General features: G+C 42.4%; 13 protein-coding genes and 2 long non-coding RNA genes across 34 annotated transcripts in view; 5 read left to right on the top strand and 10 right to left on the bottom strand.

Annotated features, from left to right (window-relative positions):
• Positions 1-27,006: 27,006 nt before the first annotated feature.
• On the top strand, positions 27,007-82,222 carry CNGB3 (cyclic nucleotide gated channel subunit beta 3; the record flags this gene model as incomplete). Its single annotated transcript, XM_083749558.1, has 18 exons — positions 27,007-27,097; positions 31,136-31,247; positions 45,950-46,101; positions 48,890-49,108; positions 49,804-50,012; positions 54,571-54,621; positions 55,767-55,853; positions 57,725-57,789; positions 58,449-58,571; positions 62,064-62,205; positions 65,507-65,666; positions 66,057-66,154; positions 68,254-68,337; positions 71,640-71,758; positions 74,073-74,219; positions 76,179-76,350; positions 78,982-79,032; positions 79,079-82,222. The coding sequence occupies 18 exons, from the start codon at positions 27,007-27,009 to the stop codon at positions 79,478-79,480; spliced, it is 2,484 nt and encodes an 827-aa protein (XP_083605684.1). The 3' UTR covers positions 79,481-82,222.
• Positions 81,510-106,002, bottom strand: CPNE3 (copine 3). Of its 5 annotated transcripts, none has more exons than XM_083747836.1 (17): positions 105,865-106,002; positions 105,489-105,582; positions 101,602-101,741; positions 101,244-101,423; positions 100,068-100,142; positions 98,947-99,018; positions 96,599-96,682; positions 96,213-96,302; positions 93,408-93,506; positions 91,686-91,772; positions 90,259-90,318; positions 89,181-89,314; positions 88,186-88,240; positions 88,039-88,090; positions 86,990-87,123; positions 86,069-86,305; positions 81,510-84,194 (listed from the first exon to the last, which is right to left on the bottom strand). In XM_083747836.1, the coding sequence occupies exons 3-17, from the start codon at positions 101,731-101,733 to the stop codon at positions 84,072-84,074; spliced, it is 1,614 nt and encodes a 537-aa protein (XP_083603962.1). In that variant the 5' UTR covers positions 101,734-101,741; positions 105,489-105,582; positions 105,865-106,002; the 3' UTR covers positions 81,510-84,071. The 5 variants fall into 5 exon arrangements, with proteins under 5 accessions (XP_083603962.1, XP_083603961.1, XP_083603964.1 ...); XM_083747835.1 differs by lacking the exon at positions 105,865-106,002 and adding an exon at positions 105,701-105,853; XM_083747838.1 differs by lacking the exon at positions 105,489-105,582 and having other exon boundaries at positions 105,865-105,997.
• A 95-nt stretch (positions 106,003-106,097) lies between these two features.
• On the top strand, positions 106,098-126,604 carry RMDN1 (regulator of microtubule dynamics 1; the record flags this gene model as incomplete). Its single annotated transcript, XM_083748024.1, has 10 exons — positions 106,098-106,229; positions 110,773-110,890; positions 112,831-112,918; positions 116,549-116,708; positions 117,958-118,047; positions 118,757-118,812; positions 120,831-120,918; positions 121,491-121,521; positions 123,308-123,441; positions 125,416-126,604. 10 exons carry the CDS (start codon positions 106,098-106,100, stop codon positions 125,452-125,454), a joined length of 936 nt encoding a protein of 311 aa, XP_083604150.1. The 3' UTR covers positions 125,455-126,604.
• A 3,415-nt stretch (positions 126,605-130,019) lies between these two features.
• Positions 130,020-176,861, bottom strand: WWP1 (WW domain containing E3 ubiquitin protein ligase 1). Of its 6 annotated transcripts, none has more exons than XM_083747622.1 (24): positions 176,472-176,861; positions 164,032-164,122; positions 158,957-159,098; positions 157,061-157,185; positions 155,468-155,605; positions 155,315-155,381; positions 152,765-152,928; positions 149,104-149,443; positions 147,564-147,659; positions 143,567-143,741; positions 141,961-142,015; positions 141,797-141,881; positions 141,573-141,701; positions 141,156-141,228; positions 140,990-141,061; positions 139,808-139,896; positions 137,737-137,896; positions 135,842-135,975; positions 135,609-135,749; positions 134,632-134,752; positions 133,337-133,441; positions 132,472-132,568; positions 132,232-132,304; positions 130,020-131,327 (listed from the first exon to the last, which is right to left on the bottom strand). In XM_083747622.1, exons 2-24 carry the CDS (start codon positions 164,099-164,101, stop codon positions 131,228-131,230), a joined length of 2,751 nt encoding a protein of 916 aa, XP_083603748.1. In that variant the 5' UTR covers positions 164,102-164,122; positions 176,472-176,861; the 3' UTR covers positions 130,020-131,227. The 6 variants fall into 6 exon arrangements, with proteins under 6 accessions (XP_083603748.1, XP_083603750.1, XP_083603753.1 ...); XM_083747624.1 differs by having other exon boundaries at positions 155,315-155,378; positions 176,472-176,850; XM_083747627.1 differs by having other exon boundaries at positions 143,567-145,413; positions 147,483-147,659; positions 155,315-155,378; positions 176,472-176,611.
• On the top strand, positions 169,294-431,759 carry LOC310848717. Its single transcript, XR_014566536.1, has 5 exons — positions 169,294-174,765; positions 175,001-177,038; positions 180,575-180,602; positions 195,216-196,083; positions 431,432-431,759. It is a non-coding gene; the product is annotated as an uncharacterized lncRNA (long non-coding RNA).
• ATP6V0D2 (ATPase H+ transporting V0 subunit d2) lies at positions 197,146-213,458 on the bottom strand. The gene is made up of 8 exons (XM_083747981.1): positions 211,482-213,458; positions 206,127-206,298; positions 204,215-204,393; positions 202,339-202,418; positions 201,108-201,185; positions 199,602-199,778; positions 198,249-198,329; positions 197,146-197,569 (listed from the first exon to the last, which is right to left on the bottom strand). The coding sequence occupies exons 1-8, from the start codon at positions 211,609-211,611 to the stop codon at positions 197,408-197,410; spliced, it is 1,059 nt and encodes a 352-aa protein (XP_083604107.1). The 5' UTR covers positions 211,612-213,458; the 3' UTR covers positions 197,146-197,407.
• LOC310848667 (carbonic anhydrase 2-like) lies at positions 339,292-360,277 on the bottom strand. The gene is made up of 7 exons (XM_083748071.1): positions 356,888-360,277; positions 355,352-355,549; positions 344,532-344,650; positions 343,338-343,430; positions 341,417-341,479; positions 340,654-340,809; positions 339,292-339,759 (listed from the first exon to the last, which is right to left on the bottom strand). Exons 1-7 carry the CDS (start codon positions 356,913-356,915, stop codon positions 339,640-339,642), a joined length of 777 nt encoding a protein of 258 aa, XP_083604197.1. The 5' UTR covers positions 356,916-360,277; the 3' UTR covers positions 339,292-339,639.
• On the bottom strand, positions 346,709-355,338 carry LOC310848760. Its single transcript, XR_014566592.1, has 3 exons — positions 348,470-355,338; positions 348,114-348,326; positions 346,709-347,094 (listed from the first exon to the last, which is right to left on the bottom strand). It is a non-coding gene; the product is annotated as an uncharacterized lncRNA (long non-coding RNA).
• Positions 377,009-396,036, bottom strand: LOC310848665 (carbonic anhydrase 3-like). Its single transcript, XM_083748069.1, has 7 exons — positions 395,915-396,036; positions 391,992-392,189; positions 384,689-384,807; positions 383,248-383,340; positions 380,675-380,740; positions 379,212-379,367; positions 377,009-378,174 (listed from the first exon to the last, which is right to left on the bottom strand). Exons 1-7 carry the CDS (start codon positions 395,949-395,951, stop codon positions 378,055-378,057), a joined length of 789 nt encoding a protein of 262 aa, XP_083604195.1. The 5' UTR covers positions 395,952-396,036; the 3' UTR covers positions 377,009-378,054.
• Positions 431,760-439,829: 8,070 nt separating the features above from the next.
• Positions 439,830-455,599, bottom strand: LOC310848669 (carbonic anhydrase 13-like). Of its 2 annotated transcripts, none has more exons than XR_014566498.1 (7): positions 455,371-455,524; positions 449,932-450,129; positions 448,371-448,489; positions 445,648-445,743; positions 444,322-444,384; positions 442,404-443,110; positions 439,830-441,822 (listed from the first exon to the last, which is right to left on the bottom strand). XR_014566498.1 is itself a non-coding variant. In XM_083748073.1 (7 exons), the coding sequence occupies exons 1-7, from the start codon at positions 455,399-455,401 to the stop codon at positions 441,446-441,448; spliced, it is 777 nt and encodes a 258-aa protein (XP_083604199.1). In that variant the 5' UTR covers positions 455,402-455,599; the 3' UTR covers positions 439,830-441,445. The 2 variants fall into 2 exon arrangements, 1 of the variants encoding a protein (XP_083604199.1); XM_083748073.1 differs by having other exon boundaries at positions 439,830-441,559; positions 442,955-443,110; positions 455,371-455,599.
• Positions 455,600-460,355: 4,756 nt separating this feature from the next.
• On the top strand, positions 460,356-464,167 carry RBIS (ribosomal biogenesis factor). Its single transcript, XM_083748139.1, has 4 exons — positions 460,356-460,509; positions 462,313-462,429; positions 463,597-463,713; positions 464,041-464,167. Exons 2-4 carry the CDS (start codon positions 462,316-462,318, stop codon positions 464,107-464,109), a joined length of 300 nt encoding a protein of 99 aa, XP_083604265.1. The 5' UTR covers positions 460,356-460,509; positions 462,313-462,315; the 3' UTR covers positions 464,110-464,167.
• On the bottom strand, positions 464,168-478,473 carry E2F5 (E2F transcription factor 5). The gene is made up of 9 exons (XM_083747937.1): positions 477,891-478,473; positions 472,898-473,007; positions 472,245-472,406; positions 471,404-471,447; positions 470,693-470,757; positions 469,400-469,655; positions 468,905-469,093; positions 468,074-468,118; positions 464,168-464,901 (listed from the first exon to the last, which is right to left on the bottom strand). Exons 1-9 carry the CDS (start codon positions 478,080-478,082, stop codon positions 464,792-464,794), a joined length of 1,173 nt encoding a protein of 390 aa, XP_083604063.1. The 5' UTR covers positions 478,083-478,473; the 3' UTR covers positions 464,168-464,791.
• Positions 478,474-482,042: 3,569 nt separating this feature from the next.
• LRRCC1 (leucine rich repeat and coiled-coil centrosomal protein 1) lies at positions 482,043-502,128 on the bottom strand. Of its 2 annotated transcripts, none has more exons than XM_083746704.1 (19): positions 501,968-502,128; positions 500,607-500,812; positions 499,379-499,444; positions 498,736-498,903; positions 497,657-497,826; positions 497,326-497,526; positions 496,146-496,339; positions 494,895-495,090; positions 493,753-493,901; positions 491,368-491,572; positions 489,988-490,127; positions 488,914-489,115; positions 486,834-487,019; positions 486,483-486,657; positions 485,729-485,892; positions 485,223-485,431; positions 484,898-485,035; positions 483,781-483,916; positions 482,043-482,356 (listed from the first exon to the last, which is right to left on the bottom strand). In XM_083746704.1, the coding sequence occupies exons 1-19, from the start codon at positions 502,024-502,026 to the stop codon at positions 482,234-482,236; spliced, it is 3,087 nt and encodes a 1,028-aa protein (XP_083602830.1). In that variant the 5' UTR covers positions 502,027-502,128; the 3' UTR covers positions 482,043-482,233. The 2 variants fall into 2 exon arrangements, with proteins under 2 accessions (XP_083602830.1, XP_083602831.1); XM_083746705.1 differs by having other exon boundaries at positions 489,988-490,049; positions 501,968-502,113.
• A 6,053-nt stretch (positions 502,129-508,181) lies between these two features.
• Positions 508,182-517,793, top strand: SLC7A13 (solute carrier family 7 member 13). The gene is made up of 5 exons (XM_083748732.1): positions 508,182-508,305; positions 508,660-509,961; positions 513,690-513,821; positions 514,955-515,319; positions 516,331-517,793. Exons 2-5 carry the CDS (start codon positions 509,109-509,111, stop codon positions 516,562-516,564), a joined length of 1,584 nt encoding a protein of 527 aa, XP_083604858.1. The 5' UTR covers positions 508,182-508,305; positions 508,660-509,108; the 3' UTR covers positions 516,565-517,793.
• A 28,671-nt stretch (positions 517,794-546,464) lies between these two features.
• RALYL (RALY RNA binding protein like) overlaps positions 546,465-576,716 on the bottom strand; it is a 271,005-nt gene continuing 240,753 nt past the window's right edge. For 4 of the 9 annotated variants that reach the window (XM_083748037.1, XM_083748039.1, XM_083748038.1 and 1 more), the window contains 5 exons: positions 569,491-569,538; positions 566,471-566,634; positions 562,985-563,098; positions 558,708-558,886; positions 546,465-549,379 (listed from right to left, as the gene is read on the bottom strand). In XM_083748037.1, coding sequence (XP_083604163.1) covers positions 549,362-549,379; positions 558,708-558,886; positions 562,985-563,098; positions 566,471-566,634; positions 569,491-569,538 — 523 coding nt within the window. In that variant the 3' untranslated portion in view covers positions 546,465-549,361. Of the gene's footprint in view, positions 549,380-557,540; positions 558,337-558,707; positions 558,887-562,984; positions 563,099-566,470; positions 566,635-569,490; positions 569,539-576,716 lie in introns of those variants that run through there. The other 5 variants (XM_083748033.1, XM_083748035.1, XM_083748032.1 and 2 more) reach the window with 2 other exon arrangements.

Below are 576,716 nucleotides of genomic sequence, written 5' to 3' on the forward strand. Positions count from 1 at the left end.
GGTGTGGTTGATTGGTGTTGGCGTTCTGTGTGCCTCTGGATCTGGTGTCAGTTTTTGTGGAGAGGGCTAATTTCCAGATGTCTGGCAAGCGGGATGTGTCGTCACGCTTGTTCATGTTGTGAGGGTGTTTCTCTATCTCGATGGCTTCCATGATTATTCTCTTGTGGTGATGTTCCGTGTTAAAGAGCAATTTGGAATCTGCAAAATTAATTTCGTGTCCTGTTTCTTTCATGTGTTGGAAAAGAGAGGAAGTTTTTTCTTCTTTTTTGACGGCATTCTTGTGTTCTGCGATACGTGCATTTATTCGTCTGTTTGTTTGTCCAATGTACGTGGCTGGGCAGACTTTGCAGGGTATTTCATAGATCCCTTGGTTTTCCAACTGGATTTTATCCTTGGGGTTTCTGAGGATATTGGCTATTTTTTGGTTGGTGCAAAAGGCTGTTTTGATATTGTGTTTATGGAGGATTTTGCTAATTTTATCTGTAGTGCCCTTGATATAAGGAAGGAGGGCCATGCCATTGTTTTCTTCTGTGTCTTGGTTTTTGGGGGGTGTTTCCTTTTGGATTAGCTTCGTAATCCTGTTTTGCTGGTATCCATTGGCAATTAACACATTTGAGAGATTCTGTAACTCAGTTGTCAAGTGGTCTTTGTCAGCCAGGCGTTTGGTTCTGGAGATGAGAGTCTTGGCTACGGAGTTTATTTGTGCAGGGTGGTGGTGTGATTGTGCATGTAAGTACATTCTAAAACCCCAGCCACCGAAAGGATCCTGAAACGAACTGAACTATCCCTAATCAGAAACGAACTACACAAGAAAAGATACCTACTAGACCAAACCAACAAAGATCTACTCACTCTTCACCTCAAACTCTGTAACAAAATCCACCCTGCACTCTGGGACAAATGCAAACAACTAGCCGTCTGGAGAGCTGAAACGGAGACCTCACATAAGACAGACACACACACCAACAAACTCCACAAACTAGAGAAACGCCAGAAGCCCGGCCACCCTCCACAGCAACCCATGAAACAAACAGTACATAACATATCAGACAGGATCCTCACCACAACTGAAACCAAAGTACTCTCCAAAGGTTTCAACTTTGCAGTCGCCCCGAGACGCATCCCCACGGAAAACATCATATGCGGAGTCGAAGCTAGCCTAACCAAATTCAACCCAGATGAAGCCAATAAAATCAGACTTGAAGTCACCAACATCCTCTGCTCCAGCAAACCACCCAGAAGCAATTTACACAAAGAAGAACAGAAAGCACTCACCAACCTGAGGAAAGACAACAACATAATCATTCTCCCAGCAGACAAAGGTAATGCCACAGTGGTGATGAACACATCGGACTACCAAGCAAAACTATCAAAGCTACTCCAAGATCCTGCCTACAAACCTATAAAAACAGATCCCACCACCTATCTGGAAAAAACCACCAAATCCAAAATAAAAGCCTCTCCTATCAGTGAAGAAATCCAGCTAAGAATCATCCCCAGAGAAAAATCATCCAGATGCCCCAAACTCTACGGCCTCCCCAAGATACACAAAGAAGGAACACCACTCAGACCAATAGTCAGCTCCATAGGCTCACCTCTACAAAATCTCGCTAAATTTCTCGCCAAGCAACTTCAGCCCTATGCAGAATCCATCTCTTCACACGTACCAAACTCCTTCCAGTTCATAGAAACAATAAAGAAGCAAAACCTACATCCTAATGACCTACTTGTGAGCTTCGATGTTGTATCTCTCTTCACACAAGTGCCCATTAATGAAGCCTTGACAGCTATTCAAAACAAATACAATCCCCCCGAATACATCTTGGACCTGACCAACCACTGCCTAACCAACACGTACTTCATCCACAATGGACAAAGATACAAACAGATAGAAGGAGCACCTATGGGATCACCCCTCTCACCGGTCATCGCAAACCTGTACATGGAACACTTTGAAACCAATGCTTTAGACAAGTCAGAACACAAACCCAAACTTTGGCTCAGATATGTTGACGACACCTTTGTAATTTGGCCACACGGGAAGGAAAAACTGGATAGCTTCCTCACACATCTCAACAACTTACACCCCAAAATACAATTCACTATGGAAATAGAAGCCAACAACCAACTTCCCTTCCTTGACGTCCTAATCTACAAAAAACCTGATGGCTCCCTAGGACACACTATCTACCAGAAAAAAAACACACACCAACCGCTACTTACATGCACAATCACACCACCACCCTGCACAAATAAACTCCGTAGCCAAGACTCTCATCTCCAGAACCAAACGCCTGGCTGACAAAGACCACTTGACAACTGAGTTACAGAATCTCTCAAATGTGTTAATTGCCAATGGATACCAGCAAAACAGGATTACGAAGCTAATCCAAAAGGAAACACCCCCCAAAAACCAAGACACAGAAGAAAACAATGGCATGGCCCTCCTTCCTTATATCAAGGGCACTACAGATAAAATTAGCAAAATCCTCCATAAACACAATATCAAAACAGCCTTTTGCACCAACCAAAAAATAGCCAATATCCTCAGAAACCCCAAGGATAAAATCCAGTTGGAAAACCAAGGGATCTATGAAATACCCTGCAAAGTCTGCCCAGCCACGTACATTGGACAAACAAACAGACGAATAAATGCACGTATCGCAGAACACAAGAATGCCGTCAAAAAAGAAGAAAAAACTTCCTCTCTTTTCCAACACATGAAAGAAACAGGACACGAAATTAATTTTGCAGATTCCAAATTGCTCTTTAACACGGAACATCACCACAAGAGAATAATCATGGAAGCCATCGAGATAGAGAAACACCCTCACAACATGAACAAGCGTGACGACACATCCCGCTTGCCAGACATCTGGAAATTAGCCCTCTCCACAAAAACTGACACCAGATCCAGAGGCACACAGAACGCCAACACCAATCAACCACACCAGACCCAAACCCAGACCCTCTCCACAGATGAATTACTGACACCATCCAGTAGCCAATCCATGGTGGCACCTCCGGATGCTGCACCCCCCTGCAATCCCTACACAGATCTGGCTGACACAAGCCACAAAACCACAGCTCGCCCCTATACACGAAGCCAAGCCAAAGCACAACTAAGTGCAATACAGCCATCTTCTCAGGAAAACTCTTCACAAAGTTCAAGAGGTCAAGACACAAAGACTTTAGCAACTAATCCACACCTAATGACCCACCTAAGTGGTACTCAGGATATCACTCAAGAAATCACTCAAGGTATCTCTCAAGTAATTAAGGAACAAAAGAAGAAAAGGCACACTAGCCTGGGAACTTCCTCTCTGCCCAGAACATTGGAGGCTAGACACCACACCCCCTCTACAGTATTTATAGGAACTCAAACATTGAGATCCCGCTCTGTTCCAGTAACAAGAAGCCGAAAGCACCAGCCTGAAGATGACGAGTGAGACCTCGTCGAAACGTCGCCTAGACACCCCAACTTTTACACGGGAAGACACCCGAGGACACCAAAACCTGCATATATATATATATATATATATATATATATATATATATATATATATGGTAAAGGGCCCTTGGATGGTTAAGTCCAGTCAAAGGCGACTTTGGGGTTGCGACGCTCATCTCACTTTCAGGCCGAGGAAGCCGGCATTTGTTCACAGATAGCTTTCTGGGTCATGTGGCCAGCATGACTAAACTGCTTCTGGCACAATGGAACACCATGACGGAAACCAGAGCTCATGGAAACACCATTTATCTTCCCACCACAGCGCTACCTATTTATCTACTTGCACTGGCATGCTTTTGAACTGCTAGGTTGCCAGGAACTAGGACAGACCAATGGGACTTCCCAATCAGCAAGCCCAAGAGGCTCAGTGGTTTAGACTACAGTGCCACCCACATCCCTAGGGAACACATAAAGTAGCTATCTAATCCTCATAGTGCTGTGCTAATGATATTCAACTTACAGAATCTTGTGGTGTTGGGGCAGTTGTTCAAACATTTGTATCAGTCTGTGCCACCCTTTTTCTTTTCTGAGCCAATGGAAAATCCACACAACCCAATTGGCATGTTATGATTGTGGATTATGTAAATCTAGTACGTCCATTATGTATCTCTTGCATGCTGATGAGTGTGTGACTGCTTCAGCACATACTCCCAACTTGCAGTTCAAAACAAATTCATTACATCACTTGGATGTACATCCAAAGGAATTTAGCATCTTTTGGATCCCTGGGAAACTTAACAAGCCTGCTTCACCTTGAACTGGGTGTGGACAGTGCAGCTGAATGGGCCACATCTGTGGGAAGCTTGAGGAAGTATCAGCCACCTTGGGCCTGCCCATAAAAAGCAAGTCTAGAGAGAGAGACTAGGGTGATGTCTGCTGTTTCCAGGAACTCTTCTCATTGTGAGACCTTTGTGGGTGAACTGAGAGTTTGTTTGGACCCTGGGTGGGAACCTGGAGGCTGAAAGAAAGGGTGTGTCAGTGTCCTGAACCCCTGGCCTACCTGGTGGCAGTCAGTATGTCAAGTCCCCAGTCCATGGTCAGCCCACATGTCCAAAGTTCAAACTGAAGCACAGTCCCACAGAGATCCTGGAGCATCCAAGCTGAGGTCCACCAATATGGGCAGTTGAGGAGACAAAACACCTCAGCTGTGCTTCCCTTTTATACTTTGCCTGCTGGCTGCAGCATCTGGGCTTGACGAGGCATGGAACTACAACTCCCATCATCCATGACCACTGGTCCTGTTAGCTTGGGGTGATGGGAGTTGTAGTCCCAAAACATCTGGAGGGCTGAGTTTACCTATGCCTGTCCTAGAACACCCTGCCTGCTGCTCCCTATGCCTCAGAGCCTTCCGTGTTTGTGAAGACGGTTCCTCTGGCTCTGGTGATAGGTTGCGCTGCTCCAGTTCCTGTGCACTAACCCTGTGCACTGACTCTGCAATAATCCCTTGTCATCCTCTGTCACCCTGTGAATACTTCCTACACCAACCTCTCCTTCCCCATTCCCAGCTTGCCCTGGTGAGTCCCAGTCCTGGCTACACCCCTCACCAGAATCCTCTTCCTCCTCTCTGCTGTCCTGCCGTTCATGACAGTCAGAAGGAAAACAAACTGATACTGATTTTGATATATTAGTAATTTTGTATTTATGTAACATTTTCATATGTAACTTAGAATTTTAGTAATATTTTAAATTTTCTGTTGTTCCTTCAGTTTTTTGTACACCACTTAGAGATATTTTAAATATATAAAGTGGTATTGAAATGAAATAATCAAATCAATAACTTGGGGAAAGGCTGTGCCTCAGTGCTAGACCCAACATCTGCAGCTAGGGCTGTGAGAGACCCCTGCTTGGAATCCTGGAGAACCGAGGTTTAACTGCATAAGCCAGTATGTTTCTGAGCACATTCAAAGTGTTGGTGCTGACCTTTAAAGCCCTTAACAGCCTTGGTCCAGTATTTCTGAAGGAGCATCTCCACCCCCATCGTTCTGCCGGAAGCTGAGGTCCAGCGCTGGGGGCCTTCTGGTGGTTCCCTCACTGCGAGAAGCCAAGTTACAGGGAACCAGGCAATGGTGCCCGTCCTGTGGAACACCCTCCCACCAGATGTCAAAGAGAACAACAACTACCAGACTTTTAGAAGACATCTGAAGGCAGCCCTGTTTGATGCATTTTAATATTTTGTTGGAAGCTGCCCAGAGTGGCTGGGGAAGCCCAGCCAGATGGGCGGGGTATAAATATATTATTATTATTATTGTTGTTGTTGTTGTTATTATTATTATCTGATAAATAGTTGTTCATTCATGAACCAAGTGCATGATTTAGCAGTCAGAATTCAGAGCGGCAGAATTCAGAGCAGTGCAAATTTCAAAGGATGACTGTGCTTCAGTTTCAGTAAGTTTGCCTTTAAATGTGAACTGAATAGAATATCCCATTCCCTCCCCTACTGACTTCAGCACTTGAAACAAGACACTGCAGGCCCACTCTGGGAGGCAAAGGGTAGGCTGCAGAGATGCAAAGTGCTGTCCTTCAACATCTCCCAGCTGTTCTCCAACTCCCCATATTTGCTGCCTGAGGTGGCAGCCTTGCTTAGCCTAATGCTATCACTTGCTCCATCTGTGGAAAGGGTCTTAATAATGGACAGAAAGATGGGGAATTGATAAGAACTCTTCAGCCCCATTTCTCCACAGTCCCTTTCATCACCGAGGCTGTTGCTCATAGTTGTGAATGGGGCATGCAGCGGCAGACCAGCTTCTCTCTTTGGAGACTGAGGGTGTGAGGTGAATCTGGTGGGAAGGAGTGGGGATTCCATCACTCGCCTCCTCCTGTGCCTGTCAGACTTGAAGAGCTTTTAGCTAGTAGTAAATATTGGTCAGAGCCAGCATCGCTAAGAAGCTAATTGGATACAGACCATCCGCCTTTCTTCCTGCAACATTAATCTTCTTACTTAACAGCAGGTCATGATGTTCAATTAACTGAAGTGCTTTTAGTGTGTTCACTAGATGAGAAATATAACTAAATAGCTATTGTACATAAAAGACAACCAAATAGTGAAGCAGGTTAATCACCTCTACAAAGAGATTGGCTGGAAAGTATGAGCGAAGAGGTGAGGGAGTAAGAAGTTCCATTTGTATGAGTCTATCAGGTTCATCATGACCTGATTACTGCTTATGAAATGGTAACTTAGAGGGTTTTTCAAAACATTTATTTCATTAGTCATAGCCTAAACCAATATAACATTCATTAGTCACAGATGTCAGCAGTTATTAACAAGTTCCCAAAGGCATTTCCCCGTTAATATCTATTACGTTTATTTTTCATGCATGTTAATTTTATATTATGCATTCTACATTAAAAAAAACAGCACAAAGTATTATAAGGGAAGAAAGCTGGAACTTCAGTGGCAACAGAGAGGTGTTTCTTAATAACTTCATTGAAGCCCATTGAAACTCTGCACAGAGAGGTGCCTCTTTTGCAACATGGTTGAATTCTGTTATGTTGCAGAGGTAATTTTACATAAAAATCAAGACAGTATGTTGCAAGGTAAAGTGATTACACGATTTCTTCATAAAAAGAATACATTACATCTATATTATATGTAGTTTCCATATTAGAAAACAAGATATGAGGAATTTTGCAACATAATTAGATCTTCTGTATGAACTTTATGTAACAACTCCCTGTCGTGTTTCAGCAAGAGAACAGAAATTTAAACAAACGCACAATCTGTTTTCATTGCTTATAATTTTTTCTTCTTTATTGTTGGAAAATCTAAAATTATCCTGTGATCCTATGACATGAGAATTCAGAAAGAAGAACATTGCAGATAAGATTATATATTTAATCTAATGAAAATGCTGCTAATTACTATGGATTGCAATGTTCCATATGTTCCATAAGACCAATGTGAAATGGCTGTGCAGCACACTGAGGGAATTCCCTGCTATTTTGAAGGAAGCAAGAAGGAACAGTAATCAATACTGAAAACAAGAAAAAAGAAAGAAAAGAAATATATCCTGCTAAACAAGGAATCCATGTTCCTGAAAAGGTATTTATCTAAAAGACTCTTTCACTCATCCACTTATTTCTTTTCCAGCCATAGCAGCTCTAATATAGAGAGAGATGAAATCTTATAAAGAATTGTCATAATACTCAATCAGTCCTCCTCCTTAACCCACCACTGCTTTCTCTGACCAGGAAAGAGAGGTCTCTCTGCCGCTTGGCCAGTGTTTGGGGGAAGCACTGAGGAGTCACCTTCCTCACACTGCAGCCCACCTGGGTGACACTGGGGTGGTGCGGGGCATTGGCAACCTCAGCGCTATGTGGCTGCACATGCAGCAAAACACTGGAGTTGGTCCACTAGTGCATCTGTGCAGCCTCAACCCTGCTTCTGCTCTACTCTGCACCAGTGCTATTCAGGTAAGGGCTTCTCCACACTTCCACTTGTCAAATAATTATAGAGTTGGATCCCTAAGGATCATCCAGTCCAATCCCCCGCAAATGCGGGAATATGGAGCTGTCCCATGTGGGGAATGAACCTGCACCTTTGGGGTTATCAGCACCATTCTCTGCAAACTCTTGACATGCCTCTCTGCTAAAGCCAGGCTTGCGTGCCAAAAGGTTTAATGGTGATGAGCCATCTCTGTTGGGGACATTAATGGAGGGATTATTGTCCCATGCCTAGAAAGCATGGGTCCTAGCAGTTTTCCCTTTGCCCCACTCCTTTCCCATGGAAAACCCATCGGAGCAAACATCAGTCAGGAGCAAACCCGAATTGTCGTTTGCTCTGATTGACTGCCAAAGAGCAGTTTTCCACGGGGGAAAGCAGAAATCTAGATTATCAGTAAATTATCTGTTATGCCTCACCATGTTCACACTGAAGTATTTATTTTCCCCTCTTTAATCTGAAATACTGAAGCCATAAATCTGCAATGGGAATGTTTCTCCCCCGCCCTTGTTTTGAGATTAATATATCAGGATCACAATAAGGAAGAATTAAATCTTGAGCACCCAGCTGAAGGCCAGCTTATTGGTCAATCAATCTTTCCATTTCCCATGTCTTAAGGCCCTCTTAAGACTGAGACTTTGCCTGAAATGGAAATTTGCAGTAGTTATACCCCAGCCAGTAGACACAAAAAATAATTGGCCATTCTATTAATTTGCTGATATTTGAAATCTGATGTCTCAAAGCACATTTTAAGCATTAAATTACCAGTAATTTCATGCTGCAATCTAGAAAGGAAGAAATGGCAAGGAAACCAATCACAAGAACAGCCTGTCTTTGCAAGAGGTTACTATGTATTAAGCAGAGTTAAGCCCTGATTAAACATCTAATTGGCTTGAATAGTAATGGCAAAGCAAGCCAACTGCCTTTAGCTCTTAGCTGTAGGAGACCAGAGGTTTCAGAACTACTTTGTGGGCAAAAATGTTTAGTTCACTAAAAGCAAAATTCACCAAAGTGCTTCCAAGTCCAGCAGAGAAAAACACGCAAGATGTTCCAGACCCTCCGAAACCATCACCTCAGCCACCACCTCCACAGGTAGGCCTTCATAAGTGATCCTATTTACTGAAATGACTTCTGTGTCTGAATATTATTGACTTGACTGAATGCAGGAACAGCAAACTTGTTAAAAAATGCTTATTTATACTAAAACATAGGTGCTTCTGCTCAGTGATAGCCAAGGTTTGATCTGATTTTTATTTTGTGTTTTCTTCTTCTCATCACTTTATAGGATTTGCCAAGTGACATTTTTCAGAGCCATTTCAAAGCTCCATAGTGGCCTTCAGCCCAAATTTTGCAAGCAGCTGCAATCCTTACTTTGAAGTAAAGTTGCAACTAAACCTGGAGGTGGTATGATGACCCGACCAGGGTCATGCCAGTTATAATGAGGGATGAGGGGGATTTAAAGCACAGCATGAGTGAGGCAGAGGAAGATGTTGGAATCTTCCAACCCACATTTTTCTCCCCAGCCATTTCTCTTCCTTAACTGGTTACTTCCTATCACAGAACCCAATGAATTGAGGGAATGCTGGGGAGAAGCAATAGAGAAGCGCAATGTGAGGATCTGTCACAAATTGCTTGGGTAGAGCAGGTTTTGCTGTGACTTTCCTTTTCAAGGAGCCTCAGTTCAGAACACAGGCCATATTTTCCTGGCTGTGCTACAGTTCCTTCCATTATTTGCAGGGGGGCAGAAGCAGCCCTGAGAGAAGTTTCCCCAGGGCATCTTGAGAAAGGGCCGCTTCAGAGCCCTTGGACCTGTCACTCCCCAAACATGGGAGCCTTGGAGAAGAGGCTATTGAGACACACCAACTGGGAAGCAGCAATTGTACTTCAAGGGCAGATGAAGTTAGGAGTGCCTGGTCCTTTATCTGCTAGAGCAGGGGTCTGCAACCTTTAAGACAAAAAGAGCCACTTGGACCCGTTTCCAAAAAAACAACAACAACTGGGAGCCGCAAAAACATTGCAACATTTAAAACAAATATAACACTGTATATATTGTTTCTTGCCTTAATGCTGTATATACAGGATCGTGCAGTCAGCTGTCAATCTCAAGAAAAAAGGACAAATAGCTAATTAAAATATTTAATTTACAACCAGGTAACCAGGTTAATGGGACTTTTGCTCCTGAACCTCAGTGCTCAGTGTCTGCACATCAGGGCTGTAAGACGTCACCTTCATTTTCACACAGGCTTGCAAGCTGTCATCTGTGAGGCGTGATCGGTGTTTGTTTTTAATATAGTTCATGTTGATGTTGGAGAAGACCTGCTCACATACATATGTGGAACCGAAGATCGACAGGACTCCAAATGCATACTTTTTCATGTTTAAATAAGTGTTGGGGATGGCATTCCATGTTTCGAATACAAGTTTGTCCTGTTTGGGAAGGTTTTCAATATCACTCCATTTATGATTCTGAGCCAGAATGGCCTTCTGACGGACAACATCCTCAAGAGTAGCGGTCAAGCATTTGAACTTGGACACCCATATATCTTTGTCGGCTATATCGGCCAGTTCCAGCTCAAGATCAGGTTGACTTACACCTGGAAATGCAGTCATATTCAACAGGGATGGATCGATCGCCAGGGGAGTGACAGGGAAGGATAATGTGTTTTTTTCCTCTCTGAACCCACAGAATCGTTTCCCAAACGAGCTTTGCATTGCGGTGATTGCAGACTTGAAATATTCCAAATTTATCGTATCATGACTTTGTTTGAACTCTCTCAAAGAGGGAAAGTGAGACAGTGTACCTCTCTGGAAATCTTTGACAAACACTGTCAACTTGCGCTCGAATGCCAAAACCTCCTCCAGCATGTGCAGGGCTGTGCCTCCTTTCCCCTGAAGGGTTGTATTTAGCGTGTTTAGATGGGCTGTCATGTCTACCATAAAATGTAATTTTTCCAGCCACTCTGGCTGTTCCAGCTCAGCAAAGGTAAGCTCTTTGCTGGCCAGGAAGGTTTTTACTTCTTCCAAACATGTGACAAAGCGTTTTAGCACCTCGCCTCTGGACAACCACCGGACCTTGTTGTGGAGCAGGAGGTCCGAATATGTGCTTTCCACCTCATCCAATAGCAAACGAAACTGGCGGTGGTTTAAACCCTTTGCCATTATCTTATTAACAATCTGAATGACCACATCCATCACTTTTGTGCATTCGGGGGGAAATGTTTGAGCACACAATGCCTCTTGGTGCAGGATGCAATGAAATGACAGCAGCGTTCTACCCAGTGCCTTCTGCAGTAGAGCCACAAAGCCCTTCTGTGCTCCTCTCATGCTCGGTGCCCCATCAGTAGCCACTGAGACCAGGTGGTTGGTGTTTATTTTTTTAGCACTTAAAAAGTCCAGGACAGCCTTACAGATATCCTCACCCCTTGTTTGGTCTTTTAGTGGTATCAGCTCAATCAGTTCTTCCTGTGGCCCAGAAGAGTTCACATATCGGCAGAACAGCGCTATTTGTTCAATATCACCTTTATCTTTGGACTCATCACAGGCGATGGAGTACGCCACAGCTGAATTAATGTCTTGAATTTGCTGTTTGCTAATGTTTTCTGCCATTTTTAGGGTTCTGTCTTTAACAGTCTTCGCAGACAGAGGCATGTCTTTGATTTTCTGCACAATTTCATTCTTGTTTTTGAAGTCCATGTATAGATGTTCCGAAACCTTAAGGAATGCTTCTTTTATATACTCTCCATCTGTGAACGGCTTCCCATGCTTGACTATTTCCTGAGCGGCTACAAAACTAGCATATGTTGTGGAATTTGCAGACTTCACCCAATTCTTGAAATTATTTTTGCTCCTATCAACCTTCCTCATAAGTTCTGCAACGGCTTTTCGTCTCTCATCTCCATCTGGATATTTTTCTGCAAAGGCTGCGTGTTTATTCTGGAAATGTCTTGCAATATTTGACTTTTTGTTGTTTGCAAATTTCTCACCACATATTAAGCATACTGGTAAACCAGTCTTGTCAGTAGAGAATGCAAATGATTCTGTCCATGTATCATTAAACATTCTGTTTTCTTCAGAAATTTTTCTTTTCTTGCCTTTATCCATGGCTGGCCTACCGGGGGTCCAAAACAGGGACGTAATTAGAAATCAGAGGGCTCCATAGCAAAATTTGCTATGCCCGATGTCAGGGAACTGACATCAGAGTGAGAGGCGAAGGGGAGGCTCCCAGATTCTGCAGGCAAAGGACCCAGCACCAGGGGGAGAAGCAGCTTGGTAGAGGGGGGAGGAAATCAGCGCAACACCAGGGATAAAGGGGGGCAGATGGGGGAAGCGGAGAGAGAGCTCCGGGATTCTTCTCTGTACATCAGTGAGTAGAACCCTCCACTAGCCACGCCCTCCCTGCGCAGAAGACTCCCGCGCAGTGAGAGGAGGAGGCGACTGGGAGTCAGACAGCTTCTATGCTGGAAGAGGTTTAAGAAATGCCCACAGACGGATTCTGCTAGCGACTGAGACAGCTACGCGGAGATGGGCTGTGCAGTCAGAACGGTTTTAAAAGGCAATTAAGCCTAGAGAGGCGGCAGTTTACGCACGAGTAACTCAGACCCATTACACATGCCCCAAAGTGTACCATAAATCATAATCAGTGCCTGATGTAAATAATAATTAATAATGAGGCATTCGTCATTATAAAAATACCTTTTTTGACACTTTTTATTATTTCTTTGTTTGACCCCTCAGAATTACTCCTCCTCATAGAAATAAACATTAAATTAACAAGTTACCTTTTTTTGAGTGTGTGTTCTTCACTCCCCTTCAAAACAGTGACCAGTGTATATGGCCCCTTTCAATGCAGCCTGCTTACAAAGGCGGGAAAGACCAGCAATAAGCTGTTGCATAACGTTCCCCAAGGAAAGTGTTAGCTATTCATAGAATCATAGAATCATAGAGTTGGAAGAGACCACAAGGGCCATCGAGTCCAACCCCCTGCCAAGCAGGAAACACCATCAGAGCACTCCTGAGATATGGTTGTCAAGCCTCTGCTTAAAGACCTCCAAAGAAGGAGACTCCACCACACTCCTTGGCAGCAATTCACCAAACTTTCACCAAACTTTCCCCTGCTTAAGTTTAAAAAGGGGCTTCAGGCAACTAACTCCACGTGGAATTCCACGCGACCGCGACTTGCTATGCCCAATAATCAATGCCACAAAATGCCACAGAAAATTAACCAGGGCCCCAGTAAACCATAAATCATAATCAGTGCCTGATGCAAATAATAATTAATAATGAGGGCCCAATGTCATCCTCGTCATTATAAAAATAATCCCTCTCTTCGCGCCGCCCAGCCTCCCAAGAAAAAACCCCCACCTCAAACAGTCACAAAGCACAAATTCCACGCGACCGCAACTTGCTATGCCCAATAATCAATGCCCCAAAATGCCATAGAAAATTAATCAGGGCCCCAGTGTACCATAAATCATAATTAGTGTCTGATGTAAATAATAATTAATAATGAGGCATTCGTCATTATAAAAATACCTTTTTATTATTCATTTGTTTGACCCCTCAGAATTACTCCTCCTCATAGAAATAAAATTAACAAGTTACCTTTTTTTGAGTGTGTGTTCTTCACTCCCCTTCAAAACAGTGACCAGTGTATACGGCCCCTTTCAATGCAGCCTGCTTTCCCCAAGGAAAGAACAATTCACCAAACTTCCCCCTGCTTAAGTTTAAAAAGGGGCTTCAGGCAACTAACTCCTCCGCCTCCTCCCCTCGCCTCCTCCCCTCGCCTCCACTCCTCGCCTCCTCCCCTCGCCTCCTCCCCTCGCCTCCACTCCTCGCCTCCTCCCCTCGCCTCCGCCCCTCGCCTCCTCCCCTCGCCTCCACTCCTCGCCTCCTCCCCTCGCCTCCTCCCCTCGCCTCCTCCCCTCGCCTCCACTCCTCGCCTCCTCCCCTCGCCTCCACCCCTCGCCTCCTCCCCTCGCCTCCACTCCTTGCCTCCTCCCCTCGCCTCCTCCCCTCGCCTCCTCCCCTCGCCTCCTCCCCTCGCCTCCTCCCCTCGCCTCCACTCCTCGCCTCCACTCCTCGCCTCCTCCCCTCGCCTCCTCCCCTCGCCTCCGCCCCTCGCTTCCTCCCCTCGCCTCCTCCCCTCGCCTCCGCTCCTCGCCTCCTCCCCTCGCCTCCTCCCATCGCCTCCTCCCCGGAGCCACAGCAAAGGCTTTAAAGAGCCACATGCGGCTCTGGAGCCGCAGGTTGCCGACCCCCGTGCTAGAGAAACTCAATAAACCACTCTTTGCTCGTTTGGTCAACATTTGGAGCTGGATTTGAACTTATTCCTTCCTGGAGATTATGGATCCCAAAACCCTTAACGTGCCCCTTCTTCAGGAGGCCCCCATAAAAGGTTCAGCACCCCCATTTCACAGGGAATAGGAAGCAAGCCATTTCTGGCCCTTACGGCTGCTGCCACGATTATGTCAGAGCCTTCTAATCTATTGATAAGGCAACTAAATACAAATTGTAGTCACACAGAAACATATAGTGTGGGTGTGTAACACATAAGGCTGTTGTGTCACATTTATCTGTATGACTCACAAAGTTCAATTGAGCTGACTCTTATTGTATTTTATCTGAGCTTAATGGAGATCGCATGGGCAACTTCCATTTTGTCTTTTGTGTAAACTGACATAATTTGCCTCTGTTCTTATCAAGTTAAAACTTTATGCCTTTAAGAGGTGTATAAAGGAGAATATTCAGCCTGGTGAGACTTCTCTCAAAATATTATGGCTGTCACTGTAACCGTAGCACCTGGCAAAATCCGTCCTGCATTGCATGCAGCTATTAGAATGCTTCCAAATATTACTATAGTGCTGCTTAAAAGAAAAGGTTCTACCTGGGTGGGTTTCAAGGGATTACAATAACTTCTGGACCCGCTTTCTGCATGAGTCAGCCATGTTGCTAGGCAACCACTGAAACCAGCACAACATCACCTTGCTTGCTGTCGGTCGCCGCATGGGTCTTTGCCACTCGTGACCCAAGTGAGATGCTAAATCCAGATATTACCATAACCACGTGGTGCTGAAAGAATGGAGGCTATTACTGGCAGCACCACACTGGTGTGATTCTGTCAGAGGTACAAAAGGCTTCACTAGGCCTGATCCTGGCAGCAGAATTTGATGCATCTCTGTTTACATTTTAAAAGTTTATGTGGAGGCCTTCTTTCCAATTGGTTTAAATTAATATTTAAATTGAATTAATTAATAAATAATATTGGACTAGTATAAAAGGATCATTCTAGCTGATGTTAGTTAAGACAAACTTAGAAATCACTTAATGTCCTTTAAATAATAACTTATGACAGTAAGTAATTGTTTGGGTTTGCTGTAAATCTGCATAAACACACAACTTTACAGATCAAAGCAGAAATAAAGCAGTTTGATTAACCATATCACCAGGATGTGGCTAAGTAAAAACATTTTTTTTTAAAAAAAAAAAAGCAAAAACCCACATACAAATTATTTGCAGTTAGCTCTGAGCTATTCATCTTAATTGCTTCTTTGTGAACAAAGGGAACTCTCCTTCTGTTGGATGAAGTGATTTAATTAAGACTGTGATCCTGAGTGCACTTTATGAGTAGGGTAATTTCCACAGAAAACAATGGTACTTACTTCCAAACAAATGTGCTTACGAGCAGAATGTAAATATACGTGAAAGCCTGCGACTTATGAAGGGACCTTGGTTACCGTTTACAAATAAGCTATGCCCAGTATGCTTACATGATGAGTGAAATACATGATGGGGCATGCACATTTTTATTTATTTATTTATTTATTTTATAACCCGCCCTATAAGTGAAATTCTCTGGGCAGCTTACAAGGATGTAAACAAGCAAAATGACAATAAAAAACCCACATTACAATCCACACAACACCATTATAAAAATCACAAATTGCTTAAAGACAGAGGAAAAGAAGCATTGCAGCAGCAAATCAATTTAAAATGGAAGATGTATGAATAAAGTCCACTGAGTCCAATCATATAAAATCATAACTTCATTGAGAGGCTCGGGTAAATTTTAAAAAACAAACAAACACAAACCTGTACTTTCCTAGTACCAGAAATATATTAAAGAAGGGAGCTTTTTGGGGAGGGTACTCCACAGCTGAGGGGCTACTACACTATACATTTAAAACAATATCATACCACTTTAAACAGGCATGGCTTCCCCCTAAGAAATCTGATAACCAGTTTCTTAAGGGTGCAATTCCTAGAGTGGCCTCAGTCAGCCTCATGGATGGGCCAGCCCTGTGTACACACGTTAGGGTGTATGATATGTCCTTGTGGATTTGAATAGCTTAACTACTGTATAAACAAACATTCTGCCCTTATTGAACATTACACATGAATAACTGTACAAGTGTACAGCTCAGCTATTGTGTTCACAGATTACACAGACTGTACACTTGTTGAATTTAACATGTGAACACTCCTTGCATGAGGCGGTGTGAGCCAATGTGTCTGTTGGCTGACGGACTGATCTTGAAGGATTCCTGATTGTGGAGAGGCTTATTAAGCATGTTCAGCAAGACCCCACACCTTCGACATGGTTAAGACATTTAGAATGTATGAAGGAAGATAAAGTCACTGTAAAAATTATGTTAGAAATCAAAGAGGTCTCTCTGCTGCATGCCTAGTGTTTGGGGGAAGCACTGAGGAGTCACCTTCCTCACACTGCAGCCCACCTGGGTGACACTGGGGTGGGGCAGGGCATTGGCAACCTCAGGGCTATGTGGGTTCACATGCAGCAAAACACTGGAGTTGGTCCACTAGTGCATCTGTGCAGCCTCAACCCTGCTTCCGCTCTACTCTGCACCAGTGCTATTCAGGTAAGGGCTTCTCCACACTTCCATTGTCAAATATAATCATAAAACTGTAGAGTTGGATCCCCAAGGATCATCCAGTCCAATTCCCCGCAATGCAGGAATATGGAGCTGTCCCATGTGGGGAATGAACCTGCACCCTTGGGGTTATCAGCACCATTCTCTGCAAACTCTCTGCAAAATGGGGCCCAGTGCTCTCTTTCCACTTGCTGCTCAAACATGGGCCTCATCCAGCCATCTGAGGTACACAAAGAGACATATTGTTTGAGGTTTGACAGATGCACTATAGCTGATTATCCAAACCCTAGGCCCACAGGATTATAATGTAATAAATAGCAGTACATCTGTTTTGCACCTGAAATAGGAGATACGGTATAATCAAGACCTCAGGGTAAGCTAGACCTAGTTTGTGTGGGAAGGTTTAGCTAGCAGGGTATTTTTTCTGATTTTATTCATACGCCTCGGTGTGTCCTAGTTTTAGCTCTCCCTTCATCTTTCCCCCACCTCAAAACATTTCACACTATACTTGTAGCTGCAGCCTTTCAAATTACAACTGTCATTTATCCAGAATGAATAGAACCGATGATATTCAGGTAATTTTCAGCTATTTAATTTGTCCTTATTTTTCAGATTCAGCCTTACTTTTGCTCTCCAAGTTGCCCTTTCTTGGGGTTGCAAGCTTCTTCTTTCTTTATTTTTTTACTGGTGTCGCTCCTGTGTCTTTCACGTTAGGCGAACATACAAACCCTTGTCATCTGTTATTTATAAGGCTTTTAGCCCCGAGTCTATCATTGAGTTTTCTTTCCATAACAACTGTGTGTTGGATGTGGTTGTCTGCAGAGAATTCATACACACAAGCACTGTAGAGTGAGGGGGATCCATCTGTGTTTTAGGTGTTCCAGTTTACCACAGTCTAGGAGCTTGAAACACTAGGCCCTGAGGCAACTGAAGGGAGAAATTTCTGGTGGAAGTTTCTCATGCTTAAGGTGTGCTCTGTTTGCCCTAAATAATGTGTCTTTGTTACCATCCTTTGTTACCATGTGTAAAGAGCACATCTTACTCATTCTGTACATGAGTAGGTGCTCACATGTTTGAATTTCTTTGCAGACAAGCACACCCAATACACAGTTGTTGCAAGAAGACCTCATGGCAAAGCCAGGACTAAAAGGGTGGTCGCATTCTGCTGTCATTATGGATAAGCCCAGTGCATTTTTGGTAACAATACTCCCTGGAGTACTGCCATCTTTTGGTTTGCTGCCATTGGTAGCCATCTTGTGTTTGTACCTACTTTTTTCAAGACAAGGTTACTGGCACCTCATTTGTTTCTATTGGGTGCATGGCACTGTGGTCTAAACCACTGAGCCTCCTGGGCTTGCCAATCAGAAGGTTGGCGGTTCGAATCCCCACAACGGGGTGAGCTCCTGTTGCTCTGTCCCAGCTACTGCCAACCTAGCAGTCTGAAAGCACATCAGTACAATTAGATAAATAGGTACTGCTACGGCAGGAAGGTAAACAGTGTTTCTGTGCACTCTGGTTTCCGTCACAGTTTTCCATTGTTCCAAAAGCTGGCCACATGACCCGGAAAGCTGTCTGTGGACAAACGCTGGCTCCCTCAGCCTGAAAAGTGAGATGACTGCCACACCTCATAGTCACCTTTGACTGGACTTTAACTGTCCAGGGGTTCTTTACCTTTACCTTTTACCTCTATGGGAAAAGCACTGGAGTTGCTCTTCATGCAAGTATTCATTTTTGAACTGCAGGGATTTATTTAAATGTATTTATTTATCTGGAAAAAATGTAATACATAATAATGGTTACAGAAAGTAACCAGCTGAAGCTTTTCCGATAGCTGTACCTCCATGCCAAGAAAAATGTCACCATTCCACTTGTGATTTAAAGCACTACTCAAGAACGATCCAAAATCATGGGTGTGGCGGCAGCCTACACAAATCCAGAAGGCTCTTCCTCTTCAACCCTTTCCATCTCAATGCATGGATGGAATCAAGGCTGGTGGGGATGCAATGGTGGGAGTGGGACCAGCAGGTGTGTCCTCAGTCACTCACCCCACATTTTGTCAATTGCATGGTTTTAAATGACTTAATAGACTTTGGGGTGTGTGGGATGTTAGGGGAGGGATAGTTCTCTGGTGGGGGGACATGTGGTGCTCCTTCTGGGGGAGTTTGTCCACCTTTGGTCCCCATCTTGCACTCAGCTCTCACCTGTGGCTCCTAGAAGCTGTCAGCATATGATAGTGGCCATATCCCAGGAAAGGGCTTCAGCTGACCGGTTAAACCAGGAGAGGGCAGCTGATGGGTCTCGAACCCTTGGTCAGTTACGGACCTCCCCTGCATGTGAAGACTGGTTCTGGCAGATTAAGCAGATGAGGCCAGTAGTGGGTCCAATGGTCAAGAATCACAGAGTGCTTATCCAGCAGTTTGACTTTAACCCCAGAGGCATTATACTCCATTGTCTCTAGAGACAGGTGGATGCCAACAATAGGAGTGAAGCCTCGTCTATCACTCTTTCAAATTCCAGAGTTGTGGACTGAGATAGCAGTCTCTGATAGTATTGCACTCTGGGGTCCTTTCCTGAGTTCCATATTTCACTTAGTCATTACTCTCTAGGAAGATAGAGGCTACATTTTTCGCAGGTCAGACCTTTTGTCCCTCCAGCCCCAGATTATCTATTCCTCTGACTGCCAGTGGCTCTCCAGGGTATTAGGCAGAAGCCTTTCACATCACCAGCTACCTGTCCTTTTAACTAGACATGCTACAGATTAAATTTAAGACCTTCTGCAGGAAAAGAGTGTGCTCTGCTGCTGAGCTCCGTCTCCTTCCCTAGAGCTGGCTTCTATGAATATTTAAATCTGATTCCTAAATCTGCCTTCCAGGCCTTGGTAGTTCTCCTTCCACCCAGGTTAAGCCACAGTAGATGGACCTTTGATCTGTTCCAGGAAGGCTTTTCTTAGGTTCTTAGTGACTGGCTCTAACACATCTGGGAGTAAGAAGATGGGCTTTCAGGTCCTAAGGTGTGATCTCCAGGCACACTTGAACACTGATGTATCACTTTCCAGAAATTAAGGTCTGCAAATGGTGCAAGCGATAATTTTCATTTTCATTTCCTGGAAAACTTGCAAGGCCATTTAAGTGAGTCACCTCTATTTGAACCAGAACAGGTTGTCACTACAATCAGAAATTCTGAGTGTGCTTCAGCAGTGTATCCTTGAATAAACAACAAAGAAGTAATTAACAACTTAGAAGCAGCATCTTTACATACTTTCTAGTAACCGAGGGTACAGCAAAAGTATGTATCTATGTACCTAAATGCAAGAAACATGTTGCAGACTGTACACCCACTTTAAGTATTTCTTCTGCTCTCCCTAAAGGAGGAAGATAAGAAGGAAAAAGAAGAAAGTAAAAACACAAATGATGCTGTGAAAAAAGAGACAGAAAACAATGCAGGGCCAGACCCTAAGCAACAAGGTCAGTAATATCTAATCTAATCCATCTATTTAAAACAAACTATATAATGTATTGAGCAAGGTGTCATTCATTACCTTTTTACATTCATAAGCATTCGGAAGTTGCCCTGCAAAAACTATTTGGCTGACATTAAATGCAATTCTGTCATTGATCTGGCCTCATCCACACAAACACCAGATGAGGCTGTAAACCAGTGTTTGGGTTGTTCCTCTTCAGCTTTTATTCAGCTTCTAAAAGATAATGCTTTTGGTGGGCATAACACAAACTTTATCTTCCTTCCTTGTTTACTGCCTTATTCAATGTGTGGCATGAAAACCTTTCTGGGTGCATTGCTACTGCCTGCTCCAGGATACTTTTTGCTCAAAGTGTTGTGCACCAAGGATGGTGCCCAAAATGCTTTATTTAGAACAAATCCAAACCTTATCATTAGGCATGAGAAAAGGCCACCAGAAATCTACCTCCAAGCCTGGTCTTTAAAGCTCTGTGTAAGACCTGGACTGGAAGTACTCCAGACCCTGAACTAGTACACACATAAAACATGGACTGGACTATGCAGCATTACTTTGAGCACCATGGCAGCCTGTCTCCATTTCCAGGGGTAGACTTTGGTCAGTGGTACCCTATGTGAGACCAAAATTTGTTTCCCCCCACACACACCTCTCACCTTCCATTCTGCTCAGGGCACTACATCGCAGCTGCAACAACCAGTGGCACCCCCTAGGCTTGGCGCCCAGTGTGGCAGAACTGGTCATGCTGCCCTAAATCCACCTCTGCTGTTTTTGATGGATTCCCCCACCATGGTTCAGGGTCCTAGAGTGAACCATGGACATAGTTGCTCCCTTTCCTGCAATGGGGTTCATGAAAAGACAAGGCACTGGAGAAAAGCAGAAAATTCAGGAGAAAATGGGGTCAAGTCAGTATGGCTGCCAACTTTTGTTACTAGCTTGTGCCTTTAAGCAGCTTTACTTGCAGGTTATTGTCTGTGCTGATGCTTGTCTCCATACATTGAAAAGCTTCAGAACCCTGCTGGATCAGACCAATGTTCCATCTAGTCCTGCATCATGTTCTCATGGTGGCCAAACGGATACCTCTGAGATGCCTGAAAGCAGAACCTGAGCACAACAGCACTCTGCACACCTGCAATTCCAAGCAACTTCTAACAGTGGAGGCAGAACTCAGCCATCATGGCTAGCAGTCATTGATAGATTCACCTTTTGGTTCCTATGTAGAGCACTGCTTTTAAGGCTATAGGAACAGACTAGGCTTTTTTATTATTATTCTGGTTTGTTGGCAGCCTAAGAACAGGTGGTTAACCCAAGGGAAGGATCAGAGAGTAACCAGCCCTCAAGCAGAATCATTAACCATTGGATGAGAGGAAGTCCTAATTTGCAGCTTTCTAGGCTCATCAAGAGGGACGTGGGTTGCGCTGTGGTCTAAACCACAGAGCCTAGGGCTTGCCGATCAGAAGATTGGTGGTTTGAATCCCCACGACAGAGTGACCGCCCATTGTTCGGTCCCAGCTCCTGCCCACCTAGCAGTTCAAAGGCACGTCAAGTGCAAGTAGATAAATAGGTACCGCTCCGGTGGGAAGGTAAAGTGTTTTTGTGCGCTGCTCTAGTTCGCCAGAAGCGGCTTAGTCATGCTGGCCACATGACCTGGAAGCTGTCTGTGGACAAATGCTGGCTCCCTCGGCTTATAGAGCGAGATTAGCACACAACCCCAGAGTCATCCACAACTGAGCCTAGCGGTCAGGGGTACCTTTACCTTTACCTAGGCTCATCAAACCCCCCCCCCATTAACTTTGAACAGGCAGATACCCTGTAACTCTGGAGATGCAAATAAGCTCTCTTTGGGCAAGTGGTGCTATGGCATCTCTGTGGCTGTCCACATGAAACAGCACACTTGAGACTAAGGTCCTTGCTTCAAGTTTCAACATACCTTACACCAGGAACACAGAGAAGGTAGATCTACTGGTAGACTTCTGAGTGATCTGCAGGATATCACCAAGGAATTTTGACTCCCACTTGTTTAACAATAGAAAAATGGCAGTCCCCTGCCACTCTAGATTATGCTGCTGAAATGAAGGAAGTTTGGTGGTAACCAGAAGTGGATTTTTATGTGGAAGGACTCTGAGCTCCATTCAGTACTGGTATTCAAAACAAATTCTCTAATTCTAAGTGTGAGTTTTCAGCACCAGGCTGCAGCTGATGAATTTTGGGGTTCTAGTAATAGCAATAGTAGTAGCAGCAGTAGAGTCTAAAAGTTTGAAGTCTGCCCAGTGATGACTTACAAAAATGCCTAATTACTGGGTCAATTTCAGGGGCCCAAGGCACAGCCTCATCCAATTTAACTGCCTGCTAAGGACACTTTATAATTACACCCATTAAATTTTAGTTCACACTTGACCTTAACAATTCTTTAGTGGCAGAAGTTTCATTCCCTCTGGGGTCCTATGAAACCAATAGTGCAGCAGTGCACTCCAATATAGGTTTTTTAAAAACTGCAGTAGACCCAAATCTGAATTCCAATAGATCTTAATATTACTGAATGGTATTCATTTAAATGTTGGACTCCTTACACAGTGCATATGAGCTTTGGGAAGCAGCCGCACTCCAAACAAACATTCCTTTTTATTACACGCAGGCCAGCCTTGAAGCTATTATATGATTTTATGTTTGCTGTCTACCTGCAGTCAAAAGTGTCCGGGACTGGAATTCCCAATAGTACCATGATTTAAAAGAAACTCTGCATGGTTGCTCATTGCTTTAGGGACATGTGACACTAGACGCATTGTATTAGTCCCTTTTCCCTCAGGAAACTTTCATAAAACTATTTGAGCCATTCATTTTGCTACAGTTCTCTTGTAAATAAAATGCTTGTATAAGTAATCAATTATTCCTTGTATGAGTAATCAATTATGAGACAAAATCTGAAATTAACTAACTGTGGCAATGGATGATCAATCACATAATGTATCCTGGATGCTGTGTCCCTCTTCAGAAGCACTGCATCACGTCTTGCCAATAAAATGATAAATATCCAAAAGCAAGCTTCCTTTGCTTTTTTAAAAGCTGATTTAATTTTGTAGGTGTCTTTTATAAAAAGGAGGAGGAAATAGTTATGAAAAGTGTTCTTATGCAATGCATGTTTTCTCTGATATGTTTTCTTATCACTTTACAATCAGTGGGGACGCATAGGCAATTTGATATACAGAGCACAATTTTGTACACAAAAGGGACTAATGAGCAATCTCATTTTTTTCATTAAATACATGACTTGAGTACTTGAAACAAATGAAATTTCATCGTCAGTGTCTTAGGGGATTCAGTCTGGTGCTGAAAAGCAGTAGTAATAGTAAATAAAAGTAGTAAATAAAATTTGTATACTGTCCTTCATCTGAAGATCACAGGGCGGTTCGCAATATAGAAGTACAAATCAGAACCCAAAATACATAATAAAACAAAAACAAACCAGTAACCCCCTCCCACAAACACAATTTAAAAGCCCATAGAATGTTAATCTGCCAGACACCTGGTTACAGAGAAATGTTTTCACCTGGTACCTTTACCAGGCAAGTAAAGGCCTGTGTTGCCACCCTCTTGACCTCTTGTGGAGAAGCACACAAAGAAGGGCCTCTGATTATGATTGCAGGGTCTAGATTGGTTCATATGGAGAGAGGTGATTCTTGAGGTATTGCAGTCCTGCAACAACCAGGAGTTTACCAGCTCATGGAGGAAAACTATGGTTAGAAAAGCCACTTCGATTTGTATACCACCTTCTCTCCTGTACGATCTGGGCTATGATACCACCCTTGAATCTCTAAGGCAAAGGCTCTGGGACATAACACATAGTGATCTCCGATCTCAGTCTCATTTTATCTGTGGCCCATTAGCAGTAGGAATTCACTATGGGTTTGATTTTCAGACACCTGCATATCTTAGAAATTTGTCTGTACCAACATATCGGCGTCTTTTCACCAAAGCCAGATTAAATGTATTCCCTTCAGAAGTGATAAATAGCAGACTGAGAGGTATCCCTTATCAAAATAGGATCTGTGTATGCTCTCAGGACATCGACTGCATGAGGCATATTTTATTGCATTGCGTACAATATGATCAAGCTAGGGAACTATTGATTAAACCACTATTGGCAAATCAGCCAGGTCAATCTGAAGCCTACTGTACCAAATATCTTCTGGATGACAAGTCCAATGATATCACAGTGGCCATGGCAAAGTTTATTTCAGTAGTAATATGAATCAAAGATCAACATACCCATGACAACAAATAATTCTTTGGTCTCTCTTCCCTGGGGGGTTGTCTGTATGAATCTGTATTTTATTTTGAATCCATGCTATGGGTCGTTGGACTGCAATAAAGATTATTATTATTATAAGCTGTCATAGTCCTAGACCACACCCTACAACAGCAGCCCCAAAGAGGAGACAGAGCCACTCCCTAGTCTGCTGGCACCTACATCTCATCTGCTGATCCCCCTGAAGATCCCTCTGCCACCACATTCCAGCAACTGGACCACCAACACCTTGGGGAATCAACAAGGTCCTGAGGAGTTTTCCTCCAACAGTTTTCCTCCAACAGCTTAAAACACCACTGCTTGGAAAGAGTGCAGAAGCAGACACTGGCCCATTGACCCACCAGATGAAGTGCTTTGCAGGTGAAGCCACTTACTTGACCACCTAGACCAGGCCATGAAGTTCTGCCAGTTGCTCAGACATACTGATGAAATAATTTTCTGCTCAACTGGAGGGATGCTGTGATCCCAGACTAATTTCTTGGTCCCTGTCCAAGGTCCTGACCTCTCCCTGCCTTGCCTTACCTGCTGTTATGGGACCCTAGGCCTGCTGGTTTCCACCCTATTGGCTAATCATCTCCCCTTAGTGGTGAATGTAACCATGGGTCAAGACAATAGCCATGAAGTAAATATACCTGTATGTGTTCTAGGTTGGAAGTGGGTAACACAGAAGAGCTAATAAGTTTAGCAGAAGATTATAATTTTATAAAGTCTGAGACACACAGCAGTAAATGTTTTATAAAGTGTGCAATCGTACTGGTGCAGTCAGTTGAAAACTATTGTTGATTCCAGCATTTATTTCAGTCCAGGACAGCTGTCAGGAAAGAAGACAGTTGAGAAATTTGGGGAACGAACAGTCAGGAGAATAGAAATCTGGCGCTTAGCACTTGTCTGTACTGATTATTTAGATGCACTTAGCCTATGTTTCTACCAATTACGTAATTACTTGTCAGAGAGTTATGAGCCTCATGGCAGGAACCTAGCCTACTCAGCTCAACAGAAAATAGAAATTCAGAGTTAAGCAGAAAGCAAACGATCAAGAATTGGGATATCCAGAATAAGAGAATTGCTGGCAACAATCCCTATGTGGTAGAGTTCCAATATTTTAAACACACCAATCTGCATGTGTTCTAAAAATGTGGCAGAGATCTATGAGAAGCATATGTTGCAACTACCCACTACTACCGCCTCCCCTGGTTTGTGATTCAAGGCATATTGGGAAATGCTTATAGGAACAGATGGGAATTTAAAGGCAAGTGCAAATTATTACCTGGCTGCTGGCACCTACTTCAGGAACACCTGGTCCAATCCTGTATTGCTGTAGTTTTCTCCTTGTGTTCTCCTACATTTAGGTCTTTAAAGTGTTTGTCAGGGTCAAATTCACCAGTTCATTTTTATTTTCACTGGTGATTTGTGCAGTTGAGCTATTAATTATTATTAAAAGGCAGGACCCTGCTCCAAAGAGCTTACAAAAGAAATATATATACAGTATGTGGTTTTACTTGCTTTTCAGATGCACTGTGTGCTATATTTGGCACCCCAAACAAATGCCTCAAAATTGGCTCACAATTTTTTGTAGCAATTCACAGTTGATCTGGTCCAGCTGCACATACCTATATACATAAACTGGATGCAGCTTATATACATCTATATTGGATCCGGACTGTGAATAGTCAATATGGACCACTATCAGGCAGCCATTTTTGTTCCACCACCATAACCATGAACACACCAAACAAGCATAAAAGCTGTCAGTGCAGATTGGGTGGTTAAGGGAGACAAGAGAGCCCAGACCACAGGCTGCACAGAAGCCTATAGGTGCAAGTATGTACCAAAATGTCATACAACTATAGAATTATAGTGTTGGAAGGAACATCAAGGGTTATCTGTTCCAACCCCCTGTGATATTAGGGTTGCCATATTTTAAAGAGCAAAAAAGAGGACACATTTGCCAATTTCTACTTTTAACTATGGGTCTCTATGATGACTCTACCCATGAAAAAAAGAGGATATGTCCTGGGGAAAAAGACATATGGCAACCCTATGTGCACAGGGTCACTTAGAGACCTGTAAGCATCTAGAACAAGACAAAGCCTGCAACATATTCCTGGAAGCAAATAAAAAATCCACTGTGAAATCTGCTTCACAGAGTACAAACAGCATGGGAAAAGTCAACGTAATTGACATTGCTACCACGTGGTTGTAAAATCCAAAGATACTACTGAGACTTTGACTGTGGCAAAGTGGTTTCCACCCAGCTTGGTTTGGTGCGTCTGTGTGTGTTTGTGTGTGTGTGTATGTGAGAGAGAGAGAGAGAGAGAGAGAGAGAGAGAGAGAGAGAGAGGACTGAGGCAAAGAAATCTCAAAAAATATGGAAGTTGAAGGATTTTAGAGATGGCAGATAGTCTAATGAATGCTCAGCAGAGCGAGTATTTCAGCGTTACAGCTCAGAGAGCAATGTCAGTCAATGAAAAGAGTCCTTTGAGTATCAACTTTAATTCCTCACCACCTTGTCCTGGACACTCATCACTTACTCTTCATTCTTTCAACCAGCCACTATGCAGACTTCTGGTCTCAGAGAAACATACACATTGTCATTAAAGATTAGTCAGAGCTCGGTTTGATTTGATAAACTTGCTTCTTGATAAATCTTCTTTAGCTTTGAAAGGCTAAAATGTGGGAAGCTAATCCTCATTTCTAATTGTTGACATGGAAATTCTGCTCTATATGTATATGTGATTTCCCCTGCTGTCCATAAATCTTCTTTGGTCTTTCTAACCCATGAAAGGGAATATTAGATTACAATCCAAACAGCGGCAGATGGAAGGAGAAAAGGATGAATCCTGCATCCTCTCCTGCTTCCAGCACCTATGAGAGCTGCATTTGTATTCTATCATCCTCCACACACAGCCAAAGAGACCGAAGGAAAGCAGAAAGCGTAGAAGACATCATTCTCATAGTAATAGGTAGCTCCTTGTCTCCTCCTTCTCCCATAAGAGCAATGGCTGTGAAGTCAGACTTAATAAACCAGAAATGAGGAACATAATATTTACAGTCACATGCTTCTCCAAGCACGGGCTCACAGTCTTTTCTTCTAACTTCGAAACAACTGTATTTTCCTCTCTTTCCAGAGCTCAGCCTTCTGTATCTCAGGCCATACTTTACAGCTCTTCCACTTTTACCTTCTCCTGCAGCTTTGCTCTCTTTCTTTCAAGCAGAGAAGAAGCACTTCAACACTCTATTCAACTTAGCAGTGTTCACAGTGGATTCTAAAACACAGTCATCTTGCTTCACATAAAATGGAGTCTCTCCTTCGCTAGATACATCTTTGGTGACCAATGTTAGCCAATCACATGAGAACTACTAGAGCACTCTCTATAACTCAGTTACCAACCAATCAACTTTAAAGACATTGCAGTGCATAGAAGCATTTACAATTTGAGTGAATTCAATTACTATATTTAACAAGCAGCGACTAGAAATATGTGTGTGATTTTTCAAGGATGACAGATTCCCCCTCCCTCAGGTCCTCCAAGTGTCCCTATTTTCCAGGGACATCCCTGATTTAGAGAAGCCATCCCAGTTTCTGATTTGATCCTGGAATGGCCCACTTTTCCTTAGGATGTCCCTTTTCTCATTGGAGAAATGTTGGAGGATATGGAGTTATCCGACCAGTGAGCCATCCTGTATAGGGAAGTTTTAAAAAATGTTTACTGGGCAACCCAGCAGGATATGTGGGGTATAAATAGTAAAATTATCATTATGGAATGGAATGTCTTTATTTTCATTGGAGAAACATTGGAGGGTATGCTCCCTGCTTCAAATAACACTAGGTGCATACTTAATATATTGATACTTTGCACTGTATACACTTAGCTGATTCTCTCCATTGTTTCCATAATACTCAAGATTCTTCTAAAGACAATTCAATCTGATTTAATCACCATTTTCTTCATTTGCTGTGAGAGGAAAGAACACAATAAAATATTCCTTAATACATTTCATCAGCGTTAATGTCAGCAATTAACATTAGAACTGATTAGTAAAATGTAGAAGTTTGATAGTTTCAGATTGCTTGAATTCCTAAACAGAAGTAGGATGTGTGATGTTGAGATATATGAACAAATTACTATACCTTCTAGATTTATTTTTTAAATTCTGTCTTTTTTCCAAGGGACCCAGAGGAACATTTTTGGTTCACAACCTACCTATGAAGCAGGCTAGGCTGTGACATAATAGACTTGGCAAAGAGGAGCTTCATACCTGGACCATTTGCCACGTCGAAATTTGGCACTCTACTCACTGTACCACATCCCCTTCCTAGGAGCCCGCAGGAATTATTCTAAGAACTTTGCCACAAACAAAGCATATTGTACCCAAACTGGCACACCCATAGTGACCTTGACTAGCATCCAAGCGCCTCTTAAGCTGTAATCCTCCACCCACTTTCCCAGAAATGATTAAGAACTTAATGGGACTTCCTTCCAAGCAAAAGGTGCATTGGATTATGTGGTTCTGACAGTTTCCTTGAGTTTGAGGAGGGGTTTCTCAGGCTGCGTTACGAATAATTGTGGAAAGTGCTGAGAAGCCTGTCATATACTCCTTTAGATATCATTCAATCACTGGAATTCAAGGTTGTAAACCAATATTGACTTGTTACTTATGGACATGCAGCATGGACTAAGTTTTTCCCCCAAAGGGTTTTTTGTTTCAAACAACTATTTTGACTTGGCAAGCAAACTCTTTAGGTGTGAATAATAGTAATGGTCATCAAGGCTTTTTGACTAACAGTGACGAACTCATAGCACTTATTAAGACTATGTCTGCTTTAGGCAAAGTATCACAATGATATCACAATGGCGATGGTTTCATACCATATATATTTTTAAGATTAAAGTTAAAATACGAATGAAAATTAATTATAGAAATTAATCATCTCAAGATAGCTAAATGTCATCTTAAAGGACACTTTCTCCGTGACTCATTTACACACACCCTCAAATTTGCATTTCATACCTATATTAACAACTGTTTTGTTTAAGGCTGCTCTACATGCTTTTTGTGGAAACACAAATCCAAGAAAAGCCATGAAATGCAACAGCAATTATTAGTGTGACAATAATCATATCTTATTAACGTCACTCTGTCAGTATGACTAAGTCATGATATACCTGTGGGTGATATTCTCAATTTCACCATCTCCTCTGAACATTCATTTGAAAAGCAGGGGGGGGGGGACCTCTCCAGGCTCTTTGAGCCCACGATTTCCAATCTTATCTCTCCAATCTTTTAAACTAAAAGTATTTGAAAATTCAAAAGTTCCAGAACTAGCCCAACACCAGGTTTCTTGGAGAAATGCCATTTCATTTTCTTAGAAAAAATAAAGTGAATAATAAATACATCAGAATGAGTCCAAGTTTTTAATAAAAATAAGAGTTGATGCAGTTGAAGGCCACATCCTATTGGTTTTCCAGTTATGCCTGTAATTGAAGTAGCTAGAATGTTTAATTAGGACCAAATATAGCCAAGTTCAAATTCCTAGTCAGTCATCAGCTTCACTGAGTGACCATAGCTGCTTATGCACCACACATTTAAAGTACATGACTTCTTCCAAAGAATCCTAGGAACTGAAGTTATCCCCCAGAGCTGCCATTCCCAGCACCCCTAACAGATTGTGATCAGGTGGCCTGCTCAAGTCCAGATGGGCAACTTTTAGGCCCTTATCACTATCTTGCTTTCTCTCCACCTTCTGGCCACTCATTATCTTTAAACCTGGCTTGGGATTTGATTGTCTTTCAAATAGATGGTTCCTTCCAGCAGAGCATTGCCCTCTACAGTCGAACCTCCATTTACGTAACCCTCTGGTTACGTAACCCTCTGGTTACGTAAACTTCGGGATGCACGCACGGCAAACCTGGAAATATTTTACCGGGTTTTGCCATGCAGACATGCGCAGAAGTGGTCCTCAGGTTGCGGAAACCTCGGGATCCAACCAGACCTCCGGAACGGATCCCGTCCACAACCAGAGGTACCACTGTATTAGCATTCTAGCCTAGCCTAATAAATGCTAGGATATAAGCTCTAAACCGCTACACTCATTGTGCTTTCACAACAAGCAAATTGCAGGTACTGCACTACATCTATAAATTGTCTTTCTGGAAAACAGATAGAATCTACCATCAGGTGTACCATGATCAGTAATGGAATGCTACTTCCCCCTTTTTGTACTGGATCTCTGCCACTTTCCAATCTGACGGTCTTGTTCCAAGGGCCTGACCTGGAACAGGTCTGCTAGCATCCAGCTCCTCTCTGATGTAGCTCCTTTGATTCCTCAGTACCTGTACAGTCCCAGCTATGATATTTCCTATCACTCCCTTGTTGGAGTGCCTACTTTGTTTCACCTACCTGGTACTCAATTTCTGGCTTTGCTTCAACCTGTGTGCCAACAACCACCACAAGCTTTTCTGACATTAGCTTTCTGTAATAAATGCCTTAACGGTTATTATCAACCATCTGGTTTTAGATGCAGCAGGGCCTCCAGAAAAAGAACCCAATCCCCCTCCAGCTGACAAGCCTGCTGAGGCAACACAACAGGAAGAGGCACAGCTGGTCAAGGAGAAAGAAGAGACAGCCACGTGAGTAACAGTCCTAAGAAACTGGTAGTTGTCATTCATAATAAATCACTGGCACTAACAATATGCAAAGATGTGAAGATCAGGCCATGCAGCTCCACAAACAAGTATTCACTAGAACTGATTCCCAGAAGAAATGACAGCAGGTGCTAAATGTTCTGGAGATAATGGATATATTTTAACCCTATACTTATTTTTGTGGAGGCATGCCATTAAAAAAAGGAAGTGTCACAAGATCACTGTTGGTTAAGTCATTTGAGAAAGAGGTTGTCCCTAAACTATGTAATTAATTCTTGCAGAAATGAAGGTTTTGCTGCTTTTGCTCCTCTTGTTTCCCAGTGAATACATTGCCAGAACCAGACTGCAGTGAGACCCGTTCTGCTTTGCAAAAACTAGGTGACTGGGTGGGTCCTTTGCAAGCCCAGCACTACAACTAGGTCTTTGTCTTGCCATGTGATCAACCTGTACCACACAGTGGGCATTCTATGTTGAGAACTTTATAATATACGTGTACAGTCACAGAAACAGAGACAAAATACACACCCCACTACTAGCTTTTCACCAGATTCATTGGTTCATCTTGGGCAGTGCAATGAAGATGTCATAAGCAGTAAGCACAGTCATTTCCATCTACAGCAGGGATGGGGAACCTGTGGCCCTCCAGATGTTTTGGGACAACGATTCCCATCATCCCTGCCCATTGGTCATGGTGAGAATGATGGGAATTAAAGTCCCACAACATCCAGTGAGCCACAGGTTCCCCATCCCTGACCTACAACAGATTTCTTTGTCCAGTAAAAGTGCCTTTCTGTAATATTTATGGGGTTGTATCCAGCTTTTACAAAGAATGTAGAGGGCAGATTTCTAACCCAAGGTGATTTGTAATATTAAGACAGACAAAAGGGAAACCAAGAGAGGAAGGGGAGGGAGAAAGCTATTCTGCTCAGGTCCTTCTTGTGGCTTTCCCATAGGCAACTCTGTGGCCACTGTGAAAACAGAATGATGGAATAGATGAATGTTTAGTCTGATCTACCAGGGTTCTCCCTTATTCTCTTATAATGGTGTCCACCTGAGAGGAGCCGGAACTGAGTTCTGGAATACTGTGTCCAGTTCTGGGCACCACAATTTAAGAAGGATGTTGAGCAGCTGGAATGTGTGCAGAGAAGGGTGACCAAGATGATCAAGGGTCTGGAAACTAAGCCTTACAAGGAGTGCTTTAAGGAGCTGGGTATGTTTAGCATGGAAAAGAGGAGTATTGATAGCCACCTTCAACTATCTTAAAGACTGTCACATGGAAGGAGCATGCTTGTTTTCTCCTGCTCTGGAGGGAAGGACTCAAACTAGTGGGTTCAAGTTATGAGAAAAGAGATTCCGACTAAACATTGGGGGGGGGGGACTTTCTGACAGTAAGAGCTGTTCAGCCATGGAACAGACTGTTAGAATTCCTGCTCCATGATTGCAGTCATGGGATTGTTTCCTTCACATGACAGTATATGTTTTGACTCCACAGAGTGGGAAGTGACGGAGACAGGATGTTTGTGTTACTGTGTTCCGTGAAGTGGGACTATTGTCCTTTGTCCTTTTTCTCTTTGCTGTCTCGAGAGAGGGAGCCATGTTGCAGTGCTCCGTATGTGTTTATATGTAAATAAAGTAGATTAGCCAAAATGCTGAGTTGCTGAGGTCTGTCACATGAACTGCGCAGACTCTGTGGATCCCTAAGTGTGCCGATGTCTGTTGGCACCGGTTGCTGTGATGTTTGGGCTGAAGAAAGCTTTTGAAGCTCTCGAACGATCGACCAGGAGGGATGAACATGCCAGTCGGGCATGTGTCTCTGCCAGGGTCCTACTCGAGTGTAGGACAAGCTTCTGACACAAACTCCCACGAGAGGTGGTGGACTCTCCTTCCTTGGAGGTTTTTAAACAGAGGTTGGATGGCCATCTGTCATGTCTGCTTCAGCTGAGATTCCTGCATTGCAGGGGGTTGGACTAGATGACCCTTGGGTGCCTTCCAACTCTATGATTCTATGAGTTCTGGCTGGGGGGGTAGCCCTGGTTGTACTCTATGCCAGTTATATGTACCTAGGCTTAGTTATAAAAGATGGGTTTGGACCAGGGAGTTGTTTCATTTATATCCCACCTCTTTGCCTGACATGATAGCAGAACTCCAAAGTGGCTGTCAGTAAACAAGAGTACACAATGGTTTGTTTTTTTAAGTCACTGGCAAATGAATGGAAGTTTGAGAGCGGATGGGTGGGTGATTTGAAAAGTCCGCTCTCCAGTCCTCAGATGCTGTTGTTGCTGCTCCTGCTGCCACGAATCCAACAGCTACCCAAATGTGTTTTGGTTCCCTGCTCACCATTCATAATGCATCACTTTCCAGAAGGTCCATTATGGAGAGATTTGCTCTTTTTTCGTTTTCTAGTGTATCACCTCTGGAAGGAGAAGCCAATTTGTTATCCTGTCAAATGACTCACTTAGCTTCTGACAGACAGGGTGCTCACCCCAGAATATTCCTCACAGTCCATTAGCAAGAGAAATTACCCATTTTGGGGGGCTTTCCGTCTCAGTACTTTCTCATGTTTAAATATACAAAATACATTGTGATTGATATTAGCAATGGTAGACAGGCATAGCCCCCGTTTGTCTGGCCACATCTAACTGTCATGTCTAAAAGCAGTGGGCATATATGAATGGCTGATGATGCTGAATAACTGAAGGATGATTGAGCAGCAGAAATCCTTTAATGCCAGCTTCCTAATGATTTGAATCAGGATTCACTTTGAGACTTGCCTGTCTATTAGTATGTTGTTCCTCATCTCTGCTTCTTCCTTTAATAACAGTGCAATGGCTATTCCAATTAATAGCTTTGCAGGACAGTAATAATTTTGTCCTTGGCATCCTGTGTGTGATGAGATGAGGGTGTCATATATGTAATCTCTTCATAGTAGAAACAGTAAGATCAGCATATCTATATACAGTGGTACCTCAGGTTACATATGCTTCAGGTTACACACTCCGCTAACCCAGAAATAGTGCTTCAGGTTAAGAACTTTGCTTCAGGATAAGAACAGAAATCGGGCTCCGGCGGCAGCAGGAGGCCCCATTTGCTAAAGTGGTGCTTCGGGTTAATAACAGTTTCAGGTTAAGAACGGACCTCCGGAACGAATTAAGTACTTAACCCGAGGTACCACTGTATGCAGGAATGTGAATCCTTAATAACAGGGGATCAAGAAAAATATAACCATCTCTATTGTAACGGTTTTCAAGATTACTCTGAGGTTACACAAACTTGAACTGTAGACTGAATTACAATCCTATATTGGGCACGTTCGCTGACAAATGTATAAGCTTTTGGAAAATAAATAAATAAGTGAAATGCACGTAAACATTGGTGGGCGAGGAAACCCCTGTCATTTTGCTTGTTTCCTTGCTTCAGGGGGAAAAAACCCATCACTTATTAATAATTTAATTTGATGATTCATTCACTTTTCCTGAGATTAATTCATACTAGCACATAAGAAATAGAAAAATACAATACAAGCAAGCAAACATCAATAGATTCCAATGTTAAGCTCCAAAACTCAGGGCAGACATTCTCATTTAACGACAATTGGTGTAGACTTATTGATTGTGGCCATCTGTGCAATGGGTCTTCTGCTACTTTATCTGTATGTTGTAAATATCTGAAAGGAAACGGCAAGAGAACTCAGATTTACAACTCAGAGTATTCTTTTCTCTTTAATGCATGCAGAAAGTAGACCACAGAAGTGTTGTGGAGCAGAAATGCGGTTGGTTCTTTATTGTAAATAAATAATATTGTAAACCCATATCCCCTTGTTGGGAAAATAGAGGAAGATGTTTGCAGACATCTATATTTATTTGGAAGGTCCCCTTTATAGTATCTTAATACCTTATTATTGTTATTGTTTTATATCATGTTCTTCCTCAAAGAAGTTCAGGGTGGCACACAAAGTCCTCCAGAACCCATTTTACCCTCCCAATAACCCTGTGAGGCAGGTTAGGCTGAGAGAGGCTGGGTCTTGAGGTCACTCAGAAAATGTATAGATGCCTACAGGAAACTCAGAATTGATCAGCTATGTAAGTGGATGGTAGGAACATGGAAACACGGGAAGCTGCATTGTATTGAGACAGACTATTGGCCCATTTAGCCCACTGCTGTTTACACTGACTGGCAGCAGCTCTCAAGGTTTCAAACAGGGGTTATTCCCATCCCTACCTGGAGATGTCAGGTGTTGAACTTGGGACCGTTTGCATGCAAAGCAGAGTCCTCACTACGGAGAGAAAAACCCTCCGCGTCCCCTCAATGAAGCACATAAATAGCTCCTTGTCTTTGCTACACATGTAGATTTTGCACAGTGAATATAGAAAAAAGTCAGACAGAGACCTGTGAGGCTCAGTCTGGCCTTTGTTTCTTGTCTAGCGACGCTTCCACATCAGGCATTTTGTGTGGAATTACTGTACCTCATTCATTCCCTTTCTCTGGGGCATCCATACGTCGCTGTCATCTAACCATTGTCCTCCTGTATTTCTCCTGTGTTTCTTCTGTCTTTTCTCAGGCTGCAGAAAGTCTGACCTTTTCCCTCTCTTTTTTTAGAAGAACAGAGGGTTGCTACAATCTCTGCCTGTGCTGACAGCCATGCTGCTGCTCTTCCATCTTTCTAAAATGTCAGGATTTCATGGGCTGTTCGGCACACTTTTTTCAGCAAATGTAAAATGCCAGGCTCCCCACCGCCCTCGCGCACAAACATACTGAATCCAGATTTACCTACTTCAGGAAAAATCCCTTTAATTCAGAGCAACTAAAACCTACTGGCAGCAACCTTTTTGCGCTATCTGAATGACTCGCTTAACCCTTATCTGGGAGCACCCTTTATGGGCAACTTCATTTGCAGTTTACAGCAGAGAAGCAATGATACATAGCCCTAGGAGCTCCCTGTGTGTATATATGTGAGAGCGGTGTGGACCGTGGAGTTCACAGGCAACCTGCAGACCATAATACATGACCTGCTGGTGAGCAGCACCCAGCTAAAACCCTCCAAGGGTCCCCCTTTTCCAGAGACAGTTCCAGATTTACAGAAGCCGTCCCGGTTTCTGATTTGATCCCAGAATGCCATGCTTTTCCTTAGGACATCTCTATTTCCATTGGAGATATGTTGGTGGGTATGGTAGGATGTCCCTGTTTTCATTGGAGGGTATGGAGTTATGTGACCCTGAGCCAAGGAGATAAGTAACTATACAACCTTTAGAAGACATCTGAAGGTCACCCTGTATAGGGACTTTTTAAAAAAGTTTAACGTTTTATCATGCTTTTATATATGTTGGTAGCTGCCCAAAGTGGCTGGGGCAACCCAGTCAGATGGGTGAGGTATAAATAATAATATTATTATTATCATTATCATTATTATTATTATATAGACGCCCCTAGTGTCATTGGAGACCATGCCCAGTTGGTGGTCTAACTACTTTAGTGAACAACACTGAAGGCAAATACATCATAGATAAGGAACAATGGCAGTTATTTTGAGATGGGAGCCATTAGTCCTTTGCTGTCCACTATCGAAATATGCTGAAATCAGAGTAGAAGGAGGAGATAGCTTTTGAATCTGTTTCAAAGTATACAAAGCATGGGAGAGGGAGAAAGTCACCACATCAGTGAGGTAATTTAAAAATCCACCTGCGGGATTAGCTAGAGCGATGGCATAGCCAGCTATTACCTCAGCAAGGAAGGGGTTGAACAGCCTACACAGGCTGACCATATGTCCTGACTTATTCAATCACAGAGGAATTATATAGCATAAATGGAACAGGCATAAAAACTTTACATGCCTCGTTCCTTCTCTTTTTCAGCTGTGTACTGTCTCTTATTAACACAGCCTTTGGCCCAAGAGCTTTTAAATTCCACAATCGGTGGACATTTTTATTTTTTGGTAATGTTCATTTCTTCATGGAAAAAAATAATAATTGTCTTTACGGAGTTACACCCTTAACGAGATAGAGGATTTCAGATTCTGCACCCCACACAGATTTTCTGTATATCTGAGCCAAAATTAATATCACCCATGCAAGCCGAATTTCCAAGTGAAGAGGTGAGAGAATTTGGGGGCAGCCTTGAAAATTTTAAACCTTCAGTATTGCACGGTTTTTCATAGTACAGGAAGCAGGGTTGTTGGATGCTTTTTTATTTCCCTTTTTTTAAAAAAAAATAATTCAGGTCATCACATTTTTTTAATACATAGGGCACAGGTGAAATTATAATAACAACCAACTCTTTTCAGCCCAGAACCCTACAATTTGGTTTAAGATTTTCTGCCTGGAAGCTGCCGTTATCTCTCTTTGAATTATTAGGACCTTCCAAGCATGTGAAGCAATAAGCTGGCTCTACTAATTATTCTTGAAAGGCTCATTAAAGGTGTTTCAGACTGAACAAGGTTAATCATCCATTAATAGAAAAACCATGTGACATAGCTCCTCTGGATTTCTGTTAAATAAAAGTTTAATTGATTGGGTACGGTATATGTTCTTCACACTTTCTCATACCTTGTTCATGTCACAAAACTAGTAATTAAAATAAAATATTATTCAGAGTTTAATTGGATACCTGAGTTGGAGAACTGTATGCATTGCATAGCCATGGAGTTGTTTTCATTCCTTAGCTCTATAATGAAGATTAAAGGATTCTCAACCTGTTGTGACAGCCTAACTAAGACAACTAGGAAGGAAATTTCCATGACAAACCTTTAGCTGTAGCAGAACAAAATATCTGGCTGAATACATGCATTCAGTGGACTTCAACTATGGCTAAAAGCTGGCAGAGTCCATTCAATAGTCTTGTAGCACCTTAAAGACTATCACACTTAATTTATTTGTGGCATATGCTTTCATAGTCCAAAGTTCACTTTGTCTGGTGTGTGAAGCAATTGATCATCATCATCATCGTCGTATTTTAGTATTTTTACCCTGCTCATTTGACTGGGTTTCCCAAGTCACTCTGGGTAGCTCCAGAGAATATTAAAAACACGATAAAAGTTCAAACATTAAAAACTTCCCTAAACAGGGCTGCTTTCAGATGTCTTCTAAAAGTCAGGTAGTTGTTTATTTCCTTGACATCTAGTGGGTGGGCGCCACCACCGAGAAGGCCATCTACCTGGTTCCCTGTAACCTCACTTCTCACAATGAGGGAACTGCCAGAAGGCCCTCGGAGCTGGACCTCAGTGTCTGGGCAGAACCATGGGGGTGGATAGTAGGTAGGTATAAATTCCAAAAGGCAAGCAGACAGGTGGGTTCTTCCCCCTGCCCTCCAAAAAGCAGGTCAAAGAGCTAAACAATGGAACTAGTAGCAGATGTGCTGCATTTCTGTGCAATTACTACAAGATCAAATTATATACAACCTTCACTATACTCCACTCAGGCATGCAAGAAGCCTCAGAGTTGAAGAACACATCCTAGTCTGGCAAAAACCATACCGTCTGACTTTTTCATACCCAAAAACGGGACGTGTGTCTTCTGGGACATGCTCCTGAGGAAGTCATATGACCCACACCTCGCTCTCATTCCCCAAAGAGCACTTTTTCAGGGGGGGGGAGTGCAGTGTGAGAGCATGCAAGATCGCAGCACCCAAAATGGCCTCCATGATCTCATGTGAAAAAACAGGATGTCCTGTTTTCCCAGAGCACTTGGCTAGTATGCAAAAACACGTAAGGATGAGGCAGAGCTAGTGAGGGGTGTGGCTTTGGGAAAGTCCTGAAGGCCTGCTAGAGAGGCTTCCGGGGGGGCGGTTGTCACGTTAAGCCCCCATGCCTGATCAGCTGTGTCTTGGTTTCATGGCCACCCGTGTCCAGTTCTATTACTTCTTATGTGCTATGTAGTAAATAGCAGTATTGGCTTAATGACAGTTTTGATCAAGAAAACAGTGTGGAAGAAAGGGTTTGCTTCTCTGTAGATATTAATGGTATATGCATCTGATGAAAGGGGCTGTGATGCTGCCTTATACCACAATCAGTTTGTTCAGATTTAAAGCACCGCTGTTTGGGGCAACTGACCAAGTCTCAGGAATGTATGACTCCCTGATACTATATTTGGATAATGCTTGTATCCTGCCTGTACTTCTCTTCACAAGGCACCAGGTGCTCAGACCTGGAACTCTAGCAGTGGAACCCAGTCATCTTGTTCTACTTGTTCAGCCTGCTAGTGGAGGGACCGTCTAACTTCATCTCTGCTGCTCTATGGCTTCACCACCACAGAGGAATGAGAGGTGGTAGTACTGCTGTTAGCATAGCAGGGATCAGCTGACACAAGGGGCTGATAGGCTTCCACCTGCTTCTATGAAACTGCTGACTTGGTTTGGCACCTTTGCTCATCCAACCACCAGCCCAGTCTCTAACCTCTTTGAGTTAATGGACGATCTGTGATCAGAGCTTGAAGGATGTAGCCCACCAGCAACTTCATAAACCTTCTGGGTTTCCCACCAACCTGTTTGCCAAAAAGAGGGGAGCAAGACAACCATAATACGTGGCTGAAGCGCTGCATTCATCTTGGTAGTCACGAATTGTACGGACCTCTGTTAGGAGACTCCTATTGATTTAGACAATGGCTTGGAAATAATGTGAAGACCTAAATGGTGATGTATAGTCTGCTTTGGCATGCCTGGAATCTACTTACGCTCAAGAGTATCTATGATGTTGTTTAGGCTCATAATCGGAGCTACTAAACCAGCAATTAATTATGCTATTAATCACTGTGCTTACATTAATTATAGCTCAGAGGAATTGCCTGGTAAAATGAAAGTCACATCCATCTAAATTCAGCCTACCTGCTGGAGCATGAAACAAGTTTCAAGATACTGTATTAATTTTGTGATGCTTCAAAAAGAGAGAGAGAAAGAAAGGAAAAATGAACATGCTACCACCCCTTTGGGCCTGTATTCAAACAAACTATAGGCATGTTCACACACATGCTCTAAGTGTGGATGGGGGCAGTGGCGGAGGAAGAGGAGTGCGGGGGAGAGTGCACCGCCCCCGGCAGCGCGATCCCAGTGGGGTGCCATCGTGCATGCCCCCCACCCGTGCTGGGTGCCACGCCCTCGCAGGCAGTGCGCCACACTCCTCTGTGCAACCAACGACCCTGATAAAGTGGGGTCCCTGGTTGTGCAGAGAAGTCTACTCATGTTTCAGTGAACATAAGTAGAAGTCCCATGAATATCTTTCCCATGTAATGTAGGGAAGATCAGAGACTCTACACAAGAAGACCTTGGGGCTGGGGCTTGCATGTGTGCCCTGTTCATCACCCACACTTTGAGTATTCAGGCAAATTCCTGAACACACCTTTTGTCTCACTACCATCTGGATCCATCCTAGTGCAAATACTTCTGGCCTTATTCCACAAGCATGCAGGGAGTACTCACATTGGTTCTATGATGTAGCTCAAGGTGGCATTCACAGTGTCCCCAGATAGTATTACATGCAGGCACTGCCCACGGCCATATTTGATACAGTTTCTATATCCTGTGTCTCCATTTAGCACTGTGTTCTGGAACCCATTAATTTGTTCTCCAAAGTACTCCCCTCTTCCCACTTTGAAAAGTTTGTTCACACTTTGGTTCAACCTGCAAACTCAGACTGTTCAAAGTTGAAGTCTTGTAGCAGAAACATGGATTCGCCACTTCTTTCTCAAGATACATAATTAAAAGAAACTTCTAATACTTCTGCTTTTGGATTGTCTACTTCAGTGGATATAGTAAGACATGGTACCTGACATGTGTAGGAAAGATGCACAACGCTTAGCCTCCTTTATAATCACTAACAGGGACTTCCCCAAAGACCTCCGTAATCAAGCAGAGATATAAGGGATCAGGCTGTGCTTAAGCTGTCCTGGAACCTAAGTCATCAAAAGCCTTGTAAATTAATACAAGAACATTGGAAACTGGCCCAGCAGTGTAAACATGCATTTCCAAGTTTTGTTCACAAGCTGCTCCCCACGCAAGGTGCACATCATTTTACTTAGTGCCAGAAGATGCTAACACGTGCATCTGATTAGGAGATGACAAAAGAAGGGAGGGATAGGCAATGGAAAGACACAGAAGTGCGAGAATAGAGGTCAGTAACCCAATAAGCATGGGATGATGTAACTATACACATGTATAGAATAACATTATCCTCATCCTTCCCCGGCCTGGCCGAGACTGAGAAACCTTTTCTGCCAAATAGTGACAGAGTTTATGTTATGAACTGCACGCCCAAGCTAAAACTGGTTGAGCCCAGAAATCTCACGTTTCTTTTGGAAGGATTATGGATTAGAGAAAAAATATTACACAAATGTATGTTATTGGGATACACTCATCCTGATCTATGACTCATTAAGAAGGCCTTTTGGCATTCAATATTGGATAGCCTCAATTTATTACAAATCAGCAATCACAACAGAAAATATTATGTTTGTTTACACTTGAACAACAGCCAGAAAATCCATCATGATAAACTGCCTTAACGAGAATACGATTCCTTCACTTTGAGAAAAGGCAGGGGGAAGTGGACGCACCATTTTAGACTCACAGTTCTCAAAATGTGAGTCAGGAAGGGCTGCTCTTACTAAGCCTGCTGGTCCCCAACTGTGTTTTCGGGGCCCATTAGTGTGATTCGAGGGACCAAGAGAGTAATTATTTAAATAAATGAAGGTGCTTAGAAACGTGCAAATTCAAAACCAAACTTAAATTTGCCGAATGTCATATTGCAAGGCACACATTTATTTGGAAGTAAAATCAGCATTGCCAGCTCTTGAAATAAAAAATTCTGGTACATGGCTGGGGTCAGGTCTCCAGAGCAAGTCTAGGAGGGAGTGGATTCAAAAGGGAGAGATTACCATTTTAGGTCTTACTTCTCCTATAATGTACAGAATACTCGGGAAATAGTTTAGAGGCAGGGATGGCTTTTCTCCTTGTTTTCTCAGCAGCAGGCCTGAAAGCAAACAAACAGGACTATCCCAGCTGGCAGTCCTAAAGGAAGTCCTGTTAGATGCTAATAGGGTTCACATCCAACTAAAAATGGCAATGTTTGGGCTTCAGTGCCTTGGATCAGGCTAGAAATGTGTACAAAAGGTTAATGTTTCCCATTTAAACTTTGTTAATTAAGTCATTAGTCTTTTATAATTGTTTAATTAAACCATATAATTAATAAGTGCATCTTTTAGGAGCAGGAGCTTCAGACAAATCACATGACTTGGCCATTGGTAAGACCGTGCTAGGAAGTACACACCAACTCATCCAAGGCACAAAGGGCAGAGAAGCCAGCTTGTTGTTTTGCTATTTCAATATAAAAGAAAGACAAGGAAAATAATGAGAAAAGAAAACAGTAATTAAACTCTTTTCTTTCAAGCTGATTAGTTAAGGGGAAATTAAGGGGGAACTCATCAATAATCCCCCAATCACACAGTACAGGAACCAGTAAAAGAGACAAAAGCTATAGGGATGCTTTTAAGTAATGTTGCAAGGACCTTTGATGGGAAGAACTTGCTTGTGAGTAAACATTACAGAAGAAACCTGGCATAGGGAAGGGCATTGCTACAGTGCAATATTGCGCTTTTTGATTCTGCTTCCCACTGACTACTGAAAAACCTAACAGGACAGCCAGCAGAAGTTACCTCTGTTCCAAACTCTGTTCAGCAGGAATTTGACTTATATACCACCCTTTTTGGCATCTGGGTTCTGCTGGGTCACGTGAACAAGCTGAAAGGGGTTGCAATACCTGTAGATCCCACCTTACCCAGCTACTCCCCAGAATGCCCCTTTTTTGGACAGAGCACCCGCTTAGCTGGGGGAGGGCAAGTGTAACCAGACATGGAAGCCCAAGATCCACCAAATCCAAACTCTCTCATCTAGGCAGATCTTGGGTTTGGATTATGTGTGGCAGGAGATCAAGATCTATTCTGCATCTTTTGAAGATGTAGAAACAAGAGAGGAAGGTTGGATGTTTTCCCCTTCTGGAAATTTGTATGTGGGAAGATGTGCATTCTGTAGGCATTATGGCCAGTGCTTTTTTTCTTTAAAAATGTTTAGGAGTACTCTCATTTTGACTTATGAAAATCACCATTTTATGGTTCAAATCGGGGAAAATAAATACAATAAATTGACAAAAGTACAGGGATTCACAAAATGTTTAGGGGAATGCTTACCCCTGCATACACTCAGGGAAAAAAAACACTGATTATGAGCATCTTTTCCCTTCAGACAAGACCCATAAAAGCAAATAGAGAAATAGCCAGGTAAACAATTATCTGCATAAGCTCTGGGAAGGACAATCTGGTAGAGAAGACTAAGCTTAGTGCCCTTCCATAGCTTTCATGTAATAATGAACATAGTCACCTTTATTTCAACATTTATGGTAGGGAAGTATATATTTTCCTAAGAATTTCAAACGGCAAAATAACTCCCCCCCCCAGCTGATCACTCAAACTCTTTCCCTGCTTTTGAGTTTAGTTCTGTGGACCCTAGAGATTTTCTATTCTAAATATTTGGTTACTCATCCAGACTAAAGCCAATCTATCATGTGTTTATGATCCACCCATTTTCATATTAAGTGTATTTTCTGTCTTCTCTTAAAAATACATTAACATGCTTTACAAATATTTAAATTAAACACAGGTTGCATTTCACAGCTGAGTCTCAGCCCTGTTTTGCAGTTGCCCCAGTGGAATTCCTTTCACATCATTAGAGAATGGGGGTTAGGAAGAGGTGCAGCTTCAGTGCAGGCTGGGCACAATCTAATATATCCAGTCAATCTGAATATTCCATATAACTATGAAGTCAGTTTCACAGAGAAAGAATTGGGTTGGTTTTTTTTTACAGAAGGGTTGTGTTTCTCCTCATCCAAGACACACCCCTAACAATCATGGCAGTGTCAGAACTTAACTATCAAACCAGCATCTCTCAGCTGTGGGAAAAGCTAAGCATATGTGTTTATTTGTGAAAGAGGGGTGTGTGCAAGCATACACATTTCCTCCTCTCCAACCTGTCTCTTTTATGCATCAGGCCAGTTGTGGGGGACACAGAAAGGTCAAAGTGAATTGTGGGGTAGGTTGGGAGGCAAGATTTTTCATCATATGCTATAAATCTGAATAAATACAGTAGAGGTCCTGATTCTCTAACTGCAAAGATCACCAGGGTTCTTCTAACTATGCCTCGGAGGCCCTCTCTAAACATCAACTCTCCATTCCATAGTATTGTTTCCTGAGTCCTAAGATTGTTGTACAAGTTGTTGACTATCTTTGCAGATTAAAGTTGTGCATTACGCCAATCTTAATTCTGTGCTGCACATTCATAGATTCAAATTCATCCCTTTACCTTGCCTCCTCTCAGTTGCTCCAGGTACTTGCCTCCATTTCCATCTCACTTAACGCTCCTTCACACCTTACACTGTACACACGTACAAGCTGTCTCTACACAGGTAGAAATAGTTGTCTGAAATAGATTACACATGTAGTTTTATACAGTTCATTTATTGTGCACACATGTACACAAGATGGTGTGCTTGTTTGTTTGGCTTAAAAAAATTAATCAAAATGAACATTAATACTCAACATGAAAACATTGATGGCACACTACCAGCTCTTCCACTGACACGTGAAGAAGGGGTGAGAAGAATAAATAAGCAGGGGGGAGAAAATGGGGCAGCTGGATAGGGGTGGAAAGAGGTCACCGTATGATTGGCTTGAAGACCCAAAGCCAGACTGGCCTTTGCAAGCTATGTGTACATTAAAAGCATATGTAGATGTCATGAATAGTTCCATATAAAGTCATATTTGGCAGAGACAATGCTCAAATGGGAACAATTGTTCATATATGTCATAAAGAGTCCACCAAACAGCTGCAAAATCCTCAGTGTTCTGTGTTTCCACTTAATAATTTCAAGTGGTAGGTGAGCTTTTCCAGAATAGCAATGTTGACACTTGTACACTTCTTGAATGTTTAGTTACAGAGTCAGGGAGGAGAAAGGCAGTGAAAGTTTAGGAGAGGGGCTGTCTGATCATAGCTAGAAGGGGCTCCTTTTATTATTACAGTGGTACCTCAGGTTACAAACACTTTGGGTTATAAACACTTCAGGTTACAAACTCCGCTAACCCAGAAGTAGTACCTCGGGTTGCGAACTTTGCCCCAGGATGAGAACAGAAATCGCACACCGGTGGTGCAGTTGCAGCAGGAGGCCCCATTAGCTAAAGTGGTTAAGTGGTTAAGAACAGACCTCCGGGATGAATTAAGTTCGTAACCCAAGGTACCACTGTAAAAGCAAGGCACACAGAGAAATAATAATAATATAATAATAATTTATTATTTATGACCCCACCCATCTGGCTGAGCCCCCCCCCCCCCCGCCACTCTGGGCGGCTTCCAAACGAATGTTAAACACACAATTTGTGCCTTGCATGTGAACAGGATGAACATGCGAATGATATCCCCCACCATCACATTTAATGTTGGCCCCAAAGTTGCAAAGATTGGAATTTTCCAGCATCTGGTAGGCCACAATATGTGGATGTTGTGCATGCCTGACCCACCAGACCACTGGTGGGTCAAGACAATGGTTCCACTACTCAAGACTGAGTTGGGGTGAGGTTCATCCGTCTTATTATTACTTGCCTTCAACTGTTTTTACTTTTCAAAGCACTGTTCTCCTTCTCTCTCTCTTCCCACATAAACAGGACAGAGAATAAGCGACCAGGAACCCCCATAAATGAATATGCTCAAACTCAGCTTCAAGAAATTATCAAGCAGATGCGAGAAAGGACAGCTATGTATAAAGAAAAACTGAGTGACCCGGTCATCTCCTCTCCTGAGCCCAGTCCAACAGCAAGTAAGTTTATTTGTATAGTTGTAAACTCTCAGAACGTATTTTGTATAGTCAACCATCTACCTATATCTGTATTTGGTTGTGTTTGGTTCCTTTGCTATGGCTTGTGGCTGATGCAAATAAAGATTTTATCTCTCTAAGTTCATGGAAACAAATTGCAGCCTCGCCAACACTTCCACTTGTCTTTTGCCTAGAAGGCACAGGTCTGAGTGGTTTTCCACTTGACCCACACTTTTTAGGCACAGGTCTGAGTGGTTTTTCCTTTGCCCGTCACTTTCCCCTGGAAAACCTGCTCTTTAGCACTAAAGTGGAACAAACAGCAATCCACTGAAAATTAAATTGCCATTTGTTCCGATTCAGTGTTAAAGATTGTGTTACCTATGGGAAAGCAATGGGGCAAAAGGAAAGGTGGATAAGCCCTGTACCACACCTACATGTGCTTGAATTATTCTTGAATGTAATAAACTGGCACTGTCATTCAAATCATTACACTGGTTTATGCTTCCTAAGATGTATGGGTCAGCCCTAGACAGTGTGTGAACCAGGAAACCAAACATTAAGTCCAGAAACCCATGTTTTGAAGACTACCCAGTGCTTGACACTTGCTCTGTTTTTGCAACTCCAGGAAGAAATCAAAAACTGGAGATTGCTGAATGAGTAAATTACACAACATTTGGGGCATAAACATTATCTTGCAATTTTATTTTTAAGAGATACTGATATTGACTGTAATACACTAAGCCACAGCAGGATATGCATCTCACCTGAAATCAATTAACCACTGTATTTAACAACTGTCAGAAGAAATCTGTATTTCTTACAATGCACAATAGACAGAAGGAAGTGTATAGTTGGCACATTCTGCAGTTCATTGAGACTGCTGTCTGCTCTTAAGCTGAATGCAATAAACTGGACAAATGCACTGGGGTGATTGAGATAACAGCACCTTATCTATTTCCTTATGCTTGCCAAGAAAAGTAGAAATCAGAGAAATGAAATATCAATATTTCAGCTTTTTGGTCCTGCAACAGAACCCTTACACACACTTTTCTTTCCTAGATTTTGCCAGTAGCAGACCGTGTGGTGGGGCAACAGCAAGGTTAGCACAGTGCAAATGCACCAGCAAGTACACTAGATGGTACTACTGGTGTGCTTGCACTGTGTGAATCTCCCCGTTGTCTTTCCCCTCGCCCTCTACCTCCTAGTAAGCAGCAGCCATGCATCATGCTGCCTCACTGGATTTCTGTCTCTCTTGCATTCAGGCACACCTACGACAGAAATTAAGATACCTTGTGTTTATTAAGTTAATAGAGCAGGAGGGAGTCTACCTTGCTGGCCTGGCCCCACCCCTAATATGAACATCACCAGCAACTCCATCCTTTTGACCTCTGCACATTTGGCAAAGGTCTTAAGGGGGACCCTAGAGACCTACAATTCACATGATGAGTTTAATGCCCAATTCATTTGATGCTTTTCCTGGACAGGGAGGCAGTTCAGGGGCAGGGGGAGCTGGCTTATTTTCATCAACATGTTTTGAATCAGCACACAATAGCCAATCATGTGATTAGGTCTGGCATACTCTTCACATCCCGATTAACAATCAGATGCCGAAAGTTTTGTAACTTTTTATATCCAGAGCTGGTTTTACCATAAACGAACACAAAGCCGTTGATTTGAAGAATGAATTCCAGAAGGGATCCTACTTTCTAGCCTCATGTCTTATTCAAACTGGCAACCCTGTACAGAATACAGTGCTATTTTATATTCTAGGAAAAGAGGTGCCAGAACTCACCATGAACGCTTCCCTTGTTCTCTTATAATGCCAATGGCGCCCATCTGAGAGGTGCCGGAACTGAGTTCTGGTGAGTTCTGGCTGAAAAGAAGCCCTGACAATGTATGGTTATCATGCATCTTGCTGAAAGGAAATGATTTTAAAAAATACATTTAAATGCATTTCATCTTTCATACCTAGAACACATTTCATCATGGTGTAGGGAGATGTATAGGGAAATATTAACACTAATAATAATATTAGTTTTAATCCTCACCCTGCCAAACATGTTCCTGAGGCCGAGTGGATTTTGTTGACAGCTGTTCACAGAGTGCAGACCCTCCAAGTATCCCTATTTTCCAGGGGTGTCCCTGATTTAGAGAAGCTGTTCCAGTTTCTGATTTGATCCCAGAATGTCCCACTTTTCCTTAGGATGTCCCTATTTTCATTGGTGAAATATTGGAGGGTGTGGAGTTATCCAACTCCCTCACCCCCGAGCCATCTGAAGGGAAGTTCTGTACAGTGGTACCTCGTGTTACAGATAGGATCTGTTCCAGAGGCCCGTCAGTAATGTGAAATGCCCACAACTCGAAGTGCTGTGTCTGCGCAGGTGCATGGCATGATTTGGCGCTTCTGTGCATGTGCAAAGCGTGATTTGGCGTTTCTGTGCATGTGCGAGTGGCAAAACCCGGAAGTAACCCATTCCGGTACTTCCGGGTTGCCACGGGATGTAACGCGAAAAGATGCGACATGAAGCAGACGCAACACAAGGTATGACTGCATAGGAAAGGGTTTTTTTAATGTTTAATGTTTTATTATGTTCTTATAAATATTGGAAGCTGCCCAGAGTGACTGAGGAAACCTAATAAGATGTGTGGTGTATAAGCAGTAAAATTATCATCATGGAATGGGAGGTCCCTATTTGGAGGGTATTCTAGTGTATAACTCTCTGTAGCTTCAGATATCCTTGTGCATTTGAGAAACTTGTGTGCAATGCTGCATCTTTGGAAACTTCTCTAGCACCCAAAAAGACGGCACCACCCCCTCCGCCAAAAGAAGAGAAAAAGGAGGAGAAAAAAGAGGAGAAAAAAGAGGAGAAAAAAGAAGAGGAGAAGAAACCAGAAGAAGCAAAACCAGAAGAGCATTACTGTGATATGTTGTGCTGCAAATTCAAGAGGCCGCCCATGAAAGAATACTTGAGGAAAATGAAGCTACCAGAAAGTATAGATGCATACACAGGTAAGCTGAATGCCTTCTTACAGGAAAGAGCTGATGGCAACTGTAAATACGACAAAATTACTGGTAGTTCATACTAATTATAAAGGCCTCTGTTGACATAAGTTAGGGTTGCCATATTTCCAGAAGTAAAAAATCCTGACACGAAAGTTGTTGAGCATGGGCAAAGAGTGACACTGAAACACACACTTCCTGGTTCTGTTGGCAAAAACCTGGACATTTCCCCAGTTTTTCAATATTCACCCCAGCCCGGAAATTTCTCCACTTCAATCGTGTGCATGTCTGGGAAATTCCAGATGTATGGCAACCCTGCATAAGTCCTACTGTTCTGTTACACAGACAAGTAGGTGGGTTGGCACTAGTCACTTATTGTATTCACTGGTGAAATTAAGAATGTGCCTTGCCAATTCAATCCAAAAGCCCAGCCCAGTTCATCTCAATTTTTTCACCTTGGACTCACCTTTAGCTAACCTGAAACTTGTGACCCACTACTAATTTGAGGACCAGCTACAAGAAAGTGGCCTGCTCAGTCAATGCTTGGTACACAGCTTAGCCAACACGTAAGATGTTGTTGGGTTTTTGAGTTGTAATTAAACTTGATATATCCTTGGGCGTTTTATTTATATATTGAAGGCGATGTATTCTCATGCCAAAAACAGGAAGAGTAATTTTAAGGGTGTGTTTTTTGTTTTTTCTAGATCGTCGCTATATAGGATGGCTGTTTTTGGTTACCGTTGCTTATAACTGGAACTGCTGGTTCATCCCACTGCGATTAGTATTCCCGTTTCAGACACCAAGCAACATGATATACTGGATTGTGGTAGACATCTTATGCGATATCTGCTACGTCTGTGATCTGCTGATATTTCAACCTCGAGTACAATTTGTGAGAGGTGGAGATATAATAGTAAGTAAAGGTGGGCAGGGAGGTAAGACACAGAAGAATCACACAATAAGTAGACCCCGTAATGTAGCAGGTAATGTTGGATTTTGACCTATGTTCCACTCCCCACTCAGCCATGAGCATGGGCCTCTCTAGTCTAAATTAATGTACCGTATTTTTCCTTCTATAACACGCAGATTTTTTCTTCTAAAAAGGAAGGGGAAATGTCTGTGTGTGTTATAGAGCGAATGTGTGGTCCCTGGAGCCGAAAAATCATGCAAAAATCAAATCGCGGCGCTGCACGCTGCACGGAGAAGCGAAACCTGAAAAGAGGAAGCGGCTGCTTTCCTGCATTCTGCCTCAGGGTCTTACTGCCCACCCTTCTCTGTTTTGTTGCTGTGTTTGCTGAAACGGAACAAAGAGCAGGGAAAGCCCCTCCCCTCCAGGCAAGCTCCGGTGCTGCTGGGGGAGAGGGAGAGAGAGGGGGGAAGGGAGAGAGAGGGGGGGAGGGGGAGGGAGAGAGAGGGGGGAGGGAGGGAGGGAGGGAGAGAGAGAGAGAGAGAGAGAGAGAGAGAGAGAGAGAGAGAGAGATGGCTGGCTTGGGTGGGGGGAAACTTTTGCCTTTCTCTCCTCCCTCCCGTTAAATCCCTCTCCTGCATTCTTAGCCAGCTGCTTCTCTGCACACCCCTCTAATGTCCCTTCTTTGTTTTTCCTTCGCTCCCCACTTAAAATGTGGTTACAAAGCATGGATCCTCAGGATCTTTGCATTGGGTCACCCCAAATTCACCATCAGATCACATAGCATGTCCATGGCTACAGCCTGCACCAAAAAAATCATGCACCCACTGTTGCCTGGGGCTGCAATGGTGCAAAAATGTGGTTAAAAAGCATGGATCCACAGGGATTCTCAGGATCCTTGCATTGGGTCACCCCAAATTCACCATCAGATCACATAGCATGTCCATGGCTACAGCCTGCACCAAAAAAATCACGCACCCACTGTTGCCTGGGGCTGCAATGGTGCAAAAATGTGGTTACAAAGCATGGATCCACAGGGATTCTCAGGATCTTTGCATTGGGTCACCCCAAATTCACCATCAGATCACATAGCATGTCCATGGCTACAGCCTGCCCCCCCAAAATCACGCACCCACTGTTGCCTGGGGCTGCAATGGTGCAAAAATGTGGTTAAAAAGCATGGATCCACAGGGATTCTCAGGATTTTGGCATTGGGTCACCCCAAATTCACCATCAGATCACATAGCATGTCCATGGCTACAGCCTGCCCCCCCAAAAATCACGCACCCACTGTTGCCTGGGGCTGCAATGGTGCAAAAATGTGGTTAAAAAGCATGGATCCACAGGAATTCTCAGGATTTTGGCATTGGGTCACCCCAAATTCACCATCAGATCACATAGCATGTCCATGGCTACAGCCTGCCCCCCCAAAATCACGCACCCACTGTTGCCTGGGGTTGCAATGGTGCAAAAATGTGGTTAAAAAGCATGGATCCACAGGAATTCTCAGGATTTTGGCATTGGGTCACCCCAAATTCACCATCAGATCACATAGCATGTCCATGGCTACAGCCTGCCCCCCCCCCCAAATCACATACCCACTGTTGCCTGGGGCTGCAATGGTGCAAAAACGTGGTTACAAACCATGGATCCACATGGATCCTCAGGGTCTTTGCATTGGGTCAGCCCAAATTCACCATCAGAGCACATAGCATGTCCATGGCTACAGCCTGCCCCCCCAAAATCACGCACCCGCTGTTGCCTGGGGCTGCAATGGTGCAAAAACGTGGTTACAAACCATGGATGCACAGGGATTCTCAGGATTTTTGCATTGGGTCAGCCCAAATTCACCATCAGATCACATGTCTGTGGCCACAGCATGAAGCACAAAAATGATACATCCACTGTTTTTCCCCTTGTTTTCCTCCTCTAAAAATGATGTGCGTGTTATGGTCAGGTGCGTGTTATAGAGCGAAAAATACGGTAACTATTCCTATAATAACTGGCCATATGTAATACTAGATATGACAGGTGAGTTAGCAACAATGTCTGGAGGCCCATGAGTTCCCCATCTGTTCAGCAGAACACATGAGTCTTTAATAGTGTGCATTTTTTAAAAATAAAAAAGATATATATGTTGCAGCAGATGATTTTCAAATCTATATGATACAGAGTTTGAGAACTACTTTTAAAAATGCAACTTTCCTGCTTTCTTGATGCATCTTTCTTTTCCACTTTTTACTATGGAAAAGTAGTTCAGTTAGCTGAATAGGGAGATATCTAGTTACCATAAAGGTATGTATGATAAGAATTAAGGAAAATAAAGGAACTAACTTTTATCCATTTTGTATGCCGAAGAAAGTTTTTCCTTTCTTTTGATTTGATTTATTACATTTCTATGCCGCTTTTCATTCAAAGCCGCCAAGCGGCTTGTAAACAATAAATAACATAATAGAACATCACAAATACAACATAAATCGTAGTGAATAATTAACAAAATACAATCAATAAAACACTATTAACAAAGCAACTAGAAAAAATAAGCTAAACAGCTTATTTCAACAAAAGGCACATTAGAGGTTTCACAAAGTACTACAGCATTCATAACCTATAAACCAATATTTAAAAAACAAACTAAGCACTGAAGAATTCATACACACAGACACACACACACACACACACACACACTCCACCCCATGACTCATAACCTTCCACTCTATTCAGTTCATTAAACAGCACATAAACATAATGCCTGTGGCTTCTAGGAATGGAAGGTGGAGCGAGGCAGGTGCCTGGTGACCAGCACAAAGTCTTTGTCATCACTAATAAGGATAAAGAAACCTGAGCAAAGCGGGGAGGAGGGAGGTCCCCCTTTACCCAAGCCTTCCCTGCGCAGTAGGCTTTCACACAGAGAGGGGAGGCATCAGCTGGGGGTCAAGAGACTACTCTGCTGGGGAAAGTTTAAGGCCCGCCCACTCTCAGATTCTGCTAGTGAGTGAGCAAGACATGGAATAGAGGTATTCTGCATTGTAAATGTTTTGCACCAATAATAAAGCCTTTGAAAAGACCAGTGAGGGACCTTGCCTGATCGCTCTCGAGCAACCACACCGATAGGCAGAACAGTATATAAAGTCAATAAATAATAAATAATAATCTCAAGGTAGGCTTGGGAAGAAAGCCTGTCTGAAACCCAGGCGTGCTGCTGCCAATCAATGTAGATCATAGTGGGTTAGATAGGCCAATAGTGTGACACAATGTAGGGCAATTTCCTAAGTGCAATCAAGCCCCACCTACACACAGACAGTAATATAAAAATAAACATCTAATCATTCTTAATGTTGACAGTTCTAATGCTAATGGGAGCACATTCATCCAGCTTTATGTGTTCATACAGCCTATGAACCCCATACCCCTAATCCGACTGCTCTGAGATTTTTATTCTAACATTATCTCCCTCTATCCTCCCTCTATACCTTTAAATATTTTCAAAAATGATATTTAAAGAGAGACTGGAGATTTTCCCCATGCAGAATCATGAAGTTTTAATCACCCCTAAATGTCCACCTAGGGACGCGGGTGGCGCTGTGGGTAAAAGCCTCAGCGCCTAGGGCTTGCCGATCGAAAGGTCGGCAGTTCGAATCCCCGCGGCGGGGTGCGCTCCCGTTGCTCGGTCCCAGCGCCTGCCAACCTAGCAGTTCGAAAGCACCCCTGGGTGCAAGTAGATAAATAGGGACCGCTTACCAGCGGGAAGGTAAACGGCGTTTCCGTGTGCGGCTCTGGCTCGCCAGAGCAGCGATGTCACGCTGGCCACGTGACCCGGAAGTGTCTCCAGACAGCGCTGGCCCCTGGCCTCTTAAGTGAGATGGGCGCACAACCCCAGAGTCTGTCAAGACTGGCCCGTACGGGCAGGGGTACCTTTACCTTTACCTTTAAATGTCCACCTACCTGCATAGGCTTCTTCTCAGTCTTGTTTCCTAATGCATATTGTTTATTTGAAAGAAAGAAGTGTTAATCTACATATTTGCTTAGATTTCCAGATTTTCTAAACCATTCCCAAACAAAGTTACTAAAAAAGAAACTGTGTCTTGGAAAGAGGTTATCTCCCTACAAACATACAAATCCCGATCCAACTTAATATCCCAGGGTTTGGTGTCAGTGTGTATGACCCCTTGCTCAAGCTCAGCAAAACAAGATTGTGTCAAAGATTGTTTGAGACTCTGATATATGCTGCCTTGAGTTCCAGAGGCTATACATTAAATTTTAAAAGTTAGCTGTAACTAAATCCAAAATCAATTGAATGAGTTGGCTTTGCCTAACTGAAGTCTCATTGCTTTCAATAAAGCTTAGTGACAACTCACATTAGCTGGGTAGCCAAGGATAAGGATTTGGATGTATGCATGAAAACTTGCCTAAAACAAAGGTTTGTGCTTTGAAACCTCAGTCCACAAGTGCTAATGGACTTCAGCTAATCATGTCTAATTTAGTCAGATGCTATCCTGAAATGGTTCTTTGTTTTTGTACTGAGCTTTACATAACTGCATGTTTTTCCTGCTTCTAATTACAGTCAGATAAAGTAGAAATGAAGAAATACTACCGGAGCACGTTAAAATTTCGGGTAAGTAAATAAGGCACGCTTGCTAAGGGAACAAAACAGTTATTCAAACTATATATCCACTTGGATATGGCTATCCTACAGCTTCCCTCTCCCTACCAAGGTAGTCTTCGAGGTGGAAATCAAGCAGAAAATCAGTAGTGATGTACATTTCAGATGTTGAAACTGAAATTGAAAATGATACCTGATCAAAAACTTACAGTCCCGTCCCAAAGGGTGGTGAACCTTTGGCCCTTCAGACATTGCTGAACTGAAACATCCACCAGCCCCAATAGCCAATGACCAATAGCCAAGACTGGTGGGAACTGTAGTCCAAGGCCCCTCACCCTTGCATGAAAGATGGAGCATCAGAGATTCAGCTCCTGATTCTCCTATTGCAGCCACCCTTGGAAAGGCATATTTGCTTAATTGTTTGCCTACTTTCTGATGGGCCTGTTGGCGATGTATCGTATTTGAGCAGCACTTGAAGTCCTTCCTACATTACTGCATTCATTACAAGGGACTGCTCTTGTGAATGAAAACTATAATGTGGAAAGAAGGCTTGAGAGATTTGGTGTTGAGAAGGAATCCTTTCTTAGCTCAGATGAGCCATGCTCATCTTGAAATCTGGATTAGATATTTGAAACTCACAATATTTCAAGGCAAAATTTGTCTGCTAAGGACCAAAGAAATGTGAGGTGGGCAAGAACACAATGTGGTCTGCTATTCTTGCCCTGAAATGGGATATACTGACTTCACAGAAAACATTTTGCTTGATCTTTGTCAATATTTTAATACCACTTATTTGGCTTTTGACTACATATGCAGTTCTGAGCTTTTCTTGAAATCTCCCAAAGATGGACATTTCATTTTGGAACCTTGTTCAATCTCTTACCAATAACTTAGATGATGAATCCAGTCAGAAACTAGGGATCCATTGGCTAAATCCAGCCTTACAATACCATCATCTGGGCTCAGTTTATTTATATACTGCATGCATTTTCTGGAGTGCTCAAAGTGGTTCAGAGAAAAGAAGAAGGTAACAACAATTTTCTGCATATAGAAAATGTGTTCCATGTACTAGAAAGATAGTACCTGAGCACTCCATTACAGTTTTTAACTACATGAGAATTAATTTAACATTGTAACTGAACTTTTTTCTTCAACAGCTTGATGTGTTTTCCGTAATACCGTTTGATGTCTTGTACGTTGTGTTTGGATTTAATGCAATATTTAGAGCAAACAAGGTGGTGAAGGTAAGATGAGATTATCTGTTACCCTCAGTCCAGGGACAGAAATCCTACTTGTAAATACATACTGTTGCTCACCCACAGTGGTCAGGGGAGATTTCCGAATATACACGGCACAGGATGGTATCAAACTTCTTCCAGCTGCACAACACAAATTGGTTGTTTTGAAGTTTATTGGGTCATTCCAATTCTAAATAAGTGGTTTTTGAGCTGAAAAACATGTCAGCCAGGTTCCCAGAAGGCATTATATGAACAAACACTGATAACAGACCTTGCCTTTCCATATTAATTTACCACCAGATGAGTAATTTAAGACATTTTCATTTAACATAGCAAGAAAGATTCATGCGAGGGGCTGATGTGGATGCTTACCTACTCAATCCATCTATAAACACTGCAAAATGGATCCTTGTACTGTTGGTTTATATGAGGCTAATGGTGGATCCATCCCTCCTTCAGATTGTTGGTGATGGTGCCAGTCTCTTGCTTGGGAAATAAAGACGGGGAACACAACTCTCCTTGATATTGTTTAGCATGTTGATTGTTAGTCTGTGTACTGTTATTTTACTATTTTCTATAGCTTTTATAGTATGAGTCACCGTGAGAATATTTATATCGAAGAGCAACAGAGAAAGCCATCACTATCGTTATCTGATGAAGGCGACATACACACAGTCGCACCTGGTTTCAGTCTTTTAGCTAAAGCAGCCCTCCCCAACCTTGTGTCCCTCTGATATTTTGGACTACAACTCCCATCAGCTCTGACCCAAGGTGACTAAGGGTCAGGAATGATGGGAGTTGTAGTCCCAAATATCTGGAAGGTATCAGGTTGGGGAAGGCAGAGTTACAGGAACTGTGGGCTTGCAGCATCTGTTTGCACGCATAGTTCTTCATACAATTCCAGGTGTATTTTTGGACTCCTCCATCCAGTTACTCCATAAATTAATCACATTTTGTCCTGCCTTTCTTCCAAGGAACTCAAGGCAGGAGCATATATGTCCCATCTCACCACCACCACCACTAGATATTTTCTCCTTGCTGCAACCCAGCACCATTGATTAGGCTGGAAGATAGTGAGCAACTCAAGGTCACCCACTGAGTTTCACAGCTAATGGGCTTTGAACCTGGGTTTCCTCTGCCCTAGTCTGAGCATAACTGGATGGAGTTAGAAGTTCACACATTGAAGATGCAATCCTTGTGTGGGAGTAAGTCACACTGGGAAGAGTAGGACTAACTTCTGAGCAAGCATGCATAAGATTGCCCTGCACATCTGTAAAATGTAGAGTCACTAAATTGTTACAAAATGCTGTTTTTAAAAAGCCCAACCTTTGAGCATGTGAAAAACTTGGATGAAGGGCAATTACTGTTTCCTTCCAATGGGTACCATTTCTAGAAACACATCCTTCTCTCTTTTTTTCTGGCTCCCGTGTCAGTTTATCTAAATTAATTTCAAATTAATGATCTAAACAAACCCGCTTCATTTGTAAAATCTAGAAAGGTAATTATCCAGACTGCCAGCTCTCTTTCAAAAAGCCAGCCATATAGAAGAAAGGAAATAATAAATGGGGAGCACCAAAAGAATGTACTCTATCTATGAGCAAGAAACTTCGGCTGACTAGGTAAAATATCACTGTCATCATAATTCATCATGACCACTGATCTGCTAAATGGAAAAGTATCCTCCATAGCCAAGCTCCTGGAAAAAGTGATATTTAAAATGTCAAGTTGTTTCTGCTTTTTGCTAGTTTAGCAGTATGATCATTTTTAAAACCAAAATTTTAAGATTGCCAGAAACAGGCAGTTGTACATCGCAAAATCCATGTGAGATTATATTGTTACCATACACAGTTGCGTTTCCTCTCTTGATTTGCATTCAGCATCTCACGTTCTTTGAATTCAATGACCGACTGGAGGCGATCATGGAAAAAGCATACATTTACAGGTATGTGCTAGACATGCTCCATTATCAGTGTTGGCATATTTGTAGAGTGTTGACATATTTCAGCATTTCCTGTCTCTGCCATTGGATGGCACAGTTTTTGTTTACAGCCTCAGATACCATCTGTAAAATGGGGACATAAAATGGGGGTATTCCACAGGCATATACCGTAACTCGCCAGGGTCCTGTGAGGGTGCTGGGGGCAGGCTTGTGTTGTTAACTGCTTGGAGTCTTAGAGGAAGGCTAGGATCTAAATGAACAGAAAATGTTAATGTCCAAGGCACAGGTTCCTGGTGTGATGCAACGGTGCCTGCATTTGTGAGCAACAACTAGCAAACACTCTTTCATGAACACAGTTGTACCTTTCTATAAATATTTCTAGCTGATTGAATTAGCAAGCCGCAGGGTCCTATGGGAAGCATACTTTACCAGTGCCCCTGTACCTGTTATTAATGGCCGTGATTCATTTGGCAATTGCAGAAGGGGAAGAGAGTTGAGCACCAGCTGATTTTTCCACTCTGGCAATACTGGCCATAGCTGTAAGTCACAGCAGGTGTTAGTATTGCTATTGATCAAAACCCAGGTCTCCAAAGGGAAAACAGGCACAGGAATGTGTGGTGTCCCACAGGAATGACATCAAGTGTTGTTTATGTTTTTTACAGGGTCGTTCGAACTACTGGGTACCTGTTGTTTATCTTGCATCTTAATGCATGCCTGTATTACTGGGCTTCAACCTACGAAGGACTCGGCAGCACTAAATGGGTATATGATGGCAAAGGAAACATGTAAGTTCCTTTGCATTGCATGGCGTTTCCCCAGCCTGCCCACCTTCCCATCTTGCTTGCAAGCAAAACCTTCAGAACTTGCTTGCCCTGCTAACTTTTTAGCAGCATTGCTGCTGATTGGAAGTAATGAACAATGCTAATTATATGGAAGGCAGGTGTAGTGAGTGATTAGTTTACCGTTTGGGGTTTTTCCGGTTTATGAGTCAGCTCTAATCACTAACTTAATTAAACATTTAGAAAGCACAAGGGTCGTAAATTAAACCTACCGATTAGGTGTGAGAAGAAGAAGCATTACATACGTAAGAAAACAGCTACGTGGAAAGTTCAATGGAGTACAATTACTATACAACCTTCCGATTGCAGCAGAACATTTTGCTCCCTTAAGAGTCTTCACAGGGTCATGTTCTGTCATTTCCTTTCATATGGCAAAGGATACATGTAAACATGTTGCAAAGAGAGAAACTCTCCAGTGGGAGCTGACACTGCGCAGTGCAGCTGGGGAAGAGGTGCCAAGTCAATAGCTATTAATTCAACAAAGGAAAAATATGGAGAGGCAACAGCAGGCAGTATATATTATAAGACATGCAATGCATGCAGAAATGTAGCGAGTGCAGCTTTTGCAGACATGATGGCAATGCAGTTAATGTAGGAGGAAAATATGAATCCAGGTAATCCGGGGGGGGGGGGCTAAATGGCAAAAGAATCGGCTGAGTACCTAGATTTAAAACCTGGGGCTAAACTCAGTCTCTGGCATGTTAGGGACTAGTGGGGCTTGTTAGAGTTTGTGGTGGAGGCAGGGGCGAGGAGAGTGACCCAGGAGAGGAGGTCAATGATTTATGGGGTTTGGTGCCACCTACAAGGCAGGAGCCAGGGCAGGAGGAGGATGGGCCAGGACACAGGACTCTATTGTGTTCAAAGTACCTGAGCGTTAAAATAATCTGATACAGAACACCTTTGTCGCTCAGACATATCTGGTTCTATATTATGCTTTGTGTTAGATTAACTGAAAGTCATCACTCCTGTTAGCATGGGATGCTAACCACGGAGAGGCTGTATCACTCATTTAAGTTTCCCAATGAAACAGGAGGCTCACTATTTGCAGCTATTGGGTTCCACATTGATCCTCTTGCCTGCCACTTGCTATAAAAGGTAGTTCACCCGATACGTTGTTCAAGTGTCTCGCACAGCAAGCAAGGAGTGGTGGCCAAAGAGACCAGGGAGACAAATAGGAGAATCCATGGCTCTTGAATATTCCACACCATTGAGCTTTAAAGGTATAGTGCCAGTCCCTGGGTTACAACTTGCCAAGTCTTCCACCAAGGGCTGAAATGCTTTGTTGTTTATACTGGAAAATTACATCAGTGTGTTATTGCTAGAGACTGGCTGATTAAATATCCTTACCAACCATAACTAGCACTCAGCAGTCCATTCTAAGTATGATTGTAAATGTGCAAGAACTCACACATATATCCTAGCCCTTTGGTGTGCTGTCAGTAGTCTTCTACTGGCCTGTAAATTGCAAATCGTATTTGTCTGACTGTAACGTAGTGGAGTTATAATAACAAAGATTAATTGATTATACTAGAGGGTTTGCTTGACCTGAAGCAGCCTGTCCAGGAGCCTAGTATAGGGATGGGTGACTCCGTCAATTTTGGTTTATATCAGTTTCTCATTGTTGCAGTTCTCTGCATATCAGTTCTCCACATTTCCACATCAATTTGTGATTTAAAAACAAAGCAAAAGCAAGGTACACATGAAAATTCATCAGCATTTTAGCACCAATTTCTCCTCATACAGACATTTTTACGTGTAATTTTCCTACTATTGACATTTTTGCAAAGCAATTTCCCGTAACAAAATGCATTTTTGAATGTTATTTTCACTAATATATGCAATTGTATGTACATTTTATCCTATGCATTTTTGTATATGTTACCTTTTTGGAGTAACTGTACTGAAAAAAATCGTAGAAGTGTAGCTTTTGATGGATGGCTGTGCTTTGGTTCTTGTATTGTTTTGGAATGTGTGAAGTAGGTAGGTTTGCATTTAAATGTGAACTGAATAAAATTTTTATTCCATCCCTACTAGTAGACAACAGCCTTGTGGTTGTCACCCTAGCAACAATGCATTGAAACACCTGGTGTTGCCAGATTGAAGTGTTACTGAGCAGACAGACCAAACACCACACATTTTCTGACTGTTAAAATGAGAGCCACGTAGCCAATCTGCTGCTGTCTCAAGAATGAACTTTTTAGAACGAGAATTATTTCCTTTGGAATTCAATAGAGTGATCAATAATCTCCCCTGATGTGTTCAGGAACAGCTTCATATGTCTGATACATTTCAAGTGAGGAAATCTGAAGATATGACCGCCAGAGGGTCCAACATACTTTCCATTATTATAGAGTCATGAAATGACAGGCAATGCGCTCACTCGGCTTGTACAGAAATAACCTTGCAGGTGTGCTGCATGGCCTGATTTCAAAAGACACTACAATTGGGGGGGGGGGTAAAACAAACACTGATTTTATATGACTCACTGCCCCCGGGGGCCGGATCCAGCCCAATCACCTTCTAAATCTAAATTTTATATAAAATGCATCTCTGGGTTATTTGTGGGGCATATAGTCCAGCCCTCCACAAGGTCTGAGGGCCCGTTGCCCCCCCCCCCCCCCGTGGAAAAGTTTGCTGACCCCTGACTTAAATGAAGCCAACACAACTATGAAGACTGTGCCTCTACAGACACCACCTGTACTTAATAATGGCACGTTTAGTGGCACACACACACACACACCCCTTGGCCCTCTAGAAGTTGTTGAACTACAACTCCCATCATTCCTTATCATTGTCTATGCTAGCTGCAATGAATAGGAGTTGGGATTCAGCAACATAATGATGATGATGATGATGATGATGATGGTGATGATTAGGATGATAAATAATTTATTATTTATACCCCGCCCATCTGGCTGGGTTTCCCCAGCCACTCTGGGCAGCTTCCAACAAAATATTAAAATACAATAGTTCGTCAAACATTAAAAGCTTCCCTAAACAGGGCTGCCTTCAGCTGTCTTCTAAAAGTCAGATTTCCTTGACATCTGATGGGAGGGCATTCTACAGAGCGGGTGCCACTACTGAGAAGGCACTCTACCTGGTTCCCTGTAACTTCGCTTCTTGCAATGAGGGAACCACCAGAAGGCCCTTGCCTCTGGACCTCAGTGTCCAGGCTGAACGATGTGCGTGGAGACATTCCTTCAGGCATACTGGACCAAGGCCATCTGGAAGACCACAGGATTCCCATCCTTGTTCTACATAAAACCATAAAGTAATACTTTTTTTTTAGTTCATTAATTATCAGGACTAGTTGCAGTGAGGAGGCGGAGGGGGGACATTTTTCCTGATTCTAAAATTCAGAATAATACAGAATAGTATTTCTGCATTGGAAACCTATGTAGAAAAATAATGATATCAAAAATTGTATTCTATCTACAGGTATCTAAGATGTTACTACTGGGCAGTTCGCACTTTAATCACTATCGGTGGGCTTCCAGAACCAGTAACCATGTTTGAAATCATCTTTCAACTTCTGAATTTCTTCTCAGGGGTCTTCGTATTTTCCAGCTTGATTGGTCAGGTAAGCAAAGGCATTAATGGTTAAACTGACCCTTGAGTTTAAGAGGTTTCGAACAATCTGTGTAATTAACATTTAGTCTTCACATCAAAGTATGAGAGAGACAGGTACAAAGCTGTCTAGATATTCACCTGTATAGATCTCCCCCTCAGTGAAGTCTGTTGAAAAGATAAACTTCTAGAACCATAAATGGCAAAATTCTACAGCCTGCTCTGAATGTTGATGTTCAAATATAATAAAATAAGATACTCATGGAAGCAGTATTTATATGCCCTTGTTTTTCTGAGGGAATCACTCAGGGGTCCTTGGGAATTGTTATGAGGCTCCCATATATAGTCAAATGGGACCATTGATCCATCTAGCCCAGGACTGATGCCCACTAGAAAATGCTCTCCATGGCCTCAAGCAGAGGTCCCTCCCAGCCCTTGTACCCAACAGCTGGTATGGCGCACTGGCATATGTGTTGGTCTAGGACCTGGCTCAGTCATGAAACTCACTGACTGGCCTTGGGCTAGTCATGGTCTGTTAGTCAAACCTACCTCACTGTTGTTGTGAGGGTGAAATGTGAAGGAAGAGAACCATGTACACACTCCCTGGCATGGGAAGATATTGCATCACTGGCTCCTCTGCATAACCTGGAACTTCTGACATTGCTGAAGCAAAGGTGGTAAGTATGTACACTGGAAGCTCCCAGATCATCTCAGAACACACCATCCAACATGCCCTTTTGGCTTGCACTCTTTATAAAGACTTGAGGAATGAGGTTATCACCCCTCTTTTATTGTCCATTCTGGGTTGCCCAGCCACTGCCACAGTGTCCTTTCTCTTGGCAGATCAAGATGAGCAGGAGACAGCAAAGGTTGCAAGGCTTTTAGCTGGGGCAATTAGAATAAGATCCACTATTTGACTATTGATTCAAAACCTAAAATGTATTTTATACAATTCACTTTTTATTTTTATTTTTTGTATATCATATTGTTGTTTTATTGCTATGACCGATGGCTGACACAAATAAAGATTCATTCATTCACCATCCAACACACATTCTATGGTGGTCTTCCATATAGGTATACCAGGGAGAAAATCCTGTTTAACTTCCAGAAAACACTGATGCTCTGTAATGTGACCAAAACATTTAGAAAGGGTTGACACCATTCTTCTCATAGTAATATCTGATATGAGTTTCATGTTGCCAAAAGAAATGAAAATGTATTGTTGAAGATGGTTTTGATGCTGTTACTGACTTAGATGACCCATAACAAATTTATAAAACTCTTGATTTCCTCATTGTCCTCACCTTTACTACTTATTATCTTGTTGGGGGCCAAAATTGTCTTGGCTTTTTTGAATCATGTTATTTTAAAATCAACATTTTAGAAAATCACTCCCATCCAGCTCCCAGTCTCTTTATTGGGAAAATGGGAAGTAAATATTAACCTGGAGTAATAAAAAAAACAGTCAGGCCTGGTTTGTCCTCTACAAAGGCTAATTTGTTGTTTATCAAATGGATCTTTCTACAAATTAGCTTAGTTGCTGAGTTGATTGCTATTGGGAGTCAGGAAACAGCTTGTCAGCATTTCGAACAGTGTACAAACTCCATTGCAATGTAATCCTATATATGTCTACTCTGAAGTAAATCCCATAGAATTCAGGTAAGTGGAAATGGGCTTATAGTTTTAGACTCTGTTAATATCACTGCCAATTTCACTCTGTGCTTGGCAGCTAGTCTTATGTTTCACGACAGACTGCAAATACACAGGTATGATTCTGGAGGCTCTTGTTTATTTGGAGAGCTTACTAACTGGTCTTGTGTAATCAGGCAAATACAATTTCAGCCCAATCCTCCTGTGCTTCTTTATAGTAGTATCATTCCAGAATAAAGTCAATGATTCTTAGGTGTCCAGGGGCTGACAGGAGAATGCAGGTCATCCACAGGTCAGGAAAAGGACATGAGACATGAAATGTCGTTAGCTTTTATTCACAAAAGTGAAAACACATCTGGGCTAGTATCCCCTAGATGAAGACATTGCTGGAAAGTGGCGTCTGGCCCCTCCTTCCCTCTCTAGTCCCCTTCGTCTTGACTCCTCCCAAACATCTGTAGACCACAGCAACAGGGAGAGTTTCCTCTCTGGGCCTGTCTGGCCTGTTGCTCAGCAATGTGTAGGACTCTTCATGTTCTGGGTTTCAGTGGAGGAGGAGAGCCAGTAGGAACAGGACTATCCGGATGCTGAGTAGTAGAAGCAGCTTCTGCCTCTTCTCTGTCGGAGTCTGCACTCACACTGAGATTCTCGGCACCTGGTCCTGTCCTGGAATGGCTTCCTTCTTCTGTCCCCCCATATTCACTCAAACCTCCCACTTCTAGCACCTCCCAGCTCGTCCCTTCTGCAGACTGAACCCCTGTGTCCCACCACCACTGTTCTGGGTCTAAGTCTTCTTCCTCTGTGCTGTCTCTGAGGGGCTCTTCGGGTGGCTGCGCCCACCACTCTTCCTCATCCAGCCAGTCCTTGACATCAGGGTGCTGCTATACTTTTTCTCATAAAAATATTTAGTTTAGATGTTGGCATATGCCCTTTTCACAACAGAGCGCACACTGATAATTCACCACAGAGGAAGACTGCATTTTTTTAAATAACGACTAAATAATAATAATAGTAATAGTAATAGTAATAGTAATAGTAATAGTAATAGTAATAGTAATAGTAATAATTTATTTCTACCCCACCCATCTGGCTGAGTTTCCATAGCCACTCTTGGTGGATCCCAATCAAGTGTTAAAAACAATACAGCATTAAATATTAAAAACTTCCCTAAACAGGGCTGCCTTCAGATGTCTTTTAAAAAGAAGATAGCTGCTTATTTCCTTGACATCTGATGGGAGGGCGTTCCACAGGGCGGCGCCACTACCAAAAAGGCCCTTTGCCTGATTCTCTGTAACCTCACAATGAGGGAACCACCAGAAGGCCTTCGGCGCTGGATCTCAGTGTCCGGGCTGAACGATGAGGGTGGAGACGCTCCTTGGGCAACAAATCAAACACTTCTTTACAAAACTGGGCTTTTGTGGTAAGAAAAGCGATGAACAACTGCATAGTATAGCATAAGTATATAAAATTGTGCATCCTTCCTTACCACTATCACATCAACAAAGCAGCTCATGACATATTGAAAGGTCAATAACATTAACGGCCAACCTCAGCCAACAAATAAAAACAAAACAATATAAATGCAGGAGATGTCATCTAAAAGTGACTAAAATGTCAACAGACTGTTATAATAGCCTTCTAACGATACTGGTTGATATTTGCAGATGCGAGATGTCATTGGCGCAGCGACAGCAGGGCAGAACTATTACCGTGCCTGTATGGATAACACTGTATCTTACATGAACGTCAACACAATTCCAAGAATTGTTCAGAATCGTGTTCGAACTTGGTATGAGTATACGTGGGATTCGCAAGGAATGCTGGGTAAAATTCAGAATAATTCAAAAGACACTTACAGCCCACCCTCCCCACTTTCCTTGGGAATATCAATATAATTTAGTTTCTTTGACAATGGGCTGGGAATCAGCAGTGGGTATTAACTACTGTACCTGATTTCATCAAATAATTTTGTGCTTTATAAAAATATATTCTTTTAATAAATCCATATCTTAAATTGAAACTGATCAGAAAGGCTGCCTAAATTTGAATAATACTTTTGCAAACTTTTATCAAGTATTCCTGACAGCCCTTCCCTTCTAATCATTTTAGTTTTGTAGTTGTTTTTGGTCGGTAGAGATCCAATGTAGCACAATTTTTGTTTTGTTTTTTAAAAAAGTTTCCCCCCCTTTCCTGTTCTGTAATCCTGCCTTGCAGATGAATCTGAATTACTGGAGCAGATGCCAGGGAAGATGCAGCTAGCCATTGCAATCGATGTGAACTTTGCCATTGTCAGTAAAGTTGACTTGTTCAAAGTAAGTGGCTTTTCATGTAATCTAACATCCAGGATTGGAAAGATGTTTGCTTGCTTGCAGTAATCCGGATTGCCAAACAAACAAGCAAAACTATTCCAGTAAGCAATTTTTTTTAAAAAAATAACTTTTTATTCAAAATTAAAACAAAACATATTATCCAGAAACATATCATCCTTATTTCCCCCCCATTTTTCCTCCCTCCCCTCCCTCCCCCACCCCTGACTTCCCTCTGTTCCAGTCTTTGATTTCTCTAGAATTGCTGTTTTCTGCATGTTACACAGTTGTATAGATCCTCAAACTATTTAGCTGATTATGATCAATAAAAAGTTTGTTAATGTTTATTCAAAACCAGCCAAGGAGTCCAGTTCACTTTGTTGTGTCTTCAAATACTTTGTAAAGGGTTCCCCATTCATCTTTAAAGTCACAGTTATCCTTGTCCCGTAGCTTGTATGTCAGTTTTGCCAGCTCTGCATAATCCACCAATTTTTCTTCCCATGTTTCTTTAGTTGGGGTTTCTTCGTTCTTCCATCTTTGTGCTATTAAAACTCTCGCAGCCATTGTCGCATACATGAAGATGTTTTTCAGCTTTTTTGGCAGATCTTTCCCTACAATCCCTAATAAAAATGCTTCAGGTTTTTTAACAAATGTTAAATGGAACATTTTCTTCAATTCATTGTATATCATTTCCCAATTTTTTTTAGTTACCTTACAATCCCAGTAGTAAGCAATTTTTAATTTACCGTAAGTGCAACAAATAAAAGCAAAGCTACACAGTTGCTTTAATGCTGATGATCCCCAACTAGAACCAAGTATGGTATGTCAGGAGCCATCCTACTCTCGAGTAGGACCCTGGCAGAGACACATGCCCGACTGGCATGTTCTCTCCCTCCTGGTCGTTCACTCAGGAGCTTCAAAAGCTTTCTTCTGCCCAAACATCACAGCGACCGATGCCAACAGACATCGGCACACTCAGGGATCCGCAGAGTCTCCACAGTTTGCATAACAGAACTCAGTAGCTCAGCATTTGGCTAATCTATGTTTATTTACGGTACATATAAAACACTCGGAGCATTCTGACTCTTTCTCATCAGACAGCAAAGAGAAAGAACAAAGGACAATAGTCCCACTTCACGAAACACAGTAACACAAACATCCTGTCTCCATCACTTCCCACTCTGTGGAATGAAAACATACACCGTCATGTGATAGACAACAATCCCATGACTGCAAGCATGGGAAATGAATCTTCAACATGGTGGCCCTGTGAAGGCAGAAGCACACGGGAAAGAGGTTCATGTAGTTACTAGTGGCTCACAGTGGGACTGAACCAGCCACCAGGAACCTCACATTTTCATAAGCTTTGACAAAGCCATGAAGGATGCTTATACAAGTTGCTGGCTTAAAGGAGACAATTACCCAATGCTTCCAATTTTATAGCAAGAATTCTGGGTCATTGCTGCATCCTAGCCATCCCAGTCTTTGTTCCCAAGAGTGGCACAGCGAGACTGCTGTTGCTGTGTGATTACTGGGGTTGCACTTACAGTCACTTACAGATTCACAAGGATGGCTTCAGATTCTAAACCTAAATGGTTGGAGCAAGAGTCATTGCATTGCATTGCATTGCATTGCATTGCATTGCATTGCATTGCATTGCATTGCATTGCATTGCATTATTATATTTTTATTTATACCCCGTCTTTCCCCCGATGGGATTCAAGGCAGCTTACAGATAAAAACAAGAATCACTAAAAATGTAGGAAAAAACCAATAATTAAAAAACATTTATCACATGGAGTCATGAATGGTTGGTGTAACAAACCTTGGGGCCACAATCCCCAAACTTTTAATTGCACAAGAATTCTTTGCTGGAACTAAATCATTAAACGGGTGAGCATATGCATGCTGCCTGCAACCTAGCTAATCTTAGAATGAACTTCTATGATCCACAAGTAAAGATTAGATTTAATCTTCTTTTTCTTCTTTTGTATTTTGACCTTCTGCCAGTTCTGTGTAACATTACCTGTATGCATTTCATACATACTGATTCATACAATTCTGATTCTGATTATTCTCGCCCGCCCCCCTCTTTTTTTAAACAGGGATGTGATAACCAAATGATCTGTGACATGCTGCTGAGACTGAAATCCATTGTGTATTTACCTGGTGACTTTGTCTGCAAAAAGGTGATCTTGACAACTTATATTACAAATGCAAGAATAATGAGAGCATTAGAAAAAGGAGTTCAGCTTATGGGTCAAGAATACAATTTGAACAAAATTAATCTTGGGCAAATTACATTGCGTGAAAACTAATTAGAGTGCAATTTGCAATAATAATAATGTACTCTCAAATTTCAAACTTGGCCCAGACAATATGGATTTTATTACTTATATATGTGTGCGGGTTTGTGTTTTTTTAAAAATAGAGTAAGAGCAACTGGAATTTAAATATGAGTTATCTATTGGCATACATTATTAGACTTCATTATTTAACTGAAATGTTGCAGACACAAAACTAGATATAAGTGTAAAGAGAGATGCCTGAGACTGAGCTGTAAAATTCTGTGGTTTGCCATCTGAAAAAAGAATCTGAGACACATACATTTAAATGTTCTGCGCTTTGCCAATAATGATCAGTCTCGATATAGCAATGCTTGCTGTAATGACTAGACGATAAAGTACAGCAGTTTTCTAAGTGTGGGCCAAACTAATGCTGTGTCTTTTGGGGAGAAGCCAGAAATAAGGATTAGGACTTCAGCATAAGCCTAAGACTTCAGCTTAGCCTTTTCCTCCTGCACGAAGGTGCTGATGAAAATTCCACTCCCCTGCCACATCGGGAAGATGTTGTCTGGCATTTAAATGAAGCTTCCACTGGTACTTACAGGAGCTTCCATCCTGGAGCAAATAGCAACTTTTGCGAGAATAACTTTTTTTCAAGATCACAGCATGGTGGGAAAGGGTTAAAGCTCTCCCCCCGCCCAATACTGCATTCTCAATCTTGATTGCCTCCCTGATCTCTCTCACACACACATACCGTAGCTACTATTTAAAGGAAATAAATCAAGCACGTTAAATTCTTACATGCATTTAATGTCACATCTACTTTGGCCCTGAAGTTGGCAAGCGATTTAAATCTTTACCTATGTATGGCTGAGGTTTTGTTCAAATCCAGATCTATTATTTACAAAAATAATGCTCGAAACCCTGGACCGCACTGACTATATAAATGATGGATACACCCCACTTTTATGCTACCTTTTCTTTTATAGTATACTAGATTACATTGATTGGAGTACATATATCATAAGCGCAGACATTTCAGTCCTGTTTGTCCAGGTATAATTGGCTTCATTTGGATGCTAATCAGCTCACAAATGAGCTGGTAAATATGCAAGAAACAGCAGATGCTTTGGTTGGTTGATTATTCTTGATTTCCTCTTTGAAATTATGCAAATGATCATTAGGAAAAATAATTAAAATGCTGATTTGCTTTGGAATGTGCAGTGTTTCATTTGTTTGGGCTGCTGTTGCTATGCTTGTGTTGGAGAATGGAGAGGCAAGGTGAGATAGAGAGAGATACTTTTAACTAGAGTCACATCTATGGATAGTTTTTTCAACTCTGTGAAGGTTAAAATCATTCTATATCCATGGACCGACCCAAGGCATTTTGCTACCTGAGTCAAAGGACGAGGAGGAATTTCCCCCTCTCAGTTCCATATCCAGACGATATGTCAGTCACGAGGGAAAACAGAAACGCGTCACTAGGGAGGGCCTTCCACAAAGAGGGGACACCACTGAGAAGGCCCTGTCACAGGTCAGAGTTAACCAGGCAGCCCCCTGTGGCAGCACCGTGACGCCACCGGCCAATCACAGGGTCTGAAGTGGCTGATACTGGGGAATTCATTCTTTTAGGCACTTAGGGCTTTGTATGATAGTACTAACCTTAATTGGCTGCCAATGCAGTGCTTTCAGGACTCCCGGTCTTATCAGCCTAGCAGCTGCCTTCTACACTAGCTGTAACCTCCAAGCCGCCTTCTAGGTCATTTCACTCCATTTTAGGAGGCCACCAGAGCATATGCAACCGAGGCCAGTCTACCCTGGTCCAGAAATACCTATAGCTGGCGAATCAGCCTAAACTGGGCATAAGCACGCCTAGCCACCAAAGCTACATGAGATTCTGGTGACACGTAGGAGCCCAAAGGGTGAACTTGTTCCGTCATGTGGAGTGCAAGCCTACCTAGAATAGTACCTCTCTCTCTCAGCCTAACTCATCCTGGCAAAGTCACTGGGAGGATAAAATGGAGCAACTCCCATCTTGGCCACCCTGACCTCCTTGGGGGGAGGAGGAGATACCTAATTATTCATCATTACTGTATCTACAATGGGAAAACCTTTCAAAACAGGGCATTGTTCAAAACAGAGCCAGTGTGGTGTAGTGGTTAAGAGCGGCAGTCACATAATCTGGGGAACCGGGTTCGTGTCTCCGCTCCTCCACATGCAGCTGCTGGGTGACCTTGGGCCAGTCACACTTCTCTGAAGTCTCTCAGCCCCACTCACCTCACAGAGTGTTTGTTGTGGGGGAGGAAGGGAAAGGAGATTGTTAGCCGCTTTGAGACTCCTGAAGGGGAGTGAAAGGCGGGATATCAAATCCAAACTCTTCTTCTTCTTCTTCATTGTGATTTTACTGCACAGTTGAAGAAGCTGCTTCATCATGCCAGTGTTACAAAGCGGAGATTCAGTTTGTGGCAAATTCACCAGTTGCAGAAATAAGACTCTTTAAAGAATATTCCTTCTGCAATTGCATGTCAGAATGCGGGACTCCTCATGGGGTCCTCGCTGCAAGATCACATTCACCCGGTGCTATACCAGCTGCACTGGCTCCCGGTGGAGTACAGGATCAGGTTTAAGCTGCTGGTTTTAACCTTTAAAGCCCCGTACAGTCTAGGACCCTCGTACCTATGGGTCCGCCTCTCCTGGTATGTCCCACAGAGGAACTTATGGTCTTCAAACAAAAACATCTTGGAGGTCCAAGGCCACAGAGAGGTTAGGCTGGTCTCAACCAGAGCCAGGGCTTTTTTGGCTGTGGCTCTGATCTGGTGGAACACTCTGTCACAAGAGACTAGGGCTCTGCGGGACTTGACATCTTTCCGCAGGGCCTGCAAGACAGAGCTGTTCCACCAGGCCTTTGGCCAGGGCACAGCCTGACTCGCTCCTTTGGCAATCCTCACAGAACTCTAGCCCAATGGTTGCCATTGATCTGATTTGAATTGATTTTATAATGAATTTTTTTTATTGTTGTATTATTTGACTGTTGTTAGCCACTCTGAGCCCAGCTTTGGCTGGGGAGGGCAGGATATAAATAAATTATTATTATTATTATTATTATTATTATTATTATTATTATTATTATTATTTTCATCATCATCATCATCATCATCAAGCTACCATGGACTGAGAATATTTTCTTCTGCGTGTTTTATACCTAGGGAGAAATTGGTAGAGAAATGTACATCATCAAACAAGGAGAGGTTCAAGTACTTGGAGGTCCTGATGGCACCAAGGTCCTGGTCACCTTGAGAGCAGGAGCTGTATTTGGAGAGATCAGGTAATGTTTGTCTATTAAATCTGTATATCACCCTTCGTCTGTAGATCTCTATAATAAAATAATAAAAACAAGTACAAAAAAGAAAACACCACAAACGAATAAACTCCCCTCCCCCAAGCACATTTGAAAGGCCTGGTTGAAGAGGAACATTTTTGCCTTTGCTGTTCCATAAAGGTAAAGGTAAAGGGACCCCTGACCATCAGGTCCAGTCGTGACCGACTCTGGGGTTGCGGCGCTCATCTAGCTTTATTGGCCGAGGGAGCCGGTGTACAGCTTCCGGGTCATGTGGCCAGCATGACTAAGCCACTTCTGGCAAACCAGAGCAGCGCACGGAAACACCGTTTACCTTCCTGCCAGAGTGGTACCTATTTATCTACTTGCACTTTGACGTGGTTTCAAACTGCTAGGTTGGCAGGAGCAGGGACCGAGCAACGGGAGCTCCATATGCTGTTCCATAGGGTTGACCAAATGTATATCACCATAAGAAATTAGGCCATGTATGTCTCTTCTATTAAACTACTCTGGAGAGCCAGTGTGGTCTAGTAGTCAGTGTTGGACCAAGACCTCCGAGACCAGGATTCAAATTCCCACTCAGTCCTGAACCTCACTGGGTGACCTCAAGCCAGTCACTTGCTCTCAGCCCAACCTACCTCACAGGGTTGTAGTGAGGATAAAATGGGGAGGAAGAGAAACCATGTGTGTCACCATGAACAACTTGGAGGAAAGGTGGGGTGTGAATGCAACAAGTAAATAAAATAATGAGATACCCATGTGCCATCACAAATTGTTATTAGACAGAAGCAACACCAATGTGTGTTTGAGAGAGTGTCTCCATAATCAGGACCAGCAGGCCATAGCTGACTTCACATGGTAAGAAGGTTGCCAGGGGTGGTTGTCTCTCTAATTTGGGGTTATGTCATACCACATCCATGGTGGTCATTTTGCGACGGATACCGCCACCACTCTCTCAAAATTCAAAATATGCCCACTAGTCCAAAAAGGTTGGCTGAGAGATTGAACCCTCTGTCTCTGGAAAAGTTTAGATCAGGTGCCTGTGAGCTGCCTATTTGCTGATTTAGCAGGAGCTGTTTGCGTTTTGTTAAATTGCAATTGGCACATTTTCACTGCCACGAGGGGTGCTGTAAGCAGTGGATAAATTTAAACCTGGCCCGCTGCTGTTTTCCAAAAGCAGTTTAGAGCTGTCTGCAGAAGATTAACAATAGCAGGATGGCAGCTGAAACAGAACTAGACTCCACTTTTATCGCATGCAGTGGCATTGATTTCAGCCACCTGAAAACGCCTGAAAACATCGTACTTACATACGGAGATAAGCCCTATACAGGTGTTCTGCTTCTATGTTTGTCTGCTACACTAGCTACAGCCATTCCTGGACAGGGATAGCCTGCCCACTGTAGTCTATGCATCAGTAAACTCAAAGCTAGGCTACTGCAATGTGCTCTATTTGGGGCTGCCCTTGGGCTTGGCTTGGAAGCTCCAGGTAGTTTCGGATTGCAATGGCCAGACTGCTGGTGGGGGCATTGGGCTGAGAGCACGTGGCGGCATTGTTGAAACATCTGCACTGGCTCCCAGTTCAAGGTTCTTGTATGAATCTGCAAAGCCCTGAACAATGTAGGTCCAAGGTAAAGGTAAAGGTAAAGGTAAAGGGACCCCTGACCATTAGGTCCAATCGTGACTGACTCTGGGGTTGCGGCGCTCATCTTGCTTTACTGGCCGAGGGAGCCGACGTACAGCTTCCGGGTCATGTGGCCAGCATGACTGAGCCGCTTCCAGAGCAGTACCTATTTATCTACTTGCACTTTGACGTGCTTTTGAACTGCTAGGTTGGCAGGAGCAGGGACCGAGCAACGGGAGCTCACCCCGTCACGGGGATTCAAACCGCCGACCTTCTGATCGGCAAGTCCTAGGCTCTGTGGTTTAACCCACAGCGCCACCCACATCCCAAGGGTACCTTAGGGGCCTCCAAAATCCTTCCTATTCTAGCTCAATCACCAAGATCATCTCCAGGAGTTAGCGAGGCAAGGCTCATTTGACAGAAGCACAAAACAAGAGTCTTTTGTGTGAGCAGCACAGTCTGGTGGAATGTTCTGTCAATACTCAGCAGGTACCTTCTGTTTCAGCATTTAAATGCCTGCTGAAAACTTTTCTATGCCATTAGCATTTACACAGCAATGAAGAAAATACTTTCCATAACAGTTAGCTGATGGTCTCTGACAATATATATAAAATGGTAAGCTGCTTTGATGTTATTAATGATATGGTGGTAAATATTTTTATAAATGTTCTGTCGTTTCAGCCTCTTAGCTGCAAGCGGGGGAAATCGGCGGACTGCAAATGTGGTGGCCCATGGATTTGCCAACCTCTTCATTCTTGACAAGAAGACCCTCAATGAAATCTTGGTGCACTACCCTGATTCTGAAAAGCTCCTGAGGAAGAAGGGAAAGTAAGTCTTTACACAAATCTATAGACCATTTGCCTTAAAATGCAGAACTGGCATCTCTTTCCCTCTGTTTGTGTAGAAGAGCATTTGCTTCTTAGACATATGGTTCTTGCTGGACATGGCTGCAAATGTTGGAGGAAGGATAACTTGGGGCTAATAATGCCAGAAGATCAGGGACATTGCAAGTTATTTAAAAGACCCAGCAGACAGGCCCACAACACAAATTTCCACAAACATATGTAGCACTTATGGACAAACTAAAGGCGGCAAGTGTTTAAAGGTAAAGGGACCCCTGGCCATTATGTCCAGTCTCAAATGACTCTGGGGTTGCGGCGCTCATCTCCCTTTATTGGCTGAGGGAGCCGTCGTACAGCTTCCGGGTCATGTGGCCAGCATGACTAAGCCGCTTCTGGGAACCAGAGCAGCGCACGGAAACGCCGTTTACCTTCCCGCCGGAGCGGTACCTATTTATCTACTTGCACTTTGAGATGCTTTCATACTGCTAGGTTGGCAGGAGCAGGGACTGAGCAATGGCAGCTCACCCTGTCGCGGGGAATCGAACCGCCGACCTTCTAATCGGCAAGCCCTAGGCTCTGTAGTTTAGGTATCACTAATAATGTACTCTGCACCATTTGCAGCAATAAAAAAACAAATATTTTAAAAATAATAGAAGGGGTGAATGGCAGGAGATCCCCTGGGTCATATTTTACCAATGCATCTGCAGAAGCTACAGACCCAAACAAGCGAAAGCCAATAGAGTTGTTATTGTGTGCCAATAGTACAGTTATCTGTTATGATTTTTTTTCTTTAATGCTATGTAATTCAATTACTTAGATGACCATGTTTCTGATGTATAAAGGAATGTGTTCTTTTAAAAGGCAGGTTTACAATGAGGAGAGATTACACTACTGTTGTAAGATTTTTCTGCTATTGACCTCTTGAGAATACCTCAAGTGTTTATCTTTCAAAAGTTAACGTAACTCTTTTGAGTTCTAGCCTTTAGTAAGAAATGCATACATATTCTCAAAAGAATATTTGCCCATGCAGTTTCATTGGAAATCATGGGTAGCCAGCCAGTGACTATTCATCTTAATGGTTGTATACAACCACTAAGTTTAAAAGTTGTATGCTTTGAGTACCAGCTCATGAGGAGAAACAAGAGCCAACTGTTGCCTTCATGCACTTGCTTGTTGGCTACCTAGAAACATTTGGTTCACTACTATGAGAAATGGGATGCTAGATTAAATAACCCTAAAAACCATGATCCAGCAGGGCTTTTAATGTTCATATGCCTAGTGGGGGCTAGGACAATCACTCTTACCTATTTTTTGCCCTTGCCCAGGAAGCAATTACAGATCAGACCTAATTAGGAGTCTGCATTTATTTTTTTCATGTATCTTGTCGATAAAAAATAAATCAGTTCAGCTTTTCCATATTCTTTCCAGAGTGGACTAATCCGTTTCTGCAAGGAATTGCTTGATTTCCTTGAATTTTTAAGCAGCCACCAATATGCAGATTGGTGTGAGATGGCTGTTGCTTAGAACTGAAACTTAAAAGAAAGTCCCCCTGGTGCATGGGTCTGTGCTTTTATATGTTGCAGCTCGATTGCCTTGGGTGGCAAGGCAAATCGGTACACAAAAAAGGCAGAATTATTGAATTCCGAATGGAACATGGGAGGAGGTGAGTGGGAGGAGAGAACTGTATTCAAAGCCCCGAGTGCTTTGAAGGAAACAAATGAAATACAAATAATGGAACTGGAAGTTGGAGGTCAGGCGTCTCACAAGGCTTCCCTCTCCAATAAAAGCTGATGGACGAACTGTGTGTCTTTTGCTGCCTGGCTGGGAATCCAGGATCAGGAATATTACAGGGACTGCAAAACTACTAAATAGAGAGGTGGCTGTTCAAATACTATTTCACATGCTCTCTCTCTCTCTCCCCCCCCCACCTTTTCCTATGATCTAGAGTGCTCATAAAGAAGGCAGGCAAACCTGTGGGAGGACCAACAGCACCTGCCAAAGGCTTGACCCTGTTAACACAGAAAGTAGAACCGCCCAAGATGTTCCAAGCGCTGCTGGGTGGAAAAGGTGGTGGCATGGCGGCTGTTATCCAGCTGAAGAGACAGATGGAGGAACAGGTACTCACAAATGCTGCAAGTTCAATGGGGAGCCTGGAATGTGGAAGAGCTAAACAGGGAGAATACCAACTCAGGGCAGGGTGGAGGTCAGGTTAGTTAGAGGAACTTCCAGGAGCAAGGAATCTAATCCTCATTAAACATCCAAGCACAAGGAGATGGCAGGCATTACCATGCCATCGCACTCGGAAATGTCTGAGAAGGCACATACCCTCCCACCAGATTTATAAGCAGTGGGAAATGTGCTGAGCAGAGTCTTCAAAAGGGGATGCAAGTTTTATAAACCCATCCTGACGAAGACAACAATGACGGTGTGTTTCAGTTCACCCCCATTAATGTAGCAATTTTCTTTCTGAAGCAGATAGCAGTGATCAGCACAGATGGAGAGATCCCCTTTCCTTCCGCCATATTCTCAAGGATCTTCCCGATTAGCTGCATTTAAACAAATAAATCATTTCATAAGATTGTTCGTAGTATGAAGAAAGTGAATTAGAGACAAACTGTTTCTTCCTCATAATTACTGGCATTTGGAACAACACAATGAACTTTATCGTCAGCAGATTTGGGGCAGACAGAAGAAAGCTGTACTTTATACATTAATTGCGTAATAAACCCCTGTAGTTCCCTTATATAAGAAACACACACGGACACGGATATTTTAGGTTAATGGGCTAAAATAGGTCACAACTTGTGATTACAGATGTGAGGGGTTGAGTTTAGGTACTGGGTGAAACCAGAGTACCGTATTTTTCGCTCTATAAGACGCACCAGACCACAAGACGCGCCTAGTTTTTGGAGGAGGGAAACAAGAAAAAAAATATTCTGAATCTCAGAAGCCAGAACAGCAAGAGGGATCGCTGCGCAGTGAAAGCAGCAATTGCTCTTGCTGCTCTGGCTTCTGGGATAGCTGTGCAGCCTGCATTCGCTCCATAAGATGCACACACATTTCCCCATACTTTTTAGGAGGGAAAAAGTGAGTCTTATAGAGCAAAAAATACGGTACTCCTGCCTATCTGCAGGGAGTCACACTAAGGGTAAATCACCAGTAGTGGGAGCTCTACAACATACGTCAAATGGGGGGGGGGCAGTGTCCCCAATGGGTCATGGCATGGCCCTAGCCCACGACCAGCCTTTGTACAGGATCCACAACCCCAGATCATTTTAACAAGATACCCTTATCGAGGAGGGGCTGGTGGAGGCAACAACCTTCTCTCCCATCACAAAGGCTAAGCCAGAGTTACCTGTTATGTCAGACACTGACATAAACAGGAAAAAAAAGGGGTGAGGAGCAAAGGAGAGGCTCTTGGTGCTGGCTTTAATTTCTAGCTTCATAAACCATGAAATGTGGATTTATTGTCTGAGCTGAGCCTGTCCAACAGGACTTCAACCAGAGTTTGTTTAGTTTAATCACTTATAACCCAACTTTAAGATAGTTTTTCCTAAGACAGCTTGTAACTAAACAATAATAAAATGCACGACAACAAGTAAAGAAGTAACCAATAAAAATAACCTCAGTTAAAATATAGACATGTAAGCATAATATCACTCACGCACAAAAATGGTCCAGGACCACACCTCTGCATTCTCTCAGTGAGCCAAGGCACGTGGCTATTTTTTGCTGGACAAGTTACCATTTGGTGACCTTTCTCCTCCAATTGCACTCGAAAATATTTTTCAGTATATGATCATGCCTGCTTTTTTCACATGGGAGGCATTTTTTGGAGGAAATTTACCTCCGGAGAGTTCTGAGCATACTTGTTTATTTAAAATATTTCAGTTTATTTCAGATATCAATATAGTATCAAAAGATCTCTCAAGGCAGTAACAGTAAAAAAAATTAAAAGTTTAAAAAATAAAAGTCCACTGAAAAAGCAAACTACAAATTCAAGCTGAACATTAACCACTTCCTAATGCCTAGGTGAGGGACGCAGGTGGCGCTGTGGGTTAAAGCCTCAGCGCCTAGGACTTGCCAATCGAAAGGTCAGCGGTTTGAATCCCTGCGGCGGGGTGCGCTCCCGCTGCTTGGTCCCAGCGCCTGCCAACCTAGCAGTTCGAAAGCACCTCCGGGTGCAAGTAGATAAATAGGGACCGCTTACCAGCGGGAAGGTAAACGGCGTTTCCGTGTGCAGCTCTGGCTCGCCAGAGCAGCGATGTCACGCTGGCCACGTGACCCGGAAGTGTCTCCGGACAGCGCTGGCCCCTGGCCTCTTGAGTGAGATGGGCGCACAACCCCAGAGTCTGTCAAGACTGGCCCGTACGGGCAGGGGTACCTTTACCTTTACCTTTAATGCCTAGGTGAAAAGTGCAATGTTCTAAGCTGGTGTCTAAATGAAAAAAGGGCAGGCACATGTTGCATTTCAGAAGTGAGGGAGCTCAACGGTTGAGCTGCCATCACAAAGAAGGCCCTGTCTTGCATCGCTGCATCATGTGACTGATGCAAACTCCACTAATTTCAGTAGAACATTTATAGACCTTCAAAGACAATGTCAAGCCACTCTGAAATCAATGTGGGTATCCCTTTAACTGTGCTTGATGGATTGTACTTACCTACTATGCAGAGAGGTCTTAGGTATGATCTTAATTTCCTGTCAAGCATCCTTCTTTAACAACATTTAATTGTTTTTGTTACAGGAGGAAAAAGAAAAGGAAGAACAAGCAAAGAAAGAAAAAGAAGAAAAAGAAAAGGCGGAAAAGGAAAAGAGAAGTTAATATTTAACTGTTTTTGTTTCAGGAGGAAAAAGAAAGGGAAGAACAAGCAAGGAAAGAAAAGGAGGAACAAGAAAGGAAAGGAAAGGAGGAACAAGCAAAGAAAGAAAAGGAGGAACAAGCAAAGAAAGAAAAGGAACGAAAGGCAGAAAGAGACAAAAAAGAAAAAGCCAAGCTTGAAACCAAACCTACAGAAATAAACCCAACACAGTCTCCAGAAGCCAAAGAACCACAGTTGCAAGTGGAACCATCTGCCCATAAGGAAGAAGCAGCTCCCAGCAGCCAGCCAACACCACCGGCTCCTCCTAAACCTAGTTTGCTCAGAGGAACCACTAACCAGTCCCTTATCATTAGCATGACTCCTTCCAGCACCCCTGGAGAAGGAGATATTCTTACTGTTGAAGTCAAAGTGAGGGATCGAGTATAACTGGTGGTTCCTCTTGCTGTGCATTGTACCCAGTTCTGGGTGCCCAATTCAATTTTACAGGACCAAATCTGCTTATTTTTAGATACATGTTTCTACTGAAATTAGTCAGTCCCCCCCCTAGGTTTGCATCTATACGGGTTCCTCACACCTATTTCAGTATAAAAAATACAGGGCCTCTCCCTTCTGAGCCTCTGCTGGAGAAAATGGCCTTTTGGAAGGCTTTTCTTCATTGGGACTGCCATCTTGGGCCAAATTAACCCCCCCCTCCCGCCGCCGCCCTGGCTGAGACACATTTGATGGGGAACAGGTTTGCTTGACAGTAGAGGAAAAAGCTCTCTGGCTGGTTCACTGCTATTGAAATCGTCTCCTACATCCTAAGAAGCAGCTCTGTTTTGTGGAGTATTACACAGCCCTTGGAGAGCAACAAGATGGGTATGAGAGCTCATAATAGGTTCTCCCCAGTAGAGTTCTTTCCTTATGGCCCTCCATCCTGTTTCACTATTTCATTTAGAGCAGCAAGCCTCCAGAGTAACAGCCCCATTTCTTCCTCTCCTCGGCTAATAAACCACTGTTGGCAGAAAGGTCAGCTCCTACCTAACTGAGCTGTTTTAAACCCAATCTGCTGCTTTATGAGCCTTTTTCTGTTCTAATGTCATCAGATTAGGGAAAGGAGCCCAGCAAGAGGACATCAGTTAACCCTTGTGCTTCACATTTGCTCCAAAGTATTAAAATATCTGTGGCAGAGCAAAAATTCAGAAAAGGTTCCTGCAGAGATATTAGCATACTAGCAAATTTTGATTTCTCTCCTCTTATCATTAGGACCCTGTGGTTCTGTTCTCCAGAGAGAAGTAACCCATGCCTTTGGGGGGTATTTATTTCTGGAACTAGGCTAGGAAGAACATTTTTAAGGTGACTGAACTTGCAGCTACTCCTAATGAAATTTTTGCATAAAGAAAGTAAAACATGGTTGAGGAACAGCCATAGAGTGGGCTTCCCACTGGACTATTAACCAGACAAAGAAATCTGGGTACCCACTCCATATGTTCATCCTGATTTAAATTAAAGTAGATGTCTTCTATCTGTTCTGACTGAAGCTGGCTCTCCAGGACCAAAGTTTTTTCCCATGCAGATTTATTCGTTTAAGGCATATTTACCCTGCTCTTAGCACAAGAAAGTTGTGACTTGGAGTGACGTGGTAGCTTGAGCGCCTGCAGGCTCCACGCTGCCCCAAACGGTCTGCCCACCAACTCCCCTTCAGCTGTAGGGCGGCTGAGGAGAGGATGCAGGCAGACTCCTTGGTGGCCCCGCGGAGCATCCTGCCCCAGCTGGCCCCACCCCTGGGTGCAGGGCTCATGCGCCCCCCCCCCCGGCGCCTGATCGGCTTGCTCTGCCACATACAGCCCCACCCCCTATTGGGCTTCTGTGTCAACCCCTCTTCTTTCATTCTGAAGAAACCAAAGTTAGCATAAAGACCCCAAAATCTTTGTCGGAGAAAAAAGTTGTTGTCAGTTTAGTGCCAGACCACAAGCTTGAAAATCACTGATCTACAGGAACACAGGACTGTTCATTATGAAATGCTGTTGCTAAACTTCATGGTTGTCTGCTTGTTTCCCTCTCTTCATTCCAGTTTTCTCTACCACCGATTTGTACTTTGTTTTCTCACAGACAGACATTTGTAATTTATGTATTTAAAAATCCCTGAAAGGCTTGGATTCCAAGCTGCTCCTCCTTCAAGAATGGTAGATTTCTAACCAGATCCCCAATCCTGCCCCAACAGCCTCTTGCATCATATTCTGCCCCATTGCAAGGGTCCCCTAACACCCAGGAGTGGATTTTCAAGGGGTGGCAGGAAGCTTCAGAGAGAAAGGGAATGAAGGAAGGCTCTTTTTTCTGTTTCAGAAGGAAAGTTAGAATACAAGCTAATTTCTTAAAAGTACAAAGCAGGGACATTATTTCTATTTTCTGTGAAAGCCACAATAATAAGCAAATGCACATTCAGAGCTTAAAAAAATGACAAAAGACATTAGAATTGCTGAGGGGCGTAAGTGGAGTTTAATATACTGTGTTATATGGCATTAAGATAATGTTACACCTGAAGCTAACTTCAAATACAAGAAACTGTATTACACAAGGAATAGTGTTGTGCATAGAAATACCATACACCGTAAGATACTTTCTTCATAAAGCTATATTTTGCTTTGAAAATATACAGGAAAAAGTAGATTCCTTTTGTTACAAAAGCAGCTAATGATCACCTTCCACCACAAGGTGGTGCTAATGCATAACTCCTGCTGAAGAGACAAATGGAGGAGATAAAAATAAGCTTTGACATTAAGGAAATACTGCTAATATTTCTGGGGGTGCTGCTTTTGGAATTTTTAAAAAATATATACATACTGAATTCTGGCCCACCCCTGTTTATTGTTTAAAAGAGGAACAATTCAGTAGGTCCAGAAGTCCATTACGGTATAAACTTGGCAGATTCAAGCCACAGTGTACCTATTAAAGGCCTATTATGAGATGTGAAATACACAGTACAGAACAGACACTGAATGGACTGGAATGCATGTTTTCTCATTCACTTTGAAATGAGATGTGTGAACCATTAACGAAAGTAGACAGGGATGGGTTTTTTTCAGACTTTGCTACAGAATACTGCTGCAGTTATGTGGGCATTTGATTCACACAGAGAAAGAAAAATAACTATTTCAATTCTGTGATCCTCAAAACTTCTGGACTTTATACAAGGTTGGCTATAATCCACTAAACAGTAATTTCAAAACAACCCTGAATCCAGTTTTGCTTTGCTATCCAGTAAATGAGAAACCATGATGTATATAAAAACTTGCAAAAGGCGACATAACAAAAATAAAAGTTATCAATGGTCTGAGAACAAGAGACAGTTCAATGTAGTCTATCCACTATAGGAATAAAACATTCAATCAGAGCAACAGCTGATAATTCCAAATACACCACTACTTTTGATTATCCACAGAGTAGATACATTTGATTGAGCATAATAAACATCAATCTGACACCCTTGAGTTTTGACATGACCACAAGGCAAAGCATGAAGACTGAAGGCATACGGTTCCAGCCTCAGAGGAATAATGTGCATCTAGACCCTGAACAATCATTTATAGGATGTGGATCTGACCCACACTTTTTCTTACTACACAATTAACAATCATTTTCAGACACCTCAGTCTAATCCATGTCACTGTAGCAGTTAATAAAAAAAGTAAGTGATTCCCCAAAGGCAACAGTGAAGAATGAACAGAATAATCTAATTACGGTAGTTCTTGTGCAAAAGGGAAAAACACAACACAAATTCAATCATTCTGGGCCAACTTTGCTCTAGCACAAATGAGGGGCATCCTAGAACTAGCTAAACCAAGACAGTGTAAAAAATTAAAGTGAAAAAAGAATACAGGTTCAGTAGCACATACACCTCTCTATAGACAGCTATAAAATTGAGAAAATTACTCTTATCAAGGAAGGGTCCTTCCTCATTGGCACATACTGGGTTTCCTAGTCCACAACAAGTCACATGCTATTACTTTCTAGTCAGATTCTCTAAAAGTCAACTAGCTTCGTAATACAGTGGACGCTCGGGTTGCGAACGTGATCCGTGCGGGATGCACATTTGCAACCTGCATTGGCACGTCTGCGAGAGCACGGGTTGCAATTCAGTGCTTCTGCACATGCACGGCCGCCAAAACCCGAAAGTAACCCATTCTGGTACTTCCGGGTTTCGGCAGTCCATAATCCCCCCCCCAAAAAAAAAAACGCAACCTGAAGCGTCTGTACCCCGAGGTATGACTATATGATATACAGTCAAATAAATCTTTGTTAAATTTATATCTTCTGCGTTGCAACTGCTGGCAACATTGCATAAACATGAGATGCTTGATTTGAAAAACAACCAACATGATTTACATCTGAAAGTCTTACTATAGCTCATTTCAAGGTACCACTCTATACTCACTTTTCACTGTTTCATAATGATACAAATGTTCATAAATGGCCAAGAAAGATAACATACTAGTCATTTGGGGTGGGGGGGGGGGAGAATGAAGACAGACCTTTACACTCTGCCCTGGTCTTGATGCTTCTCTGCAAATGGTTGAACATTTTATATTAAGCTTATGCAAGCTTTGAGCAGCCAAGGCTCTCTTAAAGGAGGAAGTCAAGATGGGTACAGCGCACTGCTTTCAAAGGCACACTAAAGCCCTGTACCTAACCGCAGCTGGAGGCACACTGTGTTTTGTCCTGGGCACTATAAGCAGCCAAAGGGGTGATGGCATGGCAAAAAAGCAAACTGGCATGTTCTTCCTGAAGATGTACATAGTTTGAGAGTTTTGTTAAGTCTAAATAAAGTTTTCAGTCGCGCTTGCAATTGACTGTTAAAGCAAAATGGCATCTTTGGCGACCCAGAACAAAAAAAGAAAGAGAGGAGTATCTGAAACAGTTTATGCATTTTATGTGCTGTATCAAAAGGTCCTGTCATCCACCCTGGCCTGTTGACACTGCAGAGGAAGGTGGTGAAGACATTCCCCACATAAGGAACTAGATACTCAGGGTCAGCTGCTCAGCTCCCATCTTGCTTTGCTGCAGGGTTGTTTGGAGGCTGGAGCTTGAAAGTGCTGAAGTAGTTCACCACTTGCTGAGGCACTTCTGCCAGGACACTCTGAGCAAGCGCTTCTTTGGGAGCCTTAGTCAAAGGAGAAACAGAGTGAACGTCGGAAGTCAAGCAAAAAAAGCACACATTGTAGTCCCTGCTGATTTGGGAAGATCAACTTAAAGGCATTTCCTTGAACACACACCACACAATGTCAGCCGAAAGTTTACTTGCCCATTTGGTCCCACCATTAATCTGTATGAGGCGACACACTGGATTTTATTATTTCATTAACATTTACTATGAAACCCCTAAGCCACTTGACTGGCTCGTACCTATAAGAGCTGGCTGGCTTTATGTAATTTAGATAATCCACAAGATTAGTTACCAGATCAACTTAAGATAAGAATATCCAGAGAGAATAACCGTTATGTAATGCCCATAAAAACTGCCACTAGCCAGGGCAGTTAACATGCCATAAAAATTAAGCTGCTGAGGTTGGTTAATGACTGTAATTTCTTCCAGTCTATATAGCCCTAACCTTTCCCTGAAGCATTACTTAACCTGAACTTCTCCTCCAAGGGCATTTCAAGTTCCAAGCATGAGATACTAGGAAAAACAGAGCCTGTTTATAGTAAGTGAATCCTGTTACATGCAGAGTGATAAAGGCAAACTATTAACTACCAAGTTAAAGTACAACCTACAGTGGCAGCGCATTAGAATGTAAGGGATCCCCCCCCCTTGCCCTACGGCAGTTTGCCTAAACAAATAATGAAAAGTAAGGAACATTGATGCCCTAATTTCAGCTTTTCAGCAGGGAGTGGAAATGGAGCATAAAATGTGCAGAAAACCTATTATGAGATTTCACACACAAACAGGTCTTCAGAAAAGGGCTCTCTGGAAAGCAAAGGCATTTTTGCTTTCCAATTTTATTCTACAAATAAAATGGCTATAAGTGAAATGATATTTACACAATAGACTGTGTGTCTGAATAGGAAGAGGAAATGTCTGCCTTTTATTTCACTCTGGGGTAACTGATGAGCTTTGCCTTCCATATCATTTGACTGTAATAGGAGCCTTTCTTACATTTTAAAAAAGGAAAATACCCTTCCTTTTGGGACACAATATTCTTTTATCCATGAAATGCACTATCCAAATGACTCAATTCTTCTGTAATAGGGTAGATTCTCAGCCACAGTTACTAAGAGTATCATGTTTAGATAAAACAATTATTCACTGAGACCAGAATTACAATCTTTCATCCTGTTTTTGTTTTTCAATTATTTTGCTCACAGGAGGGGCAACGGATACATAAAGTCCCAAGTCTTTATGCAAAGCTTGTTAGGCTGCACAGCCAGTCCTGCAACAATCTGGTTCATATGCAGGCTACATACAGCAGTTGGGTGTCTCCTAAACATCTCAATCAAATCATCAGCTGAAGATCACAGCACATCCCAGGAGGCCCTCTGGCCTCAGGTTTCTTCACTTTCACACTGCCAGAGGAAATGGTCATTGATAAATTTCTCAGTACAGTCCCACCTAAGAAGGAACATCTAAAGCTGCCATCACACTGGTTCATGAAGCGTCTTCTTTTCCTCTCAACAAACTCACAGTCCAAGATGCTCAAGCAGAGCACTCTGTACTGGTTTATAAGTGGTAGACAATTTTTACTGGAGCACTGTCATTAAAAAAACCTCTACTTTCCCGTTCCTCATTATATCTCATCATGCAAAAAGCTTCAGACCCTACTTGTTTGTGTGTGTATATAAGATAATTCACATGTATTTAGACCAGCAGCAACTGGCTTTCTGGGAGATTTCCATAGCTCTTCTTGAACTGCTGTCACACAGATCTTTTGTTAACTTTGTAAGCCAAAAATGCCAAAGCTATCAGAACTTCAAGATTTTGGCTGAATCTTCTGCTATAATCTAACAAGCATTAAGGGTGTCATTAGAAACAGTACTTACATTCTGGAACTGTCGAAATGGCACAAATTGAACGATGTCTCTAATAGCAGCCTCTCCTGAAAGAGACCTCAGAGCCCCACTGTCACTGTCAAGGAATTCCATGGCACTGAAATCAGCTCCTCCAACACCAACAATTATAATAGACATGGGAAGCTTGGCTGCGTTAACAATGGCAGATCTGGTCTCATCAAGGTCTGTTATCACCCCATCAGTGATGATCAGGAGCACAAAATATTGCTGTTGAACAATTGGATACCTTGTTAAATCTGAGAACAGAAATAAACTCCTGAAATACAGTCGCAGGTGGCACTGATATAGAGGCACCCTTTTGTCAAAGGAAAAGGTTGGTGCAGAATGAGATTCATTCAAGGCTCAAAGTCTTCATCAGGGGAAGACCAATTCTATGGGTGTATCAACTCTCAGGAGATAATTATCTGACTCCACCAGTGCCTACAACTGAAGCTCTCTTAAAGTTGAAGCTTCGATTCCACAATGAAACATTTAAATAAGTTTCCTCCATAGGGGTCCACACATGTTAAATAGCCAAGTTTTGTGCTTTTCACTGACCCTACTTCTCGCCCAGGAGTGCAAAAGTAGATTCTTGCTGCTAACACCACACTTGGCATCAGGCTCAGCAATATAGCCTCCCCTCCCTGCATGAAGGGTCCGGCTCCTCAGGGAATCCTCAGGACTTGAACCCACTAGCTCCAAAGCCACTGGTGCACCACTCCCAAAAACACCTTTTCAGGGCTTGCTGCTTGCTGCCCTCCCCACCTCCACATTAGTAGTGCTCCTCTCTCTGAGCAGATAGACACCTACATGGTATCTCTCCCACCACCAATGTCCAGGGAGCGGGGTTGGATTGCCCTCCAATAAATGATGAGTAAGAGCATGCCCATTTAGAAATTACAAAGGACTTACAGAAGCTGTTTTTTGCTGTGTAGCTGCAGCAGCAAACCTAGCCACGTGATTTATTATTGGAGAAAAGTTGGTGGGCCCATACAATCTTACTTGAGGAAGGCAGGCCCGGTATGCATCCACAATGCCTTGGATTCCTGGGGAAGTTAAGTGAACATTCTTCACTACATTTCAATATTAGCATCTCTTCCACAGCTTCAATGACACTCTAGTGTACTGAAGCTTCAGTAAGCATATATAGATACATAAATAAAAGGGTGTCCTTATGGAAGGATTTGTCAGATTAACAGCTCCATACTGCTGCTTATCTCAGGCATGTAAGGGTAATTGGCCTAGCTAGCAGAATAGTGTATAAAACTTAAGATTCCAATAGTGTGATGATGGGGCAGAGGGTGGGGGATGCTGAGGTTTACAGGATAGTAAGACTTAGGGGTCTTTGAGGCTAAACTGACAGTACCTCTTAGAGGTTCCTTTCAGATTAGCAAATATGGCCTCAAACATAGAAGCAGAGAGAATAGAGAATAGAATTACTATTAACTTCAAGTAAACACACTCTCATTTCAATTCTTTTTTCCACAAGTACTAATTAGACAGAATGAAACTTGGGAAGAAATTGTAAGCTACCCAGGCCTCTCATTTATGTGACAATTTTAATAAATAATATCTTCCCCTATCTTCATTTTGGGTTAAGACCTGACAGCTTTGATCAGATTTATTTCTTCCAGTTGACTTTTCTTTCAATTATACAATGTTAATGAACCACTGTTTATGCGCTGTGTAACTTTTTAGTTACCTGATTTTATTCTCTCTGCTGGGAATTTTTAGGCCACAAGTTGTTATTTGTGATATTATCATTTTAGAATATTGTATTTTAGCATTTAATGATTGTGTGCCCCCTGACAGCCTTATATAAATATAGCAAATTTAAAAAATAATGGTGCTAGTTCAAAAACATACAAACTGAGCTACTGTCACCTTGCTATGACCTACAATAAACCTAGAAATGCCAGGAAATTCTTTAACATCCGTAACTTAAAATTTTTCAAACTTACCACTGCAGAATGGGTTTGATGGGTTAAAGTTTAATGGAAACTCATGTGACACCTGTAAATATATGGAAGATGTTCCAATTATTTTATAGGTCCATTTCTAATAAGGCAGGTTTGTTGGTTTTTTTTTACAAAATTGTTTCACCTTACCTGGTAAGAGGGAGGAATCTGAGCTCCAAACCCAAAAGCTGGGAACATCTTATCTCTATAAAAGCAATTTAGAGCAAACCATTATAAACAAGTCACTGTTCTACATTCTTTCACAAAATAAAAGCATAGATTTCTTGCTTGCACTGCTATTAAATGCTAAAGTCACTTTCATGAACACAAAGTTCCCTGAGGGAAAATTTCCCATCCCCATCTCTCCCCAGCAGACCCCCTTTTTCCAGCAGGGATCCCCTGACCCCCTGGAAAGGCTTTCTAGGTGAGCTGAAAGACTAAACCAATTAAATCAGCCAGCTACACTGGTGATTTGTAAACCGTGACAAAACAGTACCATCAACTATCTGCAAAATAAAACACAATCCATTCAGAGCAGGATCTGTAGTACAGTGGTACCTCGGGTTAAGTACTCAATTCGTTCTGGAGGTCCGTTCTTAACCTGAAACTGTTCTTAACCTGAAGCACCACTTTAGCTAATGGGGCCTCCTGCTGCCACCACACCGCTGGAGTACAATTTCTGTTCCCATCCTGAAGCAAAGTTCTTAACCCGAGGTAATATTTCTGGGTTAGCGGAGTCTGTAACCTGAAGCGTATGTAACCCGAGGTACCACGGTACAATCTTCATATATTGTCAACATAATTACTCTAATGTTATACTAATTCATTAGACGCTAGAACTGAACTGCTAAGTCTAGACAAAATTTGCACTTCCCTTCACCAAGACAATATACCAATGAGACACATCCTGTTCTAACACATCTACATTGCTCAACAAAGTCAGGACAAAAAGAAACCAGAACTCCACCTTTCTGGATTAGACAAGTTGGGGAGAAAAAGGAGCAGATTTTTTGGGGAGGGGCTGTGTGTGTGTGTGTGTGTGTATATATCTCACAAGTTCTGAGTTATGTCATAATTCTAAATGTGTGTGCTTTAATTGTAATATACAAAAGCATATTGAGAACAAGACTAGCAGAGAAACTTACGTATCATAGTCCTGAACGACCATCCCAACAGACCAAATGGCAGTCAGGTATTCATTCACGCCATTAGGGCTGATGTAATGTAGGGAATCTGGCGAGCGAGGATCTCCATTCGAGCCAGTAAAGTCAATACCAACCTGTCAAAAGGTACAAACATCACTGATGTGAATATTACTGTCTGCTCAGCATTGCTATATTTTTAGAACCCGCCCTATTTTTCTGATCCTAAGGTGTTTTAAATTGTATTTAATGCTGTATTTTAAGTTGTTATAACCTGCCCTGGGAACTCAGGGTGAAGGGCAGAATAATATTCATAATCTTAACAACAACTACTTGAAAAACTGGGTTGGGCAGGGAAAACCTAAGAGACATCAAGGCTGAGGAAGCATGCAATTTACTTAGTTTTAGTTTTGCTATTGAACTAACAAAACAAGCATAGAATGGACCAAGCTGGGTGAAACATGAGTATTGTGGCACAAATCTCAGTTACTCATTTGCCTGAATAAGTCTTCCCTCCAGCCACTCTTCTAAACCTAAAAATCACTGGATTTTTCTATCAGGCTAACCTTTCTCACGAAGTTGTTGCAATGATAAAATATGAATGGGGGGGGGGGGGTTGAGAGCTGTGTATGCTGTGTCCTGGGCTTTTTAAAGGATGGCAGAATTTAAAAAGCCATCCTAAATAAGGATCTAGAGTTGCCCACTCCTGCTCTAGCTCCTGCTCCTGTGGGGATTTACAGCAACTCCTGATCCTAACCAACAGTTTTCACACAAATCAGGTATTCTTTTTTTACTTTTCTAAAGTACAGATCCTCCTTGACTGGAAGCCTCCTATACCTCAACTTCCCTCCCCCATTAGGAGGGAAGCACCAACATATTCCACACCATGCACGTTCTATATGCTTCCTCACCCACAGTGCTTAGTAGCTTTCAGGCCAACGGTTCAAATCCCAGCTAGTTCTGGTTAGGATCTTTATTATAGTCCAGTCTTTGGTTCTGGTGTGACAACCCCACATGATTATTCTCAAGTGGATTTGGTCCCCTTACTTCTCTTAAAAGAGCTGAGCTACAGCTTACTTACAGTAAAATTCAGCTGGCACCCTCCCATGATGTAGTCAAGGAAAGTACACTCCATTATAATCTGCAAAAAAAAATATATCATCAAAGCGCTCAGTGATACACTCAGGAACATAGACTTATTAGGATATGGCAATTAATTGGTTTGGTTTCAGAACACAGTGCCACCCCTACAGTCAATGCTGAGCCCTTTAGCCATCAGCATGGGTTTTCAACTTGGAGTAGGGGGGCAGAGGAGAGAGAGAGAGAGAGAGAGAGAGAGAGAGAGAGAGAGAGAGAAAGAAAGATTTGCAATGATGGCAGAAGTGGCAATAATGTTAATGAAGAGATGGACAATATACAAGCAAGAAGATTGAGACAGACAACCACTGTTCAATAGAAGTCCACTGCAGATGCAGCACCATGCATGAAAAAATCCTGACAACACAGGACATAATGGTCTGTCCACCTGCCCACACTCAGGTTGTGTTTCCATATACTTCTAGATCATGATTCAGTGCTATGCAGATGAGCTTCAATGAGTCTGAATTAAGCACTGAGAAAACAAACTCCCCACTCTCATCTTCTCCTACTACACGGCCAAGACCAGTTCTGCAGAGCTTAGTTTTGCTTTTAAAGAGTCTTGGTTTAGCATTACAGAGAGTGTATACTCACACATACAGTGCACTCAGAGCTTGCATTTCTTGACAGAGTGAAGAGGGAGGGAATAGGTAATATGATATTGGCCCAGGACTGAGCACACTAAAGGAAGTGGCTGTGTGCTTTTGCATGAGCATGCTGAGAAACACTTCTCAAGTGGTTTCATTTAAAAAAATATATACACAGCTCTTCCTCTAAATGATACCACAGTTGTTCACAATACAAACCACAATGAAATAAAAGTATTTGCTCCTATGTTGTGCAGGGATCAATAAGACCTATTATTTGTACTACAGTGGTACCTCCTGTTACTAACAGGATCCGTTCCGGAGGCCTGGCTGTATCCTGAAGATTTAATAACCGAAGGACTGCTTCTGCTCATGCGCAAGCGACAAACCCACTTCCGGGGTTGCCGCGTTTGCAACCCGAAGATTATGTTACCCGAAGGTAATGTAACCCGAGGGTCTACTGTACTATGCATCAACTTCTGGCTATTTAAAGTAATTCTATATTGACGGATTGTAGATTTGTTAAAAATAAAAAGAGCATTGGCAAGCAGTACTAGTTTATTCTATTTAGTATTTAGAAGTTTAACACCCTTACCCTGACTAATGGAACAATCCAGAGACATATTTTAAGTACAGTTAGCTGTCTAAATCCCAGTGGATATCTATGGATGCCTCATTTTCTCACGACTGCGGCCCATGCCTTTACGCTGGGATGACACAATGTCAAATGTGATTATTACTGCTGTAAACTTAACAACTGAAAGAGAAAAAATTTGATACTGACCTCACAATGTTTAACGCTCACAATGCCTGAATTTCTGTAGCTTTTCTTCTTTTGCCTCTTCTTCTCATTGATGCATTCAAATTCAGCCTACAAAACAGCAGCAGGGCAAAATTTGCACATATTAAGACTGATATCCTAAGCATACTTACTTCAAAGTTTACAGAACTTGAAATAGTCTGGGACCCTTGAGCAATATTACATTCTGCCACTTCTAGATTTGGTGTATTTGCAGCAAGGAATGGCTTAGTGTTATGAAAAAACCGCTTGTAAGTCCCCCCTCCCTTCTCTCCAGCACAACTGCAAGGAAGTAAGCAGAAGCTTTTTGTCTACCAGTCAGTTTGATGCTGTGTATGTTTATTCTTAAGTATGTTTTAGGAGTGGGACGCAGGTGGCGCTATGGTCTAAACCACTGAGCCTCTTGGGCTTGCCGATCAGAAGGTCGGCGGTTCGAATCCCCATGTGAGCTCCCGTTGATCAGTCCCAGCTCCTGCCAACCTAGAAGTTCGAAAGCACGACAAAAATAGGTACTGCTATGGCAGGAAGGTAAACACCGTTTCTGTGTGCTGCTCTGGTTTCGCCAGAAGCAGTTTAGTCATGCTGGCCATAGGACACTGAAAAACTGTTTGCAGACAAATGCAGCTCCCTCGACCTGTAAAGCGAGATGAGCGCCACAGCCCCAGAGTTGTCTGTAACTGGACTTAACTGTCAGGGGTCCTTTACCTTTATTATGCTTTAGGAAAACAAGTCAACTTCAAAACATAGTTGATCTATAGTTGTTCAGGTTCAGACATTAATAACAACTATTTGGTTAGTTCAAAACAAACCAAAACTTGTGTTTCCTTCCCTAAAGCTGTGCTAAAAGAGAGGGGAAGGGAGCTGTGCATAAATTACTAAATATCAAACCCAATCAGCAAGACAAGTTAGCATAGAGAAATCTACAGGCTTATAATTCTTCAGAAACACAAGAAAAAGTTAGTCAGAAGACAACACACCCTGGGAGAGTTTGCTCATCATAAGAAACAATGGTAACTGCAATTTAGCATCATTTATTGTTTTAAAAAAACATAAGCACAGAGCATATGTATTAGTAGTAGAAACCTTAGATAATTCTTCATTTTGTACAGGGCTATCTGCCAAATCCTCAAAGCACTTCATGTGCTCTCAGTAATAATGCAGAAGATAGCCTGACCTCAGGTTGTGCACACTATTAGTCTCCCATATAGACTCCTGCAATGTGGATTTGCAGTTTCCCTTAAAAGTTGTTCAGAAGCTGCAACTACTGCAGCCTGTTATCAGATACAACCATATAGGATCATGTCACTCTGATTCTGAAGGCACTACAATGAAACACTAAACCCGGAGCACAGAAACTTTATGGAACACCTTTCCCAATACCTGCCACCCTAAACCTTAAGATCAGCTGAAGAGAGTCCTTGTTCATGGTCCCACCACCTCGTGCAGCAGGTGGGACCGTGAAACCTGATGGTACAGATTGGACTTGAGACCTACCTAGTGTTGTTGTTTTTACAAGTTGTATGAATCTGTGTTCTATTTTATAGTATTATTATTAAAGCTGTATGTTGTGCTGTAATCCATCGAATACTCTGATCTGAAGGAAGGCCATGCATAAAAACTCTAATAAATAAGGAAGGGCCTGTATAGAAGAGAAAGTGGATTGCCTAAGGCTACCAGTGAGGTAGGGAGGGAAGTAAAAGAACTTACTGGTGAATGTCGCGACGCTTCCTTCAGTTTTGATAGTGTGGTCTGAAAGGTCCCTATGAGATCATGGGACCCATCACTGTCATAATCATAGCACTCAACCTAAAAAAGAAGCATTCTTTGTTAACCCAGTATGTTGTGGTTACAGCACTGACACCATGTAATTCAAGAGAGCAAAAGAGAAGAAATCGTGTGCTTCAGGCTTTTGCCACTTCTGAGTATCAGTCCCAAGATAATTAGGCAGGCAAGACTAAAATGCAGCAGTAGTGACCTACAGAGCCAAAACTGTAGTTCCACTGAAAATACGATGCATGCGTAGTAATTGTTTTATGGCTCCAACATCAAATGCCACTTATGTGTAAAATGTGTATTTCACATTTATTTTAAACAATTCTAGTTACTTTTAATTATACCTCACATTGATGTTCCTTGGGCCCATTGCCACTCCTACTCAAGTATGGCAAGAGCATCACCGTATTAGGTTAACACACATGCACATGCACTCTCCATCAGTGCAAACAGCATGCAGACACTGCTATGACCAAGGAGAATCTGTGAAACAGATTTTCATGTAATGACAGCACACAGAATTAGAGTAAAGCTGAATTCAAGGGTAAGGAATAAGACCAAAAACTTATCTTTTAGTATGGGCTCTTAAGAACATTGCCAAATTTTGCATTACTATAGCTATATTTCATCTTATTAAGAAGTTGATGTTTAACCCAATATACTAACAGTTGATACAGCCTTTTCAAGCTTGCTCTTGTTTTTGTGAGATATTCATATTTCCCACCCACAACAGAACTAATGAATGACTACATGCCTGCTCCTAGTAAGAGAAGCCTTCAATGACTCACTTCAACACACACAATTCAGGGGGAAACGTAATGAGATATCAAAGCAAGTTGTTTGTGTATTATAACTGAATACACAAACAGCCATTTTAACACAGAGAAAGGCACTTGTGATGGGTAGAGCTTGAAAAATGATTTTACTTACTATAATGAAATAGCCAGTTACATAAGACACTGTGTGCATAAAGTATTAAAGCATTGTTTGATCAGTCATTATAGTATAAAATGTTTTCCCTTATTCATTACAGCAAAGTAGTTTCATTTTAAACTGTTTTCCATAAGGTTGCAAGACTCTATTTCACCTTTTTCTATTTCCTCGGGAAGATGTAACATGGCAGGCCAGATTTTGATTACAATGGCACAGACCCGCATGCATATGAGGTTTTTCTGTATTCCGTTTGCACCGAAAAAGTTAAAACAGTTTATTAGAAAACTGCATTTTAGCTCATGAAGGGGCAAAAATAAACCAGCAGGGGTTGAAATTTACTTTGCTACAGAATTAGAATACAAACCATAATCACTGCATATAGAAACATACAGAAAAAAACTAGCAGTGTTTTTATCATTATGAGAATAGATGGTGAACATATGAATGAAGGGGCAAACCTTTAGCCGGGGGTGGGGTGGGGGGGTGGGGTGAGGTGAGGTCCAAGAGGCCAGTTTGTTTTGCAGATCACCCTCTCTATGGGCATAGAGACCAAAAGCCTAAGTTTGCAAGCTGACGTGGAGACGACTGATGACAGCAGATAAGGTGAATTAAAAGGGAGTTCTGTAGGTGGCTTGGGATCCAAATTCTTCCTGTGTCCTTGATATGTACCCAGGATGGCAAGTGGAGGGTGGGGTGGGGGTGGGGGTGGGGGTGGGGCAGGGGCTAAGTGCATCAGCTACACTCCAGACATGCACAACTTTTACAAGACCAGCAGGGCTTGAGATCTGGTGACTCTACAGGATTGCTGTGGGGCCGGCTACTATGTCATGATGAAATAAGCATTAATGAGCTGAAGAAAACACCCTTCATCAATGCAAGTTAAAGAGAGGAAAAGATTATCATAATAAAGGCAAAAGGGAACAAACAAGGACAAACTACAGCTTAAAGTATTATTAGGTGACTCTTGGGTTACAAGCACAGCGCTAACACTAGATTTAATGAAGCTATGAATGCTGGGTAAAACACAGCTTTAAGAATGCTTCTTAAAGCTTAGGTAAACAATTTACTTTACAGGTACCACACCCATTCTATAGAATTCTGTAGTCCAGTAAGATATTTGATCTTTAGAAAAGCATGTTAAGTGTATGCAATGTGTTTAAACAAAAAAGAAGGAAGTCCCATTTAACAGCTCAGGTATATTCTCTCCACATCACGGTATTCAAACACCCAGTAGCTGCTATTTCTGCTACTGCCAACAAACCTTTACATTTTCAGAAAAGGATCATACCAACAGCTCACTTGTAGCCCATATAACCCACAAAAATGTAATTGTAAATATTGAGGGTGAAATTCAACATGGCACTTAGGGAATCATTCTATCAGTGCAAGTATTTCTGCTTGCCTGACAGAATGGTTTTTCCTCTCCTCTCCCTGCATCCTGTTCTGGGGGCTTTTTCCTGACCCTCCAGAGCAGATTTGGGAGAGGCCCAGAGGCACAGGGAGAGAAGAGAGAGTGGGGAAGGCCCTGTTGTTCTAGCAGAAGTCCTTGGGTTATATATCTTCCACTAGATGGACTGGGTAGATGAATCCAGCCCTGAACAGATTTTTTAAAAATAGTTTTTGAGTCTGTTCACATGACATGCTAAGCCAAATGTTGACTGAACCAGGACTTAAGTTTAAGCAGTCTCCTCACTAACCATGGACTGTAGCCAAGAATAAACAATGTTTGGGCTTAGTATGGCATGTGAACCAGGCTCACGTTTAGTTTTAAATACTCATTCTACTTCCTCATCCTTTATACATTACCTTGATCGTTTTATCCATATCTCCATAACACAAAGAGTTGAGAGAGATTTTAAATGGCCTCCATACGGGATTCAAGTTATTTTTAATAACCTAAATAAATACAAAATAATAATGGTTAAAACATTATTAAGGTTGCGGGTTTTTTGCATTAACCATCTTTTTATAACTTTGGCTGTTCCAATAACTATCGCTAATCCTATCCTTGGAGTTTCCCATACATATCACAGTAGGATAGGATGCTGCCTGATACAGTAGCTTTAAAATTTCTTTCTGAAATTGCTATAGTTATAGAAACCAGTAGTACCTCATAAAAACAGAACTAAAAGTATTAAAATAGACAATGAGTCAAATCAGCCCACTTCATAAAAGAACGAGAACCACCTTACTTCTGTTCTGTGCACCATCACCCAGTTTCCTTCAGAGGTCTGCTTGTGGAACTCCAAATAAGGATCAGATTTTCCAAAGAAATCCTGCAATTAAAACAAAGGCTATTGCTTTAAAATTGTCTTTAGAGGATGGAGTTGTTGTTTTTTTTTGCAAATGTCAGGCTGCAGAGCAGAAAGAAGAAAAGCACTGCCCCTCGCCCTGCCTTCAACTGTCACCTAACAGAAACTATTCCATTAAGCTAACTGAATTGCTGCCATACTGGCTGGTCATTATAAGAACAGTAACTTTAAGAACTGATGCCTCAACTTCTTTTTTCTTCCTCCCTTTTTCCTTGTGTGTCATGACTTTTTGATTGTAAAACTGAGAGCCTGGACTATTTTATTACTGATATTCATAAGCTGCTTTGGAGTTTTTTCAGCTAAATAATGGGGTGAAAGTCCTTTAAATAAACTTTACACTATATTACTTCCTGTTCAAAACAGACACCACCTATATGCCAAGTACAAACATGCAGTTCACTTCCGCTTTTCCACCAGCGCTGCACATACATGCATGGTTGCATTCAGATTATTAATCCTTCCTTGGGAAATTCTGTGAATGCAAGTCTCTGCAACTCCAGTCAGAACAATGGTAGTGGTTAAGTATTTCTGTAGAAGTTCTCTCTCTCTCTATCCCTCTCTTTCTATAACAACAATAGCCATAACCACCAGAAATAGCAACAAGGAGAGAAGTAAAAGCATTAAGTAATACATGAAATATAAGCGTGGAAGAGCAAAATGAAGCCACATATAGCAAAGCTGTGTGTATGGTGTATCAACTATATTAACTGCACAAATATTTTGGTTACATTTTTTCAGGTGTTGAGTGCTGCAAACTATTTGTTTGATGTAAAAAAAACTATGAAACACGCAGTTTATAAATTTGTGGCTTCATCTTGCTAGCATACTACCAAAAGATCAGAAAATTCAGCAATTTATGACAAAGCGGGCTAAATGCAAAGTTGTTTATTTAAATATCAAAGGGAACCACATAAAATGCAAGTGCTTCATCCCCAAATCTGAAAGTATATTTCAGTTTTTATGAAGTTCAAACTAGATACCACAGCACAACAGCACAAACTGAAATCCCCTCTTTGAGTTGGTTCACATGCAGAGCTGAATCATGATGTAGCATGTATGTGTGCTCCTTCTTCCCTTCCTCACTCTATTTTAATTCTGTTTGCATGGAAACCACAGTTTGCCCTGACTTGTGAACCAGCAGGTTACAGTTTCCACAATGTAGGGATGATTGCAGAGTGGGGAGTGGGGTCCGGAGGGAGCACACTCCCCACCGCAGGCAGCCTCAGCCTGCCTGCACGCATGACCTTGGGGTGCGGAGCACATACACCCCTCACTGAGAAAGCCAAGGCTGTCTGAACATTGTTGCCTCTGTCTAACCTTTTGCGGTCTCAGTAGTCTGCGGTGTCCTGTCTGTAACCTTTGTCTCTGAGACCTTTTGTCTCCTTCATCATACACTGTGCAAGGGGAAAATGACGTGGTGGAAACAGGTGCCAAAATAGCTTTGTACTATCCCACTATCTCGGGACTGGAAGATGTTTAAAGGTCATAGCACAAAATGTATCTGCTTGGGTTTGCATATTTGTCTCAATAAAAGGAGGCTCCAAAGGGCTGGCCGGCAGCTCGCTTTCAGCTCACCTGTGCGCAGCTCACCTGTGCGCAGCTCACCTGCATTATCAACTCCTGCTTCATGTCCCTCACTTCACCACAAGCCAACTAAAACCAAGCCTACAAAGCCAGTTGCATCCATATAGCTTTCCAGTTTAAGCTGCAGTGGTTTTCACAAAGCAGAGAACATAAGGGAACCACTGGGTTCATTTGTTCAACAGAATAAACTTTTTAAGTTATTCCGTGTCACTACAAAATTGCCCTGTTCATATGTATCCAACTCAACAGAAATCCAAAGGTCATCTTTTAATATTTCCATACATTTCTCATGTGTTCCAGCATAAAACTAAAAACTTCTTCCTTAGCTGTGAATTAAAGAACACACACTTTGAGCACAATCCTATGTTTGTCTGCTTACAAGTCAATCCCACGGGGCAACATCCAACATCCCTTTCCTTTCCCCTGCAGCCCCCCCCCCCCCGATCTACTCTCCAGGGTCATGAAATCACCCAGAGCAGGTTTTGGGGGATGCTCAGGGGTTGCAGGAAAAAGGAGAGAAACAGCAAATCTTGTTACACAAACAAGTCAATTCCATTTGGTAGGAGGACAAAGTTGGATTTTGCCCATTGCTCAATATGATTTAACCCCAGATAAACGTGTATAGAATTGCAACCTTGACGTACCTTGTTGTCCAGTTTCCTTGCTTCAACTTCAAACATGACTACCCGATTATCCTTTACTTCTTCAGCAGTAATCTAAGTAAGCACACAAAGACAACATTCACCATGATAAGATACTGCATTCTAAAGTATGTAATAGAATTCTTTTATGGGCAGTAGAATGAAACGTATGACAAATGGAGTGTAGTAAAATTTGAAGTAACATTTATATTTCTATTATTTTTTTATTATTTTCAAAAGCAGTAACAACATGTTCACAGCTATAAAAAAAGAATACAGTTTTATAGTAATAAGAAGATGCTCCTTCCTCCCATTTTAGAACATTAAAGGGTTGGCCACAACAGACTCATAATGCATGAACACCCCGCTTTGAAAAATGTCAGTCAGTTTTCAATTTCTCCAGCTGGCATGTGAGGCTGCTATTTGAGATACAAAATCTGAAAGATGCAGAACTAGGCATGTAATTGGTTTTTAAATTAAAACTAGCCCCTGCCTTCTGGTAATGAAATTTAAAGTGAAAAATGTAGGGGGAAAACCCCTAAAACAATTAAAACAGGTCTTAATTAATTCACTTATTTCCTAGAAAGTACATAGGATCCCAACCTGCATCTCATTAATTTCCGCAGAATTTCAGCACGCTTAAATTTAAAGGTAAAGGTAAACGTACCCCTGCCCGTACAGGCCAGTCGTGTCCGACTCTAGGGTTGTGCGCCCATCTCACTTAAGAGGCCAGGGGCCAGCGCTGTCCGGAGACACTTCCGGGTCACGTGGCCAGCGTGACGAAGCTGCATTTGGCGAGCCAGCACCAGCGCAGCACACGGAAACGCTGTTTACCTTCCCGCTATAAAGCGGTACCTATTTATCTACTTGCACTTGGGGGTGCTTTCGAACTGCTAGGTGGACAGGAGCTGGGACCGAACGACGGGAGCTCACCCCACCGTGGGGATTCGAACCGCTGACCATGCGATCGGCAAGTCCTAGGCACTGAGGTTTTACCCACAGTGCCACCCGCGTCCCTAAGGCGCATAAATTTAGTTTTGACTAAATTCATGTTTCCCTGGGTCATCAAAATCTTTGTCCACAAAGAAATACCAGAAGGGAAAAAACCATTTGTGTTTTCATACCGTTATTTTTCCTTTTCCTGCAGGTCTGCCATTTTTCAAGAGTAGTGGCCGGGTGAGCGTTTTGCTAGAAACAATCTGTAAAAATATAGAAATATCCAGAAACTAAACAGATTAAGAATTTACCTTGTCTACAGAATTCTATAAATGGTGACAGTCAAAGCTGTTAGCAGATGACTAGAAAAAAGAGTAACACAACAGGCCAGTTCAGATGCAATTATTTGAGTAATATGCTATGGTTTATTTAACTGAGAATTGGCATCAACCCATGCATTAATTTTTATTTTTACAAATTTTTATAAACCACAAGTTCATATAAAATATCAAAAGACATAGTATAAACTAAAAGTACAGTATTTCAATAAAATCACAAAACACATTATTAAGATCTGGTTGGTGAAGAGTCTCAGGGTTAAAAAGGGTTAAGAAGGAATTCACAGGGCAGGGCATGTCAAGCTAAAGGTTTAGCCCCTGGTAAAGGCCAGCTGAATGGAAGGGAACTACCATCAACAGATCTTAGCAATCAAGGCAGAGCATAAGGAAACAGGGTTTATTTTTAACAAAACATTGTTTACTGCTTTTGCGTATGTAATAATTTTATACATATGGACTCTTAAGATACTTCCAGCCCAAATTGCTCACACAGTCACCCCTTTGTTACTTCTTGTTACTTCTATCATGGTTTGTTTAAACCAGTTTTACCAGTTACATAGTAACTAGAAAACGGAGGATTAATCTTGGTTAAGTAGCCAGAATCTGACTGGTTTCCCAATTTACCTGCAATAGGAAACTGGTTTACACAAATCTGATTTTATGTTCAGGGAATCAGTTTATCCATAGATATAAGGCAACAAGGAATGATAAACCACAGAGATTAGTTCTTGTAACAATCGCATTCAACATAACATTAGATAAACTGCCTATAAAAGGAAGGCAATTTACTACTTCAATTCTTATTGAAAAGCAGAACTTACAAAATGAGAACCTGCAACATGCTATTGTTCCCACTTTGACCTTTTCTTGGTTTTGCTGGGTGAAGGAACAATACCAGCATGAATGATGTTTCAGGTCAAATGACATTTCTCAGGACAGAACCAAATGAACTGTAAATAAAGCAACCAATAAAACTCTCTGAAAGTGAGAGAAAGTGAGAGAATTCCATGAGTTATTTACACCTACCTGCCCCAGTGTGCATTCAAATTCTCCTAAGAAGTCATCATCACTCAGATCAACAGTTGTATTGTCAATGTCAAAAATCCCAAATTTGAGTTTCTGCACCAGCTCAAAATAGTAATCAATTAGGAATCTCTTGGAAAACCTGGGGTCCAAACAGTTCTTGATTCTTTCTGTGCGATCAACCTGCGTATAAGACATTGGGTGGTGATGGGGAGAGTTCATCACATGATGTTTCAAAGAAATAAAACTCACTTTTACATCCCAGAATTTGATGTTTCTAAAGACCAAATTAAAACAAAGAGCTAATAGCCAGAAAAGAAACTTTATTGGAAATATTTAATTAAGTATCAACATACTATACCTCATACCACTGTTGTCCACTTGTGTGCTGAAGCAGCACACACAATGGGTCTGACTTGGAGCCAACATCTTTATCCAGGAGGCTGCTGCAAGAGATGGTTAGCTCCACCTTTGTTACACATTGCGCTGCCATCTGCCTCACTGGATGGGAAGCAAGCAACAAGTATACTTAACATTGGGGTCATTTTAACAGCTCACAGTCCAAATCCAACAAAGATTTAAGCACAGCCCACTGAAGCAGGATTGTGGCCCAACAGTCATTCAATAAATCATGACTATGGGTATCTTGGGTAGACATGCACCTTCCAGAGCAGAAAAGAAAAAGGTTTCTCTGCTGGCAAGTCAATAGCAGAACTAAGCAGCATAAATCCCTAACCAGCAGCTTAATCATTCACAGATAAACTACCATGAACATAAAAAGCATTCATGTGCAAGATGGATTGCAGTCACTCTCACACAGCAGAAATAATAACTTGCTCAATAGGTTTACCAATCAGCTGTACATCTGCATATATACCTGCCAACCAAGGAGAAAACATCATGCATTCAGTGAAATGAGCTCTAGTTTACAAAAGTTGATGCCACAGCAGTGCAGTCTGCAGGTACTACTCAGAAGTATGTCCCACTGATTTCAATGTGACATTTCCAGGTAAGTGTATATACAATTGCATCAATATATTTAAGACACTTATACTGTAGACACATAAAATTACCTAAACTCTGGTACTTTACAGCAACACTGTAGAAGAGTGATGTGATGAATCACACTTCTGGGTGTAGGCCAAAAGCCTCTTTTTTAAATAGTTTGTCATTCCAAGGATTCTCAGACTTTATAATGGGCCACACTAAACCATTCATTCAAGCTCTTTTAGACATGGTAGGACTGAACTAAAGTTGAGACAAACATTTTTTTGACTGCCAGGATAATGATTTTATTTTATTTTATTTTTTACAAAATTTAAACAGCCCTTCAGCTTGATGGATTTCAGGGCAATCCACAACAACAACCAACACAATGTTATAAAACATCACACTTTGTTACTAACCATAAAACTGAGAGGCAACAATAACTATAAAAGCAAGGGAGGTAGTCAGAGCAATTTAAAATGCCTGGGTAAACAGATATGCATTGACTTGGTGCCAGTAACAACCACAAAGGTGGAGGCTCCAGCCCATGAAAGTTTATACCACAATAAAGTCATTTGTCCTTAAGGTGCTCAAGATTCTTTGATGTTTCCACTGACTTGCTAGCAAATGTCAACGTGCCCCTTACCTTTACTGCGGATTAAAAGTTGAGCATGTGCTTTCAGCAAAATAGGAAATAAATAGTACAGCTTATGCTAAATGTAAAAGAGGGGAGGGGTTGACATCTTAGAAAATTGCATTTCATATCAAAGATGGCCTTTCATTCAAAATTTAATTTTTGTTGAGCTTTTTAAAAAGTTTTTAAGTAGGGACCTTGTTATCTCAGATCTTTTCTTTCTCCCTGTATAATGAAACAAGAAAGAACACATGTACTGCTCCTGCTAAAGGCTCTGTAATACCGTATTTCATTTTAGTAAATCTGCAATCTGGTGAGAAAAAACAACATCCTAGTTTATGGAACTTTAGGAAAACTTGGAAGACTTATGTGTTAAATTATCTGCAAACCCACACAATTTATTTTCTAAAGTCAAGAAGAAGTCTAGTAGGCCTGAACAACTGAATCAGAACTTGGGACTCCAGTCCATTCCAGATGCTAATGGCACCCTTATTTACAATACGAGCATAAACACAACCATGCTGAGTTGAACCAGAATTCCTTTGAAGCCAACTAGATGTCTCAAGAATGCTCAGAAAACAGGACCTGGTGTATGCTAAGGTACAGTGTACTCCAAACAACACTATTATTACTTCTGCACAAGCAATTGTTTCCTAAATAAACAAATGCAGTAAACACACACACTTTTGTCTAGAAAATGGAACTACAAGAGAAAAGAGCTTACAAACCACTGTTTGAGGGCCAACAAACTAGGCACTGAAAACAGAGCCTGTGCTATGGTTTGCTGTTATGTCTGAATTCATAGACAACTGTCACACCCACAATGCTCTAGTTGTCACACGATAACTACACGCCCATCCATTTCAACTCAATCATATGCTCAAGGTGTGAATGATTTGCTATACTGATCCTCAGGCTTCCCTGGGCATATGCTCCCCAAATTTGTAGGGAATTACACATGATAATCATATACAATTATCACTTTGTGTGGCAATTGTTTGCCACAGCTACACTGATGTGTTTCTCATAGCAGAAATGTAAAGCATATTAAGGGAAGGCACATATTACCAAAGACTTGGGGAGTTCTATTTTATTATTATTATTATTATTATTATTATTATTATTATTATTATTATTAAAATGTAAATACCATCCTTCATCTGAAGCTCTCAGGGTCGTTCACAAGATAAAAATACAGGATATTTGGCCACAGCTTAACATGTCTGATCTGGAAAAGACCCTGATGTTGGGAAAGATTGAAGGCACAAGAAGTGGACGACAGAGGACAAGATGGTTGGACAGTGTTCTTGAAGCTACCAGCATGAGTTTGACCAAACTGCAGGAAACAGTGGAAGACAGGAGTGCCTGGCATGCTCTGGTCCATGAGGTCACGAAGAGTTGGACATGACTAAACGACTAAACAACAACTAACGTGTCTGACACTTAACTGTCCTTCACAATTTGCATATTTGATTGTAATATTTTTAAAATAAGTTTTTTATGCTATATTTTAAATTATAATAATAATAATAATAATTTATTTGTACCCCGCCCATCTGGCTGGGTTTCCCCAGCCACTCTGGGCGGCTTCCAATGTTACCCACTCTAGGACCTAGGGGTGAAGGATGGGGAATAACTCATATTATTCTTTTAAATGTACACGATACAGCAGGAAAGACTAGTGCAGCACCAGCAACAATACCTAAAGAGACATGGTGATCTCTGCAAAGAAGACATGAAACAGACCTCATAGCCTTCAGTTCTCCACTGCCATCCTAGCATAGGAGCCACACCCAGTGCAGAACCTACACTCATCCGCCAAAGTTTACCCCACAGGGTACACCTTTCAGACCTCAATTTGGACTTTCATTCTAGATACGGAACTCAAAGCAGGTACACCACCTTCAAACAAACCCTCACACTTTAACCAAACTATATATATGACACATCTATATATATATTTTTAAAAAGTAAGTCAAGGATATTCCTCGGGCTTCTTAAGAAGAGACAAAGCCAGTGCTTTTTATATATAAAAAAGGTGCAGGCACTCACCATTAAGTTGTTACTGTGTGTGCCACACATTTAACATCTTGGGTGGAGGTTTGTGTAAAGGTGCCGGTACTGCATACCCTTCAGTAACTCCCAAGAAAATAAACACTGGTCAAAACAAACATCCGTCTAGGGATCACTGCTAATTTAAACTGGAAAATCGTCTCGGCTACAGTAACACACGTGTGTGTGTGTGTGTGTGTGTGTGTGTAGTATCCCTGAGAAATGCAACATAAATTAGATGAGATCCGACTTTCATTATGTATTCTGGAAACTTTCCAGGCTTCACTGTTACCTGTTCGGTTTAAGAACTTGTGCTTCAGCTAAATTTCGCCCGCCTCCCTCCCACTCCTTTATCCTACCTTTTGAGCCCGAGAAAAAGGACCTTTTTCTGGGGGTGGGGAGCAAACGGGCAGGATCCAAATGCTAGAAAACATCTTAAATGAATGGCATGACCCAAGTCCCCCCTCCCCCACCTGGGTTCCCATTTCCACCATTCCTCTCCGAGGCGCAATTCCCACAAGCGACCCGCAATTCCCACAAGCGCAGGCTGCTCCCTCGCTCGCTCCTTTACACACCTCAGAGAGGCTTCCTTCCGAAGCTGCTTCCCACAAACGTCCAAAAGGGCGCAGCAGCCCCTCCCTGAGCAGCGGCTCCTCTTCTCTGCAGGGCCTGGGAAGGACCGTAATAAATAATAATAATAATAATAATAATAATAATAATAATAGGACCGACGAAGCCCTTCCCAGATACTTGAATCTGGGGTGGAGGCTCCAACGGCCAGCCTCACCTCAGAACTTGTGTAACCCAAGGAGCTGTGGGCGAAGCGGGCCGTGCGCATGCGTCGGCCACCTCAGAGTACCCAGGGGGAAAATAGTAAATAAAACCGAACCTTCTAACCCCCGCCCCTCCCCCAGCACCACGAGAGTCACGTGAGAACACGGCCGGCGCTACCTCGTGACGTCGGCGCGGACGTAAGACGCCCCTCGCGCGCGGGAAATCCAAAACCGTAGACGACTCGCTGAAGGTCCGCCGCGAGGGGGGCGGGGAACCAAGAAAACCTCAGATTTTGGAGCAAGCCCGGCTGCTCTAGGAGGACACTTCCGGCGTGTCGGGGGCCTGGGAAACAGAGCGTTTCCGGCGTGGGTGGAAGTCTGGTGGGGGAAGTACGGGAAGAGGCTTCCGCTATGGCTTCTGCAGCGCGGCTTTTGAGCCGAGGAGGCTGCGCGGTGAGGACGCGGCTCCTCTGGGAGGCTCCGAAGGCGAGACTCGGCTGGCGGCGCCAAGTCGCTTCGGGGCGAAGAGGAGGAGGAAGCGAGGTGCGGTTGCGCTCCGATGTGCGCTCATCCTTAGCTTTCTCCCCCTGCTCCCCTCCCCCCAATGTCTCCTTTAAAGTGTGTCCTGGGACGGCGGCCTTGCAAAAAACCCAAACTTGTCGGTGGAAATCTCGGCTTTAGAGTGAAGGTTTACTCTCTAACACCCCCCCTCCCCCGCGCCTTATTTCCTCCCTTTCTACTCCCCCCCCCCCCTATATCTTTGAGGGTGGGCTGTGACAACTATAGTTGAGCGCTCCTCGGCAAGGGAAGTCTCGGCAAGGGTGTTTTAGTTGAGATTCCTGCATTGCGCGGGGTTGGATTAGCTTGACCCTCTGGGTCTCTTCCAACTCTAGAATTCTCCGATTCCAGCGGCAGCGCAATCTGATTTTGGTTTCTTCCGGGTAAGAGCACTAGAGACGTATGGAGTTCGTAATGTTCACTTTAATGGTGAAGAAGTTGAAGAACATGTGCTCACATTAAAACAGTTCTTTTGAATATGAAAAGGAAACAGGCAAGTCGCAGCATGGCAGATTGCCCAGTTAAATCTGTTAAACCTATTGCACGTAGCTGCTAAGATCACAGGTTTACTTTAAACATACTCATTTATATTCTGAGTTAACTTATTCATGCTGCTTTTAATTTTTCCTCATTGCAATACTGTTGTGGAGGTAGCTGGCTGAACTAGAGAGGTGGGCAGGAAACTAGGTGGGCAGGAAAAGGAGCCTGTTGCCAGGTAGACAGAAAACTGGGAGAGTTCTGAGAAAGGGCCAACAAGAGTCTCTTAGACACCCAAGTGGTTTAATTTTGGGGGCATCATCCCTCATGTCTCTATAACCCAGGTAGGCTGTGATAGTGGGGACGCAACAAGCTAGGAGTAAACAAGGACACCAAGTAGCAGCACAATCCAAGATACAAAACCCAATTTCAAATCATGTTTCTGATTATGACTAATGCCTGGTTGGATTGAGATGTACAAAGAATCATAGTTTTTTGTTTGTTGTTGTTGTTTAGTCGTTTAGTCGTGTCTGACTCTTCGTGACCCCATGGACCAGAGCACTGCCTCCCACAGTTTGGTCAAACTCATGTTTGTAGCTTTGACAACACTGTCCAACCATCTCATCCTCTGTCGTCCCCTTCTCCTTGTGCCCTCCATCTTTCCCAACATCAGGGTCTTTTCCAGGGAGTCTTCTCTTCTCATGAGCATGTGGTGGCCAAAGTATTGGAGCCTCAGCTTCACGATCTGTCCTTCCAGTGAGCACTCAGGGCTGATTTCCTTAAGAATGGATACGTTTGACCTTCTTGCAGTCCATGGGACTCTCAAGAGTCTCCTCCAGCACCATAACTCAAAAGCATCAATTCTTCGGCTATCAGCCTTCTTTATGGTCCAGCTCTCACTTCCATACATCACTACTGGGAAGACCATGGCTTTAACTATACGGACCTTTGTTGGTAAGGTGATGTCTCTGCTTTTTAAGATGCTGTCTAGGTTGGCCATCGTCTTTCTCCCAAGGAACAGGCGTATTTTAATTTCGTGACTGCTGTCACCATCTGCAGTGATCATGGAGCCCAAGAAAGTAAAATCTCTCACTGCCTCCATTTCTTCCCCTTCTATTTGCCAGGAGGTGATGGGACCAGTGGCCATGATCTTCGTTTTTTTGATGTTGAGCTTCAGACCATATTTTGCGCTCTCCTATTTCACCCTCATTAAAAGGTTCTTTAATTCCTCCTCACTTTCTGCCATCAAGGTTGTGTCATCTGCATATCTGAGGTTGATATTTATTCCGGCGATCTTAATTCCGGCTTGGGATTCATCCAGCCCAGCCTTTCGCATGATGAATTCTGCATATAAGTTAAATAACCAGGGAGACAATATACAGCCTTGTCGTACTCCTTTCCCAATTTTGAACCAATCAGTTGTTCCATATCCAGTTCTAACTGTAGCTTCTTGTCCCACATAGAGATTTCTCAGGAGACAGATGAGGTGATCAGGCACTCCCATTTCTTTAAGAACTTGCCATAGTTTGCTGTGGTCGACACAGTCAAAGGCTTTTGCATAGTCAATGAAGCAGAAGTAGATGTATTTCTGGAACTCTCTAGCTTTCTCCATAATCCAGTGCATGTTTGCAATTTGGTCCCTGGTTCCTCTGCCTCTTCTAAATCCAGCTTGCACTTCTGGGAGTTCTCGGTCCACATACTGCTTAAGCCTGCCTTGTAGAATTTTAAGCATAACCTTGCTAGCGTGTGAAATGAGTGCAATTGTGCGGTAGTTGGAGCATTCTTTGGCACTTATCCTCTTTGGGATTGGGATGTAGACTGATCTTCTCCAATCCTCTGGCCACTGCTGAGTTTTCCAAATTTGCTGGCATATTGAGTGTAGCACCTTAATAGCATCATCTTTTAAAATTTTAAATAGTTCAGCTGGAATATCATCACTTCCACTGGCCTTGTTATTAGCAATGCTTTCTAAGGCCCATTTGACTTCACTCTCCAGGATGTCTGGCTCAAGGTCAGCAACCACACTACCTGGGGTGTACAAGACATCCATTTCTTTCTGGTATAGTTCCTCTGTGTATTCTTGCCACCTCTTCTTGATGTCTTCTGCTTCTGTTAGGTCCTTTCCACTTTTGTCTTTTATTATGGAAATCTTTGTACAAAATGTTCCTTTCATATCTCCAATTTTCTTGAACAGATCTCTGGTTTTTCCCATTCTATTGTTTTCCTCTATTTCTTTGCATTGCTCATTTAAGAAGGCCTTCTTGTCTCTCCTTGCTATTCTTTGGAAATCTGCATTCAGTTTCCTGTATCTTTCACTATCTCCCTTGCATTTTGCTTGCCTTCTTTCCCCCGCTATTTGTAAGGCCTCATTGGACAGCCACTTTGCTTTCTTGTATTTCCTTTTCATTGGGATGGTTTTAGTTGCTGCCTCTTGTATAATGTTACGAGCCTCCATCCATAGTTCTTTAGGCACTCTGTCCACCAAATCTAAATCCTTAAACCTGTTCCTCACTTCCACTGTGTATTCATAAGGGATTTGACTTAGATTGTATCTTACCGGCCCAGTGGTTTTTCCTACTTTCTTCAGTTTAAGCTTGAATTTTGATATCAGAAGCTGATGATCTGAGCCACAGTCAGCTCCAGGTCTTGTTTTTGCTGACTGTATAGAGCTTCTCCATCTTTGGCTGCAGAGAATATAATCAATCGTATTTCGATGCTGCCCATCTGGTGATGTCCATGTGTAGAGTCGTCTCTTGTGTTGTTGGAAAAGAGTGTTTGTGATGACCGCTTGTTCTCTTGGCAGAACTCTTATTAGCCTTTGCCCTGCTTCGTTTTGAACTCCAAGGCCAAACTTGCCGGTTGTTCCTTTTATCTCTTGACTCCCTACTTTAGCATTCCAATCCCCTATAATGAGAAGAACATCCTTCTTTGGTGTCATTTCTATAAGGTGTTGTAAGTCTTCATAGAATTGGTCAATTTCAGTTTCTTCAGCACCAGTAGTTGGTGCATAAACTTGGATTACTGTGATGTTAAAAGGTCTGCCTTGTATTCGTATCGAGATCATTCTATCATTTTTGAGATTGCATCCCAGTACAGCTTTTGCCACTCTTTTGTTGACTATGAGGGCCACTCCATTTCTTTTACAGGATTCTTGCCCACAGTAGTAGATGTGATGGTCATCCAAACTGAATTCGCCCATTCCCGTCCATTTTAGTTCACTGATGCCCAGGATGTCCAATATTTATTCTTGCCATCTCATTTTTGACCACATCCAACTTACCAAGGTTCATGGTTCTTACATTCCAGGTTCCTGTGCAATATTTTTCTTTACAGCATTGGACTTTCCTTTCGCTTCCAGGCATATCCGCAACTGAGCGTCCTTTCGGCTTTGGCCCAGCCGCTTCATCAGCTCTGAATCTACTTGTACTTGTCCTCCGCTCTTCCTCAGTAGCATGTTGGACGCCTTCCGACCTGAGGGGCTCATCTTCTAGCATCATAACTTTTATATGCCTGTTGCCTTTGTCCATGGAGTTTTCTTGGCAGGGATACTGGAGTGGCTTGCCGGTTCCTCCTCCAGGTGAATCACGTTTGGTCAAAACTCTCCATTATGACCTGTCCATCTTGGGTGGGCCTGCTCGGCATAGCTCATAGCTTCTCTGAGTTATTCAAGCCCCTTCGCCGCGGCAAGGCAGTGATCCATGAAGGGGAGTTTTTTGTTACATCAAGACAAAACCTAAACATGAAATTCTGTTCACACTTCCCTGGGAATGAGCCACAGTGGTACTTACTTCTGAGTAAGCATGCCTAAGATTGCACTGCACATATATCCTTGGGCTCACAGAAGTAGCTTCATAGCCATCTTTTACTACTGTACTGGATAATAAGCATAATTGAAAGCTTTGTAAAATGAGAGTGCCTTCCGAACTTGCAGGACTTCGTTTGTATGCATACAGCCCAGTCTAACTTGTGTTTACTTGAGTAGATGCAATGTTTCTTTTCAAGTTGCAATTAAATATGGTTAGGATTGTAGCCTTTGTCTCTCTTTTGTTAGGTGCTGGAACAGTCCACATTTTTCAGAAGAGGAGTTGCATTCTCAGCACTGTCCTACTTGGGTTACGAAGCATACATACTAATCTCTCACTCTAGTGTGGTTCATGCTGATGTCAAAGGTAAGCTGAGGAATTCAGAGGCCTGGTTTTTACAAAACACTAAAGCAAGTCATTGCTAAATATGAAGGTGTTTCTTTCCGAGTCCTGCGTTTGCTATGCTACCCAGAGCTAAGACCTGTTTGGCTTAATGTTATGTCTGAGCACGAGCTTCTGACTTGTGTCCCCTCCTCCACCAAACCGCAAGTGATAAACCAAGAAAAAAACATGCCTACAGCTCATGGAACAAGGCAAATCACATGGCTTCGGACATGATGCTATACCAGACCATGGGTTAGCTCTGGGTAGTGCAGCAGCAGCCTGGCGTGCAGTGGAGTGAAGTACCAATTTTTACTGTGGGTATACACATGCCTACATGCTCATGTTTAGCCATAGTTTGGCTTAGCATTGCTTGTGCATTGTGATGGACAGTTGTAAAACTATACCAGAGGATCCTTTTTCTAAACTCCTGTCTTGTATATGTTTTTTCCAAAGCTGTAAGGGAAATATAATTAAGACTATGATCAGTTGCTTTAGCAAAATGGAAATGAAGCTATCAGATATTTATGCCACTATGGTTGCAGTGCATTTTTTAACCCTTTGAAAACTCTCAGAAACTTAGCAGTCCAAAGAAGTCGGTTAATAACAGACTTAAAAGAAGCATTAGTTAGCAAGATGATGATCTGTAAGCTCTGCCAGAAGGTCTTGTTTAGCAGAATTATCTCCATTGCTGTAGTCCTTGCTTTTTTGTATATTTGGATAACAGGATGTTCTGTAATAACAGTGATATAACTTGCAATGCTTTATTTTTCAAAAATGAAAAATCTATGAATATCATCCAGAGAGAGACCTGCAGAAGGCTGCTGGCAGCAATTGACTTTCACACCCTCCTCCTGGCAGCCCCTGAAAAACTTAGGGACCTCTTCTCAATAGGTTGGGCTATGTTGCGGGGCATTGAGGGGGAAGGGCAGAGGCACTTTCCATGAGCAGGGAAGGGGTAGGAAAGTCAACTTTTACCTGCCCCCTTCTTCATGTTCTCTGGATCTAACTCAGTGTATATTGTATTTGTCTTTACATACAATTTGCTCCATATTATTGTACATTTATGAATACCGTTTATTTCATTAAACACCTTGATACAGTATTTAGACATCTGTCATGCTTCCTCTCTGGTACACTTCACTCCCTCTTGATCTTTCATACACTCTATGATGATTATTTTGAATCAGTACTTTTACTGGATCTTTTTGGTTTCATGGACGTATTTGTCATGAACTGTATTTGTATTTGTTTGTTGAATTTTTTTCCATAAAAAGTGACAAACAAATGGACTAAATAATAACAATATCTCAGTTGCTTTTTTTCTCGCCAACTCCCCTGGCTTTTGTGCCAGCAAATAATGATTAGCAGTATGCAGAAGTCCTATACTCTTGTGAGCACCCTAAAATGACAATTTCGAAGAAGAAAAACTGGTGTTGCTCAGAAATAACCCCCAAAGAGACAAAACACCCACAGACACACCCAAAACAAACAAAACACTAGTAACACAAGTAGGCGCGCTTTACACACACACACACACACACACACACACACACACACAGAGAGAGAGAGAGAGAGAGAGAAAACCCACACAAATAATACAAAACAAGCAGTACAAAAAACTAGGTAGCATCCCATTCAAGAAAGAGATAGACAAAATGCCCTCTCCCCTCCAAAAAAACCAAGTGAATAAAACAGGCAACTCCCTGTTGATATGCAAATCTTGTTCCTGTCAGCTTGTTACTGGAAAGAAACCAATATTATTTGCATAGCATCGTGTGGCACTTAGTAATAGTTCTTCACTGTGGAAGAAATAGACATAGTGCTATTTAACTTTAGCTGAATTGTTCTTTTCTTAGAGCTATTTATACATGCAAGATGGAATAGCACAGTCACACTTTTTTTCTGTTTTAACCAACCTTAAGTTAATGAAGTCCTAGATCAAGCAGACTACCTATATGGGAGTGGGGAAACCGAAAAGCTCTATCAGTTGCTGGAACAATACAAAAACAGGTAAGTGATTGTAGCAGACTCCCTCTGTACTCTGGTCACACCTGCCACTTTTTATGAGGACAACCATTTCTGTGGGGCAGAACATAATGGGACAGGGGAGATAATTCTTAAAGGATATACTTGACTGGTCAAATGTAAAGCAGCCATGGGTATAATTTTGTTTAAGAATCTAATCATACTCCAACATCCTGTTCTCACAATAGCCAGTCAGATGTGTGTCGATGTTTACAAGCAGCACTTTCTCCACTTGTAATTCCTAACAACTGGTATTCAGAGGCATATTGCCTCTGACAGTGGAGGTGGAACACAGCAATCATGGCTACTAGCCATTGATAGCATTGTCTTCTGTGAACTTGTCTTAATAATCTCATTAAGCCATCCAAATTGATGACCATCACTGCATCTGGCGGGAGGAAATTCAATTCTCCCACTTCCCCTCTGTAACATGAAATCTACACTCCCCAACACATGCAGTCTCATCTCCTATATGAAGACAAGAATACCAAGCTAGTGCTATTGTGATAAGACTTAACAGTCAGCATGTCAAAAGTATTCGAAATGCTGCACGAATTCTTAGTTATTCTTCCAACAACTCTGTAATAGAGGGCAAGAACATCCCCGTGGCAGGTAGTATTTAGGACTGGGCTGAGAAAAGTAGTGCTGTATCAACCATTCTTTTATCAATTAATGAGAAAATATATTGCATTAAAATTGCAAAAAGAGAGAGAAAATTTTAGAAAAATAATATTGTGGGATGCAAGGTTTTTGTTGTATTTATCTTACTTTCAATGTGGCCAACGTGGTCCTTTCTTTCATTTCTCAAATCATCTTTCAGTTGTCTGCTCTCTGCAGTCTTCCTGGGTGTCCACATTTCCCGGGGGGGGGGGGGACCACACATCTTCATTTGAACTTTCCTGTAAACATAGAGGGGGTGATTATTGTTGCTTTTGGGGCTAACTTTGGAGACCTTTCTTACTGTTAAAAGAATCTGTATGGGGTGTTTATTTTTTGTTTATTTCAGGTAGAACTTCACTTAAAGACAAAATCAGCAATTCACAGTGTTTTTATGTGCTTGGTAGCCAGCCTCCCTAATTTCCCATGCTTTGATTTTAGCTCAGGGCTTTTTCATATCAGGAAGTGTAGGCAGTTGTAGAGGTTGAAGATCAATTGAGAAATGTTTCATGAGAGAGGAAAAACCCACCAAGCGCAACCTCGTAACAATAAGGTAAAAAATCGCCACCAAAACTCTAAAGTGCTGTGAGAAAAAAGGAGAGATATGGAAGCCTCTTTCGCAGCAGATGAAAGCATTTGAGAAATTATTGCAGTTCTTTTCAGGGAGAAATTTGCTATTATGAAGCTGTTTGTTTTAATAGCTTTTAGTTTTAATTGAAAGACTCTACTTCAAGGCGTGTTATCAAAACCTTATTTCGGATCATAGAGTGGTGTCCAATGTAGTGGTAAGGTAATTGTTCCATCATTGTGGACTCACAGCTGTCCATGGAGGCGCAGTTCAATTCTGTATCCAGGGCAGCTGTCTACCAGCTCCATCTTGTATGCAGGCTGAGACCCTACCTGCCTGTGGACTGTCTTGCCAGAGTGGTGCATGCTGTAGTTATCTCCCGCTTGGACTACTGCAATGCACTCTACCTAGGGCTACCTTTGAAGGTGACCCGGAAACTACAACTAATCCAGAATGCGGTAGCTAGACTGGTGACTGAGGGCGTCCACCAAGACCACATAACACCGGTCTTGAAAGACCTACATTGGCTCCCAGTACATTTCCGAGCACAATTCAAAGTGTTGGTGTTGACCTTTAAAGCCCTAAACAGCCTCGGCCCATATACCTGAAGGAGTATCTCCACCCCCATCATTCTTCCCGGACGCTGAGGTCCAGCGCCGAGGGCCTTCTGGCGGTTCCCTCATTGCGAGAAGCAAAGCTACAGGGAACCAGGCAGAGGGCCTTCTCGGTAGTGGCACCCGCCCTGTGGAATGCCCTCCCATCAGATGTCAAAGAGATAAACAACTACCTGATATTCAGAAGACATCTTAAGGCAGCCCTGTTCAGGGAAGTTTTTAATGTGTGATATCTTAGTGTATTTTTTGTCTTTGTGGAAGCCGCCCAGTGTGGCTGGGGAAACTCAGCCAGATGGGCGGGGTACAAATAATATTATAATAATAATAATAATAATAATAATAATAATAATAATAATAATAATATTTATTATCAGCGCAAGAATTTCTGCTAGTGCAACAGAACATTCTTCCCCTCTCCTCCCCTCCACATTGCACAGGCAAACATGTTTATGCTGATGGGACATGTTAGTAGAAGACTGCCCGTATAGGTTGTATTCTGCTGCTATTCGTGGTCTAAAACTATATGAGCAGTTTGATTGATGTACAGCAGTACATCAGTGGCCTGGTACACATGACACACTAAGCTAAACCATGCACACGTGGGCTTCTGGAGAAAAGCTAGCACCCACTTCGTTTGTCCTTGATCCTTCTTGCTAAGCCAGGATTTGGCCTTGCAAGTCATCCAAACTGGGGATCACAGTTCAACCCTTTCCTCACTAACCATGAGCTGCAGTCTAGGTTTGTTTTTGGCTGCAGCTTGCTCCTAGTGAGAGCTAAACTACAGCAGCATGGCAAAAAGGACCCAGGGAAAAGCAAAGCAGATGGATGCTCCTTTCTAGGAACTTGTAGATTTTCAGCCTTTCTAAGCCAATATTTTTTTTTAAAGTAATATTTATTAAGAGTTTAAGAATTACAGAAAGAAGAAAGAAAACAAAGTTAAACAAAACAATACATTACAATCCATAAAAAGAAAACAAAAAACACTACTTATCTTAACAAAACAGAAACAAAAACAGAAAAAATTAAAAACACATCCAATATTTCCATATCTTATCTTTCATTTACTTGTTTCATCGACCTCCTCACACCTCCCTTTTTTGTATTCTAGTTCAGTTAGCTATTTCAGCAAATCCTTTCCATCATTCTCAGTTTTTGTCCTATAATTTATCTTAACACAATCTAACCTTACTTTTCCCCCCTTTGACCCATTAACAATCTATTTTTACTTAATTCTTTATAACATTTCTGCTAAAGCCATATAACTTCATTCCAGCATCCTTCTAACATTCATTAATTTTGCAATGTTTCTGTAAATAGTCTTTAATTTTTTTTCCATTCTTCTTCCACCGACTCTTCTCCCTGGTCTCGGATTCTGACGGTCATTTCCGCCAGTTCCATGTAGTCCATCAACATCATCTGCCATCTTTCTAAGCCAATATTAGGGTTAGTGTGCCATGCAGACTATCTACATAGTGCTGCTTTTGCTAACCATGGGTCACTCAAATGGCAGTTTACAAACCAAGTCTAACTGTGGTTGCATATGGAACTAAATGTGCTTAGTGTCATAATTGGTGGAGAAAATTATTAATTGCCCCTTGGCCAGCTCTGAAAGTAAAAGTGATGGTTCAGGGCTGGGGAATTCGCACATGAGGGGAAATAGCTTATGAGCCCACAGCATCCCTGATCTAACTATAGTTATGTTTCTTCGTTGGTTATTAACTCTGGCCTGGTAACGCCTCCTGTTCAGTGCCTCCTGTTGTGTTTCCTTATAACTAGTGAGAATGCACAACTGTTGTGGCGCCTGGCACGAGCATCACGGGACGTGGCTCAGCTTAGTCAGACTTCGGCAGAGAAAAAGAAACAGCTGATCTATGAGGCCCTTGATTACGCCACGAAAGCACTCGAGAAAGAGAAATCATGTTTCAGTGTGCACAAGGTAAGTGTGGCTCACTCTATTTACTGGGCTCCAACACTAAAGCGAGGGTGTGGCAGTGTAGATCCTGCAAAGGCAACCCCTCGGAGGTGGATCCACTCAGGATCAAATGCAATAGCTATTAAGGTAAAGGTAAAGGGACCCCTGACCATTAGGGCCAGTCGTGGCCGACTCTGGGGTTGCGGCGCTTATCTCGTTTTTTTGGCTGAGGGAGCCGGTGTACAGTTTCCGGGTCATGTGGCCAGCATGACTAAGCCGCTTCTGGCGAACCAGAGCAGCGCACGGAAACGCCGTTTACCCTCCCGCTGGAGCGGTACCTATTGATCTAGTTGCACTTTGACGTGCTTTTGAACAGCTAGGTTGGCAGGAGCAGTACTGTAGACAAATAGACTCCAAGAAAACATAGATAAGAACTGGAAATAGGTCAGCTCTGGAGAGGCAGTTGTTTTTCTCACAAAGGCCAGGCAGAGACTGAGAGGATTGTGTGTTTTTTCTTGTTGTTTTTGCTAAAACAATTTGATTGTTCCTGGTCATCATCTGGACTACAGGATACGTCTGGTGGCTCTTCCTCTTTAGTAGACCCCTCATTCTGAATGGACCTCTGGTTCTTAAGTTTGTTTTCGGCTAGATGAGTGCTCCTTTGCCAGTTCAGTATCTCCTATAGGGTCTCTCTCGGTGGGTGGGTGGGTGGGTGGGTGTGTAAGTCTGGATCTAGAATTATGTGGTGGGGTGAATTGGCTGCTTAACGGCTTTTCAGGTATTTTGAGGTTTTCTCCAAGGTCCCAGTCCTCCCCAGATGAGATCCCTCCCAATTGTTCCTTGATAGTAAACTAGACACAACAATTTAATAAGCATTTACTCCCAGCCATATAGTAATAAAGGGGAATGGTTACAATTTCTGTAGATTTTTCAAATTAAATAACATTATAAGTGATGGAAATGGGCCTATTTCAGTTAATTTGACTTTTGTTAGGATTAAATGTCTGGAAACTCAACAGCAGTAACAGTGGGAAAACTCATCCTCTTGAAAATAACTGTGACTGGTGATATAAATCATAGCAGAATTATTGAACTAAATCTTTTCATATATTATTTATAAAAACTAAATCTTTTCATATATTATTTATAAAAACTGATAAGAGAATTTGTATTTCCTAACATGCAGAATAATAGCAATTGTGTATTTTCTGTTAAAAATCACAGAAATCTCAGTACTCCTAAGTTCAATTATGTACCTCTTCTTTACGTTTAGTGGTATGCAATCTGCCTCAGTGATGTGGGAGATTATGATGGAATAAAGAAAAAAATTACCAATGCTTTTGTTATCAAAGAACACTTCCAGGTATATAAAATTAAGTTTCCTGTCTTGTGTCTGTTCGCTCAGTGTTTGGCAGCTAGATAGATAGATAGTAGTGCAAGCTTCCAACTATTTATCAGAAATGTTTCCAGACTTAAACACAGCACAAAGGAGAGATTGCTATTTGTTGTAACACAGGGAACTACTTTGACACATTTTACAGAAGTGAATTTAAGGACCAGGCATACATGCCATTTTAAACTTTTATGTGGTCTCAGTATAAACAAAGACCTTTAAAGCTTAAATAAATGTGTGAGAAAGAGACTGAGCATCTGGAATGCTCTTTTGAGAAGGATGTGAATGTGTCTGAGACCATAGATTCCTCAGGATTACTCCAGCAAATGGACTTAAATTTAACCTTTAAATGTGAATAGTGCCCCTTTAAAGAGCAGTGTTTGGTGGAGGAATACTAATAGGCCTAACTCAAGGCAGTCTTAATAATATATGTATTTAATAAATGACTTACCGCAAAGGTGTAATAGGCTAAATATTATTGAACAGATAGGATATTTCCTTTCACCAGAATCCTAAATGTAAAATGCAGTGTTTTTTTTTTTCAGACAGGCAAAAGGTTCAGGAATATCATCTAGGCATTGCTTCAGGTTGGAAGGGTGATTGTGGGAGCAACAGAGGCTATGGGGTTAGTGTTATAAAAAACCCTGATAGGCTTTCATTTGTTGCCTTTCCTTGACAGAAAGCAATAGAACTGAATCCAAAGGATGCTACATCACTTCATCTTATGGGCATTTGGTAAGATTTTAAAGCAAAATCATACTTGTGCCACCGCTGTTAATGAAATACAAAATGTTTGGACAGAAACTTTGCAAATTCACCTGATTCTCTTGGCACTGGCTTATAAACAGCATTATAAAACGCCCTCTTACAATGAACCAAGTTTGTATTGGCAACCATGCCGATATAGACAAGTTTGCAATAAGGCATTGCAAAGCATTATTAGTATTCTAGATGGAAACAGAAGTCTATTTCCACCCATCATTACCATTTGGGCCCCTGTGGAATTCTGTAGCTAGATAGTTTAGAATGAAAATAGAATGCTTAATAATGTACTCCAAATAATACACAGATAAATACTATGGGAAAATTAACAGCAACCGAAACAATTTCCAAGGTGTTTTGGGCACCATTTCAAACACAGCTCAGTTTCCACTTTCAAAAGAGCAACATTCCCATTTTGGAGTCTCAGGAAGTGTGCTGTGTTTTGCTTCTTACATGGATTGCTTTGATTTTTTTTGGTCAGACTGCATACAAAACTCTTTTTCCCCACCCACCCACATTTTTTTTTGCCACACTTCCTAATCCTATTGAGAGACCTAAATTGCTTTTGGCGATTTCCCAAGTTCCTGGTCATCCTCTTAGGAGAATTACCTCCTTCCTGCTCTGCTTAATGGTTAGAAGTGGCTCAATATTTCTGTTCATTAGCATAAGAAATTGAAAACTCATTAGCGTCCACTTCCCTATTAGGCCCTCCACAAACCCTGCCTATTGCTGCCCTGAAAGACATTAATATGGCCATGTGGCAAGAGGCCATTTTGATCAAATCCTTGAAAGGGGGGCAAGATGGGGAGCTTTTGTCTTTATTCATTATTCTTCTGATTTTTGCTGAGAAGGCATGGGTGTCCAGAAACATTTTGAAGCAGCCTGACCGAGAATTACAGGCATCCCCCCTCCCCTTAAGTGCATTCAGATCACTTGCAACCGCACATACATGTGGCACCAGAAACCCAGAAATGGGAGAGACCTGAAGAGCCTCAACAAAGCCCCTCTGTGCCTCCAGCTTGTGAGGAGACCCTCCTTGTAGCCTGGAAAGGATGCCTGCAGCACATGATGGAGATACCTGCCTGACTCTCCTGGACTTCTTTGCCTTTAACTGAAAAATAGGCATGAGTTGTTGTTTAATCTGGAAGTGTTTTCCTGCATCGTTTTCCTGCTCTAAATATCCCCCTGAAGCAGTTGTTAGCCCTATGAGGGGGGATGCCCGTGTTCTTTTTATTTGGGGGGTTTACTGACACTAGACTTTAAAATTTCCCTTGTAGAATAGGTGGGGTAGCATTAATTTGTCTGAGTTGGTTGCAGCTGACTGCTACGTTCTTTCTGTTTTTGCGGCACTTGGTGTGCTACACTGAATTAATCTGTTTGGGATGCAACCTTGGAGGGTTAGCCTGGTAGAGTGTTTGGCCTCCTGTGATTTCAGGTAGACAATAACATGGGCTTTGTGTTGAAGCCAGAGATGATTGCTCAGACATGTAGAACTCTCATCGCTTTTGAAAATACTATTGTTTATGTTCTACTGTCATATAAAAGTATAGTTTCGGTAATGTATAAATCTGATAGAAACTGAACATCTTGTGTGTGCTAATGAGCAACGGATTGCTCTATGGAAAACTACCTTTAAAATTGGTGTAGTCTAAAATGAGGGGAACCTCATTAAAGCTTCTTCATAGATGGTATCTCACACCTTTGTCCTGCATGACTAATAATGTCTTATTCAAGGGTCTTATTTTATGGCAGAGTTATAGTCAAATTTTGAACTACTGTTCATTTGAGCTTATGGAATGATTTACTGAAGTGAACCAATACAGACATTTGAGATAATTTATAACTTTTATTATTGTAGGATGTTGAGTGTTGTGATGTTCTTCGTTGGTTGTATAGTTCTGTTGACCTAAAAGTGAATGAAAACATTCTCCAAACATGCATACAAAATGTCAAGGTGTAAAGTATACAACGTCCTTTTGCATTTCTTGTAGGTGTTATACGTTTGCTGACATGCCATGGTATCAAAGCAAAATAGCTGCAGCTTTATTCTCAACGCCACCCAGCTCCACCTATGAAGAGGTATGGTACCCCAACAGGCTATGCATGGATTTTTCTTGGTTACTGTATTATAATTAAAGCATAGAAGAAAAAGCGCGTGGAAGGTTGCACTCATCTTAAACTGTAAGGTTGTCGTGCGGTAAACATGAGCATACTGATCTGACAGAACCAGAGATTTCAAAAAATAAATGTAGCTATATTCATGACAACTGTTTAACAAAACAAATTGGGAGGGCATCTGCTGTCCTTCATGTGTTGTTGAACTACAGTTCTCTTCACCCCTGACAGCTGGCTTTGCTGACTGCGGCCAGTCAGAGCCAGAGTCCAGCATCACATGGAGGCCACAGGTTCCCCACATCTGGTTAAAACTGTACTTTGTAAATAAATATGTTCTTCTAAAAATGTATAATGGGGGGGGGGGGGAGGACGACACTTGAAGCGCACACCCATTTCACAGAATGGATTCGTAAACATAGCAATTACCTTGCACAGTGGACGAATCCCTGGAATTTTTTAGCCCACTGCAGGAGGGATTTTGATTATTTCAGGTTATTTTTCAGCCATAATCTAACTTTAATACCAATATTTTGCAGGCTTTACGTTACTTCCAGAAGGCTGAAGATGGTAAGTTACGTAGCACTGTGGAATACGTGGTGTCCTTTGTGCATAGACTGTTAAAATTGAAAACCAAAGCACAAGTAGAACCTTGTCAGGAAGAAGTGTGAAAGGATCTACTATTCATATCTAACCTCAGAAATATTTGAGACATTAAACCTGTATAGAGGTCTTCATTTTGCCTTCTCTAGAAGCTGAAACAAGGATCTAGGTTCTATGTGTTCTCTTCACTTTTCCCACATCACAGGATCCCATCAGTTCTCAAATGGAAAACCTGGGGTAGGTTTTCCTAGCCATTGCCAAATGGTGCAGGAAACAAGATAACATGTAGTATTTCACAGCACTAAACATCCTACACAAATTACTTGGATCAGCCCCATATCCAAGACTCGTTTGTAAAAGCCTGCTAAAAATATTATGGCCTTGCCTTTAACTCTGTGTTAAAACATCTCTGTAAAGTGCCATATATCTTTTTCTGTAAGTAGATACACCACTTGTACAGGGAGGAAACACAAACATAACTTTCTGACAGCAATCTTTAATTCCTTATGGAAGGAGGTAGGGATCTGTGGACCCTCCAGACCTGCCTGTTTGGCCTTAAGAGACCAGTTTCAGAAAGCCACTCCAATCTGCCGAACACCTGGTGTCAAATGAACCACTGGGAGCTTTAAGCTCCTGGTTGTTTCTTTGATTGAGGCACACTTCCATTTGCCCATCAGCTGTTGGGTGGTGGGATCATACCTTACTCAAGTTTTCCAAATAACTCCCCTCCCTGCACCACATTGGGGTAAGTGGGAGTATGGAAATGTGGGAGGGGTGTCCGAAAGCCCCATGAATGGATGTTTACAAAGGGCTGCTTGAAAATCCACTTTGGGAAACATTGCCTGATGTCACTATGATGTCAAGTGATGGACAGATAGGAGGCCCTGTCCCTTTCTCAACTTTGACCCACCAGGGGTGGGGCGGATAGAGTTCTCACCCTTGGGCTCAAAGAGGTTCCCCACCCTTTGTGTGTTGCTATTCTGGAGGGTTTGCAAAAATGGGGAGACAGCTGCCATTTGAGGGTGCAGTTTGGGAGCCTAGCACCTGGTTTGGTTATTGGCCAATTATTCATTGCCCTTCATTTGCAGAGCAGATGTTAAAAGGAAACCTATTTTCCTAGCGGTGAGATATTTCAACAAGACGAGTGTTTTCCTGAAAAATGTATGCATATGCATTGCAAAGCAGCAGCATTAGGTTAGATAGATATTCTATAATGACGCTTGTACAATCTGGCATAAAGTAACCATCCCATTAATGCAAGGATTTACACTTGAGCAATGGGACTCCCCCGTCCCAATACACCCTAAATCTGTTCTGGGTGTTCCCCAACCCTCCAGAACAGATTTGGCGGAAGTTCCATTGATCAAGTGTAAAACCTTGTGCCCACAGGGCTGTTGCGTAGTACTGCATTGAATACAAGTCAATAATTTTTACTTTTCGTTTTGAGAGAAAGTAGAAATTGACTATTTCTGGCGTAAAGCAGGAAGAAAGTGTTTCCTTTCCCAGAATAATAGAATCATGGAATTTTAGAGTTGGAAGTTGACCCCGGGGATCATCTCGTCCAACCATCTGCAAAATTTCTTAGTATGTTTGGTTAACTGGTGCAGCTTATATGCAATAGGCAGCAAAGCAAAAACCTTACTGGTCATGTTAGTGTTGCCTAAAGTGCATATGCAGAAATCACTGCAGAGTTCTTAAATATGTTATTGACTACAATATTATATAGTAAAAATCTGTTGTCACTTTTGTGCAGTTGAGCCAAATTTCTATAGTAAGAACTTACTCTTCTTGGGAAAGACATACATGAAGTTGAACAACAGAAAAATGGCCCTTTTTTGGTTATCAAAGGCAAAAGAACGGCTGTCACACACAGAGGAGGATAAGCAGGTAAGCATTGTGGCCATTGTCACTATTGGCTAAAGAAACTCCTTGTGTTTTTCAACTATTTTTGCAGAGTAAGTTACAGCATACTTTGAACCTCCTCCTATTATATATACCCAAAGGGCAGTATATTCAGAATGTGCTTGGAAATAAGTGTGATGAAAAAGCTATATAAACATGTCATCAAATTGTTTGCCTTTTAGTGTGCTAACAATCCATCAGAGTATATATGGGGAGTATTTCAGTGTTTTTAAACTGACCTAATGTTCATATAGTTTTAAGCAAATTTCCAAGTGTTCCTGCCAAGAAGCTGAATTTAAAACTATGAGGATGAAATTTCTTTTTTCATGGGAGGGAGCTTGAATTGATTAGAAAGCCATAAATCTTACAGTCTAGTTATGATTCTTATCACAGTGGTATATAGTCATTCCTCTCTGGAGCTCAGGAGAGAACAGATTAAGATTTCTTCCATTTCTTCAAATTCTGCAAGGTTACACTAAAATGTTTACTGACCTAGGTTGCTCTGTTTCATAGAGAAGTGGAGATTTAAACCCAGGTCTTCCTCAGCCAGTGCAGTCTACTTTACCTCAGTGGTTCCCTTACAAATTAAGGCAGGGTCCTCTGTTCATAGAAATAAAGATGACAAACGGTTGCTCAATTACTCTGACTCTTCAATCCAGTGCCCTTGATGAGTAACAGTGATTGGAGGAAAGTGGGCAGATCTAATGTATTTTGCATAAGTTTACTAAGCCGAAATGGGTAGCTCCCCAAAAAAGAAAAGAACAAAGCGTTGCAAAGGGGACAGATTCACAGGCTAAGTGAAGGCAACTGTGTCATCTGGAGCTCTCACTAATCACTATTGTAGCTGTTGACATTTTTGCACTCAATTTCCACACACACACAAAATGCAGGTCTTCACTTGTAGGGCTTCAGCAAGATGTTTTTGGCATTCATTTGCTCAATTATAAAAATAAAAGTCAGAGCCAAGAACTGCAGAATTCCAACTAATGTAAAACGTTAGGCTCTAAAGGAAGGGATGGAAGTCCCTTTTTCGAGCTGAGGCCTGCATTACACCAGTGGAAAGCTGGGCAGGCAGATTTCACAATCAAGGACATGTAAAAATATTTGTCATAGAGAGGGGGTGCATATATTTAATTCTTAGTAACCCCTCTTAGAGGGACATGGGTGGCGCTGTGGGTTAAACCACAGAGCCTAGGACTTGCCGATCAGAAGGTCAGCGGTTTGAATCCTGCAACGGGGTGAGCTCCCGTTGCTCGGTCCCAGCTCCTGCCAACCTAGCAGTTCAAAAGCACATCGAAGTGCAATTAGATAAATAGGTACCACTGGACGGAAAAGTAAACGGTGTTTCCGTGTGCTGCTCTGGTTCGCCAGAAGCGGCTTAGTCATGCTAGCCACATGACCCGGAAGCTGTACGCCGGCTCCCTCAGCCAATAAAGCGAGATGATCGCCGCACCCCCAGAGTCGGCCACGACTGGACCTTATGGTCAGGGGTCCCTTTACCTTTGCCTTTAACCCCTCTTAGATGTTATCTTTCATTTTACCCAGAGACTTTGTGAAAAAAAATGTCTGCAGCAGGGTAGAGGGAATTTTTTTATCTTTACAAAAGGTAGAAAGATCCCTGTTTCAGCAGAATGCAATAATGCCTGTGCACAACTGAATGACAAAGTGCCCCTTCAAAGCCTCCAGCTTCAAAATGCAACAGCACCCAATGAATTGAATGAGTGCAGTTGAAAAACGCATTGACATTGGCAGTATACCTCTGCTGAGACATTTCCCCCTCTTTTGATGTCCTTACAGAGAAAGGTGATCCAATCACACTCTTGCCCCACAACTCCCTTTTCCTGCTTTGCTGCTTCCCAGAGAGCAGATGAAATCCATCCCTAACCAAGAGAGTATTGTGGGTATGGCTGCGTCTTGGTGGGAAGACACTATTGAACTTTTCATCTTTTTTCATTTCAGGTACATAAAGAAGCTGTGGAACTGCTAAATTCTCTGTGACAATAAAATTGAATTTTTTTGTGTTGCTATGATCTACTTACTGGGCTGGGGAAACCCTGTCAGATAGGTGGGGTACAAATTATTATTATTTACTAATCAAACACATAAAACAGGCCTGGTGCTATGGAAATGGCCACATCTTTAACTGGAGGAAATTCTATAATGTATTGACTATTGTGTGAAATATATATTGCGAGAGATGGAGGGGATATGTATAAAATATGCTGTTCCAATCCAAAAGCAGTTATAACATTTTCTTACAGGCATTGTTTATCTTTTGCTTCTAAATCCGTTCTTCACTTGCTGGAGCTGAAATCTCACTAGCTAGTATCTTGGGAAAAGAACAGCCTTATTATCATTATCTTTTTCAGAGCCCCAACACCAACTTTAAAAAATCCTAATAGAAGGAATAATGTGGGCCCTGTCCGTCTTTTAAGACCCATGGACATATTGTGGCTTTTGAGTGAGTACCATGGACGCTTCCCCCCCCCCCCCACCAATCACTTCTATCCCTCACTACCCTGGAAAGAGATATGTTTTCCAATGGATATGGGTATCAGATCCAGTAAAATTAACCTGAGCCTTTAATAGCACACAGAACTGAAGGAGGATGTGCAGAAGAATGCCATGCTTCTACCTTCCTCCTGCTGCTCTTTCTACTTCTCAAATGGGGAAAAAGGAAACCACCCTCATCACCAAGGGTGCAAGATGGACAGAGGCTTCATGAGTGCTGGTGAAGACCTCAATGATGAAACTGCACCCATGGGTCCAACACTAGGAACTCCTGGAGTGATGTATGTGGAATACATGCCCATGGCAATTTCTAAGGGTATTTGTTTACCCTTGGAGAGTAAGTAGGGAACCTCTTTGGGGTTAATTTTGATAGACTCCAGGACACTTGTTGAACCTTTTGGTGTTTGGCAGAATGAGCTACTGTTTCCTTGTTGTCAGAAGAGGAGGTCCCTTAATCAAGAGAATGAGGGAAGCAGGCAGAGATAACATCAGATCCCGCTCCAGTTGGATTTCTCCCTTCCCCTTCACCAACTTCACTTTTTATCAGTTATTTAAGTATTAAATTGTAAAACACCATGGGTGCCTTGGCAGGAAGGCATTGTATCAATGCAGTAAATAAACTGGTTCCCTAAAAGTGTGATCTGTGTATTCCTGGTGTGGCTTCCTATATAATAAAGACCTCTTGCCTTACCTCTTTCAGAGCCTTTCAACAGGCTCTAAAGATGCAGCAAACGCTTAAGGAACATTTGCCATTAAACTCAGTATCGGGCACCTTATTGTCCCTTCTCTTTTCAGTTTTGTGGGGGGTCTGTTTCTCTCCCTTGAAGACAGAACTCACCATGGGAAGTTAGCCATCTAAAGAACTCTGGTAGTGGGCTGGTGTAGAAATACCACAACTAAAGCAAGCCAGCCTGTTGTACAACTGATCCCTATTTACAAAATTGTCTGGTGGCTGCTGACAGTTAAAACATCCAGATTAAATGCTGAAATCTGCCTGGGATATACAGATTCCTCTGGCAGACTTGAAAGCATGAAACTCCAACTGCCCAAAGCAAGGTACTGGCTGCAAACAGGGTCCATTGAAACTGTAACATAGTTCCCTCCTTACTGTAACTTTTGGACCTTGAAAAGCCTGTAACTGGCTAACCCAACAGTTGGGAGAAACCCATGTGTCTGGTGGGAAACAACTCTAAAGACTGGAGTACTATAACTTCTTCTTTCACTGACAAGCAGGAAAGGCCCTTTACAGGGTGAAGCAAGTCTGACAAGACCTGCAAGTAGGGGCTTGACTCTCTTCTCTTGCCCCACCCTGTTGCTCCATCACTTCTCCCTTCATCATCTTGCTGCTCATGTCTGTGTGGGGAGGAGGATGACCAGTTAGTGGTGGTGGGCTGGTGCCAGCACATTACCCTTCCCAGGGCACTGTGGTCCCTTGTCAGGTCATAGGCCACTCCCTGCTGCTGGCCATGCTTTTGACTCAGAGGTTGGGAACACTGAGCCTAAGGACTCTGGGTTTCGGTGCATCTGTTGTAAACCACCATGAGGATAGCTGAGGGTTGCCCTGACTCCAGAGCTCTTTGTATACAGTGGTACCTCAGGTTGCATACACTTCAGGTTACACACTCCGCTAACCCAGAAATAGTGCTTCAGGTTAAGAACTTTGCTTCAGGATGAGAACAGAAATCGTGCTCCGTGGCAGCAGCAGGAGGCCCCATTAGCTAAAGTGGTGCTTCAGGTTAAGAACAGTTTCAGGTTAAGTACGGCCCTCCGGAACAAATTAAGTACTTAACCCAAGGTACCACTGTATTTTCTTTAGCCAAATTTCCTTTCTACAAGTGTATGATCTTCCATTGCCTGCAGTGTTAAGATTATCGAAACACGTTCATCTACAAAAAGACACATGAGATAGTGTAAACTGCTCACCCTTTCTGTAAACCTGTCAAGCCAGCTCTATTTTAATTGTTGCAGGGAAACAGTAAGGATTGCTGCCATAGAAATCAGTGCTGTATGTATAACAAGGAAGCTTGGCCCGATCACAATTTTCCCCCCACCCCCCTAAATCTTCCTAAGTGGTGCTGTGCCTGAAGTAAGTAGCTACAACATCTACCTGACCTATGGCTATACTCGCTGAGGCTGACAAAATTTGGAATCAAGCCATCTAGAGGCCACAGTTTCCCCTTCCCAGATATATTTGAACAAGGAAGTAAAATAGTCCGACCTTGTCTTGCGTGTTCATTTTAAGAAGGCTGTAGACAAATAGGAACAGGTTTCAGCAAGGACAAAAAGTATGGAGGAAAAGTCCTTTGAAGTTGAAGTGAATGTGTGTTTAGCCTGGAGAGGGTGGTGTAGCACATAATAGTACTCTTGAAATACCTGAAGCCATCTCACATGGAAGATGGCAAAAGCTTGTGCTCTACTACCTAACCACAAGTGTAGCGCTAATCATATAAGTTATTGTGGACTAGATTAGGAGAAACCTTGGAGGTACAAGCAGTTGGACAATGGAATAAAGGATCTCTACAGGTAGTGAGCTGTCACTCATTGGAGGTCTTCAAAGCAGAGGTTGGACAATTGGGAATGCCAAAAAAATCTAAAGGAAAATGGGCTCTCGGATCTTAAAAACAAAAGTGAAAGGGTGAAACAGTCTAGAAAAAAAGAGTTTAACTAGAACACAAAGCAAGTTGCCCAGCATACACAAAAATCATGCAAACTAGCAAAAATCCCCCCATATGCTGATAAAGAACATATCAAGAACCAAGACAAATGAATAACACAAAAGCACAAAGCTGAGCAGCATGAAGGCAGGAGTAGGGGCTGGTTGGATGTGATCAAATCAGCTGCAATCCCACCTTTAAGCACTGGAGGGAGCTCATGTCCTACCTTTGAACATTTTCGAAGGAACACGTTCTACCTCTAGGTTTCTGTTGTCAAATAGCAGGTTAGGCAAAATTATGTACAGACCCCCACCAACTTTGAATCTCTCATTGCAACGCATTAGTGAAGTCTGTTCATACATACATGACCCACCATGGGTACAGGAAAATGAAGTTCAGTCATCTTAAAACTGGCAAATCTAGATTGTTATCTGCTTGTCATCTGAGACTCAAGAAGAAAATTACTACTTCCCTATGCTGGGGGGTGAATCCTCACACTGATTGCTGTTGAAAGATTTTCCTTAAAGCTTGAGGATAAGCATACCTGCCCTGTTCTAGTGAAATATGACTACCGTAATCAATGCTATGTGAGTCCTATCTAAAGCAGGAGAAATTCCATTGCTTTGAACAGGACTTAGACCTCACTACATTTTTCTGAAACAGGCAAATGTCTAATGCTATGACCCATCCTTATATGGGCTGTAGCTGGGCCTGTGTGAATGTGTTTCTTCAAATAAGCCAAATCAAAGTGGACCAGCAGTTTAAGAAGTGTAAGCACTGAATCCTAAGATTAAGCAGCAGGGAGAGAGGATTTTATCTCTACTAGGTAGCCTTAGGCAAGCCCCCCCCCCCTCTACCAAAAGGAACAGTTCCCACTTGGGGGGAGGATGCCCTTTGGAGAAGTCAAACTTCATTAGTTTTCTGCATTATCTTAGGACCTTTTTTAAAAAGTTGCTCATGTGAATAGTGGTAGGGCAACCTAAGAGACTAAGGTTCCAATCAGAGTAGAAAAATCAAGATGATATTTTGGTGTAATCATACATATGTGTGTGTAGGGTAACTAACACAAGATAGACAGGAGGTCTGTTAATCAATGCAGTGCTTTTATCAAGCATTCACAGGTTAATATCCATGAATAATAAAGTGTAACAATATGTAGAAAAATAAGATTTTGGCAGAATTAAACTGCTATATTGAGAAAATGAGAGCAAATATAGCAGAGTCGTACTGCATTTACAGTTTTTTTGCAGTTTGATATGTTACAGAAATGTTAATTCTAGGAAATCTGTTTCATGTGTGTACAAAACTGTATAAGTTAAATTTAATGGAATTTACAGTGAATATTGAAAGCATGATACAAATGGCAATTTAAAATGTTACTCTAATAAGGAAGCACAATTTGCTAAAAGTAGCATTTAATAATTCACATCAGTAAGTTGTAGAATTTATTACACATATTTGCAGTTTAGCAAATGCCCCTCAATACTGCAAACACAATTTAATTTTTTTATATACATTGTGCACTTATGACAAATAAGCCTTGGCCTATATAAAAACAAAATTTAGAGTTGCTTAATTAGGAATATCTGGATTTTTTTTTCTTGAAGGGATGAGAGTATTGAAGACTAATAGAAAATTAGTTCAGTTGTGCAAAGCATATGTAACTACTTCCATTTGGATTTTCTAGATCCATATTAAAAAAAATGAGAACAATTCACATTACTTTTTCATATCCTCCTGAAGTAATTAGTTTATCAAATGAAATCAAAACATATCACTAATATCTTTTTTAAAAGCCTGTAAGATACCAGACTGGGACAGAATGTGTAGGAATCTTTTTATTTTTTCCTTGAAGATTACCTACTGTTCTCTTGGAAATAACCCAAGGTAATATGTAAACAATTTTCAATGCTGCTCAATGAGTTATAATAGTCTGTTCAGCTCCTACAGTAAAAGTCAGAACAGTGGCACCAATGTCTTAACAATCACATTCATCTTATTGTACATTACTCTTGTGCAAGTAATAAAGGCTTTATGACCTCGGCTACACAGAAGTTGGGTTATCAGCTATTACAATTATTATTTTTTAATTCAGCTGACAGAATATCACATTCTATCATTTCAAAAAGCCAGCAGCATTTTTCTACATAGCGAGGATGTGTTTGGCCTAAGCCTTTTAACACCTTTAAAACAGCCATGCAATAGAAATAACCCTTAGAGATGTTGCATAAGTGAGAAGAATACAGAGCAGTCTGCACATTTTCTGAACAAAACCAAGAAAGATACTCCTGACTCTTCTGAATGGCTGTGATGTTTAATAAGTTTACAGCTCTATAAAACTAGAGCTCATTAGTGTGTAGTTATATACACATTTTTTTAAATAAAGTCTTTCATGTTCAATTTTATTCTGGCCAGTCTTTGAGGGGAAAATAAATAAAGTAGAGAAGGTAAAACTGTTTTGCATATCTTTGTGGAAGAACGAAGAACATTTTTTAGAGTTCCAGAAAAATCACTGTACAGAAGAAACAGCTTATATACCACTAACTGTGCAATTTTGTTGCTCCAGCCTGCTAAAACAAAATTTCACTTTGCCTTGAACTTGTTTTTTATTCTTGTCCAAATCCTTCTGTCTCTTCAATTGCAAAAAGCAGCTTCTCTTTTAGCTGTTCATAGCTTTTATAAGGCGGTAAATCCAAACGATTAAAACTAGGAGAGAAGAGGGGGGTAATCAGACTCTACATCCCATTTAAAACATCTTTCACAGGACCATATCAATCACAGCTGTTTGATTATAAGCAAGTAATTGTTACCTCTTCAGTACTAAGTAACTCATGAAGATTCATAAATACCCATGTTAAGCTGAAAATAAATAGCCAGTTTGCAGACCATTTTGATATGTCTACTTGGATTAAAATACATAGTCAAGTTTACAGATTCAGATTCAGATTGATTATCCATAGGCTGATATTGCCCTTGAGTTCTGCAGTGTAAGAAATGAACAAAAGATGGAAACATCTGTTTGGCTGTCCTTGGCGAAAAAGGGAAACATAAGAGAGGATACAAATATCCTCAAATATTTACATATTTGTTGTCATATCTTGGCAGTTTTGTTATTATCTTTGTTATCTATGCATTGGTGCTGATAACTATTGGATCTATTTATTTATTTGTGCTTTTATCTTGTGAACTGCCCTGAGAACTTTTGATAAAGGGCTGTATAAAAATCTAATTAATAATAATAATAATCTGTGATTTTTATTATGCAATCTACTCAATGTAAATTTCAATATGATGGTAGTTTTTTTGCATGCGAAAATCATGTAAATGAAAGACAACTCTTTTTAACTCTACTGGGTCCAATTTTCACTGACCCTATGGAAAAGTAGAGAATGCGTGTGCGCACACTCGCTTACTACTATCTGTTGGGGTAGGGAGTGTGATCTGTAGAATAGGGGATAGAAGCAAGAGATGGTGCCCACAGCACTTTGAAAATTCCCAATGTGTCCCTGAGCCCCAAAAGGTAAGAAACCCCTGCGAAGAATGATGTTAAAGAAGCATATTATAGAACAAAATGTAAGATAACAAGGAACTCTCTGTTACAACAACTCACCATGTGTGACTTCTTGGTAGCCAGGTTTCCTTGCCAACTTTTTCAATGCAGAATTTCTGAGGACCGTTACTTCCTGAGTAATAAAAAATAAAATTAAAGGTTAAAATGGTATTTTTGTTAACAGCAGGGTTGATACTAATGATACCATATTCCAATAATGGGGAGGAAATGAAGGTTAATAGGACCAGGGAATGTTACTGTGTGTTACACACTTTGCAGTGTATTACAATGTTTTCTTACCCATGAGTTCAGCAAATCCGCCCAGTGGTAATCGGCAAGTACCAGTGACAAACTGCATCAGTCGCATGCGAACTTCATTGTCAGCTTCTTTTATAAACTAACAGAAATTTAAAGTTTATTTTATTACTTTGAAATGTCAATTGGTTAAGAGCTAACTTTGTGCTTGTCTACCACTATCAGAAGTAATTCCTATTAAAAATTACATTTCACTTACACACATGATCCCAACTTTCCCAAACCAAGCAAACTCCTATAGTTTTAGAGCTTTGCATTACATTTTAAAACTGGTTTCCTCATTTCATTTCATTTCATTTCTGAATTGCTTCCCATGAAACATCCCAAAGCAAATAAGAATAAATACATCAAATATGTGTTTATATAATTAGTGTTATGAGCTCAGGGGTGCTGGACCTCTCTAAATTCCTGGATCCAATAAGTGTTAGAATATAATCAAGGCTTGGGGAGTTAAAACTGTGTGCCAGACACTTCTAGATCCAGAAAATGCTAAAAGCTAATTAAGCCAGGCTGTAATGCTAAGGCCATATATAGTGGTACCTTGGTTTACAACCATAATCCGTTCCAGAGGTCCAGTTGTAAACCAAAACAGGTTGTAACCTAAGGCCTCCCCCCGTCCAAATGGGTTGTAATCCAAAAAAGGGACACACACTTCCGGGTTTGACGTGGTTTTAATCCAAAACTGTTGTAATCCAAAGCGGTTGCAAACCAAGGTACCACTGTACTAATTTCCAGGAGGAAGCTACACAGAAGCCCAGGAAGAAACTTTGGCTTTATTTCTAAAATAAAAACTGTACCAATGTGTAATAATTTCACATCTGCTGACTTTTTCAACAAGAATATATTATACCTGCCAGAACCACATTATTTGCTTGCTGTTCCTTGTATAATGACGATAAACAGTGTTCCTTTGCCAGTCTGCCAAATCAACTTCTTGCATGCCACAAAGCATGACCTGTAAAAAGACCACATGATTTAGCACTGTAGCAGCTTAAGATCCTGAAGCACAACAGCAGATACTGACATGCTTGATATTTTTTTGTATTGCCCCAAATAAAGATTCTGGAAAAGTGAGATGAAGCTTTCAACAAAATATGATTTGCAAACAAATACAGCCATCCTATTTTTAAGGATATATTAAAAGAATTGGTCTTATTAGTTGTTAAGGAACTAGTTAAGAGCTAGCTGCACAGCAATATGCAAGCTCTCTCTCTCTCTCTCTCTCTCTCTCTCTCTCTGTGTGTGTGTGTGTGTGTGTGTGTGTGTGTGTGTGTGTTTGCTACTCCCACATTAGAAGATTCCATAGCAAGAATCAGGGAGACAGTCCATATGGTCAATAAGTTATATGAGTGAAGGAAGGCAGAAACTGTATAATCTGCTTACTGAAAAGTGGAGCAGCTTTGAGATGTACTGGAGTCACAAAATGCAAGTGAATGTACAACCATATGTGCATTTCAAAGAGCAATACCTGATATAAAGGTAAAGGTAAAGGTACCCCTGACCATCGGGTCCAGTTGCGGACGACTCTGGGGTTGTGGCACTCATCTCGCTTTACTGGCCGAGGGAGCCGGCGTACAGCTTCCGGGTCACGTGGCCAGCATGACTAAGCCACTTCTGGCGAACCAGAGCAGCACATGGAAACACTGTTTACCTTCCCGCCGGAGCGGTACCTATTTATCTACTTGCACTTTGATGAGCTTTCAAACTGCTAGGTGGGCAGGAGCTGGGACCGAGCAACGGGAGCTCACCCCGTCGCAGGGATTCAAACCGCCGACCTTCTGATCGGCAAGCTCTAGGCTCTGTGGTTTAGACCACAGCGCCACCCGCGTCCCTAATACCTGATATACCTGTAATTAAATCTATATATTTCTCTATGTTTTCCTCATCTGAGATTATTTTTAATTATTTTGTTTTAATTATGTTTCTTCTTTAATTATGTGAACATACTGAATATGGAAGCTAAAAGTTTTCTAATGTTCACAGCACTTTGAGGCCTCCCTATTTATTTGTGCCTTAGTCAAACACAGATATAACAATTTGCTCATATTATTTTTCCTCTCATTATGTTAGTATCAGAGATTCTTGCCCAGTTAAACCACTGCACCACAAATTTCTTGTTAAAAAATAAATTTGAATCAAAATTACCTCCAACTCTTTTTCATCAAAATACTGCAGCCACTGAAGGGGAACAACTTCATTAAACCCATCAAGGAAAGCTTTGGTTTGTTCTTGTACTCCTCGTGAAAACCGCCACTCTGCCATTAGGCTGAAACAGAAGTTTAGAGTTCTAAAAGTGGAATCTTTTATTTTAAAACAAGCTGCAAACATTATACTCTGCTACACTAATTCCGCATTTGTATAAGCTCCAGAAACTCCAGATTTATTTATTTTAGCATTGTAACTAGAACAGTCTCATATATCCTCTTACCAATACTTCTAGATGGACGTCTATCCAAATTTTTTGTCTGTATTACTGGAAGGTTTATGGGCTGGACTCTCACTATGAAAGCTCTGTGAGAAAATGCACATTAAGCAATCTCAAAAGCAAGCCTTTGAGATGTAATACAAGATCTCCTCTCCCCTCTTTCTCTCTCCACACACACACACACACACACACACACACACACACAAATGAAACACATTTATTTATGTATACATGCAGGTATGTGTTTATGCACACACATATGTATGTATATCCTTTGCACAACGTTATGAAAAACTCTGCCGAAATCTTTAGTGAACTTTTATAGTAGCATGCATTTGTTTATCTACCCACATTTCTTTCACTTTGAAAATCAGGAAAGTACTAATACTAATTAAAGACTAATACTACCTGATGTTCCATCTTCCACACACCTATTAAACAGCAATACTTGCTCTGCTCAGATATATTTCTGTCAAACTTCGGGCAATTTCTCCTGGGCCCCCCACCTCATCCCATTCTGCTTGACAGAGTATTCGAACCCAACAGAGGTCCCTCCCACCCCTGTGCACAGAAGGTTGTGGAGGGAAGAGCTTCCCCCTGCTGACAGAATGTGAAATTCTGCATTGCTAGTGATGAAAAAGTTACAAGAAAAATGTTTGACAGTCTTTTTAAAAAGATATATATATATGCACCATACCCAATGTATTCTTCTTTGTTCTCTTCGGTTACAAGTAAGTTTGAGCCTCCTAATTTCAGCTCATGCGAGGTAACTTTTCCTAGAAGCTCCATGTCAACACAGAAGTACATTTCTAAGTTGCACTCTTCAATGTTGTTGTCCCTAAAGAGGAAAATTAACCAAAGATAAATGAAATATAATCACTTTACTAATATGACAGAAAAAATAGTGAACTTATGAAAAGATTTACAAACCTTATCCAAATTAAGGAATTATAAAATTCAGTATCAATAGATTCCAAATCCTTTATTGTGAGTTTCTTATTTAACATGCGCTTGTAGAATGGCAGGGAAAACCCAGTATCAATGAATTTGCCATGAAACAATGCCTGTTAAGGATTTAAGTAACAACAATTCAGTATTTCAGCTTCAGGTGCATCACTCTGAAAAGTGGTGACTGTTTACAGAAAATAGTAATCTTGGGGGAAACTAATACCAATGAAATAAACACTCTAAATCAATAAACCAGAAGATAACATGATTCTCATTATCAGAGTAATATTCCTTCAAATGCAGACTAAATTAGCAGAGCACATCAAAGTCTTGCAGCCAGATTCTCATTACGTGAATTATTTAGATGAGTCCACTGCTCAGTACAGTATAAAGTTTGGCCAATTAAGGATATACAGTACATTGAGGTGTCTAACCAGAAGAGAATGAATGAGATGAAAAATAAATACGGTGATAACTTTTAAAATGAAAGAGTTCTGTTATAAGAATGTGCATAGGAACATAAACGTGATTAGCTGCCAAATGCAGAGAGAAAGATTACATAATGCAAATTCAACATGTTGCCACCCGGGGGCCTTCAGATTGTCCCATAAAGCTCCAGAGAAATTATCATTCTTTCCTAGTCAAATATTTTAAGTAGATTAGAACAAAGGAATGCTACAAAACACATTTTCTATACAGTATTGTCTGATTTCTCATTTCCATAATGCAATTATGAATTTGCTTTTTTCCAATTTGCATATTATTCCTAAGTATGTAAAAATGTAGGAGTAGGGAAACTGTGGCCTTCTTGATATTGTTGGACTCATAATTCCCATAAACCCTCACATGGCCAAAGACAATAGATGCTAAACAACTTTTGTAAAGCCACAGGTTATTCGCCCCTGCTCTATGGGATTTGCCCCATGTTCCTAAGCTAAATGTCCAATTCCTTAAGCATTTAAGGAACTTGTTCAATCCCTCTGGTTCCTTTATTTCCATTTACTGCACAGATCACTTGCATCTTATGTGGGAGTTATGTTCTGGGGATAGCAAGTAAAGCTGAAATAGTCAAAACAACTTCTTGCAACAAGAAGGCAGAGAGCTTTTAAGCTTTCAGACTTGCTTACTAGGCTCTGCTGGACCCATCTGAGATCTCATGAGAGCCTCCCAGAGCCTGGTAAGCAAGGCGGAGAGTTTAAAAGTTATTTCCATGCCAGGAAAACCCTGCACAAAAGGAGATTTTAAGCTCTCCGCCTTCCATGCATTTAATTTGCGTGATTTCAACTGGCCAGTCTTCCAAATGCATAAATTTGAGATTGCTTAAGTTAAACACATGTTAATTGTGAGTGACTCTGACATTTTGTTAATATGGTGGCACTACAGAGCTGCGTAACTGCAACAAACTTGCTCTTTTATTTTCAGCCTTTCCCTTATACAGTGGTACCTAGACTTCCAAAACATTTAGAAACCAAGGGGCAGCTTCCAATTTTTAATTATTGCTTTTAGTTTATTGCTGATTTTAATTTTCTGAACGTTTTAAACTGCTGTTAATTATTTTTAGTGGTAGTATTTTTATTTTTTTATTTTTGTAAACCACTGAGATTTTTTTTACAATCAAGAGGTATATACATTTTTTGAAATAAGCAAAACATATTTTAAAAAACAAATGAACTCAACCTCTGGGTCCTAGAGTCTAGGACAATGATAGAAAATGTACCAATCTCTTCTTCACATGCTTGTTATAACCATTCAGAGAAATACTTGATTGAATTGCTGGTGAATGAAATCCAAGTATGACAGACAACCATGTGTACTCAAATACGAAACACTCCAGAAAGGAAAACATACAGCTTGAAACAAAAAATGATCAAACTCACCATGGCAATAAACCGTCCAATGAAACAGAAATATGAAAGATGATCTGGATTTATTGTTGATGCTGGATTTATCTGTAGGCAGTAGTTGCTTTTTCCAGCATATTCAAATAGACAGTACATAGGGTTCAGCACTTCATGGGAAAGCAAGAAGAACCATTCTCTACAAAAATTTACAATAAATAAAACACAAAAATCTAACACTGGTGTCTCCAAGCATTCATAAAAATTGACATTAAATATATAAGATACAGCCTTATGTCAAAGGTAATGAAAAATGCTTTGAAACAATTTACTGCAGGCAATCACCCAGCTGAACAGACAATATGGCTTTAAACTGAAAAAAGTGGTTTCCCATTGCTGAATGAAAACCTGCAGGAAGAGCTTTCAAAGTACTTCTTACATTTCTTTCCCAACCTGGCATTCAACTGTCTAGTATTACATGAATATTTGATTTGGCAGTATTATATAATACACAAAAGCAAAAAGCCCTGAAGTCATGTGGCCCAACATTTCAATATTTGCAACCTTAATCTGATCCCCCAAGTTACTAACATATAGAAAATGGCAAATCACCCAATAACAGTTTTTATCTTTTTTTTCTAGGAAGTCTTTATAATCTGGAGTTATCTTCCATTGGCTGTTGCCAGAATTTCCCAATTCTGATTTTTTATATATTTCTGAGTTCAACAACTTTTTGTCTCATTGGTAAAGGTAAAGGGACCGCTGACCATTAGGTCCAGTCGTGACTGACTCTGGGGTTGCGGCGCTCATCTCACTTTATTGGCCGAGGGAGCCGGCGCACAACTTCCGGGTCATGTGGCCAGCATGACTAAGCCGCTTCTGGTGAAACTAGAGCAGCGCACAGAAACGCCGTTTACCTTCCCACCGGAGCGGTACCTATTTATCTACTTGCACTTTGACGTGCTTTGGAACTGCTAGGTTGGCAGGAGCAGGGACCGAGCAATGGGAGCTCTCCCCATCACAGGGATTCGAACCGTCGAACTTCTGATTGGCAGGTCCTAGGCTCTGTGCCACAGTGCCACTCGCGTCCCTCTCTTCTGTCTCATACATTCAATTAAAATCAATTTCCCCACTTCAAGAGTGTGCTGCATGCTCACAGCAGAGATTCCCCTTTGCACCCAGAAAATGCACAGACCTCATTTGGACACAACAATAAAACATGGCTTATTGTCATGGGAATGGGCCTAAATGAGCCTTGGACTCTCACACTCTTCCTATCAGCACAGCTGGGAGAAGCATGGAAGTGACTGATGCTGCTTCAGTCTAATGGCAGTCACAGTTAACTAAAACAATCCGACTTCAAGCCATAATTTATGAATCTTATTTACCAAAGTTAAGATTAATTACAATTTAGGGTATAGTGCACAGATACAATCTACTTGCAAGCTCCAACATCCATATATATATGCTGAAATTCTCGGAAGCTGCCCAATTGTCCAGTTAAGAGTCTTTTCCCATGGTATATGCCTCCTACCTTTGCAGAGGAAAAGCCCCTTGCTATTCCATAAAACTGCTCTGAATAAACCTAGTATGCATGCAGTTTTTCTTCACTGCTGAGGACTGGGCTTCAAGAAAATATTTGCCACTGAGAAGGGAGACGTGAACTCTGTGTATTTCCTCTCAGCTACTTCATCCTAAACCTAGAAAGCCCCTTTGCTGCCAAAGATTATGAGAGGAGAGACTTCCTTGGGGAAAGCTCCAAGTTGTTTTGGTCACAGAAAAAGGAATGCTGAACCATCTCAATTTCCCCAATCATTTGCTCCCAGCATGTTCATTACATTTTAAATGTCAAGCCTCTCCACTTTCCCCTATGATTTTTTTTCCAGACTACACTTAAAACCTCGATAAGCAAGCATATTCTCATAAGAAAACTGTTAAAGCAGTCTCTTACCAGCACAGTTTCTAGTTTAGTTTTGTATCATGCAGGCAACTTCAATAACCCACCTCTCTTTTTTTTCTCCAGATACTCCATAAAGTTATGGAGTAAGGTAGGTTTCTAGTCAATAAATACATACAAGAAAAAATTCAAGAGAAATTCTTAATAATTTACCTAGCTAAGCCACCATAATCCAATCCTTCTTCTCCTCTGAATATAACGTACAATCGTCTTCGCAAGTCATAGGGTTTTAAAGCCATGATCTGCATACAAATTGGTGAATGCAAACAAAAGTAATGTTGAAGGCAAAATAGTAAACAACTTCGTAGAATATATTACACATGAATTTTGATACAATTTGGTGTGGTTTTATATAGAATTAAACAAATTTATCCATTAAAAATTTAAGGGGTGTTTAACTCTCCCAACGTATCTTTTTTCTGCCTCTTTTGATTTGCAGGTACTCTGTTCCCTCTCTACAGTTTTTCAGATGTCACTTTCTTCTCTCTTACTACAGTGGTACCTCTAGTTACGAACTTAATCCATTACGGAGGTCCATTCTTAACTTGAAACTGTTCTTAACTAGAGGCGTGCTTTCGCTAATGGGGCCACTTGCTGCCGCTGCACCGCTGGCACACAATTTCTGTTCTCATCCTGGGACAAAGTTCTCAGCTTGAGGTAACTCTTCCAGGTTAGCGGAGTTTGTAACCTGAAGCGTTTGTAACCTGAGGCGTTTGTAACTGTACATGCTCCCAGCCAGTTATGGATCATGCAATCCATGAAATGGTGAATTAGTCAATGATGTCTATATAGCATCATCTCTGAAGGAAAATGGGGCAGCACTGCATTTGTGAAGTGGGAGGAAACATCTATATTGCCAAGGTAACCGGGTAATGCTCCACACACTCGGTTATGAAGATGGGTTTGTTTTTATCCCTTTCAGGTAACTGAGTAATGCTCCACATTTTCTCAAAATATAACACTGCCTAGACAATGTGGAAATCGTTCCTTCCTCCCACCTCCACATGACAGACAGGCAAATATTTTCCCTCAGTTTATGTAGCCCCAGAACATCCTTTCCTTGAAATGAAAAGCCCTCCCACATGTTGACTCAGTCCTATACAGACTAATTACACAAATTATTTCCTACTAGACACTAGGTGAGTGAAGATTTTGTTAGGAAAGAATCTAGCTATTCAAATTTTCAAAAGTTAAAAGCTTTCTAACATTTTACAGCTTTAACGGAGGTTTAAAATATGAAATTTCCTTTGTCATATAACAATGTTAAGATGAAGCAAATTCACTATACAGTTTTTACTTTAGTTACCAGGTTTGATAATGTAAATATTGTCTTACCTGTTGGAAGGAATCTTCAAACAATGTTTGTCTGGATACATTGATCTTCACGTGGCTTGGAAGAGCATTTGACTACAAACAGACAGTAAATCATGAAATAAAATATGCAAATTTAAAAAATACAAAATGCAAATTGAAGTTTACACTATCATTTGATCAGCATTACCTGACACAAGTAGCGGAAATGAGCTAGCTTCCACCTAAAGCTGCGTTCATAAGCAATTTGTGGTCCTTTATTTCTGTAAGGAAATATAGATAAATTTACTAAGCAGAAAATTAAGATTTTACAACACTTTCAACTCCTCAGCAGTTTTGTAGATTTCCTTCAGATATAGTGGAAAGGTTGCAGCATACATGCTTCATGCTTCAAGGTCAGTTTTAAAATATCATCTAATGCTTAAAAAGTCACACCTCATTAAGGTATAACTCATATACACCGTAAACAACCCACGTATATATTGAATCAATTAGCCACCACCAAAATTCATAAGATATCCACTGCCTACTACCTAAACAGTAAAACTATTACTCCTATGTACTATGAATGCAAATATTTTATAATCTCCATCAACATCTCACTTACACAGAGGATTTACCAGTACGAGGATCACTGAAGGTAGTTGTTCGTGTATTATGATCAACAAAGTATCTTACACCTTCTCTGGTGTATCTGATTTCCCAGCCCTCAGGGAGGGGGTCTTCATTTTGTAAGCTGAAAATATAAACGTAATATATTTCTTTAAAACCCCAATCACTTTACACCTACTTTAGCCTCGATTTATGAATAGAAAACACACATGGACATACCCTTGAGTCCGTGGATCTTCCCACTGTGTTGTCTTTGTGTTGTGATTTACAAAATACACTCTATCATTTGAATCAACTCTCCTTTCTGTAATAGAAATGAACCATTTAAAGCAAAGTTAACTATAAATAGGTGTCTATTTCACAAAGCTATTTATATTTCTTACCCCAGCCTGGTGGTAAAGGACCAAGTGGATCATTTTCCGCAGTCAGCATTGAGGCCTAGTGAAGACATAAGACAAAATATGCAATAATTTATTTTTTTATAATGTCTAAAAAACACTATTTCTATATTTAACAAGCTTCTCTTCACAACTAAATTTAAATGATTTATTTTTAAAAAAATTACATCCTTTCTATCCTACCATTTCCTGCTTTAGATTTCCAGGTGGCTTTCTTTCTTTCTTTCTTTCTTTCTTTCTCCACAACTGACAGGCAGAACATGTGCTGTGTGACAGGTAGCACTATTTACTTTGCAAGCTTTCTTCACAGAAAAGGTGATATAGAAAGAAGGCGTCATCTCCTTGTCTACTGTAATTCATCTCTTTTTTATTGCAGGTGGCCTGTTGATAACTTTGCTTCTAACTAGGTAGAACACTCCCCATGTTTGAGGCCAACACAAGTAGACTAAATCTTGACTGCATTTGTACAAGAAGGTGATCAGCTGGCTTTTCCACTTTTTGTAAAATCTTGTGGGTACCCACCATAGAACAATATATATACTCAAGATCAATCACCCTCTGCTCTTCTAAACCCACATGGTTATCTGCACATGGGGAAGGAATGCATCTCAGACAGGTATACACCTAGTTTAAATAATTTGGAATATCAATACAATCTAAGCAACAGAGTTGTCTCATGAAATTTAGATTTAAATAAAAACAGTTCAGAATTGTCCATAAAGCACAGTGATCTCCACAGAGATTCTGCACTGTGAACTTCAGTGAAAAGTTGGCACACTGGCTACAGTTCTATTATTGGTTATTAATCTTCTTCAGATAGATTCATAACATAATCAGCTTGCAAAAGGAATGGGACAAGACTAAGTTTAGTTGCACTTTGTTCATGTTCAAATAAATGAAGCTGAGTTTTCACGTTAATTTCAGAACAATCTATGTGAAACTAACTTATGACTATCTCCAACCAGTTTGCTACTTCTGAAGACACAAATGAAAAAACAACAACACAAATTTCAAAGCTAAAACTAAGCCTTAACAATGAGGCACTGTAAGTCTTCAGGAAACCCTGCACCTAGGAATTCCTCCTTTGAATTCAGACATAATGGCAAACCAGCATTACCAAAAACATCAGCTACAAAATCGGTTTCAAACTGTGGTTTCAGATCCAGGTTTGCCAAGCCCCAAACAAACTTTGGTCCGTGGCCACTCAGTGAAAGACAACGGCTGCATGGTTTATTATAAGAATAACGAATGTGCACCGCTTCATCATCTTCCCCTTCCCCTTGAACACTAGCTTTGGTGCAGAGTTCCCCAGCATTAAGCCAGAGTTGTTCATTACACCTAAACCAGGGGAACCTGGAATAACAATTATTAACAAATGGAGATAGTAAGTCAGAACTCGATGGTTTACGAAGCTATGGACAAATGTCCAAACAAGCCAATCAAGAAACCATAGCTTTGTAATACATCTGAACCCATCCATGATATGTAACATGGTCTCAGTATGCAGCTGCATATAACATGCATCAAATATCTAATGGAAGGCAAAGAGAAAAACAAGAACTCCAAATGTTTCATAACTTTGTAAATTTACCGAATAGAGGTATCGTTGGTTAAACTGTTGCATAGCTCCCTGCAGTTGATTTCGCTGGGATTGCCATTGTTCAAAGTTTCTGACAGATTCCATCGTAGGTCGTTGCCATGTTGTTGTTCTTGTATTATGGTCCACATAATAAACTCTGCCACGATCATCCACCCTTCTTTCCCACCTAAGAAACATTGCAAGCTATTTTCTTTCCGGTCAAAATGCAAAAATAATTTACTACATTTTCTTCATTATTTTGCTTTATAAATCTAAGCCTTTCAAATGTTCTTCTTTCTAATTACAATATTATAAAATAAAGTGTGGGATCGGAAAACAAACACAGACTTAAATACCTGCCTCAGAGTTTCTGCCAGTGTTAGGTGGCACAAAGTCATTTTTTGAAACAGTTTAAGTGACAGAATAGTGCATGCTAAATCTTAGTTGTACTGTCTCCTGCAGTAGCAACACAACTGAATTTTGCTTCTTCTGGTATCAGTGCAAGTTCTGAAACAGGCACGCAGGAAAAATATGCAATTTTCTTCTCTCAAGAAAGAAAGGAATTAGAATGCAAAATAAGCACAAACTAAATGTGCCTTACAAGCAAAGAAGAAAACCTCAAAATTAAGGTCTATGACAGAATTCTAAAGTGAGAAATCTGCTGCAAAGTCAGTTCTCAATCTTGTAATCAAAGCATTTGAAAACTAAGGCCAGACATCCCATTTGTAAGCGTAAAAACATGTAATTGAAATGCATATTCTTCTTATTTATCCCAACCTCCTTAGCAAATTGTAGATTGTATGCTCCTTGGAGCATGGATTTATCCTCTATTTTGTAAAGCACGAAACACGCTGATAGAGCTATAATATCAATAGTTACATGAGTTCTAAATGAGAGCCATTTTAAGCTTTGGATACAGAGGCTACTCATCCCTCCACTTAGGAGGAAGCTGCTAGTGAGACTCGCTGAAAGTCATCCCAAAAAAACGTAACTAATTTGAATACAGAGATCTGGCAGTATGGCCTAATTCAGAACAATCTGAACTTTTCTATAGAAGAGTGAATAGAACAAATAGATAAAAAGGTATGCCCTGCCATTTCAGCATTTTCCTCCAGCTTCCTGCTATCACTACCAGCAGATGACAAAATTCAGTTACTTGCATACCAAAGTTTTTAGAGGACAGTAGTATTACAGTACCAACATGCAAAGAAAACTACAGAAAAAATCATTTACTATAGTTTGGATCCTAAAGTATTAAATTAATAATGTTCAAACAACTCCCATCACCTCTTCCTTCTGTAGACCTCCATCTAATTTTGGGTGACTTCCCCACCCCTGTATCAGCAGGCCCTACATCACATCCAATTGTTTAGGAGGGTCCCTCACCCTTCAGAGGGCACGGATGACCAAGGGAGAAAGAACAAGAAAGGGGAACTTGTCTTCTGTGAATGTCTCTGAGTTAATGTACCTTAGGGGCCACATTTATGGGTCTTTAAAAAATAAAAATACATGCATGAGCAATTTTTTTTGCATCTCTGCTTCTAAGGAAAATTATTAAATACAGTCATACCTCGTGTTGCATTTGCTTCATGATATGTTTTTTTTCAGGTTGTGTCCCGCGGCGACCCGGAAGTACTGGAAAGGGTTACTTCTGGGTTGCACATGCGCAGACGCACAAAATGACGTCACACACATGTGCAGACGCGGTAAATCACGACCCGCGCACACGCAGGTGCGGGTTGCGTTCTGCTCATGTTGCGAATGGGACTCTGGAACGGATCCCATTCGCAACCAGAGGTATCATTGTACAAGCATTTATTTTATTAAGGAATTGCACAGAAAATTCCATAACTAACACTCTTTGGTGGAGTGAACAGCTGACTCCTGTATTCACCGCCATCTCCTCCGCCCTAGACATCCCCGACTCCTGGAGAGAAGCTACAATAGTCCCGATTTTCAAAGGCGGCCAGCCAAACATCCCTAGGAACTATCGCCCCATCAGTTTATTATCTATTCCGGGGAAAATATTTACCGCTGTTTTACTGGAAGAACTTCTTTCATGGGTTCATGAGAGGAACATTCTACCGCCAGAACAGATTGGCTTCCAAAAGTCAGCATCAACCATGGACCACTGTCTAACTCTCTATCACCTTGCCAGTAAATACACTGCACCAAGGCAAGGCCACCTGTTTGCCGCTTTCATGGACCTGGAGGCCGCCTTTGATTCCATTCCTAGGCAGAGATTATGGTCCAAATTTGCCCATCCGGGAATTGATCCGCACCTCCTCTCCCTAATTATTTCCCTTTATTCAAACACCACAGCTCGCGTCCGAATCGGCCCCAATGGCTCCCTTACCACTCCATTCCCAACGGCCAGGGGCGTCCGACAAGGTTGTCTCTTGGCCCCTTTACTGTTTAATCTTTATCTTCATGATGCTCTTTTCCCTTTGAAGCTAGCAACTAAGTATCCTCCTCACTTAGCAGGCCACCCCGTTGCTTCCCTTTTCTATGCAGATGATGCCGTCATCTTATCCAGAACAGCTGCGGACCTAGCAAATGCAGTTAATGCATTTATCGCCTATTGTAAGGCGGAAGCTCTTAATATTAATTATAAAAAATCGAAAGTCCTCTACTTCACTCGTTCCCGCAAACTCAAGATGGAGCCGCTTAAGATCACAGGTGGCTACTTAGAAAAGGTAAAAGCCTTTAAATATCTAGGCTTAATATTTACTTATAATCTCTCCTGGACCACCCATCTACAATCTGCCTCTCTTGCTGCAACCACGACCTCTAATGCCATTGTCCGATTTTATCACCAGAAAGGCGGCAAACACCTTCCAGCAGCAATTCAAATATTTAATGCCAAAGTTGTCCCTAAACTATTATATGCCTGCGAAGTATGGACTACAGCAATATCAGGTAACTTGGATCGCCCACTTCACGTTTCTGAGATCTCTTTCCGGCGTCCCGAGATGTGTCTCAGGTGCAGCCCTACGACTTGAGTTCGCCCAGCCCTCAATCGAAAAACGAGCATGGAGTCGAGCCATTTCCTATAGCTCCCACCTATTAGCATCGGATGCTCGAATTAGAGGTGGTTTCTCCAATCTGATTTTAAGAGATATTCATGATTCTCCCTGGAAAACTACAATTAATCTCAAATTCCGCTCCCTTCTCAACTTGAACCGCAAGTTTTTAAACCACTTGTTTTTAACTTAGAGTGTATTAGCCCGGCGGCCCTACCTCCAATCAAAAAGAAGCTACAGCAACTTGACTTCTCTAACACAGCCTCCCATGCAAGAGGGCCGTGTTCAGGCTTAGCCCTAGCTATTCCACCCCCTGAAGGGATCCCTCTATACTGCTTCACAATTCCTTCGGAGGCTAAGCGAAGGGCCTTTACCTGTGCCCGTCTCAACTGTTTTCCTACAGCAGTTTTGTCGGGTCGTTACTCCAGAGTTCCCATCGCAAATAGAACATGCACCTGCAATGACACGGCTCTGGAGACTATGGAACATGTAATGCTCTTCTGTCCCAACTGGACAGATGAAAGATCTCGGTTTCTAACTCCTCTCGTGAACAAGCTTCATCTCCCAATCCAGCCTTGGATAGTGTCCCTTCTTCTGCAGGATTCTGACTGTTGGATTACCGAGATGACAGCTAACTTCCTGCTTAGTGTGATGAAGAGGAAAGCGGCACCAACTTCTTCTTTAATACCACAGCTGTAGTCGATACGCCGCACAATCAAACCTGTTTTTGTATTCTCTGTCTCTCGATGTTTTAAATCCCCTGTTACTTTTGTTATCCCCATTTTTTCAAAGTATTCGCCCACGACGACATCTCCTTTTACCTCCCCACCCCCATTTTACGTTGTTATTTCTATGTATATTATGCTTGGCCACACGGCTAATGCAATAAATCGTAAAACTAACACAATCCTCTAAAAAAAAATTCAGTTTGTGTATTTAGTAAGTAAAATGACACACAGCAAGTCAACATACAACTTATCTATTACCCTGGTGGCAAAGGCTGCGGTCTTTCCCAGGTTGTTGTTCTTGTGTTGTGATCAACGTAATAGGTTCTACCATGAGGATCCTTTCTCTGTTCCCATCTATAAAAATACAAAAGAGGTAAAACACCATTAACATAAAATAGTGTTGTCACTTTCTGAAAGATTCACTTAATGAATCTTTCCTTTCAGGAACGCTCCAATGCAGTTAAGGGGGCTCACTTTCTTCATTTTCAGGAAGCAGCTTCCATTCAAACAATTTTCTCCAAAAAGAGCACTTTTCATCTGCATCAAGGCCTTTTGAAGTCAATTTGGAGGATTGGGTCCAAATTACTTTGTTCAAGTGGCTTTCAAATGGGCTTGCTGTAACCATGAATCATGAATCAGTTTCAGGAGGCCTCTTTGAAAGTGTGTTTTCCACTGCCAAACAGTCCACCTTCAAAGGAGGTTGCTGTAACCACTAGTCAGCTGACTGGAGGCTAGTAGCCTCTTTTGAGCTTTGACAGCTGTCAATCACCTGGTGTCATTATGACTTGAGGTGGCTAGCAGGTGGGTGGTTGTGCACAATTGTCAAAGTCAGCCCACAAGTGGCAGGGGATATAAGGATGCAGCCCACTGGCGAAAATCAATTCCCAATCACTGCTCTACTCATCTGCAAGCACTGACTATCTTTTGGTCATGCTTTTTATATACAATAGGTTAGATCCAGACAAAATTGGCTGAACTTAGGTCAAGTTAGACATGACTTAAGACACATTGATTTTAATGGGAATTAAGATAAACTAACTTAATCTAAATCCAATTCAATAAACAGGAAAATAAGAACCACTATGTATCAGACTCAGATGCAAACTCTGTCCATATGTCTGCTCTGCAACATTATTTCAAGACTGAATAATGTTATCTAGAACATTCATTCTCCTGTTCATCTTCCAACCTGATATGTGTCATCATTTGTCAGCAATGCTCTTCTGCATTCTACAAAGGAAAAAAATGCTAGACCCTATGCAAAACAATATATGGGCATAAATCTTAAAAACTAGTTAAAAACTAGTGAGACAACTCTTTAACCATCCTGGTAAATAACCTTAAAGTGGCAATATTTGAACAAAGGAACTTAAAACATAAAACCACTGCCTTACAATACATCAAGAGGATCAATGCAATCACTTGTGGATTGAACTGGGATGATGGATTTTAATAACACTACATGTTTCAAGTGGCTTATGAATACCAGGATGTCTGTATTATAAACAATTGTTTTGTGAATTACTGCTCTTGGTTACATATCTAATACACTATCTGTACTTTCTAAATTTCATATTCCTCTGACTTCAGTGTTCATGATGTAATATGATGAAATGGACAGCAATCCATTAAAGTTTATGCCATAATAAATTGGTTAGTCTTTAAGACTTCACCAGACTCTTTGTTACCTGAACCTGTCCAATAGACAACTAAGGGAATTAATAACATTTCTATATCTAAGGATAACTTTTCTGGTCTAAGCATTATTATATTATTAATGAAAACAAAACCCACATACCCTGGGGGCAAAGGTTCTATGCTGTTGCTACCAGGCTGTTGCCTTACAGTTTCCCCAGACACAGTTGAAGAGTCTCTTGGTTTCGCTGCTTCTGTAGTTACATTACTTCTTGTACTAGAAGATGCAGTATCTGTGGGAGCAGCAGCATCAAGCCCAGCAGATACACTGGGAGCAGTTGTAGATGTGTTGCTTTCAGAATTGCTAGTAACTTCTGTTGCTAAAGAAGGTTCTACAGTAGCTGGAGTACAGTCTACAGATGTAGAAGATGCCTCACCAGAATCCATAAGAGTTTCAGAGGCAGAATGATTATCAGTCTCCATCATAGTTGACTCACAATTAACTGGGATGCAGAAAAAGAGAGCATATTGTATTGACAACATAAAGTTACATCCTGAATTTTAAAAGATAAAGGAAAATTGATGTCATAATAAATCAATAAAAATATTATAAAAATAAAAAGACAACATTTAGATGCCTGGTGTAAAAAAGATGAGACCCATAAATGTATTAGTCAGATTCTTCTTTCCTCCTCAGGCTCCACAAACAATGTTTTTACTTCACTTGAAACTAAGTAGTAGAAGTTTATTATTTAGTTTGTTTGTTTATGAATTGTTTCCTATTAACTACAGTTGTACCTTGGTTTTCAAACGCTTTGTGACTCAAACGTTTTGGCTCCCAAACGCCGCAACCCCAGAAGTGAGTGTTCTGGTTTGCAAACCTTTTTTGGAAGCCGAATGTCCGATGCGACTTCCGCGGCTTCCGATTGAATGCAGGAAGCTCCTGCAGCCCATCAGAAGCCGCGCCTTGGTTTTCAAAAGTTGAACGGACTTCCAGAACGGATTCTGTTTGAGAACCAAGGTACAACTGTATCTCAAAGCATTTCCACAATACAATAAAAACATATATAAAATAATCACATATGCTAAAACTATTTCCAATATCCTCAACTGGGATAAAAGTTCCCCCCTAAATGGCTTGTTAAAAGAGAAAAGACTTTAACATGTGACAAAAACCCCACTATAGACAGCACCTGTCTGATATATAATGGGAGGTTCCAAATGGACCTCCTGACAAGATAGTATATGCAGGATATCCTCTCCTGCAAAGCATAGTGGTCAATGTGGTATAAGGGATGAGATGGGAGTATTCTTGTTCCATGTTGTATATGGCTTTATGCATCAGTTTCAACATGCACGTAGTGTGGTAGCAAATTGGCAGCCACTGCTATTCTTTACATACTAAAATAAGAAGAGCCTGCTGCATCCTGATCTCAAGCAGCCAACCAGATACCTATGGGAAGTGTGCAAGCAGAACCTGAGCACAACCGTATGCTTCCCACTTGCAGTTCCCAGCAACTGATAGTCAGAGGCATATTGCCTTCAATAGTAGAGGCAGAACATAACCACCATGAATTTGTTTAATCCTCTTTTAAAGCTATCCAAACTGCTGGCCTTCACTACCTCTCATGAGAGCAAATTCTACAGTTTAACTATGTGCTGTGTGAATAAGTACTTTCCTTTGTCCTGATTCTTCCAACATTCTACTCCATTTATAGTTCCAAGTTCTAGTATTATGAAAACGGGAGGGGCAAGGGAATTGCACTTAAGCATACACAAGACTGCAGTTCCAGTAGTAGGTAAAGGTAAAAGGCCCCTGGATGGTTAAGTCCAGTCAAATTTGACTATGGGGTGTGGCACTCATCTCCATTTTCAGGCTGAGGGAGCTGGCGTTTTCTGTGGACAGCTTTCCGGGTCATGTGGCCAGCATGACTAAACTGCTCTGGCGCACGGAAATGCTGTTTACCTTCCCACAGCAGCAGTACCTATCTATCTACTCACACTGCTACACTTTTTAACTGCTAGGTTGGCAGGAGCTGGGACAAAGCAACAGGAGCTCACCCCATCACGAGGATTTGAACTGCTGACCTTATGATCTGCCAGCGGTTTAAACCACAGCACCACCTGTGCCCCACAGTACTGAAGTAATATTAATACTAATACTAATAGCCAATAGGCACTTATTAAATGAAATCACTGGTAACTATTGATTTTTAATCCAGTTTATAGTACAATTAACATGGTCATACATTTTTTAAAATTGAGATGGAAAGACCTTTTATTTTATTTTCAGCTTGTACTAGGGTTCCCATATTTCAAAAAGTAAAATTCCTGACCCCTGCCCTCAAAATTATTGAGCCTTTTTTTTAGAGACCACTTGCTAGGTAAAGGTTTAAACAAGAAATTTAGCATTGGCATTAATATCCTTTTCACTGCTATCGCTTTGCCAAAGAAGATGTTTAATTATCCATTGCAAAAGATGACTATTTCTAATAATGAATCGTGTTTTCTTGGAGATCACAACCCACTTTCTTTTTTAGCCACCCAAGCAACAGCTCAGGGCACTGCGAGGGAAACGACGGGTGGCAATCCAGTTTCTGCCAGCCCCCTTCTGTGGGCTTTTTCTTGGTTCAATCCTTCAAAAGAATTCAAAGCAGTATGACAATTCTACACTGTTGAATGCTTTCTCTGAATTTAGAAAGGCAAAACTGTTTCTTTCTATTCATTTAAAAAAGATAACATATGTATGATGTTTCAAATATTATTGTTTTGATCTGAATGTTTGTGCCAAGCAAGCAGTTTAAGTTTGCCTTTCTTGGTTATTTAAGTCTTAATTTAAATAAACAGGGTAGTATTCAGGAGTGTCTGTTCACTGACAGAAGGGAAGCTTTCAACTGTAAATCTTTTTCCTCCCTGTACATACTGTGCATCCTCTACATCTGTTTCATAAGCTTGAGGGACCCTCCAAAGCAGTTTAGGGGTTTTTTTGGGGGGTGATGCAGGGGGACAATAAAAATTGCCTCCCTGCACATTCCACTGACCAATTTCCTTCTGTCAACTGATAGGCAACACTGGAGATCACAAACAGCCTTGTTTTATAATTTACTCTCTCTTAGAAAGAGATTGCTTATGATTAATAATTTAAAGTAGGTAAAGAAATAAATCAAACATCCTTCTTTCACTTTCAGCACACATTCCACAACAGCTCTTCCTCCCCAAAAGCTGCTTCAAATGGCCAGGAGATTCCTCAGAACAGTATTTGAAGCAGCACGAAGGGGGGAAATGGAACAACACATACATGTAAGTTAGAGGTAGCAGTACAGATCCTTAGCTCCTTTAACCACCATAGTCCACTGATGTCATGATGTTAGGCAACCCAAATTCAAAGGAAAGACTCAGGAGTGCACTCTAAAGTGTGCTGATTTTTTAAATTTATTTTTTTACAGAAAACTGAAAATGAAGGTCCCTGCTGAAAGATGCTCATAGTCAGTGCAACTCCACTGATCTGCAGACACTACAAACCCCACTTTCAGCACAGATTTACTCTGGCTGGGAGCTCATGAGTGGAACCAATTACAAGTGCATGCATTTGATGCAAAATCTGAAAGGTGCCGAATGCAAGTCCTGGCATGCCAAAGAACAGTTGGGAGCACACGATAAGACTAATTATTATTTTTAGTGAAGTTTTTACCTGCACCACATCTGATTTCATACATGAAAATGCTGCCATAGTCCAGACTAGCTGGCACACTACTTCCTATAATTAATACGGAGTTCCCTGAAAAAAGATAATAATCAAGTAGTCGAATAGGCTGTATTCTTACCAACGTCATCAGACTGGCTTGTAAGTGGTTTTGGTGCTGGTGTATTTTTGGGTCTGCTTGCAATATGAGGAGGAGATGGTGTGCTGTCTCCACTGTCTCCATTAACTGCATGTATAGGGAATGAGTTCTGTACTACAGAGCTTGATGGTGTTTGATTGTCTATTCTGTTGGAAACAGCACAGAAATATTGTCAAAATAAGTATTTTTATATTTGTTACACATATTTGTGCTAAACCTACAAAAATTATTAATGGACCCGAATAAAACTTGCAACAATTTAGTTAGGATGAGAACAGTATTCATTTTATAATTCTAGACAACATCAAACATGCCTCTCGGGTGGTCTTCATTTGACCACCTCCCTTCAAGTTCCTCCACAAAACTCACCTTTTCCAGGAAGCATCTGAAAACTATCCCACTCCCAATTTCTTTTTGTAACTAAGCCAAAGCAAAAGTAATGGACATAATCACATATTATTCCATATGTACCCTGTCTTCAACCCTTAAAAGGGTTGTTTCACTATCTCTATTTCTGATAGCAAGCTCTTTACATAAGAGCCTCTCATATCTATTCTTTGCAAAACACCATGTTCATAGATACACTATATAAATAAAAGTATTGTGCAATATGATGCCAGTCAATTCTGTTGCACTGATTGCAAGTGATATTTGGACAGTCATTAAATGGATTCCAGCTCTTCTCCACCCACTCATAGTGACATTATAATTTAGTTAGTTTTCCTAATGTAGATCACTGACTGATACAACTATCAAATGCTATTTGAAAATAAAGTTTTTAACCAACTGGGAATTCAAAGTAGCCTTGTCTGTAATTAACTTCAATTTAACAGCTAACATTATCAATAACAATGCTGGATAATAGCTGATTAGACTCAATGGAGAAAGCTCCAGTATCTGTCATTTTAGTGGCAAATTCAGTCTTGTATTTAACTACTCACCTGGTTGCCATTGGAGACTGGGGATTCCATACAAATAATTGCATAGAATTCCATCTTGGTGAGTGAATTGTTTAGCAGAGGAAAGACAAACCTCTTACTTCCTTGTCAGCACAGAAACCAATCTGTCTATTCATCCTTATCAGCCCACTGCATTTCTGAGCTGGATGCACAGGGGGTGATGTTCCTTACCACAGCTCCAGCACAGAAAAGGGACAGAGTATTTCTAGGCAGCAAAAGTGTTTATGTGCAAGTAGCTCACAGCACAGCAGAATCACCAACTGATCTGCAGCCAGAACAGGTGGCTGCAAGAATCTGATACTTGATTACTTTCCTGCTGGGTGTGCATAAACATACATCCCACAGTAAATCATGCAGAGAAAGCAGGAGTGGGTTGGCTAGCAGAGAGAGAAATGTTTGCCTTCTGTGGTATTACTTTTTTATTTTTTATATATACACACCACTTAATGCCAAGATGAGTGGTTTGAGACAATTAATGAAATGCAACAAAACTGACTAGTTTTTTCAATATTTACAGTTTAGAAACACTGCTTAGACTTTAGTTTAAAAAACCTGGACATCTCAGAGCTGATGGAAGTTGAAATGCTGTGGCTAAGAAGGAACACCACAAAACTAAGTTAGTTATATGAATCCTGAAATATGGATTTCACAACCTATTCTTATCAGAATAATTGACAAAAATATTGGGATAGGATAGACACAGCTGCACAAATATAAGATAGGGGACACCTGGCTTACTAGCAGTACATGTGAAAAGGATCTAGGGGTCTTAGTAGAGTCAACACTGTATGCTGCAGCAAAAAAAGCTTATGCTATTCTAGGCTGCATCAACAGAAGTCTAGTGTCCCGACCAAGGGAAGTAATAGTACCACTCTATTCTGCTATTCTATTCTACTGTGTTCAGCTCTGGGCACCACAATTTAAGAAGGATATTGACAAGCTGGAAAGTGTGCAGAGGAGGACAACAAAATGATCAGGGGTAAGAAACCAAGCCTTGTAGGAAATGGTTGAGGGAGTTTGATATGTTCAGCCTAGATAAGGGGAGACTGAAATAAGATATATGATAGCCATCTTTAAATATCTCAAGGGCTGTAGTGTGGAAGATGAAGCAAGCTTGTTTTCTCTTGCTCCTGAGGCTAGGACCCAAATGAATGGATTCAAGTTACAAGAAAAAAAATTCCGACTAAACATCAGGAAGAACCTTCTGACAGTAAGAGCTGTTCGACAGTGGAACCAACTCCAAATGTGCCCATGGGTCCAAAAAGGTTGGAGTGCCCTTCTCTACAGAGCATATTATTGGATGCATTCAAAATAAGCAGATGAATAAGTTAAATAAAATCTCTTTCTCATAGTAGAATGAGTCAAAGTAAATGCCCATCCCCGAAGTAAATGCATATTCTAAAGCAGATTTATTTTTCAATAATGCACTTCCTCTCTTACTCTTACTGCAAAACATCCCAGCTGAACTCTGAAATGCAACCTGATATTCTGCAATACAAATTCAGTTTTATGACATTTTAGTAAGGTGATTATACTGTTACCATAAATAGTTTTCTTTAAAGAAAACTCTGACCTGGAAGTGGTTCTTGCGGATGTTTCTCTGTTTTCATGTAAAGCATCACCATTTTGCTGGACTTCTACTAAACAATAAGAAACAAAATTAGATATTTTCTTTCTTATACCATGGGATATTAAGGTTAATTTTATTTTCCCCAGTTTAACTTACTGGTTACTAGTGAACTGTGGTTTGTGAGAGATTCTTGTTCAAGCACCAAACCATCAAGCACAATTATTAGTTCTCCTGTTTGCACCAAGCCACTCTTGTTTTCCAGTGAGAGTTTCAACTGTTCTTTGACTCTTTCTACTATAAGAAAAAAATATATTTCAATGAACCAGTCACTAGAAAAAATAATTGCTATATATATATATTTTTAAGTAGGCTTGCATTAATACTTAACTTTTCATTTTAATTCTTTGGAATGATTGATTCAAATATTAAGACTACACTGCTACAGCATGATTTTCTACATTATATAGATGCTTAACAGAATCCATGGCCGGGTACTGTCATATCTAAGCCTTGCCAGCCACAGCAGGAGTTGGACAGTGGCAGGAGCAATTGATCTAAATAATTCTAAAGTTCTTGTGTTTTGTTTTGGTTTTTTTTTTTTTACCTTTTTCAATTTCTCTCTCATTAGTTCCTATAGGAGAGAAACTCACTTCATCAACTCCAAGGCTAACATAGTTTTCTTCCTGTTGTGGGGGTGTGCTAGAGGTATGGGGGGCATCCGTGGACCCTATAGACCCTATAGATCAAATACCCCCCTCAATCCAGCCCAGCATGCCCTCTTGCTCATGGTGCACCAGCCAAGGAGAAATGGCAGGAGTTCACTGTTGAGGTTTCCATAGGCATGAAGAGCGTACGAAGTCAGACTTTCCATTCTACATCACTTGGGACATATTTCCAGGGACTATACAACTGTGCCTTGAATAGTTCATCACAAACTATGCCACACAATTCCTTAACAGTTGTGGATCTATTTGTGCCTACACATAACATATGTAGATATAAGCACCCACCCACCCTGAGGTGTGTGTGTGTGTGTGTGTGTACACTTACAACAAACAAACATATATACCTGCCTAATCAGTTATAGGCTGGATTCAAAAGTTCTACAAACAGAAGGCAACTTGGGTAATTGGGCTTTCCAACCCTTCCTCCACTTCTGCAGTTCTGTGATCCCCCACAAAGTCTCTCCTTGGAGTTTCAGAAACTTTCTGTAAGGTATTGGATGCTTCATGTGGGGTTGTACTCAGTGCTTTTTTTCTTTAAAAATGTTTAGGGGCACTCTCATTTTCCTACTCATATTGAAATACTGCCCCTTAATGAGGCCAAACTTAGACTCACAAAATGTTTAGGGGTATGGGTTCCCCTGCACCCCCCCCCCCAGAAAAAAGCACTGGTTTACTATAAATGGGAAATCTCTGAAAATGTGGTTGGAGACAGCTTGGGGCTCTTGCTCATGCAAGACGCCATCAGCCTAATAAAATGAACCTTCATAGATTTGCTCATTCCAATTTGCTTTATGGGTTATGTTTTATCAATCATAACATTCCTACAGTCACCAGCAAGGTCAGTTTATGTGTGGTGGGAGAAATTATGCAAGATCAAGTAAGCCTTAAGCCTTTATATATAGCTACAATATATGTAACAATTGGAACATCATCTGCAGTTAAACATATATATTACAAAAACCAAGACACATTTTTGTATAAAGATTTTGTTAACTAATGAAATTTAAATAAACTGGAAACTTACATCTTCTATCATGCATTTCCAAAGCTTGTCTAAGATCTACAGTGGCTTTTCCTAACAAAGCATCAGCTTTTAAAGTATGATGGCTCCAAACTTTAAATTCCAAAGTGGTCTGCGGAGTCACATTCCTATAAACAACAAACAAGTTTCAATTCCTTTTTCATCATGGCACACTGCAGTCTATCAGTTTCATCATATTCAACATACAAAACAACAGCTAGACCTAAATAGAGTTTAGACATAAATCTGCATTATGAAGTTGAACAGTTGTGTTTAATAACAGTCAAATTTGTCAATGTTGAATCTCTCCCCCCCCCCGCCCCCGCCGTCGCCCACTGAAAAATGCAAGTAAACTGCTCTGAAGACCTCTCCCCAGTCTAGGCACCCAAGTCTAATTAAGTTTCAGATATATGCAAAAGTCAGGATATTACACAGTACAGCATCTACACATTTTGTTTTGGCACAGCTTGCATCAGGTTGGAATCCCATAGCAGAAAACACAGGTGGCAGAAACATGCAGCATCCCAGCTTCTAGTTATGCTTAGTTTGCACCTAGAGGGAATCATGTGAATAAAATTGCCAGTTTGAAGAGAATATTTAGAAGGGCCAAGTGCTTGTGAAACATTCAAACCACTTATTTCCCAGACCAGAATCCTGAAAGCAAGTCTACTTTTTTACAAGCAAAAGCATGGATAGAAGTCTACTGAGTCCCGTATTTACAGAAAGGAAAGGACAGAAAAAAACCTGAATGAGCCTGCATTTTATCGTGCCTGGGTAACCCAGCCAGGTAGGCAGGGTATAAATAGTAACACTGTAGTAGTAGTATAAATAATAAATTTGTTGTTGCTGTTTAAATAATAAAGTTGTTGTTAAGTGTGTTAAAATACATTAACATAAAAGTAATTACAAAAAACATTTGAAACTCAAATAAAAATGAGTAAAAACAATAAAACAAACAGAAAAGAAATTAGAAACATAATGGGAAGGAAGATAAAGTTGTTCTTTAACAAGTTGTAGATTTTTATGCTTAGGCATTGATGTCATAAATCATCAACTTCATACTGATTTGGGCTACATAGCCTCACCTAATCTTTCCTGAAACCACACATTTTGTTACCTATAGATTATTCTTGGCTCTCTATGTAGCCACTGTGAACTGGAGGAATATAGCCAATGTTCTCTGACCACATCATTCATTGCATAGCTAGTTATTCCATACTGGGTGGGCAGGGGTGCCAAAAAATGGAAGCCCTCCTTATCCATAAGTTCTTTCCCCTGTTAATGTTTCAGTTCTGATACAAACATTGAACATACTTATCAGTGTGAAGGATCTCATATTTTTGTGTGTACACAGATCTTTCAAGAAGAGCAAGAGACTTGGAGCAGTCCCAAACACTACACCTGCTGGTGCTGAATAATATAGTATTTTATATTATTTAACAGTATTTCATATTATAGCACTTAAAGTAAAGCACTTACATTTATTTTTATTAAGAGGTACAGGTAACTTACATCTTACGTGGAGATTATGTTTCTGGCCATTGTGTACAAAAGCAAAATTGAGGAAAACCCATGATATGGCAGCTTGTACTCATGCACTCTCCCTGCAGCTTCACATCCCATCCACCTTCCTCAATCTTTTTCTAGCTGCCCCATGGAAAGGAAGAGAATGGAGGCACAGAGGGGTTGTTGCTGCCCACCGGCCTTCTTTTGGCCTGTCCCACCCACTTTCTATTTAATTAATTATTTCCTGGCCAAGTGTGCCAAGCGAAATAAGCGTAAGATGCAAGTTTCCTCCATAAAAATCTTGTAAAATAATAAATGCATCGCAGCGAATCATTATCCCACAGCAAGGAAGTTGTTCACAATAATAAACATTATGAAGAAAGATCTACTTACACAGTCAACTGTTCATCCCATTTTGGATTTGAGGAACTGTTAGATTTAGACGTTTTCTTAACTTCACTATCAGCTACTAGTTCTGTATAGATGGCAGTTCCACCAAACCAGTTCTTTTTTCTTTTCAGTTTGGCACTAGAAACTAACAAAAACATTGCTTATAACCACTGGAAAACATTTCATATTGTACAATGACAAACATATCTATTAAATAATCAATTGAAAAAACAATATTTGCTTTCTCAGCTTCTGCTGAAAAATGTAGCAGTTCAACTCAATGTGTACTCAATGACAAGTGAAGAGGCATAGCCATACAGCTCAACCCCCAATAGGTCACTGCAACATTACAAATACCACCTCTAAAAAAATATGAAAGAATAACACTAAAAGTATCTGTATCACACTACTCTTCCATTGTTCTTAAACAAATCAAACATCCTCTGGTCTCAGAAAAGGCAGAAGGATAGCAGAACTTTTTTAGGCACCAGGGAAAAAAATCCAGATAGGGATGGTACTAAGTGTGCCTTCCTGGGACAGCATTCCATAAACAGGAAAGGAAGGCCTACCATCTTCTGCACCTCCCTCAGAGGGGACACACAGAGAGAAGGACCTTCAACCTAATGTTCAAGTACCCTATTTCTGGCGTTAAAAAAAAAAATCAAGCAGAACACATTTCATCTTTCATCTTAGGGCAAAAACACTGCCAGGGGCAAGAGGGGATGGTGTGGAATAGCAAAAAGTGCAGATATTTTAAGTGTATGGCTATAGGGGAATACTACTTCTGGCTCTCAGGAGCTTTGGTTTAATATTCAGCATAACTCATTTACAATGTCAGTATATATACCTATGACATGCAGTGCTTTTTTCTTTAAAAAATGTTTAGGCGTACTCTCATTTTGACTCAAGAAAATCACCATTTTATAGTTCAAATCATGGGAAATAAATACAGTAAATGGACAAAAGTACAAAGATTCACAAAATGTTTAGGGGTATGCATACCCCTGTGTATCCTGGCGGAGGGGGGGGGCACTGATGATATGTATACAAATAAACAGGAAAGGGCCACTGTATCCTTCAGAGGCACTGTATAACTTGACATTTTAAAAATTATGGGTCGGTAAACTATTATGAATCCAATACCCACATGGGCCATTTCAGTACTAACATAACAGGGATTAACATGTAGTATTTGATTCCCCCAGACCTATTTTTGAGCATGACACCATCAACTGGGCATCACTGTGGCAAAACTGATCATAAACTTAAATACACTTCTAGACTAAACAATAGATTACGCTGTTCCGTTTCAAAGTAAACTCCAGCTAAGATCTAATTAAGTTATACATTAGATGCTCATGTTCTTAAGGAAATAAAGTTCACCTCCCTCTTGTTTCTCAGTGGCCCTGTATTGCTTCTTTTCTGTCACCACTCTCTATCTGAAGAGTTTGTTACTAGGGAGTGACTGACAAACTATTATTTGTACTTGCCATGCAAACCAGGATTAAAACACAGACTGTGATCCTGGTTTGCAGAGCAAGCACAAATTACAGTTTGCCAGTTTTGATATAAACAAACTTTGGTTTGCCAAAAAACAGGAAGTGACTAAGTATAAGGGAAGGAAGGAATACACACATCCAAGGCTCCTTCTAGGCTTGTTCTCATAGTGCCAAACCATGTTGAATTGTATACTACGTACTGAGCTTTTTTGTTATATTAGGAAAATAGAAAAACTGAATAAAAACCTGAGTTTTGAAATCATATGCCATTTAAGAAAGTCTTTTTAAAAAAAAAACAACTTTTCATTCTTTCCCTAGATGAATTTCTGTGATCTAATTCAATATTTCCTATCCACTCAATACTTCATCCTTTGCCTAAGGTGAGCAGAATATGGAATAAGTGAATGAACAGATGAAAAACACATTAAACTAAAAGAAATACAAACTACCCTATATTTCATATAATTTATTATTCAGGTGACAGAAAAGATAAATGGAGGAAATGGCAATGAATTGAAATAGATAACAAAGTTTGCCAGTCTTCCACACCAGGAAATGTGAAGACCATTGTTATTCACATAAAGCCTTAAGCAAACAATATTCACTCTACAGTGTGCTTAAATTGCTTTGCCTTCTTCAGTCTTGACTGCAACAGTCAAACGAAGTGCAGAAACATAACAGCACTGTTTGTGAAGAACCAATCTACATACAATAATAAAATATACCATGGATGTTATCTAGAGAAGCAAGCTAATAGGTGTTGCGGGCTCATATCTTTCTTAAAAAATGGCTGCATTCATAACATTAGTACTGTGTTGATTTAGCATAGATTAAGAGGCAGGGGCATGCTGTATCTATAGTATATTTATATTCACCCCTGTACTTCGGTAAAGTACCACCCACATGTATAAGACGCCCCCTATTTTCGGGGATTCAAATTTAAGAAAATGTGGGAGATGGCACAGAGTTGTTGAGCTTTTTTGTAGAGGATTGCCCAGAGTTGTTGTGGTTGTTTTTTTTTGGGGGGGGGATTACGTACGGTTGTTGAACTTTGTTTTGGGGGGGGGGGTTGCCAAAAATCCATACGCGTCCCAAAATCTGCCTCACGTCTGTCCCATCGCCGGAACAACCTGCCAATCACCCACCCAATTGCTACAGCGTCAGCCGATCAACACCAGCCATTGACGCAGCAACCAATAACACGCCTAACAGTCGCTGACAGTCACGGCAGCAACCAATCAAACATTCACCCTATGCACTATCCATGTATAAGATGGTCCCCACTTTTTTGCATATTTTTTAAAGAAAGCAAACTAGTCTTATACACAGAAAAGTACGGTATTACAAACTATTAGGAACACACCTCTCGTTTTCCCTTTTTCACAAATGTATAACTTGACACTGCTACTTATATGTATTGTTCATTATCTATTATATTTTAGTATGTATTATATATTTCTTATTATTATGAATTGTATTTATATAGTTTTTAATTTTTGTATTGTGTGGATATTATGGATTTACATTATCTTGTTTATTATGTTGCAAACTGCACTGTAGCATTTTGATGAAGGGTAGTATATACATTTCCTAAATAACAACAGTTTACTGGACAGCAGTAGTTCTAGTCTATTGGCGTTAAATACAGCAGGATTACACTACTGGTGAACCCTGAAAGCAACTATAATCTCAGCCACTGTTCTGTATCAAATTAGATTGCTTTTTAAAATAGAAGATTTCAAATTCAGGGTCATTCAGCAGAAATTGGCAGGGAGGAAGAAGGATTGTTGGACATCTCTAAAACTAGGGGAAAAAATGTAACTAGATTTCCTGCCCATCCATCCATACCTTGTTACATCATTTGTGAACTTCAATGACATGGAGTTAGTTACCAGTCAAAGGCTCAAAGCAGTGAAAGGTATTTGGCCCCAAGCCAACTGGGCCTTTCAGAAGTTGCTGTGTTCTTGGCTTCTCAGGAGACCAAAGAGCTAAATAAATGTAGGCTGACATTGCCAGGTAAAATGACATCTCAGACTGTTACTGTTTCAGAGTTTTAAAGTACTATTGAGGCTTTGCAAGAATTACTTACTGGATTTGAGGCTCGAAAAGATAACTTAAAGCATTTGTGTCTATTGAGATAATATATGTGAAGTTCTCTGATTATTCTAAAATGCTACACAAATGTTTGCCATTTTTCAGCTAAATAAGCTCTCAAAGTAATATACAAAAGTAATACAGAGTTCACTTATTACACTTACATTAATTAAGAGATCTATCTTCCAGTAACCTCAGGTTTAAAGGATGACCACTGAGCCATCCAAACAAGCTATACTTTCCTGGTTTCCCAGGAAGATTGTAAGACTCATGAGATATCTACAGTTTCTTCAGCAGTAACGGGTATAGCTAATAGCCAGCTATTAAACATTGGACTACTGCTGTTTTATGAAATTTTATGATTTCAATATAAACAGACAACAGTGCTGGATGAAAAATTGCTTCACTCCTATACACAAGATGTTTGTGTTTATGGCAGTGGCAATCCACCCCACAATTTACAGACAAGCTCTCTTGCAAGAGGGAAACAGTTGGGATCCATTTTACTGAAAATTCAAAACTAGCATGCTCAGTGGAAAATAGCAGTGTCCGTAAGCCACAACATAAATGGATTCACAAAAAAACAAAGATTGCTCCATCTGCCATTTCTGCAGTGCACACTCATCAAGCTTTTATGGAATCAATTCTGTCCTTTCTAAGGAAGATAATTTTTAATTATTTTAGACCACACAAGTAATTAATATAAAATGACTTTGCATGTTTCTGTTAGGTTTTCCAAATGTATAATAAGTTTGTGATTTATAGTTCTATATGTTCGTTGTAATCAGTGGCTAAACAATCAAATGTATACTAATGGTTAACCCTATTCAATGTGTGCCACTTCCTACGTAGTCAAAATGACACCATCCACAAACAAGAGGGAGGCATCAGCAGACTTGGAAGAACCTGAAGGCTTGCAGAAGTGCAAAAAATATAGGGAGTGGCCCACAAAAACAGGACTGAGCAGGCTCAGTGGACGTGTAATGCTGGTTGATCATTTGGGGGTTTGGATGAGACAGAAAACTAGAAAGGATAGAGAAATGGAATGGCAAGAAATCTGAACGGGAGCACTCCACTGTACTGTTAATTACTACTGTACTAATATCCATAAGTGTAACAAGGAAGTCTGTTTTTAGAACCCAGAAGACCATTAATGGAAAATACCAACATCCTTGTTTAGGATTACAAAACTGAAAATCTGCATGTATACACAACAGAACCATATACAATTTTCTTGACCCACCCCTCTCAGTGGGAGAGGAACAGAGTCACAACGAAAAACTATGGCAATGCACTTCACTGTGCATACACAAATTATACCTTCCATTTAAAGAGACAGAGAAAACTAGAAGGACTGGATCAGCACTGACTGGTCACTTTGAAGCAATTTCTGCTCACCAAAGGTGAATAATGGCAAATTACAAGTCTGTGCTAACAAGACGGCATTTAAAAGATCAGGTTTATGATTTGCAAATTTTTACTTACTAGTTACTTGCATCTGCAGTCTTCCATGATAGTTATTACTGCTTCCAGATCTTGGAGAGGCTGCAGCCATGTCAGAGGCTACAACTTCAGCCTATTAAAAAAGAAAGAAAGAAAGAAATCTTTGACTACATGCACCAGCCACCAGTTTGAATGGCATTGACCACTTTAATATATACTAGACTCTTTTTAAATAAAAAGAAACATTTTACTTTAAATTTAGTCAGTCTTTCAAATCTGTCCAAAAATTTACAAATTGTCAAAAAATGTATCAACTACCTGCCCACATATATCCATGTCACAAATTATTAATACAAATATATACCCTTGTTTTACAGTAAATCTCACCACATTTTCAAGAGTTCCTCCTATATCCCCCATGCCATGCTTCCGAATTTTCCAGGAGCATCTGACAGTCTAATATTGAAAACAGACACAAGAGCCAAACACTTGCACAACCCCACACTACATAAAACTTTCAGGAACAGTTTTCAGCAGGCCTGTAGTGGCCCTTAGATTCTACACATAGTACTTTTGATTCCAGATACTATGTTCGATTCAGGTAAATTTGGTATGTTGAGGACTGCAGAAAACACACATAACAGGATATGAGAAGAATAAGGAACAACTGTACCCCCCAAAAAAAAATAAATTAGTACAAGTATGTGCTAAATGCCACAGAACACCGCAGTGATATAACTGGTATGATTAAACAAATGACCAGTTCACATGCTTATCAGAAGTGATGCTCCAAAATATGGCCAAGTATAAATATCTACATCGGTACATTGTAACATGTATACATTCTGCACAAAGTCTTCCCCATTTCTGAAAGAAAATTTCATGCAGATCATTTATAAATATATCACCACAGACACAAACAGGATTTTGTGAAACTAGCTTTCCCAAACATCTAATTTTTGGTGATAACCATGAGAGCAAATCTTTCTAATAACTGTGTATCAAGAATGATGAGTTTTAGAGAGCCCTATAAAGTTCTACACTGTCTACCACCAAAGATATTTTAAAACAAAACAAAACCTGTGGGGCCAGGCCAGACAAGAAACTGCAGTTACCCCATCCCAACCACTTGCAATTGCAGTTGGTTTATCTAATTATAACCAACCACTTCACAAATCACCCCACCCCTCCATCCAAATTAGCCTTAGGGTTTGTTTGTTTTTAACTAGAATATCTGAGCAATTAACCACAGTTGCTTAACAGACCTATTTCAACTTCACCCTCCCAATATTTTCCAAAATTCACCTGGTGGCTTCCCAAGACTGTTCACTAGCCTGCTCTCTGCCCTTGACCTTCTCCAGTTGCTGGGCCATATTCTATAAAAAGACTATGCTAAATCTATGCTTGACAATCTATCCCAATTAAAAATAGTGAGGATTTACCATCTTTCTATAACCACATGCATCTGTCCCTAAATGAAATTAAAAGCAGAGAAATAGCAATGTTTGGGGCACTTATGTCTAGTTACTAGAATTATAGAGAAAGGCTTTGGGCAATGAAGAGTGGGCAAGGAATGCTTTAAATAAATACAGAACTAAATGTAATTACAAAACACAGAAACTAAGGTAAATAGTATGGTAAGTTAATGATTTAAAGATTATCTAAAATGTATGGGTACCTAAATAATAGAGCAACACAGTGAATCAAGGAAAGATAAACAGTTGGCACTCATAAATGCAAAAGGGGAAGATGTTCAGTTTGATCATGAAAAAGGTATCAAAAGTAATGATGATGATGATGTAGAGTTAGGACTGAGTAGTAAGGTGGACAAGTTTTCTAATGATTCTAAATTGTTAAGGGTTGTTAAAGCAAAGAAGAGATTGCAAAGAGCTCCAAAAATACATCTCCAAACTGACTGAATTGCAAGTTTAACACTTTATGTAACACGTGCATGTTGGAGCAAAAAATCATAATTTCACATACATACTCATGGGGTCTGACAGGTCATGATGAACCAGAAACAAGACCTTATGGTCACAGTAGACAGTTTGATGAAGAGGTAGACGCAGTGTGCAGAAGCAGTGAAAAGGTCAAATTCCATGCTAGGTGTCATTAGGAAAGGAATTCAAAATAAAACTGCTGATATCATAATGCAGTTATACAAATCTATGGTGCAACTGCATCTGTAATACTGTATACAGTTTTGTATACCTAAAAAGAATATTGTAGAGATGAGGAAAGAAAAGCACCAACCAAAATGATCAAGGGAGTGGAACGACTACCCTATGAAGAAAGGTTGAAGCATTTGGGACTTTTTATTTTTGAAAAAGGTAAGAGGTGACATGATAGAAGTTCATTAAGTTATGCATGGCATGGAGAAATTGAAAAGAAATTAGTTTTTTCTCCCTCACTCATAATGTGTGAATTCTCACTAGAATTTGTGAACATCCAATGAAGCTCAATGTTGGAAGATACAGAACAGATAAAGGGAATTACTTATTCACGTAGAGCACAGTTAAACTATGGAACTCACTCCCACAGGAGGCAGTGATGGTTTTAAAAGACAAGTTCATGGAGGAGAGGACTATCAGTGGTTACTAGCCATGATGGTGATAGTCTGACTCCACAATTGGAAGCAGTAATGTTTCTGAAAGAGAGCAGGTTGCTGTAATAGATGGGCCAGTAAGTTCTTATGTTCTTGGTTGTCAGATGAACCCCTGGGATAGCTCGGTCAGTAGAGCATGAGCCTCTTAATCTCAGGGTTGTGGGTTCGAGCTCCATGTTGGGTGAAAGATTCCTACTTGCTTTAAATGATTTACATTTAAATGCATCTTAAAATGATTTACACAACTTTTTATTTTGTCTAGAATGTCATCTCTCGTCACCACTATCAGCCTCAGTTCGTCATACTCCCTTCCTGTAAGAGCTAGTTCAGGCACTAGGACAGAGGTCCTCAAACTTTTTAAACAGGGGGCCGGTTCACTGTCCCTCAGACACTGCTAGGGGCCAGACTATAGTTTGGAAAAAAATATTAACGAATTCCTATGCACACTGCACAGATTTTATTTGTAGTGCACAAAAAAACAGGAAAAACAATACAATGTTTAAAATGAAGAACAATTTTAATCAACATAAACTTTTCAACTGCGCCGAAACAGAAGTTGTTTAAAGAATGAGATGTCTGGAATCCAGGACGCTTTTGAAAAGAGTGTTTGGAAAACTCAGGAACCCAGATTCCCTGCAAATCAACTACAATTAAAGTGTGTGTGTGTGTGTGTGTGTGTGTGTGTGTGTGTGTGTGTTGGGGGTTGTGATAAAAGGGTACACTTTTTGCCAATTTGTTCACTGGAGATTTCCCCCCAACTCTCCCGCCATGACCGTCGCCACACGCCCCCAGCCTCACACAAGCAACAACTTGAGAAAGAATGAGAACGGGGGACAAATCTTTCTCCTGTACACAAATCCCCATTCCCCAATTCTTTCTTTGGTGATACACACGCCTCCTGAGCTCCAGGAGGCTGACATGCAAGTTTGAGGTCAGGGAGAGAGGAAGCGGCGAGTAAAGCCCCGGGGGTGTCCAAGGACACCAGTTGCCGGCTGAAAGCTCTTAGCAAAACCTCAGAGAGAAGAGAGAGAAAAGTGACAGCTCCCCTGGAAAAGTCTTGGTAGAGTGAGAAAGAGTCGTGAAATATAATAAAATTAAACCCCAAGCTCTCCAGAACTGACGACAAAGAAGGCTTCTATTTCCCCCACACCACAGAAAGTGACCCAAAGGCAGTCCCCCACGGCTACAAGAAGGCAGCAGCTGCAGCTGCAGCTAGAAGCAGCCAGAGGAGTGGCCAGCCCTAGGCGGCGGTGGCCAGGGACTGGAGCCGTGTACGGGCCACCATGCTGGACAAAGGCACGTGGGCTCTGGAGAGGAGAGGGCACCGCTTGCCACACGGCCCGGCGGAGGACGGCAAGGGCACCTTGCCACATGCGGTAAGGCTCCACATCATAGCCAAGTCCCCAGTGGCTCCACTGGGGAGAAGAAACTTTAGGTGCTTCGGAGGGGAAGACGCAGCAGTGGCGGCCCCCAGGAAAAGCAGGAGCAGCCTGGCAGGGTGGAGCTGGAGCCCTGCCTTCGCTTCCCTGCCCGGCAGCTGCATCTCATGCCAGGCAGGCCTGTGTCCGTCACACAAGCGGGGGGGGGCCTTCCATGGAGCCACCCCGGTTGCCACCGCCGCCGCCACCGTTTCTCCCCTCAAAGCCTCCCTTACTAGGCCAAGCCTGGGTCAGACAGATCTCCAAGTTGAGGTCGATGCACATCCGGGCTTCCCTGTTCTGCTTCAGCTTGGCCTCCAAGCGGGACAGTTTCTGCTCCAGCGAGGACAACGGCATCTTCCCCTCCTCCCCCAGAGCCGCTGACAATGCCGCCACCGCGCAGCTAGAATAAACAAACACCACAGTGCGCACACGCCAAAAGGACCAACCAGGCCACCATATTATCCTCCTCCTCCCACCGCAAAGGCTCAGTTCCACCTTTGCCCGCTGTGCTTGTTTTGCCTCACGACTTTTCCTTGCTTTCTGAATTCGCAAGGGCATTAAAGTGCTGTCCAAGCTTAGTATCAACACGGCTGTGCCTTCAGTAATATTTTGGACATTCTCCTTGCCAGTACTCATGCATCTCAGGCGGGCTGGGTTTAGGAGGCTGGTGGACCGGATCTGGCCTGCAGCCCTTAGTTTGAAGACCCCTGCACTAGGATCTACCCTTTATCTTCCACTGACAGATGCAAAGAAGTAATTCAGCTTCTCTAGAATCTCCTTATCCTTCTTTAGTACACATTTGACTCCCTATTCATCCAAGGGCCCAACAGTTCCCCTATACTTCAGTTACTAAAGTATTTATATAGCTTTTTGTTGTTGGACTTCAAGTTTTTAGCAATGTGCTGCTCAAATTCTTTTTTAGCATCCCTTACTGTCTTGATTATGGGACGTGGGTGGCACTGTGGGTTAAACCAGAGAGCCTAGGACTTGCCAATCAGAAGGTTGGTGGTTCGGATCCCCACAACGGGGTGAGCTCCCGTTGCTCGGACCCTGCTCCTGCCAACCTAGAAGTTTGAAAGCACGTCCAAGTGCAAGTAGACAAACAGGTACCACTCCAGCGGGAAGGTAAGCTGCGTTTCCGTGCACTGCTCTGGTTTGCCAGAAGCAGCTTAGTCATGCTGGCCACATGACCCGAAAGCTGTACACCGGCTCACTCAGCCAATAAAGCGAGATGAGCGCCACAACCCCAGAGTCGGTCATGACTGGACCTGATGGTCAGGGGTCCCTTTACCTTTATCTTACTGTCTTGATTGCATTTGTTTTGCCAAGGATTGTGTTCCACTTTGTTTTCTTCATGTTCTGAAGTCTTTTGGACAAGACTTCAAATTTTTGAAGGAAGCCTTCTGGCCTCTAATAGGGCTTTTGACTCTGCTCATTAACCACGCTTCTATCCTCTTGGCCCTTATAGTATGTTTATATAGCAGTTGAGCTTCTACTGTTGTGTTTTTTAACAACTCCCAAGCATTTTAATATCTTTGGCTTTCAATTTCCTTTTTATCAATCCCTTCATTTTGGGGGAGTTTCCTGTTTTGAAGTAAAATGTGATTGTGTTATATTTTTCTTGGCAATTGGCCATGTACATGTATATCTAATTAAACAGCACTATGGTCACCACTCTCAATTGGTTTGACAACACTTACAGCTCACACTAGATCCTGACACCACTCAAGGTTAAATCCAGGTTCGCCACCACTCTGATCAATTGCATGACCAACTGTTCTAGGGCACAGTGATTTAGTGTACAGGCAGCCCCCTGTTTATGTGGGGTTACTTTCCAAGGCACCATGGGCAACAGTTAAATCACGTATAACTGAAACCCACTGAAAAAGTCTGCAAACACCCTCTCCAGCTCACCATTTTAGTTATGCTTCAGTAATGTCTTTATGATATTTCTGGATTTGGCAAAATATGCAGTTATGCACATTTAGAATTTGCATAAACAAGGGGCTGCCTCTATATAGAAATTTTACCTCTTGGTCATGACTGGAACACATATACAGCCAGTCTATGTATGGGTAATTGATGTCACTCATCACTACAACATCTGAATCCTTAGGATGCTTCCTTAATTTTATTCTTCATCTCAAGATATCCTGAAGCATTTTGATCAGGGCAATGATAGTATGTTTTGTACTAAATTACTAAGTGGCCCAGTATCACCAACCACAAGAGTCCTGTGGAAGGGCCTGCCCCTTCAGGGATTTCTACCTTGCTAGTCTTAATGTCCTCTTTGATGTCCAGAGTGATGCCACCTCCAGTATGTCATTTCCTGTCCTTTTTATACAGTTTATATTCAGCCAGAGATAGCCATGTCCCACTGGTGCTATGTCTTGTCCACTTAAATTTTCATCAGCTTTCTCAACTTCATCCCAGGATGGAGGATCAGTTCCAAATAGGACCCTCCTCAGCTCAATCCTATGCATGTTTACTCAAAGTAACACCAATTTAATTCAATGGTCCTTCCATCTAGGTAAGTGTGTACAGAACTACATCCAAGCAATATCACAATTGTTTTTTGAGCCATTCCAAGGCGTTTGCTACTAACACAGTCAGCAGTATTTCTAAATCATCTTTCCCAACATATTACTTTAGATAGGCTAGTGATATTTTCTTTGGATCACAATGATCTGTTATCCTGTGTTTTTTTTTAAACCAGGATTACTCTCCAGAATTTTTGAATAACCAAACATAACCAAATAAATTCATGCGTTAAATTCAAGCTAATTATGAGTTATGAAATTGACTTGTTTAACTATCCTTGTGTGTGTTTAAGCCATGAACCCTGTTTTATATGCAACACTAAGCCATTGAAAGTACAACTGAACAGAGCAGAAGTCTTCCTCCTAGCCGTACCACAGGAGAAGGAAGGTGGAGCATGTGAGCCCTATACTTCACGCGATCTTTTGGAGGCTCATCCACAGAGCCATTATTACATGTGAATCAGGCAGCTAACCAATTCAAATTTAAGGAGCAGAAGCAGTGGAATGGAGTGGCATTGCTTACCTGACTTCCTAACACAAAGTAAGGAGCAAGAAGGTGGGTATGATGTGGGTGCAGCAGCAGAGTTAATTTGCCTCACCTTCACGTTGCCCACTGCCTCATCCCTCCTGTTGGTTCTCAGAAGCAACCTCCACACTGAAAAGCCAGGTAAGCTAAACTGTCCCACTCCACCAGCTGCTACTAGTTAAGAATAGTGGAGTTTAACTTGCAAGTTTTCGTTTTAACCAATTTATTTTAACATGCATTCTTAATAAATGACTTTTAAAACCCAAGTATATCAAACATTGATTTTTATTCACCATGCTATAAGATGAACTCACAGGACACACCACATTATCTTACTCACAGTTTCCACTGCCCCATTACACCTAAACAGCAATAACATGAGAACTCAACTTAACCACTAACTCAGGGATGGATGGTACCTTTTCCAGGCAGAGGGCTTCACTCCCTTCTGGGCAACCTTCTGGGGGCCACATGCAAAAGTGAGAAGAGCAGTGAACATTTCACCTTTGTATGATAGGATTATTTCCATGCACATTTACATACCCCTCTCTATTCTCTATCCAGGCAAGAAAGAGTCATTATCAGAGGCAAAAGACACATTTCAGCAAGGCAAAAACACTCAAATATAAAGCAATATGGTAAAGCAATACCAATGAAAGGTGTGATGTGGGGAGAGGGGTTGTGGCCTGCAAAAAGTCTGGAAGGCAATGTTTGGCCTGAGCCTGAGGTTGCCTAGCCCTGTTCTAACTGTCCCCAACCTGTGTACACACTCAGCTCTTTTTCATTTTTTAAACAGAAACTCAAAGATTAACACTTTAACCACTTTATTTAGAGGATCATCTTAAGCACCAAGTTTATGCTGATACTCAAGTGAAGAAAGGGGCTACAAATCCCACTGGTCTGAGCATACTTAAATCTCTTTTATTTAAATCAATGTGACTTACAATCTGCTCCTATGCATGCTATGGAAGTAAATCAAATTATGCTTAATACTCCAAAGTATGCATAATACTGAAATCTTAGGTGCTTAACTTTGGCTAGACCATGCCTAAAAGGAATATTACATAAGTTACACACATTGTAGAACATGGCTAGAGAAACCTCTGAGCCATTTTGGCTAAGCCATGCTTACCTGCCAGTCACATGATGTCCTATATGTCCGGTGTGAGCTGATAAAAAGGTAGATGGGCCAAAATGAGTTTTAAAGCCCCATCAATCATCTGCACACCTGGCATCTGAAACATACCTGCCTTTTCAAAGTGTCATGTCACCCAATGTCATTGTGAAGTCAGGTGATTGGCAGAGGACAGCCCCATCCACCCATTGAATTAGGCCTGGGGAGCAGGGTTAGAAGACATAAGGATTCAGATCCAGTTCCCTATTGCAGAACATTGGTCTTCAGTTCCTTGTGTTGTAACCCAAAAGTGTTGTAATCCAAAAGTAATCATGCCACCACCATTTATTTTTAGGGCTTAGCTTTAACAGAAAAAGCAGATATGAAGAGACCAAATGTAAAGGAACTCCATTATGTGGAAGAAGGCATTGTGACAGCTACAGCATGTTTCTACTTTATCTTTTAGTGTGTATACTTTCCCAACAAATGAATGCTATACATTAAAAATCCAAAACTTAAAGTAGCAGTAAAACCAATTAACACGAAAATAGAAGCACTAGATAAAATCCTAAAATCATCCAAAAGCTGACCAAATTACAACAAAAACAAAAAACAACCCTGGGTTTCCCTGAAGATCAGCAGAAATGGAGCCATATGAATTCCCTCAGAGATGGCATTTCAGAAATATGGGTTTGTACTCAACAACCTGACCATTTTTATCAGTGGACCACAGAGAAGGGCCTCGGATGTCAATCTCGGGTTTCTAGCAGGTACTTATTAATGTAGGCAGTCCTTCTGAGAGTCTAGACCCAAAGTCTTTACTATTTTAAACAACATCACCTTAAATTGGGCCCAGAAGTGAACAGGCAGGTAGTGTAACTGGCGCTGTAATAAGATAAGAATGCTTGACTCCTCGAAGTGTTCTTGCTACCACATACATGGTGCAGTAATTGAAACTACTGTATCATCTTTAAAAGAAGCTCCATGCAGAGTGCATTCAAGTAATCCAACCTGAATGTAACCAACACAAATGACACTGAGGCAAGATCTGCCTCTTCTGGATAAGACAAAACAGCTCAAACTAGTTAAAACACATGGGCCACCAATGTTACATGTGCCTCCACAGATAGCACCAAGTCCAGGAGCACTCCCAAAATGTTCACTTGGCCCCTTAGGGGGAATACAATGCCAACTGGATGTGCAGTTTTCCCCAACTCACAGCACTTTTGTCTTATTGTTTAACCTCATCTACCCAAACACTACCCCCAGGTATCTGTTCAGGTTTTCCTTAGGATAAGAATGTGGAAAAGAGAGATGGAGCTGCATGACCTCACTAGTAGTTTTATGTATGTTAAAAAGTATGGGAAATAAAAAAGGACAGTGAAGAATGCCCAAGGACAATAGGTAGAACGTAAGTCCTCCAGCACCATCTTCTGAACTGTAACCCCCATGCAGGAACAGTGTCCTCAAGTGACATCTGAGACAGACAGCTATGGTCAATGATATAAAAAGCCACTGAGAGGTCCAGAACCAAGGAGATTGTGCTCCCCCCATGCCCATTCTCTAGCACAAGTCATTCACACATGCATTTTCTGTCCTGAACCCAGACATGTAATCCCTGACCCAAATACTCTATTCTTCCATCCCAACAGAGTTGCTTCCTTTTTATTTACTCTTTAATTTTCCTGGGTGTTTAAAGAAGCATTTTCCTGATCTTTCCATGTAGCTCCTGAGCAAGTGGAAGGGGAGTATTTTACTTGAGGAAAAAAGATTGATGTTTTCCCTCACCTCTTCTTTCTGATTATATGGTTTGGAGAGATTAAGTCCCCCCCCCCCCCCCCAGCTGCTTAAGGAAAAAATAGTGAGCTTCTGCCAAACTTATGCATGGGTGGGGGGCATACTAAAGTTGGAGAGAAATAAGTATTCAGATAAGTGCTGTATTAGTTTGTTGTATGTTTTAAAAACCTCTATATACTTGAGATCAACCAATCAAATCCAATGAGGCTTACTTCTGGGCAGAACAGGCCTGCAAATCTTAACATTAGTGAAAATTGAAGCAGGGCAGTCTTTATTTTGGATCACTCAATCTGGAACGCTTTTGGCTCTAGCATTTCCAAAGGAATGTTGCAGGAAATAGAAAGGTTTCTCATCCTGTGTTAAATCATGGTTTAGAAAGACATGCACAAAAAGAAGCAAACCTTGGGCTCCCACTCTCCTTCTTCCATTTTCTCCTCTTACACAGATGGAATAGAAAGACTATGGAAACTTATTTCCTGTTTCCTATAAACATGACTTCTTATTTTGCCTGAACTGGAAATAATTATTCTTATTTAAACTGACTGTTTAGCACTGTTGGTGTTAAACTATGATCTACTATTTAGACAAAATGTAAAGTTATAGTTAAAAGAAATTAAAATAAAAGCTTCCAAAATTCTCCTGGCCATGTGGGTGAAAATAGGGGAGCACTCAAGCCTGAGGTTCACTGTGGCTCTTGTGTTGAGGAAAACCTTTGTTTAGTGTGATGTCTAAATATGTCCTAGAAAGTCCAAATAAAATGATTCCATATTGAAGTTACAGATAGGGAGCCGTGTTGGTCTGCCATAGTCAAAACAAAAAAATTCCTTCCAGTAGCACCTTAAAGACCAACTAAGTTAGTTCTTGGTATGAGCTTTTGTGTGCATGCACACTTCTTCAGATACGTATCTGAAGAAGTGTGCATGCACACGAAAGCTCATACCAAGAACTAACTTAGCTGGTCTTTAAGGTGCTACTGGAAGGAATTTTTTTGTTTTGTCCATACTGAAGGTTGGGGTTAAAGATGGGTGCTGAATCTGATGAAAACTACTGCTGTAGAACACCTGCATGTCAAAAAAGCAACATCTGAACATGTACAGTACTGTATTTCGATCTCAAGCCATGGTCTAAGGCACATAGTGTAGCAACTGCACTAAAAACATGTCTGAGTATAGCTGGCGTCTCATGAATACCCTGGAAACCCTTGAGTTCGGAAAAGAAAAACAGGGTATGATATATTTGATTCATACTAGAAACGTAATAATAAAATACTCAACAGTGCACATTCAGCCATGTAGATTTACAAACACACAGTACTTGAGCACTAATTGTAATAACTTGTAGAGTTGTTAACATTTTGGGAGAGTTCAGCTGCGTAAGACTTAGAGCAGACACTGTCACATCACCTCAACACTGAAGTATTGTAAGCCTCTATTATGCAGGACCTTCCTTGTTCTGATCGAGTTTCTGAAGAGTCCCATTACCGTCCTATTGCATAACACTATCTTTTTTATTATTAGCATTCGTTAAGGCTACATCATATGCCCACTTACTTGGAAGCAAGTCACACCAGCTTCAGTGCGACTTAACTTTCAACCAAGCATACAACAGAATCCAGCTGCAAACAATATTATTTCAGATACGTGGTGGAATACGTGGTATTCTGGTAGGAAGGTATGATCAACCATCGCAGGCCTTCCATTCCCTTTGCAGCAATAGAGAAAAGCAATGTTGTGCAGTATTTTGGGCAAATAGAGGGAGGGTGATAGGACGAAGCTGGGGGGGCGGGAGAGAGAGAAAGAGAGAATGACAGGCTGCAGAGTCACAGTAGGTCATCCCAAAGTGAGAGTGCCTCTTCCTTCTTCCTCTACCCCCTTTCCAAGAACGAAGATAAACAGCAATCAAAATGTAACTAATATTCTCCTCCCCCTTTGGATCGAGAGGCAGGGGGCCGCCCTGGCGGGACTGCTTCCCAGGGCGCTGACGGCTCTGCCAATCCACTCAGCGCTGCTAACAGGGTTCAAGGCTCAAGCTGGCCCATCTCCCACGGCCTGCCTTACCCCGCCCCTGCCGCCAGTTAAAGATCCATGAAATGAATAAACAAGGTGACACCAGGGCAAGAGTGGCAAAGGGGTTGGAAGGGGGAGGCAGGCAAAGCAAGAAAACACGGGGCACCCTTCGACCTCCATCCCCCGAACCAGCAGGAGGGCCCGTAAAGAGAGAGAAGGGGTGGGTGAGTGGGTGCGGGGGGGGGGAGAGACTCGCAGTTTCGCACCCTTTCCTCCCACCCACTAAAGCGAGGCACCCCCCTCCCCCAAAGGGGGCGAGAAATGCAGGGCCCCCACGACGCTTCTCTCCCTCAGGAGTCTCCGTCAGGCCACCACCGCCAGGAACCGACCGAGAAGAGCTGGCGTTGGCTGCGCAGCCTGTTTATTTGTCAGTCAGTCCAGTCAAGCTGGCTGCTTTTCGGTGCCTGCCTTACCGTGGCTCTGAGCCCAGCTGCGTTGTGGTGCCGCCGCCGCCGCCGCCTCGCTGTGGCGGAGGGTTGTCCTTCCCCCTCCACGCCAGCCGCCGCCGCCGCCTCAGCCCTCGGCACCGCTCCCAAACGCCGCTGCCACTAACGCCGCTGCCGCCACAGCGCAACAAAATGATGCCATCTCACAGCAGCGGCATTGGAGGCTCCCCTCCTCCTGGCTCACAGAAAAAAAAGACAGAGAGAGAGAGAGAGGCAGAGATGGCGCGCGCGCGCGCCCCGTCTCCCGCCTGCCACTGGCGGCGCGCGCCCCAACCGTCGAGGTGGAGAGGGAAGGAGGGAGGGAGGAGGAGGATCCGGCGCGAGGCAACCCAAACGCGACTGAAGCGGCGAAAGGAGAAGGGGGGCGGGGCGGGGCCGCCCTGCGCACGCGCACACATGGCGCTTCAAGCCCTACTACGCAAAAGGAGCTGAGGAGATGGAACTTGTCGGAGCAAAGAGCAGCAGTTTGATTTACAGTAGTACCGCTCTCCGCCGGCGAGCGGAGGTCCCGGGCTGAACCACTGGCTGAGAAAAGTAAGGGGGTGGGAACTGAGGAAAGAATGTCTTCAAAGAGGCGCTCCGTTTGGCCCGGGCTGAACCAAGTGGGAGAGAAAACGAGACGGGTGGGAGGGGGAGTATAGTATTATACCGAATTAACTGGAAAAGCTGGGCGAGTGGGTGTTTTTTTAGAGTTGCTCAAGAGGGCAAGAGTTTTTCTTTTAAATAAACAAAGTATTGTTTTATTTGTGCATACATATAAGCTCCTAGGGCTCGATAGGAAGAGGTGAGCCTGTTCAACAAGCCTCTCTGTGTCATGAATGGAGTAACCTGAGCAGGTTTGTGGCTTGTCAGCCGATGAGGCAAAACTGATGGAAGGTCGAAGGTTTCAACCCCAAGGCCAGCTCAAGACATTTCAGCACCTGAGGCGAGCCAAAAAATGGTGCCACCTCCTCCCTACTAAGGAAAAAGGGTAGAAGTGAAGATCAGCATCAGGAACAAGGGGGTTGTAAATATATACAGCAGGATTGTGGGTCCTGCCGCCTGAGGCAGTTGCCGCACCTTCCCTCATGGGTGGGCCGGCCTTGTTCATGCCTATGTTCACTTACCTGGGAGTGAGCCCCAATGAACACAGTGGGACCCACTTTTGAAGAAAACATGCATAGCATTACCCTGTAAAGCAACTAAAGAAGGAGCATGAATTGTTACCTAGCCAGTTGTAAACCAATCTGACCCAAGCTTTTTTTTTTCTCTCTCTCTCTCCCCCCCCCCCCCCCCGTCTGACCGTTTGGCTAGGGTTTGTTTTCTTGTTTGCTGCTGAAGGAAGGCAAAACCAATTTTAATTGTATAGCATATCAAGTCTGCAATGTTAAACATACTAAGGTGTCATCCAACCTGGGGGCATGCACAAGGCCTGCCTCAAGACAATTTGCTGCCCGAAGCAGGAGTTGGCTGAAAGGGCAGCTAGATCATACTTCAGCACTTGCAAAGGGACAGTGACTTCCATCACACCTGAGAACAGCAGTCTGGCTTAACCAGCATGGTATATGACTCATAGAGGATTGTCATCTTTTAAAAGGTTAAAATCCAGATACATTTCCCGGCTATGTCCAGAAAATTTCAGACGTATGGCAACCCTAGACTCATACAGCTCTCCAGTATGGCACCACCAGCACTTATTTGTTTACAGTACTACATGCATCTCTGGCTGTTTGGATATATGAATCTGCAGTGTGTATAGCAAGGTTGGGGTACTAATTCATTGTGTTTGGATAAGTGATTTTTTTGTATAACAAGCATTTGGATAGTAGGGCCTGTGTGCATTTCCAGAACTCTGAACAACACACAGGAAAAATATAGCATATTAAGTTCTCTGAAAAGTAGTTTTCAACAAATATATATATATGAAGCATAAGAAAATGGCATGGAGAAACTTCCTGTCCTCACTGACGTTTTTCAGAGGGCAGAAATTTATATGTTAACCTTAGCCCAACTTTTTTAAGTTAAGCGAAATTACATAAGGCACACACACGAATCATATTCCAGTGATGGTGTGACATGCAGCAATTGCATATCCTAGCATTCAATACTTCAAGTTAGCAGGATCAAATTAAAACTCCATATACTATTGGACCCATCATCTCAGCAGGGTATACCTTTTCATTATGCTGGAAGGAAATGTAATATGCTTCATGCAGGACTCTTACTTTTTAAATTGACCTCAAGGTTCTAGAAAGGTTATATGCCAAGCCATAAATCAAAACATATTTAATATCTCCGCAAAGGTTTTTCATCCAAGTGGATTCGAATACTGAAAAGAACACGAGCGAGCAAGGTATTGAAAGTAGAATAGTGTCCATTCAATACATCACTTTTAGGGAAGGCTATTTTGAACTTTTTAAAGACAAGCTATCCTTTAGTGTGTGAGAGAATAACATTCTGTACTCTCTTCAAAAGCTTGGAAGGTCTTGCCGCAGCACTTTTCTTTTAACGGATTAAGCATTTACAAGGATTAACATGAAATGCTTTTGCAATAGGTAGTTATTAAGCAACTGTTTGAGGTATAAACAACCAAGAGCCCAATTCAAATTCTCACTCAGCCATGAAGCCCACAGGGGTGAATTTGGGCCAGGGATGGGTGAGCTTGGGCCAGTCAGCCTAACTCCAGGACAGTTGTACAGATAAAATGGAGAAGGGGAAAATGGCATATGACATTGCCTTGTAAGTAAGGCAGGATATAAGTATAGTAAATAAATAAGACAAGGTGACAATTGTCTTGCAGTATAATTTTTGTGGACTAGACTTCACTTCATCACAGGCATGGTGGCCTCTTCAGCTGCCAGGGGCATATGTGCATGTATGGTATACCCAAATGAAAAGAAGAAAAGTTAGTAGCAGTAGTAATACCCTACAAGTTTCAGATAAGCCACTACTACAGTCTTTCGCGACTGGACTTAACTGTCAGGGGTCCTTTACCTTTATCTTTTACTCTTTTCATTTCATGATCTTTTAACCCCACTGTTTACACTAGAGTAGGGCTGCAAGCTATATCAGTTGGATGAATCAATTAAAAAGGTTTAAAATATTTCTTGAACTAGATTTCCAGAGAAGCAGCCTGCTATATTGTTGCAGCAAAAATAATAGAGAGACTTGTGGCACTTAAAAGAGATAACATATTTATTATGGCATAACTGCAGTTCATGTCATCTGATAAAGCAGATTAAGGTCCTTTCCCTTTCTTAGAATCATGGATCACCTGATCCATGCTTAAAGCAAACCAACCAAAACTATGTCAGGCATGTTAACAAATGCATCTGTTTAGACTACATTTTTCCAATTAATGTGAAAAGAGAAATGATGGAAAAGACCTAGTCATATCGTACACATGTTCAGCCTTTTGACCAATTAATCTTCAAACAGCATACAAACAAATTTTAAAACAAGATAAAATGCAAATAATTAAAGAAAGCAGGTATTTTTAAAAAGGAGAAGGAAAACAAGCACAATAAGCAGCACAATAAGCAGCATGCATTTATGGTTTTAAATTGATCGTATACACTGCCCCAAAAGCTACACAGTATTCAAATTAGTGTTCTGTTTCCCTTGCACATTGTTGTCCTGATCTATATCTAATAATATTTTGATGCATGTGTGATTATTCTCCTATGGGATGAGCATACTCAGGCACATCAGTCTAGTTCAATAGAACTAGATGACCATTTTGATGCACATTTGTATCAGCTGCACATACAGCCCTACTATGCTGGGGTAGGACTAAATAAGAGAAAATTCCTGCCATATTCCCAAGTTTAGCTTAATTAACATCCAAAGAGCTGTGGTTTCATTTAGCAACTCAGCTCTTCCATGCTGATCTAGTTTCTGTTTACTGTGTCTTGTTTAGGAAACAGCAATAAATACTTACCTGCTTTGTAAGCAACTTAGATCAACATGTCTACCCATAGCTATGGCTTAACACTGTTGCAATTTGCAGATTTGCCTTTTCCAACATGCCCACAAATATTCTTTCTGTTTCTGCCACAACCAACCACCACCACTTTTTTTTCTTTTGGCAGAAGACCCAGCCTGGAGAAGAGAATTCTGGTGAGCTCAACAGCTTTCTCACTACATTATATCATAGGCACCTACACAACACCAAAAAAGAGGAAGCAAATTTGCACAAAATGTGCCTGTGCCAATGTATAGATATAAAATTTGAAAGAATATCTATAATTTAAATGCATCTCACCATCATGGGAAAAACTGACCCAGTGATGCCTGGAACTGCTCAGTCTGCTGTCCTGTTGCTGACTGCTAAGGGACAACTTCAAAGCCCCTGCTTGCCCTTGGTTCTTAATTTTTAAACCAGGCTTAGACCAAACAGTCCTTTGTAGAGGCCAGTCCTCTGTACAGTCTTCCTGCTTCTTTATGGTTTTTTCCAATTAGTCCTCATGCTATGCTAGTGTTGCCTTTGGATCCCCACTCCTGCCTCCATAAACCAACAGAGTTACCTTCAACTTCTAGCTTTGTAAGGTGAACAAGAAGAAAGATCAGTGGATAAAAAACTTAAGATTCTCACATGACAGAGACGTAGATCAGCCCTGGTATTTCCAGTCCTCTCCTGCTACAGAATTACTGTTGTCAGTTCTCTTTACCTTGTCAGTCTTTCTCCGCCCGGCATCAGATTTACATAGAAATAGGATCCTGTTTTGTCCAAAAGTATTTTCTAGAAAATAAATGCCTTAATAAATGCCTCTTAGAGATGTTTTTGATTCTATTGGCCATAGTAAAATTATCTCATCGCTCTACCCTGAATTGGCCATTGTTTGCTTATGCTACAACAGAACAGCAGAACAGAATGAGAGGTCAGTTATCCTGAATAGCCTCTCCCTTTCCACACAGCTCCAGCACGAAGTTGTTTTGTATACAGAATTTTGCCTTGTGAACTGCTTTGCTCATAAGGTGAGGCATAAATGCAAACAATAATAATTAATAATGCTATTCATAGGGTACATAACCAGAAGATCATATAACACCAATCCTGGCACAATTGTGTGTTACGCCATTGTGGGGTGTCGGTAAGAATATTCAACTATTTAGCCAAGTGACTTTGAGCTATTCACTGTCTCTCAGACGTACATAGAAGAATTGAACCTGGGACTAATTCAGAGTCAGGGCAAATAATGGAACACTGGTGCAATATGCTTTCAGCAACCTGCCCTTTATAAAAGGGAGACTATGTGCTCTCTACAACATCTGAATATGCTCCTGTAAATGTCAGTCCTCCGAGGCTATTATCCAATATCCCAACATTTGCAAGCCCTCAAGTAATTCTGATTTGATAATGTACTCTAATGGCACAAATTCCAGCATGGGGCAACTGGCAGCATCACAAAAAGCCTGGATAGCTCAGTTGATTAGAGCATCGTGCTGATAATGCCGAGGTTGCAGGTTTGATCCCCATATGGGACAGCTGCATTGCAGGGGGTTGGACTAAAATCAAAATCAAATCAAATTGGCATCACAGTATAAAACATTTCAGGTGACTGGGATGATTAAAAGGACAAGGGTGAAGCTGTCAAGGATCCTCAGGTCACACTGTGATCGTGTGCACTTAGATATTCTGCTTTGCCCTGTCCCCCAAAAGGATGGTTCGTTGGAAACCCTTTCAGGCAAAATTGTGGCTAAAAAGGAAGCTACTAAAACAGTGATATTTTTCCCCCGATCTGCCAGGAGAAACCTCATTTGACTTCTTGGTGTTACAGGCCGGAGGTCCAACATTTTGCTCAGCACCAGTTGGCAAGGTCTACTGTGTAGAGAGCAATCTAAGAGAATGTGGTCCATTGAATCAAGTGCTACTTGGTTGCAGGCACACAGACGGGCTTGATATGGGGTATGAGAGAATCTACCTTTGGTCACTGCAGAGGGGAAGGCATTTAATCTTGTGAGCATAAAGGCTCTTCAATGGGAAGGGAGTAGTAGATCCTTTAGATATTTGGCACAAGTTCCGTAGGGTTTTGCAATACCTAAGGCCTCCAGAGAACAGGATCTCGGAGTATGAGGTAACAAGCTCTGTCTTTCGTGGTCGTAGAGCTACTGCTTGATTATTTGGAATATGTAACTTTCGTCACATTGGACTAGATGGTCCACAGGGTCCCTTCCAACTCTACAATTCTATGATTTACAATTTTTTATTGCATCAAACAAAGATTCATCCTTGCTCTAACATTACAAACTGGGAACTGGGAAAGGAGAATCCATACTAAATAGATCAATGGTGGTTTTTAAAGTCTAGTCCGACTTGTGGTTGAAACAAAATGAATGCAATTGGCAGCTCTTTAGAGAAATGATGGAAGTCCAGTCAGCATGCTCTACTCCCTACATCTGATCAGAGCCTAGTAAAACTCAAAGTCAGTTCCTCTTTACTGTATGTTAGAAATACCTATTGTGGAGAAAGTGCCGTTCAGAAGATTGCAAAATGTCTTGTGCAACTGAAGTGTTATGGACGTACAACATGACAAAGTTAAGTACTTTTAGGTCCATTGATTTCAATGGAAAACAGTTATGCATATCCTTAACTATCCCAGTGGAAATCAATGAAATGCAAAAGTGCTCAATTTTGGCTACACCATGAGCTGAGCACTGATTTCTCAATGGTCTATCATGTTACTGAGGATGTTCAGTTTTCAGCCCAGTCTTAAGATTTTTAAAAGGTTAGATTTATGGCCAAGTGCCTCCCTGGGCATTCAGCCATATTACCCCTGCCTACAATAAGCAATAAATCATAGACAAATGTAGCTACAGTGGTAATGTTCTTTTATAGAACATTACGATCAGCAGTATCATTCACAGACTTGAGTGATCTAGCTGTCATATAGAATGCTTAAGAAGTTTCATAGTTTTAATTTTAATACAAACATGTAAAATATACATAGTAAATTAATATCAAAAGAAAATGTTTGAAGCAGTGTCATAGACATGTTTTGATCCCAAAATAATTGTTCCACAAACTTTGGTAGGCCTCTGCGGCTACTTTTCAACATTGTCTTTTCAGTTTTCACTTTCAATTTCATCTCTGCTGCAGATTTTAACTTGCCATTATCCAACCTCAAGACATACGTTGGCCTGATCAAGCTATTATTATTACAAGACATTTCTATCCATCAGTGTTTCCATATAGGAAGCTACTGTCTTCATAACATCTGTTCTATAGTATTGTGACGACTCTGATATGTAGTAGATGAATCTTGTCTCTACTCCTGCTCTGTGTTTCTCCTTTCTTTTCTCCACCCCTATTATTGGGATTCTTTTACTAGGTCTCAGCTAGTGGGTCATCTATGGGTCTCATCTATGGGTCATCACCCATAGATTAAATTACTTGTGGCAGGCAGTGTCACAGAATCAATGGTGCTTCTAGGGCTAGCTGGCATGTGACCCTTAGAGGGCCAGCCCCAATGAACTCCACTACCAGCATCACAGAGGTTCCCCACCCCTGGCCAGAGACGATTCAGTAAATGTGCTGGCCAATGGGTGTGTTGGCTTTAAAAGATGAAACTTTCCAGCAAATGCTGGCTCACATGGCCACACACACAAACCCCCCTTGAGATTATCATGGTTTGCACACGCAGTTCTAGTTTTCTAATATGGTCCCCTTGGCAGGGTGGAGATATCATTATCCTTTTGAAGACATCCCTGAGTTCTGCTGTATAGAGCAGCAGCTCTCTGTAAGTGTATAAATAGGGACAGTTTGAAACTGTACATCTCAATTTGTTGAGGCTGTCATTATAACTGCACCTTTCAGTTGCTCGTTCTAAGAGTGTCAGTTCTCTAATAAGCTCTTCTGCAGCAGGACTCCTTGTTTCTGCTTGAATCTGTGTCACTGTATGTCTGTATGAAGATTGGGAGGCTTGGGTCAGGAACTTTATGCTCTCTAACCTACAGTTTCAACTAGCAGCAGCCAAATTGCAGCTGGCAATTTCAAACCACACATTAATCTGATGCCCCAGGTCAAATTTTCCTTTGGTCCAGATGATAAAATGTCCCTTCTGTGTGCCCTCTCTTTTGCTGCTGTTATGATGAAATACCTATATGGAGAAGGAATAAAGGAACCAACACCGTCACATCTGCACGATACATTTAAAGCTCATGGCTTCCCTCCCCCAAAGAATCCTGGGAACCCTTACAGAGCAATAATTTCCAGCACCCTTAACAAACTACAGCTCCCAGGATTCCTTGGGAGAAGCCAGGTGCTTTAAATGTTTAGTGTGGATTTAGCCCAGGAGTTCCTGCTCAAAAATCCTTCTTTTCATTCAGTACTTGTTTCTCTGTAGTCTTTTTAAGTGCTAGCAAGATGCCAATTAAGTGGTAGGATGTACATTTAAAATTGAATCTGGGTAGAAAGGACTTTTCTTAATATGCACAGGAGGGGAGAAGTGTAAACTTGTATCCACAACATATAGCTTGTACCAAATTTGTCCAAGGCAGTAGCTGTGCTAATCAAATGTTTTTAAATCTGCTGCATGGCGCAGCTTGCCACTCAGAACTTCTAATTTTCAAGCATACAAAACAGAGAGCAGAATAAACTAAAGGGGATTTGTTGCCTGCTGATGTCACAGTAGTCTTTAATGGCACACTGAGAGAGGCTTTTCCTTACTGCTTCTGGAAAGTAGGCTGTCATAGGTAAAGGAGTCACAGGTCGCTCAAGCAGAGTCTAGTACCCTCTCCCTCTCAGCTTTCTAATGATAAGTGCTGCCAGCAGAAGGAGAAGAAATGAAAACACAGACTCAAAAATATCTGGAATATTGTTACAGTGGTATAAATCTCTCGTACCGAAGAAAATCCAAAACCCCATTGAAATTTATGTTAAGGACATAAAAAGAGGCTCCTTGGATCAAAGGCCCATCTATTCCAGCATCCTTTTCTCATAGTGACCTACCACATGCCTGTGGGAAGCCTGCAGGCAGGACCTAAGTGAAATTCTGATATGTGCTTTAACATCCCCAAGTGTTCCTTGACATCTGCTTTATTTGAAAGAATAAAGCTTACATAAATGTAGTTGATAAAATGTTAGGATGCTTAAGTTTTTGCTTTGTCGACTGCAGTCCTGTATACACTTACCTGGGAATAGGTCTTGTTGACCTCAGTGGGGCTCATTTCTAAGTAGACATGCATAGGCTTGTGCTGTCAGTAACTGTACAGATTGTCAAGATCTGGTTTTACCTCTTCTATGGCATCAGAAATACATTGATTCAAATTATGTCTCGCAAGAGCAATGCCTTTCATCAGCATCTTTTTTTCTTTTTGATTTTTGGCAGAATCCACTCACTTCAGTAGTTATTTGAAATGGGAGACAATTAGGGAACAAGAGGACTGCCACAAGCTAGGTTTCATGTTTTGTTTTTCGAAGAAGGGTGTCTTCACTGATGATTACATTTGTTTTATTACACCGAAAAAGTACAGTACACCCAAAGAGGAAGTGTGCCGAGCCTGCAGATCAACAAAAAACAGGAGAAGGAAAATGCTGAAGTGTGGAATACTTAAATGACTAGTCATTTCCTGCTTTATGCAACCCCCAGAATTTTCATATAGGAAACATTATAGTCTTATGTACAGATACGTGCTTGGAAGGTAGAAACCTGGAAGGTCAAAAAGTTACAAAATGGCTCATTGTCTTGAACTCACTTTCATTCAACCGAGTATGTGCTCACAACTATGAATCCTTTTCACCAAATACAGTTTTAGAGTTTTCCCAAAGATGTTTCAGTATTTGTCTTTGGAATATTACTACAAACTTTAGGGGTGAGGAGGAGGAAGAAATGGAGAGAAAGGGGGGCAGAGAGAGTTTCAGCTGATGGCGCTCTGCTAATAAAGCATTTGGGGCATGATCAAGATAAAGGTAAACAATAACCAACAACAGCACAACCATAGCAACAAAAATACATTTTATATATGCCAAATTATTGTTATTATAATTAATTAATGCAAAATTATGCTTATAAGCAGCTTACAAAACACTAAAAAGTTTCATCACAAATGATAAACCTCCAAAATAAACACAATAAAACAATCCCATTAATACATTAAAATTTAAACATCCATAAAACATAGAAGTACCTTTTAAGCCATCTTGATTTTAATATGGGAGAGTTAAGCACATACTTTTGTTCTTTTGTCAGGATCATATTTCATATTTTTGGAAATATGCTATTTAATTGGGATTTGATATACAATTCACTATTAAGTATACTAGAATCAGTACCCTTCATGACTCAACCCCGGGGGGTCATTTGCCTAGTGCACCTTCATGACCCACCAGATTTCAGTTACATGCAAATTATTTTCATTTTAGCCTACTTTATGCTATGCTTTTACTCTTTTCTGCATGGTGCACCTTATTTCAAAAATTTCACATCCACTGATGTGCCAAGTCATTTAAGCTGCCTAACTGGGAACAAATTTAATAAGCAAACACCACTTTTTCATTTACCCATCTAAATTCATTTAAATTCATGCACATTTTAAGTGGGTTCCTTTGCCTAAAAATAGCTGGTAGTTGGTAAAAAGCAGACCTGTTTTTCTGAAATGGAGATGAAGTGACAGCCTCACCTGAAGAATGTGCTAAATGTGGGTATCACTTAGAGATCTAATTTCATGATACCAAAACAAAACTTTGCCCCCAAGGCTTGGGGAACTTGAAAACAGTTGCCAGCATCTATTGATGATGAGCAGGTTCTTTCCTCCCTGACTGCACCTGGCTGGACTGATTGATTTGGCTTTCAGTGCCAAAAGGGAAAGAGGTCAGCTGCTTCAACAATGCTGTGTACAAAGTGTACTGTGTGCAGCTGTGTATACAAAACTGTATACAATTCTTTAATTCTTTCTTTTTTGCAGGGGGGGTCACTTTCTGCCCATGCAGTATCACAATGTTGCATTAAGTCAATTCTTCCTGTAGTGCATCTGCACTATAGCAGGGTCCTAAACAGATTAACCTAAAAGCAATTCCCAAATTTAAAAGAGTATGAGGTACAGTGTGTACATTTTGGATCCTTTGGGCTAATAATTGTTTTTTATTTTATTTTTTTATCCTGCTCATCTGGCTGGGTTGCCCCAGCCAAAATGGGGGGCTTCCCAACATAATATACAGAAACACAACAACAATAACACAACAGAACATCACACATTAAAAGCGTCCAGATTTAAGGCTGCCTTCGGATGTCTACAAAAGGTCATATAATTATTTATTTCTTTGACATCTGACAGGAGGGGGTTCCACGGGGTGGGTGTGACTACTGAGAAGGCCCTCTGTGAGGGCGATCTGGCTGCGACATCTATCACCCCATTGATCGCCAGGGTTGATTCGGCTGATCTGGCTGGCTAGGAAGGTGTCCCCTTCCTCCCTCACCGCTCCATGTGCATCCCTCTCGAAGCTGCGCGCTTGGTGGAAGAGGACGACCATCCCAGATAGAAGGAGTGTACCGTTCTTCAGTCAAGGGTATACGATAGCTGCGCTCCCCTGCTAGAACCTCCAAACAAGCTGTAACTTCACTTCTAACAATGAGTGAACTGCCAGAAGGCCCTCGGAGCTAGATCTCAATGTCTGGGCTGAACAACGGGGGTGGAGATGCTCCTTCAGGTATACAGGGCTGAAGCCATTTAGGGCTTTACATGGCGAAACCGACACTTGGAAACATACTGGTAGTCAATGTAGGTCTTTTAGAACTGGTGTTACGTGGTTCTGGCAGTGGCTCACAGTCACCAGTCTAGCAGCCACTTTCTGGATTAATTATAGTTGTTTCCAAGTCTCCTCCAAAGGTAGCCCCGTGTAGAGCGCATTGCAGTAGTCCAAGCGGGAGATAACTATGTACCACTGGTGCAGCGTGGCTGTAACAACAACAAATTGCATTGGTTTTACATCCACACTGAGGATCATGGTTTGTTCTGCCCTCACAGTCCATAATCACTACCCAGCCTGAAACCATGTTTGTTGCTAGATTGCCAATGTGTTATGACATTGGGCTGTGCTATAGCATAAAGCTAAGCTATGTGGGGGAGAAGGGAAGCAGGATTGATCAGGCTGCATACTCTAGCATACAACTTGTGTACAGTGTGACTTATTAACCCAGTGTGCAAACATATCCACTGCTAGCTAGTTATTTGTCCCTCTATATTGGTGAAAGCCACAAATTCAAAGGTTAAAGGTTAAACCACCAGCATTCCACATTCAGACAGTTTCCTTTATATTTTGGGCTGTCCAAGCCATCTCTGGTTCCATAGAAGGCTGTAGGTATTAGCCAACTATTTGACCCTCACTTGACCATTGCATCAATTGGATGTGATGAGCTTAGAAAAAGAAGTAGTGAAACTCTGAGCTGGTACAGTTTAAGCAACTGTGGGGCCTTAGATTTCTTTCCAAGTGCAAATCATGAAACTAAGAAGAACTGGAACTGTAAGATTGCTATCTGGAAGGACAATGATGAGGTCCAGCATGAGGTCATTCGGAGGAATATTACCAGTTGTCCCCAGGGTTACAAAGAATTGACTGGTGTCCTCTATAAATCGGGCATGTAGTGTCACCAGTCCTATTCTGTGGAACACTCATCCAGCAGGCACTCTCACTTTTGACTTTCAGACCTTTTGTATGTAGACATGCCTATATAACTTTTCTTTCTTTTTACTGTTTTTATGGTGTTTTATATTTTATTGTATATACTGTTGCACACCAGCATGTTATATCGTATGGATTGGTGGTATATAAATATTTCTATGTATAAATTATATTGGAGACAACATCAACTGAAAGACAAGAGTGAAGTAACACCTAAGGTGCCCTTTCCTAACATCATTTCCAACTAACTAACTTCCCAGCGTTCCACCAGAACCTAACAGATGTTGCAGATACGGCGAATCATTTTTCATCATGTGAGAAGAGGAGGGGTACACTAGAGCTGTTCATCTCTACAACAGAGTACTGGTTATGGGGGGGTGTACACAGTTCAACAATTGGCTTTAATTAAGCATACATAGAAGAAATAAACTAGCCAGGCAGACCGTGGCAAAAGCAACGTAAGAAATAAGAAAAGCGTGAAGCTAGAGCGCTGAGCTGCAAATACCTCTAATCTCATACACCTCCCCCCCACACACTTCTATTGGGTCATATCCAACTGGTGTCCCTCCAAAGTGGCAAAGGGCTAGCTCAGCCCCCCCCCCGCGCGAAAAATGTGCCCAGGGCGATTGCCCTGGCAGCTCCTCCCCATGCTGCATCCCTGCCATCACCTCCCTTTTATCACTGCTTTTCACACTTTCACTAGGCCCTGCAGGGATATGGGCCTCAGAAGGCACCCAACAGTGCTCTGATGCTGGCAATGTATTTTATACATTGCCAAATTATTATTTTTAAAAGCCTGGAGCGTTGCAAGCAAGCTGATGGAGTCGGTATCAGTTCAGAATGTTATCACATATTTGCTTTGTGTGTTCTATTTGGATTCCAATCAGGCAGATTTGTTTGCTGCAGGTGGAAGGATTCTGTTGCAAGGATATTGTGATCTTGTCGTTGCTTCCCCTCAAAATGTTCTTCAACTTTGCAAGAAAGGTGCTTGCACAGTAGTCTGATCTTTCCAATGTTTTGGTCTCCTGAAAAACACAGTTTGAATAATACATGAGACTACACCCCTTAATAGTCTGAGGAAGATATAGAAATGGATTAGTATTCTGCAGAGAATCATCAGTTTGATGAATAATTTTCTCCCCACTCCCCCACGCTGCATTTGGTAGTTGTGCAAAATGCAGACTTTTAATTCTTGCTTGGGAAGAGCTTAATTTGTGCCAGGTTTAGACCAATAATCTATTTTCAGCAGATTCCTGAAATATCTAGAGTGGCTGTCTCTACATATTTAAGGGCCTCTGAACATGTGCAGAGTAGGTTGTATTTGCCAAAGCCATACGCACAATTAACTTGAGTCCATTGATTTCAGATCTAGTCTAATACCACCCAGTGTCTTTCTCACTATTAAGTAAACAAAACCCATCCTTGCTTAGGATTAGGGGGCAGCACTGGCTTCCAGGTGTGTTTGAGACTGAGCTCTCTCTGGAAACGATACACTTCGCTGGGGGGTACAGCAGTTTCTACTGATGCAGAAAATAGCCTGTATTTACTGCATCACTGGCTTGAAAATAGCCTCTTGCCTGGCTGACTCTAGCAAATATGAATTTCCTGCCATGCCTCCTCTTGCGGTCAAAACATACATGTGTGTGTTTATCAAGCATGGGTATAAAGCAGGGGTGGGGGAGTTAGCGTTTTGCACTAAAAGGAATACACGGTGATGGGGAACTAATTTCTCATTGCTGTGTTACATGCTGCAAATCAATAGATAAGCTTTGCAAATAATGGTCAAAGTGTGCAGAGTTAAAATTATAAACATTAAGCTATTAAAGTCAGGGGCGTTAGCTCCACTAAATGCCTTGTCAATGCCAAATGTTATAGCATAATTGTTCCAACACTTTGGACCTTGGAAGGTGGTTTTGTGAAACAATCATATCGTGTTGTTATGGCTTATAAGAAAGTAAGAGCATAAGAAGAGCCCTGCTGGATCAGGCCAAAGGCCCATGTAGTCCGGCCTCATGTTTTCAGAGTAGTCAGAAACAAGCAGGAACTGAATGCCAGGGTTCTCTCTCCACCTCAGAGGTGGCACACTGTTCCAAATAGGGAACATAGAGGACCATCACTTTAGTAGCCACTGATAACCCCTTTCACTCAGCTTCATTAACATGTGACCACAAAATTCCGGATCCCTCCCCAAACTGATGCTAACGTTTAGTGCTAGTTTAGTGCTGTTTTGTGCCACGAACCCCTCAAACACCCCATTTTGTGCCGTCACCACCCCCAAACCAAGTAATTTGACACAGCAAATAGGGTCAATGTGTCTAAACTCTCTTTTAAAGCCATTCAAGTTGCTGGTTAAAACAGTTTCTGGCTGACCATTCATTTGTTAGGCAGATTGCTGGTTAACAGCCCAAAGACAGTTGGCTGATGGGAGGTAATGATTAGGAACCTGTTGCAAATGGTTGTTCTGCTTTTGAATGAGATAACCATCAGCGCTGGGGGAAAGATGCCTCCCTCCAACTGGGAGTGTGTGTGTGAAGAATCAGCACGTGACAAGTTTGAGAAGAGACCCTGACTAGAGGCTGTAAGGTGGTACTGCATTGAGGCATTAAGTATCTAGAGAATATAGAATAATAATAAAAGGGGGGAAACTATGAGCATATGATGGGGTGGAGATAGCGGTGGCTGGTGCCCATTGGGTCAGGTAGGACAGAAAGCCAGGATGTCAACAGTAGCCAGAGCCGCCAATCATTCCTGGTATTGTCTCCCATCCTCTTCCTCCCTGCTGAGTTCTCCAATGGTGATATTGAGATTAAGGAGAATGAAGCCGGCAGCCAGGACTAGTTGTAAGCAAGAAGGCAGATGGACTGCGGTTGGATCAGCCTTCACTGAATGAAGCGAGCTCCATCACTTGTGATTGACATTGGACTACAAGTCCCATCATCCCTTACTTTTGGTCATACTGGCTGGGGCGCATGGGGGTTGGAGTCCAACATCATTAGGAAGGTCAAAGAGTCCCTGCTTCTACAATAATCCATAGGTGTTTTTGGCACTCATGCAACCACATTCCACACTTCAATCACGATCACAAAGGTTGCACAAAATATTCCTGCAACAGAACTGTACCCTGCAAGGGGGGGGGGCATCTTGATCCTGTCTTTGGCACAACGGAGCAATTGGGCCACTGCTGTTGTGCTTAAACAAATTATCTGAGAGGGGCTATATAATATTTCAGCTACTGTACAAATAATCAAGAGCACTTCAGAGTTCTCCAACAAGTAGGTGCAAAGGTTAACCTACTTTACTAGACAGAAATATGGGTATTATCCATTTGCAGCAACTGGAGTGTGTTACAGTTTTAGAAAAAGGCCTGGAAGGAAAGTTGTCTCTAACTTGGTTTAGTCATTTCTCTGTATTTATGTGGTAAGAGAAATCCACAAAGTACAGAGCCTTAACATTGTTTGGATGCCTTCTCTTTGCAGCAGGGGATTCTTTGAAATTGCATTTACTCAACTGAAGTGATCACATTGAGAACTCACTTGGAGTGGAGAGGACCAGAAAAATAGCAAAAGAATTTTGTGGTGATTGTCAGGGATTGTCAAGCAGCTTTCCTCAATAAAGTTCAACCTCCTGACTTAAAGTCTTGCGTAACAGCAGCAGCTTTTTTCCTAGTTACAGATTCTTCTCACCATAAGTGCACTTGAAGGCTACATGAAAAGAACTTGATAGCACCAGCCTTCGATATTCTAAAAAAACACTATGCTCCCTGGCCAGCTGCTCAAAGCTTCATGACATGCTGGTATGCTAGACAGAGTGATCTGCCTGGCACACCTGCCCATATCATGAGTCATGCGCTGAGCTGAGTTTAGGAAAACACCCCCCTCTGTCAGTGGCATATGGTGACATCATTCCCTTCTATTTCTGATGTTTGGGCTGTGAGTGCCATTGCTCATGTAGTCTAAACCCAAATCGGCCCCATCCAACCACAGGGGGGGGGGGGAGGTATTAGCAGGCATGGGGCAATCACTGGCTGATTCACTGGCAATCACCAGCACCATTAGAAATCCTGCTCCGTGATTGCAGTCATAGGATTGTTGTCTATCACATGACGGTATATGTTTTGACTCCACAGAGTGGGAAGTGACGAAGACAGGATGTTTGTGTTACTGTGTTCTGTGAAGTGGAACTATTGTCCTTTGTTCTTTTTCTCTTTGCTGTCTGATGCTCAAGAAAGAGGGAGCCATGTTGCAGTGCTCCATGAGTGTTTATATGTAAATAAAGTAGATTAGCCAAAATGCTGAGTTGCTGAGGTCTGTAACGCAACTGCGCAAACTCTGTGGATCCCTGAGTGTGCCGATGTCTGTTGGCATCGGTCGCTGTGATGTTCAGGCTGAAAAAAGCTTTTGAAGCTCCCGAACGACAGACCAGGAGGGAGAGAACATGCCAGTTGGGCATGTGTCTCTGCCAGGGTCTTACTCAAGTGTAGGCTGAACTCCTGACAGCGCAACCCCCATCATTCCAGGCGCCACGCCCCTGTGAGTGATGTGCCGCGCCCCCAGGACACACGCCCCTGCCTGCTATCCACGCCCAGTGCCGGAGCATGCAGCTTTCCCACTGGGGGCAATCCCAAGTTTGGAGAATTACAAAAAACTTTGGAAAAGATAGGAGAACCCTAACTGCTCTTGGGGATCACAGAATGCTAAGTGTCTGTTGTGCAGGGGTGGGGTGGGGGAGAAATAACAGAGAGGGGAAACAGAATGGAGTGTCTGCACTCATGAATAGCAGAATGCCATAACTTGTCTACATTTTTAAAAAATCTATTGGATTCATGTTTTCTATTATCCCTTGTTTTAAGATTAGTCAGCAACTAACTGTTACATTAATCAAGAAGGAAGCACAGCAAATTATTTGCATGGGTGTAAGCTACATTAAGGTCTTTTACTGGTCATTTTAAAGGTGCAAGCTTAAAGGGGTTTTTTTTTACACATTCCTAATACATGTCATTTCTCTGTTTTGCACGTTTGACTAGATCAAATACAAGATATCCGCATGGATAAAATTGACCCCAGTCCACAGATGTGGGCTATTTATAAATTGAGTAGGGAATAGCAGAATATAGGTGGAACAACAGCCAGCTCAATATTGCCTGCACAGACTGGCAACAGCCCTCCAAGGTTTCGGCAGGGAATCTCTCCCAGCCCTGCCTGCAGATGCTGGGGATCAAAGTTGGGAGTTTCTGCATGCAAGGCAGATGCTTTACCAATGAGCTACAGCCTTTGCTGACTTACAATTCTATGATTCTGTGCTGAGATTCCTGCATTGCAGGAATGACCCTCCGAGTTCCTTCCAACTCTACAATTCTATGATTCTAATACAGCAGCTCCACTGCTGCGGTGATTAAGATGAGCACATCATTGTCTCGCTGGGCTGAAAAATCACACATATCTGCATAATGAGAAAACTCAGAACACACATTGTAGAGGATTGCAGCCTCTTCCTGCTCAAGGCTTTGGCTCCCTTTATGCATACTAAAGCACATGGCAGTTACGTCTGTGTGGTATCAGAGCCAGCCCTAATAGCAGTTGTTGAGGGCAGGGAGCAGCATCAAGGTGTTGGAGGATAGAGCTGTGTGTGGGCCACGGGGTCTGTTCCTCCTCCCTCAAGCTAGCTTCCTGGCTTCAGGCATAATGGAAGATGCTGCCCCACTGTCAGCATCGCAGTAGGTTTCAGCTGCCAGTTTGGTCAACTTTGTACAGGGAATGAGAGGAAGCACCACCTTGACCTTCACCTAAGACAGGAATGTCCAAAGTCTGGCTCAGGGCCCCAATCCAGCCCGCTGGTTGGTTCAACCCAGCCCTGTGGCAGTTTATTTCCTGGGGGGTAAAATCCTAAAAAAACCTCAACAACTTCAGTCCTAACTTCAGTTGGCCCCCACTGCCCTTCACTTCATCAAATCTGGCCCTCTTTGAAAAAAGTTTGGACACCACTTACCTAAGACCATGAAACGTTTGGACCAGCCCTATGTGGAACAATTCCACGTGGCTGTGATGTGTGCGCGAAAATATTTCAGGCTTGATTTCATGGGTCTTTCCCTCTTGATTGTCTTTCTTCTTTTTCAGGGATGGCTTGGGAACACATTTCCGTTTCAACCCTGAGTGAAGAAGTCTATTTAGGACTAGTTTTATCAAAATTTGGGAGTGTTTCGTTTTCACCTTTTAAAGTTTTTGTTAAATTCACCTTGTGTTGTAGAGCCCAGTGAGTCTTCAGTAAGTAGGTCCATTGACAAAGGTATAACAGCCATTTTATTCTCATTTGTAATGAGTGGAATACATGTTTATCATTCAAATGTGGATAGGGGATTTGCCTAAAATAAAAGTCTGCTTGAGAACTTAAGGGGAGAGGGGAAATCTTCTGTCCAAAACATGTCATGCACCAACAAAATTTGAGAAAATCTGTTGTTTTCTCTCTTGTTTTTGTGGTGAGCAACATTACTTCCTTCTTTGTTTCTTTCTGGCAGCGTGTCAACTGGGTGAAAGAACAGCCCAAGTCATAATCTCTACTCATATGACTGTAATATTCATAGATCACAGCTGTGAGAGACAATGCCGCAAGGAGGCAGTTACCGTGTATGTGCATGTGTGTGCTTGAAGATCTCTGTGAAGTTCTTTTTCAGCTCACCAGGAAACTGCTACAGATAATTAATTACAATTTCCATTGGGATGGGGAAAGCTATTGTCAGATACAAAGACAATATACCTTTGAATGCCAGATTCTGAGGGCAAACACAAGAGAGGCTCATCATCTTCACAAATGGCTTGTGAGCTTGCAGAAGCATCTGATTGGCTGCTGTGAGCAAAAAAGAATGAGCCAGGCAGACATTGGTCAGTTCCGGCAGGGTCATTTTTACAGATTTGGTCTCCTGCAAACATTCCAAAATGACTCGTTTGCTTTCTAAGAGTTCTATCCTGCCTCATAATTTTGATATATGTACACTGATGGCACTACCAAGACGCCATAACATGTGGCCTTCTTTGTGTCATTGGACTACACTATTCTTTATCCCTGACCATAGGTTATGCTCCCTAGGGCATATGGAAGTTGGAGTCCAATAATATCTACAGATTTTAGAGGGCCTAAGGTTCCCTGCACTACAAAATGTTTACAGGCGCAACACTGGTTTATTCAGATAATATGGATTTGAGTTTTTCATACAGGCAATTTTGTTTGTTGCTTTTCTCAAGCCCATTCATTTACTCCTTATGAGAAGAATGTAATTAAAGAAAATCCTTTATGTTTGCTTAGCAAAACAGCATGGAAGATGTTAAAAGCAGACACCTTGCTCCCCTTCCTTCTGTCCTTCCGGTAAAGCAAAAGCAAACTAGAAATTGTATACATGCATAGGCCAGGAAATAGATTTTATTTCAGCAGGACAGCAAAATAAGCAATTCTGTAATATTCTTACATCTCATCATATATCATCACATTCCATGACAAACTTTATTTGATGACTCTTAGCTGAATGGCGGCTATATATTCACAGCGAATTTGTGGAAAACAATTACGGTATATTTTTATTTAACCCATTTATTGCATTTTTAAAAACAACAACAACAACGGGTCTATGTCCCACCAAAACAGCCCAAGGGAGTTCTCTCTTCTGCCTTTGCAACATGTTTTTAATCACAAGCAATTGCTAGGTAGTAGAGCTGCTTCTGACCCTTTAATTTCTTGTCGGCCTTTATGATTCTTAAGTGGTGTTATAGGAGTCTTGCCATTTAAATCTAACCATGCATGTGATACACAAGAAGTATTCTTTAATGAAATGCTAATGCTTTAAAGTAATGCTTTTCTTTCTCTATACTTTACATATCTTGGGGCCCAACCAGAAGTGAAGTGAAATGCAACTTTGCATTTAAGGTGCATGCTTTTAAAGAAAAAGAAAAAGCACCAGCTGGGGGCAGTGATAATTAAAGAGATCAGATAGGGAGGGCGATTTTACATTTCCAGAGCAATCGTAACCCTGAGATCCACTGGCTAGAAGGGTGCAGAGCCCTCCACTATTCCTGCAGAAAACTCTGCAGTCATGGCTCTACTGATGATCTACTGACAGAACCTCTGGAAAAGATCGGGGAGGGCAGGAGGAAATGGAAGTGCCCCAAACATAAAATGCCTAATTGGCTAATCATAATTATAAAATGTTATTGGTGGCTATAATGTGCAAATTAACCCCCCTTTTTGGAATATGGTGAGTAATTTAGTAAAGAGCCCAGTAGATGAAATGTACCATTAAAACACACCACTAAAGTCTAGTTTAGAGAATAGGGATGTAGTTGTTAATTTTTGTTCTGTGTCTCTGGGAAATGCATTCAGCAATCCATACAATGTTTCTGCTTTCTTGTTCCTTCAGCTTTACATAGGCATAGAAGACCCCAAAATGGAACTGGTTGTTGAATGCCAGCACATTCATTTTGACCTGGAGAAAAGAGTGCAAGAAAGAAATATTTTAACAGCGAGGGAAATAATCAGTTATTTGTACGTTACATCTTTCATTCTCAAGCATTCTAAAGAGTTTTACAAACTTCTTTTACAAGTACTCTTCTCAGTAGGAGCTGGGTCAAAGTGCAGCTATCTTTGGGTTTTTGTGACAATTTAACAGGCCGCAGGAACATTAAAGGAATAGGCTAGGACATGGAAATTAATGTTTCTCTAATGGCTGCAGCGCTGGAAGATTCAGAACTGCTTTGAATGGAATTTGACCATATGTCTCTATTACTTACAAATGGCTCTGTGGGCATTTTTTACTTTTGAGTTCGCTTCTCCAAAAGGTGGTAGTCATTTTTATAACTATGCGGCTTCATAATACTGAAGGACAGGGATGGGGAACCTGTGGCCCTCTAGATTTTAGTGGACTCCAACTTCCATTAGCCCCAGCTAGTATGGTCAATGGTCAGGGATGATGAGTGTCCAACAGCATCTGGAGGGCTACATATTCCCTCTTCCTGCTTTAGGAAGATACTGGCTGTTCATTCAGAGTGAGCAATGTCACCTCCTGCCAATCCATCGCCACTTTCTGTCACAGTTGACTCTGAGCAAGTCAAAGAAAAACAAATGTAGCAAAAATAAAGGTTTGAACCAGAGAAAGAGCATCTTACCTCATATTCAAAAAAAGCATCTTCTAATGTTTTTTCTCCTCCTGTACCACTTCCTACACATTCAAAGCAAGCCCTGTATTGCTGAAAGTACAAAAAACCACCACTGGTTTTATTTCGCTTACATGTGATGTTTCTGTGTATTTAAAATTAATCCTTTTTTTGTAAATAGGTTCCTTAGGTGCACAGCTCTAGAATGTATGGCCAGTGACTTCCAAGGGTATTTCTTACTCCCCTCACTCATACACTGCCTGAAAGTGACTTTATAGGGGTCAGTGTTCAGTGACAGAGCACATCCTTTGCATGCAGAAGGTCCCAGGTTCAGGCCATGACAGCTCCAGGTGGGGCTGGAAAATATTCCTGCCTCAAAACCTAGACAGCTGCTGCCAGAGTGGTGCAGCTAAACCTCATGGACTTACCAAAGGGCAAATTCATATACATAGAAATGTTTGTGTTCTGAAGACTTTTGCTAGGCACCATAACCACAAGGCGACACAGCCTTGTAATTTTTCAAGGGCTGTTCACACCTCCCAGTCACCCACACACAGTGAAACAGAAACCATCCCTATTTAATGTATTTGTTGAAACCTGGCATGTGATTGCCTGCCATTGGATCCTTATTGCATCATGTTAGGCTATGAGTTTAAAGAATGTGTAGGCAGTAAATTACAGAAAATCCAATCTCCTGATTAAAGTGAGTTTTCCAAAGCACACAGATTCATTTTTCTTGAGTGACTGACACTAAACTAAAGCTTCTCAAACACTGTGCAATTAACCTTCATAAATCAATTGGACCCAACTATAAAGGTTTCACCAGGTTTCTTTGGCGGTACACACCCTCATCTAAGAGATGGGCTCTGGCTAGCATGGTCTGGGAACTCTTGCACCTTTAATGATTAGCTGCACTGACTTCCTACACAATTTAAGGTACAGGAGCCTCCCCTCCCCACCAGGCCACCCTAATCCTGGCAACTGGTTGGACCCCACTCACCTCTGCCACCAGCAATGCTGTGAATAGTGGACAATCCATCTGCTGGGGCAACGAGACTTCATCGCAACCAATCAAGACCCATTCAGAACTGGACAAGATGGAGGCCAGGGATGCCAACTTTTTATGGGGGACCCCCGAAGGGACCTGGGCCCTTAGGAGTTGGCGTCTATGACAGAGATGATGGTCTCCTCCCTTGGCAATTGCCCCATGTATTTCCCTTTGTGAGGGTCGCTGAGAATCAGCACTCTTCACTTTGTTTAGAATCTGGCTGAACAAGTACTTAATGCCCTTTCTTTGGTGGTACATGCCATGGAATGTTGTAGACACAGTAAGCTTTTGTTAGGAGCTATTTAGTATTTACATACAGCATAGTAGTCTGCCACGCCCTTCACTTGCTCATAATCTTCTGTTTTGGCAAGCATATCTAAGCCTTCTGGATACAGTTTCCCACACGTTGGATACAGCTTCTGTCTGTCTTCTTTACTTAATTCAGTGCCAAATGAATTAATGGTGATGATGAAGGCACGCCTGTCTGCTTCAAACTGCATAAGACAAAAACAAATGACAGCTTTCAGCCTTTAAAAAATATTTTGTAGACATCTACTATGGAGTGCAGGAGGGGTTTGCTGGCGATGGGAGTCTGCTCTCATCTTCCTTACCCCAAATTTCTCTCCTCGCAAGTTTGTGGAAATTGTGGGACACCGTGGAATCACAAGGGTTGATTTGATGTGAAAGGGGATAAAAGAACCACGAGGTTGCAGATGTTGTGAGAACAAACTACAGTATTTTGGCCCAGAATTAATGTGCAGCAAATTAATTGAAAGAGAAGCCATTTTTTAATGTGGCTGGCAGGATGTTTGAAGCAGAATCAAAAGCATCAAAACTGCATTACTTTCTGGTTTTATTTGTTAGATTCGCTCCCCAAATTATGATAATAGTATACAAAGGCCCCAATCGTCAACAGATATATACAGTATACCATATATGCATGTAGGTCTGTTTGAAGTCTAAAACACATTCAATGCACACTTAAAGCACAAGTCTCTTCTAAGGAATCCTGGGAACCATAGTTTTCCCATCACAGAAGTACAGTTTTCAACCACCTTAATAAACTACAGTTCCCACGATGCTTTGGGGAAGCTATGTGCTTTAAATGTGCGTTGAATGCACTTTAAATGTATGGCGTGGACCTGCCTACGTGAACAGTGGGATTCATACAGCCTGCTGACTGATTCTCCCATGATCTGCATTGAGTATTTCTTGAACTGCTGAAATATATGAGCTTTTCGTTTTCTGCTTTCAAGCTGTTTTGAAATGTTGTTATCAACTAAGAACAATGAAATAGTGTTATGAATGGTATGAAATTGATATAATTGTTCTTATATGTGTCTTCATTGATGATGCTTTTAAATTGCTTTCAGATGTTTTATAGGAAGTGATTCATAAATGGAAAAATCATGGTCATGTACGTTTTGGTGAAATGCGTAATGGATCATCTAGAATTTTGATATTTTCCTTTTGCCCTATTCATTTATTTTTAACTATCGAGATATTGTAGACTAATAGCTTGTGTGTTTTTTTGATATTGTAATATCAGAAATGTGTGTATTGGTTATGGTGGCAGGCAGGCTTTGTAGTTTCTTAGAGCAGCTATTCCCTGTTGGCAGGGGGCAGACTGGAAAACTTAAAGGTAGCTCTTGAATCACCTTGTAACATGATAAGGTATAGAAGCATTCACAGGTGAATTTTGGAAAGAAAACAAATGTAGCTCAATGTGGAAGCAGGACAAATTGACTGAAGAATCTATGCATGCACAAGGAGCATGGGCTAAAGAATGACTGATTCATTCCTAGGCATAATGTTTTCCTTACCTCTAAGAGTGGGCACATTATATCTGCCGTAGTGCCACCTTGGTTTTTGCAGAACGTATAGAACGCTTCAAGGTAAGACTAAAGAATGGGACAGGAAAAAAGTCACATTATATTCAAACCTTCTCTGAATTACTGACAGTCATGACTGGAGCAGTCAGCCAGCCATTTCCCTTACTTATTATGTTCAACCAGCCATTATGGGAAGTACAAAACATGTAAAAACTAAAGGGTGTGAGACAGGTTAGTTTTCTCCTACTGATGATGTGTTGCTGCAATAGTAATCCCCTTTGGTAGGAGAGGAACTGGACTGTTGGCAATAACATTTAGCAGGAGCAATGCTTTTATTTATTTAGAATGCACAAGTAAATATGAACATTGTCATATCTGTTCATTGCAGTAGGAAAGCCTAGAGGACCTTAGCCTTTACTAAAGAAGTACAGTTAGCTGATTTGCTCATACAGTACTACAGTAGGTTGTCAGTGCTCATGTAATGGCACAAAGGCGAATTCCCATGCACATTTACTAGAAAGCAGGTTTCCTTGAACTCCATCCTGCCTAATATACAGTACCTCAACGTTTACCATTCCCCTGAGGCACCCATCTGTTTATATACACCTGTAAGTCAAGAGAACATTTCGTGCAGCTGTTGAAGTGGAAAATAGTTCATGGAAGCTTATGCCACAATAGTGTGAAAAGTCTTTAAGGTTCCACAAGACTCTTTGTTCTTTTTTCTGCAAGAGACTAATATGGCTACCCCTCCAGAAACAGTGGCTGCTTGGAGATCTGGTCACAAGGGGAAATGTGAAAGTTTCATTTGTGACAGAGAAACACAAATTCCAGGAAGCAGAAAACACTTGCTCTTCTTGCTCCCTCCGAATTACCCTTAGAGTTGAACTTGTCCAAATTCTACACATTCTATATGTTACATCCTGCTCTCAGATTAGGGTGGCTTTGCATTTTATAGGAAGTGCCAAGTACTGGAAGTTGACTCTCTTGTCACTTGCACATTTGCTTTTGCCGTTTCCTGCAGCATGCAAATTCATTTCAGGGAATGACAGAGGGTGCAGTGAGCATTACATCAATACCAGGGTTAATTTCCCCCATTTATTGAGAGCACACTATTTAAATTCCACCTATTATCCAAAGTTCTCAAGACCGCTTATTTTCATGGCTGTACATTGTACCTATCCCCCCAATTTACTTTTTCACAGCTGGTGCTGAAAGCATTTACCTTATACAGTTTGTTGCGCATGATTTCAATGTTCATTTCATCCAGATCGTTTTCAGATACACAGTCTTGAAAGAAATCAGCTGAAAAGCAGACATGTTTAAATTATAAAGGCAAGCTGTAGAGAAGCATAAGAAGCCTACTTATTGGTTTTAACAATTTTTTTATGCTCAATGACTGACTTTCTACTGTGCTACAAAAAATAATATAGAAGGAAGGAGAGGAAGTAAACATTTTCAACATTCCTGATGTGGTGTATATATAATTCATCTTTGCAGTAGGATTCTCCTTTGAAGATAATGGGGTTGTGGTTCGAGGACCCAACCCCTGCAATGTGAAATGAATGGGCAAGAAAAGGCCACAACTTTATTGATTACAGCAGTGAAAAGGTATTGGCTTAGGCATTGGATGTCTAAAACAAGTGGGTTTATTCACCAGTAGGTGGAGCCTGTTGATGCTAATCCAACTATAGTCTCTCCCCTGATGTCACCGAGGGTCGTGCCATGGCCTCCCGCCAAGCAGGCATCGGACAGAGTACACGACCGCCAGATTCCTTTAACGGAATACCCCAAAATTGAAGGCATAGGCGATGGCCACACCTAGCCCTTCGACACACCACAACACATTATTCCAATGCCTAACCTACCCACCAATACCACAAAAGTTGTGACAATTGCTACGAGGTAGGCGAAAAAACCAAAGAGCCTAATGCCAAATGGAAAATTTCCTACCAGGCCCCCTGGACAACCAGGGCGACCAACCTAAGGTCCATAGCAAGGCCAATGAACTAAGACCCTGATCTCAAAGGGAGTGGAGGGTGGGTGACTATCGACAAGACGACGGAGAGAAGAATGAGGCCGAGGAGGAGCTAGCGCCGCAGCAAAAGGCTGCTGTAAACGCCCCCTGGTTGGGTGCCTGTTGAGGGGCGTGGGCACCAGCCAGGTGAGAGGAGGAGGCAGGGGGCTAATGCCCCCTGCTAGGGGCGGAGCTCGGGCTCCCGCCCACAACCACTCCCCTCTCTTCCAGGGAGGAGAGTCTTTGCTAATCCAAATCTCCACCAGGTGTCTCGTAGGAAATGCTACCATAAAATTTGGTCTACTCTCTGACCTAGCAGGCAGTGTTGCTTTGGGTTGCCTAGATAAAGCGACTAACAAATATAATAACTAATAAAAATAAATAGATGATCTATGGGAAGGCTATTCTAATCTCTGCATATATTATATCACCCACTTTGATACATTTATTTATTTATTTGTTTGTTTTGTTATAATTTTGATTGTAAATGCTGATTTATTTCTTTTAAGAATATTGGAGAGAAAAATCACTGAGAGTGCCTGGTCCCATTCATGCAATGAATTTTTACTTATTTTGACAGCTCTCTAGAGCTTTCCTACAGGGCAGAGCCGACCCACCCAAGAGGCAAGGTGAGGCAGCTGCCTCAGGCATCACCCCCCCCCCGGATCATAACCCCAGTTCTGCTGCCCAGCTTTGCTGCTGGTCTCCCCAGCCTCTAGGGACAGAGAGGACCAGCAGCAAAGCTTCAGCTTCTGCAGCTAAGATGATTTGGCTGCCAGTAGTGCCTAAGTGCAAAGCGGCCGGAGAACCCCACTGAGCTCTTCAGAGGATCGGAGGAGGGTTTCAGACCGGGGACATTTCCAGCCCTACATAGAGGTGCCAGGGATTGAATTTGGGACCTTCTTCATGCAGGGCAAAAATTCTGCCATTCCTGTGGTCTTTGTCCTAAGACAACTGGCTGCCTTCATTTTAATGGGCCACAGGTACTGCAGACTAGATGCAGAGAGCAAGTGCTGCCATGATAGAAAACAATCTCAACTGAAGGTCCACACACAGAGAGAGAGAGAATTGTGAACAGCCATACCTAGGGGTGTATCCACCAAAATTGCATTGAATAACTCTGCAGGGTTTGGAGCAATGCTGACAGCTTCCATTTGCTCAAAATTGCCCAACGGATGGCACTTGGGAACCAGCTCTTCCAAGGGCCGCTGACGTAGTGTGCCAGTAATGAGCAGGATCACGTTGTCAATCATATAGCTGTACCTAGTGAGAGAAAACAACATTCATCAAAATACTATGTTCTTCCTCAGGGAGAAAAGTGCTTTAAAAAAGCCAAATACCAAGCCACATTTAGCAAATATAAAGGTTAAAATAGCCAGGGCTCTGCAGAAAAGGTGTGATCACTCTTTATCAGCTGTGGCAATGTGGCAACAAGGAATTCTTGTAAACAGAACGCTACATTAGACAGTCCCTAATCTAACCAGGCTTGCACAGAATCACTGCAATCAAATGCAAAAATCAATAACTTAGAATTTAATGCCCAGAGCCACTTTTTATCAGGAAATGGGCTTATTTTCCAAATGTGTTGTGGCCGATTGCCTATTTAAGTAGAGTCCTGTTTGATAGTGTGGAAATAAACCATGCACATACATTTGTACACGTGGGGTCTCATCAAACCTTATTATGAATGAGCACATGAAGATCAGTCACACCTGATCCTGCCTCCCAATGCATTTCTTTAACCCAGGCTTCCTTTAACCTGGCACATTCCAGACTACAACTCCCATAAATCCCAGCCAGCATGGACAATGGTCAGGAATGATGGGGGTTGTAGTCTTGGACATATGAAGGGCACTGGGTTATGGAAGGCTGCTATAATGTCAGACAGTAAGCCTCTGGTGAGATGGACATGTAAGAAAACATGGCACTGACTTCTACCAGAAAGTCACAACCAGAGCCCAAACTTGACAGAGGAAATTTAGAGGGAATCTTGCCTTTTATTGCGTGAAAATCACAGGACCGGGAGGGTGGTCCACTGGCAGCATCACAGCTCATGCACCATGGCCGCAGGCTACCATTCCTTGTATAGACTTTTAAACAACTAGGAAGACTTAATGAATTCAATCACAAAATCCACCCAAACAGCCTGATGTTAAGAAATCAATGTTAATTAGGTTGCCAAGTAAAAAAATAAACCTTGCTTCAAAGGGAGTTGGGAAATTTAATATTACAATGCTGCCAAAATGAATTAAAAGATAAACGTCTGGGCATCTGCCATAAGAATTTACTGCAGGCCAGAATAAGCATTGCTAATGAATACAATGACTACATAAGTAGGCCTTGGATCTGCTTATTGAAGTCCATCCTAAATGCATTACTGGGGATGCACGGAGCTTACTCCTGAGTAATCTGATTGTACTGTAAGTTTTCTGATTAAGCTGCCATTACTGAACAGAGTCTAGGCCATTCTGCTTAGCATAAGATGCACACTTCAGAAAACAATCCCCCCAAATTGCTTCTGTGTAACACTCATTTATTTCAATGGGGCTTGAACAAAGTGACCTTGCAAAGTTTATTCCCAATGGAAACTAATTCAGGTTGCAATACGTCATGGCACCCAGAAAATCCAGTAAGTTTGTACATAACTATTCCATTAAAATGGGCTAAAAAACATATGCATGAGACTAGAATTGATTTATTACCACGTTTATATCCCACCTATTTCTCCAAGAAGTTCAACGTGGTTTACATGCTTCTAACTCTCCTCATTTAATCCCCTTAACAACCCTGTGTGGTAGGGCAGGCCGAGAGGCGGTGACTGGCCCAAAGTCACCCAGTGAGCTTCCTGGCTGAGTGCGGATTCAAATCCTGGTCTCCCAGGTCCTAGTCTGACACTCTAACCACTAGACCACACTGGCTTTCAATACTCTGACTTTATGGGCCTTTAGTCATTGTTTATTAGTTGCTCACATCATGAAATTACTAATTTTACTTACGTAATATAGTTTAGGAATGTGGAAAGTGGCTCGAAGGCATGATTTCTGAAATAGTGAAATTCTGCCAATAGTTTGGCCTTTAGTTTGTCGTCGATGATAGAAACCGTGAGAGAGCCTGTTTCGTTGGCTAAGAAGTTTCCGTAGTCTGTGGTTTGCAATTGTAACTTCAGGTCTGGAATAGAATTGGAAAAGATTTGTTTTCTACAAAGAAACTAAGGAGGTTAAAGAGACAGTATCACTTTTTTTTTTTTAATTCATACTTCTCTTTCATTTCCTTTTTTTACACCCATTGGTTCAGATGCAGCACAACCCCATGGTTTGCTTTAAGGTCTGAACCCACCCCAAACCACACTCACTGTGGAGCTGACAAGCCAGGATCTGAAATCAGGGTTGGAAGCTGACTTGTAAACTGCAGTTTGCACTGAGTGTGACTTCCAGTATGGTGTAGTGGTTAAGAGCAGTGGACTCTTAATCTGGTGAACCGGGTTCGCTTCCCCGCTCCTCCCCGCTGGGTGACCTTGGGCTAGTCACACTTCTCTGAAGTCTCTCAGCCTCACTCACCTCACAGAGTGTTTGTTGTGGGGGAGGAAGGGAAAGGAAATTGTTGGCCGCTTTGAGACTCCTTTGGGTAGTGATAAAGCAGGATTTCAAATCCAAACTCTTCTTCCTATTATGTACAGATTCAGACATTGCACATAGATGTCCAAGATTGCTGTGTGATGGGAATCTCTTCTTTTTCTCTTTTTTTGGGCTACTCTTTCACTCTGCATTCTCTGAGCAGTAGGAATCTCATAACAACTTTTACAGGGTTGTTTCAAGGTGAAAGCATTAGAGGCCAAGTGCATCTGGGTCCTTGTTTTTGTTTGCAATTGTACAGGTAGAGCAGGTATTACAGTCACATAGGAAGGCCTAGTTCTGATGCACCACATTAGTCCAGCTCCCAGACACAAAAACCAGAGAGCAAACTGCCCTAAAGCCTCTATAATAATGATAAAACTTGATCATGTCTTTATTTAAAATGTACTTTGTAGAATCATAGAGCTGGAAGGGACCGCAAGGGTCACCTAGTCCAGCTGCTTGCAATGAAGGAATCTCAACACACAGTCCCTCATCCAGTTTGAAACCATACCAGACCCTGCTTAGCTTTGCAACTGTTCTAGCAGTTTTATTGCTGCGCCACTATCACCCTTCATCAAAATGTTCCCAGTTCGGGTACATAAATGTGAACAAAATTAACTCACACAACATAGAAATACAATTTAAAAACAAAGAAGCATAATGAAGCATAGCATATATCATAAAGACACTACAGTCTCCACTGTGCCACATTTCCAAAAGGAAACAGGAATCCTAGGTAAGCACCTGGAACCCCTGGAATTTCACACTGCTTAGAGATTAGGGTGACATGCAACAGTATATATGTAATAAGTTTATTATATGTCTTAAGTAAATTATACGTATTGGGTTTTATTGACACTCACCGGGAGAAGTGAATACACATAAAGGTCTCATGACATAAATGCAATGCACATCAATGGATGCAACTATTATAATCTCATGCTAGCTTTGTATTTTATCTGTTTCAGTAAGGGAAAAATTTAGCCCCAGCCCCAGTTGTGTCCCTATCCAGATCCATTTATGTTCTCCCCTCTATGGGGGGAAGCAAAGCAAAGAGCTTCACTGTTGCAGAATGTCAATAGTCACCACCCACCGATGAAACTGAGTCCCCTTCGCCATCAGGAATTCTGAAGGATGATGCAATGTGACTCATTGTGTGTGATTTTAAAAGTCACTTGACTATTTTTTTAAAAAAGAAAAAACCACTTCAACTGACTGTGTGAACTGGGTCATCGTCTGCTAGTCCCTACTGCAGAATGTACAATGATTTCCCTGTACAAAATCTGGGAATGGAAATTTGGCAAAGAGGAAAAGATAGATCAGAGTATCTGATACCAAAGCATCTCTCCATAACAAACTCCCTTTAGAAGTTGCACACAAGGACAGACTCTGAGCTTTGGATCATTTAAATGCTTTTGGAGCTTCTGTGCACTCGGTTTAACTAATTATACAAGTTCACATCAGCATGTACCTGTGCAGCTTCTGTTTTTTCTGCCTTAGACTGAAGCCTGCCAGTAAAAGCTAATGAAGGATTGCATGTTAAACAAAGTGCTGCAGAATTTAAAAACAAGGCTCTGTTGGTAAAACATTGTGCGGATGAAACCCTTGTGAGCAACAAAGGGATGGAGTCAAATAACCCAAGGCACCCAGCATTCTGCTGTCTCATTACTCTTTTCCATGCAGAAAAAGGGCATGTATGAAACTGTAGCCACAGAGGACAGATGACTCGGAGATGATTCACGCACCATAACTTGTCCTCACAAATGCAGAGAAATCAATGCACACTGAATATCTGTAATGACCTCCACACATGTTCATTTTACTTCAGTATGTATGAGCTTGTTTGCAGCAGAAACTGAATGTAATTTGTAGTGTGCAAAGAAAATTGGACTGCTGAGAGATTCAGGTTAAAATGCCTGCTTGGCCCTAAAGGTCAGTGACCTTGCGTCAAGATAACCAAATACGTCATTTTTCATTTCTCTAAGTTTTTCATTGTTCCACTCTTAAGTTTAGCTCTCCACATGTCAACATTGGTTTGCAATTTTTTTAAAAAGTCCTCATGAAAATTCACCTGTGTATTTGTGTGAAATATTGCCTAATATATGCATTTTACAGAGCAATTTCCCCTAATACAGGGTTTCCCAAACTAAGGTCCACAGATCAACAGTGGTCCATGAACTTCATTCAGGTGGTCTAAGAACACTTACAATTTGAATTCTATGGAATTCAAACAGTAATACAATAAATCGCAATATAAGAAATAAAAGAACCAATAAAAGTTCAATTAAAATTCATACAGTGTCCAGCAGAGCGCATCACAATTGCTACAACAGGCAACAGGAAAATTGTTAAGTGGTCCACCAAGACCCTCAGAAATTTTCATAGGGAATAGTGGGTGAAAAGAAGTTGGGGAACTGTTACCTTATATCATGCATTTCTGTATGTTATTTTCACTAATCTATGCACACTTTACCGCAGACCTTTCCCAATGTTCATGTTGGTGACACACTTTTTAGACAAGCATCATTTCGCAACACAGTAATTCAGTTTTACTAGCAAACCAGAGGTTAAACTAAGCCCTTTCCAGCCCCAAGAGGAGCGTGGGGAGCAGTCATGTGACACACCTACACGCTGCAGCCGACACACTAACGTTTCACGACACGCAGTTTGGAAAGCAATGCTTTACAGTAATATATGCAAAAGATATTGCAAAATTCAGAGAAGTGCAATTTTCAAAGGTGGACTGTGTTTTAGTTGGCATATTGCAGGCATGTCCAAAGTCCGTTTCAGGGGTCGGCCCTCTGGTCGGTTTAATCCAGCTGCTGTGGCAGTTTATTTCCTGGGGTAAACTCCCAAAAAACCCGTCAACAACTTCAACCCTAAAAAAAGCTCAACAACTTCTTCAATCCTAAAAAAAGGTTAACAACTGTGGTTGGCCCTTTAGTCGGCCCTCGTGGCCCTTCACTTCATCAAGTCTGGCTCTCTTTGAAAAAAGTTTGGACACCACTGACATATTGTTCCAGAAAGTGCAAATTAGGTAGGTTTAAATGCAAACTGAATTGATGTTCCCCTCCATCCCTAGTTGCTGGTATCTTTCATCCTAATTTACCTCTTAGCCTTCATGAGCTTCTTGTCGGAGTTTATCCCCCTCTTCACATCACTGCTGAATGTGCAGCAGAGAGAGGTTGTCTTGCCCCACACCTGCGTCATCATCAGAGGCTGGTACTGGTAACAAGAAGGAATGGCCCTCACAGATTGCATTGGCTCCCTAGCAATTCCTGCAATGGTGGCCACATTTTTAAAGCTGGTTTGCTCCTCTGAATCACCACTAGATTGCTCTGCCATTACCTTTGGATGGACCAGGTTACATATTAAACTGCACTGTAATATAGCTTTTGGGAAGTGTTAGGTGTAACACTCATGATCATGTTACGATGTGATGAGAGACCAAATGATACAAACCCAGCACATAACAGCCTCCCCCAACCCAGTGAGCTCCAGTTAGACACCAGTTCCCACCATTCCCAGCCACTTGCTAAACTGGTTGGGACTGATAGGAGAACATCTGCAGGGCACCAGGCTGGGGAAAGCAATCATAGAACCGTAAGGACCAAGGAGTGTCAACAACACCCACCCCGTGTTTCAAACATGTCTCAATGAGAAGCTGTTGCATAGCAAGAGGCTGGGAGCAAGCAGTCCTGCCGCCCAGGACATGGGTGGCATAGCTAAAGCGGAAAAGAAGCTAAGGGGAAACAAAGTGAGGAGCAGGCAAACAGATCAGGAAGAATTTAGGGAGAGGCTTTTCTGAGACTCTCAGAAGAAAGGCAGAAGAAACCTTATATAAAAAAAAGAGCCAAGAAGAAATAAAGGCAGAACTCTGCAGCCTGCCAGCAGCCTTTTCCCAATTCCTTGTATATGGGCTGCTTTGAGGTCTGAGCCAAAGGAAACTCAAGTGGCCTCAGGTGGGCTTATCCTCCAAATCTGGGCAGGGCTGAGGAGCAATTTCTGACAAAGATCAGCCCAAGGGAGGAGAGGATTTTATGGAATTGATGCATTAGAGTCCCCTTTTTAATATGGGTGGTACTCCTCACTACATGTGTTTCTCATTGTTCCTGAAGGCAAAATACTGACAAGTTGCAATGTTAAGACATGATGGAATGGAATGCCCAATTATGGAAGCATGCAAAACATGTGTTTGCCAGACAGGGATGTCCATGATGCACAGTGGGATTTACTTCTCAGTGCATATGTTTAGTGTGGGACTTCAGTGTCTTCTAGGATGGCACTGAGTGATTCCAGCACAAAATCGTCTACTTATCCATCAAAAATGCCGTTAAGACAAATTATTAGTAATCTTGTTTATTTCAGTTCTGACTTAACGTGGCTATGAATTAGGCTGCAAGTATAAAAGAATATTGGTTTATTTGTATACAACTGCTAACAGCAGCTGTATTTTAATACTTTATTGATATGCTAGCATTACACATTTCCAACAAACTCAATGTCATTTCAGTTGCAGTATATATATGATTTCTGCCTTTATCCCAATATGAGTTCCAGTTGACCTTTTGAAGGACAATCCCATTTTTTGTTTTGTTTCAGTAACATTTAAAAAGAAAAACACATTTCAACAAATGTTAGTTGATCAAATACCATTCCCCTCCCAGCAGAGCTACAGAGGCCGCTGTGATACTTTCAAATGTCACAAGACTGAGATTTTGTTTGACTCCTACTCACCTTCCAGCGTTTCGCACTGTGCTAAGTTGACATAGTCAGAAGCCGTCAAGATGCCACATTTGAAGCCTCGGACCAGGCCCTCGAGATACCCATGATCCACATTGAAGAAAAACTCTGAATAGCCCGGCATAGTGGAAAAGAGGGTCTGATGCCTCTCTATGCTTAAAAAAGTACTGAGTCTTGTGTCTCCAGAAGTAGACAGCAAGTGGTCACTAGCCTTGGCTGGACTTTAATTCACTTCTCCTTCCTGTTTCATTGTTTCCAGTACAACATCATTGCGCTCTGCATAGTGCTTACACAACATAAGCTCAGCAGGCAGACACAAACTAACTCTTTCCTATTAGTAACGAAGCTGTAAAGGACAACATAAGAGCAAGGGCAGGAGGAGAACAGAATGTGAGTTGGATCGGACTGGACAACATATCCTTAAAATATTGAAGAATGCATGCTTGCGCCTCGAAAACATTAAATCATCGCCTTTTAAACCGCTTTCAAAGAGACGTATGCTCTGAAAGTGCAACAGCCAATTTCAGAGCAACTGTGCTTGAATTTGAAATTAAAGGTATTATTTTGGTTTGATGGAAAGTGATTGGATCTCCAGTTTCTATAAACTATAAAGCAGTTTTGGGAGGGCCACAATTTGGGGGGTGGGGGAGAAAAAGAGGTGATTAACCCTTTCCTCCCTGCTCTGTTTTCCTGATGAACCCCTACCCCAACATGCCTTTTCCCCTTCTGGTGGGCAAATATTTTTCAAAGATTGCCGCTTTGGAATACATTGTTTTAAAAACTGCACAAGTGAAACAGTTAACCACATTCCCTCTGCCCCATAAGCACCACTTATTCCACTAACTTTTGCAGAAAAGATCCAATCATATCTGACATCTAATTTTCGTTTGCCATATCCCGACCCTGCTGTACCATTAACCAACCTCTCAAGCGGGGCATTTTATTTTCTGCATGGCTGAAAATGGTTACATTTAGCCACTAGGAGTCTCCCTAACCCTGTGTCTAAATATGTTCCTCCCTGTGTGCTTCACCAGTTACAAGTATATTATACCAACAGGAAAAAAAAATCTAATTTTTAAAGCTGCGTTGTTCCTAGCCGGTAAGCGACATTTATTTCATTATAGCGATTTTTGCCCGGGGAAGCTGAGATTGCTACAGAGCGGCTGACAAAAGAATCAGCAACCAGGAGTTTCTGAGTCTCTAGTACTTCCCTCCTCTCAATATATATGTGACTTTGAATCATAGGAGGAAAGTGGAAAAAATCTTTTGCCATTTAACACCGAAACCATACATCTTATGGATATTTATTTAGAATTGTATATTTTGCAGAATAATAGTAATTCCATTTTGTGGTGCTAATCCATACCCTCCAACATCTCTCCAATGAAAATGGGGACATCCTTTTATGGTTTTACATACAATTGCTTTAAAGTTCTTATTGCATTTAAGCTTCCATTAGCACCTGGTTCACATGCCATGCTAAGCCAAACCATGGCTTAGCACAACTGTGCCTGCAGCCAAAGATTTAGCCAGTTTGCTCAGCCCTAGTCATTTTGCTGCTCCAACATGCTGAGCTAAGCAATAGCTTCTCATGTCCACTGAACCAGGGCTCATGGTTTAGCTCTCCCAGACAAACCATAAACTGTAAATCATAGCCCAGATTCTGGTTAGGTCTCCTGATTAGTCTGGACAGAAACAAAACCAGGACATTAAGCCAAACCATGGCTTGGCTAACCATGACGCAACAGCAAAATGACTGCGTCGGAATGAAGCAGCTGCAATCTCCTCTCTGTGAACCCACATATTTCCTCTGTGCCATAGTTATGGCGTATTGTGATGTGCAAACCAGGTCCGCCAAAATACAGTGGGTTCTTTCTGTCGTACTGTTTTGAAAGTATGTCTTTCTACGTATTATGACTGAAACCGCATCCGTTCCTTAAGTAATGGTGCAAAGAGGGTAATACGCAGGGGTGACTTATTTCTATGGATGACAGACATATCCCACCTCTCCTACAAGGAGCTCAAGATGGTGGACGCGGTTCCTCTTGCTCCCATTTTATCCTCATAACAACCCTGTGAGGTAGGTTGGACAGAGAGTGAGTGACTGGCCCAAGACCACCTAGCAAGCTTCCTGGCTGAGTGGGGCTTTGAACTCTGGTGTCCCAGGCCCTAGTCCAGCACTCTAACCACTAGGTAAAAAGGTAAAGGACTCCTGGGCTGTTAAGTCTAGTCAAAGGTGACTATGGGGTTGCTGCACTCATCTCACTTTCAGGCTGAGGGAGCCGGCATTTGTCCACAGACAGCTTTCTGGGTCATGTGGCCAGCATGACTAAACTGCTCCTGGCACAACAGAACACTGTGACAGAAACCAGAACACACAGAAACGCCATTTACCTTCCCGCCACAGTGGTACCTATTTATCTACTTGCACTGGTGTGCTTTCGAACTGCTAGGTTGACAGGAGCTGGGACAGAGCAATGGGAGCTCACCCCATCACACAGATTCGATCCACCGACCTGATCGGCAAGCCCAAGCTACACAACACTGGTTCTGGATTGGTCCTGCGATGCAAAGTGTGAAGCGACTTATTTATAAAAGTATTTATATACCACCTATTCACATAACATATCAAGACACTGCACAACATAAAATTACAAAATAATCACAAAAAATGACCGGCTTATCCAAAAAGGAAAGGAAATTCAACAACTGAGTAGGCCTGTCAGTATATATAAAAAGGTCTTCAAGAGACACCTGAAGGTCACTCAAATGGAAGAGCATTCCACAGCTTGGGACAGGAGACACTAAATGTCTGACTTCTTGCTGAAGCCAGTTGGGCTTTTGAAACATGGGGGACATTGCTCCTTTGGATTATCTCTGTCATTGAGCTGGGCTGCAAGGGCTGAGGAGGTCCTGAAAGAACATTTCCCACCTCAAAGAATTCTGGGTAGTGTAGTTTACCCTTCACAGAGTCACAATTCCCAGCAACCCTTAACAAACTATAGTCAATATTATTTCTGTCTTGTATTGCTGAGAAAAGTATTGGGGGAAGTACCTCTGAAAGAAGTGGGACAATTCTGAAATAAAATGTTTTAAAGATGAGAGACACAAAAGGCATTGCAGTAGCTCAAGCAAATAATTTGCTTATATCCCACGAGGAAGGTCATTTTAACAAACACTTCCAGAAGAAGATAATTGAGTGTATTTTTAGAGACTTTAAAATAGGTTAGTTAAGCTGTACCTGAGGATTGCCAGTGAAGCAGTTCTAATCAGATATTTTGTCAGCTGTGAAATCCGGAGCTCTAGCAATTATGCTATTCTATGCAAGAAAATATTCTTGATTAATACTACTGCGATTTAATCTTACATCCATAGCATTGTGGAGGTATCTAACAAGGGACTTTGTATCCATAGGCAAAGCTTATCTTCTGAGAAAATATTAAATTACTTGACAGGAAATGGAAGGAAGCAATGTCCTTAAAGAAATAATGTGCTTTCTTCTTTGATTTTTAAAAAATCCAATCAGTATTGCAATGATACCATCTTGATTCATGTTATCAGGATCTAAAATCCAATTGTAGAAATGGAAAGAAGAATTTATCTTAAACTCTAAGAAGGACTGCTAATGCACACTGACAGTGTAATACTATATATGCTTAGTCAGAAGCAAGCCCACCTGACTTAATGAGACTAATTCCCAGGTAAGTAGGATTGCAGTCCCCGAAATCTCATGTTATATTTGTTGTATTGAGAAGTTTAGGGCTGAATTTTTTCACCTGTCTAGCAGCTTTATATTGCAGGAAGAAATTGTGCACATATAGAAGTTTGCAAGCCATTAAGGAGACTCTACTTAGGGCTAAATTAGATGATATGTCTGGCATTGCACAACTTGTTAACCAATAACCAGCACAGGGAAGCCTAAACCGGATCCATATCATGATGGATAGGGAATTTTAACCCTTTGCCCCCTGCTGTAGTTCCAGTCTGGATCAGAGCTCACACTGGCCATTTTCACTGGAGTAGAAAAGTTTGAATGGGTGTCACCTCAAGTTTGGCTTTCAGACATCCCCGATGGGACATTTTCCAAAATGGCCTTGGAGCACAAGTCTGCTAGGAGGCCATGACACAGAGCCTAGATGCTGCAGCGTACAACAAAATCTCATCCTCTTCAGCGGTAAAACCCAATAACCCCCAATACATTTTGTTTTATTCAAATTCAGTTTGCTATGTAGGAATCCCGATGCTGTTTCTGCACAGGGCAGAGCTAAAGAAAAGCCATACCACATAAAAACAGCTGGTTGTCCAACTAGGGAAGGACATACCTTTGTATGCAGTTTGGCCCAACGTACACACTTTTTTTTTTTTTTTTGCAAAAACAACTTCCCCTAACATGCATTTTTGCATGTTATTTCTCCCTGCCATGTTGCGTTTTATCAGGGCCCAACTGTCCATGAGCCTTGGTGAGGCAGTCGTCTCAGGCGGCGGGCTGGGGACAGCCGGGAGGGACAGCAGATCTAGGCCCCCAAGGAGCATGCTGCTCGTTGCCTCCTGCACTAGTTGCATGTGGCCATTGCCTAAGAAGAGCAGGGCCGCTGCTGCTGCCACCTGCTCCCCCCCCCCCCCAGGTTCCCCTTTTCCTTCCCCAGGCTGCCTCCAGTCACTGGTGATGGAGAAGGAGGAGGCAGGGGGTACCATTATTTGTTTTGCCTCAAGCAGCAAAATGTTTAGGACTGGCCCTGCATTATTGCACATTTTACCCTAGTGAATGCATCTTTGCACACATTACTGGGCTGGACAACTGCTCTGAGACACAAATTCCCAAGGGTGGCTGTGTTTAATTTTGCACATTTTTTCTCAATGTGTAGGTTAGATAGGTTCACCTCTAATGCAAACTGAGTTAAATTTCTCTCCCCTTGCTAACGGTATACAGTGGTACCTCGGGTTAAGTACTTAATTCTTTCCAGAGGTCCGTGCTTAACCTGAAACTGTTCTTAACCTGAAGCACCACTTTAGCTAATGGGGCCTGCTGCTACTGCTGCTGCTGCTCCGCCACCGGAGCACGATTTCTGTTCTCATCCTGAAGCAAAGTTCTTAACCTGAAGCACTATTTCTGGTTTGGCAGAGTCTGTAACCTGAAGCGTATGTAACCTGAGGTACCACTGTAAATGACCATGTGGGCAGATCAGACAAATTTAGAAATAAGGGGTGGTTTTGCTCTGCAGGTTGACCTTTGGCTATCTCATTTTTGTCTCTCTCCCCTCCCCCCTCATTTCTGTACTTTGGAAAATTTAATAAAAATGCCTTTTAAAAAAGACATGCTCTTGGGTATGCGCTCTAGCAGTAAGAAATAGAGTCACAGTGAGAGCAGATGTTCGAGGCAGTGAAACATTACCTTCATGCAAAAGCATTTTGAAGGAGGCATCTTTCTCTTGTCCTGACCCTCTAGATAACTGCCACTTGCTGCGACTTGCCTTCCCAGCTCTCCTTTGAGGTAACCTTGGCACATGGTAATGTGTTAACTCAAGCAGAAAAAAATGAATTATTTCTTGCTGTGAACCGTAAGGTAAGATGACAGATGTGGAGGCAGCACAAACCAGCATGCCTGTAAATAGTGCTGTTAGCTTTCACCTCCTTACTGTCTGGCAACTTGAGGGCTCTACGTGTAGGAAGACTCAGCTGGCATTTTACCTGAGCATGTGTGTGTGTGTTGTGGAAGGTGTTAGCTAATTAATTTGCACAACACTCCAGCAAAGCGAGGAAGTGTTAATGTCTCTACTTTGCCCTTGGGAAACTGGAGGGCAAGTTCATCCATGTGTGTCGGTCCCCAGTTTGTAGACTTGAATGCATGAGATATTGATGATCAAAGATAGGACTGTCACCTGTTTAAAGAATCTTACTTGATTAATTGCAGAAGCTTTAGGTGATCGATCAGTTGATTACCTTGGCACATGGGTAAAACAAATACTTCTGAAGCAATCAGCATACTTTATTTTTCAGTGACATGCACATTTACAGCAGTAGGCGTTATCTTAGTGAGATGTATGAGAGAAAAGGGAGAATTCCTCTTTTAAAAAGGTTGTCTATCTGTAGTTTTTGTAAATAATATAATAATATAATAATATACAGTGTTCCCTCCCCATTCTATGTACAGAAGCCAACTAGACCAGCTTTTGGCATCAGCAGTGTTGGCAGAGAAGTTAACTTTAGTTAATGAATCCTTGCTTGGAGCACACCTTTAGCTGAAAGGCATTCAGACTGAGACTTGGTTTAAAATAAGAAACTTAACGTTTAGTAAAGGAAGTACCTACAGAATTCTACAGCCCCAGCTAAGTATCTAGCTGGAGAAACAAAGGAGCCATGTTCCCTCTTTGTTCTCAGGATATAGATCCAAGATGCCCTCTCACCTTGAAGTCCAGGGAACGTGTGAGGAAAAAGTTGTAAACAGGATGCAATCGAAGATGTATCCATCAAAACATCAAAGAGATAGAGAGAAGTTGGCATACAGATAAAGGTACAGTGGTAGTCTGGGAATCAGGAAGTCACATGCCCTATCTGTCTAAACGCCATGCAAACCCCTCTCAGCAAGCTGAGTTGCACCCAAGCTTCCAACAAATAGCGGTGATGGGATGGCATGGTCCACTGTAACTGAGGGCAGCAGGCTAGCTTAAGGTGAGTTTAGCAGGGACAGAGTAGACCGCATGGTACACAGAGTGCTGTCCTTCAGCACCTCCCTGCTGTCTACCGCTCTTCAGCATTTGCCGCCTGAAGGGGCTACTGCACTCTGCCTAATGATAGGGCCAGTCAGGTCTCTCTGTACCTTTTGCAACGTGCAAACTACAGAAGATCCAGTTTATAGAGCAATTTGATACACATGAGATAAGGTATTTTTTGTCTGTCTGCAGGGTGAAAAAGAATGGTTCAAAAATTAAATTTTGCTGTTAACATCTTGCAGTTAAGGAGAACCTTAAAAAAAAACACACCAAAAAAATAATTTCAGGCTACAGCAGCTAAGTTTACTGGTATCTTTTATTTGCTCAGCCTCTCCAGCAAGGTGAGCAGTTTTCAGCTTTCTGCATCTGAATGTTGAGAGTGCTCCGCAACCTGTGAAATTAAACCTATCATTCCTTTCTGCTCAGTTCTATGCCATGTAAACATTATATGGCTTTTGTGTTCCAGAAACTGGGCAAGAATCACAGTGTTTTGTGCTAAGAGAAAGAGGATATTGCTAGGAGAATAAGCTGCAGGGAAGTAAATTTCTTATGTGCCGGCTTTCTGCTTGTCTGCTAAGAGACAATATGGTGTTTTGGGTTCACTGGAGGTTTTGAAAAGTTTGACAGTAATAAAACTAGATGAATTTGGCATGAGTCATTCTTCATCATTCACTCTGCTGGTGCCATGGCTGGACAAAGACCAGACATCAATGAAGAAGAAATTCATGTTGGGTGGCAGTGGTGAGGAGACCAAGAAGACTTGGCCTCCCTGGTTGGTTGGAAGCTTAAAGGGGAATTTTGCTGGGGCCTTACTAATGGGGGTCTAGGCTGATTATGGCTCTAAACCTTAAATCGTTGGAAGAAGTGCAAGATCTCATCCAAATTGAATAGGGGGGGAAGATGCTGATAGTTTGCTTCTTTTTTTGCTGTTGCTGTTTTAATACTCAGCTGGTGGTCTTTAAACACTGATCAGTAATTCAGGGTCGAGGTGATTAATTGTATGGGTTCTATTGAGAACTGGCTAGATGAAGCATTCAGGTCAGTGATTGCTTATTTAGTTAGAATACTTAAATCCAGGTTTTTCGCCCCAATTGGCTCTCAAATTGCCCTAACTGGATAATTGCCTACATCAACTGAGGCCTGCGATCAGCGGCACACCAAGTTTGCTGATGGTACCTGAAATGGTTCAGAGTTATTAAAGCAAAAAAGATACAGTCGTACCTTGGTTCTTGAGCAGAATGCGTTCCAGGAGTCTGTTTGACTCCCGGAACCATTTGAAAACCAAGGCGCGGCTTCCAATTAGAGTGTCCTACAGCTAATGGGAAGCGATGGAAGCTGTGCTGGATGTTCGGCTTCTGAAAATTGTTCGAAAATTGGAACACTCACTTCCAGGTTTCAATCATTCGGGAGCCGATTTCTTCAGGAGCCAAGGCATTTGAGATCCAAGGTACGTCTGTAATGCGAAGATCTCAAAAAAATCATCTTCAGACTGTTCTTATGTTCTTATGAAGTAGGTGGTGGTAGTTTGACAGTATCTTGATGAGGACATCAGGTGGACATTGAACAAATCTTGCTTGCAGAAGAAACACAGATTTCACAAGACACTGCTGTGTGGAATGCACTAAGCTAGCTCCAATTTATTGATGAAGTAAATGTGGGTGCCCAATACCCAGTCTGATTTTGTGCAGCTCCACGGTGAACTGTCTATGGTCCTACTTTTGATTTAATATTTGTATTCCGCTTTTGCAGCAACAATGCTGAATTCTAAGCAGCTAACCATAAGAACAATAGCATTAAACATTCACAAACATTACAATAGTACCAAAAACACAATTGCATATTAGTAAGGCAAAGAACAAACCAATTTGTCAAACTATTAACACAATTGAGTACAAACTCATTGTGATTTCTGCCCAGCTTCAGGAAACAGGAAACAATCTCTTTGTGGTGCACCATTTGCTAGAGCAGATAAGTACCTCACCCCGATAAGCTGTGATTTTCCCTACTGTCAAAAAGCCTTACTAAAGTAGGTTGAGCCATATGGCATCCAATATTACAGTCACTGTTAGTGATAAATGGCACCCACTAGCAGTTCCCTGCAAGTATATTCTGAATGCAAACTGGAAACCAACCGTCTCCAGCTGGCTCTCAATCAAAAGAAGGTTCAGCAGAATTCACCCCAAAAGACACACAAAACCATCTTGCCACCAGAATTTGTTTTTCCATTGCCATTCTGAATGTTACTGAACTGCTGTTTCAAGCATCTTATTCTATTCAGCTTTGGAAACAAGACTCACAGTGTTAAGTATGTTGGCAACGCGTGGTGTTATTAATAAGGGAAAACATTTTTTTTAATGATCTGGCAGTTTAAAAAAAATACAAACAAAACACTTTTTCTTTGCTTGGCATTGATTGAAGAAGTTTGATCCAGCTCTCTCATTATTCAATCCATAACGCAATCCTATGCAAGCTCTAATTGAGATTCTACGTGCCTTTAAACAGGTAGCAATGCAAAGCCTGCATTTGCAGGATTTGGGAACAGCATGGAGGTCAGCAGCCTTTTAATTTTCCATTGATTGAAAGGACCGGGCTTTCTTTGTGATTAATAATCACCCATGAGTAGAACAGTGGCTGTCATTCTGAAACCCCCAATTGTAATGACTTGCCGCTGAAGTAAAACTGGGTCACATTTTGGAGCGCTTTCCTGTATGTTGGCAAATGATCTCAGCTCCCAGTGCTATTTGCCAGGGCTTGTGGCAAATGGGTTTGTATGTGTTGCTGTTGCAGATGAACTGTGAATTCAAATACAGTGGTACCTCGGGTTAAGTACTTAATTCGTTCTGGAGGTCCATTCTTAACATGAAACAGTTCTTAACCTGAAGCACCACTTTAGCTAATGGGGCCTCCTGCAGCCCCCACACCGCCAGAGCACAATTTCTGTTCTCATCCTGAAGCAAAGTTCTTAACATGAGGTAATATTTCTGGGTTAGCCGAGTCTGTAACCTGAAGCATATGTAACCAACAAATTCGTTTATTGTGAGGACCATGCCTGTGCACAAAAATCAACAGTAGTTAAAAATTGTTAAAATTCATTACATACTATGCCGACAAAACCTTCTTCCCACAAAATAGAAAAGGAGGGAAAACGAGCAGCGAGTCAAACAGACGATGGAGGGGTCTTTACATTGTCGTTCATAAATCTTTCCCTGGCTTTCATGGCCTTCATCACAAAGACCGCTACCACATGGGTAATGCGTGGGTTTGCATCAACTAACAAAAATTTTACTCTATCTTCAGGACTGGTTATACAGTTGGGTATAATTTGCAGCAATGCATCTCTAAAGCCCGAATAAATGGGGCAATAGAGGAAATAATGTGTAAGGTCCTCTTTAATTCTCATAAGGCAAGGACATAGACGATGTTCTACTGGGGTTTTTGTGTATCTACCGGTCAGGTAGGCAGTTGGCAATGTTTGAAACCGTGCCATAGTAAAAGCTCTCCGAAGGGTGGGGTCAGTGATCTCGACCAAGTAGTTGGCACAGATTTTGACTGCTTTTACTTGGGGGAGCCAGTAGGAAAACCCAGAGTTCTTTATCTTGGTGGAGTCCATAAAGGCGTCTTTTTCAAAGATCCATTCCCGAACTTTATCAGCGCTCCACAATTTGAGAGTATTTAACTCAGGTAGGTTGTATCTGGATAGAATGTCTGATAGACTTTTATGCCAAGTAGTGTTATTTTGTAATGATACAAAGGCTTGTTTAGCCAATAAGGTGTTCGGGGCATCTATGAGGTTGGTAAAAAAACGCAGGAATCTTAAGTGTGCCCTGGCAGACACAGAAGGTAATCCTACTTCCACTCTTAGGAGAGCTGCCGGAGTACTCTGAGGGAGGCCTAGAATTCTTCTGAGATAAAAATTTTGGAAGATTTCAAGCCGTTCTAACAGCTTCTGATTCCAACCCCAGAGTTCTACTCCGTATAACATCTGTGGAATCACTTTTCCAACAAAATTTTTTAGTGCCGGGATCACCAGTTGCCCTCCCCTCGAATAAAAAAAGCTGAGCAGAGCACCAGTTGTCCTACGTGTTAGAAGGGCTACAGTCTTGAAGTGGGCAAGCCAGCTAGATGTGGCTTGGAAGGTGATACCAAGATATTTAAAGAGGAGACATTGTTCAATTTTGTGTTCATCTAGAGACCATCTAAATGTATGTCGAGCTCTAGTAAACACCACAATTTTTGTTTTATCATAGTTTATCTTTAGAGAGTTTTGAGAACAATAAGCTGCGAGCCCCTCCAGCATGCTGAGTAGGCCCCTTCGAGTGAGTGCCATGACCGCCATGTCATCAGCATATAGCAGTATGTTCAGGTGTTTGCCTTCCAGGGCAGGAGCTGATGACTTATACTTTGCCATATGTTGAACAATGTCATTTATATAAAAATTAAAAAGGAACGGTGCTAACAAACAGCCCTGTTTAACCCCTTTCCCCAGTGGCAGAGGGTCAGTATAGTTGCCTGACATCCCAGTTCTAATTTTAACTGTGGTGTCTGAATGTAACTCTCTAAGTATTTTGAGGAGTCGTCTATCAATATCTGTGCCATATAGTTTTTGCCATAATTTGTCCCTACAGATTGAGTCAAAAGCGGATGTGAGATCTACGAAAGCCACAAAAAGTTTGCTCTTATATGTCTTTGTATACTTATCTATCATTGTCTGTAATACCAAACAGTGGCCTATTGTACTATGGCCCTTTCTAAACCCTGCCTGTTCCGGATTAAACAAGTTAGAGTGGTCAGCCCAATCAACCAATTTGTTTAGCAGGTGGCGAGTATAAAGTTTATACACAATGTCCAGGAGACTTATGGGGCGATAATTTGAGGGGTCTTGGGGGTCTCCCTTCTTATAGATGGGGGCTACCAGGCTCAGTTTCCAATTTTCTGGGATTTTGCATGTATCATTTATTGCCGTGAAAAGTTGGGCCAAAAAAGCAGCCCACCACTGGGCATTTAGTTTAAGCACCTCAGGAGGAATCATATCTTCACCGGGAGCCTTGCCATTCTTGAGTGTATTAATTAGCTGTAAGCATTCTGATTCGGTAACAGGATCCCAGCCCGTTAATAGATCGTTTTTAATAGGAGGAAACTGGCTCGGTTTAGCAATGTTTGGAGCTGTGTATAGCCGGGAAAAGTGTTGGTACCATAAGTTAGATGAGATACTATTGGTTACAATTTTCCCTTTGGGTGAGACTCCCTGAGCAATTATTTCCCAGAACTTTTTATCGTCCCGCGATTTGATCGCCTTGTCGAGAGCCTCCCATTGTTCCTTTCTATAGAGGGATTTCTTAAATTTTAGAGTATTTTTATAATGAGAACGCCACCTGCGCAGGTTTTCCACTGAGGACAGGGTCCCTTCCTGTTTTACCTTATTTTGTAATTTCCTAAGCAAAGATCTTATATTCCTACAGTCTTTGTCGAACCAGGCCCTCGAGTTATTTTGTTGTTTGGAAGGGTTGGAGTTCGTAAGTAATGGGAGGAGCGACTCTGAGACCTGCTGAAATGTTAAAAATGGGTCAGAATTTGATAAAATGCATTGGTCTCTCAAGGCCAATAAGTCAGGTGAATGCAGGTGTAGTTTGATTTTGAGTTCCAGGTCGCTGTTCCATTTACGCCTACGAAGGGCCAGAGCTGGAGGTAGGTCTGCACAGTGATTACGGTGTTGCGGATCCTCCAAACCGCGGGGGATTAGTGAGATTGAGATAGGGAGGTGATCACTCTCAGTTCTGTTGAAAGTCCTAAAGCCCTGTGACCTCTCCAAAAGTTTTGGGGAGACCAGGATATAATCAATAACGCTCGCACCTCTAGGCCCAAGGAAAGAAAAGAAACCCCCTGACCTATCCATATGGGTACCATGCAAATTAAACAAATTATGTTTGAAGGCAATCTCCATTAATGTAATGCCTTCCTTATTCAAGACCTTATCGTCAGAGGACCAAGGAATAAACCAATCTGCCTCTGGCAGTAACTGAGATTTAGAACAGTACGTATTAAAGTCGTTTCCTCTCCTGGCGTTGAAATCACCTGCCAGCAGGATATCCATGCCAGGGAATTCTAGTTCAGCCTTCTCCAAACATAGCTCTAAATCTTCCCAGATTTGTGACGACTGGGAAGGGGTACCTATGGGAGGGATATATATATTAAAGCAGAGGAAGTCACCTCCTTCACTGCTAGAGATAAGTAGGGTTTGTAGGTTGTTACTCTTCGCCCACTGCTGTTGCCGGACCTTGCACTTTAGCTTGATGGAAACAAAAGTGACTAAGCCACCACTAGGTCGGCCTCGGAGATTTGGTTTTATCGCAGGGATAGCAAAGGCATCGTATCCCTGAAGAGAAGGAACATGGAGATCTAAACACCATGTCTCCTGTAGACATATAATCTGAAATTTTGTAAGGAAATCCAGAAGGTCGACGTCACCCTGCTTAGATAACCATCCCGCCACGTTCCAAGATAGAATGTGGAAATAGGGTGATGGTGGAAATAGTGGCAGTCAATCACTTTTCCGGTGGTTTGGGGCTCCTGAGTTAAGCTCCTCCTCCTTCTGCTCTGCTTGGTGGTTCCAGGTTTGAGGTCCCTGGTCCCTAGGTAGGTGTGATGGCTTTGACTGGGGGGCCAGTAGGTTGATTTGGCCCAGAGGATCTTCGATGACACCATTACATATATCATGATGATCAGCTGATGTATCATGATGTTCCGCTGGTTTTTGCAGAGCGAGGGCTTTGTCGACCCGTATAGGCTGTACAGGTAGCAGGTCAACAGCTGAATCTTGTGACGGTACTGCTAGCGGGTCAAAATTTAACAAGTGCTGTGGATCTTGGTTACGTGTTGGGCTTGAAATAATAGAAGCCTCCAATTCCGGCATCGAGGCGTATGAGGACGAGAGCATTTCAAACTGATCTTGCTTCAGTAGTCCAATACCAGGCTCGTTGCACGTGGAGGCCAGGGTACCAAGCGGGGGGTGTAAAAAATCAATTAAGTCATTTACGGGCAGGCTTGCCACTCTCTGAGGGGTAATGTGTCCTGGCTCCAATCCCCCGACTGTTTGTTCTTTATGGCACACAGGCCCGGCATCAGCACAGACAGCACCTATCCTGGTGCATAGGGGTGTACGGGTCAGATTGGTGAATACCCTTGTGAAATAGATGTGCCATTTTCTTGTACGGTTTCTTAGTCCTAGAATCTTTGCAACGCAGTGGGTAGATCTAAAGTTAATAACCATACGTCTCATATAAGGTCCAGAAGGCAGCCATGAGATGTCCACGATATCTGCGGGGCGTAGTGTCTCCCCCTGCAGTTGGGACAGGGAATTTGCGACCGAATGTTTATCCACCCATTTGTTGTGATTCAAAGGGTGGTTTCCCACCAGTACTGCAAGTTTGCTGTTCTGGAGTTGCAGACTTGAGTTTTGTACTTGGTTGGGCAGGCATCTCAGTTGTTTTTGTGCAAGGTTAGCCTGCGCAGTTGAGCAGGGGCGAGTAGGATTTGCAGTATTGTTGAGCTGAGGAGGTGAGGAGGGGCAACTGAGCAAGCCGAAGACTTTTTCGAGCTTCTTTTCAATCCCATCCAGCCTTTTATATAGGTTAGTGATGGTATATGTTATCAACTCAGTCTGGCAAGTTAGCAGTTCCAGTGTCTCTCGGTCCTTGTTTAATTGGGCTGGTGGCTGGGATAATTCAGGTGAAGTTTTTTGCAGGGACTCAAGAGTCTGTTCCATCTGTTCCTTCGGGCACAGGCTCGAGGCTAGTTGTGGGCCGTCCACAATGCCGGCAGGCTCCTCATGAGTAGTGCTGGGAGCAAGGGCCTCATAACTGTTTGCTGTAGGGAAGTTTCTACAGATCTCGTTTAGGTCGTTGTCAGGTAGGAAATCCCTGATATTAGTCTGTTTTTTGGCCGTGCTCGTGGCTTCATTGGAATGCTGCCTGCAGCGTTTCTTCCCTCTCATGTCGGCAAATAAAAAAGGGAGAGGATTTCTCAAAATTGCAGGGTCAGGGCAGGTTGTGCTGTTAATGAGCCCTGCTCCCTTTAACAGTCTTTAACTGCCACACTTATCTTTATCTGCCGCGAATTCTTGCAGATTTATGGGAGAAGTAGAAATAATCTGAACCATAAACAATAAAACTTCTAAAATAAACACCTTAAGGCGTCTTAGGGCCCTTAGAACCCACCAAAGTAGGTAATAAAAACAAAGCTTTACCGAGCATAGGACAAGGCTGCCGTTCACGTCGCCATCTTGAATCCAATCTCCCTGAAGCATATGTAACCTGAAACGTATGTAACCCGAGGTACCAGAGTAACAGAATACTCTAGCCCACTTAAGGCACTATTTGCTTGAAGAGGAAGTACAGATAGCACAACAGTGAGGATTCTCATTTAGCCTTCACATGTTTTCAGTAAACATCTGCAGTGGGCACTTCCAGATGACCTGCACTTTTGTCCTGGTTTATTTGCAGGGAGATCAGACATCACTGACTATTTTATTTTATTTTATTACATTACATTACATTACATTACATTACATTACATTACATCATTACATTACATATGTTCCACCTTTCCCGCAAGGAGCTCAAGATGGTCACGTAGCTCTTCAGCTCCTCATTTTATCCTCACAACAACCCTGTGAGGTAGGTAAAGCTGAGGGTGAGTGATTGGCCCAAAGCTGAGTAGAGATTTGAACCCTGGTCTCCCAGGTGGTAGCTTAGCAGTCTAACTACACTGACATTCATCCTGATTTGTTTGCAGGGAAGTTAGATGAAGTCGTGTCAAAGCAAGTATTATCACACTCTTGGAAGCCCATTTTTCTGCTACTTTCCCTATCACAAGATGCCCAACTTTTTTTGTGGGGAGGGGAGTGTGGATTTGATTCACAAGACCTACCAATCAACTATAGTTGCCCAATCTGAAATTATTGGTGTGTGATTGAATCCCATTCAAACATAGCATCAGTCTGGAAGTGCACTGTGTTTGTTGAGTTGGCTGTGAAAGTAGAAACCCTGTTCTCCCAGGACTCCCACTTGCAAAATGAACCTCCATGGATATACAAAGCTCTCTACTGCAGAGGTTTGTTGTAAACATGTGATGGAGCCAGAGAATTGTTATCACCATATGCTGTCTTTGCATAGGAAATCATGCTCAAGGTGGCCCACAACAGGAAAAGTTTACATCATTCAACCAACAGTTACAAGATATAACAAAATTTAAATAGCCATAAACAATAAACTAACAAAAGTATATTGTATACAGTATTATAAAACAATCCACTGATAATTCAAGATAATGTCTAACATTTAAAATACAAGAACATAATCCTGATAATGCCAAAAAATAATGCAGCTCCAAAACAAATTCTTGACCACCGGCAACAATTCCTAATCAATATTGCACCCTGAGAGTCTCTAGGCATCATGAGCAGCGGAAACAGCTTTTGTAGCTGGAGTCAGTCTTTGTAGCTGGAGTCAGTAGCTGAACAGCCTTTGAAGCTGGAGTCAGTCTTAAAGGACTAACCCTCTAACCTGACCAGGTCTTTTCCTGCAATCCATGCTTTCATCTCTGGCCTCCTGTCTGTACAACAGGACTCAAGGAATCTACAGTCTAAATTTAGTTTGAGGTGGGGAAAAGACAACAGAAGGTGAGTGAGAGGGAGGAAAGTGGAATACAGGATATGACCAAATGCTTTGGCTTCAGTTCACTTTGGAATGAATACCAAGGAACTATGCAAATTTATACACAGACATTATGGTTATATACATCAAATTTGCTTTAATAGCATTGCTACAATTGCATTGGTTAACTGCAATTGCCTACTCAGAAGTAAGTTCCTAGATAAATGCGTAGAGCGCTTCTGCTTTAATCAGATTCATGTGCAAATTAGTTTACAAAGCATTTTGCAGAATTTCATTAATGAAAGGTCACAATCACATTATATTCAATTAATAGCTAGAGGGTGATTAAACTCGATGACAGATTAATCCCAAAGGAAGAATATTGATTGATGGTTCTTCTTGTCACTTTTGCTAATCTAGGGCCCCTACAGACATCCTTATTATTGTGTATTAAGGATGCTTTGTGCTCATTTTTTCTGCTTTCAATACTGTATAACACCCTAAATTATACAGGGAACCAGGCAGAGGGCCTTTTCGTTAGTGGTGCGCACCCTGTGGAACGCCCTCCCATCAGATGTCAAAGAGATAAACAGCTACCTGACATTTAGAAGACATCTGAAGGCAGCCCTGTTCAGGGAAGTTTTTAATGTGTGACATTTTAATGTATTCTTAATCTTTGTTGGAATCCACCCAGAGTGGCTGGGGAAACCCAGCCAGATGGGCGGAGTACAAATATATTACTACTACTACTACTACTACTACTACTACTACTACTACTACTATACATCACCATAGCAGCTGCATGTGGCATGTGTCTCTGGCACCAGCTCCCACGGGACGTCAACCATGCAAATTCCTGCATTGCAGGGAGTTGGGCTAGATGACCTTTGGGTTCTCTTCTAACTCTACAGTTCTAGGATTCTATAAATGGTTGTGTCCCCACCCCCACCCCCGCTATTCAAAAGGAGAGCTTTGGAGGCAAGTCTAGTGTTGGGACAATGTCTTCTCAGCTTATGCCTAGCCATGAACTTAGACCATTGTCAAAACAAAAAAAATTCCTTCCAGTAGCACCTTAAAGACCAACTAAGTTAGTTCTTGGTATGAGCTTTTGTGTGCATGCACACGAAAGCTCATACCAAGAACTAACTTAGTTGGTCTTTAAGGTGCTACTGGAAGGAATTTTTTTGTTTTGACTATGGCAGACCATTGTGACACCTGGAATCTGAATGCTTTGAAGCCGGATTTATGTATCATACTGACCTTCACATTAAAGACTTTGGCAAAAACCAAGATGGAAGTCTGAGTACAGCATCCACCAGTCAGGGCCAGGGTGCTGGGTGTGTGTTTTTTGTGCCATTTCTGTTGTGCTATAGTCCCTCCAGGAAGCAACAATGTAGTAGCATTTGCGAAGTACCATGGGAAACTAATGAAGAAAAATCAGTGCACTATTATTGTGTCAATAATATATTGTAGAATTGCAGAGCCTTTCTACAAGCTCCAAAGCCCCTGAACTGGAGTGCATATATAAAGAAGCATAAAATAACAAAGGAGCAATCTTAAATACGTCTGCTGCTGCTACAAAGGTTGCTATCTTTCCCAATTGATGAAAATAATCATAATTACCTGCTCAGCATTTATTTGCGTATGATAACTTATTTAAATATATGGCATTTCAAAAGCAGGCATTGCCTACCATTGATGCAGAACTAAAAAGAGCACGAGGCAGGTGGTATTAAGCAACAGAATGTCAATCAGCCTTAGCTCCCACTGCTGGCAGTCGTTCTGAGAGCATCTCCTGTTCAGCATATGTAGACTCCATTAAGGAGGTCAGAAGCCACTTAAAGAAGTGCACATTCCATCTCCCGAAATTGAATTCTTTCTAGGTGCAATTTCATAACCACATAACAGAGCAGAATAAATGAGGGTGCAGGAGCTTGAGGTCGTTTTACAGACCTCCAGGGGCTATAATCTGAAGGTTCAATACATGTCAAGACTGACCCCACAGCTCTTTATTTATGCAATCTATGATCTATGAGCGACCTTCACTCACTGAAAATGATTTAGGCATGTGCAAACAGCTGAGCATGTGGCCAATGCCCTCACTTCCCATTTTCCATGAATACTTCCTAGCTCTGTGTCGATCACATAAGTCTTTGGTTTATTTTCCTTTCCTGCTAAACTATGAGAGTACTGCCAGATTACCTGTTTATTGAGCATTCTGCAAGATTTGTTGGCAGGGAAGATTGGACCACGTTGGCTATTTGTTGAACATTCTTTCTGATTTGTTGGCAGGAAGAGTACATGACATTACATCCAATCCTACACTTGCCAGTACATTTCCCCAACATTTCTAAATCACAGTAAATCCATTTTTTTGCAGGAGGGTTTGGATGTGCCCTAAGAAACATCTTTAAAGGAGGAGAGAGGTTATCAATCAATTTCACACCGAGGTTTGTCAGTAAGACTCCTATAAGGAAGAGCTGGAGGGAAGAATACTGAATGGGGCTAATAAGCATAACTTGCATTGTGTGGTGTGTTTATTTTTAATCCTTGGAGGAGGAAATCTGAATAAATAAAACGAGTGAGACAGTTGCATGCTGTCTAAAACTAAATGGATATCTTCATTCCAGTTTGCTAAAATACTTGTAGAGATCCTAGATCAGCCTGAAGCATTTAAATGCAAGTTGCTGTTTCTTTTGACCCTGGAGAAAACTTGAAAATGTATTGTGAAATCTTGGCAAATCAAAAGTAGCTCAACTAGATTTTCAGCGACCAGAGCATGGAGCTTGCAGGTGTCTTATCCATACCTGCATTCAAAATTCTTGTTAAAGACAACAGCACTAAAATATGTAAAGTATGCTAATTAAACAAATAAATACAAACCTGCATAATCTACATACTGGAATTATGAAAGTTAAGTTACCAAGGCACTAAATCTGAGTAACCCAATTGCAGAACTTTGATGGTTTCTTGGGGTGCAGATTAGAGAAAAGGATTAGCATAAATATAAAGAGAATATCATTAGCCACTTCTTACAATTTCTTAACACGTTAGGCACAGACAAACAAGATTGTAGTCTAAATCGGGGGGGGGGGCATTTAAAAGACACAAACCACTTGGAGAAGTGCTTTTTATATAAATCTTGGTGAAATGATTGCAGGAAAATATTGTATTTAGAACTGAGCAAAGCTTCAATTGATTCAGTGGGACTTACAGGCTGAAATGGAAAGACCTGTCAATTTTGGTTTTCTCCATTTCTCATTTTTCCAATCTTAAATTCAGATTGCCACATTCCTGCAGCAATTGCAAAAAAAAGTTTGTTTGTTTTTAAAAAGATCATAATGAAAATTCTTCAGCAGTTTAGTGTGATTTTTAAACTAATAAACACATTTTTTGCAGTTTTGCCTGATGTACACATTTTTGCAAGTAATTTATCCAAATACAATGCATTTCTATATGTTATTTTCACTAAAGTGTTCACTTTTAGGCACACTTTCGCCTAACAGAAGCATTTTTGTAAACACTGGTCAAAGAACTGCATCACAAAATTCAGATGGGCAAATTTTGAAGGCTGACTGTGTTTCAATTCTCATATTGTTTCAGAAAGTGTGAATTTGACAGATTCAGCTTTAAATGTGAACTGAATTGAATTCTTCCTTCATCCCTACTTCTACAAAAGAAAGTTTCAAATTGGACTTTTGCATTTCTCTCCCTAACATACCTTCCATGTCTGAAAGTATGTATAGCACATGAAAAAGATCACGACTGCATTTGAAAAGATTTAGCAAGGCTGGTAACCAGGATGAGGCCTCTCCAGTGAACAAGATTGCCAAGGTAAAGTATAGGAAGAACTCCTACCAGGTTTATTACCATTTACTGAGGTGGCAAAAATTCTAGAATTGCTTCAGCAACACTAGCTGCTTGTAATGGCCACAATCACTCAATTGTGTAGAGAAATTCTCTCATACATGCTTTGTGTTCTGAATCAATAGCTGCTCTGTAGCCAAGGTTACTGTGACGCACCAGCAAAGCCCAGAAGAATCAAAATCCCAGAACTCAAGTTGACAGAAACTACCGTAGGTAGGCTCTGAATACATAAATTGCATTAGCCAATATCTAGCTCCAGTCGTGGTTATTTATTTCCCATAATAAAAACCTTAACATATTTCTAGCACAGGGGTTCTCTCACTTTCTACACCCCAGGGTCCCCTTGAGATAGCTGAAAATTATTAAGGCCCGCCAGTCACAAAATGGTGGTGCTGTAGCAGAGCCAATCACAAAATGTGGTGGCAGGTGGAGGCAGAGTGTGGCACAATCAGCTGGCAATTACAAGTACCATTTCCTATTGATATCAAATACATCTTTGGTAAATACTAAATTCATTTTTACAGAATTTTCCTTGTGACAAGGCGTTCCATGGTTCAGTTTTCCTCAAGCTAAGTCCAGACATTTGCTGTGTAGGTAATGTGACTCAGCCTCCTTATTTTAGGCAGAATTTGCTTATTCAGAGGCTCTGGCTTCATTCACATAGCAGTTTATTCTGTTTTATTACAGCTCTTCTGTAGCTGTTAAATTCTGCATTACATATGAGCTTTCACGTGACATAAATGCCACTTCTGGAACTGTAGTGGAATATTGTACAGGTTTAGTGCTCTTTTCCATATTATTTGCTTCCAGGGGGGGAAAAAAACATTTGCAAATAATGTAGAGATGAGTACTAAACTCTTTGCACTATAGTTCCTCTATAGTCCGCTGTAGTGCTGGAAATAGCTTCTACATCATGTGAAAGCTCAAATACAATGTGGAACTGAACAGTTGGGGAAACCTTGGGAAAATAGAATAAGCTGCATTGTGAATGCAGCCAAAGTCTCTTGGCCACCTTTCCTCAGTAGGCAAGATGCCAATGTTGGTTCTGGTCCAACCAAAAGACAGTGCTACACCTAGGGGTCAAGGCAGGCAACTGAGGAGGTGCTATGGGCAGCCTGTGGCACTGAAGCCCACCAGAAAGTGACCCAGGGCCCGCTGAGGAACAAGTCCACATATCCTTTTCCAGCTCTCAAGATCAGGAGCCCTGAGAAAGTATTTCCTTGTATGAATAGAGGCATGTTGCTTCACCCTCTGTCTGCATGTTTAGTGTATATGCAGATAACACAGAATGCATAAACAGGACTGTTCTTTGCCACTTCCTGCATTTTAGTCCAGTGAGGGGGGGCGGGATAATGCAGTGCTCCGATACTGCGGCAGGAGGTAGCTCCCTAAACCTTTTGTCCTGCCTTAGCTCCTGTTTTTAGAAAACTGGAGGAGCATGATTTGGCTAAAATTGGCACAAGTCAGAGGGTGATGCTTACTATTTCCCCATAATCTGAGCACTGGGGAGGTGGAGACTGGATTAAGGATAATTATGTACATAGCTGAGCCCATTAGCTTTGTATATCACAGCTGAATATGTTACCTGACTTCACTGAAATGTACAGTACACTCGGTTCTCTGGAAATCATTTGCGAGGTGAGCATTTGCATAAAGAGTTTACAATTCCTATTCGCATAACGAGTCGATAATTTCCATTGATTCCTATGGGGAAATTGTTAATGTGTTCCTGAACGTGTAATCTGGGGTGTGTATCTGCGGCGCATGTAGAGAGGTTTGGGTACTAATTTGTTGTGTTCAGATAAGTGACTTTTTACATAGCAAGCGTTCATAAAGTGGGATTTGTGTGTATTAAAGAATCATCCTTATTGTTTGATTTAATACGTGCATGAGTCTGACCAAACTGCAGGAGGCAGTGGAAGACAGGAGTGCCTGGCGTGCTCTGGTCCATGGGGTCACGAAGAGTCGGACACGACTAAACGACTAAACAACAACAATATGTGCAAGTCATCATTGGAAGTTGCAGTCACCCAGAGATAAGCATATATGAGTGATTCACAAGGGCAGGCACAGGAGCCGCGGTTGGGAGAGGCACAGCGCAGCGCAGCAGCCTGAAAGGAGCCCTTTCGACTTCTTGTTCTTCCTCTGCCCCTGCCGCCGCCACCAGGCTTGTGGTGTGGTGATCTGGCTTATACTCGAGTCATAAGTTTCCCCAGTTTTTTCTGCTAAAATTAGGTGCCTCGGCTTATATTCAGATCGTCTTATACTCGAGTATATACGGTATTATCTTTTCCTTTAAAGCTTTTCTCAGAAGTCATTTTATCTGCAAAGGCTTTTTGCATAGGCCCTTACTCCCCCCCCCCCCAATTGAAACAAAAGCCAACTCTGTGAAACAAATTAGATAACAAAGCACAAATATAGTTTTCTCCCAACAGATCGTGTTTTCACTCTGCTGGCACAGGAAGGAGCGAGGGAGCTATTGGGTGACGCAGGTGGGTTGATTTAACTGGCAATTAACGAGGTAGGTATTTGTGTTTGAGCAAGGAATAATTTCTGCTCCACAATGACAAGTTTATTGTCATAAACCATCTGTACCTAATTGCATATGATGGAAGTTAGGAAAATAGGAAGCTGCCTTATACCGAATCAGACCATCGGTACATTTAGCTCAGTATTGCTTACACAACTCTCCAGAGTTTCAGGCCGGAATCCTTCCCAGCCCTGCTTGGAAACAGAGTTAATTTCTGGATTTAAAGCATGAGCTCTACTATTGAGCAATGGTGACCATTGGGACCGATAGGGCAGGGGGGAAAGGAGCCAAACAGTAGGGGGCGCCAAAGCCAGTGGCAAGCAGAGAAAACTACCGGTAATTATAGTTTTGTCCTGGAAAATTATGATAGCCAGCCCTTACAGATGGAGAGACAAGTTGTAGGTCTTCCATCCCTGGGCTGGCATTTTTCGAGGTGCTCCTCATTGTTTTTCCTTCCCTTGCCAAGATTTGTTGTAAGGACCAGTCTTCGCAATGAGCACAGCATGTTCAGACTGCTGGTAAAAGAAATCATGTAGCTAAATGCTCATCCATATAAATCTATAGAAAAGTAGATTTCCTGGGGAAGCACATGCTGTAGCTGAACATAGCAGCAAAAGCTGAAGGCCCATAAGTTTCCCATCCCTGGTTCAAAAGATTCTGAGCCAGATCGTCTGTATAAGACAGCTTCCTATGCCCCTAACCCCTCGTGGATTAAAGGCATGAGGGAAATAAAGCATTTAGTGTCTGAAGAATACTGTTCCTGGCAATCCTGACATTGCTGGATGAAATGAAGTGTTTAACAGCAATGTTTTCAGCATGCTTTTAATGGTAAATGTTTTAAACTGCAATTGTTCTTAGAATGTTTAACTGCTTTAGAGTGTTTGTGTTTTGTGGATTGTGGATGTGTTTGCTACCCTGGGCTCCTTTTTGCAAGAAGGGCAGGACATAAATTGGAAGAAGGGAGTAAAATAAAACCATAAAGTCAAACCAGAGGGGGTTGGGAATCTTCGAACAGAATTAATTCACCACACTAACGTTTTTCCTGACTTTGGCTGTGGCAAAGGTATGAAAAATGTCATTCCTCCAAGCAGCTCAAGATGGCGTTCATATGTTTATTTCCCTTCCCCACCTATCCTCACAACAACCCCTCTGAAAAGAAGATAAAGCTATGTGGCAGTAGCTGGCCACCCACAGAGCTGGGAAACAGAGGGCACTGAGAACGAGTTCCTCTGGAGTTGCACTGTCTGCACCCATCAGCTGACGGAAACACATTCAAAACTCTGAGTGTGTGTCCCATCAACTACACTAAGCACATTTGACACCAGGTGGGAAGCAGGGAAATGGCATTGTAGGCTAATTAAAGGTAAAGGTAAAGGTAAAGGGACCCCTGACCATTAGGTCCAGTCGTGGATGACTCTGGGGTTGCAGCGCTCATCTCGCTTTACTGGCCGAGGGAGCCATGTGGCCAGCATGACTAGGCTGCTTCTGGTGAAACCAGAGCAGTGCACGGAAACGCCGTTTACCTTCCTGCTGGAGTGGTACCTATTTATCTACTTGTGCTTTTGAACTGCTAGGTTGGCAGGAGCAGGGACTGAGCAACGGGAGGTCACCCAGTCGTGGGGATTCGAACTGCTGACCTTCTGATCGGCAAGCCCTAAGCTCTGTGGTTTAACCCACAGCACCACCTGTGCCCCTAATTAGGCTAATTAGTGCCCCCTTAATTAGGCTGGTAGGTCAGAGATTTCCCATCCTGTGCTAAGACTAATAGCCTAATGGTTATTGTGGCCTTGAACCCCCCCCCCCAGCAGATGTTCAGGGGGCTTCAGGGTTAACTCTGCTCACAGGAACTCAAGCCATTGTAAATACATATCATTCATTATGGCTTGGGTGGTTGTTGTTTTTATTCTAGCAGAGAAACCTAAAGAGATCAAAAGCGCAAACCTAATTCAGTGTATAGTCTTCCACTGAGCTCAGATGAAATGTAGTAGGGCTTTAACCTCATTTGGTCATTTGACCAAGCATTATTGTGAGCAATTGTTCCCAAAGCTGAAGAGCAATGGAAAATCTGTTATTTCAGCTGTGATAAATAGGAAATGGGAAGTGAGAAGGCTGCTATATGGAGCCATTTTATATCATCTCTTATCTTTGTGGTCAAGTCTGGGTCTCATCTCCTTGTTTTTCTTTTTCTTTTTCCTGTTGATGACAACGGCAAAGGAACACTGGAGCAGCTATCTGTCATTTATTGATACCGAATGTTCACGTTATTGCCTTCACCGTGCATTGTGATATCTTCAGAAACTATATTTATCTCCAACTTCCTCATCTCCACAGAAGCGACAACTTCCTCATTTCAGCAACGGTGTGGTTAAAAGCAGAACTTCCTTATTGCTGCCCTTGAAATGACAGTTGCCTTTTCTAACAGAAAATCAGATTTTGAGACCCATTTTAGTAATAATAAAAAAAAACCACTGAATCATTGAGTTCCTAAGTAAGGAAATAGAAATGGGTTGGATTAGACCGTGTTGCTCCACAGAGAGATGGAAATGGGAAGAGCAGAAGCAAGAAGAAGAAGAAGGGTGGTGTAGACATGGAGAGGAGAAACAGCTGGATAGATGATGATGAAGAAAATTCCTTCCCCCTTAATATCCAAATACTTCTTCAGATAGACAGGTGGTGGTGAGCTGTCATTCAGGAAGAGTTGCAGCTCAGTGGTAGATCATCTGCTTTGCATGCAGAAGGCTCCAGGTTTAATCCCTGGCATCTCAAGGTAAGCCTGGGGAAGACCGCTGAAATATACCCGGAGTCGAGAGTAGATTTCATGCTCTTTATTCAGCTCATAGTGGTGAGGAGGAATGAAAGTTCCCCCAAAGTATCTGCTTTATATACATTATTTACACAATGGGCTGCACGTGATTGGCTAATTCCGGAATTCTCCTGTAGACCAATCAGGTTGTGGATTCACTTCCATCTGGAGCTGGATTGGGTGGCTCCTGCGGACCAATCATACTGCTGCATTGTTCTAGGACCAATCAGACTGCTGCATTCTGAACCCTATTGTTCTAGGACCAATCAGACTGCTGCATTTTGGATCCTATTGTTCTAGGACCAATCACACTGCTGCATTTTGGATCCTATTCAACTCAGTGCATAACAACCACTGTCTGAAGCCTTGGAGAGCTTCTGCCAGTCAGTGTAGACAACACAAAGCTAGATGGACCAGTGGTACAACTTAGCATAAGGTAGTTCCCTGCACCTAGGGTTGCCATACATCCTCTTTTTCCAGGACATGTCCCCTTTTTTCATGGGTATGTAAAATGAAAGTCATCACAGCGAAAAGTAGAAGTTGGCAAATGTGTCCTCTTTTTGCTCTTCAAAATATGGCAACCCTAATGGGGCAGGAAAAGAATCCCCTTTCTATTGCAAGGCTGTGTTTCAAAGCTCTCAAGACGGGCAGGAGAAAGTCCTCAGATTGTAGGGACTTTCTTCAAGGATGAAGCAAATATTCTTTATCAGTCTATAGCCATCTTGTCCCTATTACCCAGCATTTTCCTGATCCAGGTGAGAAAGTGATCAGGAATTTTACAGAGAATCATTCCATAAAAGAAGGATGTGGAAACCTTCTTTTTTAAAAAAGCCTGAGAACCATATCCACTTCTGGAATGCCTTCCAAGAGTCACATGCCAGTGTTTGGTAGGTGAGCAGAGGCAAAAGTGGAACATAAATTTTATTCTTTTACAGTCAGGGCCGGTTCACCCATGAGGCAGTTTGAGGCAGTCACCTCAGGCAGAGAAACGGAGTTGGTTTCCAGCAAAATCTTTTGAGATCTCACTGAAATTGAGTGAGATTTCATGGAACGCACATGATCTCACCAGATTCTGGTGTGATCTCATGAGATTTTGCCAGAAATCACCATTGTCATTGCTGCTTTGCAAGTGTTGGTAGGCAATCCAGATAGGGTGGCTTTGGCAGAGACGGCATGGTGGCAAGGTAGCACCTTACCATTTCACCTCAGGCAACAAAACAGGATGCGCTACCCTTATTTACAGTAGATTTGTCTTCAGGCAAGAGGTGTGATCAGAGTTCCAAGAAACATCCCATCCAGAAGCAGGGGCAGGAAGGGGCATGGCCTGGAGAGAGGGGGTGGGGCCTGGGGGAGAGTTCCAAGGGCCATATAGGGAGGCCTGAGGGGCTGCATTCTGCATGAGGGCTTCCATTTCTGCCATAAAAGCTCTCTTTCCTTGGGGATATCAGTACCAATGGGTAAGGGATGAACCTAAGCAGTGTTGGAGGAACACTGTTATGTGTTATAATAGACCTTATGGTGTTCAGGGTCAGAAGCGGTGACACCAGAAAAATATTTAAAGCATGTTTGATTTTATTGGTGTGTTTTCTCCTGCCTTTAAAAATGTGTGTGGGGGGGGGTTGTACCTTGCATTTTATTGAACAGCAGTTAATGAAAAGCTGTGTGGGGGTGGGGGTGTGCAAATTTAACAAATGAAATAAATGACATGGCAGTTACTGGCAAAAAAAAGCCTTGGCTACTCTTTCTTGAACTTTCACAAAAGTTTGTTTTCCTTGGTCTCTCACTCTGTCCTCCCTAAGTTACATTACCAATGCCTCTTTTATATTTGTAAGGTACGCAATTGTCCATCAAAAATAGTTGAGTTCTACCACAGTCCCCTGAAGGCTTGCTGCATAATAAATCTCATAATTTTAGGTGTTTCTGGGATATAACTTCTAGGCCTGGGATATTCTCCATGGAGCCACTAGATGGTAGAATTCAGCTAATTATGTCTGCAACTCTTCTTTCTTTCTTTTTTTTAAAGACAAACCAAAACCCCATGCAAGTTTTTCTGAAGGCAGAAAGCGGGGGGGTGGGGGTGGGGAGGAAGGGGGGATATAAATTCAGTAAGCAAATAAATACCCCCCAATCATTTTTGTTTTGTAGAAATATATAATTTTCTTTTTATTAATAAGCTCTAACACCTTTGCAGTAATGCAGAATGAAGAAAATGTCCATGTTCTTCATTGTCCTTCTAAAAACCCCCCATTGTTTATATAGCCACAAACAAAGGACCTCTGGAAAATAGCACATGCAAACCTAATTAGGTAACTGAGCCTAATGGCTTCCTCTAAATTTGCTCTGACTTTCTTGAAGCCTGCCCATATCTGAATTTGCTGTTGTTTGTTGTTAAATGCATTCTATTTTGAGGTCTGCAGTAAATGTAACAAATATAAATAATCTTACTCGTGTCTGTTTACAATCAATATCCTGGCTGGGCAGAAATGCTTCCAACAATAGAACAGGGGGAGGAATGCCCATAAGTGACCTGTTAAAATGTGACATTTGTCCTGCTTTAATGGGAACTACAGGTGCCAAGTACCGGGTCAATGCAGAGACTGTGCTCTGGGACATACAGATTTTTCTTTTGCATTGTAGAATAACTATGCTCCAAAATCTTAATGAGGGAGTTTATGTTCACATTACCACTTACTCCAGATCCATTGTGCTTCCACTGCTAATTTTTGAAGCCGCATTTGCCGTCTACACCGATCCTGTAGTTTCTTGACAAATACTGCAGTTTGATGCATTTTCCCCTCAAACCAGCTTCGATCCAACTAGAAAACCTCAGCCGCTTTCATTTCATACTTAAGAATAGTGTGAACATTTGAGACATGTACATAGCTTCGTGAATCGGAGTTCAGGGGGGAGGTGTTGCAGGGGGAAACCAAACAGGTCATGTACTTTGGGTGAAGATATATTTTCTTCCTCTCTAATGCGAGCAACACTGCAAATGTGGCTTGAAACATAGTAAGGGAGCCAACCTCATCCCAACGGAATCTATCAGTTCCTTAAAATCTTCTGCATAGACTCTCCTTCAGGCCAGCCCAGCCCAACACTTTTCACTGCTTGAGGCAAATGACAAAATGGCACCCCCTCATTCCACATACAGAAGCCAACCAGACTGGCAGTTTAATCTTGCTCCAATATTTGCAACAGGACAACATGCACTGATCTTACACAGCTAAGGGCAACAGACTGACCTAGGGGATGTGGGGCAGGTAATGCTACTCAACCAGCTGTGCCCCCAAACACCTCACTGCCCCACTCAGCTCTCTCTGCCCTTTGGCACCTTCTGCTTGAGTAAGCCAACTTACTCTGCCTGCCTAAGGCCAGCCCTGTCTCTCCCATCAGTAGCTGAGGTTCTGATGCTGGGGAGAACATTTTCTTTGGCCACACCAAGGTTATGGAACACCCTACCAATGGAGGTCCATGTTGTCCCCTTCTCCCACCCACCCTGCCCCCGTGATCTTGGCAAGGACCTTCCTTTTCCTCAAAGTGATTGGCCTTCTGGGTTGCAATGATTCTGCTATCTACTGAATTGGTTCTTGTTTTACCCCCCCCCCCTTTTAATTTAGAATGTTGACCTTATTCTTGATATTATGACCCTGTTTTTAAAGATGCAGTGAGCCCCTTCCGGCCATCCCCTTGATCACTGAAAAAACAGAATGCTTTTAAATAACAGGTAAATAAATAAACTCGGGAGACAGTCGACGCCAAAACATTCTGCATTATGGAACATGTTGATATAAAATGAGTGCCTGGGAAATTAATTCTGAAAGCTTTTTAACACAAACAAACAAATGGATAAATGGAAGCATTTGTCACCTCTGTAGCTCATTAGTTCAATTACATTTTCTATCTGCATTGCAAAATTCTGCTGCGGCAGTTGGAAAATGAACTCAGGTTTGCAGGATCTCAGTGGAGCCCTGGATGGCTTCCTGATTTCCCACTAGAATCCCAGTTCCTCTTTCTCCAGTAAAAACGTCAGCAGTAGCATTGCTGCAGTAATCTGGTAGTGGGGAAAAAAGGCTGGTAGTAATCCATCTCCTGAGAGACTGCAGCAAATCCCTGGAGGGAGCCTGCAGTGCGACTTCACGCTCAACTCCTCCATTCTTAATGAAGCTACTACAAACCTTCGTCTTCTAGCTGGCTCAAAGTCCATATGCCCAGGATCTATAAGTTATGGAGGAAGTGTGTGTGTAATCTTGCTTTCCTGCCAACTTAAAAAAAGAAACACTAATTGGCTGTGGGAATGTTTTGAAAGAAAAATAAAAGGAGGAAGTGATATGTAATGACAAAACATAAGGGTCAAGGTTAAAATTTACAGGGTCTAGCTCTGATTCTGCAACAACAGCACTGGGCCTTGCTAACTTGGGCTGGTGAGAGTTGGAGTCCAATAACATCTGTAGGGCCACAGGTTCCCCCCTTCTGATTTAGAATAATTGGTCATGGGGGTGGGGGTGGGGATACTTGGTCCTTGTTAGTTTTCAAGCAGCAGTTAGAGAAGGCAAGAGAGAAAAAGACCAGCAGGAACTTTCTTCGATTTGTCCAATCAGTTCCTGCCTATTCTGTTTGACACTTGAACGCTGAACTGGAAGCAGAGGTGGACTCTTCCTTCCTGGGGCAAATGTCAGTTTTGTGGGAGAGTAATTTGCAACCAAGGGGCTAAACCACAGAGCCTAGGGCTTGCCGATCAGAAGGTCGGTGGTTCGAATCCCCGTGACGGGGTGAGCTCCCGTTGCTTGGTCCCTGCTCCTGCCAACGTAGCAATTTGAAAGCACATCAAAGTGCAAGTAGATAAGGTAAACGGCATTTCTGTGTGCTGCTCTGGTTCACCAGAAGCAGCTTAGTCATGCTGGCCACATGACCCAGAAGCTGTACGCCAGCTCCCTCGGCCAATAAAGCGAGATGAGCGCCGCAACCCCAGACTGGACCTAATGGTCAGAGGTCCCTTTACCTTTACCTTTAATTTGTAACAGGACAGTGGCACACAACAAAGGAGATTTTAAAAACCCTCCCTATGCACCTCAGTCCCAGTCCTGCCCCCACCCCATACAGCTGAAATTTAAACAATAAAAGTACACAGGTTACTGTATTTTTCCGTGTATAAGACTAGGTTTCCCCCCTAAAAAATAATGTGAAAAATTAGGGGGGTATCTTATACATGGATATATCTCCCCCATTTTCTTAAATCTGAGTCCCGCAAAATAGGGGGCATCTTATACAGGCGGGCGTCTTATAGATGGAAAAATATGGTAATTGCTTGTATACATTTGACATCATATGAAGTTTGGGCCAGAATTGGTGCCTTGTTTTATTTATTATTGCATTCATATCCTGCCTCACGGAATCCAAGGTGGCATGCATATTTCTTCTAACCGTTTTATCCCAACAGCAACCCTATGAGGTAGGTTAGGTTGAGAGACAGTGGTTTGTATCCAGAGTTTTGCCCAGAGTCAACCCACAAAAATCAATTGACTTAACATAGTTGCGATCACTCATTTCAATGGGCTTACTCTTCATAGGACTAGCATACAACCTAGAGACTGGCCCCAGGTGAGCTACACAGCAGAGTGGGGATCTGAACCCTGGGCTCCCAGGTCCTAGTCCAACATTCAGACTACAACACTGCACTTTCAATTTTGTGAAAGCCAAATTTTATGAGGGCCCATAAAAGGCTCCTGCCATACAGTCCACTGTGGCCTAATCTGATCCTCTAAAGATAGGTAGCCGTGTTGGTCTGCCATAGTCAAAACAAAAAAATTCCTTCCAGTAGCACCTTAAAGACCAACTATCTGAAGAAGTTTGCATGCACACGAAAGCTCATACCAAGAACTGACTTAGTTGGTCTTTAAGGTGCTACTGGAAGGAATTTTTTTGTTTTGATCCTCTAAAAATGATGCTGATATTGACAGATTCTCTCACTGTGCACCAGTCATGCTGTTGGTCCAAAACCTAACATGAATTGCAAGATCTCTTTGAACAGGTGAAATGTTGTCCATCATAATTAAGCACTGTGTGTATATATGGTTTCTTGTTATTGTGGCAACAAACCCAGTGCAGTGGAGATTATTGCCTAATCCTGTTTTGTCAGTTGTGACAAGATGACAACTAGTTTTTGTGTACAGAAATATCTTTGTGGGTAAGACTTGCCTGCTCACTGCCAGATGTCCCCACTATCTGTGGGGAAAACTGGATGAGACTTCCCATGTCTGGAGAGAGACTACTCAACCTGATTTTCTACATTAGACCCAGAGGCATAAAAAGGCCTTGTGGGCTATAATTTAGGCCTCCATAGTGACTAGAGAAAAATAATAGTATCTGTCACAATGGCTAAGACTCAAGCTATCCATTGCATTCATCACATTGTGTTTTCTTTCTTTCCTCAGACTTTTTGAGCTATTTTTAAGGGAAATCAGCAAAAACAACAGTGCTGACATGGCTTGCCATACATGCGGTTTTTTCCCAGACATTTTACCGATTTTTGCTTGGACACCGCTTCTGACTGCAGCATTCCGGGTATGTCCGGGAAATTCTGGATGTATGGCAACTCTACCATGTGCACAGTTGTGTATATTAAGGCTATGTACACATTAGCAGCTGAAAATACAGTTATTTCCCCCTCTGCATTTCAAGCCACATTTCCACTTCCACCAGAGAGGGGGCAGAAATGTCTTCACCTGCTGCACATTACCTAGTTTGTTTCTTCATGCTTGAAGCGTCCCACCTTGCCAGCTCCTATTCAATGAAGTGGTCATTTGTGCGTATGCAATGACTGTCTGAACTGTACATAGTTCAGCTCAACCGCAGCATGCATTTTCATATTGGGGAGGAAGCTGGTTTGAGGGACAATGCATCAAGCAGAAGCATTTCTCAAGAAACTACAGAGGACCTACGGACTGTCATGTTTGCTTGGGAGTACACTGAAGCAAGAGGAAACCATAATGTGTACACAGTTTGATAGATTGGTGTGGCCAAACTTGCTCCACAGCACTTCACATGTGTTTCTCAGGCTGTTCAAGAACAACTTCCCCTTTCTCTACCCCACATGATCATTCAACTGCACAATACTAATCAACTGGGAAAGAAATGAATGAGGAGCAGAGTTGATGACAGTAAAGCAGTCAACAGTCTTGTTTCCATTGGGAGATAATGGACGAAATGTAAACAGGTACGGTAACTTGTATCTGTATTATTATTATTAGTAGTAGTAGTAGTAGTAGTAGTAGTAGTTCCAGTTACAGATAGGTAGCTGTGTTGGTCTGCCATAGTCAAAACAAAAAAAAATTCCTTCCAGTAGCACCTTAAAGACCAACTAAGTCAGTTCTTGGTATGAGCTTTCGTGTGCATGCACACTTCTTCAGATACAAGATTCAGATACAAGATTCGTGTATCTGAAGAAGTGTGCATGCACACGAAAGCTCATACCAAGAACTGACTTAGTTGGTCTTTAAGGTGCTACTGGAAGGAATTTTTTTTTAGTAGTAGTAGTAGTAGTAGTAGTAGTAGTAGTAGTAAGAGTAGTATTAGTATTACCCACCCTTCACCAGCAGGTTCCAGAACAGGTTACAACAATTTAAAATTCAGTACAGTCATACCTTGGATCTCAAATGCCTTGGCTCCCAGACAAATCGGCTCCCGAATGATCGAAACACGGAAGTGAGTACAGTGGTACCTTGGGTTACATACGCTTCAGGTTACATACACTTCAGGTTACAGACTCAGCTAACCCAGAAATATTACCTCGGGTTAAGAACTTTGCTTCAGGATGAGAACAGAAATCGTGCTCCGGCGGCGTGGCGGCAGTAGGAGGCCCCATTAGCTAAAGTGGTGCTTCAGGGTAAGAACAGTTTCAGGTTAAGAACGGACCTCCAGAACGAATTAAGCTCTTAACCCGTGGTACCACTGTATATTCTGGTTTTCGAATGATTTTTGGAAGCCAAACATCCAGTGCGGCTTCTGCGGCTTCCGATTGGCTGCAAGAACTTCCTGCAGCCAATCGGAAGCCACGCTTTGGTTTCTGAACGTTTGGAAAGTTGAACAGACTTCCGGAACGGATTCCGTTTGACTTCTAAGGTACAACTGTATTTGAATCAGTTAAAACAAATTACAGTCACAGGAATAGGGCGCGTCCTGAAAATGCACATCTCATACTTCAGAGGGTAAATAGGTGCACTCTTATACACTCTTGTAGTCAAGCAACCTCTGACATGCTTCCTTTGAGAAATGGTACAATGATCCTTTATGAGTTATACTAAAACACTTGAAATGTGAGCTGTATATTGCTATCCACTTGCCAGTAAGTCCAGCAACTTCCCAAGGGAAGTCCAGGCGAGGAAATGGTTTACTCTGCCATGGATGCTCACCTTCCTGCTGCGTCAAAAAATTTACAGCATTGCTCTTTTGCCAAATAAATCCTATAAGACTCAGGAAGGGGAACAGCTATGATTTCCCTTTATAGTCATCTTCAGGACCTGAACTGAGGCTGTGCCCTTCAAAATGAAACCAAGCCTTTTGACTACAGACGCATGCCTGCCCCCAAGGGCTCTCTTGTTGCCACACTGCAGTAATTTAACCAATTAATTTCATAGGACATTAGAGAGCATAATTACAGTGCTTTTATTTGGCCCTGTGACATTTATTGATGCTCAGCTTATGCATGTTACTGTACTTAATAAGATGCTCCATTTAGCTACTTTTAAATTGGTTTTAGCTGGTTTTAAACTGGTTTTAGCTTGTTTAGTAGGTTTTATTATGCTGGTCTGATCAAGTTCCTTGTTATGACTGCTCCTATGATCTTTATGAGTTTTGTAATATATTTGCTATTTTGTAATAGTTTTGTAGTTAGTTTCTGGTACAGTACTTTATTGCTGTATGGAAGCTGCCTGGGGAAGGTAGCCACCCTAAGAAGCGGTGTATAAATATTTTAAAATGAGTAAGAAATAATAATAAAAGAATGGGAGGGAGTGTGTTCCAGCAGAGTCCGATGTAGCTTACTCATAAAACAGTTGAGTTTCTTTATGTTAGTATGCATTGAATTACATACCACTTTACAGTGGTACCTCGGGTTAAGTACTTAATTCGTTCCGGAGGCCCGTTCTTAACCTGAAACTGTTCTTAGCCTGAAGCACCACTTTAGCTAATGGGGCCTCCTGCTGCTGCTGCTGCCGCGCCACCAGAGCCCGATTTCTGTTCTTATCCTGAAGCAAAGTTCTTAACCTGAAGCACTATTTCTGGGTTAGCGGAGTCTGTAACCTGAAGCGTATGTAACCCGAGGTACCACTGTATATATTTTTTCTGCCTGTTGTAGCATTTGTAAAGCCCTCTGCTAGATGCCGTATGATTTTAAATTGTTACATCACAGACCAACTGAGTGAAGCTCATCGACCACCAGCACTCCACAGACCACAGTTTGGGTCCCCCTGCCCTGTGCCATGATTTTGATCTGGCTTTGGTTCATGGATCTCAATATTACAGTAAAAAATGAATCAAGTCTGAAGTCTGTCTACCCTCTTGTGTGAACGACCACCCTTAGGTTAGGTTGAGGGCCAAACCATATGGTACACTGCATATGATACAGAGGGCTCCTGGTTCAGCATAATGTGTCCACAGAAGAAAACATTTTGTTGCAAGCAAAGGATCAAGTGTATTGTCTTCTGCTGTTTAAGCAGAAACTCACTGCAAGCTGAGCTAATGATAGCACAAAACTTTATTCTTTGTGCCAGCAGAAAGTAACAATATCTTCTCCAGCCAGGCCACACCTTTGAATCAGCTCTCCAGGAGGTGGCCTCCTTGTGCCTGCTTCTCTTGAAGGGGCCACATGCCAGATATTTAGTTGATAACGCAAACATTAAACAGGGCAAGGAGTTCTTAAACACTTTCCTCTTCCAGTGACTCTTCCCCAAAACTCCCCACCAACACTGCTTCTGTCCCCACAGAGTTCTGGGCCTGTATTTGAAACGTGGGATCGGGTGGGGTAGCCATAGAAGCTGTGTGAGAGTGAGTTTCTGGTGGTCAGCAGCTGATGGGGAAAGACTGAACACCACCTTCTTCTTTTCTGCTGCAGAAGAGAGAGTTGCCAACTATTCCTGAGAGCAGTTTGCAACAGAGGTTCTTACTGTGATGTAGATTGGCCCTGAAGGTCTTGAAAATAGTGACTTGCTGAAAGCCGTATGTTAAAATTCATGGCTGAAAGGGCATCTGAACCCAGATCTCACTAGCCCAAGCCCAGCACTCTGTCCAACATACAACACTGAGTCAGTATTTTTTTTAAAAAAAGTTTGGAGGTTTCTCACCAAGAAATAGTCCTAAGCTTTTGCACAGTTTGCTTTCTCACAAAACTGAGCAAGTAGCCCAGGAGCAAAGTCCAGCCTCTCCTAGCTGGTGACTGCGAAAGAACCAATAAGTTCCAAGTGCCTAAGAGAAATATTGATTTTAAGCCAGTTCCAAGTGACCTTCAAAATTTATGGTAAGGACAGAAGCTTCATTCTGTGCAACACAACACTGTAAACAGAACAAACCTGTTAATGTTTTCTTAAAAACGTCACATGGCTATTGGTAATGAGAGCTGTGCGAAGTTAGTTACTGCGGCAATTATCCCAAATGGAAACCATTTCAAGGGCTGTCGTTCACATTTTCCATTTAAGTGATTGCATTTTTAATACTGTTAGTGGCAAACAAATGAGATTAGCATTCGCTTGAAAAGAGACTAAGTCCTTGTCCTTTGCCAAGTGATGGAAAGATTAAAAGGTACAGGCACTACAAGCACTCCCTAGCTGGATATATTTTGAAGGAGCTCAACTTCTGGAAGAAGGCCCAGAGAGCTTTAGAAGTGATCCTTCACTCTCCCCTCTCTTAACAAGAAATGCCATTGAGAACTGCACATGGACATTCCTTAGACACAGATCTCCTGTAGATCAGGTCACTTTGTTTAGGAACTACCCTATGCTGTAGTAAGCCAGAGCCTCCAAATAAATATCCCTAAATTTCAGAAGAATAGGAAGGTACTGGTTTTGTAGGGTCTGTTCTCTGAAGTTATGGGAGCCAATGGGCACCCATTAGGCATATCAGCACAGGAGCATTGCACCCTTCCAAAATGAGCACTTTAGCATCAAAGTGGAAGCAGTAGTGCCTGACGCCCATTGGGGCTAGTAGGGAGGAAAGTAGGGAGACCAACAGTAGACCAATGGCAGCCACAGCCAACTAACTCTAGTTTTGCTCCCATCATAACTGCTGAGCTCTACAAAGGCAACACTGAGACTAAAGAGGAGGAAGTTGGCATGTGGGGGCTGGATGAGAGCAGACTGAGGCCGGTGGGGCAGTGCCCCATTTGCCCTTGTGGACCAGCCTTTACTGGCTAGAAGTTCAGAAATGTGTGCTCTCAAAAACCCTAGTCCCAGTTGAAGGTTTCTGAATCCATCTCTGTGTGGATTGCACAACCTGCATTGATCACATAGTTATCAGAATAACCTTAGCTGCTATAGACTTGTTCACACACTATAAGCTGCCTCCACACACGCACAAGATGTTGATTTGTACAGCTCAACTATGGTGTGCCCGGAAACTCACTGAAGGTTGCAAACTGTACAAACAGACAGCACAATTAGTTGTCTACACAGGTAGCACACTCATTGAATGTAACATGTGAACACCTCTTATGTGAACTCTTGGGAGGAGTAAAGACAGCTGAGCACGGGCACCATTCAGTTTGTGGAAACTGAGTACACTCCACTGATTCATTAGCGATCTGAAGAAAATGTGTGCATGCTTATTGCAGAGGTGTCAAGTTATGGGATGATGCACTTTTGTTGTAACATAGGAAAAACTGGTAGTTCATGGCCCTTATGTATAAGAAGCATGGATACAGGGACAGAGATATAACTTTAACCTTAGCACTGATTCACAGTTCAGTTGGGTTGAATGAGCCATGCACATTGTAGTAGGGCCAACACAATCCCATAAAGGGCCAATATATTTCCACAAGCATTCCAAGCAGTCTCTTAGTGTGATAGAGTTTGAGTGTGTTGAAACCCCCATCTCCTGAATTTGCAGTCCAGATAAAATCCCTCCCCGGGGATCATGTGATGAGAGCAGTCCACTTTTCCTCAGCTCCCAACAGCAGTGGTTCTCCTTGTAGGCTGTAAGGGAGACAATGCTGGAAGCAATTTTTATCTGCGGGTGCTGGTTTGGGTATCCACCGCTAGGAATAAGAAGAAGCACAGAGACTCGAAAGCTTGGCTATCACTCCTAGCTGGGAACTGCTTCTCCTAATGTACTTCCCTTGCCCAGTCCCCACTGATGCTGTAGCCTCTATGCACAGATAGGATTCAGTTCCATCTCAGACAGATGTATGCTTATTCTCGCCTCATGGTGGAGCTGTTTGTTGCTCAGCTTCTCATATTTAATACAGTCCAATTCAGAACATGGGTTTAAGAAGGGCACAGTATTTGAGCGAGGGAAGGGAGGAGTTTTGTTCCGAACTGGGCTAAACATGATGCAAACTGAGGCAACCGCCTCAGTTGGAAGGTGCCAGGGGTGGGTGGGTTAGAAGGAACACCCCTCTTGCTGTTCCTCCAAAGACCCCTGGCCATTTCCCTCTGTAGTAGTGTAGAACTAAGTAGTATGTTATCTGCACTCCCTAAACTACCCAATCACCAGTATTGGATTAAAATCCAGATGGCAGCCTGGTTGTCTTCTGTATGTGGAATGGGAACTGGGTGCCATCTGGTCCTTTGCCTCAGTCCCTGGTTTCACTACCCATTTTAATAAAATTTCAGGCTTCATATATATATATATATATATATATATATATATATATATATATATATATATATATTCTTATGAAATGGGGATGGGGGGATCTCAACGTGTAACAAGAACCCCTGCCCCCACAATATTGATTCCCACAACAGAGAAAGCTTGGCCATTCAACACCAACATAATATTTCAATAGCAGTCTGATAACTTTATTTTATATTTTTAGGCACCAGGAAAAAATCTTTCTCTGTAAGGCCTAAAACAATATCCATACATGACATGTCTTCAGTGCTGTCTCATTACTTTTTGCTTGGGTGAATTTCAATTGTTACAAACCGAGAAAAGTGCTTACATCCCTACCTGTCTGGCAGATTTCAGAAGGCGACACTGGGTACCTCCTCTGCTTTCAAACTTCTCATAAATTTGTTGGGAATGTTTGTCAGAGGGTGCAGAGCTCAGAGTCATCAGTATGCTGATGGATGACACTCAATTATCTTTCTCAGAATCCCCAAATTGCAGCCTGGAATCAGTAATGGAATAGTTCATGGCCAATAAACTGAAGATCAAGCCACATAAGAGAGAGGTGATGAAAATTGGTGAGATTCCAGATATATATATATAAAAGGTAAAAATAAGTCAAATCTAGATGGGGTTCCATGTGTACTGAGGGATCAGTTTTGCTACATGTTTTTCCTGGAACTGGCTTTGCTTCTTGTTTCCTACCTGGTAGCACATATTTTCCACCTTTACCTAGCTATGCATTGTGCTCCATCTGCCTCCCCACTTTTAATTACTGGGGTCTGAGGCATATAACCACACACAAACCATGCTATGGTAACCTCTAGATTAGGTTACGGTAATGTGCTCTGTCTGGGAGATGCCTTTGAAGACTGTAGCAGCCATCAAAGGCAGTACCACACAGACTGCATTACTATAATCTAATCTAGAGGTCATTATAGCATGGATTATGTGTGATTACAGACATAAATTAATCCAAAAACACAGGCAGTACTGTATGTTAACTGGTGCAGGCTACAAGGAAAAAGCAGTGACCAAAAGATAAACACAGCTTTCTAATTTGTTTTGGGCTTTACCGCCTTTATTTTATTTTTATTTTTCATTTATTAGATCAAGCATGATCCTAGCCTCTCATTTTTATTTCCTAACTTTCTTTTAGGGCCCAACTATATGTGATATCATTAACATCTTTTAGCTCTTTAATGGATGGTTTTTCTGTGTCTGTTTTTGCCCAGGCACCTTGCCTCCTGTGGTAAACGATATGCACAGAGCCCCAATTTGGATCAGGACCAAGGTGGGAGCAGAGGGTTTAAGACTCCCACATGTCCTGGTCTCTATTAGGTTCTGAATTCCCCTGTGTACTAGCTATTTATTTGTAAAGCAACCACATAAGCTATAAATATGTGAATCACATCACATGTCATATCACCCTCGCCTGAGCCAGTTGGTAAGGCGCTCTTACCTGAGCCTCTCCCAGGTTAGCGAGCACAAGTCCTGGTAATGATGAGTCAAGTGAGAGCAGAGGTGAGCTCAGTGCACAAGAGAACTGCCAGTTTTCTGAGCATCCAGGGCACAAATTTGCTCCCGAATCCATGCATAGTTCTTTATTTCCTGTACTGTCCAGGTGAAAATGAATGGCTGGCCTCCTGTTGCCCAATTGTGGTGCTCCCTATATTTTTATCATTTGTCTAAACCAGGGGTTGAGAATGTGGTGCCCCCCAGATGTTCCTGAACTTCAACTCCCAACAACCTTAGTCAGGATGATCTATGATCCGGGATGATGGGAATTAGTCCAGCAACATCTAGAGGACCACGGGTCCTTTGCCGCCTCCTCCAGTCTAAACAAAGATAATTACAAAGGGAAATCTCATTCTCTTCCTTTGAAGAAGAAGAAATAAAACCACCTTAAGAACTAAGGGCTGATCCTCTAACAACAACAAAGCACCTGAAGGATTAACAGATTTTAATATGCCATAATAAATATTTGTCAAGACTCTTGGCTGTTGTTTACTAATACAACTAACATGCTTACTCCTCTGGAAAGTGTGTGTGCACATGTGTCTCTCTCTGTGTGTATGCGCACTACTCTTGATGAAGGTCAGATGAGGAAAGCCTAGCACTGTAATTCCCTGCAGGGTTTTAGCATAGGAAGTGGCAGTGAAAGGCTCTGCAAAAGTGGGGGAGGGAAAGGCATTACTGTTTCCATATTTAGAGGAGCTTGGAAGCATTTTGTTCTTGCAGTGATATGTAAATTATTCGAGTCTTAGCCTGTGGCTGTTATGTCACATGTAGGCGGCTATTTCTTAGCTGCGTAATTAAGCAGCTTGCGTGAGGTTTTCATTGCGTACACAGGATTCACGATGCAGATTATTTTGTTACTCCTTCTCTCTCTTCTGCTCAGGCTATGTTCCTCAAGAAGATTTCCTTCCAACACTTAAGTTCCTACATCCTCTTCCCTTCTCCTCCTCTTCTGAACATGATGCACATTGGCTTTGAAAGCATAATGTTTATTGGGCTGAAAGAGTACACATAAAAACACCAAATTTCTGGCACGTGGTGGCCACAAGTGACGCTCTGATTTGCAGCATCCTTGACTGAAAGGTTGGCCACTGTTGGCCTAATGTATTAATTTGTGCTTCAAAGAATTGACAGCACTCCAATAGTGAACTCAGCTGGTGATCGTAGCCAAATGGGACCACTGGCCAAGAGTGGACTTGGGTCTTTCAAATTTCACTAGCGCCCTGTGTAAGATCAAAATCCCCTCCCCTTTCTGTTCTGCTCAGTTCAATACGTCACAGTTGTGACACCCCACAGAGCCCTCTAGGCTTGGTGCCCAGTGTGGTGGAACTGTTTGTGCTGCCCTGAATCCATCTTTGCACTGACAAGCAACACCAACAAACTAAGCCACTGAAGAAGAAGAGGAGGAGGAAAAAGAAGAAATAGCCCAGTGAGGACTCAGATTAAATGCCACAAAAAGATGGAGTGTCATTTGGGGAGGGAGGAGGAAAACTGAGGCAGAAGGGAAATAAAATGAAATGGAATATCCTAGAAGAATGGAATATCCTATGTCCACAGTCAAGGGCAGGAATGCCCTGGCTAACAGTTGCTAGAAATCTCAGGAGAAAAGAGGACTGTTGTGCTCATGTCCTGCTTATGGGCTTCCCATAGGCATCTGGTTGGCCATTGTGAGAAGATTTAGGACTGGGTGGGCAACTGACCTGATCCAGTGGGCACTTCTTATGTTCTTAAGAGAGCATGGCTGCCTGGGTGGAACATGGAACCAGAACACACCACAGTGCAACATTTTGTTGACTCTCCCATTTGTTGATATTGAGAGGAACACTGTGCTTTGCATGTGACATTATTTGCAATGCTTCAAGATTACTGTGTTTCAACCTACAATAAGAAGCAGGACTGTCTTTCATTGTGAAATGAGAGACTACCCACCCAGAAATAATCCTGCATAACTTCAATGTAAGTGAATGGGAGCTGTACAAGAGCACTGTAATCTTTAAGGTTTATTTTGCTCAAACAGGAAGAATGTATATTCAGAGAACATAATACCACAGTAGCACAGACATCATTGTAACTAAGGTCTTGCATCTAGCTATATGGGTGGTACACCTTTGGCTAATAACATAGATATGGGTACATATCTATAGAGCAGGTTCAGACATATTGCTGTGATTTGGTGAAATTCTGTTTAATAAGCTGTAGGCCACCTCTCCATCCCTCCTTCAAAGTGTTTGAGCAGCGTTCATTGTGGCATATAATTTTTGAATAGCTCATCCCATCCCTGTGAGCTTTCGTTCTGGATTTTTGCAGCCATTAACTTGGTAGCTAAGTCGAAAATAGCTGGAAGGCCTTAGAAATGAGGCCGTTCACTTTTGTTATAGCTTCTGCATCATTATACAACATTCTAAACCATAGTGGATAAGTGTGACTAATGAACACTGTCATTTTAATAGGAGGTCCCATATAGATGCAATATAGTTAGTGGTGACTAAAGAACACAGAGATCCAATTACTTGTCATCCCTCCCTCCTTCCTTCCTTCCTTCCCTCCTTCCCTCCCTCCCTCCCTCCCTCCCTCCCTCCCTCCCTCCCTCCAGCTTTCATCATGATCTTTCACTGGCAAATGTTTTTTACCCTGGGACTCTCTATCATGCAATGATGAAGATGAAGATGATTTAATTTCTGTACTGCTTAATATATTCAAAATATTTCTAAGCGGTGTACAGAAAACTGAAGCAACAACAAGCAACTTAAACAAAAATATAACAAAACACGCAGTTACGTATAAAAAGGTTATATTAATACAAAGTTACTGATATATATATATATATATATATATATATATGCAGGTTTTGGTGTCCTCGGGTGTCTTCCCGTGTAAAAGTTGGGGTGTCTAGGCGACGTTTCGACGAGGTCTCACTCGTCATCTTCAGGCTGGTGCTTTCGGCTTCTTGTTACTGGAACAGAGCGGGATCTCAATGTTTGAGTTCCTATAAATACTGTAGAGGGGGTGTGGTGTCTAGCCTCCAATGTTCTGGGCAGAGAGGAAGTTCCCAGGCTAGTGTGCCTTTTCTTCTTTTGTTCCTTAATTACTTGAGAGATACCTTGAGTGATTTCTTGAGTGATATCCTGAGTACCACTTAGGTGGGTCATTAGGTGTGGATTAGTTGCTAAAGTCTTTGTGTCTTGACCTCTTGAACTTTGTGAAGAGTTTTCCTGAGAAGATGGCTGTATTGCACTTAGTTGTGCTTTGGCTTGGCTTCGTGTATAGGGGCGAGCTGTGGTTTTGTGGCTTGTGTCAGCCAGATCTGTGTAGGGATTGCAGGGGGGTGCAGCATCCGGAGGTGCCACCATGGATTGGCTACTGGATGGTGTCAGTAATTCATCTGTGGAGAGGGTCTGGGTTTGGGTCTGGTGTGGTTGATTGGTGTTGGCGTTCTGTGTGCCTCTGGATCTGGTGTCAGTTTTTGTGGGGAGGGCTAATTTCCAGATGTCTGGCAAGCGGGATGTGTCGTCACGCTTGTTCATGTTGTGAGGGTGTTTCTCTATCTCGATGGCTTCCATGATTATTCTCTTGTGGTGATGTTCCGTGTTAAAGAGCAATTTGGAATCTGCAAAATTAATTTCGTGTCCTGTTTCTTTCATGTGTTGGAAAAGAGAGGAAGTTTTTTCTTCTTTTTTGACGGCATTCTTGTGTTCTGCGATACGTGCATTTATTCGTCTGTTTGTTTGTCCAATGTACGTGGCTGGGCAGACTTTGCAGGGTATTTCATAGATCCCTTGGTTTTCCAACTGGATTTTATCCTTGGGGTTTCAAATCCATTTAACACAATGAGATTCGCTTTGAGGTAAACATGCATAAGATTGGGCCGAGATTTGCTTTAAAGTAAGCATGCTTAGGACGAAATGAATATATTACTGAAGAGACGTACAGCAGCACTTACATGCTTTCCTGTTGAACCTATTATTTATTATTATTATTTATTAAATTTGTATATCACCCATCATTCATAGGCTTTGTAAATTCTGGTAAGCTCCTAATTAGAAGAGAGGCAGTGAGATGTGGTGGGTAGAGTGGCAAGTGAGGACCAGGATGACTTGAGTTCAAATCCCTGTTCATCTGTGAAGTTTGCTGGGTGACCTTGGCCAGCCATTGCATGCTGCAGTCCTAATACATGTTACCTCAATGTGGCCTCCCACTGCCACCACCCAGTGGAAGCTTCCCTCCTCCAGGCTAATAGCAGCTCGAGGGAGGGTATTTTTTTAGGCTACAACAAATTGAAGGGAGGTAAAGAGTTAAGCCCCTCATCGTGCATCATGGTCCCAGTTCTGCTCAGCGCACCCCTTATGGGCGCTGTTATCAAAGGAAACACCCAGACAGTAAAAATGTATTAATGTACCCATGTAATGTCATTATTTTTGGTCCTTTGGCTCTGGAAAGATGAGACAGATATCCCAAGCTGAGCAGTGCTGCTGTTGGTCATAGAATCATGGAATTGTAGAGTTGGGAGGGACCCCAAGGGTCATCTAGTCGAACCTGCAATGCAGGTACAGTGGTACCTCAGGATACAGACACTTCAGGATACAGACGCTTCAGGTTACAGACTCCGCTAACCCAGAAATATTACCTCAGGTTAAGAACTTTGCTTCAGGATGAGAGCAGAAATCATGCTGCGGCGGCACGGTGGCAGTGGGAGGCTCCATTAGCTAAAGTGGTACCTCAGGTTAAGAAGAGTTTCAGGTTAAGAACGGACCTCCAGAACGAATTAAGTTCTTAACCCAAGGTACCACTGTATCTCAACTAAGGCATCCGTGACAGGTGACTATCAAGCCTCTGCTTAAAAACCTCCAAGGAAGGAGAATTCAGAACCTCCCGAGGGAGACAGTTTCACTGTCAAACAGCGCTGTCGAATCCTCTTTGAGGGTTAAGAGTCTGCTCAGTCTGCTTGGCTCAATCCAGTCCCCCACATATCAGTGCTCAGCAAGTGATAATTTGGTATCCGTTGTGTAGAGACCATGGTGGACTGGTAACCTCCTGATGTTTCGTTTGCTTTGCAAACCATGGTCTGTCCAACTTTCTGGTTTCCATCTTTGCTGATCCAGATGCAGACTAAATGGATTTCTAAATGGGATATAGATTCTGTGTAGGGCAGATGAGTGTGTGATCAAATCCCACCAGATAATAAGGACAGTTTGGAGGTGCCTGTGAAATTCAATTAATGTAACTGATGGAGCACATCTACACCATACATTTAAAGCACTTATTCCATTTTAACAGGTAGACTCCCGAGAACTGTAATTTCTTATAGGTGCTGGGAACTGTAGGTTTGTGTGGTTAGCACCCTTAACAAACCACAGCTCCCAGAATTCTCCATGACACTTAACGTGGTATTAGAGTGTTTTAAATGCATGGTGTGGCTGTGACCTTAGGGTAGTTTGAAAACAACACGTTTGAAATCACAAACTGAATTGGGTACGTGCCAAAGTAAATTGTCAAAATGTGATGTTACGGCTTTCCCTATTTCACAGTTGCATGGAGAGTCAGATGCCAGTGGTCCCTGTGCATCTGTGCTTATGGCTAAGTCTTTGCTGCTTCTCTTCTGTTTCGGTGATGAAGTGCCTGATTTGACATTCACTTCCCCTAGAGGGGTTTTGGCTCAGGGAACATCTTCCTTCAGCCAGGATGCCTCTGACAGTTCTTGCTGCTGCAGGATTTCCCTGTACAAAGGTTGCTGCTGCTGCATTTGAAAGTCACTACTAACCCCCCCCCCCTCCATGCTGGATGCCTTAGAACAAAGGAAATGACAGCAGCATAAGGAATAGTATAAAGAAGAAAACTGTGACCTTCCTAGGATAACAGAGGCAACCATTTAGCTAAACAAACCACCCAAAGCTAACAAGACTACTTCATATGTCTTCACATACCTTGTTGTCGTACTAAAAAGAAGTGGCCACTAAAAGAAGCGTTCAATTCCTTATCCAAAGTTTCACTGCCAAACTCTTGTTCAGACTATTCTTCCTTTTCTGTCAGAGGCAGTAAGCCTCTGAATACTAATGGCTGAGAATCACAAGTGGGAAGAGTGTGGTTGCCCTCAGGTGATGCCTGTGGGTTCTCAATAGGCAGCTGATTGGCCACTGTGGTCTGATCTGCAGGCTCTTCTTACTTACCCTCAACTCTGGCTGAATCTAGACATATATAAAAAACCCCTGTGAAAATGCATTTTTAAAAAAAGTTTTAATATGTATATTGAATTTGCCGTTAGCTCACCATCGCCATCTAGTGTTACACTTATATAATGCACTTAGAACTCACTTAAAACCTTATACAGTGGTACCTTGGCTTTTGAACTTCTCAGTCGACGAACATTTCGGTTTATGAACGCTGTAAGCCTGGAAGTAAATGCTTCAGTTTTCGAACACACCTCGGAAGTCGAACATGCCACGCGGCTTCCACTGAGTGCAAGATCCTTAGGCCTAGTTGTTGGCTGCCGAGTCCTCGTTTTTTGAATGTTTGAGAACCCGAACGGTCTTCCGGAACGGATTACATTCGAAAACCGAGGTACCACTGTCTTTGCAGCTGTATAGCTGAGTCCTCTATCATGTTAGTTGGGCTGAGAGAAAGTGATTGGCCCAAGGTGAACTTCATGGCTGAGTGGGACTTAAACCAGATTTCCTAGGCAGTACTGAGTGGAGTGCAGAAGAACAAGTCCTGCTCCACTTGGCTTCTCCTTCAGAAAATTTTCAGCACCAATGGAGATAATTGATACCACTCTGTTGTTGTTTCTGTTAATCTTATTGAGAGCTTTTTACAGAAAAGTGATTAACACATTTAGATCAGTTAGGTAGGCAGGCAGGCAGGCAGGGAATGTGTGTGTGTGTGTGTGTGTGTGTGTGTGTGTGTGTGTGTGTGTGATGATTATCTTAATTCATTTTGCCTGAAGGAGTTTTGATAAGCTCTAAAAATATTGACTTTGTAACTTTTGTGTTTTTTCTTTAAACTGGATGTGGAATGAATTCACAATAATTAAAGAAAGTACAGGGGAACACACCAGCTGACCTAGTTTAATAAAATCAATTGGTTTACTTTTCTTCTCAGGTGGACAGCAATGAAATTCCTTCAAAAAATGCAAACAAATCTTGAGGGACATTTTTTTTTTTTTTTAAGTGCAAGCTAGAGGAATCCTTTTCATATCCACATTCCCTCTGGCTAGAAATACCCAAAGAGAGCAAAGTGTCATCTTATTCACAGAACAGCTGACTTAAGAAGATTTTTCTTAGCAAATCTTTGGAGAAGTACAACTGTTTAGAAGACGCATGGGGTGCAGGAACACACACAACAGAGCAATGTACTGCTCCCACTTTGTGAGTAGTAATATGTCTATAGGCTCCTGCATTTGTGCACCGATTTAGTGAGTGTTCATCCTGATTTGCTTGCACAAAGCTCATATCTGGCCTTTACTAAGCATTCATTCAGATCTGTTTGCAGCGATGTTATGTGGCAATGAGCCTTCATCCTGCATTAATCCTGATTTGTCTGCAGGGTGTTTGTTTGCAGGGTGTTTATATGTCTTCCTATGAATCATTCGTTCATTCACATTTTTAATGCATTTTGCCATCACTTTGCCATCTGCAAAATGTTTGTTTCTTTTCTAAAGTGGGCTTGTGCTAGAAAGCACTATGAAGTACTATGTGGGTGCAGCTCCAAACAGCAGCACTCTTTTTACAGGGCAAAGATACACTGCACTAATTTGTTACTGGTGGTGACGATGATGATGATGATGATAATAATAATAATAATAATAATAATACAGTGTGCTTAAGCTGAATGACTGGGAAAACTACACAGCTACCAGTACCTCATTGTGTGCATGACACAAGGCAAAATCTTAAGCCATTGGCGAATCCATATCAACCAGTGTTTTTAACCAGCAATCTCTCTCTCTCTCTCTGTGTGTGTGTGTGTGTGTTCACGCGTACACACACACACACACACACACACACACACACACACTGCATTCGTATTATAAATATGGAGCATGTTGTTGTCAGATAAGCAGTACAGTATTAGGAGCAGACTTACTTATTCCAAGGCACCATGGCAGATAGTGACATTGCATTAGGCACAATATGCAGCTACTACCATGAGCCCATACTGCATTTCTGCTGTACGAAGCACATACAGCAAAAGTGGAGGTCACTGTAATGCAAAACCCTTGAAGGACTAGCTGACTCACAGCATGCGTAAAATGCTTTGCCCTTGTTGGCCATGGGAATCTGAGCTGTAAGGACCCTGCAGCTGTGGATCAAAATGAAAAATAAAAGACACCTTAACTCTGACTTCTAGTTTGAGAAACCTTGGTGCCAAGACTTTGTAAAATAAACTATCCATTGTTTTCCTTTCCGCATTGGCTTCTTTTGTTTTTAGCCTGTCTTTCTGAGTGACGTCTTGGTGGCTCCTTTAACTTGCAACGCTTTGCTGCTTACAGTCTTTTGTTGCTCTTGATGAGGACAGCACATGCCTTGTCGCAGAGGGAATAAATTCTCTGCAGATCACATCAAATAAAAGGCTGCTCTTCCACCGTTTTTGTCACCCTGGTAACTTGGTGCTGTTGAAGTGCTTAGAAATACAACACACACACCTTCATGGAACTGGCAGCAATGTCAGAATGAAAGGCACCAGCTTGTGAGGGTGATTGGGAGGCGGCAGCATCGCATACACGATGTCGCATGACATCAGGATGTCGGGACAGACCAGGGAGGAGCTGAATGCAGCAGCCACATAGTTCAATGGCCAACGGTTCCACCTCTGCCTCCTCTTGGCTCCTGCTTCAATCCTCCTTCTCCTCCACAGAAGCAGCAGGAGGAAAAGGAGCTGCCGCTGGAGGCATGTTGTGCTCAGCTCTGTGCTTTTTGGGAGTGGGGGTCCAGCCTCCCATCCCTGAGTTAGGCACACCTGACCTTGGTTACAACCAGTGCTTTTTTGGGGGGGGTACACATACCCCTAGGGACACGGGTGGCACTGTGGGTTAAACCACAGAGCCTAGGCTTGCCGATCAGAAGGTCGGCGGTTCAAATCCCCACGACAGGGTGAGCTCCCGTTGCTCGGTCTCTGCTCCTGCCAACCTAGCAGTTCGAAAGCACGTCAAAGTGCAAGTAGATAAATAGGTACCACTCCGGAGGGAAGGTAAACAGTGTTTCTGTGTGCTGCTCTGGTTCACCAGAAGCGGCTTAGTCATGCTGGCCACATGACCCAGAAGCTGTACACCGGGTCCCTTGGCCAATAAAGTGAAATGAGCGCCGCCACCCCAGAGTCGGTCACGACTGGACCTAATGGTCAGGGGTCCCTTTACCTTTACCTTTTACACATACCCCTAAACATTTTGTGAATCTAAGTTTGGCCTCATTGAGGGGCAGCATTTCAATATGAGTCCCTGCTCCTGCCAACTTGAGAGTACCCCTAAACATTTTTTTAGAAAAAAAGCACTGGTTACAACTGCAATTCTGCTGCACATAACTTGCCCTTTTCTTCTGAACAACTATATGTGGACCAACAACAAAGATCATCAGCACCCACTCCTTGTTTCCCTTGTTGAAGGAACATAATTCTTCCCTTAAAAAGAAATGTTATCTCTTTTCCTTCCAGCTTGGTCTGTTCCATCGTTGACTGACTAGAGCTGGCCTCAGCTGGTACTGGACTCAGCAGAGCCGTTTTGCTGTTATTTGTTGATATCAGAGTCCCTGCTTCCAGTTGTCCAAGACACAGTAATCACAGACCTTCAATGTGACCGCCCAAGCCTGTAATTTATGTGGCGGTGCTTTCTCATCAGTTAACAGATTTTCTGCTTCTGTGTTTTCTGCCAGTACAGAAACACACCAGGGCAAATGCCATAATCTTGCTTTGGTTGTTCTTTGATCATCTGAGAGAGCTTAAATCAGGTCAGAGATGCTTCTAAGGGAAGGAAATAGATGGTTTCTCAATGGTATGGTTAGTGTGTGGCCAGTCAGGGATGCTTATCTTGCCTGAGGAAAGCAAGAGTACCTTAGGGGACTGTGTTAGTGGGAGAAACTCCCATTTAAATGTGAATCTATCTCTGTTTCATGCTCCATCCCAAACTGATCATTCACCATTCAGGGTAATTCATGACTTGGAGGCCCCTGTGATAGCCCAAGGAATGGCATGAGCTATGTGCTCCACATGGCCAAAGAATTGCTACATTAGTGCAAAAAGCACCAATTGCATGGCTTTGTTAAGAACATGACAAAGACCGAGAGCATGAGAATTTGTGTTGGAGGTGCCTTTAGTCAGGGATAGACAAAGAGGTTCCTTCCAAATGTTGTGGACTACAATCCCCATCAGCTCTAACTAGCATGGCCCATGGTCAGGAATGATGGGACTTGTAGTCCCAAACATCTGGAGGTCATGGTGATGGCTAAACCCCACCTTCAGTATTTTAAATATCCTTGCATTCTCATCTGCTGGCCCAGAGGTATGGAAGAAGAGCACTGAGAAGTTACATCATTTTCCCCCTCCAGGCATAGGGATGGTAGGACATGCCATATTATTTCCTGGAGTGGAACCTCTGTGGCAGTGATGGGAAGCCTGTGGCCCACCAGATGTTGTTGGATGCCAGATCCCATCAACCACAGCCAGATGGTGACTAGCCAGGGACAATGCGAGTTGCAGTTGAACAACATCCACAGGGCTGCAGATCCCCCAGCCCCATTCTGTGCTGAATTCTGGCTGAAATCCTTTGCTCACTTACCTGGGAGTAAGTACCCCTACACTTAATATTGATATGATTTTAATGATCAACATTGCCTTTTTTGAATGATTTTTAAATGTTATCATGAATTGTTTACTTGGACTGCCATTATGGTTTGGAATCGGTATTGGACTGTTCCTTGTAATGATGCATCAATATGTATTTTTGTTCTTGTCAGCTGCTTTAGGAATGTTTAGGTGGAAAAGTGGCATACACACTGAAACAACATCTATTACCACTACCACTACTACTAGCAGGGACGCAGGTGGCACTGTGGTCTAAACCACTGAGGCTCTTGGGCTTGCCGATCGGAAGGTTGGCAGTTCAAATCCCCGAGATGGGGTGAGCTCCCATTGCTCTGTCCCAGCTCCTGCCAACATAGCAGTTCGAAAGCACGCCAGTGCAAGTAGATAAATAGGTACTACTGTGGCAGGAAGGTAAACGGCATTTCCGTGCGCTCTGGTTTCTGTCATGGTGTTCCGTTGTGCCAGAAGCAGTTTAGTCTTGCTGGCCACATGACCCAGAAAGCTGTCTGTGGACAAACACTGGCTCCCTCGGCCTGAAAGCGAGATGAGTGCCACAACCCCATAGTCACCTTTGACTGGACTTAACCGTCTTTACCTTTTACCTTACTGCTACTACTAGATTGCACTATGGAAGGTAATTTCTTAGTTTCTCCCATCCCATCTCGATTATCATGGAATACATTGGGTTGGGGGTTTTTTAGCATTAGGTTCCTGAGAAACCACAATCCACAAATGAAGTGATCTACAGCATTTATTTTTTAAAGTTCAATCAGCAGCCAAAAATGAGGAAGAAAACGGAAGAAGCCTGGCTTGGGATTGCTGTAAAGTTTTATAGCTTTATGATAGTATGTTGTTAACTTCTTGCACACAGTTGGCACTTTTCTGGTATAGTTAAGCTTAATATAAACTCATGACTGATGAGAGAATAAAGGTGATGAAATCTTTGGACAGATGACAGTGTGCTCATTGCTTCTGCAACATGCGATGAAAGATGGAACCACATGCCCTTTTTAGGTAAGGGAATTTCAAAGGAGCGCAGTGACAGAGAAGCACATTCCCTTTTTCTCTTTTTTCTTTTTCTTTCCTTCTGGATGGTTTACTGTATTTTGCAACAGGTAGGTAGCCATGTTGGTCTGCCGTAGTCGAAACAAATTTTAAAAATTCCTTCCAGTAGCACCTTAGAGGCCAACTAAGTTTGTTATTGGGATGAGCTTTTGTGTGCATGCACACTTCTTCAGATACCTTATCTGTATTTTATCAGATGTACAGATATCTATATTTTAGCAGATGCACAGAGGGGCTGACATCCAACAAGTGAAAACCTCCCTAACACTGACCTCCATGGTGGAAAACATTCTGCTCATCGAATTTCTGTCAAAGCCATAGGACTTCTGACAGCAAACAAAGAAGCAGTCTTACCTGGGCATCCAAATGTAAGTTAGTAGTTGACTGAACTTTCTGGTGTTTTGTGCACTGAAAAGTAGTCAGAGCAACATAAGCAGAGTTGCCAGGGAGCCTGGGAGCCAAGAGTTTATGCCTGGAAGATCAAGGCTAGAGCCAAATGGAAAAGAGTGAAGCCTAATGCTGCCTGGAAAGGAAAGAAGATGGCAGCTGTCTACTCAGAGAAAGATCCTGCATCTGCCTTCTGCCTTGAACTGCAGCCAGGTAGACACGGACCCTTGGGTGTTATAGGAGGCGGTACCCAAGCCCCAGGTCATTTGTCCTACGCAGCTTCTGGATTTTCTGCCACTTCCCCCACTTTTTATTTTGTAAGGACAGTGATGGTAAGACATCAGCCACCCAGCATCTTAATTTGTCCAGAGGTGACCCTGACCACTTCCACCCATAGAAATGCAGCCCACAAGCCCATGCCCTAAAATCACATGGCGCTGTTAATACAGAATAAGTCTTGAGCCTGCTGCATGATCTGTTGAGTCACTTTGCAGATTAAAGTTGTGCTCTGTGCCAGGCCTATTTTTTGCTTTCTATATTTATGAATTAAATTTTTAACCTTAACAATATTTAAAAAATTCTATTGAATGAATGTCATTTGAGCTAAGTGCCAAAAATGCCCAGCAAGTCTGAAATGTTATCTGCATTGAGACAAGATCTGCATATTTAACAGGGAGGGGGAATACACTGATGCATTTTTTTCAGGATGATCAACAGTGCCATGAAGAATACTCTGCGGAAATGTTCATCAGAGGTCTAAAATTGAAGAAGCTACAGATCAATTTACATTTAAAATTGCCCTCACAAGCACAGCCTACTCTCCCTCGCCATAAAGATATACACAGATCAGCTGTGGAACTTCCTTAGAGCACAGATTAGTCTGAAGAAAGAGTCAAGTGTCGTTTGCTTGACAGCTCTGACCTCTGTTTGCCCTGAGGAGACCTGGTATTTAAAACAGAAAATAAACAGTTTGCATAGTGAAATGTAGTGAAATACCAGGAGGAGGGAGTAGTTGGAGGAGAATATAGAGGAAAACTAGGACAATTGTGAACATTCAGTTGTCTAGAAACCCAGTCATGCCATAGAACAATACTGGTCTTTCTTGCTTTTTTAAAAAACAGAGCTTTTCAGCTAACAGAAACCAATATCCTGCTCACTTGTTAGCAACAGAAGCACCATCATTGCATAAGTACCAGCCTGATGAGATGACTTGCTTTCTGTGATTGACAGCAGGTTAGCCATAATCAAGAATGGCACGGCAATGGATCTGTGTCTTAATGAAATGTTTCTACTGCTGTGCTCTCAAGAAATAAGGCAAGCTGGGTACCAGCCTCCCTCCTTATCTTTCTAGCCCCGTTTCTATCAAACGTCCACTGCTGTGCTGAAAAGTTGCTGATCAAAGGAAAACTCTGTATTGATCCAGCTCCAAGATGTGCTTTCAAGCATCTTTCTCCTCTTCCTGCAAGTTGATTGCATTGCATCAGGCAAGCAATGAGTATGGCTATAGGCTCTAAGTCACTGCTAGTTATGCACCAGGCAGCTGAGATTTATAGAATTACAGCAGCCCCAGCCACCATAATCTTCCTGTTTTGACCTGCATGATCTTCATATTCCTCAATCCAATAGCCAAAGGCATGACTGCAGTCCTTTCATTGTCTCCTCCCCACTAGCTGATGTGTCCCAAACCTGCTCACTGATAGGACTCAGCTACATTAGTAAATAAAAAGCTTTTTATATGTGTTATAGATATGGCTTTTCGCCAATGTGATTTCCCATGATAAAGTTTACAACACGTTTTCCTGAAACGCTTTTTTGATGTGTCTAGATCCAGCCATAGAGAATCCACACTGCATGCAGAAGATTCCAGATGCAATCCCTGGCATCTTCAGGTAGGGCTGACATCATGCAGAGCCTCTGCCAGTCAGGGTAGACCAGGGGTGGGGAACCTGTGGCCCTCCAAATGTTGCTGGACTCCAGCTCCCATCAGCCACATGTTCTCAATCTCTAGGACAGACCATACTGAGATTGCTGGACCTGTGATATGACTCAGGGCAGATCCACACTCTACATTTAAAACACGTTCAATATATATTTAAAGCACAAGACTTCCCCCAAAGAATCCTAGGATTAGCCAGCTTCCTATTATCTTTTTGTTCCTGAGTTATATACAGACCAGACTGCACATGCACCTTCCTCTTAACCAGGTCCCACAAATCTTAATAAGGGGGAAAATAACAATAACTAGCTGCCTGGTAGAAGTACAGGATTCAAAGAGGAAATACAAAGTAAAACACTGATCAAGGCTGGTTTATTAACAATATTTTTTGTCATTTGATTATTTTTGTGTTGCAATTACATTAATTGACTGGCTATTTTTCCCCTCCCCAACCCCGCCTTCCCCCCCTACTTGTGCATATCTTAAAGTATCCTCTTCTCCTTCCTCTGGTGTTTACTTCTATCCCATAAAATCCTAATGCCCACCCCTGAAAATTAGAATCCAGCATCTTCCTTAAGGGGGAAGGCTCAAAAGGAGAGAAAAATGGGCTGTTACATAATGTGGAATGTTACAAAAACAAAATGTTGCACAAATGCTCTCTGCCTTTTTAGCATCCCAGTTCTACGTTATTACTTTTGCGTGAAAACACCGGCTTGCATCTGCCCTTGGGAGGCATCACCTCTCATTCATCACCTTATAATCCAAGATAATAGGAACATAAGTACATCTCCACATATTTAATTTCACGCCTGAATAATCATGCAGATCTGCCAACCCTTTGAGCGGAAGAGACGGGGTTTATTTATTTGTTAAAGCAGATTTCCCTCTTCCCATTCCAAGAACTGATTTCCCACATTTGTTCAGGTCAAGCACAAGAGGTGGTGGCAACCGCTACTTTTGATGGCTTTAAAGGTCATGATGCAGCAGGTAGCTAATGTGGTGAACTCCACATTGCTGGGCTACAGCTCCCATGTCCCAGAACACTGGCCATTCATGCTGGGCTTGATGGGAGCTTGCTTTCATGTTCTCCATAGGCATAAAATCATTAGAAGGGACCATGAGGTCTAATCCAACCTTCTGCAATGCAGGATTTTTTTGCCCAACATGAGAAACAGGACACTGGGCATTGGCCTATCCAGCAGGCTCTTCTCTTCTTCTCATGAGGACACGTCGGGGGGCCCACAAGTTTCCAATCTTTGCTGCAAAAGTATACTTCTGGAATCCCAGCCAACATGACCAATGTTCAGGGCTAGTTGGAGTTGGAGTCCAGCAACATCTTGAGGGGACCACATTGGCTATGCCTGGATGAGAGGAATCTATGATGGATAAATCTACTAAAGGTTATCAGCTATGTTAGGTAAATGGAACCTCAAGGTCCCAAAGAAGTCTACATCTGTTTGCAGATACCGAGGACAAACAGGAGGGGAGAGTTGTGGCCTTCATGCCTTACTTGTGAGTAGAAGCATCTGGTTGGCTTTGGGTTAGATCAGGGGTCTGCAACCTTTAAGACAAAAAGAGCCACTTGGACCCATTTCCGAAGGAAAAAAAAACTGGGAGCCGCAAAACTCGTCATTATAAAAATAACTTTTTTGTCACTTTTTATTATTATTTCTTTGTTTGACCCCTCAGAATTACTCCTCCTCATAGAAATAAACGTTAAATTAACAAGTTACCTTTTTTTGTGTGTGTGTTCTTCACTCCCCTTCAAAACAGTGACCAGCGTACATGCCCCCTTTCAATGCAGTGACCAGCTTACAATGTAGCGGGCGGGCGGGCGGGCAGGTGACGTCGGGACGGTGTGTGACTAACGCACGCACGGCCCCCATGCGACGTCACAGCCAGTACAGCGCCCACCACAGTGGGGAGTGTTGGGGCGCACAATGCGCCTCCTCCCCTCGCTAGTATCCGCCCCGGAGCCGCAGCAAAGGTGTAAAAGAGCCACATGCGGCTCCGGAGCCGCGGGTTGCAGACCCCTGGGTTAGATAGATGTTTGCTCTGATCCAACAGTTTTAGTGCACCACCTCTTCATTTGCCCAGTTCCCAACAATTGGGGGTGATGGCAACTGATGGTGGTGGATTTGGAACCATAGAAAACACCTGCCGGTCTATAAAAAGAGCCATATCCCATAAAGATCTCTACCTTTTTTCAACTTTAGTTTTGCCCTAAGTAATGCAATCAAAACTATACAACTCAGCTATATTTGGAAATTGCATCCTTCTCTAAAACCACAAGCACCAAATTAGTGTTTCAAAATAAGATGCAATATAGATTTCAAGCTTCAGCTTGTTCTGTTTCTTATCCTCTCCTTTAGCTGTGCAAAAGCATTTCGTAGCAAAGGATTGCCCTTAACAGCAAGGTTAAAAGGAAGCAGGCTGATAATGTTGCTATTACTTTGGGTTTCACCTGACATATTAAGTCTGTGAATGAAAGGCCAAATCCTGACAATATTTCTCTCATTGTATGCCACCCTTCTCTGCAAACATACATAGTAGTGACCAGAAATATTTGGGCCCTGTGTCATCTTGCTCCCAGAGGTTATTAACAATCTGCCCATACTCAGTTCCAGTTACAGATAGGTAGCCGTGTTGGTCTGCCATAGTCAAAACAAAAAAAATTCCTTCCAGTAGCACCTTAAAGACCAACTAAGTCAGTTCTTGGTATGAGCTTTCGCGTGCATGCACACGAAAGCTCATACCAAGAACTGACTTAGTTGGTCTTTAAGGTGCTACTGGAAGGAATTTTGTTTTGTTTTGCCCATACTCAGGTTATCCATGCCTCAGCAGTTCAACGCATGCTACCCCAGATTCCATCTGGCATCTCCAGATAGTGTTGGCATAGACTCCTGTCAGAGAGCCTGGAGAGCCACTGCAATTCAATGTGGATCAGAGACCTCCAACATAGCAACTATGGGAACCATGTCACCCTCAGAAACTTCCCTTGGCATCTGCCAAGGCCTCTTCCTCCACCCAATTGGTTTTTTTAATTGCTTTTGCAGAGGAGGTTATTAAGCTGGGGCAATTACCTGTTTTTTTTGTTTTCTATATTTCTTTTTTCCCTTCTTCTTCTTCTTCTTCTTCTTCTTCTTCTTCTTCTTCTTCTTCTTCTTCTTCTTCTTCTTCTTCTTCTTCTCCTCCTCCTCCTCCTCCTCCTCCTCCTCCTTTTGCTTGAAGGGGGCAGATGGGTTCTGAGGCTCACCAGTTTTTCTTCTGTGAAATAGGTATTTCACCAAATCCACAAAGGATGTTTTTGATTCCTAAATCTTCCACCTGATGCAAGATGTTTGGCAGATGCAGACCCAGTGCACAGTTGTACATGAGTGCAGCTCTGTTTATGTCTTTCACTTAACAATGAGCAGTAAACAATCAAGCAGTCACTTGCACCCATGCATATCCTGAAAGACAGCACTGCATAGGAGACCAGTTCTGTGAAATGGGATTGTTTCAGAGTCAAAAGCTTAAGAAATGCACCTGTCGACCTAGAAGCCAATTTGTGTTCAGTGGATGCCACAGATATCAACAAAGGAAAAAGAGGTTGTCCATGCAATGGGCTCCTTCATACTACCCATGCTTGAGGAGTCAAGGAAAAGTAGATATTCTGAGATCCCACCATCTGACAATTACAATTGATGGAGGCGGGGGGGGAAGGTTGGCAGATGGTCAATCCCTTTAGGCACATGAAATAAATAAGTAAAGATTCCAAGCAGGGCTGGTTTTCGTTTTCTGAGAACCTGATTTGAATTGGCACACATGAATAGGTTTGCCAGCCATTCCTATTGCTCAGGAACCCTAATTTTGGATGCATCTGAAAAATTACAAATCCAGTGGCGAGTGCACCTGCACTCTCAGCTTGTAGTCAGCCTGCTCACATAAGCAGTCACTATGACCAAATTCAAAGCAGGTCAACAGGAAAAAGGCAAGTTCTAAATAAGAATAAGAATGAAGGTTTTTGCTCATCAGCTTTGTTTTCTGCCAACTGTGGGGAATGAAGGTCCTTGCCAGTGCAGGACCTGAGCTTTTAATACCTCAAGAAGAAGACCTGAGAGCTGAGATCAAGGCATAACATTTGCCATAGGAAAGTAGATCCTTTCTGCAAACTTATCCTTCTCTGCCACAACATTTAGTATAGGCTTCCCCAATCTGGTGCCCTCCAGATGGTTTGGGCTAGAAATGCCCAAACATTGGCCCAAGTCAACACAGTACACCCCACAGCATGAGCTGGAACCATCATGAAGTGATTCCTACCACAGCTCCTTCATTCATACAGAGGGCCCCAAAGTGGGTGGTACTGAGAGGGGGGGCAGTGAGGTGACCTATGGGGTTGCTAGAAGGCAAGGGGGTGGCAGGGAACATTGGAGGTGTAAATAACTATCAAACTTTGAAAAGCTGGTGTCACTGGATCAAGTTAATCCATTATTATTTGTATAATTACTTATTTAATTTGTATGCCACCCCTTCATCCAAAGATCATGGGGTGGTTCACAACATAAAAATACAAAACAAAAACACAAAGTACATAATAGGAGTCCCCTAAACACATTTTAAAGGCCATAGAATGTTAATGAGCCAAAGGCCAGGTTATACAGAAGTGTTTTTGCCTGGCATGTAATGAAGGTGCCAGGTAAGACTCCCTGGGGAGAGCATTCTACAAACGAGGAGCCACTACAGAAAAAGCCCCTGTTGCCACCCTCTTGTGGAGGAGCACACAAAAAAGGGCCCCGATTATGATTGCAGGGTCTGGATCAGAGAAAGGTGATCCTTGAGGTATTGCAGTCCTGAGCCATTCAAGGCTTTATAGGCTAAAAGTAGCACTTTGAATTGGGCCTGAAAACTAATGGCAGCTAGTGCAATCGGGCCATGATGGGTGTAATATGCTCAAACCATCTTGCTCCAGTGAGCAACCTGGCCGCTCAATTCTGCGCTGGCTGAAGATTCAGAACCATCTTCAGAGGCAGCCATACATATAATGTGTTGCAGTAATCTAACTTCAAGGTTACCAGAGCACAGACAACAGTAATTAGGTTACCCCTGTCCAGATAAGGGTGCAGCTAGGCCACCAGCTTCAGTTTGTTGGCTCTCGTCCAGTCCATTACCAAGGTAAGACAATGGTCCAACACATCCACTGCTATGTGTCATCAGCATATTGCTGACAATGTACTCCAAAACTCTGGATAACGCCACTCAGCTGTTTCATGTAGATGTTAAACAACCCTGAGGAACCCCACGCTGAAGAGCACTCCCCCAGCATCACCCTCTAGAAGCAACCATCAAGTAGGACCACAACTGCTGCAAAGTGGTGCTACCCACCCCTAACTCTGACAGCTGCTCCAGAAGGATATCGTGGGTGATGGTATCGAAACGAAATTAAACTAAATAGTTTTTAATTGCATTTTGAATAAATGTGCAATTCATTGTTACTGGTCTCCATTTTATTGCGCTGTTATCTTCCTTAGTGAGTTGTGCAAAGTGCTATTCTGACCAATGATTTTTATAGGGTAAGGTAAGGGGCACTGGGGATCGAGCTTATAGAACCAAGAGCAGTGGCCTAAAAAAAACCTCTAGAAGCCACTGGTTTAAAAGGTCATGGCTAACTATAGCTTTGAGTAAACCTGAGCTTGAGTTGGCTTTGAAGGAAGGTGTGAATTCCGTAGAAATCTTTTTGCAGCAGCTCCAAAGTATCTTTCTCCGTGGCAGTTGGCAATGAGGTGACTATGATGGAGGCTTCTTCACTCTTACAGGAAGGAGTTATGTGGTGGCAGTGACGTCAACACTATGGAGGCATGTAGCTGCTGGTTGGCTAGCCATGTTCTGAGTGGGCATGGACCAATGATATCAGTAGTCCTTGCAAAGATACTAATGTGTCCGGGAGAAGCCCCAAGCCACATACCCAGCTCTTCGGGGACCGTGCAACCTCATCCAGAACTGATTGCAAGCCTCCACCCAAACTCTGAAACATGAAAACCTCTCACCTCTGGCTTGAAATGGTTCAATCTATGAAAAGCTTTACCATTTGATTCTGTTCTCTCTTTGGCACCAACATTTTTAGACTGCACTAGTAGCTGAGGTCATGTTAATGTGTGTTATTGGTGCATGCATTGTTTCAGATTTTACAGCATATGAGAAATGCGAAAGTTATTAAGGCTAGGGAAAATAGAAGTATTAATGCAAATCCTTCCTAAGAATCCTATACCAGTGTGAATTAAATCTTCGGGTCTCAGCAAGTACATGTTGTATTTAACTTGTTCTACCAAAATAGATTACCCATTCTACTCCACAGCATGTCAAGCTGATATTTTGTTTCTAAGGGTTGAATGCAGGGAGATTTCCTGAACAGCTTTTCCCAAGCAGCTATTTATTCCGGGAGGCAGATCCATGTAGCAATGATTCAGATGTTTTCTATAGGACTGCAGCAGGAGGGTTGGTGCAATGCTAATAGTTCAGGCACAAAGAGTAATAAAAAGGAGACGCAGTTGCAGTGCCTTTTGTCTAAAGTGTCTTTCCCACTGAGTTTAGATTTTAGCCTGCAAAGACATTTTTAAAGAAAGAAAAGTCTGCTTGCCAACACACTCTGAATATTTTATCTTTACTGCAAGGGCAGAATTGTCTTTTTTTTTTTTACATTCTCTTTGCTCTTTTCCATATGAACAAAGATTTCCTGACCAGAATCCATTTATCCTTACAGAGAGAATTTTAAAACTTTTTTAAAAAATAAACCGAACTGAACAGTAAAGAGCAGTTTTCAAGTAAAAGTCAGACGATATCAAAGCCCTCTGCCCAGTCCAGTCCAGAGGTCCATTTAATAACAACTGTCACAACAGTTTATGAGAGGACTACAGAGCCTAGGGCTTGCCAATCAGAAGGTTGGTGGTTTGAATCCCCGCAACAGAGTGAGTTCCCATTGTTCGGTCCCAACTCCTGCCCACCTAGCAGTTCAAAAGCACGTCAAGTAGATAAATAGGTACCACTCCAGCGGGAAGGTAAACGACATTTCTGGGTGCTACTCTGGTTCGCCAAAGGTGGCTTAGTCATGCTGGCCACATGACCTGGAAAAACTGTCTGCGGACAAACTCCGTCTCCCTCGGCCTATAGATCGAGATGAACGCGCAACGGCAGAGTCGTCCACGACTGGACCTAATGGTCAGGCGTACCTATTATTATCATTATTATTATTATTATTATTTTCATAGTGCTTTCCAGAGTTCAAAGTGCTTTACATGCTTTATCCTTACAATTATGCCAGTATTATTTATTCCCTATACTGTATTCCTGATGCTGAGAGAAAGTGGCTTTCTTACCTAAGGCCACCTGATGAGCTTATGGTAAAGGCAGAATTCAAACCACACACTTTCTGATTTATACTGGAGTCCCTAAGGGAGGTTCACTCACTGTCAACCACTGTTGCAATAGTCAACTCTTTTGCTTAGTTAATTTTGTGTCAGGGCAATAAATGTATAGAGTGAACTAAGCCTCTCAGGCTCACATCATGCATTGTCCCAAGTGCCAGCTCCCCATTGGGTGCTCCATGAACTAGATCTATACCTAGAAACCCACAAGCTTGAGGCATAACCTATAAAAGCTACTGAAGCTTTATCAGAAAAAAACACATCGTATGTAGTCAAATCAATTGTTTTCCATACAGGTGGGAATTGGTGTCTCACGATGACACAGTTTGAGAATATCCAGTTTATAATGATATTGCATTTCTGACAAAAATGCCAGTGATTGCTAATTCTTTCTAGACTCCTTTCCTTCAGATGGGAAAAAGAAGGTGGCAATTTCAGTTTTAAAAGACAAGAAAAAAATAAATCCAGGCACGTACAACAGATATTGTGCTAACCACTAGAATTTAATGATTTATTGTGGGATGAAATCTACCCAGATGGAATCAGCTGCTGCACTATTTGTTTTCCAACAACAACCAATGGCTTAAAGCATTTGCAATTTTCAACACAGCAGAAATGAAATCCTAAAAGCTCTGAGGGTTTATTGCTAGAAATAAATGAGTAGTGTTCACAGCAGACCAACTGTTCATAGAATTCCCCATTTGTCCTTAACTGACTTTCCAAGTGCTCCGCCAAAGAATTATGAGTGATACTTGATTTCCCATTTTAAGGTCACTGGGCAGTAGGAGTCCCCAAAAGCACTGATTAATTTTGCACTTCATTAACTGATGCATGCATCATTTTCTCTTTACAGCTCATTGGTGATGGCACACATAGAATTTTCCTTGTTTCTCTGGTCTTCACAGAATTCTGTGCTGGAGCCAAATATTATTTATGTTTCTGAGTTTTAAGTGGACATGCTACACTGGCAATGTGAGTCTTGCCTAGTACAGCCAACTGCTTGATTGGTCAATGACCCTCCTTCTGGACCAGTCTTTACGAAAGCCTTGATCTTTAAGATTCTTAAGTTGGAGATGTCAGAGTAATAAAAATTGAGGAAAGCAGCTATATGCTCCCTTTCTCTTAGAACAGCAAGGTGCCTTATTTCATCATAACTCTCCATTGCAAGGGATGGCCCAAGCCCAGTTCCTTATGTGACAGCTTCACATGTCCCCATCCCACTCTGACATACGAAATTATGGAAGCTCCTTACTGTCTTCCCACAGTGTTGCGTCTTTGCCTGTTTCTCTGAAAACTTGTATGCAGTCATTTTGCACTCTGGATGATGCAGCTTCAGGGCTGTCTTCACGCAGGGGTGCAAGGGGTGCAGGGCATCTGGCTGCTGAATACTGGGGGGCGCCTGGCGCCCAGCACTGAAGCCACCTAAGCTACCTACCTGTTGTGAAATAATAAATAATTTTGATCAAGCTAGAAAATGTATACCTACTGTTTCACTAAAGGACTTTTGACTTTGTGCGCTCATTTACCAAAGACATGCCGTGCCAGCGGCGGCGCTTGTCATTCACAACAGCGGTGCTTGTCAGACTTGGGTGCACTGAGCGGATCTTTACACCCTGGCAGTGCATCTGCTAAAGACTCCCCTGTTGGTATACCAACTGATGTAGTTGGAGTTTGTGTTAAAAGAGATTGGATGTACAGCCACCTCTCTCTCTCTCTCTCTCTCTCTCTCTCTCTCTCTCTCTCTCTCACACACACACACACACACACACACACAAACACATCAGGAAGCTGCACTAGCCCATCAATACACAAGAGTGGGTGGAGTAGCATATATATATATATGCATGGCATGGCATTTTGTGAAATGATGAGCAAGGTGAGGAGATTAGGGAGCAGAGCTGCACTGCCTATTTTAACCAGCCTTGGATTTCCAAAAGGTTTATTTGCCAGCCGTAGGAACTCAGGAAGCTGCCTTGTACGGAGTTGGAGGAATGCCCCATCCAGCTCAGTCAGTATTGTCAGCGCTGAGTGGCAGTGGCTCTCCAACTTTAGCTGGAGATGCCAGGGATTAAACCTGGGAACTTCTGCATGCAAAGCAGATGCTCTACCAATGAGCTGCAGCCCTTCTTAGAATTGCAGAAGATGACCGACTTGTGGGAATGTTCAGGGATGCAGGAGAGGATATATTGTTTGATTATAGCCTTTCCAACTTGTGTAAACAAGTTCACAATTTAGCAGACTAACATTCCCCTTTTTAAACTCACAGCGGATGCGTTTGCTCAGGCTCGCTAAAGCCTCTATAATAACTGTTCTGGTATTGTCCCCTTATTCCCTCATAAAAGATAAAACACGACACAGTCTTCTATAAAAGTATAAAAAGAGTTTACTTACTCACATTCTGATCACAATCAGATCTTAGCTTAGAAAAATAACATACACCTGGAAACTATTTCATAAGAAGACAGTCCCTTTCTCCATCTTTTTGCTAAGCAGATGTTGCTTCTTCAATGAAAGTAGTCAGAGAGAGAGAGAGAGAGATGGCTGCCCTGCCCTGTGCTTTTGTCATTACCTGTACAGGTGAGGCCACACCCACCTCTAGTCACATGCAGAGGAAGTCTGTCCCAGCCCAGAAGGAAACAGGAAGTTTACCTGCTGGCTGGACAAACATTCCTCCCCATGTGTAAACATGTTCACTCTAGGAATGTTGTACTTGACAGCTCTTGTGTTTCACATCCCACACGACTCAAAATGGAGCCAGTTTGTTGGATGTCTGATGAGATTTGCTTGATTTGGTGTTTCCCATTTTCAAGTTAAGAAAGCCCTAGTTTCAGGAAACATCCTAGTTGAAGGTTTAGGAGAAGGAAAAACAGGATCCCTGTCTAAAGCTGGTATTGTTCCATCTGAGTACTCCAAGCTAAGGAATCTGAGGTTTTCCTACACTATTCTAATCAACAAAGCACTTTCTCCAGAATGTTACTGCTGGGAACATGGCTGATCTATTATTGAAGTCCTCATTTTATTTTATTTCAAATGAACACAGCAATGCATTTAGTTTGCTCATTTGAATTGGTTTCCCTTTCTAGGGCTCTGGCATAGCAGTAAATTCTGGAATTTCCTTGATTGAAGAGACCAATGTAAAATGCTCATATTAATGTAAATTAAATGTAGTTTAAATTGGGAGGGTGTGCAGGGAAATTGATAACCTCAGAAATTCTAGAGATCCGAGATTTTGACAATGTGTGGTCTACTTAAATGGTAGAGACAGAGAAATGTGAAAGACAGCACATAGATGAAATTGGTTTCTGTTGCAGCAGCTGAACGTGTATTTTAAAATTAAAAGAAAGAGTTGGCCGAGGTAGATTTCTCAACATTTCTGAATTACTAGAAAGTTGCAACACACACAAAATTGCAATTCTACAAACAAATGATTAAAATTTGCATATTGTTCTAGGGTGCCATGTTGCTTATATTATTTAGGCTTCCACATATTTACATAGCATAAGCAAAATGGATCTCTTCTAATTATATCAGCAGTTGTTTGTCTTTCCAACCAAGCAAGCTGTAATCGTATGAGATACTATATCTATGCTACATTTGGGATCAATAATTGTCCAGTTAATGCCAGCATGCTATTCATTAAAGCTGATATCTGCAATATGCGCGCTCTTTCAAATATGACCATGCTAGCCAGCCCAGCTAGTGCTTAATGCAATGGTTCTCACCAGCAAATTAAGTCACTCAGCAAGGTGAGTATGTCATTGATTTCATTTTTTATTGCATAATAGTTTATCATTGCTCAGCAGAAGGTGAGACCAGAAATAGCCTGTGGTTAGGCCAGCTGCACTTACACTTCAGCTGAGGTTTGCAAGGGTGAGATGCTTGCAACTTTTGACTTTAAGTCAGCATCAATTACAAATCAATGCCCTGCTGTCCGATCTCAATAGCAAGAGAAATCATGCATTGCCGTGATTGTCTTTGTCTTTCATTTATGTCATGCATTGTCTTTCATTTATGAACAACTTCCCACACAAAAGTCTAAAGTAACTGGGAATAATTAAATACAATGAAAATAATGCCTAAAATATATCCCACTGGTGTATTCCTGATACCTTGGCCACTGATTTTGATGCGGCAATTTCCCCCTGGAAGTGGATCAGTGGGCAAGGTTGCTCCAATAAATGCGGGTGGTGCTGTGGTCTAAACCACTGAGCCTAGGGCTTGCCAATTGGAAGGTCGGCGGTTTGTATCCCCGCAATGGGGTCAGCTCCCATTGCTCGGTCCCAGCTCCTGACAACTTAGCAGTTTGAAAGCATGTCAAAGTGCAAGTAGATAAATAGGTACCTCTCCGGTGGGAAGGTAAACAGTGTTTCCATGTGCTGCTATGGTTTAGCCAGAAGCAGCTTAGTCATGCTGGCCACATGGCCTGGAAAAACTGTCTGTGGACAAACGTCGGCTTCCTTGGCCAGTAAAGCGAGATGAGCACCGCAACCCCAGAGTCGTTCGCGACTAGTCTTAACTGTCAGGGGTCCTTTACCTTTTTTATGATCAACTACACACTGTTTAAGTCAATGAAAAGAGCTTTATTGCTTTTCATGGCTATGGATTGACTAGTTATTTCCTGGGACCAACATGGCAACAACATACATACCATATCTGACTTTACATACCATATTGAACTTGCATCCAGCTAATTACCCACTGTTGATTAAACTCTGCAGTTCGGAAACCAAAAGCAAAGAAACCCTATGGATTTTCTTATTTCAGCTTAGAGGCTTAAGAATTTTACTGAATCTGCAACTGAAGCATGAACTTTGACATCAATTGTATAATGCTGGCATTGATTTTTAATCTCCTTCATTCCTTGGTGAACAGAAAACCTGGAATTCATTCTTTTCATTCATTTGGCTAAGAAGTAAACCTAATAAATTACAAGCAATAAGTTCTTTTGCAGCATGCAGTAAATTTTATTCTCCCCTCGCACTATTGAGTTCTACATTTGCTGTTTTAATCAATGAATATGCTCAGTGACCCAAAAACAAGATGTTTATTTATGTGAAGTACATTCTGCCCTTAAGCAGATGCAATTCTGTGGTTTTAAAAAGGACTTTTAAGTAAGATTCTTTATGGGATACAGGATGGAAGGATTTCTATTACATGAATGCTGAAACACCTGTCAACAATGTTACATGTATGTTTGCAATCATTGTTCTTAGAAAACCTGAACCTTTCCCCATCTTTCTGTATTCCATTCCCATCCTCTTTTGTGATATGATTGCCACCAATCAACTTCCATACAAAGAACTGCACTACAGAAGACTCAATGACAACAGACTTAGTTTGTCATTTGATAACTACTTATTCAGACGCTTCTATAAACAGTCCTAGATGTTGTGTCTCCCAGTCTCAGTTCTCTGGCCATTTTTCTGTCATGCAACAGCTTTGCACTATGAGGCAACAGCAATGCATTGACACGGGGATAAACAAGGCATGTGTCTTTTTCTATGTGTTTCTCAGACGGAATCAGAGCTTGGCTTATTTTCTGCTTGTGTGCTATTGTGTTAGTAAAATGGCTTCTGCCCATTCAAGTTGGGAGATTTCCAGAATGCAATGGTATTATAGCTGACCTTGTTCCAATACATACTTTCCTATAAAGAATTAGAAGAAAGGAAATAAAATACTGTTAAGATCTTTCAATAATTCCAAGGAACAGTGGGACATAGGATCTGAGGTTGTGTGCACCTTTGCACACATAAGCTATGTTCCACCTGCATTGTCAGAGGCATTTTGCCTCTGAATACTAGTTGCTGGAAACTATAGGTGAGCAGAATGCTCTTGTGCTTTCAACTTTTCCCATCCGGGACTGGTGAGTAGAGGATTCTGGACCTAATGGGCCATTGGCCTGATCAAGCAGTTTCTTCTTACGTTCTTACTTAGCATGAACTGGGAAATACATTTATATCAAGTAGTCCTTACTCATGTGACCTATCAATCCTTTTTGTACAGCAAATGGGCCCCATGAACACCATCTACTTGTATATGAATGAATGTGTGTAAACACCAGTTCACAGTAAAGGGCCTACACATGATTGTGTGGGCAATGGATGTGGTAGTGTTGTATGTAAAGGATATACATGTCAGGACCATGTATGAAGCAGCCTTGTCAACTTAACCTAGTGTGTCTTGTGAATGCATTCCCGAATGTTGAGAGCCGATACTTTTTACATAAGAGAGCCTTTCTCATGTTATGCATTTATCACACCTGAAAACAATATGGTGGAGGGCAGGGACAATCAACATGGTGCCACTCAGCTGTTGTTTCCAAGTGACCAATCTGCAGAAGCTTTCTGTTAGCAACTAGACTTCATGGCTAGTAGCTATGGATAGTCTTCTTGTTGTTGTTGTTTAGTCATTTAGTCGTGTCCGACTCTTCGTGACTCCATGAACCAGAGCACGCCAGGCACTCCTGTCCTCCACTGCCTCCCGCGGTTTGGTCAAACCCATGCTGCTAGCTTCTAGAACACTGTCCAACCATCTCGTCCTCTGTCGTCCCCTTCTCCTTGTGCCCTCAATCTTTCCCGGCATCAGGGTCTTATCTTCTATGATTTCATCAGAGAGCATAAAAAGAGCCTGTTTGATCAGGCCAACGGCCCATTTAGTCCAGCATCCCCTTCTTACAGTGGCTAACCAGATGTCTTTGAGAAACCTGCAAGGAGGACAAAATCATTCTTCCTTCCCGCAGTTTTCTACAACTATTCTCCTTGTGAAGCCATATCTAAGGGCTCATCCACACTTCCCTTTGTCCCATGATTTATAGGCATGTGTCTGAGAAGTTTTGTCCCATCACTTTCCCTGGGAAAACCTCACTGTTTACTGCTGAATTGGAATGAACGTCAATTGTGTTTCCTGCAGATTGGCATTTGTTCCAATTCAACGGTAAGCATTATTTGGCTTGGACCTGTGTTTAGAAATCATAGGACAAGTGGAAATGTGAATAACAAGTCTTATCTCAGTGCCTAGATCTCATAGTTTAACTGTGTGCTGTGCAAAGATGTGTTCTTTCTTGTTCTGAATCTCCCACCACTCAGCTTCATCAGATGCCCCCATGTTTTGAGACTATTGCCACTTGCCTAAATGCTTTTTCCTCCTTGCAGTGTCAGAAGTCATGTTATGTTCTCAAGCCTTTTTCCTGATGATGTCAGCTGTCACCATGTGTCTGTACATTTATAAAAAAAGAAATATTGTTCACATGCAGGCAAGTATTGTGATAAATCAGCTTGTGTTGATTTTACTATATCAAAAGAAGAAAGCAAGAATCAGCCCTCATGCTGGGGTAGCAGTTCCCAGGGTTAGGTCATGCAAAGGTTTGACTGCAAATACATAGGGGTAACTTTGGTTGTTTGGGAGGCAAATGGCAGAATAATAATAGTTCTTTGTAATGGAAATTTGAAAGTCAAAACAGACATTTGAAACACAGTGTGATTTCCTTCACTTGTGAGATCACCCACTGTCATCTTGTTTTTAGGTCTTGTGTGTCCTTCCTCCAGTTCAAAGTTAGAAATTAAAAGCTAAATGCATGGCGAATGCAGAAACCTGACGATTCTACTCATGATGATTCCCATCTAGTTATGTACTTGATTATCACTTTTAAAAAATTTTAAGCCAGCAGGAAACTTCTTTTGTGCCTTGAAAGTGATCCAGGTTTTTAATCTCGGTGTCAGTCTCTTCAATTTTAAAACCCTGCTTCATTCAAATAATAAGATGATGGTGTCAAGTGTTAAAGAGACCGGAGATCAGTGGAAACCAAAATAAATAAGGAGTTGGTTGCTGTTGTTTTCAAGTCAATCAATTTTGCTATCAAGGCAACTGTGCATTCTGTAAGGTAACATAAATTCCCAAATTTTTCATTCATAACATTTGCCTAGTTGTCCTGTTACATGCCAATATTTACTGGTAACTCTTAGAAATTAAGAGGAAAATGGATCATCAGTTTAAGATGGTTGAATATTCTTAAGATTTATGCTAGCTAACTTGTATACCTTTAATTTATGCTAGCTAATGTATTTGCAGCACAGCCCTATACATATTTACTCAGAAGTAAGTACCATTGGATTCAATGGATATTACTTCCAGACAAGTGCCTACATAGTTTCAGCCTTAGACTACTCTACTTGTATACCTCATACCAGTAAATTTGGAAACACCATAGATATATATTTTTTAAAAAAATAAGAGAAGAACATGGTTGCTTTGGTATTATTTCTCGCTGAAGTGCCTTCCAACTTCCAAAGAATAAATTCACCAGTTTCCTTCTGAACTAATCTGACAAGTAATTGTTTCAGAGCAACACCCAGTCTAAAAGACACATAAAGATTTTCCTAGGCAGGCAGGAAAACTGTAGAGAAGCAGAAAATGTGAGCATTCTTTGCCACAAAAATATAACTGTGTTTTTTAAAAGCTACAGCAGAAGCATTGAAGCCTTTGAGCCCTAGGGGAAGTATGATGGCAGGAACATGCTTTGTTGTTCGGATTAATTATATTGAAAAGCTTGTGCACTACTGCAACAAGGGCAAAAAGTTTTGTTCAATTTAACTGCCCCAAAGGCAGCACTGACATTTGCAAACAGGCAAATCAAGAGTTCTGTCGCGGTCTGATAACCAGAATAAATGTTAAGCGCTGAACTTTAAGCAGAGACCTTTGAAAGATCTCTGAATACACTGTAACTGTCTCCCCTTGCTTTCCCTCCTTTTACAATACTATGTTTCATGTATTGCTGGTCTCAATGGTGCTGTCACAGCAGAATCTGGGGCCAGATGTGCAGGGCCCCAATCAGCAAAAGGGGAACTGGCTTATCACATTCAAAGTATGTGGAATAATATGCATTAGCAGCCTCCTCCCACCTGTAAGACCATTAAACCCAGAGTCTAAAATTACCTGATGCAGTCTGCCTTCACTAACTTGATCCCCTCAAGATGACCCATCAGCCTCAACTATCATGGCCATGATAGGGACTGATGGGAGTCATAGTCCAAAACATCTGGAAGATACCAGGCTGGTAAGGACTGTACCACTGGCTCCTACTGTTTTCAGTTTACAAGTTTTGAGTTTCTCTGAAATTAGTTTCTCACATGGAAAAGTGGCATAGAAAGTTTGATCAAACCTTTCATCATCAGATGGGAAACCATTGGCCCACCAGATGCTGCTGGACTCCAACTCCCATTAGCCCCAGCTAATCAGGCCAGTTCTCAGGGATGATGGGAGTTGTAGTCCAACAATGTTTTCTTTAAAAATATAAAGCAGTATAGAAATGACAACAACAACATTTGGGGGTCCAAGGGTTCCCCATCCCTGCTGTTCAGTATCAATAAAAATGTTAAGATTGTTTTAAGTGATCTATACAGTTGATAACTTTAGTCAATTCATGAAAAGCACTCATTGATAATTCTGTGAGTTAAGCATTTTGGGGGGGGTGAAGAACCCCTGAAATCCAATTTTTGTAAGGGGAAAGAAATAATACAAATCACACAACCTTGGCTAACATAAAATTATAGGGTGTCCATCAGCACCTACTACTGTAACCACTGAGCCTCTTGGGCCTGCTGATTGGAAGGTTGGCAGTTTGAATCCCTGTGACGGGGTGAGCTCCTGTTGCTCTGTCCCAGTTCCTGCCAACCTAGCAGGTCAAAGCACGCCAGTGCAAGTAGATATATAGGTACTGCTGTGGTGGGAAGGTAAACGGCATTTCTGTGTAGTGGTTTAGTCAAGCTAGCCATGTGAGCCGGAAAGCTGTCTGTGGACAAACACCAGCTTCCTCAGCCTAAAAAGCCAGATGAGCGCTGCAATCCCATAGTCACCTTTGACTGGACTTAACCGTCCAGGGGTCCTTTACCTTTACCTTACTAAATATAAACACTGCTGTGAGGAAGATAAAGGATTCTGCCCAAGGCCGTCAAAGTTGTGACATTTTGCTACGGGAAAGGCAAAACTTGCCAATGCAGGAAAATTCCTTTTTGGCCCTTCAACAGTGACTCTGACGTAGCAGCGCCTCCGTACCTGTGGAAAAGAAGTTAACCTGCAAAAGAAGACTTAACTGAGGGAGGGCAGGGTGGGAGAAGCTTTGGAGCCAACTGACGCTTCACAGGTAAGATTCACCTTCTGTTGTGTGGGCAGGACGGTCCCTTCCCTTATCTGGTCGATCCCCTGGCAACGCCTGCCCAGGTGGGATTGGGTGATTCGCTGAGGTAGGCGGAGACCTCCAGGTATCCAGCCTGGGGAGGATGAAGCCAGCCCAAACTACCAGGAGTCGACTGGGATCTGGGGGCTGCGTGCAACCATGCAAAAGGCTCTCCCCATTTGATGTGGGGAGCGGTCATCACTCAAACAAGCAACTTTGAGGCTGCTACTCTTTTGCTTAATCAACAGTTTGGATTAAATGTGTATAAATTATAGAGCACTTTTCTGCTTCTAAATTATGGAGAAATATTACACACATCGCTAAACTGGAAATAGGGTTGTATAATTCTTAAAAAAAGGGGGGGGAGAGGAAATGCGAGGAAGAGCCTCATGGCACCTTACAGATGAACACACCTTTCTACGCCCATTTACTTGGGAGTTCAATGAGGCTTCCTTTCAGAAAAGACATGTATTAGATCGACCTATTAGTAGGTTGCTATAAGTCTCTGCTGTTTTGGAGTTTCTTTGCTTGTTTCTGCAACAGCCTAGCACAGCTAGCACTCAGGATTTTTTTATGGATTAACTTTCACCCGCTTAAATTAAACTAGGGATTTGTACAGTCCATTCCTATATTTCAAGAAGTGACAGCACATTTTAAAACTTTGTTGTGGAGGAGGTAGACATTTTTGCTGAAGGTCATAACTCTGTTGGGGGGGAAATCTCATTTCAACAGTAAATAGCAATTTGGTGTTGCTGGACCCCAGGGCCAACCCAAGGTATTTCGCTGCCTGGTTTTATCCCATTTCCTGGATATTATCCCAGTCGGCATCACAACAAAGATGAGATAGGAAAAACATGTGCAAGAAATGTTTGAAAGTTCTTTTTCTGCTGCTTCCAGTTTGGTGGTGGGATGTTTGTTATTCATTCATTCATTTAAATAAATGTAGATTTGTTTTGCTTTTTACTTTTTGATGCTGTTGCTTAGCCACTTTGAGCGTCTCCATTGGAGGCAGGAAACAGAATAGAAATTTTATTCTAAATAATGGAACATTGATTGGCTGGCAGCTGTGATCCCTTTCCCACCACCTCAGAGCCATTTTTATAATTATTATTTAAAGGACTGGGCTATTTCTAAAAATGAACTTTCCTACATTTATGCATTCATTGTGCACTTCTTTTCTTAAGCACAATCTCTTGGCACAATGTTTTAAAACTACTCTGAAGGCTGAGAGATTACACTCCTGATTACACCAGGCAATCAGCCTTCCGCCCAGCTTGCTCTACTGAAAACCCACAGAACTGGTTTCCCCATACTTGATCCTGGAAAGGAAAATATGCCTGTCAACAGCATGGTAAATTCAGCTCCAGTGCTGTGGCTATTTCCTATGTATGGTGGCAAGGTGACTTGGCTGTAGCGTATGGCCTCTGTTTGTGAAACAACTCTATTGCCCCTCAAAGAAATTGTACTGTCATTTTTTTAACTGACTGAGAGAACAAATTTTAAGACTCTCTAGTCTACATATTGAGGTCAGGGATAATCAAGCACATAATCCAAAACCGCACTGAATAAGAGATTCTATCAACTTCACTTGGAGTTATTCATTGATGAATATTCAGCCCGTCATCCAAAAAATAAAAATAAAAATGCAATAGCAATTTCATAGCAGATGGGATGTGAGTACTGATGAGAAATACTGCAGTTTACGTCAATACAAAGTGAATCCTTTCGTTTCTTCGGAACCCCCATATTTTTCACTTGCTCAGTTACAAAAGCAAATTATAGAACAAATCAACTGGCTCATGAAGTCCAGCTCCCTGAATCTCTCACTTAAATTTTTTTTTGACAGCTTCTCAGCCAATTTCCTATTGAAAACCTTCACAGATGGATATTCTTTTCTGGGCAGTTTCTTCCATTGTCATGAGAACATAAGAAGAGCCCTGGAAGATCAAACCAAAGGGCCATCTAAGTCCAGCATCCTGTTTGCACGGTAGCCAACCAGTTGTCTATGGGAAGACTAAGAAAGATATGAGAGCAACAGTGCTCTCCTCCTTCTGTAGCAACTGGTATTCAGAGATATTGTACGCCACCTTTGATACATGAGGTGGTACACAGTCATCATGACTAGTAACCATTGATAGTCTTATGACTGTCTAACCCCCATCACTGCTATGCTCAATTAGGAATCTTTGGTGAGGGGCTTAATGAACAGCATTTTGAATGTCTAACTGTGCAAAGGCCTTGTTCAAGCATCACTCTAAGTCAAATTAAGGACCGTACCTAGAAAGAGCAGAGGAAATGTAAGTGTGGATATGGCCTGTGTTTTCTTTGAAATAAACCACAAGCAGTAAGTAAAAAAATAAGTCAAGAACAAACCTTGGCTTATTTCTGGTTTACCAGGTTTGTTTGAAACAAAAAAGCCACAATCTGATTTTGCACAACACAAGCAGCTATAGTATTTTGTATGTGGAATACCAGTGGTTCCACACTTACCCAGGGTTCTTCTTTCCTTTTAGAAATTATGCACAGTGGAGATGGTGGTGTGGTGTCTCATATATATATATATATATATATATATATATATATATATATATATGCTGCCATACATCTGGAACTTCTTGGACATAGCCAGGGTTTGGTCGCTGAAAATGGTACTTGGTTGGAATTGCTCAGATGTCCAGAAAATCCAGACGTATGGCAACCCATGCTGTGTGTAGATTTTGGTGAATTTCCTTAAATATATTTCCTTTCTGAAATATGGAAACCCTAATACACACACACACACACATACACACACACACACAACCTGAGCCTACGATGCAGGGTCTTGTTTCTCCCATAGCCGCAGGCTTGGATTTAAGCATAAATCAGCCATGGCTCTCTCTCTCTCTCTGCCTTTTCCAGCCCAAAACCTCAACGATCACTATGGTTTGTAGTATAAGCATTTCCCCTCTAGGTCACATCACAGCAAACTCTCCTCTCCAAACTCCTGCTTTGCCATACTAACTATGTAAGAGCTGGAGGAAGGGGCCTACCCATTTGCCATCTGGCACAGAGTCCACTTTCTACCAATGCTCAACATGTTATATCAAAAGGACGCTAGTCAACTGGGATATTCAGCTTCAAAGAGGCATTTACTATAAGCATTTACTGCTGGCAGAAAACCATGCTGAACGGTTTCCCTTTTTTGTGGCATGGCAACAAAATGGTTTCTGTTTTAATTTTCCTGGCTCTGTCAGGTTGATAAATGGATGTGGAGAAATGCTCCAGCTTTCGCACTGCAGACCCGCTTTACTAAATGTTCAGCACTACCTAATTATACAATCAGCACAGAGCCATTTCTTCACTGCGCATAAACAGGATGCATTTATTCACAAGTTGATGTTTGCAGGTGAAGAGAGTAATTTTCCTCAGAAAAGAATTGCTTACAGAATAAAGGTTAGGCAGCAGCTGTAAGCTTTAAAATGGAGCTGTAAGGCCAACTGTAACAATGAGATAGGCAGGCAATAAACTTTTAGCTTTGGCTCAGGGAAGATTGAGTAGGCAGTGCACTAGTCCAACATTCAGCACAGTTTATATTTTATAACTCTGACTGGTAAGCATGGAGGATGCATGCACCTCCTTCAAATTGCAGGTGCTATATGAAAAGGGGGGGGTGGGAACCCTTGACATTGAACCAACAAAAAGGAGATTAAAAAGCTGTAGATGTTGACCAATACAAGAGTGATATACTGATAAAGTTTAACGAGGAATTTAAGAAAGATACTATCCAATGGAGCAGCAGAATTATTAAGGGCATTGGCTGGGCCTCCATTCAGGGGAGGTCTGACTTCCACAGCTGGTGTGTGAAGTCATGCGCACACAAAGTTAGCGACAATTCACATCTATCCTGTAGTTTCTTGAGAATTTCTGTGTTTTGATGCATTCCTCCCCAAAACCAACTTCAATCCTATCTGAAAACATATGCTATATGAAGACATCCATGCCCCCTCTCCATGCAGTGGTGGGGGCAACTTGGAAACACATCTGACTGTGCTAGTGTGTACAACAATGTGCAGGTGCTATTTGAAATGCAGTGGGGAGAAATGACCTTGCCAAGTTCTGTGCTGGTAATGTGTACACAGCCTCTGGGTGATAGATAGCCCTGCTGGTTACCTGTTTTGGATGGCAAATGGACCAAATGTAGTGTCCCCACTCTCTCTCTCTCTCTCTCTCTCTCTCTCTCTCTCTCTCTCTTACACACACACACACAGACACACACACAGACCCAATGCATAAATTGACCATCATCCTACTAAGGCACAGAGGATGATCAGAGCACCTTCACAAGAAATTTTGATTCAGATAGCTGTCCTCAACCAATTACAGTGGTACCTCGGGTTAAGTACTTAATTCGTTCCGGAGGTCCGTACTTAACCTGAAACTGTTCTTAACCTGAAGCACCACTTTAGCTAATGGGGCCTCCCGCTGCTGCCCCCGCGCCGCCGGAGCACTATTTCTGTTCTCATCCTGAAGCAAAGTTCTTAACCTGAAGCACTATTTCTGGGTTAGCGGAGTCTGTAACCTGAAGTGTATGTAACCTGAGGTACCACTGTATTCAACAAAAACCAAGCTGGAGTGGACAGAATTTGCAGCTTAAAGCAGCATCAAAGTGGAAAGCTATGGCCAAACCAGAACATCATTCAAGTCTTGGATCACAAGGCTTCAGCCCTAGATTTTCACTGAATGCCAGTGTGGCCTGGGAACATGTGGGTTAAGAACAGATGCAGGGAGAGATGTGCTGCAACATGTGTAGACTACCTTTCCCTCAACAACCACAGCTTACCCACACATCTCAACATTTAGGCAACTGGGTTTCCAGATCAAAGGATGTCGTTAGATGTGTACTAACATGAATTTAGGCCCAACGTCATCAAAAATTTAACTATTTCTAGCAGAGAAGCTTTGCAACCACTTGAAGTCACACTTCTAGGGGGCATTCTTCACCTTGATTAGTTTTCATTGCCTCAAAAAGAAGCAAGGAAATTCCATCAAGTGAAGGAAACTGGGGCAGACAGACAGAGGAAATCGGGCTTCCTCTGTCATTATGTCTGCCTAGGCACAATAAAGACAGAGTAATGGGCTGTCAGAAGATAAAAGGGTCAGGGCTACTCTCAGATCCTCAGGATCATTCTATGAACACCCTGGAAACCCACCACCTAATCACAATATAGCTCTCACCTAGGTCTATGGATTGCATTATAAAATTCACAATGGGGAGAAACCTAGAACTGAGGTGCGAATACTCAAGATTTTTGCATGCAGTCTTCAAAAATTCAGTGTTTGGTTCCCACAGGTTGTGCCCACAGATTTCAATGTTATTTTATCATCATCCATGTTTAAACTGATGGTTAATTTTATAATGCAAATACGGTTAATTAGTTTTAGCTTGGGTATGTGATTGTTCCGGTGTTGATAACATTTTTCCTTTGCTGTTGGCTTGCTTTATTATAAATTGTTTCTGTTTGGCTTGGTGTGTTTAATGTATACCTTAAATTGTACTGTATGCTCATTTAATTTATATAGTTATATAGGGTTTTGTTTTTTTATTCATTCATTGAACCTATACCCCACCCTACCCCATAGGATCCCAGGATGGCCTACAGTCGTAATAAAATAACATTAAAACAATTAAAACCATAGAAGCTCTTAAACATTAAAAATACAACAAACCCTTAGCACTAGGCTATTATTGCACATGTTGATTCAGAAATTAATGGTTGTATCAAATGAAATTATCTTGTTAGCACAAGGGCTTCCCGCTGCAGAACAGCAATTCAAGGATGTTCCTGATTATTATTATTTTACATGCAGACCTAAGGAATGTAACATTTTACGTCAGCTTCTATCCATGGCTATGGACTGTAAAGTCTACATCCAACACAGAGATCCTCATTATTTTTACATGCAGGTCTACAAACTGATGATCTAAGCCAGACATGGCCAAACTTGGCCCTCCGGCTGTTTTGGGACTACAATTCTCATCATCCCTGACCACTGGTCCTGTTAGTTAGGGATGATGGGAGTTATAGTCCCAAAAGAGCTGGAGGGCCATGTTTGGCCATAGCACAGATCACAATTATGTGTGTTGACTTCATAACAATCACATCTCACAACACCCCAGTGTCATAAAATTCCCTTTCTGAGGCATAGATCCTCATGTATCCGCATGATCTTTATGCACACCTGAAAGCCACCCATGACTTTCATATCACATCCATTCCTTCTTACACATTGCAAACTAAAAATCTCAGTGCGGACAATTGCCAAATCTTCCACTTCCCTCAGCTGTAGAAACAATCATTGCTCCGTTGGAAAGACTCAGCCAAATTAGTCTTTTCTAACTGGCATCTTTCTTCAGAAAGAACCTTAAAAGCTTTCATCATTCCCTTTTGTAAAATAGCAATAACGTGTCATGACAGAAATTTGGAGCTGAGTCAGGATGAACACCTTCGCCTGAGTCATGAGCACCTTTGCTGGCAGCACGTAGTATATCTTGCAAATCTCCTGTCCAATCATCTTGTCTGTTGGGATTCATATGCAAGTTGCTACAATATTGTGGTTGGAGTGCTTATTCGTTTACACAAAATTGCTATCTGTGGACCTTAAATCCTGTTAGATTGCATTTTCTTGTGTTTTTGATGGAATTTCCATCAGCAAATCTCAGTAACTGCAATTTACTCGTTAGCGGAACCTGACGGTTCATAATAATTCACCATTTTAACAAGCCTAGCTGTTTACAAAAGGTGACTATTGTATATTAGATATATATAGCACAACACCAGGCTATGCTGTTGTAAGCTTGTCAAAAGAAAAATGCTGTTCTGCCATAGGATTGGTTTCTTATCTATTCTATATTTTTATCTTATGATTTTGTAATTTCCTATTATTATTACTTCTGAAAGAAACATAAATGAAACTAAAGTTTTATGAGCATCTTGTACATAATCAGCACAATGATCAACCTACCATTCAATTCAAATTCCATCATGATCTGCTGATTTTTTGATTTAATTAATAATTTGTACTTTGGATCTGCTTCTACTAAGGATTGTTAGCTTGACCAGTCTAGCTGTCCACCATACGTTTAGTAAGTTTCTTTTGGGAGAGTTATGAACATAATATTTCTTGAACACCTGATCTCTAGTTTTCATTTCTCTAAATTCCCCTCTTAGAAGTCAATCAATTTAAAAAAGAGATTCTTTTGTTTCCCAGTCCACACCCAGCCTTTCATGCTGTGAGGGGAGAAAAGTCTCATTTCCAGAAAAACATCACAAAAGTCATTGGACGGTTCCAAATGCTACATTCTTCACCTAACACATCTCAGTCACAAATCCGCATTGGTTGAGGCCTGATATTTAACATTTGCATTGGCACATGAGCAGAACCAAATGTGAAGAGTTTTGTGCCTGTTTTTCTAGGTCCCCAAGTGCCCTTTATATCTGTCTCCTTGCATTTCCCCCACGGTCTATTTTTGCCACTGCCACCATTTTAAGTTGGGTCTCAGCTTTATCCCTGGAAGCCATGGAAGGTCTAGGGTGCCTAACCAGCCATCATTTTATTGGCTGGTCCAGTGAAACTATATTCTGACCTGAACTAACCAGAACTAGGGGCTAACCCAGGTGGTATTTCAGAGTTAGAGTGATAAAGTAGTATTGCAACTGGAGCGCCCCTCTGGACTCTCCAGACACTTCCACCATACTCTTTATTCATCAGATTCCACCCCAGCTTTGCTCCAGTCCTGATCCTAATCTCACCATGTGATGGGGAAGCAATACGTTTGAAATCATCCATTGCAAGCTCCACATTAGGGGTCCATTTTTAACAAATTATAGCAGTGTCACTCAAGTAGACTTTCCATACAAGGTACCCAATAGAGAAAGGCAATTCATCTATTACTGGCTGTAAGTTATATCCTACTATAGTGCAGTGTGTCTAAACAGGATAGTCTTGGTTAGTAGTTTGTACCGTGGAGATAACACCGTTTGCATGGAAGGTAAATAATTTTGTTTTCAGGTGAATTCTTCCCAATGTGAGCTGAGTATTGCAATAAACATTGTGTTTTGCTTCCAGGTAACATTTCTTTCCGTACGCAGTTTGTATACAGTTGAAAAGTGTTGTTAGGCACAAGGAGTACAAGCTGTTTTGAAAAGTGGGCTTGTGGGCTTCCTCCCTTCTCTCTCACACACAGTGATTTGCAGCTAACCATAGTTTGCCACGCTGTCTGAACACAGCAAAGCGTGGTTTGTACATACCATTGTTTGCCAGACCAGCACGCTGGGACCGGAAACCCCTGTGGTTAAGTTCTGCATCCATAGCTTTAAAAATTTATGTTCAATGTTCCTCAAATATAGAAAATAAATTATAGCACACTGAAAAATTAGCAATTGATGTTTTCCCCCTGGTTTTCCTTCATTTGATCTCTCTCATACTATGCCTTTAGTCTTTCTTATACACACAGCAACATGGATGCTTACTCATCTGTCCTGTGGGCATTGAAGTTCTTTTCTCTTCCTGCTACAAGAGTATGAAATCGCAGTTGCACAATGATTGAGCATACAAAAGGTAAGAGGATTATGAAGAAAACCAAATTTTAAGCTTGTTGATCTTGAATGTTTTTTCCTGAAGACTTTTCTTTTCCATAACTATTTTTTTAAAAGGTTGCTTTATTTGGAAAGCACTTCTTCTCTGGAAAATTTATGGAAAGTGTAGACTTAGCAAACACTTTGTGACTCATAGTGGGATTTCACCCTCAAATTATGTTGCGTCAGCAGAACAAAATGCTGCAGCAGTATAGCAGATTTACACTAGCAATAAGAAGCATTAACACTGTTGCACGCCACCCGAATCTCAGAGCAGTGCAAAATTCCAGGGGTTTCAGACAGGCTTCAGTGTTTCTTTCTGGGTGAGGTACAGCAGAGACTGTGGTGTCTTTAGGTTATATGGTTTATTTACACATATATACAGCTTGAGCCTACAATGGAGGGGTTGACAGTATTAACACTCCAAGAGAATCTTGATTCCTCCATAGCCACAGCCTGGGAAGTCAAACATTGCTCTGTCTCTCTCTCCAGCTTCCTTCTTTGCTTCTAGCTTACATCACTCCAACAACTCTCTGCTCTCATCTCTGCCTTTGTCTTTCTAACTTCCTTGAGTTGAGGGGGGGGCACACCCATTTGCCCTCTTGCACAGTCACCTCATCAGGAAGCTAGCCTGGCTATTCCAGTAAAAGGGGGGGGGGAGCCAAGGCATTAGAAAGGTCTTGGCATACAATCTACCCCCAAAAAAACACCTCATAAAAACTTATTGTGGAATATCAAAACACAGGGGTATTCCATAGATGGGATTTATCAAGTGAGTACAAGGTGTCAGCATTTATGTGCATTTATAGTCAGTGTAAAAAAATTCAAACAGTTTCTTTGCTAGACAAGAAATCTGCCTTCAGGCAAATATTTCTTGTTTGGAAGGAAGTGGTATATATTTAAATACTTCCCCCTTTCCCTTTGATATGTATCACAAAGTTAAAGGCTTTGTTCAAGCAGCAGTTGTAAAAATTGAACTCCTATGATTTTTCCTAAGTTACATACAGTTATTCTAATGTCATAATGATTTATGACAGGTGAACATGATTCATTAGAATGCTGCTCCTATGCAGCCGTTCAAACATTAAGCGGGAGAGTAACAGACACTTGCTTTGTCCAACATGGAAATATAGAAAGAGCAAAAAGAAGGAACTTTCTAAGCAGGTATGGGGAATCTGGTGCAATTCAGATTTTGTTGATCTCTTATCAACCCTAGTCAGCATGGCCAATGGTCTTAGTTCGTGAGGACACTGCACGCTCCCCACAACTCTGGTTTAGAGGATAACCAGTGACACAATGTGTCTAGCACACTCCAGATCCAATGAAGGCCAGAGTCAGATTTCATCAAGCTTTCTGGGTCTCTTTCTTCACATCTTTAAACCACCACCTACACACAAATTTGGAAATAACTGCATAACCGTGCATTAGTGTAAAGGTAAAGGGACCCCTGACTATTAGGTCTCTTCGTGGCCGACTCTGGGGTTGCGGCGCTCATCTCGCTTTATTGGCCGAGGGAGCTGGCATACAGCTTCCGGGTCATGTGGCCAGCATGACTAAGCCGCTTCTGGCGAACCAGAGCAGCGGAACAGAAACTCCGTTTACCTTCCCGCCGGAGTGGTACCTATTTATCTACTTGCACTTTGACGTGCTTTCGAACTGCTAGGTTGGCAGGAGCAGGGACCAAACAACGGGAGCTCACCCCGTCACAGGGATTTGAACCGCCGACCTTCTGATCAGCAAGTCCAAGGCTCTGTGGTTTAACCCACAGTGCCACCCGCATTCTTGTGCATTAATGTAAACAAGCACTAATATTAGTAAATCGCAAGAATTGATGAAATCAGTTATATATATATAACCAAAGTACTCTCCAAAGGTTTCAACTTTGCAGTCGCCCCGAGACGCATCCCCACGGAAAACATCATATGCGGAGTCGAAGCTAGCCTAACCAAATTCAACCCAGATGAAGCCAATAAAATCAGACTTGAAGTCACCAACATCCTCTGCTCCAGCAAACCACCCAGAAGCAATTTACACAAAGAAGAACAGAAAGCACTCACCAACCTGAGGAAAGACAACAACATAATCATTCTCCCAGCAGACAAAGGTAATGCCACAGTGGTGATGAACACATCGGACTACCAAGCAAAACTATCAAAGCTACTCCAAGATCCTGCCTACAAACCTATAAAAACAGATCCCACCACCTATCTGGAAAAAACCACCAAATCCAAAATAAAAGCCTCTCCTATCAGTGAAGAAATCCAGCTAAGAATCATCCCCAGAGAAAAATCATCCAGATGCCCCAAACTCTACGGCCTCCCCAAGATACACAAAGAAGGAACACCACTCAGACCAATAGTCAGCTCCATAGGCTCACCTCTACAAAATCTCGCTAAATTTCTCGCCAAGCAACTTCAGCCCTATGCAGAATCCATCTCTTCACACGTACCAAACTCCTTCCAGTTCATAGAAACAATAAAGAAGCAAAACCTACATCCTAATGACCTACTTGTGAGCTTCGATGTTGTATCTCTCTTCACACAAGTGCCCATTAATGAAGCCTTGACAGCTATTCAAAACAAATACAATCCCCCCGAATACATCTTGGACCTGACCAACCACTGCCTAACCAACACGTACTTCATCCACAATGGACAAAGATACAAACAGATAGAAGGAGCACCTATGGGATCACCCCTCTCACCGGTCATCGCAAACCTGTACATGGAACACTTTGAAACCAATGCTTTAGACAAGTCAGAACACAAACCCAAACTTTGGCTCAGATATGTTGACGACACCTTTGTAATTTGGCCACACGGGAAGGAAAAACTGGATAGCTTCCTCACACATCTCAACAACTTACACCCCAAAATACAATTCACTATGGAAATAGAAGCCAACAACCAACTTCCCTTCCTTGACGTCCTAATCTACAAAAAACCTGATGGCTCCCTAGGACACACTATCTACCAGAAAAAAACACACACCAACCGCTACTTACATGCACAATCACACCACCACCCTGCACAAATAAACTCCGTAGCCAAGACTCTCATCTCCAGAACCAAACGCCTGGCTGACAAAGACCACTTGACAACTGAGTTACAGAATCTCTCAAATGTGTTAATTGCCAATGGATACCAGCAAAACAGGATTACGAAGCTAATCCAAAAGGAAACACCCCCCAAAAACCAAGACACAGAAGAAAACAATGGCATGGCCCTCCTTCCTTATATCAAGGGCACTACAGATAAAATTAGCAAAATCCTCCATAAACACAATATCAAAACAGCCTTTTGCACCAACCAAAAAATAGCCAATATCCTCAGAAACCCCAAGGATAAAATCCAGTTGGAAAACCAAGGGATCTATGAAATACCCTGCAAAGTCTGCCCAGCCACGTACATTGGACAAACAAACAGACGAATAAATGCACGTATCGCAGAACACAAGAATGCCGTCAAAAAAGAAGAAAAAACTTCCTCTCTTTTCCAACACATGAAAGAAACAGGACACGAAATTAATTTTGCAGATTCCAAATTGCTCTTTAACACGGAACATCACCACAAGAGAATAATCATGGAAGCCATCGAGATAGAGAAACACCCTCACAACATGAACAAGCGTGACGACACATCCCGCTTGCCAGACATCTGGAAATTAGCCCTCCCCACAAAAACTGACACCAGATCCAGAGGCACACAGAACGCCAACACCAATCAACCACACCAGACCCAAACCCAGACCCTCTCCACAGATGAATTACTGACACCATCCAGTAGCCAATCCATGGTGGCACCTCCGGATGCTGCACCCCCCTGCAATCCCTACACAGATCTGGCTGACACAAGCCACAAAACCACAGCTCGCCCCTATACACGAAGCCAAGCCAAAGCACAACTAAGTGCAATACAGCCATCTTCTCAGGAAAACTCTTCACAAAGTTCAAGAGGTCAAGACACAAAGACTTTAGCAACTAATCCACACCTAATGACCCACCTAAGTGGTACTCAGGATATCACTCAAGAAATCACTCAAGGTATCTCTCAAGTAATTAAGGAACAAAAGAAGAAAAGGCACACTAGCCTGGGAACTTCCTCTCTGCCCAGAACATTGGAGGCTAGACACCACACCCCCTCTACAGTATTTATAGGAACTCAAACATTGAGATCCCGCTCTGTTCCAGTAACAAGAAGCCGAAAGCACCAGCCTGAAGATGACGAGTGAGACCTCGTCGAAACGTCGCCTAGACACCCCAACTTTTACACGGGAAGACACCCGAGGACACCAAAACCTGCATTCCTGTACCCGTGAAAATCTACGAAAGCATATATATATATATATATATATATAAAAGCAACAATTCTTCAGGTCCCCTTTCCAGGCTAAACGCAGCTATAGAATATGCTGCACCCCTAGAATGTCTCACTACCTGGAGGCGGGGTGTGATTGTAGGAACAGCTTGGAAGATTCAGGTTAAAGAGAGAGGTATTTGAAGTCATAATTTTGGATGCAAAGAAATCAAGCCAAAATAGACTTATTAAAGTGGGGGGGGGAGGGATTCTTGCAGTTGAAAGTGCCAGGAGATAAACAGATTGTTGTGTTTGTTATGAAAATTAGGCTCTTTACATTTCCCAAAAGAATAAAACTATACATGTTTTTCCTCAGGCAGTATTCTGAGATTTCAGAGCCACGTGAATAGCATGAGTATGTCGGGGGGAGTTTTTCTTGGTTTGTCACATCAGAAGCTTCTAGAATGGTTCACTTGAACAAGCTGCCAAATTGCTTACTCCCCTCCCCTCCCATGCTCCCCCCAATATAAGGTTTCAGTACTGAAAAACATTGCTGGGGGGGACATAAGGGAGAAAACTGGGTGCATTTCTAGATTTTGCATAGAAAGAAATGGAGCCCTGGATTTGTGGTTTGTTACATCCTGCCCATTTCTGTGGTTTCCTTAATGTGATGGCCTGTGGTTGATACAGATAAATGAACTCAGCTGAACTTTGTGGGTGCTGATTGATTTACATTAGCTCCTGTTTCCAGACAGGATGCATGTTCTCACACTAGAAGCTGTTATCAGCTATCAGCAAATACTTTAAATTGCCCCCTCGATAACCTACTGCTCTCTCTCAGTTACCATCCATTTTTTCCTGGTGCCCGAGAGTTCAATATTCTAGATTACATCCTTAGTGTTCTAATACTGACAAATTGCTTAAAGTGTAGCTGGATAGGATATTAGGCTTAAAAATGAGGGCATGATCCATTCCTGTGGGGATGAAGATGCTTCATTGTAACTCATCCACATCCTTCCACCTGTCTTCTCCTAACCCCGATTTATAACTGGTCCATTGCATGGAACCGGATTGTATTCTCACCTCTCTCCTTCTACTAGCACAGTTCATTCAGCCATTTCCAGTAATACAGGGGTGGGAAAACTTTCTCAAATCATTCCCCTCTGGAATGTAAATGAGTAAAATTGATGGTAACTGCAGCCAGACAGGTTAAAGCGAGTAATTGGAAAAATGCAGAAGAGTTAGGGGTGAACCAATGGAGGAAAAAACTGGATAATATTATAATTTTAGAATATCTAACTGTGAAGATACACAGAATTAAAGGGTTTAAGGTCAGTGAGAAAGAGGATTGGTTTGAGAAGATATTGAATTATTTGGGTCGGTTTGAACAATTTGGGGCAAGTAAAATGTTAAAAGTGAAATAAACCTTGTGGGTGGAGGAGTGTTAACATATATAAAATTGTACATATGGTTGATTTGAATATGTTATTATTGATTATGTATACCCAATGTACCAGCCGCCTGGGGAGGGGGTTTCACTCTTTGTGCTTTAGTTGTTGGTAAAAAATAATAATAATAATAATAATTCCCTTCTGGGCAACCTGCCAAGAGCCATATGCCAGTGGAGAGTAGGGCCAGAGGCAAAAGAGGGGGAACCAACAAATATTTCTACATCCCCTTATATGTCCCTTTCTATCCTCCATCCAGGAGCAAGCAAAGCAAAAGTCATCAAGGGCACATTCTAGCCAGCTAAAAACAGTCAAGGAGGGTGTGAAGTAGGGCAGGGAAGGGGTGTGACTGAGGAGGCAGCCACAGCACCCTCACCCTCCCTTTTGGTCAGTCCAGGGGTGGCGTGGGCACAGGTGTCCCTTTGCCAGCCATAAGGAAAAGGAGGCGCAACCGATCTCATCCCCGGCTTGGGTGTGGCTTCCCTCCCTGTGGCTCCAGCCTCAGTGAGGGAGCCTATCATGAGGGCAAAAAAAAAAAAAAAAAAAAAATTGGCCAGGGCCATGCCCCTGCAGCCACCTCACCCCCCATGCTATGCCACTGCCTTCAAGGATCACTTTTTTAAAAAAAAAACCTCAATTATTTATAGAAATGTTTAAAGGATAACAAAAACACAGCTTTCAAAAAGGCTATGCTCAAGTTTTGCTGCTATAAACAGTGCTTTTCTTGAAATAAAGTCAGGAGGGGGGTGTATGTGTCATTTGGAGACATTTCCTAGAGTGGGATGAAAAGGATATCAACTGACAACAGTGCTATGAGGAATTTCAGCTGGAGAAGTGTGGTGGTGACACAGTTCTTGACATAATGAGGCCAAATGCCTTATCTGGCTCTTCTGCAAGAATAATTCCCTTCTGGAGTCTGATCAGGAGCAACTTGACATTACAGTGGTACGTTGGTTGTCGAATGGCTTTGCTCCCAAACAAATTGGCTCCTGAATGCCGCAAACCCGGAAGTAAGTGTTCCGGTTTGCGAACTTTTTTTGGAAGCCAAACTTCCGATGCAGCTTCCGATTGAGTGCAGGAAGCTCCTGCAGCCAATTGGAAGCTGTGCCTTGGTTTTCAAACGGTTCCAGGAGTCAAACAGACTCCCTGAATGGATTCAGTTTGATAACTGTAATGGTTCTAGGGGTTGCTCGTGCGTAAGCTTATCTCCCCGGCTGGGTGCAAACACCTGGCTGGGTTGCCTGAGTAAACCTTTTCTGTCCGGACAGCCACTCACCCGTGGCTGACTCAATCCAGCAAAGAAGCTCTTTGACGCCTAGTCTCCTCCTACTCTCTCTGCGCGAAAGCCTTCTGCGCAAGGAGGGCGTGGGCAGCGGAGGAACCCTACTCTCCCCGCTGGTCCCAGGCAAGGAGTCATGGGACCGCCTCGCCGCTTCCCCCATCTGCCCCCCTTCTCCACTGGTGCTACGCTGATTCTCTTCCCCAGAAGATGGGCTGCTTCTCCCGATCCCTGGATGCTCTCTGGAATCCCTCGGGCTTTTGCTCTCTCCCTCCGGCACTGATGGCAGTTCCCTGACAATAACCAAGGTACCACTGTACTTGTTTGACTTCATTTGAGGTGTCATCATCTGGACCCACCCTTGCCTTAGGTAAAGGGACCCCTGACCATTAGGTCCAGTCGTGGCCGACTCTGGGGTTGCGGCGCTCATCTCGCTTTATTGGCCGAGGGAGTAGGCGTACATGTGGCCAGCATGACTAAGCCTCTTCTGGAGAACCAGAGCAGCACACGGAAACAACGTTTACCTTCCCACCGGAGTGGTACCTATTTATCTACTTGCACTTTGACGTGCTTTTGAACTGGCCTGCTAATAGATCCATCCACCTACCTTGTCCCATCTGTTATGTTTTGCTCTGCAACACCATTCTTTTATCCAGCTCAAGTCCAAGCAGGGCAGTTCCTACATAAGCAACTTTCCATGTTTTCAAAGTGTTTCTCAACCATAATTTTGGCTTTAGCACTATGCTCCTTCAAAGCTTCTTTTTAATTAGGGGAGAGAGATCTGGAAGGAGAGGGTGTGATGGGGAAAGATATGGGACTATTTGTTCCTTTTCATTAAAAAACGGCAGAGCAATAAGGAAGTAGGAGGAAAGGTCTGCACTAATACCCAAAATATTTTCTTAAGTACATGCAGATGAAACAGTAGTTCAGTGGGTTGGCAAACATTCTGGGCCCATGAGCAGATTTGCAAACCAGAGAAACTGTTGTGGGCACCACAGTACACAATTCAACCAAGCAGATGTCATAACCCATTCTAGTGATTGCAGAAGAATACTTATTTTGAGCCTACTTTCAGCGGCTGCGGGGAGGAAAGGAACCCTGGGGGTGCCGGGGACACCTCTTTGGAGCAAGCACACCTACAGAACGTACCTGGGTAACCCTCTGAAGTAGATTAACTGCTTAATAACTCCTATTGCTCTTTCTTTTTGTGCATTAAAAATCTTCAGCAGTATATTAGCAGTTGTCAAGGTGGGGGGGGGGGAGGAGAGAAAAGAAAGAGGATGGCATTGCTACAACCAGAAAATTATTACTTATTGATTGTATCAGAATGCTTTCCTTTGTCCAAAGAACTGATGTCAAGGTGCATAGGCTGTCCCCATTTTACACTCACAACAATCCTGTGAGCTAGGATTAGTCTGGGAGAAAGTGCCTTGTTCAAGGCAAATAGGTAAAAATATTGCTAGGTAGGGATTTTGAATAGTTAGGACTCAGCTAGATTGGTAAAGGAAAAGCGTTTTCTATTCGTTGTATATGCAATATAACACTTTGACACCAGATGGAGCTGTGGAGTCCCATCTTTCCCTACCAGATTTCCCTGTATGAGTTTGCAACACGTTTAACTGAATCGCTTCTTTGATGTGTCTGGATCCAGCCCAAGTCTTCATCCAATATGCTAGCCAGAGCCAGTGTGGTGTAGTGGTTAAAAGCAGTAGACTAGTAATCTGGTGAACCAGGTTCGCATCTCCGCTCCTCCACATGCAGCTGCTGGGTGACCTTGGGCCAGTCACACTTCTTTGAAGTCTCTCAGCCACACTCACCTCACAGAGTGTTTGTTGTGGGGGAGGAAGGGAAAGGAGAATGTAGCCGTTTTGAGACTCCTTCGGGTAGTGATAAAGCGGGATATCAAATCCAAACTCCTCCTCTTCTTCTTCTTCTTCTTCTTCTTCTTCTTCTTCTTCTTCTTCTATCCACTGAACATGTGGATCTGTTTTATACCATGTTATGACATTGTTCCATGTGGCCTAGTAAGATCTACTCTGACCAGCAGTTCTCCAGCAACCCTGACATAGGGCTTTCCTATCATTTCGTGCAGCTGAGTCACCAAGAATTGACTCAGGACTTCCTACATTCAATACATAAGCAATGAATGGGCTATGTCTCCAATTTCAGTCCTTGTACAGTACATAGAAGGGAGATACTCAACTAAACACACAGATGAAAAAATTCCTCTGAAGTGCACAGCCAATCGGGGCACATACTACCTCAGCAAGGATCATGCTACTCTGCCTGGTTGCTAAGCAACACCTCCACCCATCCCACTCTTGGCTGATCAACTTTAACGCTAACATAGTTAACTCTTACATTTCACACAGAACGATCTCTGCTGTTGCACTTCCAACAGCTGGAACACAACTCCCATCAACCCCCGCCAGCATATCTGAGGGCTAAAGGGTGATAGGATTTGTACTACAGCAACATCTGGAAGGTCACGAGTTCCTCACTCACACTTTAAGGTTATGACCTTAACTGAGCTCAGCTACAACCAGTAGATAATAATCTCTATAATAAGCTGCCGATAAAAAGATGCAAGCTGTTAACAATAAAAATTGGCAAAAATAAATGAATACTGTTTACTAGGCATGAACACAAAACTAAAGAGAAAATAGAAATGCAGGAAATAGCTGACATGGGGACTGTTTCTAAGCAAAGCTGTTTCTAAGCAAAGTGTTTTCTTAAGGCAGTAGTAGTGACAATTCCTGGAATAATTCAGTTTTTTTAGAAAAACATGGGAAAGAAGTGCATGTTAAAATAGTCCTGAAAGTGATGATTATTAGGTAGTATCATCTATTCAATCAATTTCCCACAGTGTCTATGAAACTTAGTAAGTTGGCTATCCATAACACCCTTCCTGGGGAAGAGGGAGGAGAGTTTTATTGTGCATCATGCCAAGATGAAAGGGTGTGGCAAAATGCGACTCCTGTCTTGGCAGGCCATGGCAGAGGGTGAATACAGACAACCATTACCCAACTGGCAATTTTCCATCAGGTATGCATCTGTCAATTTCTGCCAAGTGTTGAGAAAATGCTTATCGTGGTAAAATTTATTATGGCTCTACTTCCCCAGATTTATGATTGGGAACAGATATCTAATAAAATTATCCTGAGCCCTTTGTGCATGTAAGCACTTGAGAAACTAGGAATATGAACATCTTGAACCTTTAACACTTTAAATCCTCTTAGGTCACTACTACTACTCACTACCTGGGTTTTATTCCAAATGGCCCTCCTTTGTTTTTCCTCTCCTCCCAAATATGCCTTTTCATTACTTTTAAATGATTGTAAGCACGTGAGTGTGACCTGTTTTCATTTTACGTTTCTGTACAGTGCCTAATAATTCCATGCTTTCTAAATGCAAGCATGCATGCTGCTGCCAAGATATAGGGAGAGTTTCACTACACATCTTACTACAGAGAGGGCTGGTGCCCGGCATGAATGAACTCTTGGCATAGTTCCACCAATGCCACGAAACCATAAGGCAGCAGGCAGGTCTCCCCTTTGCTTCAAGACCTGAGCTCCAGCTCCATTGTTGTCGAGCTAAAAGAAGGGTTAAATCTGGTCTATGCTTCATTGGAAGCAATTGCAGCTAGCCCGTGTAATAAACCTGTCTCTTCTGGTGATTAAATGTGTGGTGCAGTCCTCTTTATTACATACTTCAAAGCATTCAAGGATGCAATTATACTGGGACAGCGTGGTACTCGGATTTTTAAAGGAAAGAAATGGCATCGTATTTCAACAAACTTACACTACCCGAAGCCTGATGGTTTGCTTCAGGCCAATGGACACTGAAACCCAGAGTACCCCTGCATAAAAGGGCTCCATTAATTTAATTGGACAAAGCAGGTCAACATGCAAGTTGCATGCACATAGAACCCATGCACTTTCCTTTGAAGCAAATAGGGCAGACCATGTAACCCTAGAGTGGCCTGGTGCAGACAGAACAGTAAACCAGAGACAGGGCACCGATGGCGCTCTAGTTGTTGCTGGACTCCAACGGCTGTCAGCCCCAGCTAGCAGGGCCAATGGTCAGGGAAGATGGGAGCTGTAGTCCCAACAACATGTGGAAGGCCACACATTCCCTACCCCTGCTCAAAACGAAAGCTGAGCAAGCATGAGCCTGCTCTCCTTCGATGCTGCCATGAGAAGATCAGATATATCTGCTTTTATATATCTGTTTATATATCTGCTTTTATATATCTGTTTCCAGAGTTTGAATGAGCCTCAGATGAAATGACAATTTCATCTGAACTGGGACCCGGGGTTAGTTTTAAATAATTTATCAAAACAAGCCAGGTTCAAAACCAAGAGCTTGAAACTGACTTGTTTGGACAATCTATAGTTAAAACTAACCACAACAGTCCCAGTTCAGATGAAACAATAAATGGTGGTTTGTTGGAAACAGAAGCAGGTCCTTTCAATCTCTTCCTAGCAATTGTGCCCAGATGAGGGGTGGAGGGGGAACCAGATGAATCTGAGGCTCATTCAAACAGCTTTAAATAGTGTTTTTAGTCTTGCATCCAAATGCAGTCTGTGGAGTGACTGTAGCTATTCATTTATTTTTGGTTTTACTAATTAATGGGTTAACTTTTTGCAGACCAGCACTTCCAAAACATATAATTGTGATGAGGAGGAGAGCAGAGCTAATTATTCTGATTTCAGCCTAATGTATGGGTCTCTTCACCTAACCAATGAAAGACCAGAAGAAGGAGAAGAAATAGATCCTACAGTCTTGCACACATCCAAAACACACAGCATTGGGGAAGATTATTCTCAAACGTTCTCTGCAATTCTTTTGATTGAACTTCTGGGCTTATTGGGTAGGGAGGGCAGAAACGGATAGTATTGTGTACAGTTGAGGCAGGTCACAGGTTCACACAAAAAACAAGGACACCATTAAGCACTGGAGGCAGTGGGTGTTGCACATTCAGCTTTGGGTATCATTTCTCCCATGTGGGTCTTCTGCTAGAGGGCTATAAATGAACAGGGCTGGTTCGTACAAGTTCTAAAATTCTCCATTGTCAGGTCACCTACTGGCATGAAAAATTACCATTAGTCTATAGCAGCGCAAAACCAAAGGCATTCAGGTTTTGAGGCATTCAGAGATAAATCATATTCAATACTCATAGCCAACCTTTGATTATTTGCCTGCCAATGCTGTACAGGAAGCTGTGTGCTTCTGAATCTCTTGATGGTCACACAGCTGTTAAAAGCACAGGATTCCTGCCAAGAAAAAGAAAAATGGCAATATTAAGAATAAACCAGGCCCTCCAAGTGCCCTATTTTCCAAGGACATCCCTGGTTTAGAGAAGCCATCCTGGTTTCTGATTTCATCCAAGAATGTCCCACTTTGCCTTAGGACGTTGGAGAAATAGTGGAGTGTATGGAAGGATGTCCATGTTTTCATTGGAGAAATGGTGGAGGGTATGGAGTTATCTGACCCCTGAGCCGTTTGAACGCAATCCTGTATAGGGAAGTTTTTAAAAAAATGTTTAATGATTTAATATGTTTTTATATATGTTGGAAGCTGCCCAGAGTGGCTGGGGCAACCCAGTAAGATGTGTGGGGTATAAATAGTAAAATTATCATTATGGAATGGGACATCCCTATTTTCATTGGAGAAATGTTGGTCAATTTTTTTATTGCTGACCTTCACCTGATTCTGGCTCCTGACAATATTATCTTGTTTGCTCCCTGAATGGAGGTAAACTATTTTTTTAAGTTTTGTAAAAAAATATATTTTTTTGCAATTGCTTACTTTGCCAAGTGACCTACCTCAACCAACTTAAGTCAAGATTGGGACCTTTGTGACCCTTTTGTTAACCAGAAGATTATGCATTCTCCTATGAACTAATATTCCCCACCCCCAAGCCCAATGCTTTTTCCTAGTTTGTTTTATCTCTGATTTTTAAACTGAGTATAAGGAGATGGGAAAGGGTTTGTTTTCTTTTTCTGGTTGGTACTTTAATTATAGATAAGTACAGTGTTTTTTAAAAAAAATCTGGCTGTATTTTCGAAAACCAGTAATAAACAACAGAATAGGCCACCTAGAATGAAAAGACACTGAGCTAGCAGGAGGGGGTATATACTGAAATTCCCTCCACTGCTTTCAGAACCTCTGAAATTCAGACTTAGACACTTAGGACTTGGTTGTTATCTTTTTTAAAGTCATGCGCTTTACGGTTTGTGTTGAATGTGGATGTTATCCTGTTAACCTATTGAGTTTGTACGTTTCTTCTCGTTGATCTGATGTAGATGCCCTTTGAAACAAAACCCAAATTAGTCCCATTTGCCTCTTGCTTTGCAAGCTTCAGCACAGCGATAAGGAAAAGTCTTTGCATGACGCAGCACTAATCCATGAGTCACAAAAAAAGTTATCTGCAAACACTATGGATAGTGCTGTAGCTCAGTGGTACAGCCTCTGCTTTGCATGCAAAAGCTCTCAATATCTTGAGGTAGGGCCGAGAAAGATTCCCTGCCTGAAACCTGTTATCAGCAGAGTCATTACTGAGCTGCGCACACCTTTCTGTGTTTGCTGGGAGACCAATATTATAAAAGTGGGACTTGCAACAAATGTTTCAATCTGGAGTGCTCTAGTTCAGGGTTCCAGGATATGGCAGGTTTACAAAATATCCAGGTTTACAGGATATAGCAGAGGTTGGGAGCCTTTGGGTGTAAGTGTTAACTTTATACAGTACAGTGGTACCTCAGGTTACAAACACTTCAGGTTCCAGACTCCGCTAACCCAGAAGTAGTACCTCGGGTTAAGAACTTTACCTCAGGATGAGAACAGAAAGTGTGCGGTGGCGGCAGCGGGAGGCCCCATTAGCTAAAGTGATACCTCAGATTAAGAACTGTTTCAGGTTAAGAATGGACCTCCGGAATGAATTAAGTTCGTAACCAGAGGTACCACTGTAATCTAGTTTCCACACACACTCACCCACCTCTCTCTAGCTTCCATCCAGGTGAGCAAGAGGCATGATCAGAGTCCAAGGACACATTCCAGCCAGGCAAAACCACTTTGAGGTGCAAGGAAAGGGGTGGCTTGGAGCGAGGAGGTGTGGCCTGGGGAGAGTTCCAAGGACCAGAGAGGCCTGGATAGTTGCATTTGGTCCCTGGGATATACAATGACTTCCCATCATATGGTGAGAATCTGTATGGAAATGTAGCCATACAGGTGAGCTGTACCTGAATGTGTGAGTGTCACCCCACAACTTCTCAAGTTGCCAGCTAGCTTTGCTCTACCTTTGCTTTTCCCCTAATTTACAGTATTTATATATGAAATGATAATCCCAAATGTGCTTACAGAATTCAGAATAATAATAAAAAAAATTCAATAATAAGACAATTTCACTGAAAGAAAACCTACAAAAATGAAGACAGTCCAAATAAAACCAAATGGTACAGACCATAAAATTAGCAACCAGTAATCTGTTACTAAAATGCTGGATAATAAAAATATATTTACTTGCCACCTATATGAGAAATGCACTTATATTAGTCAAAATCACTGGGGGTGGACATTCCATAACCACGAAGCCATTCTTGAAGAGGTCTCTTCCTCTGCCACTAAATGCATTAGATGAAAACACTTTCAAGAGCCCCCTTGGCTCAAGGAACTCTGTTAATCCTTGTTTCCTCCTTCTGGCCATCCATTGGTCCTCTCACCTAATTTGCACTGTTTAGATGCCCCCTGCCTCTTTACCTATTTTCCATTCAGTCCCATCCCCAAAGCCATGATAGCTAGATTCCCACCAAACACAGGGATGTGTGAGTGAGTCCTTTTACAATGAAGAGGACTTGTTTTGTTTGCTTCAAAGCTTGAGACATGTACTACTGTACTCTGCCTCAACTCACGTTTTCTCACTCACAGTAGCTGGGCTGGTTTGTTGCTTACCACATTCATTCTTGATCCATTGCTTCAAGGTCTGACAGACATAACAGCCTCCTGCACTCTTCTTATTGAGGGATTCATTAGTCACTTGGAATGGATATGAGATGAAGGTGAGTTGTAATTGGTTGCTGATTCCACAAAAGCACTAATGGTTTTCTAACCATTAGAAATCAATGGGGTTTAGTTCCTTGAGGGAAAATGCTCTTGAGGGTCTCCCTCTTTCAACAGAACATTGCAGCTGGTTCTTTACAATCCCTCTACAAACAAGCTCACAAAGAGGTAGGAAATTATTATGGAACATGTGTAACAATGGGATAAATTGCCAAGGAAAGGTAGTGTGTTTTTGCAAGCAGGCTAAAGTGTGCAGGGCATGTACAGCCTGTACTTCAAATACCCAGCTTTGGAGCAGCTTTAATTACCTAGCAACTGCTTCAGTGCAGAACACAATGACATTTTCAGAAAAAGGAGATCCTGCTTACATTAGGTTACAGTGTTCCTAATTAATAATCTGATCTTAAAAGGTCTTGCTGAAATATTAATTTCTTTTGCTTCCGTCTTAGTGTGGGAATCCAATGGTTATGGTTATTAATTCTTAGGGAGATGTGAGTTTCTAGCAAGGTTGCAACAAGCAGAGGAGATGAAGAACAGAGGACGAGTGGATGAACAAATTGACCACTGGATTCAAGAAAAAGGGGTTTAGACTAAACACTAGGAAGAACTTTGTGATGACACAGGTTGTTTGACAGTGAACTGCCTCAGAAGGTGGCATACTCTAATCCATGAATGGCAAACTAAAACCCAGGGGCCGGATCCAGCCCAATCGCTTTCTAAATCTGGTCCGTGGATGATCTGGGAATCAGTGTGTTTTTACATGAGTAGAATGTGTCTTTTTATTTAAAATGCATCTCTGGGTTATTTGTGGGGCCTGCCTGGTGTTTTTACATGAGTAGAATGTGTGATTTTATTTAAAATGCATCTCTGGGTTATTTGTGGGGCATAGGAATTCATTCATTTCCCCCCCCCAAAAAAAATATAGTCTGCCCCCCCCACAAGATCTGAGATTCAGTGAACCGGCCCCCTGCTGAAAAAGTTTGCTGACCCATGCTCTAATCCATTAGCGATTTTTAAGCAGATGTTAAATGGCCACCTGCCAGAGATGCTGTATTTCTGTTGTTACAGTTGTTGTAATTATTACCTGCCCTTCCAGGGCAAGTTACAACAATTTATCATTCAGAATTAAAAACATATTACATTCACAAGAATAGGATGATCCTGAAAACATTCATTTTGACTGTCAACTGCTAGGGTAAAGATGTGTGTCCCCAGCATTTACCAAAAGCTGTATAATAGAGAATTATGGGATGAGAATTCCACCACTTAGGGGCTGCCACGTGGAATGCCCCTGAGCCATAACCACCCCACACTTCTGAAGGAGGTGGAACTACCAAGAGGGTCCTCTGTGCTAATCGTAACACCTGGGAAGGTCTATAGGGAGGGAGGTAGTCTTTCAGATATTTGGAGCCTAAGTTATTTAGGGCTTTAAACATCAACATGTGCACCATTAACTGGGCCCAGAAATGGCCTGGTAGGCAATGCAGTTGTTTTAGAGCAGGTGTTCTATAAATTGATATCTTGCATTAGCAAGCAGTTGGACTAGGTACAGTATCACTCAGTTCTGTGTGGTAAAACCCTATGCATGTTTACTCCAAAGTGAGCTCCACCCAGGAAATAATACTGAAGCCTAATTCTGTTTGCAAAATGTCATTAAATGAAGGAAGAGGAAAAACATTGAATCTGTGTGTTTGTTTTTAAAAAAAATGCTGTAGGTTTCAAGCCTGTCCTTGATTATCACTCCACTTCCCACTTCTCTGTAGAAGATGGTTGCAGCATCCACCTTGCCATAAATGCCTTGCAAAGGAGGCCGGTCTCACAAGTGGTGTTGCTTATTGTCTGCCAACAACTCCCCTTATTTCCTGTTCACTTTGCCCAGGGAGGAATTCCAGAGCTATGAGCCAATTAACTGCATGGGCAATGGAGCATCCAGCTAATACCTTCCTGTCTCTGAGGGACCAGGGCATCTTGCTTTCATTGTACTTTCCCTAAGGCACCCATTGGTAGTTTGAAGCCAATTAGTCCAGGGCATGGAAGAAACGCAGTTCCTTGGCCTTGTCACATATGCAATCTTACCCTAAAACCAAAAATAAGGATTGTATTAAGTATGAAATACAAAATGGAAAGTAGGATAGTACTTTCAGATAATAAACAAGCATTAAAGAAATAGCTAGCTGATGAAAGACTGCTGGAGGAGTTTGTTACTCACACATGGAAGGTCACCCAGATTTAGATTCTAACATACAAGAGCCTTGGATGGTCAAAGATGAGGAAAAAGAAATACTTGCACCATGCACAATATTTATTTTCTTTTCATCTAAGTGACTTTGTTTGATAGGTTGCCTGTCGCAACTAATGGGCTGAGTAGCACATAGTCGAAGTTGCTCTTAACGCCTTTTGGGAAATGGGCCAATTCAAAAGGATATTGTCCTGACAGGCAGAATATCTCAAAGGAAGGCATAGGCTGTGTACTCAGAAGTGGAAGTAAAAACATGACTATGTACTTAGAAGGAGCAGAGGACTGGAGAATTTGTATGTCTCAAAGAGACACATCTGGCCAGGCTAGAACTATGTCACAGTGACACCTTACTACAGAGAAATAAACTTCCTAAGATTAACTGGGACAAGTGTATTGTAATTCCCATCCATTGCAGTAGCCTTCTTCCTTCACTATTTAGGATGGGAAACCTGTGTCCCACCAGATGTTGCTAGACTACAACTCTTGCTGCCTAGAACTGACTGGAGTCAACAACTTATATAAGGACACAGATTTCCTATTCATGAGTTAGAGCCTTTTCACTATATTTTCCAATCTGCTTTCTTCCATATATTATTGACAGTGCTATTATTTATTAGAATTTTCCTCCACTTTCCAACAATGCTCTCAAAACAGCATTCTCACTTTCATCTGTTGTGATATGTATGTGGACATTGGGATGGAAAGAGGGAAGGGATGAAATAGTTCTGATCTTGCACAGTTCTGACTACTTTCACATATCCATCTTGCATACCCTCCAACATTTCCCCCCCCCCCAAAAAAAAATAAGGACGTCCCATTCCATAATGATAATTTTACTATTTATACCCAACACATCTTATTGGGCTGCCCCAGAACTCTGGGCAGCTTCCATCATATATAAAAAACATAATAAAACATTAAATATATTTTTAAAAAACCTTCCCTATTATACAGGATTGCTTTCAGACAGCTTGGGGGTTGGATAACTCCATATCCTCCAATGTTTCTCCAATGCAAATAGAGACATCCTAAGGAAAAGTGGGACATTCTGAGATCAAATCAGTAACTGGGACAGCTTCTCTAAATCAGGGATGTCCCTGGAAAATAGGGACGTCTGCTGTTTCATTTCCTCTCTGTGCCTCAATTGAGTTACTGAAATTTGGATGTGTGCAGTTATACAAATTCCAAACTCACAATTCTGAGAGGAGGAATTGTGGGATGTGCAAAGATTAGACCCAGGATAATGAGAAGACAAACTGGCGTAAAATTAAACAAGAAGCAACAAGGGTTCTCGTGCATATACAGTGTGTTGTTGCTGCTTGTCTAGCCTTCCATAGTAAACAGCTGGCCCTGGGATGCAGGCCCTGTGTAGGCAGAATGCATCTGAATGCCCAGATTTACATAACAGCTAGGAGAAGTGCTGCCCAGAAACTCAGCACAGACACATTACAGTCTGTTCTCAGTCTGCTCTCAATTCTGCGTTATCAGTTGTTGCAAGCAGGGAAGAGGAGGCAGTTGCTTGGTCTGATAACACATTTAACTTCATGCAGCCTTCACTGTAGGTCTTACCCTATGAAACACCACCCAGTTGCTCTCTGCCTGTGGGAAAGTTAATGTTTTTCTGAGCAGTTTGTTACAATATGTAACAAAATCCATTGTTAGCAGTCCTATCTGGTTGATAGGCATGCAAACATAAAAATCAGAATGATAGTTTTTGAAAACATGGTCTCAGTGTTGGAGATATATCTTCCTCTTCCCCATTCAAAACTGCTCTTGCGCTATTAATAGAAAGTTCATTCCGTATTAGCAAGGTCACTTTGCTGTTCACGTTGAATATAGCCAACCCAGGTCAACCATGTTGCTTTCTAGTTGACCCCGTGTGACTCTAGATCAACTAAGGTCAAATTTAATGTTCTAAGAATATGTTGTGGGACCCATCTGTGAAGGTTCCTGAGTGGTCAGGAAGATAAAGTCAGCTTCATTGAATGACCCCAGCTTCTTCTTCTCTCAGAATACTAGGACCAGGGTTCATCCAAGGATGAGAGATTCAGGGCAGATGGAAAAAGTACTTCTTCTCATAGTTGATCGTTAAGCTATGAAATTGGCAGCAAGACATTGTATTGTCCACTAACATGAACAGCTTTAAAAGGGGATTGGGCAAATTGGTGGAGAATGAGGCTTCCTATGGCTACCAATCATGACAGATATTTGTTACCTCAAGTATCAGAGGCAGCACACTGGGGAGAGGGCTATTGTGCTTCCAATAGGCATTTGATTGCCTAGGGCAGGCATGGCTAAACTTGGCCCTCCAGATGTTTTGGGACTACAACTCCCATCATCCCTAGCTAACAGGACCAGTGGTCAGGGATGGTGGGAATTGTAGTCCCAAAACATCTGGAGGGCCAAGTTTGGCCATGGCTGGCCTAGGGTGTGGAACAGAATGCTAGACTAGATGTGGGCCTTTGGTCTGATCCACCTGGCCTCTTCTTATCTTCTTATATGTTACTTGGATCTGTTCTGTACCTGTTTCTCCTCATCATGGATTTCCTTTGTGTGCTGTTGACATTCTTGGCACAGCTGACTTTTTGTCTACTATTAGGCATGAAGCTGATGGATTTCAGGAGAACAAACTAGTGTTTTTTCTTCACCAACTATTAAGTATGTTATCTGACCAACTTCTGACCAACTACATTGAACATAGGAGGCACAGAACCTTTGACGTGCTTTACATTTGGGCTAGGTGTTAAAAATTGTGATTCAAACTCATTCAAAAGAAATCTGACAAAAATGAATGGGAAATGGGATTGATGTAACTGATCCTTAAAGCAATGTGTTGCCATTGTGGTGTGATATACTAAAACTCTGGATTCATGTTTCTCATCATACAGCACTTGCGATTGACACTATATTTGCCTTTAGCAAGATAGTTTTGCAAAACTAGTGTGATGTATTATTTTGCTGTTTCCTGAAACCATGGGTGACACTCATTCCATTGTTGACTTCCCTACTTTTCCTCCTCCTGTATCAGCCTATATTTGCAATGCAAAGAGCTGGTACAGGGAAGGGGATGGAGAGCTGCCAATGGCACTAGATCAGATGTTAACACCACTGCAGTAACTATTTTGGGTTATGAACTTTGGAAGACACCAGACACGAATAGTGTCATCTCTAGAAATAAGTGCTTGTGCATTTTTGGTTTCATGAACATTTATAAAATCAGGGTCATTGATTGGAAATTGCAGCCAGTCCTGAATAACATTCAGGCTTGGTGTTGTATGTCATGTTCACTCTTCAAATTTTTGGGGCATCTTAAGTGCTATGGAAACAAATACACCTTTCCTCCCTGGAGAGAGGACAGTCCTATAATTGATGGTAAAGAGACCCTCACAAGTGTTGTAGAAGTATGTGAATGCGTAGCCTCTGTCCTGGAAACAAATACCTTTAAAGGTAAAGAATGTCTAGCCCTTTTCAAGTGTCCCCTCTCACACAATTAACATTGCATGAGGGAAGGAAAGCAGAAAAATTTCGTAAGAGCTGGCCCATGCATGGGGCAAGGTGAGGCAACACCTTAGGGAGCAGGATTCACAGGGGCAGCAGATCCCAACATAGATCTTTATTCCCCCTTTGTTCCTAGTGTCGATCTTCACTCCCCTCTTCTTTCCTGGAGGGGAAGGGGTTGCCATTTCGTGGTTCACCTCAGGTGCCAATATGTATTGTGCTGCCCTGACTTCCATCACAGGCGCCAGTTGCATAACCCCCATGCATTAGGGGCTGAATGTTTGTATCAGGAAGCCTTTTGTTGACTCCCTACACGATATGGAACCCTGAACTTCCAAGATTCTTAATTTGCACAGAACACCTACATTGAAGTTCAGCTTCCATGGGTGGCACAACCAGGGATGGTGAGGCAAGAGAAGCAATGGGGATAGGAAGCACCCTCCCTGATATGTGATGGTAATTGCTGGATGGGGCAGGGGGAAGAAGGCATGAAGAGGGTTCCTGTTCAAAGCAGTTCCAACACAATTAGAGTGCTAGGCCTGTCTTCACCCATAGTGGTGGCTTTTTTTCAGAGACAAATGTGGAATGCCTATACCATACACACAAGCAGATTTTGAGGATGAGGCCTCAAGCCACATCTGCCTAAGTGCCCCCCCACACTTCCCCAAGGGTTAAAGGTAAAGGGACCCCTGACCATTAGGTCCAGTCGTGACCGACTCTAGGGTTGCAGTGCTCATCTTGCTTTATTGACCGAGGGAGCCAGCGTACAGCTTCCGGGTCATGTGGCCAGCATGACTGAGCTGCTTCTGGTGAACCAGAGCAGCACATGGAAACGCTGTTTACCTTCCCGCCAGAGTGGTACCTATTTATCTACTTGCACTTTGATGTGCTTTTGTACTGCTAGGTGGGCAGGAGCAGGGACCGAACAACAGGAGCTCACCCTATCACAGGGATTCGAACTGCCAACCTTTAGATCAGCATGTCCTAGGCTCTGTGGTTTAACCCACAGCACCACCCGTGTCCCTCCGCAAGGGTTGGATGCTGTAATTCCCAACATCTAATGCATGCAGTTAATGCCAAACCTTTGCTCTTTGGCATGAGAAGCAGGGATGAATGTGAGAAGCCCAGTGTAGGCTCTGCTATTCTTGTACACAATGTAAGTGTGGTTCCCCACCCCCTGCAAAGACTGACTTATTTGGAGGGGAGGGGGTTGGGGGATTTTTCCTTCCTACTTCTGATTTGGTACTGCAGGACAGAATCAGGAGGAGAGATTTGCTTTGATCAAACACATGGGCTTTTCCTCCTCTCCCAAAATAATTTACATTTAAACGTCTGGGATTTTTTTTAAAAAAAAGAAAAGAAAAATAATCTAATAAAAGATGTTAGATAAAAGGGTGTTTGGAAGTGGTGTGAAAGCAAAACTAATGTTTGATCTAAATATATGCTTCACAACACAAAAAGGCTGTGCTGTTTCCAAGATGTGTGGGCTTCACTCACTGCCACTGCTACCCTCCAGTGGGGCAGCCTGAATATGAATGTTGGGACTTTGCCAGGTACCTTCGACTATTTTATCAGTGAGGACCACCACCACCCTCCCCTACTATGGAAGCAGAGCATTCAACGTGCTTTGAACGCATTTTAAGCCCATACGGCACAGTTGCTTCTTTCCCTGCATTCTGGAAGCTTGTTTTCCTATCTCAGTGATTTCTGAGTCATCTCATCTCCACCTTGTGTAAATCAGACAGGATGACATCAGTACATAAGATGACAGTGTGTCAGCTCTGCAGCACACACTTTTACACCTTCCAAATCAGGTTGCGGCAGAAACCAAATTTCTCCACTGAACCCAGGGAAGAAAGCTACCACCCAGTATTTTGCTCAGCTGTTTGTTGCATTGATGTGATAATGTAGGAACATACATCAAGTCTTACACTAAGTCAGACTCCTGGTCCAGCATTGTCTGGCAGTGGTTCTCTGGGAGTTCAGATCAGACTTGACCTGGAGATGTCAGGGATTAAATCTAAGACCTTCTGCATGACAAGTAGATAAGTGAAATACAGTAGGCTAACTTTATTTTGATTGGTGTCTAATGGAAGGAACAATAAATGTTATTCTAATGTGATGAGGCTACATTTTAATAATTTAATGTTTCAATATTTTAATGTTGTATTTTAAGTTTGTTTTTAAGTTGTAATCATTCAACTTGTTTTTATTATTGCTTGATAGCCACCCTAAGCCCAGCCTTGGCTGGGGAGGGCGGGGTATAAATTATTATATAATATAAACTATTATTATTATTATTATTATTATTATTATTATTATTATTATTATTGCTTCTCATTTCTCTGCACCCCAAACTTCAGCCCACAGAGGGCTCTGATGAATCCAGTGGTTCCCAACATTTTTTTGGCTGTGCCCCACCTAAGCATCTCTAAAATCCTGATGCCCCAACCCAATGACATATAATTCTTATTATTCAAAAAGTGAACTATGCACATAGAGTAAGCCTAAAAGGCCATTCACCGTTAATAACTCATTCTCGAATTCCCCCCTTAAAAATCAAATTGCCCCCCTATGGGGCATGTGCCCCACATTGGGAACCATGAGATGAACCATACAAGTGCTTAAAGGGACTCAGGTGGGTCCAGAACATTCTGTATTTCTTTTAGTGGGTTCAGAAATTATCTGGAGAGGTCTGCCATTCCAAAACACCAAGATTAGAAAGCTGTGTCAGAACCGAGTTCCAGTGAGTTCTGGCTGGGGGAAAAGCCCAGTTTACACCCCAGTTGAAAACCCACCCAGCCCCTACAGTTTATTTATTTCAAAACTGTAAAAAGTGCAGTTTGCAATAATTGTTAGGGGCAGTGCTTTTTTTCTGGGGGTATGCAGGGGTATGCATACCCCTAAACATTTTCTGAATCTTTGTACTTTTCTCCATTTAGTGTATTTATTTTTCTGGAATCAAAATGAGAGTACCCCTAGACATTTTTAGGGGGGGGACTCCTATTCCCCTCACAGAGCTACAATCCCCAGAATTCCTTGGGAAGAGGAGTTGACTGTTACACCACCCAGAAAATTGTAGCTCTGTCAAGAGAATAACAGGTCACCTCATAACTCTCAATGCCCTTAACAAACTACAGTTTCCAGAATTATTTGGGGGAAGCCACAACTGTTTAAAGTGATAAGATATAGTGGTACCTCGGGTTAAGAACTTAATTCGTCCTGGAGGTCTGTTCTTAACCTGAAACTGTTCTTAACCTGAGGTACCACTTTAGCTAATGGGGCCTCCTGCTGCTGCCACGCCACCGCCACGAGATTTCCATTCTCATCCTGAAGCAATTTTCTTAACCTGAGGTACTATCTCTGGGTTAGTGGAGTCTGTAACTTGAAGCCTCTGTAACCCGAGGTACCACTGTACTGCTTTAAACCTACAGTGCGTATGAGGCCTTAAAAGGTAAAGGTAAAGGTACCCCTGCCCGTACGGGCCAGACTTGACAGACTCTGGGGTTGTGCGCCCATCTCACTCAAGAGGCCAGGGGCCAGCGCTGTCCGGAGACACTTCCGGGTCACGTGGCCAGCGTGACAAAGCTGCATCTGGCGAGCCAGAGCCGCACACGGAAACGCCGTTTACCTTCCCGCTGGTAAGCGGTCCCTATTTATCTACTTGCACCCGGAGGTGCTTTCGAACTGCTAGGTTGGCAGGCGCTGGGACCGAGCAGCGGGAGCGCACCCCGCCGCAGGGATTCGAACCGCCGACCTTTTGATCGGCAAGTCCTAGGCGCTGAGGCTTTAACCCACAGCGCCACCTGCATCCCTTGTATGAGGCCTTAGTGGCAAGCAATGCTGTTGGGTGAACTTTGTTACAGCATCTTCAGGAGTCATAACTCTGTGCTCACCCTTTACGATGTTTACATTCCCTCTCGTACGCCTTTGTTCCTCACACTCAATAATTTATCCAGGCAGTCCCTTCTCCATCTGGCTATTCTGTGCTATGTTGGATTGCAATAGGGGTCTGCCTCGGTGTAAATGATAGGAGCTGACTTTTTGTCGTCAACAGTGTTCCTAGCATACAGGAAAGAGGTCAGACGAGCTCACAGAGCCCTCGAGGAACACTCGCTTTGCAGAAACTGACATCATAAGAAATCTGAACAAACCAAGCAGAAATCAGCCAAAGGAGATTTTAGTTTCCGCCTACCACTTTAGAAGAGGGGGAAGGGGGAGCTTTATACTGTAGTGGTTTAGCAGTCTCTTGGGGGATCTGTTTGGATTTGCAGATAAACTAGGGTTGATTTCTTTGAAAAAACTAATGAATAAATGCTTTTAGGTATTTACTGATTTTCATGATCTTAATTCGGAGGGGTTGGGGGAGGCAAAAGTAAGCTGCTTCCAAGCTGTATTGTCTTTGCAGAGTGGTCTAAGGACCCTTTCATATCATATACACTTTTGAAGCAACAAAAACAGGAGGTATTTTTCATCCTGCAACAGCCACCACAAATGGTTGTCTGGCTGGTTGTGTTAGCCTTGGTGGGTCATAAACTGTGCAAGCCTAATGCAATCTATGGAAAGGAGCCATGCAACTCAGTAAATGTGTGCCTGTGATACTTTAGCTGTTGCAGCTTTGTGGTGTGTATGTGTGCGCATACTACCTTTTTGCGGGTGTTTTACAGATATATGAATGGGAACTTTAAATAGGAAGCTGATCTATTCCAAGTCAGACCGTTTGCCCATCTTGTTCAGTAATGTCTACACTGACTGGTAGCAGCTCTCCAGGGTTTCAGACAATGGTCTCTGGCAGCCCTAGTGGGAGATACTGATGATTTAGCCTGCATGCAAAGCAGATAATTTACCTTTGAAATACATGCCTTTGCTGTGAGGTTTGCAGCAGGTATAAAGGGTCCACTGCAGCTGTGCAAGCTTTGTTTCTGCAGTTAATTTCTTTGCTTTCTTTTCTTTCGTGGAACTGGGTAGCAAAATTTGCCTCTCATCTCTCTCCCTGCCCCCCACCCCCATCTTCTGCAGCTTAGCTACATGAGATTAGGATGGAGTCCTAAAGAGATTCTGAGCATTGTTTGAAGTAATTTAGAGACTAAAGAGAGACTTAGGGGAGAGAGAGAAGAGGGGAATACAGTGGTACCTTGGGTTACATACGCTTCAGGTTACATATGTTTCAGGTTACAAACTCCGCTAACCCAGAAACAGTACCTCAGGTTAAGAACTTTACTTCAGGATGAGAACAGAAATTGTGCTACGGTGGCACGGCAGCGGTAGCCGGAGGCCCCATTAGCAAAAGTGGTGTTCAGGTTAAGAACAGTTTCAGGTTAAGAATGGTCCTCCAGAACGAATTAAGTACGTAACCAGAGGTACCACTGTAAAAGCAATGACCCACAGTGGAGGAGACAGCTGCTGCTGCTTTCTGCTCACACTGTGGCAATCCAGCAGCTTCTTCGCAGCTGAGGGGGTAGCAGAGAATGAGCCACACCCTACAGTTACCTTCATAGCAGGAAGTTTTATGCAGGGAAAGTGGGGTTGCACATTTTAACTCAAATGTAACTCTGGTTCGCTAGAAGCGACTTAGTCATGCTGGCCACATGACCCGGAAGCTGTATGCCAGCCCCCTCGGCCAATAAAGTGAGATGAGCGCTGCAACCCCAGAGTCAATCACGACTGGACCTAATGGTCAGGGGTCCCTTTACCTTTACCTTAAATCCCAGGAAATTGTGCATAGGATTGAAGTCTTACGGTGCAAATTTAGGCATGTTTGCTGAGAACAATGCCTCATGACGTTCAATGAAGTTTACTGCCAGAGTTTCTCCTATTTTTGCTAGCTGACCACCCACTTTTTAAAAGCAGGTGCAGTCTTTCAGTTTCAGAAAAAATTCCCCGAGTATTTTATACAATAATGGGCCCAGCAAACTTTCCCACAATGAAGAAAACAACTTTCCTCTAAATCAAATATTGCAGGAAATGGGAGAACCCTTGTAAAATGCTATCCGTTTTTTTATGTCTCCTCTTCCCTCTTTCATGTTGTTCATCACTAAAAAAAAAAAAAAAAAAACACACACAAATCATTATGTGAGTTAACTGATGTATACTACTGTGCCATGCTTGGTTAGTGGGTTGGTTGTTGGTTTTTAGTTTGTGCTTCCTCTGAACAGAGCAGGCACCGCCATGAATTCTTAACGAAAACTGTTGCGTAAAGCGATCTCTTAAAGATGTCTATCTGTGTAGGAACTGCTGTTGTTTCTCAGAACTTATGAAAACTAGATCCAAGCAACTGAAGACTGTCAGTACCTTTAATAAATGATGGTGTCACGCAGAGCTGCACACAGGCCGCTATTGCTTTAAGAATTGGGTATATTTGATAGCCATAATTTAGAAGCCTTCTCATAATGTCCTCGGGATCATATACTTCCCATATATGATCAGAGAGCCCTTTTGTTCTGTCAAGTCTGTCAGAGATACCTCAGCAATCTTCTTTACCTTTCCAGCCCATTCTCCAGGTTACCAGAAGGTGACAAGACCTATGCCTGCTTGCAAAGGGGCCCTGGTATCAGCAGCCATTCCAGCTGGAAGGAGCGCAGTGCCTTCCCATGAAAACACACAGTTAAAAATATCACATTCTCCCCTGTGCTTCGTCCCACGTCTAATATCCAAGCAGGCCTCATGTTTCTCAGGGTGACCAAAAAAACCAGTATGTAAGTGATACATCTCTGTTAGACTGTCGAGTGTCAGTTAAGTTAGTCAACTGTTTTCATTTTCTTTGATAGCGAATACTCACTGTTTTCTGTTTTCTGTCTTTTAATTTTCCTCTGAAATAAACTGAACACAATTGGATTCTGGGCTGATTTAGATTTTCATAATGCCCAAGGCTAAGAGCAGAACGGCCAACTGTCCCATTTTAAGTGACACATCCCAGATCGCAGAAGCCAATCCCGGCTTCTGTTTCCATCCCATAATGCCCTGTGATTTTGGTTCAGTGCTATATATATTGTTTGACAAACTTTGTAGGCTTGTTATACAATATCAGCAATGACCATTTTGGTTTTCTATGTGATAGGGTGTAAGTCTTCTAGGCTGCTTATGGAGATGAATAAATGCAGGGTTCGCTCCAGTAATCTATGTGCAAGTGGATTCATAGCCAGCTGAGTTTTCATCGGTAACACGTCTTTGTGTGTATATTTATTCCTTGTTGTATAAATGTCTTGTTTACAATTACATGGGTATGGAGAGGCTCTTTGAACTGCCTTCCTGTGCAGGGAATTTTCCCACTGCTCCATCTTCTGAGACAAATCCTCAGTAAGCAACTAACTTCCTCCAAGTCATTACAATTAATCCCCATGGGGTCAATACAATGTTTGCATGAATAGTCTAGGATCACATCCTGGGGGGGGGGGCTTACTACTGGGTCTATATATCCCTCTCGACTTTGGTAGTTCCCCTAAACAAAATTGTTGAGGGTCTCAACTGTATTAGAGCAGGCTTAGATAATTCAAGAAAATAATGAGTTGAGAAGCTCATGTTAAATTAATAAAATGTATTAGTCAGTGTTTAAAGAATAAGCACTTATTCAGTCTACTTATGGCTGCGCTCATGATAAATCTTATTCATTAGGCTCTCCACCAATAAGTGGGTCTGTTTTAAACCACAATAATAGTATTCATCCCTGCTTGGTTATTGATCACCACTGTATGATGTATTTACTCATCTCTCGTGTAGCTATGGTAACTGCATATGATGATACACTATAGATTCAAATAACAGCTAACTATGGAGTAAACTCTGTATAGAAAGAGGTGATATCATTTATTCCAAAATGACATTTACTTAATTTCCCCCTCGGAGTAAGTGAGTTATTCAGCTTCAGTGTGATGAATCACTTGCGTTACTTACAGCTCAGTTTGGCAGTCAGAAAGAAAGCTGCTCTCTTGAGACTACATTCTAAAGCAACCAATATCCGTAGCTCTGTCGGAAGTCTTAGTTTAACTAAGGAACGTCATATCTGCAACTCGTAATTTATTCTGTTGTCCTCCCTTTAAAAAACGCTGATAAATATAGCAAAAGGTTTAAGGATGTGATGTAGGTGGTGCAGAGAATAAGAGCTTATCCAAATGATGCATTTCTTGATCATCATGTTCCCTTCATGTTCCCTTCAGTTTTCCCTTCATGTCTTCATAGAGAACATTATGTGATTTTCATGGCTCATGAAAAGCAGTAGCCTTGCTTTGGGGAGAAGATGGTAAGAAAGGAAGAAAAAATCTGCAGAATGTAGAATGGAATCTCAGAATTGTTTTCAGAGTAGTACTGAGTGTCCAAAAATGTGGGAGATACAACAAACAGATACATCTATTCTACTTTTTCCCATTGTTTAGCTGTCCCTATCAGTAATTACTTAAATGATTTTGACTGCATGGATTATTCTATTCTAATTTAACTCTTTTTTTCATACTAGAACATACCTTTACAAAAATCATACTTGGTTATGTTTGAAGGGAAGAAGATTAAATAAATTGTAATGGACAGAGGAGGCAGAGAAACAGTGGTGGCTGAAAAATAAAGGGGGGCTTTGTAGTGGAAACTATTGTAAAAAAATAAAAATAAAGTGAACATATTAAATTATTTATTACCAACCCCCCCCCAAAAAAAACCAAACAAACCCATTTTCCATCACACTTCTTAATGGTATCATCATCCAGTAATACTGGCTCTGCCTCTTTGCAATTATTCTAATAACTCAAAGGCCAACTTTAGTTCTTAAGGGACTGACCAAACATAAAGGAATCCCCCTAAGACTAAACTGGATGAAGTTCCCTCAGGAATCACTCAGCTCTAATTGTTGTAATTGCTTCTGGAAACTCGAAGCAGGAAGTTGCTCTTCTTGTGATGCGCTTCTGCCACCTCAATTACTGAGTTCTTTAGGACAACAGTAGGGGACGCAGGTGGCGCTGTGGGTTAAAGCCTCAGCGCCTAGGACTTGCCGATCGAAAGGTTGGCGGTTCGAATCCCTGCGGCGGGGTGCGCTCCCGCTGCTCGGTCCCAGCGCCTGCCAACCTAGCAGTTCGAAAGCACCTCCGGGTGCAAGTAGATAAATAGGGACCGCTTACCAGCGGGAAGGTAAACAGCGTTTCCGTGTGCGGCTCTGGCTCGCCAGATGCAGCTTTGTCACGCTGGCCACATGACCCGGAAGTGTCTCCAGACGGCGCTGGCCCCTGGCCTCTTAAGTGAGATGGGCGCACAACCCCAGAGTCTGTCAAGACTGGCCCGTACGGGCAGGGGTACCTTTACCTTTACCTTTTAGGACAACAGTGCTGTGCATACAGGTCTTCTCCGCAAGATTTATGTTGCAAATTTGTCACTATGATCCTGGGCACCTTGATTTAAACCTAATTTGCAACCTGTTCATCTGTTTTCCTGTTGTGCCCAAATTAAGGGCCTCCTGGATTACTGTTTGTTTAGTGCAGTAAATGTGCAGAGATGCTTATCTCACCCTCACACTCACATTAAAAAAAACCACTTACTATCTTATTTTTCCTCTAGGAAGTTCTTCTGTTGCAAGGGTGCAACCTTTTCCTGGCACTCGAATTGCATCATAATCTAGAAAAATGCATTTGATTTCCTCTCCTAGGGCTTCTGTTGCAATGGTATCCGCAGTGTGGAATGTGATTGCATAAGTGAGACTTTGCAAATTGTTTTAATATGTTCCTTTTCCTTTTCTTAAAGTACATAGTTAGAGCTGAGTGGCTAGAAATCACTGCAATGTGATGTGCACCTAGTGTTATGAGTTTGTGGGGGGGGGGTGTCAATCTCTTTGATGCCAGTGTGTGAGAGCTGAGAGCAACTAGAAGCTGGCAGAAGCTGGGGGAGAGACATGCTTGATTTCTTTTTGAATCCAACACTGTGACTGTATATTTTGGGCAGTGCTATTTTTCTAGAAAAAAGAGGTGCCATAATTCACTACTACTAATTCAGTACTAATGCCTCCCTTGTTCTCTTATAATGGCAATGGCGCCCACCTGAGAAGTGCCAGAACTGAGTTTCGGTGAGCTCCAGCTGAAAAAAAGCCCTAATTTTGGGGTGTTAATGCTATGATGCTCCATCTTCAGCTCAGGTTGTGTATATGTGTAAATAAACCATATATCATAAAGGCATCACAGTCTCCTCTGTCCATCATTCCAAGGAAACCAAATGCTGCGTGAGCACTGGGAACCCCTGGAATCTTGCACCACTCAGAGATTGGGGCAATTGATAAATATTTAGTCTATTAAAAGGGGGAGGAACCTCAAAGCCTGTTGGCTAGAACTGATAACAGTCCAGAAACATCTGGAAGGTCACAGGTTCCACACCTCTCATTTATAGTGGTACCTCCGGTTGAGGACGGGATCCGTTCTGGAGGTCCGGTCGGATCCTGAGGTTTCTGCAACCTGAGGACCACTTCTGCACATGCGCAGACTGCTTCTGTGCATGCACGCATGGCGAAACCTGGTAAAATACTTTTGGGTTTGCCGCACGCGCATCCCAAAGTTTACGTAAACGGAGGTACGACTGCATTAGTACTTTGACATTCTCTTTTCAGTCTAAGAAGGCAGAACATGGAAGACAGCTGCTATAAAACAATTCCAGTGGTGTTAGCTACAATGCACAGACAGTAGGGGAGATTCTATAAGAGACTTTCATGGCTTTATGTTTCTATTCCAGTATCATAGTTCTCTTTCACCCCATTTCATTCTGTGCCTCCTAAGCATTACTTCCAGTCATCCTACCTGTTTTGGAGAACAGTACATGTTTGGTGATTTCTCAACTTGCCTAGCTGCATGAATCGCTTTTTCAGCAGACACTTTGACCCCAGTTAAGAGAAAGTCCCACAGAAATCAATGGAACAGGCTAGCTAAAATGAACTTATTACTTCTTCATGTCAATGAGATTTTTTCTGGATCGGGATGCCTGAGTCCCGTAGCTTCTTTTTCCTGTCCCTCCAGAGATTCTTAGATTCCTTTCTTGCACATCAGCTCTTCCCTTTCCATAAACTGTAATTCCATTTCATTGTTTACATGACTGTGTGATGGGTGTTATTGTAAGTTCTTCTTTTGTCCTATTCTTCATATACAGCATGTTTACATTCCAAGTCAGTTCCCTTCTAACTATGGGACGTTTTATCAACACACGTGTGCACACGTGGCAAACTAGACCTTCTCTCAAAATATCCCAGCACAGGGGATTCATGTGGCTGATTTAGGGGCAACCAGGATGGCTTCATGCCAGCTTCGTACCTGCTGAAAATTCTTATATGTCTGACTGCCAGCTACTGAATATGACAGCTGATATGGTAAATGCTGCTGCATTCTATTCTGTATTTCTTTTTATAGTCAGAACATTTTCTTTTCATCTCTACTCTTTACTAGGACTATTCCACTATCACTCTTTGCTCTTGTTTTCTTTCTCTCCCACACTCTTTCCTGGATGTTAATTTAATGAAAATGTGATGCTCAGAAATTTAACAGAGCAAACTTTTTGTGATTGCATATTGCCAGGCCAAGAAAAGTTCCATTGGATAAGTTCATATCAACACCGTATATTTAAAGCACTCTTACACCAGTCATAGCTTCCCTGAAACAATCCTGGCAACAGTCATTTGCTAAATGGGCATTGTCAGGGGGGCAAGGGGGGCAGCTGCCCCCCCAATCAAGTTAATAAATTGAAATACTTAACTAAGTGACCAATTGCATCACAGATAACTCAGTTCTGCCTTCCCTAAAATAAATCCTGGCTACGTCCATGGCTGGCAATTGTAGATTTCTGAGAGGTAAACTACAGCTCTCCCAGGTTTCTTTGAGGGGAACCCAAGGTTATTAAAATAACTTAATCACAGTGGTACCTCGGGTTACATACGCTTCAGGTTACAGATGCTTCAGGTTACAGACTCCGCTAACCCAGAAATAGTACCTAGGGTTAAGAACTTTGCTTCAGGATGAGAACAGAAATAGTGCTCTGGCAGCGCGGCGGCAGTAGGAGACCCCATTAGCTAAAGTGGTGCTTCAGGTTAAGAACAGTTTCAGGTTAAGAACGGATCTCCAGAATGAATTAAGTACTTAACCCGAGGTACCACTGTACTGCCTCCAAGGGATCAGTTTCCAAGTCACTAGTACAGGCCAGTATAGTTTAAGCTATGGTTTTCCCAGTAGTGATGTATGGAAGTGAGAGCTGGACCATAAAGAAGGCTGATCGCCAAAGAATTGACGTTTTTGAATTATGGTGCTGGAGGAGACTCTTGAGAGTCCCATGGACTGCAAGAAGATCAAACCTATCCATTCTAAAGGAAATCAGCCCTGAGTGTTCATTGGAAGGACAGATCCTGAAGCTGAGGCTCCAATACTTTGGCCACCTCATGAGAAGAGAAGACTCCCTGGAAAAGACCCTGATGTTGGGAAAGATGGAGGGCACAAGGAGAAGGGGACGACAGAGGACAAGATGGTTGGACAGTGTTTTCGAAGCTACCAGCATGAGTTTGACCAAGCTGTGGGAGGCAGCGGAAGATAGAAGTGCCTGGCGTGCTCTGGTCCATGGGGTCACGAAGAGTCAGACACGACTAAACGACTAAACAACAACAACAACCACTGTACAGTGGTACCTTGGTTTAAGAACTTAATTCGTTCTGGAGGTCCGTTCTTAACCTGAAACTACTCTTAACTTGAGGTACCACTTTAGCTTATGGGGCCTCCTGTTGTCGCCACACCACAATTTCTGTTTTCATCCTGAAGCAAAGTTCTTAATCCGAGGTACTATTTCTGGGTTTGCGGAGTCTTTAACCTGAAGTGTCTGTAACCTGACACTGTACTTCAAATGTTTGGTGCTTTAAATGTTGATGCACCAGAATGCTGTTGAAGGCAGAAAAGCAGTGACTGTAAATCCCAATAAAGAAACCCTAATTTGCACAACTGCAGCTAAAGCCATGCAGTTCTCTGACACATGACATTGACAAGCCTTAAATATCAAAGCCAGAAAATTCAGTTGCCAAGTTTCACTAGCTGTTTTGACCTAGCAACTCATTCAGCCTGATAAAACAGTGGTGGGCAACCTGTGCCCCCCCAAAAAATGTTGTTGGATTTCAACTCCCATCAGCCCCAGCCAGCATGGCCAACAGCCAGGGATGGTGGCAGCTATGGCCCAGCAATACCTAGAGGATGCAGTTTCTGCATCCCTGTTCTAAAATGTCAAAGATGTTGGGGAACAGCATCAACCCATCAATCAGGAAGGGCAGCACCTACACCTGTACTGAGCCTGTACGGAGATCTTTCTTGTGCAAGTGGGAAAATTGTGCCTTCACACCGGTAGCAGGATCTTTATTCCAGATCACAGGGGGCACTGTTTCAGGGCAGCAATTTATATCCTAAGGGGCCACGAATGGGGGGGGGGGGGAATAGACTAGATGGGAAAACAAAATGTTAGGGTAATATCCCTCTGCTCCTGGCGCAAAGAATTCCTGTGTCCAAAAATAAACAAAAATTCACAGGGAAAAACCTCTCCAGGCTTTTTCTGTTGCTTCCAGTTGACTTAATTCTTTCAATTCAGCAGGGACCTTGACCTGCCAGTGAGTACGTTCTGCTTCTCATCCCCAATGCATCCCCTCGCAACAGGAAAACACCACCAATTCATACAGTGGGGAGGGCAGACCATGGCAGAAAAGGTCTTCATAGCATAGGAAAGCATGCTACAAAGATAGAACAGCTGCCCAAGCAGAAGATGAAGCGAAAGTTTGCAGATTGCAAGGCAGGGGGAGCAGATCTCTAATTGCTGCAGAGCTATTTAAACAGTACTTGATATTTAGAAGTGGTAATTTAATTGTACAAATATGTCAGACTATCAGAAATAACTTTTCAGTTACTGGATTGCGGGAGAATCCTGATTTCAAACACCCTCCTACAGTAGTGGCAACAAAGATTTTGCAAATTCAAGATACTACAATCTATATCTGTAAGTCTGATCATTGCAGGTACAGTCATGTTTGTAAATCCCAACTTAACTTAGAATATGTAAATGTCTGTTTGCAAGTTGCTGGCAGGTTTTACTTTATTTTTAAATAAAAGCAGTTTTGTGTATGTGTCAGCATCCTTTGCAGCAGGTAGTGTAATGTTCAGATTCTTATCAAGAGGATCACTTTCTGTTCTTTAACTGGAAGGTTTAAGCAAGTGAATTGGAATACAGTAGTGGCAAATGCTCTGGGCGATTTCAGGAACATTCAAAGCTGATGCCAATAGTATTGTCCCATATACGTAACCATGTGTGGGTGTCCATTATTGCACATGAGCCAGGTTGTGGCACTAAGGTCGCATTCCATCTAAGCATTATTGTTTAGGAGTAAGTCCCACTCAACTTAGATGACTTGCTCCAAGTACAATGAACATGCTTGGTATTGCTCTGTAGCTGAACCTTATCAAGAATAGTTTCTGCTCCATTTATATATTAAATTTATATACCTAGGTAGAAAGGGGCAGGTGCATTGCTAGGTCCCATCCAACTCTATCATTCTATGTGGATGGTTTTGGTTGCCAGTTGGCTAATCAGAACAGTAACGCCAGTTGCCAAGCTCAGATAACATATAATTTCAGAGAATATATATATTTTCTCTAACCTGTGTATTTTTCAAAGCCACAAAGAGGAATGAAATTGGTATCTGAGCAAAATTTAAGCGCAATACCCAAACCACATTTCTCTAAGTAGACACTATTAATTTCAGAAGAAACCCTCACTGATGCATGAACCGATGGGGCTGTATCTACAGATAAGAGTGAAGACCCTCCAGTTCTCCCTATTTTCCAGGGATACTCCTGGATTTACAGAAGCTGTCCTGGTTTCTGATTTGATCCCAGAATGTCCTGCTTTTGCTTAGGATGTCCCTATTTCCACTGGAGAAATATTGGAGGGTATGGAGTTATCCTACCCCCTGAGCCAAGAAGATAAGTACCTATACAACCTTTAGAAGACATCTCAAGGCAGCCCTGTATAGGGAAGTTTTTAAATGTTTATTGTTTCATTATGTTTTCATATACGTTGGAAGCCACCCAGAATGGCTGGGGCTAGTATGAGAGCAGAATACCGTATTGGCCCGAATATAAGCCGCACTTTTTTTTCCAATTTCCGACCCTGAAAAGTTAAAGTGCAGCTAATATTCACGACTTTTTACCATTTGCTGCTGAAAGTGGCTGGAGAGTGCGCACACTCCCTAGCTGCTTGGGGGTGGAGGGGAGCGGCGTGCCCGCCTCCCAGCTGGTGGGCCTGTGCGCGCTCCCCCCACCGCCAACCAGCTGGGAGGTGGGCAGCCAGCTCTCCAAGCCTGTGCTGGCACTCCAAGCCCCTCCCGGTACTACTGCCCTGAACGGGGGTGGCCGTCACCATCTTGGGGCGCGGGGAGTGAGCGTCGGCACCGGCTTGGTGGCCCCACCCCAAATAAGCCTTGAATTTTAAGGGTGCGGCTTCTATGCAGGTGTAGCTTATATGCAGGCCAATATGGTAATTTGCTTCACACATCAAAGGAGGCCCGTACCTTGCTCCTCACCCTCTCACTAAGCAGTAGTGACCTGCTCTGTGGAGAAACCAGGAGAGCTATGGAGCTGCACCCTCACTGGCTGCTACTGTTGATAAGCATAGATGTAAATTTAGAAATATTTACTACTATTTAATTGCCTCTCATTATCATGAGGAAGACTGTGGCCTATGTGGCCTCCTATCCTCATTCTTCTAGGTGTTCTTTGTCTTTAAACTTTCTCTTTAAACTGGACATGGTCAGCCCTTCAAACAGAGGGCTCCTTAAGAAAGAGTCCTGTTCTCTGCCAGGCCTTCAAAAAGAGGGCTGCCCTCTGTAAAGTAGGACACTTGACCTCCCAAGATCCTGGCTAAACGTGCACCAGTACCCCAGTAAACTCCAACCATCAGCTACTGTGTCTTTGAACCAGCCCTGTGTTGCTGGATTTAGAACGTGTTGCTGAACAGCACAGCGAATGCCTCAACATAAACACACCAAAACATCATAATGCTGTCAGCAAACAGATCTCTCAGGATGATTATCAACTCTCCAGAAAAAACACACTTCTCTCATCTAGCAGAGTGTGTTTTAAAGGACACTTAACTTCTTCTACTTGCATTGCGATGAGTCAGATACTGCTAGCTCATTCCCATTTGTCAACTGCTTCGTTTATTAAGGCCTAGAGTCCTGCTTTAATGTACTGTAACTGGACTTCTAGATTTCACTCTTGGGACTTTCTGTGTCTCTAGATTTTTATTCTGAGCAAAACACAGAGCTTAAAAGATAGAGCTTTTAAACTGTGTATCCACCGTGCCTAGGGTTGCCACATATTCATTTCCAAGCGGTGATGATGAAGAGTTACCTTAAAAAGCTAGGGTCATATAGTATTGTTAGGCCAAAGGTCAAGTCAAAGCCTATTGCTAACCAGGTTGGAAAAATCATGGTTTTGCGTGGGAAGCAGATTGCTGCTTCCTCGCCTCTCTTTCTGCACAACCAGATTCCAAACTGGTTTGCCTTTGTACGCAAATGAGCAAAGAGGAAAATGGTTATGCCTTTCACAATCTGCAAATATTGTAGGGAGTAAAGCAACTTTTCTGAGCCTATTTCCTCTTACAGTGAGCAATGAATTTGTAGAGACAGGCTTTTAACTATGCACTTTGTGAATAAGTATAGGCGATGACTGTTTTATGCATCACAGTGACCCGGAAGTGGCAGGAAAAGGAGGCGTAATGGGGCAAGGGTGGGCAGGGCATCAGGAAAGTAAACCCAGTGCAAATTGGTCATTGCCTATACTTTCTTTTGTCTGTCCTGAATCTTCCAACATTCAGCTTCCCATTGCCTGTCCCAATGATATAAATAATCACAGAACATACAGAGCATCAAGGATTCCTCCCCAATCCATCTATTTTGGCTGACCCCTGAGCTTTAACAAGAATTCAGTAACATGTGAGCAGATTGCCCAGCTGAAGCTGCATTCCAGAACTTACATCTAGCCTTACTATCCCAGGAATTCTAAAGGAATCTGGACTATCAAATACTAATTTTTCCATTAGCAGCTGCTTACTGAGGGCCACTGGCCTTTTATCAGCACCCTTTTCATTCATAGTGTTTACTTTCCAGCTCAGAGTCACATTTCCCGAATGAAAAGACACATTGTCTGGGAATAGCTCCGACTTGCAAGTTGTTCTCCCTTCTCTGCACTGCCATGATTGGACATCTCCGTTAAGTATTCAAGGTCAATCTGTCATTAAGATGTACATTCCGCTCTTCTCTATGGGTGGCACAATAAAAGAGATCAAAAGGAAGTTGTAACTCAGTATTCTACTTACTTACAGAAATGAGGAAGATGCTTATGGGCCTCCTTTATATATAAGGCATTACAGAAACAGCCAGCTCATCGCGTAAATGGCATTCCTGTCTAGAATTCTAATGCTCTCCTTATCCACAGGCTCAGTTTGATGTGACACAATATCTATTTTCTCATTTAAGTCAATTTGTATTTTCAATTCATAATGGAATTTAAGTTGGGGAAGAAAGAGCTTTACTCCCCAGAATGCTTATTTTCTGAGGCAGAACCTTAGGAAGCTGTTTCCAAGTTTCTCTTTATGAATGAGAATATATATGAATGAGATAATATGTGAACGACCATGTAGACGGCTTACAGTTGTGCTATAGTCCTCACTACAAAACCTTGCCACACCCTGGATGACAGAAAAACTCTTCACTAAAAAAGAAAAAGCTTTAAATAGCTACCCTTTGCTATTTATGGTTTGGAGATGGGATACTTCACTGTATTTAAAAACCAAATGGAGAGCCAGTGTCCTACAAAACAGCTGCTTGGTATTACCATCATCCTGAAGGTGCGTAGATGGACACCCCTTTTCCCATGTTGGTTTCTTCCAGTGATGGAGGCTAAATATGAGGAATGCTGGCCACAGCAATCACAAAAAATAGGGGGGTTATGCAATTAAGGGTGAAGCTCTCTGCAGCAGTCTTCCCCAACCTGGTGCCCTCCCAATGGATTCCAAACCTCATCAACCCAAATCAGCACTACCAATGATCAAGGATGATGGGAGATGTAGTCCAAAGAAGCTGAAAGTCAGCAGGTAGGGAAAACTCCTTTGAAGCGAACCACTGAGCCTCGGCTCTCCAGAGGAGGGGTTTCCTTATTCCCCCCTCCCCCCACATACCTGAAAACATTACAGGCTTCCATTTTTATATCAATAGGTTTGTTTGTTTGCTTGCTTGCTTGCTTATACAATTCCTAGGAAATTCAACACAGAGATCTCAAAGCCAAATGCATGGAATTATGCAAGCGCAATGGGACTTCCCCATTTGGGACCACTAAATTTGTTCTGGGGGGGGGGATTCCCCAACCCTCCAGAGCAAATTTGGGGGGGTGCATGGCATGCACAGATCAAGAAGGGGGAAGAAAGTCTTATTATGCAAGCAGCACTTCATTGAATACAAGCCAATATACACACAAAACAAGCAAACGTGAATTGTGCATTTTGTCCCTTTGCCGAGCTCTCCCTGCACCAGCTTGTAAGCTGTAGTGTTTTGCTCCACATTTCTTCATTTTCCAGGACTATAGAATAGGTACCGGTTTCCTTAGTGCCTCTAATTATATAGTAAGGCAACACAGGCAGAATGGGGACACAAAAAGCATAGTATTATGTAGCGACTCTCCTGTGAATTGCATTGGCAGTTTGTAAGAGACAGGTTCAAATAATAGGGAACAGAAACGTCTTTTAATGTGTCAGCATTTGGCACATAAGTATCTATGCTATTGTAAGTGCTAGACTTCTCTAGGAAATAACAAAAGCTGCTTCAATGTATTTTTACGTGTGAGAACGCTTTCTCGTTCCTCTGACTGGCAAACATTTACTTGTTCAGACACAGTCATGCATCAAGTTAGAATCATAGAATAGGAAAGTCCACCCATTTCTGTCTGAAAGTCCTTCCTGATGTTTAGCCGGAATCTCCTTTCTTGTAACTTGAGGCCATTGCTTCAGTCCTAGCCTCAGGAGCAGGAGAAAACAAACTTGTTCCCTCTTCCATGTGACAACCCTTCAGATATCTGAAGATGGCTACCATATCTCAGGGACGCAGAGCCTAGGATTAATCCCCGCGACCGGGTGAGCTCCCGTTGCTCGGTCCCTACTCCTGCCAACCTAGCAGTTCGAAAGCACGTCAAAGTGCAAGTAGATAAATAGGTACCGCTCTGGCGGGAAGGTAAACGGCATTTCCGTTCCCTGCTCTGGTTCGCCAGAAGCGGCTTAGTCATGCTGGCCACATGACCCGGAAGCTGTCTGTGGACAAACGCCGGCTCCCTCAACCTATAGAGCAAGATGAGCGCTGCAACCCCAGAGTCGGTCACGACTGGACCTAATGGTCAGGGGTCCCTTTACCTTTACCTTACCATATCTCATCTTAGACTCATCTTTTTCAGGCTAAACATACCCAGCTCCTTCAGCCATTCTTAATAGGGCTTCCTCCTCTGCACACATTCCAGCTTGTCAATATCCTGCTAAAGGGTTGGCAGATCAGCTTGTGAGATTTTGTGTCTCTTCTGAGATAGGAGTAATTCGTCAAGTGGCCAGAGATTTCATTCACTGCCCTCACAGGCTTGTTACCAGTCCTCTATAGGTCTGAATAAAATAAAAATAGGCTGTGACACATCATGTTGGCAGCCCTCCATACTTTGGAATAGTGGGTGCTTAAAATAACAAATTGTATATTTTGTTAGCACTCAGCGCATTATGCTGACCGTTTGACCGTCTGTGTTGCAAGAGGCACTTTCAGCTGAGGAAGACAGGGAGCACTTCCAAACTGATAAGAACTTTTGTTCTTGATTTCCTTTCAAATCCTCTGATGAATGCCAGCCTACCCCATTAGCAACTGTAAACTAATCCCACGGGCGCTTTACTACTTCATTTCAGATGGGGCCACCCCTTTGTATTTAATGCTCAGCCAAAATTAATCTAAAGGCAAAATGTTTTATTGCAAATGAGTGGAGAGCGCTTGGGCAATCTGGTCTCTTGTCCTTTTGGCTGTCTCTTTAGGTCTATTAGTAGGGCTCCCTGCTGGTTCCTTCTTTCAAGGAACAGTTCCTTATTTAGAAATCCTAAATAAAGAACCATTCCTGTGAGCCTCATGGCTGAGGGTGGATTTCAACCCCAGTTTCCCAGCTCATAGTCCGACACCCTAGCTGCTATACCACACTAGCTCTCAAAGATAGATGATGATAGATGATAGATAGATAGATAGATAGATAGATAGATAGATAGATAGATAGATGATAGATAGATGATGATAGATAGATAGATAGATAGATAGATAGATAGATAGATAGATAGATGATAGATATAGATAGATGATAGATGATAGATAGATAGATAGATAGATAGATAGATAGATAGATGATAGATAGATAGATAGATAGATAGATAGATGATATAGATAGATAGATAGATGATAGATAGATGATAGTTAGTTAGTTAGTTAGTTAGTTAGTTGATATTTTTCTATTTTTCTAGAAAAAGAGATGTCAGAACTAACCATAAACACCTCCCTTGTTCTCTTATAATGGCAATGGTGTTCACCTGAGAGGTGCTAGAACTGAGTTCCAGTTAGTTGTAGCTGAAAACCATCCCTAGATAGGGGCGTGGGTGTGTGGGTGTTAACCAAAAGATTAGTAGTTTGATCCCATCCAGGGATGACTGTGGGCAGGATTCCTACATTGCCGGGGGTTGGACTAGATCAGGGGTCAGCAAACTTTTTCAGCAGGGGGCCGGTCCACTGTCCCTCAGACCTTGTGGGGGGCCGGACTATATTTTTTTAAAAAACCCAAATTCCTATGCCCCACAAATAACCTAGAGATGCATTTTAAATAAAAGCACACATTCTACTCATGTAAAAAACACCAGGCAGGCCCCACAAATAACCCAGAGATGCATTTTAAATGAAAGGATACATTCTACTCATGCAAAAACACACTGATTCCCGGACCGTCTGTGGGCCGGATTGGGAAGGCGATTGGGCTACATCCGGCCCCCGGGCCTTAGTTTGCCTACCCATGGACTAGATGGTCCTCAGGGTCCCTTACAACTCTGCAATTCTATTATTGCTTTAGGGGTGGGGTGGGGAGAGTGACTCATAAATAATTAAATAATGGAGTGATCTGACAGCACTAGTGGAAATGGGATGGTTCTGTTATCTTTGGTGCTGACACTTCTCAGCTTGGTGGACCCATAATATAAGTGTATTATTTTCACATGAAAGTATTTGTGCCCTGAGGAGCCCTTCAAACTGACAACCCCACTGTGCTTTCACTTGATTCTCTTTGATAATGTTTTAACATAGGGCTGAAGGTTACAAATACTTTAGAAATGTTTCACTTATTTTGGATCTGCACGTCATCAGCTTTATTATTATTTTGTTTCTTTTTTGTATAAAATGGCCCCAGTTTGCAGGTTCTCAGAAGGAAGGAAATCTGTTGCAGGCGGTTACAAAGTCTCAGAATGAAGGGTTTATAAATGCAGCTCGAGACTTGCTCCTGTAATTCTGCTCTGTAGCTGCATGGTTCCCTTTGGCTCTGGTTGCTGCGTTCAGTTTCAGTTCCCCCGTGCTTTGAGGCTAAAGAGGCTGATATGTTAAGCTTCCATAAACCTTGAGGCCCTGACTCAGACATTTTATGTTGAAGTGTAGAGCCATCGTAAAGAGCAAGAAAAATGCTCCAAGATAAAGTTTGAGCCAGACGCAGCATTGCCTGCCTGCACTCACGCCGTGAGTACTATGCAGCTGCTCACGTGGGTAAAAAGAATTTGGCTGCAGCCCAGCAAAATCCGTGCTAAGGAAGAGGTTCAGAGAAGTCAGTAGCCTCATATGCCGTCTTCTCCGAACTCCTTCCTTAGTGAGGATTGTGTTGGGACGCAGCCAATTTTTATTTCTACCCACGTGAGCTTCTGCAAAGTATTCACAGCAATAGCTAGATTGTTGACGGGGATAGCTCAGTCTGAACTTATAACACCTATCCTGGAGTGTTGGTTTCTTGGCTCAATTCAAAGTCCTGGTTTTGACCCCAGTTCCTCAAGAACCACATCTCCTCACATGAACCAACCTGGACTCTGTGGTTATCATCTGAGGCCTTCTTTGGGTACCCTTCCTCAGGGTAGCAACATGGAAATGGATCTTTGCAGTGGTGGTCCCTGCTTTTGGAATTCTCTCTCAGGGCAATACACCAGACAGCATCCTAATCTGTCGTCAGGCACCAGAGAACTGACTGCTCCTTCCACTTGAATAAGACACTGCAGGAGCAAAGCAGTGTGCAGAAGCTCCCTTGCAATGAAATAGAAAAAGTAACAACTATTTTAGAACATATCTATCTCCCACCCCACCCTTCATTTCAGTCATTGCATTTCTATCCTGTCTTTTTTCCAATGAGCTCAAGGCAGTGGACCAGGTTCTCACCGCAACCCTGAGAGGCAGGTTAGCCTGAGAGAGACTTAATGGTCCAACATCACTGAGTGAAGTTCATGGCTGAGTGGGGAGTTAAATCTGGGTTTCCACACACCTTAGTCCAAGACTCTAACCCAGGAGTGGAGAACTGGTGGGGGGTTCCAGTAATCCCAGACAACCAGTGGTCAGGGATTGTGGAAACTACAGTTTAACAACATTGATTAGCCACCCCAACTCAAACAACTCCTGTCTCTTTAACTTTCCATGCTTTCTGCACCACTTAACAGGAGCTAGATGCTGTGTTATTTTGTTTACTTATATCCCGCCTTTCCTCCTAGCAGCTCCCCACTCCCTATTTTATCCTCACAACAATCCTGTGAGGTAGGTGTAGCTGAGAGCCAGAGGCTGGCCCAACATTGCCCAATGAGTTTCATTGTTTGGCCCTTGTCTCCCAGGTCCTAGTCCAACACTCTAACCACTGCACAACATCAAAGAAGTCTGGAATGTGTTTTATTACATAAGAGAAGGGAATTTATTCCTCTCCATTGTACACTTCAAAGTATTCAACCCATCCAAAAGCTGCCATGCTGTGATGCTTAATGGAACTGTTGTTCCACACTTTGCTGTGAAATAAAGAAGCACAATTATGGCCTCTCAGTATAAACAAACAAGGAAGGAGAAAATAGTTCAGGAAGGAGAACCCAGCAGTTCTGAACATGTCTCTTTAGGACAAAACTGGCAGGGAAGAATGACCTGTTAATATGTTAAGAATAATTAGAATTCAGTTTGTTTCCTGATGGTTTGTGTGTTGCCTAGTCAAGTTTGTAGGAAGCAACAAGCTCCTAAGTATCTTTTAGAAAAATCAGTGAGTCAAGGTTGTAAACAAGTAGGACCAGAGGTAATGTGCTCTGGGACAGACCAGATAATTTTCCTGCTAATATTTTCTTGCCCATTATCACAGCCAACCATGCTAAGGGAAGGGAAAGGAATAGATCAGTCTGTCTGTTATGCTGGGTTTGCTGAGCACAACTTCCATTCCCCCTACATACTGGGAATGGCAAGTCAAACGCTAGCAGAGGCCTGGTTTCCAGGGATGCTGATTTGAATTCTATCCAAGGCAGGGTAAGAATTGCATGCACTCCAGTAATCCCAATAATTTTTTAATATTCGTTCCTAGGCAATGCCTCTGCCTGTAATCCGCTTTTAATAAGCATGGGCTTTTACAGCAGTAGAAACAAGCTTTGCAACATCCATTGACTGGGTAAGTGTACTGATGCAAATTCAGCCCTGCCTGCTCTGACCTAGTTGTGCATTCCATTCCACATAATCAATGGTTTCCTACTATGGACTAGTCACTTCCCCCATTTTTCATCATAGTGGTTATCCTAGTGCTTAATTACTTACACCCCATGCAATTATTAAACTTTATTAAAAAGGCAGCATGGTATTTGCATCGCCCAACCTTTCCTACAATAAATTAAGGGTTTTTTTGTCAGCTTGTTGCTACCAAATCTAGATCATTGTGGGGATCATTGATAAATTGTTGAACTGCAACTCCATCAGCCCCAGTGAGCATGAGCAGTGGTCAGGATTGATGCAGTTCAGAAACATTTGGAGGGCCAATTATCTAGATGCTTAGCTCCTGAAAATATCAACAATTTATCTCTCATTCTGCCAAAATCAACAGAATTGAAGAGTCAACAAGGGCAAAGGTGATCTACATGCAGGAATCACTGCTCACCCTTCTGATTGTAGTCTCATATGCATCAAAGGTAGGGGGAACCTCATGTCCACCTGCGGGTGCATATTTCTGGCCCACCTTGATGTTTGCTGCTCACCAGATTTGAGAGTACCAATCATCTGGGGATGAGGGATGGGGAACTATCTTTAGCTGCTTCCCCTCTCAACAGGATGGATGAAGCTCATAGTGTCGGCCATGTGTTTGGCAGAAGCAGCCAATAATAGTAAGGGGTCTAATAGTTTATGCCATCTTTGGACTGGTGGCATAAACTTATTATGCCCGGTATTATTAACTGTTTACAGTGGACCCTCCAGATATGAATTCAATTCATTCTAGGGGTCCGTCTGAAAAGTCCATAGGCAGAGGTGCTGCTTCTGCGTGCACACACAGTGCGATTGAGCACTTCTGTGAAACCCGGAAGTATACACTTCTGAGTTTGCCATGTTCATAACCTGAAGAGCAGTACATAACTAGAGGGTCCACTGTATTTAGGAAAGTAACGCTTTCACATAATTGCAGCGAACTTTGTACTGCATGCCAGCCTTCCCTGGCCTGGTGGTGCCTTCCTGATATTTTGGACTACAGCTCTCAGTAGCCTCAGCCACCACAGCCAACAAAGCAAAGACTCTGTGCCAGCTAGCAAATGGAGGAAGCACCTCTCTGAGCTCAAAGATAGTGAACACAGACAAAAGGAAAGCAGCTGCTTTAGATTTCAGCTGGCTGTGGCATGATCAAGGGGGAAAGGTGTCACTTTGTGAAATGCGGCAAGCGGAATAGAGTGTCTGCACCCAGGTTTGGAGCTCCTTGCCCATTAATGTTAAATGAGAATCATCAGTGTTTGTTTCAAAGGCTTGCTGAAGACCTTTCTGTGTACACAGGCTTTTTCTGATGTATAATTCAATCCATCAGTTATTGTGTATCGCTGTCCAGATGTCAACACCTAAATAAGCTCATTTCTTGTGCAGCACATAAGGCTATAAAATTAATAAATAACTAAGCACATAGGAGAAAGTTAGTTGAATCAAAGGCAGCTGGAAGGTCAAGAAGGACAAGGCCTTCAGATTTTGCAGTGAGGAGGCAATCAGTTATTTTTGTGAGGGCAGTTTCACTGGCATGTAAGTGATGCAAAACAGATTGTAGGGTGTTGAAAGTTGGAGGGGGCTGCTGATGGTCTGGAGAGTTGATGGAGTAGGCAGCATGCTTCAGAACTCTGGGGGTCAAGAGAGCTGGGGAGATAGTTGTAAAGGAAGATGGGTCAAGGGATGGGTTTGTGAAAAGTGAGAGTGAAATCACTGAATGCAGGGGGAAACTGAGGAGAAAGACCAGTTATGTGGCAGAGGAGGGATAATGATGGGGAGATATGGTAACCAGGAACTGGAAGGGCATGGGTTCAAGAGGGTACAGGGAAGGATTTGATGAGATGAATGTTAGAGGAGGGCAGAGGGAGGTGACTGGTACCAATATCTGTTCAGCAGCAAAAGTACTTACTGACAGTTTGTTTCTGTGAACAAGGCCCTCTTGACCAAGGCTACTCTCTGCAATTATATGCTATTAAGTACTTGTAAATACTACTCATTTTAGTTCAATAGAATGTACCAAATTTAATAGATATAGACTTTCTGTTGCAACAAAACCAGCAAAGAGTTTTGTAATGCTATCTGAAGCTAACAAATGTATTAAGAAAAAACAAAAAAAATTCCTTCCAGTAGCACCTTAAAGACCAACTAAGTCAGTTCTTGGTATGAGCTTTCGTGTGCATGCACACTTCTTCAGATACCAGTGTGCATGCACACGAAAGCTCATACCAAGAACTGACTTAGTTGGTCTTTAAGGTGCTACTGGAAGGAATTTTTTTTTTTTTTTTGACTATGGCAGACCAACACGGCTACCTAAATGTATTAAGTTCGATTTAAAGTGCTGCAAGACTCTTGTTGTTTTTCAAAGCCAAAATCTTGTAATTTATTCCTAGATTGAAATTTCAAGAGTATTTATGTTGCATCCCTTTTTCTCCCATTGTAATAAATGACTGAGAACAGAAACATAAGTATATATATATATTTCTTTATTTATTAGCGAAGGTATCTAAAATACAATATTAATTTCTTTTTTTAAATTATGACATTATTATTTTTCATTGGAACAATACTCTGTATTATAGCTATGGTATCAACAATTTTTACACATAATAGTACTTAATTTAGCTCAGTTGACATTTTTGTAATTAAAAAAATAAAATAACACTAACATTAAGACATGATTCAGATTTATGGCTAAAAATGTAAAACAATTAAAATATTTACACTTCAAACTTTTTTAAAAAGCTAAGAACTCAGTCCTAATTTTGCATTACAATGCCTATGTTGCTACAACGTATTCTCCTAAATCAGATGTAAAATGTTCATATTAGATTGCATTCCTGTGCTTCCATGAAAGATTCAAGTTACTGAGTACGTTTAACCTCATATGTTCCATGAGGTTATATATTTTTTAATTTAAAAAAATGGCTTGTTTTTTTCCTGTTGCTTATCATCCTATCCTTTGGCAAGCTGCCAAATGAAGATCTCCTATTACAGCCTCAGCACCAAAAAAATAAAAAAAATCACAGCAATTCTCATCAAGCATCACACCATGATTCCCCATCCCTGCCCTCTTTAGCCTGGCATACACACTGCAAACATGCCGCAAACACAACCACACTTTATGGCCATCATTATTAGAAACGTCAGAAGATGATAGGCAGAAAGCACTGGGGTTTGGGGGAGAAGAGAGATCTTGCCAGTGCATGTATATGGCAGTAGTTTGATTTGTGCTTAGCGGAAAATAACTCAACCCTCAAGGACACAGCAATGTTTAATGGGCACAGCTTATTGGAATGAGGCTCTAACTTCCCTGGTCTTCAAGGGCTGGCAAGGGCGCCAGTTGTCCACCATGGCACAGTGGGACTCGCCCTCGCAACTGAAGCAAAGGCAGCGGAGCTTGTCCATCTGGAGAAGAGAAAAGGAAGAAGCAGGTGTCTTCAGTATTCATGCACTTCCAATTAATTTTTATTCATGTATCTGTCATGTTTACATCCCACCTTTTTCTCCAAGGAGCTCAAGTACGTGGTTCTCTCCCTCCATATTTTAATCCCTACAACAACCCTGTGAGGTAGGTTAAGCTGAGAGGCAGTGACTGACCCAAGGTTACCCAGTCAGCTTCATGGCCAACTGGTCATTCAACTCTGGTCTCCCACATCCTAGTCCACACAGGCTTTCAGAGCACCCTATTGGAACTCTCAGAATTTGGGGTGATCTTTACACTCTCAGCTTAACCTACCTCACAGGGTTGTTGTGATGATTAAATGGAAAAGGAAGATAAACCATGAATGCCTTGGAGGAAAGGTGGGCTATAAGTGGAATGAATAGGCAAAACATAGTTCTGTGTCTTAGACCATGCATTACAATACTTCCGCATACACCCAAGTACACCCAGAAATATGCTTTTCAAAAGAGACCTTCTTTGCTAAACCTCTATGTGTATGTGATGTATTCAGTTGTAGCAGAGAAATCGGAGGGAGACCTTTCAGATCCCTTATGTGTGATTTATTCACTTCTTCAGATCTAATTCCAAATTCCAGGACAATGAGTGGATTTCATTATGCAGCACTCATCCATATGTGAAGCTCTTTCATGTGTGATGTGGCGAATGTACTTATAAATCAGTGCGAGTTGTGCTGGTTGGAAATATCCCTCATTTCATTTAACTGATTGAGGGTGTTATGTCTATGAACAGACAGAAGTGAATGGAAATTGTTTATGCAAATGCGAGAATGGCCATGCCATATGAGAGATTAATATGCTTTTTGCAGCAAAAAAAAGGGGGTGGGGGAATTTATTCACCTGTTCCTTGCTGACAGTCACGGGCTCCTTCAGAACAATCCAGATCACACATTCAAGCAGAGGAGGAGTGGTCAGTGATCCTGGGTAGGTCCAGAAATCACGGGAGGCAGGAAGCAGACCGGTTGGATCAAAGTTTGTGAAGGCTGCCTGTTTGCCCTAGAACAGATAAAGCTCTTTGATAAAACAGTCCAATGCAGTAGTGAATAAATGATGTGTACACACACTTTGCCTATAATTCCATAGCATGCCAAGGAGAGCCATGTATTTCTTTCCACAAGTGTATAACTATGATGGAGCGGGGGCAGGGAGGAGATGCAGGGAGGTCTGGCAGTGCTTCAAACAAGGTGGTGTTGCATTCAAAAGCTGCACGCTAAAAAGTGGCGCAATCTAAGTGAGGGTAAACCTGCTCTCCTTAGAGCAATTGCTGATAATATGGGACTATGCAAAGCAACTGAGCAAGAGGAGGAGGATGCATTTTCCTTTTCAGCCCCCTGCCCCACCCCCCACTGCACCAAATGAGCAGAATCTTTCAAAACGCTGAAGAAACCAAAGTGCATTTGAAAGCAGCATATTTTTTTGCTGTTTAAAGGCAGGTCTCTTACTGACAAAAGATTATTGAAGAATAATTGCCCAGGTAGAATAGATGGAATGAGAAGCTAAAAGCAACCCCTTTGGAATTCCCTTGCAATTTTGTTCTTTGAAAGAAGAATGCAGGAAACTGCAGTGCAGTCATTCTTAGCTGCCAGAAAGGCAGAAGCTTTACCTTGTGTTTAATGGTGTCCAGCGCATCAACAACTTTCTGTATTCCAGCACAGGCACTTCCTACCTGTGATATAAAAAAGCGTAAAGAAAAGGTTATGTGCATGAATGCATATGTATTTATATCATTTACATCTCGCAGCTCAGCATAAATTTATATTCCCAGCATAAATTTATGTTACTAAGAGAGTAGTAAGAAACAAAAAAGTGCATTTTAATAATATTATAAAATAAAGTATACAAACTAACATAACAAGTTAAAACGTCAACAAAACAGTAAAATCAAATTGCTCTAAATTAAAAATGCTTACATTCCCATTTCTTAAAAGCCTGGGGAAACAGAAATATATATTTTTGAAGGGAACCTAAAAGATAATAAGGTTGTCTCCCTGAGGAGGGAATTCCAAGAGCGAGGATCTACCACAGAGAAGGCTCTCTTACATTTACTGATTGAATTTTAAACAAACACAGTGCTCCAAACAAGGTCATCTTGCATTCAAAAGTTACATATTAATGAGAGAGTTAATCCCGATTATCCTGTCATCTTTCAGAGTAAAAATTTAACTGTCTTTCACTATCTTCATTTGGTAAGGGAACTAATCAGTTAGCATTGTTTTAAAAGCTGAGTATTTTACAACCTAATGCCTTAAGTATATATCCACATGAAGGAAAATCTAATTTATTTCTCTGGATTTTTGCTCCAAGCTAGAGCGCCTTGGTTCACTGTTTCATATACAGACACCTAATGTGTACACCATCTGGCTGAGTTTCTCCAGCCACTCTGGGCGGCTCCCAACAGAATATTGAAACAGAATAAAACATCAAACATTAAAAACTTCCCTAAACAGGGCTGCCTTCACATATCTTCTAAAAGTCAGATAGTTGTTTATTTCCTTGACATCTGATGGGAGGGCATTCCACAAGGTGGGCGCCACCACCAAGTAGGCCCTCTGCCTGGTTCCCTGTAACCTCACGTCTCGCAGTGAGGGAACCACCAGAAGGAAAGCACATGTACGCCCTATAGAACTGATTCAGTGTAAGTACGTGTGTGCATTTTATAACCAGGTATGTGTGTATACCTGGCTACGAAATGTGTAAGAACAGAGCCAGGTCAAGACATTTTGTTCCCTGAAGCAAAGGCAAAATAGCACCAAGAATTGGGTCAACTAGAGTGAAAGTTCAACACTTGCATCCTCTGCTATACTAGAGGACAGCAGACTAGCTTAGAGGGTGAGGGATGATTGGCTGTCACAAATAGCTCTGCCTTGCAACACCTGGCAGCCACTTGCTCACTGGTCCACTTGGCACCCACTTCCTGCCCACTCAAACAAACACCGCAGTGAAGCGGCCGTGGCTTGTCACATGAGCGGAGCAGTGCACTCCAGCACTTCACTCTGCCTAACGTTAAAGCTGAGCCTGTGTAGGAAACTGCTCTGTATGCTTAATATTTGGGACCCAATCATTTTAGCTTTTTAAGGCTTATCAGTACAAACTGAAGCTGCTTCACATTTACGCAGCATGTGGTTTGGCTCACTTGCATGAGTCACCTGGACGTATTTGCTCTGCAAGCAACTTTCTGCACTATAACTTATCTTGGGGCTTGCTATGGATGGGTTGGGTTGACTGATTTGTAATGTTTGTTAGCAGATAATGGTTCTGTGTCATAGAAGGAGGTTGGTTTTACGTGGCTTTTTGGACTCTTCCACTTCTTAGATGCTGTGATTTTATTATTTTTATTATTATTAAAAAAAACTCACTTGATCAGTTCTCAAAGGACTAAAATAAAGGGAACACAGTATCAGAAAGCCACCTTGAATGCGTGTGAAGAGAAAATTCAGCTTCTGCTGGAGGCGTAAATCACATTGTACAAAATGTTCTCTTGCAAAGCCAACAATGATAGCAAAAGAGGACATAATGGTACTAACCTTCAAAAACACTCCCACAACAGCCAGACCATCAGGATGTTTCACCGCTTCACCAGAACTGCCATACTTTGTGTTCCAATGAACCAAATGAAGCTGGAGCCAAAGAAAAATGCAGAAATAAAGTGACCTATCAGAAAGGCCTTCGCTCAGACTGAAGAACCAATTCCTAAACACGTCCTTTTATGGCCGAGACAAAAAGCTACTGAAAACTTGTTCAGCCATTGATTTGCGCTTTTCATTCACTGAGAAAGGCAAACATAGATATCAGAGCTGTGCTCTCATGCTGGCATTTTACACCCACTCAAACAATTTCCTAAATGCAAACATTCTGCCATATCCTAAAGCATATATTCTGAAAAATCCCTTTGTGGCCTTTAGCAGGAGCCCTGCTTGATTGAGATCTGTTATATATTTCCTTTAAATCAGTAGGTAATTCAGTAGCTTGAGTCCAAGCAGTGAGGAAAGGCAAGCAATGGTAAGCTTCTCTACAGATGGAGTGCCGTAATACCACTACTGACAACCAGTGTGGTGTAGGGTTTAGATTGCTGGAATAAAACCGGGGAGATGTGGATTCAAATTCCCATTTGGCCATGAAGCTCAAAGGAGAGGTCTTGGGCCTGTCACTGTCTGCCTTACCAGGTTTTTGTGAGGATAAAATGGTGGAGTCAGGGAATATGTCTTCTGCCTTTAGTTTCTTGGAGGAAGGCCCGGATTAAAAACATTGCATGAAAGGACTGGAGCCACCATGTAAAGAACTTGCTCCTTGCCCCAGGTGACCTTCATATGCTTCATATCAAAATGGTTGGGAGTTCACATACTCAATAAATTTGATGTTTAAATAATCCCACCTGCCATCAAATTTTAGAAGCTTTTCTTTGATCAGAAGATGCCACTATGTCTATCCTTGAGACCTGCTTTATCAACAGTTTCAGGATCTTTTCGAATACCTGACATAAAGATACCCAGGAAGGGGGGGGGGTGTCATTTCATATCAAGTTATCCAACTTTTGTATCTCACGTCATCCAATTTTATTAATATTTTGTACACCTGTTGAATGATCAAAATTAAGTGTAAATATAAAATTTCATTTTTTAAAAAAATCTCATCCCATTTATGAGTTATGAGGGTTTGAAATTTCACTTGATATGGAATGACTCAAGGAAGCCCTGAGAAGAGGAAGAACAGGGCCTTACCTCAGCATCATATTTCACCCCGTCCACAGTGTGTTCAGAGCCTTGGCCTTCACAGGAACCCCAATGAATGTGGAACTGAAGCAGCTTGTAAGTTCCCTCAACTGGACCACCTTTCAGCACTGCAAGTAAAAAGAAAGAAATAGCTATATTTACAACATTTTATTAATTTATTGATTTAAAAATACTTAAGCTGCCATTTCAAGGTAGCTTACATAACAGAAATAAAAACTACAACATCAGCAATGTAATAATTTTTTATGTATAAAAACACAATATGACTTCTACAGATCACCCCTGAGATGAACATGAAGATTGGATAGAAGGCAGATAATGTATGTGTGAATGCACTGAACTTCCTGCAAGTAGTGCAGTTAAGCCATTATAGACTATGGACTGAGAGATCTCTAGGGTCTCTCCCCTTCCCCATCATTTTAGATCAGTGCTGGGGAACCTTTGGCCATCCCAATGTTATTGGACTCCAATAGCCCCAGCCAGCATGGCCAGCAGCTAGGGAATATAGAAACTGGAATCCAACAAAATCTGGAGGATTACAGGTTCCCCACCTCTGCTTTTAGATGGGAACAGTGGCGTAGCGTGGATTGTCAGCACCCGGGGCAAGGCAAGTAATTTGCACCCCCTTACCCGTGGATTTGCGCCCCCTAACCCATGGATTTGCGCCCCCTAACCCTAACCCCCAGATGTTGCGCCCGGTGCGGCTGCCCCCCCTGCCCCCCACGCTACGCCACTGGATGGGAAGTCAGTTCTGCTGCTTTTGGGGGGTGGGTCTTCCTGCTCAGTGATGCTCTGGACCTGCCACTGGTAAGAAGAATTAGTGGAAACAGAAGGCCTCCCTCCCTGCTTGCACTGAGCTCATACATATCCTGGATAAAGATAGAGAGCAGTGCCTTAAATGTGCTTTTTTCAATAATAAAAAATAAAGCTTTCCCAGCATGAGCACACACAGTTTTAACTCTGCAGAGATTATCAGCCATACTTTGCCTTTTTCTGTTTGGTAAAATTAAACTAAGCTAGATGAGCCAATTGTCCGACTTACAGTAAGACACCTTTTTAAATTCCAATACAGGGCTATAGTACAAAATACATGCACAGCTCATTATGTATGGGTTGAACCGCCACCCCCACCAGACAAATAATCCCATGCCTGAATGTACTGTACTACTGCTGACATGAGACAAACTAATAAGGATTTTAAAGGATTAGGCCATGTTGTCCCCGACTAACCCACAAGCCATTATTGACGAGTTCAATTGGGGCAAAGTTCTAATCACTATCTAGCAGCAGAATGCCGTATTTTGGGAGGCTGCATATTTTTAAAACATTATCTCTCATAACCATGCTTTCTATATTTAGATATATTTTTGACTTGATTCTGGATTGAGTACAAACTGAGTGGCACATTCTGAATGGCTACACAAATGTCCTGGTTCAGAACACATATATAGAACACATTTAGAGAGTCATGAGAGTACCTTCTTTCACCCTAAAAAACTTTTTAGCAGTGTTTTTAACATGATAAATAGCTGTAGGGTGTCCCAGGGTGAAGTCAGCTGGGTTTTTTGATAGCACCAGAAGGTTTAGCAAAAGGAGATAACTTTCAGAAAGGCGCAACACACCCAACTTTCCTGAAATGGCCCTTATTTGCACATACTTGGTGTTGATTGTTTGTCAGCGATTAGGACTTGCCCTAAATGAACTTGTCAGGAGAGCTTGAAGCCCTGAAGAAAGTCTACTCCTATTTAAAGACCCATTGCTGAGTATCCCAAGTCCTCATATGACACAAGGGACTTAGGGTTACTTCATATGCATTGGTGTTCTGCACGGGTATCACTTCTGGTTAACTTCACATACAAACACACTCACCCCAAACCTGCATGTATGTTGATGAAGCCAAAGGAACCTTCTATGTTGAATATATAAATAAGTTTATGACTTCCCAACTCTTTTTTAAAAAAAAAGTAGCAAAAAAAGGTACATTTGCTTCATCAAACACAACAAACTGTGCGACTTTGTCAAACTGCACAAACTGTAGTAGTCACAGGACTTGGCAGATGTGTCCCACCTATGACCCACAAGTAGTTTGCCGACACATAAGTGCTATTTTTGGAGTGTGTGAAATAATCCTATTAAGCTGTTTAGAGTTTACACATATATTATTATTTTATTTATTTTATTTAGATAACTCCCTTCATCTGAAGATCTCAGGGTGGTTCACAAAACAATTACCTCCCCTCCCACAAACATATTTGAACGGCTATGTGATATTCATCAGCCAAAGGGCTGGCTAAAGAGGAACATTTTCACCTAGCGCCTACAGATGTATCATGAAGGCACCAGGCAAACCTCCCTGGGGAGAGCATTCCACAAATGGGGAGCCACTGCAGAAAAGGTCTGTTCTCATGTTGCCACCATCTGGGCCTCGCGTGGAGGAAGCACACAAGGATGGGCCTTATAGGATAAAAGCAGAGTATGGATTGGATTATATGGGGAGAGGCAATCTTTGAGTATTATTATTGGGCAAATAGGCACATACATTCACGGACATCTACCGTATTTTTCGCCCTATAGGACGCACTTTTTCCCCTCCAAAAATGAAGGGGAAATGCGTGTGCGTCCTATGGGGCGAATGCAGGCTTTCGCTGAAGCCTGGAGAGCGAGAGGGGTCGGTGCGCACCGACCCCTCTCGCTCTCCAGGCTTCAGAAAGCCAGCCTTGCAAGCCTGGCGGGAGGTCCCGCGGGCTCGCAAGGCTTGCGGGCAGCAGCCTGCAGCCCACAAGCTCGGGGGACAGCGGGGAGGCGCAGCGCCGCCACCCCGCTATTCCCCGACCTGGTCTGGAGGCTGGGGGGGGGAGAAGCAAGCTTGCTTCTCCCCCCCACCAGCCCCACCAGCTTGGGGGATAGCGGGGAGGCAGAGCGCCACCACCCCGCTATTCCCCGACGTGATCTGGGGGCTGGCTGGGGGGAGAAGCAAGCTTGCTTCTCCCCCCCGCCAGCCCCACAAGCTCGGGGGATAGCGGGGAGGCGGAGCGCCACCACCCCGCTATTCCCCGACCTGATCTGGAGGCTGCCGGGGGGGGGGGAGAAGCAAGCTTACTTCTCCCCATCGCCAGCCCCACAAGCTCGGGGGATAGCGGGGAGGCGGAGCGCCGCCACCCCGCTATTCCCCGACCTCATCTGGAGGCTGGCGATGGGGAGAAGCAAGCTTGCTTCTCCCCCCCCCCCGCCAGCCCCACAAGCTCGGGGGATAGCAGGGAGGCGGAGCGCTGCCACCCCGCTATTCCCGGACCTGGTCTGGAGGCTGGCGGGCGGGGGGGGGGAGAAGCAAGCTTCTCCCCATCACCAGCCCCACCAGCTCGGGGGACAGCAGGGCAAGCCGCTGCCCCACGGAGGCTAGAGAAGCTGTCCCTGAAGGCAGAAGAGGGAGATGGAGCGCTCCGTCTCCCTCTTCTAGCTTGGGGATGGCTGCGCAAACCTGGGCGGGAAAAAAATTTTTTCCCTTGATTTCCCCCCCCAAAAAACTAGGTGCGTCCTATGGGCCAGTGCGTCCTATAGGGCGAAAAATACGGTACTTTATTTCTACTTGTATGTGTTGTTCCTAGACATCGTGGGGAAAGGAGAAAGGAAGGAGGACAGAAAAAAGGGGGGATTAATCTTCTCCTCCATATTATATTTACTCTGAAGCAAATCCTATTGATTTGAGTGGGACTTCTTCCAAATACAGTGGTACCTCGGGTTACATACGCTTCAGGTTACATACACTTCAGGTTACAGACTCCGCTAACCCAGAAATAGTGCATCAGGTTAAGAACTTTGCTTCAGGATGAGAACAGAAATCGTGCTCCGGTGGCGCAGCAGCAGTAGGAGGCCCCATTAGCTAAAGTGGTGCTTCAGGTTAAGAACAGTTTCAGTTAAGTATGGACCTCTGGAACGAATTAAGTACTTAAGCCGAGGTACCACTGTAAATATGCCTAAAATTACATTCTGTGTTGGAAATGCTGTATTATTCAATGTTGCCTTAGTATGAAATTTATTTGTATTTAAATGTTTTTCCAGATGGAAAAGCAGAGCATTATCAAAACACTTAGAAAATTTAAATAATAAAAAATATAAAAGCATGAATTATTATTGTTATTATTTTGCTCAATACCATTAAAAATGAAAACAAATACACAAAAGCTGTCTATTTATTCTAAGGAATACTGAGACTAAGAAACTGAGGGAAAAAGTCTGGGGGAACTCTTGCTTTTTAAGAGGGCCATTTCTCTTGATGATCCTCGATTCTCAACCACCCATCCCAACCCCAGTGAGGCAGTTGTCTATAATAGAAGCCACTATTTATGGCATGAAGAGACATTTGAAAAACAGGGTGGAAAAGTGTCCTTATAGAAAGGTGGTCTCTCTCTGGTTGACACCCATGGACTGTATCAAAAAGTTCAGCCAGGGTGAGGCTCAACTGCTGGCAAATTGTGAATGTGTGCATACATTGGATATTTTGGGAGTTGTTTTATAATTTTTTGAGTTATCACTCCAAAACAAAACTTCTGCCATATCAAGGCTTCCAGCTGCCTACTTCAGAGCTAGAAGAGGTGTCTTTCAGTGATAGCATACTTTTTTCTGAATCCTTATTTGCTTTGCTTATGAATATTAAGCATAATGATTAAATAATATAGCATGGTGAATAATTACTAAAACTGGGGAAATAAAACTGTATCAGGATGAGCAAAAAACCCTTAAAATTTTTCTGAAATACAGTATTCATTATACAGGGAGGAATTAACCTGCTTCAATACATACATACATGTTAAATAAATTAATCCATATAAGTATGAGATTGACTGAGCTGTGGGCTAGACAATGATAGCCAATCCTGGTTAAGCACAACTGGAACCTCTGGAATCTCACACCGCTCAGAGATTGGGGGTGGCATGTAACATTTTATCTTGTGCTAATCCTTGGATAAACAACAAGCAAGTTTGCCAGTTCACCCATTTGCTCTTAAAATGAATTATGATTCTGTGATCGCAGTACTGCATTGCATTATAGACATGTCAATTTCAAAGAGTTTTCAGCTTTTCATGTTTTATTACTCATCCTCCAAGAAAGATAATTAATATCTATGAAACTGTGCAATCATAGCTTTCAGTATTTCGCCTGCTTTTAAGAGCACTGACTTTCTACAAAGAACATTCAGCAAAATGGCATGTCAGGAGGGAAAGATTATTTTCTATTTTGTTTATTATTAAAAACCATATATAAGTTCTTTATTAACTGTCATCAACTTTAGCTCGGTTTAGGCCGCTACATTAAAACAAATTCACTAGTGATGGAATCTTTGTTTCCAGAAGCATGCTCAGTCAGAAATTAATTAATTTACTATGGATTTCACAGCTTATTTATTGAAAGGTTCCAAACTGGTTATAAATGCTCTCTTTACATTATTGTTATCTAACATCCTCTTCCTTTTCTATAACTGCATTATTCAGGTGGTCACCACACTTGGCTGTTTTCTTTGTAATAGCAGTGGTCTTTAAATTGTTGATGAAACACCTTTATTACTGAGCATCACCAGTTCAGAGACTGATGCCAACTGCAATGTTCTGGTAAACAATTTTTGCGGTGATCTACTTGTTGGAATGGCTCTGGCATGATCCAACAGATGCCCAATCCTGTGCATGTTTACTCAGAGTAAAACCCACTTAGATTTATTCCCATGTCAGTGTGCATAGGCCTGTGGTGTAAATGAACATTTGTTGACACAACTGCACAGGAAGAACGGATTCAGAATTGGATTCAGAGATCTATGAGCAAGTAAGCCACTCATTTCTGCCACTGAACAGATGATCAGCAGCCGGAGGCGGGGGGGGAGGGGGGAGCACTTTCCTGCACTTGAAATCCCTCCCAACAGAGAAGTCAAGACTCTGTGAATTCAGCAGTGGGCAATAGGCTGCTGCAGCAACCCTCAGGCGTCTCTGAACTGAGGGCAGAACTAAGCACCCAGACTGCTAGCTGTTGTGAACCACTGTGTGATTTTTGGGATGAAGGGCCAAATACAAATTTAAATATAAAAGATGAAGGGTATTTTCCCAGCCAGCTGTCTCCTGCTTCTGTACACATAGGGGCCTTTTGATAGAACTGTGTGATTAGCTAGTATTTGTTTCAGCAAAATCTGCTTCAGTACCAAATGTGCTGAGCCAAGAGGAAAGCTTATTCATTCTAATGTCAAGAGGTTAATTCTGCAAACCTTTTCTGCTGCATGTAGTGGTTACCATAAAGGGCAGGTCCATAAAACAACAATTAAACAACCCAGTTATGCTAATATGGTCCCAGCATAATTCTAAAATCCCAATACTTCATTGCAATCAGGCTGTGATTGGGCTGTAGAGCTCACATTTTAGATGTGAATCCTATAGCCGGCCCATAAGAACAGTCTGAAGTCTGAACATTTTGCAAGGGATTGTTTATGCACTTTCGGAGCATTTACTAGTTTGGCAAAGGTGCAGCCACCAGATACAGGCAAACGAACTGCAGCCATGGGAGTGGGGACAGAGAAAACTGCACAAATGATTACAAAGGGAGCTTAGGTTTGCAGAAAACATGTTTCACAAAAACAGCATACAAATCAAAATCCCAAATGTAATCCCAAGGGGGAAATTGGACCCTTTTGTCAAAGTCTTTCAACAAATGTATGTGCTGAATTGATTTTCTGCTGTCCGGGGACTTATGACATTTCCGAAGCTGTACTAGTGATCATTAAATGTTATGGGTGTGCCATAAATGGCCAACTGCCTAATCCTGCCCATCAAATGTAACAGAACTGAGCAGATGAGCGTATGCAATAAGAACTGCAGCGATAACTAATTTTCTGGAATTCCCTTATTGCACCAACAGAGAGTCTGGTTCCTAAAGCAGTCCTACACATCCATTTTCTGTTAGGATCAATGGTGGCTATCGTGTACAGAATAGTCTCTTTATAACTGACAGAATACATGTTTGGAGGATTCTGTAATAGATAAACATAGAACAAGATGTGCCACCAGAGAACACATTTTATAAAATGTCAAAATATCATATAGGATTAAACAGCCACAGAATTTCCCTTCCACCAGAGAGGTGCAGCACATGAAATGTTTCAATAAGGAAGTGGCTGGATTTTTAAACAGCAGATTTTAAGCTTGGTGGCCAAAATAAAAATACAGCAGGCCATTCAATATGCAGGGTGTGTGCACCCTGCAGCAGTAGGGGGGAACCTATGGCCCTCCAGATGTTGATGTGCTCCAACTTTCATCTGTCCAAGCCAGCATGGCCAATTGTCAAGGAGGATGTGAGTTGTAATTCAACAGCATGCGTTTTAGCAGTTTGTAAAATGGTGTGTGTGTGTGTGTGTGTACAGGTTAGTGTGTGTAGATACAAATTAGCTTATGCCTTAAGACTTCCTCCATACCAGTGTTTCCCAAAATTCGGTCTCCAGCTGTTTTGGAACTACAATCCCCATCATCCCTGAATGCTGGTCCTGCAAGCTACAGATGATGGGAGTTGTAGTCCAAATACATCTGGAGACCAAAGTTTGGGAAACACTGCTCTATTCTATAAAAATGTACATAGGCATAACAGCATTGACAAGAACATGGACATGACTGGACTTCAATTTTACTTTATTTTTTCTATTGAGGGTTATAGCAAATGTCAGTGCTACCCAGAGAAGACCCCCTGAAATCAATAGCCATGACTTAGACTGCTTGAAATTAATGGCCCTATTTGGAGTAGGACATAGTTGGCTACAACTCTAAGCTTTTAATGGGAAGTCAGTGAAATTTGCAGTGCCGGAAATCTGTAAACAGGTAGCTTGGGAAATCCAGTCAGGATGGTTGTATTTTTGTGTGTCACATAAACAGGATGGCTAATTAATTTCACAACAGATTATTAACTTGTTAAACTGCTTTATACTGAGTCAGGTCTTTAACCCAGTTTCATCTTCTCTGACTGGCAGAGGCTCTTGCAAGGTTACAGGCAGAGAGAGGTCTTTCCCAGTCCTGCCACCTGACTTTGAACTGGATATGGCAGGGATTGGGTTTGAGACCATGCAATACGCAAGGATTCCCTTCTGAGCTTTAGACTCAATTTAGATAATCAATACAATTATGTGTGCATGCAGGTTCATTTGGTTATGCACTGTGCCTTTTGAAAACCTGAGGAAAACCTGAGGCACCTGCTGCTAAATCTACATAGCTGTGGCACCCCCCCACCTGCCTCCCGCGTACTTGCAGTCCACAGCTGAGCTGCTTTGAGCATTTCAACTCTAGCCCTGTCCTCCTCCCACTTCTCCCTCCCACTCTCTGCAAGCTGTAGCTGCCTGAGACTGGCTTGCTGGCTGCTGCAGAATCAAAATGATCAATGTCTGTGCCGTATTTTCTGGCTAAGCCACTCTTCCAGTGGATCTGAAAACATCCACACATCCCTTCAATTTGCAGCTTCGTAGGGACTTTATAAAAACATATGCTACAGAAAAGCCTTTCATCGTGCTAGATGTATGACGCTTGGATTTTGGAGGTGTTGTGAGTCCTCACCCCCCCACACTGCCTTGCTCCAGCTTGAAAGGGACTCTAAACCCCAATGAATAATACAAACTCCTAAGCAATGAATAATACAAACTCCTAGCAAAGGATTCTGAAATGTGGAACTACGGGGGGGGGGGGGGGAGGTGGGCAGTGGCATCACCACTGTCACAATGAGTTGCCAACTATGCCCACTAGCAAAGAGATCTGGTAAGAATTTTGAAAATCTTAGTATCTCTTTTATTTAAGGAACAAATTTAATATGCACCCTATTGTTAAGTGGGGAAAAGGTGTCTCTTTCCATTAAAATTTAACAGTTAAAGTTTAGAAACCAATGCCGTTTTGAATATTGCAACTGTATGGAGCACAGATCTCAATTCCTTGCCCTCATTATTTGATCACCCAGCTCCATATGCCCATTGTACCCTTTTATTTCTCTCTCTCTCTCTCTCTCTCTCAATCTCTCTCTCTCTCTCTCTCTCTCTCTCTCTCTCTCACTGTGCAAAATAATTGAAACCAAAGATGTATCATTCTAGAGAACCCCAGATTTTCAACCAGAGCAATATATGGAATTTGCACAATTGCAGAATTTGGCTTATAGGATTTTGGAGAATACTCCTCTTTCTGTGTGCAAAACTAGTGTGCACAGACAGATAACTGGATGAGTCTAAAAAGATTGAAAGCACGAGCCATGCAAAAATTAAATTAAATACTTAGTAGGTCTCTATTTTAAAATGTTTTTCATTTACTTTTACAGTGGACTTCACTGAGTGTAAGGTGCTGGGTGCCTTTAACTTCTTTTGACTACAACTGCTGTCTGTTGTGGGAAACTGGATACCAAGGAAGTGGTGTGTGACAGAACTAAAAAGCTATTGGAAAGATATTCTGCATTTCGTTAGACATTTACTTCGGCTCTTTCTTCCCCCTCTAGTAAATACTGATAGTAAAATGGAGTATTGCAGATTTAAGTACATGCGCTGGCTCTAGTCCACCAGCCATTTTACCCCCAGAGTTGTCCTATTAAAAATCAAAGGCAGTAGGCCTTGGATTGCAGCCTGTGACATGGTTGCTTGCAATACTGTTTGGAAAGCTCACAAGTCAAAGCTGCTCTGGGCTCTTTGAATTTGTCCCCTCAATGACACTGCCAACGTGGGAAAAAATAGGACACTTGTTCAAGCAAGTTAAAGGAGCCAGTGCTTAGTGAAACAAGCAGCTTCTGTCTTTACAGCAGTACCATTTCCTACATTTAAAAGCTCATTCACAGTCACTGTGGGCAGGTGAAAATTGCTGCACAGGCAGCTGATGGAGAAATTACTAAAAACCAAGCATGCACACTCTTACTCATAAGCTTGGAACATCAGCATTGTCCATATGATCACGGAATTATCTTTAGAATAGGGACTTACAAAATGAGATTTTTCTGTGTGTTTTTTAATTTGGCGTGACTCTGCACAGAGGATGGTGCTGAAAAGGATGACTAACTAGCCCCCAGTGAACTGTGTGGGGATGTGGGAAGAATGTACTGCAGTTTCTATTGAAAAAATGCTAAAATGAGAGGGAAATCCTTTTAGGAGGTAATTCGCAGTCAGCTCCCCTAGGACAGCTCTGGCATACCACCACCCAGCCCCGAATATCAGATACCCCTTGTCTTAAAGAACTGCCCATTGTTCCAATTCAAAAGATTTGTACCTAGAAAATATTTTGCACATCAGCACTCCACAGGACGGGTGCTGCTGCATTGCAAAGGTTCTTTATGTATTAATGTTGTTTGAAACAGAGGTGAGCATACACCAATCTAAATTGTTATCAGAACATGCACGCCTGCCCTGAAATCGTGTCTGTCAAATTAATTCCTATTTGCCTTGCAAGGAAGAAAAACGGGACTGATAAAAAGGAAGCAGATGCATGCTAAATACTCCATAGCTGCTAAAAGGGACAAGAGATATTCCTCTTGCTGAATGATGCGAGGTTTTGTTCTGATGTTTTAGGCTACAATTCCACACAGGCTTGCTAGGGAGTAAAGCCTCGCTGAACACAGCTACACTTTCTTTTGAGTACACATGTATAGGATTGCACTGTTAAGACTCATTTGGGAAACTAAATTGCATCACAAAGGTAGCAAAACACCCCCTTATGCAAAGTTAACATCAACTAACTTTGATAACATGAGTCCCTTCCATTCCTTTGCTTTCTTGCCTCTCCAGCAAAGCCTCAAGTCTAAAAAGCCCCCCAAAGTGACCAAGTACTAACCGCATTTGTCACCAGAGTCATCAAACTCCACGTTGAAGGAATGCCCATTGTTCACTATGTTTTTGGCTGCAGATGGGTCATAACTGATATTCAGGGACTTCAAGGAGGCATCATACTTGGCAGACTTCGGTTGGATGTTGATTGGGGACTGTCGCTCTCCATTGGCAATGGGGAAGTTCTCATGCCAGTGAGCAGGTCCTAGAAAGAGAGAGAGAGAGAGAAGAAAGCACAAGAGTAAAACACCGGCAGACTACAAAGCCATGGCTGATTTTTATTTTTTTTAAAGGAGCAAAACTCAATGGAGGCTTTAATGCCTTAAGTGCAGCTGGGAGGCTTTAACATTTGCCTCATCAATATTGAATGCAGGAATGAAATGATCTCTTGGCCAGCTGGAATTGGAAGCCTTAGCTACCAGGCAGAGACAGATCATGCTGCAGAGCAATTGGTGGGATGAGGGAGGTTTTGTAAGCCTGGATCTAAGCTTGCCTGGATCTAGGAATTGGTGTGTGGGAGGGAGGGAATAACTGGCAGAGAGGGATCTGAAAGGAATGCAGCAACCTCTTTGTATTTCCAGGTTGAAGAAAATGAGTTTGTGGACATAGCACCTGGCAATCACACTGCTCCGTGGGCATGACAAGCAGCACCTCTGCAGCTTTGCAAAGCAATGAACTGGACTGGCAAAATCCCCACCACACAGTTGCGGCAGGGTCCCATCTCAGACAATCCAATTTCCCAATTGTGGGGAAGAATGGAAGGTGGGAGATGGGGGACCTATGCGAACCACTCACACTTAAGATGCAGATTACCACCTCTCCTAATTCACGAGGAGACAAATTCCTATGTCACACTTGTGAAATTGCCCCCAATAATCAGATGGGGATTGAAAGGATTCCTGTTCCTCTTGCATGTTTCAAAAAGCCTATGTGCGCAGGAAGTTTCAGGCAGGCTCCCCGCGCGGAAGATGGGAGAGTGGACCTTAGGCGCACTACACCTAGGTTTGACAGTCCTAGGAAAAGCCAGGTGGCCGTGGAAGTGCAGGTCAGAAGAGTCTGCCGAGAGCTCCCCATCACTTCCATCTCAAACACCTGTGGTGGGACCCCTAGAGGTCCTCGCCTTCCCCATTTCCTCAGCCAGAGATGTCCTGCTGCTGGCAACTCTGCTCGGACGAGCCGTCCTTTGATGGGAGCAAAGATCGCACCTCTAACTGCGGATCCATTAATGGATCGCAGCCACTGAGTTGCGCCCCTTTCTGAGCCGGACTAAGGAGTCTCTCCTTTTCGCCTGGGAAACCTGAAAAAAACAAAACACAGGCTCTGTCCTGAAAGCCCCTTCCCGGGCTGGAACCGCAGCCCCGCAGAGCCGCCTCAGGTAGCGCCGAGCGGCTGCGGAGTGCGCTCCCCTTCGGGGTGTCCGTCCACGGCAGCAGCAGGTGCCGCGCCGGACTTGCCACGAATGGCAGGGGAACAAGCAGGAGCAGCCGCGGGGTCGCCGCGTCAGGTGGGCGAAGGCGACCCTCCTTGGTGGCGAGGGACTCACCGTTGTCCTTGCCGTAACCCCAAGACATGGTGATGGTGATGGCTCAGCGGCGCCCGGGTTCCTCCTCCGCGTCGTCGTCTGCTGTGGCTCGTGCTTCTGCTGCTGCCGCTCGCGCGCTGTGTGCCGCCTTGCTCTCGCTTGCCGGTGCTGGCGGTGGCGCTGGGGTTCTTGTCAGGGGCTTTTATAGGCTCCGGCCAACTCCATGCCCCTCGCGGACATCGCTGAGGTGAGCGAGGGAGGAGCACGAGCGGCAGCAGGAGGAGGAGGAGGTTCCCAGCGGAGCGCGCGCTCCGAGAGCCGCCGGGAGGTGGAGAGAGAAGGTGGCCGGCTGCCAGGCAAGCGCCGCGCGCGGTTGCCTCCTCACACGGTCCCGGGAGGAGCCGCCGCCGCCGCCTCTGCCTGCTCTGGTCGCCGGGGCTCCTGTTCCGTCACTGTAGCGGCAGGCGCCGCCACCGCGCCGCGTCACACCAAGCCGGAGCCTGGCACAGGCGAGAGCTGCCGGCGCTGTGCAGACGAGGGTCGCCTCAGGCCCGCCGTGGAGGAGCGTGTGGGCGCTCGCGGTGTGTGGCTTGAGGGTGGCGGGGTGTGTGTGTGTGTGTGTGTGTGTGTGTGTGTGGCGGGGTCTCGCGCGCGTCCTTCGGACCGCGGCCTTCCGCCTGGCTCTGGGCCGCCGCCGCCGCCGCGGCGACTCCCTGCCACGCAACTCCGCGTCCCACACGCGCTGGAGCTCCATTCTTCGGAGGCGGGAAAAAAAGAGCCCTCGCGGGGCTGACCTTGGGACGCGTTCGCGCGCGCGCTGCAGGGAACCAGGCGGACGGGAAAGGAAGGAAGGGGGGGGGGGACGCGCGGAGGCGGCCTGGTATGTGAGGAGACGCGTCGAGTCCCGAGACGGGGGCGAGGGGGCGTAGGGTCGCCGGGCTGCCCCGGAGGGACCCCGCGGAGAGTCGGCGCCCTGAAGTTGCCTTGGAGGGCGGGGTGAGACAGGGACGCTTTGGGGCATCGCTTCCTTCGCTTGTGCCCTTCAACGACCCCGTTTGTCGGAACTCGCGATCAGGAACCAGTGATTCCGCCCGCCCGCTCACCGCCCCCCCCCCGTCGCCTTCCGACGGTCTGCTTGCAGATCAAAAGGGGAGCCTGCACGTTTAGAAGTACAGAAGTGGGAGTCGGTGGCTGAAGCCTCTGGGAAGAAGCGGCCCACCTGATGCACCGGTTTCGCCTCGCGTTCGTTTTTAAAAATCAGGTTTTCAAAAATTCATTGAAAGAGCGAGACTCTTTTTTTAAATTATTAGACTAATTTTTTTTAAGAGTCTTGTTAGAAGGGGGGAATCGGTGACAGCTTGCCCTCTTCCCGTCCCCCCAAGTGTCATTGCTAGCCCCTCCTGAGGATGCCCTACTTCTTAGCTGGAGCATGTGAGAGATGCCAACAATACAAAGTAAGAAAGAAACAAAACTTCCAGCGTTATTCACTGACACCCCCCTGGCGACGGCAGTTTGCCTCCTTGAAAGTGGGTAGAGAGTTTGCCAGTAGAATAAATCTCCAGGAACTTCCACTGCTAGTAGACAAAGTTACTGAATCCTGGCAGGGGTTGATGGGAGTTGTAGTCCAAAACATCTGGGGGTCGGGAAGTTGCAAAAATCTGCTTCATCCCTTCCCAGCTACATTTTCCATTAGCACAGACATCTTTCTATTTTCATTGTGTGTGTGTTACTATCTTTTTTACTTTTATGTGCAGTTTCGTATGCACATCTCAATTTCTGATTAACTTAAATTAGATTTTATAACCAAAAGGATTAACAAATAAACAAACAAACACATCCCAATTAAATTTGATTGTGAACTTAGGGGCAAACTGTATATAGGACTGCATAAGAAAGCAGTTTTTGTTTTTGTTTTTAAAAAACAGCTTTAAAAGGGCAACATATGAAATGCAGCAGGATACACACACATTTGTATAAACTCCAACAACTTCCAGAATCTGCTTTTTTTCCAGTTAAAGGCTGCCAGGCCTCCTAGTATGCCTTTGCAGATATCATGTAGTTTGTCCCTTAGCAGAGCCACTACCTCATTCCAAATGAATAAACCGTAAAGTGTTCCAGTGCTGTAAAGTTTAGATGAAAAGATTCAAATAAAACTATGGTAGGACAAAAGAATATGGGTGTATGAGTAGCACCTTGCCTTTACCTTTGTACCTCATTGCCGCAAATAATAAAGATAAGTGAGCAACAGGCTCTGCAAACTCTTCACAGGAGGAAATTTACTCTGTGAGAGTAGTATAAATTGTCGCCAAGTTAGTGACTACTTCAAGTTAAGTAAGTCATGGGCTTGTGTATTTTCATGACTCAGTTGATATGTCAGCAATTTTAGAATAGTCTTATGGGCTTCGGAAGAATCTAGCAGTATCCTTTTCCATGTAAGAAATGTGGAAAAGGACATGCAGTTAATAGTCCTTGTTGGTAAAGGGCCCGACAGACTTACATAATAAAACCGAACGTTGGCATGACTTCATGGTTCATATCTGCGCTGCAGACTGAAATAAAGGGCCATTAGGCCGTTGTCTCTGAAGAGGAAAGTGTGATTATATAATTTATCCCTCCTAATAGCAAAAAACGAGCCAAGTGAGACTTGCTTGGAAGAAAGAGAGGCACTTCTCAGGACTCTTTGAGGATTATCAGAAAATGCTTCAAAGATTATTACTAATTAACCAAGTTCTTGCGTTCTCTCACACTTCCATGCTTCCATTCAGAATGCAGCAGCGACCTTAGTGCACAATTGGAAAGTCACAATTGCAGCACAAATATGCACACAACAAGTTAACAAAAATTAAATACCCATATGTGAAAATCTTTGGAGACTGTGTTCCAGGTTCCTCCATATTTGAGAGGTCAAGTAACTCTGCTATACACTCGTAATGATGCATGTATGCTACCACCAGCATTAGAAGCAGCTTGCCTCTGAATTGACAGAGTGTGGTGCTCATGTCTTCTGCCTGAGGTGCCCATAGGCCTCTGGTTGGCCACTGTGGGAAGCAGGATCATAGACTAAGTAGGGCTTTGGTGTGGTTCAGACAGGCTCTTTGCTATTGTGATGTCCTGACTGTGCAATGCCCTCCTGAAATATGTTCACCCAGATCCTATAATATCTTTTAGGTGCCAGGCGAAAACTTCTGCTCGCTGAAGCCACTGCCATGTTTTAATAATGGATGGTTTTCTGTTGTGATGCTGCTGCTTTTCTGAATTGCTATTGCATTTGTATGTTACATTTAATCTAATAAATTCATACTCTGGTTTCCCTTCAGATTGTATAAATCTATTAAATTTGCATTTTTTTTGTAATCCGCAATAGAGATAGTAGTTGCAATATAAATCTTCCACAAATAAATAAATAAATAAATAAATATGCAGTTGATTATCCATTATCCACTAATTCCCATATGTGATACTTTTGCTAGCAGAAGTAGCAGATAGACTGATCAGCACAAGGTCAATCTCAGTTTCAGCAATTCATAATTTCAGTACCATATTTTTTGCTCTATAAGACTCACTTTTTCCCTCCTAAAAAGTAAGGGGAAATGTGCGTGTGTCCTATGGAGCGAATGCAGGCTGCGCAGCTATCCCAGAAGCCAGAACAGCAAGAGGGATTGCTGCTTTCTCTGTGCAGCGATCCCTCTTGCTGTTCTGGCTTCTGAGATTCAGAATATTTTTTTTCTTGTTTTCCTCCTCCAAAAACTAGGTGGTCTTGTGGTCTGGTGCGTCTTATAGAGCGAAAAATACGGTACCTCCACCAAGGTGTGTTTAGGATTGGATTAGAAGCATGATCTGAACAAGCTATTAATGTTTGTGTCTCGCATGCTGTCTCCTGGATCTAGTATTTCATTTTCATTTGCCACCTTTATGTTACACAGTTACATATTGTTGTAATAAACAGAATTCACCTTTTTAGTTTTGTTTTGTGCTGTGCTGACTTTTTAATGAAGTATGAATGTAAACTTCGCTGGGTTGAATTACCCATTCATACAGACTCCTTGTTCTTGGCAGGAACTAGCTATAATTAACAAACTCTATAATTCACAAATTATAATTCACAAACTCAGAGAGGTAAACCCAAGTCTATGAACCCAAGTCTCAAGGGCAAATCACGTCCAGGCACTGCTTTAGCACAATCTGTTTATTAAAATGCAGTTTGCAGGAATGAATCATAGGAACACAGAATGCTATCTTGTACCAAGTCAGTCCTTCTAGTTTACTGACCATCCACTGACTGGCTGTTACTCTCCAGGGTTTCAGAGAGGGGACATTGGAGATGCAGGCAATTGAACCTGAGATGCTTTTGCTCTAACGCTAAACTGTGACCCTTCCCACAAGCAAATTTCGCTTAAATGAATGGAACAGTGTTAACTCAGTAGATAAGGTTGGTTGATTTCACCGTGTACCTACAATGGAGTACAGTGGTACCTCTGGTTACATACTTAATTCATTCCGGAGGTCTGTTCTTCACCTGAAACTCTTCTTAACCTGAAGCACCACTTTAGCTAATGGGGCCTCCTGCTGCTGCCGTGCCGCCAGAGCACGATTTCTGTTCTCATCCTGAAGCAAAGTTCTTAACCCGAGGTACTATTTCTGGGCTAGCGGAGTCTGTAACCTGAAGCGTATGTAACCTGAAGCGTATGTAACCCGAGGTATCACTGTAGATGAACAACTTGAAGATACATTATATCCTGAATAATGTGTGTACAGCCTTCAGGAAATGTACCTGAGGACAGGAAGTAGTTGCCCTGGGGGGGGGTAGTAGTTTTCATTCAAACAAAGCTCTAGGAGTATAAATAGCCACAAGGGTTTACTCTGTGCTTGTCTTTCCTGGTACGTTTGTGCAGATGAGATCTAAGGGCTTTGCCTTTGCCCATGAACATTCTTGGGCTTTATAGCATCTTTGAGTTACCATAGTAAATATTCATGAACACAAATACAGCCAGAGGGTCCATCATGCATTGTGCAGGGGTTGGTAAAAGCAAAGTGCTGTGAACTAGACTTTGTTCTAGTTAAAATGGGAATAAATGAATGAGCATTATGGACAGTAGTCTGTTCTCAGTGTGTGTACACTGTATACTGCACATAAAAATGTACAGCTGTAATCACCCAGCCCCGACTGAAGGATTTGTTGGGGCACATCACAATCCTGGATTTGCACAAAGTCAGGGGAGGGAGCAAAAGAGAAAGCAGGTCACATAATCCCAGTGGTCATGGAATGGGTGTGAGAAGGGAGAGAGACTGAGAGAGAGAAAGTGGTGTAAAACAACGCAGATTGAGGAAGGATTGAGGGTACTGAGAAGAAAGTGGCAGATTTTTTAAAAATGCAAAGGTTTGAATAAAAAATGATATTTGAGGGCTTTTCATCTATGTCTCACACAAGACAGCTAAGGAATGGAAGAGGGGAAAGCACAGCAAGAAGGGAGAGACACTGAAAGGAAGAAAACACATTAAAATAACAGTAATTTTGAGTCTGATCATCTTATAGAAGCATCAGCAAAAGGGGGCTGCATAACAGGAGAGGTGACAAGGCACAGAAATTGAGGTGATCTGTGTGCAAGGGAAAGTTGAGGATGGGAGGAGAATGGAGGGGGATGATCTGTGTGCAAGGGAAAGTTGAGGATGGGAGGAGAATGGAGGGGGAAAGGAAGAGAAGGTGACAATGTGGGGGGGGTGCAAAAAAGAAGGGGGTAGGAGGCATGGGAATGGAGTTCAATATGAAAGCAGGATTGTGAAAGGGTCCTAGATCATAGAAGTGTAGAGTTGGAAGGGACCCTGAGGATCATCTAGTCCAATATACAGATGTCCCATACAGGATCGAACCTGCAACCTTGGTGTTACCAGCATTACAGAGCGGCTGGTGGGTTTCATAACTGCGCAGAAGGTGAAAAGAGTGCTTAGCAGGTGCAATGTATGGGAGGAGGAGGAGGATGCAGTAAGTTACCATGGGGGTCGCTTGAGTGCGGGGGGCTTGCTCCAAAGATGGAGGGGGAGGCGTGAAGATGGGGATGAAGGTGAAGGATTGTGCAAAGTGGGGGGGCAGAACAGATGAGATAAGTGGCCTCCTAAATGGGGTGAGAGGTGAGAAACAAGATTGGGGTGGGAAGGGAAAGCTCGTGTGGGGGACACGGGATGGCAAGGGTTTGACGAGTGAAGTGAACCAGGGGCATAGCCCCTAGGATCCTACATATTACTTGGGTTACAAGTACATTATATGCTCATTACATTGCTTGGCCACTATACGCTCCTTTCAAGTTACTTCATTCCCTTACAAAGGTCCATTCGCCTTTTTGGAATCCTTACTGAGCTGGCTGTTTATCTCCCTACGCACAGCACAAATATTTGCCATCGTTATTTCCATATTTCCTTTGGCCCCTTGGCAGCTTTTTCATATCCAACAACTAATTCAGTAGCTTTGCATCATAGGAATAGCCATATAAACAGAGCCATATAGTGATAAATACTGCCGTGCTTGTTCTCTAGGGACTCATTTATCTTGGTCAATCTCTCACCCCATGTAACAGATTTTCGTTCATTCCTTGATAATAAATTACTGCAATTATTCATATGGAGGCAGTATTGCATCGGACGATTCACTGATGTAAGAGTTCTCAAGCCCTAAATGTTCACAAAGCCCACATGCATAACTGCAGCATTTTCAGAGGCCGTATGCTGTGCTGTGCTGTGGTGTTCAGGTTCCAATTGCAGGCTTCCCATGATCATCTGGCTGCGAGAACAGAGTGCTAGGCAACATGATCCCTGGGTCTCCTCATTCAGCAGGACTATGATGTTCTCTACTTTGTCCCTGGAATCTCAGTTCAACTGCTCTTGACAGCTTTAGCTGAAAAACTATCACAGCATCTTGTGCATGGTACAATAGGGCAGCCTGTCCTGTTCTGGTATGATCTCGTGCATTTCTATTCCAATATATTATCACCATGTAGTCATAGTATAAGTTTGCATGAAGAAAGTTCCACGTTCAATCCCTGGCATATCCCGATAGCTCTGGGAGAGGCCTCTTGCATGACTTAAGGCTGCAGCCCCAAACACACCTATGAGTAGGGTCTATTGAATATAGTGGGATTTACTTCTAAGTAAAGATGCATAGGCTTGCCCCACAAATCTGGCAGCAATGGGCGCTCTCAGTCTAGCAGCACCCCCTACTGTTGCATCGATGCAACATGACACTAGCAAAATGAATCTCGTGCCTGTTTCTCTTTACCATTTCCTTGCACAGCAACTCATAGGATTGGGAGTTGAAAAGGCTACAAGAATGAAAGCGAAAAAGCACGATGCTGTTGATTCCTGCCACTGTTGTTTCCACTGACTATAAGAAGTGTCCTGATCCAGAGATTCATCTGTGTCTGCTTGGCACAGGCTGAACTTTCTCTTATTGAGGAGATGCTTATGAACACAGCTTCTCAATTGTTCGGAACTCACTGCGCAAACCGGGCACCGATGTAAGTGGACAAAAATGTGAGACCTATTCCCCACATTACACTGTTGTCCTGAGCATAACCCAAGAAGGACAAGCAGCCGCTAGGTTGATTCTGTATTGACAAAGCACAACCTTACAGTAGCTCTTGAAGTGCGCGCACACATTTCTGGAGGCTAGGTAGCTGGTGCCCCTCCCTGGGCTTAAGCTCTGAGCTGGATTGTAGGACCAATGGGTGGCCACACTTCCACCCCAGACTTAAGTACTGTTGCACACCACCCTAATCTCCGAGCAGTGTGAATTTCCAAGGGTTCCAGGCCTTCCCCAGTGTTTGTGTTTCCTTTGGGAATGAGGCGCAGTGGAGACTTGCTCCTGGCCCTGATGTGGTAGCCCCCATGACCTGTTAAAGGAGCAGGTGGGGAGAAATAGCAGCTTCTGTGTGATGCTACTGGGGTGCTCAGCTTGTCCTGACTACTTGTGCCTCCTCTCTTCAGCCCCTTGGATCACAGTGAGCTCTTGCAAAACATCTCTGTCTGGTGTTACTGCCCTCTACAAATCATACTCAAGGGGAGAGCATCAGCACCTGCTTTCAATAGCGATAATGCCACGAGTGGTGTGGCTAGCTGCTCGGGTGCCCGGTGTGGCTCAGGTGTCCAGGAGAGACGTGTGGCTCAGGGACACTGCAGGCACTATCGTAAGTGCCGGTCCCCGTGATGTGGTGCCCAGTGCCAGCTGCATTTTGTTACATTTCTTGACTAAACTAAAAAGTTTCGTAAGCCCATTTTAAAAAAACCCTCATATTTTTGTCACCCCCCTCAGGCAGATCACACACCCCACACCCCCCTTCCTCCACCACTGAATGCCACCACAATATTACAATTGTTGGGTCTGAAAGAGAGCATTTGGAGGAAATGTTCTATTTATTCTATCAGTTCTTCCTGCTGCCCTTTGCCGTCCTCATCAGAGTCACACAAGTACAGTTAACCATTACGCAAATAAAGGTCAACAGCTAAAGAGTCTTATGTACCTTAAAGACAAACGGATTGATTGTGGTGTAAGTTTTTGCGAACTTGAGCCCAGTTCATCAGCTGTATGAAGTGTCAATCCTCATCTAGCAGGTATATGTTTACCCATGAAACTATAGAGAGGGAAGAAATAGGGACAAAAGGCAATGATATGCAAAAAGCAGAATCTGTGACAATTCCATGTAAAGCTTATCACTTTTCATAGGATTGTGACAGACTTTACTTTCAGCATTTCATTGCCATTTTGGTCCCGTGTTTTTGTCTGTCTCTGCTCATGTAACTGCCAAGAGAGGAGATCACAATGAAGTGGGCTCCAGTCCACAAGAGCAGCCGCCACAATAAATCTGTTAGTCTTTAAAGTGCCACCATGCTTTTTGTTGTTGTCTTCGCTGTGGCAGACTATTACGACTACGCTGCTGGCAAGAAATGACACTATTTGCTTTTTTTCAGGCAACCTCCCATTTCCATATTCCAATTAACATGGATAAGTAGCAGCAAATCCAGAGACAAATACCGGAAGGCAAATGACCATTCATTCTTAATCCTTCCATAAATAAAGCGTAAGAAGGATTAAGCTCAAAAACAAACAAAACATTTTGTTTGATCATCCTGAGAATGCGATTTGATATTGTATGATGGATCACTGTCAACATTTCACCACATGCCTGCAATAAGATGTTTGTGATGTTCTGGTCCCAGATGGATCCATTGCAGTTATTTTACAGAAGGAATGTTAGTGCAACTGATATTTTATCTTGCACTCTCCTTCCTTCCTTCCTTCCTTCCTTCCTTCCTTCCTTCCTTCCTTCTTTCCTTCGTTTTGCAGTAATTCACTTTTCCAAAAGTAAGAGCTGTATGCTCTTCAGAATTTACAGTTTCATGCCCTGCATTTTTCAAAGTAGAAGGCAAGGAAATTGTTTTGCCCCTTTCAGATGTACAGTGCCTTCTAGTTACCTCACACCTGGAGCCTGGAGATGAACAATAGGCAGCTGGGATGTATCCCATTTAGGAGACAGAAGTTAAAGAATGTTTGCAGCTGGGTAAAAGGCCCCAAGGGAACTCCATTTGCATCTAGAGAAACAACTTCTTCTTCTTCTTCTTCTTCTTCTTCTTCTTCTTCTTCTTCTATCACTCGTAGCCGAGTAAGATTGTATTCCATAAACATGGTTTAAGAGTGAGTCCATAGGTGACTGTGGAGGCCAGTTGTGGATGCACACATCCTTCCACACTGGGGACATAGGTTTCCGGGCAGGAGTTGATCACACTGAGGGTTTGCAAAGCACGCCTTCCTCTTAGTGCATCCTTTCGTCCTGAGTTCGAGCATCTCCAAAGCCCATGATACCTTTGGTAAAGGCTGTTCTCCAATTGTAGCACTCTCAGGCCAGTGTTTCCCAGTTGTCGGTGTTTGTACTACTTTTTATTTTTAAGAGTAGTGCTGTTTTCAAGACTATCACTTTCTGCTTGTGCATCTACCTACTCTTCCCTGCTTGGTTGTAGCTCAGCAGTGGAGCATCAGCCTTGAAGGTCCCAAGTTCAATTCCTGGCATCTCCAGGTGTATTAGATGGACCCAAGAGGTCTGATTTGGTTCAAGGCAGCTTCCTACCATCCTATGCTCATGGAACTTTACCAATGCCTCTTTCATCTCATAGCAGGGAATTAAAGTGATGCTCCTTCCTTTTGTTGATTGCCCCGATACTGGAACTCCAAGGTCTGTTGCTTTTGTTCTGAATGCAAATATTCTGGTTTTGCCACTACTGATAGATAGACCTGTCCTCTGTGGATTTGTCTAAGTGTGTCTTTCAAGTCTCGCAGAGCTCCCGGTAATTCCAGAAGAGGCAACCAGAACTATACATAGCATTCCAATTTCAGTACAAAATTCTATCATGCAACCTCTTCCTCACCTTTCTTCTAAACTAAAAAGTCCCGAATGCTGCAACCTTTCCTAACAGGAGAATCACTCAATTCTCCTGATCATTTTGGTTGCCCTTTTGTAAAACTGGCCCAACTCTACCATACCCTTTTTGAGGTGAGGCAACCAGAACTATACAAAGTATTCTAATCTCTGCTACACCATAGATTTGCATAGCTGCATTATGATACTGGCAGTTTTATTTTTGGTTCCTTTCCTAATGATCCCTAGCATGGAATTTGCCTTCTTTCCTTTTCTTTTTACAGCTGCAACACACTGCCTGCCTTACTTATAAACACTCCAGGGAGTGGAGCTGCTTGTCAGCTCCCTTTTCCTTCATCTGTGTTGCCCTTGTAGAGCTCAACAGGAAGGAAGAAATGGACAAAGCTAGAATTATTAGCCCCACCTGCCTTGGGGTTCTTGCTCCATATACTGGTGGTTTTCCTGAATTCTGCCCTAGAAGTCCCAATGAACACCAGCCATCACTTCTCAACTTTGGAAACAGATGGATGGGATTGAACCGCTTTTTCATAAAATAAATAACTTTCTTTACAGCTTTTGAAATCAGTGTTGGGCTAGTGTATGGGTAGGCAAAGTAAGGCTCGGGGGCCAGATCCGGCCCAATCACCTTCTAAATCTGGCCCATGGATGGTCCAGGAATGAGCGTGTTTTTACATGAGTAGAATGTGTCCTTTTATTTAAAATGCATCTCTGGGTTATTTGTGGGGCATAGGAATTCGTTCATAATTTTTTCATTTTCATTCATAACCCAGAAATGGAAACAAGAGGAAATACCAACAATAGAAGAATGGAGACTGAAGCTGACTGACTATGCAGAATTGGACAGATTAACCGGGAAAATTAGATATCTTCAAACCAAAAGTTCATCGAGGACTGGGGGAAATTTGTTGAATATCTGAAAAGAACATGTGATGTGCAAACAACACTGGTGGGATTTCAAGAAGCACTGTGAAAGCAGAGATATATTGTTAAAAAGAAATAGGAGTGGGAGGGAAGTTTAATGGCAATATAAACAGAGGAATGCGTAAACTGAGAAGTAATTATGGATGATTGTCAGAGAAGTCGAAGGAAGTTTAAAAAGAATCAAATTTGTGAAAATTTGACAGAATTGTATATTTGTGTTGGAAAATAATAAAAATTATTTATATAAAAAAAAGAATTGGTTCATAATTTTTTCAAAATATAGTCCGGCCCCCCACAAGGTCTGAGGGATAGTGGACCGGCCTCCTGCTGACAAAGGTTGCTGAGCTATATAAACTTCTGTCTCTAGAGAGGACCATGCCAAGATCTTCCACTCCCTGTCCTCTCAATACATTACAGTGGTGCCTCGCAAGATGAAATTAATTCGTTCCGTGAGTCTTTTCGTCTTGCAATGTTTTTCGTCTTGCGAAGCACGGTCCGTCCCAACTGCGCTCTTCAAGCGGCTTTAGGAAAAGAGCGAACAAACTCGCAAGACGTTTTCGTCTTGCGAAGCAAGCCCATAGTGAAATTTGTCTTGTGAAGCGACGCAAAAACCGAAAAACCCTTTCGTCTCGCGCGTTTTCCGTTTTGCGAGGCATTCGTCTTGCGGGGCACCACTGTACCTCTCTTTGGCAACGTTTCCAGGTTGGGACTCTTTGCGCTACGCTTTGCCCTTGTCCCTTCTGCTCCTGTTCCCTGCTGCAAAATTCTTTCTCCGGCCATCCATCAACTAATTTCTTCCTAGGAGTGCCTCCTGCTCATCTTGCCTATGGGAAAATCCCACATATCCTTAGTAATGAAATGTCATTCGTTTATTTTGTGAAGATAAATACAATGGGAGTTCTGCATAAATCACTATGGCAGCAAAAAGCATGCATAATTCAGAGCTTGTACAGTGCCGGACTTTATCTCATATGCAGAGTGTTGCAATAATTGTCTTATCACTGACGTCAGAGGGAGCCTTTGCTTTTAAGTTAAACTGGTGGTTAGAGTTCAGGTACCTGTTATGTTGCTGCCATCTACAGGCCATGGAATGAAGCACACAGGAGCCATCTAATGCACATTTTTCCAGTTTCTCTGCTGGACGATGTCTATAGACCAGCTCCAGTTCTTAACACCATCCTGAAATGATAAAGGACTCACCAGCAACTACCTTTTCAGAAGTCTAGGAAAGTGGACACTCTGCAAATTGGCCAATAAACTGTTTTATGTCAATGGGAAGGAAAACAAGTACCAGCATTCCCAGACTTGCTTTTTCCTGAAACAAAACCTGTCAGGGGAATGAGAGGGCTTTGGTTCTGCTATCTTATTTCTGAGTAATAAGAAAATGCAATCACCCTAGAATAGAAACCCAATATTCCTGCCTGGCCTCCTGTCCCGCCTTTCTAAAAAGAAATATTACTCAAGGCACCAAACAAAAATACAGTTCCTAAGTCGTAATTAAGACCATGAAGGAAAATATCCAAATACCCTAAATTCAGAACCAGCTCTACCATTAGGCAGAGTGAAGCAGATGCCTCAGACCACTGATGCTTGGAGGTGGAGAGTGGCAGCAAGGAGATGCTTCCCCTAAGCTACAGTAGAAGGCGCTGTCCTGGCACCAGTGTTAATGTAAAACACAACTGCCAGTCTAGTTGGCTTTTGTATGTGAAACACAGAGTGGGCTGGGGAAGAACTGCCTTGTCTTTCATGTCAAACAGCGAAGTATCTGAAGGCAGCCCTGCCTTAAATTAAATATTAGCAACTATGTAATGTATTCATGGAGCTATTTTTTATCGTGGCTGCAGACTTCAAAGCTGTACCAACCAGCAGTAGGAGTAACACAGTTGGGGAGAATGTGCAGGTAAAGGAATTAGCATTCCCTGGTACCATCACATTTAACTTGTTTCAGTGCAAAAAGAGATCTTACACAAGTAACCACTCAATGTTAGAATGCTATCTTTTTTTAGTCATGTTTATTGACCAGGGAATGGCTGCCGAATGCTTGAAGGAGGGTTTTGAGCTCTAAGGCCAACTCTGAGGCAAGTTTCTGCTCTATAACCAACCCTCAACATTTGTTTTTATCCTCTCTTCCATTTTATTTCTTAACTCCTTTTAGTTCTTCATTTTGTTGCTTTAATTTATTGTTTTATCTCATTGTTTTATTGTTCTAACTCCCCTAAACTGTGAGGCTGCATGAAGCTGGGCTGGGCTGAGCACTTTGCTAGGCAGTGCCAAACGCAAGGTCAAGCCAAAGTTTACAAGATACTAGTTATAAATTAAGGAAGAGAAACATATTGATGATCAGAACTGTTGATGAGTGAGCCCATGATGAATAAGAAATGATCATCTGGAAAGCTGACCCCGGTTTCTGGTGTTCCATTCAGGTCGGCACATTCAGGAGAAGCGGAACTGTCAGAGACGGGAAGGCCATACGTTCAGAGGCCCACTAGGGAGAATGGCACAGATCATGAGAAGGGCAGAAACTCTATGGGCAGAAAACTTTTCCTTTACTCCTAAGCAGAGTAGCCCTTTGCAAACAATCACACAAACCATCAATGTATGCTTTTTTGAGGGTGTGTGTTTGTATGTGTGTTGTGAAGCAGCCTCTAGCTGCAACCTGCCTTTCATCAAGTAAAACTATCGTCCATACATGTGTAGGATTATTTCACACAGGGAAACAAATGTGCCCAAGTCAGGACTGGAATCTGATACCACTCTCATAACCTGTGTTCGTTTTTTACAGCTGGACTGCCGTCTGCAAAGTGCTTAATGTGTCCCTACAAAGAATCACAGAACTGTCAAGTTGGAAGGGGCAACAAGGTTCATCTAGTCCAACCCGCTGCAATGCAGGAATCCTTCACCCAATGTGTGGCTCAAACCCACAACCCTGATATCAAGAGTCTCATGGCTCTACCAATTCAGTTATCCATATATGTGTTTAGGGCAGGGATGGGGAACCTATTGTCTTCTACATGTGACCGAATTACAGTTCCCATCACCCCTGACTGTTGCACATGCTGGCTGGGGGTGGGGGTGGAAGTTTGAGTACAGCAGCAAGAAGAGGGCACTTCTTGAGAAACTGATTTCATTCCAAAAATAAAAGCTCACCGCAGATGGATTTTGTATTGCCCCACAATGTGTCCCTTTGAAAACTGATGTGGGCCATCCCAGTAATGAGGAGTGGTTTATCCAATGACAATTGTGGCTTGGGGTCTACCAAGATCACAATAGCCACTTCCTTCATTTCCCTGGGATGGTGGTGTGCAGAGAGAAAAAGGTATGGCTATCCTAATCAAGGGAAGGGTTTTTGAACATGTATATGGAACCACAGTCATCTTTGTGGACAGCAGGATCTAGAATCAATCTAGATTGAAAGCAGCATGTTGAGGATGAGCAGGAACAATTCCAGATTGAGGAAAAACTACATCTGTGGTATAAATGGTTTAGTGCAGGGGTCAATAAACACATGAGACATAACTGGCTGTGTTCTTAGATAAATAAGGTATACTATTCATGTATCAAATCATAAACTTCAACGGAAGTAACTCATGAAGTTCAACAAACAAACAAAGCAGAAGACCCAGTGGATCAGATCATTTTTTAGTCAGTTCATGCATAAGGTCTATCCATGCAATAGTGTCTATTCCACCTGTCTGTTCATAAGGTCCAAACAATCCACAGGAAAGGTTCTTACAGTTCCACAGAATCCTTTCACAGAGTCTAAGACAATAATTTCCAGAATATTGGCCTTGTTTCGCTGTCCTGAGCTTCATCAGTAGCTAAAGCTCTAAGTAATACAAATAAATACAATATCGTGAACTCACACATTTTACAGTGCAGGGGTCGGCAAGGCTTACTGGGCATGGGCCGGATCAGTCCCACAGAGATCCTCCGTGGGCTGGGTCGGTGCAGCGCGACACCGGAAACTGCATCGTGCATGTCCTCAGCGTTGGAAATCGCTTCTGCGCATGCCCAGATGCCAGAAATTGCACCTGCGCAGAAACAATTTTCAGCATCTGGGCATGCCCAGAAGTGATTTCCAGAGCTGCAGAGGAGAATCCCAGCGCCGTGCTGTGCCGGTTTAGTGCAGCACGCGGGAACTCACCAAGTGGGCGGCTCGGTTCAGGGGTGGCTTGGGGGCCGGTTAAATGGACTCCATGGGCCACCTCTTCTAGTGGGACCCCTGGTTTAGTGTGTATGCATTCTTAGAATTTAGCTAGCTTCTGAATAGACCACTGCAAGGCACCCCCATGCCCTAGGTGACATGTAGCTGGCAAGGGGAGAGAGAGAGAGAGAGAGAGAGAGAGGTCACTCGTTGGCTGTGAGCCTAGCCTACTGGGTTGGTGCTGAGGTAGGGTGTCACTGACCACCACAGATACCACACTTCATTTGCTTCTTTTTGGAAAGAACCACCCAGCCCACCAGATAAGCAACATGGCTGAAGCAAAACACCTTCCTCCCTAATCCGAGGTGGGTGAAAATTGACAGGGCATTCCAGTATATTCTCAGATATCTGCTATTTTAGTGTGTTGAAGACTTGAATATGCACATGAATTCCCCTGAATTTACACACACACTCCCCCTTTACCTAGCTGTACAAATTTAAAATCCTTTGTATATAATGGATTGCAGCAGCTGTAAAAATGTTTGCTCATTCTGAGAAATTTTTTTAACCGCAGTGTAAGACTCCCTGGAAAAGACCCTGATGTTGGGAAAGATGGAGGCACAAGGAGAAGGGGACGACAGAGGACAAGATGGTTGGACAGTGTTCTTGAAGCTACCAGCATGAGTTTGACCAAACTGCGGGAGGCAGTGGAAGACAGGAGTGCCTGGCATGCTCTGGTCCATGGGGTCACAAAGAGTTGGACCTAACTAAACGACTAAACAACAACAACAAAGCATCTTTACTCAGACGTAGATTCCACTATATTAAAAGAACTTACAACCAGGTAAGCATGCCTAGAATTGCACTCTCAGATCCTTAGCATGCTTGCAGGAGATAAAGTTCCTGTGCATACTAGAATAAGCCAAGTACACAGATGTCGCACCCCAAAATGATTCTTTTAAAGATCAATTTCTAAAAGCAATTTGGATTAAGAGAGGATACAGCTAAACATTTTGTAATCTCATCTTGAAGGAGCCGCCTGTAATATCTGAGAACGAGATCTCTCACTTTCTTTTCGTTCTGAGACAGCATGAAATAGCATGTGATAGTCGAAAGCCCTGTTATCTGAACTCCGTGACCTGAATTCTGGATGTGAATTCACTGTACATCTCTCATCTTGCTTCATCTTGGATGTTTTTATAAAAAGCACGCTTGTTTCTACCAGACACGATTATCCCAGCATTTCAGTTGTCCTTTAGGGCATTCAACAAATGCAGTTGTGCTTTGCACTGTTCAGTCAGGTTTACTGATCTCATCTGCCAAATCCAAAAGGCATTCTGTTGTTGCAGATGGACTAATCTCAAAGAATTATAATATGGAAAGGTCACAGTGAATGTGCTGCGCTATTCTCTCTGCAGGACAGTACTGTAATAATATTGACATTTGTGTAATTAATGTTGTACGCTGGGGACTTATGACTCAGTCTAAGATGATCAGAGGCCAACAAGATGACAGATTTGCATTACTGCATAAATACTAAAGCATTGTAAACATATGCATGTTGGCTTGCTCCCAAACATTGATGAAAGCTTGCGCTTGGCATGCAATGCATTCAAGAATTGTTTACAGACCAACAGCATGAAAATGTAACATTCTGAGCTGATCAATTATTTCTCCCTTCTCGGAGTGTCAAGATTATGCATTAATGGCACTAAGCCCTCCAGGGTAATGGGTGCAATTCTAACCATAATTACTTGAATGTAAGTCCAAATAAAAACAGTATGACTGTGAAGTAAAAAAGGGTGAGAATCAGCATTTTTGTGCCTTATTCTTGCAACCAATGGATTGCATAATAGATTACATAATTAGTATTGATGAAGCTGATTTTGCTTCAGATAAACAGGAATCTCTGTAACCTGGTTTATCATGACATCTTTAATGTAAAAAAAGAAGAAATCGCAGCCGACAAGAGGAAATGTAAGAATGGGCCCAAATTTGCAAGTTGAATTCTATAATGATTTAGAAACGAGTCAGAGAGGTCAAATTACTAAAGGTTATATAGGCAAATAATTTTATTTATTGGCATATTCTCAGTGCTTAATTTCCAAAGAAAAATGCATTGGGGGTTTGTAGTAAAACATATGTTCAATTGTCTATTTGAATGAGATAGAAATGTGGAAGCAAAGACATCTGCCTCCTAGTGGTTTTCAGAGAACCAATCCATTGGCATTTTGTCAAGAATATGCTTGTGTTTGTTAATCATCTTATTCCCAGCCAAGGAACAATTGAAAAGAAATAAATGCTTTCGTCATTAGGCATTGTTCAGTTTTCTAGCTGAAAGGAAGTTTCTGACATGTCTCATAATTTTTTACCTTGCAGGCAAACCACAAACAGTGGTGGTTATTTAAAATTGCTACTAGTAATGGTGGCTATGGAACTGGAGGTGGGGGAAAGACTGTTGAGATCACGGTTCCGCTTGCAGACTCCCATCATGAGAACAGCATGCTGGGCCTTCGGTCTGAACCAGTAAGGTCTTCCCTTATGTTTATGTAAGGTAAAGGTAAAGGACCCCTGACAGTTAAGTCCAGTCGTGAACGACTCTGGGGTTGCAGCGCTCATCTCGCTTTACTGGCCGAGGGAGCCGGCGTTTGTCCGCAGACAGTTTTTCCGGGTCATGTGGCCAGCATGACTAAGCCGCTTCTGGAGAAACCAGAGCAGTGCACGGAAACGCCATTTACCTTCCTGCCGGAGCAGTACCTATTTATCTACTTGCACTTTGAGGTGCTTTCGAACTGCTAGGTTAGCAGGAGCTGGGACTGGGCAACGGGAGCTCACCCCTTCGTGGGGATTCGAACTGCCGACCTTCTGATTGGCAAGCCCTAGGCTCAGTGGTTTAGACCACAGCACCATATGTAAAGACCAACAAATACACTGCTATCTCTTGGATTTCCTCAGTAAGCACCGTCCACCTCTCAACATGTGCACCCATGTGCTTACTTATATGGGATGCCACACATCTGACAAATTTTGCTCTGTACCACAAAGGCTTGCATGCTAATATATCTGCCAGTGGCGTAGCGTGGGGGTGCAGGGGGGGCCGGCCGCACCGGGCACAACACCTGGGGGTTAGGGTTAGGGGGCGCAAATCCACGGGTTAGGGGGCGCAAATCCACGGGTTAGGGACGCAAATTACTTGCCTTGCCCCGGATGCTGACAACCCATGCTACGCCACTGATATCTGCAAGTATATAATCCTAACCTGCCCAATATCTTGATGGCTGAGGATAGAGGTTAGGAGGATCAAGCAAAGATCTCTTGCCCATCACCGAGTAGTACGACTGACTTGGGGGGGTTGGGGGTGATGATGATGATGTCTGATCGATTGATTGAATTTGTATACCGCCCTATACCCAGGGGTCTCAGGGTGGTTCACAGAATAAAATCAAGATATAAAACCACAAAATACCTTATAAAAATAAAAACAGCAACCCAATAGCCCCCCCCAAAAAAAAAACATTTTAAAAGGGCATAGGATGTAAATCAAATCAACCAAAGGCCTGGTTAAAAAGGAATGTTTTCGCCTGGCACCTAAAGGTGTATAATGAAGGTGCAAGGCGAACTTCCCTGGGGAGAGCATTCCACAGATGGGGAGCCACTGGAGAGAAGGTCCGTTCTCATGTTGCCACCCTCCTGACCTCTTGAGCAGGCACATGAAGGAGGGCATCAGAAGATGATCTCAGGGTCCAGGTAAGTTCATATGGGAAGAGGCGGTCCTTGAGGTATTGCAGCCCTGCAACAGAAGCCCACCTTCTGCCTGAGAGGGGAGCAGGATGCAGTGAGCAGCGCTCCTTCCACTAGTGGTACCCTATGTAGGGCTGCAGAATAGGGTGCTCCCCGGACAATGCTGGGCCAATGATGGAACCACTGGATCTAAATCCAGCATGTTTCAAAGAGAGGAAGCCAGTTCAGCAGCTAGCGTCAGCTGACAGAGCTCCAGATGTGTTGTTGGCTCTACCCCTCCAATATTCCTTAGGTTGCGTTAAGACTGCTCTGCCAGATTTGGCTTCTTATACAGTTGAGTAACATGAATATCCCTCAGGAATTAAAAAACAACAATAATCCCTATCAAAATGATTCAAGTGCACAAAGCCCTCTCATGGGATCATATTACAATCACCTAAGAAGTTCTGAAAACTTTGTTTCTGAGATTTATTGTTGTTGTTGTTTTATATACAAAAGCACCTATCATGCAATACTATCTGAATTGCTTTTTCTAGAAAGCACCAGCTCAAAGCAAGAAGAAAAACAACCCCCCAGAAAATGCCTTCTTAACAACTTAAAGAGGTTAAAAAACAACAACACTCTGGCTGTTATTTTCATTAATTTTTTTGAAAATGTTTTTCAGATTTGAAGCAACAAATTATGGGTGGCACCCAATCATACTCTGTTGATTTCAATGGTCTGTTCTGAGAATGATTTAGCTAGGTACCCCCCTATGTTTACAAATATAAGTGTTACAACTTAAACACTCAATAGATTCAAGTTCTTATATTTTTATTGTTTTGGAGATTTGAGGAGAAAAAAGCAGCCCCTTTCTTAACAGGATAGGAGCCAACTAGTCATACACAGAGTAGTTCCACTGGAATCAATGTATGCAAGTTAATGACAAATAAGTCCATTTATTTCAATAAGTCAGATTCAAAGTTAGTATTCTGACATCCGTAAACTACTGATTGCAGTGTATTGAAACAGTACATACAAATTTCTTTAGTAGTTTGAAACTTTGAGATATTTCCCATTGCAAAATTCATCTGAGCATTTCACAAGTGAAATGGGTTTTCGACCAATATTTCATTACGCTAACTTCAATGGCATAAAAATTAACTGCAAAATAATAAAATCAGAAGTTCAGAAAGTGACCTTTTTGACACATCAGAGAAATGATACAAGAAACCCTAAAAATTAAATAACTCATAATGTTTTCTGGATACCACCCCCCAAAAAACCCACCCTAATTGAGAGTCACCAAGATTACCTATATATTAAACAAAATCCTGGCTGTTCAAAAGATTATCATTTCAAACAAATCAACAGGAAATGAAGTTGTGCAATTAAATAAGAATGCTTCATCCAATACTATATTCTGTTTGAATGGATGTCTTTAATTTCACCATCGACAATGAGAAGGATGTAGGGTTAGACTTCCAGGCTGATTTTCTTCACAATTTCGATTTTTAATGACACTTTATACATAGATATGATACAGAAATGCATTCAACTCCTGCTGTGCTCCTCTAGCATTTTCCATTTACAGGTGTGTGTGTGTGTGTGTGTGAGAGAGAGAGAGAGAGAGAGAGAGAGAGAGAGAGAGAAAGAAAGAAAGAAAGAAAGAAAGAAAGAAAGAAAGAAAGAAAGAAAGAAAGAAATCCTTGAAGACCTTCCCACCCACCCACAGAATTTTCCATAAAAATGGTAGTGTTCACAAAGATTATCGAGAGAAATCCCGCATTCTAATATAGTAAATATTTCCCCAGTGATTTCCCCCCTCTAGAATGTTGATTAATTTTATCTAAATTGTCCTGTTTCATCGCTCAGAACTTCTAGCTCAACAGTACAGATCTCGAGGGAGAACAGCAGGTCGAACACAACATGAGTGTGGAATCCTGGGTCTTCACAACCGAAGATCATGGGCTTCAGCAAAGATTCTATTGGCATGGAGATCTTACCATCCTGTTATTCAGAGGCTGAAGAGGCCGCCAGTTGTCCACCAAAGCACAATAGGGGTCACCTGCAGCATTGCTAGATAGGCTGCGAAGCTTTTCCATCTACAGACAAGTAAAGAGATGTGAGGACCAACCTGGAGCCTGGCTAAAAATGAGGTGTGTTAAGCACTGAGCAGACACAGTTTCTTCAGAAAACTACCAGAGACCGTTTGGGATGTACTTGCAACCAAACATGAAGGGATAAAGCCAGCAGAACCTGCTTCCATGTAAATGACATAATTAAGGCTGAGGGAGGGGCTTCAAGTATGATTTACGTTGTCAAACCCAGCAAACCCAGCAAAGTATGATTTACGTTGTCAAACCCAGCCTAAGTTCATTTGCATTTTGTGCACCAATGCAATATTTAACCGAGAGCAGGGGTGGATTTGGGTAATCTTTGGCAATATGGCGCCCTAAGTGAGCCCAAAATTTGGCACACCCAAATGGATCTTCTCGATTTTGTGCCCCCTTGGCTTGGCGCCCTGTGTGGGATGCTGCTGAGAAGAAGCTAGGAAAAACGGGGATGGAAATATGAATCAGATGCTCTTTGGTGAGTCTCTCCCCTCCCTGAATGTTTTCTTTTGTCAATAAAATTCAGATAGACAGGTTTGTTCATGACTATAGCAGATTGTGAGAAGAGAACCTAAGCACAAGGCAAACTTTGGCTGAGCTCCGCATGGTACAGGAATATAAAGGACTAGAGAGGACCAAAATGTTTGCAAGCTCCTCTCTAGGAGTCAGCATATTCACAATGTCCCAGTAAGCTGTAGTTTGTCTTATTGTGTTGTGTAAATCAGGTCTTAGTTTGGGGTTAATCCTCCTGTTACATTGTCAGAAGTTCTTTGAGGTGCATTATAAAGAATATTGGCTTGTTTGGTTCTGTGGTTGGGTGAGCAAATGCAAAAACTGAACTGAAACCCAAGATGATTTTCAGCCTTTTCTCATAGTTCTGATTCCTCAGCTTTAGAAATGTCCCAGCATTTCTCATGGCTGTTGTCAGCACTGAATTCATGCATGTTATTCCTGATTAACGGAGCAAGGCTTTCAGCAAACTGTATGCGGATGTAGTCACGGGAAGTACTTGCATAAGGAAAGCTTACCTGGTCCACACTGACAGTGATCGGCTCTTTCAGAATAATCCAGGTAACACACTCGTCACAAGGAGGTGTAGTGAAGGAGCCTTGGTAGGTGAAGTAGCTCCGATTTTGAGGGAAAAGGATGGATGGATCAAAGTTTTGAAAAGGAACCTCTTTCCCCTTAAATAAATAAAAAGAGAAGCAATACTATTAAATCCAGTTGAACATCTAGTTGAGGTTAGGGATAGGCATAACTAATACACACACACACACACACACACAAGGGCAAGAGATTTTGGATATAATATACAGTTGGCAGCATGGGGAAAATTATGGAAAGATAACTTAAAATTTACAGCATGTTATACACTGAAGGAAAATTATATGAAGATGATGTACCGTTGGTACTTAACACCCAGTAAGTTAGCAAAAATGTATAGGACTAACTCAAATGTATGTTGGAAAAGTAAGGGGAAAAAGGGCACCTTTTATCATATGTGGTGGAATTGTAAAAAGATAAAGGAATTCTGGGAAATGATATGTAATGAACTTCAACAAATGTTTAAAATAACATTTGTTAAAAGACCAGAAGCCTTTTTCCTAGGAATTATAGGTGCAGATATACCGAAAGATTTGAGAAGACTATTCATGTATGCAACTACAGCTGCAAGACTGCTGCTTGCCCAGCGATGGAAAGAGGAGAAAATGCCGACAAAAGTGGACTGGCAGACAAAATTATTAGAGTATGCAGAAATGGCAAGATTGACAGGGAAAATCAGAAATCAGGAGGAAGAAAGCTTCAGTAAGGAATGGGACAAATGTAGATGTATTTAAAAGAACACTGTAATCATTTCAGTTCTTTGGCAAGCAAAGACTTTGGATATTTTGGAGGACCATAATATGGATGAATTATACTATGCAGTTGATTATATATATATATATATATATATATATATATATATATATATAAAGAACCTACAAAGGGGAGAGAAGTCCTAAGATTTGGAAGATTGATTTTGAAATTTAAATGTGGTAAATGTTATATTTGTTTTGTAAAAGCAGTAAAAATTATTTTAAAAAACAACAACTAACACGCACACTTTTTGTGACCATTTCTCTCCCCCCCCCACACACACAAATGGGGTGGGAAAGATAAAAGGCGATACTCCACTCCAGTTTCTAAATGTAGGAGGAATGCACCCATTCCTTTAACTGTGTGTACACTCATCTGATAGCGGCTGAACCCAGTTTTGGAAAAGCCACCCTGCTTCTAATCTTCAAGAGCCAAGAGATTTATCTTGCTTCCCTTATGCCACTTCTACAGATCCACTTCTTCAGTAAACCCTTCTCTTATTTATATTTTAACTTCCACCTGCCTCTCCTGTGTGTGGTCCCTGTTACTGGTTTGACAGGCCCCCTCCTTGTTTCCGTGGAGGATTAGATGGTTGCTGTTTTGCAAGTGTGATTCAATTGTACCCTCAAGTTACCTTGGTCTTGATGGCTTCCATTTCTTCAAGAATTCTCTTCATCTCTGGCTTGGGATCTTTCCCTACCTGTGACAGAGAAAATACAAGATGAATAGCATGGAAGCTTATCAATCACAACAACATGCAGAATTGATCTTTAACCACCCCAGTGGCGTAGCGTGGGGGGTGCCAGGGATGCCGGCCGCACCGGGCGCAACTTCTGGGGGGGCGCGAGTCCAGAGGGAAGGGACAAGTTCCTTCCTCCGCCGGGCTCCCCGCCGCCACCGCCAGCCTTGCGCCCAAGTGCGCGCGCGCGCCCCGCCGCCGCCGCTACGGCTGCGCTCCACTCACTGCTCGCAGAAGGAGCAGCCGCTGCAGCAGCGCCAACGCCGCCACCAACGCCTGGCCGGGCACGGGCAGCCTTCGCACCCGCCGCCGCCGCCATCCCCTCGGCCCAGCCACAGGCGGCGGCTGCTTCTGCCGACTGGGAGGGAGGAGAGCTCCGAGGGGCCTCACCGTGCCCTGAGCTTCCCAAAACCCTCCGAGAGGAAGCCGGCGGGCGGGCGAGGGTCTCCCGGCGGAAGGGAGCGCCGCTGGCTCCGGCTCTCACGCAACTCTCAGCCGCGGGGGGGGGGTCGGGCGAGGATGGAGCGCGGCTGGAAGCCCCCGGACCAGGCCGGGGGGAGGAGAGGCGCTCGCCAAGCCCCGATCTGGAGCGCCTCGGAGCGCGGGCTCCACCTACAGCCCAAGGAGAGGAGGGGGCGGGGAGGCGCCCGGAGGGGAGGGGGCTTCGACTGCCTCGGCCCGCGGGGGCGCCGCAGATAATAAATTTAATAAATTCCTGCTGAGCCTTAAGGGGGGGTCCTTGGCTCCTTCGCTCGCCCCCAGCCCCAGTGGCGTAGCGTGGGGGGTGCAGGGGGGCCGGCCGCAACATCTGGGGGGGGCGCGCTCGCACTCGAGTGCTAAAATCCAGGGGTTAGGGGGCGCAAATTACTTGCCTTGCCCTGGGTGCTGACAACCCACGCTACGCCACTGAACCACCCCATCTGTCTGTTTAATTCTGAGAACATCTTGCACAGAAAAACAGCAAAAACCATGCCTTTGGGGTTTAAAAACAACAGAGAACAACATTTGAAACAATGTGTTTGCTTGATTGTTCATTTTACTTGGTTTGCTGTCACTGAATTATGGTAACATGAATGCAGCAATCTCTCGCTCATCCAACTTTCTACCCTCTGAGGCAAGTTAAGGATTATCTGTACAGATTTTCCTTGGAAGTTCGAAGGAAGGGTGCAGTACCCTTTCTGTTGTTAAGCCACTTATAAACCAGCTGTTATTTACATAACTATATCCACTGTTATTTCTTGCTGTGATAGCAAAATGCAAAAATAGTAGGTTCGTCTCTAGTAAGAATACTAAAATGGCACTTGCCACTCATGGTTTTTGCAAGTTCCTGCATTGAAAATAATCCATCTGGGGTCACTGTTGGGTTTTTGTTTGTTTTGAAAATATGTAGCCTGATTATTTAGAGCACTTCTAGTCCTTCAAAAGAGTTTTCATCAGTTGATCAACTCCATTAATCATCCAGGACTGTAACCCTAAACTCATTTCCTAAAAGGTCTTGTTGAATTCAGGTGAATTTACTTCCAAGGAAGCATGCGCAGGGGTTCCTTCATAACAGAAAAAAGCTGTGGGTTTCTAATTCTTATGTGATAAGAAGAAGAGCACAGTGGGAATGATTTAAATGATGTGCTTGACAGATTGTCTGTTTGACATGTGTGTTAATTGTGTTCTGTTGGTATAATAAACTGTGGTGTGGTGGGAGAGGAGCTCAGGTGAAGACAGCTCCAGGACTTTTTTTTCAGAGCAGGCTCGCCAATGTCCTCTGCCACAGTGCCAGGGTAATTAAACAGATTTTCAGGCAAACAGATGTGGTGATAATGGGGCTTTCAAGTATATTTGTGACTTAGTCACATGGCAGCAGTCAGAGAATGAGAAAAATAATTTTCTTCTCTTTTCTGTTATGGAGCAGACAGTTTCAACGGCAACATTTTTTTGCAAAATCTTTGCATTTCATCTGGCTGAAGCTCAGTGTGTGTTACAAGCAGAACCTATACTGTCAGATGTAAGCCCCACTGGCAATCCTGCCAGGAAATTGTACATAAGATTCTAATTATGCTATGGACTGCTGCTCCCTCATGCATGCAAACACACACACAAAGGATCAGTTTAGCTGTCTGAATTTTTGGACTCTCCTTAAGGGTGTGGCTGGGGGTGTTATCATGATGACACTTGCACTTCTTTGCTGAGACCCCACTGTTAACAAGGCAGTCCAGACATAGCAGAATCACACTTGCACATTCGTGCAATACTGGGGTAGTGTGAGTGATATAAAAGGACATTGTTTCAGATAGACATAGAATTGTAGAGTTGGCAGGGACCACAAGGATCACCTAGTCCAACCCCCTGCAATGCAGGAATCTTTTGCCCAATGTGGCACTCAAACCCATGACCCTGAAATTAAGAGTCTCACGCTCTACCGACTGAGCTACTTAGACAGCAAGATAATATGTGTAAGGAAAGATAGAGCTTACTTTCAGAAGAATAGCCAAGATAGCCACACCATCAGTTTTTCTCAGAGAATCTGCATAATTGCTATACTTAGGATACCAGTGCACCAAATGAATCTGGAAACAAGGAAAATCTATTATACTAGGGACTCTGCCCATGCTTGCTCACCCCCCACATTAACCCCCTAGAGCCTCCCATTCCCACCCCCACGAAAATACTAAGCTTTCACCTTCAGAACCCCATTACTGAATAATAATAATAATACCTTTATTGTCATTGTACAACCTGTGTACAATGAAATTAAACAAGCCTCCCTCCCCCCACCCACCCAAACACTCAATCTCTTATCAAACAACACACCACCTTGCAACTCAATTTCGCTATGTTATTTTCCGTTCAACAGCCTAACAGCCCACGGATAGAAGCTATTTTTTAGCCTGTTGGTACGGCTGATTATACTTCTATATCTCCTGCCCAAGGGTAGAATATTAAAGAGGTGATGGCTGGGGTGTGAGTCATCCTGAAGCCACTTCTCTCTTCTATTCTGCAGTCCTGCACTGAACCTGGTTGCACTTTCACCCTCCATCTTTGGTGTAGTAGTAGTAGTAGTAGTAGTAGTAATAATAATAATAATAATAATAATAATAATAATAATAATAATTTTATTATTTATACCCCACCCATCTGGCTGAGTTTCCCCAGCCACCTTGGGTATCTTATAGCACATTAAAAAATTGTAAAACATTAGACATTTCCCGATACAGGGTTGCTTTTTTTTTTTTTTTAAGCTGAGTAGCAACAGGGAGTCAGTAGTGGGGATGGTGAGGCAAAACACCCTGGGCCCAAGCACACATGCATATTGTATAAAGGTGCAAAGCCCTTCTTTCACACCCTGTGAAACATAAATGCACAGTTTTTAAAAAACTGGGCAACGGCCGCCCACCCACAACTCCCAAGCCTCCCCCGAGCAGTCAAAACAAAGGGGAAAGGGGGCAGGAGACCTGCACTGCCGGACGTCCCCAGTTCCCCTTCGGCAGTGGCGTTGGCAGCGGAAGTCAAATGCGCACATCATATGGGGACTTCCAGCGAGGAAAAATGGCGGGCGCCACGGCAGCGAGCAGCTCCTGAAGCCAGCCAGAACCAGCTATGAAGTCACTATCCCCTCCTATTCTTCAGATACTTTCACACCCCTCCTTTTTATCTTTTCAACCCCATAAGCGTGCCTCCTATTCTCTTCCTTTTTTTGCACACCCAACTTTCACAGCATCCTGTTTTCACGGGGGGCCAACCAGGTGGCTGTGAGAGACCCACGAGCAGAGAGCTCTCTCCCCATCTGAGGTTTCCAGAAACTGGCATTCAGAAGAATAAGGCCTATGGCCATGGAGGAGGAGTATAATCGACATGGTTAGCAGCCATTGGTAGCTTTATCCTCCATGATGCATTCTCTAGTGCACAAAGACTCACCTCTCCTGCATGCCTCGTTGCGTCAATCACATGCTCTGAGCCTTTGTCATCTGTTGAACCCCAGTGGATGAGAAGCTGACGCAGCCGGTAAGTACCCTGAAGTGGCCCTCCCCTGAGCACTGCAACAAATAGTTCTCGATTAAAAGAAGGATTTTCTGGGCTGAAACAAAAATGGACAACCATGTACTGCATGGGCCTTTTCTTTTAGGGTTAATGAGCACCTCTTGCAAATATGGCTGAAGTCAGAGAGGGCATCTCATCTTCTATCACCTGGCACCCTGGGGCAACTGCCACAGCCCCAGCCACGCTGGCATGGCCTATCGCCAACACTTCAATCAGCACTGGATGACAGGGGATCGGCCAGGGGCTAGCCACCATTTAAATTTCCTGCAAAGCCCTGAAGCAATGCTACATTGTGGGCATGGTGAAAAAATAAAATGGCAGCTAAACCCAGCTTCCTGGAGCACGGCTTTTGCATTTGCCAATTAAGCCCAACAAGATCCACTGATGGACAAGTGGTCCCCTCAGACCTGGAGCCATACCTGGTGCCTACAGCACTGTTATTACTACTCTGCCATCATTATAGTGTTCGTAGAAATTAACGTTCCTTGAATAAATGGTTGACCTTACAGAGACGCTGTATGTATTTTGTTGCCCAGGAAAATATTTTAATAAAAACAATTAATAATAATGGTTGGCCTTCTCGTAGCTTGGGAGTTGTCCAAAATTGCACATAAACAAGGTTCCGATTTATCATCATCATGTTGTTGTTGTTGTTGTTGTTGTTGTTGTTGTTGTTGTTTACAGGCTGCCCATCTGACTGGGTTGCCCCAGTCACTCTGGGTAGCTCCCAACAAAATATTAAAACCACAATAAACATAAAGCACTAAAAACTTCCCTATACATTCATAGCAACCTTCTTTGGTGGGTTTCTTTCCCACACACTAATATAAATCTTCAAAGCAGCCCCAAGACATCAAACATCTGAACAGGAGCTACCAATAGCAAAACTCCATAAAGTCTCAGAGAAGACTGGAAGGTTATACATGCAAAGGGACACACATTTATTCCCCTTTCCTTGAGTTCAAAGCCAATCTAAAGGTTTAGAGCTGGAGAGTGGTCTAACTTTCTAGGACTATATCACTTTAAAATGAGTCAGGAATGCCTCTCTCTGCTGCTGTTTTAAAATCCCTACAAATGAAAAGCTAGCATGTCAGGAAGATTGCCAGATTAAACTGGCACCCTTCTCCCAGGCATCCTAACTCTACAGTTTGCTGTTGAAGGACAATATGCATTCTAAAGTGGTAAAGTCCCAAGAGGACACATGTCTGTTTGTTTAGTGGTCTTCGGATTTGATTTTTAAAAAACCTCTTGGTCATGATATTTTGCCAATTGTAAGAACTCAAGTGTGCATCTAGTGATTATTTATTTGTTTTTAAGCTGCCTTGCAGGACACACTGTGCACATGATTTATGAAAGAATACATAGTGAGCTACAAAGCAGAAACAAAAAAAACACAGCAGTTAATTAAAGTGGGTCGAAATTAAAAAGTCTCAAGAGTTCTCTTCAGTGTCAGTCATGATAGAGCACTGCTGTACATATTTCCTTGAGGAGGGAATTCCACAAACACAGTGTCATCGTGAAGCATGAGGTTTACCAGTAGCACTGCTGGTGGCAATTAAGAACAGGAATTCTTGGTTGAGAACAATAATAGCTCACACTTGTCACTTATGAGTTAATTACATGTCACTCTGTGGGCATCAAGTGAAGCTGAGCCTTTGCCCAAAATTCACACCCCTCACCCATCTATAAATAGGCCCTGACTTCTATCTCAATGAAGAGCCAGTTATAATGGCAAGGAAGCTACATTTCACACCACAAGAAATACTTCTGAAGCTCCTTCAAATAACCAATGTAGTTATTGACTAAAATTCCTTTCTCTTATCACACACAAGTGTGTAATTTAATATTGCAGTGCTCCCCCCTTAAAATAAACAAAAACAAAAAATGGGGGGGGACGGCAAGTGTCCGTATTTATTTCCTTCCAGACATGCCAATCAACCCCAAACTGCTGTGAAATATCTTGAGCTCCCAAGTGCTGACTGTGTGCTTCATATCATAAGAGAAGATGCTTGTGTGAGGGATGCCCTGTGTAGTTCAAACAACTACAGCCAACCTGAAAAAGGGGAGGTCGAAATTAGAGCTGTTCTGAAATGGCACCTGAAAATTCACCACCCTGTTTTTATTGGTGCAGAAATGGTGGGAGGTGCCTAGTTTCTCCAGCGGCAGGAGAATTTGCCAACACTTTTTCAGGGAGCTTACCTGAAAAAGTTAGCAGTGGCAGCAACACAGCTTATTTCATTTCCCCACAAGGTTTTGTTTGTTTGTTTTGTTTTTGCAACTGTGTTGTCAGCCTGGCCACAATCTTATTGACTCCACAATGCCACAGACCCAATGTCATCCCAGCAGCCATGCCCACACCTTTTGTGCATTGGGTTGGCATTTGAAGGAACTCCCGTTCACAGTATCCCTTGCATACTAGCTGCGTGCTGCTGCCCACGGCAGGAGTGGAGCTAGCTTACATAACGTAAGTGTTGTGGTCTCCCTCATAAATCCTCTCAATGCATGGGTTGTCTGAACCTCCATAGAAGGCCATCACTCACAGATACCGTATTTTTCGCTCTATAAGACGCACCAGACTATAAGACGCACTTAGTTTTTGGAGGAGGAAAACAAGAAGAAAAAAATATTCTGAATCTCAGAAGCCAGAACAACAAGAGGGATTGCTGCACAGTGAAAGCAACGATTGCACTTGCTGTTCTGACTTCTGGGATAGCTGCGCAGCCTGCATTCGCTCCATAAGACGCACACACATTTCCCCTTACTTTTTAGTAGGGAAAAAGTGAGTCTTACAGAGCAAAAAATATGGTAAATGTGTAGTCTATGTCGCTTTTAGTTCTGTGCACGCAATATTTTGAAAGCACATTTGGAACACTTCCCCCCCCCCCTCAAAGAATTCTAAGTAGTTTGTTAAGGGATGCCAGAAATTGTAATTCTGTGAGGGCTAAATTACTGTGCCCAGAATTCTTTAAGAGAAAGAAGACGCTTCATATGTGCTTTGAATGTATAGTGTGTACAGCCTCTGCCTTTGCTCAAAAGTGGGACTGCTGGCTCTTAAAGCACCACAGCAACTGGCAAAGCTCTTTGACCAGAGATCATAGCTAAACCAGAGTAACTAGCATGAGCAACAATGCCTCCATCATACCTGCACCAGCTCTCTGAAGAAGTTATCACCTGTTTCCAGTTACATTCCACCCAGTATGAAACCCAACTCCAACTCTGACCATGCTGCTTTTGCTTAAGAATAAAGGAATTGCAACAGAACAGGTTTCCTACTATGGAAATGTCAAATGCCCATCTGCCAACTATTCTACAGTGGGAAATTCATATATGTTTTTCTTAGTTATTCCTTATGGCATTGTCTCACTGAAGAAGAACCACCTAAAGTTCACTACCACAAGATTTAGGAATAACCGCTAACTTGGTCAGCTTAAAAATGAGATAGGACAAATTCAAGGACTATGAGCCGTGATGACTCTGAAAACCAGCTGCTGTGGGGCATGTGTCCTAGTTGTGAGCCCCTAATAGGTAGTCTGCTGTTGGGGCAGAACGCTGGACAAGACAGACATCTGGTGAGATGCAGCAAGATTCTTCTTCTGGTAATAAGCAATCTTTCTCCATTATGAGTTTTTGTTTTCACCATACGAAACAGATTTTTGTGCATAGAAGGATCTGTTGATTATCCCCTTCTGGTGTGAATGCAAGTGTGTGACGGCATAGTCACATCAGCAATAAACAAAAAAACCCTGGAGCTGGCAGCTTATAATCTACTGTAAAAACAATGGAAGAAAATGTCTATTCTACCCAGTAGGTTGCAAGTGGGAGGGAAACTGATTCCTTTTTTTCACAAGCCAGATGCCACTGGGAGCCAGGTAAAAACAAAATCTATCAGGCAAGGAATGTTAGCCCTGTTTATATATAGTTATGGGGGAGAGCAGGTCTTATTGACGCAAAGCCTCACCTGTTGCCAGATTTATAGTGACAGGTGATAATCCACAAGTGAAAACAATGAAGCCAAGTTTTCCCCAAGATACAAAATGATGGCTTTGCCATGCTGTTTTAGGATAAAAACAAAGTAACAGTATAGCACAGTTGGCTATGTCAGTAACGATGCATTAACAGGTCCATAAATAAATAAACATTTGGTCGGCAGACTGTTTTGGCATATTATTTGTCATTATTGTTAATAAAGTCAGCTATGTGTGTTTGACAATGTGCAATTATATGGCTTGCATTTCCAAGAAGGGAATTTTTCACCTAAAGCAAAACAACTGTCAATAGCAATGAGGCTTTTATTCTATGAAAGTTTGGAAGGGAGACCTCACAGTCTCTACAAAGTGTGTGGAAGTTCTGGAAAACAGGGTGTTCTGCAAGAGAACCTCCTTCCTGACCTGCAATGCCCCTGTCCCACTGTTGTATCCCTGGGTCCCTTGAGATACTAAACTTGTCTTTATTTGCAGCCTAAAAAGGGAAAGGAACCCAAGTTTCCAGAGCCAGAAAGCTGATAACCCAATGTACTGTAGCAATCCCAGAAGGCCTTTGTTTGAACAACGTTCAAGTTCTTTGACCTCCAGCAATAGCATGGAATTTCAAAGTTAATGCTAACACAGATCTTAAATCCTTTTGTGCTGGAGCACTGCTGGCCTCATGTCAGTGATTGATATCCTATGTGCTGGAATACCCAAGGATAAAAGCTGTGTTAAGCACAGGGCAAAAGGCTTAACGTTGACTTTTCTTTCTTTAGTTGGTATGGGGATGCCTGCACAAAGCAGTGCCCCCGCGCCTCAGCTGTGTCAATTCTTCTCATTCTGACTGGTATCCAGACGTACCCACACAGAAATAAATCACCAGCAACAAAAAGCAGTTATGTAAAGATCTCAAAGGCCCATATAAAGTGCGGGTGGCCTGGCAGTCATGGCTTCATGACAAATGAGGACACTCAGACACTGAAAATGATAGCGAAATTCCCACTAGGGTGATTGTGGTGTCCCCAAAGCCAGGACCTGGAACTCGATGCTCTGGTATACATGCCAAAGTTAGGGTTTCACAACTACTATAGTAGGACAACATCACAAAAGATGAACATTACATCAGCGCAGCAGTAACATCGGGGGGGGGGGGGGACCACTGCAAGCAGATATAATGTCACCAATGTTAGGATCAGCATCCTTAAGGTCCTAATTCTTAAATATCCAAAGCAGTTTCATGAAGTCCCATGGAGAGCAATTATCCAAAGCATCCCTTGAGGATTACAGCTTAACAGTACAATTAAAACAAACATAAAAAAATTACTTAGCCTAGAGTAAGTTATGGCTCTACAAACCAAAGCCAGACATGCGTCAGTCTTCTGACATTTTTTAAGTTGAATGGACTCAGAGCTTCCATCAGGAGTAAAGGAAACTTTCATGGTTTCATTTGACTTCACCCCTCCAGTGATGTACTGAGGAAGCCCTCCAGATTTCGCTGAACAACTCCCACCAGTCCCAGCTGGCATGACCAATGGCCAGTGATGAAGAGAATTGTGGTCCAGCAACATTTTGAGGGCTGTAAGTGAGCCATTGCTGGCAATGACTAAGGGAGGGGCATCACCTGAAGTGGTTTGTGAATGGCAGACGTACAGCTGAAAGCATGACGATGAGCAATTCATAGCCCCCATCACAATACAGTGAATGAATGGTGCTGAATCTACAACCCTACTGCTATTATCATATTTGGAACAGGACCTTGTGGCCCATCTATTCTATGGTTTGTACTATGTTCTCAGTCTGAACTGTGGAGTTCCTCTGATGAGACCCATGAGCTCTTACACCACTATTTTAGAGACAGGGAATTAGACGCACGGATGATACATGTACAAAAGTCTCAACCTCTTCTGAATATTCAAACTGGCCTTCAGAAATAGGTTTAAGCTTGGTAAAACCAGATTGCCAGAGCAAATATGTCTACAGCAAATATCTGTGCACCTGTGAGATTATTGTCCAAGCCAAAGGCTACTGCTCATTCTCTGCATTTTAATGCAGGTCACTCATATTTTGTGCATAATGCATAGGACGGAGGGGGGCATTTATTTAAGTTATTAAGTAATACACATTGCCATCTAAATATTTTTAAACCCTTCAGGTCCAGAGTCTAAAATTGCCTAACTGGACCATCAGAAGGCAGAAGAGCTATCACACAAGCGTATCACAAAAGTACTTCACCATCTTCCCTGGCTTGTAATCTATTTCCAGGTCCAATTCAAGATGTTGGTTTTGAGTGTTAAGGCTCTTCATAATGTGCAACCAGGATACTGAAAAAATGGCCTCTCTCCACCTGAACTTAGCCAAGGGTAGTCATATGGTGCCCTCCAAGGCTGACCCACCCATGAAGTGGGGTGATGCAGCCACTTTAGATGGCAGAAGCCTCTGCTGGCGCCCCATCCATGCCACTGTCTCTGCCACTGGTGGAGAAGTGGTACCAGCAGGAGTGTCAATTTCCAGCAAGATCTCACCAAAATCTCATGGAGCACGAGAGAGCTCATGAAATTTCAATGAGATTTTGCCATAAATAGCTGCCAATTCCAGCACCACTCTTCTGCTGCCACCAGTGGAGGCGGGCATCGCAGAGGCAGTGCCAGCGGAGGCGTAGCAGAGTGAGACGTCATTTTCTTCCCCCTGCCCATTGACTATTCTGGCTGGGCCTGACGGGAACTGGAGTTCAAAAGCACCATGTTGTCTACCCTTGAACTCACCAGACTTTCAAGTTACTCTTTGGAGTCCTTTCTCTGATTGCCACCCACCCATTGTGTGTTGCAGTGGGGGAGAGGGACTTTTCCATGGTGGCACCCCAACTGTGGAGTGTCCTCCTCACAGAACTTCCCTTAGCACCTATCTTGATGTCATTTTCATGCCTAGCAAAGACCCCTTCATTGTTCTGTGCTTCTAGTCTTTCTTAGCTACAGCTGCCCTGCCACTGTAAATCAATAAATCAAATAAATATATACATTGCTTAATATAAGCATAAGCATGCTTAATACATGCTTAAGATCCCTGCATGCAAAAAAGTACGAAGTAGGAGAGGGTCTCTGCCACCCCACCCCCAGAAAGATATTAGTTTGAACGATCCCTTCCTGACTTCATTTTGCAGGGGTGCATACTGGTTAACTGGTATACTGGTATTTGTAAGAGATAAAACTCAAAGTTACCTGAGCGATCGAAAGTGTCATCAAATGTAACACGGCAAGTTTTCCCAGTGTTCATTATGGTCTTAGCTGCACCTGGATCGTAGCCAGTAAACCAAGGCAATAGAGCAGGGTCTTTGTAGACATCCTTGGTCAGGATTGCAACAGGTGACTGATTATTCCCTTTAGCCATTGGGTATGTTTCATGCCAGCGATCTGGCCCTAAGGGGGAAAGACAATAAGAGAGTGTCATGTTCTGAATATAAGCTATTAAGTCCTGCAAACACTGCATGGTACCCACTTTCACATTTGCTTAGTGTTTGGCAGTCAGGAAGTGCAAACTTTAGTATCTTGCTCAGCTATACAGGACCATGGTAAATTAGTAAGAAAGAATGGGCAGATTAACTTAAATTTAAAGGTTGACAGCTGCAGTCATATATACCCTTAGCTGGTGAACTTAGTGGGACTTACTTTTGAGTATATGTGCAAAACTGTGCTGGAAAAAACACAGCACATTCCCCCCCCTCCCCCTTGCCATCATGGATTTTGATGAAGATTATGATGGTAAGATTTCTTATCCATCCTTCACAACAAGATCCCAGGGCAGTTCACCACATGTTAAAAATGCAGTAGTTAAAATGGTTAAAGCATACTACAATCAAGAAAATAGGGTGAGTACTAGTACATATATTTAAGGTGTCAGACGCTAGGATAGAGCGTTATTTATTATTTTATTGCATTGCATTGATATCTCACCTTTTTAATCCATAGATTAATCCCCACAACAACCTTGTGAGGTAGGTTAGCCTGGGAGGATCTGTAGGGAAGGAGGTTGTCTTTCAGATATTTAGGGTGTAAGTTGTTTAGGGCTTCAAACACTAATGCGAGTAGCTTGAACCGGACCCAGAAACAGACTAGCATCCAGTGCAGCTGTTTTAAAACAGGAGTTATAGGAGTTCTAAATACTGGCTGGGGCTTCAATCTGACTGCTGCATTTTGGGCCAGTCAAAGTTTCCAAGTAGACTCCAAGGAGTGCCCCATATAGAATGCATTCCACTCATCCAGTCTAGAAGTTACCAGCACATGGAGTGCAGTGACCAAATCTTCTTCGTCCAAAAGACACCATAGATGGCCAACCAGACGTAGCTGGAAAGAGGCATGCCTGGTCACCAAAGACATCTGAGTCCCAAGTGACAAAGTTGGATCCAGAAGTACCTCTAAGCTATGAACCTGCTTCTTCCAGGAGAGTATAACCCCATCCAGAACAGGCAGCCTCCCACCTCCCAGATTTGAGAACTCAGAACCCGTAACACTTTTGCCTTTTCAGGATTCAGCTTCAGTTTATTTGCCAACCTCCAGCTCCTAACTATCTCCAAGCACCCGTCTAGCACTTCTGCTGCCTCTCCTGATTCAGATAGAGCTAGAGTTGGGTGTCATTTGCAAATTAGCAGCACCTCACTAGGAATCTCCTGAAGACAGATCCCAGTGGTTCGGATATAGCTTGAGGGACAAGACTGAAGCCTGCAGGATGGCACAGGGCAACTCCCATGTCACTGAATGGTTGCCCCACATAATGGCTTTCTGAAAACAGCCCTGCAGGCAGAAGCAGAACCAATGAACTGCAACTTCCTAAGTTTCTTCAAACTGTTTTATCCTCACAACGTCCCTGCAATTTAAGTTAGACAGCAAAGAGCAAGAACAAAATGACTCCTCTTCTAAAGCAGGCTGCTGAAGCTTGGAGTAACCGGGAACGAATTTCTGTGTGGAAAGACTGTGAGCTCCCATTCGGTTCTGGTACTCAAAACCCTGGGTTTCCAGTAACAACAACAAACACTCTGTAGTCTAGCTATCCCTGCTCTACGTACATCACCTTGAGTACAGCGTTAGAAACTGAAATATGAAAGCTAGGAGCTAAACGGGGCCTTAAACCTAGGTTATGGGCGCAATAACAGGATGTCTAGACACACTTTTTATAACAGGAATACAAAGCTGAAAATGAATGAACTGCAGCTAAAATCTTATGTTCATTTTTCACATGGTCTGGTTATCATCTGAAGACTTCAAAAAAAGCAAAACCATGATTCTCCTGCTGGCCCCCCGAAAATTCTTAAGAGGGTCCCTTCTACAGTCTTCAGAGAGTAACTGGAAGTGGGGAGGCAGAAAAAGGTCCTCCTTTCCTTCCACTCTGCAGACAAGCCCTGAATTCTCCCTACACCCGCTTTCTTTCATATAAATATATCTTTTTGGCACCACAATTAACACATAAAGGCCTGTACAACTGATGACACCCACTTCACAAACCTAGACTTAAGGGTCCTCCAATGACCCACTCCAAAATTTGTTTTGATTTTAAGCATCACAGTGAGAGTCTGAGGTAGATAACACTTTAACATGCACTACTTAAACCATCATAACTAACTGGCTAGTATATTTCAAATTAAAAGCACATCATACATTAAAAGTACATTAAACAAGGCAACTAAAACCTAAACAAAACATGTTGGGTTTCAAAAGGAAAGGAAAGAAAGTTCTCAGGTCCCCAATCCATACATGTTTTGCTTAGGAGGAAGCCCAGTTGAACTTGGTTGGGATTTACTTCTGAGTAACAGTGGCAATTTTAATCTGAAATCTTAGGTGCAGAACTGTGCCCAGAGCTCAGAAACTGGTTGAGTTCATGAAATTCCCTGTCACAAAATGCGCCTAGAACAATGGGAGTTTTGAACGCTGCTTGAGTACTGTGGAAGAAAGGTGGAATGTAAAATTAAATATATGGGAGGAGAGAGAGAATTTTACTTAGCTATTTCCACAAAATTTAGCCAGAAAGCATAAATGAAAGCACGGAAAGGCTAGCTTTGATAAGTGCCACGTTGCTTTGTTACAGAGTGCATTCTTGTATACAGGATATCCCAGCTTCAATCCTTCGTAGCTCCAGCCTCCAGTTAAAAGGAAGACTTGGGAAGCAGGTGATGAGAAATATTTGTGCCTGAGACCCTGGAGAATCACTGCCCATCAGGGCAGACAAGAACAGAGGGACAAATATTCCGACCCAACATAAGTCAGCTTCCTGCATACCTGTAAAAATATGTCTGATCAATCCCAGAATTTTGCTTATTTGTAGGTGGTGTTGAACTGCGTACCAGCCAAATCACGTAGCAGAATGAAAGCGAATTTGGTGTTGGTTTTTTAATGGTCTTTTAGAGGTGAGTAGTGCCAGGAAAAAGCACCAGAAAGCATGCAAACAATTGCTTCATGCAACACACAGCCTTCCTGCAAACTTTGCGCTTGCAAATCAGGATGAATAGAAGAGCTACCTCCATCTTCTTCGAGGGAGAAACAGGGGGACCTGTTGGCCCTCCAGATGTCCTTGGTTTCTAAATCCCACCAGCTCCAGCCCACATGGTCAGGGGTGATGGAAGCTGCATGCAGTCTGGGATAGCTCAGTTGGTGGAACAGGAGTTGCTTAATCTCAAGGTTGTGGGTTCGAGTCCCACATTGGGCAAAAAGATTCCTGCATTTGGACTAGGTGATCTTTGTGGTTCCATCCAACTCTACTGTGATGTGCAGGAAGGCCACGTCCCCGTTCCCACTTTCAGGCGGCAAGGACATCTGTGCCAGCTGAAAGAGCTCAATAACTGCCCGTAAAGCTTCTGCCCAATTTTGCTAACCAGCGGGGGAAAGTCCATCAACAGAACATACCAAGACTGACCCCAAAGCCATGGGAATCCGATATAGAAAGAGATGCTATTCTTGGGGAGCTCCATCGAAAATAAATAAATACCGGGCACCGGTGGGCAAGGAACAGCTTCTGCAGCTGGTGAGAGATGCTCGTTCCCGTTAGCGTAACTGCGCTGCATCTCCTACCCGCTCCCCTCTTACGCGGGGAGGAGGGCGCCGCCGTGGGAAGCCGCAAACTCCGGCTCCCCGCGAGAGACCCGCGCCCCACTCACCATTGTCCTTTAAATAGCCCCACGGCTGCAAGCTCATGATCTCCGACGGGACGGTTCGCGCTGCGGCTCCTCCGGCTGCGGTGGCCGCGACCGTCCCCTGCCAGGGCCATTTATAGGGCTCGGCCGAGTCCAGCCCTTAGACAGCAGAGGGGCGATGCTCGCCAGGGGCTGGGGGCGGAGAGGGAGGAGGAGCCCCAGGCGGGCGGGAGCCCTCGAGGGTGCGGGGAAGCGGGACAGGGCGAGGCCGGCAGCGCCGTCCGAGCGACAGGGATCTCCTCTTCCCCTCTTTCCTCCCTCCCTCCCTCCCTCCCTCCCTCTCTCTCTCTCTCTCTCTCTCTCTTATTCGCCTCTATTCAGAAATAGTTGTGGGGTCTTGGACATTGGAAGGGGATTGAATGGCTGTTGCTGAATTCGAATTATTTCTCAAGCGAGACATTGTAGTGCCTTTTAATCTTCTAGACAATCCTCCCTTTTATTGGATATAACGCGGGAAGCATCCTTTCGATTCAAAGCAGGTTTTATAAATGGGGGGCGTCATTCATGTGAAGATAGGAAAATTGAGACTTTAAATTGACTTTTATACTGCTATTTGACGTTTATGCTGTAATCTGAACTGGGCAGTTTCCCCGTTTTGCCCAAAACTTATTATGTGAAGTTATTTCCACGCTGAGAGTTTTTAGCAGCACTGTGTACTCATGGTTCACCCTAGCTACATAACTTTAACATTTCAGCAGGTATCCCACCCCGCCCCCAATCTTCCCTCATGTTACCAGTGCGGGATTTATGTATAAGCTAAACAAGCTATAGCTTAGGGCCCCACTCTCTTGGGGTCCCCCAAAAAATTTAAAGGAAAAAAACCTGGACGTACATTTCCAAAATATAAGATAAAAAACAAATAAAATAAAGCCTTCATACAGCAACAGTGTTTTGTGTTGTGTAGGCTCCTATGATGTAAGTAATGGGCCCCACCTGCTAGCCTGCTCCCTAAAATATTCAATACAAAAAACAGCGACAATTTGTTGTTGACGAAGGACAGCTGGACATATAAAGGGTCCCATTACCTTCCGTAGCTTAGGGCCTCATCAAACCTAAATCCGGCCCTGCATGTTATCCACAGTTTTCCACATTAAGGGCCTCAGGACATCATTTTTATTGCACATTTTAGCTCGTGCTATCCATACTTGTCTGTGTCTGCAAAAGTTCTGGGACGGTCACACTGCTTCATTTCCAGTCAGTGCACCTCCTGTAACTTCTTGCTGAAATCTAATGTTTCATACTACAAATCCTCTGAATTTTATTTTTACACACACACACACCACACTTTAGTTGCATTATAGCCCCTCCAGACAGCATTATGGAAGCATCACAGAGCAACTAATAAAGCAGAGTATATTCACTGCTAGCTGTACTATCAATGTGTCAAGAACATGTTGCAGGATACTCTTGCAATGAAATACTACTTTGAATTGGGCCCCCAATATGAAAGCAGCCACAGCAAGTATTTACTCTGTAGATTCCCACTGGCCTATAAAAATGTGAACACAACAAATATTGCAATGTCTGCATCCATCTGTCTCAGGAGACAATGGAAGAGGGCGCCTTCAGAGGTAAAGTCAACCCATTGGAGAGTTACAGTGCCTGCTGTGGCTGTAGAGACTGATACAGGAGAGAGATGTTTTGTTGCAACTGGGGCAGATGAAGGCATCTGGCTTTGCTGCTACAGGTGCACCATTTTAATGGTACAGTGGTACCTCGGGTTACATACGCTTCAGGTTACAGACTCCGCTAACCCAGACATAGTGCTTCAGGTTAAGAACTTTGCTTCAGGATGAGAACAGAAATCATGCTCTGGCGGCGCGGCAGCAGCAGGAGGCCCCATTAGCTAAAGTGGTGCTTTAGGTTAAGAACAGTTTCAGGTTAAGAAAGGACCTCCAGAATGAATTAAGTACTTAACCCAAGGTACCACTGTAAATCAAATGCCACTATTGCAGAGATTTCTATGAAGCAATTTGACATAATGCTTAACTCAGCAAGTTAAAGGAAATCAACCAAGGACCATCAGCCCCACTGCCTGGCTGGCCATGCTACCTCCCCCCCATCCACCTCTCCCCCCCCCCATCCCCTCACCTCCTCTTCCTCTGCTCTCTTGGGGAGACAGGTTTGTTGCATTAGAGCTCCAAATCAGCTTTAACTGCACGGCTTGAATTTGCTGGTATGTGATTTAATCCCACCTGGAAAATAGCAGCAGTCTGGAATCATCTAACAACAACAAAAAGTTGGCTGAGGAGAAGGAGCCACTGTCACCATGTAGAGTCAGGAGGGTTGACAGAGGCAGGGGGAGACCGGGGGGGGGGGTGCACCCTCCTTCATTCATTTGTATTCAGAGAAATGCCCTATAGAGGATTATCTTCACTGCTTGTTGGGACTCAGGGTTCACAGCACACAGCACAACTGTAGATGTGAAAAGAGAAGCCTGATTTCTTTCTTTTTAAAAAAATATATCTTTTATTAAAGATTTCTTAGTTTACAACAATATGTGCACTGTCTCTTTTTCCAAGTTGTGTTTTCTACAGATGAGTTTCATTTGTTGTGAGACATTAGTGTTGCATGCAGTGTTAGGTTGGGAAGAAAAGAGGGGGAAATGGTGAATGGGGTGGGGTTGGGGGGGGCAATGCTTCTATTCTTCTACGTAGTGTATGTGTGGGGTTTTGTGTCAGCCTCACTTGTGTGGGTTCTCTTACTATTCGCTTGTTGTGTTTTCCTGGTGGTGAGAGAGGTTGGGGTGGCCTAGGGTGTGGTTGGTTGTCTTTGGTTGGCTGTAGTGAGATTTGTTTTTGTGGGGTGTGTGTGTGTTTGGATCAGGATAGCCATGTTGATTCGTATACTGTTGGCAGATTCTTGCCTTGTTGGGCTGTGTATGTGAAACAGGGGAACCATATCGGGGTGAAGGAGTCTTCTTCTATTTCTCCCCTTGTCAGTTTCCGTTTATTGGTTTGTTTTTCTGACAAGGCTGTTTCCCATACTATTTGATACCATTTGGTCAGGAGCCGGATTTCTTTGGAGAGTATTTACTTGAAGGAAGAGGTCAAGAAATGGTCTCGTGCAGAAATGCACTTGCTAAAGAACAGAAAGGCAGCACTAGAGTGTACAGTGGTACCTCAGGTTACATACTCTTCAGGTTACATACGCTTCAGGTTACATACGCTTCAGGTTACATACGCTTCAGGTTACAGACTCCGCTAACCCAGAAATAGTACCTCGGGTTAAGAACTTTGCTTCAGGATGAGAACAGAAATCGTGCTCCAGCAGCGCGGCAGCAGCAGGAGGCCCCATTAGCTAAAGTGGTCCTTCAGGTTAAGAACAGTTTTAGGTTGAGAATGGACCTCCGGAATGAATTAAGTACTTAACCCGAGGTACCACTGTACTTAGGTGAGGTGAACACGAAAGCGAATCCCCACCCTACACCCTGAGCACCCTAAAGGGCAAGCCTACTGAACCCAATGAGACTTAATTTCTGAGTAAGCATATATAAGATTGCACTTCATCTTCTCTCATTAGGATCAGTGCAATAGGCAGTGCCATTCTAAATATGTTTACTCAGAAGTCGGTCCTAACTGAGTTCAGCAGGATTTAGTCCCGAGTACTAGTAAAGCCTTCTTAGGATTATAGCCTTAAATGTTATTAACTTTGGCTGGACTGTGCCCATAGTGATATGCCCAAGGCCACCAAAGTTGAGCAGAGCTTTTAACCTGGGATTCCCACAGCTAAACTCAACATAGTAGACACTTGACACCACACTGTCTGTCTCCACTGAAGTTCTGCGATTACTCAGAATAAACTTCTGTGCTCACTGTGTTCTTTGCAATACATCTGCAGATGCTGCCATGCTGTAACCCCAGACAAAACAAACTTATAGCCGAAGCCTACACAGGTTTACTCAGAAGTAAGTCTCATCATATGGGACGTGGGTGGTGCTGTGGGTTAAACCACAGAGCCTAGGGCTCGCCGGTCAGAAGGTCAGCGGTTCGAATCCCCGTGACGGAGTGAGCTCCCCTTGCTCGGTCCCTGGTCCTGCCAATCTAGCAGTTCAAAAGAACGTAGTGCAAGTAGATAAATAGGTACCACTCCAGTGGGAAGGTAAATGGCATTTCCATCCATTGCTCTGGTTCGCCAGAAGTGGCTTAGTCATGCTGGCCACATGACCCAGAAGCTGTACGCCAGCTCCCTCAGCCAATAAAGCGAGATAAGCGTCGCAACCCCAGAGTTGTCTGCGACTGGACCTAATGGTCAGGGGTCCCTTTACCTTTACCTTTACCTTTACCTTTACCTTTACCTAAGTCTCATCATATTCAGTGTTGTATATTTTTTGGTGTGCAAAGGGTTGTATTCACGCTTTATAAATCAAGCAATTGGTCGTGAGATCCCATAAAATGACCATTTGTGGGCCTTTTATGCCAGCAAGCATTAATTGTCTTACTGACGAATTAAACATCTCAACCTTTCTTTAACAGGTGGAGTACAATTTTCACCGGGTAGACATTTTATTATTATCAGTGTATCTTTGAGTTGGGGCCAGTTTTCATGTTGTAAATTATTATTTTAGTTCCAGTGTGATTCAAAAGGAAATTGGGATAGGAAATTGGGAGGTGTAGCTTTTAGTCACAATCCTAAACACACATTCGATCAAGTCCCATTGAAATCCAGTTGTCTTAGTCCCAAGCAAATGTGTTTAGGGCTGCTGTAAGTGTTCATTCAGCTTACGCTTCCTTTTATATCTTGAAAATTATATCAAGAATTTGGTAATATGAAAATATATTTCAATTTGAGTGCTTGACTTGATTGAATAATTTGTTAAATGTCCATTATTAACCAAATAGAAAATAGTTCAAACAGCCAATAGTTCAAATAGACCTGCTATTTACATAGCATTAATTAACCATATAGCAATTTTGCACTAGTGACATTGAGCTCTTTTGAGGCTGTGGCCAACTATGGGAGAGAGGGCCTTTTCAGTGGTGGCAACCTGACTAGAATGCTCTTTCCAGAGAGACTTGCTTCCCACCTTTATTGGTATTTCAGCACCAGGCAAAGAGCTTTTAATTTTCCTATGCCTTTTTGCCTGTTTTTATGCTACATTATACTTCTGTCATTGGGTTGTAGTCAACTAACTCAGAGTACACCCACTGAAATGAATAGACCTACGTTAACTGCAATACAGTGGTACCTTGGGTTAAGTACTTAATTCGTTCCGGAGGTCCGTACTTAACCTGAAACTGTTCTTAACCTGAAGCACCACTTTAGCTAATGGGGCCTCCTGCTGCTACCGCGCCCCCGGAGCCCAATTTCTGTTCTTATCCTGAAGCAAAGTTCTTAACCTGAAGCACTATTTCTGGGTTAGCGGAGTGTGTAACCTGAAGTTTATGTAACCTGAAGCGTATGTAACCCGAGGTACCACTGTACTTAATTACAGTGGAACATCAGGTTGCAAACGTGATCCGTGTGGGAAGCACGTTCGCAACCCGCAGTGTTCGCAACCCGCAGCACCGCGTCTGCAATTTGGCGCTTCTGTGCATGCACAAAGTGCGACTTACCGCTTCTGCGCATACATGACTGCAGAAACCTGGAAGTAACCCATTCCGGTACTTCCGGGTTCAGTGTGGTGCGCAACCCAAAATCGCGTAACCTGAAGCGTCTGTAACCCAAGGTACCACTGTACAGTGAGTCTGCCAAGCATAACAGTTAGAATTAAAAAAAAACAACGGGGCATAGTCAACTAAGTTGAATTTTAAATTACTTGATTCTTGTGAGTCACAAGAAATAAAATCATTTAAAATTCAACTTTGCTGTAGGGTGACCTGTAAATATTGTATGTAACCAAGTGAGCTTCCTTTAAAAAAAAAAATCCAGATCATGGTCTGTTTGTACCTGCAAAACACCTGAGGCAGAATATTTAGATTGAGAGAAGCTTGTGTGCAGGTCGGTTTGGAAAATATGACTTTCTAGCTGGTTGGCTAGAATGTGTGAAACTGTGTCAGGCAGAACTAAGTTTGGGACTTGTAGTGATTTGGGGGGGGCACGATTGGCCGCCCACTTTCTTGACAGTACATGGTTAAGAAATTCAGCCAGGGTGGGGAAAACACCCTCTTCAGAATTCCTGAATTTTTAAAAAGCAAAGGCATTTAATAGGCAAGTGATATGCAAGTCTTTTTTTAAATGAAAGCTGTTTTTTTTTAATTGGAGTTTCAGAGGATGAGCTGATTGTATCCACCCTCGAATCAAAGCAGTGGCGTCTGTATTAGCAGTGCCATTCCCTCAGCGACATCTGATGCCGTAGCTGCAAAGTGGCAAGACTCCTTTGATCAGGCTGCAAAGTGACGTGGGCGATCATCAATATATCACATGAAGGGGCACTGACATACCCCGCCCTCTGCCCTCTCCTGACTCCTCCACTTCCCGCAAAGTAGCAGCTGCTTGTTAACAACTTCTCTTGTCTCTCTCATAAAGAAGGGTGCCGCTCCTGGTATTGTCCCACACTTGACGACAGCTGTCGTTTCCATTTGTCTTGTGGTTGCAAGAGACAGATGGGGGCAGACAATGTGGAGGTAGCGTGAAACATGGCACCATCCGAAATACCTTCATGCTAATGCAAGGAGTATGGGAGGGCAAGCACGCCGAGCTCAGCTATATGCAGAGAAATGGGATCAACGGCTCAGCCCTGCATATATTTGTTTTGTTTGCTTCACATTACATTCATGAATCGCTTCCCGTGAAATATCCCCAATTTTCGCAGGAAAACATCAACGAATAAAAAACAATTGCATATGTAAAATGACATTTATATTAAAAAAAAACAAACCAGAAGCCTTTTTGTTAGGGATTGTAGGACAAGACCTGCCAAAGAAAATAAATAACTTATTTATGTATACTACCACAGCGGCAAGAGTTTTGATAGCACAAGGGTGGAAGAATGAAGAAATCCTGACGAAAGAACAGTGGCAAGAGAAATGGATGAACTATGCAGAACTGGCTAAAATGACATACAAATTGGAAGACAAGGACAATTTTGACTTCAAGGAAGAATGGGAGCTTCTTACAAATTACTTTAAAAAGACAACAAAAAGAATTGGACTCTTTGGCAGGTTTTGAATAAACATTCGCAAATGTATTAATTGAATGTATGATAGATAAAACAAAGATATGTACAATTTTATAATATGCAGAGAATAGCATGTGTTGAGAAATCAGAGAAAGGAGCTGAGGGAAGTCTCTGGGGGGAGGGTGGGTTGAGGAGGGAGGGGGAAAGGGGGAAAGGGGGCAAACCAATGTATGTATTAATATGATTGATAATTGAGTATGTTGAAATTGCTTAATAAAAAATTATTTTTAAAAATTGCATATGTGTTGTTGTTGTTTAGTCGTTTAGTCGTGTCCGACTCTTCGTGACCCCATGAACCAGAGCACGCCAGGCATATGTACAAACAATATAAAACAACTCCACACACACACACACAACTTCCTCTGCTTATGTATTTACTTACTCTTGAAAACCTAATAAAAACTGTTTTAAAGAACCAAATTTTAATACAACGTGGGATGAAGATGTTTTTCAAGGCTTGTTGAAAAAGCAAGGTCTTCAAAAAGGCAGTACAGATTATGCCTGTCTGATATGAAATGGGAGGAAGTTCCAAGCGGCAGGTGCCACCACACTAAAGACCCTGTCCCCATATCGTTTGGAATGGACTTCTTGATCAAAGGTATCTCTCCAGTGTGGTGTAGTGGTTAAGAGCGGTAGTCTCGTAATCCTGGGGAACCGGGTTCGCGTCTCCGCTCCTCCACATGCAGCTGCTGGGTGACCTTGGGCCAGTCGCACTTCTTTGAAGTCTCTCAGCCCCACTCACCTCACAGAGTGTTTGTTGTGGGGGAGGAAGGGAAAGGAGAATGTTAGCCACTTTGAGACTCCTGAAGGGGAGTGAAAGGCGGGATATCAAATCCAAACTCTTCTTCTTCTTCTTCTTCTTCCTGTAGAGGCCTTCTCCTGAAGAGCACTGTGATTAGTTACTGTATTTATTTATTTATTTATTTACTGCCTTCCACACACATGTCTCAGGACGACTGGGCATATAAAGTACATTGAGAAAATCTTTTGTGTCTTGTGGTCCCAAGAGTTACAGGGCTTTGTAACCAGAGTAACTAATTGGCAGCTAGTGCAATTCTTTCAATGGTGACGATAGTCAGCTCCAGTGATGATGATTAATAATAATAATAATAATAATAATAATAATAATAATAATAGTAATTTATTATTTATATCCCGCCCATCTGGCTGGGTTTCCCCAGCCACTCTGGGCAGCTTCCAACTGAATATTAAAAACAGTACAGCATCAGACATTAAAATCTTCCCTAAAGAGGGCTGCCTTCAGTTGTCTTTTAAAAATAAAATAGTTGTTTATTGCCTTGACATCTGATCAGTTAAGCCATTACATTTTGCATCAGCAGCAGCTTCCAGGCCAACCTCAAGGGCAGCCCCTCATAGAGTGCATTGCACTCTACGTGGGGCTGCCCTTGAGACTGACCCAGAAACTCCAGCGGGTGCAGAATACCGCGGCGAGACTCCTTACGGGGTCCTTGCCATGGGTTCACATTCACCCATTGCTATAGCAGCTGCACTGGCTCCCGGTGGAGTACAGGATCAGGTTTAAGGTGCTGGTTTTAACCTTTAAAGCCCTATATAGCCTAGGACCCTCATACCTACAGGACCGCTTCTCCTGGTATGTCCCACGGAGGACCTTATGGTCTTCAAATAAAAACATCTTGGAGATCCCCGGCCACAGGGAGGTTAGGCTGGCCTCAGAGCCAGGGCTTTTTTGGCCGTGGTCCCGATCTGATGGAACGCTCTGTCACAAGAGACTAGGGTCCTGTGGGACTTGACATCTTTCCACAGGGCCTGCAAGCTGGAACTGTTCCACCAGGCATTTGGCCAAGGCACAGTCTGACCCCCTCTCTCTTTCTGTAATCCTCATAGACCTCTAGCCCAATGGTTGCCATTAATTCGATTCTGAATTGATTTTAGAATGTATTTCAATTAATTTACTGTGTGATTTTATGTACACTGTGCTTTTTACTTGTTGTTAGCCACTCTGAGCCTGGCTTTGGCTGGGGAGGGCGGGATATAAATAAAATATTATTATTATTATTATCATCATCATCTAGGAAAGGAGAAACAATTCAGCTCCACATGATCTGCCTCGAGGACCAAATTTGAGAGGTAATCAAGTTTTTCCCCCACCTTTAAGATCAGAGTGAGAATGAGGACTTAAAAAGTGGGAGGAGACTTGCAAAAGCCCTTCCTTCCCTTTAAGATTAAATTTGGCTGCCCAGGCTCTGCAATCCAGTTCCCTGCGAAGAACAAGGCAGAACAGCCAATGTAGGATTAAACCAGTGGTGTCAGCTGATGGGAGGGGAGGAGAGTGAGATCTGAAGGAAATGGCCTGGCAGGTTGAACAAGCCCCTGGGTCTGAGGTTCCTTAACCCCACAGTATCCCATTCTGGAGATTTCCAGCACATGGACAACAGTGATCAAGCTATCCTGGTCCAGAAATGGCAATAGCTGTCTTACCAGCCAAAGTTGGTAAAAGGCACTCTCAGCCACTGAGGCCAACACAAGATTGCCATCAAGTATGCACTCAGGAGAGAACTAGAGCCAATCTCAACTCCCAAGCAGGCATATCTGACAGATATCAGTGGTACCTCGGGTTAAGTACTTAATTTGTTCCGGAGGTCTGTACTTAACCTGAAACTGTTCTTAACCTGAGGCACCACTTTAGCTAATGGGGCCTCCTGCTGCTGCCATGCCGCCAGAGCACAATTTCTGTTCTCATCCTGAAGCAAAGTTCTTAACCTGAAGCACTATTTCTGGGTTAGCGGAGTCTGTAACCTGAAGCGTTTGTAACCTGAAGCGTATGTAACCCGAGGTACCACTGTATGTGTTTGCAGAAACTTGTTTGTCACTTTCGTTCTTTTCATTTTTACCGAAACAGGAGGTGTGTACCTAAGGACATTAGAAGAGCCTTCTGGACCAAGCCAATGGTCCATCTCTTCCAGCATCCTCTTCTCACACTGGCCAACCAGGTGCCTGTGGGAAGCCTACAAGTAGGACCCAAGCACAAGAGCATCCTTCCCTCCCGCGTTTTCCAGCAACTGGTATTCAGAAACATGCCACATCTGACCATGGAATTAGCACAAAGTCATCATCACTAATAGCCAATGATAGCTCTCTCCTCCATAAAAGGTAAAGGTAAAGGTACCCCTGCCCGTACGGGCCAGTCTTGACAGACTCTGGGGTTGTGCGCCCATCTCACTCAAGAGGCCAGGGGCCAGCGCTGTCCGGAGACACTTCCGGGTCACGTGGCCAGTGTGACATCGCTGCTCTGGCAAGCCAGAGCCGCACACGGAAACGCCGTTTACCTTCCCGCTGGTAAGCGGTCCCTATTTATCTACTTGCACCCGGAGGTGCTTTCGAACTGCTAGGTTGGCAGGCGCTGGGACCGAGCAGCGGGAGCGCACCCCGCCGCAGGGATTCGAACCGCCGACCTTTCGATCGGCAAGTCCTAGGCGCTGAGGCTTTAACCCACAGCGCCACCTGCGTCTCTCCTCCATGCATTTGTCTAATTCTCTTTTAAAGCCACCCAATCCATAATTTAATTATGGTCTGTATGTAAAAGTACTTTCCTTTTGTCTAACATTCAGCTTCATCTCCATGAGATCTAGTATTATGACAGAGGGAGAAAATTTCCTATCCATTTTCTCCATGCCAAGCATAATTTTATCAGTTTCTATAATATCACTGATTACTCCACAAATGCTGCAACCTTTCCTCATAGAGGAGTCGTTCTGCCCAAGGCTCAATCATCAAGATGAATGTTTTTAATTCATGGTGCATATGTTAGTATTAGTGAACACAAAATACACTTCAAAACATTGCATCATCCTTTAGAATTTGGTGAAATCAATGCACCCTGCTCCATGATTTTTTCACCCATTGCATTTTTGCAGCGCATGGCATGGACAGATAAGCCTAAATCCCGTTTCAGGAATTAAACCCTGAGCTGGACAATCTGCTTTTATAAACTCTGGCACAGTCTGGCTCAGAAAAATCCAGGAATGAAAATCTGACCTTAGCTGCTTGCTTTTAGAAACTCAAGGCATGTCTCCTCTGAAATGCCAGAAGACTGGCAAATCACTACTGCCATCATAAAACCTTCTGCCGTCACTGACCTTGAACTGTATTAACTTAAGGTGAATTATCAGAGACTAGAGACTACCTGAGGCCACAGGAGACATTAATGGTTTGTGGAGCAGCACTGCTTTGTAGAGAGTAGCACATTTGCTGCAGAAGTAGATTGTGTGTTGCTTAACTATAGTAAAACATGAAAAAACGTTCAATGTGATAGGCTGGCAGGAAATGTGTAAGACATCCCAGCAGCAGCTGGCCATTCTACAACTCTTCGTCATTCACTCTGCAAAAGAACCATTCTGTGGTTCTGACTACTCTTGTGTCAAAGCAGGAGAATTGAGGGATTTCTTTTTTAAAAGGTATGGCAATGGTACCAGTTCCCAGCTCTGGAGTACATAGACAATGGGGATCCATTTGCACTTGTTCTGAAAGCTTTCAGTGCAAACCTGTATAATGCTTCCTCTGTCCCTTAGGTTTGACCTGACATTTTACTAAAATGCAATTTAGGATTTTACTAAAATATTTGCTCAGCACTTGCTTTCTCTTAGAATGGCAATGATGCCGACCTGTCAGGTGCTGGAACTGAGTTCTGGCTGAAAAAAAGCCCTGTATTTACGAATGCTGAAAGGTATTTAAGTCTTGAAGATTTGGGCCCTGATTTAGCTCCACACTCATCTTGTTTCATGCAACTAATGGTCTTGGATGCTGAGGACCAACCACATCAATAGCTGCATCCACCAAGCTCAGCATGGCTCAGATGTGCATTAACCAACTGCATGTTTGGATCTCCTTTGCTGGGAGAGCAGGGCATTCATGTAAATTTATGCTTCAGTTCAAATGAGGTCATTCATGTTATTGGTATTTTTATTATTTAAGTGCTGACTTGAGTTGGGGACCCAGTTCTGTGTCTGAACACCTGGCTCCTTTGAAACGCTGTGAACATGTTTTAAATGGGGAAATGGTTTTTATGTTTAAAATATGAATAAATGAAATCTGGACTAGTCTCACAGACTTCTGGGAAATAGAAATAGTTAAAGAATTGCAACTAATAATAAACACTTTAGGTGTATAGTATGGCTCACGGTGATACTGACTTCCAGTGTGCAGTTTATTTTCCCATTCCTATCACACTGACCAAACCAGTTATATTGTATAATTATCAAATACATGTCATTCATGCCTTCATTTTGATTACAATTACCAAACCAGAAATTACCAAACCAGAATCCCTGATGCTCAAAAGGCAAGAGGACTGCATGAAGAAGCTCACATCACCTTTGCACAAATTTCTGTTTATGAACAATGGCAACAGAAGAAGAGGAGAGGAGAATGTTGTTGGCAAGGAGATCAAAGCTGGGATCCTGCATTGTCTCTGCCCACACATATAATGGACACAGTGCCTATAGCCAAGCACTGTAATTAGAGATCTGCTTCTCACGTTACTAATGATCGTTCCAAAAAGAGTTGTGTGCTCAGCAAAGAAATGGCTAGAAAGGTAATCTAAGGTTGGTCAGTTAGAATAAGAAGGTTTATTGAACTCCAGAAATCTAATGATAATGCTAATTAAAAATTTAAAAACCAGCAGTGCTTAACAGATACCAAACTTCAATACAACCATCCCTTCCTAACCTCCTTGCTCAAATTCCAGCTCTTCACAGCCCTCAAATATCAGTGCAAGGGCTTCTAGGATTGCACTTGCAAAGGCTTGTGGAATTGCTGGGCGCTATTTTTGCACATTTGTACCCTTTCTGGGCTCTTTCAGGGCTGTTTTTGCCATTTTTAAAGTCACGTCTGGGTTCTGCAGGATGCACACAGTCGCATGTCAGTCGGTCGCATGTAAATTGGGAGTTGCCTGTACTACTTTTGTCATTAACTCAAAGGGGTATTATTATATGGTGCTGTCATTCATTTCCCCATTCCAATAATTGATAAACAAAGCCAATTTTTCTATCAATGTGTCTTGCTGATAACTGTTTGTTGGGATTGTTTGGTAAGCCAATGTAGTCAATAAAACAATTTCCCAGGTCTTTCATGGCCACTCCCTTGATGTGGGAGTGTCTTTTTTTCTTTCCATAATTGTGCAACACAAAGTTTGACTACAGTTGATAACTTGATAATGAGTTGCCCATCTGTTTCATGAACTTTCAATTTCAAAAAGCACAGGAGTGCAGTTTGGGGATTTATTGTGTCCTAGATGTGTCTTAAGTAAGCTGTTGTAGTTGTGTCTGCTGAGGAACCACCTATGACCCATAGATGTGTACAACAGGGATAAACAATATGGTGCCCTCCAGATTTTGCTGCACTCCTTGACCATTGACCATGTTGCTGGGACTGCTGGGAGTCTGCATGTTCCAGGCTGCCCAATTTCCAGACCTGAGCGAACAAGTGCATTCTAGAGCACAAACAAGCCCCCATTCCCAGCACTGCTTTGAACTGAAGGTGGTAAAGTTGTTTTTCAGGGAAACCTCCCCACTCTCATTGATCACCTCTTTGAAGAACTGCAAACAAGAAACCCCAGATATTTCTGGAACGACATAGTTTGAGAACCCCAGAATTACAAAACTGCTGTACAACATCTAAATGCAGCTTCCACTGCCCATCCAAAAAGGGATTTTACACAGCTGTCACTTCAGTGAAAGATGCAAGCAGAAGAGCCAGCTCTAATTATCGCTGCATAGATGTAAAATGCTTTCTGGTGGGTCTTAAATCCAGATGGGAGGCTCTCTTGGATGAATTCAAGCAAGGAAAGAGAGAAAACAGGGCCATTCTTTAACCTCACCCATCTTGGCAGGTTATGGGGCTTTTCAAGGCACAGCAAAAATTATACAGCACAAACGGTCCTCTCTCTTTGTCCCTCCCAATCAAGAAATGGTAATGTACTGGGCCAGTCCTCCAGGGCAAATTAGAGAGGCACGTATTAATCCAGGAGGAAATAAACACCCATTTTAATGTGTACCAGACAGATAATATAGCAGCCATGTGTCACCAGGACAAAATTGATTGCACTGCTGGAAACAAAGTGAGGCTGGATCAGTTTTCCACCATGCAGAGCCCATCTAGAGGGAAAACTCTGATCCTAAACCTCCTCTGCCTTGTGGGATATATTCAGGAGAAGGAAAGTCTAAGGAGTAAACCCTACACAAATCTGGAGTGGAATCCCTAAGGCAGTTGGTTGTTGCCTTGCATACCTCCTCCCAGCATCTCCTGCAGCCAAGCTGGTGCCAAACATACTGCTCTGCTTTCCTTTGGACCACATCAGTGAGGCCAAGAGGAGAGTTTTGTCATCTGGGCAGCCCAAGGCCTTGAGAATGTGACTGCACAGGCCACACTGCAGATTTTTCTCAAGAGCAGAAAATAATTAACAGTTTTACAAAAGACAAACTATTTCCTCTTTTTTTTTTTACATTTCTTTTTTATCGATTTTCCTTTGAAAAACCAAAAGTAACAAACAAACATCAAAAGTAAACAAACATCAATAAACAACAAAAAAACTAACATAAATTTCCATTACAATCCTTCATTGGTTACATCATCTTATTAGTATCCCTCCTAATATACACATGTTGACAAACTATTTCCTGATGCTGAAAAATGAAATGGTAGTTGGTAACAGCAATACAAAAGAACTGGAGGTTTTCACCATCCTGCAAGATGTGAAACCCTTAGCAGTAGGAGGTGGTTCTGCAAAATTTGACATCTGATGGCATTTGACATGTAACATGCCTCTCGGTACATTTGAAGGCATGTCACACTGTGTTTTGATTGAGTGGTGCCAAGGTCTTGGGGGTATGTTGCAGCCAAGCAGCCAGACTGTCATATGCCTTTCACTTTGCTCCGATACGTGCCACGATGTGGAAAGCATGATAGGTACGGATGGAAACCCTCCCCAGAGCCAGAGCTGTGTTGGAAGAGCTGCCAAAGCGAAAATAGCAAAATGTGGAGGCAAATATTGTGATCCTTTCAACAAACAGATTTGACTGCTTCCCTGCCATTTTCTTCTTTTAAATTTAGCACCACAGACACCTTTTTGCAAAGTTGCTACAACTGAGCAAACACAAAGTACAGCAACTGGATACTGGTGCAGAACATGGCAGCTTACTGGTAAAGTCCCTTCTTAGTTGTGATGTACAATCACATTCCTTTAGCCATGTATTTGACTGTACAACTGGACATACAATTCGGAATATTTGAATGAAAACATGCATGTATCGTGCACAGAACCTTAGAGAGGCGAAGCAAAGGCATTTTCTGCATTATTAACCTTGCAGAAGAGACCATTTAAAAAATGAGAGACTATTGATCTGTGGTCATGTACTTAAGCAATCAGTTAATCCATGTAGGGTTTATGCAACACAAATCTTTCATCTATTTAAGGCACAGCTTCCAGATTCGATACACTGAAATGAACTAATCTTCATAAGTAGGTGACTTGTCATAGGTATGCATTTGCATGACATATGCATTGAAATCCAAATCGCAATGCAAGAATGAAAATCTGAGATGAGCTATCTGCTTTTAAACACTCTGGCAAGCCTGACTCAAAATAATCCAAGAATGAAAATCTGACCTAAGCTGTTTGCTTTTATAAACTCTAGACGTGTCTACTTTGAAATTCCAGAAGATTGGCAGCTTTTTGTTGACCTTGAACACTAGATTCTGACGGGAATATCTGGCTATCTGGAACATTTGCCACCTTGCAACCAAAGCAGTCATGTAAGGTCAGATCAAGAGGAAATGAAGTCCATTGATAAGAGTTTCAATAGGGGTCCATTGAGCGATGGGGCAGAAGCATGGAAATGCCCTGTTGCTGCAGGTTACCTGGAAAGGGTTGGAGATGGGTTAGGACAGTGAGATTAGCACCAGCCGCAGCACCATCTTAGCTCTTTAGATGCACCTGAGCAGCCACATCCTCGCTGCTTTTAAAATACTTGCTTTTAACATGTAACAAATTTCCAAAGGTCAGAATTGCTGACTAGCAAACAACTGCTCAGGTTGGAAGGTATCAGCTGCTGAGCCAGTGCAATGGCACAAAACACAACATTGTTGAAGCATTGCAGGTGGATATGGAACAAATGCACCAATGTATTTCCAAGCCCTCAGTTTAACAGATTTGTGGCTTTACCTGGGAAAACCGGCAGAACAGGGCTCTTTCAGCCAAATGAGCTGTTCTTCTAAAGGGCTTATTCACACTTACCTTTCCTCTGCTCTTTCCAGGCATGGTCCATGATTTAAAGCACCCTTTTTTGTTTTGTTGCTCTGGAGCTTTCCCAGTGAAAAACCGCTCTTTAAAGCTCAATTGGAGCAAATGCCAATTCACAGAAAACCTGAGCTGATGTTTACTCCAATTCAGCTTTAAAGAGCAGGTTTTCATGCAAAAAGCTCGGGGCAAAAATTACCCTTCAATTCTTGGACATGGATTGTTAAAGCATAGACCTGTGCCTGAAAAGAATGGGGCAAAAGGTAAATGTGGCTAAACCTTAAGTCTTTCCTCCTCCCATCTGAAAAACATTTTATTCATCTGAAGCACATAAATCTCTCCTTGGGAAAATTATCCCATTTGATAAACACATCCTCCATTAAAAGGTTACCATATTCTGTTAGGTCCTTTCCAAGAACATTCCATTTTGAAACAGCCAGTCCTTTAGCAAGTATCATTTGCTGCCATTTCCTTCTATATGGGGGTTGTTGTTGTTTAGTCGTTTAGTCGTGTCTGACTCTTCGTGACCCCATGGACCAGAGCACGCCAGGCACTCCTGTCTTCCACTGCCTCCCACAGTTTGGTCAGACTCATGTTTGTAGCTTCAAGAACACTGTCCAACCATCTCGTCCTCTGACGTCCCCTTCTCCTTGTGCCCTCCATCTTTCCCAACATCAGGGTCTTTTCCAGGGAGTCTTCTCTTCTCATGAGGTGGCCAAAGTATTGGAGCCTCAACTTCCCGATCTGTCCTTCCAGTGAGCACTCAGGGCTGATTTCCTTAAGAATGGATAGGTTTGATCTTCTTGCAGTCCATGGGACTCTCAAGAGTCTCCTCCAGCACCATAATTCAAAAGCATCAATTCTTCGGCGATCAGCCTTCTTGATGGTCCAGCTCTCACTTCCATACATCACTACTGGGAAAACCATGACTTTAACTATACGGACCTTTGTTGGCAAGGTGATGTCTCTGCTTTTTAAGATGCTGTCTAGGTTTGCCATCGCCTTTCTGCCAAAGAGCAGGCATCTTTTAATTTCGTGACTGCTGTCTCCATCTGCAGTTATCATGGAGCCCAAGAAAGTAAAATCTCTCACTGCCTCCATTTCTTCCCCTTCTATTTGCCAGGAGTTGATGGGACCAGTGGCCATGATCTTCGTTTTTTTGATGTTGAGCTTCAGACCATATTTTGCGCTCTCCTCTTTCACCCTCATTAAAAGGTTCTTTAATTCCTCCTCACTTTCTGCCATCAAGGTTGTGTCATCTGCATATCTGAGGTTGTTGATATTTCTTCCGGCGATCTTAATTCCGGCTTGGGATTCATCCAGCCCAGCCTTTCGCATGATGAATTCTGCATATAAGTTAAATAACCAGGGAGACAATATACAGCCTTGCCGTACTCCTCTCCCAATTTTGAACCAATCAGTTGTTTCATATCGAGTTCTAACTGTAGCTTCTTGTCCCACATAGAGATTTCTCAGGAGACAGATGAGGTGATCAGGCATTCCCATTTCTTTAAGAACTTGCCATAGTTTGCTGTGGTCGACACAGTCAAAGGCTTTTCATAGTCAATGAAGCAGAAGTAGATGTCTTTCTGGAACTCTCTAGCTTTCTCCATAATCCAGCGCATGTTTGCAATTTAGTCTCTCGTTCCTCTGCCCCTTCAAAATCCAGCTTGCACTTCTGGGAGTTCTCGGTCCACATACTGCTTAAGCCTGCCTTGTAGAATTTTAAGAATAAGCTTGCTAGCGTGTGAAATGAGTGCAATTGTGCGGTAGTTGGAGCATTCTTTGGCACTGCCTTTCTTAGGGATTGGGATGTAGACTGATTTTCTCCAATCCTCTGGCCACTGCTGAGTTTTCCAAATTTGCTGGCATATTGAGTGTAGCACCTTGACAGCATCATCGTTGAAAATTTTAAATAGTTCAGCTGGAATATCATCACTTCCACTGACCTTGTTATTAGCAGTGCTTTCTAAGGCCCATTTGACTTCACTCTCCAGGATGTCTGGCTCAAGGTCAGCAACCACACTACCTGGGGTGTACGAGACATCCATATCTTTCTGGTATAGTTCCTCTGTGTATTCTTGCCACCTCTTCTTGATGTCTTCTGCTTCTGTTAGGTCCTTTTCACTTTTGTCTTTTATTATGGTAATCTTTGTACGAAATGTTCCTTTCATATCTCCAATTTTCTTGAACAGATCTCTGGTTTTTCCCATTTTATTGTTTTCCTCTATTTCTTTGCATTGCTCGTTTAAGAAGGCCTTCTTGTCTCTTCTTGCTATTTTTTTGAATTCTGCATTCAATTTCCTGTATCCTTCTCTATCTCCCTCGCATTTTGCTTGCCTTCTTTCCCCCACTATTTGTAAGGCCTCGTTGGTCAGCCACTTTGCTGGGGTACTGTTCCTGAAATAGGAATCCTAAGTGACTGCACTTGATCAGTAATCTAGTGCTCTTATTCTGCATCAATTAGTGTTTCTGAATAGTCTTTAGAATTCTTGGACATGGATTGTTAAAGCATAGACCTGTGCCTGGAAAGGGTGGGGCAAAAGGTAAATGTGGCTAAACCTTAAGTCTTTCCTCCTCCCATCTGAAAAACATTTTATTCATCTGAAGCACATAAATCTCTTCTTGGGAAAATTATCCCGTTTGATAAACACATCCTCCATTAAAAGGTTACCATATTCTGTTAGGTCCTTTCCAAGAACATTCCATTTTGAAACAGCCAGTCCTTTAGCAAGTATCATTTGCTACCATTTCCTTCTATATGGGGGGTACTGTTCCTGAAATAGAAATCCCAAGTGACTGCACTTGATCAGTAATCTAGTGCTCTTATTCTGCATCAATTAGTGTTTCTGAATAGTCTTTAGAGCCATAATCTGGACATCAGCAGGGCACAGATAATTGTGTCCAGGCTATTTTTGTCTACCAGAATGTCACACTTGGCACACAAACCATAGCTGGTTAAGCTGCTTTGTACCACAGATACTACCTGAGCACTGAGTGTCAGGACTGGATCTAACAGCATTCCCAACATCCGAGTTTGCTTTTTAAGGGGAAGGGCCGGTTAGTCCAGAACAAGAGAAACACAACCTCCCTGATCAGATGAACTAAAGTCTTTCCATCTTTCTTGGATTCAGCTTCACTCTGTTCCCCTGGAGCTAATTCATTACTGACCTCAAACACACGTTCAGAAATTCTTGTACTTCACCATATGAAAAGTAGAAATATAACTGTGTGTAAAGCGAATCCCCATGACTGGGTGAGCTCCCATTGCTCGGTCCCTGCTCCTGCCAACCTAGCAATTCGAAAGCACATCAAAGTGCAAGTAGATAAATAGGTACCACTCCGGCGGGAAGGTAAACGGTGTTTCCGTGCGCTGCTCTGGTTTGCCAGAAGCGGCTTAGTCATGCTGGCCACATGACCCGGAAGCTGTACGCCGGCTCCCTCGGCCAATAAAGCGAGATGAGCGCCACAACCCCAGAGTTGGCCATGATTGGACCTAATGGTCAGGGATCCCTTTACCTTTAGGTTTAAAGGAGGCTTTTGGTGGCACCTTACCCTGAACCACAAGATAATCTTTCCCAGCAGTGTCATGTAGATGTTAAATAGCATATAGGACAAAGGTAGAGCCCCGGAGGAACACCACAGCAGAAAGATCATGGTGCAGAGCAAAAGCTCCACAGCACCACTAGATAGGTCTAGAATTGCTGCAGCATCATGCCCCTAGATCCTATACCTGGCAGGTGATCCAAATGGCTATAATGGCTGATGCCATTGAAAGTCACAGAGAGATCCAGTAAAAATAACATTCCATTTGTCAGTCTCCTGGTATACATCATCTGATCATCTATCAGGGTGACCAAAGTGGTATCAGTTCTAAACCTGGAGGAGATGTCAGTCTGAAGCAGAACTAGATAATAAATAACAATGACTATTGTATTTTAATATTTTGTTGGAAGCTGCCCAGAGTGGTTGGGGAAACCCAGCCAGATGAGCGGGGTATAAATAATAAATTGTTGTGGTTGTTGTTGTTGTTGTTGTTAGGAATTCAGCTGCAACCACCCACTGAAGAACCTTGCTCCAAAAGGGGAACTTTGTGACCTTCAGTTCAGTGTTAAATGTGCATCTCCTGGACCCAGCTTGTTGCCCCTAGTTTACATGACTTTGTTAAGTCATGAGTCAAGCAAACATGTGGTCAGCCAAACCTCTCCAAGGATTCTGTCCACAACCTCCGGCTGCAACAAAGGCAATCACAGACTAGACAAACTAGCGACCAGATAAACAAAAAAAGGACTAAACAGGTTCTGGACACATTTATGCGCAAATATTAATTAGAACGAACAACACCCAACAGTAATGTGTATCGCCCTGTTAACTACAGTCACTGCAGCATGAGATAATAAATTAGTACTTTCCATTCTAAAGCCATTCACACAATACTTCTTCACATGCACAAATTGTTATATTTATAGCATAAGCCAATTCCTCCTAGGGTTATGACAAGAATTAAGTGTGCAATGCCTGTAAATGCACTGCAAATAATTAAGACCCTTTGCTAGTACTAAGCATAATTGTTACAATACTTATTAGAAGACATGAAGCTGTTCATTATAATGTTTACTGGTTTAGTAGATCCATAAGTTCCAATAGCTCTCAAAAGTCAAAACACAGTTGGAGATAGTCAGTGCATAGCATATTACATACACAGTTTAATCCAGTGTGCTATCCTCACATGGTGCTTGGAACACACAGCCTTTTTAGTAGTTAAATGGAGCTGCTGCACAATCTTCCTAGGAAAGTTTATCAGGTTCTCCCTGATGAATGAGTACTGATTTATTGTCCAAACATAGGTAATGAGAGAGAGAGAGAGAGAGAGAGAGAGAGAGAGAGAGAGAGAGCGCATTAGACGTGGCAGGTAATTATAATCAACTACACACATGTCCATAGCAGCTTGTCACAATTGGATTAGTATTAAACATGCTACAAAAATCTTTTTGTATAACTTTAAGTCAAGTTATACAAGTTATCTTAACTTAATTCTAACCGGAAATAAATTGCTCTTGTTTTGCTGCCAGCTCCAGTTTGTAGTAGTGAATTTAATTGTCAATGCTTTAGCATTTTCTCACTGTACACCACTAGAGGTATTTTAATAGAAAGGTGAATAATAACAACAACAATAATGGGGAACAGTTATTTGATGGGAATTCTCCTTTGCATCTGAATCCAGAGGCATATAGCCATTTACCACCGACTGCAAACACAGATAGTGATCTGCCTCTCTCTTGCTTGCTGTTTCGTTAACGTCTCACTTTACAGCAGCATCTATCAATAGTTATGGTCCACTTAGATCCCTTTTCTTCAATGTGCTGCAAGGAACAAGGTGAGTCTGCTCACATAGAATTGTAGAACTGTAGAGTTGGAAGGGACCCTGAGAATCATCTAGTCCAACCCCCTGAAATTCAGGAATACTCAGCTGTCCCACATGGGGATTGTACCTGCAACCTTGGTGTTATAAGCACCATGCTCTAACCCACTGAGCCATCCAGGCAGAGGCTCACATGGAATAGCTGTTCTGGGCCTGCCATGCCCATGTTTTACCTCTTTCTCTATACTGGGCAAGAGCATTAATTTTGCAACCACTTATAATTCATGCTGATGGTTCCTTAATGTCTTTGTGTGTTGCTCTCTGTCCTTGCCTAGCTACTCCAGTTTTATAAAGACCCGACACTTAAACAACCCTTCATTTCTCAAACAGTATCATAGAGCTCCCTAGGTTCTTCTTCTTCTTCTTTAATATCTGTTCAACAAAAGCTATAGCACTCCTCTAAAGATCTCAAGCATGGAAGGTATTCTCTCTGAACTTACACCCCTGTACCTTTTCCTACAGCCGCATGAACTCAGTGCTTCAATTATAGAACATACGCACATTGTTGAACAACAAAGTCAACAACTTGCATACCTTTATCTCTGGGCCAACAGCATTTGTTTGGCCATAAATTCAGAGGTGGTATAGCTGTCAATTGTCACTCACACGGCTCTACTGTACTAGAAAAATATATGCTTTGAGGATCCATTTTGGTCAAAGTGGGCTATTTTAAACATAGGGATTCAATTCCACAGAGGAAAAGCTTGCAAAATTAGAGGTCCCAGTAATAACTGGCACACTTTTGGTTCCTGGAAGAATAAAAACACAATGAAGCATTGAAAAACACAGTTCAGGCCATGTCTATTGTCAGGGAACTGCCATCGGAGCCAGAGGCAGAGGGTAGGCTCCAGAGGGATGCCAGAGAGGGTCCCAGTAGGGAGAGAGGCAGCCCATCTGCTGGGGAAGGAAATCAGCGTAGCACCAGTGGAGAAGGGGGGCAGAAGGGGGAATCAGCGAGGGGGCTCCAAGACTCCTCGCCGGAGACCAGCGGGGAGAGCACGGGTCCTCCACTGCCCACACCCTCCCTGAGCAGAAGACTTCCGCGCAGGGAGAGTAGGAGGAGACTAGGCATCAAAGAACTTCTTTGCTGAAAGAAGTTCAAGAAACGCCCACTGACGGATTCTGCCAGCGATTGAGACAGCCACGGGTGAGACGCTGTCCAGACAGAAAGGGTTCACCCAGGTAACCTAGCCAGGAGTGGCGACAACTTATGCACGAGCAACCCCTAGAACCATTACATCTATTATTCATAGGATATTTTTAGTGCCAGTAAAATGGAAGTTTTTCTAGTAAAATACGAGTCAATGCTCATAAGCCTCTTTCTAAACAACACTATGAAAAACGTAGCAATCAATTGAAAACATTCAAGTGGTCTTCCTCCGAGGGTCTTCTGCTGGTTCCCTCACTGCGAGAAGCAATGTTACAGGGAACCAGGCAGAGGGCGTTCTCGGTTTTTAATGCTTGATGTTTTACAATGTTTTTATACATGCAGTAAGCCACTTAGAGTGGCTGGGAAAACCCAGCCAGATGGGCAGGGTATAAATAATAAAATTATTATTAGTAAATTAACCTTCAAATATAACTTCCTTGAATTACAATCTACAACTACTGAATAGATAGTTATTTCAAATATATGCATTCTGGGGACACGCTGGTAAAATTCCATATTGCCCTGCATTAAGCGTTGTCCCATTGGAATATAAAGATAATCTAATAGTAAAGATCTTGCACATTTAAAAGTTTTAACGAATAGCTGTTTTTGCTAATACTGCCATTTCATGAAATAGGTGTCCATAGAGTGACTTGATTTATAAACTTTTCATATCTTTGTTTAAAAGGGTATATAATTTTTGTATGTGTACTGATGAAACGGTTTCATGGATTGCAAGAGAAATAAAGTGCCAATTGTCATCTTAATCTTGATGAGACACATTTCCGTATATACTGAACTTTTCTCCTGAATGTGCTATTTTGTGTGATAAGATGCAGTTTCTACCAAGAAGTGTTTTAACATGTTGCATGGAGACAAATGCATGTTTCTCACCATGCACAACATGAGGGGGAGCCAGGCCCAATGTGGAAATGTAATGTGAGCAATCAAACATGCTTAGGATTTCAGCATGAATGTGTTTAAACTTTAAGTGTGCATAACGGACATATTTCTTATGAACATGGTGGCTACTATAATGATCAAAACTGTTACATGCCTAGGACTTACTCCATGCTTATTCATTTGATAGGCTGGTTTTAATCCCTGCCAGGATGCCAAAGGAATGAAGCAGAGGCACAAGTGATGAAAGGATCAGCCTATTCCTTGAGCTTTCCAAGTCCAGCCTAATGAGGGAAGGAATTAACTATTCACAGAACCAAGGAGACAATCTCTTTCTCAGATGCATACTGTATTTTCTTCCTCTGTGCACAGCACAGGTTGCCACCTACTATAGAAGCAGGAAAGCATTCTGACAGAATTTTTAAAATGTTACCGTATTTGGTTTTCTGCTAAATAAACTTTCCTATATTAATAATAAAAACATAGTCCATTTTTTTGTGCTAGGAAGGATGGTAGCTCAGTGGTAGAGAGCATGTTTTATATGCAGAATGTCTCAGGTTTAATCCCTGCCATCTCCAGGTAGAATTTATAACAGCTGGGATAGCTTAGTTGGTAAAGCATGAGACTCCCACTCCCAGGGTTGTGGGTTTGAGCCCCACATTGAGCAAAAGAGTCCAACATTGCAGGGGGTTGGACTAGATGTCCCTCCCAATCCCTTCCAATTCTACAATTCTATGGTTCTGTGACTGAGAATGTTCCCTGTCTGAAACCCTGGAAAGTTGCCACTAATCAGAGGCTAGATGGACCAATGACCCGACTTGGTACAAGGCAACTTCCTGTGTTCCCATGTAATATCACTTACTATATTAAGTTGCAAAGGTTTGTTCAATTGACCCACCTTTTCTCCAAGGACTCTCAGGCTGGCATACATGGTTTTTCTCCCTTTTATCCTCACAGCATCTCTGTGAGATAGGTTAAGGTGAAAGACAGTGACTGGCTTTTAACCCCATCAGCATTTAAGCATCATGGCTGAGCGAGAATCAGATCAGATGTTCGAGTTGTAGTCTGTCCCTCTAGCCCAGCCTTACCCAACCAAGTTCTCTCCAGATGTTTTGGACTTCAACTCCCAGCAGCCCCAACCAGCATGGCAAATGGCCAGGGATCATGCAAGTTGTATGCCCCCATCTCAATGTCACAGTTGCACTTACGGTTCTACAGGACCTGATTACTGAACATTCATCTTGGTTTGTTAGAGGGGAGGTTAGACACTGCAGCAAGCAAAGGCTATCCCACACTTTCCAGTGCACTTTCCCATAACGTGCTATATTGCAAAATCAATCAATCAATCAATCAATCAATCAATCTTGAGTTTAAGCGACTTCAACTGTGCAATCTGAAGTTGCCAGTACAGTGGTACCTCGGGTTAAGTACTTAATTCGTTCTGGAGGTCCGTACTTAACCTGAAACTGTTCTTAACCTGAAGCACCACTTTAGCTAATGGGGCCTCCTGCTGTCGTGCCGGCGGTGCACGATTTCTGTTCTCATCCTGAAGCAAGGTTCTTATCCTGAGGTACTATTTCTGAGTTAGCAGAGTCTGTAACCTGAAGCGTATGTAACCTGAGGTACCACTGTATGAGATTGAATGCAACCAGAAAACAGTCTGGAATTGCTGCGAGATTTTGAATATCAAATAATCAGCTCCCCCTTGTGGCAGAAAAAGCACTGCAAGAAATTCTAACATTCTGACATACAGTAAAAGGAGGAAAGAGAAGATGTGCCTTTGAACAGCCTTGAAGGTTTTCATCTGCATGAAATTAGAGCTGGGCTGATGGGGGTGAAGATGCTCCTTCAAGTATACTGGGCTGAGGCTGTTTGCAATAAATACTTGCAATAAATAAAATATAATAAAATAATAATATTGTGGAATTTTATATATGTTGGAACTCACCCAGAGTAACTCGAACAACCCAGTTAGATGGACAGGGTATTATTATTATTATTATTATTATTATTATTATTATTATTATTTGCTCTAAAACAGTAAATTAAAACCATAATTCACAATAATCCTTTTGGCACAGGCACTCTTATTTGAGAAGAACACTTACCATAGCTGAAAACACCAGAAGCTATTTTTGTATTCCATGAATGCCACCACCCTAGTGTGACAAATATTATCCAGTAGGGTGTCATTGCCACCTTTACACAAAGGGTAAGGAGAACGCAAACGCATTTCAGTTAGGTGTGAGCAGGCTGGGTTTGTGTGTCTGCTGCAAATGGCAGCGGTGATTTAATATTGATGGGGGTTTCGTGAACTGCAGACAATCCAAGCAGCTATTTCTGTTTGTTGACAAACGGTGATTCCTGGATTACTGTTGCCAAGTTGCTAATTAATAGATTTTATGTGACGAAGAGGAAAAAACCAAACACTGACAACAGGCATGCTCCAATATTACCTCACTGCCACAATGGTGCATTCCTTTTGCCAAGATATATGGACTCAGAAATATTTATATTTGAGGCAGTGAACAGATAATAAAAGAATCGACAAGGAACTCTGCCCACATCTTGTTTCATGAAGAGACACGTGTGCGCATTTACATTTGTACACATCCACAAAACACCCATGAGGGCTGGGCTCCTTATCTCTGCATAAACTCAGTGGATACCTTGATTTAGATGTGATATTCAGGCCTAGATCAAGAGGAGAAGAGGGCAAATGGGAGCAAGTTTCCCAGGTGGCAGGTTAGGGGGGCAGTAAACAGCATCCTGCCCTGCCCCTGATGGCGATGTGGAAGTGCCACGGGAGACAGAGGAGAAAGGCTGGAGTGCTGCACCACATCCCCAGTGACTACGTTCCTTGCCCGAGCTGCTTCCATCCATCCATCTGTGCCCCTTGAGGTTCCATCAAGGAGTGACCCTCCTCCCAGACAGGCTGGATTTAGGTTTGATGAGACCCTAAGCCCATAGCTGTCAACTTTTCCCTTTTCTTGTGAGGAATCCTATTCGGAATAAGGGAATTTCCCTTTTTAAAAAAGGAAAATGTTGACAGCTATGCCTAAGCTACAGAAGGTAATGGGGCCCTTTATATGTCCAGCTGTCCTTTGTCAACAACAAATTGTCGCTGTTTTTGTGTGTTGAATATATGCTATATGGTAATTTATGGACCTAATAGGTATCTAAAGCCATTTGCACATGTTGCCATGCAACCTGTCCATACAGAATGTAGGCACCCTATATATGTAAATAAGCAAACCAGTGATATTTTAGGGAGCAGACTAGCAGGCGGGGCCCATTATTTACATCATAGGAGCCTATACAACACAAAACACTGTTGCTGTATGTAGGTTTTATTTTATTTGTTTTTTATCTTATATTTTGGAAATGTACATCCAGGTTTTTTTCCTTTAATTTTTTTTGGGGGGGACCCAATAGAGTGGGGCCCTAAGCTATAGCTTGTTTAGCTTATATGTAAATCTGGCACTGCTCACATAAATAATAAGAGGGCACAAATGGGGGTGGATAGACCCGGGAGGAAAGAGGTGGGAGTGTTTGTGCCAGGGAGGACAGTTGTGTGCCCAGGAGTTTGGGTTGGGGTCAGGATCAGACTTTAAACAACTCAAAGACCACGGTCAAACAAACCCTACATAGTCATGCTTCCTATATAAATCCTGCTGTGGTTAATTTAAAGAACTGGAACCGCAGCTTGATCTTTTCCTTCTCCCTCCTCAGCCCTTTTTCTCCTTGTCATATCTTGGGAAGTGCTGTGTATTGATCTTTGTAAGCTGACTGAGGTCTAGATCGGGCAAGCTGCGTGGATGGTGGAGTCACCTGCCTAGAATGTGATTTCGCCAAGGTTGCAGGTTCAGTCCCCATATGGGACAGCTGCATATTCCTGCATTGCAGGGTGTTGGACTAGATGATCCTCAGGGTCCCTTCCAACAATACAATTCTATGACTTGGGGCAGTTTCTGGCTGAATAACATGATAAAAAGGCTGCAAGTAAATGAACAATATATCGTAATTGTGAATGCATCCTAAATCATAGCTCCCATTATTTAGGTGTGCTGCCGTTTTGCAAAAGAAACATGTGCTATACGATTTGGGAAGGCATTCTAGGGGGAAAAAGTTTCAGCTATTTATTGTCTGTAATGACTTGTGTTTCAGGAACTTGAAAGAAAATACTGTAAATATTCCTGTTTCAGCTATATCACTCCAACAGGACAGCAGGGGGCAGCACTTACACCTGAAATTGTGCCAAGCAGCACCCACTGCTTGAAGTTTAAAGTCTGGTGCTGAACTTTTTCGAACTGCTGAGGAAAGCTCTGTATTGCCATGGCTGCTGCGGGTATCATTTGCATCCAATGCGTGGCTGACATTCTGTGTCAAGACGCTGCATTTATGAAAAGAATGGTTAAAAAGTGGCCCTTGGTAATCCTAACCAAAAGAAACCTGATCATATTTAGCATAAATATATACACCACAGATTATTGCAAAATGCTTCATGTATTTCATCACCTTGTTATATTTTTTCAACAACCACTGTCAGGTAGATCAGTATTATTAACCACATGGTGTATATGAGGGGACAGGGACTAAGAGGGAACAGCTTGCTTAAACCTCCCTAGTAAGTAAGCAGAGGAGAGATTCAAAACAGGTTATTTCCTATACATATCTCATTCTTTCCATAGACACTGTGTGGCTACTCCAGAAAAGCTTCCCATTGTAGGGCTGTTAGGCATTTGACACCTGAGATACATATCTGGCTTCACACACACACACACACTGCCGGATTTACGTGTAAGTTAAACAACCTATAGCTTAGGGCCCCCCACAAAAAACAGCAACAATTTGTTGTTGACAAAGGACAGCGGGACATATAAAGGACCCCATTACCTTCAGTAGTTTAGGGCCTCATCAAACCTAAATCCAGCCGTGCACACAAACACACACTCATACATCTCCTATTTTCTGGCTGTAAATTAAAGGCTTCTGCTGATTGAGCAGCATATAAATCTCATCAAATAAAAATAATTTTTTTTTTTTTACATTATTTCATTATTATATTTTTACATTCCACCACCCACCTTGGGACCTGGGAAAACTAAATAATAATACACTTGCTAAACTCTCGTCCTGCCATTCCTCTTCCTAGGCCCCTCATCATGAGGCGATACTACCAAGCAAATTAGAGGATCTCAGTTGAATAGGACTTTTCGGAACCAAATTTTATTTGAAATGCATTTGCTTGCGAGCTACTCAACAGGTAAAACACCTCAGATACTTGCACCAGCAGTGTCGTACCTGGAGCACTATCCTGATATGACCCTTTGACACACATTGAATTGGAGCAGCAGTTGAAATAAAGGTAAAGGTAAAGGATCCCTGGATGGTTAAGTCCAGTCAAAGGCGACTATAGGGTTGCAGCACTCATCTCGCTTTCAGGCCGATGGAGCCGGAGTTTGTCCACAGACACCTTTCTGGGTTATGTGGCCAGCATGACTAAACTGCTCCTGGCACAACAGAAGACTGTGATGGAAACCAGAGTGCACGGAAACACCGTTTACCTTCCCGCCAGAGCGGTACCTATTTATCTACTTGCACTGGCATGCTTTCGAACTGCTAGGTTGGCAGCAGCTGGGACAGAGCAACGGGAGCTCACCCCATCATGGGGATTTGAACCACTGACCTTCCTATCGGCAAGCCCAAAACACCACAGCGCCACCCATGTTCTGTAGCAGTTGAAATAAGCCACCCTTATTAGATGGGCACTTCAGCTCCACTGTGGTAACCCCTGGATAAGAAAATATAGGTTTACAGTAAGGTGTGATAGCCAGAAGAGGGGACTCCCCCCCATTTGCTGCAACTGCTCCATAGGCTCCAGACTTGTGGACAGCTGCTAGAAGCCGGTGTATCCCGAGCACCATGGAAGCTGCTTTTAAGTGTTTCGCCTGCAAAAAAGAGTTACCATATATACTCAAGTATAAGCTGAACAAATTTAAGCCGAGGCACCTAATTTTAACACAAAAAATGGGAAAACATTGACCCAAGTATTAGCCGCACCACAAACCTTCCCCCCCCCAGCCCCTCCCGTCCCCCTACCTACCTAGGGTGCTGCTGAGAGGCAGAGGCTGGGGGTGGCAGCGGCGGAGGAAGAACAAGCAGCCCGAAAGGGCTGCTTTCAGGCTGCTCCTTCCTCTTCCTCCTCCTCCTCCTCCACCGCTGACAGCCGCCGACAGGGACCCTCACTCGAGTATAAGCCGAGGGGGGCTGTTTCAGCATAAAAATTGTGCTGAAAAGGTCGGCTTATACTCGAGGATATATGGTAACTGTCAGACGTGTGTCTTCCTTACCTGGGATGGGCACACTAGAGCTCTTCAGGTGTTAGTATTAAGTGTTAAGGTACCAGAGAGGTGGGGACAGGTGTGCTTGCTTCCTCCAACCCCCATCCCTGCTCCAGTCACCCTTCAACTTGTGGGGAGTGGCTGTCTGAAGAGTGGCTCCCCATGCATTGAGGCTTCAAAAACATGTAGGAGGTTCACTGCTTCAGACAGCTGCCCTCTATAACTTGGAAGGTGACCAAAACAGCTAGTGCCGTCATCCCCACTGCCCCCAATACACAGTAACACATAACATATGAAGATGGCTTAAACTGAAATCTATTGTACTTGAGGTCAAGGTCAGAGTCTTTCCGAACCTGGTGCCTTCCAGGTGTTTTGGACTGCAACTCCCATCAGCCCCAGCTAAAACAGCTGTGCTAGAAAAATGCAACCTGTGCTGTTAATAAAGATAGTGCAACTCGTACAGCACGTTGGCGATAAGTATTCACACAGTTGTTCAAAAATAATTTTACACCATTTGTCAAATATGTGAGAAAGAGACAATTACTTACAAAGTGCCTTGAAAACCTAAAAAGGTAAGGGACTCTTGACCATTAGGTCCAGTCGTGGCCGACTCTGGGGTTGCGGCACTCATCTCGCTTTGGGGCCGAAGGAGCCGGCATACAGCTTCCGGGTCATGTGGCCAGCATGACTAAGCCGCTTCTGGTGAAATCCGAGCAGCACACGGAAACACCATTTACCTTCCCGCCGGAGCGGTACCTATTTATCTACTTGCACTTTGACGTGCTTTCGAACTGCTAGGTTGGCAGGAGCAGGGACCGAGCAACGGGAGCTCACCCCATCACGGGGATTCAAACCGCCGACCTTACAAACTACCTAAAATAAAGTGAACTTGCAAGAGCAGATTTTACTAGGTTCTTACATTTTCTTGACTCAGTTTTTCATTTTTTCTTCTTGTTGTTTTTTAAATAAGTTCAAGGAGATTCAAGGAAAGGGTAAGTTCAACTTTGTACCCAGTAGCTGTGAGGTGCTGATGAAGCAGCGTATGAAGTAATAAAGAGGACAGGATGCAAGCGTTCTATCCCCATTTCGCCCTAGCAGTTGGGAGGCTCCTGTTTCACCCCCAGTGGGGCTGATTTGTTGGGGTTGGTGGATAGCACACTCCCTGAGCACAGTTTTCTGGGCTTCTTCAGTTGTCTTGTGCCATTGATGCGTCTACTAGTGCTGACTGATCAGAATAACATAATACATGTCTAGGTGTTCAATACACAGTAACACGTAACATATGACAATGGTTTAAACTGAAATCTATTGTATTTGAGGTCTTTTCAAACCGGATGCCTTCCAGGTGTTTTGGATTGCAACTCCCATCAGCCCCAGTTAAAACAGCTGGGCTGGCTGCGGTTGATGTGAGTTGTAGTTCAAGACCTTTGTTTTTGTGTGTTGTTTTCATTTTTACGTACACTTTCCCCCCAGTATGTGCGTTTTTGTATGCATTCCTTGGTTGGAGAACTGAATTGCAAAATTCAGAGATGTGTGGATTCAAAAGGCAAGCTGAGTTTTGGTTTACAGATTGGTTCCAGAAGTGCAATTTTAGATAGTTTCTCTTTTTTAAAAAATGCACACCGAATCAAACGTCTCCCGCATCCCTAGCTGAGAACAACCCTTGCCTGAGAGCCACTTGCAGTCAGAGGTCCCACTGGGCTCAAATGATGAAAAGCTCGCCTGAAATGGTTTAAGGCAGCTTCTCCACATAGATCACATTCACACAGGTGTTGCTGCTGGTACAGGAAAATCCCCTCACATCCTGCATTGGGTTGTTCTGGTTCTGATCCAGAGATTCCTCTGTTTACTGATCACCAGTCTCTTCTTGGGGAGAAAAATGAGTAAATGCTACTTCTCCTCATCTGTCTGAAGCAGGATGCAAACAAAAATATCTCTGCATATAAGGGATGCCTCAATGGAGAATATGAAGCAGTTGTTTTGCATCTGAGCAGATGGGCCAGCTGTCCTGTCAGTCATAACCAGTTCATGGCATTAAGGGGCTTCTAGGATTACTTAGAAGGCTGGCAGTCAAAACTGTGAAAGGTCATTTCTCCTAAAGCTGGTTGCAGCCACCAAGATCTTTTTTCTGAACTGGTGCTATGCTCAAACACACACACACACACACACACACACACACACACACCCTGAGTGCATATTTTTCATAGCCAGAAAATTGCCATCAATTATCTGATATTGTAAAAGATACTGTAACATGCTTCTCCAGATTACATCCCCTTTGCATCTGTCTATTAGGATAAGATTTATATTTCTCTTGGCTCTTATTCCCAAACATTTGTTTCTACTTGTTTATTAAAGAATTACAAGTGATCTCATTCAAATCTTTCTGCTCTTAATGATGTGATTTCTTAATATTTCATTGGCCTGCTTCCGATTAGAGCAGAGATCTTTCTTCGGGGACCAGGTTATCAGAACAGGTACAACAAATAGTTTCAGGGTTTTTAAAAAATGAAAGAATCCTAGCTGGTCCATTAACCAAAGCCGACTGGGCTATCACAATTTAGGGTTATAGCTCTGGAAAAAAATTATGCCCGAAGTAGAAAACCCAAATGTTTCCTTCTCCCACTATGGGCCAACCAAGACATTAAATGTGAAGGATTTTTTAAAAAAATGCAAATATCTATAGATGGTGGGGTGGTAGGAGGTCTGATAATTATCCCCTGAAGCTGGTTATTTACATTGAGAGCAAATCCCCTATTGGTGCCAGAGGATGAATTTTTCACTGGACCCAATTAGGGAAGGAAAGGGTTAAATTGCCCCTCAGTTCCTGCTCTGATCCTAGTCATTATCAGCTCCTCCTCACTGATGCAACTGTTTAACTGTGTGTGTGTTAATGCAAATATGCATTTAACAACACATCTTTGGTCTGGTTTAACACTAATGGTTCAAATCCCATTCATTTCTATGGAATTGCATAGAAATCATACTTTAAAGGGTCAAGCCCACAACATAATGGCACCCAGATCTTATCCCCTGAGCCTACCGCAATATCTAGTCTTAGCTCCATCTTAGTCATGTCACATGCCTTACAAGCTGTGACTTCTGCTTAAAACCGTGGTTTTGAGAACATCGCAGAAAGTTTAGAGGCCACTGGATTGTGGTGGAACGTGACTGAAGTAAATGTTCTGCATAACGTTAGGAGACCAGGACACATGCTTCGCTGTATGCTGTGCAAACTTGATGACAAATTCAGCGGTGGCAATGAGGCGAGTGATATGTCCATGGTTGCCTCTATGGCTGCTGTCGTCATCCAGGGACATCTGCACAAGACTGATACCAGCACAAAGTGTACCCACCAAGAACAGCAGCAAGCAGTAAATAACAAGATAGTATGTCTCCATTTGCGTTTTTCCTCCCAAGTCAAGATGGTGGAGAGATCTTAAAAGTGACACTTTTTTTTTTTAACATGAAGGCTGCATGACTAAAGTTCTAGTAGGGGCTGCTTGCAGTCTGTGCCTTTAAAACCCTTTGGGGGCTGTTTTTGTGTGTTTCGTATTATTCGTACCAATATGAACAATTTTCAGTTAAGAATAAACTCTGCTGCGACCAACTAGATGCTTTTAGAAAATCCACAAGCAGGACTTCTAAGCTCAGTGACACCTTCTCCACTTGTGAGGTATGCAGAGACCTCTTCCCTCTGATAGTAGAGGGAGAACAACCAGCCAGGAAAATTGTTATCTTCCACAAAATCTATCCCACAGGCCAGTCTTAGCCTTAAAGCACTAGTCCACTTTAAACCACCATGGGTTTTGTACCCAAAGAATTCTGGGATCTGTAGTTTGTCAAGGGTGCCGTTAGGAGACCTTAATTTCCCTCACAGAGGTACAATTTCCAGAGTTCCTGGCAAAAAGGGATTGATTGTCAAACCACTCCAGAAATTGTGGCTATGTGAGGGGAATAAGGGTCTCCTAACAACTCTCAGCAAGGGACGTGGGTGGCGCTGTGGGTTAAACCACAGAGCCTAGGACTTCCCGATCAGAAGGTCAGCAGTTTGAATCCCCACGACGGGGTGAGCTCCCGTTGCTCGGTCCCTGCTCCTTCCAACCTAAGAATTCGAAAGCATGTCAAAGTGCAAGTAGATAAATAGGTACCGCTCCAGCAGGAAGATAAATGGCATTTCCATGTGCTGCTCTGGTTTATGCTGGCCACATGACCCGGAAGCTGAACGCTGGCTCCCTCAGCCAATAAAGCAAGATGAGCCTCGCAACCTCAGAGTTGGCCACGACTGGACCTAATGGTCAGGGGTCCCTTTACCTTTACCTAACAACTCTCAGCAACCTTAACCAACTACAGATCCCATAATTCTTTGGGGGAAAGCCATAACTGCTTAAAGTGGTATCATAATACAGTACTTTAAATGTATGGTGTGAATGTAGAAAGCAGATGTGATGCACTAATTACGATAATAGAATAATAATTCTTCTAAACGTATAGCCATTCTCAGTCCTTTAAAATAAAATTAGCGGGCAACACATCACATTCGTGAAGTTCAGACTAAAAACATAACCTGGGAAGATATATATGCTATCTATCCATAGATCTGACCCTCAAAGAATACTGGGACCTATATGGGACATCCGTCTGTCTTGAGAGAAAATGGAGTGCGCCTCTGAAGGGGAAGTCAAACCTCTGGAGAATTGCAGCACCTGCTGTGGCTTCAGAGAAAGGTAATTTGTAACTGTTGCTTCCCATGTTGTTTTTGTTGGCAGCACGGAAGTGACCTCTCTGAGGCACAAGCCTGGGCAGTGTGTATGGAGGTCTTGGGCTGTCTAGACAACAAGACCCCCATCTCAGCCTCACTGATGTGGTCCAAAAGAAAACATTTGGCACCAGCTTGGCGGCAGGACTTGCCAGAAGGAGGTGTACTGGGCACCATCCAACCATCTGGAGGACTCCACTCTAAATTTGTGCAGGGTTTATTCCTTAACCTTTCTTCTCCTGAAGATGTCCCACGAGAAGGCAGGTATGGATTTTTCCTCAGGGTTTACTCCTGAAGCCTTTCTCACAAATGAATATAGCCACAAGACAGCAGAGGTTTAAGATCAGAGATTTCCTTCTCCTAGAAGGGCCACCTTCCCAGACTGACGAGCCCCATCTGCTAAGGGTGTAGGTAATAGTATCTCTGTGGCCAATGCCATCCTGGGTATAGGAGAATAACGGTGGATGTTTCATATAAAGAGATTCGTGTATGTTCAGTTTTTTTGAACACAGTGGTACCTCAGGTTACATACGCTTCAGGTTACAGACTCTGCTAACCCAGAAATAGTACCTCAGGTTAAGAGCTTTGCTTCAGGATGAGAACAGAAATCATGCTCCAGCGGTGCGGCGGCAGCAGGAGGCCCCATTAGCTAAAGTGGTGCTTCAGGTTAAGAACAGTTTCAGGTTAAGTACGGACCTCCGGAATGAATTAAGTACTTAACCTGAGATACCACTGTACTGTTCATCCCAACTTATATATTATATATTAGTTTAGCTGTTGGGTGTGATTTCATTTTGTGCTTCCTTACAGATTTGTAAGAGCTCCAAATATACATTTGCACTGAGGTACAGTGGAAAGCAACTCAGCTATTAAACACATACAGTAATCTAATGAAATACAGAGCTGCCTAAATTCCAGGCAACGACGAGTGCAGCTTGTTGATAATTCATGTATCTAATCTTCAGGACAAAAAACCTGCCCTTCAAGATGCACATAAAATGGAATCTCTGACATATTTTCAGCTAGCTTTCCTGCCCACCCCCAAAGGAAATACTATAAAAGACCAAAATGCACAACTTAAAAATGCAGCATTTAAAAGTCTTGAAATCACTAACTTTCCAGGAATTTATATTTTAAGGGATATATTTTTATTTTACTTCATCAGGCAAAATCAAGTTATATACTAGCACACTGTCAAGTTACTTCGGTGTTGACCACAGTGACTCATAATGCCACTCAACTAATCCGCCAGGGCTCTGGAAAACAAAACACGTCTTCGTAGAAAATATAAAAGGGAAAGGCATCAAATCCTCTCTGCATAAGTTCCAAAACTGTATAAAACTTTTGAGCAAACTCGTTTTCTGAATGCCAGTTCTTATGTGGGCAAAACAGCGCCATCTGCTCACAAAAAGGCTGTATCAGAAGACTCCAGGAAGCCTCAAGCTTTGCAAAAGTACAAAAAATCTTTAGGAAAAACCTTGTTATAAGAGACACCCCCCGCCCCCCCCCAAAAAAACAGACCAAAGGCCCAATAAGGGCCAAACATAATCAGTGGACATGGAATGCTTACTAACCTTTGGGGAAAGGGAGGGGGAAAGGAATGACAAATCTTTGAGAAGGGCAAGGCTGTCTGCAAGCTAAATCCTGACCAGGAACATGGCACACAGTAATATTTTCCTGCAGGTCTCAGTTGTAAAAGCTGCAATTTTGGAATTCTGGTTATGTTCTTAAGGGATGGGGAAATCAATGGATATGTGGCACAATATATTTAAAGTGATCTTATGTATTAGTGGGGGACACGGGTGGCGCTGTGGGTAAAACCTCAGCGCCTAGGGCTTGCTGATTGCATGGTCGGCGGTTCGAATCCCCGCGGCGGGGTGCGCTCCCGCTGCTCGGTCCCAGCGCCTGCCAACCTAGCAGTTCAAAAGCACCCTTGGGTGCAAGTAGGTAAATAGGGATCGTTTTCTAGCGGGAAGGTAAACGGCGTTTCCGTGTGCTGCGCTGGCTCGCCAGATGCAGCTTGTCACGCTGGCCACGTGACCCGGAAGTGTCTCCGGACAGCGCTGGCCCCCGGCCTCTTAAGCGAGATGGGTGCGCAATCCCAGAGTCGGACACGACTGGCCCGTATGGGCAGGGGTACCTTTACCTTTACTATGTATTAGTGAGCGACTGGTTACAATATTGCTTGCATTCTTTTCCTTTGATCTCCGCAGGTAAGAAGGCAAGAGACCTACTTTGTAAATGAACGCTAACCATCTACAGAGAGATAGATCTGTAAGCTCTAAGCCTGTATAGATATATGTCAGGAAACTGTGAGGTTGTAATATGCAAATAATAACACAAATGAACGCAAGCCAAAACGCAAACTATTCCACACTTATTGCAATTCCTTGTGACTCTACGTTGTCACAGTCTGCAAAGCTTTGAAATGAGTACTGAATTGTGTTGCAATGACTTTGAAGTGAACTACTAGAAAAAAAGGAAGCCTCTCAGGGTAAGGTAGATTGCAAAGTGTCTCCCGTCAAACCTATTAAAAGGAATAGGCCCATTGAACCAATGAACCTGCATACTTCCCTAAATGTCAGCGCAATATAGTATGACAGGAGCCATCAGGGGCTATCCATTACAACAATAGAGCTGCCAAAAGCAACAGGACCCCCCACCCTGCTTTCAGCTTAACATTGCAGAGGTCACACAACCACACCGGCTGCAAAAGAGCTAATCTCACGGGAGTTTGGGGGCTACTTTGGGCTTCAGGGGGAGCCAGAGGTCCTTGGTGCCATTCTGGGGGTGGGTGGGTGAGTGAGTGGGAAGCTCCTAGGGGTCATTGAGTGCAAATGAATGACTCTTGCATTGCAAGCATGTCCAGACAATGCAGAACTTTGAAAGAACACAGGACGCTAATGGCATTTGGAGTTCGGCAACAGCCACACTTTCCATGCCCGTAATCTGAAACGAGGATCCCAGTGTCATAGCTAAACTAACTGCACCTGACCTCCTTTTTAGACTTATTAGATTTATTTCCTATTATGTCTGCGCAAAGCCCTGCATTTACAGGCATTAATGTTTGAATAAACTCATCTAATCAGAAGGCTGCACAGCAATTCTATCCAAGCATTTCACAACTGGGCAGATCATCCAATTACTTCCCTATAAAAATAAGCCCATGTAACAGACCTGGGTTCCTGGACCTGTCAGAGCTCAGGGCAGCTGCTCATGGTTACCTTCAAGAGTAGGCTGTCCTCCCTTCTCTGCCGTCCCATAAGACCAGAGAAGCCCTGATCAGCATGGCATGGTGATGGTAGTGGAGAATAGGTACCCCAGATCCAGCCATCTCCTCTCCAGCAGTTCCTTTATCCCCAAAGTGGGGAACCTTTTTCAAACAGAGAGTCACATTCCCATCGGGGCAACCTTTTGGTGGTCACCATATGAGGCTGAAGATGTTGGCCTAGTATGCAGCACACGTGAAATACAAATTCCACATAGAGATCATTAGTAAAGGGACTGAAAATAAGACTGTGGTGGTGCACTACACCAGCGTGGTGTAGTGGTTAAGAGCGGTGGACTCGTAATCTTGTGAGCTGGGTTCGATTCCCCGCTCCTCCACATGCAGCTGCTGGGTCCAAACTCTTCATCATCATCATAATGCCATTATACATAACTATGGGGAGGCCATAGTGTACAGTTCTGGCTGCCTCATCACAAGAAGGATATTGCAGAACTGGGAAAAGTTCCGGAAAGGGCAACCAAAATGAGGAGACATAATGGAATTGCATATAATTTCCAGGCACAGGACTACTACTAATGAGTTAACCATGTGCTCTGTCAGGTATTTTCCCCCACGCATAAAAATCTATTCCCTTGCAAGGATTACGCATGCTTCCGCCTGCTGTTTGAAACCCAAACTGGGGACCTGCCCCACTGCGACCCCCTTGGCTGCAAACCCTCAAAACTAGCACATTAACTGCAATTCACAAATGCTGTTCAATTTTGACACACACAGACCAGGGCGGAGGCTCCCCGCAGTATCAGGCTGAACACTGCTGCCCTATGTGTTTGCTGCATATGATGAATACTGTAGCAAAAAGAGAAGGGGGGGGGGAGAGGAGAGAGACTCGATGTTCTCGGCGGACTATCCACAGCTTGCTAAATCATGAATTTGCACGTACCCAGTTTGGCTGGTGTCTCTGAGATATCAGAAATATGTGATGTTACCTATCCAAAAGTCCCTCAGGGCAAAGCTTCTGTTCCAACATTCTACTTGGTAACACTTAAACCAAATTACTTCTCCCTCGTTTCAACTTCACTTTGAACTATTGCATTCGTATTCAAGGAGGCCTTCCTTTTGTTAGCTTCTGAATGTACCAACATTTGAAAATGTGCTGCACGTTGCTGCAAAGGGACTTGGCCAAACACAAAGAAAGGTTGAAGGTTGTATTCATTTTGTTAAGCATTTCAGCACAGTCCTTTTACTTGCTAGGGTCTGGGGCACAGGGCAGACACAGGACAAGCTGTGTATTTTGCATGCATGCATGCATGCATGCATGCATGCATTTTATTTATTATTGCATTTATATTCCACCATTCCTCCAAGGATCTCAAGGTGATGTACATCATTCTTCCTCTACCCATTTTACCCTCACAACAACCTTGCGAGGCAGGTTAGGCTGAGAGACAGTGACTACCCCAAATTCAGCCAGGGAGCTTCACAGCTGAGTGGGGATTTGAACCTGGATCTCCCCAGTCCTGGTCTGGCACTCTAACCACTACACCACACTGGCATGGTTGCTGTACACATGGATGAATAGATCTGTTGTCTTTCCCAATCCCTTCCCATTACTTTGCCTGTGTGCAGAGAACTCCAGAGTCAAACCCAAAGCACAGTCCCATAGAGATTCAGGAGCGTCCAAGCTGAGGTATATAAACATGGGTAGTTGAGGAGACACAGCACCTCAGCTCTGCTTCCCTTTTGCAGCATCTGGGCTTGATGAGGCAGGTGACCCTCACCTGTCCTGAGCCTACTCCAGCTGATGAATCATTCCGCTTTTCCCAGAGTTAGCGAGCCCCACCTGGCCAGCTAGAGAGCTGGGCTGTGGGCCTTTGCCTGCCTCAGCCTCCTGAAGCACCTCTCCTGCTGCTCCCTAGGCCTCAAAGCCTGCCGTTTGCGTGGAGACAGCAGCCCTTCTAGCTCTGATGATGGGTCCTGCTGCTCTGGTTCCTGTGCACTGACCCCCACCAAATTGTTATCCTCCATCACCCTGTGAGTACTTCCTTCCTCATCCCTTTGCCAGGGTCCTCTGCCTCCTCCCCATCATCCTACCCATTCATGACACCTATCACTGAAAACAATATACAAAAACATATTATGTTTGGGGTGATGGTTTTGCAAAAAATGTGTATATTAGGCAAAATTGTGTACTCTACTTCAGAAGAAATTCAAACTCAAAACGGTGATGAATTGCCACAAGGACTTTCACTTTACAAATTGATGTGGAAATGTGGAGAACTGAATTTAAGACTAGGAAAATTAGAAACTAAGAGACCCCCAAATTGGCAGATTTGCCCACCTTGGCCAGCGGATCTGCTCTGGGAACAGAAAAAGTGGAGAGCGAAACTCTGTGTGAAACATCAGTGGCTCTGCTAGGCGGGTTGTTAGGTAATGCTTCCTTCTGAGGGGATATGATGATGCCACATTAAGACCATTACAGCTAGGGGTTGTTGCTAAAATATCTGGCAGTGAAACAATTAAGATGGTGGTGAAAGGACTCGGTTGTCTGTGGCCTTTCGGCCTGTCAACACATTTCATAGACCTGTTTGGTTCTTCCTTTTTTTTTTATACTGCTCCTTCATTGTAAAAGGATGAATGGTCTTTGAAAAAGCCTTGTACTTGAAAGGAATTTAGATATGCACTCTTGTACCTGAACCATTGTTTTAGTCTGCTGCATTCTCAAGAGGCTGCTCTCCTAGCAATGAGCAAATAGTTTTAATGAAAGCTGAAAAGTTACAAGCTTCGGAGCAGGTTGTACCACTCTCTGCTTTCGTCTCTCTTGTTCTGAGCCTTTGCTGCAGGTATTAGTACAGGTATCTGTCCTATCGTTGTTGTTCTTAAATGCTGACAATTGTGAATTGTCAAGCCACTGCTGTATGCCTTTTGGTTGTGCTGTTTTAACAAAATAGAAAAATGTTGCTACCAACTCCGCTACACCATCTACTGTATTTCTGAGTCCATCGCCATCCAAAGCTAAATCTTGATTATTTTTACCTATTCTAACCTTAAAAGCTATGGATATATAGTGAGTGAGCAGATCTTGTACAAAGTTTTTTTGTTGGGGGGGGGGAATAAATCAACAGATTCCTCTTTTAAAAACCGACAATCCAAACTCTAATTATTCCATGTACAAACTAAGTCAGGAAGGAGTCCATGACAAGGGGAACCCTCCACATATCTGCTGAAACAGAGATCCACACATCAGCCTTTTGTAATAATGTCCATATTATGACAAATAGTGTTATTCCACAGTATAATCCTATACATGCTTCCGGAGTTCAGTAGGGCTTAGTCCTAGGAAAGTGTGAACAGGATTGCAGTGTTGCAATTAAGAGAATTGAAGTTGATCTGAGTTACAACAATTTGGACACTGGTGGCGCTGTGGTCTAAACCACAGAGCCTAGGGCTTGCCGATCAGAAGGTCGGCAGTTTGAATCCCTCCTACCAACCTAGCAGTTCGAAAGCACATCAAAGTGCAAGTAGATCAATAGGTACCGCTCCGGCGGGAAGGTAAACGACGTTTCCGTGTGCTGCTCTGGTTCGCCAGAAGCGGCTTAGTCATGCTGGCCACATGACCAGGAAGCTGTACGCCAGCTCCCTCGGCCAGTAAAATGAGATGAGCACTGTAACCCGAGTCGTCCATGACAGGATCTAACCATCAGGGGTCCCTTTACCTTTACTATCTTGTACTATACTCGTAGGAATGCGGGTGGTGCTGTGGGTTAAACCAGAGCCTAGGACTTGCCGATCAGAAGGTCGGCAGTTCGAATCCCCACGACGGGGTGAGCTTCCGTTGTTCTGTCCCTGCTCCTGCCCACCTAGCAGTTCAAAAGCACGTCAGAGTGCAAGTAGATAAATAGGTACTGCTCCAGTGGGAAGGTAAACAGCGTTTCCATGCGCTGCTCTGGTTTGCCAGAAGCGGCTTAGTCATGCTGGCCACATGACCAGGAAGCTGTACGTCCGCTTCCTCGGCCATAAAATGAGATGAGCACCGCAACCCGAGTCGTCCATGACAGGATCTAACCATCAGGGGTCCCTTTACCTTTACTATCTTGTACTATACTCGTAAGTCCCATGAATTCTCCAGCCTTTGCATGAAAAAAGGGTTGTGATTACCTCTTCAAAGGAGTCAAGTGCTTTTCTTGATTTTAATTGTCCATGTACTGTATATTTCATTGCCGTTTGAATGGCTTAGCTCACTAATCATCTTAAAGCTAACCTAACTTCAAGTAATAATAACCCATATAGTTATAGATCTACATGTTGAATATTACTTTGCTTGTAGTGACACCTACTGATTGGAAGGAGCTGTTTACTTGCTTCAAAATCTGTTGACATTTGTCCAATTAATTAGCGAAGTCTTTGTTGAGCCCTGTTGAATGGAAAAATTAGTGCATTTGTGCTATTTTTTGTATAGTTATTTTATATAGCTATTTTTTATATAGTTGGATTAACCCATCATTTCTGCTGAACACAGAAAAAGCAACCTTCCTCGTATGTACAAGGTTCAGGGATCTGATGCTGGCTCCTTTTGACCCAAAATGTAGTCTTTGTGGTTTATATTTAAGAGGTGACTTGTACTCCTTTTCCTGGAGTGTGCTTGTGGATGTGTAAAGGAAGAAAGAAATCAGTTTGAGATAGACAGAGAAAGTGGCAAAGAGTGAGCTTTGAGCTCTGGAAGGTTAAAACCGCTTGGGGTGTTTGCTGCCTCTCTGCTGGCTGCAAGTGTGCTATGCTGTTGTGTTGCCTCCACCTATTGTATGTTCAACCTATATATTTGGAAATAAACCAAAATGCTGTAAGAGTCCAGTGGCCTCTCCTTCAACGGAATCCAAACCCAGTTAAGCACTGCCCCAGGATGTCTCACTACTTGGGGAAATGGAGAGATAAAAGCAGTAGGGTGTAGCCACAGATTTCTTGAACTGCACAAACACAGTATTCTTGAGCATCAATATGCTCAATCAGCAGCTAAGACAACAGATGTAATTTTATATTTTGAGCTGCCCTGAGATCTACAGATGAAGGGCAGTATACAAATTTAATGATGATGATGATAACCCAACATTAAACATTTGCATCAGTGTATCTGTAGGTAACAACAGATCAATATTGCTAAAATGATCCAACTTCATGATTTGTAAATGTATTGGTTAGCCTGGGCCAATCTGGTTTGTTGCCAGTGAGCACAAAATCTCATGCATGCCTATGCAGAAGAAATCCACACTGAGTTCAATCTGGCTTGCTCCTAAGTCAGTTTGCACAGAGCTGTGACCTGAGTCTTGGCATCCATCTTATTTTGAGTTACCACAGTGAAGTGTACAATGCCACATTTACCCTCACTTGGAAGCAAGCCCCACTGAAATCAAGGGAGCTGACTTGCTATCCATAGGTGTGTACTGTAAAAACTTGAGTCACAAATCATTTCTGGTGTAGCAGAATCCCATTGCCATCAAGTGGAACTTACATCCAAGGAAATGTGCCCTAAGACCTTAGTGTAAGTTTTTGGCACCTGGACTCAATCCCAACTTGTTTCCATTTCCTGTGCAATTAAAAAAAGAATGATTCTAACAGGCAACTGAACCTAGAGCAACATGTTGATCTATTCATGTGTGCAGAATAAAAAGAAACAAACACATCATGAAAACGTTTGGCTCACTTGCTTTTATTTATTTCATAAATATAAAGTTGCAGAATAAACTCAATTTATTGCTAATAAATTATTAGAACACCCCCCCCACATTTCTCCTAATATGAAAACATGCAATCAGCCAATTTAGCTTCACTGTTTTCCTGTCACAAAGCAAACAACTTTAGAATCTTCCATGCAGCCATTCAGACAACATGAAAATATTAGGCACAACTCTGGACTGAATATATATATGTAAATATACCATAGGCAAAGCATCATTAACGTCCCGACATACAGACATGAACATGCAATAGTGCACACACACACACACACACACACACACACACGTTCTATGAACTCATGTCTCTACTACTAAAGGTAAATTGGAAAAACGCCCCTGGTGACATTGCTATGTTAGCATTGCTACACCTCTTCGCCTGATACTTCAGTGGCTGTGTGTTTCATGGAGTGGGAAAATGCTGATATGATTGTCACGTCACACTTTACCCCCAATAATTAGCGACCATGAAGATGTGGGGCAGCAGCAACCACACTTCTCCTTGTAGTATCTAATTAGGCCTCAGCTCCACATTTCGGCCACCAGAAAAGGTGCTTTGCTCAAAAAACCTCAATTCCTTTTTTAAGGCTTAAGGTATTGAAGCAAATGGTGCAGAGCTACAAGAATTCTAAGGAATTGGCAGTTTTTGATGTAAGTGAAGATTCCTAAGTCACTATCTAAGCCACAGCTAAGTCACACTTATTCTCTAGATATGGCCTCTGGCAAGGAAGTTAGGAAATAATGTGGCTCATTTTTCCCCTTCCACTTTGTAGGGGGTAGGAAAAGGGGGCCTGTGGAGAATGTTTGGAGGGATGGCAGGAATCTCAGGTTCTCTATGATCAGATCCCAGCACACCTATACTATGTATTTGAGTGGGTTTGAACCTCTGTGGTTTAACCACTAAGATTTTTGCTAAAGGACACCCAGTGTTTTCATGCAGGAATTCCTAGTGGTAAACCCAGGGCAAGTTGAAACGGATCCAAATGGATCATCTGGTCTAACCCTCTGCCTTAGATAGACCACCCCACAACCAACATTCCCAACTGATATCTGTCCAACCTAGATAAGAGAGCATCACCATACCTAGCAAAACACAAGACTGGCTCAACTGCTACAGCTCTGAAAAACTCTTATTTTGCTATAACTAACTGTATCTTAATCAACCACAATACAATACCCAATCTTATTTACTACAACATAAATCCTATTCTTTTTATTGAGTTGTGAGTGCCTGTCTATCATAGTTATATAGCAACAAAACAGTATCTATTAATTATAATACCTTAGCGTATTTATGGATTGCATGCTAAAAATTAGGGGAACAATCCAGGAAATCTGAAGCATTTTAAGGTCTGCCTATTTCACTTGAGAAACATAAGCATGGGCTTATACCTCTCCCTCAAAATACCTAGGACTTAAAAATGCTTCCTATTTACTGAAATCGGGACCTAATTAGAAGGTATCCTTTAAAAAAAAATAATCATTAAAGCTTAACATAACCTATTAAAATGGGTTCCGCTTGCTAAATAGAATCAGCCATTGCTATGAATTATCCTTGCTTTTTCTCCCCTTCAGTTTCTTCTCACTTCCCGGCCCCTTAAAGGCTGTGGCGGTCTGAAGTTTCTCAGCATGCAGAAGGCAGCTTCTCCCTCACCAGTGCAGAGGAGGTTGCGAAATTTGGCTAGCTGTGGATGAAAACGGCACAAGATTCATCAGGGAAGTGATTCAGATGCCCAAACTCAGCCCAAAGTTCAATTACATGCATCATTTAGGTTCCCCCAATCCAAAGCATTGCCCCAATCCAAAACCTTCTTCGTGCGTCAATGATTGGGAGATTACAGAACCCCTTTGTGCTTGATGTTGTTTATTACCTTCAGTAGGAAAGTAGCTTTGTGTGCGTGTCTATCTTTGTCTGTTCAGAGACCCCCTTAAATCAGTGATGGCCAAACTTGGCCCTCCAGCTGTTTTGGGACTACAACTCCCATCATCCCTAGCTAACAGGACCAGTGGTCAGTGATGATGGGAATTGTAGTCCCAAAACAGCTGGAGGGCCAAGTTTGGCCATCACTGCCTTAAATGAACTGAATAGAGAACCTACTGTAGGTGTGGCAATTCTGCCAAGAATTTCAGACCTCATTACAGCAAGGGGACTCAGCTACATTAGTCAAGAAACAGCGTTTTGAATGTGTTATAAACATGCACCACCAGATGGCGTGTGAGAGAGAGAAAATTCTAAGCAATTTTCATAGCCTTTTATTTATTTTGTTATAACAATTTAATTTCTGACTTATTTATAGCTCTCCCCCCCCCCCCCGTGTGCAGATCCACCCAGGAAGGCTCCACACAGATCCTCCTACTGCAACACTGTATAAATGTTGAAAAGGTATATGCTGCCTAAATCCATTCACAGACACAAACTTGCGGACTTCCCACAGACATCTGGTTGGCCACTGTGGGAACAGAATTCTGAGCTAAATGGGCCTTTGGCTTGATCCAGCAGGACTCTTTGTTCTGGGCACATTATGCTGCCTTGGATCCTCTGAAGAAAAGTGGGTTGTAAGAAATATTAATAAATTCATTAAATCACTCTGAACTTGTACAAATCTCGTATACATTTTAACTAATCCTCACAATTTCTGCCAGCCACGTTGAAAAGATGGGCTGGGGTCGGATTTATTTCTAATAACTATGCTTAGGCCTGCAGCCTTAAACTTCCTGTACTTTCAAAGCTGGTGGCAGGTATATTCACCTAAGATCAAGGTACAGTTGTATCTTGGAAGTCAAACAGAATCCGTTCCGGAAGTCCGTTCCAAAACCAAAGCGTGGCTTCTGATTGGCTGCAAGAAGCTCCTGCAGCCAATCTGAAGCCCTTTCGGATGTTCAGCTTCCAAAAATAGTTCGCAAACAGGAACGGTCATTTCTGGGTTTGCGGTGTGCGGGAGCCAAAACGTTCAAGAACTAAGCCATTCAAAAATCAAGGTACACCTGTATAGTTGATTGTAAATATTCTTGTGGGTGCCATAGGCCTGGTTTTAAACTTGAAAGATGTTATTCTACAAGGCAGAGGTATTAAACCGCACCTGCTCTGAGCAAACGCTTATAGGCTCCCTGAGAATGATCCAGATGACACTTTCAAGAAGAGGAGGAGAAGTGAGGGAGCCAAGGTAAGTCCAGTAGTCCAGTGAATGGGGCAGCAGGCAGGAAGGATCAAAGTTGGTGAACCTGTGCTGTTTACCCTGAGGAGAGAAAGAAATGAACAAACACTGCCATACGCCATTTCCTATCTACCTTATTGCTTTTTGAAGAGGGAGCTGCGCTAGTCTGCTGCAGCACAAATAACTTGGTGTCTTGCAGCACTGTAAAGAAGAACAATTTCTGGGGAAAGGGGGGGGGGGCCTTTAGGCAATGCTTTCTAAAGGTAAGAGCTATTTGTCAGCAGACCAGACTGCCTTGGGAGGTGATAGGCTCACTTTTGCTGGAGGCATTTGCAGAGAAGCTGGAGGGCCACCTGTCAGGCATTGAGCAGAGGGTTCAACTATGGACTCATCTACACGGCTGCAAATAAAACGCTTTAAGTGTGTTTTAAGTGCAATATACAATGTGACACTAGATGGTGATGGTGAGCCTTATGGAAAATTCTATGTCTTTTTAAAAACGCTTTAAGAAAAAGCATTTTCAGAACGTATTTTAAATGTGTGTAGATTCCACCTTAAGCGAGAGTCCCTTTCAACTTTAAAGTTCTATAATTCTATGAGATGAGTCAAGAGATTCAAGTTAAGCTTTCGTAATAACGCAACATGCAGAATATGCTTGAACGGCTAAACATGGCAGGTTTTCTGCATGTGTGCTCTGTTCATTCAGCAGGGGAAGCAGTGTGGGTCTGCCTCTTGTTTCAAAGAACAAGGAATTGGATATAGCCAGCAGAGGCTCCATGAGCACCTGAGTGTTCCTATAGCTATGTTGAATGCTGACATATGTTTTGATCTGATGGTTGGCTTATTCTTCATTTTTTTATTTTATGTTTTAAATAGCTGTTTTTAACTGGTAATTTTATTGTCATCGTTTTTGTCCCGTCCCCCCCCCAAAAAAATAAACTGCTTTGAGGTTTTATTACAATCAAGCAGTACATAAATATTGTGAAATAAATACATTGAAGAACGTTGTGGGCTGTGGAAAACACCGAGAGCAGTATTCAGCTGTCTTGCTCCATCAACATAAGGACTTCCTGTTGCGCAATGGGACTTCCCCCTTCTCCCCACTCTGTACATGCCCTGCAACACTCCTCTAGAGGGCTCAGGGAACCCCCCAAAAACAGTTTTAGGGGGTCATGCAGGGGAAGGAGAAGTGGGGTTTGGAAGTCCAGTCGCATAAGTGGAAATCCTTCTGTCTTCAGGGATAGTTCCTTAGTGCTGCATTGGATATAAACCCAAATTTAGAATTAACTTACCTTAATTTTGATGGCGTCCAAATGGTCTGTGATTTTCTTCAGCTGCGAATTGCATTCACCCACCTGTAAATACAAAGATCAACTTATTTGCCTTTCTTAGGGAAGCTGACAGATTTGTAATTTTTCATTTTGTTAATTCTTTTAAATTTATTAACTGCTTTCTCGTCAAAATGCTCAAAGCAGTGTAGAAGGTTTAAAAACTATATTAAAAAACGCCTTTTTAAAAAAGTCCAGAAACATGAACAATTAAAAATGGAAATATTTCCAAAATATTAGTTAGTCCTTCTTGGAACATGTGTCAGGTTGTTTTTTTTTAAAAAAAAAAATCATTGAATCATACTAAAAGTTGAAGTTCTGTGAACCTTTGAAAAGAAACTTTAAATAGCAGTTGCTGGTGGGTCAGGGTCAGGACTGCAGGGAGAAGCGTTAATTATTTCTTTTTGTGCCACACACCTAACACACCCCCTCCCCCAACCAATGATGCTGTTAGTTGTGAGAAGCAAACTTCTATTGATGCAAAAAGGAACTTCACTCCATGTCAAACATCAGCTTCAAGGGAGGGGATTATTTGTTGGGGCTGAGCAGCAAGAGGAGTTATCCCTCTTCTCTACAGTTCTAATCCTGGTGTTGTTGTCCGTCTCTCCCCCCTACCCCTTATGTTTATTTCTGTATTTTTGAAACACTAAAGCAACATCAAGTGATGCATTTAGCACTGCATGTAGTCTGGCTCATAGCTTCCCTTTACATTTAACTTTAATGTTTCCGAGCACAATTCAAAGTGTTGGTGCTGACCTTTAAAGTAAGGTTACCAGATTTTTTTCAGTGAATATGGGGACACTTTTCAACTTCAGTCAGAATGGATGGATTTTGTCAGGGGGCTGATTTGTAAATCCGGGGTCTGTCCCCAGGAAATGGGGACATCTGGTAACCTTACTTTAAAGCCCTAAATGGCCTCGGTCCAGTATACCTGAAGGAGCATCTCCACCCCCATCATTCTACCCAGACACAGAGGTCCAGCGCCGAGGGCCTTCTGGCGGTTCCCTCACTGTGAGAAGAGAAGTCACAGTGAATCAGGCAGAGGGCCTTCTCAGTAGTGGAACGCCCTCCCATTAGATATCAAAGAAATAAACAACTATCTGACTTTTAGAGGACATCTGAAGGCAGCCCTGTTTAGCAAAGTTTTAAATGTCTGATGTTTTATCATGTTTTTAATATTCTGTTGGGCTCTGCCCAGAGTGGCTGGGGAAACCCAGCCAGATGGGCAGGGCATAAATAATAAATTATTATTATTATATACATTTAATCCCCCTATTCAAAACCTCTCACCTGTAAGAAAACAGCCATGACTGCTAATCCATCTGCCTGGCCAGCAGCCTCCACAAAACTGGCGTATTTGTCTGCGTTCCAATGGACCACATGGAGCTAGAAAGCAAGACATGTACTACCATCAATCATCACTTTACTGAAGCCACACAACTTTCCATAATATCTCACGAGGAGTATTTGGGACTAGTTTAAAACTTTTTTTGTTTTTACAAGCCATCTTGAGGTATGAAGTCCTTTGGAAGCTCCATGCTTCTTGGTCCAAAGCTCTGAAGATCCGTTCTAGCCAGTCCTAGTCTTGGCCATTAAAAAAAGCAATGAAACAGTCTCTGGCCTGTTCACATGCCAGCCCTGCCCACTAGGCCATGCTCCCCACCCTCATTTTCCCCTCGACAGGAATCCTCAGATATACACGCTGGATTTGAGGGCTTACACAAGGTCCTTGGCTGCTACAGAAGTGCAAATGAGTAAAATATATGAATTCTGACTGCTCGGTTCATTAAATCATTCCGTATTCTGGAACGTAAAGGTGTCTCAAAACACTCGCACTTTTAGGTTCCCTTTTAAAAAACTGGACGGCACAACTTTTTAAAAAAATTATGCATGTTACAAAGAGGAAACAAATGCTTTCGGTCGGAATGGCTTTTATTGTAATGGAAAACAACAAACGAGAAAGGACACAAGTAAAATCTGAAACACTGTGGGGGAGGCCCATTCCCAATGGCTTGTGACTTCTCTTTTAAAGGATGTATGTATCTTGTCTTACCACCGCTTCTGCACCACAGCTTGTTGGAGAAATCTTTTAAGGCCTGTTTCTTGTGTGAATCACCACCATCATCAACATCATTGGCACTCCCGTACGCCAGCCTGCTGGAGAAACCTGGATCCAGTGGACAGGCCATCCCAGCTAAGTGGGACCTTGAATCCATTATCCTGTTGAGTTCATCTGTCAAGGGAAGTTGTGTCGTCTTCTTTGACCGCAGAGCAGCTCTTTCTTCTTGCATGTGCCAGTTTGGCAGAGGTGCATTCTTGCATTAAAGAGCCTTTTTCTTCTTCTTCATGGAACTAAGCACTGCAATCTGCCACCTAGCCACTGATCCTTCGGAAGACTCTCTACCTGTATAGTTATACCTGGTTCTGTCTCAATTCTAGGGTCCTTTCTCCAAAACCAGAAGGGTTTCTCTATTGGTTCTTGAAGATGTTTATAACCAGCAGTGGGAAACCTTTTTAGACTGTCTAAAGATTCCTAGATATTGCCTCTTTCCATTTGGTTTCTTAGATGGAACTTATTTTTTGTTTTGTTTTCCAGCTATATGTTTGTTTTGGAACATATTGTTTTCTAAGCACCTCTTATTAATTCTTTATATTCCAAATCACCTGGTTCCTGTGGAAAACATAAGTCTTTAAACACTGCAAATGTCATTTCCCACCCCCCCAAATTTATTTCCCCCACTGATTTTAGCCACTCAACATATTTCCCCAGTTTTCTCTATTTCACTAAGGACATTGCTTCTCTCTGTCTTCAGCACTTGAATTATAGTACTTCCATTTCAGGTTACCATTCCATTAAAAATAAATAAATAACTGAACTCTTAAAAGTTTGCATCTTAATGTTAGTTAAACAGAAGCCCATTTACACTTTTTTAAGGTGGGGGAATCAATATTCCAAAGTGGTCGGTTACGAATAACGGCTTTGGCACGACAAGTTCCATTTCAAACACTGAAACAACTAAATGTCAGAGGAAGCAACAATATTGAACACCCTGGTGCAGGGAAACCTTGATGTATCAAAAGTTTCAATGTGCACCTGAAGCTCCTTCACTTGGAAGTAATTCCTTGTTCATTTCAATGAAGGCAGCAGATACAAGTATATATTCTTTTGAATAGAGCGGCCAACGCATCTAAATTACAGTGTGTGCATCAGAGTACACGATACCTTGACACTTCGTGTTCTCTGCACACAAGTGCTATAACCACAATGGATTCAACCATGCCTATGTTGCTTTAGGACATTTCCTGTTTATTGGAATGCTACTATTTTCTCAGCTTGTTTACAGGAATCCGACTAATGTTTTAGAATAAAATGAATTCCCACAGAAGCAATGGCAAAATGTAAGCATTTCTGCTTTTCTGTTCTGTGGCCTTCAGCAATAAACATACAAGACGGCCAACTCTCCGAGGACTGCCACACTTTATACAGCGGGTATGTCCTCCTTGTTTAGCACATGTACATGCAATGGATACTGCAACACTTGAAAGGGAAATGAGCATCCTGCAGACATGCGCTAGGAAGCCAAAGCATAGTGCAGCTCCTCCATGGGGGTCCTTGTGAGCTTACTGAGATGTGTCTTCCTTCAAATATTGGTGTCCACCAATATGTGGCAACCAGTGAAATTATATATGCTGTGTAATGAGCAAAGCAACCCCCATTAGTCAGCATAATTTATAGAAACTTTTCTGCGCAGTATATAAATGAAAGGCAGATTGGTAATATAGCTGGATGCCTTTTCCAGAAATGATAAGAGGCAGATTCTAGGGGAGTTGGGGGGTGGGGAGGGAGAGAGCAGTCCTGGTGAAGCACAATGAGATTTACAACTGTAAACAAATGGTCTTTCCATTGCAGAAATCACTTCGACATGTTAACACAGGTCTGCTTATCAAAGAACGGCTATAAAGATGCAGTCATTAAATCACAACTATTCATATAGTTCAGTGGAGTCTTTTACCTCTGCCGCAAATTTTGTCCCATCCACTGCATGCTCAGAGCCAATGTCATCACTGGGCCCCCAATGGAAGTGAATTTGCCGCAGCCTATAGTTTCCAATGAGTGGACCCCCACTCAGCACTATAAATATAAAAATGAAGGGTAGCATTGTTAGAATACCGGGAACCCATGGGAAACGTGACATTTCCTTGTCACTGCCACAGGGCCAAAACAAGCAGGATGTGAAAGAAGTGCGACTGGATATCCCAATTTTAAAGTAGTTGCAGGGAAACTCTGATTTTGACCAGAGTCACAGCATTGGCGAAGGGCTTTAACCCCCACCCCATCCCAATTCTCTGGATCTAAATCTCCATCTCCACAACAGAAAATGCAGGCAACATACAAAGGCGGGGAGCAATTTAGATATGAAACATGTTGCTGGGAGAACTGGTTAGCTTGCCCTCTTCCAGCACTACTCCTCCGACCAAAACTGGGGACATAGCACAAGGCTACAGTTTCCCTGTAAATTCCCTGTTTCTCCTGGAAATTGCTGGACTACATGGATCTTTGGGTCGAATTTAGTAAGGCAGTTCTTAGAATTTCTGCATAGGTATGTGTATATGTTTTCTCCTCTAATACTAGCAGCAGAACGTTCTGTATAAATAAGTTTGCCCATCTGCTATGAAAATGTTTTTTTTTTTTAATACTTCCACTACTGAACATAATAACATCTGAAATTAGCCGGTAATCACTTGACTTGCTATTTCATCCCCCTGCCCCTTAAGCATCTGATTTGGGGGGAATGAGCTTAGGGCCGGGATATAACTTGCTAGCTGACTACAGGGAAAAGTGGAAACGAGAAATCTGAACTGCTCACATGAAATCAGACCTACGATCAGAAACAAAGGCTCCAACTATGCTGCAGACTAAATGAAAGCTGTGTTTGGAAGAGGAATTTTGCCAATTTAAACGGGTTCTTTGGTGGGGGGCAACTATTCAGCTCTCTTGCTGTGTATAAGACTGAAATATCTTCAAACAGAATGAGGCTAGGGTGTTTGAACTCTTGTAAATTCAGATAGATGCAATTGTGTATGTTATGAGAATTCTAAGATAATCTTAAACGATAGGCCTAGCTCGAAAGTCACTTTAAACCATAGCTAAAATAAACTCTAGTTTCAGGTGAAATGAGCAGTGTGCTGGTACATGAGGCTGGCATCACTAGTGTTTTGCTCCTCCTAAAGTCCTGTCTGTCTTTGGTAAGCAGAAACAAATCAGAAAGCTTGCTTTGTGTTAAGTTGGTTTACCTCTGGTGATTTACCAGATTTGCAAACCAGGCCTATCAATTGCAACATTTCTTCAAACAAACAATGAGTGCTGATTTTATGTCATGCCAAGCCAGTCTCTGGTTAGTTTCATCCCCAGAGCAGAGAAGGGAGGACCTAAATATGGTTTTTTTGCCCATTCACAGCAAATCATAGTTTAAAGTGCCATGCAAACCAGACCATGTAATGTTATTTCACCTCAGAAAATACTGAGAACCGCCCTAAAATGAAAGCAGAATGAAATCTACCACAAAAACAAACCTGATTTATTTTCAGTGTCATCGAATTCCACACTGGTTGAGTGTCCATTGTTGAGTATAACTTTAGCGGAGGAAGGGTCATAGTTAGGGTAGAGAGGACGCAGAGTGGGGTCATATTTGGTCGTCTCAGTTTGGATATCAATGGGAGATTGACGGTCTCCAGTGGCGAGAGGGAAAAGTTCCTTCCAGCGAGAAGGCCCTAGAATGTATTGCAGTAGAAAAAGGTGTTCATTAAAATGCATTCCAGGCAGCCAGAGAAACAAAGGAATTGTCGTGAGAAAGTAATCACAAGAACCTACCTGGATTTTCTTATTTTTTTCTTAAAAAATATTATTCAGATAATTAAAAAATGGATGGATCTAAAGGGATGGAAAGTACACCGCCCAGTTGTCTTTGGTGAGCTATAAGGCAGCTCTCTCTACATAAATAGGTCTTAATTTTAATATGAATTAAATACCCAAGGATGCGGGTTAGAACCCTCGGGTGGGTCATTTTCTGCCTACTTCCAGGCATTCTGGTCATTAGGAATGCAGCAGGCACCTGAAATTGACACACATGCAATAGATTCAGAGAACATTTCCCCACGAGCTGATTAATGTGCAATTGACACATCTAAAATGCTTCATTCTGGTTCCATTCCTATATGGGACAGCTGCATATTCCTGCATCGCAGGGGGATTGAACTAGACTGGCCCTTCCAACTCTACAATTCTATGGTACCTTCTGAAGTGGTACAATCAATTCAGCTACGATATCTGCCATTGTTACACAGCCACAGCTGACCAGGGCCGCAGCCGTTTGGTGGTGTTAACTCACATAATACATGCATATTTTAAATGACAGGGCTGAAAACCAATTTCCTAGGCTAGAGTTCAGTTTATTAGGAGGTGCCAGCCTTTGAAAGAAAAAAAGAAAAACAAGTTCTTAGAATATTTACACTTAAATTAATTTTATGCCATTTAATCTGTCACAGCTATCTTCCAAGAATCTTGGAAACTGGTGAAGGGGTTAGACCGCTCTATATTAAACAACCCTCCCCAGTTCATAAAACTGCAGTTCTCCCAATTCCTTGGGGGAGGGGAAATAACGGTTAAACCACAGATACACCATCAGATACTAGTACAATTTTAGGTGCTTTGGTGACCAGCCCTGGAGATTTGTCCAATTTTGCATGTTGATGCATAATGTAACATTCTAAAGAACAAAAACAAAGAAATGCTAGCAGGGATGGTAGAAGAATCAGTTCTAGTTATCAGCTTCCATTTATTCAAGAATTCTTCACAAGGGGAGGAATAGCTCCAGTGTAGCCTCATATCCTTAATACTGTCAGGAATGCTTTTAGTGAAACTTAGGGTATACACCTCCTCTGCTATCCTACCGGTGGCTCCCAGTTCCTTAGAATGTTTGTGAAGATTATAAGCAGCCTTCTGGAGATCTGCCAGTCAGTTTCCAAGTGTGCAAATAAAAACGCCAATAATGATTGATCACAGATTTCCAGGGATCTTTGCTTTAATCCTAGCTGTAGGTCTCTAGCACCAAAGCGTTCCTCCCCTCCCAATACTGTTGGGAGCACGAAAGTTAACACACACAAAAATAGTTTTCACTTCATTTTAGCAGTATGAATTATAGCACTGAGAATTTGCATAGCACATTTCAGTCGTCCGGTGTCATTTATCTACATTAGCTCAGAAATCCTTACAACAGCTTTGTAAGGTAGGCAAGTACTTTTAGCCTAAGATTGTAGGCAGCGGGTTGAGGCTGGCTTACTTACTGAAGGCAACCTACTGAGTCCGACAAGATAACATCTTGACCCACTCTGGGCCTCTAATTCTTGGAAAACACCATCACACCTAATGTTATCTGGGATGCACAGTTTGTTCGACGTCAGACATGGTTCTGTCTCACCAAGATTATCTGTCCCGCAGGCTTTCAAACTGTGTTTCTTACCATATGTGGTAAGTCAATTTATAGCCCCAAAATGGGTCGACTACACAATTACTTGAAAGATTTTTCAGCTTATAGAATCACTTTAGCATATAGCACCAAAAGCACCATTTGCAAAGTAACGTTCCTACCACTGTAAATTTTAACCAACTTTTCAACTGTGCAACTTGTAAGTTAATTAAGTCTGCACAAGGACTTATAAATTGGTTTTTGTTCACGGAAAACAAGGAAGTATTAATTTCATGCCATCTGATTTAGAGTTCAATCTTGTGCATGCTTTGTTTAGAAGTTGATTCCTACTGTGTGCATATAGCAGGAGTTCTTAAGCAGTGTGTAGATTACACTACCCAGGTCATTTGGTGACGCTGTGGTCTAAACCACTGAGCCTCTTGGGCTTGCCGATCAGAAGGTCGGCAGTTCGAATCCCCGTGACGGGGTGAACTCCTGTTGCTCTGTCCCAGCTCCTGTCAACCTAGCAGTTTGAAAGTACGCCAGTGCAAGTAGATAAATAAGTGCCACTGCGGCAGGAAAGTAAACAGCGTTTTCGTGCGCTCTGCTTTCTGTCAGGTGTCCTGTTGCACCAGAAGCCGTTTAGTCGTGCTGGCCACATGACCCGGAAAGCTGTCTGTGGACAAATGCTGGCTCCCTCGGCCCAAAAGTGAGATGAGCGCCACAACCCCATAGTTGCCTTAACCGTCCAGGGGTCCTTTACCTTTGTAATTTAAAGAAAGTTTGAAAGCTACTCATCTCTGTTACCATGCCACCCTTCTCTGTAGTAATGAACATTTTATCACCTGTTAACCACAGATGTGGAGTAGAATATATGTTTAAAAAAAACAACAACTATTGAAGACTATTTCAGTTGTAAGGAAATGATCTGGTATTTCCAGTTCAGAACTCTTCTGTGTTTTCAACGCACAGCACAGCTTGTAGTAGTACCACATCAGCCAAAGTTCCCCAGATCTCCAGTGCGCTCACATAGATTCTTGAAACCAGGGGTTCCAATCAGCAACTAGAACATTCCACACATTTTGTATGCAAAGCCCCCCATGAAAGAGAAAACACATGGGGCATCCATTCAACATTTTGTATTCACACTAAAGCCCTGCGTGTCACTAACACTGCTCATGATGTTGCCAGTCATCTATTTAGTTTGCAGAGGAGGTACCTTGCTAAAGTATCATATATTATTAAGAAGACATACAATAAATCATTTGGTGTGCCACCATATGCAGCAGAACACAAAGCTGTGTCTTTGTATCTTCAATATGTGTCTTGCTAAACAGACCTCATCCATCCTTCTATTGCATAAAGATTAGGCAACTGCAACCCAATACAGCATAGAGAGCTTTTAACAGTACAATCCTATACATCCAGTATAATCAGAAGCGAATCCCATTGAGTTCAATGGGATTTACTACCAAGTCGGTGAGTACAGGATTGCAAAAGGTAATGCTGAAACATTCCATTTACTAAGTTGCCTTGCCAGGTTCATATGGACTAAGAAGTGCTGGTTTTAAAGTGGCATTATTAGTTAGATTATGTTTATTCCGTAAGGTAGAACAAGTATCAAAAGTCAGAGATGTCCCCCAGCTCATTAACTGAGCCCAGTGGCGTAGCGTGGGGGGTGCAGGGGGGCCAGCCGCACCGGGCGCAACATCTGGGGGGCGCAGAAGAGACTTGAGTGCTAAAATCCACGGGTTAGGGGGCGCAAATTACTTGCCTTGTCCCGGGTGCTGACAACCCACACTACGCCACTGACTGAGCCTCCAGAAATTTAGGAAATGCAAAGATGTATTCACCTTGGAGGGATTAAGGGATACGTCACAAAACAAGGTTGTTTTGGTGCAGAAGGAAATATGTAAGCTGCACCCTAATTGTAAAAGTTGATTATTGGCTCACACCTTTCTCTAGCACGAGATGCTGTATTTTATATGCTATATTTTATACAAGATCCCCGATCCCAAAGAACCATGAGTTCAGTAGAATTCTCCAACTCCTGCTGTTCTACACTTTCCCCTCTCTAAATCCAGAGATTCCCTATAATATACTTTGAAAATCTGAATAGAGAGCTGCATTGACTGCATAGGGAACCTCTGGATTTAAGATTCTGGGAGGAGAAAGTGTGGGACATCAGTAGCTGGAGGGAAAGCCATATGAAAGAGGGAGAATTAAAGGAAGCATGAGGGGTATAGAAAAGTCCATAGACTGCATTTGCAAGTAGAAATGGGGAATGCACACAGAGACACCATGAAATTAAAAAAAGCTGAGTTCTGCAACTGCTCTGTTTTATTTTTCATTGTTGCTTTAATCCTTGTTCCCCATTCCTCACTTTGATCTTTAGCCATTTAATTTTTTTTTAGTGTACAGTATTAATTAAAGTAGAATTTAAGTTTAGAACTCCTTCACTCTATGGCATCGCCGCAAATCACTTGGGTGGTTTAACACCTCTGAATGCTTCATACAGGTTTGTGTTTAAGTTAAGTCCTACTGAATTCAACAGGGCTTATGCCCAAGTAATGGGGTTAGGACTGCTGCCTAAATCGCTCTAAAACATGAAGGCAAAATTCATACTGGCTAGAATGCATGTTTGGTTTCCCTCCTGCTTTCTGACATGAACAACATTCACACATAACACGAAGAATCAGAGTTGAAATACATGTGCTTTTGAGTGTCACAGAGAAAAGGTCTCATGTAGACTGTCCTAGCACAGATTTCAGAAGTTTTACAGAGTTATAGAGTCCGATATAGAAGCGGAATAAACGCTGTGGAAAGTAATGTTAGTTCAGAAAATATTATTAATGCAATACCACAAAAAGGAAAAAAGAAACCAATTCATGTTAAACCACTACTGTCTTGCATCTGATTTAGCAATCACTATATATATATATATATATATATATATATATATATATATATATATATATGCCTTCCTTGCCCCCCCAAAAAAAACTACAAATCAGCTGCTGTTTTAAGTTTTGCACGCCTTGTTATCAATTAAGAAGTTCCCCGTTATCTCCCAGAAGCAGCAATGCTTAAAAAATCCCTAGTTTAAACCCCATTTCAAAGCGTTAATTTGTTTGGCAAATTGTGATTAACAGCACCTACTAGAGATCCACCCCTCTCCCACCTCCACTTGCCTACAACCGCCTAACTTGCAAACAAATCCCACTACTGGCCCCACCGCACTTTAAAAAGTTGTCCGTGGCTTCTAACTCACTTATTGCACGGACTTTCCATGTCGCCAAGGCCCGAATTAAAAACAAACATCTGCCAGTGTTTCTCAACCTGTGGGTCCCCAGATGTTGTTGGACTATAACTCCCATCATCCCAGTGGTCAGGGATGATGGGAGTTGTAGTCCAACAACATCTGGGCACCCAAAGGTTGAGAACCCCCCCTCACCCCAGCCTCCCCCCCCCCCGGGGTCCCTACAACCCCCTCCCGTCCTGCTCTGATTGCCCTAGAGAGCCAGCAGCAGCAGCTCTCCCCCCTCACCGTTGTGCTCATCGTATCCCCAGTGCATCATGGCTAGTCCCCTAACGGGATGCTCTGGCTGGTGCCGCGGCAGCAGGGGCGCAGAGAGGCGGACGCTCCACGAGGCAGGGACCAAGCGCGCCCAGGGCGGCCCCGCGGCGCCTTCTTATGCTCCGCGTGCCCTGCAGCGCCGCGCTTGGCCGCCAGGGGACCCAAGCGAGGGCGTCGCGGCGCCACCCGCGGGAGCCCTGTCACTTGAGAAGACGCGGAAGGCGCAAGTTGTGTCGCCTTGCCTGGCCCTCTCTGCTTTCATATAGATGTATTAGAAAGCATTTCGAGGCCGATCCTCGGCAGCTTTACTCCGAGGTTAGCCCCGCACAATCCTGCGGGATCAGGACCAGCATCCTGTCCAGCATCCTGTTCTTAACGGTGACCGACTAGACGCGTGTAGGAACTAGGAAGCCTGCGAACTGGACGTGTGCACGGCAGCAGTCGGCCCACCTGCGATTCCCAGGGACTGCTGCAGTGGCAGTAGAACCTAGCTAGCCGTGCTAGCTAGTAGCCCAACGAGTTACTTCCCCGTAAGATGCGCAATGGATTAGGAACGTCGGGAGGGATTCCTGCAGGCTCAGCTCCCAAATACATCTAGGCCAGCTTTGGCCCCTGCCCGCTCCCAACAGGGCTCAACAACCTAGTCAGACGGGCAGAGTATTATTATTATTATTATTATTATTATTATTACTACTACTACTACTACTAATACTAATATTATTACATAGGAAAGTGGCAGAGCCATTAGGAGCTTATCAGCAATTCAACAATGAAAGTATTAGTGCTCCTTTAGTTTTAAAAATATCCTAGGGTAGGGATTGAAGGGAAGCGTGTATTATTTTCATGTTTGCTTTATTGTATAGCTTGCATTACTAAAAACGCAAATAAATACATTTTAAAAACTGTAGCTTTAAAAAATGACATCTGTTTGGACTAATCACTTGAAACTTTCCATACATGATCTGCCTGATGAGCTCCTCTATAAATGTGCCAGATTTCAAACCAACCCAGTTAAGATTGCCACAACTTTAGCAAGTTAGCTGCGCTAAAAAAATGACTATCATTCTTATACATATATTTCTTTCCAGTTCTGTTGAATATGTTTCAGGGAACATTATCACTTCATGTACGCTGGAAGTGAGGCATAGCAGGTGGTGGCATGAAGTCATTATCAACTGAAAATAGGGCAATTAGTCAGCCCCTAAGCCTAAACAAAGGTGTCCCACGATTTCATCATCCGAAGGATAATGTATTGGGTGTTGTATCAACATGGGCAGGGATTACAGGTCATGCCTGGTAAAGTAATCACACACATTTTACACAATTTGGGTAGAACTAAAACCAGGCTAGCGTGCAGTAGCTCCACTTCCATTAAAATAAATAAATAAATCAGACTTGCTCTTCCCTCTGACATTCCTTTCCTTACCTGTGGCAACCCCAGAGTCAGCCCAAGACCTTTGGATTCCTTCTACCATAGAAGAAGTCAACTGACCAGAGAACTGAATCTTCAATACTCATTCTGGTCAGTGACCAAAATAAATCAATTCATTTGTTCATACTTCAATACCAGTGACAGCACAACATCCTTGACCACACCTGAAAGAAGCAGGCTAGCTTAGGGGCTGAAGCACTCACAACTCTGTTGCTATCAACACTGCACCACCAGCACCTGTCCCTCAGTTTCTGAGGCAGCCACCAACTTCTACCTAATGGTAGGGCTGGCACTAAACAACCCAAAAAACTTCTCCCTGTGTCATCTTTCTTGACTCCTAGCTAACACTAGGGTTGTATTGAGGAAGGAACCTAGACCTCATTTATGCAGAGGTGGCTTTTTTTGTGTGAGAGATGTCACTGTGCTTAGCTGGGAGTACAGGCTGCTTATGAAGTTGAATACTTATACTGCAGTAGGAGGTTGCTGATAAAATGCAGTTTGTCCCATTTGCCTTCATTGCTATTGAGCTATTGTGTGAAATACAACTATTGTGAGCATGTATTAGAAATCAATGTTAACATTAATATAATCGGACAATACTGCAGGCATCTTATATTTCATTTTCACAGCAGTCGTGTATGTAAAGGCACTGGTAGCCACACATGAATGTAAAATATGTACGTGATTTGGCTACAGTTGCTCTTTTTCTGCTATTTCTTAGGTAGCTGTTGTGTTTAAATTTTTCTGAACTGAGCAAGCTTATGTCCATATTTAGTATAGTTTTCTCACAACCTGCTGTCCTTCAGGGATTTTGGACCAGACTGACTGGGGAGGGCACCAGGATGGGGGAAGCTGATTTCATACATGTGCTGTGGTCTAAACCATTGAGCCTTGGGCTTGCTAATCGAAAGGTTGGCGGTTCGAATCCCCACAATGGGGTGAGCTCGGTCCCTGCTCGGTCCCTGCTCCTGCCAACCTAGTAGTTCAAAGGCATGTCAAAGTGCAAGCAGATAAATAGGTACCACTCCAACAGGAAGGTAAACAGTGTTTCTGTGCACTGCTCTGGTTTCCCCAGAAGTGGCTTAGTCATGCTGGCCAAATGACCTGGAAAAACAGTCTGCAGATAAACGTTGGCTCCCTTGGCCAGTAAAGCGGGATGAGTGCCACAACCCCAGAGTCGTTCGTGACTGGACTTAACTGTCAGGGGTCCTTTACCTTTTATTGTACATGTAAGGTGATAGTCCTTACTATGTGAAATGTGCTCATTACATGCATACCATGGCAGGTTTTCCAGATCTGGATGGAAAACATTCAGTAGAAATCACAGGGAGATCATCCAGTCCTAACCTGCTATTTGAAAGGCAAGCCCATCTATCTAGAATATCTTCCTCCCCAGTCAACCCTCTTTACAGTTAGGACAACAAAGGGAGAAAGATAAAGCAGCTGCACTACACAGCAGAATAGCTCTTGTAGAGCCGCTGGCATGCATTGTGAAGGCAAGAAATGAACACGAATGGCAAATTGTTCAGTGCCGTCTCTTGGTTTATCTCCTCCCAAGGCAGCAAGAGAGAGATGCTTGTTGAGAATGAGCACAAAAGGGATATGTGAGAACAAGGAGATAGTGCAAAGAATACTGGCCGGGGAGATAAGAGATTGCCCTTTCCCCAGCCCATATAGTGAAAAACCTGTTGCAACTACTGCTGCACTGGTAAACTGGTGTTGAACAAAAAGCCTTCAGAAAACCACTGAACTGCTAATAAAAGAGTGTGTGGTACCTCTGAAATAGAACACACTGATCTTCAACTATTTCAAAACTATGTGAGTTTTCCCCTCTAAGGTTTTGCCTCCATAATAATGTGCTGTCGTAAAGTGAGTCAGAATAGTACGGTGGCTAAGAAACAGAATTGTGATTCAGTTCAAATCTCACCTCTTGCCAAAAACTCACGAGCCTCTCAGCCTCAGCTTTCTCTTGTCCACAATATGTGGGTAATAATCTTTTTTGTCCTACCTTTCAGAATTGTAGGAATAAAGCAATGAGAGGGCTATAAGAATGCTATGTCTTATCACAAAATGTGCTGTACTAGCAAGTCCGTTGTGTCAGAACTTTAAAACCAGTATGCACTTGAAGGTAGTGCAATTCTCTGTGCACTCAGGCACTTCCTTATTTCAGTAGTTTTGCTGTTGGAACAAATTCTTAGCTTCGATGATTGGCAAAAGAATGCATCCAGAATTCTGTTCTGAGCTATAAAAGAACTGCATAATACTCCCATCTGAAAGGGAATAGAATGGAAAAGTACGTAATTGTGGTCAATATGTCACACAAAAAGAAGAGAGAATTCTGGGCTGACCCATGTGCTGTTCAGCAGAGGTCCAGGCAAGCTGAACACAAGCCATTTCTCCTCTTTTCTGTCTATGACTTCTTTAGCATTGTCTACAGCAGTTCTGTGCAAAGTGATTGCTTTTTAAAGGTGCATCCATGTGGCATTTTGAACAGCACATGAGTGTGCAGGGATGTATGTATACATCCAGTGCACACGTCACATCTCCTTATCTGAAATCCTGGACAGCCACTGCTAGTCAGTGTAGATGATTCTAAGATAGATGGACCAATGGTCTGATTCAGTATAAGGCAGGTTCCTATGTTCTTTATCCCTATTCTATAGCATGTGTGGAATAGACCTTAAACAAACTGTGTGAGCTAAAGGGAACCTCTATTTGTGCCCCTAAACACCAGTTTTTAGGGAACTGCAGTGAGGATAGACTATTGCCTTCATGCTTTACTTGTAGGCTTGATTGGCCACTGGCTGAAACAGGATGCCAGACTTGTGCACACAATACAGCTTTTAAGTCCATTCGAAGCACATTTCACTCCTCAAAGAATTCTGGCCACTGTCGTCTGTAACTCTGTGAGGAGTAAACTACAGAGTCCAGAATTCTTTGGGTGAGGTGCAAATGTGCTTCAAATGCGGTTTAATGTGATCCAGCAACTTTCATCGTGTGTTTTTAAATATATTAAATTTAAGAGCGCATTGCCACCTTCAGTTTGGTGCTGATATTGCAATTTGGGTTATGTTTTCCAAAGTGCCTAGGCAGGTTTTCCCCAACAATGCCATTTTAAAACTGAGATTCCCAAAAATATGTGATCGTCTGCGAAATATACAGCTTTCTACCCTTACTTGTCAAGCATAATTGCCTCTACTTCCAGTGTTCAGACACTGAGTGTTGCTGCTTATGCAGTGAAAGCCACAAGAGAGTGGTGTCAGCTGGCTTGAGGGAGCCCTTGCGAAAATATTCCAAATACCAAGCAAATCCCCTTTCAGGAAGTGCCAAAACAACCCAATGAAAACTGAATATGCTCAACGGGCAGGGAAGGCTGACTGTGTGCATATGTAATATAAAATCAGGTAGAAACAGAAGTTAGTGGCTAAGATCTAATCACACCGCAGCGCGCGCACACAACCCTGCAAGTTTCCTCCAGGCGGGCACAGGCAACGATTGCGCCACCCAGGGGAGCTCTCCGCAGACACACAACTTCTGGCCCGGGCATGTAGCTGGGGAACTCCCTGTCGCTTTCGGATGACGTCAGGCGCCGCCGCCGCCGCACGTGGTGCAGTAGGCAAGGGCAGAGCCTGGAAGCCGGACGAGTTTGCAAGGTGTTGTCTGTGCGTGCAAAGAAGGTAAAGCCGTGGGAAGAGCGGGTTGGGGGGGGGGAAGCGTGGGCTCGGACTTCAGGGTGTATCCGCGTTTTACCCTCGTGTAAGCGAGGTATATAAGCGGCGCAGAGTGCAACTGCGGAACTATGCCCCCCGCAGGAGGCAGTGATGGCCACCAGGTTATGTTGGACAAATTTGTGGAGGGCGACGCTGTTAATGGCTCTTTACCCCCGATGGCTGTGCTCTCCCTTCAAGGACGGAAGCAGCAATGCGCCTACATGCCAATGGCTGGGAACCGGTGGAGGGCAGAGGGGCTCTTGCGCTCACCGGGTCCTGCTCAGGACCGGATTTAGGTTTAAACCACAGAGCCTAGGGCTTGCCGATCAGAAGGTCGGCGGTTCGAATCCCTGCTCCTGCCAACCTAGCAGTTCCAAAGCACCTCAAAGTGCAAGTAGATAAATAGGTACCGCTCCGGCGGGAAGGTAAATGGTGTTTCCGTGTGCTGCTCTGGCTCCCCAGAAGCGGCTTAGTCATGCTGGCCACATGACCCGGAAGCTGTACGCCGGCTCCCTCGGCCAGTAAAGTGAGATGAGCGCCGCAACCCCAGAGTCGGCCATGACTGGACCTAATGGTCAGGGGTCCCTTTACCTTCAAGCTACTGAAGGTAATGGGGCCCTTTATATGTCCAGCTGTCCTTTGTCAACAACAAATTGTCGCTGTTTTTTGCGTTGAATATATGCTATGTGGTAATTTATGGACCACCTAATAGGTATCTAAAGCCATTTGCACACAACAGAATATGTATGTTATCAAAGTAATTGTTGAACTGAAATACATTTAAGAGGAAGTATATTAATAGTGAATTTTTGGGGGGTGGGCGCAAGAGAGAGGGCCCCTAAGCAATAGCTTGTTTAGTTTATACGTAAAGCTGGCACTGGTCCTGCTTGAGGTTTTCCTGAGGACATCTGCGCGGCCTCTGGGATAACAGTCTGCTGGACTGGATGGGCCTTTAGCCCGACCCATCAGACTCTCCTTGTCGATGTAATGTTGCAGTGTATCCTCAGGGCCTAAGAGGAGTGCTCCTGTTTACAGCTGCAACCATCCCAGAACTCTTATTGGGGAGATTTTCTTCTTCTCCCGTATGCAGCCCTACTTCCCTTGATGTGTTGTAGTTTCTCAGATGTTGGACTACCGTTCCCAAGATCTTTGACCATTGGGCATGCGGGCAGGGGCTGATGGGAATTGTAGATTGGGGCCTCAGGGCTGGAAAAGGCTGTGCTAGAGGATTGCCAGTGCAACTGGACATTTTATGGCTGTGCGTGGGAAAGGGCACACAGTTCTGGAGAGGATATAGCTCATTTTTCTTCTAGTGCTCCTTTATAGAAGGGATGGGTGCGACCCTGGTTCTCCAGATGTTGTTAGGCTACAGTTCAGATCATGTTCGCAAGATCTGGGTTGGTTCATATGGGGAGAGGTGGTCTGTTGCTCTGCTATGAAGCTGTACTGGCTGATTCAGATTACTGGTTGCACCCTGCTGGTCCTTTAAACTTGTTGCTGACAATCTTAATACACTTGACTTAAGTGTGCATTTGAATTCTGGGTTGAATTGTGGCTATTATGTGTCATTTCTTAGCACTTGAATAGCCAGGAATCTGGGTTTATAGCTTCATTTTATGCAAGTCTCAGTTGCTTTAATGAGACTTCTTCCCACATTAATGTGTAAAACTGCAGCCTTATTTGCATGAAAGATTCAATGAGCTTTTAAGTATTATTGCTTACTACAGTAGCCAAAACACATTATTTAAACTCTTGGAAACAATATTTTAGGCAATGGGCAAGAACAAGGGAAAAAGTCAGAAGCCGATGAATGTATTCCATGTGGCCAACAAGAAAATTGCGAAGGTTAAAAGGAAAGCAAAGCCAGTGACAACAAATCTAAAAAAGGTTAGTTTTAGAAGATTCCTTCTTGCTGTTGTTTTACATTTTTCATTAGGAACATCTTAACAACTTGTGCTGTGCATGATAAACGGAAACAACCCTAGTGCCATATGCCATTCTTTCTCAACCGTGGGCCCTCAGGTGTTGAACTACGACTCCCATCATCCCCTTCTCACTATGGATGATGGAAGTTGTAGTCCAACACCTGGAGACCCAAAGTTGAGAAAGGATGGCATATGCAATTGCAGAGTGATGGAAGGTACAGGACATTCTACAAGCCCCATTCTTGACTTCAATCCAAGGTGAATGAATGCATTGGGGGGGGGGGGATTGTGCCTGCTGACCCAACATCTCCATAACTTCAGCTGAGGTTAGTGAGGCCAGAAAATATGACCCAGCTCTCCCTCCATATGCATGTAAAGGCAACAACAATACTCATAGAATTCTAGTACTGGAAGGGCAATCTTGTCCAGCCCCCTGCAATGCAGGAATCTTTTACCCAACATGGGGCTCAAATCCACAACCCTGAGATTAAGAGTCTCAAGCTGTACTGACTATGACTTTCTCTTGGCTGAATAAAGACACAGGCCACTTCTAGATTACCCGTTTAATGAGCATTCATCCTGATTTATTTGCTGAGAGATTAGATGACATTGGCTGTTTAATGATTTGTTTGTGGAGAGATTAGGTAACGCTTTGATGCAATGTAATCCCCCATTTTCCAGTCACTCCTCATCACTTGAGAGTCTGATCTTTTGGGAACATGGGTTTGTTTTAACCAGAGGTCTAAATCAGCTTTAATTGTACAGCCTGAATCGGCTGGAATGGGATTGAATTGCCCCAAGAACAGCAACAGTCTGGAAATGCCTGTAGTAATTTTCTCATATTTAAAATCTATAAGCCTGATTCTTGGAAGTGAGTGATGCATATCTATTTTTGCTTATTTTTGAAAGACTTCACTCTGCCTCAGCCTAATGAACAAGCTGAGCCGTTATGTAAGAATGGTTCCCTTGGTGAACTTTTGAAATCTTAGTATAGTTTAGTGTCATGTATATCCTCCAAAGTTATTTTAAAACACAACACATTGAGTTTCTATAGCTTACTGCACAGAGAATGCTTTTAGGTTGATCTTGAAATACAAAAGCCTAAAATTTGTTTTCTTTTCCCCCAAAGATTAATATTGTGAACGATGAAAAGGTTAACATGGTGAATAAGGTATTTACAGAAGTACAGAAAGAAGTTAAGCAATTGTCCAAAGCCATTTCACCAGACTCTCCAAAGAGCTTTCAGGTAATTCCTTTGCCTTATACAAAAATAAAGTAAAGCCTCTTTTCACAATGTACTGGAATTATAAGGGGAATGTAAACCCATTGTGTTAATTGGAACTTTGTGGTATTAATTTATTGTATTTGATTTTGGCATGGAAATCTGTTCCTATATGTTTGGCTCCAAATATCCCCTTTTACTCTTTCATTTGGCATCTGTTATTATATTTTGTTGTGTTACTATGCTGCATTTAGGCTTCAGTTTTCAATGAGTTGGTGGCTGTAAGTGTATTCTAAAATTATACATGGACAATGGACCCAAATCGCTGAGCATGTCTGTTTCCTTCATCAGATTCCAAAAGCTACGGAAAGTGAACCAGCCAATGTGGATACTGCAACTGACTTGCTGTCCCAATTGTAGTACCAAATGGTACGTATTACATCAATATTGCACCCCCTGATAAATCGGCAAAAAGCAACTCTTTGTATAGTTTTATTTTTAAAATCTTGTTAATGTACAAGCATTGGCACTCTTTTAATACAAACTACAAATAGTGCTTTCCTAAATCTAGGAATGTGGAATGTCAGAAGTAAAAAAACAGAGAACAAAATAAAGTGCTAATTAAAAAGGCACTCCACAAAAGTGTTCACTGAAACAATGTAGCATAAACTAGTTAATGCCCTTCATTCTACAATTGGCAGTGGAAGTTTTAAGACATAAAAGGTCAGAAATTTGGAATGATTGTAGAAGATTTCCAGGTGCATAAAACTCAGCAGTCTGGAGTTGTACAGGAAGCAGAGTTGGGCTTATGAAACTTTGGTTCCTAAAGAACAAATTAAAAAGAACTGGGGTTTTCAAGTAACTGTATTAAGCTACTGTAACATCTCTAGGAACACCAATCCCTGCACTGCAGTAAAAGGAAGCTTCTGTTTTACTGAGTTTATAAGTTGGTCAAAATAATGAAGTACAAGGAAGAACGTACACCCAGCGTTGGTGAACTACAGAAGTTTTACATTCATTATTTTTAAATACTTGTGTTATGAAATTAAGTCTACAATATTATATCGTTAGAGGTAGATGAGGCAATCTGGCTGCATCAAATCTAGTAGTTCAGTATCTGCACATCAAAGAGGTCACAGACTCCTTCGTTATCATCCAGGTTGAAGTTGTAGTCATCTCCAGGAGTAGGAGACAGCCGTAAGAGGGGGAAGACTGCAGAGGGGGAAAGAAATATCAATTTTGTGTCACACAGCTATAATACCAGTCCTTTGCAAATGAAGACATAACTATCCTGATTCCTTGTTCTGAATTAGCATTGTTATTCTCCCGGCCTCCAAAACCATTATCATTGCTGCCACATTCACCCAACATCCTGGAAGGCTGTTTAGGCGTAAGACTCTGCTGAGAATGAGGTTGGCAAAGATCCTGCTCCAGTACTGATCTCCACATATGACAAATAGAAATTCATGCTAGCTTTGACTCTACTGGGTAGAAAGGCAAAGAACTGGTAGAAGGGATACCCATTTTGTGACTTAAAGCATACAGTGCAAAATGTGAAAGTGTCTTTATGTTAATTTTTTATTATGCATTTCTTTATGTCTGTTTAGCGACTCAAATCTTGATGGTCAGCACAGCAAAAGTGAATACTGTGCAATGGAATTTATTACCCTCTGTTGAAGTCCACTTAGCATGGGCATGTAGAACAACTGTGTACATTATCTTGTGGAATTTTATGAACAAGTGAAATCAAGTAAAGAATGAGACAGAGGTAGTTCCTTGCCCAGAAGCAGCCTGTATAAGGAACTCAGGTTTGCACACCCCTGGACTGCAAGATAAGCTTTGGACCACCACGTAATATTCTGCCAATACCACAAGACCCTTTTTTACAGGATGCCTCACAAATCATTTCAAAACCAAAGCACCATTTTTACATGATGCACTATGGCAGCTTAATTATATTCAAGTCAAATTATAAGAATAAGGAACTAGCAGTGTTGTGCTATGAAATGAGCTTTAAACGCATATAATGCAAAAAAGTGGATTGGATGATGTATTGTCATCCAATACATTTACTGTGCTGAAAATGTAGAAGTGTTAAATTGTATTTTCCCCACGCCCTCAGGTATGAAGCGGAAAGGCAGCTCACAACCAGCTTATACAATTTGGAAAAAGCAACTGGAACGCCTCTGATGGAATCAAAAAGACATGAGATGTGATGGTTTTCAGGCAACAGCAGAGATGCTGCACAAGTTATTTAAGATGAAGACTCCCATCCATATGGTGCACATATAGACGGGGGCCAAGTAATTTTCTGAACCGGTGGGCTAAAATTGTGGGCCTCTGAAACAGCAAGTGCACTGAAGTGAAGCAACCATTTTTAAATAAGCCTATCAGCCACAATTATAAAATTAAAATTTCTTTGTTGGCTTGTTAATGGAACGCAACAAGGTTACAAAGAAAGCAGTTGTTGAATTTGCTTGCTTCATTTGGAAAAAAGTTATGACTCCCTCAATAAAGATTCTGCGGAAGCAAGGGTGGCATAATAGCAGGGCTATGAAGAATAGTTGGACAGCTGAGAACATTTATTTACAGCTGAAGTGCAAAACCATTTCACCGAGATGCTTAAGATCAGAAACATCTTTGTTTGATAGAAAACTTAATCAAAAAGAAAGCTTAATTATTATAGGGGATAGTGGGACAACCTAAAGCTGATTTGGTGGTGGAAAGCCCCCACATCCTCCTAATTCATGGGCAAATTCAAAAGGGGAAAACACTATATATGGCATTTGAGAAATTTGTTGGAAAAGCTTTGGACCAGGCATGCTGCTGGTACAGACTCCTTGTACACAATTGGGCAGCGCAAAGATTTATTTTGCAATGAAGTTCATGCACCACTGGCAATTATTAGTGTTGGAACATGACACTTTTTGGATTGTGCAAAAAGAAAACTCAGGCAGAGTCTGCTCAAGCATTTCATAAGGGACATTCCCCTGTTGAGTTTAGTTTGAGATTCATGTTCAACAATCTTCCTGTATTGGCACAGGGGCATCATGGGTCGAATCTTGAATAAGTTTGTTAAATTTTAGCCACACTAATTCCAATAGGTCCCAAGTTCAAGCAGTGTGGAGGCAATCCCATGTGTGAAGTGTGAAACAAAATGAAACTAGCAAGAGGAGGAGTAAAACTGGAGGAGTGAAAGTCTATTTCAAATGTACATGTTTGTAGACTGCTCATGCAACAATTTATGATGATCCAACTTCATCCTTGCAGAGCAGATGACACTCTTAGAGTGTTGGAAACCAGATTTATTGGGTGATTCTTAGAAAGTCATAATTTATCTCAGGCTAAAGTGAGAAATTCAAGCATACCATCCTGACCTTTGAAGGCTGGTGGGTAAGCTGTTGAATAATTCTGCAAACAGCATGTTGCAGTAATTCACAGGTAACAATTTGCAAGTGGGAAAGGCTGTCAGCTATAGGTCCCCGTGCCATTATTATGAAAACACACTCAATTAGGTTAGTACAATGGGTGATCTGCTCATTCAGAGTCTGCAATAAAAGGATGCTGTTTCAATTAACCCTGATGAATCCTGGGAGTCTGGAATTGGTATTAAAATCTGGAGGCTATGGGTGGTTGCCTGGTGTTTTCAGTGAGCTAAGCTCCCAGCAGTTTGCTGCTCTGATTTACTCAATGTAAACCTTAGTGCTTCTGAGTAGTGCCATTCAACGTGCTATATTACTCATCCAATTTATTCTAGAATGTGTCACATGAACAACACAATCTAAAGCTACACTCTGAGGCAAACCTTTCAGACAGTAAACCTATTGAAAGCAGGACTTCTGAGTAAACACACAGAGGATTGTGTTGATGATTCTACATATTTAAGAAAGTGGGAACTACAGTATAAAATATACTTTGGACCCTAAAGAAGGCTGTGGTTAAAATTGTGGGCAGAAATCATTTTAAAATCAAACTGCAGTCTTCTATCCTTTCCTTATTTTGTTAAACGTTTTGCATAGGCAAATGGAAATAAAAATGATAATTTGTGTGACTTTGTTGACATATTTCTTGCATTCCTAAAGAGTGTCCCAGCAGTGTCACCCCAGCATTGTTTATACTGAAAGATTGGAGGAGGGCATACGTACTAAAGTTAGGGAAAGTCACTGCTTTGTTAACTGCAAGCAGCAGAATGCCATGGAATGCCAACATGCTCTAAATTCAACAGGGTAAAATAATCATGAAATCTAACTCTGCTTCAAGTACATGTCCACCTAAAACTCTATCAAAGGGATGTTGAGCTGGCATTTGCAGGGAACTGTTAACTAGTGCAGCAGAGACATCACACTTTGTAAAGAAGGATGAGACATTGAGAATATAAACTTACCATCAGAGGACATCAATTCATCAATGATATCGCTGTTAATTATTCCTATGGACACAAAAAGCAAATTCATGGCTATCCACATAAAAAATAAGATCAAATTGGCTAAAACACGGGAGGGAGTTATGAGGCTTTCATATTTCCAGTTGGCATGTGCAGTTAGTCAAGTAAACGTGTTAGCTAGCTACAGGTATTTAAGGCTCCTGAAATTTTCCATGAACTCTTAATATTTCATGTAGTCTACTCTTTGGTATCTCTAGTGAAATGGGAATATAGAGTGGCTTAACACCCAGCATGATTCTCAAGTTACAGGATTCAGAAAATTACAAAACAAAATGCCAGGTCAGTTATGAAGAGTATTTTGTAAACTACCATGCACACCCCCTGTTTAGCCTACCCTGAAGGGGTAGCTAGGAGACATTCAAGTACTTCTTTATAGTATTTTCATAATAAAACATGCTTAGTTTTTATGTGCAGTTCTGTTCAAAATGCTTTACATACTCAGTAATCCTTCCTGTCATCCTCTTAATCAGCCTTCCCCAACCTGGTGCCCTCCATATACTCTGGATTACAACTCTTATCATCCCTAACCATTTCCACCAAAACCATTTGCCCATGAACATCTGCTTCAGCACCTCACAAAATAACTACAAAAGCAAAGATACTCTCCTCGAAATATAGCCAATGTTAAGACCGTAAAAAAATTAAAATCCCACAGCTCAACATTGTCATCAAATAGCACTGGGCTGCTTTCTTTTCCTGTTTTACGCTTCAGGACACCAGCAACTGTCCTCCCCCCTTCAAAGTTATAATCAAATGAAGTATGTAATTTACCTCCAGGCTCATCCATCTTTGCGATGTCAAACGCATTCGGCTTCAGAATACTGTTTACGTCCAGCGGAAGGAAGGACTGGCAGGTATTGGAGCTAGGTGTAGTTTCTGTTATAAGGCTGTTATACAGCTCAGAATCTGGAATGCCAGCATACAGAGTTTCAGGCGTCTGGCTCTCCTGCAAACTGATGTCTACAGGGTGGGAAAGTTCACATTAGAAATCGACAATATTAGTTCAACGCAGATTTCTGGAACACAACATTTCTGATACAGGCACGAACTCTGTTACCACAAGCTCACATTTTAATATTGGCATGCACTTGATTTTAGCGATGCTAATGTGAATAGCAAAAATATGTTAACTAATTCTTAATACATGGATTTTGCTGCTTGATTTTAGAACAGTCACATGTAAGCATTGTCTTCCACCCACAAATCCTTAGCTCAACCCTTTATATTTTTAATTTGCTGCTAATTGAGAAAAGGGGAAATCACTACCTGCTGATATATCTGTGACTGGTGGTATCCGTGGGAGGGATTGACCCTGATGAGGAGGATCTCTAGACTTTTGAGGATCTACATTCACTTTAGGGGAAATCAATGGAGCTGGCAACTGAGATGGAGGTTGCATGAGGTCATCTGGAGGAGGTACCGGAAAAACCACTGGCTTTGAGGAACTGGACTCTTTGTTTATAAGCAGCACATGGATAGGCCCCGAATGACTCTTCAGATTGATCTGGTATTTGTTTTGTCTCTTTAGAAAGGAAGCAAAGTTAAAAGGTAAGGTCACCATCCTTTATGGCAGTAGGCTTAGCAATTAAGTCAAACTGGACTGAAGTAAAAATAAACTGGACAAGTAAAAAAAAAAATGCAGGTGAAAGCTGTGTACTGAACAGGTGAGAATGTGCTAGTTGAGAAGTTGAAATCATAAAGAACGACGATACAAGTACACAAGTATACCTCCTCACCTCTAATCTACATCATAACCCAACATATCTTCACATGGTCAAGCTGTTTGGAAGCTAATTGCACACTGAACGCGCATCCTGTCTCAGAACTGCATCAAAATTTCAGTGAATGTTGCTGCTGCCTGTAGTGATAATGCTTTTGCTTTATACTAGTGATGCGAAACCTCTGGCCCCTGAGCCTAACCAGGCCCGCCAGAGCTTCCCATTTGGCGCATGAAGTCATTTGAGCCAAGCTGCAACCACCTATCCTTCTCCTGGCGTCATATGACATCAGGTGAGGGACAGGCAAAGTCATGGCTTCAAATAGTGCCAAATTCAAACCATTCAGAAGGTAATGTTCTGGGTTTATTGGAAATTTAGATGGCACCACTCACTAATTCTCTCTTGGATCAGGATGTGAACACTCATTTGGAATAGTGGTCAATTTCCTCCTTCCAACTGCGACAAAAAGCTATTTGTATGACTTTTGTAGCAGCAAAGGAAACTTGAAACTGAAAATGTGGAGCAAGTATTTTCTCCTGGAAATTCTAAAAAAAAAACCCCAAACCTCTATTGTGTAAATATGTTTCACTCAGGCTCAGCACAAATAACTATCGGTAATTTAATAGTTGAAGTGATGAATGCTGCATGTTCAAAGAAACATAAAAAATAATAGATTAGAACACAAACTAGGTATACTATTCTTTGCTATTAATTTAGCAAGTTTATTCTGTAAGCACAAGCCCCAGTTAGAACATATACACTACTTGAGTCCAAAACTTTTTTAAAAAAATATTATTAATATTTGCTAACCACACAGATTAAAAGAGCTGTTTATACATACCACATGAGGTACAGGAACTTCTAACTGTGTGCCAGAAGGAGCCTGAATTGCTAGTAGTGTATCCCCTGATTATGGAGTAATTGTCAAGTGTTAAGCTGAATGCATGCACACACATTCCTGGATAGTATACAGGGAGGTTTTGTTTTGTTGTTTTGTTTTGTACTGGCTGAAGGACATGGCCAATGGGTCATGAAAACATGTCAGAATAAATATACAAAATAAAATTCAGCATACTTGCAAAGGGTTACATGATCAAATAAGATATGCTATATTTCAGTGTGGGGAAAAAAGTACAGGATGGCTACACTGTATAAAGAGAAAACATGTTTTTAATGCAAGAAAGTTTTAAGTGATCATAAACTGGCCATTTCACTTCACCATATTCTACCAGCTTTATTTTCCCACCCCTATTGCACACAAAAATCTGGTGCTATCTTTGCTTTAGCACGTTTACTCTGAAATCAAGGGCCACTGTATTCACACAGAGCTTACTTTCTCGTGTTTTAGGATTGTAGCTGAAGTCCAGGTCTACATAAAGCAGGGGCAGAGAATATGCAGCTCTCCAGGTGTTGTGAAGCTGCAACTCTCATAAACCACAGCCAGCATGGCTAATAACTTTAGCACTAACTGATAAGGGGACCATATAGTGAACACATCTGGGTTTTCTCCTGACACCATTTAACAAACATGTCAAACTTCTCAGCAACTTACCGTTGAAGCAGTCACAAATGTCTTCATGAGTGATGTATGAAAAAGTGGTCTGTGTCAAGGAAAGTTTCAAAATAACATGATACTGCTGACCTTTTTCAAGTACGTTTTAGGAAATTTACCAGGCTAGTTAGGTAGTTCTGTTTCAATATTTTGCCTGTCATACCCTGGACTAGTAACTGAAATTGCATAGTTAAAAACACATTCATTTTAATTATTAAACAAAATTTATATACCATTTGATTGTAAGAAAGCAGCTCTAAGTTGTTTAGCAAAAAGCAGCCTCTGCCCAATTTGTATCTTGGGTATTAAAAAGTCCCATTAGCCTGAATCCAAAGGTGCTGTTGCATGAATGGGAAAAAAATTCTGTTCAGACAAATCACCCAGTTCACTGCTGCCTCAAAAAAGGACTCTGTGGATGAGGGACGATTTGGACCAAGATACAATATGGTACAGAGGGTTGCAGCAATGGGGGAGTAAATGAAAAAGGAAGCACTGCCTTGTATGAGAATGCTTTCCATTTTTGAAACAGCACCTGTGAATACGAGACTTCTGTGTAAACATTGAATGGGATCCAACTGGTAGCTAATGCTAAGCTAATGGCCATGTATGGAATTTTGCCTCCCGATGGGCATTTCACTTCCCTTATTAATCCACTAAAGGTCTATGTTCCCACAACTCAAAATTAGTATCAGACAAAAATTAGTATCAACTGTTGTCAAACCCCTCAAAACTCCCATTTGAGAAAATGCCCATCACTTATTCCATCTCCATTTTCTGTGCATTGCTGCACAGCAGCAATAATTCCATCTGCAAGAATTACACAGCATGTTTCAAAGGATATCATTTATTTGTGGAATCTTCCTTGACATTTTTTATGCTTTGCTGTAACCACAGTTTCTGCTGATCCAGCTCCTTTTCTTTTAGCTCCAATTCTTCAATTTCTGCTTCAAGGTACCTCAGTCTATCTACGACTTCCTTCGTATTGCAACCGGCACCTACACCTCTTAAGAGAGAGCAAAAAAATTCAATGCTACTGTAAATGAGTAACAAAAAAGGCAAAAGTAGAAAAGATATAATAGCAGCAAAAAAATGAATTCTATAAATAGTGTAATAACAATTAAGTTTCAATTGCGTTTTGATTCTGTATGATATGAGTAGGGAGACTTTCAAAGGTTGCGCACAAGAGAGACAATCCATCTCTTTTTTGGGGTTTTCATGTGTGATTTTCTGCTGAACTGTGGAGCCTCTGTTGCCCGACCACCAATGAAAGGGTTTGCATTTGTGGCAAAATATACTTTCAGGTCCTGACAAACAACTGCTTGGAGACTAGTGTCTGCAGAGAATACAAAAGCTGGTATTGCTGACATGCATTGTTTTCATTACATATATACCTTATTTTCGTTACATAAATACCTAACAGTGATAACATTCATCTGTGAAGGAAAACAACATTCCGTATTTCTATGTAAGAAAATTAAAAATCAGTTATCTTACTTCCACTGGATGCTGTTTTTTGACTTTTTTTCTATGAGATCTATCCCTTCCAAAACATTGGTGATGTCGTAGATCCGCCTTTTTTGTCTTACAGCAAGTGTGTCGGCAGCCTGGTAAGATAAAGAATAATTTATGCAGATGAAGGGCAAAAGGGGAGGCTCATTAGACAGCTTCAGTGAAGCTGTACAAGCCTCCTAGAGAATATTAATCACAAGCCTAAAAGGGTAAATCTTCAACCTGCCACAGTCACAGATGCACAATTAGATGCGTTAGACCACCCTCTCTGACTCTTGGACAGGGACAGTAACCTTCAAGCAAAATGCCTAAAAGAATGACCTCCTTAAAACATGTCCACAGAATTCCACACATGGGAATGAGTTCTTTCAGAATTAGCCATGCATGAGAACAAGGGAAATGGTAAGTGGGGCTGAAAAGACAACATGCTTTCCTTGAGCAGTAAAGGAATAATCTGTCATTTCATTTCTAAAAATGGGAACAAGATTTGTGGAAGGGAGTAGGATGACAATTCATTGTATCAAAGGAAGATAGGCTTCTTAATGTCATTTATGGAAGAGCAGTGTTATTATGGGGTTTGCTATCATTCCAAAATATAATGGCAATGGTTAAGACTGAACCTCAGTAACGAACACCACCAAACAAATGAAATCATGGACCTTCTGAGTAAAAGAAGTAATGAGATAAAAAGGGGGGCAGGAAATCAGGGATTCTCAAGAGGGATGCTCTAGAACACTTTATGTTGTTGAACTGTTGCTGAAAGCGATAGCATTAAGAGTAAAATTTAACCTGCAAGTAACAGCCAACGTGATTAGCAGCCTAAGCTCTGAGCCTCAAATTTTTGCATTGGCATGGGTCCAAGACTCTTACCAATGTAAATTCTTTAAGGATCAAGCTGCCTGAAACTTCCACCCCCTGCTCATATTCCACCAGAGACAAATTTCACTTTAATATTTTTTGTGTGAAAGACCCCTATTTTGCTTCACCCCCTAATCCAGTTGTTCATTAACCCACACATATACATATACACTTTTTGGCAACAATGAAAAACACATTTTTCAACTGTAGCTTTTTCATCCACATCTACCAGCAAAGAAGCTGTTACTTTGATCCAACCTACAACCATCAATTAAGGTGAAGGTAAAGGACTCCTGGACAGTTAAATCCAGTCAAAGGCGACTATGGGGTGTGGCACTCATCTCGCTTTTCAGGCCGAGGGAGCCAGTGTTTGTCCACAGACAGCTTTTCGGGTCATGTGGCCAGTATGACTAAACTGCTTCTCGAGCAAAGGGACATTGTGCTGAGTACCAGAGCGCACAGAAACGCCGTTTACCTTCCCGCTGCAGCAGCACCTATTTATCGACTTGCACTGGTGTGCTTTCGATCTGCTAGGTTGGCAGAAGCTGGGACAGAGCAATGGGAGCTCACCACTGTCGCATGGATTCAATCCGCCGACCTTCTGATCGGCAAGCCCAAGAGGCTCAGTGGTTTAGACCACAGTGCTACCTGCGTCCCCTAACCACCAATTAAGGGCTTCCTCTCCAAATTCATGCTTATATTTGATCATTCAACACTAAAGACACAATCCTAACCACAAAATTAACATTCCGCTTTCCATCAGTCCAGCTCCGCTGGAGGGATGTGTGCAAAGAAACCAGACTTTTGCATAGTTGGAATGAAACCTACTGTACAAAGCTAAGAGTTACATTTATTGCACTTCCCACTTTTGCCTCTGGTCCATCCACTTCTGATACAAGCCTTTTTGCAATGTTCCCCATAAGGAACTTCAGCTCTTGGGTTCCTCATTCCTGCTTTAATTGGAGGGAAGATGGAATCTTAATGTGGCAATGTGCACCTAAGACCTAGTTTGTACACTCAAATATCATTTATTTCCCCAAGGTGGAGTGATGCACAAGACCCCCTCATCTTGCACACATGTAAACCCCTACATAAGATATCCCTTCCCCTATCCCCCTTTTTAAAGGGGAAGGCATGTACATTCCATTGGCTCCAATGAAGTGAGCTAAATTTAAATCCCACGGAAATCTTCAGTACATCTAACTTAGACTAGATCCATCCCTTTAGGTAAATATAAGGAGCGCTCATGTTACATGCCCTTTATGCTGAGTGATCGATGGAAGAAGGTGAACACGCCTGCTATTCTGTCACGAAAAAAGGGATTTTATTTGGGCAAGTGTATGAATCTGCCCTTTGTTGGAGTATAATTATAGTTGCGTTTACTTTACCCAGCTGAATACAAATGTCAGCTGAATTATTGAAAATAACCTTCATTATGTAGTGCAAGAGCAAAGAACCAATCTACTTCGCTAGCAAAATTATTCTGGTAGGTTGATCCCAGGCAAGTTTACTTGAACACAAGCTTAAAAGAACTAGTTGGAGCTTATTTCTGGGCAAGCCTGCATAAGTTTACATATTGCTGTTTCTGTATGTGTATAGGGGCGGTGGTTATTGTTGAACCTGAATCTGTTTTTAATTAAGTGGATTACAGACCTTTTGTTATAGGGGACAAATAAAATAAGGAGTAGCAAGTTTACCAGAACTCTGGAGCAACTACACAATTTATTGCAACTCACCTCGGCGGAGGTTGCTAATAGTTTAATAGCAGTTTTAAATGTTTTACAATCTTTGCCTTGTATATTTGCTCAACAGTTCTGGGAAAGAGATCATTGTTATCCTCACAGAAATAGGTGGCAGTTTGCCATGGGCCGTCAATGGAATGGAGAACTAAATAGGAATTTGAACCCGTGTCCAATTCCAGGCCTGGTGCCAGTTGATCACAATTCCCCTATTAGCGGTTCAATTAAAACCCTTCAAAATCTCTCTCAAAAAAAGCGCTTCATTTTTTGCCACAATTATTGTTATTATTAATGATTAAATTTGTACACTGCCCTATACCTGCAGGTCTCAGGGCGGTTCACAGGATAAAATCACAATATAAAAACACAAAAAACATAATCGTCGCATCAGGATGAGAGAGAAAAGATGTGGCAGATCTCGGTCTCAGCCAGGCTATGGCGTGTATCCCCAATCCTGGCTCAGCAGAAGATATGCTGGGGTAACTTGCTCAATGTGGCTTGGCCAATGCAAGTCCCCCAGAACTGGCTTCCTGGTGGTGGGATCGGCTAGAGGATACTTAAACTGGATCCTAACACTGTTCAGCTCAGTCACGTGACTTGGCAACCTGGCGGAACTTACACTGGCAAAATGGGTGGTGTGAGTCAAAATCTATTTTGTTTGGTCCTCTGGCAGGCTGGGGCCAGCTCAGGTGGCAGTAGTCGTGCTCTTGAAAGGGGTTGGATCTGGCACAACTTTACGTTGACCCCTGACCATTAGGTCCAGTCGTGGCCGACTCTGGGGTTGCGGCGCTCATCTCGCTTTATTGGCTGAGGGAGCCGGCATACAGCTTCCGGGTCATGTGGCCGGCATGACTAAGCTGCTTCTTGCGAACCAGAGCAGCACACGGAAACGCCGTTTACCTTCCCGCCAGAGCGGTACCTATTTATCTACTTGCACTTTGATGTGCTTTCGAACTGCAAGGTTGGCAGGAGCAGGGACCGAGCAACGGGAGATCACCCCATCGCGGGGATTCGAACTGCCGACCTTCTGATCGGCAAGTCCTAGGCTCTGTGGTTTAACCCACAGCGCCACCCGCGTCCCTTTGGCCTAACAAGCCAGTGTAAATTACAGTGGCTTCCCATAGTAAGGACTACCTGCTTCACATAAGATTCTGCAAGTTCCCCACTTAGATTATAGAAGAAAGCAGGATTCAAGCCACACTTCTCCAAGGGATTCACTCTATAGCCCTTCTGGTTTTGATTGTTCCTCAGTATGCAATACCAATGAACTCTACTGCTGAGCTACACCTCCGTTTCTCCTACTCACCCTAAAAAAAAAGCTCAATGAATCCAACTCCTTCTAAAAAGCCCCACCAGCAATACGTCTCTCCAATCCAGATATGCTATAAAAGTTCAGAAGTTACTTCTACTTAAAACCTTCCCTAGGATATATATATATAAGAGGGTGCTCTATACAGAGTTAATAATAATAATAATAATAATAATAATAATAATAGAATTTATTATTTATACCCCACCCATCTGGCTGGGTTTCCTCAGACACTCTGGGCAGCTTCCAACAAAATATTAAAATAAAATATTCTATTAAACATTAAAAGCTTCCCTCCACATGTTTCAAGAACGCAGGAAGGGTCAATTCCCCAACATTTCCACCAGCTTGGCTCGACATAAGCAGGCTTCTGTGCACAATGGGATAAAGAGCACATATTGGGCAAATACAAGTTTTTAAGGGACAAGCTGTACGATGAGCAAGTGCAGCTGTTTTCAGGACTGGACTTAGACTAGAGTTCAAATCCGTACTCAGCCACAAAAAAAACTTATTGTGCACCTTTGTCTGTGGAGATAAGAGAGGGTGGGAGAAAAGAGCAGGGGCTACTCCTACTGCCCACAGCTTCTTTACAGAAGTCAGGTAGACTCTTAACCTGAGGGTCGTGGAATCGAGACCCACGTTGGCAAAAAGGTTCCTGAATTGCAGGGGGTTGGACTAGAGGACCCTCGTGGTCTCTTCCAACTTTATAATAGTAGGTTGGGGCAACCTAGAAGCGTGTTCAGGCGCTGGCAACTAGGAGGAAACAGAGCATCAATTTGAAGCAACCGAGCCCTAGACCGCTAAACGCACCCAGGGCAGGGGGGCAAAAGCAAAACCACATACGCCGAAGCCTGCAGAAAAGGGGTGAGTTATTAAAAAGGTGCCTACTCCCAACATGGAACTTTCCCCCTCACCAGATCCCAGTCGAGAGATCCTCCCGCTGGATCCCTCAGAATATCAAGGGCCATCGCACCCCACGTTGTGTGTGTGTGAGAGACACATGCACGCTCCACCCTCAGCGCCCGGATCCCACCCACAGCGCCTGGACCGAAGCCCCCCATCTCCCCCTCACCGCTTTCAGGTCGAGCACGCCGTCCTTGGCCTCCTGCAGGAGGGACACGAACTTGGTGGTGAGCAGCCCCAGGCTCTTCTCATGCCGGCTGCTGTTGCTGCTGGCGCCCCCGGTGCCCGCACCGCCTTCCAGGCTCCCCACGCCGCCGCCATGGCTACTGGAAACCGACTCGGGCAGCGCCACCGCGGCCATGCTGCATCCCCCCCCGTCCGCCCTCCTCCGGCGGCCCCACGTGGCCCTCCCCCCGGGCTTGCCCTTCCTCCGGCCGCGAGGGAGCCCGGCTGGTCCCCGCGCGGAGCAGCTGCCCCGCAGAGACACAAGAGCGAGCCCTCGTCCTTTTCTCGCCCACCGGCGGCTGGCCTGCAAGGGAGAGGAAGTGACGCCGCCCGCGCAGTTGCCGGGAGACAAAGTTTTGTGTAGGGAAGAGCGAGAGGAAAGGGGGCAGCTGCTCCGTTTCCCGAGAAGGTGGAGCCTGAGGGGGGAGAGTTGCGGGGTGGTTGCGCCCCTCTCTCGACCCCCGGGGAGAAACGAAGCAGCAAACGGGGCGGGGAGGGTGGAAAAGGCGCCTTCGAAGTGCCCGGCAGTGGTGTTTTCACTCGTTTCTCTGGGGACTTTTCCGCGCAAAGTTGCGCTGCGCGAGGCACAGAAGCGCGCGCGCTTGAATTCCGCGCGGCTCCCCTCCTCCCGAGCAAACTTTTCCTGGGGCGACGCTAAGCAGGCCAGACTCCAGCAAAATGATCAGCCCTCCTGTCTTTCCGCCCGGAAAGTAAAGCAACGACGACAAGCCAGGTGGTGGCTTGAGTCCCAGCAGTCGCTTTTCCTTTGGTTCCCGTTGCGAAACTCCCTGCAGGTGTTGAGCAGCGGCGGCGGCGCTTCCCCGCTCCAGTCTTGGTGGGGTTTGAACTCCCCTTTTGCTGCTGCTTTTCCTAGCGCCCAACCAGGTTGCTGTTGTGACTGTGTGAGCAGGACTGTCTTAAGCATATGCGGCGCCGGAGTGCAAAGATCCGTCCGGCGCCGCCAAAGCTGTTCACCTTTTTTTTTTTGGAAAGGTTGCCCAGGGTTGTTTACCTTTTTTTAGGGAGCTGGCATCACGCTCACACATTATCTCAGTACCTTGTGGCCCTAAACTCTCTCTATTCCCATAGGTTGAAACCACCACAACCAATACTGACCTCTGTCCCCCTTTACTTCCCTCCCTCCACAACCAATACTGACCTCTGGCTACTCCCCCCCCCAAAAAAAACCCATGTCTTGCAAACAGAAATGCTCAGACGGAGACTTTAGGTGATACTGATTTCCTACTTGCAGGGAGTCATTTGTTTTAAAGGTTTTAAAAGAGAGAACATTTAGTTTCTGCTGCAGGCTTCCCATGCCTGATCCAGCAGGGTTCTTGTTTATAAACTCTGGGTTTTTCAGTTAAAAGGGTCAGGTGGTAACTAATGGAAAGCTATTACCAGCCAAAATAGACAATACAGGGCTAAATGGACAAAGAGTAGTATCTAGGGGGGGAAAGTACTTTCTTCACTTTAAAAAAAAATCCTTCCAGTAGCACCTTAAAGACCAACTAATTTAGTTCTTGGTATGAGCTTTCGTGTGCATGCACACTTCTTCAGATACTGATCTTTCAGTCTTTATGAAAACACATGTTGGGAGGAAAGCATCCTTAATTTCCTCAGCCGACATAATTTATCTCCACATGAAACAAGCCCCAGAAAACCTAAAAGTGGGAAGCAAATACACACACACAAACAATTGTTGCAGTTTTGATTTCCAGGCAGACCTCCTTAAGATCATAAAATTGTCCCTGTTAGGAACTGGGTAATATAATTGCAATGTCTGAGTTGAGGAACAGAATAGATTAGGTAACATGGAAGCTTAGAAATTTCCCTTCATTAAAAAACAACCCTTATTGCTAGCTTCAAAGGAAACCCTATAGGAAAGGTTAATTGCTACTAAAAGACCAGGGTAGACACCAGTGTGTGCACACATCTGCCAAAGGTTACAGTACTGCCGGCCACATGTCACAACGTCGGATTTGAACATGCCCAGATCCCTGTCTTAAGTTGACTGGACAATGTGCATTGCTGACACATGGAGCTGCCTTTTACTGGGTCAGGCAACTGAGCCAATGTGGTTGTACTGGTTGTTACAGTGTCGAATTAGGGCCTGGGAGACTAGAGTTCAAATCCCGACTCTACCACAAAGCTGCTTGGTCCAGTCGCTCACTTTTCAGCCTAACCTGCTCACGAGGTTGTTGTGGGGATTAAAATAAGGAGGGGGTGAAATAATGCAAGCCACCTTGAGCTCCAGAGAAAAATATGGGGTATAAACGCAGTCCATAAATTTAGCTCAATATTGCCAGCACTGGTTGGCAGCAGCTCTCTAGGTTTACAGGTAGGAGTCTCATCCAGCCCTGCTTGGAGATGCCCTTGGGGATTGAACCAGGAACCTTCTGTGTGCAAAACAGACGCTCTACCCCTGAGCTACAGCAGTGGTAAGATGCTAGTCCTCATGGCTCCAAATAAAGGGCTGAATTAAGTAGGAACACAAGAGGCTCTCTGCTTGCGAAGCAAGAGGTGCGACCCTTCGTGAATTGTTAGGACAACTCCTATATCCAGAAACAGCAAAGTCCAAAACAAAACAGCACCTCCCCCCCCAAAAAAATGCCCCTCAGAAAATGTACATTTCACTAGGAAGTTGAGAAGCAGAAGTGAGACTCCTGCCTAGAGTGGCAGCAGGCGTGTGGTGGTGGGGCAATAGGAGAGAATATTAAGGAGCCCTTGCCTGATCAGCGGTTTTCACCCACCTGGCGCCCCTGTGTAAGTTTTGGACTACAGCCCCCGGAGCATCGTAGTCCAGAATCCTCTTCAAGACAACCGGTTGGAGAAGACTGGGATAATGCAAACGCTTCCCCGGAACTTGCTGGCTTTATAAGCAGTGCATTTAAGGGGCTATAGGGTGATCGCGGAAGAGAGAGACCTGTGCCAACAGTGTGCCCCCTTCTCCAAGGGTGGGTCCTCATGTAGCCAGAGTGACACCATTCACACCCAAGGGGAAGGTTATTTGCCCCCAAAGTTTGCAAAAGTACAAAAATACTCCAGCAGGTGCAGGACACCCTATGGGGAGGACATATAATGAAGACTGAGTAGTGAACCTGGAATGCTGAAGGGCTGGAAGGTGGGAAGGAAGCGCCTTCTCCGTTGCCAGAGTGAGCTCAGCATTTGCTTTCTCATTGCTCCCATCACCTCTTCCAGCCTCAGCCTTTCGTCCCAGCGGCACCATCTCTCCTCAGCCGCTCACCGTCAAGTCTTCTTCGACCGCAGCTAAACCAAAGAGGGGAATTCCTGCACGCCTTGCTTCACCTGGCACGGGCACTCCAGAGCTGAGGGGGCACATCTGGCCACCTTCTCATGGCTCCTCCTGCGGGCGACTCTCCACGAGTTCGGGAGTGAGCGTTGGGAGTCCGTGAAGAGCCGACTTGGCTCTTCCCTAGACTCCAACGCTCGGCCAGGGACTCTCGGCCTGGTGCCCCTGAGAGCCCGTCGCCCGGTTGCCATGCACCCCTCACGCCCGCGGTTAAGACGGCCCTGTGTGTGAGCCTTCGTTGCTTATCTTGGCCTCACACTTAGCAGAAATAAAAACACCCTGAGGAGAGGGGAACCTTGTGTCCCAGAGTGCTATGTTGTGCTGCGAGACTGTGGTTGGTTTTGTAGAGCATAAGAAAATTCAGACACCTGCCACTCCAGTCAAGAGTGGGAAAAAGTAGGTCAGTTGCTGGATGTGACGCTGTTGCAGCCATCCCTCCTGGCTTGGTATCCCGCAAGATACAGCAGTGGTTCCACAAGACCGTATTTCTCACTTCCCCATATATAGGATTCTTCCTTTGAGCACTATGGCAGAGAGCAAAGCAGTGGCGTAGCGTGGGTTGCCAGCACCCGGGGCAAGGCAAGTAATTTGCGCCCCCTAACCCGTGAATTTGCGCCCCCTAACCCGTGGATTTGCGCCCCCTAACCCCCAGATGTTGCACCCGGTGTGGCCGGCCCCCCTGCACCCCCCACGCTACACCACTGGAGCAAAGACCACTTTTAAAAACCTTTCCAAGTTTCCAGAAGTTATTCAAGCCTTTGAATTGCCTCTTTAGTAAATCAGTAATTTAAGAAAGGTAACTATTTATTTTGAAAATATTATACATAAAGTGCAGATATAAGTCATGCCAATATGCAGCATTTTTTTTTCAGGAGACTAACTTTGAATAAATGGCTAATGTCATAGTTGTGCCCATCAAGACCGACTATCTTTCTGAATTTTGTATGCCTCTACAGGAGTGTCCCATTCCCTGTACTTCAGAGCTCCTGCTGAATGTCACTCAAAGCAACTGTCAATCGTTTGATTTTCTCTTCCATGGCCTTTTTATTGCTTGCAGTCTCTTGCAAGAGCTGACGCATTTCTTCCTCAACTTGGTAAACCTGAAATAAAATTTACATCTGTTATGAACCACACCTGTTGTAAACTTGTGGTCTGTTTGTGCAATGAAAGATACGTAAGATATAATAGGAACTTTTTCATTTTTTCTGAAGATGTTATAGAAAGGTAGGTAGAAGTTTGAAATCGGCTGAAGAGGTTACATTTGCGAAAGCACCAACATACATTTCATGGAGACCACGTAAAAGGAAATGCCTATCGTGCAAAACCCATTACACTTTAAAAAGTTAAATATATACTTTAAATGTATACAATATACAATGATGAAACATTAATGGGCTGCAACCGGGGAAAAGCATACATACAGCAGCTGATGGAAGCCAACTGCCTTTTCAGACTCCTCCCTTCAACACCCTCCTGGCTTAGTAGGATTCCCCAATTCAGAGGTTGTCAACCTTTTTGAGTCTGCAGCTCCCTTCACCAACTACATTCTCTCCGCGGCATCCCTATGGGGCTTAGGAGCCCTGTTATGTCACCCCTTGCTTACAGTGTCAGTAGCCTCTCACCCGTTCTCAAACACCCTCCCTTGGGGAGGCCTTCTCCCCTCTCCTTGGGAGTCCCTGGTCTCTGAGCTCCCTCTACACCAAAGAGAGGTGCCTCTCAGAGGCACCATTCGCCTGCGGAGCTTATAGCCAGGGCTGCTGCAGTAGACAGCTGTGCAAGCCTTTGGGAGGCAGAGACACAAAAGGGCATCAGAGGAGGGAGGGAAGGAAAGAGGGACAGAGGTCAGTGTTGCCCGTGGCACCCCTGAGCATCATTCAAGGCACCCCAGGGTGCCCACGGTGCACTGATTGAAAACCACTGCCCCAAGCCTTTTTTGGGGGGGGAGGACACGGGCTACTGGGGAAGACAAGAAAACCGGCTTCTGCCAACCCCCTTCTGTAGGCTTTTATTTAGATCCATTCCAATTTTCAGTAAAAGTTCCTCACAAAGACAGAGGACCACTACCATGTATCTGCACTGACTAGAGAACACATTCATTCTTGAACTAATTTCACTCAAACTTCCAAAATGTTTCCTAATGGGAAATTATGAAAAAAGGGTCTCTAGCAGCCCTTTCATTTGATTTTTTAAGAATGAACAACCAACCACCATTACTGATAATTATGACTTTCAGCGAGGCATCACTCGTCAACCTTAAGGCCACGTGAATACTATTCAGTAATAGGCAGCAGCCAGCCCATAGAAGCTTTACAGGTTAAGCCCCATGACCTTGAATACAGACTGGGAGTGAATGGTAGTGGGTGACATTGTCAAAAGCACGAATTTTATGTATTTTTTTTCTGATCCAACTATATCAGAAGGTCGGTCTACACATTGTTAGCAAACAAAAACTAGTAGATTTATTTGCTTGACATGTTTTTTAAAAGTGAAACAACATTTGGGCGCTTTTAGCATTATCTATCACCTTTTCATTTGCTGCCGCAATTTGTTGTTGCTTTTCATTTGCTAGCTGCAGCAGTTCTGCTTGATGCGCTGCTAGCGTTGATTCAAGTTGTCTTCGGAAAGCATCATCCATAGAATGCAGCTTTTCCACCGCTGCCCTAAACACAAAATGAACTCTTAAACCTTATATCTATATCACTATTATTGAGATATGCATGTTGTGTAGATAACTATTCTCCTACAGTCAGAAAAACATTATTTACTAAGTACATCCCAGTAACTCGTTCATATATTGTAAGCAGCATTTTCTGACTGGATTTTTTCTACTGTAATCTCAAATTTCTAGATATTTTGTTACAGAAACCACATTAGCAGAGACTGTGTATGTATACACTAGAAATTTGGAGAAATATGTGAAGGGGGAAAAGCATGGATCTGTTGCAAGTTTAAACCATAAACTTCTGGGATGCCATCCATGCTTCCCATGAAGAGAATTCCTTACTCAGGAAGCTCTGCTGAAAGGAAGAGTCGGGGGAGGGAGGCAAATTTCCTCACCACCCACATTATTTCAATTCCTCTGGAGCAGCTGTTAGAAGGCAAAAGGGCCTATAGAGTAAGTAGTATCAGAAAAAAATGGCTTCCACCACATACGTCCAACCAAAACCTCTATTGGATTGGAAGTCCTTCCGTGAATGGAAAGAACCCTTTTTATTTTTCCCCACAGATAAAACAGAAATGTACTAGGTTTCCACAGGGGAACTCTTTTTACAAAACCAACAGATATTTATGTCACCTCCTAGAGTTCATAAAATTGGGCTAAAGAATTGCTTTCAAATTTTGTCAGGCTACAGGTGGTCCTTTATGAATTTTCAGTTTAATTAGGGATAAAAACAAACAGTATTGTAATGACAGTTGTGAGCACCTTTCACCAACAGAACTTTCAATATATGCCATACTGCAAATGAAAAGCTTCCCCCAAAGCCACAACCGCCATTCAGGAAAGAAAATTTCTTTCTCTAATTTCTCTGAAAGACACCCTGTTCTGCAAGATCTTTCATGAAGAATACATACACCAAAAATCTGACTGTCTTGAATAAATTCACATTAATACAATCAGAAAGTCAAATATAGCAACTTACTTTTGTGCCTGAATACTTTTATCTCTCTCCTCAATCAGCTGCTTCTCTTTTATATCAAAATTTTCTTTCATTTGTTTGACTTGTGCTTCCAATTTGCTCAACAATCCTCCTTTATCTTGCCACTTTTTATTCATCGCACTGAAATGTAATGGACATTTTCACAGAAGCTTCAGAGACTTACTCGTGTTACAACGAAAACCATATCCCTACTTTTCAAGTTTTTGTAGTAGGAAAAGAAAAGTTACGGCTTCCCATTCTGCCTCAATATGGCTTACTGACACTTTAGCATTACTAACATTAATTTAGCAGCATTACTAGTTAGTACCTATAAGTTTTCTTGATATCTTCAAGCTCTGCTTCTTTTTCCTGCAACTGCTGTTTGAGTTCCTCTTTCCTCTCATTTTGCCTTTCCAATTTTTCCATGAGATCATCCAACTGAGTCTCTCTTCCCTCTAGTTGCACCTGAAGTCTCTTCTGCATTTCAGTACTTTCTTCACGATGCTTTCTTATCTGCTCATCTCGGTCCTGTGAGGCCTTGAGAACAATTTTATGAATATATATGTGCCCTGGACCACAGCTAAAACTTCAAGGTGCAAAGTGGATCAACAGGAAAAACTCTGCTTACTTAGTCTCCTATAGTTAAAAGCAGAGGACACTTGTCAGAAAAGAATAGCCATTATACCTCTATCACTGATGGATAACATTCTGAAGACAACCCATGCACAATTGTTGTGCCATTTCTTTGCTTTCCCCTCCTATATCATTACAAGAACCTTTATTCTATTCAGTATCTGTTTTCAGGCAAGTTTGTTAAAAAACAACAACCCTTACTTCTTTCAACTTTCTAATCGTTTCTGTTTGATCCTCCACTATTTTAGACTTAATCTTCAATGCGTCGTTGTTGCGCTCGTTTTGTTTTCTCAGGGTCTCATTCTCACTAGTTAGTACTTCTATTTTGGCTTCCAGTTTCCCCCGATCTTGAGCAAGAGATGCTCCTGGGGAGGGAGACACAAAACAAAGTCTATGTTTTCAGTGCTGCAGATAATGAAGTTAATTTGTCGTGTTAACAGATTGCAAAGCAGTCAAAACCACCCCACTCTTCTCCATGTCTGAAAATTAACATTGGGCATCCAGGCTTTCTTAAATGCCTCTTTGTTTAGGCTACTGTAGTAACTGTTTGAAAATTGTTAACCTATTTAGCTTAAGAATGAAAAAACACACCCAAGTCTCATTAACAGAACAACCTTTTCTTAGTAAATAGTATTTTGGAAATTCATTTCTGGAAAATCATGATACTGCTGGAAGGACACCTAGACACTATCAGCAGCTCTTATGCGTGTGATACAGGAGCATGCCAGATTGGGGATGAATGCCTCTACTGTGTAAAGCACTACCAAAACATAAAGCTGTGATGCATTAGGAAATAGATGCAAGTGATGCAGCTATGGAGCTTTTTGCCAGTACAGCCCATTGCAACACCGTTAGAATGTAGACACTTTGCATTCTTACAGAGGCTTAACATGCAGGTTTGAGTTTCACTTTGTTCTTTATCAGCATCCTACCAAAGCAGAATACAAGTATTTACCCTGTTGCGCCAACTCTTGTCCCCATATTTTCCTCTCCGCTTTTAATCCGTCAATTACAGATTCCTGGGCTGTTATCTGTGAAATAAGTTTTGATTTCTCCTGTTTAAGAAGCTCAAGTTGAATAGTCGCCTGTTTATCTTCCTCCACCATATTTTCAAGAGTTCGGATTTGACTCTGACAAAAAGAAAAAGGACACATGCCATTGTGAAAGAAGGCTTTCACTGTATTTGAAGCTGCAGTGCCATTCAATGTTTCATGCTGTTGATTGACAACAGTCTTCTGTGTATTAACACAAAATGCAGTGTACAGAAGACAACATACAAAAGTTAGATAAGCCTATTAATGCATACTCTCAAGTTGTGTGTTGTTTCTTGCTTCGATCTGACTAATTCTGCAATCTTCATTTTTTGTTCTTTTACCATGGATGTCAGCTCTTGGATTAGGGTGGCCGATTGCTTTTCTTTTTGCAGAGACTGAGCGAGAAGATGCTTATGTTCTGCCAGCTCGGCAGCAACATTGTCAAAGCCTTCTTTAACCTATTTCAGCAAGGGGAAACAAATTGCAAATTATGAGAAAGGTTATTGCTACGTGTGAGTTATTTCTTACACAATAAAAACTGCAAGGTAACTTTCGAATGAATGACAAGAGGTTAATTTGAAAACACATGACATTAAACACCGAATATTACCTTGCATTTTAGGAATAGAGAGGCTCAATATTTATTCCAAATTATGAACTAAAAATGGATGCTGAATATCACCAGTTAGCAAAAAAAGAGAAAAGACTAAAAACTATATATAAAAGCTATAGTAAGTTCCTCAATTTAAAATAGAACTGAAATTAATGAAAGCATGTAATATCTTAAAACGAACTTTTAAACAGCTTTTCTTTGAGGATGTGGAAACTTTCGGGAAAAACATCATCAGTCATAATACATTTCTGAGCTGGATGTGATCCATGCAAGCAGTATATGTTTGCTGAAGGATGTTTTCAAGAGTTACTTGAATGAGCTGAAGGAAGTCAATGGCTAAGCATTTAAAACTAGAGTTCCTTCTATAGCTAAGTCAGCTCTTCTGCAGGCACAGAAAAAGTGTTTGGAGTTGTTTAGGGGCGAGATGCAATGTAACACAAGTGGGCATCTACAAATGCCACAGACCTCCTTCCTCCTCTCTTCCTGCCTGCAGTCCCCAAAATCTGCTCCAGAGAATTGGAGGATACTGTGCAGCAGATTTTGGGGGCACACAGGAGGGCTGGAGAGGCTTGCCTTGTTGTACAGTGGGACCTTGGTTTTCAAGCGTCTCGGAAGCTGAACATTTCGGAGCCCGAACGCAGAAAACGCAGAAGTAATTGCTTCCGTTTTGAAACGTGCCTTGGAAGTAGAACTGCTGCCGAGGCATGTTTTTCATTTCCCCCATTGACTTTGCAGCCAGCCCCTTGATCCTTGGTTTTTGAACGTTTCGGAAGTCAAACAGTCTTCCAAAACAGATTACCTTCAAAAACCTCGGTTCTACTGTACAAGCAGATTTCTGTTGCATAAGTGAGCAGCTGTTACGCTAGAATTGGAAAAACAGGTATTTCTAAGAGTAAAATGAGCGTGGGGAGAATGAAGACTAGTTTTATAAGTTTTTTAAACTTTATGAAATCACTTCCTATAACACATTAGTTAGTTGCTAAAATACAATTATTGTGGTACGTGTGCAATGTATTTTAGCTTGACACAATTGAGCTTGGCAGTATCTGAAAATTAAAAAATTATATACAATACACTGATTTAAGAAAATAAAAACACAAAGCCTTCAGTTTTATGCACTGAGAGTAAATCGCAGTGGGACTTACTTTTGAGTAGATGTGTCTAGGTTTGCACTGTCAAGTTTCTTAATTTTGTAACTTGACAAGTGCAATCCTATCCACGTCTACACAGAAGCGAGCAGCATTGAGTTCAATGGGATTTGCTCCAAAGCCAGTGCGTATTGCAGCCTGAGTGTATCCTCAAAGTTTGCATAAAAGCACTAATCAATTTTATAGCAGCTAATTAACAGATATGTTTATTTAGTAAAAACTGAATTTATTTAGTTATTAAATTTATATACTGCCCTTCATCCGTAGATCTCAGGATGGTTCGCAACATAAAATTACAATATAAAAAACCCCAAATATATGGATCTTATTGATGGTATTTATTTATTAAATTTATACGCCGATATATCTTCCCCCCAAAGAAACCCAGAACAGCAAACACATGTGTGATAAAATAATGCAATAAAAATAAAAACACAGATAAAATAAAATGGAGTTCCAGAGCACAGACTCTTTAAAAATGCAGAATGAACTTATTGTTGCAAATGTACTGCTATGAAAAAAGGACAATCATTTCTGTTTTAGCAGAAGAATTCCTAATATAGATCTCCTCATACACTTTCTATTTCTTACCTCAGTAAATCTTCTGGCCTCTATCGTTAATGCAAAACGAAACTCATCCTCTAGATCCTTATACTTTTGGTGCAGCAGAGTATTCTTCCCCTGCAGTTCTTTAATATGATGTTCGTGCCTCTGCTGCTCTCTGGCCACTTCTTTTGACAAAGCTTCTTGGAATTCTGAGCCGGTCAATGTAACTCTAGTTTCAAGTTCTTTTCTGGAATAAAAAGACCTATGAGTGAGAAGCTACACAGTAAAATAAATGAGGAGTGCATGTCTGCAGATGGGAGTTCTTCCATACAGTGGTACCTCGGATTACATATGCTTCAGGTTACATACGCTTCAGGTCACAGACTCCAGTAACCCAGAAATAGTGCTTCAGGTTAAGAACTTTGCTTCAGGATGAGAACAGAAATCGTGCTCCGGCAGCGCGGCAGCAGCAGGAGGCCCCATTAGCTAAAGTGGTGCTTCAGGTTAAGAACAGTTTCAGGTTAAGAACGGACCTCCGGAACGAATTAAATACTTAACCTGAGGTACCACTGTACTTCTTAGTTCTTAGATACCACGTATGCAGAGATGAGGCTCAAATGATTCTTGAGATCACTGCCTGGATAGCACTTCACTTACAAGCATTTCTTACCACCAGGACTTGCTCCCTTTAAAAAGGCATCTTTGCCTGTTTATAATCTTTCTAAAAACAGAAAATGGTACTTTCGGTTTGCTGGGAAAACCTAATGAATTCTTCTGTATGAAGTACAGAATTAACTGTCTCTGCACTCTCTCCCTTTTAATAGAATATTCTACTGTCTGATCATGGGAATAACTACATGCAGAAGGTCTAGCCTTGGCTGTTATGCCCAACCAAGGAATTCCACTTTCAAAATTTGCAAAATGCTTTCCACAAGAGAAGGTGTCTGAATTAGAAAAAGATAAATTTACAGCACAATCCTAACCACAACTACTCAGAAGTAAGTCCTAACAACTTAAATGGGGCTTTAGATTACAGCTAAGTGCACAAAGCGGAACTTTTTTTTTAAAATGCACAACTAATGTATACCTGTGCTTTCTGGATTGTCTTCAGGCACATACCTGTGTTCCTGCTCTCTCAGCATAAGAAGTTCATGGACTTGTTCCACCTTCTCTTTTTGTTGCTGCAAAGAAATTCGAAGCAATTGCACTTCTCTCTCAGAAGCTGAAACTTTTAATTCTGCAGCTTGAATTTGCTTCCTCTGTGCAATGTATCAAAGGAAGATAAGGAACACACTATCATGGCTGCTGAGAGTTGGCACTACAAGCAAAACATCTTGGCGGAGCTGCCAGCTTCACCATGAGACATCATGGAAACCTCCTGATGTTTATCTTTCTGGCTAGCATGTACCCCTTATCCCCCTAAAAAACGCATGAAGCAATTGGGCTTGAAAACAGCCTTATGTCAGTAGCAATGCAAGAGAGTTTCAAGTCAAACTGCCATGCAATTTGTGTGTGTGTGTGTGTGTGTGTGTGTGAGAGAGAGAGAGAGAGAGAGAGAGAGAGAGAGAGAGAGATTGGCAGGCAGGCAGAGGCAGAGAGATTGAAGATGGAGAATTAAGCATCAATATTTATATCCTCAGCTGCAAACTCCATAAAGATCTGGCTCTGGTTTTGCCCTCCTTTCCCATATCTGCTTTTTGATGTAGCACAACTAGCATGTGGCACTGGGAGTTGGGCAGAAGGTAGCACGGCGCTCAGGCTGAAAGAGCTTCCCCTCCCATGGAATACACTTTTACATTACTCCCCCCGCCCCCCAATCACATCTTTCATTGTTTGACTCACACTCATATCCACAGTACCATTCAATAACTTTATTCAACATAAAGTTGAAGATAATTAGCCACACATCCCTGCATTTATACAGGAAGCTTTTGAAGGTCTTTCAAATTTCAGTGATGCCCTGTGCAAGGTCAGGGATAGTCCCCCCCGCCCATCGCCTTCAGTTCTGCTTAATACACTATGTATGTCATAGTTGTAACATTCTGTGGAACTGGTTGTGCTGCCCTATAGCCAACCCTGGCTTTTGTACGAATGGAGCTGCACAAGGTTAACTATGCGGCAGCAGTTTTTCCAGTTGTAGAGATTACAGGAACTGGATATGGTGATGCTCCCATTGCAGCCAATGCAAATGCAGGGTTATTTAGTTCTTTGCTTGATGTCATGTTACATCAGCAATGGGAGAATGGGAGAATGAAAATACTGACACTCCAGTGCTAGAACACACCAGATAAAACAGAATCTTAACATGCCAATGGTCTCAACCAAAATATGCTCTAGAAAATTTTGAGTTCTAAATCTACGTAGGAGACAGAATTTTGGCAGGTGAAACTCATCATGCAGAGGTGTTGAGAGATAAGATAGAACAGACCAGTTCTCCCTTACACCTGATTAACTGAACTGTAAGTACTAATTTTCTTCAGTGAGAAACAAAGGTTGTACCTCTGAAGCTTGCCGCTGTGCTCTTTGAGTCTCCACTTTGGACAGCGTTTCTTCTAAAGTCTGAAGTGCCTTTTGTTGATCCTCCACTTTATGTCGTGATTGATCTAGTTCCCTGTGAAGTCGTTCAACTTCGTCTTTCAGATGCTGAATGTCCACCTGAAGTTTGGTTTTCGCATTTCTTTCTCTCAAAACCAGCTCTTTTAGCCTGAAAAACATCACTTTCATTCAAAATCACTATTTTTTCAAAGTAAGAAGTGGCGCTGTTTAGGAATGTATGAAGAGATGCCACCATAGTATTGTATAGCTTTTGATATTCAGTGTATCACTTAAGGTCAAATCATAGTTTGCATTTCCAAAGCATATAGGCAAGCCACGCTTTAAACCTGCTCATCTGCTTCCCAACTCCCAGTACTCAGCTTCTGACACTCACAGAACAGCAACCTCCAGAGGCAAAGGGCCAGACATAACTATGGCTTGTCCATTCAGATATCATGCCAGAACAGTTCAGCTTCCTTAACCATGATTTGGCATGAAGTTGAGCTGTGGTTATACAATGGATTTAATTTTTACTTATTAAAATTATTTTATACCACCTTTCATTTTAAAAACCAAGGCAGATTATAGGAAAATAAAAAAGCCATTTTAAAAAGCCGTATCAGCAAACATCAGTTGCTATTAAAATAGCCAGAAATGCTAGGATCCGGTATTAACAGTCAGGAAAAGCTTGGGTGAAGAGGTATGTTTTTAGTCAATGGCAGAAGCACCCAACAGTCGGTGCCTAAGTGACCTCCGGTCAAATTACTGTTTCATACAGTATTTGTCATGCTCCCCACCTAAGCAATGAGTTGTATTAATAGTTGATAGAACTAAGTCTTTAAGTGAGGAGGGGAAAGCTTTTCCAAAAGGGCAACGAGAAAGCACTCAAAGTTCAAGAGGCAGAACTGTAAATATTTAACTCAGGAGTTAAACATCTGCCTAAAAGTACTGGGATATACTTTGGCATCCAGCTTTGTGCAGTTTCAGCATTTCTGCATCAAGCTTGTAGAAGACCTTATGTTGCTGTATTCCAAGGGAGATTCTATCTGGCACAGTAGTGCCCATGCTAAATTGCAGGGTTTCAGGGAGGAGCATTTTTCAGTCTTACCTGGAGAAGCCAAGGACTGAGCATGGAACCTTTCTCATGTAAAGCATATTCCTCTACCACTGAGCTATGGCCTCCTTGTCAAATCCTCATAGCAAGGTCCAGGTATGTCCATTAGGGTTGTGCATATTTCAACATTCCCACAAGTACAGAACACACAAAACTTGACAATAGATGCTGAATTCAGCAGCTTGGCTTTCCTTCACAGAAAAACAAGCAACTTTTCTGTTCTTATAGGCTGAAAAGGATGTGGAATTATCCAAGTGACAAACATTCACAAGAAGGTGAGTGGGAACTGCAAAGGTAGCTTAATAGCAAACACAGCCCAATATATATTTTAAGTGGACATGTTCATCATCAGGAAATAATGGCCTGATTCACACATTACACTAAGCCAAGGTTTGTTTGACAAACCACAAGTTTGCCACAAGTATGAAGTTGTCCCACAGATGATCATACAAACCACTTCAGAGGATTATAGAAACTATGGCTTGTTTCTACAAAGTTTGTTCTGCAGCTGCTATGGCCTTTGTAGTTCAGTGATCAAACAAACCTTAGCTAAGGAAGGGTTCATATGTAATGTCAAGTCACAGTTAAAACAAACCAAGGTGCACAAGCCAACAGCAACAAGCTATGCCTTCACATATTGCTGGCAGTAACAAACCATAGCTAAGCTACAGGAAAGGGCTCAGATGATTTTTTTCAAAAGCCCATTGGTAAATAAACCAAGAATTAGCATTTTGTGCAAACCAGACCAATATCTGAAATGCAATGTTGTAAAAGTAGTATTCTTTTTATGAAGGATAAACTATGCATAGAAATTTTGCAGATAATCCTCAAGAGTTATTTGCATGCCAAATGCCAAATGCCAGAAGTGCTAACAAGGATTTTTCAAACACACTTCAAAATTATTTGAAGGCAAAGTCAATTATAATATTGCTAATAGTGTCACCCTGATGACGAGGTTGATCAGTTTTCTGAAAAGCTGCACCTCCATCCACCTTTGACACAATTTGTTCTCCCATTGAAGGGTAGTAGCACAGAACAGGTTTGTGGAAGATTTATAGCCTAAAACACACTCAAAGTTATTGATTTGCAAATAAACCTACAGATACCTACAGAAACTAGTTGTATTTTATTGCTCTAAGATACTCCCTCTCTGTTGACTGAAAAAAATGCAAGTGGGGAAAAAACTGGTAATAAATTAATTTCCAGAAGCTCATTTTAACATGCTGGATCCTTACCGGTCTGTAGTATACACAGCCATACTTTGAATACCCTTTTCTTCTTTTGCTTGGTCCTGCAGCTCTTTGATATTTTCTCTCAGTTTCTTTTCAGCTTGTTCAGCCTTCCACCTTTTCTCTCTCTCCTGATCCAGCTCTTGAATTAGTGCCTGAACAAGACAGAGATCCCATATATTCCAAAGGAGAAACTACAAATGCAGAAGAATTGCTTCCTGCATTTTGGGGCAGGAAGGGTGTTGGCGCTGAAGGGAGATGATAGACACCCACTTTATTCTCCCGAAAGATAACGTGCCATATGGCCATGACTCCAACACTGCAGGCTGCCACACTATAGGAAGGGTTTAAAAACTAGGCTACTAGACAGTTAAGGCAAAGGGATTGCTTTCACTTAACAACTAACAAATCCCAACTTTAAAAACCAATATTGGGCATATCAAGAAATGATCTACTTCAGCTCCAAATACTTAGAAGAATGAAGGTCACCAAAGGTAAAGTCTAGTAATGCTGGAAAACAAACAATGGGTTTCATAAAAGCATGAGAATGTCCGTGTGGCAATGCTAGTCAGGTGCATACTGCAAAAGAAAAGCCAGTTTTGAAGTTCAAAACAGAAAGTAGAATGCTGAAGGAGGTGCTGATGCAAGGAAAAAACATGAGAAAGCAGATGTGAGAAACAAGAGGATTGGATCCCTTTCGGAACTTGAAATATGGGTACCCCCAACAAAAATTTAAAATTAGGCTCTGTAATTCGGAACTTATGTGATTTGATTTGATATGATAGGTCTGTTAATAAAAATTATTTTTTAAAAAAGAGAAAGCAGATGTGAGAGACATACTGCACTTCAAAGTTTAGTCGCTCTGTGTACCATAAGCTGCTTCTGAAAATATCTCTACAGATGTATTTCTGTGATCCTATAATGATATCTATAAGCTGATTCAACTGCAAGAGATCCTGTGCTCAGTGGACCAACAGCTAGAACACTCATGTTGCCTTACAAGTTTAGGGGTTCTCTCCACTTCGATTTAGAAAGTTACTCCTACTTCTGTTGATCAATAGTTATATTAGTGCCAGTTTTTATGGCTAGTGTGAAAACCATGTTAGCCTTAAGTACATGGAAATAATAAAAGAGTAAAATATACCTACCCTGTAAGTGGAATCTTCTTGAGTACTGGAATCTAAATGTTTTAGTTTTTTCATTTGGTTTTTCTGCGCACCCAAATTCTTGGGTGATTTCCCCACTAAATCTGAACTTGGAACTTCTGAAGTTGGACTTGAATTTTCTTCCTCTTTAACTTGAGATCCTCGAATTTTTGACTTTACACAAATCTGCTCTCCTGCCCTAAAACGATACATAAATTAAATTGGACAAAAAAACTTCCAGATGTTACCAAATATATTTAGAATGCCTTCTAAATACTTAAAGAATTTTCTGTGCTTTTACGTGATCATAAACGAGCACACAAAACCATTTCTGTTTTATTTTTAACACCGAAACTGCTCTCCAATTGAACTATTATTATTATTTATTAAATTTGTATATCGCCCTATAATACCTGCAGGTCTCAGGGTGGTTCACAGGATAAAACCATGATATAGAAACACAGAATACATACAATAAAGACAAGAACAACCACCCCAACCACATTTTAAAAGGCCATTGAATGTCAGTCAACCAAAGGCCTGGTTAAAGAGGAACATTTTTTGCCTGGCGCCTAAAGGTGTATAATGAAGGCACCAGGCGAAAACTCCTCGGGGAAAGCATTCCACAAATGGGGAGCTATTGCAGAAATGGCCCATTCTCGTGTGGCCACACTCCGGACCTCTTGTGGAGGAGGCACAAAGGGCCTCACAAGATAATCTCAGGGTAACAACTAGAAGTACCTAAAAAGTCCACTGAAAACATTATTTTAGACATGCCTATTCAGAAATCCAGGGACGCGGGTGGCGCTGTGGGTAAAAGCCTCAGCGCCTAGGGCTTGCCGATCGAAAGGTCAGTGGTTCGAATCCCCGCTGCGGGGTGCGCTCCCGCTGCTCAGTCCCAGCACCTGCCAACCTAGCAGTTCGAAAGCACCTCCGGGTGCAAGGAGATAAATAGGGACCGCTTACCAGCGGGAAGGTAAACGGCGTTTCCGTGTGCGGCTCTGGCTCGCCAGATGCAGCTTTGTCACGCTGGCCACGTGACCCGGAAGTGTCTCCGGACAGCGCTGGCCCCTGGCCTCTTGAGTGAGATGGGCGCACAACCCCAGAGTCTGGCAAGACTGGCCCGTACGGGCAGGGGTACCTTGACCTTGACCTGATTCAGAAATCCACCAAGTTCAATGAGGCTTACTCCCAAGTAAATGGATAAAAGACTGCATGTGAATATGGAAGCACACATCAACAAACTGAAGATACCTGTCTGAAATTTTGCCTCTCTGAGAATGGTACTTTGTAGACGAAGTGGCTTTTCGATAACTGGGGATCTTGCTCCTTTTAGCTACCTTTCTGTTCTCTTTCCCACTTTCACCACCACTCTCTGAAGTGAGATCTGTGTCCCTTTTTGCTTTGAGAACATTAAGAGCAACGCCAGCCTTTGAAGTCTTAGTCACCTAAAAATAAAAGGATTTAGAGCTCATTTTTTATCTTACTTGATCTTTAGACCTATTACTTTTAGACAGTCTTGGGTAGCTGATTACACTGAATGCCACTTACAGCAGGATAATCTGTGAAAATGTATTAACTCCAAAAGTAGGAAGTGTCCATTATTACTTCAAGCAGCAATTAAGAGAGGTTCTTCTCCCCTTTAAGTTCCCAAAATACCCAGCCTAAGCTCCTTGACTGCAAGCTTCAGCACTTTCCACTCAGACCATAAGAACAATTTTGCTCTCAAGCGCATGACTCATACTACACTCTGACGCTTATTCACACTGCAGTTCTGGGACTACAGCAGCTCAAGTGGCTTGTTGATCATGCTCTGTTCGAAGTCACAGACTACAGACCTTTCAATTCAGACCTTTGCTATTAAAGCAAGGAGAATGAGCCAGAAGCAACCAAATGGGGAAAAAATTGGTGGGGAAGTCAATTGTTTCAAGAAAGTCAGTTGAGCTTTGTCATTTTCTTTTGCCATTCCAAGCCTCTGTAATAGGTGCACAATATATAATCTATATGTATGTCACATGGAGCAACTGTTTCAAATATAACTATGGCTGGATCTACACTGACCTGTAAAAATGTTACTAAATATAACATTATATAACTCTCAATGCAGTTTCCCATTGTCGAAGGCTCGCTGCTCCACAGCACCCTCTGTTGTCTCATTTTAATAATGCATTTTAACATTATAAACAACCAGTGTAGATCCAGCCTACATTTGGGGAAGATCTTTAGCTCAGTGGTAGAACACCTGCCTTTCAGAACAACCCAAATTTAATTCCCGGCACCTCCATGTCAGGCCAGGAGAGATGCAAAGTCAATGTAGAAAACACTGAACTAGATGGGCCTATTGTCTGACTAGGTACAAGGCTGCTTCGTATGTTCCAATGTTCATCTGCAAACAGACATTTGTCAAGTCAGAGGGGGAAATGTAAACTGTTACCTTTTCCAGCAGCTGTGATATCTGATCCTCTAGTTTTTTTATTCTCATGTCACTGTCTAGTTTAATTCTTTCTGGCTCGGAAGAGGATATGCCCTCAGGGGAGGAGCTAGTGGCGGGCCAGGTTGGCATACAGGCACGATGGCGAAACTGAGCTAACACCTCATCAATACGGGGTGTCATCACTGGCAAATTGAGACAAGTCTGTTTAAAAGAAACAAAGCATAAGTGATGAGGAGTGGGGGGGGGGGGACGTACACTGCTTTGACATTTTCAAAGACAAAAAGGCCCCTCTCCACTGCCCCCCTATACACACATGCAGGAGTCACAGCACCTCATCATCATCTGCAGGAGAATTGGATGAAGCCAAGCAGTCCAAAAGGCCTTCTAAGCACTTCAGATCTGTTGAATTTGCTTCTGCCAAGTTTACTGGTTCACCAAATATATTCCTTCCATCTAGGATGGTTAGCTGGGGTAAAGCCTGAAGGAGGATCTCTCTGTAGCCTAAGAAGAACAGAGAAGCTATTAAGCTCCATGCTTCAGTCTAAACATCACCAACAGTGAGGCAAATTCATTTCAGTATAGCATATCTGATTATCCCAATACCAGAGGGATGGGGAACCAGTTTCTCTACCAGATGCTTTGGGCTACGACTCCCCATCATCCCAAACAATTGGCTGTGCTGGCTGAGGCTGATGGGAGTTGGAATCAAGTATCTGGAAGGTCACAGGTTCCCTATCCCTGTATTATCTGAAACATCATTCACTGAAGAACTAAATTATAGGCTCCAATCCCTTCCTGAGATGTTCTTCTGGCAGCCGAAAGCCTCAACCACTCGGAGAAGGGCTATTTCTGAACGGAGCAAAAGAGCACCGCATGAGAAGATTTCAAAGCAGTTCTGCCATTTGTCCAAGCTCTTTCTCAAGACTTTTTCATTGTCCACTGAACTTTATATGGTACAGTCTGCATCTTCCTTCTCAGCATGTTTTTCATACTGCAGTGCACTCTCACAAATACTTTGCTTATTAAAATACTTATAACTCTCCCTATAATGGATCTCAGGGCGGAATATGAAAACAGCAAATTGCAAACCCGCTATAGCCAATAATTTTAAAATCAAGCAAAGATCAATACTAAGCTGCAGTCAAAGGTTTCCCCGGTGCTGAACTAAGATCAACGCTAGCGTCAGCCTGGCCTCTGAGGGGGAGACATTCTATAACTGGGGTGCCACAGCCACGCTGCATGAAGTCTTCTGCAACCTTAACACAATAATTCATGGACCCACACTTGTGCTTTTCTCTTTCTGCCAACAGTTATCTGGGTCCAAGTCATGATCCGGTGATCAGCTGGAAATGCCAATCTTCAAAATGCAAATAGAGTAAGTCGTAAATGTTTCCTGTGCACCACTCTTACCTATTTTTGCACACACTGGATTACTTTTTCCACTCTTCTCCAAAGACAGATTTGACAGGTACTGTAATCCCACCAAGCACTGGAGTAAATGGTTAATATTACTTAGACAATTGCCGTGTAGCTCAAGAGAACTAATTTTAAAATTGGCTCCACGAAGATACAAAAGTCCTGTAAAAACAGACACAGTATGTCAAAAAACATTTTCAACAAGAAGGCGTGTAAAGGAAATCCCTTCTGGATCAAGCCAAGGGCTCATCTAGACCAGGATCAGGGTCTCACAATGGCCAAATGTGATTCTCAGCAACAGGAATTTGGAAGCATAGTGGAGGTAAAACATAGGCGTCATGGCTAGTAGCCACTGATGGTCTCAGCCTCTGCTGAAGCCATCCAAGTTGGTAGCCATCACTGTTTCCTGAGGGAATGTTCTGTAGCTGAAACGATGTGTTATGTGGAAAAAGTAATTCCTTTTAGAATAAACCACTATCCCATGAATACTTTATTGGCAATTGTTAGATGTATGCAGCAGCAATAACAATTCTCGCAAAGCCATCATGGGAGTTAAGTCACATCAAACATAGTAAGATTCCAAATTCCAAGTATTCCAAGTAGATATGCAGAGGGATGAGCTGCAAAAATCTCTTACCTGTAAGGTCATGTATGCGGTTGTAAGACAAATTCAATCTAGTTAAGTTAAACAGCTTTTCCAGTCCTACGAAACAAAAAGGTAAACAAAACAAAAAAATCACTGACCACACAGATCAGATAAAGAATATATGCCATTAAGATAATGTAGAAAAAAAAGATAAAGTCGCAACAGTTACAGGGGTCCACAGTTTAGGGTTGGTCGGTAGCCAAGCCAGAATTTATGGTTACTGTCTCTTGTTCCTGACCTCACATTATGTCCCTAGTATCCTGGGCTCCTTTGGGAGGAAGAGTGGGATATAAATTTAATAAACAAATTATGTCTCCAGTTCTGAGGTCCAACACAATTGTAAGACAACACTCCCACCACTTTCTATCTCAGCTTGGAACTGGGGAAGGAAACAGAGGATTGTTTGAGGACTGGGCTAGCAAAGCACTTGGAGCATCTTGACAAAGTTGCCAAGCACCACCATAGGAATCCACAACTTTCCAATCCAGCTTGGAGATGGGGAGGAGAGGGATCTTTCTTTTATAATTAATTATAAAACAAAATAGCATGAGTTTTTATAAGAACGTTTAACTAAGTCCCGGTTCTAGGAGAAAGGCATAAATAAAATAAATAATAATAATAAGTTCGCAAGCCAGTGGGTTGTGTTTGAGTGAGAAACGAACAAGTTACAAACCAGGTGTAGGGTACCGGATGTTGCTGAACTACAACTCCCAATATCCCCAGTCATTGGCTATGCTTGTTAGGGCTGATGAGAGCTGCAGTTCAGCAACACTGGGAGGGCCAGAGGTTCCCCACCCCTGCCATAAACTAGAGTTTGCAATTGAACAAACAGTAAACCAGCACACACTGTTGAACTGCTCCTACTGCATTCCTCCTGAGCACAAGTAGGAGCAACAAACCACAAGCCTTGGTTTATTATAACATGTGAACCAGCATTTGGAGTTTATTTGTGTAATCTCACTGTATACAAGTTGTACAAGCGACAATAAAGTATTTCAGTTTCCTCTCTAAGCAAACCAAGATCTGAAGCCAAGCACTGGTTTGCACACTGTAGTAAGCTAAGGCTTGTGATTTGTTACTTCTGCTTGCCCTAGGGGAGGAGTACAGCAGGAGTGATCTGGAAGCTTGCACTAGCACTGATTTTCCGTGTCATCCAAACACAGTCATTACATGTGACATGCACACTAGGAACAGAAAACCAGTCAAGCCAAGGACTAACCTTCAACCTTTGTTATCAAGTTGCAAGCTAAGTTTAAGGTTCGCAGGTTGGTCAGGGAACTCAGCCCTTCAATCCGATGTATGCGATTGGATGAGAGATCCAGATGCTGCAAGTTCAACATATGACCAAGACTTTCAATTCTGGAGATCTGGTTACAGTGCAAGTTGAGCGTGTGAAGTTCTGAGCTTAAAGGTATCTCTGCTAAACTACAAATGAAAAAGCAAATGGTATTAGGATGTAATAATTTTTTTGGGGGGGGAGGGCAATAGAGAATCCTACTGTAATTAATAAAAATAAGCAGTAAGTAGCCTATCTCAAATGGTCTGCAAGGCAGGTTCATTTCCAGTGCTCAGGCCTGGCTCTCTACTCTGGCTACTTGTGCTCAATTAGGCTGCACTCGCTTGGGGATGAAAGCCAATGTGATGTATGACCAGCTTTCTGCTTGGACTGGGGAGAGATGCAAGTTCAGATCCCCACGCAGTTATGAAAAGTCAATGGAGAATCCTAGGCCAGTTCTTCTTTCTCACTGCTACCCCACAGGGTTGTCGTTGTGAGAATTAAATGGTGGAACTGCCCATGCATTTTCACCCCGCTCTTCCCATAAGGTTCATCTTGCCACAACTTCCAATCTTCACAAGCCTGTGAATTAGGGCTATGCGCTGTGGGTTAAACCACACAGCCTAGGACTTGCCGATCAGAAGGTTGACGGTTCGAATCCCCACAACGGGGTGAGCTCCCGTTGCTCGGTCCCTGCTCCTGCCAAGCTAGCAGTTCGAAATCACGTCAAAGTGCAAGTAGATAAGTAGGTACTGCTCTGGCAGGAAGGTAAACGGTGTTTCCGTGCGCTGCTCTGGTTCGCTAGAAGCGGCTTAGTCATGCTGGCCACATGACCCAGAAGCTGTACGCAGGCCCCCCTCGGCCAATAAAGCGAGATGAGCACCGCAACCCCAGAGTCGGCCACGACTGGACCTAATGGTCAGCGGTCCCTTTACCTTTACGTGATTAGGACAGCCACCTGTCTATTCACTTAACCTTCATGTTTGAATGGGAATCTTAAACCCAGGCCTTGCTGGATAGTTGGTTCCGTTGGGACATTCAATATACTTCCAACTAAGTATAGGAACGCCCAGCGGAGCAATTTGTGGCCATTTATGTTAAAAACCCAGCCGTGGGAAATGTCCCCAGAGTCTCCCTTCCCTGGATGCCCCAAGCACTTGCTTCTTTCGCTTTGATGGTTCATTCTGCCCTGCTGGGACCCGAAGCAACGGATTCCAATTTCCTGCATTACGGGGGTTGGACTAGATGACCCCTCGGAGCCCCTCCCAACTCTACGATTCTGTGACATCGCTGCAGCCGCTCACCTCTTGACGCCTTTATCCATGAGGCTGAGCTCCCCCGAGGCCGCTCCGGGCTCCGCCATCGCGCTCCCGTCGGCGCCGCCTCTTCCCTCGGAGCTGCCGCTCGCCCTCAGCCGCCGCGGCGTTTGCCGCCCTCCGCTTCAAATCCCTCCCACCCCGTCGCTGGGACAACAGCGCCCGCGCAAGGCATGACGGGAAGCTCGAAGCTCCTCCCGGCGGCTCTTCCCGGCGAGCGAGGAGAAAGCGAACCATAGCGCTATGCAAAAATTTCAGATACGCACGTCGCCTGAACACTTCCGGGACGGAAGTAGGATGCGCCGCAGAACTCTGCGCGTTTCTCCTACTACAGGAAAGGAAAGTGAGGGGTAGTGCTTGGAGCTTTGCGCCACGATTCAGAAGGGTCGGGGCTCTTCTTCCCCACTCAATTTCTTAGGATTGACCTATTTCTCAAGTTGTTTGGTAAGGAGGGGAGGTGTAAGTCTATGGATAGGATAAAAGGTGATTAAAAACAAGACAGTTCGTCCTCCACTTTCTGAGTTTTTTAAAGGTGGAAAACGAGGTTTGTAAATATATATAGATATCAATGTAAACACATGTTGTCAGTGCAAACACAGCCCATGCAATCCAGAACGGCTACTCTAAAGTGAACCCGGAAACTCCAATCAGCTAGGTGCGTCACTCTTCATTTTTACTGCGTTTATGAAACATGCCGGGAGTGGGCACCTTGGAGATAGAAAGAGAAGAGTGGTTCTCTATTTTTGAGACGGGCGCCTGCCTAGTATAGGCTGACCTTCAAATGGAATCCGGAAGTTATGGCCATGTGCACATCGTACTTTTCCCCATATCTGTTTGGCGTAGGGGAAACTTCTACAGTACCTTTGGGGAAAAGGAGTGGGGGCTGCAGGCAGCCCACAGAGCTAAAAACAATAGATATCTCCCCCTCCCTTGAGCAAAATGCGGGAGGCAGTGGAAGACAGGAGTGCCTGGCGTGCTCTGGTCCATGGGGTCACGAAGAGTCGGACACGACTAAACAACAACAACAACATGCAGCATATTGTTTATCTGTGGAACTCGCTTCCACAGGAGGCAGCGGTGGCTACCAACCTGAGTGGTTTTGAAAGAGGCTTGGACAAATCATGGATGAGGAGGCTATGCATAGCTTCTTGCCATCATGGCTACGCTCTGCCATGGGCACCTCACGGGCACCTCACCGGCCCTGCCATAGCAGAGAAGCGTCACTGCCGTTGGCACTGATTTGGGTAAAGATCCCATCCATTTTGTGCGAGATCTTGCCCTCTCCGCATGCGGTTTTCGATAAATAAACTCCAGCTCGCTCTCCTGTTTTCCTGTAGGAAGCTCTGTGCAACTGGGGACTCAGCTACATTGACAAAGAAAAAGTGCTTTATATGTGTTGTTGTTCTAACACTGTGACACCAGGTGGAGCTGCGGAGTTCCGTTTTTGCCAACTCGATTTCTCATACAAAGTTTGCAACGCGTTTAACTGAAACACTTATTTGATGTGTCTAGATCCACAGTGCAGGCCTGCTCCAAAATAAACATGACAACACCCTTTTCATAATGTGAGAATAGGGCTTGAGTGGGACATTTGTGTAAGGTCCTCCACTCCTCCTTTTCCCCACAACTGTGAGGTAGGTTCAGTTGAGAAATGGCAATTGGACTCAGGTCACCCAATGAGCTTTATAGCTGTATGGGGACTGCTGATTAGAATCTGATCTCCCCAGGTTCTGCATCTGTTTGGAAGCTATTTCAGTTGTTTTAAAATGTTTTTATTGTTTTTATATATGGAATTTTTATATGCTTTGCATATACCGGTAAATGTTTTTACACTTTTCTTGTTTTGTTACTGTAACTGCTTTATATAGTTGTATATATTATTGTTGTAAAATGCTTTCTTAGTGAAATAAGAAATAAAATACATTTTAAAAAAAAGTTTTAAAAGAACCCTGAGTGACATAGCTGGCACCCCTTAGGGAAAATATGTACTCTTTCTCATGAGGCACATGTACAGATATTTGCCATCCTCCAGAAAATGAAGAGTTTCTTCCCATCATTAATCTGAAGGGCACACATGTCTCCAAATTGCGTTGCCATCTGTGATGATACTAAATGAGCTGAAATGCGTATGTGCCTAATTTCCAGTGTCTTAATCATGTTTGTCACCCAAGAGGGGGCAATCTGGATTTATCTCTGTCCTCCTTTCCCCAACACTGCACATTAGAATCAATGGAGGGCAGCGGATCATGCAATACATTCATTAATGGAAATGACCAAATAAATCCATGATAGAAAACCTCACGGCTTGGTGATTTGGGTTGCTTACAGGTGACCTGTATATTGAGCATTCGTCCTGATTCTGTTTGTACACAACTTGCAGGGCATTTATATGATGTCAGCTGTTTATTGAGCATCCATTCTGATTTGTTTTCAGGGATGTAGTACAATGTCATATCCGGAGCATTTGTTATCTTGCACTTTGTTTACCACCACAAGTCTGGTGTTGATTTTATTTTGGGGAGGAAAGCAGGTTTATTGTGCAAGAGTGCCAAAATCACTTTAATGGCACAACCCAAATTTGCCCAGGAATTGACTTCACTTCCAGTTACAAAATAGTGGCAATCTGGAAGCAGCAGTGGTCATATATATTGGGCTCTGGAGGCGAAAACTTAAGATTCTAAGATGGATTTGTGAAATTTTAAAAGTAGTAGTCTTCTTCCTTTTCCTTCTGAGGCCTCCTTGCTTGAAGACACTGGCTTGTCTGGATTTGCTGCAAGTTCAGGAACCATTCAGTCAGAGCTATCTTGGACTCTTTGAGATGATCTGACACATAGGACTTGGGATCATCTACACAAGTACTGAACAATCATCCACACCCAAAAGTGCAGAAAGTGCAGTCCCACAAGTAATCCTTTATCTTGTGATAGGTTTGTCTGCTTCTTCTATACTAAACCACTTCTGTGTTCAGTAACACAGGAGGGCATCTATGGAAGCGATCTCCTGGACTGCACAGCTTCATACTTTCTCAAAAAGGGCTTCATGCACAGTGTAGAATGGAAACTTGGAATCACGGCTTAGTCAAATAGGCTGGGTTATGACTTTAACACAGTTTGTCATAGCTACTCCTTAGACCAGGAGTGTGTAACCTTTGGTTATCTACAGTAGATGTTGCTGAACCACATCTCCCATCCGTTGGCTACCACTATAGCACAGGGCTTCAGAAAGTGGCACGAGAAATGCCCAAACACCACAGTGCCAGTGGGAGAAAAAGTCCATTTGCTGGCATAAACTCAGCACTATATCTCCATCCATTGGAAAAGAGCCTCGGATGCGAGGGGTGGAAGGGAAACGAACCAGCTGGGTGAGGGCAGTCTAGCTCTGGAGCCAGGCTAGGAAAGCAGAGGAGCATTGGGGAGGGAGGCAGATGGATGGGGCGGGTTGAGAAGGAGCTCTGCCACCGCCTTCTACAAGGTCCATTAACAGTTTTGTATGGCTCAGAGCTACTCTACTTAAGACTGCCTTTCCAACCATGAACCTGCCTGAACTCTGAGATCTGAGGTCCTTCTCTAAATGCCAACTTCAAGAGTAAGTCCAGAGCGGGGCAACAACAAGAATGTTGTCTCCTGGGAGGCCTGCCTGACACCAGCCTTGTAATTGTTTCAGCGCCAAAGACATTTCTGTGTTAAGTACTGTTAAGTATGGGACGCGGGTGGCGCTGTGGGTTAAACCACAGAGCCTAGGACTTGCCGATCAGAAGGTTGGCGGTTCAAATCCCCACGACGGGGTGAGCTCCCGTTGCTCGGTCCCAGCTCCTGCCAACCTAGCAGTTCGAAAGCACGCCAAAGTGCAAGTAGATAAATAGGTACCGCTCTGGCGGGAAGGTAAATGGTGTTTCCGTGTGCTGCTCTGGTTCAGCAGAAGCGGCTTAGTCATGCTGGCCACATGGCCCGGAAGATGTACGCTGGCTCCCTCAGCCAATAAAGCAAGATGAGTGCCGCAACCCCAGAGTCGGCCACAACTGGACCTAAAGGTCAGGGGTCCCTTTACCTTATGCTGTTAAGTCTGTTTTAATAATGTGCATGGGATTTTATTTTTACTTTGGTTGTAAATTGCTTTAGGATGCAATAAAACTATACCCTTTTAAATGTGTTTGTGGGGGAAAGAGAGTTATTGTTTTTTGGGGGGGGGGGATTGCTTCTTCTTTATATTATATGTTTTGTGTTTTTATCTTGTATTTTTATGTTGTGAACCGCCCTGAGATCTATGGGTGAGGGGCGATATACAAATTTAATTAATAATAATAGATATAACAAACCTACACTTTTATAAAACTTGTGATTTCCAGATTAAAGGCAGTATATAAATTTAATTAATCATCAAAATCCCTAGCCATTGGGCATGCTTGCCGTGGCTGATGGAAGTTGTAATTCAGCAACATTTTGAGAGCCAAAAGTTTCCCCTTCTTGCCTTAGACTAAGCTGGCTACTGGTAGACTGGGAGAAAAAGGCATTGCTATCAGTTTATGACAGCAATCCTATACATGTTTAATCAGATGCCCATTCAATAGGACCTACTCTCAGTTAAGTACCTACTACCAGTTAAGAAGAATTGCATCCCTGGGGGTACATCTCACATATCTCAGTGCAATACTATTTCCTGAACACACACACACACACACGAGATTGTGCTGTAAATGCAATAAGAAAGGGAAGAAAATCAGTATCTGAATCATCAAGGAGCACAATGCAGTGCCAGATGGCATTTTTAGGGGTTTTTGTTTAAATAAATGGCACATATGAAGTCCTTGATGTGCTGCTGAGATCCAGTGAGACCATTTGCTAAATCAATAAGGAGTCAGTAAAGCTTTATGACCATATGCCTCTTGTAATGAATAATCAGGGGAGAGTAATGACAAAGCACATCAATTTGATTAATCAGATATTTATTGCATGCTGGCAGGTTTTGGATGAAATATGCATGGAAGAATTAATATTTCTGTTTATACTTTATTTCTTGATATCCAGTATACCCTGCTGAGTTTATGTTTGATCTGAGTTAATGAACCCAAATATCTTTGTTTCGATCTTTTTTTTTGTAGGAAGTTTTATGGTTGATTTTAAGCTTGCATAAAAAGCAGCATAAAAAGCTGAACTTCCCTTCTTCTATACAACTATTAAAGGTGAAGTATCCTTGTCTGTTTTGGCATATGGTCACCCAGTTCCTCACTTAGGAAGTTTCTCTTAATGCTTTTCCAAAATCTACTTCCCATTTTCACCTATTAATTGCATTCCTGCGGTCAGGAGCGAGCAACACGTTTATCATGTCCTTGGTTATCTTTTCTATAAGGTTTACCAAAAAAAGGCAGAGGATCCTAGTGTCAAGCAGTAAAACATATTTGCAAAGCTAAGCAGGGTCCGGTATGGTTTCACACTGGATAGGGGACCGTGTGTTGAGATTTCTGCATTGCAGGGAGTTTGACTAGATGGCCCTCGGATCCCTTCCAACTCTATGATTCTAAACATTTCCAAGAGGAAGGAAATCTGAATGTGCAATCAGATTTTAGCTGTGTAATCAGATTCCAGCTCCCCTGTTTACCCACAGGCCTGTCTGCTTATAGACAAATCCTTTTGTTATCTCAGATACTTGGAACAAATGTCTGTAATCGCCTTTGATCCGACTTGAGACTCTGGATCAAAAAATGTAATCAGTATAAAACTTGGATAGACTTTGCTACCAGGGAATTGCCAATAGTTGCTTTTAGCGGTGCCTCTGTTTCTACAGACATAATTGAGCATGTGTGGAAGACTTGGCCTCGTTTAACACAAACACGCCATTTTGCTTGTAGGAGCCTTGTTTAAGGGAAAGTGGAAATGTACCCTTGTCTTACCATTTTCAGTTTAAGCTAGGATATTGTACTATTGAAATTGCACTCTAAATTTCTTTAATTTTTCTTCTGGTCATACCTACAGCATAAGTTTCGAGCACTCTTACACAACTTTAGCAATCATGGCTTCTGTTGATATCAAAAGGTATTTACTTCCATTCTCACTGCTCTCCTATATACAACTGAACACAGTCACAGGGAATGCTGACCTCAATGGCTTCTGTTAACCATCAGGTGTTAGAGCACTCTGTAAATACCCAGGTCCACGGCAGGGAAACAACTCAAGAGCTCTCCTGCAAACAGTAAGTGTAGGCTTTCTATGACTTGTTCAAGTAAAGCTGTTCCTTTCTTGGCAGCTCCACCTCAGCCTTTTCCTTGGGACAAATATAAAGAAAGGAAAACCCTCCTTGTAGATCTCTTTCAGGACCTTTGCACATTCCAGGTAAGCAAGCTTTGAAGTATAAAGGGGTCCGCTGAATGAGGTCTCCTTCCCTATCTGTGCTCACCCCCTTCAGGGACTCAGGATGGACTTGTTCCTTCACATTAGGACTGCAGCTTACTACGCAGTCAGGTTCCTCCGTCAAGAGTTTTTGTTTCCTCTGTCTTTGCCTTGACAGCCTCCCCAACCCTGCATTTTAGTGTTAATTTCTCCTAATGCAATTTTGCCCATTATACACATAAAGCAATTTTCGCTAATACAATGCATTTTTGCTAATTATCCATATTTTTGCAAAGCAATTTCCGCAAAAAAGTAATGCATTTTTGCTTGTTTTTTGGTATCCCTCTGTCTCAACAGACAATGGAGTCCACCTCTGGAGTGGAAGTCAAACCACTGCGTTAGCAGCACCAAAGTGACCCTCCTTGGGGCGCAAGCCTGGGTACTGTGTATGAAGGTCCTGGGCTAACCAGATGACAAGAACCCAATTGCTGATGTGGTCCAAAGCAGAGCAATATATTTGGCACTGGCTTCCCCTAATATATGCATTGTTATGCACAGATTAACTAGCATATGCCTTTTTTGTACACTTTACGTGGCTGAAGAACTGCACTGCAAAATTCAGAGAAGTGTGAATTCCCAAGGACGGCTATGTTTCAGTTCTCTTTTTGTTGCAGAAAACATGCCTTAATTTGAGAACACACTGGTGATGGGGAATGCTATTTTCTATGACCCAGCCTGCTTCCTCGAAACAACGTGGTTAATCATCAGCACTTTTCCTGTTAAACATAGGAGGATACAGGTTTGTAATGACCTTGCAAACAGTTCCAAGTAACGTTTCACTACAGTCAGAGGAGGAGATTAGGATCTTCGGGTTGCTAACGGCTCTTTTTTTGGTGTGCGTGTGTGGAAATAACAGCAAAAGGAAACAAAGCGCCATGGGGAACGACAGGTGTGATCAGGTGGGTGAAGAAAATAAAAGCCAAAATGGCGAGATGCAACTCAAAAGAACCATAGGATATTTTGAAGGGGCCAGCTTTATCGTGGGCACCATTGTAGGGGCAGGGATCTTTGTCTCCCCCACTGGAGTGCTGAAATATTCTTTGCTCAATGTTGGCGTTGCCTTGATCATCTGGACAGCTTGTGGCATCATATCGTTGATGGGCGCTCTCTGCTATGCAGAGCTGGGTACAGCATTACCGCTTTCAGGAGGAGAATACAGCCACATCAAGAGAGGCCTGGGCTCTCCCTTGGCTTTCATCTTTCTGTGGACGGCCGTGTTCAACAAACCCGCCTCAAATGCCGCTCGGGCCTTGCTGTTTGCTGAGTATGCTACCAAGCCTTTCTACGGCGAGTGTCCGGTTCCCGACGTGCTGAAGAAATGTCTGGCTTTGGCGGTCCTTTGGTGCCTCGGGATCCTCAACGGTCGAAGTGTCAAGATGGCTGCTTGGGTGCAGACCGTTTTCACCGTCCTGAAGATGATGGCGCTCTCTGTAATTGCGGTTGGCGGGATTGTCCTGCTGATCAGGGGGAGGAAAGAGAACGTAGCAAGGTTTGAGAATGCCTTCGGCTCAGAGATCCCAGATGCTGCGCAGGTTGCAGAAGCGTTTTACCAGGGGCTCTATGCATATGGTGGCTGGTGGTCTCTCAACTATTTGTCAGGTATATCTCTCATTTTTGCTTTCAGTTGGCAGTTGTGAACTGAGGCTCCACACAGTAGTAGTAGTAGTAGTAGTAATAATAATAATAATAATAATTTATTATTTATACCCCGCCCATCTGGCTGAGTTTCCCCAGCCACTCTGGGCGCCTCCCAATCACGTGTTAAAAACAGTACAGCGTTACATATTAAAAACTTCCCTGAACAGGGCTCCTTAAGATGTCTTCTGAATGTCAGGTAGTTGTTTATCTCTTTGACATCTGATGGGAGAGCGTTCCACAGGGCGGGCGCCACTACCAAGAAGGCCCTCTGTCTGGTTCCCTGTAACCTCACTTCTCGCAATGAGGGAACCACCAGAAGGCCCTCGGCACTGGATCTCAGTGTCCAGGCTGAACGATGGGGGTGGAAATGCTCCTTCAGGTATACAGGACCGAGGCCGTCTTTACTTGACTTTACTTGATGATGAATAGAGTCCTGTACAGCTTCCTGGCTGGTTTCTTCATACAGGCCTAAAGCAATAATTTTCTAGGCCAAGGAAAGAGAAGGAGGGAAGACACTGCAGAGTGGAATATTCTAAAGCAGTAAACAACTAATTCACAAGGATTGAGCACAGTGAAGCAGTCAGTTTAATCACACAGAATACCACCTCACATTTTTGAACCCTAGGATTACCAGGGTTTTTTGTTTGTTTGTTTCTTTTTTTAAATGTTTGAGCTACTGTCATTCAACCAGGGAACACATAGATAAGTGTTAGGCCCAATTCTGGATCAGTTTCAGCCATGTGGAAGTATCCCTGCAGATGTCGTTGAACTCTATCATCCTTTATCTTTGGCTATGCTCTGTGGTGCTGATGGAAGTCCAACATCATCTTGGATGGTCAAAGGTTTCCCATCCCTGATGGAAACGATGGTATTGCGATGTGAGCCAGGGAAGTTGTGAGGTATAAGATCCTAAATGCACACTAAAGGTACGCATTGGATTCAGACAAATCCTGAATGATGATTCTAAGTCAGCTGCTGTGGATGGATTCCCAACTTCTCTGAGCTGAAGCAGGATCTCTCTGAAGCACCCTGAACTGCTGGGGACCATTAAAGCTATTTGGGGTGATTAAGAGATCCAGACGTTCTTTAAAAAGCTATACAGACCATGTGCAGGGGTGCGAACTTGAATAAAATATGTGATCATGTTTCTGAAAAAAACTGAAACATATGATGAAAATACAGGGTGGTCCTGCAGACTGACAGGACTAGATTCTAATCTAGGAGTTGCCAATCCTTTGGGGCACATGGGCTTTTTGAAAGAGTACTCTGGGACCCATGGTCTCTAGCTTCTTCTCCCCCCCCCCTTACAGACAGAAGAGAAAGCATATGCATATGCACACACACACACACACACACACACACTTTGGGGTTTTAAAAATATAGTCTAGACTCTAGCTGAAAGTCAGACATATCCTCTTAAATTTGCATGATTTTACATGGGACTCCACCACCGCCAGAAGCACCATCAATTTAAAGCTGATGGATTTTCATGATTGTTTAATAGGGTGGTAACCAAATCACCAGAAAATTTATACCTGTCGATATGAATGTGACCCACAGTTTTGAGGGGATCCCTCGTAAAAATTATGAGGATGCATAAGAATCCATACCCCAAAAGCATGTTTTTTTTGTGCAATGACTGTGCTGGGGAGCACCAGAGCTGATTTTTATGGTCCAGGTGTGATCTGTGATTTGCTGGTGGTGAGGAGTAGGGAAATCTGTAGAAAAAACATGCAATATGAAGAGGATCCCTTTTACTGGATTTGACTTTTATCTCTTCCCTCTCTCTTTTTATCTCTTCCTTCTCTTTTTCTGACCCTTTGTTCTCACTTCCCACCCCAACACCCTCCCTCCCTTTGTCCTGCTCCCTGCTGCATCTTGATTTCTCCCCCTCCTGCCTCCTCCAGTCACTCTGTTGCAGGGGCGCCGACTTATAAAAAATATTGGGGGGGGGGCCCATACCGACATAAAAAATATTGGGGGGGCCCAAGACCTCCAAACCGCTGCTGCTGGGGGAACGAAAGGGGCTAGCCCCGGGCTGCCCCGACCTTAAGTGAACCTGTGAGGGCCTGCCCTTTGCGGCAGCCGATTGGCTGCCGCCGTGGGCGGTGAATATTAATGAGCTAGGGGGAATCCCCGCTTCTCTCGGGGCTGACGCCAGCCCCGCGAGATTGTTGATGGGTCGAGAGCCCGCAACCCCACCCCCTCTCTAGATCGGGAGTGGCTTTGTTTTAACTCATTACTGAATGTATTTTAAAAGGTAACTATCATCAAACAAGGAAAATAAAAAATACCAACATAATTTTGTGATTTTACAAAGCATAATATAACTTAAATTATTGGGGGGGCGGAGCCCCCCCAAACGAATTTTTGAGGGGGCTCGGGCCCCCTCAGGCCCCATGGAGTCGGCGCCTATGCTCTGTTGCCTCCCCCATCTCTCAGTCAGCTCTCTGCATTTCTCTGTTACTGGGCTAGGTCACTGTTAGCCAAGCTACAGAACTATGCTTAAGCAGCCATCTCATACCTGGCGCAAGGAATGTATATCTGTGCCAAGAACAGAAACATAAGATAAGGAAAGCGGTTGACACATAAGTAACTACCTACTTGGAGCATTCCAAGGTGGTGGTGAAATCTTCCCATTGGTTTGCACCTGGTTACAGCTGCTGTGAGTGTTGAACAAACCTAAGCAGTGTACATAATGTACGTATTGTCCTGAGTCTTTATATTTGCTCTGTTTCCTCAAGACTGAACTAGGACCACACAGTTACTTCCCGACAGGCATCAATTTGACCATTGTTGCTAGTTCTCGGAGCAGCAACTGGTGATGTAATCATTGCAGATTGATTCAGTAAAACACAATGGCTGGGATCTGAAATTCCACAAAGTTGCAATGAACACACTTAAAATAATTTTCTTCCGTTTCAAGAAAAGCTTTAAATATGGAACATCCCAAACACTGTGGTTTAGAGAAGGCCACTGTTGCATGAGACGTCTCTTCACCCCATATCTGTTGGCTTGGAGTTCCTATAGAAAAATGGTCTTATGCGTGCGTTCTGATTTTACTCTGTTTTAGTTTTATAGTATGAGGAATGTTTTTGCAATGATCAACACGGTACTTGGAGGAACATAAGGTAAGTTAGTAAAGAAAATATGGCCGAAGAAGCATAAATGGAAGTGAAATTCTTTGTTTTGCAAAATAACGGGATACCGGGGGGGGGGGGGCATAGAGAATAACAATAATCATGCCAGCTAAAAACATGGTATACGACTAAATGTAAAGCAGATTTTCACAAAATTCAGTGACAATTTTCAAATTCAGCATATGGAAATTCACAAAAAGAGCATAGTCTTGAGTCTAGTAAAAGAAGTTATGATGTATGCTTTCTCCCTTTACAAACAAATGTTTTGGAATGATTTCTAGGCAGAGGGCCTTCTCGGTGGTGGCACCCACCCTGTGGAACTCCCTCCCACAAGATGTCAAGGAAATGAACAATTATCTGACTTTTAGAACACATCTGAAGGCAGCCATGTTAGGAAGGTTTTTCATGTCTGGTTATTCTGTTTAATATTCTGTTGGAAGCTGCCCAGAGTGGCTGGGGAATAAATAATAACTTCTTCTTCTTCTTCTTCTTCTTCTTCTTCTTCTTCTTCTTCTTCTTCTTCTTCTTCTTCTTCATTTTCTACTTCAGAGGAAGTTAAAAATCCCAGCAGGAACATTCCATTGACTGTGATGACAACACTTCCTGCAATAACTGTGTTTTACTTGCTTGTGAACATTTCATACTTGACAGTTCTCACACCAAAGGAAGTTGTCTCCTCAGGTAGGCTGATTGGTTTGCATTTTTTATTCAAGAACTTATCATAGATATAATACATAGTCAGTAGATAATAGAGATGGATGACCTGACAATTGTGTTTTCTCCATTTCTCGTTTTTCCAATCTTATGCTCAGTTTACTACTCTGCACCAATATGTGATTTTGTAAAGTCAGCATGTTAATGTGCATTTCTCCTTATCCTTGTATGCATTTTCCCCCAAATATAAACATTTTTTTTATAAACGATTTCCCATATTGTTAATGATATGTTCACATTTATACATTTCTGTGCACACTTTCCTCTACAATATGCATGTTTTGATTGGAGAAGTTCAGAAAAGTGAGAATTTCAAAGGATAGCTGTGTTTCAGTTTGTGTTTTGCTCCAGGAAGTACAAATTAGGCAGGCTCATATTAAAAAGTGAACCAAACCAAAACGAGGCAGACCAGGGTCTCAAGCAAACTGAAGCAGAGATTTCGCTACTAAATTCAGAGTTTAAAAAGCATGCAATTATGAACTATGTTAAAGACGGCAGAAAATCAGATTTATGTTTGTGTGTTTAACTGAAGCCCCATTTGGTGATTTTTGGAAATACATTTTAAATTGTCAGTTGTTTAGCCTATCCCGATCAGGCATAAGGGATGACGAATGAAACCAAATAAGCGACTGTTCAAGACTAGTTATGCAACAATGTGAAGGTAGCATGCTAGCCTTTTACTATTTTAAAACTATACCTAATATGAAACAAATCCCCTCTGCTTTGGGATGAGACTCAAATCCCATTGAAATTTATGGATGAATTTCTCTTCCAAGTGATGATGCGTGGTTTGTTGTAAAGACGACAACATAAATTCAATGTGACCAGCATTATTACTGATTGCTGTAGGTGTACAATCTTGTTTCTGGGAATACAGATGACATCACTGCAACACACTTCAGCAACAAGGTGGTGTGTGTGTGTATATGTCTCTGTGTATATGTGTGTTTGCAATAAATACATAATTTGGCTAATACCTCCAACTGCTAGTGCTTTAAATGGTCTGGCGGCCACTGAAACATGAGACTAAACTTGATGATCCAGGAGAGCTGTCAAACGGTCACCAGGAGTCTGCTAATGATGTCAATGTTTCCTTGCAGTCGCTGTTGCAGTCACTTGGGCCGACAGGGTGATCCCTTCAGTTGCCTGGATAATTCCTGCATCTGTGGCCATCTCCATATTTGGCGCCCTCAACAGCAGCGTATTTACACTCGGACGATTGACCTACGCTGGAAGCCAATCCGGACATTTGCCCACCATAGTATCCATGCTCAATGTCCACCACTGGACCCCAGCGCCAGCCATGATTTTCTCAACTGTCGTTGCATCCATTTTTATTATCCCATCAGACCTAATTGCTTTAACCAATTATTTTGGCTTCTCCGTTTGGCTGATGATTGGATTAACTTGCACTAGCCTGATTGTCCTCCGCTACCGAGAGCCTAATCTGCACAGGCCATACAAGGTAAAAAGAAATACCTAATTAATTGCCATATAAATAACACGCGAGTCTTGCAAGCTTTAAGCTATGGACACTATAAGCTCAACCCCATTGATACTAGATGGGACATATGTGCATTAGAAATTGCCTTATGCTTAGATAGATGATTGGTGCATCTAGTCTGTATTGTATACACTGTCTGGCAGCAAACCTTTTGGAGGGTCAGGCAGAGGTTTTCTACCTTTATATAAACCTATATATATTAGGAGGTGAGCCTACTGAGTGAAGAACATGCAATTATAGGATAGAATTCTTTTTTAACCTTGCCAAAAGACCACATCTTGGTATGATCCAGAATTACATTTTACCATTTTGGATAGAATTGTTTTTAAAAGGTAGATCTACACTGCCATCTTAGCCGTGTCTATTCAGAAATAAGTCCTGCTGAATTCAGTGGGGCTTGAATTCAGAGAAGGTGGAGGTTAGAATTGCAGCTTTCATTGCACATGGGTGTGTATTAGGGGAAAAGAAAAAGTGTCTGAAATATAGGGGTGGACTCTAAGCAGTGATGCTGTGCACATATGGAAAATGGCAGGGGGACTTGTACTGAAAGGGAGACAGGTATTTTACTCAGCTATGGCTGCAGAATCAAAGTCAAATTCTGAAAGTGCAACACCAAACGAATGAGCCATAATGCAAGGATAGGTCCAGACAGGACCACCTTGTATTGAGACAAGCCAAGCTTCACATGTGAAAAATGACTGAACAGTTATTTATACCATCCCCAGTGACTGTAGGAAGATCACTCAGTACTCAGGAAGTCTGGAGGAAATCTCTTGCATAATGCAGCTCTGGAGAGATTCTGCCTGGGGCTCTTTCAGTTCTTACCACCTGTCCCCCAAAATAGTTGGTTGGCAGCACAAACATCAAATCTGCTCAGAATATGAAACGTATTTTATTTTTCTGCAGGTTTTTTCCCCATGCTTGTTCATATATCTGACATTTGCTTTCCCAAACGCCTTTTCTGTTTTGCAGGTTTTCTTACCTGTCGCTTTCGGGATGGTGGCGATTTCACTGTTCTTAGTTTTAGCTCCTATAGTCTGGTCTCCAAAGGTGCAGTACATTTACGCTTCCATTTTTATGCTTGGGGGTCTCCTCTTATATGTGCCTTTTGTCCATTTTAAAATTCATTTTGCGTTTATTGACAAAATCACTTGCTACCTGCAGCTGTTGCTGGAGGTGTCACCTCCTCATTATAAATCTGAGTAAGGGCAAAGGTTCATACTTGGCTGCCTTTTTTTTTTTTTTTTTGGTGAAGAACGTGGCTTGGATCTAGAATAGCACAAATGGAATATTGCTTCTTACAGCCTTTTCTCCACGGGGGTGGGGGAGACAGTTGGTTTTAATGCAGACCCACCTAATTTGCAATTCTTGAAACAATATGCAAACTGAAATGCAACTCACTGTTGAAATTTGCACTTCTGATTTTGCAATGCTGTTCTCCAACCCAAAGAAATATGTACAAAAAATTGTATATTAGGAGAAATTATGCAGTAAAATGCATATATCATACCTTCCAACAGCTTGTGTCCCATAACTGGGACACAGGTCTTCCCACTTGTGCTCCTGGGTGAGTCAAATGACCCGCATGAGATCATGGAGCCCAAAATACATGCTTTCTTTTGGGAGACATCTTGCCGTGGAATCTCATGAGATCAAGGCACCCAAATGGCTGCTGTGCTCTCATACAAGAAAATTGGATGCCACATTTTCCCCCTAGAACACTTTCAGGCTATATATTCAGGAGACTAACACACACAAAATGCATTGTATTAGAGTAAATCAGATACAGAAATATATATATTAGGAGAAATGCATATTAAATTCAGATGAATTTTTGTGATTTGTAAATATGGTGAACTGAACATAAGATTTGAAAAATGAGAAACAGAGAGAAACTAAAACCGACAGATTTGTCAGTCTGTATTCCTCACTGCATCTCCCTGGACCACCACCTCAAAGCACAAGTGGGAGAAAGGTTACACAATCCCCATTGTGTGAGCGTTTTTCTGCATCCCACCCAATGTTTCTTAAGGTTACAAGTTAGTAGAGCTGTCACCTGGTTAAAGGTCTCTGAATCTGAAAGCAGTCCAATGCCCCTTTTTTGTTGCTTGCATTTTAAACTTTATTTAAAAAAGAAAAGAAAACCCAATATGTTGGCTGAAGATGACTTTCCTAGTAACCCAAACTTGTGTTAAACTGTGTTTAAGCATTGTGTTTTAATGCTAATGGGACATTAGGTGAAGGACAGGAATTAATAATAATAATATCATTGGATGGAATAATGTTTAAGTGTAACTGATTTCAGATGGTTTTTTTATTGTAATTGTTTTTGGAAGGTTTTAGAATGTTTTTGCTTTTGTTTTCTAATGGTATATCTGTTTGCTGTCCTGGGCTCCTGGGTGAGATATAAATTGAATAAATAAAAATGGGGAAAACTCTTGGGATATCTTTTTAAAGAGCACATTCTAGTATGTTTTGTTTTTCAAACAATTAAAATAAAAACTAAACATAGTAATTGTTTGTCAAGTCGAATAGAGAGAAGCCACAACTTCTTTAAAAGGGCATTGCCCTAACTATTATCTATTTTAAGGTTGTTATTTATTAGGTCTTCTTTGGTGATCACTCATAGCTGAGTAAGATTGTCTTCCATGAACATGATTTTAACAGTGCGTCTGTAAGTGACTGTGGAGGTCAGTTCTGGATCCACATGTCCTTCCACAGTGGGGACATAGGTTTCCGGGCGGGAGTTGATCATGGTGAGGGTTTGCCAAGCGTGCCTTCCTCCTAGCATGTTTCTCCCTTTAGTCCTGAGTTCGAGTGTCTTCAAAGGCCATGACATCTTTGGTAAAGGCTGTTCTCCATTGGAGCACTCACAGGCCAGCGCTTCCCAATTGTCAGTGTTTATACTACATATTAGGTATGCCCTTGAGGATGTGACTAGCCCAGGAATTATTATTTTTCCAGAATTAAATTCACTGTCTTTTACCCAGACATCAACTCCTGGTTCCCCCACAAGCTTTCTTCATTTCAGCACCTTAATTAGGGTGTTGGGGAAAGAACCACATCTTTTATTATTACAGTCGTACCTCGGAAGTCGAAAGGAATCCGTTCCAGAAGTCCGTTCAACTTCCAAAGCATGGCTTCTGGTTGGCTTCAGAAAGCTCCTGCAGCCAATCAGATGCCGCAGAAACCCCATCGGATGTTCAGGTTCCAAAAGAACGTTTGAAAACTGGAACACTCACTTTCGGTTTTCGATTGTTCAGGAACCGAAATGTTTGACTCCAAAGGCGTTCGAGAGCTGAGGTACGACTGTATTATATTGTTAAACAACTGGAAGCCAGGAAACTTTGCCTATATAAATCACAGGAATCTACCAATACAGCCCAGTCTCCAGTCTCTCTACCCTTGCTCTATACATTAAGTTGAAAATCTTAATTATTTTGGTCAACTGCCATTTTGCATTCATGGGTGAATTGATAACTGCCCTGAGGCTACAAAATGAAGAAGACTCAACATCAGATTCCATAGATAAATTTCATTTCCTCATATTACCCCTTGTTACTCTAGACTCTTTGACCCCACCCCCAGCATGGGTCACTTGCATGATCCATAAGAAACTATCCAATAACAGGGACATAGAATTTCAGAGGTGCCGTGGATGAGATATAGCTGTTTTGCAATCAAAACCTTGTACACATATCCTGTTTGGATACTTCACCTCTGTTTTTGCATCACAACAAATTATCCAATAATTTATTTTAATGCTTTGGTTATAGAAAACAGATGTCTTGAGTTCATATGTTTGAACCAATCTGGGAGTTACTGCCATGGAAAACTGAGCACAAATCATGAGTGTTCATGGACCTGTATATTGTGGCTCTTTCAGATGTTTTGTGTCTGCACTTAAGTGTTTCACTTGAGATTGGGAGTGTCAATAGCTAAGCCAAAGTTCCATTTCACAAAACAGGTAACAGCATTAGGCTGCGGTGCTATACACAGGGTGTGCATGGACCTGGATGTGCTTTGCACAAGGTGTGAGATTTCACTAGAAATGCAGCGATGCTACAACAGCGGGATGGGCAGTTATCCCTGAGCAAATAATTGGGTTTGGGAGGCTTATTTGTAGTTATGGAGTGCCTATCGATACATCCAGCAGATGGCACCACACAAACAATATCTGACCTGAAGTAGTAGGTAGATTATGCAGAATGCAAGAGAAACAGCAGTGACTCATTATTATTATTTTTGCAAGGTAAAAATGTAGATAAATCATTTTCTAGGTCAGAAACTTAAAATCTATTTGGTCCGTGCCCTGCTTTTGAAACTTTTATGAGTAACTCAGGAGCACTTGACTTTAAAAGGATATTATTATCCCAAAGAATGTAACCATTGAATAATAATTGAGATATAGATGGAATATGTACACACACACACACACACACACACATATACATAGTGGTACCTCTGGTTAATAACTTAATTCGTTCTGGAGGTCCATTCTTAACCTGAAACTGTTCTTAACCTGAGATACCACCTTAGCAAATGGGGCCTCCCGCTGCCACTGTGCCGAATTTCTGTTCTCATCCTGAGGTAAATTTCTTAACCCGAGGTACTACTTCCGGGTTAACGGAGTCTGTAACCTGAAGTGTTTGTAACCCAAAGTGTTTGCAACCTGAGGTACTACTGTATATACTGTATTCAGAGAGAGAGAGAGAGAGAGAGAGAGAGAGAGAGAGAGAGAGAGAGAGAAGTCAGTCCCCAAGAATCTATCAGAAGCACAAGTGTCACTGCCACCCCGGTGAGATGTTACTGCCTGTGAGGTCTGAAGGTACAAGGCCACCACTTGGCTGAAGCTAAGCAGGTCTGGGTTGGGTTAGTGCCTGGGTGGGGAACCACCTGAGAGCCATATGCATGCCATGATGCCTTCGGCTCCATGACAATACATCACAAGGTCAAGGCCAACATAGATGGTCCACTTGGGGCAAGCTGCAGTGACAGGAGGATGTTATGTTAGAGAGCCCTTAGATTTTCTACTGGGTCCCTAGGAGACAGAAAGTGCCTGGAAAGCCACTGTGTCTTGGTTGCCTGGCTACTTCTGCATCTGAATTGAAGGTAGCCAGAGCGCACAACTCCTTCATTCTGTGGCAGGTAAATACAGGGAACCATGTGTGGCATTGCGATGTTAACATATGAGAGTGCTGGAGGTGAAATAGTTAAACAAGTTACCCAATCAGAACCCAGGGGGTGGAGTCAGAGGGACTATAAAACCAACTCTGGGAGGGCGAAGGAGGAGTTCGTTGGGAATTGGGTGGTTGGTTGGAGTGGGAGTGAATTGGGATAGAGTCTGTGGGTAGGTTGAGTTAGTGTAGTGAAATAAGCTGAGTCAGGAACAGGAGCTAGGAAGACAAGTAAATATCTGAGAGGTGGTTTAGTGAGTGAGAGCAGGTAGCGGAAGTTATAGGTCTGGATAGTCACCCCATGATTGTAATGGACCGATACCATTTATGAAACCACACGCTTGTTAAACTGCAATAAATAAACAGAAGTTTATGTTCCAATTTAAACCTGACTGGTATTGTACCAGGTAGAGCCTGGGTGGTTGCAGCGAGAAATAAAACGATGGCACAGGGATCAATAGACGGTGAAACATCCGGGGACCCTGTGTGATCGCCACAGGCATCATGCTTGCATCGCCCTGTAGGGGCTGCAGAAACCATCCTACTCTTGGGGTCTCCTCTCCTCTGAGACAGTTGTGACACTGTACACTGGCACCAACTCAGTGGGCACTTTCAATTGGTTTTAAACCATCATGAGCAGCAGTTACATTTTTGGGGGTAGTGGGGGAACTCAAAAAAGAACTGCATGCACAAGCCTCATTAAATTCCTAAAAAAATACAGGAAGACGAAAGGGAAACATCAAAATTAATGGGACACTGCATGGCAGACAAATTACAATACCCCTGGGAGCATTCAAATGGGTACTTGATGATGGGTAATAAATAACCACAGCAGTACTGTAAATAGCAATATCCATTATATAAGTGATCATCACAACACTGTCAGAATGATTGAAAACAATAATGTTATTTTAGCAAACTGCCTGATCAGGCTGAGATCGTGTAAGTTTAATGAAATGCAAACGGCAACAGACTAGAGGATGAACTGGTTCAGAACAGCAAACTCATCCCAACTCATAAATCCATATCAGATCAGTAGTAACGCAGATCTTAATAAATCCTAGAGTTACTCACTGGACGCAAGATTTGCTGGACTCAAGATTTGCCAATTTAGGCATGTGAAAACTTCACCTGAATCACCCACCCACCTTGTGGTTAGGCTGCAAACACAGCTTATGCGTGCCTCTGATAAATACTTTCCCACCTCTAATCCCTCTTCCACACAATACCATTTGTTACAGCACAGTTTTAATCAGAACTAGCACTTTTAAAAGAATCCATAAAAAGTGACCTCCATTCATACCAAGGACATCACGCTTCATTGTATTTTTTCCAGTCTTCCAATTAAAATACCAATTAAAATATTTGGCCAGGATAACCTTAGATCAATAACAGACGCCTAAGAGTCAGAAATTCTGATTCAATGTAAGGCTGCAGCACAGCAGTAACAGACCTTTCTCCACCAAGAACTCAAATGTTGAATAAATGTAGTCCCATTACAATAAGAATTTAATTTGAGCATTTGAAAATGTAGCTAATTCCTCCATGGGGAAGCTGGGCATAAAGTTGAGTTGTTTAATTTGTGACCTCTTGAGCCTTGTTGCTGATCAGGTTATTTAGATGTTAATCACACAACTGTTGGTACCACACAACTGTTCTTCAGCATATATAATTGAGAATAGTGCAAGCAGAACAAGAATATCTGCATTTATATTTGATTATTTCAGAATGCATTCTCCCTTCTACTAGTTATAGCAGAACTACGTATGGTATTGGAACCTATTCCCATTAAAAGCAGGTATCTTACAACCAAGCACTCATTTTTCCTGATTTCAGCATCCTTTGTCCAACAGGAACAGAGACAAGAAGCATGTGACTTTCCAGATAGTGTAGGACTCCAAGTCGCATAAGCCCCAGCCAGCTTGCCCAGTGGTCAATGTTGATGGGAGCTGTAGTGCAACAACATCTGGTGGACTATGGATTCTCCATACCTGTATTAGAGCTATAAGCCCTAGAAGCTTCTCTTATTGCAAGCAGAAAAGGAAGACAATGACTCTCAGGATTTCCAGATTCATGAGCAAGTTGTGTGCTTGGTCAATGCAGCCACAGAATCACACAGCCCGGAACATAACAGACCAGTGGCATGTGCCAAGATGCCTCCATAAACTCAGCTGGAAGAACAAATGCTATTACGATGAAATTTTGGAACTAAACCCAAAGCTTAAAATGAATTCACATGATGTATTTCTGTGTTAATTATAATCTCGTACCCCCCAGACGACTATTAGACATTTAATGCCTCCTTGTTATTCTCATTCCGTTTGAGAAATGCTTGAAAATGTTCCAGCTGTAAAGTGGGTGGATAAAACAGCTGCTTCACTTAATACTTTAAGCCTTTTGCGCAAAGACCTATTTCACTATATGGATATTTTAGACATCATAATCTCTCACGTGGCGGTTATACATCATGTCCTGCAACTCAAACTGTATTTGCGCAGAGATGGTTTCACATTCCTGTTGCTACAGCTGTAAGAATAATTTGCAATGAGCAGCCATTTGTGTGGGTCTCACCTGTGTCAGGACCATCTGTGGGTTATGTCATTCTTTGAATCTGTTCCACTGATTGCAGGTCTGGAGATAGTTCTGTCAATACAAAGGACATTATTTGTGGATGATGCCATGTGTGCATATAGAAAGTGTCTGAGTTGCTGGTAATTTTCTGGTCTGCCTCCTGAAAAATGCAGATCTCTCACATCCTGCTTCTGATTCCAGGATTGCAACAGCAGCAGCAGCAGCAGCAACATCCGATCTCCTGACTTTCATTTTGAATAAATACCAAGGCAGTTAACAAATAAAAGCCAACAACAAAATAACATGTATGAAATCAATTATTTATCTAGCTACTCATAATTAAAATACATAAAATACATATTTCAGCATCCACTGAGGATCTCTGCTCCAAAGACTTGTTTGCTGACTAACATGCTCAAGGGAAATTAGGCTTTCCCTTTCAGAAATGTGTACCCTTCCTTTTGTTTTCAGAGTATATTAAGACAGATCCAGAAACTGTGGCTTGAAGTTGATGATAATACCCCATGCACACGTATAAACAAAATCTGAATATGCACATTGATTTATTTTCAGGCTTCTCAAAGATTACTTAGGATTTGTTAGGGATTATGAATAATAGTTGCCAATCCTCTTTTTCTTCTTTTACTAAATACTGCAAACCCCTTACTGAAAGATACCCTGCTTAAAGATACCCTGAGGAAAGAATGGAAGAACCCTGAAGAAAATAATAATAGGTATCGGTAAAAAAAATTACTTGAGACAAATACACCACTTTGGCTTTCACCATTGGAAGCTATAGTGGTGAAGAAGAAGAATATGATGGAAAGTTGGGCAAGCTATAGAAATTTACTAAGAGAGGAAGGTGGAGAATTTAAATTAAAAGAGTTTAAGGATTTATCAGGAATGTTAACAACATGGATACAATATCATTTGAATGAAGTATTTTAAAAAGATATGATTATCATTCCCCAAACCTCCGTTTCATAACTAGAGATATACCTGTTAGACTGTAATGTTAAAATGATGTGTAAAATGCGTAGCTTGTTACTGGAATGGGAGACAAAGGACGAACAAGTGAAATCTTCAATGAGCAATGGGCAATAGATATTGGTCATAACATAGAAATGAAAGCATGGGAATGACTGTGGAAAACGTATATAAAATTTACAGCTTGTTATAGGTTACGAGAAAATTATATGAAAATATTATATACCGTATTTTTCGCCCTATAGGACGCACCGGCCCATAGGACGCCCGAGCTTCCCCCGACCCCAGCCCCCAGAACAGGAAGCTCTCCGCAAGCCGTGGGAGCCACAACTTGCGGAGAGCTGTGCGAAGCCTGCTATGGGAGCTTGCGGGGCTGGGGGCAGGGGAAGCCCAAGCTTCCCCCGACCCCAGCCCCCAGAACGCGACCCAGAGCAATGGTGAAGCTGCGCTCAGCTTCGGCATCGCTCTGGGAGGTTACGGGGCTGGGGGCGGGGGAAACGGAGCCTTCCCCAACCCCAGCCCCCAGAACGGGACCCAGAGCGACGGCGAAGCTGCGTGCAGCTTTGGCACCTCTCTGGGAGCTTGCAGGGCTGGGGGAGGGGGAAGCCCTCTGCCAGCCTCCAAACCACGTCGGGGGACAGCGGGATGGCGGCGTTCCGCCTCCCCGCTGTCCCCCGAGCTTGTGGGGCTGGCGGTGGAGCTCTCCAGGTTTCAGCGAAAGCCTGCATTCGCCCCATAGGACGCACACACATTTCCCCTTCATTTTTGTTTTTTTAAAATAAATATTTATTAAAGATTTTCTTAGAACAATAGAAAGAACAAACAAAATAACATATAATTTTTCCAATATCCACATTTTCATCACTTCTTTGGACTTCCTCGCATCTCTCGTTCCTGCGTTCCAAATTTTCAAACTTTACCCAGCAATTTATCACCTTGTTTCAATTCTTATATTATAATTTTCTGATATTGTATCCCTAATTTTAGATAATTTAACCCAAACCTTAAAAGCTTAATTTTAACATAATATTTATCCAAAATTTATCTTTTCTTATATTTTCATTTATCTTCATATTCCTTTTAACTAACTTATTGGTGCCATATTGTTGATAATCTTACATCTTTCTTAACATTCATACAATTTACAATATTTTTGTAAATAGTCCTTGAATTTCTTCCAGTCCTCCTCCACAACTTCTTCTCCCAGGTCTCGGATTCTGCCAGTCATTTCTGCAAGCTCCATATAGTCTATCAGTTGCATCTGCCATTCTTCCAGTGTGGGCAAATCTTGGGTTTTCCAATATTTAGCGACAAGTATCCTTGCTGCTGTTGTTGCATACATAAAAAATGTTCGGTCCTTCTTTAACACCCTCTGGCCGACGATGCCCAAAAGAAAGGCCTCTGGTTTCTTAGGGAAGGTATACTTAAATACCTTTTTCAACTCATTATATATCATTTCCCAGAAAGCCTTAACTCTAGGGCAGGTCCACCAGAGGTGAAAGAACGTTCCTTCGGTTTCTTTACATTTCCAACATTTATTATCAGACAAATGGTATATTTTTGCAAGCTTGACTGGGGTCATGTACCACCTATATATCATTTTCATAATATTTTCTTTCAAGGCATTACATGCCGTGAATTTCAAACCAGTGGTCCATAACCTTTCCCAGTCAGCAAACATACTATTATACCCTATGTCCTGTGCCCATTTTATCATAGCCGATTTGACCGTTTCATCTTGTGTATTCCATTTTAGCAGCAAATTATACATTCTTGAAAGTACCTTAGTCTTATGTTCTAACAATTCCGTTTCTAACTTTGATTTTTCCACCTGGAATCCTATCTTTTTATCCAACTTAAAAACTTCTTTGATCTGAGCATAATGTAACCAATCTCGCACTTTATCTTTTAATTTCTCCAAATTCTGCAACCTCCAATTATCTCCATCTTTTTCTATTATTTCCCAATATTTCGGCCATTTGACCTCCATATTGAGTCTTTTCCGGGCCTTAGCTTCCATTGGTGAGAACCACCTTGGGGTCTTATTTTCCAATAAGTCTTTATATTTTATCCAGACATTGAACACTGCTTTCCTGACAATATGGTTCTTGAAAGCCTTATGAATTTTAACCTTGTCATACCACAAATATGCATGCCATCCAAAAACGTTATTGAATCCTTCCAAATCTAAAACATCAGTGTTTTCAAGAAGCAGCCAATCTTTCAACCAGCAGAAAGCTGCTGATTCATAGTACAGCTTTAAGTCTGGCAGGGCAAAGCCCCCTCTTTCTTTAGCATCAGTTAGTATCTTAAACTTAATTCTGGGCTTTTTGCCCTGCCAGACAAATTTGGAGATATCTCTTTGCCACCTCCCAAAACACTCCATTTTATCCACAATCTGTAAATCTGAAATAAAAACAACATCTTTGGCAATACATTCATCTTTATAGCAGCAATTCGTCCTGACAAGGAAAGTTTCAATCTTGACCAAACTTCTAAATCCCTTTTAATTTCAGACCAACACTTTTCATAGTTATCCTTAAATAGACTCATATTCTTCGCTGTTATGTTTACCCCTAGGTATCTTACTTTTTTAACCACATTTAACTCTGTCTCTTTCTGAAACCTTTCTGATTCTAAAGGTGTCAATTTTTTTCCCAAAACCTTGGTTTTCTGCTTGTTAAGTTTAAATCCCGCCACCCGACCAAACTCCTGAATCAATTGTAATACCCTTTTCGTACTAGACTCTGGCTCCTGTAGGGTCAAAACTAGGTCATCTGCAAATGCTTTAAGTTGATACTGTTTTGCTCCGACCTGAATTCCTTCCACCAACCGGTCTCCTCTAATCATGTTCAAGAGCACCTCCAGGACCAAAATAAATAGCAAAGGGGAGATAGGGCAACCTTGTTGTGTTCCTTTTTCAATTTTGAACTCTTCCGTTACCACATTGTTCACTATCAATTTAGCCTTTTGTTCCGAATAAATTGCCTCTATCCCATTCTCAAACCCCCGTCCCACTCCCATCCCTTCCAAATTTTTCTTCATAAACTTCCATGAGATGTTATCAAAGGCCTTCTCCGCGTCTATAAATATTAACACTGCTTTTGTATTAATATTTGTTTGCAAAAGCTCCAAAATGTCAATAATATTCCTTGTATTAGCAAACAAATGTCTACCTGGGAGAAAGCCTGCCTGGTCCTTATGAATTACTTCATTTAAAACTTTTTAAAATCTACTTGCTAAAATGTCTGCAAATATTTTGTAATCCACATTTAGGAGGGAGATGGGGCGGTAATTCTTAAGTTGTATCTTTTCAGTTTCTAGTTTGGGTATCAATGTGATGAAAGCTTCTTTCCACGACTCCGGTGCCTTCTTCCCCTCCATGATTTCATTGCAAACCTCCATTAATGGATGTATCAAATAGTCTTTCAATGTCTTATAGTATTTGGAGGTAAGCCCATCTGGCCCTGGAGATTTGCCCAGTTGCATGTTCTGAATGGCTTCTTCGATCTCTTGTTGTGTTATTTTATAGTTCAGGATTGTTCTATTTTCCTGAGACAACCTTGGTAGACCATTCTTTATCAAAAATTGTTCTATCTCCACCTCGTTATGCGGCCCTTGTGTATATAATTGTTTAAAGTATCTCTGGAAACACTTTCTGATCTCCACTGGGTTCTGAATATTTCTTCCTTCAATCTCTAAATTTGTGACCGTATTCAATTTTTGTCTCTTTTTCAGCTGCCATGCTAACAGCTTTCCACATTTATTTGCCGATTCAAAAGATCTTTGTTTCATTAGCTTAACTTTCCATTCCACTTCCTGATTTATCAATTTAGAATATTGTGCTTGGTGGAGTTTAATTTCTCTTAAAATCTCCTTTGACTTCGGTCTCGATCTTAACTTCTTCTCACATTCTTTAATTTTCTCCAGGATCTTATCTTTTTTCTCGTTCTGTGCTCTTTTCTTTATGGTGTTCTGTTGTATCAGAAACCCCCTCATAACCGCTTTACTTGCGTCCCAGACGGTTCTTTTTTCCACCGTAGTGTTCAAATTTATCTCAAAGTAGTCCTTCAAAGCTTTTTGGGCCTTTTTGGTAATCTCCTGATCTCTGAACAAATTGTCATTCATCTTCCATCTGAAGGAGCCGGTTGGAGTTAGTCTCATATCCATCTTTACAGCATTATGGTCGGAGCAGGTCTTTGGGCAGATTTCCACTTTTTTTGTCTTAGGTGCCAGACCTCTAGTTATCCATATTTGGTCGATTCTTGTCCATGTCAGTTGGGCTTCAGAAAAAAATGTTCCTTCTCTTCCCAGGGGGTTCTTTGTTCTCCAAATGTCAATCAAGTCCATGTTGTCAGTCAGTTCAAAAAATGTTTTAGGTAGTCTGCCATCTTTTGTCACATTTTGGCTATGTGACTTATCCATGTTGGTTGATGCCACCCCATTCATGTCTCCCATCATAATGATGTTGTCATAATTCAAATAGTCCAGCATTATCTCATGCAGCTTCTTGTAAAATTCTGATTTCCCCTTATTTGGCGCATAAATTCCTAATATCAAAAACTTTTCTCCTTGGTTTTGAATCTCAATTGCTAAAATCCTTCCTTGTTCATCTTTAAATAAAAATTTTGGTGACAGGCTCTCCTTTGCATATATCACCACTCCTCTTTTCTTGACTCGGTCCGAAGAAATAAATTATTGGCCTAATCTTTTGTTTATTGACACTTTTCTGTGGAGCCTAGTCACATGTGTTTCTTGCAAGCAAATAATGTCCAATTGTTCTTTTTTCAATATATGAAATATTCTTCTCCTTTTTTCCGGAGAATTGGCGCCATTAATGTTCCAACTTAGAAGTTGCAGAGACATCCTGGATAAATCTGTTATTCCTTTTGTGGTGGTATCTTTTTCTCCTGGTCTTCAGACCCCAAAGGTGTAGGTGTAGGTGCAGGCGAAGGTCCAGACCCTGAAGGTCTTTCGATCCCTTTCTGAAGGTCCTCTCCGTAGGTACTCAGAAATTTTACTTTATCCTCGGCTGTTTTGATTTTCACTTTCTTCCCTCTAAATGTGAAAGATAATCCTTGGAGAAATTCCCACCTATAAATGATTGAGTTGCTCCTCAACAGTTTTGCTAATTCAGTATAGGTGGATCTAAGGTCCAAAAGTTGTTTTGGGATGTCTTTATAAATCTCTGCTCAAGTGACTTATCGTAATGTAGACCTAATATTTTATCCCTTTCCTCCTTAGTTCTCAAAGTAATCAAGCAGTCTCTGGGCCTGTCTTTCCTTGTTAGTTTTCCAAGTCTGAAAGCAGTCACAATTTTAAAGTCCTTTTCTTCCTCCAAAGGCCAAAACTTGGAAAATTCCTTTGTCAGAAACTCAATTAAGTTCCCTTGTTCAAGTTCTGGTATAGACCTCAATCTCAAATTATTTTCCCGAGCCCGTAGTTCAATCATAGACAGATAGGCCTGTTGTTCTCCAACCTGCTTGTGCAATGGTTTTACCTCCTGCCTCAGTTCTTCAGTTTTTTGATTAGCTTCCTCTGCCAATTTCCAATTTTCTGCGGTGGCTTCAAATAATTTGCCAATTGATTGTGCATTCAAAGTGACTTGTTCAGTTAATTTATTAACACTGGCTGTATTTTGATCAATCTTTGCCGTTTGCTCATCCGCTTTTTTGTCTAAAGCTTCCAGTTTTTCAAATATTTTGTCTAATACTGAAGCAGATCCTCCTGCTGCCATATCCTCTAACTGATCTCCCAGTGCCACTCATTCCAGTTCTGTCTACTGGTCAAGGTCAGACTGAGTATGTTCCCATGGGAAACCACCAGCCCAGAGGGTAAACAGCCAAATAGAAGGAAAGGAAAAGAAAGCAAAGTCACATGCAATTGTAAATCCAAAATCCTCTAGAGGGAGCCCAATTATGTTTTGAGGGAGGAAATCAAATTGTTAAAGTCAATAGTTTTAAAACTCCAAACTTTTCCAAATTCCAATGTTTCTAAAACAATGTCCATACAGCCTTTAGTTTCCGAAGAACCTTCAGTTTCCCTGTAGTTAGCAGAGTTGGTCTTAAAAGCATAACGATGTCTCAGCAAGTGCCAGAGAAAATGATTCAATATAACAGTTCCAATAGCACTCAGCTTGTAACAGCACAAAGCAACAAAGTGTCAAAATTTGCAATCTGACAGTTCTGTTAAATAGGCAGTCCGACTGCCTGGGTTTCTCTGTAGATTTGTAATTCCAGCAGAAAAGGTAAAGCACAGTTCATATTAAGAAGTGAATCACTCAAAAAGTTAAGTCCTAAGTCTCCTTAAACACAGCTCCAATAGATGTAGATTGATTGCCTTTTAGCGCCTCTTCAAAGGCTCCAAACATCAAAGTCCTTTGCTTTGAGTCTTAAGCAGAGACGAGAGACGGACTTCCTGGTTGCGTCTCCCGCTTTTAGCCGAATTAGCAGTAATTTAGCCTCCAAATCTTTCTTTCTTTTCTTACTCACGGGTTGTTGTTTTCAAATCGGATATTCCCAGGAAAAAAGGTCAGCGCTCACCGACAGCAGCTACGCGGCTTCACTCCACAGAAAGAGCGATCGACTCACAGCACCGCGCCAACCCTTCCACGTTCCGAGACCCCTTACGGGGTCTCTTCTGCATTTCGGGGGGCGCTTCTGGTGCCCACCGAGTCCCACGGCCACAGGCTTTCGCTGCCTGTGGTTTTCCGACGTGGGTCTCCGCTTCGCCGTAGCGGACGACCCGTTTCTGCGGAGCTCCCCCTTCACAATTAGAAGAAGGCAGCCATTGTCATTTGCGCCGCCTCCGGAAGGCCATTTCCCCTTCATTTTTGGAGGGGAAAAAGTGCGTCCTCTAGGGGGAAAAATACGGCAGTTGGTATCTAACACCTAGTAGACTGGTTGAAATGTATAAATCAAAATCGAATATGTGTTGGAAATGTAAATGGTCTTGTAATAAGGTTTACTGGGAAATGATATATAATGAATTGAAAAAGCTGTTTAAGATAACATCTGTAAAAAAACAAAAACAAAAAAGCTTTTCTATTGGGAATTACAGGCTCAGAACTACCTAGACAGTATATAAATTCATTTATGTATGCAACTACAGCTGCAAGAATGTTATTTGCTCAAAAATGGAAAAAAGAAGAAGTCCTGAGAGAAGAATGGTTACAGAAACTAATGGATTATGCAGAAATGGCAAAACCTTTCAGAAGAATAAGAAATCAAGATGACACACTTTTTATAAAGGAATAGAAATAGTTTATTGAATCTTTCCCAAAAAAACCCCCCTGTAAACAGATTAAGACATTGGCAGGATTATTGTAATAACTTGTAGTTTCAAAAAACATATATGAGAACAAACAAATAAAAGAATAAGTCAAGATAATTTGAAATATGCAGGGAATGATGAAAATAAATTTAAGGAACTGCAAAAAGAGGAGGAAGGAAGGTTTCAAATGTTAGAATTATTGTTGAACTATTGTTGAAATGTATATAAATGAAGACTATAAATAAAATAATAGAGTTTTCTACCAGTAATGCATGAATTGATCCTTCCTTTCTGCCTTAGCTATACAAGGAGCTATAGGAAAGATCAGGTACAGAATCATTAAAGAGAGATGGGAAATCTGTGGCCGTCCAGCTCTGACCCTCCTACAACTCCCATCATTCCTGACTGTTGGCCATTTCAATTGTGATACCAGATCTGCTTGTGTGTCACAGGAACATGTGTAACTTCCACATCTGTTCACAGAAAATGGGGCAATTAATGATAATCCTCTTGGAATCCTTACTGGAGACAATTGCATGTTATAGCCAGGATTGCACCGGCTATAAATAGCATGCTTACTTTGAGGAAAATAGAAACTTAAAAAAACCCAAAAAACTTTTTTCTTTTTTGAAAAAAATAAAAAAAAAATTAAGAGTAAAAATGATATATTGTGTGATTTGGGAATGTGACCTTTGACCCCAGTGCTCTAAGAAATTATTTTCCTTCTGGAGAGCCAGTGTGGTGTAGTGGTTAAGAGCGGTAGTCTTGTAATCTGGGGAACCAGGTTCGCGTCTCTGCTACTCCACATGCAGCTGCTGGGTGACCTTGGGTTAGTCACACTTCTTTGAAGTCTCCCAGCCCCACTCACCTCACAGAGTGTTTGTTGTGGGGGAGGAAAGGAAAGGAGAATGTTAGCCGCTTTGAGACTCCTTAAAGGGAGTGAAAGGCAGGATATCAAATCCAAACTACTCTTCTTCTTCTTCTTCTTCTTCTTCTTCTTCTTCTTCTTCTTCTTCTTCTTCTTTGTGAGCCACAGAACGTCCAAGTGTAAAGTATGGACATAAACTCCATCTGTCCTTTCAACCATGACTAAGCACACGTATCAATAACTCTGAATGTTCTGCTGCAAAATGGCACTCTGCAGAATTAGTAGACCATTACTTGTAAGGCAGTGGTCATAATTACCGAAAGGAAGAGGAAGGAGAAGCAATAATAATTTATGCTCCTTTGCCGTAAAGATCTCCACTAGGTCTTTACAATTTAAGAAACCGATTTTGGGATGGAAATTGCACTGGCATATGTGTAAGATGCTGTTTCCTTGACACACCATTTATCGTAATAATTTACATTCCATGCTATTGATCATGCACATTAAGTGGTTTTTAAATGCTTGCTTTCAAAGGGAACTGAATCATGTTCATGAATTTGACAGTGTATCATTCATAAATGTGTTCCCATAATTTTTTTTATTTTGTGAAAAACGAATTCTGAACTGATAGGCATATGAACTGTAGTCAGTAATAAGGTGCAACGGTAGATTTATTGCAAAAGTAATAAGCCCAGCATGTTCCAGGAAACAAGAGTTCAGAGCCAAACCTGAAGGACTGTCCTGTGGAGGCCCTCAAGCATCCAAGCCAAAGTCCATCAACATGGGCAGCTCAACAAGCACAGTACCTTAGCTCTGCTTCCCTTTTTTACTTTGCTCCTGGTTGCACCACCTGGGCTTGATGAGGCAGGTGACCCTCACCTGTCCTGAGCCTACTCCGGCTGAGGACTCATAGACCTTCTCCCAGAGCTAATGAGCCTCACCTGGCCAGCTAGTGAGCTGTGCTGTGGGCTCTTGTCTGCCTCAGCCTCCAAGAGCACTCCACTACTCTATGCCTCAGAGCCTGCTGTGCTCATGGAGGTAATAATGATAATGACAATAATAATAATAATAATAATAATAATAATAATAATAATAATTTATTATTTGTACCCCGCCCATCTGGCTGGGTCTTCCCAGCCACTCTGGGCGGCTTCCAACAAAGATTAAAAATACATTAAAATGTCACACATTAAAAACTTCCCTGAACAGAGCTGCCTTCAGATGTCTTCTAAATGTCAGGTAGTTGTTTATCTCTTTGACATCTGATGGGAGGGTGTTCCAAAGGGCGGGTGCCACTACCGAGAAGGCCCTCTGCCTCGTTCCCTACAGCTTTGCTTCTCGCAGTGAGGGAACCGCCAGAAGGCCCTCTGCATGGACCTTAGCGTCCGGGCAGAATGATGGGGGTGGGGACACTCCTTCAGGTATACTGGGTCCCTCTGGCTATGGTGATGGGTCCTGCTGCTCTGGTTCCTGTGCACTGACCCCCCCCATCCCCTCACCATCCTCTGTCACCCTGTGAGTACTTCAGATAACTTTTACTATCAGGTAGTATATAAAGGCAATGAATGAATGAATGAATGAATGAATGAATGAATGAATGAATGTAGTGCAGATCTAGTCCCTCCACAAATTCTTGTTGCACCATTCAGCTGCAAGCAGGGATCTCCCCCCCCTCCCCGCTCAGACAGAAAGAAAGGTGAACATTTATAGGCAGCATATTAACAGTAGGCAGTGCTGTTTTTCTAGATGTGCCTCCCTCATTTTCTGAGGATGGCAATGGTGCCCGCTTAAGAGGTGTGGAAACTGATTTCTGGCAAGTTCTGGCTGAAAAGCAGAGCCCTGGCTGTAGCCTCTTCTGCCCTGTCTCTGTGCTGGAATCAGGAGGTTGGTCACAGACAGCAAAGCAAACTCTCAGAGCGGGAGAGAAGAGTTACACAGTCAAGCAAGACAGTTGCAGATCATCACAGCATGGCTTGATAGCTCCAAATATATATTTCCTCCCAAAGCAAATACCAGTATCTGAGAAGGGATTTTCCTCATGGCCAAGGGAAGGGGAGGAAAGTTGTTTTTCCATGGAGTTGTAATAGTTCTGTCCCTGTCCACCATGGCAGTCTCTAGTACCACTGTAAAGTCTTTCTGAAAGCATTCAGGCCATGCAACTCTAACAGAGTCACCTTGAACCAGTACTGCTCTTCAGATTGTTCCACAAATGTTTTTTAAGCAACATTTTGAGTCTGCTCATCTCTTCCTCAACTTCCTCAGGTCAGTTCATTTTCCTGACCTAAATTCTTTTTAATTAATAATAATAATAATAAGTTTTTATTAAGGATTATATTGTGATATAAAACAAACAAGAAAAAGTACATATGGCATCTCCATTTTTTATTCATAATCTTTTACACAGTTCGTTTATGTTCTGTATGAGACACTATTGTCATAGACATCATGCAGTTGGAGGGAAAGAGAGGGAAGAGAAGGAGGGAGGGAGACAGGGAGGGAGGGAGGGAGGGGAGAAGGTAACATTCTTTTGTTCTATTGTGTAGCATTTGTGTAGGGAATCGTGCTCCTCTTGAATAACAGTTTGACTTTCCTCTGAGGCTTCAGAGAAAACACCACATATTTTGTTCTGCTCCTTGTCCAAAATCAAAATGAAGAAGAACCTGAAAGTTCCCAACATGCTCCACCATCTCATAGGCTCACGGAGTTGCTGGGAATCTTGTAGGCCAGATTGCAGTCTCCTACTTTGATGCAGGAGATCCAGAGTTAGACCATCTCTGACAGATGAATGTCCAGTTTCTGTCTGAAGACCTTCAGTGAAGGAAGCTCACAACCCCCATTGGTAATTGGTTCCAATGTCAAATTGCTGTTGCTGCCAAAAAGAATATCTGCAAATGTTCAGGAGAAACCTATCCTCCCGCAACTGAAGATGAGGCACAGAGGTCAAGTCTTTGGCCTCTTGCACATGATAGTCTTTTAGTTATAGTGTGATAGCTATCTTGCACCACATATTCTTCTCTTCTCCTGGCTAAACAAACCTAGTTCCTTTCACCTTTCTTCATAGGATTTGCTTTCCATATGCCAGAGCATCTTTTGTTATTGTCCTCCAAACTGCTCTAATAGTCTATAGACTTCTTAAAGTGTGGTGCTGAGAAACTGGCTAATGTTCTTAACTTCAGTCTTGCCTTTGCCTAAATACCGCAACAGTCATGTAAATTACAACTTGAGAGATAGGATGATTTAAACCGATGGCTGGTCGGTTTGTGACAAAACTTGTTTCATATTGGAATGGGAGGGGTGGGGGGAAACAAAGAATTGATGCTGACAGTGAAATTGCTACTTGATGTTACTGCCACAAAGGCCATGAGGCTGTAATAAGAGCTACCTGCATTCAGTCACCAGACATCAGATCAATCATTCACGGCAATTTGCAGATGAAGGCTTTGGGGGAAGTTTTCTTTTTCAATCCTGATGTATGGTTTGCTTGGCTCAAGGAAAGCAAATACCATAAACAGATCATTCAAAGGATGAATAAATTTTTATATTATAGAGAAGGCTACATGGAGCTTTTCTAGATGAGACTGCACATTTATGAAACAAAAGTTTTAAATGAAAAGCTGCCACCTTTAGGAGAAGATGAAAGCAGCCCGCTAGTAACTTCAGACTTGCAATATTTGAGCTTCATGCAACATGAGTCCTTGTGGGCCTAAAGACTTTTGCAAGTAGCCAGGTGGTTAAAATGGATGCTTACCCCTTTCTCTGGGTAGGCAGCTGTTGCAGAACCTTGCAACATTCCTGGGCAGCCAGAATGCACATGGCTAGGTGACCATTGGGGAATTCCCATGGCCACCTGGGTAGCAGGGCTGGAGTCCTGCGTTTCAAGTTGGCCAATGAGAGGCCTCCTCTGGAGGGTGTGCCTTGTTGGCTGAAAGGGCATTGGCTGCCCACCTGCCCGGGCAGCCAGTGAGGCATAAAAGCCGATTGTGCCTTTCACCCTCAGCGCAGTTGGCCATGTTCCATTACCCTCCTATTTCATACAATTGTGTAAATATCTTAAGGCTGCAATCCTGCAAGAAATAGGAAAGTTTTCAGCAGGTGTCTAAAATGCTATAGCAAGAGGGGAGTCTGCCTAAGGTCAACAGGCAGGGAGTTCCAAAGCACAGATGGTGCCACGCTCAAAGACCGACTCCTTGCAAATGCAGAAGGAACATTACTGGCACTTGTCAAAGTGCAAGTTCCAGAGGAAAGCAGCCAACATCCAATGTAGGGTTGCTCTGGGGCATCATTGAAAATTTAAATGATGACTTGTGGCCATCTACTCACCACCTGGTCGAGGGCAGGTGAGCTTTGCTGGGGACTCCAGCCACTGCCGGATGGTGCTAGATGCTGAAAATGGGCTTGGAGAAGAGAACTTTTTTAAATTTTAGAAGAGTAATTCTGTCCTTGGTAGCCTAATCCCAGAAGACCATTTAGTGCATGCATATGGTACTTTTATCCAAGCGAAGCATTCAACGTCTCAGTTAATAGTTTCTTCCTATTCTCTCCACTAAAAGCAGTAATCTTTATAGTGCTGCTGCAAAACATTGGCAAGAACTATAAATAAGAAAAAAGAGGGGTGAAAAAATTGCATATTGAAGGAAGATCAAAGCATTCATAAAGGGTATTCAGTACACAAAGGAAAAGGCTTGCAGGCACCCAGAGTCAATACTAAGATGATAATCAAGAGAGCTTGAGGTAGAAAATGATTCTTATTAAATAGTGGTTCAGATTAGCCTCCTCGCTTCAAGCAAATTGCCTTCCCGCAGAATTTCTATGGGATTTTAAGAAATAACTTCACAGGCAATCTTGAAAAACTGACCTTCAGAGTTCATCTCCACACACATCTGCAAAGAGCCTCTTTATATGTATATATTTTCTCATGTTGTTGTAAATGCTACAGACGCTTCCTCTATAAACCATCAGGAATATACATGGAGCTGTTTTATTAGGTTGTACACTGAAATGCATATACTCATGTGAAGACAGTAGGTCACAAGATCAGACAGTAGGTTACAAAATCAGATTTTTTATAAATCCGAAGCTTGTTGTTTGTGCCCTTTGGTTAGTCACAGTCTGTCAGTCTACCCTACATCATTGCTTTGTTGTGAGGATCAATGGGAAGAGGAAAGCAGAAATAACCAAGCACAGTGGGCATTTTAAGAGAAATGTGCTAATTCTCCTTCATTATAATAAATGGCTTGAATGATGATCAGCAGTATTTTCTGACTCAATAAAGAGCCTGTTTCAGGACACACTCGTATCTCAAAGCCAAAAGTTTCTGAAAGGAGTGTCAGGTTTGCATGTAAGAAGGGCAGGTTTGATTGCAAGATGCAAACTTTGTAACACCCTTGTCCAGGGGAACTTCCCCTTCCAGGCAAAGTGGTGTGTAGCTCAGGCACCCCTCTTTATCTTCCAGACAAATCGAGAGCATTATTGGCGTGCAAGAGCACATTCTAGCCAAGAAAACAAAGCGCTTGAGGTGTGATGCATGGCTAGGGGGGAGAGCTTGGAGGGCCAAATATATAAGCCTGAAGTGCCACATTTGGCTCCCCATATAGTCTGGGGCTCCCCACTCCTGGGCTGTATGGTAAATAAACCAATGTGTGTGCTCGTTTAGTTACAAAACCCTGTTGAGGTTCTTAGAATAAATGGCGCTGCAGCAATTGGGCTGTCCTCCCTTTGCCTCTCGCCCTTCCCGGCTCCTGAATCCTTGGTTCCCTCCTCTCACTATTCAAGTCTTTCCCTTCTGCCTCTGCAGATTTATTGCCGCTTCTCCACTGCTACCTAATCTCTAAGAACAACACAAAGTAAAAGCACAGCAGAACAATCAGACACAGCTATACACATTTACATAATTTGATGCATTCATTCTGATTGCTTAATCTTTCTGCAAAATTTGAAGGGTTTTTTAACTGCTGAAAACAAGACCCAATTCCCTTGCCTTCCTAGTCTGTATGCTTCCTTGGGAGGGAAGATTGCTATCTGAAAATAAGACTTCTCAGTTTCTTATTATTTGTATGTCTAAGGCTACAATCCTGTACATACTTACACAGGAGTAAGTCTGATCGAACTCAGTGGGACTTAGACGTGCCCAGGACTGCACTGTAAATTACAGGCAAAGTCTGAGTTCAAATTAGTTTAACCTGGTCAGATCCATACATCTGTTCTTTTCGCTGAACAAAGAATGCTTTGCAGCCTTGTGACCCTCTACAATGACAGCTGGAATGAAACTCTCAGGCTCCATTTGCTCTGGATTGGTTTTCAAGCTTGCATATTTACACAGAATTTGAAAGAAATTGAGTTAATGATTAATTCAAGGTTACCTTTTGCAGGTCAGAACTCTGTCAGGTTGCTATAATCTTCTTCCAGTTGTAACCTATGCAGTTATGGCACTTTCTCTGTGCTAGTGAGTGCACATCCATTTGGATTTATATTCTTGCACACAACCTCAATCTCCAAGTGGGGAGAGGTTCCAGGGGTTCCAGGCATGCTTACCCAGGGTCTGTGTTTCCTTATGGAAATGAGGCACAGTAGAGACTGTGGTGTATTTATGATATATGGTTTATTTACCCACATACACAACCTGAGCCTGCAATGGAGGGGTTCACAGCATAATCACCCCAAGAGGGTCTTGCCTCTTCTATAAACAGCCTAGGATCCAAGCAGAGATCCAGCATCCTGCTCTGCCTGCTACTTTGCTTCTTCTGGTCACATAAACCCTTCCTCTAATCCAGTGGCGTAGCGTGGGTTGTCAGCACCCGGGGCAAGGCAAGTAATTTGCGCCCCCTAACCCGTGGATTTGCGCCCCCTAACCCTAACCCCCAGATGTTGTGCCCGGTGCGGCCGGCCCCCCTGCACCCCCCCACGCTACGCCACTGCTCTAATCTCCTAACCCACATTCCTACTGCTTTATATGTTGAGGGAGGGAGGGAGGGGCCCCATCCATTTGCCATCTCACATGGGATCCTTTTGATCCCTTGTAGTCTTCCTGGCTCATACTCCAGGCTATCACTTCATGAGGAGGTTTAGCTTAGCTTAATTAGCTTTAAATACTTTCTGATTCCAGCAGATTAAAAGTGTCTAGCACAAAGCTTAATACACACAGGTCCGGTTTAACACACATGGCTTAATACAATGTAATCAAGCATTGATTAAATTCTAACACCCACCGGACCCACAAACTCCTAACAATGTAGTCACGAACTGAATACAAGTGTCAACTGAATTTATACACTTTATTTTATACAATGTTAATGGAACATCCATGGGCGAAGCCTGTATTCTGTATAAAATGTGTATGCATCTCGACTATAAATATTGTACCAGGGGAATGAATGCAAGCTTCCAGACATTGACACCTTCACTCTAGCTTTTCTTTAAATTCAGCTGAGCTTTCCTGTCAAAAGCACCAGGGGTGGCGATCACATTTTTCCCTGGAACAATTTAGAGTTTACGTTTCATGTAGGCAATGTTCTCTCTCAGCCCTGCCTGGAGATGCCAGCGTGAACCTGGGAGCTTCTTCGTGCAAAGCCCTACCACTGAGCTACGGCCACCTTCCCCCTTCTAGGCTGTGATGGCTTTCATTGTGAAGCACTCGATTGCAATGTTCTGTTCTGCCCTTTCCCATGGCTTCCATATCCTTCATATGCTAGAGCAAAACACAATAAAAAAGGGAGAGAGAGAGAGAGTTTGCCTGCCTTGATCAAATGCTCTGAACAGATGCAGCTTCGTATTTTAAGCTCACTTAAATCATGTCACTGTCAGGACTACAGGAACAAAGTGGTGCTTGCTTCCACTTCCCCAATGCTAAGCTCAGTTGCTTGGGAATAAGGATGGACTTTAAAGTTACAATAACAAAACAAGCATCTGTAACCATAGGCATGCCTGGCTAGCCACCCCCTGGCTATAAAATTAAAAAGAAACAGAAGAAAGGATACTGCCACGACCTGCATCAATCCCAATGGGCCCTGATACACCCATTATGCTGCTGCTGAGCTTATCTTCTGTTGCCTACATCAACAGCTGCTCTCTGGAGGGTTATTAGGGACCACACTGGGTTGCAGACCCTTGAGCTTCATCCCTGAGGTCCAGACGTAGGTGCATCACTGTGTCCATATCTGAAGGCTCACAACATCCCACCCCCTCTTTCTAGAAAAAGAGGTGCTGGAACTCACCATGAATGCCTCCTTCATTCTCTTAGAATAGCAAGGGTGCCCAGCTGAGATAAAGCCCTGGGTTGATGGATAGGAGGACTCTAAGTGAGAGGCAGGGAAGGGAAGCCCTCTCAGTGTGAGAGACAGGGAGAATAAGGGAAAGCTCCCAGGTGAGAGCTGAGATGCTCCACCACTTTCTGTGTGAGGCAAGGATTACCTTTGAGAGAGAACTCTGTTTTATTTTCTCTTTCCTTCTCTGTGTTTGTTTTTATCTAGATTAGTTTCTTTTATCTTGTTGTATCATGAAAAAGTTTTAATAAAAGCTTATGAAAAAACATAAGGGAAATGTCTGTGGCAGCCTTCAAAGTGCAATCACTGAGAAGAAATGTGATGACAGTGTCTTGGCTCGTATCACGGAGTGTGAGATTTGCCTTGTAATAATAATAATAGTAGCAACTTTGTTATTTCTACCCTGCTCATCTGACTGGGTTGCTCCAGCCACTCTGGGCGGCTTCCAAGAAGTATAAGAACACATCAGTCATTAAAAACGTCCCTATGCAGGGCTGCCTTCAGATGTCATCTAAAAGTTATATAGTTATCTATCCCCTTGACATCTAATGGTGTTCCACAGTGCAGGTGCCACTACCGAGAAGGCCCTCTGCCTGGTTCCCTGTAGCTTCACTTCTCACAGTAAGGGAAGCACCAGAAGGTCCTTGGAGGTGGACAGTGTCCGGGCTGAAAAATGAGGATGGAGATGCTCCTTCATGGCCTTCAACTGAGTCAGACCATTAGTCCATCCAGCTCAGTATCATTTACACTTACTGACAGCAGCTTTTGGGGGTTTCAGGCAGTGTCTCTTCCATCCCTATCTAGAGATGCCATTGGGGACTGAACCCAGGACCGTCTTCAAATAAAGCAGCAAAGAACGACAGCCCTTCCCCATGCACAGGCAAGTTATGATAACACACAAAAGTAGCTCCTACACAATAGAAAACGTGAGCTTAGATTTTCTCTCTGTCTGCAACTCTCCTGGTTCCCTGACAATTTCACAGCTTCTCACTAGCAGTGATGCTACCCTGCTTTCAAGGCTTCAAACTAATAGACTTAGAAAATGGGTCTAAAGTAATTTCTTTTTAATTGAAATTCCTGCTGGGCAGGAAGGTGCTTCTTAGGACTGTGTTTTGAAATAGCTTGCTATATAGCAAGGAGAGCTGCAGTTAATTTATTTCAGTTGGGGCTACAGACAATCAGGAGGAGATAATAATCACCAAAGCCTGAGATCTTAACGCAGATGAAAAGAGGATATAATTTAATGCACGTCGGCTCTAATTTAACACTTTTGATCAGAGCGTCAAATGTTCCATTAGTGACATTTCATTTTCTCAGCCTGTTTGAGGACAGTAATAGATAGGAGCCCTGCCACTGTCAGTCGAAGCTCCTCACCCACCCTTTTTCGTCGGCTGCCTTCTGGTATGACCTCCGATGCCAAAGCGGATGAAAAGAGCCATCACATCACTGTAGGAATCCCAAAGCTACATCCCACTTTGAAAACTTCAGATATAGGGAACAGCTTCACAGAGTACGCTCCTGACTTCATATTAGGATGGGCTTGAGCAACTGCGGAAAATACGGAGTTGCATCTGCTCTTTCTTTCAGTTCATGAAGCCCTAAGTGTCAATAATCGGGGTGGGGAGAACAATTCAGTGATGAAACAGCAGCAGCACTAACATCACTATAACCACAGCAGCAGAAAGTTATTTGCCAGTCATCGAAGGCACACTTGTTTGAACCAGCTAGCCAAATGACAGGGACTAGGGGGGTCAGGTGGAAAAAAGGACAAGGCACTTGGACCCTTTAATAGTTGTGAGGGAAAGGGGATTTCAGACAAGCACAATTCTGCACAACTTTGCAAGGTGCAAAAGCCCTGCCCATTTTCTAAGAAGGCCAGATCAGGGGCGAAGGAAGGGGGTGCGGTGGGTGTGAGCTGTCCCGGGTGTCACTACTGAGGGGGGGTGACAAAATGCTGGACGGCACTCACCACAGGGCCTGCAGCACACCCAAGCTATGCGTCTCTCCTGGGAGAGACGCAGTAGCATGGGTGCATGCATGCTCCGCGCTGCCCAAACAGTCCGCCCACTGCCTCCCCCCCCCCAGCTGTAGGGCGGCTGAGTGGGAGGAGGCAGGCAGACTGCGGAGGCCCCTATGGGTGGCTTACCCTGCCCCCTGGGTGCACCGCCCCAGGCGCCTGAGCGGGTTCCTCCGCCACTGGGCCACATTCATTTCCCTGGAGGCAGTGATCGATAATCATATTTTATAGAGAAGGAACAGTCGTGGCAGAATTTACCCCCTCCAAGTTGTTTGGAGTCTCAGCTATGAGAAGTCAGAAAATCTTCCCATAATAACACAAAAAGGGCTTAATTGCATCAGGACGAAGTCCTAGATTCAGGTAGGTAGCTGTGTAGGTCTGATGCAGTTGAATATATATATATTCGGGCACCACTACCAAGAAGGCCTTCTGCCTGGTTCCCTCTAACTTTGTTTCTTGCAGTCAAAGAACCATCAGAAGACCCTCGAAGGAGGACCTCAGTGTCCCCCTGTAGCACAACAGCTGATCTCCTGCAAGTCACTGCAATCTGAACACACACACACACACAATTACAAGAACTCAGCTGAATAAATATGCCTAGGATTGTATTATGTCAGAGGCCTGCCAGTAGATTCTGATCTACATGTTGGTTGCTTCCAATGCATATCCAATAAGCCTATTTTCTTAGTGCACTGCTTCTGCATTCTGATGGAAGTCTGGATATAATGTACTAACATCCTTTTAATTGTGCATTCGGGATGATTTGTGCTCACACGGCCACACATGATCCCACTTTCAATGCTGTTTGTGCCTGCAAAGGTTTTGGGACTGTCTCACTGCTTCATTTCCCGTCAGGGCATATCCTGCAACTTTCTGCTGAAATCCCATAGGTTTTCATACCACAAATATTCTGCGTTGAGGTCTTTTTGTCCTGCTTCAGTTGCGCTTTAGCTCGTATTGCCAACAATAATGTAGCATTGGGGAAGGCTCACAGAACAACTAATCAAGTAGCATGATGTGTGGATAGTCCAGTGTAAATCTGCAAATATCCTGATGAGGACATGTTGCATACACCCACAAAAACCCCACCAGTTTGGAGGAACCCAAGTGGTTTTCAACCAGGGTTAGCAGTGCTGAGCTATTGCAGCCCCCAGCTGCTTTAGTGAAGGTTCCAGGAAACCAGAGATCAGGGCATCTTTGACTTCTAGGGTTACTAGATGAAGCAAAACACCAAAAAAGAAGATAACACATGACCATGCTTCCCCATTTTCTTTTGAATGAGGCAAGTTGCAAAGAGAACTTTTTCCAAACTACGAGCTGGCCATTAGATATTGTTTCAAAAGCTTTAGTGTACTTTGGACTTGGCAGGCTGTGCTTCCTACGTTACTCTCCTGCCCTTGGTGAACTCTGCATCGGATAGAGCAATCAACGTCGCATTTTGCCTTCCAAACCACCCATGTGCAATTACATGGATGTGTTTCTCCATCCCATTTCTTCTATTGCTCCTATTGATTCGCTGCTCTCGGGTTGCCTTGTTACGGATCCTGGATCGTCCAAAGCAAAGCTTCCAATAAATTGGTCCAAATGGCCAGCATTAAGCTGGTAGTGACGGGAGGGTGTTGCTTTTATGGTCTGTTGATTCTGTCCAAACTGGGGGGGGGGGGAGCAAGCAAGCAAAAGTTCAACATTCACTTAGAAGCAATGCTCATGTAAGCTGAGAGAGATAACTAGCTCTAAAAGGCAAGTCATCCTTGAAATCACTGCAATTGATTTTATCTAGTTTGCTGTCAAAAACTACTTTGGGTTTCCAAGACATGAGCCTTTGCAGTTGGTCTCTGAAACTTGTTTCCTTAAATAACCATGTTGGATGGAGCCAATGTGCTTCTTGATAGGAGTGACGTATTGATTGCAAGCGACATAATATTGGATTGAAGTAAAACTAAATACAACTCAGCAGAGATTCTTATCTTTCCTGCTTCTTTTCTCCCCAGAATTTTTTTTTGCCATACAGTGGTACCTCATGTTACGTACCGTCCCCCTTACGAATGCTTCGGGTTATGCGCTCCGCTAACCCAGAAGTAGATGCCCCTTGCTGCAAACTTTGCCCTGGGATGCGAGTGGAAGTTGCGCTCTGGCGACATGGCAGCAGCGGAAGGTGCCATTAGTGAAAGCGCGCCTCATGTTACGAGTGGTTTCCAGTTACAAACGGACCTCCAGAACAGATTAAGTAGGTAACACGAGGTACCACTGTATACAGAGCAAATGTGGCTGCAACAGTTAGGCTGGAGGCTGAACATTTTTATCTGTACGGAACACACAGCACATGGGCTTACGCGTGGAGTTTTGCATATGATCGTGAGCATATACAATAAAGGATGCACAAGAATATGGAAGCCTCTACAATAGAGGGCAGATTAGCACCAATTTGAGCATTTGCACCTTTTCCCTGTTTTTACCATTTTGGTGGCCTTCATTCTGTTCCCAATAGATCTGTTGCAACAGGGAGGGTTCAGGTCTGTGACCTCGCCCCCCCTACTTCTGTGTCAAAGATTGCATGGGCTGGGGTGGGATCCCAGGGTCACAGTAGAGACTTGTCCTGCCTCTCCTCTGCACCCACCAGCAGCCACATAAGCTGATGTCTCTGTGCTGGATGTGCATGAGAAAGAGCTGCACATGCATATTGATTGAGTCGGCCTTCTGTACTTCTTTGGCCTTCCTGAGTTGAGCCTTATTTTTGCATACTTCCTCCTTACAACCTCATCCACAGACTTGCCTTTCTGGCTGTAGAGATATAGACTATTTTGCATCCTGAAAAGCAACTATATGGTTTGACCTGGTATCAAGAGCTTCACAGGTACTCCATCTCATAAGATAGGGCACTAGGACCCGGAACTCTGATTTCCTTATTTATTTTGCCATGGGAACTATTTGACTGTACATCTGAGCTGCATCAGAAGCAGTCACTGGAACATTCAGCTAAGGCACATTGCACTGTTTTAGCAGCCACATGCCCCTCAATTAGATGTCAGGTGGGACATGGGTAAATAAAAAAGGATTCCAGGGATGTCCTAGGAGATACCCACAAGATCCCAAGCTTTCCCATTTCTCTCACATGGAGTGGAGGGGGAAACTACAGCCCCGGAGCTGATGTAGTTAGTTTCCTTCTTGTTGATCTCAGTTGGAATGAAATCCTTTTTTCAAGGGAGGGGATTAAGTCCTCTGAGAGGAGAGAAGAAGGAATGACACTCATCCTTCACCTTCCAGCTGACTGGCATGAGCCCAGTAGTGCTTGGGGTTTGGTGGTTCATCTGTCTTTATCCTCTAACCCACAACCCAGTAAGAACATAAGCAGCACCTGCTGGGTCAGGCCAAAGGTCCACCTGCACTGTGTTCTCCCAATGGTCAACGAGGTGCCAGTGGGGAGCCTGTATGCGACAGCACTCTCCTCACCTGCTGTGATTCCTAGCAACTGGTATTCTATGGCATACTATCTCCAACAGTGGAGGTAGACCATTCCCATCACAGCTAGTAGCCACTGACAGCTTTATCCTCATGGCGATTGCTCTGATGGACCAGTAGTTTAAGTGAAGTGCAGTTGAATCCTAGGCATGCTGACTCAAAAGGAGGTTCCATTGGGCTGGATTCAACTAAGTTGTTGCACTAGTGGACCCCCATTAGCACAACAGGACTCTGCTCCTCCATTATCCCCAAACCTGCTCGGGAGGACCCCCAGAACAGTGTGCTGGGGGAGGAGAGGGGAGATAGTTCCATCTGTTGAGCAGAAATGGTCCTGCTGACCAAACAATCGCCTTAACACACCATTGAATTCCACCCTTTGTGTTCAGTGTAGTATATTCTCAGGCAAATGTGTACAGCACGGCAGACTGAATATATTTGGGGTATTGCTCCGTATCTATAACCAGCATTTGGCAGCAGGAACTACTAAAGAGAGTTAGTGCATTAGTCAGAGAAAATATTTATTTACAGGAATGTAAAAATTATGTTACAACATTTGGAACAGAACCGTCATGAAATGATTCCACGAGAACACATGGGCAATATATTCAGTGCAAATAAACTTCCTATCATAGTTGTTTAAAAACTACCATGGCTTTGAAAAGGGCTGCAGAAAGTGTGTACAGGTAACGACGTTTTTCGACGTTTTAAAAACCGCTTTCCCTGCTTGGAAATAATTGTTGTAGACAAAAAGATACAACAAGACTTAATGTAAGGATACAGAAAAATGAAAAAGAAAGAAAGAAAGAATCTGGTTTCCTTCATTGGATTGCAAATGGAGACAATTTGGGTCCCCTGTGTCAGAGATATGTGGCTGATGTACTCACAGTAAAGGAGAGGCTGGATCATGCTCCACATGCTAGATTTGGGATTGGGGTGGGGAGAACCTTTCCTTTTTGTAACTATTGCATGAGCTTAAGAAGAAAGTGCATACATGGAAACCAGCATGCTCAAGTGCAAATGTTGTAATAAAGCAATATACTGGGGCACATGTAGGTAGAGCAGCTTCTTTTCACAAACAAATAGGTGTCAGGGCTAGGGGAGACCTGTGCCTCAGACAGCTGCCAGTTAGGGCAGACAATACTGGACTAGATGGACTGATAAGCCTGACTTTGTATCTGGCAAGTTCATATTCCCAGCTGACCGGGGTGGTTTTCTAAACTGGGGTTATTCAGATTTGCTCACCAGGTTATGAGAACGACAAGTTATTCTTTGGTCCATGTCCCTACCTTAATGCATATTGTTCGAATGATTTATGCTAACAAACTAGCATGTGGCAGAAGTATTCTGCGCTGTGGTTTATAGGTCTGCCGCTGTCAATAATTTGTAGGAAAGGTGTATGTAAGATGACACGAAATCGTGGGAAATAAATATTCTATCTCTCAAAACTGGGGGGGGGGGGGGAGCTCTCTATGCACTAGAGAAAGTACTCTGAAAAAGTATCATTGTCAAGTCTGTAAGGCACCTTTCAGATAGTTTGTGTGGGTGGGGGCAGCGGCCTTTTTGTAGCAAACCTGTGTGTGTGACAGAATGGTGATACCCCCCTCCCCACGTGTTCAGTGACTGTGTGACCCCCCCCACCCACCCATCTGAAAGGGGCTTGAATCTTGTTAAGAATGGCCAAATAATTTAATTACACAAGAACACCCTGGCATAGGGAAACTCATTAAAACTTAAGAGAAATTATATATTAATATTACTAGAAGCTAAATTTTATTTTTAGCTTTATTTAGGAATCATAAAACTGAACTATGTAAAAAGACAATGAAGGAATTATGGAAAGGGAAAAAAACAACAACCCAAAACTCTTGGCCCATTTTCCCCGTGTGCAGAGGTATATGGTACAGTACTCCCAGCAGAGGGGAAAACTGAGGTGGTGGAAAGACTTTTCTGATGCGTGCAGTTTTATTTTCAGCATTGTCAAATCACCAGCTCTTTCCCTGGAGCAGAAGCAGTCACAGCTGTACAACATTAAGTGTATCTATAAATATTTTCCAATTAGCATGTGGGGAAAAATTCGCCAGATTTGGTGAGGGGTGTTGGGAAGAGTTTATACAGAAACCACAGAATAACTTAACATACAGTTGGGCAGCCTTATTTTGAGAGCACAAGAAACACTTAGGAATGAGAAACAAAGGCAGAGAAAGATATTGCACAATCCAGGGCCTCATTCATATTTTATTGGCAGGGATGCCATGAAGAAATCTGAACGGCCTCTCCGTTCAGTTAGGTGCTTGACTGAAGAAGCATCTAAATCGCTCAGGGCAATTTAACACCAGGCAAGCTGTGGTAGTATTGTAGATGTTTGGTTTAAAACAAGTCCAGGACATTGGACTAACCTTATGGGCTACAAAGCTTGGTTGCCAAACCCAAACATACCACCATGATCATGCGACTTCAATACTGGCAATTTGGAAAATATGGGTTATAGAGTAATTATGAAATCTAACAACATGCCAACTTTCGATTGGCAACACTCTTGGAAGTTTTAGTATTACTGTTCTTTTTAAAAGAAATAAAATCATATTTCAATCCATGCTGTCTGACATATTGTTATGTCAGAGAGCAGCAAATGTATCTTTGTAGGTTTACAACATCCTAAGATTTGAGGGCACAGTTCAGAGTATTGAAATGAGTGGTAGTTATTCCATTGATTTCAATGGGATATATATTGTGCACAAAACTACTATATCCAAATTATATTTGTTTTGGCATTATGATATGTTGTAAAAAATAAATAAATCTGGGCATGGATATTACTTTGACCTCCATTATGACCCTACTTCTTAATAAATGCACTGGCTCTAAAACAGGAATATAAATAAATACAAATAATTAAAATACTATTTAACATATTAGATCATAAATCTTTCATGATCTCATTTCGTTATGCTGTAAACATTTAAGTGCAATATCACCTGACTTTTAATATGATGAACCATAAAACATGCTAATCATAAAAATAGCTTTTACAAATATACATTTGTATACAGTGTCTCCTTCATTTTAAATATGTCCTTCATATTATCATACAATTCATTGGCCTTCTGACATCAAAATTAAAAAAATAATACCAATAATTAGCCAGGAAAAACACATTTACAATCTAAACCATATAAATCTGACAATTGTACAGCTTTAGAACATATAAGAAATGGAATTTCTAAGTTTTGAATGGTAATGTCCATTTCAAGAAGTTAATTCATTTTCCCGCCCCATAAAAATTGAGTCAAAGATGTTGCTAGCCAGCAAGAAACAGCAGCTCACATTTCCACATGGGGAAGTCTGTGAATTATTATGTTCTTGGTTTCCAAAGGGACTGGATGTCAGTCTGAATTCACTTGATCTGTAGAAACTGTAAGATAAAATGCAAATTTTAATTTGATAACATTTTGAATAAGAGACAGTGACAGGAGAGTGTGGGCAAAAGTAAATGTGATGCAGGGAATCTGTGACTAGATGACCATTGTCTTTTTCCTTTGTAAAAAAAAATAGCTGGAGGTGGGGATCTAATTTGGATCAGCACCATAGTGCAGAGCTTTCTAAACTGTGTGTCGCGACACATTAGTGTGTTGGCTGCAGCGTTTAGGTGTGTCGCAGGAACGCTCCCTGCGCTCCATCCACGGTTGGAAAGGGGCTAGTTTAACCTTCGGTTTGCTAATAAAACTGAATTACTGTGTTGTGAAACGATGCACGTCTAAAAAGCGTGGAATCAACATGAAAACTTTGGAAAGCTCTGCCATAGTGTCTTAACCCTTCCACCCTCCTTACCAATTACCCAATGCAAATTGCCCCATTTCATTTATTCATTTAGTATACCACCACCAGCTGAAGATTACAGGGTGGTTCACAACATAAAAACACAAAATGAGAACACAAAATACGTAACAAAAAGCGAGAGAAAAGAACCAATAACCTCCCCCCTCAAACACATTTAAAAAGGCCACAGAAGTTAGATTCCTGTTACAGAAAATGAATAAAGGTCCTATAGTTTAATCACATGCTAGGCTGGCCAAGCAGTTGTTTCTGAAGTGGTGGAACCACAGAGTCAAAAGCATTAATATTTCCTGCATATTGTGCAGAGGTTGACAAAAATGTGGGGCTGTTTCCACATCACCCACTCTTGAAAACATGCTCGAGAACATGCTGGGTCCAGCTCACGTTTAAACCATAAATGCCTTCTAACTATTTTTAGTAGTAGGTTCACAGGCGGAATTATCTCTATAGAGAAGAAATGTATTTTCTTCCTCCAACCTTCCTCTTGCGTCAGAGATAGCCCTGATTGTGGTGAAGTAGCTCTATAGAGCTTGTAAGAATGCAACCTGTGCTGCTCCACACCTTTCAGTTCCAAGGAATCCTGCTCTTTTTAGTCTTTTCTTTCCCTTTCCCTAATTGCGCTCTCATATTATATAGAAGACAAAGAGCAACAGATTTTCGGCTTATTTATTGGAGATCTTTTCACAAGCCCGATGTACCCGCCAGAAAGGCTCTGCAGGTTATAATGAGGAAAGAGCATTGCAAACTGTCTGGATCCAAGGGGTGAACACACTTTTGGTGTTATTAAGAAGCTGTGTTGAACATTCACAAAGTCTGTATCACAAGCAAAATGGCTACAGAATTTTCTGTCAGGGCACATCTGGCATGTTTCAGTAGGGTGGGATGGAAAGTCATCACCTAAAAAACCCCAAAACCATAGTATGGCAATACTTTTATTAGGACCAGCCAAAATGTGACAGAGTCTTGAGCAACTTTAACATCAAAAGACGTTTTTATTACTTCCAGAGTGATAGTCTCCCTCCCACTTCCCCCAGGGGTCTGATTAACCTGAGGCAATAGAAAACTAATTTTGCTTCGTTCTATTCAGCTAAATTCTATATAATTTATCTTTGGCTGTGTGGCAGCTGTGACATTTTTTGAAAACCCACAAGATGACTAATTTATGGGGGAAATCGTTTATTTTAAGGAATTATATAAATTACACCCTCGCACAACAAAGATGGAATCAAATTAAATTCTAGCAAACCATATGGCTTTCATTTGGTGTTCTTGTAAAGAAAAATATCACCTGAACGAAAAAAAGATCCACTTTGCTTTGGATTATGACTGAAAATACAGATTTGCTAAAAGGGCGTGCGTGTACACACCACCACCACCACCACCACCGAATAGCATATTTATGAACCTCAACAAACAAAATATAGAACCATAGACCTGGAATCTATAAAATATTGTAATTTAACAACTGCCAATAATTTGTCCTTGTCACTTAAAGCCATGAAATGCACACTCTCAACACACCCAATGCCCAACATTTCTTCAATTAAGCAGATTTTTTGGAGAAGTGTTATGTTCACCCCCCCAAAAAAAACAACACAAGAGAAAGAGAGAACTTCAGTTGCACATGTCTGTCCTTTACCCTTAAGCCCAGAAACACCCAAACAATAATGCCATATGGTGCCAAGAGTTGTCTTATTTCCTCTGTGAGTTACCAGCAGTCAATACTGAAAGTTTGCACTGCATACTCTATTGATGGCACTGTAAAATGGATCCCTTTAAATCAGTTGTGTTGAGTTGTGATTAACAGGCAATCTTGGAGAAAACTAGAGAAGCCTGGGGAGGGGGGGATTCAGTGCTAATTCTATTGAGAGTGACCCATTGACATTAACTGATATGGCTAACTTTTAACAGGTCTATTCTGAGTAGGATTTAGGTGAATACAACCCCTTTGTGTTTGAGAGGTATCACGTTTGGCAACTCAAAATTGATAAGGCAGATAAGTAGAAGTAGGTAGGTAGTGTGCATGTTGTTGGGGGAAAGGAATAGAGGGTGAAATTTGTGAGAGCCACGAAGGAAAAAATACTGAAACTGGAGACTCAAAGCTGTTTTAAAGTAGGTCACATGTGTACAGAGGAGAAGAAACAGGTTTTCTGCTTTAAGTTTGCATAAGGGAAGTGATAAGAAGATGGACTTGAAAGTCACTGGTGTGAAAGGTCAAGGAAGGATTACTAACACATTTGGAAAAGAACAATACAAAAGCTGGACCTGTTTTCAACTGCGTATTTTAATTTTTACAATTTCTTCCCATCAATAACGATTTGCCTGTACATCTTCAATTTTGCTCTTAGTGATGCTTTTTTCCAGAAAAATGAAGTGCAAATTGAAATGATAGCTTAAGCTTATTTAATGCTTAAACTATCAGAATCAGGTGATACTTGGATATATCCACTCAGTTCCCTATTATTCTCTTACTGCCTGTTTCATTTCACAAACTCTTCTACATCAGTCTCATTTTTTCCTCTTTCTTTTCTCAGCTCACCTTTTTACTTTGAGGTTATAAATTGTAGCAGAATTCCATTCATCTGGACACCGATGAAACATGCAATATTTCCATAATGGAGAGGTGTCAGAAAATGATGATCAGATGTTCATTACTGAAAATGAAAGAAGCCAACCGTAGCAAGCCAACAGTTACTGTATCCTGAAAATATATTATGTCCCTTAACCAAATATTAAAAATGTAGAAAGAAGTGGAGGTTGTATCAGAGATTACTGAATCTCAAGGGATCTGACAGGGATAGGCTGTCCTAGATTTTGGTTCACTGGGATGCTTAAGTTAAGAAGATATGCCAGTCACTTGCCTGCTTTCTGGAAGCCATAAGGAATAAGAATTCATAGAAGGAGCTAGCAACCAATAATCAGGACTCAGTTCATATGTGCCTCAAAGAATACTCTGAGGGCCTATCACATAGTTCAATTGCCAAAGCTAACTAGATTTGGCGGATACCAAGTTGCCTGAAGGTGATTGAGTCTAGGTAATGCTGGTGTTGCAGGACCTTGGAGAGCTCCAAGTGGAAGGACCAAGTGAGCTTACTGCAAGGGCTGTAGCTTAGTGGTAGAGCCCATGTCTTGCAGAATTCAACATCTGGCATCTTCAGGTAGAGCTTGGAAAGCCACCTGTCTGAAATATCAGAACTGCCAGGTGTTGAATTCTGGGAACTTCTGCATGCAATACTCAGAAGTAAGTTCCCCTAAGTTCAATGGGACTTCACCCCAGGTAAGTGCGTATAGGATTGCAGCCTGAATCTAGTTTAACAAAGGGTTTGAAGATGTCTGGTTCTCTTCTGCACCTAATGCTAGTGGCAAATCTTTGCATGCAGCAGAGCAAATACAAATAGGCACAAAAACCTCCATTCATTCATATTTTGGACAAATTATTGTTGGATTGGGAAGTTGAAAAGAGGAGGTCCAAGTTCAAAAAAATTGAGAAACACTGGCCTACGCTGCTATTTGAAGAATGGAAAAATGGATGCCTATGATACTGTTGGCAAAGAGATGCAACAATGTTCAAAGGTCCCTGGGTTTTTACCTAGTTTTGCAACAAACAGCTGATCTGCTATGAAGGATGAAGAAGCTTTGCTGTGCAAGTGGAGAAAGAAGACAGCCATTGGTGGGAATAGTATCTGCTGGGATGGGAAGCTGAGCTGTAGACTTAAGTGACTCAGTGTGCTTTACCAAATAACCTTCAGCTTAAGCTAATGTAGAAACAGTTAGGAATATAGGAAGCTGCCTTATACCAAGTCAGACCATTGGTTCATCTAGCCCAGTACTGCCTACACAACTAGCAGGGGCTCTCCAGGGTTTCGGGCAGGGGAAATTTCTAGCCTTCTCTGAAGATGCTGGAGAATAAACTTGAGGTCTTCTGCATGTATTTGGAAGTAAACTGAGGCAGTAAAGTCCCTGAATGAGGACTGGGTTTAAATTTAAAAGATAAAAGCAAAGGAGGAAAAGGCACAGCATTGGCGAACCATTTATTTGAACCATTTGCCATTGAATCGTGTTCCAACTTTTGCAACAGTTTTTCCTTTAGTCATGGTTATTCAGAGTCAGTTTTGTCTAAGGAAAACATCTTGGAAGTGAAGAGAAGTTCAGGCCACAATTGAATGGTGACTTCTTTCAATGAGTGCAATTTTTTTTAAAGAATCTCTCAAAAAGTTAAAATATATAAGTACAGAAGTTGGACCCAAAGTAATTGGAGCACATAAAACATAAGCCCAGTGTATCTTCCATTAGTGCTGCAAAGGAGATATTGCAAACCCTCAGCAAAAAATTAATTGGTAAATTTGAAACACAGGTGAGAAACTTGAGCCAGAGCCAGCCTACAAATTTAGAATAATTATGCAATGGAGCTCCACTGGGATTGTATCACTTCAGAGTGTCCTGGCAGGGAGGATTACATGTTACAATATTTTCCCAATTTAAAAAACAGCCCAAACCTTTTAAGAAAACTTCTAGTTAAAAACTTTCCCCCTGACGTGAGAGTTTTTCCAAGAATCAGGTTTTCCCTTCTTAAAACATAGCTCGCCCAGTCTGCACAGATTGGCTCTTGAATGTTTTTGTGCTTTCACTCCATTTCAGTAGGCACTATCTACAGGGTTGGTAATGTGGTATGGGTGACTAGAATATACAACATATAATACTCAAAGAAATATACAAAGTATTGCACCTGAAACATCTGGACAAACTCACATCTTATCCAAAGTACCATGCTTTCTGTTAGGAAGATCCTGATTTATAAAGCGTGTTCTCACTAGCAGAGAGCACGTGTTGCGGTTGGGGAACAGACCACCATCATGACTAGGCATATTTGGTGGGAACCCCAGCCTTAAAAGGGTTAATTAGGTTGCTGGGGATTTTTGAGTGTTGCCAATTTGGAGGAGGGGTCAGAGGTTATAAATATAGGAGCCAGAGGTTAGGACGGCCTCTTGGTCGTTTGCAACGGATCACCCGCCCCCCCTCCCTTTTATAGGGTGGTTCTTTGGTTTATTGACCTTGCTATGCCTGTCATGGGGTCATTCGCCTTTGAGCGGGGGCCTGGTAGGAATTTTGCCATTTGGCTGATTGGCTGGTTTTTGCCTACTGCGTAGCAAATCGTCACAACTTGTAAGGTTGGCGGTTAGGCATTGGTTAATTGGTTCTTGGAGGGGTAAGTGCCTACCCCTCCAAATGATGCTGAAAGGGAATTCCGTTAAAGGAATCCAGGGGCTTGCCATTCTTTCGTCCTTGTCCGTGGAGCCGGACTTGGGCCGTGCAAGCCCCACCGGAACATGAGGGTGAGAGGTGTTGGACTGGTTCCCAGCCTCATTTCTCCCCAATATTTGTTTCCCATGCTGGCTTCTGGTGGTGCCCAGAAGTGCCAGCTCTGTCCTTGGGGGGCAAGGACAGATAGTCAAACCAATGCCTAAGCAACCACTCACATTTGATGTATTTGAATAAAGTTGTGGCCAAAATTATGCCAAAAACCTTAAACAAAAATTAACGTGTGATGTGTGAATTTTTGGGGGGTGGTACTGTGGAACTCAACACGCAATATATTCTGCAGAAAACATCTTATTTCTTTTCTTTTGTTCATACAGCGATATCTTGTAACTGTCAAGTGTAATGTCACTGTGTATATTATCTATTTCACTTTCCTCTTCATTAGAAATATCTTTTCTTTTCTGGGAACAAAAGTACCCCGATGCTGCCGAGTAATTTATCAGATGTCATTTTGTTTTTAATAGAGGACAATAGTTATTTGCTATGATTCAAGATGACACACACTGACAACTGAAAGGCACTATCTATTTCGCAGAAATAACGGGAAAGGATGATGAATGGGATTGAAATCAGTTTCTAAATCAATAAACTGTTAGGAACGCTGCCTTTGTTACAACTTGAAGAGCGCTCATTGCAAGCAACAACTTCCAGCTATTGTGTCTACTGCAAAGTTTTCCTTTTGAACAGCAGGGCTAAAATACCTATAATTTAGGAACTACCACCATCCTAAATTTATATGCTTTATTCACACAGCATATGTACTATTCAGACTTCACTTTCTCACATAAGGAGACAAGCCCTTGAATTCCAGTTTCTTTTGGTTCATTTCATTGTAGGACAGGACTGAGACAGCTATATGGGTAGCAATCACAAAATGGCTGCCATGGGATGTGTGGCACAACACAAAATGGCTACCACATCTGAAACAGGAGAAAAGGGGACAGAAATACAAAATAGTGCAGGCATGGCTCCCCATCTTCAGCATTGTGAATTTCTGAGGGGAATTCTATTGATATCCTTCATACTGTTGGCACTCATGTCTGCAGATGCTTGGTTGGCAAACTGTGCTCTGAATTCCTTTACCAGAGTTTGACAGCTTTGGCACTGAGGGGCCTGGAGGGAAGTTCTCTTTGGTGGTCTGCCTCAGTCACTGGGACCCTGGTGGGCTTCTCTAGCAGTGGTAGGCAGCAGCACTCCAAGCCATACCAGGTGGCAGGTTTTAGCAATCAAATTAATTTCTCATACAGCCCTGATAAATGCTATGTTAGACATACTGTGGAAATGAAAATGGCAGCTAGATCCAGCCACCTGCTGCTGCTCAGGGTGTCAGGCTGGAAGCATTTTTCAAAGCAGGGCCAAGACCAGGCATCAGTGGTGGGTCCTGCTAGGACACATGGGTACTGGGTGCTAAAAGCTGGCTCTGAAGCCACCACATGAGACACACTATGTCTTCCAACAAGTTTCAGAGCTTGTGCCTACAATATGGCGCAATCTGTGTGGAGTAAGCTACTAGCAAGCTAGGAGTTGATCACAAACATTCTGTGCATTCACGGAACATGCAAAGAATGTCCGTTAAACTAAATGTCTTTTAAAAGATTCCACTGCATTGACTGGAAGAACAGGAAAAGTCTAGCCATTTGTTTTCCGACAGAATTATTTCCCAGTCCAAGCTGCCAGGGATTGAACTTAGGGCTTTCTGCATCATCATAATAATCATATTATTTGTACCCCATCCATCTGACTGGATAGCCCCAGCCACTTTGATCAGCAAAGCAGATCCTGAACTACTGAACTATGGTCCTGAGTGGGTCTATTTTCCATCACCACCCTATAGGCGCTTCAAGGATTGAATATACTGTATTGTTTTTAATATTCAGTTGGAAGCCGCCCAGAGTGGCTGGGGAAACCCAGCCAGATGGGCAGGGTATAAATAATAAATTATTATTATTATTATACCCTACAGGTAGGGATGGGGTGGGAGGGGAAGGAATTCAATTCAGTCTGCATTTAAAGCCAAATCTATCAAATCCATACTATGAAGCAATATGAAAAAGAAAACACAGGCACCCTACAAAATCCACACTTATCTGAACTTTGCAGTGCAGTTCTCCAACCAATGTGTACAAAAATGAATATATACAGGGAAATGCATATAGACATATATTTATGAAAATAGCACATAGTAATGCACTGTTTCATATTTGTTAAATTAAATATGTATACTGCCCTTCATCCGAAGATCACAGCATAAAAATACAAGATAAAAACACGAAACATATTCGGGAAAATTGCTTGCAAAACATGTGTATTAAAAACTGCATTAAAAATATGTTTATTAGGAGAAATTAACTCTAAAATTGCAAATTGCTACAGAAATGTGAAGAATGCAATTAAAGATTGCAAAAAGGAGAAACTGAGAGAATAAAAACTGAGAGTCCCTCCCACCCCTACCTGGTGGGAATATAGCTTTGCCTCAGGCTGGAAATAGGTCTCTTTCTGCTGCAGACCTAAAGTTTCTCCAAAAAAACCCCATTGAAATGTCAAGAGCAGGATTTTGTCCACACATTATAAAAAGGGATGGAAGTAACCTTGCTGCAGGGAGGACAGGCTTGCTGCTGAAAACTGCTTCTGTGTGGCTGAGCTGGAGAGGCAAGGTGCACAGCCCCAAAATAACTTCCTTTTCGGTTAAAAAATTTAAGGAGTCCATGAAACAATGATGAAAAAATACATAGCCTTGCTTGTGTTTTCCATCCCAAACAGGAAAGAACAATCAAGGCTTGTCCTTCAAATTAAATATTAAAAAAGAGAGTTCTTTCCAGGCTATGCTTTCCTTGCTCTAATAGAGCAGAGTAGATCTACTACTGTTGCTGCTGCTTTTTAAAAGAAGAGGCTGTCATCCTCACAAAAAGGTTATTTCTATCCCTTTCCGTTACACGCAGATGGAACATCATGCCACTGAAGCTGGACTAGTGCTAGTGCAATTACAGCTCTGAGAGAGAAGGGTGCTGTATTTTATCATGCAGAACGATCTCGCCACAAAGCAAGTGAGAATTAGGTTGCATCCTCCTAGCTTGAGAGGCCACGTGCTTTATTGAGAGTTAGCCTCAAGGAATGCAGGGAGACTTAAGAGTAAACGTATGTTGAGATCAAGCTCCATAAATTTATTTTATCCCATTCTTTTCAGCGAAAACTAAATTGGTCCACATTCCAGCTGGGCTGTGAATCAAAGAGAAATGCTGTTATCCTAAGCATATTAGTCAAAGGTGAGTTCTACAGAGACCCTCCAGAACTGTTTACTACTGGTAAATGTGATTATGAAACTGGCAGAGGGTATGTTTTATGTTTTTCGGTTGATAGCCTTCAAGAACTGTGTGCCCTTTAAACTGCTCCACCCAAAAGTATCTCACCACATCACAGATGGGAATTCATGTAAAGAACTAACATTGCCTGCCATTATAACCATCTTATGAGTTTTTCAAAGGACCTCTAAACAGCATCTCAGCTTTTAATAGCTTTTGTTTTGCTGTTCTTCTACATTCATTCTTGAAATTTTCAGCTTACATATACAACTATTTAAAATTTCTTACCAGCTCGTTACTTCCATCCTCGTCAAAATCCTCCTCTATCCCATCAGTCATATCTTCGCCATCTCCATCTGCATCTAAACCTCCTTCTATAGGATCCTCTGTGGAATTGTCAGCGTTCTCTGATATGCATTCCTCTTGGATCAAGTCAGCACAGTCTTCTATTTGTTTCTTTTGGGTTTCTATAAGAAAAAGGGGGGAAATGTAGCTTAAGTAAGATCCCCTTTTCCAGAAACAGAACTGTGTTACAGACAGCAGAACACATTCTCTGAATCCCCAAATGATACCAGATATATTACCCAGGTTCAGAGATCTTTTGGCTTGCTAAGAGGCTGATACATGCCCAGAGGGATATTTGCCTTTGAGCACAAGTTCCCTATGCACCATCACAAACTATTTCTGAAACCCCCCTGAGTTTAAAACGATGCTTTTCGAATGATGAAGTTGGAAGAGGAGAGCAAGTTGGAGGGTTAGTTTCAGACTCATATTTATGACCAAGATTACACGCTTATGAAAGTGATACTGGTCTCCTGAGCATTTGAGCTATCTTTCTAAAAGTAAATTTCATACTGTCATGGTTGCAGTGATGCATGTGAAAATGTAACGAGGGACCATAGAGGAGAAGCCTGCCTGATCAGACCAAAGGCCTAGCTAGTCCAAACTTTTATTCTCACAATATTCTCATATGTCATTGGGAAGATCATAGGCACGACACAAGTGCAGTAATACTCAATTGGTTGGGATCCCCAGAAACTGGTATTCACATGCATACTGCTTCTGATATTTGTCATCAGTCATTGCCACATAGAATCATAGAATTGTAGACTTGACAGGGATCCCTAGGGTCATCTAGTCCAACTTCCTGCAATGTGGGTATCTCAACTAAAGCATCCATGACAGATGGCCATGCAACCTCTGCTTAAAAACCTCCAAGCAAGGAGAGTCCACCACCTCTCATGGGAGTCTGCTCTGCTCTCAAACAGCTCATACTGTCAGAAAGCTCTTCCTGATGTTTAGTCAGAATCTCCTTTCTTGTAACTTGAAGCTATTGGTTTGGGTCCTAGCCTCCAGAGCAGGAGAACACAACCTTGCACCATCACCCATGTGATAGTCCTTGAGATATCTGAAGATGGCTATCATATCTCTTCTCAATCTCCTCTTTTGTAGGCTCAACATACCTAGATCTTTCAACTGCTCCTCCTAAGGTTTGGTTTCCAGACCCTTGATCATCTTGTTCATCCTCTAAACACAGTCCACCTTGTCAATATCCTTAATTTGTCGTGCCCTGAACAGGTGTGGTCTGACCAAAGCAGAATAGAGCAGTACTATTTCTTCCCTTGATCTGGATACTATTCTTCTGTTGATGCAGACTAAAATAGCATTAGCTTTTTTTGCTGTTGCATCACACTGTTGACTTGTGTTAAGCTTGCCAGCTTTAAAACACAGAATTAATTAGCAAAATAAGACATCTGAATATAAACACATTACTTTTCTGTCCCTTTATAACTTGCATAAAGATAAGCGAGAAAGACCTTAGTATAGTGTATAAAAGATCATTAAAACTTTCCCTGTATTTCATTTCTATGTTTGCTTAAGCTTCCCACTGTTGGATGTAAACAGCTCATGCTGTATATTCTGCCTATTATAATAGATTGTTTGAAATATCTGCCACTTAAAAATCTGCCACTTTTCAAGTCATTCTCCTTTGCAATGCAACTGATTGTTTTTGTTCAGGGAGGACCAGAAGTAAGCCTTTAGCAGATAAAAAGGATTTGGTATTGTTATATTTTATCAGTTGCAACTCACAGAAACATATCAAACTTATCGGTTCACAATCAAGCCATTTAAGCAGGATTAAATCCCACTGATTTTGAAGTCAAAGTCAGCACATGATTTAAATCACTGGTACCCAAAAGTACTATGGTTGCATTATACCATCTATGAATTTAAATGTCATGATACAGAATAGATAGATTCTCTCTCCCTCTCCCTCTCCCTCTCCCTCTCTTGTACCCAGAACCCACAAAAGAGTCACTCTGGTCAGGGTTCAAATTCCCACCCAGTCATGTAGCATAACCAGTATTGAAAAGGATCTAGGTTGGTTTTTTTGTACATTGCCCTGAGGCGACTATGTAGAAGGCGATTAATGAATTAATATTGATTATAAATAATAATAATAATAATAATAATAATAATAATAAGTATGCTCACCTGTCCTTTCAGTCACGATTAACATGTTCTGAGCTATCTTTTTATATTCTGCTGTCTATGAGTCAGTGCAGAATAACAGTCTAAGATCTGAGTTGTATTTAAATGAATTCACAAGCCTTTTTCACACAAAAAACACCGTAATTTTTTTCCTGCTCTCGTGGAGGCTCTTTGCATATTAATAGCTTTTATGCTGACTCCTCCTTCATGGGATTTGCCATCCCAGAAGGAAAGTGCTTTATTTTGCAGTGTTTTGATGTTAACGATGTTTAACATGCCAACTTGTGCATAATTTGTGTTAATGTTTTTGTGTAATAGCATGCCCCTCTACTGTCCCAATTAAATTGTGACATCCTGTTTTCGGGTGCCGTGCTCTTGTGTGGGTCATGTGACTCACCTGGAACGTGGCACAGAAGATTCCTGCGACATGTCAGAGGGTATGCAATTAATAGATTTCCCATTGCACTGTGCAAGGATACATACATTTCCGAATTCACCACTAATCAGAGTCCCTTGCAATGAACGGTCTAGGTATTTATTTTAATCTACAGCAATTATGTGGAGCAAGTCCAGAGATGAGGAACCCGTGGCCCTCCAAATGGCATATTCTGAGTGCAAGATGCTTTTGTGACCCGGGCCTCAGAAGAGACAGCAGCATGGTATGTGATGTCAAGGCACCTGGCATGCAGAATGATGGGGTGAGGCTGAATCAATGCTCTTAAGCTCTACTGCCCTTCCCTTCTCCCTGTTTCCCCTTTCTGCTCACAGTGCTAATGAGATCATTGGAACTGGATCATCACTGGCATGAAGCAGGGAAGACGCTCTTCCTAAGGTGTTTGGCAGCATAGCTTAAGTGCTCATCCTATCTAGTAGTGGCCGTGGCCTGACCAGAGGGCCAATGGAGGCCTTCTCTAGCGGCACTAAGTAGTGGAGAGATCAAGGTTTCTGTAAATTTTCATTTCTTTATATACCAAACTGAAATCTATTTTTGCATGAAGAGCGGTTAAGAAAATTTAAAAACTGCTATACTCTTGTAAATATTAGCAGAATTGCACCATGTCAAGGAGAAAACAGTTTGCAGCCTCTTTATTTCACAGGGTGGAATATTTGTCAATTATTGGAATATTTAATTCATTATTGTCTACTCTACCTGCTTGTGGCTCTCCCAAGTCCTTTGCAGTGATCTTTCCCAATGCCAGCTCAGACCCTCATACCTATAGGACCGCCTCTCCCGGTATACGGAGGACCTTAAGGTCCATAAATAGCAACACCCTAGAGGTCCCGGACCCTAAGGAAGTTAGATTAGCCTCAACCAGAGCCAGGGCTTTTTCAACACCGGCTTCAGCCTGGTGGAACGCTCTGTTTCATGAGACCAGGGTCCTGCAGGATCTGATTTCTTTTCGCAGGGCCTGTAAGACAGAGTTGTTCCACCTGGCCGTTTGCCTGGAGTCAATTTGATTCCCTCCCCCTCTTTCTTTTTTCCTTTCTCCTCCTGTGATGAGGCTGCATTTTAATGTTTTAATGTTGTATTTAACCTTGTTTTATAAGTTGTATTTCAATCAACTTGTTTTTATTATTGGTTGTTAGCAGCCCTGAGCCTGGCCTTGGCTGGGGAGGGTGGGGTATAAATAAAGTTGTGTTTTTTTTAGTTTTTTTATTATTATTATTTATCCTCTTAATTGGAAATACCTGGGATTGAACCTAAAACCTTCTGAATGCAGACCGAGGGGAGATGAAGAAATGACTGTGCACTCATATGCATATGATTGACCTGTAATATTGGCCTATCTACTCTGAAATAAGTCTCACTGAATTCAGTGGGGATTACTCCCAGGTAAAGTGGTGTATGGATGCAGCCAAGAGAATAGCTAAACCTAGTCTTTAAACAGTTGTTAGTTGCTCAGTGGCTTATAAGGTTGTACTCAAAAAGCCTCTTTCTGGTCCTAAACGTGAGCACATCAGTATTTCCAAAATTGCCTCTCCCATAGAATTGATGATATGATTCACAGCTTTGCACAGAATTAATTCACCCTTTAATGAGCTGCCAAGAGCTACAGATTATTTCCACGTACCAGCTTCAGCCTTCTGCTGCTTCTCAATCTTCTCCAGCCTCCCTAGCAAAGAGTCGATTTTTGTTTTGATCTGAGTTAATTCCTTCTTGATTGTTTGTAACTCATCTGATTTCACTGAAGAGAAAAAGAACAAAAGGTACCAACTATGACACAAATAATATTTCAACACAAAGGTATCCCAGTACAATCTATTCATAAAGGCGAAAACCGAAGTTCCAAGGTCTAGCCTTATAGATTTTTTATTTCTATGTTTTCATATTTCTTCAGCGAAGGGTAAGTTAGAAAGTTAGTATATTCCCTCTCAGCCCTTCCCCCAAATGACACTATTTCTGTGTTCATCCATGTATGTAAAAGACACATTTAGGACTCATATGTCCTTTGCAAAGTCTTTGGGATTTTCCATGCAAGTACAGTGGTACCTCGGGTTAAGAATTTAATTCATTCTGGAGGTGCGTTCTTAACCTGAAACTGTTCTTAACCTGAAGCACCACTTTAGCTAATGGGGCCTCCCGCTGCCGCCGTGCGATGTCTGTTCTCATCCTGAAGCAAAGTTCTTAACCCAAGGTACTATTTCTGGGTTAGTGGAGTCTGTAACCTGATGTAACCTGAAGCGTATGTAACCTGAAGCATCTGTAGCCCGAGGTACCACTGTGCAGTATAAAACAGAGCTGGACCACCTATGAGGCTGGGTGAGGCAGCTGCCTCAGGTGGGACCCATCTTGTTCCACCATCCAGCTTTGCCACTGCTTTTTTCCAGCCTCTAACGTCAGACAGGGACTGGCAGCAAAGCTCTGCAAAATGCCTCCTCTCTTGAGCAAGTCAGGAAGAGGGGAGGCGTTGTGCCATCCAGCTTTGCTACTAGGCAGGGGGGAAATCTCCCCCCTCCGCCTGGCAATGTGACAGAGCTTTGCACCAGCTTCTGTGAAGCCCCACTGCTGGGTGGGAGGGGGGGATCTGGAATGGATTATCCCTCGCCTGGTGGGGTAGTATCCTTAAGGAGTTTGTGCCCCCGTCGCTGAAACATCTCAGGTACAAAATCTACATGGCTTATTTCATTCAGCCTAGATTAGAGAAGAAAGGTGCATTGTGGTAGTTACATTCATTAAACAAGGTCTATTCACTAGCCATTTGGCCTCGTTCTTTCTGTGAATCATCACGTGTGCTATCTCATGCACACCACTATACAGTCAAAGATATTCGGGTTTGTGGTGACATTTCTGAAGGTAAAGTTATTCAGAATGAGGGCAAACTATCTTCCACTTTTGATGCAATGCCTGAAGATTCACTGGAATGTGGGGGGGTGCTTTCTGATGTGAAAACATTCATGAAAACTGCTCCCATTTATCATAACTACAAAATTGTCTGACTCCCCAGGCTTATTTTGGTAGACATGCTATATATTTCATTGATCTAATACCATATCAAACTGTTTGTCTCACACCATCATGTAAAAACTGGCTAACAGTCATGAAGTCACAACTGATTTATGAAAAAAACAAACGAACACTTTGCTCCCAGATAGTTCCTCCAGATCCATAAACAAAATAATGAGAAAACTGTTTAATATTTTCCTCCTTTGCAATTTCACATAAATATAGGAGCATCTGCTTCAATTTTACTTGCAGAAAGCAAAGTGTGCCATGGAACATCAATATAGCAGCATTCATCTGCTGTTGCTTTTGATGGAAAATGACAAATAAGTTGTCACTTGGCTGATTTTTTTAACAAAAAGTATGCTACATGAGATTTATATTTTTACTGGATTTAATTTTTTTTAACAAAGGTCAGAAATTAATCAGAGTCAAAACAATATGCAAACCCCTCAAGCCTGATAACATCATTGAGGTCCTCACTCTACTTCTAGTGGACAATTTGCTACTTTTAGAAACAGACCACCCTCCAAAACTTTTGCAGCTACACACAAATCCATATAGGACCTAGAATGCAATCTTGATCCTCTTGTGTATAAAAACAAAGCAGGCCTGGCACAGGGTTTTTGAATACCACTTGCTGAAAACTTCAGGAGGGGAGAGTGCCCTTGTACCTGGGTCCTGCCTGTGGGCATCAGGTTGGCAACTGTGAGAACAGACGCTGGACTACATGAGCCACGGGCTTGATCCAGCAGGGAACTGTTGGACTTAGAAATGTTACCCACTGTGAGATCTAATGATTCTAAAGATCGAAGATCCCACTGCAGGGGGGAAATCTGCCCAGGCACACTTTCCATTGTACAGTGGGAAAGGAAAGGAGCGACTGACTATGCAATTTATGAATGGGGTCTTAATTTATGAATCAGTCTTCAGCCTCAGGACATGCACACACACACAAGGCTTAAATAAGGTTTCGCCTTTTGCCTAGCCACCCTCGCATACAAATATAAAACCCACGTTAGTGAAAATGTACATTCAGTGTGAAAGAGGTTTTTTTTTAATGTCAACATTAACAACATTCATTGCCCTACTAGTATGCGAGAGAATTAATGCCCTGGGAAGAACCTGTCAGGGATGTGCTACCAGTTTTCAGTCACTGACACAGCAGGGGAGAAATCAGCACAGCTGATTTAAGGCTTTGTCAAGACAGGGGAATTATGTCTGCTTCAATCAGTCTGCAGCTTCTTCATTAGTGAAGAGGTTCTTACATTCTTCAAACACAAGACAGGAACTCCAGAAAGGACACACTGTGCTAGGGAAAGCTGTGGGGCACCCCAAGGGAATAACTTATACAGGCTTTCAGCAGTGCTCTGCACCTCATAGACTGTTTATAATGCTTCAGCAGCACAACAACAGCTTTCTGTTCTTGGATGGTTGCCTTGCAGTCCTTTGGGGTGCCAGATGTAGTTCAAGATCCCACTGTTTACAGATGTAAACAGCACACATCCTGGCTATTATAACGGAGACCTGCTGTCTCAGGCAGTTCCTGTGGACAGTTTTCATGGCATGGAGGGTATTTGTGTTCCACCACTGTGTGAAGTAGACCCACTGAAATAAATGAGTCTATGGCATAGCTCCTGCTACTATGGAACAGCAAATCCGACTTTGCCAAAGGGTGATAACCAATGTTAGAGTAGACTCACTGAAATCAATGAGTCTACACTGAATATGACTTAGTTCAGGCATAGGCAAACTCGGTCCTCCAGATGTTTTGGGACTACAACTCCCATCATCCCTGACCACTGGTCCTGTTAGCTAGGGATGATGGGAGTTGTAGTCTCAAAACATCTGGAGGGCCGAGTTTGCCTATGCCTGATTTAGTTGGTTATCATGCAACGAGCTTTGATCTCTTTTTAAAAAACAACAACACTGATAGTCTGCATTAAGTGAATGCATCCCTTCTCACTAAACCATTACAATGAAAACAACTTTTCGCTCTCAGTATGATAACCTAACGTCTAAAGCTTTAGCAATGGGATGACCTTAGAATTCCACATATATTGCATTAAGCATAATATTCATACAGGCAACCTTGGCGGTGCAATATAGAACTCACATTTTGACCCTGATGATGAAGTTCCACTTGATGTAGATCTTGATCCCCCTTTCATGGAAAATACCCCTTTTCCTCTGCGAGTTGCTGTGACGGTTACACGTGGGCGTTTTAGTGGAATTACAGCACGAGGCGGTGCAGGGACCCGGCTGTGGTAATCAAACAACCTTAAGGGAATGGAAACAGAAGCTTCATAGTACTTGGTTATGGTGTGATGGCAGGGAGATCATGCAGACTAAATTTTCCTACTTTCTAATGGAAAATTGCTCTCTGAAATATCAATGACTTGCATCACAGTTAAAATTAGATTTCAAGGACCGTTGTACTTTTAAGAAGCATATTTGTATTTCAGACATGATCAAGTAAGTAGCTGTAATTTCAGGGAAGGATACCATTATTAGTTTGTCTTAACTTGGAGTATGAAAAACGTGCACCTCATAATTTCATTTCACCTAAGTAATAATATGAGATTTTTTAAAAATAAACACACACACTGTAGCTCTGCTGACAGCCTAGCTCTAAATTCATAGTTTCAACTTTGTAATTTGCTGCCTTCATAGTAATGCTCATGATGAAATTCAAGATGGTGAATATCATTGAAATAAAATGTGACTAAACTGAAACATCTCATCAAAGAAATTAGCACTTCTCCAAATTTAGCAAATCACTTTTCCAGTCAAGTGATGTGTAAAAAAATGCATACACTATAGTAAAGAGTGCATTTAAAAGCCTATATTATTGAAAATAACATCTAAAATGTATTATATTTGGGAAAAATACATGCAAAATTACATGCAATATTGCATGTGTATATTATGAAACATTTGAATTAAAATGCTGATTAATTTTTGAGAGCACCTCTTTAAAGAAAAATAAATCACAAACTGATATGGAAATGTAGAGAACACAATTTCAGATTGGAACAATGAGAAAATAGAAGGAACTGAAACTGACGTATGCACCCATCTCCAATAGCATGAATACTGAAATTAATAATTTTGAAGGGTCGCTGTGCTTTGGTTTGTGTATTGTTTCAGAAAGTGCATTCTAGGTAGATTCACTTTTAAATGTGAACTTAATTGAGTTTCTCTCCCATCCCTACAGGCAAGTCTGTCTGAGGTACTTTTGACAGGAGAAAAACACTGAAATTTGCTTATACCTAGAAATGACATAGCACTTAACATAGAAGTCAATTCCTAGGGGCCATTGGAGCTTCGGCCCACACAATAAAATATTTGAGGGAGCCTCCCCCCCCCAGTTGATGGGCATTCCCATTCAAATGGGGTGTGTGTGTGCGTGCACGCGTGCATTGCATCATGTGATCAATTATGTGGGGTGGGGCTTACCTGGGCCCCCACACTATTTTATTCAACTTGGCACCCCTGGGGCTTTATTAGTGGAAGATAAAAAAACCTGATAAGAGTATTGACAGCTTCAACTGAGGTACTCTCAAATCACAGAGCAATTTTAGCTAAAACTGATTTCAATATCCTCTATAGGTTGCAATCCTATACACACGTACTTAGGAAAGAATCCCACCTAACTTGGAGGGACTTGCTTCTGGGAAAAACAGGTTTGGAATGAATGTATTTGTATATGGTCATTTGAACAAAAATTGTTTAACTGCAGTATAGTTAATACAACTGCAGCTTTAAGTAAACAGGAGGCAAGACATGTATTTCAAGGATAAAGATGAAGAAGATTTTGGATTTGATATCCTGCTGTATCACGGCCCTAAGGAGTCTCAAAGCGCCTAACATCTCCTTTCCCTTCCTCCCCCACAACAAACACTCTGTGAGGTGAGTGGGGCTGAGAGACTTCAGAGAAGTGTGACTGGCCCAAGGTCACCCAGCAGCTGCATGTGGAGTAGCGAAGACACGAACCCAGTTCACCAGATTATGAGTCCACTGCTCTTAACCACCACACCACACTGGGTCCAGGAGGAGGTAGGAAGGAGGGCTGCCCCAATTTCTCATTAATCTGCTATCATGTTGCGAAGCGCCTTGAACATTTGGCTCCTGAATATATTGCAATGGAGGAGAGTTTGAAGAGGTGAAAGGGCTGCTCACGTTGTTATCGTAAGTACCAATCTGAAAAAGGCCACTAAATTCTACCCTAGATGGTAATAAATTCTTGACCAGTTTGCTGGACATTCTCCTGTCCCTCAGTAGGCCATATTATTCTTTGTGAAATACATGGCTCTTGGCTTCATTCTCCAGATTTCCCACTTGGTTTCGTATTGCAAAAGCATGCTATAGATTAATGGGTGACTTGATGGCAGACAGCACGGACACTTGTGGAAGACGTTCAGCCAGAGTAGCACCATAACAAGCTGCTGCATTTCAGATATATTTCCAATCTGGATTTGAAACTAAGTCATGCTGCAGAGAAATACTTCGAGACCTGCATCTTGAACATACCTTAATAGTCCATATAACCTGAGTCTCACAAAGCATTTTGCATGGAGTGAGGACGTCAACACAGCCACATGAAAGTATATCAGTAAATGCCATCTTACACTGTTCTCAGTGTGGGCAGCCTGTTCCTGTGGATCATCTTCAACAGCAGCAATGTGTCTTAGCTGCTGCAGCTGAGGCACAGCCCATTATACAAAAAGCAAGCTGGAGTCCCTCCGATCTGCCCCATTGGTTAACAGCTCCTTCCCATCTCATCCTGTTGGAAATGTTGCCTTTCATGCTAATCTGTGGCCCACTCCTCTCCCTCCACAGTGACATAAAGGCACCAGAGATGTGCAGAATAGTACCTCCAGTCAAAGCTCTGATTCCTGAGCAGGATTATTCCAGAAATTAAGCCTGCCATGGTGCACAGTGCACCCCCAAAATGGAGCTATCATCCTGATATGATATAATCTGAATATAAAACAGAAACGCAAACAAGCAATAAAAACAAGCTGAGTCCCATGAGGAAACAAAAGCAAAGGTTTTCCGATCTGGTTTTGTGAAAATATGTCAAATAAGGAGTATAATATATGTAACCAAAGACAGTAATAAGAGTGCACATACCGATTGTAGAAATCATCCCTGTAGTAGTCATAATCAAAGACATAGCCACTGCAGAAAAGAACACAAATGAATTCATGTGAGGTGACATGACTGAATTATCTGATAAATAGCATTATGTAACATTTTGAAATTACAATGCTAATTCAGGTCTGCATCTCTGGAGACTGCTTCATCCCTGTTACTTTTATTGACTATTGTTTGGAAATATTGAAATTTGAGTCTTTGAACTAGTCACAATCTCACTAAAAATGCAAGGATTGCAAGGTGAAAAGGAAACACTGGTTTAGATTTGATTAAAAAAAACCCACAAAAAATCCTGTTGTTATTATCTAATCACCAATGTGGTGTAGTAGTTAAAGTGCTGGGTTCAAATCCTCACTCAGCCACGGAGCTCAGTGGGTGACCTTGGGCCAATGACTTTCTTCTTGCCTAATGTACCTTGTAGGATTGCTAGTGAGAATAAAATCACGTACAGCACCCTGAGTTCCTAGGAATGAAAATGTAATTAATCATAAGAATGCACAACACGTTCAAAGAAATCCAGGAGACATCCCAGTTCTATAAATAAGAATAGCTCTGATGACACTTAGCAAGACTGTTCTGCTATAGTTACAGCAGCACCCTTTGCTTGCTTGATATGAATCAAGTCTGCCTTATGCTACTGAATTTTATTTTCAGTCTCATTATATCAGGTTATTGTCAAATATCAAAGCTAATCAAGGGGCATTAAGTAAAATCAAGGGGCAGACTGAGGTGATAAGGAAGGGCCAAAGCTCCGTGGTGATCAAGCTCTGCTTTGATCACACTGTACCCTGCACCACTCCAGGTGGAATGGAAATCCTGAGGAATCTCAGGGATAAGAATTCTGCAAAACTCAAAGGCTATCATTTGACTATCACTGGAAGCAAGTATGGTGGTTACAATTTGCATGCACATTACACACTTCCACACATAAATGTGGCCTCCAGATCCCACGATATTTTTCTGTCCCTCTTTTATTACTGTACAGATGGATCACACCTACCACTTTTCAGTGCTTTCGGGAGTAATGTACAACATATGCACATATTCAATTTAAAACGGTTCTATGACAATTAAACAAGATACTCACTTAACTCAGTTCTAATTTTGGCCACTTTATACCTACATAGCATAACAGCTCTGGAGAATGATAACGATAGTAATAATAGTTGTAATTTATAAGGCAATTGAAGAAGGCAAGTGCTTAATTTTGCGGCCTCTCACTAATCCATCTTTGGTTAGTGAGCCACAGGTGAAAATGTTTTCATCCTAGTTAGTCCAGCATCCTGTTTTCCACAGTGCTGGAAGCAGGATCTGAGTGCAACAATACTTCCCCACTCTTGTTCCTAAACGACTCAGAAGTACACAGCCTCTGATGCTGGACATCATGAGTAGCAGCCATTGACAGTCTTATTGTCTATGAATTTGTCTAATTCCTTTTTAATGCCACCCAGGAAGGTGGCCATTACTACATAACATGCTAAAGAATTCCATAGTTTAAATATGTGTTGTGTGAATAAGTATTTCTTTTTGTCTCTCCTCAAATCTCCCACCAATCAACTTCTAGTATTATGTGAGAGGGGCAAAACATTCCTCTATCCATCCCCCCCCCACATGCATTATTTTACATTATCATGTCCCCCCACCCTTACTCATTTTTTTTCTAAACTAAAAATGTTGGAACCTCCCTCCATAGGGGAGTTGCTCAGGCCCCCTGATCGTTTTATTAATCTGCACATTTTCCAGCTCAACAATATCCTCTTGGAGGTGTGGTGACCAGAACTGTTCATAGTATTCCCAACGAATCCCAAAAGCATAATATCATCCAGAAAGCATGATAATAGACCTAAGCTTTTCTGAAAGGAGATGCAAGACAAATGCCACGAAAATGAGTTATAATTGTAGGCAATCTTGTTTTAGTTTAAGCGACTGAATGTTGAAAGACGTAGGAAGGCCCCTTTAAAATGAAAAAGGTGTTTAAAGTGAAATGAAGCTAAGTGTGGAGAAATGGAGGAAGTATTATGACTAAAATATAAGAAGAAAAGCAGTAAAGATGAAAAGGAGTAAGAATTATGTTTTGCAGCCTAATTACTGTGATATGGATCCAATGATCTCATTCAGTCGCCATGTGAAACGAGAGTTTCATATGAGGCGAATGAACTGCAGACAGCTTCAAGTTTGCACACTCCATCTCCTCTGTGCCCCCCTAACAAGGCTGTGAGGAGCGTGGAGCTCTTGCTTCCATTTTTGCTTAGTGCATAAACGTTATGTTTATCTTTTTATCTTTAAGGTGTCACGAGAATCTGTTGTTTTTTTCTCCAGCCTTGGTTATCTTCCTCTAGCAACTCAACTGTCCCCTTATTTCTCTCTTCTCAAACTCTTGGGGACAATTAGCCACCAAGACAAGTATCATAAGGGGGAGTGCAAGAAGTGGAGTGCTGAACTCATGCAGGTGTGATTTTTGCATTTCTGTATGTTTGCTTTGCTGTTGTTGCTGTTCAGTTTTAAATTAATTATTTGTATTTTACGCATTGTGACGGCTTATAGCTTTTAGCAATAAAGATTTCATTCATTCATTCACCCAAGGAGAGATGAAATGAACATAAACAAGGACTGAAGAAAGTATCCAATCAGATGGTGTTTCCTGCTTGGCAGGGGGTTGGACTCGATGGCCCTTGTGGTCTCTTCCAACTCTATGATTCTATGATTCTAGGTGGCCCCTTCCAAAGTTAGTATCTGACATGTGTTCTGATGCCTGCAATACCTTGGAAGAGGAAAGGAATGGTGTTACATCGAAGCATGCAGAAAAATACTGTATAGCAAAAACAGCTTTGACACTGTTACCAAATACCTGTCTGGAAAGGCCCTTCCATTTAGCTCTTTTTCATATGGGGAGTGCAATGTATAGCCACACTCTTATTCTGTTGTATTTGGCAGCCAGGCCAGGAGAACAGGATTTCGCCCTTTTGCCAATATGGAAATAAAGCTGACCTCTGTGTGGAAACAGCAGAACTGTATCTTTTGGAAAGAGCTGCTTGTTTACTACTGAGCACCGTCCAACAATTTTGAGAGCAATAAAAGCTGTTTCCCACACTCTTCATTAATGCCTTAATGGGCTTTTTAAAGGAATGCTTTTGGTCTCCTTTTCAATAAATGAAAGTTACCAGGTAATAAACTACAATAATTATCATCTCTAAACTACAGCCTCCCTATTTGTCTCTTATCCTTTAGTCATTGTGCGTGATTAAGCACACATATAAAGGACTCTCTGAGGATCAGAGACACAGAGGCTATTAATTTATTTGCAGATATGCACAGCGTTACTAACATTATAGCTTTGTTACATGATGAAGAGCTGCAATTAGTCCAGATTTTAATATTTAAGTGTTTTATGCTTCTATATTAAGGAGGGACAATCCTTATTCAAGTGAGAAAACATCTATCTATGGTAAGATGGACTTTACTCACATGGACCATATAAGGATAACTGAGCTCCATGCAGGAATTCCAGGGATCTAGCCTAATGAGCTGCCACTATGTCCACTAGGTTTCAGAACCTGTTTCAGGTGCATTTCACAATGTAGGAGATGCCAAAGAGATCAACTGCAGTTCTTCAAGCAGCTTGTGCACATCCTCAGGCTGCAATAATCTAAACTGATCCAGTATAGATGGAACAGACAGTACTCTAGCACCTCCATGGGAATTGCTATCACTGTGGCGTCTGACTCTGTCGGAATCTGAGTGAATTTATCCCTAAAGCATCTTGCAAAGTTGTTACAGCTGGCCTCTGAGAATGTCAGAGCACCACTCTCTTGGCCAGCTAACAAAAGCCCATTCACCACTCAGAAAAGCTCTGCTGGATGGCTACTTGCAGATGCAGTGGTGGCAGAAAAGTAAGCTTTTTCCACTGCAGCTATGGCCATGCGGTAGGTATGATGGTGTGTCCTCACCCATGTTTGGCCAGGTTTGGACCCAAGTCTTATGCCATCCATGCTTTAGCTGCCAAGCTTCCTGTTCCATTGTATTTAGATGACCTGTTGCAGAGTCATAGGCTCTTGAAGATCTCCAGCAATGGACAGCTCAACACCCTTCTAGGGTTCCATTGTCAAACTACTCTTACCCTCAAAACGTTCTTCTAATGTTCAGTCGAAATCTATCTTCTTGTAATTTAAGACAATTAGATTAAGTCCTGTCCTCTAGGGGCTAGGGAATGGGTCTTGGAGACCCTATGTTCAACTGCACAATATATCAGAAAGAACACACAAAATTATGGGTGGAGTATATTGTGGAATGCCCACCTCCTCCATATTCCTTGAAATGACCCCACATCTCTGTCAATGGCTTCTATGTTTAGGCCCTGTCATTCCCCTGCATCAGAGACTGTACCACATCCAACGTGTATTCAAGGAAGCACTCTTGTCAAACTGTATAAATGCAGGATTGATTATATGATTTATTCGTTATGTGCTACTTGTTGCTGTAGTTCAGTTTGATATCACAGATACAGAAGACTTTCATTGACAGATATAGGAATAAGTGATGAGCTTAAGCCATGAAATGTTTCTGCTGCATTTCATGTATGGCACCTTGATAAATTAAAATTATGGCTGTGGCAGCGGACCTGAAAGAATAATCACTTTTTGAGGACTAAAACAGAATTCCGGAAACACGCTGTACTCCCATGAGAAATAGTAGCCTGGGGACTACTGAATGGAATGTAGTGGGAAAGCACAGTATGTTAAACAACCATCAATTACAAAATGATGGTGTCAGAGTGCAGAAAAGTGGGAAAGCAAAATTTCTAAAGAGGGGAAGGATCTTTCCTTTTCAGTAGTTAGTTAAAACAAGAAACAGACTGCCTTGAAGGGTTGTAGAGTTCCCCTTGTGATACTGGAGACTATACAGCAGCAGATTACAGAAATAAATGGTCTGATAAGACTGCTGCTTGAGAGAATAAAGTTTATATTCTCCGCAAACTAAGCCAATCTGAATACAAGCTTACATGTGGCTATTATGGAGCCATGAGTTCAAGAGGTTAACAAAAATAAAGGTCCAATGCTAATTGACTTGGAGAAGAAGCAGGAAGGAAGTAAAGGCCGAGAGAAAAAATAATCTAAAGGGAGTTAGTCAAGAAGGAATCAGTAAAGGAAGAATATTTTTTAAATATATTTATGTTTATCTCTCGCCTTTCTCCCAAGTTTGGATTGAGGGCAGTTTATAACATTTAAAAACATCAATTATAAAATGCGGAATAATAAAAACAAACTAGTTAAAAGCAATAATTAAAATTGCAACATATTTAGAAGCAGCAATTAAAATCTAAATTTGACAGCAGCCCAGTGATCAGCATCATCTGCACCTTAGTTTCCAAAGGCCTATTTGAATAGGAAGGTCTTAGCACGCAAGAAGAAAGATAACAAAGAGGGAGCCCATCTAACCACTCTTGGGAGGGAATTCCACAAAATGGGAGCAGCCACGGGGAAAGCTCTCTCTTGTGTCACTGCCAGCTGTGCTTCTGATATTGGTGGGACCAAGAGATGATGCTCACCTGAGGCCTGGTAGGTTCACATAGGGAAATACAGTGGTACCTCTGGTCACGTACTTAATTTGTTCCGGAGGTCCGTTCTTAACTTGAAACTGTTCTTAACCTGAAGCACCACTTTAGCTAATGGGGCCTCCTGCTGCCGCCGGAGCACAATTTCTGTTCTCATCCTGAAGAAAAGTTCTTAACCCAAGGTACTATTTCTGGGTTAGTGGAGTCTGTAACCTGAAGTGTATGTAACCCAAGGTACCACTTTATGATATTTCAGGTAGAATAGGTTATGTTTCTGTCTGTTGCCCCTCCAGAGATTCAGATGACTTACTGTAAGTGTTGCTGCTTTAATCCTAACAGTTGAGAGGCCACTTTGTAAGAACAATCCCATATACAGTACTTTACGGTAGTGTGATCATCTAGTCTAGAGGTTACTAGACCATGAATGATATATTCACCTCCCCTTTGTAGGTAATAACAAGGCAATCAAAAGTATATGTGCTTCTATTATACTTAGGTACAAAGTAACTTAAAGCATTTAAGTCTCTACAACTACTCAAGGCAATGCCAGTAGACACACCATTGCTTTTTTATAGTCTTTTTGAATCGAACCATCACAATTTCTCAGAACAGCCTACAGCAACCTACTCCATCTCCCCTGAACGGCATGAAAGACTTGAAAATGTTAACCTCTTCTTCTCACTTGTGATATGCTTGCCCTTTTGACCTCCAATTTCCCCCCTGTTTTCTCCCTGTAAGAGACCGTTACCTTTACTCATCAACAGTGACCTTAGAGATCTGTTGTGTTTTCCATGAATGCTCTGCACACCAAGACAGGTTTATAGCTTGTAAAGTATAATGTGGAACATGAAACACGTCCTTCACTGAAACCTATGTGCAACCAAAGGGTATTCTGAACTCCATCAACTTGGTAATGGCTTTTTTGTTTTATATAAAGAGTAGATTTTGCAATGAAACAAAGCTTTACACGTTACTTACTAAATGGCACTGCCGGAAAGGCAAAGAAGGAAAAACTTAGCCTTAAGGGATGATGAAAGGTGACTTTGCCAGTGCAGTCTGATTCTGCTGAGCTTACATGAAATTCAGGTCTGGTGGCAAGCACCGCAAGGAATATTAACCTTGCATCAGTACTGGTTATCATTAATACATACATTTTGGATTCTCCTTTTATTTGAGAAAATATAAATAAACAAAAGAGCAGAGGAGGCAGTCTTCTACAGGTATTTTGGCAGTATCTGGGGTTTTCAGGGGTTTGTTTGACTCAGACCTAATCATGGTATACATTACAATATCAGATCAGGAGTGTGGTGCTGATAACACCAAGGTTGCAGGTTCAATCCCCATATGGGACAGCTGGATAGTCCTGCATTGCAGGGGGTTGGACTAGATGATCCTCAGAATCCCTTCCAACTCTACAGTTCTATGAACTTCTATGAAGACACATCCTTTTGCAAAGACCTTTGGCACTGGAGGATGAGATCAGAATAGCCTTCCTATTGCAGTGCTAATCTGTTTCCAATTGCTGTTGATTTAGTTTAATTCATGGTTTAGTAACATAGGTGTATTACATATTGTATTCGGCTGTGTGTTTGGTGAAGGTTCTAAATGCCTATAAATAAAAAAGAAAGGAAACAGATTTCTTGAACCCTTC

Source organism: Podarcis gaigeae, assembly GCF_964106915.1.
Source record: "Podarcis gaigeae genome assembly, chromosome: 7".
NCBI classification, from domain to species: Eukaryota; Metazoa; Chordata; class Lepidosauria; order Squamata; family Lacertidae; genus Podarcis; species Podarcis gaigeae.

Coding starts and splice junctions, on each gene's coding strand:
- CPNE3 (XM_083747836.1), bottom strand. CDS start 101,733: ATGGCAGCGCAATGTGTAACAAAGGTGGAGCTAACCATCTCTTGCAGC. Junction 101,424..101,601: donor GTGGACAACAGTGGTATGAG/GTATAGTATGTT, acceptor TCTTATACGCAG/GTTGATCGCACAGAAAGAAT. Junction 93,507..96,212: donor ATATGGATAAAACGATCAAG/GTAATGTATAAA, acceptor CTTCTTTTTTAG/GTTGAGTGCTATGATTATGA.
- WWP1 (XM_083747622.1), bottom strand. CDS start 164,101: ATGGCTGCAGCCTCTCCAAGATCTGGAAGCAGTAATAACTATCATGGA. Junction 141,882..141,960: donor TCCTTTACCACCAGGCTGGG/GTAAGAAATATA, acceptor TTTCTATTACAG/AAAGGAGAGTTGATTCAAAT. Junction 132,569..133,336: donor AAATAATGTGGTTCTGGCAG/GTATAATATATT, acceptor AATTTCTGTTAG/TTTATAAAAGAAGCTGACAA.
- ATP6V0D2 (XM_083747981.1), bottom strand. CDS start 211,611: ATGCCGGGCTATTCAGAGTTTTTCTTCAATGTGGATCATGGGTATCTC. Junction 202,419..204,214: donor TTTGGTGGATACACCCCTAG/GTATGGCTGTTC, acceptor TCTGCTTTTCAG/CTGATTTCTTTCAAGACTGT. Junction 199,779..201,107: donor TAATGTGCCCACTCTTAGAG/GTAAGGAAAACA, acceptor TGTCTTATGCAG/TTTGAAGCAGACAGGCGTGC.
- LOC310848667 (XM_083748071.1), bottom strand. CDS start 356,915: ATGTCTTGGGGTTACGGCAAGGACAACG. Junction 355,550..356,887: donor GGGTTACGGCAAGGACAACG/GTGAGTCCCTCG, acceptor CTCTCTTTCTAG/GACCTGCTCACTGGCATGAG. Junction 341,480..343,337: donor TTGTGGGAGTGTTTTTGAAG/GTTAGTACCATT, acceptor TTTATATCACAG/GTAGGAAGTGCCTGTGCTGG.
- LOC310848665 (XM_083748069.1), bottom strand. CDS start 395,951: ATGAGCTTGCAGCCGTGGGGCTATTTAAAGGACAATG. Junction 392,190..395,914: donor GGGCTATTTAAAGGACAATG/GTGAGTGGGGCG, acceptor TTTCCCCCTTAG/GGCCAGATCGCTGGCATGAA. Junction 379,368..380,674: donor TGGAAGCCATCAAGACCAAG/GTAACTTGAGGG, acceptor TATTTATTTAAG/GGGAAAGAGGTTCCTTTTCA.
- LOC310848669 (XM_083748073.1), bottom strand. CDS start 455,401: ATGATGCACTGGGGATACGATGAGCACAACG. Junction 450,130..455,370: donor GGGATACGATGAGCACAACG/GTGAGGGGGGAG, acceptor AATACATTCTAG/GGCCTTCTCGCTGGAAGGAA. Junction 443,111..444,321: donor TGGACGCCATCAAAATTAAG/GTAAGTTAATTC, acceptor TTCTCTCCTCAG/GGTAAACAGCACAGGTTCAC.
- RBIS (XM_083748139.1), top strand. CDS start 462,316: ATGGGCAAGAACAAGGGAAAAAGTCAGAAGCCGATGAATGTATTCCAT. Junction 462,430..463,596: donor TGACAACAAATCTAAAAAAG/GTTAGTTTTAGA, acceptor TTTCCCCCAAAG/ATTAATATTGTGAACGATGA. Junction 463,714..464,040: donor ACTCTCCAAAGAGCTTTCAG/GTAATTCCTTTG, acceptor TTCCTTCATCAG/ATTCCAAAAGCTACGGAAAG.
- E2F5 (XM_083747937.1), bottom strand. CDS start 478,082: ATGGCCGCGGTGGCGCTGCCCGAGTCGGTTTCCAGTAGCCATGGCGGC. Junction 469,094..469,399: donor AGTCACAGATATATCAGCAG/GTAGTGATTTCC, acceptor CCCACCCTGTAG/ACATCAGTTTGCAGGAGAGC. Junction 464,902..468,073: donor TGAATTGATGTCCTCTGATG/GTAAGTTTATAT, acceptor CCCCCTCTGCAG/TCTTCCCCCTCTTACGGCTG.
- LRRCC1 (XM_083746704.1), bottom strand. CDS start 502,026: ATGGCGGAGCCCGGAGCGGCCTCGGGGGAGCTCAGCCTCATGGATAAA. Junction 499,445..500,606: donor CTTGATAACAAAGGTTGAAG/GTTAGTCCTTGG, acceptor TTTGTTTCGTAG/GACTGGAAAAGCTGTTTAAC. Junction 498,904..499,378: donor CCGCATACATGACCTTACAG/GTAAGAGATTTT, acceptor CTGTTTTTACAG/GACTTTTGTATCTTCGTGGA.
- SLC7A13 (XM_083748732.1), top strand. CDS start 509,109: ATGACCTTGCAAACAGTTCCAAGTAACGTTTCACTACAGTCAGAGGAG. Junction 513,822..514,954: donor AAAGGAAGTTGTCTCCTCAG/GTAGGCTGATTG, acceptor GTTTCCTTGCAG/TCGCTGTTGCAGTCACTTGG. Junction 515,320..516,330: donor ATCTGCACAGGCCATACAAG/GTAAAAAGAAAT, acceptor TCTGTTTTGCAG/GTTTTCTTACCTGTCGCTTT.